Genomic DNA, 576,716 nt, shown 5'->3' on the forward strand with positions numbered 1-576,716 from the left:
ACTCGGCAAGTTGCAGGAGCTGAGAAACACCCCCATTCCTTCTGGCTCATTTCCAGCCCACCCACATTTGCACCCCCAGGCCTTCCTCCCTCTAGCTCCTGACACCCTGTACACAAAAGACTTTCCCTCCATTCCCTCCTCTGCGTGCTTTGAAGCCACTGTTCCTTTCCCCGTCTTGCACAGGCTACCACCTTGTACAGATTGAGAAAGATGTGTACTGCGTAGCACTGTGTGTGGTGCTCAGTCGTGCCCAACTCTCTGCAACCCCATGGACTGTAGCCCGCCAGGCTCCTCTTGTCCCTGAAGTGTTTCAGGCAAGAAGATTGGAATGGGTTGTCATTTTTCTCCTCGAGGGGATCTTCCCAACCCAGGTCTCCTGCATTGGCAGGTGGAGTCTTTACCACTTGCACCACCTGGGTTGTTTAAAAACTTCCTGGGAGCAAATCTGAGCTGAGCATCTCCCCCCAGCAACAACAACAACAAAATCTAGTTCCAATGAGAAAGGCTACTTCCCCAGCCGCTGACGTAACCAGAAGGATGATCATATGTAACGGTTAAGCAAGGCCTCCACCTTGGGCTGGCCCACCCTGGTCCCCCTATCATGGGCCAAGTGAGGGAAGCTTGCTGTCACTCAAACTCACTTTCACAGGACGAATCTGCTTTCATTCCCAACCTGTATAACCTAGAGCTGGTTTGAAGACCACATATGCTGACCAAAGGCTACTCCCATCCAGGCTGTCACCAAAGTCCAAACAGTGCCTGCCCGTGGTGAGATGCCAATATGCCAATAACACTACATATCAGCCCAGTGAGTTTCTTTCTTTCTGCGGCTTATCAGGACCAAGTGTCGCTCTTTTGCCAACCCCAAGCCTTCATCCTAGATTTCTATTTCAAGTGCTTGGAAGAGAGCTGATTCAAGACTGGAGTAAAGATACATTAATAGCTGATGTATTGAGAGAAGAACAAGGGAAAACCGAGTTAAGAAGTGTGCATCCACTGAACAGTGCATGCCTGCTTTGGTACCAGTTCGTTATCCAGCAAGATCTCACAGGGAGCGAATGATGCCACAAATATGCTTGTGTTCGCATCTCATACAGCCGAGAGCTAGGTCTGGTGGGAGGAAGGACCATGGGAGCAAGGATCAAACCCTGCTCTGCCTCGTATCTGCCAACACCCTGAAGGTACCTTGAGCGGAAGTCAGGTTTCTTCTCTGTCACTAGGAAATCCTAAATCACTTTTTTATAGGGCCTTCTGAAATGAGGTCACATAAACACCTGGCATATGTTAGACAAATGTTACCCATTATTATGGAAAGCACTGTTTACTAAAATGTCAGCTTATTTTTTTCAAGTCTCTTATTGAATTCATTACAATATGGCAATATGGCTTCTGTTTCTTGGTTTTTTGGTGTTTTGTTGGCCCTGACCGGGGATCAAGCCCACACCTCCTGCATTGGAAGGCAAAGTCTTAACCACTGGACTGCCAGGAAAGTCCCTAAACTACCAGTTTAAAAAACTTCTTATCCAGACAACATAATATTATTCTGTGTTGATGGAGAAAACTTAAGTTCATTTTAAGAAGAAGCCAATATGAAAAGCTAGGTACTGTGTGATTCCAATTATATGACATTCTTTAAAAGGCAAAGTTATGGAGGCAGTAAAAAGATCAGTGATTGCCAGGGTTTAGTGAAGATGGAGGGAAGAGCAGGTGGAAAACAGGATTTTCAGGGCAGTGAAAATACTCTGTTTGATGCTATAATGGCAAAGGCCGGTCATTATACATTTATCTAAAGCCACCAAAGTATAACACCAATATTCCACCCTGATGTAAACTCTAAGTGCCGCCTGCCAATGCAGGAGACAGAAGAAATTTGGGTTTCACCCTGGGTGGGAAGATCCCCAGGAGGAGGGCATGGCAACCCACTCCAGTATTCTTGCCTGGAGACTCCCATGGACAGAGGAGTCTAGCAGGCTACCGTCCATAGGGCCACAAAGAGTCAGACACGACTGAAGCAACTTGGCACACATGCAAAACCAAACTTTGAGACTATGTGTGTGAAGGGACTTCTTGTAGTGCTTAACTATAAGGAAAGATTATTTTCAAGTGCCCATATTATCAGCAGTCTTCCCACCTCTTTTTCCGGAGGATGTGTGTGTGTGTGGTGTTTGCACGCACTCACACATACCATTTCCTCCTGCGGTCCTTGGAAGCACTGCAGTCAACTAGCAGGGATTAGCTGAGGCTTTGAGGCTTTGTCACCTCCAGACTCCGCCAGCCCAGATTTCTCCTTGGGCCCTCCATGCCGGCTTTGTAAGGAAATCTTACTTAGTTCTTTGGTTTGCCAACCACATGATCTAACAGGCCGCAATGCCAAGTCCAGTCCTCACTCTCCCAGGCAAGTTGCACAAGGCCTGGATTCTTTCCTGGGAGCATCCTCAGGTCGAGCCTACTGCAGTGACTGTATCCCACCCAGCACTTTGCTCTTGCTATGAAGCTTCTGCAGAAACAAGGCATTCACACTCTATCCTTGGCATTTCAAATGCAGGTGGACATTCTTGAATCCTTCTTCTTGGGGTGCTCATCAGCCCTGGCCTTTGAGTATTTGATTTCCAGTTATGCGCTTTGAGGTCTCTTCTTCATCCTCATTCTGACCCAACTTCCCCTTCTGCCTCAGTTGCAATAGTCTTCTTCCCTAGCATATTATTCTACTCAGTGATGCACAGAATTGTGTTTTCTGTTTTTAAAGTTTAAGTGAAAACTACTACTCAGAGATGAAAATCCATAAAATGGCTTCTGGGCATTCATTAAAAAAAATTTTTTTTATGGCCCCTCTGTCTTACAATTAGTCCCAAAAAATGTGATGATATCATCTAGCATGGAACACTGTATTTGGTGTGTTTCTGCTGAAGTGTGAGTTTAATTTACTGGCTTTACATGTCTAGGAGGTGGTGCTTCTGGTAAAGAACCCCCCTGCCAGTGTAGGAGACACAGGAGACTTAGGTTCAAGCCCTGGGTTGGGAAGATCCCCTGCAGGCTGGCAGGCTCCATGGGGTCGCAAAGAGTCAGACATGACTGAGCACACACGTACACCTGCTTACATGTCTAACATCGGTCCCAGATTTGAGCTAGTACTATGACCCTTGTAATCATCCACATGTTCTCACCTGTGTGTGGCACCATATACAGATACTTCTACTGTATATATTTTGAAAATTTAATCAGCTAAATATTTTTAATCAGGATATGCCACAACTTCTATGAGAGAAAAGAATATCTGATTAGACTGCAAAAACTTCAGATAGTTTCTCTGCTACCTTTAAAGATTGATATAACCAACTAGAATGAATCATTTCCTCTCCCTCCCACCCACAAATGATCATTTTTTTTGAAAAATAGCTGGGGTCCCTAGATATACCACTGCAACATTCATTCATTTAATAAATCCACATCCTTTTAAAGGACGAACCATCTGAGACTTGAGAATTTCCCCAAATTGACAACGCGGTTTTGCAAATAGTTTCTTTTGCTCCAGGTTGTACATTTTGAATAATGCACAGATTATGAGCCAATGTGACTTTGTTATCTGGTTGATGAAAAATCCTAACAGCAATGTCACTTCCTCCAGGAAGCCCATCCTTATTCCCTCTCTTGAACGCACGTCACTAGGTCTTGTGGCACTCACCCTATTGGCCTCCTCTTTGTCCCTGCCTCCACATTGTAAACCCTTCTTGTACAGACAGAAACAGCTGTCAAGTTTCCCTCCATTGCTCACAGGACAGGCCCAGCCTGATTCATGACAAGCCTTCAACAAATGCCAGCTAAAGGAACTGAACTGCCAAGTGCAGAGAATGAACAGGAGGTAAACGTCCCTCTTCGACTCTGCTCGGGTCCTGACTGGGTTCTCTGCTGCAGATCCACTCCCCTTTATGCTCTGACAGGTGGAATTAACACTAGGAGACAGGATGGCATCTGGGGTAAGAACAATACATATACAACATCTCCATGATCAGAAGGCAGGAGCCACGCATTTAATGGGAGATCCTAGCAGGCAACAGGTGAAAACAGACCCTAGCAAAAATACCTGCTGCACTGTGGGGCAGTTGCACCTGCTGTATTATTTCTGTAGACCATTTGTTTTCTAAAAGATCAATTAAAGATGGTTCAGCTGGTTCCCAAAAGGGAGAAGGAGGAGGGAGCTGAAATCTCTTTCAAAGCAAGAAAGGAAGGGAGGTGACTTTAAATTCTGCATTAAATCCGGTTAAGAGCACAGAACTTTATCCTTTAGTAGTTATTAGTCATAGCCTCACTCTAAGGGCAGGGTGAAACCTACTTGCCGAAGGAAAGGGAGGGGGTAGAAAAACAAAGCAACATAAAGTTTTCAAATGTTCTCCTTTTGGAAAGGGAGGGACTTCAAAACCACAACGTGCCAAATGCCTCCTCCTCCTTCTTGAAAAGCCCTACAAGCCTAAGAATAACAGCTTCTCAGGATGCGCAAAGCTCCTGAGGGCTGATTATTTTTCAGGAGGAGAATTAGACAAAAATAATGCAAGTGGGAAATAAAGAGAATGACCTACTTTACAGGGGGGAAAAGGGAGGTCTGTGTGAACGTTTTGATCTAATTGACAGTGCCGAGTTGCATGCCCAAATAAGGCGCTGTGGGTCGGGTCTGCGCTGGAGAGGGTTTGTCTTGAGCTCGGAGAAAATAAAGCCAGGGCCCTGGAACCGAGTGGGGAGCCCGTCTAATGTTCTGAGAGGCCTGAGAAGATAGTGTGATGGGACAGGACTGGTGGGGGCACTTCCCTCTGATTGTACAAAGGACTCGGGGACATCCGAAAAAGGCAGCTGGGCGCCGAGCGCTGCGCCGGGCAACATGCCTCTGTGATGCCCGCGGGGTGACCTCGCGGGGATGGGAAACCTATCGCCTCTATGGGGTTTCTTCCCTGGCGCCTAGGATGGTTTGTGAGTCTAGGGGAGCCAGGACACCGTTCCGGGCCCCGGCGGGGCGCGTGGTCTCTCTTTCCCACCCGACTCTGCTTCGGAGCCCCGCAGAGGCTGCAACAGCAGCTCCGGGCTCCCCGGACTGTTTATGCGCACGTGTCTGTGCTCGCTGTTTGCGGGAGACTTGCTGAATGCCTCCTTGTTTTCTCGCGCGCACCGCTCCAGCTTCTTTTTTTTTTTTTTTTGGATTCTTGCCTGTCTCCTCCCACAGAGGGAAAAAAAAAAAAAAAAGGTCACGTATGTTTGGAAAAATATGTAGGTCAGTGGAACATTTCCTGCACTGGTGCAAAAGGAGAGGAGGGCAGCGAGGGAGGGGAGGGAGCCGCAGCTTGGAGCTCCGGGTGTGCGCTCCTGGCCGCGGCCCCCAAGCCCTATAGGAGGGGCTCCTTTCCATCCTTGACCCATTTTCCGGACCGGCTACGTTCGCCTCGGAAGAAACAGTGATCGTTCCTCCCCAGCAGGCGCCGCGGTCCTCTGCGCTCGCCGGCGTCTCCCTGATCCCCGCCCGCAGCTCTCCGGGAAAGCGCAGTGGTCTGCGCGCAGGGCTGCCCCACGAGGACCGCGTGCTGGGGGCCACGGTGGCGCGCTGGCCCCCCCAACGCACTGGACAGCCGGGTTGCAGCGCGCAGGGGAGGGCGATTCCTCACCTCCCCCACTGACAACTTGAACGGGACCTCCACTGGCCTCTCCTTCGGACAGTTCCCCTCTAAGCACACCCCGTCCCCGCCCCGCACTCTCGGCCGGACCATGCCGCGCGTCCCCGGCAGCAGCCCTGCGGTGGAGGCCTTGGGCGCGGGTGTCTCCGCCGCTCAGGGAAGCTGGGGAGTGGGAGGTGGGTCCAGGGGTCCATCTGCTCGTAGGGAGCGCAGGGTGCGGGTCCCAGGCTGGGTCGCAGCCAGGGCCCGGCGTGCGGCCAAGACAGACCCGGCCGGCGGCGGCCGCGGGAGCGCAGGGAAGGAGGAGGAGGACCGGGAGGAGGCGGGAGGAGGGCGGGGGAGGAGGAAGAGGCGGCGGCGGCGGCGGCGGCGGCGGTGGTGGCGGCGGCGGCGGCGGCGGTGGTGGCGGCGGCGGCGGCGGCGGCGGCGGCGGCTCCTCTCCTCTCCCCGCTGGCTCTGCGTGCGGAAGAGTTTGCCGCGCGAGCAGCCTGCCTCCCGCAGGAGCCTAGGGACGCACCGCGGCGGCGTAGCTCTGAGACCCGCAGCCGCGGCGGCGGCGGCAGCAGCGAGAGCAGCGCCTCCCGCCGCCGCCCGGGAGGAGCTCGCCGCGCCCGCTCGCCGCCTCGGCTCCCAGCGGCGGCGGGAGGCGCGTCTCCCGGGCCCAGCCCGCGCCCGGCCCCGCGGGGCCGCCCCGGCCCGCTCCGAGGTAAGGGCCGAGCCCCGGGACGCGGGGCCCCGGGGTGGGAGGGCGCGCGCGCAGGTTCGTGGGACTTGATCACCTGCCTGCCGGCGCGGCGGACGCACGGAGCGGGGAGGGACGCCCCGGCCCGGGACTGCGCTTCGCCGGGGGCCTGGGGCGCAGGCGGTTGGGTCCCCACCCCCAGCCCCTGGTCCTGCGGCGGGAACATCGCGTCCTGCGGGATCGCGGCGGCGGCCGGGCGGGTAGTCTCCGTGTGCGTCTTGATATAGGAGGCAGAGGATGAGACACCCCGATCCGGGGTGCTCAGAGAGTACCGTCGAGGTGGGTGGAGGCCGTGCCCGGGTAGCAGCCTCGAAGGTCGCCCAGAGGTTTCCCTGAGCCCCATCGCGCGCTCTCCAGAACGTGGGGCGCCGGGGACCCCCGGAAAGGGTGACATGCGCGTCCCGGGCCCACGATCTCAGCGGGTCCCTAGATCGGAATTGGTTCCGGGCCGTAATTCCGGGCCGTAATGGGTGCCGAGCCTGCACCCTGGACACGCGTAGCCCGGCCCTGCTCGCCGCCTTGCTCCCCAGGTTGGATGCCAGCGCGTTGTTTTGTTGGGAGGTGTGCTCCCTCCCCCGAGCCGAGGAAGGAGGCTTACCTTTGACCTTTCCAGAGATCCGGACGGGGCGGGTAACCTGGGGGTAGGGCCGTGTACCAAAAGGCCAAATTAAAAACCAACCCCTCTTCTCTATCTGCCACTCCTTAACTGCTTAAGGTAAGAAAGTTTGTTTTCAGCCCCGTGATTCATAAATAATTAGTAACCAGCTCTGTTGATTAAACAAGATGGAAACCTTAAAAATACACACGCACTTCCAAAGTCTAAAAGCTTCCAAGGTTGTATCCAGGAGGCTTTAGTTCGCAAAGTTGAAAGCCCCTGGGTTCAACAGGTGTTCAGAAGGGGTCTGGAAAGAGAGAACTCGGTGAGTTTGGTCTTTAATGCCTACTCCTTTGATTCATTATATTGATTAACCTATGTCTTTATGGCAAAATACGGAATGGTTATTAAATTAACTTAATTAGCAGAGACAACTGGTCATAATTGATCATTTAGAACCGGAACCATTTTTTTTTCCTTAATAGGAGGGTTTTCCCTGTTTGGACTTTGCAGTTAATTAGTTCTAAGGCAGTTCCTGGCAGGGTTCAGCTCTGTCCATCCCTCTGTCTAGGAGATACAAACTAACTCAGTCCCTGATCAGTGAACTGACCAACTCATTGAGGTGCATTAAAAACACAGCAAGTTTTAATTGTTCTTCCTTGGGAGGTGCAAGTTCAAAATTCAAGGGCAAGTTGTAACTCTGGCTTTCTGTCCAGAAGATTTCTTAAAGGAGATGTTTGCCAAAAATTAACCCCCAAAGGTATTTTAAAATAACTGCAATAAATATGATGTTTAAAGGAGCTATTCAGGCTTGGATCACTATTTTGCAAAAGCAAAAGATCTGTTTCATTGCACAGCTAAAGCAGGACCGGTAGAAGTATTGGCATTTCTCAGCAGTCTACTTAAAGATTTAGTTAAAAATAAAGTGTAGGCAGCAAAGGCTTTCAATAATCGTCTTCCGCCTCACAGAGAGATGCGAAGTGTGGCTTAGAGGAATTGTAAATATGCTGCTTTTAGCCATTTTCTCCTTGGAAATCGATGCATATATTTATTTGCTGATCTGTCCCACTGCAGCAGATGTGAAATCAGTTTGATTCTCACTGCTCCCCACAGTGACTCCCATGGAGGCCAGAGAAGGGAATATATTCTAGAGGAAATATGTTACAAATAAAACGTTACCTCCCAAAGAGTTAGACATGCCCAGAAAAGAACCAAGTGAGGCTTCACTAATTAGCATGTTGAAAAAAAAAAAATTCCCTGATTAGAGAAGTGAGTGTTCAGATGGTGGCTCAAGAATTCATCTTTCTGTAGAAAATAACTATTGTTTTAAGCTCATTTGATTCTTGTTAAGAGTTTGGGCCCTTTTTACTATTTCTGGCTATGTAATAATGAAAATGATAAACAAAATAATAAAAAATAGTTTAAAATGACACATATCATCTGTTATATGTCATGATGAAGTTGAATTCATCTTATTTTTTGGAACAGTCTTTCTTAACTCTTGGTAATCTTTATAGCTGGCTGTTAGTACTGCTTCTAATTTTTAGGTTACACATTCAAAATTAGTGATTTCTTTCAGATTAAAATAACAATGCATGCGTATGCTCTTTATATCTTTATATGGTCCTCCATTTTCCAGAAGTCTGGCTTTTGAAACTTAAGCTTCTAGAGGGCTAAGTCCTTTTTTTTTTTTTTTTAAAAACAAGCATGTATTTTATTCTTTCCATGAAAAGTTGGCTTTTCCATGGTGATCCGAGCACTGACTGTCCCATGCTGATCTCAGGCGCAGAGAGGCATTTCTTTCCCAAGAGAGGTCAGATTGTGAGGTGTTGAAAATAGCCCAGTAACACCGTATTCTTGGCTTTCTTACGGCCACGGTCTAATTGGCTGCATCAAAGAAGCATCTGATGGAATTTTGCATCTAAGTAGTGGCAATGATACATATTACTTGCTTACAGAAATGTTTGACTAGCAGGTTCCTGATGTTTACTCTATGTGTAGCAAAGATAGGAGACCACATTCATATTCCATCCAGCATCTCATCCCTAGGAGGCCTTGTTCATCACTGATGCTCAATCATAAGTAGGTGGAGGAAACAAGCTGACTTGTGGATGACAGTTATCCAAAGGGTAGAAATTGCTGAATGCTAATGGGGTAGTTAACTCTGAGTAATTCTAGTTTAAATCTGAAGATGATTAATAGCACCTTAGAGCACTAAATAAACACTTATTAAATGCGAACATATGTTTAAAGGGAGAATGTTTTTAATGCAGTCTTTAAGGCACTACTGTTTCTCACTGAATTCTTTGAGGTTGGGGACCACTTGGCATTGTAAGCAATCTCTTAGGGGAAGTTCCCCCAGAGATCACTTGAACTTTTGTGGGTCATAAGACAATGTGTGGTTTTCCATAAGATGATTCAGAATAGAAACGAGAGTTTAATCTTCTATGTTGATGTGAAACAAAGCAAAACAAAAATGTATTAAAAAAGAGGAAGGTGCAGAAGATGGTATGTCAAACTTGATAGTATAGAGTAACATTGATTGTCTGGGGCCCTTGTGAAGGGCAGGTGCTGACTCAGAAGCTCTAGGTTGGACCCTGAAAGCCTGCATTTCTTAAAAGCGCTCACGTGCTCCTGAGACTATGACACTCTAGAAGGTTCTGGAATGTTCTCAACCCAATTCAGCCTGTGTAGCATCCACTGCATAGGAGGACCAGGTGATAGAAAAAGAAAGAACATGGGTCCTCCCTGCCCTTGAGGAACTGACGCAATGAGGAAGAGAGAGTCTTTCTAGACTGAACTGAGGCTCCGGGACACTCCTCTTCAGTGTGGTGGTGGCCTGAGAGGGGCCCAGGAAAGAGGTTTTTTTCTGGTAGGACTCCCACGCTGGCCACCCTTGGCCTCTAGTTTTCTTTGAATGAGAAGCTCTGTAACTCACCAGGAAATAAAGTGCAGAAACTGAAATCACATCTGGGATAGCCTTCCTGCTCAGCTACTGTGTGACTTGGGGCAGCTTTTTCTTTAACCTTCCTGAGCCTCAGTGTCCTGGTTAGAAGAATAGTGGGAATAACACTGACCTCATCAAGGTAGGTAGAATGTGTCTCCAGTGGAGGAGACACATCAGACAGAACAGAAAAGTGTCTGTTAGTCACTCACTCACGCCTGACTCTCGGTGACCCCCTGGTCTGTAGCCTGCCAGATCCTCCGTCCATGGGGTTCTCCAGGCAAGGATACTGGAGTGGGTTTCGGGGTTGCTTTTATTGCTGCTGATGGGAGAGGAGAGGCTTGCTAGGCATGGAGGAAGAAGAGGTTCCTAAAAATATTTTTGCACGTAGTTCACCAATTAGAGATTCCATTTGGTTAATCAGCAAACCCAGGGCTGGCGGGAGAGAACCTGGCCTGGGGCTGGAGCGCAGGCAGCCATGCAAGGTAATGGATGCAAAATGGGGTGATGAGGAGCACCCACTTCTCCACTCTTCTGCAGGACCCTGGCTTCTGGTGAGCCCTGCTGGTACCCTTCTAGCAATGTATTTACCTGAGGCTGTTCCTGGTACTCACCCTGTAGGTTCTGTTGATCAAGACCAGCTGGTGGTGGTGGTAACCAGGCACGCCGTAACAGTATGTTTCGGAGGGAAGGGCGTTGGTGTGTCCCTTGCTGGGCCCTTTCAAGGGCCAGAGCCATCTGTTGGCCCTCTTCAGTTTACTGGGAGCTCCCTGAAGGCAGTGCGGGGTTAGTAGGAATTCACCACCCGGCACGTTATACTTCATGCTCTGAGGTGATTACTTCCTCCTGACTTCTGGGGAAGGCAGATGTTCCAAGGTAGAAGTTTCCTTCACCCCGACTTTAGGGGAACTCATCTGGATTTCCCAGTTGGCATGAATGGTAAAGAACCTGCCTGCCAGTACAAAAGATGTAAGAGGCGCAGGTTTGATCCCTGGGTCAGGAAGGTCCCCTGGAGGAGGAAATGGCAACCCATTCCAGTATTCGTAGAGCCTGGAGAATCCCATGGACAGAGGAGCCCGGAGGGCTTCAGTCCGTGGGGTTGCAAAGAGTCAGACGCAACTGAAGTGACTTAGTGTGCAGACTGGGTGGCCCTCAAAATACCTCCACCACTATTGCGCTCATGTGGATGTTTGTGAGTTCTGCTTATCATTTACAAAGGACACTTCTCTGCTCCCATTCCCACTCCGTGCTCCGCCAAAATAAACCTTGAAAACCAAGTGCAAGAGAACGGTAATGGGCTTGTGACCCTGTGATGTATATGAGGGAAGGACTAGTGATTGAACCCAAGGCCATGAAGGCGGTATGATAACGGGGGAAGTGTCAGGGAATACTTAAAATGAAAACCAGAGTAGAGGCAGGACCCAGGGTTCCAACTCTGTGGGCGTTGATGCTTTGCTGAAACCGTGGAGGATTATGTCCCAGGTCACTGAAAACCTTCCTGGCTTCCTGAGGACACAAGCCCCCGTAAAGGAAAGCAGGTGACTGAACCTAGCTGAGTGATCCTTCCAGCCTCTTCTAAACCAAAACCCGCACTGGGCAATCTCAGGAGGAATCTCTGTACCCTGTGAGAGTCATAATATTGAGAACTGGAGAACACTGTAAATGTTATTATTATTCTGTTTTAAATGTATACTTACTTTTTGGCAAGTATAGAGAAGATTGAAGAAAATGGAGATTACCCACAATCTCAAGGTGTATTACCCTTCAGTCTTTTTTTCTATGCTTTAAAATGTTTTTTTAAATGAAATTAAAAAAATAGTATAATCTTATAAAAATTTCACACAATCCAGAACCACTTCTAGTAAAAGATCCCCTTCACCCTCTGGCCCTACTAATGTTGTTCAGTCACCAAGTTGTGTCCGACTCTTCTTGACCTCATAGACTGCAGCACGTGGGGCTTCCTTGTCCCTCACCATCTCCTGTAGTTTGCCCAAGTTCCTGTCCATGGAGTCAGTGATGCCATCCAGCCATCTCACCCTCTGTCACCCTCTTCTCCTTCTGCCTTCAGTCTTTCCCAGCATCAGGGTCTTTTCCAGTAAGTCAGCTGTTTGCATCAGGTGGCCAAAGTATTGGAGCTTCATCAGTCCTTCCAATGAGTATTGAGGGTTGATTTCCTTTAAGACTGACTGGTTTGATCTCCTTGCTTTTCAAGGGACTCTTAAGAGTCCCTTCTCCAGCACCACAGGTCCAAAGCATCAGTTCTTTTACACTCTTCCTTCTTTATTGTCCAGAATTTTTTTCTGCCTGGTAGAAACTTGATTTAGCTCAGGGGTCCACTCGCCCCCACCTGTCTCAGGGGTAAGTCCTGATTGGCTGAGCAACTGCTGGTGGGCCTGCAGTCTCACCAGTGATTGGCTTACTGTGAGCAGGTGGCCCTCCTGATCAATCAAACATGAGGGTAGCTTAGTGGGTGGCTTTCCTGACTCTGAAAAAGAGATGTAGGAGGAACCAGCCACTTTTTTTTTTCTTCTGGACACAATGCCTGTAAGTGGGGCAGCTGTCAGCCAACAGAACGGGCTGGGCCAGGTCCCAGCTGACCTGCCAAAGAATGTGAAGGTGAAGAATGGGGCCTCCAGAGGGCCCCTTGACCTTCTGAATTACCTAAGAGGAAGCTCTGATTTGGGACCTTCCTAACCTCTTAAAGGAGGTCAAGTTGGATTTTCTTGATAGTTGTAACCAAAAGCCTCCTAACTGACGCATCCCTCAGCTCTTCTCCCTATTGGAGAGTCGATTGTTAACCATGCGGGTATAATCTGCTCGTCATTTTCACTGCATTTACATGTATACCGTGTATGTTCATTTTCTTTTTAAACTAACATAATTCATTTTGCACATTTTATTTAGTGGCTTGTATGTGTGTGCGTGGCATGAAATTTGGGGGTGTCATTTTTTTATATCTACTTTATTTTTAAAGGTTACATAATAACACTCAGAGGTATGGCTGGCACATAGTTGATTAAACCCATTCCCTACTGTTAGACATTTATTGTTCTTTATTTCTTATCGTTCAGTCGCTCAGTCGTGTCCGACTCTTCTTGATCCCAAGGACTCCAGCACACCAGGCTTCCCTGGCCTTCACTAGCTCCCTGAGCTTGCTCAGACTCATGTCCATCGAGTCGGTGATGCCATCCAACCATCTCCGTCCTCTGTCATCCCCTTCTCCTCCTGCCCTCAATCTTTCCCAACGTCAGGGTGTTTTCCAATGAGTCAGCTCTTCGCATCAGGTGGCCAAAGTATTGGAGCTTCAGCTTCAACATCAGTCCTTCCAATTAATATTCAGGGTTGATTTCTTTAGGATTGATTGAGTTGATCTCCTTGCTGTCCAAGGGACTCTCAAGAGTCTTCTCCAGCACCATAGTTTGCCAGGGTCCAGCCCCGGTGGATCCAGGATGATTCGAAGGTGGGGACGGAGTTGGCGTCCTTGGAAAAATACATATTTAATCACAGATATATAGAGAGATTAGAAACGGATAGTGTAGTAGGAAGATTAGTGGAGAAAAAGAGGCTGAATAACTTGGTCTACATGGAATAGCATCCATGCTCCAGATGGGAATTCAGCCAGAAAAACAGGGAGCAAGAAAGAAACGACATGGGGGAATCAGTCTTTCCGGAAACTGATCCGATTTCTTTATTTTTGGGTTTGCTTATATACCTTTTGTTACATATAGGGATGAATACAGAGTCACGCGGGGGTCAGCAGTCCTGACCTTTATCAAAATTAGGTACTTCACATAAAAAGATCTTAGGGATTTTATGATCCTTTCTTTCTGATAACCAAAAAACTTATTTCTTCCAAGGGTGTTTTTCCTAAAACCAGGCACCACCCTCCAAATAAAGTTACATTCCTATAGGGTGAGGGTGTAGTGAGTTACAATCAAGAAAGGAATTTATTTAACCCAAGGTTAACATGATTAATCTTAAAGGTTAATACTTATTTCTCCTATATGCTTAAAGGTTAATACTTATTTCTCCTATATGTTAGTTATATTCATTATAAGGGCAGGGAACATGGAGATTTAGCAGCAAACATCAGCCCAACAAATGAAAATCCTTTCACCAATGCTCCTTAAGATCTATTTAGTCTTAAGATAGTGATAAAGTTACATTTTTACATAGCAAGGACACAGTGATTTATAACAAAGTACAGTGATCTGTTACAAAAGAGAAAACCCATTAACTCAAAAAGTCTAGTATTGCTAACCTTAAAAACTACTATATTTCCTTTTCTATATTCCAAATACATTGATTAATATATTCCCAGGTGCCTAAGGATATGGAGGCCTGGCGGCAATCATCGACTCAACAAGAAGAAAAAGCCCTATGCTAATTAAGACTCTCAAAATACTCCAAAACTCTCTGTGCTGTTTATGGTTGAGAGGTAGTAAACAATCATGTGCCTAGTGGCAGGAGTACGGATAATCCTGTCACACAAGCTAGTCTGTCAGCAGAGAGGTTTGACCTGAGACATCCTTGTCCCACCCAGAGCAGGGAATTAGCAGCAATTATCGACACAACAAATGAAAAACCCTTCACCAATATAATTCCTAACCAACCCACTATACTAATAATTTCTAACTCCCCAAAAGAATTTGCCTTTAGTAAGTCTAAAACATCTTGTGCCTCTCAGGTTGGGAGGCTGTAAACAATCACTTGTGGCCGGACGAACCTATACAGGCGGGCTAGATAACCTTCAGAGGAGTTCGTAAGCTGAAATACTCTTGTCACGCCCAAGAATTTTTATTGACTTGGAGCTGCACGTTAACTCCTTCTCCGAGAGAAATGGTTATGGGGGAGAGCCCCCCGTAAAGTCAGAGGTGTAGGTGAGAGCATAAAACAGACTCTGGTTTTGGGGTAGGTCCTCGGGAACAGGGGGTTTCCTGAGGCTTGATCACGCCTTTGCATATGCCAAGCCTCCTTCCTCATGACCTTTGCCACGGGCGGAGTTCCTCACGCTGGCCCCCGGCAATAGTTTGAAAGCATCAGTTCTTCAGTGTTCAACTTTCATTATGGTTCAACTCTCACATCCGTGCATGACTACTGGAAAAACCATAGCTTTGACTGTACAGACCTTTGTCCGCAAAGTAATATCTCTGCTTTTTAATATGCTGTCTAAGTTTGTCATAGCTTCTCTTCTAAGGAGCAAGCATCTTCTTTTAATTTCATGGCCACAGTCACTATCTGCAGTGATTTTTGAGCCCAAGAAAATAGTCTCTCACTATCTCCATTGTTTCTCCATCTTTTTGCCGTGAAGTGATGGGACCAGATGTTATGATCTTCATTTTCTGAATGTTGGGTTTTAAGCCAGCTTTTCACTCTCCTTTTTCACCTTCATCAAGAGGCTCTTTAGTTCCTCTTTGCTTTCTGCCATAAGTGTGGTGTCATCTGCATATCTGAGGTTATTGATATTTCTCCCAGCAACATTGATTCCAGCTGTGCTTCATCCATTTTGCCTGATATACTCTGCATATAAGTTTAAATAAACAGGGTAACAATATACAGCTTTGTTGTACTTTCAAAATTTTGAACCAGTCTGTTGTTCCATCTCCAGTTCTAACTGTTGCTTCTTGACATGCATACAGGTTTCTCAGGAGGCAGGTAAGATGGTCTATTCCCATCTCTTTAAGAATTTTCCACAGTTTGTTGTGATCCACACAGTCAAAGTCTTTAGTGTAGTCAATGAAGCAGAACACACAGTCAGAGTCTTTAGTGTAGTCAATGAAGCAGAAGTAGATGTTTTCCCGGAATTCTCTTGCTTTTTCTATGATCCAGCGGATGTTGGCAATTTGATCTTTGGTTCCTCTGCCTTTTCTAGATCCAGCTTGTACATCTGGAAGTCCTTAGTTCTTATTCTGTTGAAGCCTGGCTTGGAGAATTTTGAGCGTTACTTTGCTAGTGTGTGAAAGGAGTGCAGTTGTGCAGTAGTTTGAACATTCTTTGGCACTGCCCTTCTTTGGGATTGGAATGAAAACTGACCTTTTCCAGTCCTGTGGCCACTGCTAAGTTTTCCAAATTTGCTGGCATACTGAGTACAGCACTTTCACAGCATCATCTTTCAGGATTTGAAATAGGTCAACTGGAATTCCATCACCTCCACTAGCTTTGTTCGTAGTGATGCTTCCTAAGGCCCACTTGACTTCGCATTCCAGAATGTCTGGCTCTACGTGAGTGATCACAGTATCATGGTTATCTGGGCCATTAAGATCTTTGTTATATAGTTCTTCAGTGTAATTCTTGCCACTTCTTTTAATATCCTCTGCTTCTGTTAGGTCCATACCATTTCTGTCCTTTATTGTGCCCATCTTTGCATGAAATGTTCCCTTGGTATCTCACATTTTCTTGAAGAGATCTCTAGTCTTTCCCATTCTATTGTTTTCTTCTATTTCTTTGCGTTGGTCACTTAGGAAGGCTTTCTTATCTCTCCTTGCTATTCTTTGCAACTCTGCATTCAGATGGATATATCTTTCCTTTTCTCCTTTGCTTTCCCTTCTCAGCTCTTTGTAAGGCCAGGACTGTTTCCCAGGGATCCACGACTTTATTTCTACTTCTTGACTATTATGAACATTGTATTAACTTCCTGATCTGTACATTTTCAGGTACATTTCAGATTTTCCTCCGGGATTACTAGTAGAATATTCCTGGGTCAAGAGCCATACCACTTTGAAATACTGATAGATGCTGCCAGGTAGATGGCTAAAACAGTGTTGAAGGGTGCCGTGTCCCCATGATTTAAGCCTACACGCTCAGTTGTGTCCAACTCTTTGAGACCCATGTACTGTAGCCTGCCAGGTTTCTCTGTCCACGGGATTCTCCAGGCTAGAATTCTGGAGTGGGGTGCCATTCCCTTTTCCAGGGGATCTTCCTGACCCAGGGATCGAACCCCCATCCCCTTCACTGGCAAGCAGGTTCTTTACCACTAGCCCCACTTGGGAAGCCAAGTCTTAACCAAAATCCAAATCACTGAGCATTAAATGTATGTGTAATTTTAATGGTTCATAATAGCCCATGATAATTGTTGTTGGAGTGTTTCATTGGCTTACGAAGACACACAAGAGAATATTGAGATGGAGGCTATGAAAACTGAATAGACGTAATTAACCTTGCTGTAATCTACAAAAAGTCCTAAAGTGGTGTTAGGAGACACACTCCTCCAGTGATCTATTTCCAAGAAAACTGGAAGGAGACAACCATCCAGACCCTTCTCAATCCAGTCAGATGGTGCCCAAGCATCTTTATTTAAAAAAATGTTTTTTTAATTTATTTTTAATTGGAGGATAATTACAATATTGTGTTGGTTTCTGCCATACATCAACATGAATCAGCCATAGGTATACAGATGTCCCCTCCCTCTTCAACCTTCCTCTCACCTCCCACCCCATCCCACCTCTCTAGTTTGTCATGCCCAGCATTTCTAAGAAGCTTTGTTGTTTCTGGGATCCACAGAGTTTTTAACTCTGATAGGCATTTGTTCACTGAATAAACAGTAGTCATTTAAACAAAGATTTCATGCATTGCATGAAGCATAGCTGAAATATGAGTTTGCTGTATGAAATTTTCCAGTTCTGTAAGAAAAGAGAAGAAAGCAAATGGGATGGATGAAACTCATAATATATGCTAGTCACATTTTTCCACCTTAATGTAGAGAAGAAAATCTAATGTTTCAAGGAAGTTCCCAGGGACAGGGTGATTCCATTTCAATTCTGGTGCCTAATCATCAGTCCTCCAGTGAGCCTACAGGTCTTTGGAGGTAGTGTCACTAATAGCCTGTTTCAGTGAAATTCAGATCTGTCTTTAACTAGAAAATCCCAGTACTTTTTCAATTTCAGGCTTGATAGCTTTGATTTTCCTCTGATTTCATTCTGCAAGGTTAAGGTCTACTTAGAAGCAAGCAACATGATCAGTGTGTTCATGTCACAGTGTGAACAGTCAGCCTGCCTGTTGTCAGTGTTGGGGGAGGTCAGACATTGCTGAGCCACCCAAGAAATTTTTGTGAGGAGGTGGGTTGGAGTGAGACGGGGAAGAATCCATCAGGCTACTGCGTTGATCCAACAAATCATGCACCTGTTGCATCAACATCTCCATATGTATGTGTGTGTGTGTGCATGCACGCGTGCGTGTGTGTCTGACTCTTTGCAACCCCATAGACTACAGCCCATCAGGCTCCCCTGTCCATGGAGTTTTTCAGGCAAAAATGCTGAAATGTTTTGCCATTTCTTATTCCAATCTTCCAAACCCAGGCTCGAACCCGAGTCTCTTTGTCTCCTGTTTTGGCAGGCGGATTCCTTACCACTAGTGCCACCTGGGAAGCCCACTGTCTACAAAAGGCATGACCTGTGGGGGAAGGGTTGGAGTGAGGGATAGATTGGGAGCTTGGGATTGATATATACACACTGCTATATTTAAAATAGGTAATCAGCCAGGACCTGTATAGCACAGGGAACTCTGCTTCAGTCCAGTTCAGTCGCTCAGTCGTGTCCAACTCTTTGTGACCCCATGGACTGCAGCACGCCAGGCTTCCCTGTCCATCACCAACTCCCAGAGCCTACTCAAACTCATGTCCATCACGTTGGTGATACCATCCAACCATCTCATCCTCTGTCGTCCCCTTCTCCTCCCGCCTTCAGTCTTTCCCAGCATCAGGATCTTTTCTATGAGTCGGTTCCTTGCATCAGGTGGCCAAAGTATTGGAATTTCAGCTTCAGCATCAGTCCTTTCAATGAATATTCAGGATTGATTTCCTTTAGGATGGACTGGTTGAATCTCCTTGCAGTCCAAGGGACTCTTAAGAGTCTTCTCCAACAACACAGTTTGAAAGCATAAATTCTTCGGCGCTCAGCTCTCTTTATAGTCCAACTCTCATATCCATACATGACTACCGGAAAAACCATCGCTTTGGCTAGACAGACCTTTGTTAGTAAAGTAATGTCTCTGCTTTTTAATATGCTGTCTAGGTTGGTCATAGCTTTTCTTCCAAGGAGCAAGCATCTTTTAATTTCATGGCTGAAGTCCTCTGCTTAGTACTCTGTAATAACTGAAATGGGAAAAGAAAAAGAATAGATCCGTGTATATGTATAACTGAATCACTGTTGTTGGACTCCTGAAACTAACACAACATTGTTAATCAACTGAACTCCAATAAGAAATTTTTTAAAAAGGAAACTGAAAAATAAAAGAGAATTCCTAAAAAAAAAGAAAAGAAAAAAGGATGAAATTAACAAGTTAAAAGACATGGCCCCTGGAGTATCATCATTAACTACATAAGATATCTGTTTCCCTGGAGATCATGTTCGAATAAAACTATGAAGAAAGTGTAAAACCCCCAGCGTTGGTGTGTGTGTGTGGCGAGGCTGGAGTGTTGCCGAGAATGAGCTGTTGGGTAGCTCTGGACTGTCAGTTCCTCCAAAGCAGAGATTACTCTTGACCTCGCCAAGGTTTTCTTCATGGCCAGGCAGGACTGTATTTCTGTGGTCTCTCCTTGCTTCCCTTTTGCAGAGAGACATACCCATTCACAGCAAATTTGCATGGCAGTTTTGTAGAGGTTTTACGATCTCTACAGCTAGAGAAGTTTCTCCTAGTTCCAAACTTGTGGAGCCCTTGGCTGATAAAAATCTCTGGGATTTATGGCTGAAGACAAACTGATGTCATCTGGGGTAAGAGAGCTTCCGATTTTTCAGCCACGTCTAGGTCTTCCCCGTGGTGTGTCCCCTCTGGCCTGTGGCTCTCAGCTCTCAACACTGAGAGGGCGAGGTGGCCCTGCTCTGTGTGGTCCCAGGATCCTGGAAGCACTTGTCACCCCTCCACTCCCTCTTGGAGAATCTGTTGCTCACTCCCAAACACCAGGTCTACCAACAGAGGGTGGCAGCTCGGAAAAAAACCTCCACCCTCTGAATGTCACTCGCCTTCACTTTGTTTGGATTTGGGGAGGCTCCACTTTTGGAGACAGTCAGTGTCCAGGGGAATCACAAGACCCCTCAGTTTTAGAGTTAAGTGAAGGTGGTGCCCTTGATGAGCACAGACCCCTCCCCTGCACCTCATGGCCTGGTCCTGCCTCCTCCACTAGCTCAGGTCCACTTTTTCACCCTCATGGCTGTCATTCACCCCTTGGCATGCTGACTTTTCGTTCCCAGAGCCCGGAGCCTTTCACTTGCTCTCGGGTGGCTAACAAGATACTTCCAGGCAGGGCTGCAGCCTTCATTCTCTAAAAGTTCGGTTAGGACCCAGTGGTCAAACCACCGCCCTGGTCCACAAGCAGGAGTGTCATTTTCATGACTGAGCCTGAGCTCTGACTGGTGTGTGAGCCCCCTGCACTCCACACCACCCGTAGGGCCAGCAGATAGGCCATCAGGAGGCTCAGTGGGAGAAACAAGAGAAGACTGTTGACGTTGGTTCCTGGCTGCTAAATACAGCAGATGTGGTCAGCTCAGCAGTGTTCAAGGAAACGCAGCAGCACCCAGCTTCCTGCACAGGGGCCCCTGGCAGCTTTTAGTCCTCTTCACACCTGTGGGCAACAACTCATTCATCTTCATCCTGAGTGTCTAGGTGCTTCCCTGGGAGGAGTTGGAGGCTGGATCTGCCCTGGCAGGTCCTCCTCCTCCTTGGCCAGGGGCCTCCACCCTTCGTGCTCTGAGAGCAGACACCCACGTCTGGACAGCAAGATATCCATCCCATTTTGCCCATGTAGGAGGGCCTGTGCCGCTGGTTCATGTGGAGTTACGGGGTGGGGGTGGTCTGTTTCTCCGCTCATCTTCCCTGGGCCTCAACTGCAAAGGCCTGGGGATTTGTGGGGGCTTCCCTGGTAGCTCAGCTGGTAAAGAATCTGCCTGCAATGCAGGAGACCCCGATTCCTGGGTCAGGAAGATCTCCTGGAGAACGGATAGGCTGGACTTCTCCAGTGGCTCAGATGATCAAGAATCCGCCTGCAGTACAGGAGACCTGGGTTCAGTCTCTAGGTTGGGAAGATCCCCTGGAGGACGGCATGGGAACCCACCCCAATATTCTTGCCTGGAGAATCCCCATGGACAGAGGAGCCTGGTGGGCTACAGTCCATGGAGTTGGGAAGAGTCAGACATGGCTGAGCGACTAAGCACACTACACTTTACAAAGAGGAATAGTTCCTTTTGTGATCCTAGTTTCTCTGAAGCTGTGCTGAGTTTGCACCAGTCAGCTGTGCAGAGTGGTCCACCGCCTAACCTCTGCTTTTATGGACCAAACCCCTGCTTTCCATGGGCACCGCATGTCTGTGCTCTTGTCTCTTTGTTACGCAGCAGAGTCTAGTCTACCGGGTCTTGGGGCGGCTTCATTAGGATGAACTCGCTTGAGGCTGTGTTTGTGTTTTCTAACAGCTCAGGTTGGCAGCTCTTATATATGTGTTGTGGTCTGTTTATATGAGACGCCTATGAAAGCCGGAAACCTTTTCCTCCCACGTGGCAGCCCTGACCTATGACCCGATTTTAGATCACTGCATGGGAGTGGTCATCGCTGTGTGGGTCAGCGGCATTTCTTTTTCGTTTTTATTCATGCATAGTTGATGTATAATGTCATATGAGTTTCTGGTGTACAACAAAGTGATTCGGTTATACATATATACAGATTCTTGCTCATATTCTTGCTTTTCCTTTACGGTCTATCACAGGCTACTGAATAGAGTTCCCTGTGCTGGATCTTAGGATTCAGTTGTTTATCCATCCTATGTATAGTGGTTTGTATTTGCTAATCCCAAACTCCCACTTCACCCCTCCCTACCCACCTTGGCAGGTAGAGGAGTCTCTTCTGTCTGTGAGTCTGTTTCTGTTTCATAGATAAGTTGATTTGTGTCCTATTTTAGATCCCATGGGTAAGTGACACCATGTGGCATTTGTCGTTCTCTGTGTGATTACTTTGCTTTCTCTGTGTGATCGTTTCCAGGCCCATCCATGTTGCTGTGTGTTCTTTTGCATGGCCGGTCAGCATCGTTTGACACTGACTTTCTGAGGACAGTTTGTGGCCAGGAGCAGAAAGTCTTGACACCCTGACACAGTCACGGTGGCCAGCTGACCCAGGCAAGCAACATACAGCTCAGAGCCCCATCTTTTCATCTCAACAGGGAGGCGTTGATACTGAAGGCTTAGGGAAGAGAAAGGATCTGCCTGCCAAACAGGAGACGCAGGTTCGATCCCTGGGTCGAGAAGATCCCCTGGAGGAGGAAATGGCAACCCACTCCAGTATTCTTGCCTGGAGAATCCCATGGGCAGAGGAACCTGGTGGGCTGCAGTCCACGGGTTGCAAAGAGTTGGGCATGACTAAGCAACTAAACAACAACATTGATACTGAATGGGGAGAACCAGGAGAAGAGAGTGTTTATGAAAGAGTTCCATAAAAATGAAAAGTTTTAGTACTGTTCTTAATACTCACTGCTGTGACCAGCTTGTCACTCAAGCTTCCCCACTTCCAGCTGGGTACATGCCAGCCTCAAGGTGATTACTTTTTGACTGAAGTACTTAGTCTGTTGTTTTTTTCCCCACACACACAAGGTACATGCTAACAATTAAAAACGCAATATAGGCCTGTGTTCTCTTGAAAGCTAACGTCATGGGAAAAAGTGAAATCCTTCAACTATAGATGCCAGACACTTAGGATGTCTTGGCAATTGCTTGGCATTGCAGTTTGCTTTCGAAAGCTTTTGCCATTTATAAGAACAAAGTAGCCTGATAACCTTTGGTGTCCGAAAATTCAAACTAAATCAAATAGACTCTGTGTATTCCCATGAAATCTAAGACTTTATGGGATATGTGGGACATTTCACCATGATAAATGTGATGTGCTGTTTCTTGTGACCTTCAGTCTTCTTTTTTAAAAATGTAATTTCATGCAATTTTATTTATGTTTTAAATTGGCGTGTAATTGCTTTACCATGTTGTGTTAATTTCTGCTGTACTACATTGAGCATCAGCTATACATACATACATATATCTATTCCTCCCTAAAGAGGGTTGACCAGGGGAACTGGGGGCTCAGCTCTGATCACCCTGGAAGGATCCCATTACTTTCTTCCCATGGCAGAGTTTGTTATAGACCTAGGAGTGGTAGCAGGTTTAGCCACCAAGTCGTGTCCGACTCTTTGAGATCCCATGGACTGTAGCCCACTGGAGTTCTTTGTTTATAGGATTTCCCAGGCAATACCAGAGTGGGTTGCCATTCCCTTCTCCGGAGGATCTTTCCGAACCAGAGATCGAACCCCTGTGTCCTGCGGCTCCTGCATTGCAGGCAGATTCTTTACGGCTGAGCCACCAGGGAAGGGCTAGGAGACTGAGACAGGGCCTCAAAGATCATCCGGCGCAAGGCAGCTCACCTTTTCCCGTATGAAAATTAGAGGTTCCGAAAGCAGATGGGACTCTCCCGCTCCCAGAGCCCGGGTCCCGCAGCCTGGCAGACCTGCTGACCCTTCCAGAAGTTTCCATACTTCCCTTTCTCCCTGAGACCGGAGGCTGTTGCTTCTCAGCTGAAATCCAGGCAGTCACAAGGAGGAGGCTTTCCCTGGCATCAGCTGGCAGTCACTGCCCAGAAGTCCTGGGAGGGGGGAGGCCTGCAGCCCGGAAGGCCAGCCTCACCCCAGATTCGTCTTATCTCTCTGGGCGCCACACAATCTGCTTGTGACGGTCAGATAAGGGTGTCAGAGTCCCGGGCTGCCGGGAACAGGGAGGGAAAGGCAGCGGCAGGACACAGACTGTCACTTTCACTTCTGGAACCTACTCTCTCTGGTAGCTGCTGACGTCCGACTTCCTTCCAGATAAAAGCACAGAGCTCACTCAGGATGAAGGATGAAATGCCTCTTTATTTGAACAACTTACCAGAAAGCTTCTCGTGTCTGGATGGCGAGGGGCCGTAGGGGTGTGTGTTGACCGTAGTACCTTCCCACCCTTGAACTTCGTCACCTGCACCCCCTGGGCCTCTGTATCACGCGTGCTCAGTTGCTTCGTCATGCCCAACTGTTCGCGGCCCCATTGACTGTACCTGCCAGGCTCCCCTGTCCATGGGATTTTCCAGGCAAGAACACTGGAGTGGGTGGCCCTTTCTTCCTGACCCAGGGATGGAACCCATGTCTCCTGCGTCTCCTGTGATGGCAGGTGGATTCTTCACTGCTGAGCCACCTGAGAAGTGCCCTCCTCATCTAAGGGCTAAGGCCCTCTGTTCACAGACCTTGGCTCCTCAAAACATAATCCTCTATCTTCTCACTTCGTACCCCAGCCTTTCCTCTACAGACTTTCTTCTTGGCTTAACCCTCTCCAGCCCAGTGTTCCCGAGACTTTGTGGGTTAGAACCTCGAATCCCAGATCTGATATCTCAGAGAACATTGGGTGCCTCTGAAGTCACATATCCCTTCGCGGTGGGAAAAGGAGCGCTGCGAACCACATCCATCAGAGAAGCTCGCACAGGCTAGGTGGAAAGAGCATGTGACAAAAGGCAGTCGGATTCCATGTTAGTTAAAGCACGGGAGAATGAAAGGAATGAACTTCCTGTCAAATAGATGCACGGAGGGTGGGTGATGGTGGTGGGTGAACACAGTGCTTACAAGTCAGGGAGTTAGTGGGTGGGCTGTGCTGTGCTTAGTTGCTCAGTCACGTCCAACTCTCTGTGACCCTGTGGACTGTAGCCGGCCAGGCTCCTCTGTCCATGGGGATTCTCCAGGCAAGAATACTACAGTGGGTTGCCATGCCCTCCTCCAGGGGATCTTGCCAACCCAGGGATTGAACCCAGGTCTCCTGCATTGCAGGCAGATTCTTCACTGCCTGAGCCACCAGGGAAGCCCAAGAATACGGGAGTGGATAGCCTATCCTTTCTCCGGGGGATTTTCCCGACCCAGGGATCGATCCAGCTGAGCTACCCAAGAAGCCCAGTGTGTGGGCTACTTGCATTTAAATCCAGCTCTTCTGACCAGCTAAGTGCAACTTAGGAAAGTAGCTGAAACCCAGACCCTCCCTTTCTTCCTGTGACCCATAGGGATATGGTGGTGCCTACTTCTTGCTGTTATCCTGACTCTTAGCTGAGAGGCTGAAGTGGTACCTACTCCTTGCTGTTGTTCTGAGGCTTAGCTGAGATGCTATAAGCAGAGCCCCTAGAGTTGTGCTGGCTCACAGGAAGCAAGCCATGCCATTTATTGTCATTATTCCATTCTCTACAGTGAATGTTTGTACTGGGGCCAATTAGACCCATGAAAATGTTGGGAAAAGTATCAAAAGTTTGGAGAAAGCAAGAAAGCATGATCTCCACCTGCATGGCTGGGATTGGCATAGGGCTGAGTAGGGGACAGGAGGCTCGACCAGTGTCTGGCGACTAGATCAATAGTCAGACTGACCCTGCAGAGCTCCACCTAGACACATGCACGTGCACACACACACACACACACACACACACACAGGATTGGGCCTGCAGGTGCCAGGAAAACTGGCGTGTGGTCTCCCCGGGTATTTATATGCCCAAGGAGATGGGAAATATCTCAGGGTCATAAAAGCCCAGACACAGGAGACTCCCTGACTCCTGGAAATATTTTATTTACGTTCCTATAGGTCAAGGTAAGAACCCAAAGTCCTTTCCCTCCCATCTCAAGGGAGCAAAGATTTCTTTGCCTCCTTCCTAGAGGCAGAGGGAAGCGCACATAAGTAGACAGAATCCTTGGTTTCCCCTCCTGCATCTCTGGGGTATCAGCTGCATGTGCAGGAAGTTCCCGTTGGTTCTCATCACTGTGCCCTGGAGTTTGGGTCTGGGGGTGGACACTGCAGGGTGGACACTCTGGCTGTCGGTCTGTGTGTATCGGCAGAGCGCCTCTTCCTGGCCCTGGCTACCTCTGTTCCTGCAGTGTTGGTGTATATAAAGCATAGAACTGGGAGTGGGCAACATCTTAGACCTTGTACCGTTTGACAGGCAGCCTGTATAAATGGGTGCTTTGCAGGCCCAGAGAACCCTGAGTCCCTGTCTGAAGGACGTGACTGAGGACCGAGGGAGCTGGCTCAGCGCCCAGGGTACAGGTGGCTGCAGGTGGGCTCACCGGTGTTCGTTCTTTTACCAAAGAGACCCAGACAGCAGTAAATAGCCAAGGTTTACCAATAATAGCTGGATTCTTTAACAGTAAAGTACAGGCCTAATGAAATGACTCTGCCCCAAGCTGTTCATGAAAGCAGTGAAAAAATGCTGGCGTGTCCTGGTGTTTCCATTTTTGATCAGCCTCATCTGGGAATTTAATACGTTTTCTGATCAAAGTCCAAAGTCTCTGCTTTGCTTCAGCTTTAATCTTTGGTTATAAAGACACACACACACGCACACACACACACACTCTCTCTCTCTTTCCAGGTTACAGCCAAACACAGACACACACACTCCAGGTTACAGCCAAACACACACGCACGCACACACACACACACACTCACTCACTCACTCACTCACTCACTCACTCACTCCCTCCCTCCCTCCCTCCCTCCCTCCAGGTTACAGCCAAACTGATTTCATTTGGAGGCTTGGAGTGGTAGATAGGGAAGACATATCTAGATAAAGAGGTAATCACTGACTTCATGATGGGAAGGTGTTTGGACAGTGCAGGTAAATGTTAACAATGTTTTCAATGTGAAGTGTTTGGTGTGTTTGAGATTATTTTATTCTATATACTGCAATGGCACCCCACTCCAGTACTCTTGCCTGGAAAATCCCATGGACGGAGGAGCCTGGTGGGCTGCAGTCCATGGGGTCGCTAAGAGTCGGGCACCACTGAGCGACTTCACTTTCACTTTTCACTTTTCTCTTTCATGCATTGGAGAAGGCAATGGCAACCCACTCCAGTGTTCTTGCCTGGAGAATCCCAGGGATGGGGGAGCCTGGTGGGCTGCCGTCTATGGGGTTGCACAGTCGGACACGACTGAAGCGACTTCGCAGCAGCAGCATTTTATTCATTGTTGATATGGCCTGGAGCCATGTTTTCTGTTAATGCTTATGTCAAGAAAAAGAAGGAAAATAAATTAATTCAAAAGCTTTTCAAACTCCAATATTAACTTCGTTCAATTAAAAAAAAAATGTTTGTTTCCCTTAAGGAAGAAGGTGACATTTATAAACAGGACTCTAAAGGATCCCTTTACAAAGGAAAATGGATGGACTTATGAAGGACTCCTGTGTGGCCGAGCTTGGCTCTCAGAACTTCCTTTATCATCAGTGAGTTGTTTGGACTGGTGGGAAGACAGAGTCTTGAGAAGCTGCTCCAGAACTAAACAGGCCAACTTCAGTGTCCTGCCTTTCCAGAGGGAGACAGAGGTGGATGGTGCGGGAGGTCAGATGCCCCCCAGAAGAAGAACGAGAAAGTGGCCTGCCTGACCTGGCACGGCCAGAGACGGCCTTGACTTTCAGATAGGCCACGTCAGCTTCGCCATCTGCAAGCGCAGAGCCTTGCCAGCTAATCTTTCCTTTTGTTGTTGTTTAGTCCCTAAGTTGTGTCCGACGCTTTTGCGACCCCAGGGACTGTAGCCCGCCAGGCTCCTCTGTCCATGGACTTCTCTAGGCAAGAACACTGGAGTGGGTTGCCGTTTCCTTCTCCAGGGGATCTTCCCAACCCAGGAACTGAACCTGAGTCTCCTGCGTTGGCAGGCGTATTGTTTACCACTGAACCACAGCTGCTGCTGCTAAGTCGCTTCAGTCCTGTCCGACTCTGTGCAACCCCAAAGGCGGCAGCCCACCAGGCTCCACCATCCCTGGGATTCTCCAGGCAAGAACACTGGAGTGGGTTGCCATTTCCTTCTCCAATGCAAGAAAGTGAAAAGTGAAAGTGAAGTTGTGTCTGACTCTTCGTGATCCCATGGACTGCAGCCCACCAGGCTCCTCCATCCATGGGATTTTCCAGGCAAGAGTACTGGAGTGGGGTGCCATTGCCTTCTCCGACTGAACCACAGGGGAAGCCCAAATTTTTCCTTTAGTTCTGACCTAATTAATGTATGATTTGTGTCCTTAGGTCCATAGTCAATAAAGTAGTTTAACTACTCAACTCACCCAGCATTTACAGATTCCCACTGTGCCAGGTGCTGGGGTGCCCTGGAAGTGGGCCCCCACTGGGCTGGGATGAGGAGGCTTGGTACTCAGAGGAGCCTGGGATGCTTGGAGACTCAGAGCAGCAAGTATTTTTGTGTGTGTGTGGGCGGGGGCGGGGTGGGGGGGAGTTTGGTTTTTAATGTTTATCATGTTGTGTTGGTTTCTGCCATACAACAAGGCAAATCAGCCCTCTAGAGCCTCTCTCTTCCCGCCTCCCTCCCCTCTAGGTCATCACAGAGCACCCAGACTGGGCTGCCTGTGTTATAGTGCTATATAGCAATTTCTCTGCAACTGTCCACTTGGCACATGATAGTGTATGTATATTGATGCTACTTTCTCCATTCGTCCCACTCTCTCCCTCCCCCACTGGGCCCACAAGTCCATTTTCTCCATCTGTGTCTCCATTCCTTCCCTACAAATAGTCTCATCAGTACCATCTTTCTAGATTCCATAGATATGTGTTAATATACAACATTTGTCTTTGTCTTTCTGACTTACTTCACTCTGTATAACAGGCTCTAGGTTTGTCTACCTCAGTTCAGCTGACTCAGATTCATTCCTTTCGTGGCTGAGTAATACTCCATTGTATATATGTACCTTATCTTCTTTGTCCATTCATCTGTCGATGGACATCTAGGTTGCCCCCACGTCCTGGCTATTGTAAATAGTGCTGCTGTGAACACTGGAGTACATGTGTCTTTTTCAGTTATGGTTTTCTCAGAGTATATGCCTTATAGTGGGGTTTCTGGGTCATATGGTGGTTTATTCCAGGTTTTTAAAGGAACCTCCATACTGTTCTCCATCAGTTCAGTTCAGTTCAGTTCAGTCGCTCAGTCGTGTCTGACTCTGCGACCCCATGAATCGCAGCATGCCAGGCCTCCCTGTCCATCACCAACTCCCGGAGTTCACTCAGATTCACGTCCATTGAGTCAGTGATGCCATCCGGCCATCTCATCCTCTGTCGTCCCCTTCTCCTCCTGCTTCCAATCCCTCCCAGCATCAGAGTCTTTTCCAATGAGTCAACTCTTTGCATGAGGTGGCCAAAGTATTGGAGTTTCAGCTTTAGCATCAGTCCTTCCAAAGAAATCCCAGGGCTGATCTCCTTCAGAATGGACTGGTTGGATCTCCTTGCAGTCCAAGGGACTCTCAAGAGTCTTCTCCAACACCACAGTTCAAAAGCATCAATTCTTTGACGCTCAGCCTTCTTCACAGTCCAACTCTCGCATCCATACATGACCACTGGAAAAACCATAGCCTTGACTAGACGGACCTTTGTTGGCAAAGTAATGTCTCTGCTTTTGAATATGCTGTCTAGGTTGGTCATAACTGTTCTCCAAAATGACGATCAATTTACATTCCCACCATCAGTGCAAGAGGGTTCCCTTTTCTCGACTCCCTCTCTAGCATTTACTGTTTGTAAACATTTTGATGATGGCCATCCTGACTGGTCTTAGGTGATACCTCATTGTAGCTTTGATTTGCATTTCTCTAATAATTAGTGACTTTGTGCATCTTTTCATGTGTTTATTGGACAACATGTCTTCTTTGGAGAAATGTCTGTTTCAGTCTTCTGCCCATTTTTTGATTGGGCTGTTTGTTTTCCTGATATTGAGCTGTATGAGGAGCAGCAAGTATTTTGAGATTCTCCTTAAACATATTTCATACTTGGAACACCAATTTTCTGAGAATTAGAAGCAGTAGGTGTGCACAAACTCTCCTAAAAAGCTCACCTTTCTTTGCTCACTTGGGCTCCAGTGGGGCGGAGGAGCTGATGCTTCTGAGTCCTGTTCTGCATGATTCCTGTTGGTTTTACAGGTAAAAGATGTTGAGTATCATACAGATGCACTCAGGCCCCAAGGTCCATTTTGAAACAAATCTGTAATATCTTTCCTTTTCACTTGGCTCTCATGCTTGATGAGTACAGAGGAACTTCCAGTTGCTCCAATTCTAGATGACTGAGAACTCACCACTGACGCGCTGCAGGAAAGTTACATATATAATTGGGAAGTAGGGAACGACTGTCTTGTGACTGCGTGTGGTTCTGCAGCTGCACCATTTTCCAGGGCAGTGTCTCACCTTTCATGGAAATGTGTTCATCCACCTCATGCCACTTTGATTGGAGAGGCACGGATGGGCTTGCTGTTCACTGGGCAGGGCCAGCCCCCTTCTGGCTTTTAATTCATGTTTGGTAGTGACCGGTTGTCTTCATCATCCAAGGATGCCTCTGAGAATAAAAGATTCACTTATGTGTCATTTCAGGCCTGCTGTCAGTCCTGACATGGCAAAGGTTTCTCTGACCAGGAGTGGAGTATTTTAGATAGCTCTGGAATTTCTTCAGCAATTTCCTCCTTCTTTAGCAATTTCCTCCTTCTTTAGTCAATCTCTTGCCACTTCTGGAATGCCATGGAGTTTGATGCCGTGACCTCCCCGCTCTGGGTGCTTTATCTGGCTCAAAAAAGACAGCTTAAAAAAAAAAAAAAAAAAAAAGACGGCTTTATCGCCAGTGGCTTAGCAGAGTCCAGGCCAGGCTTCAGTGACACCGCCACTGCTGGCAGGCTGTGTGGGGTCCTCCGAGGTGGCTCCCCCGTGCAAGCTTTTTTGTTTATATATTTGATGGAATTTTGCTCTGGCATTTATGGAAAACTCCTAGGTGGTGACATCGTGGATAGCCAAAGACAATCCTGGAATCTTTGACTTTTCTAGAACTTAAGAAAAAAGTTTTCAGGCTATTATAACATCATTTTATATCAAATGTGCCTAAAGTATGCAAGTTTATAAAGAAACTCTGAAAATATTATGTAAGGTTTTGAAAGACATCTGCAGGTTTTGAAGAGGGGATGGTTTTAAAAGGCATCTGTTCCCTTGCCTTTGTGTGTGTTTGCACTTTTAAATTAAATGACATCCTTTGAGTGTAGGAGTTAAGTCAAAGCTGTCAAGATTTTTTTCCCTCCTAATAACAACTCTTGTGCCATTGACTACCAAGAATAACAATAAGCCTTTTCTTAAGTTGAAAAAGAGTATTTATTTTTATCACCGAAAGAACAACAATTGTTCATGTCTTTAAGTTATTTAAAGTATTTTTGTGAATTCTGAGAATAAGTATTTGGAAGTTCAGCCACACAAAATGAAAATGCTTTAAATAAACAGGTTCTCTACCTGAAATATTTTGGTTGGTGGATCATGGCTTTTCAATAATAATAGTTAGCTATTTAGGGAAGACTAGTCCATGACGTTCATTGTTGGATATGCTTTAAAAATATTAACTCATTTATTTCTCATTTTACCTTCACTTTATAGTTTGTACACTTAGAACCAGAAAGGTTCAGCCACATGTCCGAGGTCATACCTGAGGTCACACAGCCATGATTTTGACCTCAGCCATCCCAGGTGGTGCTAGTGATAAACAATCCTCCTGCCAAGGCAGGAGACGCAAGAGACATGAGTTCGATCCCTGAGGCAGGAAGATCCCCTGGAGTAGGAAATGGCAAACCGCTCTGGTATTCCTGCCTGAAAAATTCCATGGACAGAGGAGCCTAATGGGCTACCGTCCGTGGGGTCACAGAGTTGGATTTGAATGAGTGACTGAGCACATCAGACGTCTACCGTAAGCCTGTGTTGACCCTAGAAGGTTCCATCTGCACTCTATAAAGGCATTTAGTTTCTCTCTGGTTTTTCAGCAAAACATAAATTTGGAGAGGTAAAGAAACATTTACCATTCATGTGTTTAGCTCAGAAACCTTCACGCTTTTGAAGTCTAAGAAATAATGATCATTAGACCTTTTGTTGAAATTTGGCCGAACTGTCACAGATATAGTTGCTGCTGCTTTTTGCTATTTCTAGACCTAAATCTGAGGAAAGACAAATGAAAAAAGGGAGGATGATGGTAATAAAAATAATTGAGGATCATCTTATCTTGGAATTCTTTCTTTAAAATAAGTTTCTGACACACTTAGTATTTTTTTGTTGTGGCAAAATACTTAATACTACTGAACTATGCACTTAAAAATGGTTACACTGCCACAAAGACCTGCCCTATAGCAGAGGGAACTCTGCTCAATGTTATATGGCAGCCTGGATGGGAGGGGAGTTTGGGGGAAATGGATACATGTATATGTATGGCTGAGTCCCTTTGCCATCCCCCGAAAATGTTACAACATTGTTAATTGGCAATAACTCAATACAAAATAAAACGGGTTTTTAAGAAAGGAACATAATTTATAAATGCAAATACAGTGACCTGAATTAATTCTGCACTATTACATGCAGTAACTAAAAAGACATTAACTTTCTCCATCTTTTAAACATTAAAACATCTCTCAAAAAATGGTTGAAATGGTCAACTTTATGTTATATATTTTTATCACAATAAATAAATATGTTTAAAATTTTATTTTAATCCAATGAGCTCATGGATGACTCCTCAATAAGGAGTGATGTGTGTAGGTCTCACAGGTTAAGTTGGCTGGTGTGAGATTTTCCTCAGTGTGTTACTGTTCTGCCTTGATCTCACAAGGAATGAGAAAGCCTTAGTAGGATATGAGACCTTTAGAAAAAAGCCAAGAATAGTGTAGAAATGCCTTCTTTTGGAGCAAGAAGTGGCTGATTTAGTAGCTTAAGAACCACTTCATTTCCTGCTGTGTTTGGGGAGTTACAAGTGCAGATAAAGACAGTGGGAAGAAGCGTCCTCCTGTGCCCACAAGAAGGAAAACAAAGCCTTACTGGAGAAGGGGACCCCAGGCCAGAGTTTTAAATTTTGATGATCGTCTCTTTCAGAAGTGAATGTCTTTGAGGACTTTGCTCCCCCAAGAAGGAAGCACAGTTCAGGAAGGAAGACTGTAGAGCCAAGCTCCCTCCAACGGCCCAGGAGATTCCGCTGGGCTTGCGTTCTTACGAGCATTGTTGCCAATTTTGTAAGATTCTAGTTAGTAAGTCCCGTGGGTCCTCAGTGGTCAGTGCCCAGCCTATTTTGTTCATAAGCCCTGGTTTTTCGTTGGGTGCAGTTTTTCAGGATCACATAGATCATATTGTAGAAGAAATCTGCATCTCACTTGGGAGGGAAATGCCGTGAAAAGTTCTTATAGTAAAAGGGGAAGGTCAAGACCTGAATCAGAGCTTGAGTCATTGCCATTCTGGGCTCCAAGGAAACTCAACAGACGGTGAAAAGAGAATTTCCAGGGCCTTAAATTTCCCCCTCCCCAGCTTGGCAAAGGGCTAAACCAGGTCACCTTAACATGGTCATCTCCATATCTACAGCGTATGCTATAATTTCAAAAGTATCCTGGAGAGTAACAGGCGTACGCATGTGCCCTCGGGGGTTGCAAAGTGATCTCTTGCTTAAGTACATGGGTGTTTGAGAGAGTTACTTCTATAATCGGAGATCATAGAACTGGAGACACGTAAGGAGACAGTTTATTCTATTCAGTGAGCATGTAGATTAGAGCTGGGAATTAGGTTAACATTCATGCTGTCAAGAAAGGTGCTCCTTTGTCCAATAAGACTTTCTCTAGTTTATTTTTAAAACATTAAAAAATACTTATTTATGTGTTTATTCGGCTAGATTGGGTCTTAAAGTTGCAGCCCTCGGGATCCTTGTCGCATCCTTCGGAATCTTTATCTGTGGATTTAGCTGCCCTGAGGCATGTGGGATCTTAGTTCCCGGACCGAGGATCAAACCTGTGTCCCCTGCATTGGAAGGTGGATTCTGAACCACTGGACTACCAGGGAAGTCCTTCTACTTAACTTTAGACTGGATACTGATAAAAAAATTATTCTGTTAAGGAAAAGCTCATTGTTGTTTGTCCCAAATCACCCCGATACCCCTTCTCTTCCTTGAGTCGTTTTGTCACAAGTCCGTGGGCTGGGCAGATGGCCAGCATACAGGGCCGGCTGTGGCGGGACATCTGACAGCCTTTCCCAAGGTTGTCAGGAATATGAATATCCAGTACTTAAAAAAAAATAAATTTATTTATTTTAATTGGAGGCTAATTACTTTACAATATCGTATTGGTTTTGCCATACATCAACATGTATCTGCCACGGGTGTACACGTGTTCCCCATCCTGAACCCCCCTCCCACCTCCCTCCCCATACCATCCCTCTGGGTCATCCCAGTGCACCAGCCCCAAGCATCCTGTATCCTGCATCGAACCTGGACTGGCGATTCGTTTCTTATATGATATTACACATGTTTCAATGCCATTCTCCCAAATCATCCCACCCTCGCCCTCTCCCACAGAGTCCAAGAGACTGTGCTATACATCTGTGTCTCTTTTGCTGTCTCGCATCCTGCACATTTTAATCCAAGTGTAAGCTGAGTTTTGAGACCTACTGGAAGAGGAACATAGGCAGCTTCCTTCCCCATCAGCTGTTATACGATGCGTCTTTTCTCGGTGGATTCTTCCCGAAGCATTTCTTCTAGACTAATGGGGTGTGTCAGCTGAACATTAGCTCTCCTTTCTCTGGTTTGGAGGGTAGCTGGGTATTTTGGTTTTGTGTAGCTGAGCATGTCGATGAAAGTAATTAAGAGACCACAAATAGTGTCTTTACATACACTGTCACCTCCTGCTTAACTGTAACCACCACTAAGTTCTGGAAAGGAGGGGATGACGGCAGCAAGTCAGTGTGGGGAACACAGTTGTAAGCAGAGGCCAGCGGTAAATTCCAGCCCCATCTCCCATTGTGTTGTGCTTAGTCGCTCAGTTGTGTCTGACTCTTTGTGACCCCATGGACTGTGGCCCACCAGGCTCCTCCGTCCATGGGATTTCCCAGGCAAGAATACTGGAGTGGGTTGCCATTCCCTTCTCCGGGGGATCTTCTCCACCAGGGATCTAACCAGGGTCTCCCCCATTCCAGGTCGATTCTTTACCATCTCAGCCATATGCTGCAGGAGCTTGAGCAGCACGTTGTAAGTCTCTGGGCCTCAGTTTCCTCATAAGGACTAAACTACAGGTAGATGATCCTGAGTGTCTCTTCAGCTTTAAATATCTCTGTCATTCAAACCACAAGATTCTTAGAAAGTGATAAACATGACTTTATAATACCTAATATAACAGACCATCTTTAAGAAGCCTGATTAGGTATTAGAATGCATTTCCAAGTCACACGTAGAAAGAAATCAAAATTGTTAAACAGTTAACTTTGCTTTCAAGCAAGCTTGCAGCAGTCTTTGGGTACTGGGAGTTTTCTCAAGGCTAAAAAGAAAAGTGAAAGTGCAAGTCGCTCAGTCGTGTGGGACTCTTTTGGGATTCTCCAGGCCAGAATACTGGAGTGGGTAGCCTTTCCCTTATCCAGGGGATCTTCCCAACCCAGGGTTTGAACCCAGGTCTCCCGCCTTGCAGGTAGATTCTTTACCAGCTGAGCCACAAGGGAAGCCCAGGAATACTGGAGTGGGTAGCCTATTCCTTCTCCAGCAGATCTTCCCAACCCAGGAATCAAACTGAGGTCTCCTGTATTGCATGCGGATTCTTTACCAACTGAGCTATCAGGGAAGTCCAAGTTCAGGACAAAAAAGTTTTGAAAACCTGGAGAGAGGTAGGCAAGATGGAGAGCACACAGGGTTCTACCTGCATCAGAGGCCCCACTGTCAGTGTAGGGTACAAGGAGGACGTCACCTTTAAATTCTGTCTTTCAAAATCTATAAGCACGCTTTCTCTCAGCTACACAGAATAATCTGTCTCTCCCTCAGTGTCTCTTGATGCCTCTTTTAGCCTCCATCAAATTTTAAAAATTCCTTTCTTTCCTTTTGGTTCTGCCGGGTCTTTGCTGTTGCACAGGATTTTTCTAGCTGCAGTGCACGGGGTTCTAACTGGGGTGGCCTCTCTTGTTGCGGCTCATGGGCTCAAGAGCGCAGGCCCAGTAGTTTGGCACATGGACTTAGTTGTTCCTTGGCACGTGGAATCTTCCTGGGCCAGGGATCAAACCCACGTCTCCTGCACTGGCAGGCAGATTCTTATCCACTGTGCCACCAGGGAAGTCCTTAGCCTCTATCAAAGTTTTACTAACAGTCATTAGACATTTTGGAAAACAAAATTCAACATTGATCTCCTCCCTTTACCCTAAATAGCCAACTTCAATTCCAAATAAAGTGGAAAGGCAGGTGAAAAATAGAAAAAGGAACCCTTGCAAAGCTCTGAGGGTAAAGAATTTCTAAGCTGAGAAGAGCAAAAAGAAATCGCAAAAGAAAATACTGACAGATTTGACTTGAACTCCTGTGCTTCATTAAAAAGTAATAAAAATGTAAAGATGGGTACATCTGGAAAAGATATTTGCAGTAAAGAATGGAATCTTCAGGATAAGGAAAACCTGAGGAAGTGATTTTAAAGCTAACCCTCTAATCCAAAATTTTTCCAATTCTGGCCCAAGAAACACTTGCATCAGCACTAATTAAAAATGTACTTTCCCATCGCCTGCCAAATGCTTCCATCAATTTCCAATGCACTAAAGGGGTTCATTACCCTCCAAAAAAAGAGCCACAAAAGAGGAATGGTTAACAGGAAAATGGTCCCTTGAGAGCTGAGGAATTGCAAAGCAACATGATAAGACCATTTTCCTCAGTCAAGTTATCAGAAAGTGCTAAAAGATAATGCCTAGGGAGGTGAAAAGGGTGTCACATATGAGATGAATGCAAGGAAAGCCACCTGTAGGAGGAGTCAATAGAAACTGATATCTTGACACCTTGAGCCCGTCTAGAACTTGGGAATAAGCTCGACTGAAGACAAGCCATGCTCACCACAGTGTGGTCATGTTAGCAAGAAGTTGGAAACCGAAATGTCTGGAAAGTTGGGTGTGGTTCAGTCAACCCTGAGAAACCACTGGGTGGAATAAAATGCAGCTAGTACAGGGATTATTTCTGGGGATGACAGAGTAACATGGGAAAACACAAATCATGTTAAGTGAGAAAAGAACTCTACCAAGTGATAGCCGCAGCGTGATCTCAATTCTGTAAAATGCACCCAGGCTTAGGAAAAGAAATGCCCGATGTTCATAGCGGTTATCATGGGTCGTGAATCCATGGAAGGGTTGATTTTTATTTCTCTACTTTCCTGTGTCCTCCAGATTTTTGAATGGGTATTCTTGTTTATAGGGGAGGAGGTGGGAACACCCTCAAAAGTGACCCTCAGTGAAGGAGAGTGAAGAAGTGATGACCTGCCGCTTGCAAGTCAGTGGAGGAGGCAGCTCAGGGAGTCTTGCTTTATCTTGGCGTGGCAGAGGTGGGGGGTGGTCCTTGTGTTATGGACTGGTCTATGGACCAGTCAATAGAAATTGACAAGTGGGCAGACAAGAAATTCAGGCAAGACTTACTAACTGGGGCCCTGCAACAAGGGGAGCAAGAATAAAACAACAGGTTCCCTCGCTTGCTCACTCCCCAGGGGTGGGGGGCGAAGTGTTCCTTATATGGGGTGAGAGTGGGGGTGTGTCCAGCGTTCGGGCTGGAGGAGTGGCTTAGGTGGTTTGCCCACCCCTTAGGCGTTACCGTGTGCAGGGGGCATGCTCGGTACCCTGCTTTTGCTCCAGGCTCTTCAAAATTGGCAGTTGGGCTTTTTGGTCTCTGTATCTTTTGCCCAGAATTTGTCCCAACTGCAGTTATTTTTAGTCCCATACAGTTTTTTGGTGTTTTGTTGCTCACGGATAGGTGTGTCCAGGTGCAAGCATTGCAACTCTGCAGCCCTTCTGGTTTTTGAGTGAGTAATCTTATTTATATTGGGGTTTCCCTGGTGGCTCAGATGGTAAAGAATCTGCCTGCAATGCAGGAGACCTGGGTTTGCTCCCTGGGTCTGGAAGATCCCCTGGAGTAAGGAATGGCAACCCACTCCAGTATTCTTGTCTGGAGAATTCCATGGACAGGGGAGCCAGGTCCATGAGGTCACAAAGAGTTGGACACAACTCTTTGAGCAACTAACACTTCACTTCTTCACAATCTTATTTATAGGGGAGGAGGTGGGAACACCCTCAAAAATAACCCTAGGTGAAGGAAAATAAGGATGTGATGAGCTGCTGCCCGCAGGCCAGTGGAGACGTCAGTTCTCCAGAGTGACCTTGGGTGGCCCTTCACGGCAGCTGCACCAGGGAGACACAGTTGTGCTCCCACTTTGAAGATGAGAAAGTGAGACTCAGGCAGGGTAGATAACTTGCCTTGGGTTCCTTAGCAGGAAAGAGTTTTGTGGACTCCCTCCCCTCCCTCCCCACCACCCCCCTTGCACCCACCCACCACAAAGGGATCCTCTGGCCATATGGAGGCAAGAATCTTTCCCTTGGGTCTCTACCCACCAGTGTCAGAACAGAACCTAATTGGACAGATGTTTGCAACTTCAGAGATCTCAGGGCAGCACATGGTAGCCCATCAGACCCACAAACCTGTCATCGCATTCAAGTAAGTAAGTGGGAACCTGTGAGGGGACATAGTGAGGAGGACATTCAGACCCACAACTTACAGATGCCATGGGGAGACCGGGGGCTACTCATGGCCCTGCTCTTCACATCTGAAGGAGGATGTGCAGGACAGCAAGAGCATCCATTTGTGGTCTGTTCTCCTCAGAAGCCTCCTGGTTAGTTAGCGCTGGTTCCTGGCACAGGAGTTCAGTGATGCAAAATCAGTAATGGCTCATGGGAATTTCACTCATGACTTTTGCATATCCCTTAAAACATTAAGCACATTGAAGCATTCATTAGCTCATAGAACTTCCTACAAGGAACAGGAGTAATCTGATCTGTGAATTTTAATTAACTGTCTTATAAATGCCTTCTGCCGTGTGGGGCAGAGAGAAGAGACCCTCATCTTTACCTGTGGGATTCAAATGATCCAGTGCCTGAAGGCAAGGCCCTCAGCTTTCTCTGAAACTTGCTCGGGAAAGGATAAAGACTAATTTGGAGGGAGCGTGAAAAAGTACTTAGCTTAATGATGGTTTCTACCAGAATTCATCGTAGCAAAACTCACATAGAGTGTCAACTTCAATTTACATTAGAGAATTATTACAATTCTCTCAGTAAATCATCCTCTACCAAGGGGTCAAGGCCAGGCTGGGCTTCATCCTCACAGTCTCCCAAGAGGCTGTTCAACAGGGACCTACATGGCAGGTCATCGCTTCCTGGTGACCGGACTTGCTGTTATGCTGACATATCTGTGCAGATCCCATGCCATGCAGAGGAGGGTTTGTCAGCTTTGTGTTTATAACCTTTGGCCTGGAACAGTCTCCTTTTGTGCTCAGCTGATTTGAGAAGGCCAGTGCTTCAGAATGGGCTATTCACACAGTTCATGAGGGGGCCAGTGGGAGGCTGTAGTGGAAAGGCAAACCAGAATACCATGCTGCTTCTTGAGGTGGGATGCATGAATAGGGAAAGGAAGGAAGACGCAGACACGTGGAGTCTGGCCGCTGGGCCCTCTTTGGCCTGGGATGCGATCTTAGAGCTGGCCCTTGGCGCGTGGTGGGAGAATGTGGCGCTGAGCCAGAATTGTGGCTTGGCCTGGATCATGGCTAAAATACTACTCAAATTATGTGGAGCAAATGAGAGCAAGTACTGGAAGGATGTGGGATAGATGCAGAATTCACATAAGAAAGATCCCCAAGTCAGGGCCACAGGGCTTGCTCACACCCCCATCGTAGACAGGCTCTCCCTGGGATGCGGAGAACCCTCAGATCACACCGGGCATCCCAGGGGAGAGAGAAAGCCCTTCTCTCTGGGTCCTGGATATCAGTCCCAGAGAAGGATTCTGATTGGCCTGGCCTGGTTACGTGCCCGTCTCTTGGCCCACGGCAGTGGCGTGAATTTTGATTGGAAAGCCAGGGTCATGGGCTCAGCCTGGGAATCAGGGGTTAGGCACTATGAATTAAGCCTCATCAGAACCACATGGCATGGAACTTCCCTGGTGGTGGTAAAGAATCCACCTTCCAATGCAGGGAACATGGGAAACTAAGATCCCACATGCTGCTGGGCAGTTAAGCCCCTGTGCTACAGCTAGAGAAGCCCCCGAACGCCAGTGAAGACCCAGCACAGCCAATAAATAAATAAAGTTGTTAAAAAAAAAAAAAAACCTCACATGGCAGGATTGGCAGAGGCTTGAATAGACCTAGAGACTGTCATACAGAATGAAAAAGTCAGGAAGAGGAAAATCCCTATTGATGCTTACATGTTGAATCTAGAAAAGCGGTACATGTGCTTAGGTGCTCAGGTGTCCAACTCTTTGCAACCCTGTGGGCTGTAGCCTACCAGGCTCCTCTGTCATAGGGATTCTCCAGGCAAGAATACTGGAGTGGGTTCCTATCCCCTACCCCAGGGGTACAGATGAACCTCTTTGCAAAGCAGAAATAGAGACACAGATATAGAGAACAAACTTATGGATACCGAGGGGAAGAGGTGAGAGGGGAGGAATTGGGAGATTGGGGTTGACATGTACACACTGCTGCTGCTGCTGCTAAGTCACTTCAGTCGTGTCCGGCTCTGTGCGACCCCATAAACGGCAGCCCACCAGGCTGCCCTGTCCCTAGGATTCTCCAGGCAAGAACCCTGGAGTAGGTTGCCATTTCCTTCTCCAATGCATGAAAGTGAAAAGTGAAAGTGAAGTTGCTCAGTCATGTCTGACTCTTAGCGACCCCATGGACTGCAGCCCACCAGGCTCCTCTGTCCATGGGATTTTCCAGGCAAGAGTACTGGAGTGGGGTGCCATTGCCTTCTCCTGTGTGTAAAATAGATGATGAATGAGAACCTGCTGTACAGCACGGGGACCTCTATTCAGTGCTCTGTGGTGACCTGAATGGGAAGGAAATCCAAAAAAGTGGGGATCTATGTCTACACATGGCTGATTCACTTTGCTGTACAGCAGAAACTAACACAACATTGGAAGGTAATTATACTCCAGTAAACCCCCACATGGCAGGAGCCCCAAGGAAGTAAGAAGCCAGAGTGACCAAACCCCCACAGAGGGGCAGACCCCAACCCCACGCCCTCAAGTGATGCTCAGTTTGACCGTCTGTCCTCCTGGACCTGTGCGGACAGTATGTGGCCGTCAGCTGCCTGCATCTCTTAAGCCCCCAGAACGTGGTGAGTCTGGACTATGTGCTGTGACTGAATTGCATCCTGGCTGTCAAAGATTTAATAGGACAAAAAGCATGTAACTTAAAAAAAAATTATGATAATATTTTGTATGTCGGCTTAAACAACGTCTATGATCAAAATGACCTGTCTCATTTTACTTTTTCCAAAGTGAAGTATGGGTGATGTACAATATTGTATAAGTTGCAGGTGTACAATATAGTGATTCAGAATTTTTAAAGGTTTATACTCCATTTATAGGTCTTATAAAATATTGGCTATAGTCCCCGTGTTGTACAGTATATCCTTGTAGCTTGTTTTACACAGAAATAACTTGCACCTCTTATCCCCCCAGCGCTTCGTTGCCCCCACCCGTCCCCTCTCCCCACTGTAACTGCTGGTTTGCTCTCTATATCTGTGACTCTGCTGCTTTTTTGTTATACTCACTAGTTTGTTATATTTGTTTGACTTTTTAAATGTGGCTCCTAGACATTTTGAATGATGTAGGCGGCTCACGTTACATTCCTCTTGATGACACCGTTGTAGACTGTTGTTCTTATCTCTGTCTTGGGGGGCGGTTCACGTGATGCATAGCAGTTAATCCTTAAACTCACCACCCACTGGTACTTTTATTTTCCTTGAAATTATCTCCTGAAACTTCAATGTGTGCTGCCTATGTGAATGTTTGGGAGTTTTAGTGAGTACGTCATTGTTTACCCTTCATGATTTGCAGACAGAAGTCTCCCAAATTGTTTAGTCTGTCTCGCCAAGGTCCAGACTATGGAGGAAGCTGGGACCTCATTGGATTCAAGGAGGAACTGTGACTGACAGATGTCACAACTTATGTACAGAATCTCATTCTTGGATCCTGTCAGCGAAGGCTTGCATCTCCATTAAAACCACTAGTATTTTGGGAGTTCCCTGGCAGTCCAGCAGTTAAGACTCTGAGCTTCCACTGCAGGGACACAGGTTCAATCCCCGGTTGGGGAACTAAGATCCCACCAAAAAACAGAAAAATAAACGACAACAGCAAAACACTAGCATCCTGAGTTGCTTTGTTTTTGCTGTTACGATTCTTTTTAACCTCCTTTGTTGAGTCACCTCTGTCATAGAGTCTGTAATCTCTGCATTTCGCCCGTAATACAGATGTAAGAAGATGTTTCAGAGTTGAATCACAGCGGAAGCTCTCTGCCCACTTGTAGGTCTCACTCTTACCTCCCTCTATCCATGCATCCTTCTTTCCTCCCACCCATCCACTTCATTCACAAGTGGTCACACCCCAGCTGTTGCTCAGGCACTGGGCGGCCTTCTGGGAGCACAATAGTGAGCCAACCAGGCCATTCCCCGCCTCTGTTTTCCTTCACATCTGGTGAATCAGTGACTTGAAGCTGATCTTCCCCAAACCCTTTGCAGAAAAAAATACAGTGCCTCTTATAGCTCAACTGGAATGGAGAGGGTGAGGATAAGGGGAGGGGTCCGGGCTGTGTGAATGCTCTATCGATAAGTTGTGTCCGACTCTTTGCGACCCCATGGACTGTAGCCCACGAGGCTCCTCTGTCCGTGGGATTTCCCAGGTAAGAATACTGGAGTGGGTTGTCATTTCCCCTCCAGGGGAGCTTCCTGCCCCAGGGGTGGAACTCGAGTCTCTTGCATGTCTTGCATTGGCAGCCAGGTTCTTTACCACTGTTGCTACCTGGGAAGCCCTCTCCAAGCATGTTTTATGTATTATGTCTTCCTGTGATACATTTTGATTAGATGGATTAGAGTTACGATCCCTACTTAATTAAGCAAAATTAAGGACCTTTCCTGAAATTGACATATTGAGAGAAATAGATCCCCAAACAAAACAAAACAAACAAGAAGTAGATCCAGGTCTGTCTGGGTTCTTTGGAATGTTTTCTCTAGGACAGGCAATAGAGTTCAGATAATTCTTCCTCTGATACGTGAATAACAAATAAAAATCAGGCAAGACTGTAAGTTAGGATATCTTTTAAGTGACACACATTTCTTTGGCTTGCTATTACTCATCTTTCTTCTCCTGGATTAAACAGAGAGTTAATTTGCTCTGGTGATGAGAAGTGATTCATTAAGCTGGTACTCACTTTGGGAGCAAAAGTTCCCGGTGCTGTGTTCTCTGCCTGCCTTTCCCACAAACCCAGGTCAACTATACAGATCCAATCACAGGACACCCTTTCACCTACTGGTGGAGGAACGTCCTTTGATAAGCATGTCAATATATCCCATCTAGACCCATTTAGACATCACTTTGCCAACAAAAGTCCATCTAGTCAAAGCTATGGTTTTTCCAGTAGCCATTATACAGATGTGAGAGTTGGACCATAAAGAAGGCTGAGGGCAGAAGAATTGATGCTTTTGAACTGTGGTGTTAGAGAAGACTCCTGAGAATCCCTTGGACAGCAAGGAGATCAAGCTAGTCAATCCTAAAGGAAACCAACCCTGAATACTCATTGGAAGGACTAATGCTGAAGCTGAAACTCCAGTACTTTGGCCACTTGATGTGAAGAGCCAACTCATTGGAAAAGACCCTAATACTGGGAAAGAGTGAGGGCAGGAGAAGAAGGGAGTGACAGCAGATGAGATGATTGGATGGGATAACCGACTCAATGGACATGAGTTTAAGCATACTCTGGGAGATGGTGAAGGACAGGAAAGCCTGGTGTGCTGCAGTCTATGGGTTGCAAAGAGTTGGACATGACTTAGCAACTGAACAACAGTGACCCATGTTTGCAGTTTTGGACAGGAGGTGGGGATTAGGTTATGGGGAGGTGGCTTATTTGCTCTTCTTTGCTACCTCTCAAAGCTTTGGCTACAGCTGACAGTGCTTCTCACCATAAAAGCTGCAGGTCACTGGCCTCAGCCTCTGTCTCTCAGGGTCCAGGGTACTGTCCACATTTAAAACCTGCAACCTAGAGAAAGTGAGATCTGGAGAGAGAACGTGATCTTCCGGGCTACCAAGTGGTGGTAGTCTTTGAACTTGAACTTGCATCTCTTGCCTTTCTGTTTATTAAATACTGTCTGTCTCCATTTTGTCCTCCCCTTTAGACTTTTTTTAAATACAGAGGAGAACCTCCTATTTCCAAAATATGCTTTTGCATGTGTTAATTACTTAATTTCCTCTCTCAGCAAAGAAACTGTGGTCACACTGAGGTTTAACTGTGTAGGCAGCTATTACTGGTTCTCTCTGTTTTCCCTTTGTCTGGGGGGAAGGCTGACCTGATGGGGGTAGCTGAATGGAAGACAGAGGTTCCAGAATCAAGGAGTCATTCTAGAGAAGGTGATGGGAACCCCAGGATGTGCATAAAAATTAATTACAGAAAATACATCATTAACATCCACTCTCACAGGAGGCCCCAGGGTGACTCTTACGTAAAATTAATTAGTCTTTACTTAATTTTAAGCCATCTTCTCTGTACTGTGAAGAGTCCTAATTACTGATATCGTGCACATGTGCTGAGTCACTTCAGTTGTGTCTGACTCTTTGCGACCCCATGGATGGTAATCTGCCAGGCTCCTCTGTCTATGGGATTTCCCAGGCAAGGATACTGGAGTGGGTTGCCATGCCCTCCTCCAGGGGCATCTTCCAGACTCAGGGATCAAACCCACATCTCTTATGTCTCCTGCATTGGCAGGTGGATTTTTTACCACTGAGCCACCTTGGAGGGGTAGGAGCTGGCAGTCTTCTTGGATGAGGAACTTTTCTTCTCCCTATTCACGCATTCATTCATTCCTTTGAATCAGTAAGATTTCAGGGATTCCTGTTTTACTCAGTAAATCAGTTTTTTTTTAAATGTAGCATTGACCTTTATATGTGCTGTATATACATTTTTTAAAACTTATTTTTTATTGGAGGATAATAGCTTTACAATGTTGCATTGGTTTCTGCTGTTCAACAAAATGAATCAACCATAAGTATATATATATATCCCCTCCCTCCTGAGCATCCCTCCCATCCACCACTCCCCCCCATCCTAGCCCTCTAGGTTGTCACAGAGCACTGGGTCACAATTATTTTTATAAAAGTTTATTTAGGTATCCAGCCGCACTGGGTGTCTGCCGTGGCACTTGAGATCTTCATTGCAGCACTCAGAATCTCTGGTTGCAGCTTGTGAGCTCTTAGTTGTGGCATGTGGGATCTAGCTTCCTGACCAGGGATTGAACTTGGGCCCCCTCTGCCTTGGGAGTGCAGAGTCTTAGCCACTGGACCACCAGGGAAGTCCCAATAAACTACAATGTGGCTGTTCATATTGCCCCAGGTTTGATCCAGAACCTCTGGAGGTGGTTTTGCATGCGTCCCCATTGATCTTGAGTACGTCTTACTTTCTGGCAGGATAAGCTGTTGCAGGCACACCTCATCCTTTCTCTGCTTCCTCTAAGCCAAGAGCATCCCACTGAAGGGCCCTGAGTCACAGATTGGCCTGATCCGACGGCCATTTTAAAAAATATTACTATGGCGGCCTTTGAGGGCTGCTGTGAAGGGACAGTAAAGAGAATTGGGGCAGCCCTGGGGAAGACTCAAATGTCGCTCAGTCTGGGGGCTCCAGCAAGATCATGACAGTACAGGCGGAAAATGCAGATGGGTCAAAGGTGGAAGATGCAGATGGGTGGAAGGAAGATTTTAAAGCTAGAACTGACAGCTGATGGTGGGCTATGGGGAGTGACCCAGGGGGAGAATGGAGGTACCCTTTCCTGGAATAGGAAAGATGGAGGGAGTTTCCTGGCAGTTCAGGGGTTAAGACTTTGCCTTCCAATGCAGGGGGTGCGGGTTCCATCCCTGCTTGGGGAGCCAAGAGCCCACTTGCCTTGGGGTCAAAAATACCCAAAACATAAAACAGAAGCAATGCTGTAAGAAGTTCAGTAGAGAAAGAAAGGGAGGAAGAAAGGAGGAGGGAGGAGGGAGGAGGCAGGGAGAAAGGAGGAGGGAGGAGGGAGGGAGAAGGGAGGAGGGAGGAGGGAGGGAGAAGGGAGGAGGGAGGGAGAAAGGAGGAGGGAGGGAGAAAGGAGGAGGGAGGGAGAAAGGAGGAGGGAGGAGGAAGGGAGAAAGGAGGAGGGAGGAGGGAGGGAAGGAGGAGGGAGGAGGGAGGAAGAAAGGAGGAAGGAGGAGGGAGGGAGAAAGGAGGAGGGAGGAGGAAGGGAGAAAGGAGGAGGGAGGAGGGAGGGAGAAAGGAGGAGGGAGGGAGAAAGGAGGAGGGAGGGAGAAAGGAGGAGGGAGGAGGAAGGGAGAAAGGAGGAGGGAGGAGGGAGGGAGAAAGGAGGAGGGAGGGAGGGAGGGAAGGAGGCAGGGGAGGGTCCGCCTTGAGCCGGGAAGATCACGCACAGGTTCTTGTCTGGGTCTGGCAACCAGGGGAGGAGGAGCCTGGGACTCAGGCGAGAGGCCTGGGCGGAGCGGTGGTCCCGAGACTCCTCGGGAATTTTGGCCACGTGTCTGAGGGCCTCACGGGCAGGCTTTGAATCCAAGCTTTCTGGTTGCCTCGGCGTCTCCCTCAGGCTTCAATCTGCCTCTCTCTCTCTGTAGCTCTGGGCAAGCGCTTAGCATTTTCACAACATGTTTCAAAGCCCAGGCGCCTGTTTTCTGAACTGGCCTTTGATCCATTTATCAAAAAAAAGGAGTATAAACAGATTTCCTCCCCTGTAGTTACTGGTGACAACCTGACCCTCAGAGATCAGGGAAGGCATGCACAGTAGTTGTCACATTTTGTGTGTTAAGGGTTCCATACTGAACTATATATGTATTAAGGGGGAAAAAAAGAATGTGTGTGTGTCTGTGTACTCATATGCATACATATAGAAAGGGAAAAAAGTGGAAGCAATGATAGGTTTTATTTTCTTGGGCTCCAAAATCGCTGTAGATGGTGACTGCAGCCACAAAATTAAAAAGAAGCTTGCTCCTTGGAAGAAAAGCTATGACAAACCTACACAGTGTATTAAAAAGTAGAGACATCATTTTGCTGACAAAGGTCCATATAGTCAAAGTTGTGGTTTTTCCAGTGGTCATGTATGGATGTGAGAGTTGGACCATAAAGAAAGCCGAGTGCCAAAGAATTGATGCTTTCAAATTGTGGTGTTGGAGAAGACTCTTGAGAGTCCCTTGGACAGCCAGGAGATCAAACCAGTCAATACTAAAGGCAGTCAACCCTGAATATTCATTGGAAGGACTGATGCTGAAGCTGAAGCTCCAGTACTTCAGCCACCTGATGCAAAGAGCCAACTCACTGAAAAAGACTCTGATGCTGGGAAAGATTGAAGGCAAAAGGAGAAGAGGAAATAAATTAAAAAACTAAAAAGGAGAACGGGGTGGCAGAGGATGAGAGGATTAGATAACATCCCTGACTCCATGGACATGAGTTTGAGCAAACTTCAGTAGACAGTAGAGGACAGAGGAGCCAGGCTTGCTGCCGTCCATGGGGTTGCAAAGAGCTGGACACAACTTAGTGGCTGAACAATAACAACAAATGTAAATATATGCAGTACCTAAAATGATTGCTGTGAAAAAACACATTTTCTTAAAATTAAGCTTGACAAGGGATTACTGAAAAGCAGAATGTAGATAAAGAATCCCTAATAAGATTCTAATCATGACTTTACCACCACCCATCAGAGGGTGAAAGGAAGGTACTGGAAGCAGGGTGCCCGCCAACCATGGGAGGCCAGTGTCAGAACTACCACTGCGTAGATGCTTAATCCGCAAACACGTGGTGGTTTTGTCACCCAAGACTTGCTCCTCAGACCACAGGCAGGGAGCTGGCTTTTCATGCACCAAGTTCAGTCATCCCAGCGGAGACAGATGCTGTTTGTTTTGGCATTTTTGCTAATGTTTATGGAGTTATTTTTGTCTCTAAATCAGAAACAGCTTGTTTGACTGATGTTCGTGGGGCTGCTTTTAAGGTTGACTTTTGTCTGAAAAGTGAAATCGAGAACTTTCAGCTCCTCTTAAGTTAAATTTCACTTTAAAAATCAAGGACTGGCATTAACTGCAGCCTAGCAAGCTGGAAGGCTATGGCCTGTGCTGTGGCCAGACAGTGGTCCATGGAGAATGCGTAGTGGTGGAGGGGGTCCTGGGGATGCAGCCCATGGCCCAGTGATCAACTATTCCAACATGTCCTTACCGTGACCCTCCTGAATCCTTGGGAGACTAGGAGGGAGGTTTTCCTATTTTGCTGAGATATTTTACATTGTCCATAGGCATCCTTTTTTCCCTAGTGGCTCAGTCAGTAACAAATCTGCCTGCATTGTTGGAGACTCGAGTTCAATCCCTGGGTTGGGAAGATCCCCTGGAGAAGGCCATGGCAACCCACTCCAGTATTCTTGCCTGGAGAATCCTTCTGGACAGGGCAACCTGGCAGGCTATAGTCCATGGAGTCACAAAGAGTCAAACACAGCTGAGCAACTAATACTTTCTTTCACGTCGTTCTTTTTTCAGCAAGTCACAGAGCCACTGCTTCCGGGCATGCCACCTGAACTGTGTGTAGGGTCTGGTTTCTAAGTGTATCAGTTTGACTGGGAGATCTGTGGCGAAAGTTGCAGGCAGTGCCTCATTCACCCTTCTTGAGAGCCTCCCTTTATGGGAGTCACTGCGTACAGATCCAATCTTCTCTCGGCACCACCCAAGAAAAGGCTGCTGTCTGGGCCCCACATGACTTTCTCCTAATGCTGCCTGTTAGCAGCATTAGTAACTAGTAACAGCAGCTTGTTGAGTTGTCAGTGAGACGGTATTACTGGGGCATGGTGGGGGTGGGAGTAAGCCGGGCCTTGGGATGGGCTGGCGTCCTCTCTATCGAGGAAGGACCTGTATAACACTCACTTCTCTAGCTGGGACATTGGCTCATTCAGAGCACGTCTGGTTGTCCTCATGCCTCTGAAAGCATACTCTGAAATAGCACACATACACACACCCAAAACAAGAGTGGGGAGCAGGAGCGACTCGTCTGTAGCTCACAGACACTTAGCACAAAGAACTCAGTCATGTGACTTTGCTAGGCAGCCACACTGGTCTTATTCATGCAGGAAGCAACCATCACTGGTTGGTTGGTTGATGGGTTGGTTGGTGGGTTGGTCTGTTGGTTGGTTAGTGGGTTGGATGATGGCTGAGTGGGTTGGTGGGTGGGTTGGTTGATGGCTGGGCAGGTTAGTTGGTGAGTGGGTTGATTGATATCTGGGTGGGTTGGTTGATAGCTGAGTGGGTTGATGGCTGGGTTGGTTGGTGGGTGGGTTGGTTGATGGCTAGGTTGGTGGGTTCATAGGCTTGTTGGTGGGTTGGTTTGATGAAAACCCCGTGTGTTTACCCACAAGCCCCTTCCTGGGTTACTCATTGTGTCTCAGAGGGAGAGACTCTGACAGGTAGAAAGAGTTCACATAGCTGTGAGCTCTAATGGCTTTTGCTAATACCAGGAGGGTGGTAACAGCTCACCCTCCTGGTTTTGGGGCTTCCCGGGTGGCACAGTTGGTAAAGAACCCACCTCTCAATGCAGGAGACTCAGGAGACATAGGTTTAATCCCTGGGTTGGGAAGATCCCCAGAGGAGGAAATGGCAACCCACTCCAGTATTCTTGCCTGAAAACCTCCAAGGACAGAGGAGCCTGGTGGGCCACAGTTCACAGGGTTGCAAAGAGTCAGACACATTGAAGCAGCAGCACGCATGCGAGTATCTAGTTCTCACAGAGCTCCCTGGATTTCGCTTTGTAGTGTTGTCGTTGCTTGCCTCTCTCTCTCTTAGACTTTACCCTTCCTGAAGACACACTCTGGACCTAAGGCACATCTTAGTTTGTCACACTCCCTAATCTAAACTGAACACAACACAGCAGTGGGGACTTGCCTGAAATGAACGAATGAAAATGTTTCTGCTGCATTAAGACTAGTCTTGTGAAAATGCTTTGCCGAGATGTTGTCAAGGAGGGATGTGTATTGCGCTTGAAATATCAGAAGCTAGATGCTTTTAGTGGGAATTTGGTTCTTATATTATTATGACTTAGCATCATATTTCTTTGGAAGTTATGAATAATTCAGGGCACATATGGAATACCTTTTATCTTTTCAGGCTTGTTGATTTGTGGGTAGTTATTATGCTTAATAAAATATGAGAAGAATGAGAGCTTATCTGAATGTCAACTCAATGTTTTGTGGTTGTTGTCTGAGTAATTATCAAGTTACCTTAAATCCTAGAGCCAGTAGCCCATCAAGATAACATATTAGGGGTATATCTGAATTGCTCATAAATCTCCTTAGTATTTCCCAAAATATTGTGATATAGTAAGATTATCTGCTTCCTAGGAAGATATAAATAAAGCCTCTACAGCATCTGATGGTGATGAGCTGAGAATTATGTTCCCATATGACCAGCCAACAACTCCCTGGAATAAATAATTCCATGAGAACCCTGCTTTAGAACACAGGTGTGAAGTGTCTGGCTTTAAAATTATGGAGCCATTTCTGAGACGGAAGGAGAATGACATTGAAAAATGGTTGCTGAGCCATTTATATTGCTCATTCATCTGCATAGTCAAAAAAGGTGGCACAGCACTACCTTATGTTGTAAAGAGATGGCTATTTCAGGTAACTGTCAGGGCTTGTAACCAGGACTTAGTGAAAATATAGAGTAGCAGTTCTCAGATTTATGGAGCATTCTTAAAAACTAGTGAGCATCCCAGAGTTTTCGTTTATATGGCTTGTATCCATGGATATTTACCATCTTGGAAATTAAAACTGCGAAAAATTTAAAATAATTTTTAACTCAGTTAAAAATAGCAGTGATAAATGCATTGCATTATAACGTAAGAATAAGGTAATTATGTTTCCCAAAATGATGTAATTGAGTAAGAAGAGTGATATTGTTTGAGCTTTTGCAAGTCTTTTTATTGTCCTACTTATTAGAAGGAGGTATCAGCTGTTAATATCGTTTGAGAGAGTCCATGGCACACTCTTAAGAAAATGATAGTGAAAAAGACAATTAATGTCTTTGTATTATTATAAAGTAGCTTTGACTCTGTTGTTGTTCAGTAGTCGCTAAATTGTGTCTGAATCTTTGCGACCTCATGGCCTGCAGCTCACCAGGCTCCTCTGTCCTTCACTATCTCCTGGAGTTCGCTCAGACTCATGTTCATTGAGTCGATGATGCCACCCAACCATCTCATCCTTTGTTACCCCCTTCTCCTCCTGCCCTCTATCTTTCCCAGCATCAGGGTCTTTTCCGGTGAGTTGACTCTTTGCATCAGGTGGCCAAAGGACTGGAGCTTCAACTTCAGCATCAGTCCTTCCAATGAATATTCAGGGTTTATTTCCTTTAGGATTGACTGCTTTCATCTCCTTGCTGTCCAAGGGACTCTCAAGAGTCTTCTCCAGCACCACAATTCAAAAGCATCAATTCTTTGGTAAGCCTTCTGTATGGTCCAACTCTCACATCCATACATGACTACTGGAAAAACTGTAGCTTTGACTATAACGACCTTTATTGGCAAAGTAATGTCTCTGATTTTTAATATGCTGTCTAGGTTTGTCATGAAAGGGTTTGACTATGTGGACCCCTTAAAAAGATCATGAGCACCCAAGGGGTCATTGATCTCCTCTTTGAAAACTGCTAATATAGAGTAATTAGTTGAACCAGGACACACACACACACACACACACACACACACACACACACACACACACACACAGACGGCTTTAAACCACAACATGTTCTTCCGATCCACACACACACACACACACAAACCCTGAACTCAATACAAAGTCTGTTCTTTGTGCCAAGGTGTTGGCAGTCCCTGAGGGGATCTGTGCTGTCTGCCCAAGCTGGTGTGATCTTTTGGATGCTTTCAAACTCCCCTCTGTCCTGGGGACACAGTCTGGCCCCCTGTGTCTCAGGGTGGTACCTGCTTTTGTCCTCTGGGCAGCTCACATGATTCACGTGGTTCCCCAACCAGGGACCACTGACCTGTTTTACTTTGTATGACCTTTCTGCTTGGCTCTGGTAACCTGGTCACACAGATCACCACTGTGACACCAGTTACCATCAGAAGGGGAACTCTCAAACAGATGAGCCTTAGTCAAAACCCCAACTCTTAGACCCTGTCTCAGAGAAGAATTTAGAAAGGAGGCCGTTCCAGGATCTTGTTGCTGTTGACTGACCCTTCAACCAGCATGCTCCAAGTCATGCTTCTGCTTGACTCAGCTGACCAAGGGCTGTCTGTCCAAGAAGGGCCACTGGCATTTGGGGGAGTAAGGAATCTCCCGTTTGGACCAAGACTTTGTCAGTTTTGAAACGCCAGACGTGGAGCTGCAGAGGGGGACCTTGAGTTCCCTCCAGCTAGAATTGTGGACCTTCCCAAGTGCTTGCCTGGACTCTGAGCCTGATAACTGCTTATTCCTGCTTCTTCACTGACTTCGACTCCAGCCCCACCCCCAGCTTTATTCTGCAATGTTCCATCTACACCCCTATCCACATTCACACTCAGTTCTTCACCTTGTGAACAGACCATTTCTCTCCTCCTTTCCTCATAGAGAGAGACCATTTCTCTCTCTAAACATACACTCAGCTGGAAGCGAGCTCTGCCGTCAGTTGGGGGTAGAATTTTGGACCTGGAGTGAGCAACATATCAAAGGAGTTGAGGCCAGAAAGGATGCAAGAGAACAGTTGGTCAGTGCAAAGTATTCTTGCCCATCATCTGCTTTTCTCCTTGGATGCTCCAGTTTGTCAAGAGTAGGCCACTCATGAGTCACTTGTTTACTGTGTGATTTCATTCCCCTCCCTGGAAGAAAAACACTAGGCAAGTGGAGCTGAGTTCATTTTCCCTGTACCCAACCTACTTTCTGCTTTCCCAGCAAAATTTACCCCCATTCACAGGTCCCAGATATTTCCATCAAGGAATCTCTTTGTCCAGCAGTCTCAGAGTTAACTTGGCACACTGAGATGAACACAGATGCTGTGTGCTTTCTTTTTCAAAATCATGTCTGGGCCTACAGGCAGGAAGACTAGGCTACTCACTTGCCAAATAGAACATACACCACAAAAGGTTCAGGGTCATCACAGTGCCCCAAGGGGAGGCAAGAGGACACCAGGTGGTAGGGTATCGTTTTTGTTCACGTCTGTCCCCCGTCGTTTGGGCTTCTCAGGTTGCTCAGTGGTAAAAGAATCTGCCTGCCAATGCAGGAGCTATAGGAGGCTCAGGTTTGATCCTTGGGTTGGGGAGATCCCCTGGAGAAGGAAATGGCAACCCACTCCAGTATTCTTGCCTGGGAAATCCCATGGACAGAGGAGCCTGGTGGGCTACAGTCCATGGGGTCGCAGAAGAGTCAGGTACAACTGAGCAACTGAGCACAAGCATCCCATCATTCAAACATATGAACAGAGTGCCAAAATGTGCCAGACACTGATGCATGGGCAAGAAAACAAAGATTCTTGCTCCCATGCTATTTACATTCTAGACAGCAATAAGCCAACATCCATCAGAATTCTGGATGAAATATATCTTTCCTCTAGGGTCTCAGTCATCATTTTGGTTGGTGTCGCTTTGATACTGTTTCTTGTTTGCTTTGAGGGAGCTGAATATGAGTGACGAAAACAGTGCTTGTTCTCTTGGCAACGTCAGGTTTACAGATTTAGTCATTTTTTAACTAGTGTGGTATCTAGTCACCCTACAATGAGTTGTATTTGAAATCGTTGCTCCAAATCTTCTGTTGAAAGTGAAAGTGTTAGTCATTCAGTTGAGTCCAAGTCTTTGCCACCCCAAGGACTATAGCCCGCAAGGTTCCTCTGTCCATGGAATTCTCCAGGCAAGAATACTAACAAGGGCGGGTTGCCATTTCCTTCTCCAGGGGATCTTCCTGACCCAGGGATCGAACCCAGGTCTCCTGCATTGCAGGCAGATTCTTAATCATCTGAGCCACCAGCGACGCCCACAATCTTCTGTTAGGAGCACTGAAATGCTCCTATATCTGAAATCATTTTGATATAAAACATCTGACTTTGCTGGTTATTGTTTCTACAAGTGGCCTTTTTCCTTGCACACTTTGTGAGTTTCGACTGGGTTTATATTCCTTGGAGCTTGATCTGTGAAATGTTTTTGAAGCTTGAGTTAAAGTTACTTTCCTCTGAAGAGGATTTGTGTTTGTTGTACTCGGTACATAAGTCCTGTCAACCCGAAACTACTTGAAATTCTCTCTTGGGGATTTTCAAACCACACAGGGCCTGAAATCTGTTTGAAGGCCGTCTCCTGGTTATGACTGTTCGGGGGAGATTATTTTTCTCCTTGGCGCTGAAAAAGGAAGCCTTCTTGTCCATTCTGTGTAATCCCTCTTGTTCCCATCCACGCGGATTAGAGCCCTGCTTTGAGATCAAGCTTTACGTAAGGGTCTCCTAGTGGATCCCAACATGGACAGGGTGCCGCTGTCCTTCTGTCTCGACCTGCACAGCATCGCATCAACGCTCCACGTCGCCAGAGTTCGCCTCCTGGGAGAACCTAGCTTCAGCCTCATTTACTCCCAGGACCCCTGCCTCCACTGTGCGTTTGGTCTGCACAGACTCCTGCTGTCTTATCAGTTCTGTGATAATTCCGGTAGTTTCTTAAATCCTAATTTTATCCTTCGTTTTTGTTGACTTTAGTGGAGGGCAGTCCAAGATGTCTGGGCGTAGAACCATATACAGTTAATCAGTGTTCTGTGAAGGCCGAGGGTCACCATCTGGTCTGGCACAGATGCCACATCCACCATCCAGCTGCTTGGCCCAAGGAGGATGTGGACAGGCCCCATCGTCTTCCACTTTGCCTCACCCAGGCTGGAGACATGGTCTCTGCTTCACCAGGGAAACTGGGAATTCTTATGCAGCAATCACAATCTTCAAAGATAAAAATAAAGTAAGACATCAGTTTTCTGCAAGCTTTCTCACAGTCCTGTGGTGTGGTCAAGGCAGAGAATGCCCAGAACCACAGACTGGCTCCTAACCTAGAATTTTAGTTGCTCTAATACCAGGTTCCAGGCCATGGCCCCAGGGAAGGGGTGGCGGGGGTGCAGAGTGGATGGGCCCTTATGGCTGTGTGGGGAGCCTTCTGCTGGATAATTTGTCTATCAAAATTGTAGCTATTGAAAGTGAGTATGGAATCCTAGACATGCTGGCAGGTTGAAAAGAATTATTTTCATCATTTGTAGAATCTAAAACTTAAGCACGTGTGTCAGATACATGGAATATTTTTAAATTTTATTTATTTTAATTGGAGGGTAATTGCAACATTGTGGTGGTTTTTGCCATCCCTCACATGAATCGGCCATAGGTATACGTGTGTCCCCTCCACCGGAACCCCCGCCCCCGCTTCCCTCCCCACCATATTCCTCCAGGTTGTCGCAGGGCACTGGCTTTGGTGCCCTGTGTCATACGTCAAGCGCTCACTGGCTGTTTCAGTAATGTATGGGTAATGTATGGGTAAATGTTCAGTAATGTACGGGTGACGCACGGGTGACGCACGGGTGACGTACGGGTGACGTACGGGTGACGCGCGGGTAATGTACGGGGGACGCACGGGGGACGCGCGGGTAATGTATGGGTAAATGTTCAGTAATGTATGGGTGACGCACGGGTGACACACGGGTGACGTACGGGTGACGCACGGGTGACGTACGGGTGACGCACGGGTGACGCACGGGTAATGTATGGGTAAATGTTCAGTAATGTATGGGTGACGTATGGGGTGATGTCGGGTGACGCACGGGTGATGTACGGGTGACGCACGGATGACGTACGGGTGACGCGCGGGTAATGTATGGGTAAATGTTCAGTAATGTACGGGTGACGTACGGGTGACGCACGGTGACGCGCGGGTAATGTATGGGTAAATGTTCAGTAATGTACGGGTGACGCACGGGTGACGCACGGGTAATGTATGGGTAAATGTTCAGTAACGTACGGGTGACGTACGGGTGACGTCGGGTGACATACGGGTGACGCACGGATGACGTACGGGTGACGCGCGGGTAATGTATGGGTAAATGTTCAGTAATGTACGGGTGACGTACGGGTGACGTCGGGTGACGTACGGGTGACGCACGGATGACGTACGGGTGACGCGCGGGTAATGTATGGGTAAATGTTCAGTAATGTACGGGTGACGTACGGGTGATGCACGGGTGACGTACGGGTGACGCGCGGGGGACGCGCGGGTAATGTATGGGTAAATGTTCAGTAATGTACGGGTGACGCACGGGTGACGCACGGGTAATGTATGGGTAAATGTTCAGTAATGTACGGGTGACGTACGGGTGACGCACGGATGACGTATGGGTGACGCGTGGGTAATGTATGGGTAAATGTTCAGTAATGTACGGGTGACGTACGGGTGACGCACGGGTGACGCGCGGGGGACGCGCGGGTAATGTATGGGTAAATGTTCAGTATTGTATGGGTGACGTATGGGGTGATGTCGCGTGACGCTCGGGTGACGTACGGGTGACGCACGGGTAATGTATGGGGGACGCACGGGGGACGCGAGGGTAATGTATGGGTAAATGTTCAGTAATGTATGGGTGACGTATGGGGTGATGTCGGGTGACGCACGGGTGACGTACGGGGGACGCACGGGGGACGCGCGGGTAATGTATGGGTAAATGTTCAGTAATGTACGGGTGACGCACGGGTGACGCACGGGTGACGCACGGATGACGTACGGGTGACGCGCGGGTAATGTATGGGTAAATGTTCAGTAATGTACGGGTGACGCACGGGTGACGCGCGGGGGACGCGCGGGTAATGTATGGGTAAATGTTCAGTAATGTATGGGTGACGTATGGGGTGATGTCGGGGGACGCACGGGTGACGCACGGGTGACGTACGGGGGACGCACGGGGGACGCGCGGGTAATGTATGGGTAAATGTTCAGTAATGTATGGGTGACGTATGGGGTGATGTCGGGTGACGCACGGGGGACGTACGGGGGACGCACGGGGGACGTACGGGGGACGCACGGGTAATGTATGGGTAAATGTTCAGTAATGTATGTGTTCAGTGCTCTTCTCTCAAGTCATCCCACCCTCTCCTCCTCCCTCCGAGTCCAAAAGTCTCTTCCTTGGGTCTGCCTGCATGGGAACATTATGCAGCCATGGAAAGGAGGGAAATTCTGACACATGCTGCAGCTCGGATGAACCGTGAAGACATTGTGCCGCGTGAGAGAAGCCAGACGCAGCAGGACAGCGTTGCACAATCCCACTTCCATGAGGTTCCTACGTTTGTCAGATTTGCAGAGACAGAAGATACAATGGTGGCTGCCGTGGCAATGCGGGGAGGGGTGGAGAATTCATGTTTAATGGCTACAGAGTTTCAGCTTTGGGTGCTGAAACAATTCTGGAGATGGTTGGTGGTGATAGTGACGCAACATCACATCGTGAATGTGTTTAATGCCGCAGAAGTATGCACTTGAAGGTTAAGATGGTAAAATTTATGTTATGTATGCGTGCATGCATCCTCAGTCACTTCAGTTGTATCTGACCTGACTCTTTGCAACCCTGTGGCCTCTAGCCTACCAGGCTTCTCTGTCCATGGGGATTCTCCAGGCAAGAATGCTGGAGTGGGCTGCCATGCCCTCCTCCAGGGGGTCTTCTCGACCCAGGGATCAAACCCACATCTCCTGTGTCTCCTGCACTGCAAGCAGATTCTTTACCTGCTGAGCCACCAGGGAAGCCCCATGTTATGTACATTTTACCACAATTGGAAAGAAAGCTTGAGATCACACACCCGCAACATTGGGAGGATCATGCAGGTGTGGTTACGAAACCTCATTACGTGGGTTCTCAGAAAGGTGACCAGGGGTAGTCCCTTTCTCCAGGCTGGACAGACTCAGGCCTGTGGGACCCCTGGAAGCGTCTACACTTACTGAGACTTGAAGGTGTGGGCAGGGCTGTGTTCTGCTGGCTTTGTAGACCGGGAGTCACTTACTTTGGCATTTTTAACAAAGATTTAAAGCTTAGGGAATTTGCCAGTTGGCCTGGTCTTAAGGCCCCACTGAAGCAGCGTGTACTTTTTTTTTTTTTTTCACTTAAATACAGAACAATAGCAGACGGCACAAAAGCTCTCCCAGGGCTGTTTTTCCCTTGAAGTAACACAAAGGAAGACGGATGCAGGGAAAAACACCCACATGGAATCAAATATCGCAGAAAACACATTTCACACTGCATGATGTTACCACAGAAGGAAATGGAGACGGGTTAAAACCATGTGAAGTGCAGAAAGTTCAGGAGTAAGGGCGCTCAAGCTATTTTTAGCGTCAGTGATGCTATAAATCTTGTTTTCCAGTGACACTCTGGTGAATCGAATTATTTGCCATTCTCTGCATTTGCCATACTAACTGTTGTGTGTGATGGAATCAGAGTGGGCCCAGCTGAGGGCTGCTGACCTCAGGAGGAGAGGCCTCCTCTGGGGTCAGCTGGGCATCGCCAGCCCACTGATAGCATCTGGGTATCTGGTCCTTGTAGTGACATACAGGAGCCACAGGTGCGCTTTTCAGCATTTCACCAGGGCAATTGGTACAGTGGAAGTTTTTGAACCAAAAGATCCCCTGGAGGAGGACATGGCAACCCACTCCAGTACTCTTGCCTGGAGAACCCCATGGACAGAGGAGCCTGGAGGGCTACAGGCATGGGTTTGCAAAGAGTCAGACCTGACTGACAGGACTGAGCATGCACGCACACGGCTGGTACCATTTTTGCAGAATGTGCTGCCTGGAGAAGTGTGTGGTCCCAGGCTGGCCACTAGGGGTGTCTCCACTGCTCTGGACACGTGGTCAGTGGTGGTCTCTGCTTCCCTCCCTTCTGCTGAGTCCTCGGGACACATGGAATCAGGTATTAGCCTGGCCTCTTCCTTCTGAACCTGGCTCCCTGACGAGGCTTGGAATCTCTCAGGGACCTGGGACTCTGTATTTTAGTGGCTCTCCAGCTAGTTCCACTGCCAAGGGAGATCTGGGAATCACAGCTTTCATCAGTGGTAATGAATAAAGAGCTTAAATGGGAAGCCGATGAGTGGTTGGTGGGGCGGGAGTGGTTGGGAGTGAAGGGTGGTTACTGGGGCGGAGGCAGCCCGTGTGCTCCTGGCACAGCTCAGGTCTCAGCCCTGACATCCATCTCCTTGGCTGCCTCACCTGCCTGGAAGTGTATTAGTCGCTTCAGTCATGTCCGACTCTTGGCAACACCATGGTCTGTAGCCTGCCAGGCTCCTCTGTCCGTGGGATTCTCCAGGCTACAATACTGGAGTGGGTTGCCATTTCCTTCTCCAGGAGATCTTCCAGACCCAGGGCTCAAACTCGGGTCTCCTGCATTGCAGGCAGATTCTTTACCATCTGAAACACATAGCCAAGCAGGTCCCAGGGCCACCTGGTGAGTTCCTCTGGCAGGTGGAGATCTCGGCATCGGAGGAGGCGGTCACCTGCTCAGGGAATAAGTGCTTCGAAGGTGGGCAGGGGGCCCAGGGACCAGAGAAGCTGATGGCAGAATAAAGAGTCTTGGTGTTCCAGGGACACTTGACTTTGTACTCAGTCACCAGCCAGGAGCCTGCTCCCAGAATATCCCTTGTCACGATCATCCTGACGACCTTGGGCCGCCAGGTAGAGGTCACGGTTATGTTCGCTTCATTCCTCGGAGGCCCTCAGGAAGGTGTGCGATCACTGTGGGAATTGATCCATACAAAAGGGATTAAATGAGAGAACTTTCTGGACCAGTTTGGCTCTGAGGGTTGTTCTCCTACACAGCTGAGCTTCGCAAGGGCTGGCCCGAAAAACCCATCAGCCTCCCTGGCCCTGGGAGGGGCCCTGCAGCCCCGAGCCTTCCCAGCTTCTCATTCGAGAACAGCTACAGGCACCGTCTCACCATTTCACACTGAGCCATGTCTCCTGACGCTTCTACAGCCTGTGACCATCACTCCAGCCTTCAGTGGCGACTATGTCACGAGCCTTGGCTCTGCATCTTCCTAACATGTCTTAGGGGGTGCCTTCAATTAACTTAAATTCAACTTTATCTTCAGTAGATGGACCCTCCTGATTTTGCTCCATGAACCACCATGGAAGAACCTTGGGACAATACCAGAGACCAAGGAAAATGGATTTATTAAATGTGGCTGAAAGCCAGAGAAATGTGAAAACTCTTACAGCCAGGGGACTTCAGAACCTGTCTGTTAACTGGTGGTACAGCTAAGCCCAGAAACGCTGTGCGTTGAGGGCCCTCTGGACTCCTACACAAACTGCAGAATGTGGCGACGATTCAGAGTTACTTGGCGTCCATAGAAGGCTCTCTGGCAGCAGCTGAGATGGGCAGCCCCAGAGGACCATCTCCAGGAGCCAGTTGAGAGCAAGTGGCTCTGCAGGGGTCAGTGGCCATTGGACTCCAGATGCTGAGGAAGGCTGAGCAGGAGGAAGAGAGACTCTAGAGGACTGTCCCAGGAGCTCAGCTAGGAGGTGGGAGCAAGAGAGGCAGTTTTCCTGATATTTATGCCTGCTCAAGTGTTCTGCAGGCCGAGAGGAAATGGGGTCACCTATGACAAAATGGGCATGCTTTGAAAACAGCTGAGAACCCAGAAAACTAGTAGCTCATCTTTCCAACTTTGGGTGAAAACAAGAGAAAGATCCACAGCCACCAGCTACTGGGGAAGGAAAAAAAAAAAAGCTACCTGTAAAACTGTAAAAAGAAGAAAGGAACAGATTTGGCTGCTTCATTTCTTCTTTAACGATCATGTGGCTTTAAACATCATCTGAAATGTGCATTAGGCTCCTTCAGTGATCCACCAACAGCGTCAAGGTAACTGCCTTGCTTTGTTTGCGAGAAATCTTTGCTAATCTTGTTGGTGTTGATTTTTGTTGATCCTCGTTGATACCCATCTGTAAGTGTTTAGTTGTTTGAAATTTTTCTGAGTTCAAATGATGTAACTGGGGTTTTAAATGCTCACCATTGATTTTTTTTTTATATTAGAGGAAAAATGCCCTCTAAATCCTTTAATGGAAGTCAATAGAAAATATCTCTGGGGCACGTATGGGTAGGGAGGAACAATTTGCTTCTTTGATGATATTGAAATGTTCAGTGTTGTGGATCATGTTTAAGTGAAGTTAAGTGAATTTCAGCTCAATTTAAAACATAATAGTCTGATCTGAGGGCTGTCATTCTGTGTCGCTCTTGAACACACAGAATTAATGAGTAGAAGGCCCTGGGCTTGGAGAGACAGGTATTTTGGCTTAACAGGAAGAATTTTCTAGTAAGTTCAACTAACAGGATCTAGCAGGGGCTGCCAAAGAGAGTAGTGCATCCTGTTTCCATGGAGACGGACGGCACTGTCTGGGATGCTGTGGGTGGCATTCAGGCTCCAGAGCAGGGGTTCTCCCCTAGCAGTGGTTCTTGGTGCATGGGAATCACCGAAGGGGTGATAGAGTCAGGCAGGGCCCAGCCCCAGAGGGCAGTTAATGTTAATACCATTGGTCTGAGGCACAGCCTGGGGTCCCAGACCAAGGGGCCCTTGTGTCCGCCTGCTTTTGGTAGAAGCGGGTGACACTTAGCATCCCTCCCACCACTCATGCCCAGCAATCTTCATACACCTGCAGCTTCATACCATGGGGTGCTGCTTAGAAATACAGAACCTCAGCCCCACCCAGACCCTCCTGCTCAGAATTGCACTTTAACAAGATTTCCGGTGATGTGGGTGTCCATGGGCATCTGAGAAGCACTGCCACAGACCTTGATTTATAAAGCATTTTGGACTGCTTTTTCTTGTTTTTGATTTATTTTAATTTTATTTTTTTATAAGATGGTTTTCAAGTTTATTTATTTATTTTTTTACTTTACAATATTGTATTGGTTTTGCCATACATCAACATGAATCCGCCACAGGTATACATGTGTTCCCCATCCTGAACCCCCCTCCCTCCTCCCTCCCCATACCATCCCTCTGGGTCGTCCCAGTGCACCAGCCCCAAGCATCCAGTATCATGCATCAAACCTGGACTGGCGATTCGTTTCATATATGATAATATACATGTTTCAATGCCATGCTCCCCAATCATCCCTCCTTCTCCCTCTCCCAGAGAGTCCAAAAGACTGTTCTATACATCTGTGTCTCTTTTGCTGTCTCACATACAGGGTTATCGTTACCATCTTTCTAAATTCCATATATATGTGTTAGTATACTGTATTGGTGTTTTTCTTTCTGGCTTACTTCACTCTGTATAATAGGCTCCAGTTTCATCCACCTCATTAGAACTGATTCAAATGTATTCTTTTTAATGGCTGAGTAATACTCCATTGTGTATATGTACCACAGCTTTCTTATCCATTCATCTGCTGATGGACATCTAGGTTGCTTCCATGACCTGGCTATTATAAACGCTGCTTATAATTAATTTATTTTTTGAGCCAAGCTGTGGGTCATGTGAGATCTTGGTTCCCAGACCAGGGATCAAACCTGTGCCCCTTGCAGTGGAAGCTTGGAGTCTTAACTGCTGAACCACCAGGGAAGTCCCTGCTTTTTTATCATTTTATCTTGTGAAGGCTGCGCTCGTGGTAAAGAACCTGCCTGCCAATGCAGGAGACATAAGAGACGTGGGTTCAGTCCCCTGGAGGGGGGCATGGCAGCCCATTCCAGTATTCTTGCCTGAAGAATCCTTTGCGACCCCATGAACTGCCAGGCTCCTCTGTCCATGGGATTTCCCAGGTAAGAATATTGGAGTATTCTAGGGTTAGGAGAGGGTTGCCATTTCCTCCTCCAGGAGATCTTCCGAACTCAGGGATCAAACTCACTCCTCCTGCTTGGCCGGCAGCTTACTTACCATTGAGCCCCCAGGGAAGCCCCTTGCTATTTTACCTCTTAGATATTATTAATACATTTCAGACAAACGGGTTAATTTTGTTCAGTCCTAGTCCAGACCGAGACCCGCTGGGTCCAGATATGGTCCTCAGTGACAGGGTGATGCCAGACCGCTGGCACACTCTGTCACAGGTGGCACAGATGGGATCCCAGGGGCAGACTGGGCTCATGGCCTCATCCTTGCCGCTGACAGCATCGGCGCCCGACAGACCGGAGGGCAGGTCTCCAAGCTACGTCTGACTCCCTGGCAGAGAGCCACAGACCTGAGCTTCAGGCAGCCCCCTGTCCCAGAGTCTTAAGGACTTATGTGCACAGGTAAAAGCAGAGCAGACGCGCACGAATTGCCCTGGCGATCACCGTGGCACAGTCGTGGACAGAGAATGCCCTGTTGTAGCCAGGCTCTCCCCATCCTATCTCTGTGTCACCTGTCTGGACACCTGGGCAGGCAGTTCACATGCAGTAGAGTACATGGGCAAAATTAATATCCTCAAGTAATCAGAAGGCCACATTTTTTTCCTACTTTAAACTTTTTATTTTTCTTTTGGGATATAAATGATTAACAACATTGTGATAGTTTCAGGTAAATGGTGAAGGGACCCAGCCATACATATACATGTAGCCATTCTCCCGCAAACTGCCCTCCCATCCTGGCTGCCATATAACACTGACCAGAATTCCGCGTGCTCTACAGGAGGACCTTGTGAAGACCACATTTTTAAAAGTTAAAGTGTAGTTGACTTTAAATGTTGATCACGTCAGTTTGTTGTTGTTTGGTCCCTAAGTCATGTCTGACTCTTTGTGACCCCATGGACTGCAGCATGCCAGGCTTCCCTGTCCTTCACCATATCCCAGAGTTTGCTCAAACTCGTGTCCATTGAGTCAATGATGTCATCCAACCATCTCGTCCTCTGTCACCCCCTTCTTCTGCTCTCAATCTTTCCCAGCATCAGAGTCTTTTCCAGTGAGTTCGCTCTTCACATCCGGTGGCCAAAGTATTGGAGCTTCAGCTTCAGCACCAGGCCTTCCAGCGAATATTCAGGGTTGATTTCCTTTAGGGTTGACTGGTTTGATCTCCTTGTAGTCCACAGTTTTATTTACACACACACACACACACTTTTCTATAATCTTCTCCTTTACGGTTTATCACAGAATATTGAATAGAGTCCCCTGTGCTGTACAGTAGGGCCTTGTTGTTTATCCAGTTTCTATGTAATAATTTGCATCTGCTAATCTTGAGCTCCCAATCTGTCCCTCCCCTACCCCCACTGCCCCCTTGGCAGCCAGTCTGTTTCTGTTTCATAGAGAAGTTTATTTGTGTCATATTTCAGATTACACATAGAAATGATTATCTTATCTGTCTTTGACTTACTTAGTATGATCTCTGGGGCCATCTATGTCGCTGCATAGAGCATTATTTCTCTCTCTTTATGGCTGAATAATATTCCGCTTTGTGTGTGTGTGTAGGGGGGTGGAGTGTTGGCCAAAAGGTTCACTCAAGGAAACCCACATCATCTGTATACACCACATCTCCTTTATTCATCTGTCAGTGGATATTTAGGTTGTTTCCATGGAGAAGACCACATTTTATACAGTATCCTATTACAAAGTTATTTCTTATTCCACCAAAGGAAGAAACCACAGTTGGAAAGAAAAGCAGGAGGTTGCCTGAGGTCACCCAGCCTGTCAGTGATGGAGCCGACCCCAGAGTCCACAGAAGCCTCTTGGTTCCACGTCCCCACTGACTGAGGCCCTCCCACACCGAGCAGTCTTCTTCTGTGGCCCTGGAGGGTGGCACGCAGCCCTCAGCATTTTGTGGTTTGTGGGAGGCGGAGGGGCAGCCCCTGGTTCCATGGGAACCCCCCCACTCCAGACTCCTCGCTGCTCATCCTTCCCACTCTTCAGGTCCCCCTAAAACAGGCAGGCACTTGAGAGAGCTTGACCCTGGTTCTGGATTCCAAGCCAGCTCTGGCTACAGTCCCATAGGGCATCTTTCAGGATGCGTGCTTTTGAGTAAAGAGAAGTCGTTCAGTCTTGTCCGACTCTTTGTGACCCCCAGGACTGTAGCCCACCAGGCTCCTCCGTCCATGGGATTTTCCGGGCAAGAGTACTGGAGTGGGGTGCCATTTCCTTCTGCAGGGGATCTTCCTGACCCAGGGATTGAACCCAGGTCTCCTGCATTGCAAGCAGACTACTCTACCATCTGAGCCACCAGGGAAGCTCTTGAGTAAAACCATGATTTTTTTCAGGCTTCCTTGGTGACTCAGTGGTAAAGAATCCACCTTCCAATGCAGGAGATTCAAGAGACACGAGTTCGATCCCTGGGTCAGGAAGATTCCCTGGAGTAGGAGATGGAAGCCTGCTCCAATATTCTTGCCTGGAGAATGCCATGGCCAGGGGAGCCCGGCAGGCTACAGTCCGTGTGTTACCAGAAGGTGTGTGGGGGTCAGCTGCTCGCTGCCCAAAAGCCAATTAACAGGCCAGGTTGATGGAAAGGAAATTCGCTTTATTTTCAGATGCTGACCCTGGAGGGGAGGGGTGGCAGATGCCTGTCCAAAGGCCAAATTCCCCCCACCGCTGGCAACCAGTCAGGCAGGAGATTTTATAGACAGAGGTTGGGGTAGGGGGAGCTACATGCAGAAAGAGCACAGTCAGCTCTGACAGTCAGCTCCAGACTGGCCATCGGTGGTTTGACCAGTGCCATCTTAACTGTTTCAAGTACAGTTAATCTTCGGTTCCAGTCCATTTGTTCCCATTGCTTTGAGGTCATTTCTCTGAATTGTGGCAGCCTGTGTCGTGGGTACAGTCTGGTGATCATGCGGTTGATTTCTCCCACCTGGGGTTTCAGTCTCTGTAAGACAGCTCACGGGATATGGCCGAGAATATTATCTATAGCCCTTGAGAAGGAACTGAAGCCCTTGAGAAGTCAAGGAACTCCTTGACTGTGCTTAATGACCACATTATGATTATTTGGTGTCCTTTTACTGTTTTTCTTTGTATGTTCTCATTTCTCTGATTAAACTTATTATTCGACTAAAGTTTTCCACGGACAAAAGGCAGGCTGGGAACATGGGGGTGGGGGCATGGTGGCTTCCACCCTAGGTGGATTCCCTAGGGTCTTGCTCCATTTCACACAGGGTTGCAAAGAGTCGGACCCAACTGAGCACGCGCACACACACACACACGCACACACACACACACACACACACACAATGTTTTCCAGTATTTTAAAGTTTCCATGAGTCTCTTCTTCCCAATTCAGTTCCTTCCTCTCTAAATCCTTGTCACGCTCTCGCCTTCTCCCTGTGAGCATATGAGGGCACTTAGGAGCTTATCAGAAAGAAGACAGTACCTCTGGAAGACAGAACATTCCTTCATTGCCTTGGTTGCATCTGTTTTTCTGCAGCCAAGATAAGAGACGACAGAAAGAGGAAAGCAGGTGCTTTGTGCAGCTCGTCAGAATCCTACCTCTGATATGGACGTGTTCCTCCTGCCCCTGGGATTCTTGGTCCCACGGCGCTATAGACCCTCCAGTGGTGCCTCCTTATCGTGTTGCCACGCAACACTTATGAGCATGTGGATGCAGGCACACACACACACAGCCACACATTGTTAAAATCGTAGCTGAGAAAGGCCTTGTTGTTGTTAATTCTTCATGGCCTCAAAATGTTAGCGTGTGCAGGGCTAGGAACAGACTGCTCAGTGTGAGCTGGCCTGTCATTCTGACACAGACATGAACTTGACTTCCACTCTGGAACACAGGAGTAAACAGTTAAAATCATGTGAAGGAAGAAAAAATTTTGAATGAGTAATTCAGTGAGTATAGGTAAAAAAGAGACAATATTTTAGAACAAACAGTTCAGAAAGATTTATTTTTTATAGTTGTATATATTAATACTTACATTTGTTGTCCAGTCAGTCAGTCGTGTCCCATGGACCGCAGTACACCAGGCTCCTCTGTCCTCCTCTATCTCCTGGAAAGAAAAAGTGTTAGTCACTCAGTCGTGTCCAACTCTGCGATACCATGGACTGTAGCCTGCCAGGCTCCTCCGTCCATAGAATTCTTCCAGCAAGAATACTGGAGTGGGTAGCCATTCCTTTCTCCAGGGGATCTTCCCAACCCAGAAACTGAACCCAGGTCTTCCTCGGAGTTTGCTGAAATTCGTGTCCATTGAGTCAGTGATGCTATCTATCCATCCCATCGTCTGCCACCCCCTTTTCAACAATGAACTGGATTTTACCCAATGAAAAGTGGCCTAAGATCTTGGCTCTTCCATTCTGAAAGAAAGCGGGAAGAGGTTACTGTAAGTATGCGTTGCTTCTCCCTCTGAAAACAATGAGCTGGCTTTTTAATATTTTCACGTAAATCGACCATCTCCTTTTGTCTCATTTGTTGGTTGGTGTCCTTTTCTCTCAAACAAGCTTGTGAAAATGAAACGTATTTCTGTTTATAACGTTCCCAAATCTGAGTGTGGCCTTGGAATAATGATTTTGTTCTGTTCTAAAGAATCTGATAGCTTTTTTCATGGACTCAAGAATTTAGCATATTCTAAGGACTGAAGGCTTCATGACCCAGGTAGAGATAAGAATACAGCACCAGCATGGAAAAAGAATTTGAAAACGTTTATACATATATATGTATATATATATAACTGAATCACTTGGCCATACACCTGAAACTAATACAACATTGCAAATCAACCATACTTCAAATAAAAATTAAAAAAAAAACCAGTGCTTCTACAGAAAGAAGAGTATAACACCAGTATGTATAGTGAATTGCTTAGTTAAGTAAGCAAGTAATTGGAACATGCTTTGCGATAAAGCTGCATTGATTAATAAATACACTGAAGAGTAGTTTGGACTCACAGGGTCAACTGATTTGAAGAGCATTTCACTCTCCCCTTTGCTAAATTTGGCTAAACATATAAAATAAATTATTTAAAATTTGTTTAAAGTATCCAAACTTTCTCCCATTTTACCCAGGATTTCAAAGTTTAGAAGTTGTTAGTTGTGGCCTCATGGAAACCAGGTGTGTGATAGTCTGCTAAGGAGACTAAGGGGGGCTGATGAGCTTTGCTTTGCAGAAGGGTCCGGAAGAAAGGGCGGGACTGGTGGTCCTCAAGCGGGTGGGCCACAAGCCACTCACACACGTAAAGTATGATTCATTTCACAGAAATGTTGTTTATCATCTGCTCTTTGGGGAAAATACTGTTATGCAAGCTGATATCCCTGTATGGGAACCTTTTGGATTGCAAGGGATGTTTGAAAGGGCTTGCCTTGCAGGTTCCCTGGGAGCTGGTAAATATGTTTGGAATTTGAAAATGAAGCTAATTGACGTCCGTGGTTAGCATCTGTTACTGAGATGAGGGCCAGCACCTTTTGAAGGCTTCCTGGATTGCTCTAATAATCCCACCCATCTGAGCTAACCTGCCTTGCCCTTTTACTCCCAGCTCCCCATCTAGGTGTTTGACAGGTATTATGTCCTTAAACCTCAGCTGCCCTGTGAAGGTGAGAGCCGGAGCAGAGAGAGGCTCAGTGACTTGCCTGCGGTCACTCGGCGAGTTAAAGCAGAGTCACATTTTGAATGCACTGGATCTTCACTGACAGTTGGGGGGCTGGGAAGGGGCGCCAGGGCACAGCATGTGTGCTGAACAAGCATGTGAAGGAAGACCTGAGGGCCAGGAAGAGGAGGAGGGGCTGTGTCGAGGCCCCGTGATGCTCTGGCCCCTGCCTTACTGTTCTTGAGAAAACTTTTCAGAGAAGGTCGTGGCTGAGAGTCTGGGCAAACATTCCCGAAGTTGTGGGTTTTAGATATGAACATATCTCAAAATATTCTTGACAAAACCTTCTGATGCCCCTGTTACAGAAATGAAACATGGGGGAAACAATGCCCAACATCTTACTCATCTGCGTTTACAGACCTGGTCACCACGGGCCATGAGGCCACTGCTTTGCTGGGAAACTTCCATCCAGGCTGACTTGGGTCTGCTCCTGCTCCAGGGGCACCAGTAAGCTTTCTCTGGGGGTGAGCTAGCAGCCCTGTCCTTCCTGGGAGCCCTGGGGAGCAAGATCTGGCCCCCTGCTTGGGGACCCCAGCATCAGCCTCCAGGTTTGTGCTAAGACTTCAGACACCAGGACCTGGAAGTAGGTTAGATCACCCAGGCCTCGGGGGAGCCTCCCTCCCATTGTCGGATACTTCGTCCAACTTCTGAGCCCGAGAGACCAAAGGGGTGGCCTTTCCATCTGTGCAGCTGCAGCCTGACTGAACACAGGCATCATAGGGACACTGCGGGGCCTGCCCTCTGGCCTGGGATTCGGGGCCCGCTGGTCTTGGCACTGCTGACTCAAGTCCATCCTTACCCCTAGTGAGTGCCCAGTGACTACCAGCAGTGAAGGGTGGAGGGAGCCTGCTCCACGGATGGCTTGCAGCGTTCGCGTGCATTGTCAAGAGGGCACACTTTGTCAGAGTGCAGGGTGGTGTCTGTTAGGGCCGTCCAGGGGAAAGGCTTAGGATGAGACAGTCACGATCGATTAAGCTGACATGGAAAACGAGAAGCAGAGCTTTTTTTGTTCAGTCGCTCAGTTGTGTCCGACTCTTTGTGACCCCATGGACTGTAGCACACCAGGCTCCCCCGTCCTTCACCACCTCCTAGAGTTTGCCCAGACTCATGACCGTGGAGTCGGGGATGCCTTCCAACCGTCTCATCCTCTGTTGTCCCCTCTCCTCCTGCCCTCAGTCTTTCCCAGCATCAGGGTCTTTTCCAATGAGTCAGCTCTTCGCATCAAGTGGCCAAAGTATTGGAGCTTCAGCATCAGTCCTTCCAGTGAATATTGAGGGTTGATTTCCTTTAGAAGTGAGTGGTTTGTGCTTCACCTGAAGTTTCCATGACTAACTCATGTACCAGGTACCCAGCACAACGCCTCCCAAAAGATGTTCTGGGACTGCTCTCTCTCACCCCGAGACCCGGCTGAGCGTCCTGAGGAGAGGTCGTGTCTTGCCTTCTCCCTGACCCCCTGAAGCCTGCACCCAGGCTTCAGAGCTGTAAGAGAAGCAGCTTATCCCACCACAGTTTTGTCTTTGAAGGCAGGGAAGTCAGGGTATGCACTGTTCTCTTCCTGCTGCTGCTGCTAAGTCGCTTCAGTCGTGTCCAACTCTGTGCGACCCCAGAGACGGCAGCCCACCAGGTTCCCCTGTCCCTGGGATTCTCCAGGCAAGAACACTGGAGTGGGTTGCTCTTCCTTCAGTTTGTTTTTTTCGAGAACCGCTTTCTCTACGCTTCCTTTGAGTTTTCCTCACTCCCTGGGTCTCTGTCTGTCCCCGATGGCTGTCTGAGCCCCCTAGGCGGTGGCCAGAGCCTCCACAGGAGGGGATGGCCTGGGTGGAGGAGGGCTGGGGAGGCGCTGCCCCTCTCTTGATGCCACCCTGCCTTCACGCCACTGGTTCTTCACCGGGGAAGAACCGTGTTGCTGAGCTGACCTACTTTTCCTGTTTGCCTACAGCAGGCTAAGCCTGTTTAGCACTGTCCAGAGGGGCCAGGCGGAGCAAGGAGCTTTCTGAGTCGTACAGATGGCAATCTTCGGAGGAACGTGATTTAATCTGGTTGTCCCGTTTTCCGTTAGTCTGAAGAGTTAGGACCTGAGGCCTGAGGTGACCTAGGGCCAGCACCCGAACACAGGGTCGCCCAGCTCTGGAGAATCCCACGGACTGAGGAGCCAGGCAGGCTGCAGTCCATGGGGTCGCAGAGAGTTTGACATGACTGAGCAACTAAAAGTTTCACTTTCAAATTTTATTTCACTGCAGTAGAGTTGATTTATGATGTGTTTAACGCCTGCTGTACAGTGAAGTGGTTCAGGTGTACATATACAGACATTCTTGTTCATATTTTCCGTTATGGCTTATCACAGGACATTGACTAGAGCTCTCCGTGCTGTACAGAAGGACCTTGTTCTGTGTGTCGTAGTTTGTGTCTGCTAATCCCAACCTCCCGGTCCGGCCCTCCCTCATCCCTCTCCCCTCTGGCAACCGCAAGCCTCTTCTCTGGGTCTGACCCTGTTTCTGTTTTGTAGATGAGTTTGCCTCTGCCATATTTTAGATTCTGGGTGTAGGTGATATCACATGATATTTGCCTTTCTCTTTCTGACTTCACTTAGCGTGTTAATCTCTGGGTCCATCCATGTTGCTGCAGACGGCATGATTTCATTCTTCTTAATGACTGAGTCATATTCCATATATATATATATATCTCATGTCTTCTTTACCCATTCATCTGTTAATGGACATTTAGGTTATTTCCATGCTTTGGCGACTGTAAATAGAGCGGCAGTGAACATAGGGAGGCATGTATCTTTTCAAATTATCATTTTCTCTGGATATATGCCTAGGAGTGGGATTGCTAGATCATATGGTAGCTCTATTTTTAGTGTTTTCAGGAACCTCCATGCTGTTTTCCATAGTGGCTGCATGAATTTACATTCCCACCGACAGTGTAGGAGGGTTCCCTTTTCTCGGCACCCTCTCCAGCATTTGTTACTCGTAGACTTTTTAATGATGGCCTGTCACAATGTTATTCTTAGCTGCATGTCCCTGCATTGCTGCTTGTGGGCACAGGATGGTATCTCTTAGGGTCATCCAGGGAAGAAAAGTAGAATGAAATAGTCATGATTGAATAAGTGGACATGGGGAAACCAGAAGCTTAGCTTTACCTGTGGTTTATGTCACTAACTCATGTATCAGGTACCCAGCACTTGTTGTTCAGTCATGTCCAGCTCTTTGCAACCCCATGAGCTGTAGCACTTCAGGCTTCCCTGTCCTTCGCTCCTGGAGTTTGCTCAAATTCATGTCCCTTGTGTTGACGATGCCATCCAACCATCTCATCCTCTGTCACCCCCTTTTCCTTTTGCCTTCAGCCTTTCCCAGCACCAGGGTCTACTCCAGTGAGTCAGCTCTTCACATCAGGTGGCCAAAGCATTGGAGCTTCAGCTTCAGCATCAGTCCTTCCAATGAATATTCAGGTTTGACTGGTTTGACTGGTTTGACTTTAGGTTTGACTGGATTGATCTCCTTGCTGTCCAAGAGGCTCTCAAGAGTCTTCTCTGGCACCACACTTCGAAAGCATCAATTCTTTGGTGCTCAGCCTTCTTTATGGTCCAACTCTCACATCTGTACATGACCACTGGAAAAACCATAGCTTTGACTAGATGGACCTTTGTCAGCAAAGTGATGTCTCTGCTTTTTAATATGCTGTCCAGGTTTGTCATAGCTTTTCTTCCAAGGAGCAAGTGTCTTTTTTATTATGCCTCCCAAAAGACGTTCTGGGCCTGTGCTTTCTCATCCCAGAGCCCTGGCTGAGTGTCCTGAGGAGGGGTCATGTCTTGCCTTCACCCTGATACCCTGAAGCCTCCACGTTGGGCTTCAGAGCTCAGGCAGGAGGGGTGCTGAGCCGGTGCGTGAATTGTGCATCGCTTGGTGTCATGTCCAGAGATTGCTGTCCAGGGATGGATGTGAGTAAGGATGGAGGTCCTCTAACTTACCATTAATTTACACTGTGAATCGCCAAAGGTATAAAACTGGACCTTTCCAATCCTGCCGGGTTGACTGTTAAACATGTGAAAACCGGACATTTCTGGCCCTGCCAATGTTCTGCTTGCTTGGTGAACAGGACTGGGTCTCAGCCCATGGCTGTCCTTCTGCCCACGGCAGGGTCTTCTCAGCAGAGATTCTTCGAGTCCCCTCTCTGGGGTAAGGGAGGAGAGGTGGTTTCCTGGGGGTTTCCTGCCTGATGTACTGTTTGCATCTGTTCTGGACCTCATCTTCCCTTCATGTCCAGAGGGCAGGCCTTTCTTTAGACTTTGTGCAAAGGATCTGCGAGTGTTAAGGAGAAGTGCCAGCTTCTGGGACATTTAGGGGCTGCCTGCGACCCACCTGTCCTGTAAACCCTGGTGCACATTTCACAGCGGTGGCCAGGGTTGGAGAGACAGGGTGCACGATGTTGCTGGGGAGCCCCAGGGAGACTCAGGCCGTTGCTGTGCTTTACCGTGGGGACATATAGAGGGCAGCATCCAGCACAAGAGGGGACAACACGGTTCCTGTTGTAAACTGTCCTCTAACCAAAGCCTGTGGCGCATTCTAAAACATGACCATGGCCACAGGGCCTTCCTGTGATGGGGTCTTCATCTCACAAGCCCAGCTGCTCACTAGAGGGTGGTACCGCCTCCCTCATCAGAGGCTGCTCCCTGCTGAGTGGGACCAGGGCCCTGGGGACAACATGTCAAGAGCTGCGTGACCCACAGCAGACACACCGCCAAGCTCAAGGCATCCACCTGTGTGGTTTTTTTTTTTTTCCCCCAGCATAGACGGGTCTGAGCATCAGTCACCATGACCAGTTTCCCAACCGTGAGCTCCAGATCAGCCCAGACTCTCACATCAGGTGGGGAGAGGTGTCGAGGTGGTGTGGATGGACCTTCCTTCCCCCATCCTAGGGGAAAACCCCACCGCAGGCAGCACCTGCTTCCCCTGGGGAACTGGGCTCAGCTGAGTTGTACATCAGGAACTGACAGAGGGAGCGTGGGATGATCTAACTTCACGGGGTACCTGTGAAATGAACACAGAAAGTCACAGTAGATTTGGGAGCATCAGGGGAGTGTTCTGTGGGACCCCTGGGCTCAGAGGAGAGGTGGTGGGTGGGCTGGAGCACCCTGCCTTTGCCGGGAGGGCAGTTGCTGCTGCTGCTAAGTCACTTCAGTCGTGTCCGCCTCTGTGCGACCCCATAGACGGCAGCCCGCCAGGCTCCCCCGTTCCTGGGATTCTTCAGGCAAGAACACTGGAGTGGGTTGCCATTTCCTTCTCCAATGCATGAAAGTGAACAGTGAAAGTGAAGATGCTCAGTCGTGTCCGACCCTCAGCGACTCCATGGACTGCGGCCTTCCAGGCTCCTCCGTCCATGGGATTTTCCAGGCAAGAGTACTGGAGTGGGGTGCCATTGCCTTCTCCAGGGAGGGCAGTGCTCTCTGTTTAAGCTGTTAAAAAAACAAAAAAAAGAAGTAATTGCAATGATGGGAGAAAAGGGAAGATGATGCACAATAAGGCTACTCGGTGCCAACCAGGTGTGCGGCAGCTGGTAAGTTACCTGCAGCTCTAAAGATGCTGGCCTCATCCCAAGGTCACTATGGCTCACTGTGCCTTAGAAAGGGAGCAGTTCACCTTTCTCACCCAGCCCACTTTCTGCTAAATGCAGATGAGCCATCCTGATGTGTTCTTAGGAGGACAGTGAGGGCTCATCCCCCATTTACAGATGAGGTCATCACTCGCAGGTTCTGTCTGGACCATGGTGCTGAGTGAAGGAAAGAGGCCAGAGGACACACAAACCTACGTCTCATTAACTCCAAACTAATTTTTCCTGCCTCGTTGGAAGGACTGATGCTGAGACTCCAATGCTTTGGCCACCTGATGCAGAGCTGACTCACTGGAAAAAAACCTGATGCTGGGAAAGATTGAGGGCAGGAGGAGAAGGGGACGACAGAGGATGAGATGGTTGGATGGCATCGCTGACTCAATGGACATGAGTTTGGGTGAACTCCAGGTGTTGGTGATGGACAGGGAAGCCGGGCGTGCTACAGTCCATGGGGTTGCAAAGAGTCAGACAGGACAGAGCAACTGAACAACAGCCACAGTTACAGAAGTTCTGTACCTATTAAACATTATTTACCTGAAGCCCTGATATCAAACCACAAACTCCACAGCCTGGGTGTTCAAAGCAAATTTGACTTCTCATTTCAGGACATCTTTTTCTTGTGCTCGCTTGGCAAACTTGAGCCTGTTAGGATGAGCGCTTCCAGGCGCGAAGGAGCATGAGGACCAACTGTTTGGTGGACGGGGGTGCCGGGCTGCGGCAGCGTTCTGTGGATTCATTTCCGTTTGTCTGTGGCAGCTCCCGACAGAGGCTTTCACTGACTCAGTTCCGAGCATGACTCACAAATCTCCTTTCCCCTCTTGGTGATTTTTATAGGCATCTGTTGTCCACATCCTGACCACACACCATCACCCATCAGATTCTCTCATGAAGTCTGGTTTACGCTGTGCAGTCTGAACTCTTCAGAAAGGAGCTCCTAAAAGGAATCATCAATGATGAGAACATAAGTCCCAAAGGTTGCAAGAATCACATGTCATGTTAGGATGACCCTTTGATCCAGGTTTAGCAGTGCTTTCTCTTTTGGAAAGTCTTTGCTAACTGAACGATGTCATTGCACATTTGCTTAATGACAAGGTTTCTAACTTTCTCCTTCCATTCCTTTATTGTTTATGTCACTGTTGCCCTGAATAATAGATCATCAGACCCTTGGAAGAAGGAAAACGCGAAGGGAGCATCATGATTTTAATAGGCAGATAAATCCTCAGCCTTGACCTTAGAGAGGCTTGGGGGGATCATCCTCATAGGGTCACAGGACCTCACTGAGTAGGGGGCTCTCCTTGGGTTTTCCTAGGAGTCCAGCTCTGTTAGGCTCCAGCCAGCTGGCCAGGAGGGGTGGAGAGAGCTTTGGTGAAGGGTAGACCCATCCACCTCAACTTTTGCAAGTCGCAGAATGTGAGGGATGGTGCTGAGAATGGCCCTGCTCGACGAGAGTTGGGGTTGCAAGAGTGGGTGGCTCTAGGTTGGCACCATCCACTTCCTTTAAAAGAACTATTTTTCCCCCAGTTAATGAATCATTGCAGCCAAAACAACATGGCCTGGAGAGGAAGAATTAAAATGTAGAAATTATTTCCTAGCCTCCGCCAAAGGACAAAGGAAGACAAGTCTGCACCACAGTTCATCAGCAACTGTTTTTCAGAGCCTTTTTATTTCTTAAATATAATGAGGAAAAATCATTGCTGAGCTCCCACATGAAAGATGCAGGTGTTAATGTAAGACGACACAAGGTCTTCTTGCCAGGCGTTGGCTGGGAGGGCAGAAGGCGTACATGCTCTTGACAGTAAATAAGCCCCAGCCAACCGGGGAGATATCTTTGGGTTTCCACTTGCTGTTTGGAGTAGTTTTTCTTTTTAAAAAAATTTTATTTTATTGTTGGAGTATAATTGCTTTCTAGTGTTGTATTAGTTTCTGTTGTATAACAAAGTGAATCTGCAGTATTTTTTACTTTTAATAACCTAAAGCCACCAAGTTTGGTTGGTATAGTGAGGAGGAATATTCAAATTTTCCAGCTACCTCGGGGCCTGTAATTCAAACCATTTCTCCAACAATTTGAAAACATCATGATTTTAGTTTTAAAAAAAAAAACATGGGCCTTGCAATGCAGTAAGCTTAGGGTAGCCATTTCAGGGGGAATTCACCATGATGCAGAATGACCCACTGGGCCTCTCCAGGCTGGCTGTACAAAGAGTTCAGAATTAAAGATACTGAAGAGAAAGTCTGAGCACTGATTCTAGGAATTCTGTCTCATCCCCAGCTTGTTATAAATAGTTTTATTGGGACACAGCTGCACCTGCTCACTGACACAGCTTTGCACTTTCACACTATGATACAGCAGAGATTGAATGAAAAGTGAAAGTGTTAGTCACTTAGTGGGGTCCTTGGGCTGTAGCCCGCCAGCCTCCTCTGTCCATGGAATTCTCCAGGCAAGAGTACTGGAGTGGGTTGCCATTCCCTTCTCCAGGGCATCTTCCTGACGCAGGGACTGAACCCAGGTTCCCCACATAGCAGGCAGATTCTTTACCATCTGAGCCCCCAGGGAAGCCTGGCATCTAAAATGCTCAGCAGGTGCTCTTTACAGGAAACCCTCGCTTCAGGGGAATGACATACCTTACCGTGGAGGATGTTCACAGCCTTCTTGGAGCCCCAGGAGTGAGCTGCCAGTCCCCAGGGGGGCCCTGGCCCCTGTGTGATGCATTAATCCCACCTCCCCGCTGACACACTGTGGGACTCGGGGCAGGTGGGGCATGAGAAAACAGCACTGCCGCTTGCCGGTCCCTGTTCAAAGGCCAGAGTTGTGATCCACGGTGTAGTAGGTGTCTGTGAGAATGAAGCCTTGGGAGGCAGAGATTTCACCTAGGTAATGGCGGTGTCATCTGCAGACCTCATTTGTGGTGTTCTGTTCAGTTAAAGTCACCGGATATTCATCGAGGGTGTCCTTGGTCACGTCCCCCTGTGTTTCTTTCACTCTCTCTTCCCTCTGCGTCTCTTCCTCAGAAGGACCTAAGGTTCTGTTGAATTCCCACTGGATGCTTCAGGCAGCACCGCTGTGTATGTGTCTGTCTGTCTTCCGTGAGTACACACAGAGAGGCTTTGACACTGACTAGCACGCAGACACGGTAACCCCGCTCTGCCCAAAGACCTGTGACAGGTTGAGTACCAGTTTCTACGGCTGGCCTGCTAACTCACTGTCATGGATGATACTGTGGTGTTCTCTTTGTGCCAGGGACAAGTGAGTCAGGGACTCCACAGCCCTGCTTGCTGGCAGCCACAGGTGGTCTCTGGAGGGAGGTGGGGTGGGAGCTCCTGTCTGGTTCTCTGGCTGGAAAAGCTTCCTTGCCCCCAAACGGCACTTCCTTCCCTGATCAGGAGCGCCTCCCTCTGAAACCTGAGGTCGGTGTGACCCCCTTCACTCTATGGTGGTCTTCTCATTGGGCAGAGTGTGTTCATTAAGGCAAACAAAAAGAAAGGTGAGCTGGAAGGGGGCTCAGGAAGGTCAGGGTGGTCACCTGGGGCAGATGTGGGTGAACAGGACTTGCCTGATGCTTCTGTGCTCTGGGGAACACACTGGCCCTCCTTGTTCACGGGCATCTCTCCTTTACATCTCACACGTTTTCTACCTGGTGGCCTCCCATTAGAATGAGGGAAACAGACTCATGAAGTTGCAGAGATTTGCTTAAGGTCATGGAACAAGTGAGTCTGAACTAAAATTGAAGTCAGTCTGACTCTGTGGTCAGAGGCCCACACATTCTTGGCAGGTTATGGGTCAACTCAAGGATACACAGCCCAGGGCAAGCTCTGTCCCCAGAGCCGGGGTACCTGGGCAGCTCCGCCTTCCTGATTCCTTTAGGAGTGGAGACCCATTCCACCCACAGAGCTGCATGGAGATGAGACAAGGGTTTTCCAGAAGCTGGTGGTGGTCGAGGGTTTGTAGGGGAGCCATTGGCTTCTCTTGAAGGTGCTGGTTAAAGCGAATTTTCTCGTTTGTCAATAACTCGTACCTTCAGACGTGCCTTGTGAGTGCTGGTACCCTGGGTTAACCGTGATCACCGAGGCTTGTGGGAGTTAGTATGGTCGGTATTGAGAATTCAGACAGGGTTTGGTCCCAGCGGTGTCCTTCCTCTCCTCCTCCCTCCCTCCCCCGCTCTCTCCTCTCCTTCATTCCTCATGGATGGCTCGAGCGCCTGATGTGGCTAAGGAGCTGGGCTGGGCATCATGGCCTGGGTAATGGGTAAAGGCGCTTTGTACCAAGTCCTTGCCATCCAAGTGGGGAAGCAGACGTTGAGTGTCTGCTGTGGACCGGGCTTCTGCTGGCGCTTTCATACCTGCCAACATAATTAAGGTCTTTAAGAGTCACAGCTGGGGACTTCCGTGGTGGTCCAGTGATTAAGACCTTGCCTTTCAATGTGAGCGGGGTGGGTTTGATACCCACTTGGGGAGCAAGATCTCACATGCCTTGTGGGCAGAACATACAGCAGAAACCGTGGTGTAACAAATTCAGTAAAGACTTTAAAAATGGTCCTCCTCACAGCCTGGATGGGAGGGGAGTTTGGGGGAGGATGCTGTTGTTTGGTTTCTCAGTCGTGTCCGACTCTTGGTGACCTCATGGCCTGCAGCACGCCAGGCTTCCCTGTCCTTCACTATCTCCTAGATTTGCTCAAACTCTTATCCATTGAGTCAGTGATGCCATCCATCCATCACCTCTGTCACCTCCTTATCCTCCTGCCCTCCATCTTCTCCAGTATCAGGGTCTTTCCCAGTGAGTCAGCTCTTCATATTGGGGAGAATGGATACACACAGCTAAGTCCCTTTGCTATTCACCTGAAACTATCACAACATTGTTAATCGGCTATACCTCAATACAAAAAAAAATTTTTTTTAATATTTATCCTCATAAAAAATATCTAAAAAAAAGTCACAGCTGTAGGTAGACAGACCAGTCCTCTGATCCAAAGCCGCAGTGCCTTCCTGTGTCACTCAGAGCAGAGGCCAGCTCCATCCTGTCTCCCTGGGTGTCTCGCCGCTCTAACCCCACCCATCACACTGCCCTCTTGGCTTAAACGAGCAGCAACAGGCTCTCTGTTGACTCACTTGATGTGCTTGTGGCTTGCCCCCTCCACCCTGCCTGCCCCCCACCACCTAAGTGCCATGGGAACCAGGACTCTCAGAGAGCATCTATTGAATCGTAGAAAATCGCACATGGATGTCATCTCCGTGCTTCGGTAAAAACTCTTCGGTGCGTCTGCACAGAGAGATGCTCTGCGCATGAACTTCAGCATTGTTACAGATCAGTTTTCCCAAACTGATCTTTAGTCAACACAGTCCCAATAAGCATCACAGCAGCCATTTTTTATAGAAATTGACAGTGTCGATTCTGAAACTTCCATGGAAATGCAAAGAACTAAAATAACTAGGAATCTTGAAAAAGAAGAACAAAGCTGGAAACGCTTTATACAGTTGAGAAATGTAGCTGTCACCCCTCTAACTTCTCTGTTGTTCCTTTAACCTGATCTCATGGGGCTTGTCTTCTTCCCCTTGCCCTCTTCCCTGTGCGCTTTGGGCTTCTCTAGCTCCTCCACATCATGAAGTGAAAGAGTGACTCAAATACAAGAGGGGAGGGATCCACATGTTTCTCACAATAGTCAACAGGGGAAGCAAACCAGTATCCGTGGACAGAGGATGGGTAAACAGAAGGTGGTCCATGCTTACAGTGGAATATGATTCAGTCTTATAAAGGAAGGAGATTCTGACACGCCAAGACACGATGGATCTGGAGAGTGTTATGCTGAGTGAAATAAATCCATTGCCAAAGGACAAATCCTGTATAATTCGGCCTGTATGAAGGCCTCAGGGAAGTGTGTGTGGTTAGTTGCTCAGTTGTGTCCGACTCTTTGTGACTCCATAGACTATAGTCATTTGTAGAATTTTGTGTATGACGAAGCAACCTCAGTTGTCCAATCAGGATTTCAGACCCTCAGCAAAGCAGACTGAAGCCCACATCCTCCTGTGAACGTGCTCTGTCCAGGGGCAGCTGGGAAAGCGCCAGACTTTTACCCTTTCGCTGTGGCTGGAGCCTAACTCACGCCCTCGGCGCACAGATGGCCACCCCTTTCCTTGGAGCGCAGACCTGGGTAGCACATCATTAAATGAATGGACCGCATTTCCCATGTCTTAAAGCTTTGAACAGATTCCATGCGGGAAACATTAAGCAGATGCCTGTTTGCAGATGTGCTAACCCACTTTAATTATGATACAAGCCTCAACTGCCGAATGGCGTGTCTCGCAAATCTGTCACTGAAATATGCCTGCCGACTGGGGCTTGTGCGCAAACAGGGCTGTGGCTGCACAATCCCTTTCCCTCTTTGGCTCAGGTTGGTGTCTGGGCTTACAGCAGATGAACACCACACAACGAAATTATCTCAGAGCAAAGACTCATCTGTTCCCATGATGAATTGTTATCTAAGTTTATCATTTTTATCCATGGTCCTATTGGATTTGCTCATGTTTGGTTTAGAATTTTTATAGCCATGTTCTTGAATGAGCTTGGCCTCTAATCATTCTTTCTTCTAATGTTCTTGTCGCAGCCAGTGGGAAGCTACTGTTTAACACAGGGAGCCCAGCTCAGTGCTCTGGCAATGTAGAGGGGCAGGATCCAGGCTGGGGTGGGTGGGAGTAGAGGGAGGGTCAAGAAGGAGGGCACATATGCATACGTATAGCTGATATAGACCCGGGTTTGATCCCTGTGTTGGGAAGATCCCCTGGAGAGGGGAATGGCAACCCACTCCCGTATTCTTGTCTGGAGAATCCCATGGAGAGAGGAGCCTAGAAGGCTACGGTCCATGGGGTCAAAAAGAATCAAGACACGACTGAGCAACTAATAGGTTTTTTCCAACATAGCTGGTATGTGTACACGTTGTTGTACAGCAGAAACCAATACAACACTGTAGAGCAAGTATCTTCCAATTAAAAAATAAAGGCATCTGAGCTTACAGATATTGGAGCTTATATTGGATTGGAAGAAGTAGCATGTAGATAACCTTATTGTTAAAAAAATTTCATACTGTCTTTTTCATGAAATGAGTTATTTTCATTTAAAAACTTGTGATCTAGAACTTGGAATTTCAAGAGTAAACATTAGTGCATTTTCAAAGTGTCAATTCTGGAGTCCTGACATCAGACTTTCTGCTTGGAGACCAGAAGCACATGGACCACGGTGACTCCATTTCCACGTGGTCCCTGCTCATATCTCCATCACACTTTGCCTTGTGTTCCTGCCTCCGGTTCACCTAACTCTGGCCTTGGGACATCCTGACAGTCTTTCTTCATGGAGGGCTGGCTGGAGGGGGAGCCCCCAAGATAGAAGGGACCCTGGGGGGCATGTGAAGGAAAAGGAATCAGGAACGTGGCTCCAAGGATCACCAGCTTGTGTGGAGAAGAGGACACCTGGTCAGAGCCTAAGAGGCTTCTAGTGAGTGGCCTGGGAGAGCGAAGGCCCAGATGCTAAGGCCGTCTCTGATGATTTGGGGCTGCAAGAATATTCCTGGATTGTTACTTTTCATATCTATGTGCCTTAAAAGAAAAAAGACAGCATCAGTATCTTACAGTTTTCTGAATACAGGTCTTTTGCCTCCTTAGATAGATTTATTCCTAGCTATTTTATTCTTTTTATTGCAGTGATAAATGGAATTATTGCCTTAATTTCTCTCTCTGATCTTTCATTGTTAGTGTATAGGAATACAAGAGATTTCTGTGTATTAATTTTATATCCTGCAACTTTACCAAATTCATCGATTAGCACCAGAAGTTTTCCGGTGGCATCTTTAGGATTTTCTATGTATAGCATCATGTCATCTGCAAACATTGACAGTTTTATTTCTTCTTTTTCAATTTGGATTCCTTTTATTTCTTTTTCTTCTCTGCCATGGCTAGGACTTCCAACACTGTGTTGAATAACAGTGATGAGAGTGGACATCCTTGTCTCGTTCCTGACCTTAAGGGAAATGCTTTCACTACATTGTCCTACCGAGTGAATTAAGTCAGAGTAAAACAGATGTCATATATTAATGTGTATGATGTGGAATTTAGGAAAATGGTGCAGATGAACCTATTTGCAAAGCAGAAATAGAGACACAGATGTAGACACCAAGGGGAAAGGGGTGGCTTGGATGAACTGAGAGATTGGAATTGACGCATACACACTATTGATACTGTGTATAAAATGAGAACCTGCTGTATAGCACCGGGAACGCTGCTCGATGCTCTGTAGTGACGTACTTGGGAAATAAATCCCCAAAAGGAGGGGATATGGGTGTATGTATGGCTGATTCACTCTGCTGTACAGCAGGAGCTAAGAAAATACTGTAAAGCAATTATACTCAAAAGGACAGCGACTATACTCATTTGGGGCCCCAATTCCTCCAGGCTGCCTAAGAGGAGTTTGTATATTTGAAGGAACAGATGAATAAATGCTCTCCTTTAGAACGTCACGGGCAGCTTTCAGGTATAAGGCTTGAAATAAACAGATGCTGCTTTGAGCTAGGTCCGGAAAGCAGTTCCCAACGTGTGAGCTAGGGAACGAGGGGGTTCCATGAGGTCAAAACGATTTCTGTAATGTTGGCATATCATCTGCCTGTTTGCTCACGTGAGTATGCGGTGGACTTTTCTTTTTATTTGTTTGTTTTGACATGGACCATTTTTAAAGTCTTTATAGAATTTGTTACAATATTGCTTCTGTTTTATATTTTGGCTTTTGGCTGCGAGGCATGTGGGGTCTAGTTCCTTGACAAGGGATGGAACCTGTGCCCCCACACTGGAAGGTGAAGTCTTAATCGCTGGGCCACCAGGGAGGTCCTTATGGTGGACTTTTCCAGAAATTCCTTAACATCTGTCAGCTACATCTCTCTGATGCCTAATGGACAGCATGCTTATATCTTTACGATTTCTCAGTTTTCACCCACATACACAAGAGCTCTTCAGAGTCCTCAGTCATTTTTGAGCATGCAAATGGTTGCTGGAACCAGAAAGTATGAGAAGCTATGGATTAAAGCATGTGGTTTAATAGATCAGCCCAAAATGATGCTTAGTAGTAAGGAATCCGCCTGCCAGTGCAAGAGACCCGGGATGGATCCCTGGGTGGGAAAGATCCCCTGGAGAAGGAAATGGCAACCCACTCCAGCATTCTTGCCTGGAGAATCCCATGGACAAAGGAGCCTGGCGGGCTATATTCCGTGGGGTAGCAGAGTCGGACACAACTTAGGGACTAAACCAAAACAACAATAATGATGGCAACCAGAAAGACCTGGGAGAAAGGATGAGAATCAGACAGTCATCATCTGTTCTTTTTTTTTTCTTGCAGGAAAAACTGCAGAGACAATCTAATGGATGAAGATGAGAAAGACAGAGCAAAGAGGTAAGAGACATTTAAACCTTGCTTGTTCTCACTCTGCAGAGAAAGGCGCAGTCAGGGATGGAAAACACACGCTCCATGAAATACTGCATGCTGTGCCCCCAGAATTCATACCAGCTACCCCAATTCTGTTCCTTACCCTGAAGTTACTCATTGTCTAGGACTTGCCAAGTTGTTTGTAGTTTTCGCATGTCCATGTACTGACCCTGTTGACCCAGCCCTCTTTTTAAAGGCCTCTGGTTACAGCGTTTCCAGGATGGACACTCCTTGGCCAGGTGACATGGCTGGAGTCAGGCCAGCCTGGGCTCAAATCCTACTTCTGCTGTTGGGAAGCAGTCGGCCCTGGACAATAATGGGCACAATCAGCAGCTCACGCTGGACGTGGAATGGCCATCCCCACTGGGCTGTGCTCTTCCATGTATGTTGTCTCAGCTTCCTCGTCGGCCAGGATCACGGCCGCTTGGCACTGGTTTCAGGTTGACCAGAAACCCCAGCTTGGTTGCTGGCACATCAGTGCTGTTATAGCTGTGCTTGTGCTTGTCCCTTCGGTGGACTTTCATTGAATCCCTCCTGTATATGAGGAGTCATAAAGTGGATATTTTGAAGGTACAGCCCAGTCGGATGTTATCAGTTTCATAAAATCAGCCCAAGTTGGCAGTTACTGCACCAGGCTCTGGGGAAAGAGAGATGACCAATAGGTGTCTTGCCCATGAGGGGTCCCAGGTGATGGTGGCGATGGGTAGGTGACCACAGATCATTAGCTTGCACAGACATGAAATGTCCTGTCTCAGGATGGTCTTCGCTCATGCCCAGCGGACAAGCCTCCCTCCTCCAGGCTCTTTCCTCTTTGCTCCTCCTGCCACCGCCCGGCTGGCAGGTCCCTCCCCAAGCCCCTGAAGCCCTCTCTTCTTTTTTTTTAAAATTTATTCTTTATTTTTGGCTGCACTGGGTCTTTGTTGCTGTGCGGGATTTTCTCTAGTTGCGGTGTGAGGGTTTCTCGCTGTGGTCACTTCTCTTGTTGTGTGGCATGGGCTTTAGGGCATGCAGACTTCAGCAGAAGTGGTTCCCAGGCCCCAGAGCACAGGCTCGGTAGTTGAGGCCCACAGGCTTAGTTGCTCCCTGGCGTGTGGGATCTTTCCAGATTAGGGATCACACTCGCGTCGTTTGCATTGGCAGGCAGGTTCTTTACCACTGAGCCACCAGGGAAGCCCCCCCCCCCCCCGCCAACAACCTCTAACACACCCGCAGAGCTGAAGGGTCTGTCCGCCTCCCCTCACAGAGCCCGCCACCCGACAGTCACCTACAAAATTCTCACCCAGTCCAGCGGCCCCAGGAGAGTCTGTCCTTCCATCTGGCCTGGTGAGGGGCAGCCTTGAGAACCATAACCCCCCAGGCACTCAGGCCTCTGAGACCCAGATCACAGGGAATGTTTGTACTGTTCGTTCATTTCCCAAAGTTTTCCTTAAAACAATCAGGGAGCAGGGAAATGGCCTGAAGTGTAGACAAACTCAGATTGACGTGGAGTGAGGACTGCTGGGGACTCAGCATATTCTAAATCTCTGCTTTTCCATTCCTTCGAAAGTTGTTCTGTAATAACTATTCATTTTTTAAATTCTTTTCCTGTGTATTTTTTTAGTATAGTTGCTTTACAGTGTTGTCCTAGTCGCAGGTATACAGTAAAGTGAATCAGCCATAGGTATTCGTATATCCCCTCTTCCTGGGATTTCCTTCCCATTTAGTCGCCACAGAGCACAGTTCCCTGTGTTATACAGCAGGTTCTCATTAGTTATCCATTTTGTACATAGTATCAATAGCGTCTGTATGCCAATTCCAATCTCCCAATTCATTCCACCCTGCCTTCTTCCCTTGGTATCCATATGTTTGTTCTCTCTGTATGTAATAACAATTTAAACATTGGAACTCCATTTAAACCTAAGGAGCTCCTCGGACGAGTCTAACAGGCCCTTCACTGGGCACTGGGCACCATGGCTGTCTTAGACCACCACCTACAAGGGTTGTAAAATCCATACGGGTCCCAAACAACATGTAAATGGATAGACCAGACTAGACTAGAGTCCTGGCACCCTGTCTCATGGGCAGGCCTCCAGCTCTCCACTCTGGGGCATCTTGCCTCTTGGTGGACTCCCAGGATGCTGTGAACAGAGAGCAGAGACCCAAGCCCCATGCCTGGCTGACCCTGCCCCGTCTGCTGGATTCCAACAAGCCCCTTCACCCAATAAGCTTCCACTTTCTCAGACGCAACATTTCTCAGACTTGGGTCCTCATTTCTGTCCTGCCCTCCTCTCATGTTATTTTAGGATCAGCCACAAAATACACCAAGAAGCTCTTCTTATTTTTTTTTAGAAGTATTACTTGCTATGTGTGCTAACTTGCTTCAATCATGTCCGACTCTTTGCAACCTTATGGACTGCAGCCCACCAGGCTCCTCTGTCCATGGGGATTCTCCAGGCAAGAACACTGGAGCGGGCTGCCATGCCTTCCTCCAGGGAGTCTGCCCGACCAGGGATCAAACCCACGACTCATGTCTCCTGCGTTGTCAGGTGGGTTCTTTACCACTCGCGCCACCTGGGAAGCCTCCCCCGTATGTGAAGATGAAGAACATTTTACAATAGCGCATTTACAAGCTACTCCCATCAGCGATAAAGACAAGGTCAGCAGTGCTGGCCAGCGCTCACTGGGCACGTCCTGAGTGCCCTGTTCATTTCCGGGTACTCAGCACCGGGCTAAGAACGTTTCTATGCATTATCTCGTATCACCTCCTCCACGTGCCTTTGACGTGTGCATCCCTGTTATTACCATTTTACAGACGAGGAAACTAAGGCCCAATAAGGTTAAGCAACTTTTCAGATACCCTAAAGCTGTAATAAGGAGCAGAAGTTAAATACAGCCTTCCTAAATGCCAGACTCTGTTCTTACTCTCCAGACCACACATGTATCTCATCACATGATAACAAGTTCATTCTCTCTGGCAGGTCCAGTCTGTGTCCTAATGTGACTCTGAGTCCACAGGAGTTTGGCTTTCGCCATCATTTTTTCTTTTTAATTTTTTTTTTTTTTTGGCTGCCATAGATCTTAGTTGTGGCTCTCAGGATCTTTAGCTGTGGCATGTGAACTCTTAGTTACGGCATGTGGGATCTAGTTCCCCGACCAGGGATTGACACTGGGCCTCCTGCATTGGGAGCACAGAGTCTTGGCCACGGGACCAGAAGGAAAGTCCCACCATCGTCATCTTTCATGTCACCCCCGGGCCCCCAGTTTCAGCCCTGTCTCTCTACTGCGTGGCTTACCTCGCAATCCGGAAGAGGTATAAATGCAGGATGACATCACCGACTCGATGGACATGAGTTTGAGCAGGCTCTGGGAGTTGGTGATGGACAGGGAAGCCTGGCGTGCTGCAGTGCATGGGGTCTCAGAGAGCTGGACACAACTGAGCAGCTGAGCTGAACATGTCTTTGTATGACTGAGTCCCTTCGCTGTTCACCTGAAACTATCGCAGCATTTTTAATTGGATATACCCCAAGACAAAATAAAGTTTGCAGAAAAAAAAAAAAAAAAGCATATTTAGGGTCTGCCATTCTCAGAGATCATCTGATGTAATGAGAGACATTTCAATAAAATCATGGCTAAAAACTCTTAGAAATAAATCCAATAGTATGCAGTTTCCATTTATTCCCATCCCCATTTGCTTAGAGCCATGGGCACCCAACTCCCCTAAATTGCCTATTCAGAAACCTCCCAGCACAGATACTGGGAAGCAAAGCTGCTGGTCCTCACCCCTCTCTCGTCCTCAGATTGGGAAACGGGTTTAGACTGTTTGGGTATACCCTGTTCTCTTTGCCAGAATAGCAGCAATAATGCAGTATTCTTCATAATACCTGGGGGGGGGGGGAGGACAAAATAAACACAATCCTAAAACTGTGTCACTTCCAAAGCCTCTAGCTGTGGGATTTTTTTAGCTGCAACATGGGAAGCCCTTCCCTAATCCCACCTGGAGGTCTGATAGGAACTGTTTGCACTCCTGATATTTTTGATGAGATTAGTAGAAGTGTTGAGCTTCAGATCAGAACTCTTCTTGTCTCCAGAAAACATCAGCTATATTTGGCAAGGTTTTCAAAGCTTTGGGGAATTCATGGTTTATTTGGATTGTTTGATCGAGTATTCTAAACCAGGACACAGATCCACTTTCTTCTTTAAATTTCCATGTAAATCCAGTGAGGATTAATTGCATGCCCTATTGTGTATACAGAACGATAGGCTACTTTCTTTAGTGGAAGATGTAAAAACATGGTCCTTGTGCTCAAAACAGAAACAGTTTGGTTGAGAGACATTCGGATCCCTGGATAATGAGACATAGTTTACCATTTTGTGTTCCAGTGTTAAACATGTCTTTTTAACTCTAATGTGACACAGTTTTGTGGGGTGTGTGTGTGTGTGTGTGTGTGTGTGTGTGTGTGTGTGTGTTTCATCCAGGAAGTAGTGCAGTGTGGCAGGAAGTACACAGGCTTAGAATCAGATAACCCCAGCTTTGATTCTTACCACTTTTACTTTCCGCCTTTAGATGAGCTATTATACTAAACCTCTCTTAGCCTCAATTTCCTACTCTGTAAAATGGGAGTGTAAATGGCAGTATAGTCAAAACAAAGATTTTTTCAGTAGTCATGTACAGTTGTGACAGCTGGACTATAAAGAAAGCCGAGTGCTGAAGATTTGATGCTTTTGAACTGTGATGCTGGAGAAGACTCTTGAGAGTCCCTTGGACAGCAAGGAGATCAACTCAGTCAATCCGAAAGGAAATCAACCCTGAATATTCATTGGTAGGACTGATGCTGAAGCTCCAATGCTTTGGCCACCTAACTTGAAGAGCTGACTCATGGGAAAAGACCCTGATACTGGGAAAGACTGAAGGCAAAAGGAGAAGAGGGCAGCAGAGGATGAGATGGTTGGATGGCATCACCAACTCAATGGACGTGAATTTGAGCAAACTCCTGAAGATAGTGAAGGACAGGAAAGCCTGTTGTGCTGCAGTCCATGAGGTTGCACAGAGTTGGACGTGACTTAGCAACTGAACAACAATAGCCATACCCTCTTCCTACAGATTTTGGACAAACTATTAATAAATGGAGCTCAGTGGAAGCCCCTAGCACAGTGCAGGGTACACAGTGCTGATAAGAAAAGTTGACACAGGACACACGCTATGTGTCTGCAGCATTTGCTTAATTAACTCTAAACCTTGACAGGTTATTTCTAGCTCCCTGGTGGCTCAGATGGTGAAGAATCAGCCTGCAATGCAGGAGACCTGGGCTCGATCCCCGGGTCGGAAAGATCCCCTGCAGGAGAGCATGGCAACCCACTCCAGTATTCTTGCCTGGAGAATCCCATGGACAGAGGAGCCTGGTGGGCTACAGTCCATGGGGTCGCAAATAGCCAGACACGACTGAGTGACCAGCACACACATTATACTGAAGAAACCCAAGACTGAGCGGGCAGACAGGGGCAGACAGGGGCAGACAGGGATTCACATTTAGGCATCAGTTTCTAAAGTCTGGACTCCTGGCGGCTTCTTATGACATGACTTGCCCACGTGCCCAAGGGGTAGGGACGGAAAGAACCAGTAGGAACCATCACTTTCCAAAGAAAACAAGTTTCTATCACTATCATAGTGATAATGATAGCACTATCATAAAATACAGCCCACTGCAATTCTTTTTCTTTTATTTGTCTGTTTATGGCTATGCTGGGTCTCCGTTGCTATGCGCGGCTTTCTCTAGTTTTGGCAAGTGGGGGCGACTCTGACTGCGGTGCAGTCTCCTGGTGGCAGTGGCTTCTCTAGTTGTGGAGCAGGGGCTGTAGAGCGCAGGTTCGTACTGGCACAGGTGGCACAGGCCCAGCTGCCCCACAGCATGTGGGATCTTCTGGGAGAAGGGAGCCAACCAGTGTCCCCTGCACTGGCAGGGGACTCCCAACCACTGGGCCTCCAGGGAGGTCCTCACTCCATTTCTTGATAGAACTGAATGCTAAGAAGAAAGGCTTTCATGTGAGCCTCTTCCTTTAAGCTAATATTAAATGGTCAATTCATTGGCGTTAATTAAAAATACATTATTGCCTATTGGTGAAGCCCCAGTTCCATAACCTCATGCATTCTTATGGAGGGAGGGAGTCGGGGTGGTGAGGTTAGAAGTGTGCTGCCCCGTGCAGGACATTTGGTCCTGGCCAGAATGTTCAAGAGATACTTGGTCTAGAAGATGCTTGATCCTCGGATGGCCAATAGACACATGAAAAGATGCTCAACATCGCTAATTATTAGAGAAATGCAAATCAGAACTACAGTGAGGTATCACCTCACAACAGTCAGAATGGCCATCATCAAAAAATCTACAAACAATAAAAATTTTAAAAACTACAAACAAGAGATGCTGGAGAGGATGTGGAGAAAAGGGAACCCTCTTGTCCTGTTGGTGGGAATGTAAATAGATATAGCCACTGTGGAGAATAGTATGGAATAGAATAGGACCCAGCAGTCTCACTACTGGGCATATACCCTGAGGAAATCATAACTGAAAAATATGCATGTACCACAGTGTTCATAGCAGCACCATTTACAATAGCTAGGATGTGAAAGCAACTTAGATTGTCCATCAACAGATGAATGGATAAAGAAGATGTGGAATGGAGTATTATTCAGCCATAAAAAAACACAATGGAATATTACTCAGCCATAAAAAAGAACAGGTTTGAGTCAGTTCTAGTGAGTTGGATGAACCTAGAGCCTGTTATACAGAGTGAAGTAAGTCAGAGAAAAAAAATATAGTATCTTAACACATATCTAAGTTTCCATGAAGACCTACAAGACCTTCTAGAACTAACACCCAAAAAAGATGTCCTTTTCATTATAGGGGACTGGAATGCAAGAGTAGGAAGTCGAGAAACACCTGGAGTAACAGGCAAATTTGGCCTTGGAGTGCAGAATGAAGCAGGTCAAAGACTAATAGAGTTTTGCCAAGAGAACGCACTGGTCATAGCAAATACCCTCTTCCAACAACACAAGAGAAGACTCTACACATGGACATCACCAGATGGTCAACACTGAAATCAGACTGAGTATATTATTTGCAGCCAAAGATGGAGAAGCTCTATACAGTCAGCAAAAACAAGACCGGGAGCTGACTGAGGCTCAGATCATGAACTCCTTATTGGCAAATTCAGACTTAAAGTTGAAGAAAATAGGGAAAACCACTAGACCATTCAGGTATGACCTAAATCAAATCCCTTATGATTATATAGTGGAAGTGAGAAATAGATTTAAGGGCCTATATATGATAGAGTGCCTGATGAACTATGGACGGAGGTTCATGACATTGTACAGGAGGCAGGGATCAAGAGCATCCCCACAAAAAAGAAATGCAAAAAGGCAAACTGGCTATCTGAGGAGGCCTTACAAATAGCTGTGAAAAGAAGAGAATCAAAAAACAAAGGAGGAAAGGAAATATATACCCATTTGAATGCAGAGTTTCAAAGAATAGCAAGAAGAGATAAGAAAGCCTTCCTCAGTGATCAATGCAAAGAAATAGAGGAAAATAATAGAATGGGAAAGACTAGACATCTCTTGAAGAAACTTAGAGATCCCAAGGGAACATTTCATGTAAAGATGGGCTCAATGAAAGACAGAAATGGTATGGACCTAACAGAAGCAAAAGATATTAAGACGAGGTGGCAAGAATAAACAAAAGGACAGTACCAAAAAGAGCTTCACGACCCAGATAATCAAGATGGTGTGATCACTCATCTAGAGCCAGACATCCTGGAATGAGAAGTCAAGTGGGCCTTAGAAAACATCACTATGAACAAAGCTAGTGGAGGTGATGGAATTCCAGTTGAGCTGTTTCAAATCACTGTGAAAGTGCTGCACTCAATATGCCAGCAAATTTGGAAAACTCAGCAGTGGCCACGGGCCACTGGAAAAGGTCAGTTTTCATTCCAATCCCAAAGAAAGGCAACGCCAAAGAATGCTCAGACTACCCTACAATTGCACTCATCTCATACACTAATAAAGTAATGCTCAAAATTCTCCAAGCCAGGCTCCAATAGTATGTGAACCGTGAACTTCCAGACGTTCAAGCTGGTTTTAGAAAAGGCAGAGGAACCAAAGATCAGATTGCCAACATCTACTGGATCATCAAAAAAGCAAGAGAGTTTCAAAAAAACATCTATGCCAAAGCCTTTGACTGTGTGGATCACAATAAACTGGAAACTTCTGAAAGAGATGGGAATTCCAGACCACCTGACCTGCCTGTTGAGAAACCTGTATGCAGGTGAGGAAGCCACAGTTAGAACTGGACATGGAACAACAGACTGGTTCCAAATAGGAGAAGGAGTACATCAAGGCTGTATATTGTCACCCTGCTTATTTAACTTATATGCAGAGCACATCATGAGAAACGCTGGGCTGGAGGAAGCACAAGCTGGAATCAAGATTGCCAGGAGAAATATCAATAACCTCAGATATGCAGATGACACCACCCTTATGACAGAAAGTGAAGAAGAACTAAAAAGCTTCTTGACTAAAGTGAAAGAAGAGAGTGAAAAAGTTGGCTTAAAGCTCAACCAACATTCAGAAAACTAAGATCATGGCATCCGGTCCCATCACTTCATGGCAAATAAATGGGGATACAATGGAAACAGTGACAGATTTTATTTTTTTAGGCTCCAAGATCACTGCAGATGGTGACTGCAGCCATGAAATTAAAAGACACTTACTCCTTGGAAGGAAAGTTATGACCAATCTAGATAGCATATTCAAAAGCAGAGACATTACTTTGCCAACAAAGTTCTGTCTAGTCAAGGCTATGGTTTTTCCAGTGGTTGCATATGGATGTGAGAGTTGGACAATAAAGAAAGCTGAGCACCAAAGAATTGATGCTTTTGAAGTGTGGGGTTGGAGAAGACTCTTGAGAGTCCCTTGGACTGCAAGGAGATTCAGCCAGTCCATCCTAAAGGAAATCAGTTCCAAATATTTGTTGGAAGGACTGATGTTGAAGCTGAAACTTCAGTACTTTCACCATCTAATACAAAGAACTGATTCATTTGAAAAGACCTTGATGCTGGGAAAGATTGAAGGCAGGAGGAGAAGGGGACAACAGAGGAAGAGATGGTTGGATGGCATCACTGACTTAATGGACATGAGTTTGAGTAAACTCCAGGAGTTGGTGATGGACAGGGAGTCCTGGCCTGCTGCGGTTCATGGGGTCGCAAAGAGTCGGGCATGACTCAGCAGCTGAGCTGGTAGAACCTATAAAAACGATATTGATGGACCTATTTGCAGGGAAGGATTGGAGACGCAAATACAGAGAGGAAACTTGTGGACACAAAGGGAAGGAGAGAGGGGGACAAATGGAGAAAGTAGCATTGATATATGTATAATACCACGTGTAAAATAGATAGCTGGTGAGAAGCTGCTATATAACACAGGGAGCCCAGCCTGGTTCTCTGTGATGGCCTAGCTGGATAGGATGAGGAGAGGAGAGGGAAGCTCAAGAGGGAGGGAATATATGTATAACTATGGCTGATATGTATCATTGTACAGCAGAAATCATCACAACGTTGTAAAGCAGTTTTCCTCCAATTAAAAAAAAAGGATGCTTGATTCTATCCAAAACATCCACGAATATATTTAGTCCATGCCAAATGGTTTTGGACAGGACTAAGACATCAAGGACCTTCTGGCATGACCAAATGTCTCCCTGGACATTTTGAACAGACCAAATGTCTGCTAACCATGTTAGTTGTGAGTGTGTCTTTTTAAAATTGAAGTATAGTTGATATAGAGTGTTGTGTTTGTTGTAGGTATACAGCTAAGTGATTCAGTTATATATATCTGTCTTTTTCAGTTATAAATCTGTCTTTTTCAGATGCTTTTGACTTATAAGTTATTGCAAGATATTAAGTATAGTTCTCTGTGCTATGCAGTAGGAACCTTGTTGTTAATCTATTTTATATGTAGTATATATATATATCGATCCCCAAATTCTCCTTTATCCCTCTCTCCCTTTCCCCTTGGGTAACTGTAGGTTTGTCTTTTGAGAGTCTGTTTCTGTTTTGTAAATAAGTCCATTTGTCTCATGTTTTGAGATTCCACATGTAAGGGATATCATATGATATTTGTTGTTCTCTGGCTTACTTCACTTAGTATGATAACTTCTGGGTCCATCCAAGGTGCTGCAAGGGGCATTATTTCATTCTTATTGTGGCCTTTTGTTAATAAGAATTAAGAGTGTCAGGCGAGAGAGTAGCTGGTTCTCACTTACAGAGTGAGTGCTGGTTCTGAAACACGGGCTAGACCATTTTATTATTCTTTGAGTCTAATCCTTAGTCTCAACATCAATGAAATGGTGCAGTCAAGAGAGAGGAGTTAAACGCAATAAATAAGAGGCCTTTCCGTGCAGTTTTGCAGAATCAGGCTTCTCAGAAGGAAAAGCTTCAGTCTTGGGAAGCTGATTGTTACTTTCTGTCCCCCCTGGGGGTGTTGGTTGGTGTGGACCAATGGCAGTAGCCATTCCATCACCCTCGAATCATGATTGGCTAACTAAGTTCCTGAGCAAATGGAAGGTACAAAAAGGGATACAGAGCCTAACCCTGCCCTCCACGAGCTTTTCAGCAGGTTGGGAGCATCCTTGAAAAACATGCATGGTGGGGAGAGGAAACAGCCCCAAGAGGTCTGTGTTGAGCAGAGCTGGGATGATGATCAGAATTTGTGAGCTCTGCTTTCTCAGCCAAGTGCCCATTCGTGGAGAGATAACTTGGTTACTAGGAAAGACTGACCTTGTTATTTCATTTCTCTGGATGTAAATTCTGTATGTCTAACAGGAAGGGCTGGCCATCACCATAAAGGTTGTAGTGAACTCAGATGTTCTGCTCTGTGCACACTTGCTAGTGCCCCTGTGTGCAGGCTTGGTGCGGAGTGAGAAAGCCTGGCCCCAGGCAGTGTACACTGCCGTTCCCGATTGGAGCCCATCCATCAGGCTTCCCTTTCATAGGCTCTTGAGTGCATGTTCTGTACATCATCGTAAGCCCACACACGGGGGAAATGGCAGTGAAAAAATAGGGAGCCTTCCTTTCTGTCTGTTTTATTTGGTGATAAAGGCAGCAGCAGGCATTGCAAGAACATAGCAGCATCAGGACACACAATTCATTTCTATTAGCCTGGAGTTTCCAGATGAGTGACTCTGTGTTCAAAACAAAGGGGAGAGTAGCAGTGTGCTTGCGGGCAGAATGCTAATTCTCACTGTGGCCCAGTAAAGAGAGACGGGAAAGGTGCCTCCCTCCATTTGGGGCTCTTGGCTTTCACCCTAGTGGGGTCCCTTGGTTGGCCAAGAAGACTTGTCAGAAGGAGAACTGTGTTTGCGGTAGACCTAGAAACTTGGGACCATCCCAGCTCAGAGACCCAGAACCTTTTGGGGGGCATTGGAGACAAAGGGCAATTTCCTAAACTCCCTTTCAATCATTTTAATAAAATTTTTAAAGGTTTTATGTTATGTTGGAGCAAAAGAGTCGGACGCAACTTAGTGACTAAACATAACAAAAAATAGTTGATTTAAAATGTTGGGTTAGCTTCAGGTGTATGCAGCACTTGCGCAGCATCATCTTTTAGGATTTGAAACAGCTCAGCTGAAATTCCATCATCTCCACTTAAACTGAAGAAAGTAGGGAGAACCACTAGACCATTCAGGTATGACCTACATCTTCTCTACTAGCTGTGTTTATTGTAATGTTTCCTAAATCCAGTCCCGGGCTTCCCTTGTGGCTCAGCGGGTGAAGAATCTGCCTGCAATGCGGGAGACTTGGGTTCACTCCCTGGGTTGGGAAGATCCCCTGGAGAAGGAGGAGGCTACCCACTCCAGTATTCTGGCCTGGAGAATTCCATGGACTGTATAGCCCACAGGGTCACAAAGAGTCGGACACGACTGAGCGACTCTCACCTTCCTAAATCCCACTTGACTTCACGCTCCAGGATACCTGGCTCTAGGTGAATGAGCACACCATTGTGGTTATCTAGATCGTTTAAGACCTATTTTTTATTTAGTTCTTCTGTGTATCCTTGCCACCTCTTCTTAATCTCCTCTGCTTCTGTTAGGGCCTTGCCATTTCTGTCCTTTATTGTGCCCATCTTTGCATGAAATTTTCTCTTGGTATCTCTAATTTTCTTGAAGAGTTCTAGTCTTTCCCATTCTATTGTTTTCTCTGTTTCTTTGCATTGTTCACTTAAGAAAGCTTTCTTATCTCTCCTTGCTGTTCTTTGGAACTCTGCATTCAGATGGGTGTATGTTTCCTTTTCTCCTTTGCCTTTTGCTTTTATTCTTTCCTCAGCCATTTGTAAGGCCTCCCCAGACAACCACCTTGTTGCATTTCTTTTTCTTTGGGATGGTTTTAGTCACCACCTCCTGTGCTGTGTTATGAACCTCCGTCTGTAGTTCTTCAGGCACTCTGTCTACCAGACCTAATCCCTTGAAGGGATTAGATGGGGTGACAAATAGTTGTCACCTCCACTGTATAATCATAAGCAATTTGATTTAGGTCATACCTGAATGTTCTAGTGGTTTTCCCTACTTTCTTCAATTTGAGCCTGAATTTTGCCATAAGGAGCTCATGATATGAAACATGGTCAGCTTCAGGTCTTGTTTTTGCTGACTCTCTAGAGCTTTTCCATCTTTAGCTACAAAGAATAGAATCAATCTGATTTCGGCATTGACCATCTGGTGATATCCATGTGTTGAGTCATCTCTTATGTCGTTGGAAGAGAGTGTTTGCTAATGACTAGTTCTTGCCTGGAGAATCCCAGGGACGGTGGAGCCTGGCGGGCTGCCGTCTATGGGGTCGCACAGAGTCGGACACGACTGAAGTGACTTAGCAGCAACAGCAGCAGTATAGTGAAGTGATTATATATGTGTGCACCTATTCTTTTTCAAGTTCTTTTCCCATTTAGGTTATTACAGAATATTTAGCAGAGTTTCCTGTGCTAAAAAATAAGTCTTTGTTGGTTATCTCTTTTTTTAGTTGATTTACAATAGTGTGTTAGTTTCTACTGTACAGTAAAGTGAATCAGTTATACATAGACATATATCCACTCTTTTTTAGATTCTTTTTCCGTACAGGTCATTACGGAGTTTTGAGTGGACTTCCCTGTGCTGTACAGCAGGTTCTTATTAATTATCTACTTTATATATAGTAGTGTGTATATGTCAATCCCAATCTCCCAGTTTATCGCTCCCCAGCTTTTCCCTGGTAAACATAAAGGTTATCTGTTTTAAATATAGCAGTGTGCACATTGCAGCCCCACACACCCAATCTATTTTTTTAATTTTTATTTTTGCTTGCACTTGGTCTCTGTTACAGTGTTCGGGCTTCTCGCTGTGGTGCCTTCTCTTATTGTGGAGCACAGGCTCTAGAGTTCAGGCTTCAGTAGTTGAGGCACCAGGGCTTCATTGCTCCAAGTCACGTGGAATCTTCCCAGAACAGTGATCAAATCCCTGTCCCCTGCATTGGCGGGCAGATTCCTATCGACTGGACCACCAGGGAAGTCCCCTCAATCTATTTTAAATTGAAAAGCATGCTCAGAAGTTCACTATCTTGAAAACGCAGCCCTTTTCTCAGATAAACGTTCCTGTTAGAGTTTTGGTGACAAGTACCTAAGGATTGTGCTCCCATGAAATCCTCCCCTCAGGGAACCGTTAAGTCAGAATCACTAGAAAGTGAAGCCAGCTTCCCCTTTAAGCCCCAACATTTCCTGATAACTCTGGTTAAGAGTCAAGATGTCCCTGATACATCTCGAGAGGAAAGAGCAGGCCCAGCGGGGGCTGTACCGTAGGAAGCAGACGGAGTGCAGAGATTTCTGTAAGAGAGGAGGGTGACACCAGCCTGACCCGTCTTGATCCCTGTGGGGTGACTTCCCTGCCGGAACAGATTACATTCTCTCTCTCTTTTTTGTTGTTGTGCCCTACTCTTTCCAACCCCATGAAATGCAGCATGCCAGGCTTCCCTGTCCTTCACTATCGCCCACAGTTTGCTCAAACTCATGTCCATTGAGTCGCTGATGTCATCCAACAATCTCAGAAAATGTAATCCGTCACTATTTCCACTTAAAAAAAAAGATGTTTGGCAACACCCCACAGCATGTGGGACCTTATTTCTCCAGCCAGGGATCGAACCCACACCCCCTGCATTGGAAGGCAGAGTTTTAACCACTGGACCACTGGGAAAGTCCCTTGATGTTCTGCTCTTAAACAGAATTGCTGAAGGCTCCTGGACCTGGCACTGCTCCCAAACCCTGCTGCCTTGGAGTATAGGGATGCTGGTGGTTATGGAGATGAGGAGAGGTGACCCAGGCCTTACATGAATCTTGCTTTAATGCCAGAGTTTCCCAAAAGTTGTTCTAGGAAACACTAATCCCAGGAAGTGCCTTTGAAAACACGTTGGAGCTGCACTATTTACTGCTTCTCCCTTTTGAAAAGTTTCAGAGCTTCTTAGCACATGAAAGGTGCTACGGTTGCAATTAGCACATTAGCAAACAAAAATCCTTTTCATTTTATGTCACGCTGCATTGGGGAAAAAAAGTTATCTGGAAAAAAACAAACAAAAAATAGTAACAACAAAACGAACTTCTCTGGCTACACTTGGCTCTTTCTCCAAATAATTCTTCCTAATTTTCCATGGAAGACCCTTAGCCCAATACTGTCTTATGCAGTAGGTATGTCCATTTTATCCTAGTAATTTGGGGTATGTTTTCTTGTGCATAAACAACACTAAAACAACACTTAAAAAATACTGAAATGTTTAAAGAAATAATCAAAGATGATTTATAATCATACCACTTAGAGGTATAGACACTGTTAATATTTTGACATATTTCCCATCACGTTTTTTCTATATTCTCCATCAATTTTAAAAAAATTTTATTGAAGCATAGTTGACTTACAATGTTGTGTTAATTTCTGCTGTAGAGCAAAGTGTCTCAGTTATACACATATATATATTTTTTCATACTCTTTTCCATTATGGCTTATCACAGGATGTTGAGTAGAGTTCCCTGTGAGTAGAACCCAGTTATTTGTCCATCCTGTTGATAAAGTTTGCATCTGTTAACCCCAGACTCCCAGTCCCTTCCTCACTTCCCCCTTGGTGACCACAAGTCTGCTCTCTATGTTTGTGAATCTTTTCCTGTCTCATAGATATGTTCCTTTGAGTCGTATTTTAGCTTCCACATGTAAGTGATATATGGTATTTATCTCTCTCATTATGACTTGACTTCACTTAGTATAATGATCTCTGGGCCCATCTATGTTGCTCCAAATGACATTACTTCATTTTTTATGACTGAGTAGTATTTCATTGTGTGTACGTGTGTGCGTGTGTGTATGTATGCATGTATATATGTGTGTATATGCACACCACATCTTCTTTATCCATTTGTCTGTGGATGAACATGTAGGTAGTTCCCATGTTTTGGCTATTGTAAAGAGTGCTGCTATGAACATAGTGATGCATGCCTCATTTCCGATTATACTGTTTTCCATAGTGGCTGTACCAATTTACATGACAGGAATACTCTTATAAGATCTTGGTTACTGAGGTTGATCAGACTCCAATTTATTCTTTGTGGAAGTTCACATGCACGGACAGGACTCTTCTTCGTGTAGAGGACACTTAAGACCGATGCTGCTTCTGAATGTTGGACATCACAGTGGCCTCTCTGAACACTGACAGTGAGCCCATTTTTGGCATATTTCAGTTCTACGTGAAATTTGAGTTCCTTCCACAACCACGCCCTCTGCTTCAAGGGCTACAAAGGAAGTAGAAGACCTAATCTGGAAACCTTCTCAGACAGGTTTTTTCTGCTTGGTTTATAACACTCAGATTTGGGAGACCTAGTCTAAACTCTTTATCAGTTTCTCTTTTCACTCTCATCCTATAATGTGGAACCAGTTAGCCCAGAAAAGAAATGCCAGAATTCCCACCTGGAAGGAACTTGGGCATCAGTGAGCCCGTATTTTAAGCATTAACTATCTGCTATCCCCAGAATTTACAAAATTAACGCAAAGTCATAATTTGCTTATGGCTCTCCAGGCTGGATGGGGCTTGGCAGGAAAGGCTTGTCCCTGTTCCTTGCGGTCTCAGCTAGAGCCATTCAGAGATGGTGGTCAGAGACTTTCCTGATAGTCCAGTGGCTAAGATCCTGTGCCCCGATGCAGGGAGCCCAGGTTCGATCCCTGGTCTGGGAACTAGATCCCCAACTAAGAGTTGCCATGCTGCAATTAAAGATCGCACGTGCTGCAACTAAGACTGAGAATCGTTACGTAGATGGGTAGACAGGCAGATAGACAGAGAGAGAGAGGGATGGTGGACAGAGAGAGAGAGAGAGGGATGGTGGACAGAGAGAGAGAGAGAGGGATGGTGGACAGAGAGAGAGAGAGGGATGGTGGACAGAGCCATCTGAAGGTGTGCTTGCTCCCACACATCTAAGATGTGTGGATGTTAGCTGTCAGCTGGGACAGTGATTTCTATGTGGAGGTGGAGGCGTGGCCTTCTCATGACATGTGACTGGGTTTGAGGATGAGCATTATAAGAAAAACCTGGGGGAGAAGAGGGACCCATGTGTCCCCTTAGTACCTGGTCTTGGAAGTCAGGTGGGGTTACTTTTGCCACCTTCAACCCATGAGACACAAGTTTCTGAGGTCGGCCAGCCATTCTCAAGGGAGGGGAATTAGAACTCATCTTTTCATGGAGTAGGTTGTAAAGAATTTTGAATTATGTGGTTTATAATGACTCTATCAACTCTATTTGATATTCTTTAATAACCTATATGGGAAAAGAATCAGAAAAAGAATGGATATATGTGTATGTATAATTGACTCACTTTACTGTACACCTGAAACTAATACAATAATATAAATCAAATATGTGGTGTTGTTCATTTGCTAAGTCATGTCCGACTCTCTGTGACCCCATGGACTGCAGGCTTCCCAGTCCTTCAATGTTTGCTGAAGTCCTGGAATTTGCTCTAACTCATGTCCATTGAGTCAGTGATGCTATCCAACCATCTCATCCTCTATTGCCCCCTTCTCCTCCTGCCCTTAGTCTTTCCCAGCACCAGCGTCTTTTCCATTGAGTCAGCTCTTCCCATCAGGTGGCCAAAGTATTGGAGCTTCAGCTTTAGCATCAGTCCTTCTAATGAGTATTTGGAGTTGATTTCCTTTAGGAGTGATTTCCTTTAGTTGATTTCCTTGCTGTCCAAGGAACACTCAAGAGTCTTTTCCAGCACCACGACTCAAAAACATCAATTCTTTGATGCTCGGCCTTCTTTATGGTCCAACTCTCACATCCATACGTGACTTCTGGAAAAACAATAGCTTTGACTATACAGACCTTCATCTGCAAAGTGATGTCTCTGCTTTTTAATATGCTATCTAGGTTTGTCATAGCTTTTCTTCCAAGGAGTACGCGTCTTTTCATTTCATGACTGCAGTCACCATCTGCAGTGATTTTGGAGCCCAAGAAAATAAAGTCTGTTACCATTTCCATTTTTCCCCCATCTATTTGCCATGAACTGAAGGAACTGGATGCCATGATCTTAGTTTTTTGAAGTTGAGTTTTAAGCTAGCTTTTTCATTCTCCTTCATCAAGAAGCTCTTTAGTTCCTATTCACTTTCTACCACTAGGGTGGTGTCATCTGAATCTCTGAGGTTATTGATATTTCTCTGAGTAATCTTAATTCCAGTTTGTGATTCATCTAGCTCAGCATTTTGCATGACGTACTCTGCATAGAAGTTAAATAAGGGTGACAATATACAGCCTTGACATACTCCTTTCCCAGTTTTGAACCAGTTCATTCAAGATTGTTGAACCAGTCCATTTTTCCATGTCTGGCTCCAGCTGTTGCTTCTTGACCTGCATATAGGTTTCACAGGAGGCAGGTGAGGTGGTCTGGTATTCCCATCTCTTTAAGAATTTTCCACAATTTGTTGTGATCCACACCATCAGAGGCTTTAGCATAGCCAATGAAGCAGAAGTAGATATTTTTTAAAATTCTCTTGCTTTTTCTATGACCCAACAGATGTTGGCAATTTGATTTCTGATTCTTCTGCCTTTTCTAAATCTAGATTGTACATCTGGAAGTTTTTGGTTCACATACTGTTAAAGACTAGCTTGAAGAATTTTGAGCATGACCTTGCTAGCATGTGAAATGAGTAGAGTTGTGCGGTAGTTTGAACATTCTTTGACATTGCTCTTCTTTAGGATTGGAATGAAAACTGACCTTTTCCAGTCCTGTGGCTACTGCTGAGTTTTCCAAATTTGCTGGCATATTGAGTGCAGCACTTTCACAGCATCATCTTCTAGGAATTGAAATAGCTTAGCTGGAATTCCATTACCTCCATTAGCTTTGTTTTTAGTGATGCTTCCTAAGGCCTACTTGACTTCGCACTCCAGGATATCTGGCTCTAGGTGAGTGATAACACCATCATGGTTATCTGGGTCATGAAGATCTTTTTTGTATAGTTCTTCTGTGTATTATTGCCACCTCTTCTTAATATTTTCTGCTTGAGGTAGGTCCATACCATTTCTGTCCTTTATTGAGCCCATCTTTGCATGAAATATTCCCTTGGTATCTCTAATTTTCTTGAAGAGACCTCTAGTCTTTCCCATTCTATTGTTTTCCTCTTTCTCTGCATTGTTCACTTAAGAAGGCTTTCTTAGCTCTCTGCTAGTTTTTGGAACTCTGCATTCAGATGGGTATATCTTCCCCTTTGTCATAAATCTTTAATTTTTTATTGGAATATAATTGCTTTAGAATATTGTGTTGGTTTCTGCTGTACAACAGAGTGAGTCAGCTATAAATATACACGTATCCCCTCTCTCTTTGACTTTCCTCCCATCCTACCCCCATCATCTCATCCATCTAGGTCATCACAAAACACTAAGTTCAGTTCCCTGTGTTATATAGCAGCTTTGCACTAGCTTTATACATGGTAGTATATATATGTTGGTGCTAATCTCCCAGTTTGTCCCATTCTCCCCTCACCCCACTGTGTTCACATGTCCATTGTTTGTACTTTTTTAATGTTTGGTCTTCCTAGAGTGATACCTTCATTCCCAGGGAAGGAGGACCTGCCCGATTTATCTGTCATCCTCCTTGTCCCCACAAGAACTACCCAGAAATATGTTTCCTCAAGAGTCTATTGTGGCTATTGTCCAGCTTGACTCTATATACTTTTCTGCAAAAGGTCCTGTTTTATTTACAGACCCTGCCATTAGGCTTTCAGAATCTGTATTCCCACCTTTTGATTCCTATAGGTCTCTTATATACTCATTTAAAGTGTGGGAAAAGGATGAAATAATGCCATTGCAGCAACATAGACATACCTAGAGACTGTCAAACTGAGTGAAGTAAGTCAGACAGAGAAAGAATAAATCACATGGTATACCTTATATGTGAAATCTAAAACAAGGATACAAATGAACTTATTTTCAAAACAGGAACAGATTTACAGGCATAGAAAACAAACTTATGGTTACTAAAGATGAAAGGCAGGGAAGGGATAAATTAGGAGGTTGGGATTAACACATGCACACTACTGTTTATAATGTGGGTTTGCTTGCTGATTTGGGAAGATCTCCTGGAACAAGAAATGGCAACCCACTCCAGTATGCTTGCCTGGAACATCCCATGGACAGAGGAGCCTGGTGGGCTGTAGTCCACAGGGTTTCAAAGAGTTGGACACAACTGCGCACACATGCACTACATATATAACACAACTAATAAGGGCCTACTATATATTACCTGGCAGAGAAGGCAATGGCACCCCACTCCAGTACTCTTGCCTGGAAAATCCCATGGACGAGGAGCCTGGTAGGCTGGTAGGTCGCACAGAGTCAGACACGACTGAAGTGATTTAGCAGCAGCAGCAGCATATATTACATGGAGCTCTACTCAATACTCTGTAATAACCTATATGGGAAAAGAATCTTAAAAAAAGAATGGATATATGTATATGTATAACTGAATCACTTTGCTGTACACCTGAAACTAACACAACATTGTTAATCAACTATACTCCAATATAAACTAAAAATAATTTTTTTAATGTAATGGAGAGGTATAGCACTAGAATTATCAAAATAATTTTGAAAAAGAAGACTAAAGCTGGGGAAATCACATTATTAATTTTAAGACTTACAGTAAAACTATAGTAATCGCACAGTGCTATGGTGAAAGAAAAGCTCCATAGGTCCCTGGAACAAAGAGAGAATAGATAACCTAGAAATTGAATCTCATAAACTTGATCAGTTGATTTTTTCATGGGTGCAGAGGTAATTCAGTATAGAAGAATCTTTTTAAAGAAGATAAAATAGACTTTAAAACAAAGGCTGTGAAAAGAGACAAAGAAGGCCACTACATAATGATCAAAAGATCAATCCAAGAAGAAGATATAACAATTATAAATATATATGCACCCAACATAGGAGCACCACAATATGTAAGACAAATGCTAACAAGCATGAAAGGGGAAATTAACAGTAACACAATAATAGCGGGAGACTATAATACCCCACTCACACCTATGGACAGATCAACTAAACAGAAAATCAACAAAGAAATGCAAACTTTAAGTGATACAATAGACCAGTTAGACCTAATTGATATCTATAGGACATTTCACCCCAAAACAATGAATTTCACCTTTTTCTCAAGTGTGCACGGAACCTTCTCCAGGATAGATCACATCCTGGGCCATAAATCTAACCTTGATAAACACAAAAAAATCGAAATCATTCCAAGCATCTTTTCTGACCATAATGCATTAAGATTAGATCTCAATTACAGGAGAAAAACTATTAAAAATTCCAACATATGGAGGATGAACAACACGCTTCTGAATAACCAACAAATCATGGAAGAAATCAAAAAAGAAATCAAAATATGCATAGAAACAAATGAAAATGAAAACACAACAACTCAAAACCTGTGGGACACTATAAAAGCAGTGCTAAGGGGAATAGCAATACAGGCATACCTCAAAAAACAAGAAAAAAGTCAAATAAATAACCTAACTCTAAACCTAACACCTAAAGCAACTAGAAAAGAAAGAAATGGAGAACCCCAGAGTTAGTAGAAGGAAAGAAATCTTAAAAATTAGGGCAGAAATAAATGCAAAAGAAACAAAAAAGACTATAGCAAAAATCAACAAAGCCAAAAGCTGGTTCTTTGAAAGGATAAATAAAATTGACAAACCTTTAGCCAGACTCATCAAGAAACAAAGAGAGAAAAATCAAATCAATAAAATTAGAAATGAAAATGGAGAGATCACAACAGACAACACAGAAATACAAAGGATGCCAATAAAATGGACAACGTGGAAGAAATGGACAAATTCTTAGAAAAGTACAACTTTCCAAAACTGAAGCAGGAAGAAATAGAAAATCTTAACAGACCCATCACAAGCACGGAAATTGAAACCATAATCAGAAATCTTCCAGCAAACAAAAGCCCACGTCCAGACGGCTTCACAGCTGAATTCTACCAAAAATTTCGAGAAGAGCTAACACCTATCCTCCTCAAACTCTTCCAGAAAATTGCAGAGGAAGGTAAACTTCCAAACTTATTCTATGAAGCCACCATCACCCTAATACCAAAACCTGACAAAGGTGCTACAAAAAAAGAAAACTACAGGCCAATATCACTGATGAACATAGATGCAAAAATCCTCAACAAAATTCTAGCAATCAGAATCCAACAACACATTAAAAAGATCATACACCATGACCAAGTGGGCTTATCCTAGGGATGCAAGGATTCTTCAATATCTGCAAATCAATCAATGTAATTCACCACATTAACAAATTGAAGAATAAAAGCCATATGATTATCTCAATAGATGCAGAGAAGGCCTTTGACAAAATTCAACATCCATTTATGATAAAAACTCTCCAGAAAGCAGGAATAGAAGGAACATACCTCAATATAATAAAATCTATATATGACAAACCCACAGCAAACATCATCCTCAAGGGTGAACAATTGAAAGCATTCCCCTAAAGTCAGGACAAGGGTGCCCACTTTCACTGCTACTATTCAACATAGTTCTGGAAGTTTTGGCCACAGCAATCAGAGCAGAAAAAGAAATAAAAGGAATCCAAATTGGAAAAGAAGAAGTAAAACTCTCACTGTTTGCAGATGACATGATCCTCTACATAGAAAACCCTAAAGACCACCAGAAAATTACTAGAGCTAATCAATGAATATAGTAAAGTTGCAGGATATAAAATCAACACACAGAAATCCCTTGCATTCCTATACACTAATAATGAGAAAGTAGAAAAAGAAATTAAGGAAGCAATTCCATTTACCATTGCAACGAAAAGAATAAAATACTTAGGAATATATCTACCTAAAGAAACTAAAGACCTATATATAGAAAACTATAAAACACTGATGAAAGAAATCAAAGAGGACACTAATAGATGGAGAAATATACCATGTTCATGGATCGGAAGAATCAATATAGTGAAAATGAGTATACTACCCAAAGTAATCTACAGATTCAATGCAATCCCTATCAAGCTACCAATGGTATTTTTCACAGAACTAGAACAAATAATTTCAAGATTTGTATGGAAATACAAAAAACCTCGAATAGCCAAAGCAATCTTGAGAAAGAAGAATGGAACTGGAGGAATCAGCCTGACTTCAGTCTCTATTACAAAGCCACAGTCATCAAGACAGTATGGTACTGGCACAAAGACAGAAATATAGATCAATGGAACAAAATAGAAAGCCCAGAGACAAATCCACACACCTATGGACACCTTATCTTCGACAAAGGAGGCAAGAATATACAATGGAGAAAAGACAATCTCTTTAAGAAGTGGTGCTGGGAAAACTGGTCAACCACTTGTAAAAGAATGAAACTAGATCACTTTCTAACACCACACACAAAAATAAACTCAAAATGGATTAAAGATCTAAATGTAAGACCAGAAACTATAAAACTCCTAGAGGAGAACATAGGCAAAACACTCTCCGACATAAATCACAGCAGGATCCTCTATGATCCACCTCCCAGAATATTGGAAATAAAAGCAAAAATAAACAAATGGGATCTAATTAAAATTAAAAGCATCTGCACAACAAAAGAAACTATAAGCAAGGTGAAAAGACAGCCTTCTGAATGGGAGAAAACAATAGCAAATGAAGCAACTGACAAACAACTAATCTCAAAATACACAAGCAAATTATGTAGCTCAATTCCAGAAAAATAAATGACCCAATCAAAAAATGGGCCAAAGAACTAAATAGACATTTCTCCAAAGCAGACGTACGGATGGCTAACAAACACATGAAAAGATGCTCAACATCACTCATTATCAGAGATATGCAAATCAAGACCACAATGAGGTACCATTTCACACCAGTCAGAATGGCTGCGATCCAAAAGTCTACAAGCAATAAATGCTGGAGAGGGTATGGAGAAAAGGGAACCCTCTTACGCTGTTGGTGGGAATGCAAACTAGTACAGCCACTATGGAGAACAGTGTGGAGATTCCTTAAAAAAACTGGAAATGGAACTGCCTTATGACCCAGCAATCCCACTGCTGGGCATACACACCAAGGAAACCAGAATTGAAAGAGACACGTGTACCCCAATGTTCATCGCAGCACTGTTTATAGTAGCTAGGACATGGAAACAACTTAGATGTCCATCAGCAGATGAATGGATAAGAAAGCTGTGGTACATATACACAATGGAGTATTACTCAGCCATTAAAAAGAATACATTTGAATCAGTTCTAATGAGATGGATGAAACTGGAGCCGATTACACAGAGTGAAGTAAGCCAGAAAGAAAAACACCAATACAGTATACTAACACATATATATGGAATTTAGAAAGATGGTAATGATAACCCTGTATGCGAGACAGCAAAAGAGACACAGATGTATAGAACGGACTTTTGAACTCTGAGGGAGAGGGAGAGGGTGGGATGATTTGGGAGAATGGCATTGAAACATGTATACTATCATGTAAGAAACGGATCACCAGTCTATGTTCGATACAGGATACTGGATGCTTGGGGCTGGTGCACGGCGATGATCCAGAGAGATGATATGGGGTGGGAGGTGGGAGGGGAGTTCAGGATTGGGAACTCATGTACACCCGTGGTGGATTCATGTCAATGAATGGCAAAACCAATACAGTATTGTAAAGTAAAATAAAGTAAAAATAAAAATTTTTTAAATAATTAATTTAAAAAAATTTTTTAAATAAAAATAAAAGAATCCATTGACATCAAAAAAAAAAAAAGAAAGAAATATAACTTGGAGTTCTTTTATTTGGATCCATTCGTACGTATATTCAGTTGATCCAGCACCATTTGTTAAAAAATATCCTTTCTCCAATAAATTGGCTATGCATCTTTGGTAAAAAAAAAAAAAAAAAAAAAAGTGTACTTGGAACAACTGAACAACCATATGCAAGCAAAGGGCTTCCCAGGTGGCACTAGTGGTAAAGAACCACCTGCCATTCAGAAGACCTAAGAGATGCAGGTTTGATCCCTGGGTTGGGAAGATCCCCTAGAGGAGGGCATGGCAACCCACTCCAATATTCCTGCCTGGAGAATCCCATGGACAGAGGAGCCTGGGGGGCTACAGTCCATGGGGTCCTACAGAGTCAGACACGACTGAAGCGACTTAGCACACACGCACATGCAAAGGTTAACCTAAACCTTACATGTTAAAAAATGACTCAAAATGGATCATAAGTCTAAATGTAAAATGTGTAAGACTCTCAGAAGAAAGCATAGGAGAAAATCTTCTTGGCCTGAAATTAGGCAAAGGGTTCTTAGATCTGCCACCAAAACACAATCCATAAAACCACCACAATATTGTAAAGTAATTAATCTACAATTAAAATAAACTAATAACTTGGGCTTCATCAAAATTAAAAAATTTTTTGCTCTGTGAAGACACTGTTAAGAGACCAAAGGGCAAGCTGGCAAAATATTGACAAATCACGTGTCTGACAAAGGACTTGTATCTGAGTACAAAAATAAACTGCCTTACATCAACAGTAAGGAAACAAACAACTCAGTTTAAAAATGGTGAAAGACATGATCGGATGCTTCACCAAAGATACACAGATGGTGGAAAAATACGTGAAAAGATGTTCAACATCATTAGCCATTAGAAAAATGCAAATGAAAGCCCAATGAGGATTCTCTACTGCTGAGTCACCTGGGAAGCCCTGCACATCTCTTTGATGAGCTAAAATAAAATGTACCGACAATACCAACTCCCCTTGAGGATGTTGGAACATCCGGACCATGACTATCTCACTTGCGAGAGGTAAAATGGTGCTGCTGCCAGACTGCTGGAAAACAGTCTGGTGGTGTCTTAGAAAGTTAAACATCTATGTGATCCAGCCATCCTTCTCCCAAGTTACTTACTACAGAGAGCTGACATCTCACATTCACACAAAAACCTGCACACAAATGTTCATAGCTGCTGTGTTTATCATGAAGGAAAATGCGAAACAATCCGAATTGCCTTAAGCAGGTGAACAGATAAGCCAGCTGTGTTATTGTTATACCCATGCAATAGAAAGCTACTCAGCAGTGAGAAGGAGAAGATATTGGTAGGTGCAGCAACTTGGATGAACTGGGCAGAAGCCAGCTCAAGAGGTTACCTGCTGTCTAATAGTGTTTGTACGACATTCCTGAAAAGAGAATGCAGTGATGGAGAACAGAACAGGGGCTTCCAGGGGTTACAGACATGGAGAGAGTGGAGGAATTTTGGAGGGAATGGTAGAAGTGGGTGGGAGAGTGCAAGTGTTCCATAGCATGAGCACCCAAGCAGACCTCCTCCCCCACTTCCTAGTCATGAACTTCAGCAGTTATTCACCCTCTGGGTACCTCAACTTCACCTGTGAAAGGGGAATGATAACAGATCACTGTAAGGATGAAAGGCATTAATACATGTAAAGCGCTTAAAATAGGGCTATTACATAGTACTTGCCCAGACAGTGTTAGCAAGGTCAACAGTGTCCCCTGGGAGAAACCAGAAAAGATAGAAAGATAAGACTGGGGCTCACTGAGCACTGCATTCAAAATCAAAGGTGGAAACTTGTATCAAGGTGTATTTAACATACACACACATACCCCTTCGCTTCCTCCCAGACCACCTCCCTGTCTCTCTTTTTCTCTCTCTCTTAAATTGAATAAAAAGAAGACAAACAACACAACTGAAAAGTGGGTGGAACATTTGAACAGACACTTCAAAAAGAAGATATATGAGAGAGCATTAAACACGTGAAAATACGTTGAGCATCGCTCATCATCAGACAACTGCCAGTTAAAACCACAATGAGCGACGGAAGCATAGATATAGAGAGCAGACTTATGGACACAGAGGGGAGGAAGGAGAGGGTGAGGCAAATGGAGCAGGATGGAAGCATAGACACTACCGTGTATAACATAGATGGCCACTGGAAATTTGCTGCTCCAGGGAACTCAAATCAGGGCTCTCTAACAACCTAGAGGAGTGGGAGGGCTGGGAAGGGGAGGGAGGTTCAAGATAGAGAGGACATATGTACACCTATGGCTAATTCATGTTGATGTATGGCAGAAACCAAACCAATATTGTAAAGCAACTATCCTTCAATAAAAATAAATAAAAAGACAATCACAACGAGATAATACTACCTGGCTAAAGTGAAGAAGGATTGGCAGTGCTCAGTGCTGGCATGGATGTGGAGCAATAGAACTCTCATACATTGTAGATAGAAATGCAGAAATAGGAGAGCCACTTTGTATAACTGTACAGTACTGTCTTACAATGTTACACATACAGTTAGCATGTGAAAGTCGCTCAGTCGTGTCTGACTCTTTGCGACCCCATTGACTGTAGCCTGCCAGGCTCTTCTGTCCATGGAATTCTCCAAGCAAGAATACTGGAGTGGGTAGCTGTTCCCTTCTCCAGGGAATCTTCCCGACCCAGGAATCGAACCGGGGTCTCCTGCATTGCAGGCAGATCCCTTACCAGCTGAGCTACCAGAGAAGCCCTACGCTTACCATAAGGTGAAGTCGCTCAGTTGTGTCCGACTCTTTGCAACCCCATGGACTGTAGCCTATCAGGCTCCTCCGTCCATGGGATATTCCAGGCAAGAGTGCTGGAGTGGATTGTCATTTCCTTCTCCAGGGGATCTTCCCAACCCAGGAATCTAACCTGGGTCTCCTGCATTGCAGGCAGACGCTTTACCGTCTGAGCCACTCAAACCTGGGTATGTACCAAAGAGAAATGTATGCCTATGTCTACACAGAGACAGAGAGATGGATGTTCAGAGCAGCATTATTCTTTTGTTTAATTTGTATGATTTTTAAAGGGTACTTTCCACTTACAGTTATTCCAAAGTATTAGCTGTATTTCCCATGTTGTACAATCAGAGCTGCATTATTTCATTAATTAGTTTAATTAATGGCTGAGCTCCATCTTCATTGCTGCCGCGGGCCTCCGCTAGTTGTGGTGAGTGGGGGCTACTCTCCACTGTGGCGTGCAGGCTTCTCGTGGCGGTGTCTTCTCTCGTGGAGCAGGGCTTCAGAACTCGGGCTCAGCAGCTGAGATGCATGGGCTTAGTTGTCCTGAGGCATTTGGGATCTAACGAAATCAGGGATTGAACACCTGTTCCCTGCATTAGTGCGTGGATTTTTAACCAGTGGACCACCAGGGAAGCCCCCAGCATTATTCTTAATACCCCCATACTGAAAACAGCCCAACGAACTATGAATCAGCAGTCAAAAGGAATGAAGTATTAATATATACAATAACATGGATGAATCACCAAAACTTTGTGCTAAAGTCAACTACATTGTGCTGATTGCATTTGTATGAAATCCTAGAAAAAGGCAAAACTACAGTGACAGCAGACCAGGGGTTTCCCAGGGCTGTGATCCAGGGGAGATCAACAACAAAGATGCAGGAGAAAACTTTTTAGGGTGGAGAAACTGTTTTACAGCTGAATTTTTGTGGTGGTTATGGTGGCTCAGATGGTAAAGAATCTGCCTGCAATGCAGGAGACTTGGGTTCGATCCCTGGGTTGGGAAGATCCCCTGGAGAAGGGAATGGCAACCCACTCCAGTATTCTTGTCTGCAAAATTCCATGGGCATAGGAGCCTGGCGGGCTATAGTCCATGGGGTCACAAAGTCAGACAAGGCTGCTGATTTCACTTTTCACTTTCAGGCAATTACTAAGATTCATCAAACCACACACATAATATGGATGAGTTTCACTGAACATAAATAATGCCTCAAAGGACAAAACAAACCCCAAACCTGCCTGGTTAAGTGTCTTTCAATGTGTTTTCCTGATGCCTTATGCCCGGTGGTCCCAGGGCCTGCCAAAACAGGCCTCCTTTATCAGAAATAAGGTCATTTAAGGCTTTTTTTTTCCTTCTTGGCTCAGAGCTGCGGATCCAACTGACACTGACCGATTTCCAGCGGGCACCATCGTGTGTCCCAGGCGGAGGCTGACGGAAACAAGCTTGTGTTCCTGTCACTAATGATATAAGCCTTCATCATCGGCTCTGCCAGGCTGTGTTCATTGTCATTACACCCATTGAAGAAGAGAACAGAGTTATAATGAGCCGGGTGTTATCCGCTCACCAATAATTTATAATGGGCAAACTAGGACAGGCATAGAGCTTTTTCTGGCTAAGGAGGTTGCATGTCGCTCTTCAAATCTAGGCTGAAAATTTATTTATAATGCATAGACAGTCACTCACAAAGTTAAAGGGCTTCTTTGTTCCCCCTCATGTGTTTGAACACTATGGGTTTTACCCTGGACTAGCACAAAGGCCCCTCGGCATCTTACTGTTGCACCTGCAGCTAGTCTGTGATTGGGAGAGAGCGTTCCTGCAGATAGTGACTCGGCTAGAAATGAGGCCTTTGTAGAAACGCCTAGAGGATTTCAGGCCCTCCCAAAACTCTAAGGAGAGACAGGAAGGAGGAAAAGGTCAGGAACACGAACAGACCCTTAGGTAAGCGTAGCAATCATGTGCTTTAGGTGAACTTTGAAGAATTGCCTTAGGTGCTATCAGGAAACATCCCAAACTGAGATGAAATTAGCAAAAAGTGATGTATGAACAGGTGCGTTGAAATCAAGACAGGTCGAGGGACTTCCCTGGTGGTCCAGTGGCTAAGAGCCAGTGCAGGGTGCAGGGGGCATGGGTTTGATCCCTGGTCTGGGAAGATCTCACGTGCCGGGGAGCAACTAAGCTCATGCGCCTCAGCTACTGAGCCTGTGTGCCACAGCTGCTGAAGCCCGAGTGCCTAGAGCCTGTACTCTGAAACAAGAGAAGCCGTGGCAGCAAGAAGCCTGTGCACGCACCTGGAGAGCAGCCCCAACGCGCCACAACTAGAGAAAGCCCACATGCAGCTACAAAGACCCAGAACAACCAAAAACTTTAAGAATAAAAAGGACAGGTCATGTCTAATTGGGTAGCAAGAAGCAGAATGTTTATGACCATCACAGTGTCCAGGGAAAGGGTATCTGGGGTGTATGCCTAGGTTTCCAAGTGCTCTTGGGGGAGCCCAAATCTATGTGGATGCTGACACCAGTGGATATTGATACTTACCCCAAGGCAGGTGAACCCCTCTAAGGGGAACCCACTGAGTTGTCACAGGCCACCAGCACCCTCCAAATCACTGCAGATGGTGACTGTAGCCACAGAATTAAAAGATGCTAGCTCCTTAAAAGAAAAGCTATGACAAACCTAAACAGTGTATTGAAAAGCAAAGACATCACTTTGCTTGACAAAGGTCGGTATAGTCAAAGCTATGATTTTTCCAATGGTCATGTATGGATGTGACAGCTGGACCATAAAGAAGTCTGAGAGCCAAAGAACTGATGCTTTTGAACTGTGGTGTTGGAGAAGACTCTTGAGAGTCCCTTGGGCTGCAAAGAGATCAAACCAGTCAATCCTAAAGGAAATCAACCCTGAATATTCATTGGAAGGACTGATGCTGAAGCTCCAATATTTTGGCCACCTGACGCCAAGAGCCAACTCATTGGAAAAGACCCTGATGCTGGGAAAGAGTGAGGGCAAGAGGAGAAGGGGGCGGCAGAGGATGAGATGGTTGGATGACATCACTGACTCAACAGATATGAGAATGAGCAAACTCCGGGAGACAGTGAAGAACAGGGAAGTCTGGCATGCTGCAGTCCATGGGGTCTCAAAGAGTCGGACACAACTGAGCAAATGAACAACCACCACCAGTGTCCTTTCCGGGCCACACATTGGCCCATGACCTCCTGGTAGGTGACTAGCTGCCCCAGGCACCTTGATCCTGGGCCCCAGGGTGCCTGGACCAGAAAGTAGACTGAGTTCAATGGGCCCTGCAGCTGTGGTCCCTGTTCTCTCACTAAACTGACTTTCTGGAACAAATCCATCTGGGCTGAACATGGGAGGGGTGAGTCCGCCTTCCCAGCCCTGGATCAACTTTAAGTAAGCTGGCCGTGGAGGAGGGGCTTGACCTGCGGAGCTGAGAGCTGACCCCGGGCCTGTGATATGCTAAGGATCAAGGCCTCTGGGACAGCCCCACTTCCCAGGCTGGTACAGGTGGCTGGGGTGGTGGCAGGGGTGGGGGTCGGGGGTCTTTGTTGAACAGAGCAGCCCCTGCAGCCATGGTTTCCTCTCCAAGTTCCCGGAACCCTTTGGTCCTCAGAGCCTCAGTGGGAAGACCCTCAAACTGAGTGGCTCCACACTGATTACTTCTGTAGTTGTGTGGTGTAGTATTTCATTTTTTTAAAAAATATACTCTATGTTTAGAACAGTTTTAAGTTCCCAGCAGGATTGGGTGGAAGGACACATGCCCTCTTTTTCCATATGCCCTCTGCCTGTATATATGCACAGCCTCCCCTATTATCCACAACCCCCAACAAGGGTGTCCCATTTGCTGCAATTGATGACCCTGCATTGACAGGTCATTATCCCCCCAAAGACTGTAGTCTACTTTTGGATTCACGCTTGGGATTGTACATTCTATGGGTTTGGGCAAATGCACGCACCATCGTGATATCATACAGAGCAGTTTCCCGTCCCTAAAAATTCTCTGGACTCTGTGTTTTCAATCCTCCCCTCTCAGCCCCTGGCCTGCTGATCTTTTCACCATTGCCATAGTTTTGCCTTTTGCAGAATGTCATGGAGTTGGACCCTTGAGTATGGAGACTTTTTCGATTGGCTCTTTCACTTTGTAATGTGCATTGAAGTTTCCACGGTGTCATTTTTCTAATTAATTTGTTTATTTCTCATTTTTGGCTGTGCTGGGTCTTTGTTGCTGTGCACGGGCTTTCTCTAGCTGCAGCGAGCGGGGGCTCTTCTTCCCAGGCTTCTCCTTGCAGTGGTTTCTCTCGCTGCAGAGCACAGCCTCTAGAGCACATGGGCTTCGGTAGTTGTGGCTGCCAGGCTCTAGAGCGCAGGCTCAGCAGCTGTGGCTCATGGGCTTAGTTGCTCCGCAGCACTTGGGATCTTCCTGGATCAGGGACCGATTCCACCTCCCCTGCGCTGACAAGCGGACTCTCATCTACTGCGCCACCAGGGAAGTCCTACTGTGTCATTTTAAAAAAGGTTTGGATACATGTAGCGGCTTGGCAGTCACGTGCAACCCCTGTCACGTTGGCTCTGGACCACGTGTGGCTTGTGGATGGTTGTGTGGGGGTGTGCCTGGACTCCCCAGCAGGACGATGAGCTCTGGGGCAGGGGACAGGGCTTGTGCCCTGGGGGTACTGGCTCTCTACTGGACGCTTGGGTGCCTGCCTATCCTTTGTGACTTGGTACCAGAAGCTGGGTGCTCTGGGTTAGAAGGAGCCTGGTTTGGGCTTGAGGATGGGCTGTTAAAAGCAAACCCTTCAGGGCTATTTATATTGATGAAGAGTATTGTTTGTTTCTGGAGTCAGAGAGCTGAGTTCTGACTGTGGAGCCCATCTGTAAGATTTTGCATCAGGTGGTTCAGTGGGAAAGAATCCACCTACCAATGCAGAAGACAGTTCGATCCTGAGTCAGGAAGTTCCCCCAGAGGAGGACATGGCAACTCACTCCAGTATTCTTGCCAGGAGAATCCCATGGACAGAGGAGCTTGGCAGGCTACAGCCCATGGGGTCACAAAGAGTCAGACACAGCTGAGCAACTGACTGACCGACTGACAGGACTCACTAATACTGTCTGTCTCTGTGTCCAGGAGTCTAGCAGAACATTTTCTCTGTCCCCGTCACCCAGCTCGGAAATGTAACAAATGTTCCTTTCCCTGAAAAATTTCTATTGTTGTTTGTTTGTTTTGTTTTTTTAATTAGGACCATCATTTGAGTCTTTGTTCTTACTTATGTGGCAGCACCTGCTCTTAGCTGTGCTTTTTGATGTTGCTTGTAGCATTCAGACTCTTGGTTGCATCATGTGGGATCTAGTTCCCTGACCAGGAATGGATCCTGGGCCCCTGCATTAAGAGCTCAGTCTTAGCCACTGGACCAACAGGGAAGTCCCTCCTTGAACAGTTTTGATCAGATCATCTCAGAAGAATATGCTCTGACCTAAAGTACCTCCAGCCCATAAGAAAACCTTCTGAAAGTGGAATGTTCCAGGAACCTGTGCCTTTCCTGCAATGTGGGAGACCTGAGTTCCATCCTTGGCTCAGGAAGAGCCCCTGGAGTAGAAGATGGCAACTCCAGCTCTCTTGCCTGGGAAATCTCATGGACAGAGGAGCTTGGGGGTGGCTACAGTTCATGGGGTCACAAAGAGTCAGAGACAAGTGAGAGACTAACACTTGCCCTTTTTGTGTTGACAGAGCTTCCCGAAACAAGTCTGAGAAGAAGCGTCGGGACCAGTTCAATGTCCTCATCAAAGAGCTCAGCTCCATGCTGCCTGGCAACACGCGGAAGATGGACAAGACCACCGTGCTGGAGAAGGTCATTGGGTTCTTGCAGAAACACAATGGTAACCGTGACCCTCTTTCCATTTTTCTCTTCCTGCCATTTCCACTTGACGACTTTATCAAGTTGGCTTCCCTGGTGATTCAGACAGTAACGAATCTGCCTGCAGTGCAAGAGGCCAGGGTTCAATCCCTGGGTTGGGAAGATCCGATGGAGAAGGGAATGGCTACCCACTCCAGTGTTCTAGCCTGGAGAATTCCATGGATAGAGGAGCCTGGTGGGCTACAGTCCATGGGGTCATAAAGAGTCAGACAGGACTGAATGACTAATACTTTCACTTTTCTCTCATTTTTATCATTTGTCTTCCTGCTTGGTTCTCCCCAGCAAACCTGACCTCTTTGGTCATAGGTTTCCTTTTTACAACACGCTCCACCCTCCAGAAAAACCCCATCTCCAGCAGGTTTGGGGCAGGACACGCCCCTCCCAAATTGCTTTCTCAGCCAGAGGGGCAGACTCACAGGTAGCACCCAGCCCAAGCAGGGCAGCACCAACTATGGGAGCATCTTGATTAAAAATGTCTAGAGCAGTCCTTTTCATTCAGCCCTGCAGGCACCATGCCCAGGTATTAATTTCCTACTGACTTAAACTGTACTGACGTCTCCATTCATTTCCACCACCACCTCTAAAGTCTTTGGCCTTCTCAGCAACACCATGGTAAAAAGTAATGAAAAATAATTAACTGACTTAATGTCAAATCTGTTTTTTTTTTCAATGAGATGTAACTCACATAGCATAAACTTCACTCCTTTAAAGGTTATAGCTCTGTGGTTTTTGGTACAATCTCTTCATGAGGTTCTGCAAGCATCAACACTACCTAAATGTATTGTCCCCCAAAGAAACCCTGTGGGGATTCCCAGGTGGTGCTGGTGGTAAAGAATCTGCCTACCAATGCAGGAGATGCAAGAAATGTGGGTTTGATCCCTAGATTGGGAAGATCCCCTGGAGAAGGAAATGCCAGCCCACTCCAGTATTCTTGCCTGGAAAATCTCATGGACAGAGGAGCCTGGCAAGCTACAGTCCATGAGGTTGCAAGGGTCGGACACAACTTAGCGACTAAACCCACCCCATGCACATGGAACCATATAATATGTGGTCTTTTCTTTCCAGCTTTTTTCACTTAGCATCCGCATGTTAGCAACTGCCTGTGTTTCATTTCATTTTACGGCCAAATAATATTCTATTGTATGGATATACCATTTCATTTATCTGTTTATCTTTTGACAGATATTTGGGCATTTTCATTTGGGGGCTGTTAAATAATGCTGCTGTGTGCATTCCTGTACTTATTTTTGAGTGGATATAATTTTCAGTTCTCCTGGGCATGTATCTAGGAGTGGAACTGCTGGGTCAAATGGTAACTCGGTGTTTAAGTTTTAGGGAAGCTGCCAAACTGGTTTCCATAGCAATTGTACCGTTTTACATTCCAACAGCAATGTATGAAGGTTCCAGTTTCTCCACATCCTAACCAGTACTTATTGACAGTTGTGTGTGTGTGTGTTTGTGTATGTGTTTATTGTAACCTTCCTAGTTGGTAAGAAGTGATATCTCATCGTGGTTTGGGTTTGCATTTCCCTAATACCGAATGATGTTGAGCTTTTCATTGACTTAATGGCAATTTGTATCATCATCTTTTGAGGATGTCAGTTCAAATCCTTTGCCCATTTTTAATCAGGTTATTTATGTTTTTGCTGTTGAGTTGTAAGAGTTCTTCATACCTTCTGGATACTAGACCCTTATCAGATACGTAATTTGCAAATATATTCCTCATTCTGTGAGTTGTCTTTTCACTTTCTTTTTTAAAATATTTATTTATTGCTGTTTTTTGCTGCACCGGGTCTTTGTTGCTATGCGTGGACTTTCTCCAGTAGTGGAGAGTGGGGGCCACTCTAGTTGTGGTGTGCGGGCTTCTCATTGTGGTGACTTCTCTTGTTGTGGAGCACAGGGCTCCAGGGTGCGCAGGCTCCAGTAGTTGCTGCACGTGAGCTCAGTAGCTGGCGACTTGCAGGCTTCAGAGCACAGGCTCAATAGCTGTGGCCCCTGAGCTTAGTTGCTCCATGGCGTTTGGGATCTTCCTGGACCAGGGATCAAACCTACGTCCCCTGCCTCGGCAGGCAGATTCTTAAGCATTGAACCACCAGGGGAGCCAGACTTTTATAATTTTAAGCATTTAGATATAAGCCATAAATTAAACATTTAGATAGTTGGCCCATTTTGAGTTACTCTTTTGTATATAGGAAAAGGGAGGGAGTCAGAATTTATCCTTTGACCTAAGATTATCTGGTTATCCCAGCAGTCCACTTAAAAAAAAAAAAAAACTTTTTGACACTTTATAAAGGTATAACACACATACAGAAAATACACAGTCATAACTGTATGGTTGAATTAGTCATCACAGAGGGGGTGCAGCCAGGAAACCAACACCCAGGGCACGAAACGAAAGCTTCCCCAGCAGATGCCCCGCCTATTTCACTCTGCTTTCCCTGAAGATAGTCTCTGACTGCTTTCTTTCTGCCTTCCTTCCTTCCTCGCCTCCTTTCTCTTTCTTCCTTCGCTGGTGTGGTGCTGCACGTGGGCTTTCTCTCCTTGCAGTGAGTGGGCGTCACTCTTCGTTGCGGTGTGCATTGCGGCGGCTTCTCCTGGTGAAGAGCACAGGCTCTGGGCACACAGGCTTCAGCAGGTGCGGGTCTCGGGCTCAGAGCTGTGCTGCTCACGTGTAGTTGCCCTGCAGCACGTGGGACCTTAGGTCCTGGAGCAGGGATTGAACGCATGTCCACTGCGTCGGCAAGGCAGACCCTTAACCGCTGGACCACCAGGGAAGTCCCCTCTGACTGACTTCTAATACCAGAGATGGGTTTTTTCCTGTTGGAGCCTTATTCAGATGAAATCGTATATTATGAACCTCATGTTTGTGTGATGAAGCTGGGCACTTCCGGGTCGATGGCTACTTCTTCTTCCTTGGTACCTAGTATCCCATTCTACGAATTTACAACTTGAATCCATCCTTGAACTTACATCTTTCTCAAACTATCCTCTCTTCATTTTACTCCCCTTCAACCCTTTCACCTCTTGGTCTTCCCAGGCGGTGCTAGTGGTAAAGAGCCGACCTGCCAATGCAGGAGATTTAAGAGACGTGAGTTTGATCCCTGGGTTGAGAAGATCCCCTGGAGGAGGTCAGCACAACCCACTCCAGTATTTTTGCCTGGAGAATCCAATGGACAGAGGAGCCTGGCGGGCTACAGTCCACGGACTTGCAAAGAGTTGGACATGATTAGAACAACTTAGCACACACGCAAACCCTTTTAACTCCTAGCATTGCCCACCGAGCGCTGCCACTTGCCTGTGGATGGCACCAAAAAATTTAAGAACCTTTGGGAGGATTCAGGAACTATTAACAAGCAAGAAGAGCAGAATTCTTTTTTTTTCTTAATCGTGACACCAAGCAACCAAGCATATTAAAGTCATAAATGTCAGATTATTGAGGAGATAATTACAGTTCTTCTGTGCTTGCCATGAGGCTTCTCCTTCACTGAACATTTTCCCAGACAAGATGATTTCATGGGAGAGGGCACAGCTGGGACACTAGAAAGTTTCATTATACTTGTTATTCTTTTATTATTTCTGTCATAATTGTATATACCTATTACAAATGTGACACTAATGATATAGCCTCCTTTTTTGTCCCCCCCCCCGCCCCATAGCTGCCCAGGGGAGAGTAAAGAACATGTTAATTGCTTTTGTTAAAAGTTGGGGGAGAACAATCAAGCTGGGATTGGAATAAAGTATTGCAGCAGCATTTGATTGCCCCTAATAGTTTAAGCAGAATGGTTCTATGTCCTAAATGATGATTTAGCTAAATGAAAGAGCAGGTTGGTTTGATTCCCAAGATATTTTGTGCAAATTACGCAAACCAGGTCAGTGTCACCGAGAAATAGGACAACCAGGATCAAGTTCATCCATGTGACATTTATGCTGGGCTCGGCCCACTGTGGAATTACAGAATTGTCGAATCTGGAAGCTGGAGAGGATGGGTCAGCAGAAATTCAGCCTGCTACCACCTGGAGCTTCTGTGTCCACCTCACCTTTTTCATAAGACTGAGCCCTACCCCACACAACCCACTGAAATGCAACCAGAATCAACCCTAGATCTCCCTCATCCTTATCCCATACACAAAAGAAAACAGAAAATCCATGACAGATTTTATGAAGAGATATAGTGGCTGGACCAAAATTTATATTAAAGCAAAAAACAAAAAACAAGCAATAACTGTACTTATAATCCAAAGGGCTGTGAACTCTGCAGGCATCTTCTAAGGAGCATGATCTGCATTCATTTGGGGCTCACCCTGAGCCAGGCAGAAGTTGATTTTTTTTTTTAATTTTAAAATCTTTAATTCTTACATGCGTTCCCAAACATGAACCCCCCTTCCACCTCCCTCCCCATAACATCTCTCTGGGTCATCCCCATGCACCAGCCCCAAGCATGCTGTATCCTGCGTCAGACATAGACTGGCGATTCAATTCTTACATGATAGTATAGATGATAGAATGCCATTCTCCCAAATCATCCCACCCTCTCCCTCTCCCTCTGAGTCCAAAAGTCCATTATTGATTAAGGCCTCCACAGAGTAACTCGTGAAAGTGTCAGTCACTCAGTCGTGTCCCTTTGCAACCCTACGGACTGTAGTCCGCCAGGCTCCTCTGTCCATAGAGTTCTCCAGACAAGAGTACTGGAGTAGGTAGCCATCCCCTTCTCCAGGGCGTCTTCCCGACCCAGGAGTCGAGCCTGGTCTCCTGCACTGTAGGCAGATTCTTTCCCCATCTGAGCCGCCAGGGAAGCCCCAAAGAGTAATTCACCAAGGTATAACTCATAGGAGCCTCACAGTGGCCCTTTGAACTTGTACCATTTCACAGACGAGGCAACTGAAGCATAAAGATGTTAGGTCATTAGCGTCAGACAGCCAGGAAGGCACAGAATCTAACCCAGGCTTTTCTGCCTCCAGAGCCCAAGTTTTTAACATTAAAGCATACTGCTTCTCTATGACAGGTGAGGTATGGGACTCTTTTAGATACAGATATCATGGCCACATTCTAGCAGTTCATTAGTGTGGCCATTTATGTTTTTAACTTGCTTATTCATTCATTTATGTTTTGGTTGCACAGGGTCTTTGTTGCCCTGCGTGGTCCTTTTCCAGTGGCAGTGAGTGGGGGCTATGCTCGGTTGTCACGCCAGTGGCTTCTCTCGTTGCCGGGCACAGACTCGAGGGCACTTGAGCTTCACGGTCTTAGTTGCTCCGTGGCATGTGAAATTTTCCCAGACCAGGGGGGATTGAAGCTGTATCCCCTGCATTGGCAGGAGGATTCTTAACCCCTAGACCCCCAGAGAAGCCCCAATGTGGCCATTAAGACTATTAGTTCTCACCCCTGGTGGCCCCTTAGAATCACCCAAGAAGCTTTTAAAAATATATGTAACTCAGTCACACCTCGCAGAATAACACATCAGAATGTCTAGAGATGGAACCCAGGTTGTGAGCTGGGGCCAGTTTGTACCTGCTTACAAAAGATAATTGTTAAATTTTTAAGAGTTTTGCAAGGCAGCTGACATCATGTTGGCAGCTTGAAACCAGTGAGGGTCTGAGTATTTATACCCTAGAAATAGACAAACACGACTGAAGTGGGGACGGAGAGCCTTCCACCAGATCACCCCTGGGTCAGGCCTAAACATCCATGTTTTTAAAGATGCCCGGGTGAAGTCAGCGTGCATTCAGGGTTAAGACCTGTGGATTGATACATTTTTTTAATTCATTTCTGACTGTGCTGGGTCTTCGTTGCTGCACAAGGGCTTCCTCTAGTTGGGAGCGGGGGCTTCTCTTCATTGCAGTGTGTGGGCCTCGCATTGCAGTGGCTTCTCTTGTTACAGGGCACAGGCTCTAGGGCATGTGGGCTCAGTAGCTGATGTGATGGTGGTGGCGGCTTAGTCGCTAAGTTGTGTCCAACTCTTGAGACCCCATGGACAGTAGTCTGCCAGGCTCTTCTGTCCATGGGATTCTCCAGGCAAGAATACTGGAATGGGTTGCCACTCCCTTCTCCAGTAGTTGATATGCACAGGCTTAATTGCTCCATGGCATGTGAGATCTTTCTGGATCAGGGATCAAACCCGTGTCTCCTGCATTGGCAGGCAGACTTATAACCACTGGGCCACCAGGGAGGCCCAGAACTGTGGATTTTGGTGTGCTTTCTGCCTTCATCCTGAAGGGAGACCATGTGATATTCTAGCTATGCTGCTGCTGCTAAGTCACTTCAGTCGTGTCCGACTCTGTGCGACCCCATAGACGGCAGCCCACCAGGCTCCCCTGTCCCTGGGATTCTCCAGGCAAGAACACTGGAGTGGGTTGCCATTCCTTCTCCAATGCATGAAAGTGAAAAGTGAAAGTGAAATTGCTCAGTTGTGTCCGACTCCTAGCGATCCCATGGACTGTAGCCCACCAGGGTCCTCCATCCATGGGATTTTCCAGACAAGAGTACTGGAGTGGGGTGCCATTGCCTTCTCCATTAGCTATGCAGGTAGTCATTAAAATAACTTAGCTCTTTCATCAGTAATCTGCCAAGCATCCCTGTTTTCTCAGTTTGAGAGATAAACCTTGATCCTGGAATGCATACTTGTGGAAGTAATTCCAAATCAAAATGAGAATTTGACCATGTTTCTCCATAAAGAAATGTGTCATGAGTATCTGTTACAGGAGCATGCTCAGTCACTAAGTCGTGTCCAACTCTTTGTGACCTCATGGACTGTAGCCCACCAGACTCCTCTGTCCATGGGATTTCCCAGTCAAGGAGACTGGAGTGGGTTGCCAGAGCTATTACAGAAGAGAAGCCTCCAAATTATGTCAATAGTAGGGCATAGTGAGTAGCCTTATTCATGGCCATCTAACTGTCACTTCCACAGGACCAGGCTGACTTGGGTGCTTTCCTCTTCCGGTGTGAGTCTCAGCTGGCTTGATGTCATCTTCTCCCAACATCAAATCCCAGTCCTCTCCCCTGCCCTTCCAGATGTCTGCCTTAGAAGGTGGGGGTGGGGTAGGGAAGACAGTAGAGCGAGGAGACATGTCCCTGTTGGGCAGGGTGATAGTCGCCCCACCAGCCTACTTTCTGCCCCTTTTTCTAGATTCTTCCTTGACCATATATGGCCCAACGTTGTCCTGCTGGCTCCTGTGGAGCACGAGCTATTGGGAGGCAGGTGTTCTAGGCATAAGTACAACCTACACTATGGTAGGCTTTGGGAGTTCCACTGTTAATTGCAATGCTTCCCTAAAGTATTGCTCCCATACGGCTGTATTTCCCTTGCTATTTAGAAGCCACTTAGACCACATTGCTCTGCTCATCCTGCCCAGTCACCTACAGCTTGTAATGTTGGTCCCATCAAATGCCATTGGAAATTCAATTCAGTTCAGTCAGTTCAGTTGCTCAGTCGTATCCAACTCTTTGCAACCCAATGGACTGCAGTGCACCAGGCTTCCCTGTCCATCACCAACTCTCAGAGCTTACTCAAACTCATGTCCATCACATCGGTGATGCCACCCAACCTTCTCATCCTCTGTTGTCCCCATTCTCCTTTTTATTTTTTAAATTTATTTCCTCTTCTCCATTTGCCTTCAATCTTTTCCAGCATCAGGGTCTTTTCAAATGAATCAGTTCTTCGCATCAGGTGGCCAAAGTATTGGAGTTTCAGCTTCAGCATCAGTCCTTCCAGTGAATATTCAGGACTGATTTCCTTTAGTATGGACTGGTTGGATCTCCTTGCAGTCCAAGGGACTCTCAAGAGTCTTCTCCAGCACCACAGTTCAAAAGCATCGATCCTTTGGCATTCAGCTTTCTTTATGTTCCAACTCTCACATCCATACATGACTACTGGAAAAACCATAGCTTTGACTAGACAGACCTTTGTTGGCAAAGTAATGTCTCTGCTTTTTAATATGCTGTCTAGGCTGGTCATCGGAGAAGGCAATGGCACCCCACTCCAGTACTCTTGCCTGGAAAATCCCATGGATGGAAGAGCCTGGTGGGCTGCAGTCCATGGGGTTGCTAAGAGTCGGACATGACTAAGCAACTTCTCTTTCACTTTTCACTTTCATGCATTAGAGAAGGAAATGGCAACCCACTCCAGTGTTCTTGCCTAGAGAATCCCAGGGACGGGGGAGCCTGGTAGGTTGCCGTCTATGGGGTTGCACAGAGTCGGACACAACTAAAGCGACTTAGCAGCAGCAGCAGCAGGTCGGTCATAGCTTTTCTTCCAAACAGCAAGCATCTTTTAATTTCATGGCTGCAGTCACCATCTGCACTTATCTTGGAGCCCAAAAAGATAAAGTCTGCCACTGTTTCCCTATCTATTAGCCATGAAGTGATGGGACCAGATGCCATGATCTTAGTTTTCTGAATATTGAGTTTTAAGCCAACTTTTTCACTCTCTTCTTTTACTTTCATCAAGAGGCTCTTTAGTTCTTCTTCACTTTCTGTCATAGGGATGGTGTCATCTGCATATCTGAGGTTATCGATATTTCTCCTGGCAATCCTGATTCCAGCTTGTGCTTCATCCAGCCTGGCATTTCTCATGATGTACTCTGCATAGAAGTTAAATAAGCAGGGTGACAATATACAGTCTTGATGTACTCCTTTCCTGATTTGGAACCAGTCTGTTGTTCCATGTCCAGTTCTAACTGTTGCTTCTTGACCTGCATACAGATTTCTCAGGAGGTAGGTCAGGTCGTCTGGTATTCCCACCTCTTTAAGGATTTTCTGCAATTAATTGTGATCCACACAGTCAAAGGCTTTGGCATAGTCAATAAAGCAGAAATAGATGTTTTTCTGGAACTCTCTTGCTTTTTTGATGATTCATCGGATGTTGGCAATTTAATCTCTGGTTCCTCTGCCTTTTCTAAATCCAGCTTGAACATCTGGAAGTTCTTGGTTCACATACTGTTGAAGCCTGGCTTGGGTAATTTTGAGCGTTACTTTACTAGCGTGTGAGATGAGTGCAATTGTGGGGTAGTTTGAGCCTTCTTTGGCATTGCCTTTCTTTGGGATTGGAATGAAAACTGACCTTTCCCAGTCCTGTGGCCACTGCTGAGTTTTCCAAATTTGTTGGCATATTGAGTGCAATACTTTCACAGCATCATCTTCTAGGATCTTAAATAACTCAACTGGGATTCCATCACCTCCACTAGCTTTGTTCATGGTGATGCTTCCTAAGGCCCACTTGACTTTGCATTCCAGGATGTCTGGCTCTAAGTGAGTGATCACACCATTGTGATTATCTGGGTCATGAAGATCTTTTCTGTACAGTTCTTCTGTGTATTCTTGCCACCTCTTCTTAATATCTTCTGCTTAAGTTAGGTGCATACCATTTCTGTCCTTTATTGTGCTCATCTTTGCATGAAATGGTCTCTTGGTATCTCTAATTTTCTTGAAGAGATCTCTAGTCTTTCCCATTCTGTTGTGAAAGTGGTGTCCCCATCCTATTCCTCGGCCATCTCCGAGGAAAATCAGAGATTTGATTATAACACTGAATTCTTTGGATTTCCCTGGCAGTCCAGTGGTTAAGACTGCCTTCTAATGCAAGAGGTGCAGGTTTAATCCCTGGTCAGGGAGCTAGAATCCCTGGAAACTACCTGAGTGTTCATTGGCAGATGAATGAATAAAGAATACGTGGTACATATACACAGCAGGCGATTACGCAGCCATAAGGAAGAATGAACTAATGCCATTTGCAGCAATATGGGGCCTTCCCAGGTGGTGTGAGTGGTAAAGAACCCACCTGCCAATGCAGGAGATGTAGGAGGTGTGGGTTCGAGCCCTGGGTTGGGAAGATCCGTGGAGGAGGGCATGGCAACCCACTCTGGTATTCTTGCCTGGAGGATCCCATAGACAGAGGAGCCTGGCAGGCTACAGTCCATAAGGCTGCAAAGAGTCGGGCAGTATTGAAGCGATTTAGCACATAGCGATATGGATGGACTTGGAGGACGTTATACTAAGTGAAATAATTCAGATGGAGAAAGACAAATACTGTATGATATCACTTATATAGAGAGTCTAAAAAAATACAACAAACTGGTGAGTATAACAAGAAAGTAGCGGGCTCACAGATATAGAGAACAAACTGGCGGTTACCCGTGATGGGGGCAGACAATCAAGGGGTAGAGGCATGAGAGGGACGAACTGTCGGGCGTAGGACAGGCTCAAGGATGTGCTATACAACGTGCGGAATATAGCCAAGATTTTCACATAACTGTAAGTGGAAAGTCACCTGTAAAAACTGTACAGAAGTTGTGGCCTTCCCTGGTGGTCCAGTGGTCAAGACATTAGCTTCCAATGCAGTCGGTGTGGGGTCCATCCCTGGTCTGGGAGCTAAGATCCTACACGCCTTGTAGTCAAAAAACCAAAACAGACAGAAGTAATATCGTAACAAATTCAGTAAAGACTTTAAAAATGGTCCACATTTAAAAAAAAACTTTAAAAACATATAAAAATTAAAAAACAAAGCAAAAGCATTGTAGGTTATTCAGTGAACCAAAAAAAAAAAAAAAAAAAAGATGAAATGCCCTGAAATTTTACAGTTCTTCTAGGAAAGAAACTTGATTGGTGTTTTCCCAAACTTGACAAAAATGCTAAGAATTTACACAAAATTACCAAGTCATGAAGCAGAAAGAAATTCTTCTAAATCATGAATAGGAAAAAACCAATTTCAATCAATTATTATAAAGAAAAAAAACACACACACACAAAAGGACAGGAAAACCAGAGTGTTTACAGAGTTTTGTGTAGACCAGTGACTATTAGATTTACAAATACTAATAACGTCTTGCAAACAAGGTAGCTACTTGAAACGGGCAAAGTACAGATTAACCCCAGAAAGTTTTAGGAAAAGTAAATTCTGGCCTTCAAAGCAACTAAGCAGCATGTATTTGTATAACGAATTATACTTCAGTAACTGAAAATGCTGAAACATACATTGCAATCTATACAAACACAGTAGGTTAGGAACTACATGGCCTAAGATGTTTCTGGAATTTTTCAAATCCCAGCTCGCTGAAGTTTTTTTTTCTTTAATTTTTATTTTTACTTTATTTTACTTTACAATACTGTATTGGTTTTGCCATACATTGACATGAATCCACCACGGGTGTACATGCGTTCCCAAACATGAACCCCCCTCCCACCTCCCTCCCCATAACATCTCTCTGGGTCATCCTCGTGCACCAGCCCCAAGCATGCTGTATCCTGCATCGGACATAGACTGGCAATTTGTTTCTTACATGATAGTATACATGTTTCAATGCCATTCTCCCAAATCTTCCCACCCTCTCCCTCTCCCTCTGAGTCCAAAAATCCGCTCTACACATCTGTGTCTTTTTTGCTGTCTCGCATACAGGGTCATCATTGCCATCTTTCTAAATTCTGTATATATGTGTTAGTATACTGTATTGGTGTTTTTCTTTCTGGCTTACTTCACTCTGTATAATCGGCACCAATTTCATCCATCTCATCAGAACTGATTCAAATGTATTCTTTTTAACGGCTGAGTAATACTCCATTGTGTATATGTACCACAGCTTTCTCATCCATTCATCTGCTGATGGACATCTAGGTTGTTTCCATGTCCTGGCTATTATAAACAGTGCTGTGATGAACATTGGGGTACATGTGTCTCTTTCAATTCTGGTTTCCTTGGTGTGTATGCCCAGCAGTGGGATTGCTGGGTCATAAGGCAGTTCCATTTCCAGTTTTTTTAAGGAATCTCCACACTGTTCTCCATAGTGGCTGTACTAGTTTGCATTCCCACCAACAGTGTAGGAGGGTTCCCTTTTCTCCACACCCTCTCCAGCATTTATTGCTTGCAGATTTTTGGATCGCAGCCATTCTGACTGGTGTGAAGTGGTACCTCATTGTGGTTTTGATTTGCATTTCTCTAATAATGAGTGATGTTGAGCATCTTTTCATGTGTTTGTTAGCCATCCGTATGTCTTCTTTGGAGAAATGTCTATTTAGTTCTTTGGCCCATTTTGTTATTGGGTCGTTTATTTTTCTGGAATTGAGCTGCATAAGTTGCTTATATATTTTTGAGATTAGTTGTTTGTCAGTTGCTTCATTTGCTATTATTTTCTCCCATTCAGAAGGCTGTCTTTTCACCTTGCTTGTATTTTCCTTTGTTGTGCAGAAGCTTTTAATTTTAATTAGATCCTATTTGTTTATTTTTGCTTTTATTTCCAGAATTCTGGGAGGTGGATCGTAGAGGATCCTGCTGTGATTTATGTCAGAGAGTGTTTTGCCTATGTTCTCCTCTAGGAGTTTTATAGTTTCTGGTCTTACATTTAGATCTTTAATCCATTTTGAGTTTATTTTTGTGTGTGGTGTTAGAGGTATTTTGTTTTGCCTTGACCATGAAGAAGCAGCTTAAGGACATGCCCCCCGACCCCTGTCCTTGTTCCTGTTGCCTTGATAACTGGAGTGGGTTGCCCTTTCCTTCTCTAGGGGATCTTCTCCAGTCAGGGATGGAACACCCGTCTCCCGTACTGCAGGTGAATTCTTTACCCACTGAGCCACCAGGAAAGCCCAGGTGGCAACTACCTGACTCCAGCCGCTGCTGATGGGCTTTGTCACCTAGAAACTCAAGGGCAAGGTGCCATGTGCTAATCGCAGGCACTACGCCTGGTGCAGAGGGTGGGGTGCTCTCTTCCCAGAGACCTCATTAAAGGTCAAAATGAGAAAACATCAAGGGTCTATTATCTCTACTCTACCCCATCCTTGGAGATCAGAGTAGCATATGTCCTTATATCAGCTTCTTTTATTAAACTACACATTTATACAAAATTACATAGAAATAACATGCGTATCATTTCTTAATTCCAGTTTCTAGGTGTCTTTTCATCTGAAAGCTTGTTTGTGCTCTTTTTTTTTTTTTAGAAGTCTCAGCGCAAACAGAAATCTGTGACATTCAGCCGGACTGGAAGCCTTCATTCCTCAGTAATGAAGAATTCACCCAGCTGATGTTGGAGGTGAGAGACACATTTCAATTAGCTTGATGGGTTGCGGATTAAAATGTGGCTGCTTGTTCCAGGTAAGACCCTGTGCCCGAAGTAAACAACTGTTCTTGACCCTGAAAGGAAGGCTGGGAACAGACAGTCTCTTGAAAAAAATCTGCCTGCTGTGGTGTGTGTTTTGGCTACTGAGTTGGGCAGGAAAAGCCAGAATCCCCAAACTCAGGGTGAATATGTCCTGTTGCCATGGTGACTGCAGGGCAGACCCACTCCAGCCTCCCAACCAGAGGACACCTAACAGGGGAGCCAGGCAGGGAAGGAGCCGACAGTAGGGAGAGCGAGGGTATTTATGTGGAATATATATATGTTTATACCTGTGTGCTATTGTGTCCAGCCCTTTGTGAGCCCGTGGACTGTAGCCCACCAGGTTCCTCTGTCCATAGAATCCTGCAGGCAAGAATACTGGAGTGGGTAGCCATTCTCTTTTCCAGGAGGTCTTCCCGACCCAGGGATCGAACGCTGGTCTCCCTCATTGCAGGCAGATTCTTTGCCCTCTGAGTCACCGGGGAAGCCCAATGCAACAATTATATATTCTTGGTAGAACACATTTTGAAAGCAAAAATCTTCTTTTAAAATTATGCTTTTAACTTGAGGTCCTGTTTCATCAACATGGTGTATGGTATCAACCATACATGGCCATGCCCCACCCCCCACGCCCCCAGAGTGTGCTCTCTCTGTGTAGAGAAACGCATATTTCTTCCTCTGAAAAGTTATGTGCCTGTGCTCATCTGCTGGGCTGGATTGGAGAAAGGCTGGCTAATCTGAGTGCCTGGCCTGCCTCATGTGTCTCTAGGGGTGAGACTTCTCAGGACAGATGAGGATGTGCTGTGTGCTAAGTCATTTCAGTCACGTCCGACTCTTTGTGACCCTAGGACTGTAGCCCAACAGGTTCCTCTGTCCATGAGGATTCTCCAGACAAGAATACTGGAGTGGGTTGCCCTGCCCTCCTCTAGGGGATCTTCTGACCCAGGGATCAAACCCGCATATCTTGTGTCTCCTGCATTGGCAGGCGAGTTCTTTACCACTGAGCCACTGGGGAAGCCCAAACGAGGATAAGTCACTGGAAAAGCATCCAGCCAGTTCTGACTTCTAAACTAGGGATAAGACTGGGAGTGTTCAGATACCATGGTGGACATGGAGAAAGCCCCAGAGGTGATGAGTCTGAGCCCCTGAAGAAGAGGAAGAAAGCTGGGGTGGATGGATTCAGTCAAAAGAAGCTCGATGCTGGCTATGTCACTGGTTGCCGGCAGGGTAATAGAAGGTGACTCTGGGCTCCAGCTTTCTAGATCTCATCTCCTGTGCCTATATAAGACTGATATAAACTTTAATTTACATAGATTAACTGCAGAAAACAGAAAGTTACTCGAGTAAGAAAATGCCAGAATGAAGCTGTCCAAATATTATGAAATATAAAGGCATTAATGAACATTTGCATGAGATGAAAGATACTTAAATCTGCATGTGAACTATATTTAAAGAAAATACAGAACTTTCTCCAGAAGCAATGCATTTTAAGTATGTTAAATTTAGAGCAGCTTGTGATATACAAGGTTGAATTAATGTATCATTATGCTATTTCACAGAAATCATTTTATCTCCTAATTCTTAGGGAAAAGTAATTAAAACACATAACCCTATAGCACATAACACTCTTGGAAGCCTGTGGCACAGTCTACCCTCCCCGCCCCCAAGGGAATTTCAAGGTATCAAAGGTGTTTGAGGAAACAAGATTTTTATAAGGTTACAAATATAGTTTCTTATAGTAGTCTCATGGTGGCCTGTATTTCAGTGGAGTCAGTTCTAACTTCTTTTGCATTTCTGATTTCATTGCCTTGGACCCTCTCCCTTTTTCACTTGATGAATCTGGCTAAAGGTTTATAGGTTTGTGTATCTGTTCAAAGAACCGGCTTTTAGTTTCACTGATCTCGTCTGTTGTTTGCTTGTCTCTGTTTTGTTTATTTCTGCTCTGGTCTCTACGATTGCTTTCCTTCTATCAGCTTTGGGGGTATTTTGTTCTGCCTCTAGTTGCTTTAGGTGTAAGGTGGGTGTTGTTCAGTCGCTCAGTCGTGTCTGACTCTTTGTGACCCCATGAACTGCAGCACGCTATGCTTCCCTGTCCTTCACCGTCTCCTGGAGTTTGCTTAAACTCCTGTGCATTGAGATGTAAGGTTAAGTTGTTTATTTGAGATTTTTATTGTTTCTGGAGGTAAGCTCATATCTCTATGAATTTCCCTCTTCAAACTGCTTTTGCTGAGCCCCATAGGTTTTTAGATTGTCGTGTTTTCATTTTCATCTGTCTTTAGGTATTTTTTATTTCCTCTTTGATTTCTTCAATGATCCACTGGCTGTTTAGTAGCAAATTGTTTAGTTTCCCTGTATTTGTGTTTTTTGCAGGGTTTTTTTTGTGTGTGTGTGTGTGTGTGTGTGTGTGTGTGTGTGTGTGTGTGTGTGTGTGTGTGTGTGTGTGTGTGGTTGATTTCTGATCTCATAGCGTTGTGGTCAGAAAAGATGTTCGATGGGATTTCCGTTTTCTTAAATTTGCCGAGGTTCACTTTGCAGCCCAGCATGTGGTCGGTCCTGGAGAATGTTCCATGTGGTCTTGAAGCAAAACTGTACTCTGCTGCTTTCGGATGGAGTACTCTGTAATCACCAATTACGTCCACCTGGTCTAATGTGTCATTGAAGGCACGTACTTCCTTATTGATTTCCCATGTGGATGATCTGTCTGTCGATGTCAGTGAAGTGTTAAGGTCCCCACTATTACTGTGTTACTGTCCCTTTCTCCTTTTCTGGCTGTTACCATTTGCCTTATATATTGAGGTGCTCCTGTGTTGGGTGCATATATGTTTGCAATCGTGGTGTCTTCTTAGACCGATCCCTTGGTTATTATGTAGTGTCCTTCCTTTTCTCTTATAACAGTCTTTTATTTGAAAGATGAAAATTGGGGCTGAACTGAGATTTAGAAGGCTGAAATTTCTAGAAAAGGAAGAGTTTAGATTTGTATGGGCATGCATTATGCACTTTCCTCTGCTCCTAGCGTAGACTCTTTGAAGTCAGTCTAAAGGAAGTCATGCTACATAAGTGAGTTGGACCCCAATTAAGCCTGTACAACAAGCAGGCATTCTGGGTAAACAGCATCTGTGAGGCGTCAGGGAGACCCTCCAACCAGGACTTTAGATTTGTCTCTGACTGTCTTAGGCTCCTCTTCCACCCGTTTGCTCCTCAGGAGGCATGGACCAGGTGATGGGTGACAGGAGCCTGTGTATGCCTTCCTTGTGATGGTCCCCATGGGATGATGCTCTCATTTTCCAGGATGCAGCCTCTCCATAGGACGCATCCCATCCCAGCTGCACACCCCCCTCCTTTGTTCAGAGCCGCTGCAGGGAGCATGAGGAATCCAGATGCCATGTCTTCATAACTAGGAGTTTCCTTCTTTAAATGAAGATGAAACCCAGGACAGAGCCCATCAGACCCCAGGGAATGGCACTGCTGGTGTCATCTGAGTATGAATCCCCGCTTCCTTCTTCTTCTCCCAGAAAGGCCCCAAACCAGACCCCAGGATAACTCATATGGTTGTGGGATTTGAAAGAGCGAAAGCGACTTGGTTGCGGCCAGCCAAGCTGGTCAAGTGAAAGCTGCCCAAGATGGTGGCCACAAGCGTTAGAACAAGTAAATTCAAAGGAAAGGACACTCTCGTTGACAGGCAGTTATAGAATATGTGATGTTTCTGAATTTTGTTCAGAAAAGCTACAGCCATCTTTTCTCTTAGCCCAGAGGTTGTCCCAGAGAAGACGAGAAGCACTCTGTCAGAACCAGGGATTGGCAGAGAGGGGTCATCTCATTTCCATCTGGTATGTGGCAGGTGTGAAACTCAGCCCATTATGGAATCTCGGATGTCCACTGAAGCTCCTGCAAGAGTCCCCATTTCAACAAGAGGGGCACACCGCTCTTTAATCACGTCCTGTTGAGTCACTCTCAAATGCTGCCAGTGGGACTTCTGAAACCATCACAAGCATTCTTAACGCAGTGACTCAGCGTAATCCTCGTGCGTTTGATGGAAAATGCCAATGGGCTGATGAGCGTTATCTTCCATCCATAAATACCTCCTGCTTTTTAACACCCACTTGCTTTATAAATTCAAGAGGGCATGGGCTCACTGTGCGAGAAGAGAATTTAGACTGCTCCTGCTTTTCCCAGTATTTCAATCTGCTGTTTCCAAAACGGTCCCACTGACGTCATCCACAATGCCTCCACCTCTTAGAAAAATTCACCTCCAGGAGCGCTACTAATATGATTTCTTTTAATTTAGGAAAAATACTTAAATGGAAAAGAAATAAAGGTCACCAGAATATTGCAGCTTCCCAGGTGGCTCAGCAGGTAAATAATCCTCCTGCTGATGCTGGAGTCGCAGGTGATGCAACTTCGATTCTGAGTCAGAAGATCCTCTGGAGGAGGGCATGGCAACCCATTTCAGTGTTCTTGCCTGGAGAATCCCATGGACAGAGGAGCCTGGTGGGCTATAGTCCATGGGGTCGCAAAAGAGGCAGACACGACTGAGCGACGGAACACGAAGGCAGGATGTACTTTGGTGTTCACCATGACTGGTGAATCTGGCCGCAGATTTCTCCATCTCAGCACAATTAGCGTTTTGGACCTGATCATTCCTTGTGGTGGGGACATGCTGTGTATTGTAGATGGGATATTTCAAAGTATCCTTGGCCTCTACCCACTAGAGGCCTACAGTGCCCACCCCAGAAGTGACAGCTGGAAAGGTCTCTAGACATTGCCAGATGTCCCCAGTGGGGCAGAGTTGCCCCCAGTTGAAAACCACAGATATAATCGAAGAGAATGGGGTCCACTTAAAAAACGTGCTTCAATAGATATTTCAGTCTTAAATCCTGCAGTGTGTGCTGTGTGCTAAGTCATTTCAGTCATGTTTGACTCTGTGCAACCCTATGGACTATAGGCCACCGGGCTCCTCTGTCCATGGTATTCTCCAAGGAAGAATACCAGAGTGGGTTGCCATTTCCTCCTCCAAGGGATTCTTCCCAACCCTGCAGAACCTAAGTGTTAAATAGTCAGTGACCTTAGTAGTCATTTTCCCAGTGAAAAGAACTCTCTCCCATGTGGTATGTGCTGATGGTGGGACCCTTCTCTATACACTCCTGGACTACTTCTGGTTCCTGCTGCCAGGCACTTACTTAGCTGTACCTTCCTACCCTGAAAGAATCCATGCCCTCTTGGCTGCACAGAAGATCAGTAATACCCTGGGAAGATAGAGCTGAGGGTATACAAAATGTTTCCAGAACTTTCTAAACACATACTGCACTTTGGGAATTTTTTTCCCCCAAAGTAGAAGAATCCACACATTTGTGCTTGATGCTATTTCAACAGTACAATCAGCGAGGCAGCAGTGATGGTTTGCAGCGACCACCTACATGCATGAGCGTCTTCTGTCCTCAGATATTTGTTTTGGGGGAGAAAGCTTTTGTTTTTCATCTCTTCCCTTTCCATGGCAGGCCAGTATGGTGAGTTGCCCAGATGGCCCCATTCTCTGCTGGACAGAGTCTGAATTTTAGAAAACACCTTTCTGTGTGACGTGTGAAAGCATTGTGAGCACCTGATTAGGAACCCGAAAACCAAATAGCTGGTGGCTCTGTGAGAAAATGTGGAGGGCCTGTCTGTTCTCTCATGGGCTCCGAGGGCAGTGCACCTAACCCACAGCAGGCACTCAGTCAAAACTTCTAAACAAATGAATTTTCCAGGCATGCTGAAATACAGTTGGCCTTCCATGTCTGTGGGTTTCACACCCACGGGTGGCTGAATCCCAGAATGCAGGGCCTGTGGATACAGGGGCGACTCTGAGTGACTTGAACATCTGTGGGACTTGGTGTCTGCGGGGGCCCTGGGACCAGTCCCCCATGGACACTGAGGGATGACTATTCTCATGGACCTAGTCGAGTAACCCAGCCTTTCCCCATCAGCCCTTCCTTTTCACTTTGGTGGATTAATGTGAATGTTCTTTATAAAGGGTTCCTTCAGAAAGTCTTTCTATGGCAATGGACCAGCAGGCACACTTTCTGTTTTTAATGCCTCTGTGAGCTCCTCTGTGTGTGTGTGTGTGTGTGTGTGTGTGTGTGTGTGTGTGTGTGAGTTGCTCAGTCATTCTGACTGTTTTTCAACTCCGTGGGCTGTGGCCCGCTTGGCTCCTCTGTCCATGAAATTCTCCAAGCAAGAATACTGGAGCGGATTGCCATTCTCTTCTCTAGGGGATCTTTCCGATCCAAGGATCGAACCCATGTCTCTTGTGTCTCCTGAGATGGCAGGCAGATTCTTTGCCACTGCCCCACCTTGGGAGAAGCCCATGAGCTCCTGTATCTTTTACTAAATGTTTTCCACTGAACTCAAAGTGGTGTTGGGGATGGAGAACAGGGATCATGAACTCTTCACTGACACCTTTAAATGGCAAGTGTGATATTTCTGATTCAGCCCAAATGCACACTTATCAGTAAATGTACTCAGGTAATTTCCACCACTGAATTTATTTCATGATACCGTAGGTCCCGTTTTCCACTAAGCCTTTTCATGCTTTGCAACCATTTCGCCTAGGTTAGACAAGTTCTATGTAAGAAACCAACTTGTATACAAGACCAAAAAAAAAAAAGTGCTGTGAGGTTAGTTGTGGAAATATTCAAAGAATTATGAAACGAAGTCATTGTTGTAACCCAGGGTCCTTGGCTCCAGTGATCCCCTCCTGCATAAAAGCATGACGGAAGAGCCTTCACCTATTGCGTTTTTCGCAGGCCTTGGATGGCTTCATCATCGCCGTGACGACGGATGGCAGCATCCTCTATGTTTCTGACAGCATCACACCTCTCCTCGGGCACTTACCGGTGAGTTTCTGCCCAGACGGCCTTTGCCAGTATGTATGATCCTCTTTCCCATTTGGGTCTCAGAGTTGAGGTGCTTCAGGTCTGCAGGGTCTGCGTGTGAGGAGGGTCGAGGAGTCCTGACCAGGCCAGGCCTAGCCCCAGGCTTCCAGACAAAGGGCAGGGGTAGGACTGTGTCATCCTGGAATGCATAAGACCTGAAACAGGGGCCAGGGTGCGTCCCCACCCTCCACTGTCCCGGAAACCGCCCGGAAGCCACGCACCCACGACACAGCTGTCAGAGCTCAGAGCCTCTCTGGAGGCTGACGGACACCTGCAGAGGAAGACAGGGTCCCCTGGGAGCAGGTGCAGGCATGTGCGCCAGATGGCTGGAGGCGAAACGGGGTTTGGGGGTCCCTGGAGATGTGACTGGGGTGCAGGAGGTGTGACACTTGCTGGTAGCAAGGGTCCAGTGACAGGGATGACCGTGGGGGGTGGGGCAGGTGCTGGACCAGGAGGACCTTGGGGGCAAGGAGGATCTGGGCAGAAGGGCGAGCTCTGCAGTCCACGGAGCCCCTTGGGGCATGGAGTGGGGCGGTGCTGTGGGCGCGCCTCCCTTCCCTCCTTCCTCTCCCCCTCCCTCCTTCCCTCCCTCCCCTCTCCCTCCCTTCTTCCCTCATACTCCCCTCCTCTTCTGAGCCTCTCTGGCTCTCCGGTACCCCCATCAGGATGCTCTGACTCACAGAGCAGCACTCAACTGCTGGAGGGCCCCTGGGGGGAAGGGGTCTGGCCAGCCTTCCACCTCCTGCCACACCAGCATTTATTCCCACAGAGTCTGGCCTGGAAGCACGCTGTACCAGGAGCATCCTTTGTGACTAATGGGGATAAAATATCCTCTCTCCTGTCTCCTCCCAACAAGCCCCACCAAACCGCTCAGCCCCCATCACCCCCTGTTCCCACACACAGGCGGTTGTACGGCTAGGGCACTGATGGGGAGGGGAGCAGCCTGCCCTGGGTTCCTGGTCATGAGAAATCACGGGCTGGGATGATACTGGAGGCCCATGGGGGCCACTCCTTAGCCGTGCCTGCCTGAAAGCGCCATGGCCTTGCTCTGTGGGTAGCTCGCCCCCCTGGGTGCTGAGCCCAGCTTTGCTTACGGCCAGGACCTCACATGGTCCTGGGTCATACTTTTACTCAGAAGCCACTCCCTACTCTGCTGATGACACTGGGTGGAGACCAAAGCCACTGTCCATGGTTTTCCTTTGCAGATCACTGCATGTGGTGGCCCAGCATTTTTCACTTTGCAAGGCAGATGCCTTTGCATTACTCCAAATCCGTCTGACATTGTGGTTCAGCCCATGTCCACAGCATATGAGGCTGGGGGTCGTCTCCCCCGAGAGCCCTTGGAAGAGGCTGGTTCTCACTCAGCCCTCAGGAGTCGGGAATGCATTTTCATCTTGGTTTGGGGGCCAGGCTGGAGTAGTGGTGTGTGTGTGTGTGTGTGTGTGTGTGTGTGTGTGTGTGTGTGTGTGCGCACGCGCATGTACATGCGTGCATGCTCAGTCGTGTCTGATTCTTTGCAACTCTTTGAACTGTAGCCCACCAGGTTTCTCTGTCAGTGGGATTCTCCAGGCGAGAATATTGGAGTGGGCTGCCATTCCCTTCCCAAAATCTTCTCAAACCCACATTTCCTTATTGCAGGTGGATTCTTTACTGTCTGAGCCACCAGGGAAAGAGTGATGAGACCCGATGAAATCTGCATGGTTTCTTTGGGCTGATCTGAGGAGATGAGGTGCTTCTTCAGAGGGAGCTGGGTTTTGTCTTGAGTGGACAGGATTGAGCAGTGAGAGGCACTGATGGAAAGTAAAGACACGTCGCCTCCAGAGTGGCCTGGGGTTGTGCCCAGAGCCGTTTGGTGGGGTTTGCACTGTTCTGCTTTCTGCCCTTGGTAATATCTGATGACTGAGTCGCCATGTGTGTCAGAGGGGACTTAGTTGATTGGGAACTCTTCTGACTTGACATTATGGAGCAGTTTAGTGTCATCTTTATGGATTCTTTTCTTTTTTAAACAGGTAGAGTTAATATTTTATTATCACTTATCAGATGGCAGTTAGGTATATAATCTTCATACTTGATCTTTCCTTTATGTAAAAAAAAATTGCAAGTTTTAAACAGTCAATGGCTAGTCATGTCTTCAGGAAATATGATTTGATTAGATTAATTCATGAATGGTGGCTTCAAGTTTTCCCTCAAAACTCCAGAAAATTCACCCACCTTCTGTCCCTTTTTAAATAACTGGGAGGTTGGCGTGCATTTGGCTTCACACTGTGAAGCAGCATCCTGATGGCCTGTCACATCTGCTTTGAGGAACAGCACACTGGAACACTTTTCAGCGAGAGAATGAGAGAAAGGCTTGGCCATTTTGCAAGTCCCACTGTGGTGGTGGAAAAGACTCTTGAGAGTCCCTTGGACTGCAAGGATATGAAACCAGTCAATCCTAAAGAAAACCAATCCTGACTATTCATTGGAAGGACTGATGTTAAAGCTGAAGCTCCAGTACTTTGGCCACCTGATGCAAAGAGCTGTCTCATTGGAAAAGACCCTGATGCTGGTAAAGATTGAAGGCAGGAGGAGAAAGAGATGACAGAGGATGAGATGGTTGGATGGCATCACTGACTCAGTGGACATGAGTTTGAGCAAGCTCCAGGAGATAGTGAAGGACAGGGAAACCCGGCATCCTGCAGTCCATGGGGTCGCAAAGAGTTGGACACGACTGAGCGACTGAACAACAACAACGATAATGCTGGTTGTATATGTGAAAGCCCTGGCCAGAAGTGCAAGGTCAAAGCGGACTGTGGGGTCAAGTTCCTGGGGCAGGGGTCACAGCAGGGTGAAGAGGTCACAGAGAAGGAAGACAGAGCGCCTGACTCATGATACTGGGAGATGCAGTGCTTTCAAGGAAGCGTCCCTTGGCCTTCCTTCCCCACCCCACCCCCTGCCCTTACCTGCCAGGAGAGTCCACCTGGTCCAAGTCACCTTGTCTAGGTGGCTCCAGGTTAGGGTGGACCTGGGAGGGTGCCCTGACTAGGAGAGGACCCAGCAAGGAGGTGTGGCTGCACATCAGACTTGATCCCAGGTGAAAAGGGTCCAGGTCAGCATTAGACTTGTTTGACTTTTCTGTGTGTTTTGATCTGTTTTTATCATGTATGCAGAAACATGTGCAAGACATACATTCTGCTTTTAAACTAGTGATAAGGCGAGCATCAGCATACATGCAGCAGCCACTGGGGCAAGACAGACCGCCCAAGGCCCACAGAAGTCCATCTCTGCTCCTTTCCCAACACACCCACTGCGTAGAGATGGCCATTTCCAGATCGTCCTGTCCTTGTTGCTCTCTGCAGTTCTGCCAACTCGCTTTTTAACTACTTATTCTGGGTCTTTACTGGGATGCGTGGCTCCTCATTGTCGTGGCTTCTCTTGTTGCGGAACACAGACGAGAGGTACACAGGCTTGGGACTTCCACCATGCGGACTCTAGAGCACGTATGGGCTTAGTTCCTTCACGGCACGGGAGGTCTTCCCGGATCAGGGCTCAAACCCACGTCCCCCGCACTGGCAGGGAAACTCTTAATACTAGACCACCAGGGAAGACTGCTCTACCGACTTTTCTGTTACTTCATCATTAACCGCTGTAACTGAGTATGGCCTTTGGTTTATCCCCGTGGAGACAGAGCCATGGAAAGTGCTCTCCAGGGACCTCTCCCCTCGCTCAGCTTTGCTGTGGCGTTTGTCCATCTCACACTGTCCAGAGTGGCCAGCATTGGTTTGCCGTCCTTGCTGAAGGCACCTGCTACAGTCCCTGCTCCCAGGCCAGCGTGGAACTCAGAGAGCACTTCTGTGGACATCTGTCTGTGTTTCCTAACGGACATTTGTGAGCATCCCTCAGAGAGGTGACCGTGTGTAAGATCGCGGGGTCGTGGGGTAGCGACCAGTCACCATTACTAGATGACGCCTAGTTGTCTCCATGGTGACAGCACCGATTCACCCTCCATCAGCGGGGCTAGAGAATCCCTGCTGCTCCTTGTCACTGGAACTTGATATTGACGGGATTGTCAGCTTTTGTCGGTCTAGCATGTGAAGAAATCTTGAAATTTCGCTTTTCCCCCAGTGGCTGGTGTGACTGTCTTCACATACTTTGTCAGCCACTGACTTTCCTTTCTTGTGACAACCTCGTTCAAGTGTTTGCTCTTCCTACTGGATGATCTGGGTCTTCCGTGCAGTAATTTGCAAGCACTCTCTCCGTGTTCTGCTTGCTAGTCCTGTCGGGCGCTGTGTTATTAATAATCACCTGCTGGTCACCCTGCCCTCAGGTGACAGTGATGGCCAGACACACAGCACCCAGCGCTGGACAAGGGAGATTGACAGGGATCAGTCACACGTGCTCACAGTCCTGGGGAGGAGTGTGCTCCGTGTCGCGCAGGTGCCCATTGGGGCTGCACTGGGGAACAGAGCAGGCGTGGTTTGGTAGTCACAAGAGGGTGAGGTGCCCCTCAGGTCCCACAGAGGGTGTGACTGACTGGCAGGCCACTGAAGCCCACTTCCAGGATGAGCAGTAACTGGCCCGGGGGCCCCCAGTACGGAGGTTTGTTTAGTTCAGGGGACCTGATTGGTGGCAAGCAGGATCTGTCAGTTGGGGTGGTGAGAGGGGTTCAGGAGTCCGGGCAAGGCCCTCTCAATGCAGTTAGATGACAAGGCCACATGTCGCTCTGAACCTGCATCCCAGGTGCACACCACAGGTCTGTGCGTTGCAGATAACTGCTCTCGCTTGCGGTTTGCCTTGCCCCCTCTTTACAGTCTTCGGGGAGACTGTAGAAGAGAGAGTGTCTTTAGAGTTGGTCCTTTTTGTACCTGAATTCATCCTTCACTCCTCCTGGGTGGAACTGTTTTCTGTACTGTCTTCAGAGAGCCGTCCTGTTTGGCAGTCGTCTGTTGGATTCTGAATCTTGTTCAGTCACTCTGTCATGCCCTACTCTTTGTGACCCCACGGACTGCAGCACACCAGGCTTCCCTGTCCATCACCATCTCCCAAAGTTTGCTCAAACTCTTGTACATTAAGTCAGTGATGCCATCCAACCATCTCATCCTGTCATCACCTTCTCCTGCCTTCAATCTTTCCCAGCATCAGGGTCTTTTCCAGTGAGTCGGCCCTTCGCATCAGGTGGCCAAAGTACTGGAGCTTCAGCTTCAGCATCAGTCCTTCCAGTGAACACTCAGGACTGATCTCCTTTAGAATGGACTGGTTGGATCTCCTTGCAGTCCAAGGGACTCTCAAGAGTCTTCTCCAACACCACAGTTCAAAAGCATCAATTCTTTGGTGATTCTGAATCTAAACTGAATCAAGTAAGATCACACATCATCCCATGTGGAGAAGGAAATGGCAACCCACTTCAGTATTCTTGCCTGGGAAATCCCACGGACAAAGGAGCCTGGCAGGCTACAGGCTGTGGGGTCGCAAAGAGTCAGACACAATGAGCGACTGAGCACGCATGCCTCCCACACCACGGTCCTCCTGGAGCCTGAGCCCCTGGCTGCTTTCTGAGCCCAGTCCTGCCTCTGCTCAACATGAGGCTTCTTTTTCACCAAAACCTCCTCCTCACCACAGCTGTCACAGACCTCCAGCCAGAACCGCTGGGGCTCCTTGGGCACATCCTGAGCAGGGTGTCCACACAGCCTGTTTCCAGCCCAGATGGCCAGCCTGTGCACTTCTGTGCTCACTTAACTTTGCTGGTGCAGCTGTCGGCTCAGAGACAGAGGACTACGCTTTCTGTCTGTCACATCCTCCGCAGGCTCTCACGGGGCCTAGGAGACAACGTAGGAGAAGTGCTGTTGGGAATTCATGGCAGGCATTTAAAGTGAATCCCCGAAAAGGGCACCATTCTTATCTTGTTGTGTTTTGTTTTTTAATTTATTTTAATTGGAGTATAATTGCTTTGCCTGGTGGCCTGGGGGCAAAGAATCCGCCTGCCAACGCAGGAGGAAGGCGGGTTTGATCCCTGGGTGGGGAAGATCCCCTGGAGAAGCAAATGGCAACCTACTCCAGTATTCTTGCCTGGAGAATCCCGTGGACAGAGGGGCCTGGCGGGCTACAGTCCCCGGGGTCGCAAACAGTTGGACGTGACTTGACAGCTAAACGACAACAGCAATACTTTGCTTTACAGTGTTGCGATCGTTTCTCCTGTATGATGAAATGAATCAGCCATACGTATATACACATCCCCTCCCTCTTGAGCCTCCCCGCACCCCACCCCCATCCCACCCCTCTAGGTCATCAAAGAGCACCAGGCTGCGCTTCCTGTATTACACAGCAGCTTCCCATTAGGTATCTATTTTACCCATTTTTGTTTTATCAGTCGGTTGTGTCCAGCTCTTTGCAACCCCATGGACTGTAGCACACCAGGCTTCCCTGTCCTTCACGATCCCCCAAGAGTTTGCTCAGACTCATGTCCGTTGAGTCGATGATGCCACCCAACCACCTCGTCCTCTGTCGTCCCCTTCTCCTCTGCCCTCAGTCTTTCCCAGCATCAGGGTCTTTTGCCATGGTTGGCTCTTTGCATCAGGCGGTCAGAGTACTGGGGCTGCGGCGTCAGCCCTTGCAGTGCGTGCTCAGGGCGGGTTTCCGTGTGGTAGCATGTGTGTGTCGATGCTCTCAGCCTGTCCCCTTTGCTTCCCCCACCGTGTCCACACGCCCATTCTCTATGTCTGCATTTCTGTTCCTGAAGGGCAGGTTGTTGATAAGGTAGCCAAGGGCATGGCGGCAAGTTGGCATCAAGAACCTTCCGTCTGTAACACATAAATGGTGTTCCAGATCATGTGATTCAGCTGTGGGATGGCACCTCCCCTCCCTCATCTCTGGAATTGCGGCAGTTTTAATAAACAGGGTTCACTCCACGCATTCAAGGGACAGTACAGTTGCAGGGGTAATTTACTCTCCTGTGAGCACTAGTATTTAAATTCTCAAATTATCATTGTTTGTGTTGGTTTCCAGCACATGGAAATTGCATAATAGGAATAGAACAGCAAAGACCCAGAAAGAGCTCACTCTGTGCCGAGCGTGTTCTGAGTTCTGCTCGTGAGTCAACTCTTCATCCTCACGACCCCTCCTGCCACGGCTTACTTCTCCCTCCTGCCCTCCAGCATTCATCTTTGTCCTGTGCACGACCTGTGTCCTGAGGTGCCCCCACAGCCCTCTGACCTGCCAGTCATCCCCCATATGAACCACAAGGCCAGGCAGCCCCCTACCTTGCACCCTGCCACCCCACCATCGAGGGTGTGGGCTTCTGACCGGCCCTCCAAGGAAAGACTGTGCAGTGACGTAGTCATTGTTTTCAAGGATCCAGGATGTCTTTAAGAAGAAAGAGTACTGTCATCTGTGAGCATGAGTCATGTTCCAAAAAACTAAAGGGAGTGGGCTTAAAATAGAATCAAGAACATCAGAAGGGACTCGGAGAAAGCCAGACAGAGAAGTTGATGGCACAGTGAGTGCTGTGGCTGCAGAGATGAAAGCAGGAGCCTCTATGTGGGAGCCCGGGAGACCTCGGAGTCCCTCCCTCCAACCCTGCCCTTCAGTGGCTACCAAGCCTGTCCTCCAGCCCTGGAGCCCAGGCTGCAGGCGGGGAGGGACTTGCCTACGTTGCTGTGCTGCTGGAAGAAAGGACCAGAACACGGCATCCTGAGTCAGTGGTGGGCGGGTGGACGATGACATTGTCAATTGAGCCCTTGGGACTCGGCCCCTTCCTCCGAGTCTCCCCTTCCCTGGACCTCTTACAACCACCTGGCTTCTGTGCTCCCTCCCTCCTGCAGCCACTAGAGGATCTGAAATGCAAGCAAAGTCCTGCCCACCTTTGTCCATGTCCCCCAGTGGATGCCCTAGCACACAGGCTCAGCCCTGACGCCCCCAGCGATGCTAAGGCCAGACCCCACTGCCCTTCCCCTTCCCTCTCCCTGCTCTCCTCTCCCTTGCTGGGCTATCAGGGCCCCCATCCCCACTTCTATTTGGGCCTGGACCCCTGCCTGGGGCACCCAGACAGCCTGGTGGACACCATATTGTCCCCAGACACCCCCTCTACCATGAAGATCCCTCCCCCTGGAAACTGTCTTGGGAGATCCCCTACCCCGTCATTATGGACTCTGCACCCCGTGCTCAGCATCCTCGAGGCACCTTGTTTTTATTTCTGTCACGGTGCTAGCCACATGGTTCTTTCCGTTCATCACCATGCTTTTCTTGAAGGTCAAGCACCATCCAATGTCAGGGGTGCAGGTGAGGCAGGCAGAGAACCCACGTCATCACTTGAAAGAAGGAGAAAACTTAGGGTTGTGTCCTGCATGATTAACAAGCCACCATTCTGCCTGGCACCTGCTGTGTGCTCTGGTACCAGCAGCGGACTCGAATCCGCTCCTCTCACCTCACAGCCTCCTCATTCTTCAGTGGAGCAAACTGCAGCTTGGAGGGCAGAGCTGTGCTCACATCCCACCTCGGGGGCTCCCACCTGCCTCTCCCCCCACCCCCTAGGCCTTACCCCCTGGTCAAAGGTGTGCCAACAAAGGTTGGTATAGTCAAAGCTACGGTCTTTCCAGTAGCCATGTACAGATGTGAGAGTTGGACCATAAAGAACACTAAACACCAAAGAATTGATGTTTTTGAACTGTGGTGCTGGAGAAGACTCTTGAGAGTCCCTTGGACAGCAAGGAAATCCAATCAGTCCATCCTAAAGGAAATCAACCCTGAATATTCATTGGAAGGACTGATGCTGAAGCCGAAGCTCCAATACCACCTGATGCGAAGAGCCAATTCATTGGAAAGGACCCTGATGCTGAGAAAGGCTGAGGACAGGAGGAGAAGGAGGAGGCAGAGGAGGAGATGGTTGGATGGTATCACTGACCCAGTGGACATGAGTTTGAGCAAGCTCTGGGAGTTGGCAATGGACAGGGAAGCCTGGTGTGCTGCAGTCTGTGGGGTCGCAAAGAGCTGGACGCAACTGAGCGACTGAAAACAACAAAGACGCAGCCTTCCCCGGTGGGTACAGATGACACAGATACAGTGGCCTGAGGAGCAAGGGTGAGATGCGGGTCCTGTTGAGAGTGCGGGGCTGTCACTGGCGTTTTCTCAGGGGAGATGACTTCAGAGCCTGGACCCGAAGGATGCGCGGGAGTTACTGAGCACCAAGAGAGGGTGTGGAATGTTCCAGCCTGTTGGGGGCAGTCCCAGAGGACGAGCGCAGCTGGCAGCCTGGAGAAAGGACAGTTTGCGGGGCTGGAGAAGGTCTAGGGGCGGAGGGTGTGCTGAGCGGAGCCTGGTGCGTGAATCAAGGTATTCAGGCTTGTCCCAGGAGCAGTCGGACAGTCAGAAGCCAACGAAAGGATTTAAGTGAGATGGTGACTCGATCTGATACAAGGCTGCTGGCAGAGTACAAATTGGGCAGAGGACAGAAGTTGATGTGGGAAGACCAGTCTGACCATTCGCCAGAGATGATGGTCTGGAAGAGGGTGGAGGCCATAGAGAAAGAAAGGAGTGGATCTTACAGAAACTTTATTAACTTTTTACTTTGTATTGGAGTATAGCCAATTAACAATGTTGTGATAGTTTCAGGTGCAAAGCCAAGGGGCTCAGCCATACACAGACATGCATCCAATTTCCTTCAAACTCCCCTCCCATCCAGGCTGCCACACAACGCTGAGCAGAGTACCCTGTGGTGCACTGTAGGCCCTTGCTGGTTATCCGTTTAAAATATAGCTGTGTGTATCTGTTCTTCCCAAACTGCCTAACCATCCCTTTCCCCACGTCTTTCCGGCAACCACAAGTTCATTCTCTCAATCTGTGAGTCTCTTTCTGTTTTGTAAGTAACTTCACTGTATCATTTCATTGAAGATTCCTCCTATAAGGGATGTCATAGGATATTTCTCCTTCTCTGTCTGACTTACTTCACTCAGTATGACAGTCTCTTGGATCTGAGAGAATTTGAGGGAGGAAAATCTCACAGCGTTTGGACATTGGATGTGAAGGTGATAGGGAGAGGTCAGAGATGCCAGCTGGGTGTCGGGTGTGGGCAGGTGACTGCCTAGCACCACTGCACGTGGGGAGAGGAAACACGTGGGGGAGGATATGGCACTGGGGACGTGTGTGGACCCGGGGTCCCCAAGGGCACCTGGGAGGCAGCTGGAAGGTTAAGCCAGGACTCCGAGAGTGAGCTGCCTGCCTGTACAAACGTGAGAGTGTTACAGCCCGTGCTTGACGCTGTAGGCGGGGATGAGTTTAGGGAGGGATGGAGGCACACCTGTCTCCTCTCTCTCCCCCGTGGTCTCCCACCTGTACTGGCCCACGCTGTGCTGTGCTAAGCCACCTCAGTCATGTCCAACTCTGCGACCCTATGGACTGTAGCCCGCCAGGCTTGTCTGTCCATGAGATTCTCCAGGCAAGAATACGGGAGTGGGTTGCCATGCCCTCCTCCAGGGGATTTTCCCAACCCAGGGACCAAACCTGGGTCTCTTAAATCCCTGCATTGATTGGCAGGCAGATTCTTTACCACTAGCCACCATAAATTTAAAATCACCCCGTGTGCTCTGACCACATGGGGTTATTTAAATTTCAATTAGAATAATTAAACACAATTAAAAATTCTGTCTTCCGGGGACTTCCCTGGTGGTCCAGTAGTTAGGACTTAGTATTTTCATTGCCAGAGCCCCAGTTCAACCCCTGATTGGGGAACTAAGCTCCCAAGGGGTGGCTACAAAATATATATATATATGTCTTCAGTCACACTAGCCCCATTTCAAGTGCTCAGAAGCCATGTGGCTCGTGGCTTCCCTAGTGGCCAGTGCAGGTTACAGACCACTTCCATCATCACAGACCACTCTAGTGGACAGCACTGGGTCCAGGCTCTATTGGGTTTGTGTCCACGGGTGCCCAGGTCCCCAGAAGAAAAAGTACGATTCCTTAGATTAGCTGCCTTTGAGGAGACAGCTGTTCGCTGGCCTGAAGGTCAGAGGAGGAGCGCTGCGCTCCTCAAGGTGCTTCACAGGAGTGGCTGGCCTCGTGCTGAGGCTCCACGGCAGCCACATGGCCCCAGCTAGAACCTGGGAGTCTCCGCACACGAGGCTCCTCTTCATGTTTGTCTGGCCTAAGTCTGAATTCTTTCTCGGGCCCGTGGGCAATAGCGCGTTTGCATTTGAGCGAGTAAAGCCTTCTCTATGACAATTCATGACCGCAGAGTCTCCACAGAGAATCAGATCTGGAGCTTCTCATTTCAGAAGTCAGTTCTGAGTCGTCAAGAAGGTTCAGCCTCTGCTCTTGCTTTTGTTTTCCATCTTCGTGGAGTGTGTACCTTTGTTCTTTTCTTTTCCAGTCGGATGTCATGGATCAGAATTTGTTAAATTTCCTTCCAGAGCAAGAACACTCGGAAGTCTATAAAATGCTCTCTTCCCATATGCTTATGACGGACGCCCCTTCCCCAGAATACTTAAAAGGTAAGTTTAACTTCACTGGTTTTATGAGAGAGAAAGATAAGGATCTTATGTTAGAAAGGAAGGTTAAGAGTCTACAGTCATACCACCCTGCAGGCGCCCGATCTAGTCTGATCTCAGAAGGTAAGCAGGGTTGGGTTTGGTTAGCACTTGGATGGGAGAAAGGAAGTTAGAATGAATTAAGAAGGGAGGACTAATTTTAAAAATAATTTCCCTTGTGACTCAGAACAGATCCAAGATCCTTAGAGGTATATTTTAGGTTTAAAGCTAAAACCGGAGTTTGGAATACGTAAGACGTTGAACTTTTATGTGGAAATTTTGAAAACCACAGAGCTTTAGAATAATAACTTTGTTTTGCATGTGATAACAAGAGATTACCTTTTTTTCACATGAGAGCCTTTTAGTAATAAAGGATACAAAAACCACTGAATAATCTGTTTATTTTGGAGGACGCTAGAAAACTAGATTTGTGTGATACTAAGTAACCAACTAAAAACTGAATAATTAGGTCAAAACTCTCTTCTGAGGCCACATCTGATTATTTATATACATTTGCAGATTTTGCGGAATTTTAAAGTTTTTATCAAAATCAGCAACTCGGATAGAAAGCTGGCCTGGTCACTTAATGAAGCGCGTTCTTTGATGGTGATAGCAACAGTGCCTTATACTTATTCAAGCCTTAGTTCCTTTTCCATGAATAATTTGTCCTGTTGTACATCTGATTTTCCTTCAAAGCAAAGTGGAAAGATTAAATTAAAGAGAGCAGCTCTATGTGAGCGGCTTTATTGTAATATACCATATGAAAACGACCAGAACTAATCAATGCCGACAGAACCATCCGCAGACATCTGTGATTAAATTAAGACTAATTGGCTCCGACTACGGGATGCAAAGTGTCTATAAACTATGGGGCGGAAAAACCGATGTTGCCAAGGTTATAAAACCATGTCCGAAAGTCAGCTGTAAGGAGACAACTAGCCTGGCCACGTGTTGACCAAACCCTGTGAGTTTCCCAAGATGCCGCTTGTTTAGTCTAGAATCATTGGAGTAATGCTTTTATTCCCTTTCTCTCCTTTTTTTTCCTTTAACCGCCCAGCTGACAACGATTTAGAGTTTTATTGCCATCTTCTCAGAGGCAGCTTGAACCCAAAGGAATTTCCAACTTATGAATACATAAAATTTGTAGGAAATTTTCGCTCTTACAACAATGGTAAGCATTCATTGTCACACAATTGCAGGGACCTGCCCAGGGGGGCAAGGGTATCGCTGTTGGGGGAGCAGGGAGAAGATGTGCCTTCCGTATTTGCACACGGGTTTCTGTGTTCCAAAGACGTGCTTTTGTTGTTCGTAAATGGGCATCTCCCATTCGGGAAGAACACACCCCCACACCTGTTTATGCCAGCGCACTAAGTGCCGCCAAAAGGCACATTATTCATTTATTTATTTTCGGGCTAATGGAATCGTTCTGTGCTGCGAGAAACAAACAGCAGTTAATAAAGAACAGGCTCAGCCTACACACAGCCAAACAGGGCTTCGCTGGGACACAAGGATGCGTAAGCTTGGCGTCTGCATTTTTATCCTCCTTTATACAGAAGTGCCTAGAGCCTGTTTTCATAGCTTCAGCCATGGGCCTTCAGGGCTTCCCTGGTGGCTCAGAGGGTAAAGAATCTGCCTGCAAAGTGGGAGACTGTTCGATCTCTGGGTTGGAAAGATCCCCTGGAAAAGGGAATGGCTATCCACCCTAGTATTCTTGCCTGGGAAATCCTATGGACAGAGGAGCCCTAGCAGGCTACAGTCTGTGGGGTCGCCAAGAGTCAGACATGACTGAGTCACTAACTTTTCACAGGGGCCTCGTGTTGAATCTGGATGTGGTCCTTTTATAAGGAGCCGCCCACTTCCATTAGATGAATTATCAAACCGCATAAGCCAAGCAGTAAAATGATGCTTTCTGGAATTACCCAGATAACTCATTGTGTCCAAACTCTCAGTTAGACTCAAACCCTCTGTTTTACTTTTGACCCTAAAATGAGAACACAGGCCTGATACCAGAGATTCAGAAACACAAGCTCCAGGACACAACCCCCACTGAGGAGCCCAGCTCAGGGTGGCCAGTCCTCAAAACCCGACACAAAACACCTAATTTTGAAAGCTCTAGCATTTCATAAAACAGCAAAGATGGGGGAGAAAACAGAAAGCAGTGTTGATAGGAAATGGTGAAAAGAGAGCAGAGGGAAGGAGAAAGCACGTGAAAACAAATACAGAAAGATGAGGGGCGATGGGAGGGAGGGGTGGGCAGGTGGGTGACAGGGACTGATGAAGACCCCCTGACTTGTGCCACTTCGCTTGCTGTTGGCTCTGACCCATGGTCAAGTCCATCACCCCCATCGAGTGAGTCCCAGAGTTTCCAATAGAAGCTGGGCTCTCCAGGATGTCTCCTCCAGCCTCAGAAGATCCCTGTTATATGTTATTTGCATAAACATACAGGATTTGCTTAAAAGGCTGCAACAATTTGCTATAATCCTCCAGGCCCAGCATTCAGGGCCAATTCCTGGATGATGGGTTCCATGGCCGATTTGGGGCCCTTCTGAGAAGCTCCCCCATTCCCAGGGCTCGGGGTGTTTGAGTTTTTGGAAGTGGTAGCAGGTCAGCCTTCCCGTGTGTGGGTGGGTGTGGGGGTGTGTGGGGGTGTGTGTGTGTGTGATGGGTGTGGGGTGTGTGTGGGTGTGTGTGTGTGTGGTGGGTGTGGGGTGTGTGTGTGGGGTGTGGGGTGGGTGTGTGGGTGTGTGGGTGTGTGTGTCTGTGATGGGTGTGGGGTGTGTGTGGGGGGTGTGTGTGTGTGTGTGGTGTGTATGTGGTGTGTGGGTGTGTGTGTGTGTGTGTGATGGGTGTGGGGTGTGTGTGGGGGGTGTGTGTGTGTGTGGTGTGTATGTGGTGTGTGTGTGTGTGTGTGTGGTGTGTGTGTGTGTTGCTCAGTCGTGTCTAACTGTTTGCAGTGTTATGGATTGTAGCCCTCCAGCCTCCTTGGTCCATAGGATTCTCCAGGCAAGAATACTGGAGTGGGTTGCCATTCCCTTCTCCAGAGGATCTTCCCGACCCAGGAATCGAACCCAGGTCTCCTTAATTGCAGACGAGTTCTTTACCATCTGAGCCACCAGGGAAGCTCCAGGGAACCCCTAAATCTGGGCAAATCAGGGTGAAGCCAAGGCTTGCCCACGTCTAACCTGACTCATCAGAGAGGCTTTCCTGAACCACATGGGATACAAGCGTAGTGAACCACACAACTGCGTAAAGAAACTGACCCAAGAGGTGCCCCATGACAAAGTCAGTTTGGTGCCAGCCCGGTGCCCGTGGTTCCCTGGGCAAGGGAGCTTGTTACTGTGCAAATTCCCTGGGTGTCGCTGGAAGATTCCAGTTCAGGAGACCTGAGTGTGGGGCTGGGACTGGGCAGAAGGAAAAGAGCCTTGGGGTTCTTATACAAAGGGACTTTGACCTGGAGAGCCTGTCCCGTTGTAATCCGAAAGCCCAATGTTTGCATAGGAATTTTTAAATTTTATTCATTTTTATTGAAGGATAGGTGCTTTACACTATTGGCTTGATTTCTGCCGTACATCAACATGAATTAGCCATAGGTGTACATATGTCCCCTCCCTCTTGAACCTCCCTCCTTCCTCCCACCTTTTCCCACCCCTCTAGTATGTTACAGAGCCCTAGTTTCACTTCCCTGAGTCACACAGCAAATCTCCATTGGCTGTCTATTTTACATTTGATAGTATATGCTTCTATGCTTCCTTCTCCAGAGGAGCCTGTCTGGAACCCCTGTTCATGGGGCCTTAAGGGTCGGACACAACTGAAGCAACTTAACACTTGCTTCCATGCTACTTTCTCCGTTCATCTTACCCTCTCCTTCCACCCCTAACCCTTGTCCATAAGTCTGTTCTCTATGTGTACATCTCCATTGCTGCCCTGCATAGGAATTTTAATGACAGTCCTCTTGCTTACGGAGCTCTTCCAGGCAACTCTGTCCTTGAATTAATGTAAGTGTTGGCTTGGATGTTGCTTAAAATGTGTGCAGTGGCCATCATGCCACCTGCTGGGGTAGCAGCTTATCCCCATTGGCTGCGTGGAAGGATGGGCCCCCAGAGTGCCAAGACTATGGAAATTGTGGGATGCTGCTCCCGTGTGTCTCCATGACAACAGCGCACATGCTGAATGAAGGGTACCAGGTTGTGATTGGCTGGTGAGCAGTGTTATCCTGTGAATTTACATTTCCACAACTCTCATTAAGATGCTACTGAATACTGCTTTGAAGCTTCCTGTCATTTATCACATTTTAGAGGGTTTCAGGGAAGTAGCCTGGCTTCATTGAGAATACCTGAGACTTTTCTTTTTTTTAACCAACAAGGTTTTATTTTCAAGTTGAGACAATGTTTGTTTGCCTGAAACAATGTGTGGAAATCATGTGTGATTTTTTTTTTTTTGAAACTGTTACTGCTAAAAACACACAGCATAAGAAGTGGAAAATTTTAAACCAAGAATCTAAAACCAGCCTGTCTTTCCAGAGCCTGCTAAACAAACCAAAGTTAGGGGATCTTTCTTGAAAAGAGTCTCCAAATGTAATTGTGGAAAAGCTGAAGTCTAATTCTCACTCGGATTAAAACAGCAAAATATGTCAGATGAGTGAATTTCTGAGATGGAACCCTGTGCGATCACCAACATCTAGCCATTTTTTATCTCTCAAGTAAGGCTTACTGTAAGAAGTCATTCAAATTTGGTTCTCTAAGTTTACTTCTCAATAAACATGAAATAATGGAATAATAACACAGCTCACCTGAGGAAGGTTTCCTTAGCACCAGGCTCTGGGCTCAGTCCTGACGCTGGTCGTCTCACTGAATCCTGCCAGCAGTCTCTTGAGATTGTCCTCATGGCATCCTATATATTTTTTAATTGAAGAATAGTTGATTTACAATGTGATGTTAGTTTCAGATGTATAGCACAGTGACTCAGTAATACATATATGTATATATATGTACATCCCAGGTGGTGCTAGTGGTAAAGAAAATCCTCCTGCCAATGCAGGAGGTACAAGAGATGCAGGTTGGATCCCTGGGTCAGAAAGATGCCCTGGAGGAAGAAATGGCAACCCACTCCAGTATTCTTGCCTGGGAAATCCCATGGATAGAAGAGCCCGGTGGGCCATGGGGTTGCATAGAGTCAAACACAATTGAGGGACTGAACACACATATATATGTGCATATGTGTATTAAATATGTGTGTATACATATACATATATATGTATGAATATTAAAAGTGAAAGTGTTAGTCGCTTAGTCATGTCCAGCTCTTTGGAATCCCATGAACTGTATAGCTCACCAGGCTCCTCTGTCCATGGAATTCTCCAGGCAAGAATACTGGAATGGGTAGCTATTCCCTTCTGCAGGGTATCTTCCCAACCCAGGGATTGAACCCAAGTCTCTCACATTTCAGGCAGATTCTTTACCATCTGAGTCACCAGGGAATCCCTATATATGAATACATATATATATATATTCTTTTTCAGATTCCTTTCCCTTATAGATTATTACAAAATACTGAGTATTATTTTTTGTGCTATACAGTAGGTCCTTGTTGGTTATCTCTTTTATATGCAATAGTGTGTATATGTTCATCTCAAACTCCTAATTTATTCCTCCCCACCACCAGGTTTCCCCTTTGGTAACCATAAGTTTGTTTTCTAACTCAGTGAGTCTGTTTCTGTTTTGTAAACAAATTCATGTGTATCTTTTCCTTTTTAGATTCCACAGATGAGTGATCTTATTTGATATTTGTCTTTTTTTAATTTTTATTTTTACTTTATTTTACTTTACAATACTGTATTGGTTTTGCCATACATTGACATGAATCCACCATGGGTGTACATGCGTTCCCAAACATGAACCCCCCTCCCACCTCCCTCCCCATAACATCTCTCTGGGTCATCCCCGTGCACCAGCCCCAAGCATGCTGTATCCTGCATCGGACATACATTGGCGATTCGATTCTTACACGATAGTATACATGTTTCAATGCCATTCTCCCAAATCATCCCACCCTCTCCCTCTCCCTCTGAGTCCAAAAGTCCGCTATACATATCTGTGTCTCTTTTGCTGTCTCGCATACAGGGTCATCATTGCCATCTTTCTAAATTCCATATATATGTGTTAGTATACTGTATTGGTGTTTTTCTTTCTGGCTTACTTCACTCTGTATAATCGGCTCCAGTTTGTCTTTGACTTAGTTCACTTAGTGTGATAATCTCCAGGTCCATCCATGTTGCTGCAAATGGCATTATTTCACTCTTTTGGTGGCTGAGCAGTTTTTTTTGGCTGTGCTGGGTATTCATTGCTGCACAGGTTTTTCTCTGGCTGCAGCAAGTGCGGGCCGCTCTCTAGTTGTGATACACAGGCCTCTCATTGCAGTGGCTTCTCTTTGTTGTGGAGCATGGGCTGTAGGGCAGACATCAGTAGATGTGGCATGTGGGCTCAGTGATTGCAGCTCCCAGGCTCTCGAGTGCAGGCCCAATAGTTGTGGCGCACGGGCTTAGTTGCTTCACGTCATGTGGGATCTTCTCGGATCAGGGATTGAACCTGTGTTTCCTGCTTTGGCAGGCAGATTCTTTACCACTTAGCCACCACAGAAGGCTGGGGTGTATGTACCTTTTCAAATTATAGGTTTCTCCAGATATATGGCATTATTCTGTCTTAACAGAGGAGGAAATTGATACATAAAAGGGTTAAGTCTCAAGCGCATAGCGGGGACATGCAGGATCCACATAAAGAGCAAATCTAACCCGGAACTCATATTCTTAACCTCAGTGCTTTGCTGCTCACTACAAATCTAGCTGGAAACTGCACATTTAAATGCAAACGCAGGCCTCTCCCTGGCATCTAGCATCCTGTAGGCCCACAGCATTTGTTCCTGTGCACATCAGGTGTCCTGGATGTTTAGGTACCAGGATGTTTAAGAGTGCCTTAGACTTAAGTCAAATGCAGACACACAGACATGGCAAGGACTGTGATAAAGGAACAGGTTTATACTCACAGATCCCTAGACCTGCACACCACGAGAAGCTCCAGGGCAGGCCAGGAGCAGAGCGGGTTGATGAAATGTGGATGAGGGCCTCTAGCTGGTTTCTGTGGAAAAGAGCAGGTGAGGCAGAGCTTGGGCTTGGCTGGTTTGAATAATTTCAGCAGGCTTTGGGGGGTAAGGGCTTCCCTGGTGGCTCAGCAGGGAAGAGTCTGCCTGCCAATGCAGGAGATGAGGGTTTGATTCCCGGGTTGGGAATCTCCCCTGGAGAAGGAAATGACAACCCACTCTAGTATTCTTGCCTGCGAAATTCTATGGACAGAGGAGCCTGGTGGGCTATAGTCCTTGGGGGTCACAAAAGAGCTGGACACGACTGAGCAACTGAACAACAACTTGGGGTTAAGGGCTGTCCCCATTGCCTGGTCCGGGTGTGATTTGGGCAGGTGGAGAGTGGCTCAGAGTGTGAGAGCGAGATGGAGATGTTTGGGGTGTGTGTGCGCTACATGGGTTGGTTTGCATCTGAAAAGTACACCAGAAGTGAGTGGTTTACTATCTCTAAGAGTTGTCTGACCCTGAGAGGAGCAGTCCCTCTAGCTCAGCCCGGCCCCCAAATTCAAAACATCAAATACAGAAGCATAATTAATATACAGGCCACCCCACGCAACTTCCCCACGCAGGCACAGAGTAAGAGCAATATGTAAAGAGTAGAAGTGATGACATCAGTTAACATCAGTTTTATTTTAATCTAATACCTGCTCATACTTTGAGGAACTATTAATATATAGGATACCTGACTTGGGTCCATTACCATGAAAAGTCCTATTATTTCTGTAGGGCTGACTAATTTGAGGAGCATTGTCTGACTCTATTGGGGTTTTTAAAATGTGTATTTATTTGTATGTTTATTTAATTTTGGCTGCACTGGGTCTTCATTGCTGCGGGCGGGTTTTCTCTGTTTGCGATGAGTGGGGCTTGCTTTTCGCTGCAGGGCCGGGCTTCTCATTGCAGTGGCCTCTCTTGTTGCAGAGCAGAGGCTCTAGAGCCCTGGCCCAGTAGTTGTGGTCCGCAGGCTCAGCTGTCCCAAGGCATGTGAGATCTTCCCGGACCAGGGGTTGAACTTGTGTCCCCGGCATTGGCAGGCAGATTACCAACCACTGAACCCACAGGAAGTCCCTGGGGAATTCTTTGTTGATGCCTGGAAAGAGGAAATGCTGAATTTACTCACCTGTGGACTCATCACCAGCCTTCCTGGGCCCACATAGTCCATGCCTGGCATGTATGTATGTACCTGATAGAGGCAGGTTGATGTAGACTGAGGCTCCAGATCCTTGGCCCTAGACACACAGGGGGTTGGGGAGGAGCCAGGATTTAGGCCAAAGACTTCTGCCTCCAGGGGAGCTGAGGACAGAGAACTCCTTGACGGAGCCCAGAGTACCCTCCAGAGATGGAGGGCGGCTTCCTGGAAGGCTCTTGCCACGTCTCTGGCCTTAAACCCAAAGTGCAGTTGAAATCCACTTCCATGTGTGCTGGGCGGGGTGGAGTGTGTGCCTCCTGGTGCCCTGTGAGCTGTGTACACGGGCAGGCCTCCTGAGTAGTGCTCAGTGGTCAGGGGCATTGGTCCCTGGCCTCCATTTGCTCCCCACTGAGCTTCCTTCTCACCTGGGCTCTTCAGGTGTTGGGAGGCCAGTAGCCCCCTTCCTGACATCCTTGTCATGTCCCTCGCTTGCCCACCCCCCACCCCACTCCAAGAACTGTCCCTGACTCCCTCTCCCAGCCTAGAGCTTGTCTCACCAACCATCTGATGGAACCTAGGCTGACAGGTGCTGACTGCTTCCCTAGGCTTGTATCCATAGGAACCCTCAGGCCTTAAAGCAAAAGGCCCCCAGTGACATGTGTGGGGTGCAGGGCAGGGGAGAGAGGCTGGCACCGAGCCGGAGAGGAGACCTGTACGTCATGTCAATGAAGATGCTGTCTGCTTACCTGCTCAGAACTTCTGGCTCTGTGACCCTGGGAGGCTGGAAGAGGGGCGGACAGAGCACCCTGGCCCTTGTTGACAAGCTTGAACCCTCTAACCGGATGTTTCCAGGTTCACACATCCATTGTGCTACGTTTCCCCCTCCCCCCACCCATGGACACAAATGTACCAACTAACTGTTGCCTAAATGTGCTGTGTGCTGAGTCACTTCGTGCCCAGCTCTTTTGCGACCCCATGGACTGTAGCCAGTCAGGCTTCTCTGTCTGTGGGATTTCCCAGGCAAGTATACTGGAGTGGGTTGCCATTCCCTTCTCCAGGGGATCGTCCCAACCCAGAGATGGAACCCACATCTCTAACATCTCCTGCATTGGCAGGCAGGTTTTCCTTCTTTTCTTTTTACCAGTGAGCCACCTGAGAAGCCCAAATACTTGAGCAAAATGGCACGTCTTGGTCACTCCTTGGGACTCCATCATTTGCCGCAGATGTTCTAGGGGACAGAGGGCAGACAGGACTTCCCATCTTTAACCTAGATTTTTAATCATTGTGAAGACCGCTATATCAGGAAATGAGACAAGAAAGTATCGGTCATTTTCTTCGAATTGTTTCACTTGGGGGCAGTTTCTATCCTACTTCGTGAGAAGCTTCCAGAAGGAATCTGAGCTGGGCAGTAGAACCTCTTGTCTCATCCTGTCCCCGTAAAAAGTCCACTCTGTGACCCTGACCGTGTGGCTTGGAGCCCCGGGATGAACTGTTGGTTAGAGCAGCCTCTGGGCCACCTCTGCTCCGCCCACTGTTTCCAGAATAGAGTTGAAACAAAAATCACTTCATCTGGGGCTATGTTTGTCCAGTCACAGTTTTGTTTTTTTTTTTTCAATGCTTTCAAATAAATACCCTCCTAATCCCTAACCAAGTCCTGCTGCCGAGCCCTACACACTGATTGGGGAGGAGCTGCCCAGGTAAGTTTCAAAGGTGCAGGAGCAGTCTTTGCTGGAAGGGGTTCTAAGAGGCAGGTCCCAGTTCCTGAAAGAACTTGATGCCAGGAAGTAGGCTGTCCTCCCTGGGAGCCCAGCCTCTGCCCCCAGATTTGGATCTCACTGTGCTTCGGACTGAAATCCAGAAAGCAGTGTTTCAGAAGTGGCTGGTGCATCTCCAAATAGGTCATCCTCAGCAAACATTCCACTCTGGGTTTTCCACAAACCACACGGCAGAGGGTGCAAGTTTCCCTGCCCTCATTTCACCTACTCCTCTCTAACCATGCGGCTTCCCAGGTGGCGCTAGTGATAAAGAACTTGCCTGCCAGTGCAGAAGACATAAGAGACGCAGGTTCGACCCCTGGGTTGGGAAGATCCCCTGGAGAAGGGCATGGCAACCTACTCCAGTGTTCTTTGCCTGGAGAATCCCATGAACAGAGGAGCCTGGTGAGCTACAGTCCATGGAGTTGCAAAGAATTGGACACAACTGAAGTGACTTCTCAGGCACTCTGACCGCACAAAAAGATTTGAGATGCTGGAAGCAGAGGATGCTTTCCGGCTTTCGGCACTTGATGTCACTGTGTTCTGTGGGGTTTCTGTAGGTTGCCTCCTTTTCTGCCTTCGGGTTTGGGGATTTTCATTTGTTTGGTTTTTGAACTAAACTAATTGAGACATCTCAGTGAAGGGAACCAGCCGCCCGTCCGCCAGACCTCACAGGTAGTGGGGATGTGCATTTCACACTAAAGGATAGCTTCCTGGAGGGAAGTCTGATCTCTCTGTCCCAGGCCCCCAAGAGTGAGAAACAGTATCCCTTCTATACCTGCACGGGGATGTACAGCATCCTTCTCCGGAAAGATCAGTGCTGCCAGATTAGATTGCAAAGGAATCAAGTTCGCAATCAAGAACAAATTGTTACCCAAGGGCATCGTCCTGTGTGAGCATCTAATAAGATGGAATGGTGAGGAATGGTCAGAACCATTATCAGCCCTATCTCTCTGCTTATTTCAGCCCTGACTGTAGGGAACTTTGTACGGGTTGTGCAATACTTGTGATTAAAACACACACAAGATATGCACTTGGAGGATGGGACGAGGGCCTGTTCGCTTCCCCAAGCACCCGATGATCAGGCCAACCATCTGGGGGAGATCTTGTTTATACCCTCACAAGTTTCTGGCCCTGACAAATATTCATTTTAATTGATGAATACCAGGAGAGAGGAGAAACTCAATTAAGACTTGTATTTGCCCATTAGGGTGATTTTTTTTTTCAGCCCAGCACATTGCAGACCCCCGGCTCCCTCATGTGGCTCTCAGTCTTTCTCTGGTATCATTTTTCCACCTGCCAGACAGAACTGGCAGAAGAAAAAGAAGAAACCACGCATTACCCCCAGCAAGTTGGGTGGTGGTCCAGGCTAAAAAGCACACAGCATTGTTTTGCCACTGCTCTGAGAGCCCAGTCCACTTTTCACAGCACATCATGGGAAGGGTGCTGTGAGGAGAGAGAGTCTGGGAAGAGCGAGTAATTAGCAGGAGAGGATTTCTCATGAAAGTGCAGAAAAAAATTTTTCCCTCCACATTCTAACCCTCCAGCCCGAACGTTGTGGATGTTCATCACAAGTGAAACTTAGGGACCTCATTGTTCCTTTAACAAACCTCCTCATTGACTGTTTCATGTCTTCCTAGACACCTACCAGCTTTTTTTTTTTCATTTGTTCCAAGAAGTGTGGGGAAGGCTATTTGTCACTCTGCTTGTGTACCTGTGGGCTTCCCTGGTGGCACAGTGGTAAAGAATCCACCTGCTGATGCAGGAGACACAAGAGACATGCATTCGATCCCTGGGTCGGGAAGATCCCCTGGAGAAGGGAATGGCAACCTACTCCAGTATTCTTGCCTGGGAAATCCCTTAGACAGAGGAGCCTGGTGGGCTATGCTCCATGGGGCTGCAAAGAGTCGTACACGACTGAGCAACTACACACGCACATTTCTGTGCTATTGGGCTTCCCGGGTGGCTCAGAAGGTAAAGAATCCACCTGCAACTTGGAAGACCCGGGTTCAGTCGCTGGGCTGGGAAGATCCTCTGGAAGAGGGCATGGCAACCCACTCCAGTATTCTTGCCTGGAAAATCCCATGGACAGAGGAGCCTAGAGGGCTACAGTCCACGAGGTCGCAGAGAGTCAGACACGACTGAGCAGCTAACACTTGTGGACTATTACTCTGTTTTGCTACAGCTACTGCAACTAAGTTATCGTTGGCAGGCCATCTCTGATCCAAATTCTCCACGGTGTGGTCCTGATGGCCAAACTGATGCTGAGGAGACAAGTTCCTCTCTCTCTCTTTCTTACTTGGCTGACCCTCCTTGTCACCCACTTCCTCCATCTTGCCCTTCGGAAGCAAGTCCTTGTCCGCCCCTGAGGTCTCCTGCCCCCACAGCATCCTTATCTCCTTGTCATGACTGATTTGGGAGGCTCACCTCTGTCATCAGGCAGACTGGGAAGGCAACCCCAGATGCCAAGACATCATCATTCTTTTTTTTTAATTTTTTTATTATTAATTGGAGGATAATTGCTTTACAAAATTGAGTTGGTTTCTGTCATACACCAACATGAATCACCATAGGTATACATATGTCCCCTCCCCCTTGAACTTCCCCCCATCCCCCTTCCCATCCCACCCCTCTAGGCTGACATGGAGCGCTGGGTTAGAGCTCCCTGCGCCATGCAGCAGATTCCCGCCGGCTGTCTGTTTTACAGATGGTGGTGCGTGTGTGTGGATGCTCCTCTCTCAGTCCATCCCCTCCTCTCCTTCCCCACCGTTTCCACAGGTCTGATCCCTAGTCTGCATCTCCACTGCTGCCCTGCAGGCAGGATCCTCCTTCTAGACTCCATATATATGCACTAATATTGTCCTCCATTGAACCTTGGGGTTCTCTTGGTTTTGGAATCCTGAGAATTTGAGCCCAAGGAAAAATTCTTTCAGGATCTCTGAAATCAGAGACTTCAGTGCTGAACGATCCGTGAGCGAAGAAGGGGCTTGGTAACCCCTTGATCCTTTCAGCATCCTGCATCTGCCCAAGCATGAGGCCCATGACAGGTGCTTGGCCGTTTTCCACAGAGCCATGATGCCTGTGCATGCTGCTTTGCAGCTATTTCTCACTCAGGCATCCTTCTGACCAGTGTTAATGCCTCAGAGGGCAGTGAGCCAGCCCGAGTACCCTGGAACCAGAACCGTGTCGTGGGCCAGCCTCCCACAGCCCAAGGCCACCAGCAGCAGCAGGCTGGGCTACGGAAGGGAAGCCAACCAGGAGTCTCAAGGTCTGCACATTGGTTGCTGGTTAGGATCTGAAGGTCTCTTCCCAGACTGGACTTTAAGCTGTGGTGCAGTGTGAGGTGGAAGATCATCTCGAGAGAGAGTCATTGAGTAAACACGTGTGGGCAAGACTCCTGCTCAGAGCTGGAGACAGAACCAGCCCCACCCAAACCCCATCACTGCCCCAGTTCCCACTGTGGGGAAAGCTAGCTCTTCAGCTTTGGGTTTTTGATTAGAGCACTTATTTTTTTGATACTATAGGAGTTATGTATTCACTATACACAGAACACGGTGTTGTTTAGTTGCTGAGGTGTGTCCGACTCTCTGTGACCCCATGGGCTGCAGCCCGCCAGGCTCCTCTGTCCATGGGATTCTCCAGGCAAGAATACTGGAGTGGGTTGCCATTTCCTCCTCCCGGGGATCTCTGCGACCCAGGAATCGAACCCACATCTCTTGACTGGCAGATGGATTCTTTACCACAGAGCCAGCAAGGAAGCCCATACACGGAACATGTCCCCAGTAAAATGTACAGAAAATCACTAAAAAATATGATTTGGTGAACATGTTCTCAATTAGAGAACATACTGATACTAAATCAGTTGGGAATAGTTGTTTGCCTCAAAATAATCTAGTTATAGGGCCCAGAGTCTCCTTTATATCTGATGCAAAGTTCAGAGGGGCTTCCCTCCTAGCTCAAATGATAAAGAATCTGTCTGCAATGCAGGAGACCTGGGTTCAATTCCTGGGTGGGGAAGATCCTCTGGAGAAGGAAATGGCCACCCACTCCAGTATTCTTGCCTGAAGAATCCCATGGACAGAGGAGTTTGCAGGCTACAATCCATGGGGTCGCAAGAGTCGGACATGACTTGGCAACTAAACCACCAAACCACCACGACCAAAGTACAGTACTTATTTTGGGGACTATTTCCTAATGTGTTGTACGAGGAGGCAGAGTTCACAATTAAATATGACTCTAGTATATTACAGAGGAGACCCGGGTTCGATCCCTGGGTCAGGAAGATCTGGAGAAGGGAATGGCAATCCATTCCAGTATTCTTGCCTGGAGAATTCCATGGACAGAGCAGCCCGGTGGGCTACAGTTTGTGGGATCACAAAGAGTCAGACATGACTGACCAACTAACATTGCTACAACCACTAGTATATTACAGTCCCCGCACACAATAAATCAGTTTGTTACAGATGAAAACAAATCATTCTTTGATTATTTGTGTTAATGGGATGCAAAGAAATACTGGATAATTTTAAATGCCAAATAACCACAAAATGACTCATCTTTGATAGTGTATTAGGTTTTATTATTACACAGGATATAAATGGGGTAAGATATTTTTGTGAATAATACATCTCAAACAAAACAACGAAAATGAGGCCACCCTCTAATGATTCACAGGATTGTACTCAGACCACTGTTGACTAACCCTGGGATGTGGAACAGGAATTAATCAGTTTCGTATCTGTCGTTGGTTAGTGCTGTGTGTTTGCTGGTGGCAGGGAAAGGAGAAGTCTGGAAAGGGACAGAAATCTAATAAGACAGGGCTTTGCCTTCCTTGAGTGGTTAATCCTTCTGAGAGGCTCTCGAAGCCAATTGTAATTAGATCTATTTTCTCCTATGACTGAAGTTGAAACAACTAATTAAGTCCTTAATTAATGTTTTTCAACCACCTTGGGAAGTGCCAGAGAAGTTGCTCTAAGTCATCCCTATTACTCAGAGGTCCCTGGGCACAGCCTCCTTTTGTTGACTCTAGAATATGTGAGAAAGCTCATGCTGGGAATACAAGTCATTTCAGAGGCAACCGACAAAACGTTGACAGGGTCTTCTTCCCCCTGGTTTCCCCCAAGGTTTTCTCCTTGCCCTCTGTTACAACTTTCAGTCTTCATTTATTTTCACCTTTGCTCAAGACTTCATCTGCTTAAGGCGTCTGGGGGTGGAAGCTTGTTTAGAAAAGGAGGTTGTTCAGTTTCAAGCCCCTCTGTAAAATATCCAACTTATCAAGTGCAGAGTCTGAGCAATCATGAGATGTCCCTCCTGGGGTGCATTTTCTTCTTTAAAGCCGTCAAAGTGATAAGAGGACTGATAAAAACCATCTTGGGGAGGCAGTCAGGCCAAGGGCAAGGTCTGCAAAACATCCACTTCTTTTCCACGATCCGAGGCTCTACCGCTCGAAGAAGTTATCAGAGGCTGGTGTTCACTACCCCTTCCTCCTCACAGTAAATCACCCAGGGAGGTGCTTACTGACATGAATTTAGCAATTGAAAAGGTTACTCAAACTAGTTTGTGGTTTGTGTGTGTGCAGGATATTGTCTGACTCTGCAACCCCATGAACTGTTGCTCACCAGGCTCCTCTGTCCATGGAATTCTCCAGGCGAGAATACTGGAGTGGGTTGCCATTTCCTACTCCAGGGGATCTTCCCAACCCAGGGATCAAACTATGTCTCCTGGCCCAGGCAGGCAGATTCCTTACCACTGCACCACTGGGAAGACCAGGTCATGGCATAAAGATTTTCTCTTAAATTCTTGGGATGTCCTCAGATGTTCGTTTGGAAGGTCTTGCTATTCTGAAAGAGAAGAGAGGATTTTATTAGGTTTTTATCTGGCAGGCAGTGTCTCTAGATTCAGGCAGAGAGGATCTTCCACATCTGGGAAATTTTTAAACGTCTTTTTTTTAATGACACAGATGTTCACATCTGCAGACCCTTCCCTTGTGTGGACTTGTTTTCCTTTCCCTTGGTGACTTCCTTGGCCCACCCGAGAAATTAATCTGCAATGATCTAAGCCAGAGACCAACAGATGTAAATTCTCTCGGGCCCACTCTGTTTTGTTTTCCTCACTTTATATTCATGTTTGGAAACATTTATTAGTATTTATGCGAAGGCATTCAGAGACTATGTTTGGTAAAATGAGTGTGTTCCTGTTGGTGGGTAGCCGACCACTATAGATAGAAGACCCAGTATAGATGGATTCACTTAGAAACCTGTAAACATAGGAAACAAAACATTACTGGAAAGCCAGAGAGTCTTACCGATTTCATTTCAGAAAACAGTTTTCTGATGCTTTTTATGGTCTCAAATTGGAAAACATAGCTATGTCTTAATCTACAAGCTCAGAAATATGCGTGATATAATCAACTACATTTTAAAAAGAAAGAAGTAATGTAGGTTACCTAGAATAATAATCCTCAACCCTGGCTGCATGTTAGTAAATTGGGGGAGGTTTTATTGTTTTTTTAAAGAAACATTTTAGGGACTTTCCCTGTCCATGGTTAAGATTTGACCCTCCAGTGCAGGGGCGCAGGTTTGATCCCTGGTTGGGGAACTAATATCCCACGTGCCTCTTGACCAAAAAAAAAAAAAAAAAATCTAAACATAAAACAGAAGCAATATTGTAACAAAATCAATAAAGACTTTAAGAAAATAAAGAAAAAATTTTATTTTTTTACTGACTTTTTAAGACCCAATTTTATTTTATTTAAAAAAAATTTTTGGCCACATGGTGTGCAGGATCTTAGTTCCTCATCAGACCCATGACCCCTGCATTGAAAGTGTGGGATCCTAACCACTGGACCACCAGGGTGGTCTCTGGGGAGACTTTATAAAGTGTAGCTGATCTGGGCTGGGGGCAATCATGTATCTAGTTCTGGGGAATCTGGAGAGAATTTCATGTACCTGATAGGTTGACATTTCTCCTATTGAATTCTTTTTTCCACCCAGCAAACTCCACTGAAAATAACGAGAAGTTTTCTCTGGAAGGTAAAGCCATTTTTCACAGTCACCCTGAAGACAGGTGTTCTGCTTCTAGGGAAACGGCTACTGATGCCAAGTGGTACCACCCCTGGGCCTCTTGGGGGCCTGGCCTCAGCATCATGGTGGGCGGGAGCCCAGAACAGCCCCCTCTCGGCCCTGTTAGAACCAGGACTTGAAGTCCCAGGACCTGGGTGGAGGCCCTGCTGCACCATTTCAACTCTGAGTGAGCTCAGTTAATATACACAAGCCTCCTAGACCTTGGGTTCCTCATTTATAGGATAAGGAAAGCCAGCCTTCCTGGCCTGTGAGAACACATAAGACACAATGAATGGGTTTTGTCACCTGGGCAGTGAGTTCTGTTGTGGACACTGTGTAACTGGGGGGTGGGGGGTGGTCACTGTGAATCCTGAGCTATCTCCTCAGTCAAGTCCTGCAGCATCCTGGGCTCTGTGATGGTTCAGGGCACAAGCTCTTGAATCCCAAGTAGACCAACCCAGGGTCAAGACCCACTGGCTCCCCTATAGTAGTAGTAGTACTGGTTACTTAGTCATGTCCAGCTCTTTGTGACTCAGCAGACTGTAGCTCGTGCTCAACCAGGCTCCTCTGTCCATGGGATTCTCTAGGCAAGAATCCTGGAGTGGGGAGCCATGCCCTTCTCCAGGGGATCCTCTCAACCCAGGGATCGAACCTGGGTGTCCTGCACTGCAGGCAGATTCTTCACCATCTGAGCCACCATACTTCCCCTGAGCCTGTCAGTATCAGAACACTGTCCAACGATGCAGCTCACCCTTAGGACACGAGCTGACATGCACGTCCAGACCCTCCTGGGGCCGTCTGCTGGTCTGGCAGAGGACTTTTTCCCAGCACAGTAACCTCCGTGGCTGCAGGACTAGTGGCAGTGGGAGGCAGAGTTGTGTGGTGGTGTTTAGTCACTACGTCATGTCCAACTCTCTGCGACCCCATGCACGGTAGCCCGCCACGCTCCTCTGTCCATGGGATTCTCCAAGCAAGAATACTGGAGTGGGTTGCCATTTCCTCCTCCAGGGGGTCTTCCTGACCCAGGGATCGAACCCACATCTCCTGCACTGGCAGGTGGATTCTTTACCACTGAACCACCCGGGAAGCCCTAGTTGTGCGTTGCTAACTCAAATTCCATCTCTGTCTGGCCTTGTGCCCGTTGCTTCCCAGTCTGAGCCTCAGGTTCCCATACAGTGGGGGTAAGAATAGCATTTGACATCCCCAAGTTGCTGTGAGAATGAAATGGCTGATGGACCTGAGGCCGCTCGGTGGTGCCCGGGGGGCTGGCCCCACACCAGCTAGGGCTGACCTGTGTCTCCTCCCCTCCACCAGTGCCCAGCCCCTCTTGTAATGGCTTTGATGGCGCCCTTTCAAGGCCCTGCCGAGTGCCCTTGGGGAAGGAGGTCTGCTTCATCGCCACCGTTCGCCTGGCCACACCACAGTTCTTAAAGGCAAGTACCCAGAGAGAATTTATCTTGCGGAACAAGTACCCCCAAATCACCTTGTGTGGCAGGTAATTCCTTGTCTTTCTGGGAAAGAAGATTTCAATGAGCTCATCACCGACTCTGAGAATGTTCAGTATCTGATTTCTGTATAGCAACAGCCCCACAAACTCTTTCCCCAAGCCTCAGTTTCCTAAAAATACCAGAGCAGGTAGCCATTCCCTTCTCCAGGGGATCTTCCTGACCCAGAGATCAAATCCGGGTCTCCTAGACTGCAGGCACAGTCTTTACCTGGAAAGTCCCTCTTTTGGACTTCATGGACTGTAGCCCGCCAGCATCCTCTGTCCATGGGATTCTCCAGGCAAGAAGGGTAGCTATGCCCTCCTCGAGGGGATTTTGTTTGAAGGCAGTCAATCACTGGGGCAGAAAAGGGTCTTCCAAAACTCTGTAAACCTTCCTACTCTTCACATGTATGTTGACACCAATCAGCACACACAGGTAAAACCTGTCAGACAGATCTCCGGACTCTCATCTGTAATTTCTTTCCCTTGGATGGGATGAATGTTGAGTTAAGTTACTCATTCAAATTCAGATGAAAAGCCGTTTTCCATGTGTTTACCACATGTCTAGATGATAGGAAGGGAGGGGTATGACATTTTGGCTCTCAGAACTTTTTCCCCAGCTTGTGAAATAAATTTAGCAGCCGCTAATACCGAAATTAGCTGCTGATGAGGAGTTTTGGTCCAATACAACTTGGAAACTTGCTCTAAGTGCTTTTAACTTCTGTTGCTGACCGTGCATTCTTGACACCACTGGGGGTGGGGGGTGAGAATCTGGTACCCCAAGTCATATTTTTCCTCCCTTTCAATACAGGAAATGTGCATCGTTGACGAACCTTTAGAGGAATTCACTTCAAGGCATAGCTTGGAATGGAAATTTTTATTTCTGGATCACAGGTTTGTGAAAAGAAAAACACATTTGGGTTGGGTGCTTTTTCAAGCGCTTATTTCCAGGAGCCAGGCTCTCCCTGGGGGACAGAAATCAGACCTGGTCCTCTCTTGCGGTGGGGAAAATGCTTGTGGCCAAAGGGCTGGGCTCTCCCTCCACTGCATTTGTTCCATATGTGGATATGTCCTGGGTGTGGGTCAGAGCATCTCAGGAGAGCCACACAGCCCCGCTGGAGACATCCTCTGGGACATCCCCGCCTGCCCCATCCCCACCCCACTCGGGACCCTCGCTAGCTCCCATTAAGCAAGGCAAGATGTGAAGGAAGCTCTCGTTTTATTTCCTTCAACACCCTTTCATCCCTTTAGACTAATCTTTTTTCTTTCTTGTGTTACATTTTTTCACAGTTGAAGAGCTAACAATCTCCCCTTCCTGCCCTTTGATTTTTTTTTATGACACTTTAGAATTGGGCTGACTCCATGCATAGCTGTTTTTAATTATTCAGCAATAATAACATTTATGATCACTGGGGCCAGTTTAGGTCAAGGGAACCCAGTGTCTAATGCCAAAAAATGTGAGCACTTTGGAAAACACCGCCTCTCTGCTTTTGACCATTGCCAAATGGTATTTTATGCACTTATTATTGAGAAATGAGGCCCCTGGGTTGATCAAGAAGCATGCAAACTGCCCCTGCCCATTGGCCACTACAGGAAGCCCGCAAGGCTGATGAAGACCCCCCTACCAACTGTCCTTGCAGAGCCCCTCCTATCATAGGGTACCTGCCTTTTGAAGTCCTGGGAACCTCGGGCTATGACTACTACCACGTGGATGACCTGGAGCTCCTAGCTAGGTGCCACCAGCACCGTGAGTACCCCTGCCAACCCCCCAGCTCCCCTCCTGAGGACCTCCATTCTCTCCCTGCAGCCCTGACAGCAGGATCGTAGGCTCTGCAAGTCGATGTATTACTTGGTTTCTTCTGAGGCCAAGAATTTTAACTTCTCTGAGATGATCAAGTTGCGGTCCGTGTTGGAGGTCCTTGTCTAGATTCCCCTGTTTTCTTTGCACCTGGAATTGACTTTGATCTGTGTGCTTCCTCCTCCAGCCCCTTCCCAGCTCCCCTCAGCTATGCCAACTATTTGATCTTTTTTTGCTTTTTAAGTAGTCTGATAACTATTAGTTATTTATTTGGGGGCTTTCTCTAGTTATGGCAAGCAGGGGCTACTCTCTAGCAGTACTCGGACTTCTCATTTTGGTGGCTTCTCTGGTTGCAGAGCACGGGCTTCAGTAGTTGTGGCTCATGGAGCTTAATTGCCCCATGGCATGTGGAATCTTCCCAGACCAGGGATCAAACCTGTGTCCCCTGCATTGGCAGGTAGATTCTTAACCACTGGACCACCAGGGAAGTCCTACAAATATTATTTTATTGGCAGATTCAGTGCTTCCTTTTGTCGCTTTGGTCTCCTGGTTAGGCTTTCTCTTGACCACTAGCGTGTAAAGAGGACCTAAAGTCCAGGCACTGAGAGTGCACCCAGCTGCTCATCTTTTCTGGACCCATGGTCCAGCTTTCTGCCCTGCCCAGGCCTAACCCAGCAGCATCTGTGTGTACCGGGTACCCCCAAGGAAGCCACAACTTAACCATAGGAGGCCTGCGTGGTGGTCTGCCATGGAAGCCCCCGTGGCGGATCCTCTGTATAGAGCCATGTAGACCAAGGATGCTCAGCTGGCTAACAGCCATAGCATCCGTCCAGAGGCTGCTGGCTGTCAGGTCTGTTTGTGGTCCAGTTCTCCCAGCATCTGGATGGTCTCTCACACAACTCCAAAGACAGCTCCAGCTGCAGCAGGATGGTGAGCCCCAGGAAAACCAGGGTTTGTTTTTTTTTTAATGCATACTTCTTCAACAGATTTATTTCTTTAAAGGAATGGATTTTGAAGAGAAAAAACATGGGGCAGAGAGGTATGGAATAGAAAATAAATACAAATGTTAAGATGTTTTGCTAGTTGGTTAATAACCACAAACTAGTACAGGGAATGCCCTGCACAAAACAATAAAGATTCAAAGATGGAGGTGTTCCCTGAGGTAAGGCTGAAGGCCACAGTCTCTGGTGTTTGGAATTTAGGCTGCAGTCCTTGTTTTCAGATGGATCACTGGCTGTGTGGCACAGTCCATGCTTTTAACCAGATTTGAACAGGAGAACGGCCACTTGGCCCAGGTAGGAGTAGATGAAGTGTTTGGTTTCGTGTGTCACGTGACTACCGAAGTTCCTCCCCACGATGCCAGGTGGGGTTGTGCTTCTTGTCAAACTCCTCCTTGATATGGGTCGCAACGTCCTTCTCTATATTATATTTCTCCAATGCCTGAGTAGCACACTCCACCAAGTCCTGTTGCATCTCCTCCAACATATCAGCATTCTTGATCGTGGCCTTTTGGTCACACATGGTTACCAAGGAGCAGGGGCTGGCCGACTGCAACGGTCTCCTAGGGGAGGGGCTCGTGACGCTCACGCCCACATAGAGAGGCAGTCGCTACCAAAGCTGTGGCACATCTCAAAAACCAGGGCTGCTTCTCTTTTTTTTTACTTTATAATATTGTATTGGTTTTGCCGTGCACTGACATGAATCCACCACGGGTGTACATGTGTTCCCCATCCTGAACCCCCCACCCACCTCCCTCCCCATCCCATCCCTCTGGGTCAACCCAGTGCACCAGCCCCAAGCACTCTGTATCATGCATCAAACCTGGGCTGGCAATTCATTTCACATGTGATAATGTACATGTTTCAGTGCCATTCTCCCAAATCATCCCGCCCTCGCCCTCTCCCACAGAGTCCAAAAGACTGTTCTATACATCTGTGTCTCTTTTGCTGTCTCACATACAGGGTTATCATTACCATCTTTCTAAATTCCATATATATGCGTTAGTATACTGTATTGGTGTTTTTCTTTCTGGCTTACTTCACTGTATAATAGGCTCCAGTTCCATCCACCTCATTAGAACTGATTCAAATGTATTCTTTTTAATGGCTGGGTAATACTCCATTGTGTATATGTACCACAGCTTTCTTATCCATTCATCTGCTGATGGACATCTAGGTTGCTCCCATGTCCTCGCTATTATAAACAGTGCTGTGATGAACATTGGGGTACACATGTCTCTTTCAGTTCTGGTTTCCTCGGTGTGTATGCCTAGCAGTGGGATTGCTGGGTCAGAAGGTAGTTCTATTTCCAGTTTTTTAAGGAATCTCCACACTGTTCTCCGTAGTGGCTGTACTAGCTTGCATTCCCACCAACAGTGTAAGAGGGTTCCCTTTTCTCCACACCCTCTTCAGCATTTATTGCTTGTAGACTTTTGGATCGCAGCCATTCTGACTGGCGTGAAATGGTACCTCATTGTGGTTTTGATTTACATTTCTCTGATAATGAGTGATGTTGAGCATCTTTTCATGTGTTTGTTAGCCATCTGTATGTCTTCTTTGGAGAAATGTCTGTTTAGTTCTTTGGCCCACTTTTTGATTGGGTTGTTTATTTTTCTGGAATTGAGCTGCAGGAGTCGCTTGTATATCTTTGAGATTAATTCTTTGTCCGTTGCTTCATTTGCTATTATTTTCTCCCATTCAGAAGGCTGTCTTTTCACCTTGCTTATAGTTTCCTGTGTTGTGCAAAAGCTTTTAATTTTAATTAGGTCCCATTTGTTTATTTTTGCTTTTATTTCCAATATTCTGGGAGGTGGGTCATAGAGGATCCTGCTGTGATTTATGTCGGAGAGTGTTTTGCCTATGTTCTCCTCTAAGAGTTTTATAGTTTCTGATCTTACATTTAGATCTTTAATCCATTTTGAGTTTATTTTTGTGTGTGGTGTTAGAAAGTGATCTAGTTTCATTCTTTTACAAGTGGTTGACCAGTTTTCCCAGCACCACTTGTTAAAGAGATTGTCTTTACTCCATTGTATATTCTTGCCTCCTTTGTCAAAGATAAGGTGTCCATAGGTGTGTGGATTTGTCTCTGGGCTTTCTATTTTGTTCCATTGATCTATATTTCTGTCTTTGTGCCAGTACCATACTGTCTTGATGACTGTGGCTTTGTAGTAGAGCCTGAAGTCAGGCAGGTTGATTCCTCCAGTTCCATTCTTCTTTCTCAAGATTGCTTTGGCTACTCAGGGTTTTTTGTATTTCCATACAAATTGTGAAATTACTTGTTATAGTTCTCAGAAAAATACCATTGCTAGCTTGATAGGGATTGAATTGAATCTATAGATTGCTTTGGGTAGTATACTCATTTTCCATATATTGATTCTTCTGATCCATGAACATGGTATATTTCTCCATCTATTTGTGCCTTCTTTGATTTCTTTCACCAGTATTTTATAGTTTTCTATATATAGGTCTTTCATTTCTTTAGGTAGATATATTCCTAAGTATTTTATTATTTTCATTGCAATGGTGAATGGAATTGTTTCCTTAATTAAACTCCCAGTTGAAGAATCTGCCCAGATTTAAGGCTCTCTTAAGCTTTTGAGCATTTGGGGAAGCAAGAGGATCATCCCTCCATTGTTTCAGAATTCATGACCATTTCCTGTGATCTTTTTTTTTAAATTTGTTTCTCAATTGGAGGGAGATTGCTTTACAATGTTGTTGTGTTGATTTCTGCTGTACAGCAACTCAAATCAGCCATAGTTATCTACATGTCCCCTCCCTCTTGAGCCTCCCTCCCCGCCCCCATCCCACTCCTCTAGGTCATCACAGAGCACCGAGCTGGGCTCCCTGTGTTATGTAGCAACTTCCTACCAGCTCTCTACTTTATACATGGTGGTTGTGGTCACTTAAGAGCCATCACTACTAGGGAAATGACTGCTGTGTGGCACTGTCATTTTGAGAGCTGGTGTTGTTAAAAGTGACTGTGGGAGGAAAGGGTCCTTGTGTCCTAACACTGGTTATTCGCCGACTCTGTCTTCCACTCACAGTGATGCAGTTTGGCAAAGGGAAGTCGTGCTGCTACAGGTTTCTGACCAAAGGCCAGCAGTGGATTTGGCTCCAGACCCACTACTACATCACCTACCACCAGTGGAACTCCAAGCCCGAGTTCATCGTGTGCACACACTCGGTGGTCAGGTGCGGGCCAGGGGCTAGGAGGGTGGGTGGGCTGGGGGCTGGGAGGTGGGCAGATGGCTTAGGGGTCCCTAGCAGGTGGCTCAGAGCCCCAGTATCCTCATGGGTCCCTAGTTCTGAGGAGTGAGCCCAGGCCTGAGTTCTGCAGCAGGACTCTGCTCACAGTGAGCAGACTAATCCCCAGAAGCCAGCTCCTTCTTAGCCCACACGCAGCCCTGGCCTCCCAGGGCTGAGACTTCCTCCCAGGGCCTCACCAGGCCCCTCTGACAGCCTCACTGAGCTCTTCCAGGCAGCCAGGATGTTCCTCCGTAAATTACTGCTTCAGTGACCTACTTACATATTTTCCCTCATCTCCATCCGGCCCCCAGCCTTCCCTTGTCGCTGGTAGGAAAAGAAAATTAAAATTTTGCCTCTGAATAACTCAGAGACATAGTCCCTCCCCCCGCCCCCCCCCCCTTTTTTTTTGAATGCCTCAAAAACTACCGGTGGCCACCAAGGCAGGGTGATACAAGAGCCAGAGGGTTCCTGGTAGATCCCTGACCTCAGGGAGAGGTTATCTTCCCCAGCCCCATGTGGGTGACAGGGCTTCCAAGGGAGGAAGCAGATCCAGTGTTTCCTAGACACTGCCTGTGTAGCGTCACAGTTCCCAAAGGTAAAGGGGAAATGCCGTTTGGGTTTTTTTCCCCAAGTACAAAAATTTTAAGAACATAAATTAGTTTTGAGCTGGTCTAGAGGAGAGCTTTTGAGAAGAGCAACGAAAGAAAGGTTAGAAGGATCACATTCTATATAGGTATCAATACAGAACAGATAGATGATAGATAGCAGATATATGATAGATCAAGAGATACATATACATACCTGCTGTTATGTACATGTACATAAGCAATGGATGATTGCCAGCAGATAATGGGTAGTTAGGTAAATGGATAGGACAATAGATGATAGATAGGTGAATAGGTAGAGAGTTAATTGATAGACAATCGGTGGTTGGTTGATTGATAGATAGGTAATAGATGGATGGATAGATACTATCCATATACACATGCTTATCTATTGGATCGGGCACAAAATCACTTTGTTTTTTCCGTAAGATCTCTAAAAACCTGAATGAACTTTTTGGCCAAGCCAATACACACACACGCTGACACACACGTAAATCCCTCCTGTTTAGTAAGTGAGAAAAGAGGAAGGATAAGAAATGCAGGTGTTTCTTGGCCAGTGACCCTGATTACCACGTACATGCCTACCCCCAGGGGCCTGACCCTGACTTCCCAGCCCACCCCTGGGCACGTCAGCAGCCAGTGTTTTCTGATCCCACGTCCGGCCTCCACACCCCACCCCCAACTGCCTGGACCTTTGCCAGGGGGTCCTTTTGTCCCCAGGTAAGACAACATCGTCAACACCTTGCTCCTCAGAGTCTGATTTCCGGTCCATCTTCTCAGATCCCAGAATGAGATTCTCAAAGAAAGTAGGGAGCGACCAAGAGAGAAATGAGGCCACAGGTGTCCCCTGAGGCCCAGGAGCCACCACCGCTCCCCCAGGCCCCATACCCAGCCCACAGCTCTATAATCGGTGCAAAAGCCACAGCTGGGCCACTCAGCCATCACCACTCTGAGTTGATTTCCCCTTGCCATTCAAAAAGTGGGTCCATAGACTAATTGGCCATCTGGGTCTGGCTAGTGCTAGGTTTGGTCGAAAGAAAACTTCTGGAAGTTTCATAGTCTGTAATCATAGTCTGTAATTACTAAAAAAAAAAAGTTTATATATCACTTCCTCCTGTGCATAGTCCAAACTGAGTAGGTCTCCAGAAAGTCTTCTAATTATTTGAAGGCTGAGGCTCATCATATTAATGAAAATAGGTTTCTAAAGACAATTGTGTGGGGGGGTTTCTGGGTGGGATGGGTCAAGATCAGTCAAAAGAGAAAAGAACAACAATAACAAAAGAAAATGTAGGCAACAACAACATCCTGGAAAGGAAAATGTTCTTCTTTATGTGTTTTTAAAAAATTTTATGATTGTTTTTTTTCTTTGGCCGTGCCCCACAGCTTGTGGGGTCCATTCTCTTCTCCAGGGGATCTTCCCAACCCAAGGATCGAACTCATGTCTCCCACATTGCAGCCAGATTCTCTACCGTCTGAGCCACCAGGGAAGCTCTTTAGTTCCCTGAAGTGAAGTCGCTTAGTTGTGTCCGACTCTTTGTGACCCCATGGGCTGTAGCCTACCAGGCTTATCCATCCATGGGATTTTCCAGGCAGTACTGGAGTAGGTTGCCATTGCCTTCTCCAGGAGATCCTCCCATCCCAGGGACTGAACCCACGGATCTCCCGCATTGTAGGCAGATGCTTTACCATCTGAGCCACCAGGGAAGTTCCCTGACCAGGGATCAAACCCAGGCCCCCTGAAGTGGAAGCATGAAGTCCCAGCCCCTGGATCACAAGGCAAGTCCCAGAAAGGAAGTCACTCTGAATGTCATAGTAGAAGTGACTCCTGTGGAATGTAGGCCCAGAAAGAAACCCTATCCCCAAACAAGTAACTGGGCCAGGCTTGCTAGTGGCTGCCCTGGGAGAGGGTGTCACACAACCCTCTTTGCTGGTGTCATCCCGGGACATACCCCCTCCAGCTGTGGTCTCTTGATTTCCTGAGCAGTTACGCCGAGGTCCGGGTGGAGAGGAGGCAGGAATTGGCGCTGGAGGACCCGCTGCTGGAGACCGTCCACCCTTCAGCACTGAAGGTAATCTGATCCCCAGCAGAGGAGGAAGGCAAAGTTTGGCTGAGTAGAATCTTTCATGAGTTGTGATCATAAAAATAGTAATACTTGAAGCAGCAGGTCATGTTTTTTGAGCTCTTGCTATGTTCCCAGTACTCGTCAATGTAATTTGGGGGGTATTTGCTTACTTGCCCCTCATTGAGGTTCCTGCAAGTTGGGCACTGTCACTGTCCTTCAGGTGAGACTGAGCGTACTATGGATGCAGATAACGTATCTGAGGTCATGGAGACTGGGAACTCACAGAGCTGTGCGGGAAAACAGCCTCTCAACTCAAAGCAGGGTTTGGTGACCTTCCAGCCTTAAAAGAATGACTGTGCAGGCAAACCTCGGAGATACTGCAGGTTCCAGACCACCACAGTAAAGTGAATATCACCACAAAGCAAATCACATCACTTTTTTTGGTTTCCTAGTGGATATGAAAGATATGTTGACCCTATTCTGTAATCTGTTAAGTGTGCAAGTGAAAGTGTTAGTTCCTCAGTTATGTCTGACTCTGTGAAACCATAGACTGTAGCTCACGAGGCTCCTCTGTCCATGGGATTCTCCAGGCAAGAACACTGGAGTGGGTTGCCATTCCCTCCTCCAGAGGATCATCCCAACCCAGAGATCGAACCCAGGGCTCCTGCATTGCAGGCAGATCCTCTACTGTCTGAGCCACCAGGGAAGCCCAGTTGTGTTTTTTTTAATGGCATACGTTAATTTTAAAAAACTTTACTGCTTTAAAAATGGTAAGCAGCATCTAACAAGACAGGAATGCCATAAACCTTCAATTTGTAAAAAAATCACACTCTCCAAGAAGTGTGATAAGGGGAAACACAATAAAACAATGTCTGCCTGTAGGTGAGTCCACTTTGTATCTCTCCCACAGATGAAAAGCGGGGGGTTATTCCATCATCCCGTCAAGGTGGGGCACAGTCTGTGCATCCTGTCCTCCTCTTAGCTCAAGTGCTGTACCTGCCCTCAAAAAGAGCACCCCACAAGCTCATTGCCCCTCACACCCCCGCTATGGTATCACTGGCAGGGGGTACTGGCCGCTTCTGTGTCTGGGGGTCTGAGCTGACATCCTTTTTGGAGCCACCTTGGTGTCAGGGAGCCCTGAGAGGAATGGAGAGGTGTTTCTCTTCACAAAGCCCAGACCTCTTTCCTCTCCAGCCTGAGTCCCTGGCACCCTCTGGCCAGGCAGCCCTCATCACTGACAACTCGACAGAAACTCATAAGCAGATCAGAACCCTGTTTCTCAAAGGTTCTCATTCTTCAAGCAGACACATATGTTGGGAGGAAAAAAGAGAGAAAGCAAGAAAGGGAATGTTGTATTTCATCAAAGCTAAGAAGTCATCGATTGTAAGATCTCTCTCTGTCTCCACTAGGAAAGAGAGAGAGCTGCCCATCTGTGAAGTCAAGATTTCTTATTGTGAGTTGAAGGACATACCCCAATTTCATTTTATGTCAAAACGTGGGAAGGAAGTTCATCTTGATGAAACACAGTTCAAGTTCCAACCAGCCCATGACCTAGAATCTAGTCGCTGGCTAGAAATTGACACAACAGCACTGGTCAGTTTCTCTTTTCTATGTACTGGGAAACAAAGAAAAAAATTAATGTGATTTGCTTTATTGTGATACTCACTTTAGTGCAGTCGGTGGACCATCGACGCATCTCTGGTCCATTAAGAACTGAGTTAAGAAGAGGAAGAGATCCCCTTTAGAGACCAGAATGCATTTGCACCTTTGCTGAGCCGCTCCCACTGGCAGGCAAAGTACTGCTGCGTTGTGCGGTGATTCCTCACCAGCACCATGGTACAACACCTCTGTCATTGTCCATGGACGTGTTTATTACCCAGCTCTGTCACATGAAGGCATCATATGTCATGCCCAAGGCTGGAATTAAGCTGTTCATAGGCAGGTGTTCGACACATCATACATCACAGCTGAAGATCAGGCATACGGTGTATCATCCAGCCAGAAATTCATTATTGAGGTTTCCGATCTTTGGGGAATAGTAGAGCTCAGTGAAAGTTCTCGTCAACATGTACTTATGTATAAACACACAGAAGACTCTTGAGAGTCCCTTGGACAGCAAGGAAATCAAACCAGTCAATCCTAAAGGAAATGAACCCTGAATATTCATTGGAAGGACTGACGCTGAAGCTCCAATACTTTGGCCACCTGATGCGAAGAGCTGATTCATTGGAAAAGACCCTGATGCTGGGAAAGATTGAAGGCAGGAGGAAAAGGGATCAACAGAGGATGAGATGATTGGATGATATCATCAACTCAATGGACATGAGTTGGCGCACACTCCAAAAGATGGTGAAGGACAGGGAAGCCTGGCATGCTGCTGTCTGCAGGGTCACAAAGAGTTGGACATGACTGAGCGACTGAACAACACACACACAAATACAATCTCAGGCTGTCAGATTCAGAAGTCCCTTTTAAAGTCACAGCTCCAGGACTGTGCTTTTCAAACTCTTAGCGGTAATGGACCATTTGGATTTTTAATTTCAAGTCTGTCACTGACGGATGGTCTATAAAATGCAGATTCCCCTGCTTGTGTGTGATGTACGGCAGATGGCTAGAAAAGTTTTTCAGCTCTTTCTCTCACTTCCTGCATTTACTTGTCTGCTGACCAGGCACACACAATTCGCCTGGGACCCCACTCTAAAAGGTGTGATTTGGGAGAAGGAAATGGCAACCCACTCCAGTACTCTTGCCTGGAAAATCCCATGGACAGAGAAGCCTGCTAGACTACAGTCCATGGGATTGCAAAGAGTTGGACACGACTGAGCAACTTCACTTTCTTTCTTTCTGCTTATCTGGTCACGTAAGACCCAGTTACATAGGTTGCGAGAGCTGGACTGTGACGAAGGCAGAGCACCAAAGAATTGATGCCTTCAAACTGTGGGGCTGGAGAGGACTCTTGAGAGTCCCTTTGACAGCAAGGAGATCAAATCAGTCAATCTTAAAGGAAATCATCCCTGAATAATCATTGGAAGACCTGATGCTGAAGCTGAAACTCCAGTATTTTGGTCACCTGATGCAGAGAACTGACTCATTGGGAAAGACCCTGATGCTAGGAAAGATTGAGGGCAGAAAGAGAAGAGGGTGCCAGAGGATGCAATGGCTGGATGGCATCACTGATGCAATGGACATGAACTTGGGAAAACCCCAGGAAGGGTCAGGGAAGCCTGGTGTGTGCGGTCCATGGGGTCACAAAGAATTGGACATGACTGAACAACAACTTCTTGCCTGGAGAATCCCATGGACAGAGGAGCCTGGTGGGCTACAGTCTGTTGGGTCAGAAAGAGTCAGACACAGCGGAAGCAACTCAGCTTGCGCTCACGCCATGACCAAGCAGTAGAGTCTGAAAATACACACTGAGCCCAGCAAACCCAGACACACCCTGCAATTCTGTCTTGCACAAAGGCCTTTATGGCTGGTAGCAATCATTTCAGGCCTGTTTGGGCACACTCAGGGTCCACCCGCACTGGAGGCCCAACACAAAGGATAGAACTGTCATGTAGACTTAGACACAGGGATTTAAGACCTGAGACCAGGGACACCAGCCTGTCCAGGCAGCCCAGGAATCCCACCATCCTTCTGAGAATAGGAAGGAGCTTGGCTGAGGAGAGTAATCATTATGTTTCTTCTTTAGCTTAAAAATCACTACAGTCATCTTCTTAGGCTTATGACCCAGGTGGCATTAGTGGTAAAGAACCCCCCTGCCAGTGCAGGAGATGTGAGTTCGATGCCTGGGTCGGGAAGATCCCCTGGAGGAGGGCAGAGCAACCCACTCCAGTGGGCCCCTGGAGAATCCCACAGACAGAGGCGCCTGGCGGGCTACAGTCCTCGGGGTTCCAAAGAGTCGAACACGACTGAAACGACTTAGCACTCGTGCATGAGTGACACCTGAGCCAATGCAGGACAGAAGGGTGGTTCCTCAGGGTTGGAAAGTCACAGTTGCTTTCTCTTCATGCCATGCTCTTGAGGCAGAGGCACCCTGAGGGCCCAGCAACAGTTAGGATCCAGGGGTCAAGAATTGGAGACCTTTGCCCCTTGGCCTCGGGTGCCTTGAGGCTGCAGAGGAAGAGTAATGGGGAGACAGTGTCCAGAACAGTCCAAAGGCATTTGCCTGATTGGAGTATTTATTTTTTATTTTTTTAATATTTGTTTATTTGGCTAAATCAGGTCTTGGTTGTAGCACCTTCGCTGTGGGATCTTTATTGCAGGCTTCTCTAGTTGCAGAGCTCAGGCTTCTCTCTCTAGTTGGGGTACACAGGCTTAGTTTCCCCAAAGTATGTGGGATCTTAATTCCCCATGCAGGGATGGAACCCATGTCCCCTGCATTGGAAGGCAGATTCTCAACCACTGGACCACCAGGGAAGTCCCACAGTATTTTTCTTTCTTTAGATTTTTTTTTTTAATGTGGGCCATTTTTGAAGTCTTTATTGAACTTGTTACAGTATTGCTTCTGTTCTATGTTTTGGTTTTTTGACTGGGAGACATGTGGTATTCTAGCTTGTGAGGTGTGTGAGCAGGGATTGAACCTGTGCCCCTGCATTGCATTGGAGGGTGAAGTCCTAACTGGATCTCCAGGGAAGTCCCTCATTGGAGTATGAGTAACCCAGTCCCACCAGTAACCTTATTTCTAGAAAGCCAAGATTCTGGGCATGAGGTGACAATTTTAAGAAAAAACAAAATGCCAGGTCAATTATGAAAATCTAAAATATTAAAATCGAAGGCAAGAAAGTGTAATCAATACTGCTTACAGGCTTAAAAATAACCTGAAACTCAGTTGCTCAGTCATGTCCTACTCTTCGCAACCTCATGGACTGTAGCCCACCAGGCTCCTCTGTCCATGGGATTCTCCAGGCAAGAATACTGGAGCGGGTTGCCATGCCCTCTCCCAGGGCATCTTCCCAACCCAGGGTTTGAACCTAGGTCTTCGGCATTGCAGGCAGATTCTTTACCATCTGAGCCACCAGGGAAGCTACCAGGCCCTCAAAGATGTTAGATTATATATTCGTATTAACAGTCCACCTGAATGTCTCTGGAATTCTCTCCAAGCAGTTACAGTATTTCTCTCAGTACCTTCAAGCTTTCCTGCGTATTTAGAGGACAACTAAAGTAACATAGTTCATTGCCACGGTCTTGATGCTGAAACACGGACTCTGTCTGTGTGTGTGTGTGTGTGTGTTTCAGGACAAGGGCTCCAGCCTGGAACCTCAGCAGCACTTTAATGCACTTGACATGGGCACCTCAGGCCTTAACACCAGTCACTCACCATCGGCCTCCTCAAGAAGTTCCCACAAATCCTCGCGCACAGCCATGTCAGAGCCCACCTGTAAGTGTGACTCTGCAGAGGGCAGGGCGGTTGGGAGTGTACACAGAGTCCCACGAGGGACCCCACATTCAAGGAGAAGCCGGGCAGTCCGTGGCATGAAGCTAAAGTCGCCATCTGGTCCCCACTCCTTGCTTTCTTTCCCTCTAGCTTCCTCCCCCACCCTGCCCCACACCGCTCCATGCTCTGGTTCCTCCGCTGCCCCACGAAACCGACATTCAGTGGGCGTCACACGGACCTGGTGAGCTGTGTGGTCAGGCAGGCGGCTGAACCTCGTGGTGCACCTAAAGCTTGTGGGTGCTCTGCTGTCACCCACTGTGCCCCCACTGAGGCTGGAAGCTGGCAGAACTTCTGGGCCTCTCGGAACCACCCGCACTCCTGCTAGGCTCCCTTCATCAGATTCCAAACAGGCCCATGTTTCATGCACACTGTGGTCACCCTCCCCCTCTTCTTAAAATTTTTACCTATTTATTTATTTGTGGCTGTGCTGGGTCTTCATTGCTGTGTGCAGGCTTTCTCTAGCTGTGGCCAGCGGAAACTCCTTTCCAGCTGCGGCGGGCGGACTTCTCACTGTGGTGGCTTCTATTGTTGCAGGGCACGGGCTTTAGGGCTCGCGGGCTTCCGTAGCTGCAGCACGTGAGCCCAGAGGCTGTGGCGCACGGGTATAGTTGCCCCGCAGCATGTGGAATCGTCCCAGACCAGGGATGGAACTCGTGTCCCCTGCCTTGGCAGGTGGATTCTTAACCACTGGACCACTAGGGAAGTTCTCTCACCCTCTTTTGATGAGAGAGCTGTTAAGTGTGTGCAAGTCTGCAAGGTGCCATGTTTTCTTGCAGCCACTCCAAGCAAGCTGAGGGCAGAGGCTAGCACCCCGGCTTTGCCCAGATCGGCCCAAGAGCTCCCAGTGCCAGGACTCAGCCAGGCAGCCACGATGCCGGTATGTGTGTGACCCCAAACTTTCTCCCTAGACTGCGCCACAGCACTGCAGGGGCCTGCCAGGCCACAGGACTGCAGGCGGTATCTTCCTAGAGAACGCGCTGTACTTAGAGATGGTGGGTGGCAGGCGGGGGTAGGAAGCTAAGTAGCTTAATTGGCAACTAATTTGAAACACTCTGATCCCAAAATTAACATGGATGTATATCTCAAAATCCAAAGGCGTTTTAAAGCTTGAAACTTCAAACCTTGGGGGGGGGTCCCATCTACAGAGCCTCTTGGGGTACATGATCAGGACCTTCCCATTTTGGACCCTCATTCCCAGTGAAAATGTCTGAGAAGCTTGATGTCAACCAAAATGTCCCTTGGCATATACTGGGTTGGCCAAAAAATTTGTTTGGGTTTTTCCACTCCATCTTATGCAAAAGCCAAATGAACTTATTGGTCAACCCAGAATCAGGCAGCATCCTTCATATATGCCAGGCCTCTCCAGGACTCATTGGAAAAGACCCTGATGCTGGGAAAGATTGAGGGCAGGAGGAGAAGCAGATGACAGACGATGAGATGGTTGGATTGCATCACCGACTCAGTTGACGTGAGTTTGAGCAAACTCCCGGAGATGGTGAAAGACAGGGAAAGCTGCAGTCCAGGAGCTGACTCCAAAGAGTCAGACATGACTGAGTGACTGAACAACCACAACTCCAGGATGTCAGGGAACGTGGCCTCCTGGAAAGCACACTGGCTGGATGCAAGGTCACTGTGTACGTGCCATACTCCAGTGATCCAGCACAAGCTGCCAACCGCACAAAACTCAGTGGCGTAAAGCTACCAGGATTTTCCATGTTCGTGGATACTGAGTCAGGAATTCAGAAAGGGCACAGTGGGGGTGACTCCTCTCTGCTGCCTGGTGTTGGAGGTCTCCCCATTCAGGGCTGGGAGGCGCATCCCCAGCTGAAGGTGGGCTCAGCCGAGAGCATCTTCTGTTGACCTGCATAGACGTCTCCATGCCATCCTCCCAGCAACGCTCCTGGTTCCTAGAGGAAGACTCTGGAGAGGGACCTCCCACGAGAGCCAAACAAGCCATGTGGCTTTCCGTGCCGTCCCCTTCAAGTCCCAATACATTACCTCCACCGTCCCTCTCAGTCAAAGCAGTCACAAGCTCACCCGTGGAGCGGGACACAGACCTTGCTTGGAGGGGGAACGTGTCCCCAAATTTAGCAGCTACGTTCAGATAGTTGCCATGTACCTTCTTCCCATCCCTGGCTGACATTTTGGAGATGGAAGTGAAGTCACTGGCCTTTCCCGGTGGCTCAGCAGTAAAGAATCCCCCTGCAATGCAGGAGTCACAGGAGACCTGAGTTCGATCCCTGGGTCGGAAAGATCCCCTGGAAGAGGGCATAGCAACCCACTCCAGTATTCTTGCTTGGGAAATCCCATGGACAGAGGAGCCTGGCAGGCTACAACCCATGGGGTCACAAAGAGTCAGACACCACTGAGCAACTGAGCATGCATTAGGGGCCAAAAAACGTGAGACTCTACCCTCTGAGCTCCTGGTCCTTGGAGACCACCTCTTTTCTTGAATACCTCTAAACCTTTCTTCATGGGCTTCCCAGGTGGTCAGTGGTAAAGAACCCACCTGCCAATGCAGCAGACACAGGTTCAGTCCTGGACTGGGAAGATCCCCTGGAAGAGGGAATGGCTACCCACTCCAGGGTTCTTGCCTGTTAAATCCCATGGACAGAGGAGCCTGGCTGACTACAGTCCATGGGATCACGAAAAAGAAACAACTTAGCGACTAAACAACAAACCTTTCTTCTGATGTGCTCCTCAAATTTTCCACTTCTTCAGGAATACTGAAAATATAATGTGCATAGTGAAGCGAAAAGGCTTGGACTCATGCCACCTGCTTCAAATATCACTCAGTTCATCCGTTTAGTAGCTGTGTGACTCTCAGTAAGTTAACTAGCCTGTGTCTAGGTTTGGGAATAATCATAATACCTTCTAGCTTGAGAATTGAGTGAGTTAACACATCAAAGGCGCCTGGCAATAGTACCAGGTGGTGGCAGAGACTCTATAAATGGGCCACAGGTAGAAATAGTAACAGACGAGGAAGCTGAAACCCAGAGAGGTGGGCAGAAGAGCTATTTGGACTCAGGGCCTCCAGTTCCAAGCCTGGCTTTCTAGCCACTGTACAAAACTGCTCTTCTGACAGCTGAGGGTGGCAGGGTTCCTCCACCCAACTGAGCAATGGAACACTATTGGGAGACTCAGAAGCAGCCCCTAGGACTCTCATTCAAAACAAGGCCTCCTGCTGCTCTGGCCCACGTGCTGTCCTAGGGACAGTTTGCCACTGGAGCTGCTTTTCATAGCCCCCAGGGCCTGGGGCAATGATGGAGTAGCTTCAGAAGAATCTTTTCACTTTTAAAAATTCTCAAGAGCTTCATGAAGCTGAGGGTTGCATTTCTCATTTCTACACACTGTTCCCTGCCCCAGTTCTAGTCCCCACCCGCCACGGCCCCCTGCCCACAAAGTCTGGGCAAGGCAGTGATAGAAAGCACGCCGCTGCATCTGTCCACGTTAGTGTGTGTTGAGCAGAAAGGCCACGCAGAGCCAACACTGGTTGAGTCCACAATCTTTCCGCTGAGAAAGTATCAATTTAGGGAAAGACCAACCAAATCCACCAAGAATGGAGCCTAGAACAGGAGGGGAGGGAGGGTGGGGTGGGGTGGCAATGCCCAGCTCCGGCTGGTGGTAGTGATTCTGCAGAGTGCACCATGGTGGGAACGTCGGGCCTGAGTGGTCCCAGGACCCCCCACACGTCACCAGCTGTGTGTCAGCTCTGACTCCATTCCCTGCAAGGGTAATAACCTGTGACCCCACCTTTTCAGGGGAACATATACCTGCCGGAAGTGAGCGATCCCCTCCAGGGCAAAAGGGCCTCCTTGAAGCCAGAGAGCACAGCTGGCTGAGAGACGGTGGCCCATCCGTTCTGTAATAGCCCAGAAGCTTATATGTATCAAATCCACCCTCCCTCTCTCCCCCAGGCCCCCCTGCCAGCCCCGGCGTCCTGTGACCTCACACAGCAGCTCCTGCCTCAGACCATCTTGCAGAGCCCACCTGCCCCCGTGTCACAGGTGAGTCTGGGACTCAGGGCAAGGGAGACCCAGGGAGGCACTTCCTTGAGACAGGATGCTGAAATCCACTGGAGGGTGTGGGTACACTGGTGCCAACGTACGGGCTCCAGACCAAGGCCCCCCAAATGGGACTCTGCCTCCCCACGTGCAGGCGGGGCGTGCTGAGTTGCAGACCTGCCCCTTCCGCTGCCCTCTCCCCACTGTCCTCATCTCCATCCGTCCTCCCATTGATCTTCCCCGCATCTCTCTCCCAATCCTGTCAACAATCTTGCTTCATCCCTCGGCCGCTTTCTGTGTTCCTCTCATTTTTCATGACTCCTGATCGGCCACAATATTTTAGAGAAGGTCTGAGTTAGGATAAATGTCATAGGAAGACTCTACAAGGATTTAAAAGCTCTGAGTCCAGTACTATAAATACCACATTAAAAAAACTAGTAATAAAGGACCAGGGCTTTGCAGAGTAATTCTTGCTTTGTTTCAACAACAGTCAATGAGTTACTATTTGGGTCAGTCAGGGAGTGAATGTGAAGGAGGCAAGGATGCTTGTAACAGGGCCCTCGCTTTTGAACTCAGAGTTGAAGGGAGAGATGCTCATATGAACAGAGAAGCCACCATGCAGTGTGTTTTTACAGAACCAGTAAAAAAAAAAAAAAAAAAATATATATATATATATATATATATATATATATATGTATGTATATATATTCTGCCTGTGGAACTCCAAGAACAGTTGAGCTGACTGGTCAGACCTCAGATTTCAATTCTTTTATGGGATATTGAATTTTGTCCCCTCCCTGGCCACAAGAGGGTCCTGGGGGCAGTCTATCAACATGTGCCCCTGGCCATACTCTTGCCAAAACGTAGAGTCTGTCTTGCTGCCAATCTGGCACCACTGATGAAAATCTTTTCAGAACGTCTGCCTGTCCCATTAACAGCAGCCTCATCTGTTTTCCTGGAATAAGAAAGACACATGTTAGCATGGGCCTCTTGCTAGAGTTAGACTTAAGTAAGGATATAAAACCAGCCCATCCAGAATTGACTAACATGATCTCTATTCATCCTCATTAGGAAAAAAAAAAAGAATTATTTTTTTATCTTCAAATTCCCAAGGCACATTTGGTAGGAAGTAACTTCTTTATCCGCAGGCCCTTGAAATGAGAATTCCTTCAACTTGTGGGTCTTCCATAGGAAAGAATGTCTTTGTTTTATAATAAGTCATGGTGTGATGAAGGCCCTTTTGGAATTCCAATTTTTCATATATTAAACCTCATTTTAATTAACACTAACAGTTCTTAGTCTCTTAGGCATGTTATACTTAATAGCTGTATTCTTTAAGAGGTTCTTGCATAATGTTGTCCTTTCATGTCAGACAGTTTTTCTCATGCCTACTCATGTGAAAAATGAGATTCTGCAGTTTTCTCTTTCCCCTCACTGATGTTATCATGTAAGGGGAAATAGAAAATAAAATCCAAACTCTAGGAAATTGGCTATCTGGGTAAGTGATGGTTTTGCTTCATGGTTGCTAACGTGTCTCTACATTGGGATAAAATTCTTTATCGAAAAGGCCATGATCTAGAATATAACAAGACTGGAGACTGTTATACAGAGTGAAGTAATTCAGAAAGAGAAAAGCAAATATTGCATATTAATGTATATCTATGGAATCTAGAAGAATGATACAGATGAACCTATTTGCAAGGCAGCAATGGAGACACAGACGTAGCGAGTGGACTTGTGGACACAGCAGGACGAGAGAGTGGGACGAATTGACAGCGTAGGCTGGAAATATACACACTACCATGTGTAAAGTAGACAGCTAGTGGGAATTTGCTGTGGGACGCAGGGAGCTCAACCCGGCACCTGTGACAAGCTAGAGGGGTGGGATGGGGTAGCCAGTGGGAGGGAGGTTCAGGACGGGAGGGAACGTGTGTGTACCTATGGTGATTCATGCTGATGTATGGCAGAAACCAACACACCATTGTAAAGCAATTATCCTCCAATTAAAAGTAAATAAGCTTTAAAGAAAGAATATAACAAGAGATTCATGTTTGAGGGTTCCTGGAATGCCTTAGGAAAATAAGAATAATACTAGAAGTAATTAACACTCATGAAATTTGGTGCTGGGCCCTCACCAATGACCGCCTCCACTCACTGTTTCCCTTGGGAGCCAAGGGGCCGTCCAGAGCATCCTCTCTGGACATGGTGTCATAGCCTGGACAGTCTCCAGACTTTAGGGAACAGAGCACAGGAGCTTTTGTCTTCTGTTATCTTAACTGAATACCTGATAGAACTTTTCTTTCTCGAGCGAATTATCTTTCAAAATCCTAGCTTGGTGTTTTGATCAGTGAGATTTCTGAGTGAGATTTTTGTGATATGGTTGGTTTAGAGCAGATATTTTTAAACAAATGTTTAGCAGCAGATTTTCTTATCAATATTTTTTACCAAAGTGCAGTTGATGTGCAATGTGTTAATTTCTGATATGCAACAAAGCAATTCACTTATATGTGCGTTCGTGCTAAGTCGCGTCAGTTGTGTCCAACTCTTTGCAGTCCTATGGACTGTAGCCTGCCAGGCTCCTCTGTCCATGAAATTCTCCAGGCAAGAATACTGGAACAGGTTGCCATTTCCTACTCCAGGGGATCTTCACAACCTAGGGATCGAACCTGCGTCTCTTGTCTCCTGCATCAGCAGGCAGGTTCTTTACCACTAGTGCTACCCAGGAAGCCCATATACGTATGTATATATTCACACTCCATATGAATCCCAAAGCTGGCCCTCCCAGACTAGAGTGCAATGAATTAGACCTGCAGGTCCCCATGGGCCTGAGAAAAGCTCACAGGGGAGTCCCTGGGCCACCCCCACCCTTATCCAGAACCCCTGCTCATGGGCAAGCTCCCCGGCAGTGGGTCACTCATTGCGGCAGTGGGTCAGGGGTGCTGCAAAGGGAGGGTGAGGCACTGAAAGTGAAAGTGCACAGGGCCACTCAGAGCAACAGCAATATCCGTCTGCATGGCTGAAATAGCACTCTCACTGGGTTCTGTGTCTTGACCCCACCTTCAAGTTTTCAGCACAGCTCAGCATGTTCCAGACCATCAAAGACCAGCTGGAGCAGCGGACACGCATCCTGCAAGCCAACATCCGGTGGCAGCAGGAAGAACTCCACAAGATCCAGGAGCAGCTCTGCCTGGTCCAGGACTCCAACGTCCAGGTGACGCCCCTTACTGGGCCAGCCGTCCCCCGGGCTCTGCGCTCCCCACCGCTGTGTGATGTGTCCTAATCCACCCTTTCAGGGCAGCCAGGACTCCCTCCAAGGTTCACTAGGCTGCCTTACTGTGCCCTGCCTCCTGGACAAACTGAAACCTCCACCAGTGAACTGCAAGTAATGAACCCCACCTCCATCATCCCCGCTCCAGGCCAAACGTAAAATTCACATGACAGCCTTTTCACTCACCCCTCACTCTGTTGGACACACATTTCCTGTGCTGCCTGCATTTTGTTTCATGTGTTTGGTGGTTAGTCACCCTGCACAGACACCAGCCTCCCTCCCATGGAGTTTTAAACTCCCCAGCACCTGTGCAACTGCTTTCCAAGCACCCCTAGGCTGCTGACAAAGAGATGGTCTGCTGTTTGCTCTCATCCAAAGCATAAATGCAGGGAGACACGAATCTGTGCCCATTGCCCCCTGCAGGGGGGCGGCCTGGGAGCCAGAGACTGGAGGTCAGCACCCTGGCACCCACAGGACACTCCCATTGCAGCATGGCAATTGGGGTGCCCTCTGACAGCAGCTGCTTTTAATTGGACCCCACCCCACCCCAGCCCCAGATGTCACTTCTTTGAATCCTAACCAGAGATTCCTTTATGGAGGAAAAAACTTTATATATTGGATCTCTTTCAAGGTTAAGTTATTTTTACCAAGTTTCATTTAAATCAGTCCAGGACTGTTTTTCTTCCAAAGCTCATTCTTTGGGCCCAGACTTTGATTGTAAATGTAGCCAGCCTTGGAGTCTGCCCTGAGTGAGGTAAGCCTTGGCACCCACCTAGGGGGGAACAGATGGAAGCAGAAGAGACCCCTGAGGGAAATGGCTAGGGTACTGACCCTGCCGTCCACTCCACCCCCCACACCCCCACCATCCACGCAACCTCTCCTGTGGACATAAGAACACCTTGAATTGAGATGAACACAGGATACTACAATGGTGTTGAGCAGCCTGGAGACTCCTAGAGCGAGCCATCCTGCCTCCCTGGGTCCCCACAGATGTTCCTGGTGGGCTTTACATATGCTCTAAACCTGGGGCTGCCCTCTCTGCCCGGCCTGGCCCCTCCGGTCCCTTAAGGCAGATGACCCCAGTCAGGTGCACCTGCTTGGTGTCCTTGGACCGGCCAGCACGCCCACAACCCTTCGCCCCGCCCACAGCCCTGTGCTCCGCCTATAACCCTTCGCCCCGCCCACAGCCCTGTGCTCCGCCTATAACCCTTCGCCCCGGCCACAGCCTTTTGCTCCGCCCACAGCCCTGTGCTCCGCGGACAGCCCTATGCTCCCTCAACCTCCTGAGTGACATCCCTGAGTTGCCAAGGGACAATACAGCAGCATTTATATGAAGACACAAGGGGCTATCAAAGTGCCTTGATCTTGAGCCTCATCAATCCAGGGTCCAGTGACTGGAATTCCTGACTCTAATGAATTGAATGGAATTTTTACATTACCAGGAAGGGGGCACTGAGCCAGAAACTGCTAAAAGCAAGGTGGGCGGATGAACATCCGCCTCAGAGCCCAGACTTCTCTATTTTCAAAGCTGAACTCTGAAGTAACAGAGAAACACGACTATCTCTTTTGCTGTCTGGTATGAAGCGTTATTATTTTCTTCCTCCTGACAGTACCTTTTGTTGACCCCCAAGGTCTAGCACCTGAGCTTTGTGAGCGATGACGTGGGCCCCAGGGCTTCACATGTTATTCCGCTGGTTTCTTCCCTTGACCTTATCTCTGCAGTGGAATTTTCCAATGAGCTTGGAAATCCACAGTCAAACCAGAGAACGAGTCCTCAGAGTCTTTTTTCATGCTTTTTGCACGTTTAAGGATTTAAAGAGATACGTTCCGAAATGTTCAGCCAAAATGCAATGTTTAAAAAAAAATAATAAGTGAATCAAGCATACAAGATAAGCAAGTAAAAATTACTCCAATCCTCCCAAAATATGTGGGAAGATAGATTAAATAAGAGCAAAATGTGGATAATTGCTGGAGCCTAGCATTGATATATGGGGTTTCATTATACAGTATCTATTTTCTGTACTTCTGAAATGCTCTGTAATAATAAGTCTTTGTAAAGCTAAGCATATAAGAACAATGAAAACCACATGTGAGCAGTAGGATTAGTTTGGTGGAAAATTAAAGTTGTTTTATTTTTTTTTCTCAGATGACTTTGCTCACTTGAATTAGGAAAATTTTTCCTCCGGCTTTCTATAAAACTGACTCCAGAGCACTGTTAAGAAGTCATCTTCTTAAGGCATACAATTCTCCTTTACTGTCACTAAAGCAGGGGCGTGGACATGCACAGTAGCAAATCCTACCCCTTCCCCACTCCCCCCATGTCCATTATTCCCAACTTCAGGGGACTTTTTCTACCTATCCCATTGGCTTGGAGCTTCATTGAGACTGTGTGGGCCTGAGATGCTTGTTAAGTATATTTTTTTTTTCCAGAAAAGACCGGGTTATGAGGGAGACGTTCTCGGGGTGTGGTGTTTGCACCTAGATGGGATCATGAAGGGTGCTACATAGAGAGAGGTTCAGCTGAAAAGCTGTCACCCCTGCATCCTTGGGAGGTCACGTCTTAATTTATTTTTGAGAGCACTCGTGCCCTCTACTGGCAACGCCGAGAAGCATGGAGAAGGACACCTGTGGCAATGGCAGATGTGTTCTCTGATTGGTTCTTTCATCCATCTATCTGTCCATCCTTCTACCCTTCCTTCCATCCCTCTGTCCACACATCTATCCATTCATCCACCATCCGTCCCCCCATCCATCCACACACCACCCACCCACCCCTCCACCCTTCCATCCATTCATCTATCTCGCAGACACCCAGTATGTTCCAGGCAATTGGTTAGGTGCTGTGGGGGACATGGGAATAAGCAGAATAAGGTTTCTGCCCTCAGAGAACATACATCAATGGGACAGCATAGCAGACCCAGCAGTCTCTGCCTTAGCGCAAGCGTGAACGGTCTCCCTTCTTTGAGCAAAGCTTGATCTATTTGTTTGTTCGTTTATTTATTCTACTCATCGCTTCTACGTTGTTTTCTTTTCCTGTGTTTCGAGCTGTGTCTCCATTGCTGTGCTCAGGCCACTCCCCAGCTGTGGTGCTCAGGCTTCTCACCGCGGGGGCTGCTCTTGCTGCGAGGCTCTAGCGTGCGAGGGCTCAGTAGCTGTGGTGCACGGGCGTAGAGGGCTCAGTAGCTGTGGTGCACGGGCGTAGTCGCCCCATGGCGTGTGGGGTCTTCCCTGACCAGGGATCAAACCTGTGTCCCCTGCCTTGGCAGGCAGATTCTTACTTACTGGACCACCAAGGAGGTCCTCAGATAGTTTTCATATGCCTACAGGGGCAAAGGGGCAAAAAGAACTCCTTTCTTATTTTAAATATTGTTATTCCCAAACATTTATTGAGCACCTAGGATTATGCCTCAGCAGAAGTCCCATTAAATCTTTTATGAGGTATATGGTGTTAATGTTACTCTTTTATTAATGAGGAAACTAACAGTCAATTTGAAGTTTTTGAAAACCGCCCAAGTTCATACCACTAGTATGTGGTGGGGTTGGAATTGGAACTAAAGTCTGTCGGATTTAAGCTAGATGATACTGCCTATCATAAATAAAGGTTGCATTTGTCTGAACTCTAATCAGAAGGTAAATTGTATCCCACCAGAAAAAATGTTTGTTATTTTGTTTGAATACTGGGTTTTTGCTGAAATGTAAATTACCTCGTGTGCTATGAATAAGCCAGCTCGCTGAGGTTGTGTAAAGCACCAATTATGAACGCTCGGGTATTGGATCTGAGAGGATGGAGACCCAGAAAATTCTTCTTAACTTCTAAAGTGAGAAAGAGCCAAAATGGCAGGTTTTTCTGGTGGGTTGGGGCAGGAAGGAAAGTGGGGAGACCTGCCTGGTGCTGTGGCTGGACGGGCATTAGACGGGCATCTTGCTCAGGGCTTGACACCCTATGGAGGAGATGCTGAAACTAACTGATTAAGCACCTCCCTGGCGTGAGTCCACAGCTGTTGTTCCAGAACCACTCTCACTCAGCATGCGTCAGCATGTCAGTTCCATACTGGGTGTGAGGTTATGCCACCCTGAATGCAGGAATTCGGGGTAAAGTTCCAGAATATCAGGGGGGAGAGTCTTTCAGCCCTCAGAGCTAAGGATCTAAAATGGAGTGGGATGCTGCTTGCCAAGAATCTGATACAGATAATGGAAGTGAAAGTGCTGGCCGCTCAGTCGTGTCCGACTCCTTGTGACCCCACGGACTATAGCCCTCCAGGCTCCTCTGTCCCTGGGAGTCTCCAGGCCAGAATACTGGAGTTAGGCCATTCCCTCCTCCAGGGGATCTTCCCGAGCCAGGGACTGAACCCAGGTCTCCTGCATTCCAGGCAGATTCTTTACCGTCTGGGCCACCAGGGAAGCCCACAATACAGATAATACCAGTTTTTAATGCCCAAGAGGAACTTTTGATAAAAACAGCTAGTCACAGGTCTTAAGTTTAAAGTATGATAGAAATTACTAAAGGTCTCTTTCTTAAACCTTTACAGTCAACCCACAGATTACATTTTATTTACAAATCTACTGATGTGGCCAAAAATACCAGTGCTTTTACTTGTGTTCACATTCAATTAATTTATAAATTTAACAAATGGTAAATAACATTCATTATGAAAACCATTAATTTACAAATTTAATATAGCTTAACTTTTCAGACATTTCGTGTTCCTGGCTAGGCAGACTTATAAACCTAAGAAGTAAAATCTTTCTGGGCCCTTAAGGATTTCTCTTTAAAAAAATTTTATTTCTGTATTATTTCTGGCTTTTCTGGGGCTTTGTTGCTTCAAGCAGTCTTCCTCTAGTTGTGGCAAATGGGGGCTTCTCTTTGTTAGGGTGTGCAGGCTCCTCATTGCGGGGGTTTCTCTCGTGGAACACAGGCTGGAGGTGCATGGGTTTCAGTAGCTGTGGCTTTTAGCCTCAGAAGTTGAGCCTCACAAGCTTAGTTATGCGATGAAGCAAGTGGCATCTTCCCAGACCAGGGATCGAACCTGTGTCCTCCGCATTAGCAGGCAGATTCTTTACCACTGAGCCAACAGAGAAGTCCTTAAGGAATTGTTTTAAATTGGATACACCAAATTTATAAACCAAGGTTCTCACAACCTTTTGAACACTCTTTACGAACTGGAGCAAATTCTCTTAAATCTTTGCCATTTAAACTACCAGGCTGTGCTTATTGAATGTCTGAGACATATTAAGTAACACATAGAGATTAGTGTGGTGACTATAAAACTTTTTCTTAAACATCATTTTAAAGCTCATGGACTTGATGTTATCTCATCCTTTGGACTGCCTTCCTGGAAATGCACAGGCACCTAGTTAACCAGGGCAGAACTGCCCTCTCAGCTGGGAGCTGGACGGATGATACAAACCATAGGATGGGTACAGATGGTGGTCACTGGTCAGAGATTCAAGCCCGGGCATAGCTCCTACTGCCGGGACGATGCGTCCCCCAGTAGTCAACCAACCCTGGGCCACCATGATTGTGTTATTCCTTCCGTTCACAAGAGGTTTCTCCTTCTAATAAGAAAGTGACAAGCCAGTACAGACTAAATGAGCACGTCAAGTGGCATACCTGGGTCTCAGCATCTTTCTCCCTGTTAGAGCCCCGTCACTAGACCGGAGCCTTCTTGCGGGCCAGGTCAGCACCCCTGCCACCGGCTGCCCCTCTCTGGCTCATGCGCTCTGCTGGTGGCCTCCCAGGCACTCAGTGTCTCCACGTCTAGTGGGTGAACCTTCCCAGGCAGGTCAGCGTGAGTAAGAAAGCTGCCATTATGCCGGGGATAGGCAGGCCATACAGAGAAGGTGCAGGCCCGTGAGGGCAGTGATCACAGCCTTACAGCATTTCTGTTGTGCTTCCAGATGTTTCTGCAGCCGTCAGATGGATCCCTGAGCTTCAGCAGTGCCCAGCGGCCGGAGACTCAGCAGCAGCTCCAGCAGAGGGCCGGCCCAGGTCCCCAGCTTGTGGCCAGCCCACAGCTTCCGGGTCAGATAGCCTCTGCCCAGGTCACAAACCAGCACCTGCTAAGAGAATCGAGTGTGATATCGACCCAGGTAAATGTGCTCATCTCCAGACTCACTCCCTGTCACCAGCGATGGTCTTCACGAACCAGCAATCTACTTCTCCTATGACCAGAACTGGATCATCATGATGGGGTGTTTCTTGTCTTTGTCACTTCCAAGTCCCAAGTTCTATTGGTTCCCTTCTGTGTTTTATCAGTATATTAAAATGAGTTAAAGGTCTCAGGCACCTGGAACTTTCAGGTCTGATTCTGAGCTTGGCTAGAGGTAGAAATGGCCATCTCTGACATGCATGCTGAAAGCCACACATCCCCACATATGGGGACACACACATGTCCTTGGTGCCCATCATCGCCGCTGGCTTTAGGCTTCCCAGGTGGTGCTAATGGTAAGGAACCCACCTGCCAGTGCAGGAGACATAAGACCCAGGCTTGATCCCTGAGTCAGGAAGGTCCCCTGGAGGAGGGAATGGCAGCCCACTCCAGTATTCTTGCCTGGGAAATCCCATGGACAGAGGAGCCTGGCAGGCTGCAGTCCATAGGGTCATACAGAGTCGAATATGACTGAAGCGACTTAGCATGCACGCACACGTGTGAGAACAGTTATCCACTTCTGTTTACCATCCCTTTCTGCAGAGTCACCATGCTCCTCCTGGTCCCCCAGATACCCTCTCAAGCCCTGCCCTCCCAGTCATTACCACTTACTACAAGCCACCAGTGACCTTGGAGTCTGACAGGGTCACCCATCAGTCAGTGGCGCTTGAACCCAATGGATTCAAGAAGTTCTGAGCCCCCGCTTCCAGACCATCGCAGTTTGGAAGGCTGGATACAGCTTTTCCTGAAGCCTCTTTTATTTATACACATAATCATGGATTTGGGCTTCCCTGGTGGCTCAGCAATAAAGAATCCACCTGCCAGTACAGGAGACATGGGATTGATCCCTGGGTCAGGAAGATCCCCTGGAGAAAGGAATGGCAACCCACTGCAGCATTCTTGCCTGGGAAATCCCAGGCAAGAGGAGGAGGAGCCTGGCGAACTACAGTCCATGGGGTTGCAAAGAGGTGTACAGGACTTAGGAACTAAATAACAGACAATCATGGATTCAGTACAGCTTGCCTGCCCGGAGCCTGGCACTGTCCTTTAAATCCCAAAGGGTTTAGAGAACCCTTGAGATGCTTACAGTCCAATAGGAAAGCCAGTCATAAAACCAAAACATCATAATGATGGTCAGTGGGTCCTAAATGTTCAGAAAGGCCTAAGCGGGTAAAGAAAGAGGTTCTGGGGAGGTAACACCTGAGTCGAGCTGAAGGTTTACCTTTCTTGTTTCGATGGTTGCTCCAGGGTCCAAAGCCATTGAGAAGCTCACAGATGATTCAGGGGAGCAGCCTGACACCCCAGTTTAGCAGCACCACCACTGCGCTCCCATTGGCTCTGAGCCTGACCACGCCAGCTTCCGCCTCCCAGGAGGCCCCCCAGGGCCAACCCAGCCCGGACTTCAGCCATGACCGGCAGCTCAGGTATAGACTCTGTCCTTGTTGGGAAGATACCTGAGACATAGTTTTACACTGTTCATCTCAGCTCTCTGCTGAAGATGGAGGCAGAGTTTAGACAAATAGACTCTAAATCCTCTGCAGTTTTTTTAACTGAACTTTTTATTTTGTACTGGAGTCCCTGGTCGCTCAGCCGGGGAAGAATCTGCCCGCCAATGCAGGAGACCAGTTTCGGTCCCTGGAGAAGGCAGTGGCAACCCACTCCAGTATTCTTGCCTGGAGAATTCCACAGACAGAGAAGCCTGGCGGGCTATAGCCCATGGGGGTCACAAAAAATCAGACAGGACTGAGCAGCTAACACTTTTGCTTTTTTCATAGAGCAGATTAACAATGTTGTGATAGTTTCAGGTGGACAGCAAAGGGACTCAGCCATACATATACATGTGTCTATTCTCCCCCAAACTCCCCGCCCCCGCAGGCTGCCACACAACATTGAGCAGAGTCCCCTGTGCTGTACAGGAGGTCCTTGTTGGTTATCTATCCTAAATATAGCCATGCATACATGTCTATCCCCAACTCCCCAACTATCCCCTCATCCTTCCCCCTGGCAACCATAAGTTTATTCTCTAAGTCTGGGAGTCTGTTTCTGTTTTGTGAATGACTCATTTGTTAATCAACTCTGCAATTGACCTCAGCTCATGAAGTGACAGAACAGGGCTGGGGTCTCGAGGCCAGAGGAAGAGCCTCAGGAAGAGAGCAGCAGGGATTCCGTGGGGCCAGCCAGGAAGGGTCCAGTGGGGCTCGGCAGGTGCGGATTGGCTGGCGGGTCCACAGCTTGGGTACTGATCACAGTTTCCCATCTCTGTCCTCCTCGGCTCAAAGGCTACTGCTGAGCCAGCCCATCCAGCCCATGATGCCCGGATCCTGTGACGCGAGGCAGCCCTCAGAGGTCAGGAGGACTGGACGGCAAGTCAAGTAGGTGACCCAGGTTGGGGAGGGGTGGGGCAGAGAGCCACAGTGAGTGGTCTCAGGCTGCAGGGTTTCATCTGCCTGGACCAGCCACACCCTTTTGAGTCGGGCGCTGCAGGGAGGATCCACACGTGCCCACACCTTTCTAAAGGACTCCTCCCCTTAGCTGTTCTTCCTCCATATCCTGTGTCAAGAGAGAAAACTTCATGTCAGCATTCCAGGCTGAGAATAAGACCTGAAGGAAATAATTCTTTACATGCCAAGTTCATCACTGTCTTCCCGTCTGTGCAGGTCTAAGGGGTAACATCCCGGGTCAACGGAGTCTTACAGAGCCTTGTCCCCCTTCCCCAGGGCCCTTGTGCAGCTCCGGCTGGCCGCCCGATGCTGGCAGATCCCCCACACGAGCTTGTTGCTCTGTGGTTCCGAGGATGGGCCCTGAGCTGTGTGTGACCCTGTGCAGACGTAGGGCCCTCCTGCCCTCCCAGACATGGAGCCTTCTCTCTCTCCTCGCCCCGGGCTCTTCGCTTGCCGCCCCCTGTACCCGAGGCAGCTGTGCTGAGTGGATTTCATTACGAGGGACACAGGTTTACTGAAGCCAGAGGAGAGAATCCTTGAAAAGCCGTTGGAAAGTAGTTCCAAGCCCTTTGAAATAAAGCAGACACCATGGTCATATAAACACTGGCTTCATCTGCGTCAGAAGTTCACAGGGACAGGGCTAGCTAATGAGGCCTGCAGTGCCCAGACGCAGAGGCCGTCCATTCATGCCCTGGTGGCTGCCTGCTTGAAGTCCCTCTCCCTTGTGCTCCTCCAGTAGTAACAGTCACAGTGATGATTACTGAGCATTCCGGAAGACTGGGGCCCACACCTACACCCATGAAAACCCTGTGATGGTGGGGGTGGGCACTGGGGGTGGCGGGAGCTGCACACTGCAAGGAAACTGCCTTTAAACTCTTGATGATGCCCTCCATTGCCTGGAGGGGTGCGCGGGGTGTTGGTTTTGGTTTTGGACTATTCTTTCTAAATGATCCAGATAAGTGGAAACATAGAATCTTGTGACATCACTTTCCAGAGATGTTTCAAATGCAGGAAACTAGGCAAAAACAGAAATTCTTTCCTCTGAAACATCTAAACTATCATTTTCGGTCAACCCAGTAATTTATACCGTCCACGTCTCCCCGTCCATCTCCTCCAGACATGACCTAACACTCCGTCTTCTAGGGCAGGTCAGAGTCTGCCTCCCACACACACAGGCCCCTGAAATTTTGGAACCCCCAGTGCCTGTTACCATAAAATGACCCATGTAGAGATAGAACACTTCTAAAAATATAAGTGGACTTCTCCATAGTGTCTTTTTTTAAAAAGATCTTTTGTATGTAGACTGTTTTTAACATCTGTATTGAATTTGTTAGAGTATTGTTTCTGCCTTGTGTTTTGGTTTTCTGACTAGGAGGTACGTGGGGTCTTAGTCCCCCAACCACAATGAAACCCGCACCTCCTGCCTTGGAAGGTGAAGTCTTAACCACTGGACCACCAGGGAATTCCCTGTATAGTATCTTTAAATATCTATCTCTGGGCTTCCGTGGTGGCTCAGATGGTAAAGAATCTGCCTGTAATGCAGGAGACCTGGGTTTAATCCCTGGGTCGGGAAGATCCCTTGGAGAAGGGAATGGCTTACCCACTCCAATTTTCTTGCCTGGAGAATCCCATGGACAGAGGAGCCTGGTGGGCTATGGTCCATGGGGTCGCAAAGAGTCAGACATGACTGAGTGGCTAACACTTTCCATTTCTTTCCTGGTCTGGACTCCTCCAGTTCAGTTCAGTTCAGTCACTCAGTCGTGTCCGACTCTTTGCAACCCCATGAATCGCAGCACACCAGGCCTCCCTGTCCATCACCAACTCCCGGAGTTCACTCAGATTCACATTCATCGAGTCAGTGATGCCATCCAGCCATCTCATCCTCTGTCGTCCCCTTCTCCTCCTGCCCCCAATCCCTTCCAGCATCAGAGTCTTTTCCAATGAGTCAGCTCTTCGCATGAGGTGGCCAAAGTATTGGAGTTTCAGCTTCAGCATCATTCCTTCCAAAGAAATCCTAGGGCTGATCTCCTTCAGAATGGACTGGTTGGATCTCCTTGCAGTTCAAGGGACTCTCAAGAGTCTTCTCCAACACCACAGTTCAAAAGCATCAATTCTTCAGCGCTCAGCTTTCTTCACAGTCCAACTCTCACATCCATACATGACCACTGGGAAAACCATAGCCTTGACTAGATGGACCTTAGTCGGCAAAGTAATGTCTCTGCTTTTGAATATGCTATCTAGGTTGGTCATAACTTTCCTTCCAAGGAGTAAGCGTCTTTTAATTTCATGGCTGCAGTCACCATCTGCAGTGATTTTGGAGCCCCCAAAATAAAGTCTGACACTGTTTCCACTGTTTCCCCATCTATTTCCCGTGAAGTGATGGGACCGGATGCCATGATCTTCGTTTTCTGGATGTTGAGCTTTAAGCCAACTTTTTCTCCCAAATGGCATTCCCCTTGTTACCTGGCCATTATCATCAAGTACTCTTTCTTTAAAATAAAAAATATATATATTCTGTATAACATAAAATTTCCCATGTAGCTCTATTTACGTGTACAGTGCAGGAGCAGAAGCACACCCACGTTTTTGTGCAGCCGTCACCACCGTCCATCTCCAGAACTGTTTGATCTCAAATTGAAGCTGTGTCCCCATTAAGCCCTAATTTCCTGTTTGCTCTGCCCCCAGCCTTCTGCTTTTTGTCTCTTATCAATGTGTCTTCTCTAGGTATCTCATCTAAGTGGACTCATACAGTATTTGTATTTTGTGATGGGCTTGTTGCACTCAGTGTAATGTCTTTGAGGCTCGCCCATGGTGTAACCTGTATCAGAATCTCCTTGCTTTTCTAAAGCTGAATGATACTCCACTGTCTGTATACACTGCCCCTTGTTTATCCATCCTCTATCAATGAATGTGGGGTTGCTTCCTGGTTTTTGCTACTGTAAATAACGCTTCTACGCCCATGGATGTACAAATAACTGTTTCCGTCCCCTACTTTCACTTCTCTGGGGCATATACCCAAAAGTAGAATTGCTGAATCACATGGTAACGCTACGTTTAACTTTTTGAGGAAACTTCACACTGTTTTGCACAGCAGTTACACCATTTTCCCCTCCCACCAACAGGGCACAAGAGTTCCAATTTCTCCACATCCTCAACAATACTTGTTATGTAGAATCTTTTTTCATTAACAGTATTGTAATGAAATGATACCTCATTTTGATTTCCTTTTTCTGTGACTGTGCTGGGTCTCTCTCGCTGCATGAGGGCTTTCTTCAGTTTTGGTGAGCAGTGGAGACTCTTTGTTGCAGTGCCAGGGCCTCTCATTGTGGTGGCTGCTCTTGTGGTGGAGCACGGGGCACTAGGCTCACAGATTCTGGCAGCATGCAGGCTCACGGGTATGAGGGCTCAGCATTAGCAGCAAACAGCCTCCGGAGGTGTGGTGCTCTGGAGTGCTTTCAGTTCAGTTCAGTCCCTCAGTCTTGTTGGACTCTTTGAGACCCCATGGACTGCAGCACACCAGGCCTCCCCGTCCATCACCAATTCCTGGAGCTTACTCAAGCTCATGTCCATTGAGTCGGTGATGCCATCCAACCGTCTCCTCTGACATCCCCTTCTCCTCCTGCTCTCGATCTTTCCCAGCATCAGGGTCTTTTCCAATGTGTCAGCTCTTCACATCAGGTGGCCAAAGTATTGGAGCTTCAGCTTCAGCATCAGTCCTTACAATGAATAATCAGGGTTGATTTACTTTATTATTTTTTTTAATTTTTAAAATTTTTATTTTTACTTTATTTTGCTTTACAATACTGTATTGCTTTTGCCATACATTGACATGAATCAGCCACGGGTGTACATGAGTTCCCAATCCTGAACCCCCCTCCCACCTCCCACCAGAGAGATGGTTTACTTTAGGATGGACTGGTTGGATCTCCTTGCAATCCAGGGGACTCTGAAGGGTCTTCTCCAACACCACAGTTCAAAAGCATCATCTTCAGCCCTCAGTTTCTTTACAGTCCAACTCTCACATCCATACATGACCACTAGAAAAACTATAGCTTTGACTAGGCGGACCTTTGTTGGCAAAGTAATGTCTCTACCTTTTTAATATGCTCTCTAGGTTGGTCATAGTTTTTCTTCCAAGGAGGAAGCATCTTTTAATTTCATGCCTGCAGTGACCATCTGCAGTGATTCTGGAGCCCAAGAAAATAAAATCTCTCACTGTTTCCCCATCTATTGGCCATGAAGTGATGTGACCAGATGCCATGATCTTAGTTTTCTGAATGTTAATTTTTAAGCCAGATTTTTCACTCTCCTCTTTCACCTTCATCAAGAAGTTCTTTAGTTCCTCTTTGCTTTCTTCCATAAGGATGCTGTCATATGCATATCTGAGGTTATTGATAACTCTCCTGGCAATCTTGATTCCAGCTTGTGCTTCATCCAGCCCAGCGTTTCTTATGATGTACTCTGCATATAAATTAAATAAGCAGGGTGACAATATACAGCCTTGACGTACTCCTTTCCTGTTTGGAACCAGTCCATCCTTTCTTATCCAGTTCTAACTGTTGCTTCTTGACCCGCACACAGATTTCTCAAGAGGCAGGTCAGGTGGTCTGGTATTCCCATCTCTTTTTAAGAATGGGAATACTCTTCCACAGTTTGCTGTGATCCACACAGTCAAAGGCTTTAGCATAGTCAATGAAGAAGAAAGTGAAAGTGAAAGTCACTCAGTTGTGTCCGACTCTTTGTGACCCCATGGACCATACAGTCCATGGAATTCTCTAGGCCAGAATACTGGAATGGGTAGCCTTTCCCTTCTCCAGAGGATCTTCCCAACCCAGGGATTGAACCCAGGTCTCCCTTACTGTAGGCGGATTCTTTACCAGCTGAAATAGATGTTTTTCTGGAATTTTCTTGCTTTTTCTATGAACCAGCGGATGTTGGCAATTTGATCTCTGGTTCCTCTGCCTTTTCTAAATCCAGCTTGAACATCTGGAAGTTCTTGGTTCACGTACTGTTGAAACCAAACTTGGAGGATTTTGAGTACTACTTTGCTAGCATGTGATTTGAGTGCAATTGTGCAGTAGTTTGAGCATTCTTTGGAACTGCCTTTCTTTGGGATTGGAATGAAAACTGACCTTTTCCAGTCCTGTGGCCATGGGTGAGTTTTCCAAATTTGCTGGCATATTGAGTGCAGCACTTTCACAGCATCATCTTTTAGAATTTGAAACAGCTCAACTGGAATTCCACTAGCTTTGTTCGTAGTGATGCTTTCTAAGACCTACTTGACGTTGCACTCCAGGATGTCTGGTTCTAGGTGAGTGATCATATCATCATGGTTATCTGGGTCATTAAGATCTTTTTTGTATAGTTCTTCTGTGTATTATTGCCACCTCTTTTTATTATCTGCTGGTTCTATTAGGCCCATACCATTTCTGTCCTTTATTTTGCCCATCTTTGCATGAAATGTTCCCTTGGTATCTCTAATTTTCTTGAAGAGATCTCTAGTCTTTCCCATTATATTGTTTTCTTTTATTTCTTTGCATTGATCACTTAAGAAGGATTTCTTATCTCTCCTTGCTATTCTTTGGAACTCTGCATTCATATGGATCTAACTTTCCTTTTCTCCTTTGCCTTTAGCTTCTCTTCTTTTCTCAGCTACTTGTAAGGCCTCCTGAGACCACTATTTTGCCTTTTTGCGTTTCTTTTCCTTGGAGATGGTCTTGATCACTTCCTGTATAATGTCACGAACCTCCATCCATAGTTCTTCAGGCACCCTGTCTATCAGATCTAATCCTTTGAATCTGTTTGTCACTTCCACTGTATAATCATAAGGGATTTGATTTAGATCATACCTGAATGGCCTATTGGTTTTCCCTACTTTCTTCAATTTAATTCTGAACTTTGCAATAAGGAGTTCATGATCTGATTCAGTCAGCTCCTGGTCTTGTTTTTACTGACTGTATAGAGCTTCTCCATGTTCGGCTGCAGAGAATATAATCAGTCTGATTTCGGTATTGACCATCTGGTAACGTCCATGTGTAGAGTCGTCTCTTATGTTGTTGGACGAGGGTGTTTGCTCTGACGAGTGCATTGTCTTGGCAAAACTCTGTTAGTCTTTGCCCTGCTTCATTCTGTACTCCAAGGCTAAACTTGCCTGTTACTCCAGATATCTCTTGACTTCCTACTTTCGCATTCCAGGCCTTTTGATGAAAAGGACTTTTGTGTTTTTTTTTTGGTTTAGTTCTAGAAGGTCTTTTAGGCCCTCATAGAACTGTTCAATTTCAGCTTTTTCTGCAGTAGTGATTGGAGCGTTTAGTTCAGTTCAGTCGCTCAGTCGTGTCCAACTTGTTGCAACCCCATGGATTGCACCACACCAGGCCTCCCTGTCCATCGCCAGCTCCCAGAGTTTACCCAAACTCATGTCCATTGAGTCGGTGATGCAATCCAACCATCTCATCCTCTGTCGTCCCCTTCTCCTCCTGCCCTCAATCTTTCCCAGCATCAGGGTCTTTTCAAATGAGTCAGCTCTTTGCACCAGGTGGCCAAACTATTAGAGTTTCAGCTTCAACATCAGTCCTTCCAATGAACACCCAGGACTGATTTCCTTTAGGATGGATGGGTTGGATCTCCTTGCAGACCAAGGGACTCTCAAGAGTCTTCTCCAACACCACAGCTCAAAATTCTTCGGCGCTCAGTTTTCTTTATAGTCCAATTCTCATATCCATACATGACTACTGGAAAAACCATAGCCTTGACTAGACAGACCTTTGTTGACAAAGTAATGTCTCTGCTTTTTGATATGCTGTCTAGGTTGGTCATAACTTTCCTTCCAAGGGGTAAGCCTCTTTTAATTTCATGGCTGCAGTCACCATCCACAGTGATTTTGGGGCCCAAAAAATAAAGTCAGCCACTGTTTCTACTGTTTCCCCTTCTATTTGCCATGAAGTGATGTGACCAGATGCCATGATCTTAGTTTTTTTAATGTTGAGCTTTAAGCCAACATTTTCACTCTCCTCTTTCACTTTCAAGAGGCTCTTTAGTTCTTCCTCACTTTCTGCCATAAGAGTGATGTTATCTGCATATCTGAGGTTATTGATATTTCTCCCTGCAATCTTGATTCCAACTTGTGCTTCCTCCAGCCCAGCATTTCTCATGGTGTACTCTGCATAGAAGTTAAAAAAGCAGGGTGACAATATACAGCCTTAACGCACTCCCTTTCCTATTTGAAACCAGTCTGTTGTTCCATGTCCAGTTCTAACTGTTGCTTCCTGACCTGCATACAGCTAAATCATACATGTGGATTTAGCACATAAGCAAGGTTGTTTTACTCTGCATATAAGTTAAATAAGCAGGGTGACAATATACAGCCTTGACGTACTCCTTTTCCTGTTTGGAACCAGTCTGTTGTTCCATGTCCAGTTCTAACTGTTGCTTCCTGACCTGCATTATAGGTTTCTCAAGAGGCAGGTCAGGTGGTCTGGTATTCCCATCTCTTTCAGAATTTTCCACAGTTTATTGTGATCCACACAGTCAAAGGCTTTGGCATAGTCAATAAAGCAGAAATAGATGTTTTTCTGGAACTCTCTTGCTTTTGCCATGATCCAGCAGGTGTTGGCCATTTGATCTTTGGTTCCTCTGCCTTTTCTAAAACCAGCTTGAACATCTGGAAGTTCACAGTTCATGTACTGTTGAAGCCTGGCTTGGAGAATTTTGAGCATTACTTTACTAGCATGTGAGATGAGTGCAATTGTGCTGTAGTTTGAGCATTCTTTGGCATTGCCTTTCTTTGGGATTGGAATGAAAACTGACCTTTTCCAGTCCCATGGCCACTGCTGAGTTTTCCAAATTTGCTGGCATATTGAGTGCAGCACTTTCACAGCATCATCTTTTAGAATTTGAAATAGCTCTACTGGAATTCCATCCCCTCCACTAGCTTTGTTTGTAATGATGCTTCCTAAGGCCCACTTGACTTCACATTCAAGGATGTCTGGCTCTAGATGGGTGATCACACCATTGTGATTATCTGGGTCATGAAGATCTTTTTTGTACAGTTCTTCTGTGTATATTTGCTACCTCTTCTTAATATCTTCTGCTTCTGTTAGGTCCAGACCATTTCTGTCCTTTATTGAGCCCATCTTCACATGAAATGTTTCCTTGGTGTCTCTAATTTTCTTGAAGAGATCTCTAGTCTTTCCCATTCTATTATTTTCCTCTGTTTCTTTCCACTGATCACCGAGGAAGGCTTTCTTATCTCTCCTTGCAATTCTCTGGAATTCTGCATTCAAATGGGTATATCTTCCCTTTTCTTCTTTGCTTTTCACTTATCTTCTTTTTATAGCTATTTGTAAGGCCTCCTCAGACAGCCAGTTTCCTTTTTTGCATTTCTTTTTCTTGGGGATGGTCTTGCTCCCTGTCTCCTGTACAATGTCACGAACCTCCATCCATAGTTCGTCAGGCACTCTGTCTATCAGATCTGGCCCCTTAAATCTATTTCTCACTTACACTGTATAATCATAAGGGATTTGATTTAGGTCATACCTGAATGGTCTAGCAGTTTTCCCTACTTTCTTCAGTTGGGGCATAGGGTTAGATTATTGTGATATTGAATGGCTTGCCTTGGAAACAAACAGAGATTATTCTGTCATTTTTTAGATTATACCCAAGTACTGCATTTCAGACTTTCTTGTTGACTACGAGGGCTACTCCATTTCTTCTAAGGGGTTCTTGCCCACAATAGTAGATATAATGGTCATTTGAATTAAATTCGCTCATTCCATTTTCGTTCACTGATTCCTAAAATGTTGATGTTCACTCTTGCCATCTCCTGTTTGACCACTTCCAATTTACCTTGATTCATGGACCTAACATTCCAGGTTCCTATGCAATATTGCTCTTCACAGCACTGAACTTTACTTCCATCACCAGTCACGTCCATAATGGGGCACTGTTTTTGCTTTGGCTCCATCTCTTCATTCTTTCTGGAGTTATTTCTCTACTCTTCTCCAGTAGCATATTGGGCATCTACCCACCTGGAGAGTTCCCCTTTCAGTGTATGTCTTTTTGCCTTTTCATCCTGGCTTCATGGGGTTCTCAAGGCAAGAATACTGGAGTGATTTGCCATTCCCTTCTCCAGTGGACCACTTTTTGTCAGACCTCTCCACCATGACCCATTGTCTTGGGTGGCCCTAAGAAGCATAGCTCATAGTTTCATTGAGTTAGACAAGACTGTGATCCATGTGATCAGTTTGGTTAGTTTTCTGTGATTGTGATTTTCATTCTGTCTGCCCTCTGATGGATGAGACTAAGAGGCTTGTTGAAGCTTCTTGATGGGAGGGCCTGGCCATGGGGTGGGGGAATCAGGGTCTTGCTCTGATGGGTGAGGCCATGCTCAGTAAATCTTTAATCCAATTTTCTGTTGATGGGCAGGGCTGGTGCTTCAGCTGAACCCAAATCCCTTTCTCTTTGGCTTCCTTCTTTTTCTGATCATTTTCCTTCACACTTTTCAGGAAGCTCTCTCGGCTCTTAGAGTGCTTAATATGCTCAGTACACACATTAATTCACTTGGCAAGAATCTTGCCCTTAACTTGTTTGTTTACAATGATGCCAACAGCATGCTGGGTAACACTGTTGACTCTCCCAGTTTTGCCGTGGTAACATTTGTGGGGATTAGTTTGCCCCGTGGCATGTGGTATGACCAGGGACCGAACCCTTGTTTCCTGCATTGGCAAGCAGATTCTTATCCACTGTGCCATCAGGGAAGTCCTCATTTGGTTTTGATTTGTATTTCCCTAACGACTTTCACGTGCTTATTGGCCATTTGTACCTTCTCTTTCCAGGATGTCTACTCAAGCCTTTTGCCGATTTTTTTAACCAGGTTCTTTGCATTTGTTGTGGTGGTGAGTTGCAGAAATTGTATTTAGGTACAGCTGGATATCAACCTCTTACTAGATACAGGACTTGCAAAGATTTTTCTGGCAGCTTTTTTTTTGTTTTCCCAGCAGTGTTTTCACTGCATGGAGAGAGTGATGCTCACAAGGTTTTAGCTGTGATGAAGTCCTGTCTGTGTGTTTTTCCTCTTGTCATCTGTGTCCTTGGTGTCATGTCAATAGTTTTTATAAAGGTCTTTCTTCTGTGTGTCACCAAACAGGTATCCGCAGAGCCAGGCCGTGTTTCAGAACCCGGATGTGCACACCACCAGCAGCAACGCCACCACCCCTGTCCTGCTGATGGGGCTGCAGCCCAGCTTCCCCACCTCTCAGCCATCACCCCTGAAGCCTGCACAGGCCCAGCCGCAGCCTCCGCACTTTCTTCAGGTGGGGCTGGGCAGCGCCTGGGGAGGGGGAGACAAGGCCGAGCCCCCAGCCCAGGCCTGATGGGCCCTTCCTTCCATTCCAGGCTTTCAACGGGGTTCTAGGTGTCAGTATAAAAATAAGCCTCAGACAGATTCATATTTGAAACTTTATCATTTCTGAAGTTTATCATGCTTCAAGTTGACAAAGTCTATGTATAAACAGTATGAGAAACTTAGAAGCAGCTATTTGGCCTCTTGTCGTTATGCACTAAGAAGGTCCATTTTTTAAAAAGTAATTTTTATGATGGTGTCTACACTTTCTTAGAGCAAATATCAGACACTGATTGCCATGTTTGTTGGGCTTTTTAGTGTGTTTATATGCAGTATCTCATACAAGTAGAAAATTACATCAGGTTTAAAGGTTCATCAAACTTCCTTTAAATGAATGAGATAACATTGCATGAATTTAAGGCTTTCCAGGAAAATGTGGGGCATGTTTCCTTGTGGTCACTTCTTTTTTTTAACATTTTATTTTATATTGGAGTATAGCTGATTAACAATGTTGTGATAGTTTCAGGTGGGCAGCAAAGGGATTCAGCCATACACATACATGTATCCATTCTTCCCCAAACTCCTACCATATCCAGGCTGCCACTTAACAATGAGCAGAGTCTCCTGTGCTGTACAGTAGGACCTTGTTGGATATCCATTTTAAATGGAGCAGTGTGTACATGTCCATCCTTAACTCCCTAACTATCCCTTCTCTCCCTTCACCCGCTCTGGGGACCATAAGTTCCTTCTCTTTCAAGTCTGTGAGTCTGTTTCTGTTTTGTAAATAAGTTAATTTGTATCATTTCTTGTTAGATTCCACATATAACAGATGTCATACAATATTTCTCCTTCTCTGACTGACTTCACTCAGTATGACACTCTCTAGGTCCATCCATGTTGCTGCAAATGGCATTACTTCATTCTTTTTAATGGCTGAGGAATACTCCATTGTATATAGATAATCTTGTGGTCACTTCTTACTTTAAGCAAGTGCCACATGCACTGGAAGGAAGGGGTGTGAGCCAGTGTCTGGGGGTTCAGATGGGACAGAAGTGTCTGCTCAGGGTCTGGCCTTTCCTCCCACACATGCCCATGTGCCCCTTCCTGTCCAATGGGGCCTCCCCCACAGCCTCAAGCCCCTACCACAAGGCACAGTGTAGCTTTTGCTCCCCCACCCCCACCTGCCCCGCCTGGGCATCCTTGAAGCCATAGGTGAATGTGCAGGGTGACCAAGATGCAGAGTCCTTCTCGAATTCTAGCTTGTAATTGAATTTCAAGGCGGCTAAACCAGCTATGGCGTAGTTTTCAGATCTCCCTGACACCACGTCTTGCTGCTGCTGCTAAGTCACTTCAGTCCTGTCCGACTCTGTGCGACCCTATAGATGGCAGCTCACCAGGCTCCCCCATCCCTGGGATTCTCCAGGCAAGAATACTGGAGTGGGTTGCCATTTCCTTCTCCAATGCATGAAAGTGAAAAGTGAAAGTGAAGTAATTCAGTCGTGTCTGACTCTTAGTGACCCCATGGACTGCAGCCTAGCAGGCTCCTCCATCCATGGGATTTTCCAGGCAAGAGTACTGGCGTGGGGTGCCATCGCCTTCTCTAACACCACGTCTTAGTGGGAGTTAACTCTGGACCTCAGCTTTGCTCCCTGGTCAGCTTGCAGGACCCTGGAGTGATCTGGGATGGAACTGATGAGGGGAGAAGGCAGGGAGAAGTCAGGGGAAAAGCTAGAGGCTGCCCGTCTATCTGTTCCTTCATTGGGAGCCACCAGCATGCTTGCACGTGCCTGTTCCACCCAGATGCAGGGCTAAGGATGCAAGGAGCACTCAGGGACCCTGAGCGCAGGGGGACAGGGGACATCACAGAGAGCTGCCAGGCCTGGGTCAGTGTCAATGGAGCACTGGGGCTGGGGAGCCAAGGTCAAAAAAGGACAAGGCATGGGGACGGAAACACTCCAAGTGTGGATGGCTGAGTGTGAGGTGTGGGGGGACAACGTTTCAACAACAGAGGCAGCCTGAGCCGAGGTAGAGGGGCAGATGTGCCTTGCACAGCTTTGGAAACAGGGTGGACCAGGTTCCTTGGAGGGGCGATTTCATGGCTGGGAATAGTGCGAGGTGAGACTGAAGGTTCCAGAGTTAACGTCTGACCAGTTGAAGTTGTTGCGTCAGTTGTTCAGTCGTGTCTGAGTCTTTGAGGCTCTGTGGACTGTAGCCCCCACCCCAGGCTCCTCGGTCCATGGGATTCTCCAGGCTGTGGGGATACTGGACTGGGTTGCCATGCCCTTCTCCAGGGGATCTTCCCAACCCAGGGATTGAACCCAGGTCTCCTGCACTGCAGGTCGATTCTTGACCATCTGAGTCACCAGGAAAACCCAGTGAGTTTCTGAGCTTCAAATTAGGATGCTTCCTGGCAGATGGCAGTATTTGGAAGTGATTCTGGAAATTGGGACCACCAGTGAAAAGTATGCAGGCCTGTTTGGATGCTGTGCGGGCAATGATGTACATGTGGTGTCAGGTTCCAGGATCCAATACCGCCTAGGCCCCCGGCCACCGGGCCAGGAGGAACCCCTAGTGCTGGCTGGAGAGCTGGGCTTCCTTTCCCCCAGGTCTTCAGGCAGGGGAGGAGGACCCTTCAGTCTGAGGAGGACTGCATCACCGCCCCAGCCATTTAGGGAAGGAGTCCCTGAACCCCAGAACCTTCCCTGGAGCTGGCTCCTTTCTTTCCAGGTGCAGGTGCCAACCTCTCTGCACAGTGAGCAGCAGGACTCCCTCCTTCTCTCCACCTACTCGCAACAGCCAGGGACCCTGGGCTACCCAACGCCGGGGCCCGCGCGCCCGGCCCGAAGGGTCAGCAGCCTGTCTGAGTCCTCAGGCCTCCAGCAGCCGCCTCGGTAGTGGCTGGGCACCTTGGTTGGGTCACATCAGCTTTAACCAATGGATGGATGAGGGGGCGGGTAGCCAAGGAGTTGGGGAGAAGAGTTTAAAGGACACCCCAACTTCCGTGCACGCCGCATCCATTTCCGAGCTCCTGGGTGGTGACCATGTCCGAGAGCGGTGGCCAGCGTGGACATGAGTGAGCAGGGAAGCTGGCCCTGTTTCCCCTTTCCCTGTGCTTCACAGCCACAGTCTGCAACCATACCCAGACGGACCGACCGCGGTCCCCAGCGGAGTGCATCAGTGCATCACTCTGTTCAGCTTAGACAGGGAGCGTCTCTGCTGGATCGCCCCTCCCCCCAGCGTGGACCAGTCTGCGCCACGTGCCCATGTGCTCATTGGCCTTCACTCTCCTGACCCTCTTTCCTCGGAGAAGCACCCGGTCAGCGATGTCTTGAAAGGAAAGAAGAGATGATTTTTTTTTTCTCATTATTTTTAGATGATCGTTTCTGTCTTAATTTGCACAGCTGCACAAGGAGATAACTTAGGCACTTTCCTTTTTTTTTTTTTTTTAAATCAAGTCTCCTGACTTCACGGGGAGACCCCAGTAACAAAAACAGCCCACCAATCAGAAAGCAAAGCTGGGCATTATTAACCAGACTGCAGCCCCTCACCTCCCACCCTCCCACCTAAACCCTAATGGAATGAGACTCTTCTCCCCACACCGTTCTGGTGATCGGCTTTTTTTTTTTTTCCTTATCCTGAATGTAACACTGGACTGTTTTCTGTTGACTTCCCGGTGATTGTGACTACAAAGGTGGACTCAAGGCAGAGTACAATTCTGCAGGTGACGTTTTGGGATTTCGACAGGACTCGAGGACTGTGAAAGGGAAGGTTTTACAGGCCAGGCAGGACCCCAGGAAAGCCCCCTCCCCCCATGCTGGCCCTCAGTGCGAGGGTGCCGCAGCTTTCTACACATCTTTCCTGACCGAGACCCAGGAGTGGATTTTCCTTTTCAAAAATGCACTTTGCTTTTTTTGTATGTTTTGTTGAGATGTTTCTAAAGAGAAGATTTTATGTAATTATAAGACGAAGTGTAGTGAATTGTACAGCCGTTGTAATAAGGACCTATTTCTATATAAAATACAATTGTATGGATTCTGTGTAAATTATTTTGTATCTGAGACACCAGTTCCTTTCCCAAAATATAAAAGGATAAAAGTTTTCTTGTGTATTTCTGTGAGTGGACATTTTGTAATAAATTAACAAATTTGTATAATTTCCTTTTGAGGCAGTTTCTGTACCTTGTTCTTGATGCATTCATACCTCTCTTTGTCAGTAAACTTTTTTTTTTTTTTTAATTTCAACACGTTTCTAAGGATAATCAAAAATGCAGAAAAGGTGGGAGCGAGCAACCAACAATCTGGGTAATGGCCTTAGGTTTTTTGAGCTCACATGCATCTCAGCCTATTGGGATCCTGATTTTATTTTCAAGACTGTGCCAGAAGAAATCAATGGTTCTTTTAGAAATGATAGCAAAACAAACTGACAAAACCAGAAAAAGTTCCTGGAAATATCTCTAACTTAAGAGACATTGGGTAATCCATAGAGATGACCAAGCCATTATCCACAGAAGCAGGTATAGCCCATAATTAAACTCACCTGGGCTAGGGTTCCATGGCCTCTTGCTTGCCAGCACTTACACAGCAGTGATGCACCCAGGGTTTGTGTGTCTGTATGGGAGACCTGTGCACACGCCATGTGGATAGGGGAGATACAGCAGACGGCACCCCCTTTTCCATGAGGCTTCAGCACGCTGGCATGAGGGTGCCCTGGCACACTGAGACTGCGAATCACTGAGATGGCAACGCTCAGCAGAGCACGGTCGGAGAGAACCAAGTTCCCCTGCTTGTTCCATCACTGGAGCTCTGTGTTTCTACCTGCCTCCCTGTAAAAGAGAGAAAACCTCTCTCCATTCTCTGGCCAGGATCAGTTTTCAGCGGCCTAAGAGGCTGCCACGTAAATACATCAAAAGGAGTTTTAATTATTCACACAATTGCGATATGAATTACATGAAAAAAAGGTAAGTCTAAATACTTTGCATATCTTAGGATCATTCACTCTCAGGAATCCACAATGGGCCCTTTTTAAAACAAAAATTCTGTGTGACACTAGATCACCTATTTTGTAATTTAACTGTTTGGTAAATTCAAAGGTTTCCAGATCTCATATTTCTGTAAAAGAATTTGAATTTTAATTGGCTGTCAGAATCTGCACTTCTAAATAGAACAAATTTTTAATGGAAACAGCATATTTGTTGTGCTAGGATTTTCCAGCTGGAAGCCATTAGAAGAGGGTGGACTATGTCATGCTGCTAAATTAATTTAGTATTGCTTAAACTTTACACATGTTCACAGTCTGGGTAAACTCAGAAAACTTATTGAGTACATTTCTTTAAACCCACATAACATCAGGGGAAGTTGAATCCTTAAACTTTTGATTCATTTAATTGTGCTGATTTAAAGACTGTTTTGCAAACTTGTCATGACATGTCTATTTAGAAACTATAAAATCTTGGCTCATGAGAAATGACTGAAATATGAACTCTGAAATATACCAAGCTTTAGAATATTTTAAACTAACTCCACTAAAATGTAGTATCTTGTCTCTAACAGCAACTAATGCCCATTAAATTAGGGTTTTGTTTGTTTATACCATTGTTTATACAATGGTATATCACAATATGGTGAACTGGCCAACTGTGAGAAGGTGCTAGGCCATGATATGTTGGACTCTGGCTGAATTATCTGGTAAAATGTGGGTGTTCAGTAAAAAAATTGCCTAAGTTTCTCCCTTCACTTTATGTGAAGCCTGGAGGTTTTAAAGTCAGCCATTAGTAACCAAGACAAACAACAAATCTGAGTCTTCCAGAGTAATGGCATGTGTGGCTTTTTGGATACACACGTATGAACTTCATACAACGCCTATGTGCAATAGTACAAACAACAGCATACTTCTGTAAGCATGACATGGTTGACTGAATGGCTGAAATACACAGCCTTGTGGCATCTGTGAAGCACCTTTATTTTTCCAGGGGAAAAAGAATCATTACAAAAAAGGAAAACCTTCTCTAGGATTTTTGTCTATCCAGCCAATGTCTAGCTATGGGAGAAGCAGGGTAACCCATCAGCGCATTCAATAAAATAATATGTGCCTTAAATACTCCAACTTGGGTAACCACTTTATATGCACTTAAAAGGTCCTGAATTTAATGTAGTTTAATCCTTTACAATCATCTGCCCCTCCCAATGTCCCCATCTCTTTCAGTGCAGCCATGACCCGACCCATCCAGACAAACTGAAAAACTGTATCCTCCATGCTGCTGAGTCCATTTCTGTCAGAGAGGATTTGGGACATGGAAAGATAGTCACCACCAACTGTACGCCATTTAATGTCCAATTTACTAATTTATGGGGCTTCCCTGGTGGCTCAGACCATAAAGAATCTGCCTGTCAGATCCCCTGGAGAAGGGAATGGCTACCCACTCCAGTGTTCTTGCCTGGAGAATCCCAGGGACAGAGGAGCCTGGCGGGCTACAGTCCATGGGGTTGCAGAGTTGGACTAAAGGGACTAATACTTTCACTTCAACATTTCCCTCATTAATCATATGCTACTTAAACAACAAATAAATCAGTATTTAGGAATTTACAAAAAAAAATTTACCCAGTGATGAAAAGAGATTAGATATTAACACCTGTTATTACAGTAAAATCTTGTCTGATACAGATTTCTTAAAAGTTGTACAGGACCCACAAAATATAACGAAACTAAGTATCTTTACATCAAAGCTAGTTGCAAAATAAGACTATCAAAGAGCTAACTTGTGTTTTACTCCAGGCTCATCCTAACACTTTCTCAGTGCTCCAGTTTTTGTTTTTCTTTCCTGATTGGAGAATTCTTTATAATTCTCATTATTTTTATTTATTTTTTATTTTTTTAACTTTTAATTTTATATTGCAGCAGAGCTGATTAAAAGTATTGTGATAGTTTCAGGCAGACAGCGAAGGGGCTCAGTCACACATGTAAGTGCTCCAGTTTTAACATACTATTCTAGGGTTTCAATAACTCAATCCTCAAAATTTTTACATCCTTCCTAGGCTGAAAGATTTTTACCATCCCCTTGCCCCTCCAGAAGAGAATGCAGTCTCTGATCAGCAGACGGAAGGTCCAGAGTTCTGAACCCGTGGGTTTGGCATGCGGACCCGAGACTTGGCCATGAAGTCTGTCAATTCACACCTGACCTGGCATCAGGTTCCTCCCTTTTCATTTTCAAGGTACCTACTTTACACCAGGTGTTAGATAAAAGCGCTGCTTCCATTGCTGTTATTGGGTCATTCTGTTGTGATAGAGCTAAAAACATATTTAAGGTCACGAAATCACATTGATTTCTCCAATATAATAGACTGCACACAGTATTTTACTCTCCCTTTCTAAGGTGATTTTATCAACTACTGTCTCCTAAATTGACATTTCATATAGTCAGTTACAAACTAGCGCTTTTAATTTCGAAACGCTTCTTGTGCAAACCCACCTCTGCTCTGCCTCCCTCGTAACCCTAACCCTCTGCATCTCTGCAGCTTGCTGATCGCTGCCGCCGGGAAAGGCTCTCTACTCCCTCCAGGCCGGGAGGCTCGTAGGTCATCTCCGGGCTGCCAACCAGGCTCACAAGCTCAGGCAATGCTGGCTGAATCACTGAGCGACTGGGCGAAACAGAAAGGCATCTTCTCTGCCTACCCTGGCCCCGTCCACCTGGGGACCAGGATCCCATTTTCTCTGAAGACTTAAACGCGAACCGCAAGCCCCTCCCACCCTCGTTCGCGCGCAGGAGGTGGAGACCGACGATAGGAAGCTGCGAGGGAAAGCGCGACGCCTGAGGCCCCGCCCCAGAGGCCTTCACGCCTTTTTCCCCACGGCGCGCGCTGCTTGCGTCACAGCAGCGCCTCTTCCTTCCCCCGCCTCCAGGTAACCCGGAAGTTGTACTTGCGAGGCTGCTTTCCTTCTCCCACAATCCCTCGCGGTCTTCCTTTCCAACCCCGGCCCTGCAGGGTGAGTATGGCTGTGGAGTCTTGTCTGCAGTAATCCGGCGCCATCCTCTACCTGGATTGTGCTGACCAGGCCGGCAGGCTCTGTCCTGAGCTGGTCTGGGACCCCACGTCCCCGGCGCACGGGAATCTGCGCTGCATTTAAGGGCTCCCTGAGCCTGAGAGAGAGAGGCCAGGCTTGGGGGAACCTGAGCTGCAAGGGTTTCCGGGGCGGGGGCGCCTAAGGGATACGGATACTTGGGCCGCGGGGTAGCCGACTTGTCTCTACCCAGACCTGGGGCTTCAGGGACCTGGCCGGACCTTCTGTCCCCGGAAACCGTACCGAGGGCGGCTGCGTGAGGCCGGGCCGGGAGGGAGGGCTTCACTTAGGTTTGACACACTCGCCCTGAGCTGCTTTGTCACCTGGGTTTAGATGGCTCCCGCAAAGAAGGGCGGCGAGAAGAAGAAGGGCCGGTCCGCCATCAACGAGGTGGTGACAAGAGAATACACCATCAACATTCACAAGCGCATCCATGGAGTGTGAGTACCCCTGTGGCCTGCCGCTGTCCCTGCTGTTGGGGGCTCCCGAAATCACGGTCTGGTGGTCCCTGAGTCTGTCTAGCTTGAAGGCTGGGTGGGCCAGAAATTACGCATTAATGCTGCGAAAGCTCAAGTCTGTTTCCATGGACCCTGTTTAAGCTTTATAGGATTTAAAGGGAAATGCCTCAGAGGTTGATACCTAGAAACGGGAGATAGAACGGTGAGGTTTCTGGGAGAGCCAATTTGGGGAGATACGGAGGTGATTAAACCAGTCCACTCGTTGCTCTGTCGTTGAATAAAACCCTGGCAGGCCTGAGGGTTGTGCAGGAGGGAACGCTGATGCGTCTAGGTCTTTGTAGTCAGGTTCAGTAGTTAATTGAAGCCGGACCGGCCAAGAACGCGAACGCTGTGATGCGGTTTCTTTAGTTCCCTGACCCACACAGATGGGTACTGATACTGGGAAAGTCATAATAACTGGGAATGAAACCGTTGTAGAGACCAGGAAAGGATGTGTCGGTGGAGTTGTTTGCTGGGAGGACACCTGGAGGTTGTGCATTGGCGATACACAGGAATATTGGGGGTGATTTCCAACATCCCCCAACGTTCTTGGTGGTGGTCTCTGGAGGTTTGGTTGTAGTGCCTTTCTTTTCTGCACATGGTGCTGACTAGTGATACTGGAGACTGCATCTTTTCTTGAATGCTGCTGTTTGGAGTTTTTTTAACAGCAAACGTTGCCCTGCAAAAATTTATTGACTGGCTTGGTCGGTCTCTGCTGTATCTGGACAGCTGATTTTGTGAGGGACCTACATGTGGCAGTGACCCCTACATGTGGCCTGGCACTCCCGGCCAGGTGTAGATCATGTGTGAGCCAGGCAGTATTGTGTATGTGGAGTCTTTCCATTTGGGGCGTGGTGGATTCATGTGGGGAGTACATTGAGCACATAAGTGTCTTGGGGTCTGTGGGTTCAACAGGAAACCGAAAGATCCTGCCCTCCTAGCTTAGGAGGAGGAGGCAGACAAGCATCCAGAGAGAAAAGGGTGAAGAGTAAGTCCTAGGGTGATGTTTTACAGGCCACACAAGTTAACCAGGCGTTAGAAGAGTGGGTGTGAGCCATCGCAGGTGGATGAGTTTTTCAGGCATTTTAGTTACAAAAGCCCTAAGTGAAGACCTTCACAGTACTAAATGAATGGGTTTTTAGTTCCTGATGGGCAACAATTGGCAGTTCTTTGTTCGTTCATTTTACCACCTAGGATTTTACATTCTTGTGTTTTTCTTGCCTCTGCAGCTGATCTCTGTTTCTCCTCACATCCCATCCTCTTAATATTGAGTCCAGGACTCAGCCCTTCTCTAACTATGCTTGGTAATAGCAGCTAGTTTTAGGGCCTCTTATGTCCAGCTGCTGTTAAGATGTATACATAGTTTTTAACAGCCATTTCAAATTTTACATAACCCTGAGCCAAACTCCCTGTGTCCATGCTGTCCCCACACACTTTCCAGGTTCCCTGCAGCCTTCCCTTTTTGTTGGCAAGTGAGCATGTCCTCTTGGGTCTGCCTTCCTCAGCCTGAGTACACTGGTCCCACCACCAAGAAAACAAGAACTGCTTCCTTGATGGACTCCTGGTTCCCTCCTCCACTCCAAACACCTGGGCCTCCATTGGCTTCCCATCTTACCATCTTAAGAGGCCAGAGTTCTGCTATGATTCTACGTGGGTTGGCTACTTAATCATAGCTGGCAAGTATCTGATTCAGGGCAGCCGTTTGAGCTTAGTCTTACCCACCCCCATAATGCTTTTTCTCACAGGTAGCTAAACAGGCACCGTCATCTTTGGATCTTGACTTCAGTGTCTGTGGCCATCTTAACTTAAAACATGCAGTCCCCTTCCTTATTCCTCTCCTTTCTCTGGTTTTTTCTTTGTAGCATTTTTTTTCTGGGTGGTTAAATATTTAAGTGAAGGAAGCTAGCTTGTTTGATGGGTTCAAGGAGGCTGGGGAGGGGCCGGATATGGTAACTGATATGGCTCTTCTGACATTCACAGTCTGTTTAACTTTTGGTCTCTGCCCCCACTTGGAATAGCTTTCACTTAACCAACTGCTTGATCATTTCAGCCATTAATAGAGTTCTGCTTTCTCACATTTTGTATTTAACTGAAAGCATGAAATTCAAGCACTGGAGAAGGAAATGGCAACCCACTCCAGCGTTCTTGCCTGGAGAATCCCAGGGACGGGGGAGCCTGGTGGGCTGCCGTCTGTGGGGTCGCACAGAGTCGGACACGACTGAAGTGACTTAGCAGCAGCAGCAGCAAGGAATTTATGTATCCGTATCTAAACAACAGGTTAATAGTGCCTGATACATGCTGAGAAATCCGAAGCGTTAACTGTTGGCCTTTTGTTTTTTTGAGAGGAAATCGGTCCATCTCAAACCCCTTGTCTTTAATCATAGACCAAGTTAATAAGGGACCTTTAAGTTAGTATTGAGTGATTGCCGAAACCTGATGACATAGTGTTTACTTCAGTGCTGTGTGCTTTGTGTTCAAGCATATTCTAACCTCTGATCTCTGTGGCAGATGGTATCAGAGCTTGAGGGTATTTTTGCTTTGTCAGAAAAAGAGAAAGTGTTGTCCAGTGTATATATTAGCATCTTTTAAGGATCATAGAGCCCTTGTTCTGCATTACTGGAAGTAGATTGTGCATAGAAGATTACGATTGTGTAACTGGCAGGCATGACATGGTGGTGAAGGATTACTCCTGTGTTGTTAGAGGTTTAGTTTAGATTTGTTTTATGAAAACTCACTGTATTGTATGTTTAATTTTGTACTCACTTCATTCACTTACTTTTGAATCTCAGGGGTTTCAAGAAGCGTGCCCCTAGGGCACTCAAAGAAATCCGGAAGTTTGCCATGAAGGAGATGGGAACCCCGGATGTGCGCATCGACACCAGGCTCAACAAAGCCGTCTGGGCCAAAGGGATCAGGTACTGAGTTGTCTGGGTGTGAGACAGATTTCACCATTCCACTGAGCTAACATACACGATGTATAAGGAAAAGATCACGTAGCCGTGGCTCAGGGAGTAAGTAGGGTAGCATCTGAGGGGAGGCCTTTTAACCTGGTGTTGAACTGAGGCCTGGAGGAGTCAGCAGTGTGCAGATCAGGTAAGCGCATCACACACACAGAACAAACGTGACCTGGGAACAGTGGTTGGTTAAAGTGGGGTAGACAGTGTGATTTGAGAACAGTGAGTGAGGATGGACTTGGGCAGCAGACAGACCTGGTAGGTCATGGTGTGGAGTCTGGCTTTCTCTAGGCTGAAGAGCAGTGTCCACGGTGGGGGTGGGCTACAGGCCAGAGACTCCTAGCAGTTACACAGTGCACAGAGCGGCCAGGCCTCAGCGGCGCTCAGGCTGCGAAGTCCCGCTTGTAGGCAGATTTGGGGGTTACTATAAAGCACAGTTAAGGGGCCAGGGTAGAAGTGGGGCCGGAGGGTTTGAGACAAGCAGGGTGGGGGCACTGTCTGCATCTGGGTGGTCTTTTAACATTGGGGTTGGATGCAGCGACAGGGACCTGAGTTTTAGCCCTGCAGTGGGCTGTCGTGGCGGGGATTGTCTCATGAAGGAGCTGTCTGTGGCCTCCCTTGAGATGGGGAGAGGGGTGTTCCATGAACTGAGAGAAGTTTCAGGTCAACAAAAGAGTGGGTGCAGTCAGCTGTGATGCTGCTGAGGAGGTTGGTAAGCTAGAAGGAGGATTGTGTGCGTGAGGCCGGGAAACTGAACATTTTAACAGTCGGACATGTTCACCTAGTGCTGCTTGGGATTTAACGTAGCTCCCATAGCCAACATTTATGACATTTTGCTGAGGTCACTGCTTGGCAGTGGTGGCTGCTAGCTGAGACAGGTACATCCCAAGCATGCTCAATCATGTCAAACTTTGTGAGACCCCATGGACCCTTGCCAGGTTCCTCTGTCCATGGGATTCTCCAAGCAAGATTACTGGAGTATTCTGGTATTGGGTTGCCATTTCCACCTCCACATCCCAAGACACCTGTGTTTTCTATTTTTCAGGAATGTCCCATACCGGATCCGTGTGCGGTTGTCCAGAAAACGTAATGAAGATGAAGACTCGCCAAACAAGCTCTATACTTTGGTTACCTACGTGCCCGTCACCACTTTCAAAAGTAAGGTCTACTTCATTTTTTAAATCCTTGGCCCTATTAGAACCTGAGTTCATTCGTTCAGCAAAGTAGGGATGTAAGCAAGAGGCATAGTCAGTAAACCTTTTTTTGGGAAAATGCAAAAGGATACAGAACACGTCTGATTCTGGGTTGGGAAAGGTCATTCAGAATAATCCTTGCCTAAGCCCTCGCAGAGAAGGTTCTTGTGTGAGCGTGGGATCGGGGGGGGGGGGCTGGTGTGTGTGTGTGGAAGGTGACCGGCTGTCGCTTCTTTTGCAGATCTACAGACAGTCAATGTGGATGAGAATTAATTGCTGATGGTCGAATAAAGTCATTGAACTGCCTTTGCATCTTGATTTTCCTTTTCTAGTTGGAGGTAAAGTAGGTTTGTGTATCTTAAAGCATTTCCTAGTTACAGGGTCATCTGGAGAGCATGTCCCAGCTGCCATGCCTGGGCCCCTTCTCCCAGGAGTTTTAAAAGACTAAACTGGTAGGCTTTTGAGGGTTTTAGATTTAATGAAAGAAAGAGGTACAGTTTGTCGTTTTTAGCTCAATTATTTGGTAATCCGATGGGGTGTTTTTACTTCTGATTTGTGCTCAGTTGTTCAGTCCTGTCTGACTACTTGTGACCCCACTGGGCTCCTCTGTGCATGGAATGTTCCAGGCAAGAATACTGGAGTGGGTTGCCATTTCCACATGTAGCTAAAGGTCAGAGGTAACCTTTCTTAAAAGGACAAACAAACATTAGGTTAAATTTAGCCCAAAACCAAGGTGTTGTGGGGATTATGTTTCATCACTGATGTGGATTAAATGGCATAAAGAGGTGCCCTTTTGAAACCCCATTGATGATGGTAGTGGGGTTGGAGACTACCTGGAGTGTATGCTGTGAACATCATTGCCGGGGGGCAGGTCTCCAGGTATCCAGTCCAAACCTTAGACACTGAATAAGATACAGACACAAACCAAGTCAGTACAAAACTTTGTTTTTTAAAAAACTTGGAGGCCAACATTGAAAGCGTGGTTTGTACACATTTTTTGGAAGGACACAAAGTGAATACAACCAAATACATTAACATGGTTTCAATTACCAGCATTGAAACAAAATTAGTGCAAAAAAAGCCAAATACAATTGCACAGATAGTGGCTCTCAAATCTTGAAAGTGAACTCTGTCCCTCCAGTTCAAGTGAAGGATGAGTGCTTGGGCTTCTCTCAACTTGGTTAGTATCACACATCTCTCACTTTTTTAGCTTCCAGCTGCGAACAGAACACTAGCTCTAGCACTGACAGTGTCTAAACAAATGCTGGGTGTTGCATCCGTGACCCGCCCCCCAGACACAGTGTGTACCCAGCTTGTAAAGTCTCACGGTGAGCTAGACAAACCTGGCTTCCTGGGCTCACCACACCCGGGGACCTGGTCTCTGCTTTGGTATGGAGATGGGTCTCAGCCAACCGCTGTCCTACGGGCTGCTCAGCTTGAGCTCAGGCTGTGACTGGCGGCTCATTTCACAAGTCTTGAGGCTGTACTGATTGAGCTTGGCGTTTTCAAGTTTGGATTTAATGTCCAGTGGCTTTTCAAAAAAGTTGACTAGTGACTGTTCAGTCAGAAGTGAGGCTAAAATATGTTCAAGGGAGACGGTCCAGTCCCCTTGGGCCTCCTCAGGAAGTGCCTGGGGCTCCCGAGGACTCTGCCCTGCGTCACTGTCCGCAAACACCAGGTCCTGCTCCGAAGAGGGGGAAGGAGCCGAGGCCTGCAGCTCCTCCCCGCCTTCCTGGGAGCTGCTCCCAGAGCTGCTGCCGCGCTGGCCCACCTCCCCGATCTGCAGCAGCAGCGTGGTTACTGTGGCGATGGCTTGGTACAGGTCATTCTCTTCCGGGTCTTCGTGGAACATACTGTACAAAGTCTTACAGAACTGGATAAACTCTCTCTGGAAATGTGAGGGGGGAAAAGTCTGAATATAACAATATGTTTTTTGTTTTAAAAATTTACACTTGGTTCTCTGGTCAAAACCACATAGTACTTCTTGAAGCAGAAAATAAGAGCTATTCTTGGCCCTTGAAGACTCAGCAAGTCCAGGGGATTTCCACACACCATGTAGACTTAAGCTGTCTTTACAGCAGCTATTAAAAATGTTATACCCTTCAACCCAGGAAAACAGCTTGTGAGAATATATGCAGAAGCTCTGCGTAGAGATGTGTTTTATAGAAAAAGGTTGGAAAAAGCCTAAATGTTAGGACTGAAATAATCTTATTAGACTTGTTAATCTGGTGAAAATACCAACAGTGATGGCTTGTGCGCTCAGGCTACACACACTCCTGCCCAAATTGAGAATCTATGTCACAATAGAGGTGGGACTCCGCCTCAGGGTCACTCTAGGAACAGGAAAATGGTTTGAGCTACTAATTTAGCATTTAAGGTTCAAAAGGAATATCCATGGTAACTGGAGGTACAACTGACACCTGAAATTTAACATTACATCCAGAGAGCAGAATGTTTGAAAGCCACTCAGTTAAGCAACAATGTTTCATGATCAAAAAGAAAAGTGCTAAAATCCCACCCCTGGGGTCTCACAGGAGTACCAGAGGGATTTAAGTCCTATAATAAAGGGAGGTTTTCAATTTGAAGCCATTATCAGTACACTGTAATATGTAGTCAGCGATTTTCAAGAAACTACAGTTTTTATATGAAAAATTCTGTGTCCACAGTCTCCCAAATAGCTTCTAGTGCTCCAGGGAATGAATATGCATCACAACCTGGTAAATGAATTTGATACAGAAACTGAGGATATGAAATGTGTGCTAGCATCCTGTTCTGAAGAGTGGTCAACATTTGAATAGCTAAATGATCACAATTTAAATATTTCCTATTTAAATGTCACAATGTTAAAAATGTCTTAAAGATCCTCTGATTACAGCTTAGGAGGTAAGGCTTAATTAATAAAGCTTACCACTGAACACATCGCTTGGTAAAGTAGTAAATTCTCTGCACTGAATAAAGTCCATACCTGGCTCATTTTGGGCAACTCTTTCTCAGTTTTGTCTTTCTCTTTGGCCAAATCTTTAATCATCTGCTTCAGCTGTTTCTGATAATCAATTGTATCACCTTGAGACAAAGGAAAGAATATAGATTTCAGTCTAAAAAATTAAGAGATACCAAGGGAACATTTCATGCAAAGATGAGCACAATAAAGGGTGGAAATGGTACACATCTAACAGGAGCAAAAGATACTAAGAAGAGGTGGCAAGAATACATGGAAGAACTAGACAAAAAAGAGCTTCACGACCCAGATAACCACGATGGTGTGATCACTCACCTGGAGCCAGACATCCTGGGATGCGAATTCAAGTGGGCCTTAGGAATCATCACTATGAGCAAAGCTAGTGGAGGGGATCGAATTCCAGTTGACCTAGTTCAGATCCTAAAAGATGATGCTGTGAAAGTGCTGCACTGAATATGCCAGCAAATGTAGAAAACTTGGTAGTGGCCACAAGACTAGAAAAGGTCAGGTTTCATCCCAATCCCAAAGAGAGGCAATGCCAAAGAATGCTCAAACTATTGCACAATTGTACCCATCTCACATGCTAGCTAAGTAACGCTCAAAATTCTCCATGCCAGGCTTCAACTGTACATGAACTTTCAGATGTTCAAGCTGGATTTAGAAAAGGCAGAACTAGAGATCAAATTGCCAAGATCTGTTGGATCATTGAAAATGCAAGAGTTCCAGAAAAACATCTACTTTTGCCTTACTGACTACACCAAAGCCTTTCACTGGATCACAACAAACTGGAAAATTCTTAGAGATGGGAATATCAGACCACATGACCTGCCTCCTGAGAAATATGTATACAGGTCAAGAAGCAACAGTTGACATGGAACAACACACTGGTTCCAAATTGGGAAAGGAGTATGTCTAAGCTGTATGTTGTCACCCTGCTTATTTAATCTATATGCAGAGTACATCATTCAAAATGCCAGGCTGGATGAAGATTGCTGGGAGAAATATCAGTGACCTCAGATATGCAAGAAATGGCAGAAAGCAAGAACTAAAGTGCCTCTTGATGAAAGAGGAGAGTGAAAAAGCTGGCTTAAAACTCAACATTCAAAAAATTGAGATCATGGCATCTGGTCCCATCACTTCATGGCAAATAGATGGGGATACAATGAAAACAGTGAAAGACTTGGGCTCGAAAATCTCTGCAGATGGTGATTGCAGCCATGAAATTAAAAGACACTTGCTCCTTGGAAGAAAAGCTATGACTAACCTAGACAGCTTATTAAAAAGCAGAGACATTACTTTGCCAATAAAGGTCTGTCTAGTCAAAGATACAGTTTTTCCAGTAGTGATGTATGGATGTGAGAATTGGACTATAAAGAAAACTGGGCGCTGAAGAATTGATGTTTTTGAACTGGTATTGGAGAAGACTCGAGTATCTTGGACTGCAAGGAGATGCAACTCTTCAATCCTAAAGGAAATCAGTCCTGAATATTCAGTGGAAGGACTGATGCTGAAGCTGAAACTCCAATACTTTAGCCACCTGATGTGAAGAACCAACTCATTGGAAAAGACCCTGATGCTGGGAAAAACTGAAGGAGGAGAAAGGGACGAAAGGATGAGATGGTTGGATGCATCAACAACACAATGGACATGAGTCTGAGTAAGCTCTGGGAGTTGGTGATGGACAGAGGCCTGGCATGCTGTAGTCCATGGGATTGCAGGGAGTCAGACACGAGTGAGCAACTGAACTGAACTGAAGTAAATTCCATGAAGACAAAAGGAAAATGGAAAGGAATGGTGAGGGGATGAGGGACTCCACTAAGCAAATACCACATACAAACTGAAAAGCAGAGATCAATCTTGTACAAAGGTCTAGTACAAAAAGTGGCCACAAATAGATGATGATACTGAGTGACCTCTTGTTATAGGACAACCCCTGCAATATTAAAGGAATAAACATGGGAGGATTGAGGGCAGTCACTCAGTACACTGCACCTTGGAAGGTTTTGGCCTCTGAAGCAGTGGTCTCAGTATTTGCTCCCTGGAGGGAGAGGAAGAGACCCTTTGCTTCTAAGAATAGCTGTGAAATCCATTCTTAAAGACTGCAGTGGTGTGCCTGATCAGAACAAAAAGAGGTACGTACCATTGGACTTGCCGAAAACCAGGGGTCTTGATGTTGACAACAGAGGATTCTTCAGTGGTGACTGGCTGTCTCGGTCATTTTCAGTGAGTGCTTTTTAAAAAGTAAATTTTTTTTTAATTAATTGGAAAAATTATTGTGTCTTAACCAAAACTAACAGTAATTTTACTTTTTAGTTAAGAAAACTAAAGGCTAAGCTAGAAGCCTCCAGTCTGAGGGCTGCAGGGTCCTCCCTGGTCTGAGCCCTGTGTACACCAAGAAGTCAAAAGCATCTGACTCACTCATAACGTCTTTTCCCTGATGTCTGTAGGTACTGCAGCGACACAAATTCATAAGACACTGCCAATACTGGCCTAGAAAAATGTCCATGTGGTTAAAAATTGATACTTTCAAATTATAAGTATGGATATACATACACACATAAATTCTAGAAATAACACCTCGATGATGTAATACTGGGTAATTGCTTTAAACTTCTTTTTCAGTAATTAGCACATCATGGTATACTTAAATAACTTCTAGCAAAAACTGAAAAAAGCTTTCTTGAATTCAAAGCCTGTTACAAGTTTTCTGGAAATATACAAAACTCCAATTATATCAGAACTATAATACACTGCTGGTGTGAATATGAAATGGGATAACCATTTTGGAAAATAGTTTCGCAGTTACCAAAAATTAAGTCATTAATTTGCCATTTCCACCCAGTTCCACTCCTAGGTATATATCAAATGGAAATGACAACATTCCCACTCAGAACCTGTACACTAATGTTCACAGCAGTGTTTGTTCCAAAGAGCCAGAAAGCACAGATCATTCACCAACTGAGCTATCAGGGAAGCCCCAAGCAAACCCAGCCAAGTATTCATCAGCTGAAATGGACACATGATGGCAAGCCCAGCAGAGCATCAATTCAGCTGCTGAAAGGAGTAAGCACTGATGTCAAGCCATGGATGAACCCTGAAGACATACTGACTGAAAGCAGGCACAGACACAAGGGTGCATACAGCATGACTCCATGTACAGGAAAAGCCCAGAACAGACATCTGAAAGCAGGGGGGAAACGGTGTGGGCTGGGGACAGTAACTAAGGGTGCAGGCTCTTTTAGGGGGAATAAAAATATGCTAAAATTGTGATGATGGTTTGTAATGGGTACACTAAAAATCAGACACTGTACACATCCGGTGAGTCAGTTCTATGGTATGTGGATTATAAACCAATAAAGCTGTTACCAAGCAAATTCTAAAAGGGACTGCAAATGAAGGATCCTCGTTTTTAAAATGTTGAAACTTCAAAATACCCATTCACTGAGAATAAATAAAAGGCAAAATCCTGTTGTGATCCAACAGATAGCCACAAGATGGCACCACAGCCTTGATAAGCTACCCTCCTTCCTGCTTGCGAAGTAGGTTTCTGGGGTTTGAAAGGTGGAGGATGCTTGGGGTTGTCTTTTCCATTGGGCTTTATTCACTGCCGCCACCCACCCCCTACTGCCAAACTTGTTGAGTCATTTCTTTTTTCCAACTTTGCCCAAAACATATTCTATGCAGTGGCTCATGTGAGAATCCACTCACGCTGAAAGTGAAAGTCACTCAGTCGTGTCCAACTCTTTGTGACCCCATGGACTGTATAGTCCATGGAATTCTCCAGGCCAGAATACTGGATTGGGTAGCCTTTCCCTTCTCCAGGGGATCTTCCGAACCCAGGGATTGAACCCAGCTCTCCTGCACTGCAGGCGGATTCTTTACCAGCTGAGCCACAAGGGAAGCCCAAGAATACTGGAGTGGGTAGCCTATCCCTTCTCCAGCGGATCTTCCCAACCCGGGAATCGAACTGGGGTCTCCTGCACTGCAGGCAGATTCTTGACCAAGTAGCTATCAAGGAAGCCCACTCAGACTGAACAGGAGGAAAATTACAAACACTGGACTGTACTTGAGGCAGTCACCATAGGAACTGCTTCCTAGGTAACAGGCACTGGGATGTCAGGCATATACTAGATCCCTACCCGCAAAAGAGCTCAGCATATCAGACGGGAGAAACGCGCACAAAAGTCACTCTAGGAGGACACTCTTACAAAAGAACTAATACACAAACACGGGAGCCCAGAGCGATTAATTTACAGGGTGGGCGAGTATCCAGAGAGGAGGTACGTCAAGCATCAACAGTGACAGGGAGCCAGAAAAGGCCAGCCAACCTCAGAGCAGTGCCCCACAACCTCTCTCCCCTCCATCTCGGCATTAAGCAGCTGGACCCAAACTGGACCCCAGGGGACAGTGGAGGAGGCTAGGAGCTCACTGGAAAACGCTCATCGTGTTACCTACTCTTTCAGAAATGTAAGCTACAGTGCGTTAGGAAAAACAGTCCACAGAGTCTATACAATCCTCAAATGTTCTTTCAACCTTTTAAAATGAAATTATGAACTTCTATCAATGTAATCTTGTTTTGACATTCCAGTATACCTGTAAATCACAGTTGGGCACTATACATGAATTAAGAAACAATCCTATTAATGCGTTCACTGTGTCTCACTTCACATTCTGCACAAATTAACAGTCGGATGAAGGATTTGCATTTGGTTATCTGAAACTCCTGATCTCAGATGTCTGTGTAACGGGTGGATAAGTGCATGGCTTCAACAGACACCCGCACAGACGTCTCCCTGTGGCTGCAGGGACTATCATCAGTCGGGGCAAATGTCCATTCCCTGCAACAATGTCATCCCCACTACTATCTCATCACTTTCTGAATGGGATGCTTGTGGGGGAAAAACACCAGTTCCACTGAAAGCTGCTTATCTCTGGCAGAAGAGGACACAGACTGCTTTCAACACTGTTTGGCCTTCAGGTGCACTTGCCACTACAGTCATCAGAGTAATACCATTTTCCAAATGAACTTAAGGTTGCTGGGGGGAAGGGGTAATGAGCTTGGGATGGACATGCACACACTGCTATATTTAAAATAGATAGCCAACAAGGGCCTACTGTATAGCACAGCAGGAGCTCCGCTCAATGGCATGTGGCAGCCTGGATGGGAAAGGAGTTTAGGGGAGAGTGGATACATGTATATGTATGGCTGAGTTCCTTTGCTGTCCACCTGAAACTCACAACATTGTGACCCAGCTATATTCCAATGCAAAGGAGAAAGGGAAAGACACCCATCTGAGTGCAGAGTTCCAAAGAACAGCACGGAGAGATAAGAAAGCCTAAGTGAACAATGCAAAGAAATACAAAAAACAGTAGAATGGGAAAGGCTAGAGATCTCTTCAAGAAAATTAGAGATACCAAGGGAACATTTCATGCAAAGGTGGGCACAATAAAGGACAGAAATGGCAAGGACCTAAAAGAAGAAGAAAAGATTAAGAGGTGGCAAGAATACACAGAAGAACTGTCAGAAAAGGTCTTAATGACCCAGATAACCACAACGGTGTGGTCACTCACCTGGAGCCAGACATCCTGGAGTGGGAAGTCAAGTGGGCCTTAGGAAGCATCAGTATGAACAAAGCTAGTGGAGGAGATGGAATTCCTGAGCTATTTGAAATAGCTATTTCAAATCCTAAAAGGTGATGCTGTGAAAGTGCTGCACTCAATATGCCAGCATTTGGTAAACTTAGTAGTGGCCACAGGACTAGAAAGGGTAAGTTTTCATTCCAATCCCAAAGAAGGGCATTGCCAAACAATGTTCAAACTACTGCATAATTGCACTCATCTCACACGCTAGCAAAGTCATGCTCAAAATTCTTCAAGTGAAGCTGCAACTGTATGTGAACTGAGAACTTCCATATGTAAAAGCTGGATTTAGAAAAGGCAGAGGAAATGCCAACATTGCCAACATCCATTGCATCATAGAAAAAGTAAGAGAATTGCAGAAAAACATCTATTTCTGCTTCATTGACTACACTAAAGTCTTTGACTGTGTAGATCACAACAAATTGTGGAAAATTCTTAGAGATGGGAATACCAGACCATGTTACCTGCCTCCTGAGAAACCTGTATGCAGGCAAGAAGCAACAGTTAGACCCAGACAGGAACAACAGACTGATTCAAAATTGGAGAAGGAATATGTCAAAGCTGTCTATTACCACCTTGTTTATTTAACTTATATGCAGAGTACATCATGCGAAATGCCAGGCTGGATGAAGCACAAGCTGGAATCAAGATTGCTGGGGGAGAAATATCAATAACCACAGATATGCAGATGACCCTAATGGCAGAAAGAGAACAAGAACTAAAGAGCCTCTTGATAAAGGTGAAAGAGGAGTGTGAAAAAGCTGGCTTAAAACTCAACATTCAGAAAACTAAGATCATGGCATCCGGTCCCATCACTTCATGGCAAATAGATGGGGAAACGATGGAAACAGTGAGAGACTTTATTTTCTTGGGCTCCCAAATCACTGCGGAGGGTGACTGCAGCCATGAAATTAAATGACACTCCTTGGAAGGAAAGCTATGACAAACCTAGACAGTGTATTAAAAGGCAGAGACATCATTTGCTGACGAAGGTCCGTGTAGTCACAGCTAGTTTTTCCATTAGTCATGTATGGATGTGAGAGCTGGACCATAAAGAAGGCTGAGGGCCAGAGAATTAATGTTTTGAACTGTGGTGCTAGAGAAGACTCTTGAGAGTCCCTCAGATAGCAAGGAGATCAAACCAGTCAACCTAAAGGAAATCAACCCTGAATATTCACTGACTGATGCTGAAGCTCCAATACTTTGACCATCTGATGCAAAGAGTTAACTCACTGAAAAGATGCTGATGGTGGGAAAGACTAAGGGGGGAGGAAAAGGGGGCAACAGAGGATGAGATGCTTGGGTGGCATCACTGACTCAACAGACATGAGTTTGAGGAAACTGCAAGAGATAGTGAAGGACAGGGAAGCCTGGCGTGCTGCAGTCCACGGAGTCGTAAAGAGCTGGACACAACCGAGCAACTGAACAACAACCAATACAAAATAAAAAGTTAAATTATAATACCACTTTCCATCATATTTTCTTCTTGAAAAAGCCAAACAGTACCTCCCTCTACCTCTACATGGTGGCTAGAAACAGCAATCAACTTCTAACAGCACAGACTTGCATTTGGATCAATTAGGAATTCCAGTATACCCAAGTCATCAGTGGGATAGGAAGATCAACCAGACTCTCCAACTTGTGTCCCAGATATATAATCCAGAAAACCTCCTGAGCTGTGACACATACTGAACACTCACTGGGAGCACAAATCCAATCTTAGTGGCTCCTTGACAGTTTGCATAATATCAGGGGTCTTAAGCAACCAGCTTTTCTCTTTTAAAAAGTTGAGTGGAGGAGCTTCCCTGGTGGCTCAGTGGTAAAGATTCTGCCTGCCAATGCAGGAGACACGAGCTCGATCCCTGATCTGGGAAGACCCCAAGTGCTGAGGAGCAACTAAGCCCGTGAGCCTCAACTACTGAGCCTGTGCTCTAGAGCCTGAGTGCTCTGCAACAAGAGAAGCCACTGAGATGGAAGCTGGGACACTGCAGTACAGAGTAGCCCCTGCTTGCCACAACCAGAGAAAGCCCAAGCAAAAACAATGACACTCAGCACAACCAGTAATAAATAAGAAATAAAAATAAAATTATAAGACGTTCAATGCAATCTTTTATTTATACAAAAGGTTCCTTAGGAGGTTTATATTCTACACTATTCTTATTTTTCAAAACCCTCAAGTGATATTTTCAACTCAGGATCCCAATCCAAAGACCAGACTTACATCTAGCCTCAGCTGTCTGTCACCAAGTTGAATGAGCCTGGTATCATTTCTGATGCAGCTGGCATTAGTACTGCCCAAGTTATCAGATGTAAACTATCACTTCTGGATCCTGTGAGAAGTTGACCTTGCAAGTTTCCATAGTACAGCATCCATTTTCAGAACCTGAGTCTTCAGACTGACTGTCTCCAGTGTCTGGGGGAAGTTCTTGATCTTTCATGACTGGAGTCATCATTTAGTTCACATATTTCCGTGTTAACTGATAAGCCTTCTTCATGTATGCCAACTGGGTCATGCCCATTAATAATCTGGTCCTTAGAGTGATGTAACGATCCTTCAGTCCCTTGGGCTCCAACAGGTATTCTGACGTATCAGCACACTCTCAAGGGCAGGAGATTATAGATTTTATCTTCAGTACTGTTTCTTAGTGTAACCAGAAGAAAAGGCTGACCAAAAAGTGAAGAACCAATATGGTGGACGTGACCTGGGTGCCACAACCTTTTTCTCAGACAAAGAGTAGTTGTCACATGCCATGTATCTTGATAGTAATTTCAAACACATGATTTCCTATTCCATAATACTACTAAGGTTGTCATCCTCAGTGAATATTCCACGAAAGCTATGGTTTTATATCAGTAGTCATTGTTGTTCAGGCACTAAAGTCGTGTCCAACTCTTTGTGACCCTGTGGACAGTAGCCCCCAGGCTTCTCTGTCCGTGGGATTTTTCAGGCAAGAATACTGGAGTAGGTTGCCATTTCCTTCTCCAGGGAATCGTCCCGACCCAGAGACTGACCCCGGGTCTCCTGCATCTCCTGCACTGGCAGGTGGATTCTTTACCACTGAGCTGCATGGGCTTCCCATGTATATTAATATCAGTGCTTATGGGTCTTATCTGCAGGTACTCTGGACAAAGCAGACAATGTCATGCAAAGATTTAGTGTATGTCAGTGTTGGTGGCAGAGCAGGGAGCATAGCCGCCTTGCAAAGATCTAGTATATTTTCAGTTGTACTGCACAGACTTCGAAAGTGGAGCCATTCTGTCAATGAACTTGAACTTCCAAGGTGCATTCTTTAATCAAGGGCAATGGAACAAAATACCTTTTGCCGAGTAACAAAATGGGTCAAATGGTACTGAAATCTTAGCATGCTTAGGACTTTTTAATATTAGTTTCCATACTAATATTATATTGAAATGTCTCCATGCAATTCCTGATTAGGATTTTAAACTAATAACCTCTTCAAATGGACTATCACCATCACTGAGAAACTATATGGACAAGAAGGTAGAAGCAAATGGCATTTTGCTGTACTTGATGGAAACTGCTTTCTTGTCAGTACTGAGAATTTGAATGGTTCAAATGTTTTTGTTTTATTTCAAGCATATGATGATTCTCCCTTACTAACAAATCTGAGTTTTTTTGATAATATGGCTGAATTTTGGTTTTCTGTTTTCAGTATTTATTTATTTGGCTGCACTGGGTCTTAGGTGCAACGTGCAGGATCTTTGCTCTTAGTTGCAACACAGAATCCAGTTCCTTGATCAGGGAAGTCCCATAATATGAGTGAATTTTCAATCCACCCAACATTTTTTCATATCAGGTATTTAAAAATTTATACAGATATTGATATAAACTCATTTATATAGATATTGCTGTTTTAGTCTATAATTATGCTTGAGGATTCAAATTGTAATACTGACGAAACATCATTAATGGAGCGCTTATAACCTCATATTTTTCTAAGATGAGTTTCTGCTTTGAATCCATACTTTGTCCGTGCACATTCATGGTTTCATGTGCTCTTCCAATTCTCAACGAAGTTCACTCAGGTTTTCAACATTTTAAGTCCTTTTTAAAATAACTACCTTTGAGACTTCCCTGGTCCAGTGGTTAGGACTCTGTGCCTCTACTGCAGAGGGGTACAGGTTTGATCACCAGTCGGGGAACTAAGAGCTGGCACGTTGTGCAGCACAGCAAAATACAACTATCTTTAATAAAGATAGTTGGAATAATAGTTGGAATCATCTGTAACATTTTCCTTTTTAACTCAGCTTTTTAAAGACACTTGTTCTTGGCTGTGCTGGGTCCTCGCTGCTGCACAGGCTTTTCTCTGGTTGTGGCGAGGTACTCGGCCGCACACGGGCTTCTCACTGTGGTGGCTTCTCTCATTGCAGAGCACAGGCTGCAGGTGCACGGCCTTCAGTAGCTGTGGCATGTGGGATCGGTGTTCAGTTCCCGGGCTCGAGAGTTGTGGCACAGGGGCTTAGTTGCTCTGAGGCATGAGGATCCTCCTGGATCAGGGATCGAACCCATGTCTCCTGCATTGGCAGGATTTACCACTGAGCCACCCAACTCAGCTCCTGAAAAAACTCTTCTTTTGGACAGCAAATGCACTCTTGCATGTAAACAACCTCAGGAAGAAATCTCTACTTCCTCACCCAAAGCTGAACACAAAGCCTGAAGCAGCTCCAGTTTCACTTAAGTCATCATCTTGAAAACATCCCTTCACGTGGATGCAGAGCCGCAGGGACACCTCCGGGAGCTGCGCCGCAAGTCTGACGATGTACTCCCTGCATCCCGGAGCTCCCAGGGGCAACAGAGCCAGCGCTCTCAGCTCCACTCTCAGCAGGCTCTCTTACAGGAAGCCTCCGATGCCTCATTCATTTGTCTTCATTTACCGATTCCAACACATCATTCTCAGTAGCTGGTTTTGATGCTTCTTCCTAATGGGTCTAATGTTCTTCCAGGAAGTTGTCTTCTGGAAGTCCAATTAGTGCAACTAGCTGGGTAAAATGACCAATACCTACATATAGATCAATGTTTTGCAATGAAAACTCCAGGTTTAGTAATCTTCTAGAATACTATTCATCCCTGTACCACCTGATGTGGTATCAGATCATCTGGAATATTTCTCTTCTATATGTTAAACAATGTTATGTACAGTGGAACCCCGATAAGACTGTGAGCTGATTTTTCAGCAGAAACTGCAGGCCAGAGGGAGTGGCACAATGCTTTCCAAGTGCTAAAAGGAAAAAACACAACCAAGAGTATTCCACCCACCGAGGTTATTATTCAGAACTGAAGGGGAGATAAACCATTTCAAAACAACAGATAAAGGCCTTTACCACCATTGAACCAGCCTTATAAGAAAGGTTAAATGGACTTCTTTAAGCTAAAAAGAAAAAGCCCTAACTAGCAACAAGAAAACATAGCAGAGTCAAAATCTGACTGATAAAGGCACTATAAAGATTGCTCAACCACCTCCAAAGTTAGTAAAATGGTTAAAAGACAAAAGTAGTACAATTAAGTAAAGCATCATAGGCCAAAGGACATAAAAAAATAAAATATGTAAAACTTCACATCTAAAGTAAAATGTAGGAAGAGGGAGTAAAAATACATAATTCTTAGACTATGTATAAACTATCAATATGTATATGTATATGTATGTATATGCTATCAACTTAAAACTGATTGGTATAGATCTGTATATATCTATGTATAAATATCTATCTATATCTATATCTATAGGCTGTCATATAGTGAAACTTGTGATAACCACACGGCAAAAACCTACACAGAAGATGAGACAGACATCTAAATGGAACACCACAGGGCATCAAACCACAAGGGAAGAGAGAAAACAGGAAAAGAACCACAACAAGCAATTAACAAAACAGCCCTAAGTGCATGTCTATCAGTAATTACTTTAAATGTAGACAGACTGAATTCTCCAATAAAGAAATAGAGTGACTGAATGGATCAAAAAACAAGACTCATCCATATGCTGCCTACAAAAGGCTCACTCAGACAGTAGGCCACAAGCTGAAAGTGATGGAATGCAAAAGACAGTCCCTGCAAAAAACAGACTAAAACGAAAGCTGGAAAGAGGTCAATCGGACAAGAAGATATAACGTGTAAGCACTGATGCACCCAGGAGAGGCACACCTAAATAAATAAGGCAGATATTAACAGACCTAAAGGGAGAAATCGACAGCAATACAGCACACTAGTCAGGGACTTTAAGACCTCACTTACATTAATGGATAGAACATCGAGACAGAACATCAGTAATGAAGCATCAGCCTTAAACCACACGTATATACAACACTTTCCATCCCAAAGTAGCAGAATACATATTCTCACGTACACAAGGAACACTCCCCAAGAAAACAAGTTTCAATAAATTTAAGAAGACTGAAATCATACCAAGCATTTTTTCCAACCCCGTTAGTATGAAACTAGAATTACCAAACAAACAAACAAACTGGCAAAACCACAAATTATGTGGAGGTTAAAAAACCAGTAGGTCAAGAAAGAAATCAAGGAGAAAATTTTAAAAATACCTTGAGACAAATGAAAATGGAAATATAACATTTCAAATTCTACAGGATACAGCAAAAGCAGTTCTAATGGAAATCTGCAAGGAGATCCAACCAGCCCATTCTGAAGGAGATCAGCCCTGAGTGTTCTTTGGAGGGAATGATGCTGAAGCTGAAACTCCAGTACTTTGGCCACCTCATGCGAAGAGTTGACTCATTAGAAAAGACTGATGCTGGGAGGGACTGGAGGCAGGAGGAGAAGGGGACGACAGAGGATGAGATGGCTGGATGGCATCACAGACTCGATGGTCGCGAGTTTGAGTGAACTCCAGTTAGTGATGGACGGGGAGGCCTGGAGTGCTGCAATTCATGGGGTCGCAAAGAGTCGGACACAACTGAGCAACTGGACTGAACTGAACTGAACAGCAATAAATGAAATAGAGATTAAAAAGACACTAGAAAAAGTCAATAAAAGTAAGACCTGTTTCTTGGAAAAGATCAACAAAATTGACAAACCTTTACCTAGTCTTACCAAGAAAAAGAGAGGTCAAAGTCAGAAATGAAAGAGAAGTTACATCTGACATCACAGACAAAAGGTCGTGAGAAATTCATATGAACAATTATACAACAAAATGAATAACCTAGAGGAAGAGGATAAATTCCTAGAAACATAGAGTCCTCCAAGACTGATTCATGAACAAACAGAAGACCTCAACAGATCAACAGTACATGAAGTATGGCAAAACCCTTCACAATCTTGCAAAGAAATTATCCTGCATTGAAATAATTTAAGAAGAAAAGAACATTGAGTCAGCAATTGATGCTGAAGCTCCAATACTTTGGCCACCTGCTGGGAAGAGCCAACTCATTGGAAAAGACCCTGATGCTGGGAAAGATTGAAGGCAGGAGAAGGGGGCGACAGAGGATGAAATGGTTGGGTGGCACCACTGAATCGATAGACACGAGTTTGAGCAAACTCCAGGAGATAATGAAGGACAGGGAAGCCTGGCACGCTACAGTCCATGGGGTCACAAAGGATCGGACATGACTGAGTGACTTAACAACAACAAACAAAATCCCAGGACCAGATGGTTTCACTAGTGAATTCTACCAACATTCAAGATTTAATAACTAAACTTCTCAAACTCGAAAAAAACTGAAGAGAGAATGGTTCAAAAGTCATTTGAAAAGGCCTGAATTACCCCCATATTAAAACCAAACAACGACACCATTAAAGAAAAAAATTATAGGCCCATATCCCTGATGAAAATAGATGTAAAAACCCCAAAGTATGAGCGTATCTAACTCAAACATATATTAAAAGGATTATATACCATGATCAAGTGGGATTTATTACAGGAATGTAAGGATGTATCAACATCCATAAATCAACATGATCCAATCCACCACATTAACAAAATCAAGGATAAAAGTTGTATGATTGTCTCAACAGATGCAGAAAAAGCATGACAAAATTCAGTACACATTTATGATTAAAATTCTTAAAGGGTTATTTAGGAAATGTTCAGTTCAATTGCTCAGCCGTGTTCAACTCTTTGCAACCCCATGGACTGCAGCACGCCAGGCTTCCCTGTCCATCACCAACTCCCGGAGCTTACTCAAACTCATGTCCATTGAGTTGGTGATGCCATTCAACCATCTCATCCTCTGTCATCCCTTTCTCCTCCCACCTTCAGCATCAGAGTCTTTTCCAATGGGTCAGCTCTTCGCATCAGGTAGCCAAAGTATTGGAGTTTCAGCTTCAGCATCAGTCCTTCCAGTGAATATTCAGGACTGATTTCCTTTAAGATGGACTGGTTTGATCTCCTTGCTGTCCAAGGGACTCTCAGATGTCTTCTCCAACAACACAGTTCAAAAGCATCAATTCTTTGGTGCTCAGCTTTCTTTATAGTCCAACTATCACATCCATACATGACTAATGGAAAAGCCATAGCTTTGACTAGACGGACCTTTGTTGGCAAAGTAATGCCTCTGCTTTTTAATATGCTGTCTAGGTTGGTCATAACTTTCCTTCCAAGGAGCAAGTGTCTTTTCATTTCATGGCTACAGTCACCATCTGCAGTGATTTTGGAAATATATCTCAATGTAATAAAGGCCATATGACAAGTACAGCTAACATCATACTCAATGGTGAAAAGCTATAAGCCATTTCCTCTAAGATCAGGAACGAAACAACGATGCCTACTTTTGCCCACTTTTACTCAACATAGTACTGGAAGTGCTTGTCAGACAACTAGGCAGGAACAAGAAACGAAAGGCATCCAGTTGGGAAGGAAGAAGTAAAACTGTCACTATCTGTAGATGACATGACACCATATGTAGAAAATCTTAAGTGAAAGTGAAAGCCGCTCAGTCGTGTCCAACTCTTTGCGACCCCATAGACTATACAGTCCATGGGATTCTCCAGGCCAGAATACTGGAGTGGGTAGCCTTTCCCTTCTCCAGGGGATCTTCCCAACCCAGGGATCAAACCCAGGTCTCCCGCATTGCAGGCGGATTCTTCACCAGCTGAGCCACAAGGGAAGCAGATGACATGATACCATATGCAGAAAACCTTAAAGGTTCCACCAAAACACTCCTGGTATATATGAATTCAGTAAAGTCGCACACATGCACACATACACACAATAGAACACTACTCAGCCAGAAAAAGGAAGAAAACCTTACCATCTGCAACAATATAGATGGACCTTGAGGGCATTATGCTAAGCCAAATAAGTCAGAGAAAGACAAATATTATACAATTTCTATCATATGTGCCATCTAAAAAATGAAACAAACAAATAAAACTCCTTGATACAGAGGTCAGACGGTTATCAGAGGAGAAAGCGTTTGAGAGGTAGGCAAAACAGGTGAAGGAGGTCAATTTTATGGTGACAAATCGTAACGAGATTTACTGTGGTGATCACTCTGTAGTGTATACAAAGACCAACTATTAGGTTTTACACCTGAAACTAAATACAATATTATATACCAGTTTTACCACAATGCAAAACAAAACAAAACAGTAAGCTACAATAACCATCTATTGAGGCAACCAGGGTTTGTTTTCCCCCACATCCCACAGGCTGTTGGGTCTCGAAGTGTGGTCCTCAGACCTAGTCAATCAGAACGGGTAGGCCAGGCATCCTGTGTTACAACAGGCTGCCCAGATGATTCTGATGCACCCCTGGGTTTGGGAACCCCTGCCACAGGCCACACAACACGGTAAATCAAACCTGTCATCAGCCACTCCAAACTAGAAATGTCTATTGCCTCATTTATATGTTTATAAAAGAGAAGAACCTCAAGGTCATGCTCAAAGTTGATCCAGGTCAAGGCACAACAGAGCCTAATTTTCTACTTAGAATTTCTTACCTGGAGGGATATGAAGCCGATATAACAGTTTAATTTTCTCATTCATTTCTCCATTATACATAATATCTGCAAAATTAAAGGGGAGAGAGAGAGACTGAGCAGAGGCAAATGGTTCAAATACAGGTGTCAGGACACAAAGTCAGTGTAGAGAGAACGAAGTGAGGCCAGTGTTTGCTGACCTGACGCTTCATCTCCCACCTCTCCAGACACAGTGTGTGTGAAAAGAAAACGTGAGAAGAGCTGCAAGATGACCCTGGGAATCCTGTCTGGCCTCACAGCTTCGGAAAGATTTTAATTTTAGCTGCAAGAGTTAGGAACGTGGGTAGTGGGAGGGACAAATGAGGAGGCTAGGATTAACATACATACCACTATGTGTAAAATAAACAACCAGCAAGGACCTATTGTGTACCACAAGGAAATATAATCAATATTGGGTAATAATCTATAAGGGCAAAGAATCTGAAAAAAATACACACACACACACATATATGACTTGTACAACTGAATCTCTGTGCTGTATATCTGAAATTTATACAATATTATAAATCAAATACACTTCAATTAAAAATTGTTTTTTAAAAAATGAGTTAGGAAGGTGTCTCCTAACAACCCACCACCACACCCTGGGTGCCCAGAAGCACATGGTCAGTGACCTTTGATGTCGAGCACCTGGGCTCCCCTCCCCACCGAGACCCTTAGGAAGCTTAAAAGCGGTCACGAGAGGAGCCTGCAGAGGGCTTTTTAAAGTCCCAAAATCTCATCGGGTGAGTCACAGATCTGCTTCATTGAGTGGACACGCCTGCTTCACTATCCCTTTCTCTTGTGTTCACAGACTCACATCCCGTATGAACTCAATGCGGAAAAGACCCAGAGTCATACCGAGGCAGCTCACAAAGGCTTTGAATTCGATAAGGTGATCCATGTTCTCATCCAGAAGCCTGAAAGTCCTTTCCGCGAGGATTTCCGTGTGGGCCCCGCAGGTCCATGGCGAGACAAGCTGGAACAGGCGTGCAAACTGCTGGGCGTCTATGCGGTACTGCTCTGCGTAGGGCCTGCTGGGGTCGTGGCGTGGGGCCATGGGCCGGGGCTGCTCCCAGTAGCAGCTCATCATGTGTTCTCTCTACCAGGAAGGAGAGAGGCCTGTAAGGGCCGGTGGCACCCCAGGGAGGAAGGCCAAAGCCAACCCGGCCCTCTCCCCTGGCTTGCTTTGCAAAATTATTAAGCAGCAAATAAGCAAATAAGCAATATTATAACACAAAAAATGAAAAAACTAACAGTGTCATCGTTCCGACCAGACATGTAAAAGTTTTCGCTTATTACCCTGTAGTCCTTGCCTACATGAATATGTAATTTTGACATTTTTAAAAATTCAGGTTTCTTTTTTTCCACTGTAGCTAAATATACTTTATCAAATTTAACATTTTAATAATTAAAAAAATTTTTTTTCCTTTTTTTGGGTCATGTGTCATGTGGAATCTTAGTTCCCTGACCAAGGATTTAACCCATGACCCCTGCAGTGGAAGCATGGTGTCTTAACCACTGGAAAGTCCCCATGTTAGCAACTTTGAAATGTATAGCTCAGCTATCATCATTTTAATTACGGAAGTCGTACAATTTTTATTCTGATATTTTCGCTTAAAATACTATTATTCAAAAGACAAAAACTAGTAGATAAATCTATAGGCTACAGAAGAAACTAGCAACACTGGTTACCTGTGGGGGTAGGAGACAGGGGCAGCACCCAGATTAAGAAGCAAGCGTTTTTACTACATGCTACTTTTTATACATTCTGAATTTTGAACCACATGACCATATTAACAAGTCACAATTTTAAAAGAAAAAAAAAAAAGACCATTTGAAGTCTTGGGAATAGACTGAAAACTAAAGCAATCAACACGGGCCCCAGCACTGATCACTGAGGACCAGCAAGGCTCTTCAGAGCATGTCTTTTGCACCTGTACTACATCATCTCGTGGGACGTCTCGGCTCACTGACTCAGCTGACTTCACAGCTTCAGTGCCCTCTGCCCACAGGATGGCACAGGAACAAGCACAGATGCTCTACCATCCCAGTACCTGTGCTCAGATGGAGACCAAAACGCCATTTATAATTTTACCGCATATTATCAGCAGCCATGTTCTTCAAAAAGCCTTTGCAGAACGATGAGAAGTACTGTAAGAACTCTTAAGTGTAAAATGAAGGTCTCGTAAATTCCCATTTCTCAAAACCCAAGACACGCTGTGAATTTGTGTGTATATTTTTGTCATCCTGTCATGCTAGCTAGAGGCCCTCAGAATCCTGTCCAGAAAACACAGTTATAAAAGCTAAAGACCAGTGCAACCAATTTACACAGAATCCTAGAAGCCAATACAAAACTCAGCAAAGGATATGAAGAGATGATACAAGAAAGCAGACAATTAGCCAATAAACTCACAAAAGGGCAGGCAACCTCACTAATGGGTGCGCAGATTGAGGTTAGGATGAAACGCTACTTTCTGGGACTTCCCTAGTGGTACAGTGGCTAAGATGCCAGTACTCCCAACACAGGGGGCTCAGGTTCAATCCCTGGTCAGGGAACCGGATCCCATCCATTGCAGCAAGAGTTCACAGGCCACAGCTAAAGATCTCGCAGGCCTCAATGAACACTGACGATGCCACGTGCCGCAACCAAGACCCAGTGCAACCAAATAAATAAATAGTTTTTTGAAAACGAAATGCAATTTTCTACAAGGCTAGCAAAAATTTTAAAGACCCATAATATTAAATGATAGCTGAGTATGAAACATTAGGAAATGAAAACTTTTAGACATCATCAGTGGAACTGAAATTTGAAAGATCTAGAACACTTTAGCAACAGTGACTGAAATTTGGTTTGTGCATCCCTAAGGAACCTCTCCTACAGAAACAGCAGCACAGGTGTCTGGAGAAAGGCTCAAGGATGCTCTGCACAGCACTGTTTATAAAGCAGAAAAAACTGGAAACGAGGGAGGGGTGGGAGGGCGGGGCCAGAGGGAGGGGACAGGTGTATACATACAGCTGATCACACTGTCATACAGCTGAAACAAACAACATGAAACAGTTACACTCCCATTTTTTTAAAAAAGCACACTTCAGGAATATATTAATACAAGGCACTGTTTCGGGTCCTGGGTATTTCCCAGAGTAGCCCCTGACTACCAAGTATAGATTGTTCCCATCTCACTTGGAGAGAGAAGACTAATAAAATTGTTCTCAGTTTCAGAGAATAATGGGCAGATGTCACAAACATGGGTTTATATGATTTAAAGCACTGCTTTATTGCCTGGATGGACCTTGAGGGCATTGCGGTAAGTGGAATGAGTCAGAGAAAGACAAATACTATATGATCTTGTAAGTGCAATCTAAAACAATATAACAAATCATTCCAGTCATAGAGAAGGATCAGATTCGTGGTTTTACCAGAGGCAGGAGCTGGGGGTGGGCTGTAGAATAAGACGGTAGTGGTCAAAAGGTACAAATTTCCAGTTAAAAGACAGATGAGTCCTGGGGATGTATGTATACCATGATGACTATACTTAGCACTGCTGTATGGTATATTCCAAAGTTGCTAAGAGAGTAGGTCCTAAAATTTCTCATCACGAGAAAAAAACCATTTTTGTTGCTTTGGGTTTTTTCTTTTTGTATCTATATGATTATACAGTGGAAGTGACAAATAGATTCAAAGAATCAGATCTGATAGAGTGCCTGAAGAAATATGGACAGAGGTATTTTAACACTGTATAGGAGACAGTGATCAAAACCATCCCCAAGAAAAAGAATGCAAAAATGCAAAATGGTTGTCTGGGGAGGCCTTACAAATAGCTGTGAAAAGAAGAGAAGTGAAAAGTAAAAGAGAAAAGGAAAGATATACCCATCTGAATGTAGAGTTCCAAAGAACAGTAAGCAAAGAAAGGCTTCCTAAGTGAACAATGCAAAGAAATAGAAGAAAACGATAGAATGGAAAAGACTAGAGATCTCTTCAAGAAAATTAGGAATACCAAGTGAACATTTCATGCAAAGATGGGCACAATAAAGGACAGAAATGATATGGACCTAACAGAAGCAGAAGATATTAAGAATAGGCAGCAAGAATACACAGAAGGACTATACAAAAAAGATCTTCATGACCGAGATAATTAGAATAGTGTGATCACTCACCTAGAGCCAGACATCCTGGAATGTGAAGTCAAGTAGGCCTTAGGAAGCATCACTATGAAAAAAACTAGTAGAGGAGATGGAATTCCAGCTGAGCTATTTCAAATCCTAAAAGATGATGCTGTGAAAGTGCTGCACTCAATATGCCAGCAAATTTGGAAAACTTAGCAGTGGCCACAGGACTGGGAAAGGTCAGTTTTCATTCCAATCCCAAAGAAGGGCAATGCCAAAGAATGTTCAAACTATTGCACAACTGCACTCATCTCACACACTAGCTAAGTAACGCTCAAAATTCTCCAAGGCAGGCTTCAACAATATGTGAATTGAGAACTTCCAGATGGTCAAGCTGGATTTAGAAAAGGCAGAGGAACCAGAGATCAAACTGCCAAGATCCACTGGATCATAGAAAAGGCAAGAGAATTCCAGGAAAGCATCTACTTCTGGTTCATTGACTATACTAAAGCCTTTCTTTGACTGTGTGGATCACAACAAACTGGGAAATTCTTAAAGAGATGGTATTATCAAACCACCTTACCTGCCTCCTGAGAAACCTGTATGCAGGTCAGTAAGCAACAGTTAGAACTGGACATGAAACAACAGACTGGTTCAAAATTGGGAAAGGAGTATGACAAGGCTGTATACTGTCACCCTGCTTATTTAACTTATATGCAGAGTACATCATGAGAAATGCTGGGCTTGGATGAAGCACAAGCTGGAATCAAGATTGCTGGGAGAAATATCAATAACTTCAGATATGCAGATGACACCACCTTTATGGCAGAAAGCGAAGACAAACTCTTGATGAAGGTGAAAGAAGAGAGTAAAAAAGTTGGCTTAAAACTCAACATTCAAAAAACTAAGATCAGGGCATCCAGCCCCATCACTTCATGACAAACAGATGGGCAAACAATGGAAACAGTGAGAGACTTTATTTGGGGGGGCTCCGAAATCACTGCAGATGGTGACTGCAGCCATGAAATTAAAAGACCCTTGCTCCTTGGAAGAAAACCTATGACAAACTTAGACAGCATTACTTTGAGACATTACTTTGCCAACAAAGGTCTGTATAGTTAAAGCTATGGTTTTTCTAGTAGTCATGTATACATGTGAGAATTGGACCATAAAGAAGATTGAGTGCTGAAGAATTAATGCTTTTGAACTGTGGAGTTGGAAAAGACTCTTGAGAGTCCCATGGACTGCAAAGGAGATCAAACCAGTCAATCCTAAAGGAAGTCAATCCTGAATATTCATTGGAAGGACTGATGTTGAAGCTGAAGCTCCAATACTTTGGCCATCTGATACGAAGAGCCAACTCATTAGAAAAGATCCTGATGCTGGGAAAGATTGAAGGCAGGAGGAGACGGGAATGACAGAGGACGAGATGGTCGGATAGCATCACCGACTCAATGGACATGAGTTTGAGCAAGATCTGGCAGATGGTGAAGGACAGGGAAGTTTGGTGTGCTGCAGTCCATGGGGTTGCAAAGAGTTGGACGTGACTGAGCAACTGAATAACAAGTGACATGATGGATGTTAACCTACTGTGAATCATTTTGCAATATATATAATTCACTATGCTATACAGCTTACACTCAGTGCTATAGGTCAGTTATATCTCAATGAAACAGAAAAAGAAAAAAGAATTGCATTCAGGCAAAAAAGAAAGATGACTTTAAGTTCAGAATAAAAGTGGATTTCACTAAGTACACACTGTTCATCTGTAACAGGAAAGAGTCTGTGAAAAAGACAGAGAATACTGTTTGTTGTTAATACAGAGAACAGTCACACCTGTACATCCCAGGCTTAGGAAAGGACGCAGGGAAGTTAAGGCCACTCCTTAATGAGAACCTATCACATATTTATTCAACAATGTAAGGGTATCTCTTTGTGGCCCTTTCCCTGGGAAAATGAACCTCTGGTTCAAAAGGCAAGAGAGACATGCCAAATCCAACTAGGGAACCTTATACCTTGCAATGACCCAGAGGGATGGGATGAGGAGGGAGGTGGGAGGGGGGTTCAGGATGGGGAACACATGGACACCCATGGCAGATTCATGTCAATGTATGGCAAAACCAATACAATATTGCAAAGTAATTAGCCTCCAATTAAAATAAAACAAAAACAACAACAAAAACCCAAGCATTAAGATATATGAAGTCAGAATGGATGTATGTGTATGGGTGAGTCGCTCTGTTGTCCACCTGAATCTACAATATTGTTAATCAGCTATAAAATAAAAAGTTAAAGAAAAAGAGTACTCCCTAATAAACATCCTGAACACCAAAAAAAAATAATTAATTAAATATATGAGGTCAGACTACAAAAGCCAAGGAAATTCAGAGAAGGTCAGGAGCAAGAGCTGAGGTGTGGGGACAGCCTGAGGGCTGCTCTGCGGGGCGTGACGATGACCCTGGGTGCACACAGGCGGCGCCTCAGGTTGTGCCACAGAATGAGACACCATGCTTATGATGCTGTTTCACTGAAATTTCTTTTCGAAGTGTTATCTTGAAATTGGCATTGTAGTCACAGTTAAGTTAACATTTGTAGTCAGCCCTACACAAACGAAGGGCCTGCAGCGCTAACAACAAATACAAAAATAAATTTCACCCACATCATTCACAGAAAAGATAGAAATAGGAAACAGGAAATGGCTGTCTTCTTTAAATACTCCTTGTATGAAAGTTTAATAATATGGTTAGTACTTAGTACAGTTTATTTTCATGGTGAACTTAAAGCAGTCTTTTAAGTTACATAAATTCAGATGTCTGATGTGTCTTATTCTCCCAAATTGAGAACAGTCAGCCCTAAAGAAATTAGACTCTTCATGCTAAATATCACCTTGGTTTACCTGCTTTTGTGTTTCTAGTATTCCCTGTTTTAACGCCTTGACAAAGAGAGGTGGGGGCACAGGACACCAAGTCACCTTTGACTGTATTTTCTCTTCATGCAACAGAGAAAACTATAAAACTTAGAAACCAGTGATGCTTACAGGAGTCCTCATCACACATCCTGCTGACGGCAGGTGAGGAGTGCCAGCAATTGACTGAGCCAGCCTCGTGTGTCAGTGACCGCAGCAGGCAGTGACATGACGGCTACAGGAGGGTCAGACCAGCTCTGTGGCTCCACTCAGAACCTACACGCTGCTCGGGACTATTTCAAGTACACGGCAATTCAAGTTCAGAGGGACTGAGGGCCCAGAGTCCCCAGCAGAGGAGCTCCAGTGGCCAGACTCCTCTGGGTCTGGCACTGCTCTGCTGCCCTGCGCTCTGCTCCTCTCCCCTTCACAAGCCGCCAGGAGTGGGTCCACTGTCTGCCTCTCTTCCCCATTTCTGCTGACTGTTTCGAGCAAGAAAATTTCTAGGAAGGCACTTGAAAATGGTCTTTGCAGGGTGATGTAAGTAACAAGAGCTGGGAATCCACCTAAATACCCAAATATTCAAAATACGGTTTACTGTATTAAGTACTGGGGCTTCCCTAGTGGCTCAGATGGTAAAGAATCTGCCTGCAATGGGGGAGACCCAGGTTCAATCCCTGGGTCTGGACGATCCCCTGGAAAAGGGAATGGCCACCAACTATTAAGCATTACCAACAGGACAAATTGTAAACTGATTTAAAAATAAGATCATATGGCAACATGAAAAAGTGTTAATAGCATCAAGGGAAACAGAACATAAATAAGCATCCAGACCAGCCCCACAAACAGAAAAATATGTATACACATCTTGTAGGTGGTATTATGAGTAAAACGTATATGAGGTGATACAGGAAACTATATTCAATATCTTGTAATAATCTATAATGAAAAAATACATATATGTGTACAACTGAATCACTGTGCTATACACCAGAATCAAAGACAGCATTGTAAATCAGCTATACTTCAATTTAAAATAATAACAGGAAAAAAAATGGATACGAGGAGACAGTTCAGGAAGAATCACTGTTGTGTCCACGGCTGACTGGGAACTGCTGTTGGGCAGAGCAGGGTGCGTCCCCGTCACTGAGGGCCTCCGGGCCGAGCGCAGCAGCATTCACGCACGGGCTCAGCAGGCACCGTCAGGCCAGAGCCGCCTGGCAGGGGCCGCCCCAGCCTCGCTGCACTCAGCAGGCCCGTGCCGGCCCCTCCCCGCCGCAGGTGGGCAGCCTCGGCCTCGGCCTGACTCAGGGTCTCTCACTTCCTCACCCCTCAGAGTCTCCTACCTTGAATAAATCGTAGAGCTCCTCCAGGTCTTCAGGGAGGACGGAGACTTCTGGGATAACGACTCGAAGCTCGAGGAAAGAACAAACAGGCATGGGGTGAATGCTCTGCCTGCCCTGGAGGATCAGGGGTCAAGAGGGCACGTCCCACTGGAGTGGACGCCAGGCGCCCAGATCATCCGGAGATGGCTTTAGGGCAACTTTCTCAGTGCTTCATCCTCAACCTTTCTCATTCACACATCCAAGACTCAGGACGAGCATTTAAATACTTGCAAAGGACCAAACGCTAGCAAGGCTTGAGCTTGCGTGGCAAGCTCCTGCCACCAGCCCTGTAGGCCTGGACTTCCCTGGTGGTCCAGCGGTTAAGAGCCAGCCTGCCAGTGCTGGGGCCAAAGGTTCGATCCCTGGTCTGGGAAGATCCCCACAGGCCACAGATCAGCTAAGCCTGCACGCCCCGACCACGGAAGCCCGTGCGCCCTAGAGCCTATGCCCGATAACAAGAGGAGCCACAGCAACGAGAAGCCCTCGAAGCACAACTGGAGCGGCGCCCCACTCACCACAGCTAGAGGAAAGCCCCCGCAGCGGTGCCACCCGGCACCGCCAAAAGTAAATGACACGTAAATAACGGCTTTAAGAAAACTGTGTGTGCTCAGTCCAGTCCGACTCTTTGTGACCTCAGACTGGAGCCTGCCAGGCTCCTCTGTCCATGGGGTTTTCCTGGCAAGAATAAATACTGGAGTAGTTTGCCATTTCCTATGCCAGTAGTAGTGGCCCCTAAAAAAAAAACAAAAAAAAAGGCCACAGGCCCTCAGCACAGGGCAACATCTATATTGTTCTTTATTTAACCCCACATGATGAGTGTTGTTATCCTCATTTTACAACCAGGGAGACAGAGGCTCACAGTAGTTAATTTGCTCACAATATGCCTGACTCTAAAACTAAATCCATGCTGTTTCTCCACTAGCTCACTGCTGTCAAGCTGTCGTTAGTTGCTCAGCGTGTCCGACTCTTTGTGACCCGAGGGACTGCAGCCCCCTAGACTCCTCTGTCCATGGGATTTCCCAGGCAAGAATACTGGAGTGGGTTGCCTTTGCCTTTTCCCGGGCATCTTCCTGACCCAGGTATCGAACCCAGGCCCCCTGCACTGCAAGCAGAATCTTTACCATCTGAACCACTTAGTTGTTAATTTAATGCAAAAAACAAACACACAAAAGCTGTCGTTCTCCTGTCAGGAGGCAGCAGGAGGCCCAGCGCGGGTCAGCGCCTGGCCGCAGGGAGCCGCGGCCCGGAGGCGGCCCCTACTCACCACGTTCTGCTTCGTGGTGTCCTCGTGGCCCTGGAGGACTCGGATCCTGTGCCTGCAGCGCATGCGCTCGATCTGAGCCACAGACTGGTCCCCGAATTTCTGCAGGGGAGGGAGGGAGCGCTCGCTCACAGAATCCTCTCTGCATCCAGACAGCAGATGAGCAGCAGCCCCCAACACCTCCCTGGAAGTTCAGCTCCCAAGAGGCGCGGGGCGGGAGCGGGGCCCAGGTACCTCATAGGAGTCCCGGATCAGGTCTGCGATGTCAGTCACAGGACACGGCTCCTGGTCGTCAGAGAAGAAGGCGTGGTGGCTGCCAATAGGGGGTCCCGGGCTGTCCTCGTTCTTGACGTGGTCCAGAAACCTGGGCACATCAGACACCAGGAAAGCACAGGTTACCATCCCCTCCACCACCCTGGGCACCTTGCAGCCCCCACCACCTTCACAGGGGCGCCCAGACATGGGCAGCAACTGTCACACCAGCTCCTCTGTCTCCAGTCACTGTGAGGAAGGCCAGGCCGCCGCAGCTACACTCTTTCTAGAGAAAAGGAGAAGCGAGCGTGAAGACAGGCATGGAGACCCTGGAGCCACAGAAAGGCCTCCAAGGCCTCTGACGCTCCGGCTTCCCTGGTGGCTCAGACGGTGAAGAGTCTGCCTGCAGCGTGACAGACCGAGGTTTCAGTCCCTGGGTCGGGAAGATCCCCTGGAGAAGTATTCTCGCCTGGGAAATCCCATGGACAGAGTCTGGAGGGCTACAGTCCATGGGGTCGCAGAGAGCAGGACATGACTGAGCGATGGACACTTTCACTTTTCTGACTCTCCAGCGACGTACATACTGTGACGGAGACCCAGTGACGTAGACACTGTGTTTCCACGGTACTCTGAACAGGAACTTGTCATTTATCAGCCAGCTCGCCCTCAGTTCCACACGTCCTCAGGCTAGCGGGCTTTGCCTTCACGGCAACACTCAGAACACCTGTGTTCTGTGCACAAGACATCCACACCCCCAGCTAACTTCCTGAGGCCCACGTTTCCCCAGGTCCACCTGCCCTCCTTCCGTTCAAGGTCACTGGAGGTCCGTCTAGACTTAGGACACCTGAACCTTTTGAGAGACAGCAGTGCCCTCTTGGTGGACAGCAGCGACGGAAGGTGGCGAGGATGACAAGGTCGCCGGATGGCTTGGCCCCAGGGGACCACAAGGTGGCCGAGTGGAGGGGAGCCCCACAGTGACGGCCCAGTCCAGCGCCCGGCTCCCCGCCTCACCTGCTGAGGACCATCAAGGCCTGGCTGTCATCCTTGCTGCTACACAGGTCCTCGGCGGTGGCCTCCAGCACAGCCAGTCCCAGCTGGAAGATGGCCTTGATGCCGTCGTAGAAGAAGCAGTCGACCACGTTCACGGCGCTCTCCAGGGGCATGATGCTGAGGAAGAGCGTGAGGAACCAGGACAGGGAGATGGACGCCAGGGCCGAGAGGTCGTGCATGTGCTCGGCCAGCTCAGGGAGCTGCTCCCTGATGAGCTCCTCGAAGACGGACTGGTCCACCTGGGCCCCTGGGGAAGGAGCCACGGAGACTGGCTGAGGAGGGAGTCACTCCCTCTCAGATTAGAGCTGCTCTGAGACACACAGAACCATGACACAGGACGGGAGTCCAGGGAAGGGCTCACACTTGGTTCACTGACTTCTGATGTTTGGACCAAGGCGATTCAATGGGGGAAGGACAGTATTTTCATCTGGCATTTTAGAAAACAGTGCTCCTGTCTACTACAGCTAGGACACAGAAGCAACCTAGATGTCCATCGAAGTTTGAATGGGTAAAGAAGCTGTGGTACATGTATACAATGCAATATTACTCAGCCATAAGAAGGAATGCATTTGCGTCAGTCCTAATGGGGTGGCTGAGCCTAAAGTTTATTAATCAGAGTAAGTCAGAAAGAGAAAAACAAATATTGTATATGAATGCATATATAGAGAATCTAGAAAGATGGTACTGATGAGCCTATTTGCAGGGCAGCAGTGGAGACCCAGACATAGAGAACAGACATGGACACAGTGGGGGAAGGAGAGGAAGGGACAAAAGCAGAGAGTAGCCCTGAAACATATACACTACCATACATGGAACAGAGAGCAAGTGGGAATTTGCTATATGACTCAGGGAGCCCAACTGGTGCCCTGTGACACCCTAGAGGGGCAGGATTGGGTGGGAGGCAGGAGGGAGGTTCAGGAGGGAAGGGACATATGTATACCTATGGCTAATTCATGCTGACGTATGGCAGAAACCAACACAATATTGTAAATCAATTACCCTTCAATTATAAATAAAATAAGACAGTGCTGAACCAAGTGCCCATCTACTGGGTGGGGGAGGGGGAAGGGACCCTTCCTACTTCAAACCATTCAGAAAAATACATATGAAATGTGTCATGGATTTAGGTATAAAAGCTAATGCTAAAAAAACATCTAAAAGAAAATACAGGCAAAAGGCTCAAATTTCTTAGGACACAAAAGCATTAACTGTAGAAAAATTATGATTTGGATTTCATCAAAATTAAAGACTGGTATTCTTCAAAAGAAACCATTCATAAAATGAAAATGCAAACTTCAAACTCAGAGAAAATATCTGTGGCAACTATATCTGGCAAAAGTTTTCTAATCAAAATAAAAATAAAGAACTGATGCAACTTGATAATAAAAAATCAATAAATCTTTTTTAAAAAAAAAGCAAAAGATTTGCACATTTCTAAAGTGACAAATGGCCAATAAGCACAGAAAAACAGGTTTAACATCATTAACAATGATTAGAGAAATGTAAATTAAAATCACCATGATATACCACTCTCACCCACCAGAATGGCTAAAATTAAAAAGACAGAAAATTCCAAGTATAAACAGGGATTTGGAGCAACTGAAACTCCCATGCATTGCTGGTATGAGATAATGCGAATACGCTTTGTCCATTTTGGAAAACTGACAGTTTTCTTATAAAGTTAAGCACACATCTAACTGTGACCCAGGAATTCTACTCCTGGGTAAATCCTAAGAAAAGTGTCAATATATATTCCAAAAAGACTTATACACAGATGTTCACTGGGACTTATAAGAAGAAACTGGCAACTCCAGTGACTGGGATGAAAGAATCATGGTATGAACGCACCATGAAACGGCACGCAGCAATGGATAGGAACTGCTGATGCACCTACAGTATCTTGAGTGAAGGAAGTCAGAACATTCGCTACTATTACATTTATTCCAAGTTCAAGAACAAGCCAAATAAACCTGTGGTGACAGAAATCAGTGCCAGGTGTGGTGTGTGGCAGGGAAGAGGCGGCAGGGGTTGTAGAAACGCTCCCTGTATTGGGGTGGTGGTCACAGCATCTTGGAGGGTCCACTGCTCACTGCTGACTACAGTCTGTCCCATCACCCAGGGAGGGCTTGGACAGCATGCCCCCAGTGACCTCGAGGTTCTGGTCACTCCTTGCTGCTCTGTACAGCATTAAGTACCTCCCTTGATATGAAGGGAAGAGGGAAGCAAACCAATTAGCCACTCAAATACAGGCAGGGGGCAGGGGACAAGTCAAAGGCCGCCTCCTTCCTGGCCAGCCCGCCCTCCCTCCCGGTGGTCATCAAACTCCCTCAGTTCTTAGACCTCAGTCTTCAAGCCTCTTCTTCCTGCCTTATCCCTACATCCAGTCCTTTGCCAAATTCCATCTCAAACTGGTTCTTCTGTTTCTGATCCCACGGCTGCCACCCTAAGTTTACGCCATTTCCACCTCTCATTCTGGATTACTATAAGGTGTCCGTCCCTAAGAGTATCGCTCGGCCAGAGCAATTTCCACGTCATTTTCTCCATGAGGAGGTAGCTGGATCACAGACAGGGTGCAAATTCAAATCTCAACCATACGAAAGTCAGCGGCACATATGCCTGGGGGTCACACACAGGTTTGCCCAGAGCTGGGGCAGTCACAAATGCCCTTTCTTACCATCAGCCTGGATAAGTGAGGAGTTCTCTCCTCCTCTGCCCTTTACGTCGGGCCTCAAGGGTCTCCATTATTGCTCTGCTCCCTGCATCTCCTATCTGCGCAAACTCCCTGGGGACCAAGAAGAGAACTCTCCTTCCAGGCCTCAGCATCAGTGAAAAACCTCTGTGGTTTTCACTTTTGGACTTGCTTTTTGAACCTAGGAATTTTTCATTCCTTAAGTTCAGCTATCCACATATACTAATTTTTTCTTTATCCAAAAACCTGTAAGAGGGGACTTCCCAGGCATCCAGTGGTTACCACTCTGTGCTCCCACTGCAGGAGGTCATGGGTTTGATTCCTGGTCAGAGAACTAAGATATCGCACGCCACACAGTGCAGCCAAAAAAAAAAAAAAAAATCTTTAAGAGTTTGTGGCAAAGAAGCAGTCAGGTTACCACATTCCACCCTTTTGCCAAAACTGTGCAGAGAGTTACATCAGTTAGTTTTGAAGATTCCAGAGTCAGACAGTGCTGGTGCAGAGACTAGCCGCGTCTCTTTATAACCACCCCGAGGGACAGAGGGGAAGGGAGCAGACAGTTACCGATGACGCGGTGGTTGAAGTAGTCGGGCAGCATCCGCTCACACACAGCCACCAGCAGCCAGAAGGCTTCCTCCTCCTTAGCGTACAGCAGCAGGACAGAGGTCAGGATGTTCATGGACTGCTCAGGGGAGTCACAGGGGAGCGGACAATTACTGACCAGGTCACATGTACCACAGAGACATTCAACAACACACAAGCCCAGGTGACCCACAGAAGCCCAGGCTACACAGATGAGAGACACAGTATACGCCACCAGTCAGGACTGAGCTGGAATGACCACAGTTATCGGCGTGGGCCCCACAGGACCCACAGGGCTGAATCATCAGCCACTGCTTTGCCCCTGGCCCCCAGGAGTGATGCTGGACTGGGCTGTGGAGCACGCCTTAGGCTCAGAACCCAACCCCACTAATCTCTGTGTCTATGTTCAGATTTAAAAATAATCCTGATGACTTCTGTACGGTTTAGAGGTAGGACGCTCCAGAGCGGCTTCATCAATACTATCCTGCAGTGGAGGCTGGGAGGCCATGAAGGCTGAATGGCCTCCTGAGGACAGGGGCCAGCTCATGCCACGCTCTCCTGGGCCCTGGGTAACACTCCTCCCACATCATCAGCTTGTCTGCCTCCACGAGGCCGATTCCCTCCCCAGGACAGTCCTGGGTACGGATGGCTAAGAACACGGCACTCGAGGCCTGGGCGGTTGGCCTGGGGCGGCGCTGCAGCACCCAGCTCACCTGGCAGTACCCGATCTTGGGGTTCCTGTGGGCATAGGCCGTCAGGACTCTCCTCAAGGCCGCAATGCCTGTTTCGTTTTGGAAAGCGGGGTGCTCCGGCAGGGAGCGGTGCAGGTCCCGCTCTATCTCTTCCGTCACCAGGCAACACTTCCCCATGGACTCCTCCACCAGGTTGCCGTAGTAACCGGGATGCGCAGCAAGGTCCGTGACGGCATCTGGTGATTTACAAGTAACATTTCAATGTTAGGTGGCGGCCTGGAGGGGAGGGGAGTTTGGGAGAGAATGGATACACGTGTATGCATGGCTGAGTCCCTTTGCTGTCCACCTGAAACTCTCACACAACACTGTTAACTGGCTCTTCTCCAATATAAAATAAAAAGTTTTTAAAAAAAATAACATTTCAAGGGGGGCTGATTTCTGGGAGAGAGTCCACATGGGGAGGGCCCTGTCCTGCCGGAGGACCTCAGTGGGGTCTCACTAAGCAACACAAAATAGTTAAGACCACATATGACCAAAAGGAACGTCACTTCTGCTAAAAACAAAAAAGAGAGGAAAAATGAAGTAATACGGCTTTTCTAAGAATAACCTTACAGAGAGAGGGGGAGAAGAGCTCATACTAAAAATAGCTTTATACTAATATGCTTATAATCAGTTGTACTCCTCAGTAACAGGTGTATGTATGTGGCCTATCTGCCAAATGAGAGAAAGCCCGTGTGCACCAACAAAGACCCAGCGCAACCAAAAATAGAGTACAATTAAAAAAGAGCTATGGAGCACATGTTCTGTGGCGCACACGAGGAGCCCCAGCCTCCAGAAGGCTCCCAGAAGGGCCTCTGAGGAAGGTGGAGCCCTGGCCGCTCTCCCCCCAGCACCTCGAAAGGAGCAGCAGTCACATCCTGGGCCCTCCCTTCTTGCTGGTGGGGCCCCCGTTCCTTCAACAAGTGGCGCCACAGGGCTCACAGAAGACGCCTCTGGAGACCTGGGCCCCAGGCTCAGCCCATCCACCGGCGAGCGTCAGATGAGAGACGCCCCAAAGCAGCAGACGGAGAGCCCCAGATCCAGCGAAGCAGGAGGAGGATGCGGGCAGGAGAGAAGACCCCTCGGCTCTGTGTGCACTCCCCGCAGCGGGGGGGCCAGGAGGAAGTGTTCCCAGAGGGAGTTATTATAAAGCACACGAGTGAGCAACTTCTGAAGACGTTTCAGGTCTCTAGACATCTAGACACTGCATGTCCAGGGGGTTCTGAACAGAATTCTAAGGACGATGAAGAGACTCACAAAATCACGGCTGAAGGGGAGGCGATCCCTCTGCCAGACCTCACGCTGACCGGGGACCCCGCAGCCCAGAGGTTGCAGCAGCCTGGCCCAAAGTCCACACAGAAGGTCCCAAGGTCCCAGCTGGGCATGCCACAGGCGGAGAGAAGCCGTCTGCATGCGCGCACACACACTCCCCACCCCCCACTCGGGTCAGGGCCTCCGTCCTGGGTCTGCTCCAGAAATAAAAGCTGGGCCTGGAGACCCCAGAAACCCTCACCTGAGAAAAGAAGCCAGAGCCTGCCGCGCAGGGACTCGGGGATCCCCATGGCCACCAGCTTCCGGATCTTCTCTGTGCGGAACATGCACACCGTCCTGCCGTACTCCGCGAAGTGGTCATTCCAGAGGCTCACCTTGATCTGTTCCCTGGACTGGAAGCGGAAACACGCTCGGTGTACGAAGACGCATCGTCCACAGCCCGTCACAGAGGGTGCTCCCTCGGCTGAGAGAGGACCCACCTGCTCCAGGCAATTCGCTGGGCAGACACCTCTGAACGTCCAGCAGCATGGGGATGTAAAGGTCACTAGCCCTTCGGGAATTCAGAGGCCCGTGGGAGACCCGACGTGAATAAAGTGCCATTTCCTTGGCAAAGTTGATAGTAAGAGTGTGCTCATCCGAACTGCTATGGGAACGCAAAGCCGATGGAGGGCGGAGCGGGGTCGGGGTGGGGAAGCCTCTCAGGATGTCGAAGCCAAACCAGTTTCTGAAACAGGTCAGCTCAGAGGGCAGAGGGGAGCCAGGGGCTCTCATGATTTGCTTGGAACTTCCTGACAGCCAGAGGAAAAATTGCCAACTGGAAAAAAAAAATGACATCGTTCTCAGTAGCAGAGATGAGAAAGAGACGATGTCTCTAGGCAGCTGGAAATCCTTTCAAACTATGAATTTTGAAAATTCTTTAGAATTCCTAGCTGGCAGGAATGTTTCCGTGCCTTTTAAATAAGAAATTTATGTATGCTCTTAATTATCTGTATTCTCCAGTCATGGGAGAGGTGCACACATATAGTCAATATTCTTATTTGTTGAAACAATGAGCATTCAGTGAGCATCTCTGAACAGCACATCAGAAGGCTTCACCCTGAATAATAAAGCTAACAATCTGTGATACATGAGCCATTAAGTGTCCAAGCGGCAGCCACCCTGGTACTGGCGGTGCCCACACAGCATGCCTCCTGGCAGGGCACCATCTCATAGCTCGGCTTCTAGTCTATTTACCACTCAAGCACTGCCCACAGAGTCTCTCTGCAGAGGAGAAAACAATCACAAGTGTAACCAAGGTATTTCTAGTTTAGTAGAACTGGAAAACAGCCAGGGGCCAAAAAAGAAGCGCTGTACCTAGGAGTCCCGCGATTGCCCCTGGATAAAAGGAGACAGACTTGTTCTGCACCTGGAAACCCCACAAGGAGAACACGGATTGATGCTCCCTGAAGGGCAGGTGGAAAGTCACTGCCCCCCAACGTCCCACCACATCCTCCACCCACCCGGAAGAGTTCAGGCCACTGGCATCTCTGCCCCGTTCCACTTTTTGCCAATGAGGTGCCCAGGGCTGCCTAGGAACCTGTGTCAGGCCCACCCTAGGAGGAGCCTGGAGGCCACACCCCACCACCTCCATGTGCGAGGGTGGAGCCACGTCACTCACCATTCTCGAGTCCGGGCTCTGGCTGCCCGACTGCCGGAAAGCCTCGGGGTGCATCAGTGGGCTCGTTTCTTTCTCCCTTTCCTCGCTATTTTGCGAAGACAGCATCTCAAGACCCCCAAACCTGTGGTTGCCACTGCACAAGCTTGTTGAATGAAACACGGGTGAGGTCTGCATGGGAAGGAAAAAAAAGAATGACAAAAAGAGAAAGTCACTGCTTTAGTTACGGGGCAGTCTCTGTCTTTGGATGTGTGAGCTTAATAAACTTAAACATGCCTATCTGCTTGGGACTTACGGGAAAGGCACTCTAACACTAGACCCAGCGGAGCTGATCCTCAGGAAGGAGCATGGTCCACAGGGCTTTCCCAGCACCGCTGCTCCCTGGCTCACAGAACACGGCCCCGCGCAGGGCCAGGAAGCAAAGATTGCACCCTCAGCATCTGGAGCTGAAGACGGGCATCTGGAGAGAGCGGCTCTAGGGAACTGACAGACCTCCTCTCCTTTCCTCCTGTCACTACCCAGATGAAAAGCGGTCCAAAAACGGGGAGGACGGGTGTGAAGGAATCAGGGACTAGGTCCAGCAGATCTGGATTTACTGTGGCAGCTGTCCAATCTTAAAGACAGTGAATCATCTCACTGGGCAACTTACATCTGCCCCCAAATACTATAACATGACCCCCTCCAACCTCAGGGGGATGAGGGCACTGACCTCTCTAATAAAGAGGGTGTCCATTCACCTGTGTGTTGATTCCCCACCAAACCCTCCAACCTCTGAGAAGATGGCCTGTTGATCCCTGACACCTGAGTGTACCCCATCAACCCCTCTAACCTGTGAGCCCCATTAGCCCCTCCAACCTGTGGGTGAGTCCCCTTCAACCCCCTCTAACCCTGCCATACCCACTCAGGACACCCAGTGCATTAAAGATGATATCAGATTGTCTGCTACCCGGGTCCAGCATTATTGACATTTTTCTGGTACCCAAGTAGGTCATCGTTACATGCACTCCCCTTTGAAGACACCTGCCCTAGAGGTGCTGGTGCAAAAAAAGGGATTTTCCGTTTACAGACTCCGGCTGTCTCCAGGGCTCATACCAGCTCCTCATCCAGGGTGGTGTCATAGTGCACAGGGTGGTCGGCATGCACCAGCTTCAGTCTCGCCAGCAGACCCTCCACCAGGCTGTCACGGTCTCGGAGCTCAATGAACTGGAAGGCCATCTTGCTCCGGATGCTGACGATGATGGGGTTTGGCAGCAGACTCGTGTCCTCCATTTTCTCGATGCTCACAACCTGTTGCAGACAGTCACACGCACAGAGGCACAGAAGAGAGAAGAGGGGCAGGAGTTCAATTGCAGATGCAGAAAACAGAGAGAGAGGGACAAACCCAATAAGTGCATTAAGGAACCAGTACTAAGTTAGAAAGTATGGGATGCGGTGTATTTACAACAGCCCAAGGTGGGAGTAATTCAAGTGCCCCTGGCTGGATTAACGGATGAGACATAACCAAAACATGGGTCTACACACAGTGGGACATTATTCAGTCTTAAAAGGGATGGATGTTCTTTTTTTTTTTTTTTTTTTGCCAAACCATGTTGCATACAAGATCTTAGTTCCCTGACCAGGGCTTGAACTTGTGTCCCCTTCACTGACAGGCAGATTCTTAACCACTGGACCTAGGAAGTCCCAGAAAGGATGGATATTCTGACAAGCGCTGCAGTATGGATTCAGCTTAAGGGCGTTCTGCTAAGTGATACAGCCAGTCACAAAATGACAAATTTTGTAGGATTTCACTGATACAAGAGACCTATAGAGGTCAGGGCTTCCCAGGTACCTCAGTGGTAAGGAATCCACCTGCCAATGCAGGAGACATAAGAGACGCAGATTTGATCCCTGGGTCGGGAAGATTCCCTGGAGGAGGAAATGGCAACCTACTCCAGCATTCTTGCCTAGAGAATTCCATGGTCACAGGAAACTGGCGGGCTACAGTCCATAGGGTCACAAAGAGTTGGACATGACTGAGCACAGGGGAGTCAGGATTCATAGAGGCAGAAAGGATGGTGATGGATGCCTGGGGCTGAAGGAGGGAGATTTGGGGTGCTATTGTTTAATGGGGACAGGGTGTCAGTTCGGAAAGATGAAAAAATTCTGGTGATGGTTGCACAAAATGTGAATGTACTTAATACCACTGAACATAACACCTAAAAATAGTTAAAATGGTATGTATGTATATGTTCAGTTCAGTTCAGTCACTCAGACGTGTCCGACACTTTGGGACCCCATGGACTGCGGCATGCCAGGCCTCCCTGTCCATCAACAACTCCCGGAGCTTACTCAGACTGATGTCCATTGAGTCAGTGATGCCATCCAACCATCTCACCCTCTGTCGTCCCCTTCTCCTCCTGCCTTCAACCTTTCCCAGCATCAAGGTCTTTTCAAATGAGTCAGTTCTTCACATCAGGTGGCCAAAGTATTGGAGCTTCAATTTCAGCATCAGTCCTTCCAATGAATATTCAGGACTGTTTTCCTTTAGGAAGGACTGGTTGGATCTCCTTGCAGTCGAAGAGCCTCTCAAGAGTCTTCTCCAACACCACAGTTCAAAAGCATCAACTCTTCAGTGCTCAGCTTTCTTTATAGTCCAACTCTCACATCCATACATGACTATTGGAAAAACCATAGCCTTGACTAGACAGACCTTTGTGGGCAAAGTAATGTCTCTGCTTTTGAATATGCTGTCTAGGTTGGTCATAACTTTTCTTCTAAGGAGTAAATGTCGTTTAATTTCATGGCTGCAGTCACCATCTGCAGTGATTTTGGAGCCCTAAAAAATAAAGTCAGCCACTGTTTCCACATCTATTTCCCATGAAGTGATGGGACCAGATGCCATGATGTTAGTTCTCTGAACTTTGAGCTTTAAGCCAACTTTTTCATTCTCCTCTTTTACTTTCATCCAGAGGCTCTTTAGTTCCTCTTCACTTTCTGCCATAAGGGTGGTGTCATCTGCATATCTGAGGTTATTGATATTTCTCCCAGCAATCTTGATTCCAGCTTCTGCTTCATCCAACCCAGCATTTCTCATGATGTACCCTGCATATAAGTTAAATAAGCAGGGTGACAATATACAGCCTTGACATACTCCTTTTCCTATTTGGAACCAGTCTGTTGTTCCATGTCCAGTTCTAACTGTTGCTTACTGACCTGCATACAGGTTTCTCAAGAGGTAGGTCAGATGGTCTGGTATTCCCTTCTCTTAAGAATTTTCCACAGTTTGTGGTGATCCACACAGTCAAAGGCTTTGGCATAGTCAATAAAGCAGAAATAGATGTTTTTCTGGAATTCTCTTGCTTTTGCCATGATCCAGCGGAGGTTGGCAATTTGATCTCTGGTTCCTCTGCCTTTTCTAAGAACCAGCTTGAACATCTGGAGGTTCACGGTTCACGAACTGTTGAAGCCTGGCTTGGAGAATTTTGAGCATTACTTTGCTAGCATGTGAGATGAGTGCAATTGTGCAGTAGCTTGAACATTCTCTGACATTGCTTTTCTTTGGGATTGGGATGAAAACTGATCTTTTCCAGTCCTGTGGCCACTGCTGAGTTTTCCAAATTCGCTGGCATATTGAGTGCAGCACTTTCACAGCATCATCTTTTAGGATTTGAAATAGCTCAACTGGAATGCCATCACCTCCACTAGCTTTGTTCGTAGTAATGCTTCCTAAGGCCACTTGACTTCACATTATATGTATATAATTTTAAAAAATAACTATATAAGGAATTCTTGCTCTGCTCTAAAGGCATTTGTAAAATGAAGTCATCTGCTACAGAAAAATGGGGGTCAATCACATGAATGAAAAAATTGAGTTTTTCTGAATACTGCTTAGCCTGTACATTATAACAGCAGGAGTTTGGAAGTCTTGACATTTGACAGAGCTGCGGGTCCTGTCACTACAGACATGCCCCAAAATCACAGGACTGAGCTCAACAGATCTCAAAGCAGACTCCATTTACAAGAAGAGAACTCCGGAATTTTATAGCTGGAAAGTGACAGTGTTAGTTGCTCAGTCGTGTCTGACTCTTTGCAACCCCCTCCACGGTCTGTAGCTCATCAGGCTCCTCTGTCCATGGGATTCTTCAGGCAAGAATACTGGAGTAGGTAGCCATTCCCTTCTCCAGGAACGGTTCTGACTCAGGGATTGAATCCATGTTTCTTGCATTGCAGGTGGATTCTTTACCACCTGAGCCACCAGGAAGAGAAGCATTTTTCTAAATTTTTACGTAAAATTCCAGAAGGATATACAAACGAAGCAACTTGACATTTCTTTTCAACAGGTGATGTTTTACTCTCTTCCCTCCTGGTGGGTGAAAGGGGAGCACTCCTTCCTAAGGGCTGTTGGAAAAGCTTTCATTGCTAGGCATGAACATTTTAATAAGAGCTTTATCAATAATGTGGAGGCCAGCGTGCCTGTTCTCACCATTCACATCTATGCAAATTTCAGGTTGCCAGGCAACAACAGAAAAAAGCAGGGGCCCCTGGTCAACTCAGGCCAAGCATCCCTCTAGACTCGCCCATTCTCAGAGGCAGAGCCTTGCCCTGTGAGCATCCATCCCCTCCGTCTCCCAGCAACCACGATCCCCCCGCCCCCTGCCCCAACGGGAGGATGCCAGGTCTACCTCTCGGAGTGGCAGGATGACTTTGCAGCAGCCAGCCTCCTTGCTGGCAAAGCAGATGTAACTGTCGGAGGTGAACATCTGCCCAGCGGTGTGACAGCGGCTGAACGGGGTCCAGAGGGAACAGTCCAGGACAGCGTGCAGCTTCTCCCGCCTTGGCAGCCTGAAGAAGGCCCGGAAGAACTCGTTCTGTGCCCTAGCTTCCAGGTCCCTGGCAAAGGAGGGGAAGGGAAAGAGGCAGACATGGTGACTGAACTCACTAGATTATAAATAAAAACACTTTTAAACCCCTGGCACAACCTGATATAGAAGGGGATGCAGAAAGGTGCTAGGCCTCCAGTTCCTGCCCCTCTCCAGCCCCCTCCCCAACCCATGGCCAACCTTTGGAGTGAGAAGCAAAGGCCAAACAAGTCACCTCTGCACAGAGGTGATGCAGCGAACACAGACCAGGGCAAGTCTGCCTTCCTGGTTTGAGTAACACATGAATTATCGCAAAGCAAATGTGTAAGAATCTAGTATGAACTCTCCTACTCTGTTGGTGGAAACGTAGCTTGTTGCAGCCACTATGGAGAACAGAGTGGAGGTTCCTTAAAAAAACTAAAAATATGCTGATGTTTGATAGAAACCAGCACAATACTGTAAAGCAATTATGCTTCAATTAAAAATAACTAAATTTTTAAAAAAAAACTAAAAACAGAGCTACCATATGAGCCTGAAATCCCACTTCTGGGTATACAGCGGGAGGAAATGGTAACTCAAAGAGACACACATACCCAAGTGTTCACTGCAGCACTGTTTATAAGAGCCAGGACATGGAAGCAACCTGAATGTCCATCCACAGTTGAACGGATAAAGAAGATGTGGTATATTTAATATATACAGCAGAATATTACTCATACATTTTAAAAAAGAATGAAATAATGCCATTTGCAGCAACAGGGATGGACATACAGAGATTATCATATTAAATGAAGTAAGACAGAGAAAGACAAACACCATATCTATCACTGATTTGTGGGATCTAAAAAATTATACAAATGAATTATTTACAAAACAGACTTACAGGCTTTGAAAACACACTTAAGGTTACCAAAGGGGCGAGGCAGGGGAGGGGTAAATTAAAAGTTCAGGATTAACACATACACACTGCTATATATAAAACAGGTAATCACAGGACCGACTGTAGAGCACAAGGAACTCTTCTTAATACTCTGATAATCTATATGGGAAAAGAATCTTAAAAAGCATGGATATATGTACATGGGCAACTGAATTGCTTTGCGGTACACCTAAAACTAACACAGCATTGTAAGCCAACTATTGTGCTTGTGCTAAGTCACTTCAGTCGTGTCCTACTCTTTGTGACCCCGTGGACTGTAGCCCACCAGGCTCCTCTATCCATGGGCTTCTCCAGGCAAGAATACTGGAGTGGGTTGCATGCCCTCCTCCAGGGGATCTTCCTGACCCAGGGATCAAACCCATGTCTCTTGTCTCCTGAACTGGGCAGGCTTGTTCTTTACCACTGAGCCACCAGGGAAGTATCTAGTATAAAATCAAAATTAAATTTAAAAAAAAAGATCTAGAGAGAGAACTTTAAAGTGCCAGCGAAAAGCAGAAGCTGGCCACCCAAGGAGCCTGCACACACTTACTGGCTTCAGGGGCCCCAAGACTCTCTCCTGAGATGAATTGTGTGAGGTCCCCCTAAAACAGTGGGCTATCCTCATCTCACCCCATCCTTTACATCTTCAGAACTGATATTTCCTGGTTGAAGTGAAGGGCCAATCAATCTGTTTCTCGTTCCCACCCTCTGGGAAGCCCCCTCCCAGGCCTTGCCCCACTGGCCCCCTGGATCCCGCACCTGCATCGGGAGGGTCAGGCCGTCCTCTGGAGAGTCCTGTCAGCCCCATCCCCTCCTGCCTGCTCCCCTAGGAGGTCCAAGCTCGCTCTGCTCTGTGCCCCAAAGTCCCAGGGGAGCACCCGAGCCGCAATCACGACTAACCCGTAATCCGACCCTAAGGGCACCTTTCAAAGCCAGTATCTGGGAACGGAAGTAAAGCTACATCAACAAAAGGGGGAGGAGCACTCCAGCCCCACATTATTCCCTGAGCAAGGAGAGCCTGTTTTCCTCAAGTTCAACCTGGGCTGTCCTGGCAGGATGTCAAGTTGACTGAGTCATTACCTGTTTACGTCCACAGGCTGATGTCTCCAGGACAGAGAGCTGCAAGTGCGAACCTGCCAGGAGCTGGCAGGCACGACATTCCTTTCACTTTTGGAGGAAGTCACTCAAGTGCAGTGACCGGCAAAATACACCACGGCCCAAGACCCTGACGTCCACCGTGGGGCCCCAGACACCCGAGGGCCAGGCAGACTCACCACTGGCCATCGCTGGGGTCCTCTGTGCCCTTTCTCTCCTCTCCTTTCTACAAGTTTCCAGAACTTGGAGGTGGGGCCGACAGTCTTGTAGAATTCACCTGCTTCTGGAAGATTCTCAACACAGACGAGTTTTGTTCCAAAATGGATGACGTTTCCCAAAGGGTCTTAAGTGCTGCAGGCCTTCCATTTTCCTTTCCTTTGCTCATTTCTACCCCAAATTAAAAATGCCACCCCTGGAAGTACAGTCATGAAAAAGCATCAGGAACTGTGTGAAGAATCACCTGCGATCCCAAGCCCGTGGACAGACCAGAGCACTTCAGCTATGAGCTGGCCTCCCCGTCTGTGTGCAAACGTGGTGAAAAACGTCAAAGCTCCCCTTGGTGGTTCTCATGAGTGCTTTTCTTTCTGTTCACATTTATTGATTTGGCTGCACCAGGTCTTGGCTGCATCGAGTGGGATCTTCAATCTTCACTGGAACATGCAGGATCTTTGGTTGAGGCGTGGAACTCAGTTGCAGTATGTGGGATCTAGTTCCCTGATCAGGGATCGAACCCAGGCCCCTGGCATTGGCAGCACAGTCTTAGCCACTGGACCACCAGGGAAATCCCTCCATGAGCTCCTGAACAATGCATACAACAGGGATGGCTTTCTTCATTTTTAACAGATCTTTGTAAGCTAGACTAAAAACACTCAGGTATCAAATTATATAGAGACGACTAAAGAAATATGGGAGAGATGATATGGGAGAGAGCCGACCCTCTGTACTGGGTTGTTTTTCTAGGCCCCAAGACGGAGCGGGACACAGTGATGGGGAGCCTGGGGCCAGAGATACACAGAGGAGCTAGGGGCTGGGATCAGAAGACCAAAGGGTCCCCTTTCGTAAGAGGGGTGAGCAGCATCCACCCTCCACAAAGAACTCTCAGATTATCAGAAATGACACAAAACCAAGTGAAATTCAGTGGGACTTTACCCGAAATTCCACTTTTGTTTTCAAAAGCGATCAATTTACAACATACACATGGCAGGAAGGGTCTTTGAATCCTTTCTGAACACATGAAAACTCAGAGACACTGCCTGCCATTCAGACACCACTGATTAAAAAGACACACATTCCCCTAAACGCCCTCAATGTTCAGAGAAGACAGTAAACACTATAGCCGGCCAGGCTCCTCTGTCCATGAATTCTCCAGGCAGAATACTGGAGTGGATAGCCATTCCCTTCTCATGGGGATCTTCCTGACCCAGGGATCAAACCTGCGTCTCCTGCGTTGGCAGGCAGAATCTTTACCACTGAGGCATCAGGGAAGCCCTTAAGGAATAATAGCAGTGTTAAAAATCGATGAATGTTTTTAAAAAAGTTTTAATGAGGAGTGGTTCCTAAAAAAATTAAACTAGAATTACAATATGATCCAATAATTCTACTGGTGGGTGTGTGTCCAAAAAGAACTGAAAGCAGAGTCTTGAAGAGGTATTTGCACACCCATATTCACAGCAACGTTACTCAGAACAGCCAAAGGGAGAAGGAACTCGGTATCCACTGAGTAAGCAAAACGCAGTATATTGGTACAACGGAGTGCTGTTATTCAGTCTTAAAAAGGAAGGAGATTTTGACAATCTACAGGGTGGATGAACCTTGAGGACATTAGGCAAAGTCAAGTAAGACAGCCACACACACACACACACACATTAGGCAAAGTCAAGTAAGACAGACAGACAGACAGACAGACACACACACACACACACACACCACGAACAAATTCTTTAGGCTTTCACTAGAGGAGGCAGATCACAGAGATAGAAAGTAGAAGGGTGGGTGCCAGGGACTTGGGGATGGGTGGGGAGTCAGTGTTTACCGTGGACAGAGTTCAGTTTTGAAAGATGACATCTCTAAAGATGAATGGTGGTGATAATCACACAGCAACATGAATGTACTTATTAATAATACCACTGAACCATAGGCTTACAAATGATTAAGATGATCACTAATGATTAGGGAAATGCAAATCAAAACTACAATGCGATACCACCGGGCATACGTCAGAAGAGTCATCATCAAAAAGAACACAAATAATAATAATTGTTGGTGAGGATGTGAATAAAAAGGGGAAACCTTTACACTGTTGGTGGGAATGGAAATTGGTCCAGACACTATGGGGAAAAGTATGGAAGTTCCTCAGAAAACTAAAAGATCATATGACCGAGTAATTCCACTAAGATCACAGCATCTGGTGCCATCACTTCATGGCAAATAGATAGGGGGAAAAAATAGAAAAGGGACAGATTTTATTTTCTTGGGCTCCAAAATCACTGAGGATGATGACCACAGCCATGAAATTAAGACATTTGCTTCTTGGAAGAAAAGTTATGACAAACCTAGACAGCATATTAAAAAGCAGAGACAGCACTTTGCCAGCAAAGGTCAAAGCTGTGGTTTTTCCAGTAGTCATATATGGGTATGAGAGGTGGATCATAAAGAAGGCTGAGCGTCAAAGAACGGACGCTTTCGAATTGTGGTGCCGGAGAAGACCCTTGAGAGTCCTTTGTACAGCAAGGAGATCAAACCGGTCAATCCTAAAGGAAATGAACTTTGAATATTCATCGGAAGCATTGAAGCTGAAGCTGAAGCTCCAGTGCTTTAGCCACTTGATGTGAAGAGCTGACTCACTGGAAAAGACCCTGATGCTGGGAAAGATTGAGGGCAGGAGGAGAAGGGGGCGACAGAGGATGAGATGGTTGGATGGCATCACCAACTCAATGGACATGAATTTGAGCAAACTCCAGGAGATAGTGAGGGACAGGGAAGCCTGGCATGGGGTCACAAAGAGTCGGAAATGACCTAGTGACTGAACAATAGCTCCACTCCTGGGTATGCACACTCCTAAAAACAGAAGCAGTAATTTGAAAAGATACGTGCTCTCCAATGTTCACAGCAAGGCTATTTACAATTTCCAAGATATGGAAACAGCCTAGGTGTCCACCTGCAGATGGACAGATGAAGATGTGGTGTGTATACAATGGAATATTACTCAGCCATCTAAAAACAGCGACATTTTCCCATTTAGCAACATGGGTGGGATGGACTTGGAGGGCATTGTGCTAAGTGAAGTAAGCCAGACAGAGAAAGGCAAATCCCGTATGATACCATTTATATGCAGAATCTAAAATATAACAAAGCAGTGAATGAAACAGAAAAGCAGACTCATAGGGAACACACTAGTGGTTACGAGTGGAGAGAGGAGAGAGGGAGAGACAACACAGGAGTAAGGGATTTAAAAACCAATTATTGTGGGATAATATAAAATCACACTGGGGACTTCTTTGGTCTCCAGCAGTTAAGACTCCATGCTTCCCTGCCTAGATGTCCATCGACAAACCAGTGTATAAAGACGTTGTGGTACACGTACACAATGGAATATTGCTCAGTATAAAAAGGAACACATTTGAGTCGGTTCTCGTGAGGCAGGTGAACCTGGAGCTTGTTATACAGAGTGAAGTCAGTTAGAAAGAGAAAAACAAATACCCTATATTAACACACATATATGGAATTTAGAAAACAGGTACTGATGGACCTGTTTGCAGGGCAGGGATAGAGACGCAGACGTAGAGAACAGATTTGTAAACACACAGGGGCGGGGGCGCGTGGGACGACCTGAGAGGCACTGACGCACACACGCTACCATGCGCATGCGCAAGGAGAGAGCTCGTGGGGAGTCGCCGTACAGCCCGGGAGCGCAGCCGCTGCTGCGCGACAGCCAAGGGGGTGGGAGGAGGCTCCAGAGGGAGGCGACACGCGTATGCTCACGGCTGATTCACATTACGGAATGGCAGAAACCAGCAACACTGTAACGCAATTATCTTCCAATTAACAATAAAAACATTTTTAAAAAGACTCCAGGCTTCCAGAGCATGGGCTTCCCTGGTGGCTCAGAGGTTAAAGTGTCTGCCTCCAATGCGGGAGACCCGGGTTCGATCCCTGGGCTGGGAAGATCCTCTGAAGAAAGAAATGGCAACCCACTCCAGTACTCTTGCCTGGAGAATCCCAGGGATGGAGGAGCCTGGTAGGCTACAGTCTACAGGGTCGCAAAGAGTCAGACACGACTGAGCAACTTCACTTTCTTTCCAATGCATGGGGTGTGGGTTTGATCCCTGGTAGGGGAGCTAAGATTCTTACAGTGTGGCCAAAACATAAAAAATAAAATTAAAAAATCATGTGTGTGAAGCTTTTAAAAACTGAAAAGCACAGAATTTAAAGACTTTCATTCATTTTCAAAAAAGCTTCAAAAAACAAAAATGGTTAAGATGACAAAATTTGTATTATGTGTCAAGAACTAAAATGATGTGTGTGTTCAGTCATGTCCGACTCTTTGTGACCCCATGGACTGTAGCCCGCCAGGCTCCTCCGTCCATGGAATTCTCCAGGCAAGAATATTAGAGTGGGCTGCCATTTCCTCCTCCAGGGGATCTTCCCAACCCAGGGATCAAACTTGTATCTGTTGCGTTTTGTACATTACTACTAGCACCAGCTGGGAAGCTATGTAATGTGTATTTTACCGAAATAAAAACCTTTCTAATGACGAGCAGTATTCAGAAAGCAGTGGTGATTCTGTAACTACATCAAAAACATCCAGCCAGGGCAGCACTTTCTGGGAAACTTGCTTTTCAAAGGATCACAAACGTGAACGCTTACAAAGGCATCAGCTCAACAGTTACCCAGTTAGAACCATGAAGGCAGAAATCAGAATCAAGCTCAAACATCACGGTTTCAGTCTTGAATAATAAAGTCAAACTTCTTTACAGTGGCAACGACCTCAGAAGGCCTCATGTCCAGTATCAATTGGGAGCCAACAAATAACAAAGAATGTCGATCACACTCTTAGGAAGGCGCCTGTCTTTTCATACTGTTCATGGGGTTCTCACAGCAAGAATACTGGAGTGGCTGGCCATTCCCTCCACTGGTGGGCCACGTTTTGTCAGCACTCTCCCCAGTGACCTGCCTATCTTGGACGGCCCTGCACATCAAGGCTCCGTACCTTCACTGACCCATGCAAGTGCCTTCACCCCGACAAGACTGTGATCCATGAGGGGGATCAACTTTCTTAAGACAAATTGGTACCCAAAACATCCAGCGGTTCTGAAAGAGTCTTCTATAAAGTAATAGGAAAAAAACCCAAAATATTGTTTAATGTGTACTAACAGTTCCAGGCTGAACAGAATTCTATCATGAAGTTAGTTACCTGTATTGCATTTCCTGGAATTTTTTTTTTTTTTTTTTTTTTTTTGCTGTGCCACATGGCTTGCAGCTTAGTTCCCCAATCAGAGCTCAAACCCAGGATCACAGCAGTGAAAGCTAGGAGTCTTAGCTATGGTACCACCAGGGAGTTTCCTGGAAGTATTTTTTTATGAAAATCCATTTTGAAATAATATCTGAAAGGAAGGAGAAACTGGATCCAGGAATCAAAGCCTACTGCATAAAGGAAATGAAAAACCATCACTGCCAATCACAGGGGAAAAATGTGGATTATGTCATGAGGGAAATTTCAGTCTAACGCAATGAAGCTGACAAAGCACATGTCCAGGGTGGTGGTACATGGGCCGTAAGCCCCTGAGGGGTGAGGGGCAGCCTGGGACGCAGGATTCTACCTCTTGGTGATCTGGCTGGGCTCCTGCAGACCCGGGTCCAGGTCGAAGCCCTCATTGTCCAGCAGCCTCCGGAGCGTCACGTCGGCCAGCTGCTCCATGATCTTGAACACCTCGTCCAGGTTCAGAAACATGGAGAAGTCCCGCTCCTTGTTCTGGGTGGTGATGCGGATTGTATCCGTCAGAAAGACATTGGATGTCCTCTCCAACCTCTGGACGTCAACCCAAGGGACGACAAGTTTAACTAGAAGAGAAAAACAGCAACACAGGTTTTACCCTCAAACGTAACCCAAATTTGAATGCATCGGTGCAAAGCTTTTCCCGCAGCGGAAATGCAAATACTTTTTAAGCCAGAGCAGGAAAGAGGAAGCGCACAACTGCTTGGCAGCTGCTTTGTTAGAACCCAACTCATGTTCTAATCATTTTCTTCAAGATTTAAACCAAGCTGCTGGCTACTACACACGTACAAGGAACATCGTTCTGACATATTGAGTTAATAACAGGGAAACTTTCCCCCAAATAATTAAACTGAAATATTTGCAAAACATGCAGACGTTTCTTGATCCACATAAATTCTGGTTTCAATAGCTGCATTCATAACCTAAGCTATGAAAAAAATGGGAGGGCAAAAGAGGACTTGCAATCTGGTTTGGAGGAAGCGGTCCAACATTTAGACTGTGTCAAGTGACAGTTGTCCAAATCTTAGAAAACAGAGTACAGGCGCTTTCCATGGAACTCTCCTTAAAGTAATACAGTGCTAACAGCACCGTTCACAAGCGCCCTGTTCTCAGAAATGTCTCCTGTGCCGTGGTTGCCAGGCTTCGTGGCTGATGTGGAACAAACGGTGAGGGACATACATAGCAACTTAAAATGATCAATGTTATCAAACGTTAGGAACCATTTCTTCTTTCCAAGTTTCACTGACTTAACAAAATCAGGTTTAGTGATGATGACTGATAACTGTCAGAAAATAATTCATTTTCTTTTTCAAATTAAAAAAGGGGACAAGGAACTATTTTCATTTCTCTCCATTTATCTTGCAATAAGTGGCTAAAGAAGCTGAAGTTGATCAGTTCGATGAAGACCTAGAAAATCCCCTAGAACTAACATCAAAAAAAGATGTTCTATTCATCCCTGGGGATTGGGATGCAAAAGTCAAAGAGATATCTGGAGTAAGAGGCACGTTACAAGCCTTGGAGAACAAGATGAAGCGGGGCAAAGGCTGACTGAATTCTGCTAAGAGAGTGCATTGGTCACAGCAGATATCCTTTTTCAACAACACAGAAGACGACTTTATACACGGACGTCACCAAATGGCCAATACTGAAATCACATTGATCACATTCTTTGTAGCTGAGGATGGAGAAGCTATATACAGTCAGCAAAAATAAGACCTGGAGCCGCTGTGGCTCAGATCATCAGCATCTCATAGCAAAATTCAGTCTTAAGCTAAAGAAAGTGAGGAAGATCTTTAGGCCAGCCAGGTACATCTTAAATCAAATCTCCTATGAATATGCAGTGGAGGCAACGAATGGATTCAAGAGATTAGGACTTGTAAACAGTGTGCCTGAAGAACTATGGATGGAGCTCCGTTACTGTACAGGAGGCCGTGAACAAAACCATCCCAAAGAAAAAGAAAAGCAAGAAGGCAAAGGGGTTATCTGAGGAGGCCTCACAAACGGCTAAAGAAAGAAGCGAAGCGAAAAGCAAGGGAGAGAGGGAAAGGTGTATCCAACTAAACGCAGATTTCCAAAGAACAACACGGAGAGACAAGAAGGTCTTCTTCAAGGAACAGCACATAAAACTAGAGGAAGACAGAAGGGGAAAGACTAGAGATCTCTTCAGGAAAACTGGAGATATCAAGGGAACATTTTGCCCAAAGATGGGCCCAAAAAAGGAAATAAATGGTAGAGACCCCAGTAGATGCTGAAGAGTTCCAGAAAAGACGGAAAGAATACACAGAAGAACTGTAGCAAAAAGATCCAGATGAACCAGATGACTAAGATGGTTTGGTCAGCCACCCAGAGCAAGCCATTCAGGAAAGTGAAGTCAAGTGGGCCTTAGGAAGCAAAGCTGTTACTAAAGCTAGTGGATGTGATGGGATTCCAGTGGAACTATCCAAACCCTTAAAGGATGATGACCTCAAGGTGCTGCATTCAATATGTCAGCATATCTGGAAGACCCAGCAGTGGCCACAGGACTGGAAAAGGTCAATCCTCATTCCAAGTCCAAAGAAGGGTAGTACTAAAGAGTGTGCTAACCATCAGACAACTGCACTTATCTCCCATGCTAGTAAGGTCATGCTTGAAATGCTGTGTGCTAGGCTTCAGCATTATGTGAACCAAGATCTTCCAGATGGTCAAGCTGAATTTAGAAAAGGAAGAGGAAACAGAGATCAAACTGCCAACATTCAATGGATCATAGAGAAAGCTAAGGAATTCCAAAAACCATCTACCTCTGTTTCATTGACTACACCAAAGCCTTTGACTGTGTGGATCATAATAAACTATGGAAAGCTCTTAAAGAGATGGGAATACCAGACCATCTCATCTGTCTCCTGAGAAACCTGTATGTGGGTTACGAAGCAACAGTTAGAAGCCTGTATGGAACAACTGATTGTTTCAAGATTGAGAAAGGAGTACGACAGGGCTGTCTGCCATCACCCTGTTTGTTTAACCTAAACGCTGAGCATATCATGGGAAATGTCAAGCTGGATGAGTTATAAGCCAGAATCAAAATAGGTGGGAGAAACATCAACCTCCTAAAATATGAAGATGATACGACTCTAATGGCAGAAAGTGAAGAGGAACTAAAGAGCCTCTTGAAGAGGGTGAAGGAAGAGAGTGAAAGAGCCTGCTTAAAACTAAATATTAAAAATCGAAGATCATGGCATCCAGCCCCATCACTTCATGGCAAATAGAGAAGGAAAGGTGGGAGTAGCGACCGATTCCCTCTTCTTGGGCTCTAAAATCGCTGCAGATGGTGACTGCAGCCATGAAATCAGAAGACACTTGCTTCCTGGCAGGAAAGCTATGACCAACTAGATAGCTGGATATTCCTCTGCCGACAAAGGTCCATACAGTCCCAGTCACCACGTGTGGTAGTGAGAGCTGGACCGTAAAGAAGGCAGAGCACCAAAGAACTGATGCCTTCAAGCCATGGTGCTGGAGAAGACTCCTGAGAGTCCATCAAACCAGCCAAACCACTGATGCTGAAGTTGAAGCTCCAGTATTTTGGTCATCTGATGCAAACAGCTGAGCTTTTCATTGGAGAAGCTTTTTCACTGGAGAAGTCCCTCATGCTGGGAAAGACTGAAGACAGGAGCAGAGGGCATCAGAGGATGAGATGGCTGGATGGTATCACCGACGCAATGGACATGAGCTCTGGCAAACTTTGGGAGATGGTGAGGGTCAGAGAGACCTGGTGTGCTGCAGTCCACGTGGTCTCAAAGAGTCAGACACACCTGGGCAACAGAACAACAACAATCTCGCGATACTGTTTTCAGTGCTTTGATCATTTAAAAGGCCACATTTCTACATCAGGCCTGAGAATAAGCTTCTTAAGACCCTTACATTTGCTTTTATATAGTCTTTTTTCACGCACACACACCCCATCTACACTTGCGGCTTTCTCTCATTAAGCAACCACCTTGGGAAGAGCCCTGCACTTAAGAAGCTCATTCAAGTAGGAAAAATCAGACCACTGACTTGACAGGACCCAAAACGGAGAGACAAGTGCAGAACAAGTTACAAGGGGAGCAGCGAAGGCTTCTGAGAGATGAGAAAATCTGAACTGAATTTTGAAGGATGAACAAGAGTTCCAAACAGGCCTAAGAATGGGGAAGGCAAGGAGAGAGAAGGTGTTTAGTTTTGAGAAAAATTTCAGAAACCAGAAAACCCAGAATGGCAAGGGTTAGGTGGAAGCTGATTCCAAGGGTGGGGAAGGCTGTGCACACAGGGGGCGTGTACTGGGTGTCAGAGCCCAGGGGTGCAGCACAGGAAAGGCCAGGGGTGACCACGTGCAGGACGCTGGCCACAGCAGAGTACAGGAGGAGCCCTGCCTACTGGCTCCACGTGAAATAAAAACAAACGCAGGAAAGAAAAACACATACATTATATAAATATCAACACAGCATACACACCACCCTGCATGGGCACTTGAGACAACTTGTTCCAGAAGAAGTTTCAGTGGTCATGACTTTGAACATTTCAATATACCACTGACCCTGTGGCCTCCCTTCCTTACCTTGGAATCCTGTTGCCCAGGACGATGACTGTGGGTAGAAAAATGTGCAAGAAGTGAACTCTAGCCTGGATCTCAGGGGCTCCAGGGTGAGGAACCCCCTTCTACAAATACCTGCTAGGCTCACACCTCGGAATTCTTTAAATGGCCCCCTGGATTCAGAAGTACAGCTTGTTCTATTCCTTTAGAACTCCTGTGCCCTCAGTTACAACACTGTTTTCAAAGCAGCAAAAACTCTTCAGAAGGTGCATGAAGGGAGCTACAAAGAAAGGCTCCTTGAGGCAGGAGAAGACATGAATTCTCATAAAATCAAACCTCTGTAGATTGCAACTGACATATACAAGACGGTAAAGCATCTGCTTACAATGCGGGAGACCCAGGTTCAGTCTCTGGGTTGGAAAGATCTCCTGGAGCAGGAAATGGCAACCCACTCCAGTATTCTTGCCTGGAAAATCCCATGGACAGAGGAGCCCGGTGGGCTACAGTCCTGGGGGTCACAAAGAGTTGGCCACAACTGAGCGACTTCACTTTCATGTATAAAATAGATAACTAATAAGGACTTACTGTATAGCATAGGGGAACTCAATTCTCTGAAATGGGCCATACAGGGAAGGATCTGAAAAAGGAGTGGATAGGGACTTCCTAGTGGTCCCGCGGCTAAGGATCTGTGCTCCCAAGGCAGGGTCAGCGGTTCAGTCCCTGGTCAGGGAACAAGATCCCACATGCCACAACTAAGAGTTTGCATATCACAACTAAAATATCTCAGAGCAGCCAAAGACATAACCATTTAAAAAATAAAAAAGAGTGGATATATGTATATGTATTTCAGAAATTTCCTCAGACAACCTTAGATATGCAGATGACACCATCCTAATAGCAGAAAGCAAAGAGGAACCAAACATCCTCTTGAGGAAGGTAAAAGAGGAGAGTGAAAATGCTGGCTTAAAACTCAACATTCAAAAAGCTAAGATCATGGCATCTGGTCCCATCACTTCATGGCAAGTAGATGGGGAAACAATGGAAACAGTGGCAGATTTTCTTTTCTTGGGCTCTGAAATCACTGCAGATGTTAACTGCAGCCATGAAATTAAAGATGCTCGCTCCTTGGAAGAAAATCTATGACAAACCTAGACAGTGTATTAAAAAGCAGAGACATCACTTCGCTGACAAAGGTCCATATAGTCAAAGCTGTGGTTTTTCCAGTAGTCATGTATGGATGTGAGAGCTGGACCATAAAGAAGGCTGAGAGCCTAAGAATTGATGCTTTGAATTTTGGTGCTGGAGAAGACTCTTGAGAGTCCCTTCAACAGCAAGGAGATCAAACCAGTAAATCCTAAAAGAAATCAACCTGGAATATTCATTGGAAGCACTGATGCTAAAGCTCCAATACTTTGGCCACCTGATGCAAAGAGCTGACTCACTGGAAAAGACCCTGATGGTGGGAAAGATCGAAGGCAGGAGGAGAAGGAGGTGAAAGAGGATGGAATGGTTGGATGGCATCATCTACACAACGGGCATGAGTTTGAGCAAACTCTGGGAGATAGTGAAGGACAGGGAAGCCTGACGTGCTGCAGTCCATGGGGTCACAAAGAATTGGACACAACATCAACTAAACAGCAAAGTGTGTATGTATAACTGATTCACTTTGCTGTAGAATAAAAACTAACACAACATGGTAAATTAACTATACTCCAATAAAAATTTAAAAAAGAAAATCAAACCTCCTTAGAGGTACTCATATACATAATACAAAATGACGGTCTGTACAGGGCATTTGGAAATTAACCACATGCCACCTGTTACATCTCGACCACTTATTTAAATCTTTTGCCAACTAACTCTTCACGCAATGATGGTCTCGGGACCAGCGCTGAGCATCCCAAGAGCCAGCTCCATCCGGGAGGGACCCACTCGCCTCACTTACGCTCCTTGCCCAAGAAGAAGGAATAGAAGCAGAGGTGGTTGATGCTCAGGTACAGCCAGCCTTGGCGGGGCACCCGGCCCTTCCAGCAGCAGCATGAGTAATATGTGATCAGCTTCTCGGCCTCCGGGAAGTTGAACCTTGCCTCGAACTTCACCAAGGCCTCGCGGAACTTCTCAGGCTCCTCCTCCTGCTCGGCCAGCCTGCTGCTTGTCTCCTCGGCGATCAGAGCCTGACACACAGAGAGAGAAGGGTCCCCAGGTCAGGAAAAGGGCAAGGACAGCCGAGCACAGGCACCCGGGTAGCCAGCCCCACTCAGACAGACCCTTAGGATGGGTGAGGATCCGGTCCACCCTCCAGAAACATGCCCGGAGAGGAGGAAGCAAGCTGGGGGAATCCTCAGACCAGTCTCTCTCTTGGCCGCTCACCAACCGAGGCTTTGGGTAAATCTCCAACTTCTAAGCCCCAGTTCTCAAATGGGTTACTACCTTATAATCCCCCCCGCTCCTCCCTCCAGAGATAGGAGGTCAAATGATGGTCTTGGCAGGTATGGACTCAATGCATCAACTCTGAAGCATCATCCACGCCAGGGTTTAAAAGTTAGTCCTTTTATACAAAAGAACATCTCTATGAAACAGACTCATGGACACAGAGAACAGACCTCGGTTACGAAGGGGAATGGGGGGAGGGATGGATTGGGAAGGTTTGGGATTAGCAGGTGCAGACTACTATATATACGATGGATAAACAACAAGGTCCTACTGTAGAGCACGGGGAGCTGTATTCAACGTCCTGTGATCAAACATACACGAAAGGGTATTTTTTAAAAGAATGTGTGTATATAACTGAATCGCTTTGTAGTATAGCAGAAATTAACACATTATAAATCCACTATGCATGTGTGCTAAGTCACTTCAGTTGTGTTTGACTCTCTGCGACCCCATGGATTGTAGCCCGCCAGGCTCCTCTGTCCACAGGGTTCTTCAGGCAAGAATACTGGAGTGGCTTGCCATGGCCTCCTCCAGGGGGATCTTCCTGACCCAGGGATCAAACCCGAATCTCCTGTATATGTCTCCTGCATTGCAGGTGGATTTTTTACCTTCTGAGCCACCAGGGGACTGCTACCCACATCTACACCGCACGAGCCATTTTAGAAAATATCCTGCATATTACCATTAAAATAAAAATTTAAGTTACAGTTTCTTAAAAAAATAAGTCTGAAGGCTGGTAAAGAACTTTAAGGGATTTTCATTTCTCTCATGAGGTTTTTCTTTCTTTTCCAAATTTTATTTCACAAGACATTATAAAAGTTATAACTAAGAGGGGTATTTTATGTTTTAAAGATCTTTCTGATAAGGGTCATTTTTGGAGTGTTTACTGAATTTGTTACAATACTGTTTCAGTTTTATATTCTGGTGTTTTCTGGCAGAGAGACACATGGGATCTTAGCCCCCCAACTAGGTATCAAACCCATACCCACTGCATTGGAAGGCAGAATCTTAACCACTGGACCAGCAGGGAAGTCCCGAGAGGTATTTTTTCAAAGTTACCTAATATGCAATAAACGCTGTGCACCGTGAAATCTGAAGGGGATTTCTAAGAGGCCTCTACAGCAGGCAGACACGGTCACAAGGGCAGCCAGGCAGGCCCTGGCCTCCCTGATGGCTGAGTCAGCCCAACGCAGAGGCTTCCTTTAAAGTTCCATAGAGCAAGTTGAATGGTCAGGATACAGGTAGGAAAGCTCCAACTCCCAGATCCTTTCAATCTCCCAGGACAGACCAAGACCCAACGCCACATGGTGGCCCCAAAGACACAGCTGACCTCTGACCGGCCAGTCCCCTCAGTGCCAGCATCCACTCCAGGCCAGCAGCCTCCCGGGACTTAAAGGGCACGTCTGCTGTGAAGTATAAGGGATCAGAGTGAGTGAGTGAGTGAGTGAGTGAGTGAGTGAGTGAGTGTGTGTGTGTGCGTGTGTGCGCACGTGTACATGTGTGTGCGTGCATGTGTGTATACATGCATTGTGTGTGCACGTGTGTGTGTCTGTGTGGTTACATGCATGTGTGTGCACACACACGTGTATATCTGTGTGTGTACATGCATGTGTGTGTGTCTCTCTGTATATCTGTGTGTGTGTCTGTGTATCTGTGCGTGTGTCTGTGTATGCGTGTGTGCTCAGTCGTGTCTGACTCTTTGTGACCCCATGGACTGTAGCTCACTAGGCTCCTCTGTCCATAGGACTTCCCAGGGAAGAATACTGGAGAGGGTAGCCATTTCCTTCTCCAGGAGACCTTCACAGCCCAGGGATCAAACCCACGTCAACATGCATTGTAGGCGGATTCTTTACCACTAAGCCGCCTGGGAAGCCGCAAGGGATCAGTATATGCCCCCTCCCCAAATATGTCACTTGGGCTTAAGAATTATTTTGAGCTAAAGACACTTGAGAAATAGCAGATGTCAACAAAAGAAAAAGTTCTCTGCCCTTCCCCACTATTTACCTAAAAACAGGATACAAATCTCGATTTGTAAAGGTGTCTCCCCATCCTGTGCCAGAAAGAGGAAGACAGCTCTTCGGCTCTGACTCATCAGAGACAACTCTGAACTCTGACCAGCACGAGAGGCTCCAGACAGGAGGAGCCTACAGGGCAAACCCAACTGGAGTGGCTGGTCTCCCTCTGGGATCCAGCGTCTGGCAGCTCACCACCCTAAAAGCTCACACGCCTTGTTCCTTTGACTCGTCGCTTCTCTGTAAGTGTGCTATTCTTCACTGTGACAAGCCCGAGCCCTAACCATCCCACAGAGCTATGCACTGTGGAGTTTTTCCCACCCTATGTAACTGCCCAAGCTGATAAACTCTGCTTTTCTCATTAGGCTGTCTTCTGTTGGTTTAATTTCCAGGCCCGCAGCACAGAGCATAAGAGGTCAGAGCAGAAGTTCTTCCCTCCCCTACTTCTGACTTTCCAGAAGTCACTGCAGCAGAGATGCACTTCCTTCCTCCCGATTAAGAGGAGAGGCACCTAAATCAAAGAACCACCAGCACGAAGGTGAGACCGAGGAAAGAAGGCAAATGTGAGATAACTGTGAAGCAGGAACTCCTGTCAGTGCAGCCTGACCCGGGGAGCCACGCTGGACCTCTCTGTAGCGGCAACACGTGAGCTGGGAAAGGCCCACTGGGACCTGCACCCCTCTGCTAACCCCACGGGCCAGAGGTGACCGCAGGAGACACCAGCCAACACTGTCGCTCCTCCTGGACTCAGAAGACTGGTCTTCCACCTGACCCCATATTCATCCCGTCCCCAAAGGAAAACAATGCTCCTCTTGGCTCTTTCGAAACTAAGGATTCAGGGCTTCCCAGGTGGTCCAGGGGTTAAAAATCCGCCTGACAGTGTAGGGGACACAGGCTCCACCCCTGGCCCCCAGAAGGGCCTACAGGCCTCGGAGCGACCGAGTCCACGCACCATAACTGCTGAGCCTGCGCTCGCGCACCCGGGAGCCACAGCTACAGAGCCCGCGTTGCTGCGGCTCCTGAGACCTGTGCGCTCTAGAGCCTGTGCTCCGCAAGAAGCCCTCGAAACAGTGAGAGAGCAGCCCCTGCTCACCACAGCTGGAGAAGGGCCAAAAGCAGCAACGAAGACCCAGCACGGCTGAAAAGAAACAAATAAATCTTTTCCAAAAATTAAAATTAAGAATTCACTCTGAGACCCTTCACTAAAAGCCAAACACTTAGGATACTGGAAAGACAAACTTTTGAGAGAGAGAGAGAGAGAAACAAATATCAATGGTCTGGGATGTTTTACCCTAAGGGATGAAAACTACATTACAGGCTAATGTGTGAAACTGTTTCGTAAGAGAGTTAAAATCAGAATGAGAAACATTCCCTCCCTGCCTGTGAGGGTTTCCAAAGCACCAGCTACCAAGCATCTTACTGCAATGAGACCGGTTACATAAGACATAGCTCACAGCAGGTAAGAGAGACCTCCCCAAACATTCCTCTCCCTTCTCAAAACTTATTTGGTTTTCATTTCATTAACATGTTTTAAGAATAAATATCCACTTGCAGAAAGAGAAAAGTGCCAGCTGCAACTAAATAAGAGAGGGACAAGATGTCACAGCGGCAAAGAAGTTGCTAGTAACTCATTTCAGGAGACAAATAACATTGTTGCTGTGCAAAACCATGAATCTTAACATTTTTTTCCCCTTGAGATAAAAAAGGACCTTCACTTCTGTAAACGATAAGGAAACCTTAGGCCCAAGAATGAGGGTTTTGTTCTGTTTCCATTTCGGGTGGATTTTGTCAGACTGACTCTTTAAACTTTGACTGATAACAACTCAAACTCATTTGAGTGCTTCCCTGGTGGCGGGGTGGTTTAAAAAAAAAAATCTGCCTGCCAGTTGCGGGAGACATGGGTTCCATCCCAGGGTCAGGAAGATCCCCTGGAGGAGGAAATGGCAACCCACTCTGGCATTCTTGCCTGGGAAATCCCACGACAGAGAGCCATGCGGGCTACAGTCCATGGGGTCGCAAGAGTCAGACACAACTAAGTGACTAAACAACAATAATAATTAAACCCAGAAGTTCAATTATAGTAGAGAGACTGTTAAAAGGAAAAGAATATGATAAAAAATGCTGCAGTGTCTCGAATGTTATGCAGCCGTGATAAGAGAGGTGTGAGACCGGGAGAAACATCAAGGTCAATGGATTTAGCTCCAGGCCTTCCCTGGTGGTCCAGTGGCTCAGACTCCGCGCTCCCAACGCAAGGGCCCAGGTTCAACCCCTGGTCAAGGAACTAGATCCTGCATGCTGTAACCAAGAGTCCACAGGCTACAACTGAGACCCAGTGAGGTCAGATTGTTAAGAAAGCCGGAGGGTAGGGTGGGGGGAACCTACCTTCACCTTCCCTTTGACAAAACTGGCAATGTCGTCTTTATTATCAAAGACAGACAAAGTGTGGAGGAGATTCTGCTCCAGCCAGTCCCAGTGCTGGTCTATCTCCTCTAACGTGGCACCTGGGTAAGAACAGAAAAGGACACAGAGGTTAAGAGCCGGAACCAATGTCTAGAATATGAATCTGCCTTCCAAATAGGGGTCCTGCATTTATGTGATTAAAACATCCCGGTTGTTCACGCCACAGTTAGCCAGCTGACACAGGAGGCACCCTGCACCGGGGCCACGGCCCGCCTGCCACACGGACGGGCCAGCCGACCCGCCGAGCTATTCTGGGACCTCTCTGCAGGAGTCCTGCCAGCCTGGCTGACGTGGGAACTCGGACCACCTCCACTCAAGGGACCGAAGCATCTATAGTTATACAGCCACTCCGGAGCAAACAAGCCCCAGGGTGACCTGATTCTGATGGTCTCACAGAATTCCCCCTGGGAGCACAGGGTTCCCTCAAAAGAGACAAGAATTTGCCTTGAGGTGGCTCTGCCCATGGCCCCAGGGCACTCACTGCCGCTGGGCCATCTCCAGGTACCCATTTGTCCTCTGTAAGGTTTATAACAAAATCCCTCAGAACACAGATAAAAAGAGGTTTTATCGTACATGTTAGAACAAAACCACAGAGACATTCAGTGGTTATCTAGTAAGTTAAATTCTTTCAAAGACAAGCAAAAACACAGCCAGCCTATTAGCGAAGCATCCCACAACACGGGCACCGAAAAGCTCAGCGTCTGAGTTGGCGTTAGTTTTCCGAAAGGAGCTCCTAGTCCTCCCCCCCGGGTAACGGACGCCTTGGCCCAGGAACTGCGCCAGCCCCTACTGATGAAGTCCAGGGCTTGAAGCAAGCTCAGTCCCGGGCTAGAAGAGGCACCTGTGACTCTGGTACATCTAGCGTGGAAACAGGTGATGCCCCAGCTAGGAGGGCGGGTTTGTTCAAATGGGAAGCGGGAGACACCTTAACCTCAGAGAGGTGAAGGGCTGGAGGACGAGAGTGCAGCGTAACCCAGGCAACTTGAGAGGCGGAAGGACCCACAGAACCAGAAACCAGACACTCACTGTGCTAACCCAACCTTCCTATTATTTATAGTCTTCCTCTCCCCAGAACGTGGACACTCGTGAAGACCTTACAAACCCCCCATGCGTAAAACTGCCAAGAAAAAAAAAAAAAGAAACAACAAAGCTGCCAGAGAGCTCACCCTGGACCTGTGGGTTTGGGGTGCCTACGGCGAGTTCTGATGTGCACTTTGGGAAGGAGTGAAAAGAAGAACCTAAGAGAATACCTCATAAGGAAAAGTGAGACTTGAAACAGTGGTATTTAAGGACTTCCCTGGCGGCCCGGAGGTTAATAGTCTGTGCTTCCAACGCAGGGGATGTGGGTTCAACTCCTGGTCGGGGAACTAAGATCCCACCTGCTACTTGGTGAGCCTCCCCCGCCCCGGCACCACCCAAAAAAAAAAAAAAAAAAAAAAACCACACCCAAAACACAATGGTATTTTTTCCCCATATTCTCCAAATGTTAGGCGTGGCATCACCAAACAACATCCTCTGGTCACCACTAAAGCAGACGCTCATCCTTCTGCTAAGGACAATAACCACAACATGGGGCCCCATCCTCATGACCTCATCTGAACTGAATGCCCTCCCAAAGGGCCCACCTCCAAATACCATCACACTGGTGGGGGCAGGGCTTGGACACATCTGAACATGGCGGGAGGGGAAAGACACCATTCACCACCAGTGACCCCATCCAGCTCTCGGTGAGTCCACTCCCATCTTGCTCTTTCTGGATCATAAGCCCAAGAAGCAGCCCAGTTGGGGTGAATGGTCATGTCTCCACTTCCTACCCAACCAGGAAGCCCCTGGCCCTGCAGGCTCCCTACTCCTCTTAAGGGAGAGCGAGACCACTGTGAAACAACAGCCTCAAGCCACACGTTTCCACCTCCTTGCCTTGTTGCAGCTGAGAGGCAACGAGGGCCACCAGCAGCTCTAAGGAGCCACTGGAGAGAATCTGGCCAGGGGTCTCACTCTGGCCAGCTCTGCTCAAACTGGCACGGTATGACCCAGAAATACCGCCTCAACATGGGCCAGTGCTTCTGCTGGTACTCAAAGGACATTGGCTTAAGTTGGATTAAGTGAACTTCCTTGACTAGGTCACCCAGGACGCCTGCTTCAGGCAGATACGACGCTACTTCTTCGTCTGTGCCTGCTAGACTGCTTCAGTCGTGTCCGTCTCTTTGCAACCCTATGGACTGTAGCCCGACAGGCTCCTCTGTCCAGGGGATTCTCCAGGCCAGAATACTATAACAGGTTGCCATTTCCTCCTCCAGGGAATCTTCCTGACCCAAGGATCGAACCCATGTCTCTTTATGTCTCCTGCATCGGCAGGCGGGTTCTTTACCACTAGCAGCAACTGAGAACTCCCAGCTCTTCATACACAAAAGTTTAAAAACGTCAACCTCCGAAAAACAAACAAACAAAAAAGCCCACATATTTCCAGGCTCTGCAACAGGACTCTCTTGAAGCCTCTAAACAATGTCCCCCTGAACTGAAGACCCACACCGTCCGCCTGGGTCCTCACATTCAACGCCAAGATGCATGTCTCATTTACAAGACTGGCTGCACTCTCCTTGTCCGTCCATTGTCTTCAGTTGGCAGCCATGTAGCTAGCTATCATTCACCAGGACACCCTCTAAATCCGTGGGCTGGCAAACGGCTTTGGGGGAGGGGACAGTGTCTAAGTTCATCTGCGATGAACAGTCCAACTGTGGGGACAGTTCATCGCAGGAGATCATCTCGGGGCCACTGCTGCTGATAAACTTACGTTCATGGGCTCCTTGGGTGGCCAGCTCTCCTCTCTTCTCTAGAACTTGAAGGTTTTCTCTCTCTAGATCTTTTTCTATTTAATTTTTATTTCAAATCAGAGTATATTTGATTTATAATACTGTGTTAGTTTCAGGTGTACAGCTAAGTGAATCAGTTATACCCATATATCTATTCTTTTTCAGATTATTTTCCCATCTAGGTTATTGCACAGTATTGAGTTCCCTGTGCTATACAGTACATCCTTGTTGCTTATTTCTTTTATATATTAGTAGTATGTAAATACTAACCCCAAACTCCTAATTTATACTTCCCCTTATAGATCTTGATTTAGCTTTTATTATCCATCATAGTAAAAATCAACTGGTCAGAATATTTAAAAAAACAAAACAAAACAAAAACAACAAGCAAAACAGGGGGCGGGATGAGGGGAGGGATAGTCAGGAAGTTTGGATGGCCATGCACACACTGTTTATTTAAAATGGGTCACCAACAGGGACCTGCACACAGCACAGGGAACTCTGCTCAATGTTATGTGGTGGCCTAGGTGGGAGGGGAGCTTGGGGGAGAGTGGTTACGTGTATTATGTATGGCTGAGTCCCTTTGTTGTCCACCTGAAACTGTCACAGCATCCCCCAATACAAAATAAAAAGCTCAAAAACAAAAAAAAAAACCAAAGGGTAAGGAATACATGGGAAAAGGAGTATCTGTATTGGTCTTCAATCTTTTGCCATCTGTTTTCATATACTTCCTAATTTACCCCTCCAACACCTTCCCCAGGGAAAAAAAGAAAAACAACTTGGAGGACTGAGGAGGAACAGAGGGGGCCAGGACTGGCTCTGTGATCTTTCTGTTCTGGGCACAGCCTCACTGATGTCAAACGAAGGCTGCAAGAGGAAAGGGGGTCAGCTCTATCTCCAAGGTCACAGGTGTCTGATGAAAGACAAACCAGGGTGTGCGCTCACTCTGGAAATCTGAGGTACCCTGGGGTCCCTCCAGTAAGAAGCTGCATTTTCATTTTAAAGTGACACTTTCATCATCCTCTGGTCCATTACTTCCTAGGTCTTGACACTAAAAATCTTACTTTGTGCACAGAGAGCAAACACTCTGCCCGCCACCCCATCTTCCTGAGCCTGTCTTCAGGGATGACATGAGATAGCTTTTCACTGATGCTGCTCCTAAGCTCACAGGGCCAACTGTTAGCTGAGAGACCATGCATGCCTCCCACCTGCCAACCACAGACAGCGTGGGTAAAATTCCAACGGAGCCCCAACATGGTACATCACACGGAATTAAGCCTTGAGGCCACATCCTCCCCAAAAGGAGACTTCCATCCCTTTAAAAACTTCTTCTGCCTCTCCAGGAGAAGCCTTATGACAACAGAAAACCACTCTGGAGCAAAATTAAGCTCACACCTTGAGAAAGAAAGTAAACCCGAACGTAACATCTATCACTTAGTGGAGGTCAGAGGAGGTGGCGGTGAAGTCCGTCAGCCTGTCCTAATCTGACTCGGCTGTGTGTCTCTCCAGCAAAAACAAACACCATGCTGGAACTTTCCCACCCAACTGTCTTCTACTTCCTACAAAAGGTGCCAAATGGCAGAGAAATTTTCCGAACTCCAATTTCCTCTGCAGGAAAGTCTTATGATGAGAGTCAAAAATACCGTAAACCACTGCAAGCTGACCGCACGCCCGCGACCTCAAAGGGCCGAAAAGGAAAGTCACGTAACATATATCACACGGCAAAGCCTGGATCACATGTGGCAGGTGTGTTTTTCAGCTTATGAAGTGGCCCATGAGAAAACAGCTATTTTTATAAACATGCCAATTTTTTTTTCTTTACTTTTTGGAGGCATGTGGGATCTTATTAATAGTTCCCCAATCCAGAATCGAACCTGCATTGGAAGTGCGAAGTCTTATGTACTGAACTTCCAAGGAAGTCCCATACCACTTTATAAGGGCAACAACTGACTTAGAAAATATTTGCTAGAATTATGCACAAACACATAAATATATTCCTGTGTGTGGGTCAAGGTCAAAGAAAAGTTTGAAAATCACCCCATTACAGACGTATTAGTGATGAAAAATAATGAGAGGAGCAAATAAGAAATGTGGGCTTTCCTGGTGGCTCGGTGGTAAAGAATCTGCCTGCCAACCCAGGAGATCCCTGGTCAGGATGACTCCCTGGGGAAGGAAGTGGCAACCCACTTCCTTGCCTGGGAAATCCCAAGGAGTCTAGGGGTTCACAAAAGAGTTGGACACAACTTAGCAACTAAACAACAAAAGGTTAAATTAGGTCTACCTATTAATTAGACAGGGCTGGGGTCCACCTAAGTAGAGGAAGAAACACCTGGGGTGCACCTACTGAGGACCCACAAGGAGGTAGCCATCTGCACGCCAAGGAGAGAGGCCTCAGGAGAAACTAACCCTGCTGGCTGCTTGATCTTGGACTTCCAACCTCCAGAACTCTGAGAAACTAAATTCCTACAGCTTAAGCCTGAAGTCCCCAACCTTTTCAGCACCAAAAACCGATTTTGTGGAAGACATTTTTTCCATAGACCTGTGGGGTGGGGCGTGGGGAGATGGCTTGGGGATGATTCTCGTAAGGAACAAGCAACCTAGGTCCCTCGTATGTGCCATTCACAGTAGGGTTTGCATTCTTATGAGACCCTAATGCTGCTGCTGATCTGACAGGGGGCAGAGCTAAGGCAGTAATGTCGATGGCCAACGGCTGTAAATACAGATGAAGCTTTGCTTGTTTACCTGCCACTCACCTCCTGCTCTGCAGCCTGGTTCCTGACAGGCCATGGATGGATACCAGTCCACAGCCCAGAGGTTGGGGACCCCTGGTTTAAGCCATCCAGTCTGTGATACTTTGTTAAGGTAGTCCTAACAGGTTAACGGCTTCCCTAGTGGCTCAGTGGTAAAGAATCTGTTTGCAATACAGGAGCCTCAGGAGACTCGAGTTGGAACCCTGGGTTGGGAAGATCCCCTGGAGAAGGGAATGGCAACCCACTCCAGTATTCTTGCCTGGAATATCCCATGGACAGAGGAGCCTGGCAGAGGACAGAGTCCGTGGGGTCGCAAAGAGTCAGACACACTGAAGCAATCTGGCACACACTCATAGCAGGTTAATATCCTTTTCTAAAACCCAAAGGTATAGAAACATTGTGGATCGCAACAAAAGTTCAATTAGCAAAAGTATACTTTGTTTCATTGAGGCCCCTAATGTTACAGAAAAAGCCTTTTTTCTTTTCTAAGAAAATTCAAGTTCACTGGATCTTAAACATTACCCACACAAGAAGTCAAAAATCAGATCTGTAAATGCCTATGGCAACCCACTCTAGTATTCTTGCCTGCAGAATCCCATGGACAGAGGAGCCTGGTGGACTACAGTCCATGGAGTTGCAAAGAGTCGGACATGGCTGAGTGACTTAGCATAGCACCACACATGCAAAACTATAGTCAAAACCTCTGGTTTTCCAGCAGTCATGTATGGATGGGAGAGTTGGACCATAAAGAAAGCTGAGCACCTAAGAATTGACGCTTTCGAACTGTGGTGCTGGAGAAGACTCTTGAGAGTCCCTTCGACAGCAAGGAGATCAAACCAGTCCATCCTAAAGGAAATCAGCCTGAACAATCACTGAAAGGACTGATGCTAAAGCTGAAGCTACTAGGGCCACCTGATGCAAAGAGCCAACTCACTGGGAAAGACCCTGATGGTAGGAAAGATTGAAGGCAGGAGGAGAAGCGGGTCACAGAGGATGAGACGGTCGGATGGCATCTTCTACACAATGGACATGAGGTTGAGCAAACCCCAGGAGATAGTAAAGGAGAGGGAAGCCTGGTGTGTGCAGCCCATGGGGTCGCAGAGTCGGAGACGACTTCACAACTGGACAACAAATGCAAAACTAAAACACAATTATGACCACAAAAAAAATCACCTCAACGGGTTTATAAATAACCAACTTGATGGTCTAAGAAAGAACAGCTATAGCTGCAGACACAGGGTATTTTGAAGGCCTAGCCCGAGTTAGGCACTTTGTTAGGTATCCTGTACATTTTACCTTGATTATCTTCATAAAAAAAAAAAAAGCATCACAAGAAAGGTATTGCTATTTCCATCGTCTAGGTGAGAAATCTAAAGAGCAGATGAGAGCAACCTGGAGGCCTCTTCTTCTAGCTCTTTCTGTGACACACAGAGGAGATGGGAGCCTGGGGCTCAAGCTGAGTCACTTTGAAATTCACACACTGTATTTATTCTCTTAGGTTTTCCCAGAGGTGTTTTCAGGAAATCAAACAAGCATTTCATTGTCTATACTTAACAGCTTCTGCACGAACACAGTCATAAATAACTCGACCCCAGCTTCAGTTTTAAATAGTAACTGTTTCTATCTGCAGAGTAAATCTCCAACGGAGTTAACTATCTTCTTCAGCTCCCTGGATCCAAACTTACAATGACCTGGGCATTGCAATGCACATCCTTCAGACTTGTTCTTTTGCAATAGTTGAGGCTCAAGAGGGAAGGGATATATGTATAAGTATGGCTGATTTGTGTTGTTGTACAGCAGAAACCAACACAACATTGTAAAGCAATTTTCCCCCAGTTAAAAATAAATTTAAAAGAATTAAAAAGTGTAACAGTCAACGCAGTGTCATTCCCAAATTCCACTGGACAACTCATCCTACATAGAGAAACTCAGAGGCAAATATTCTATTAAAAATCACAAATGACAGTGGGGAGGTTGGGACCAAAGCTTTAACTTTCAGAAATCTCACGTTCGTAAAGTGGATGCTCTAATAATACCTAATCTACATTGTCTGAGGGAGTATCTTTATAGGAACAAACAAGAATGTCACATCATCATGATTTTTTTTTTAACCTGTGAATATTTTTCACTATATAGTTTAAGAAAGTAAGCTCTAAACCTTTCTTTTTACGTAATTTCTTTACCCCTTTTTGACTTTAAATTAGAATGAGTCCCTAAAATTACTTGCAGTAAATACAAAACCACTTCCTTGACACTGAAAACAGATTTTTAATTTACAACTGAAATAGTCACTAAAATGTCCCTGTCCTAGTGTCATTAGAAACACTTCTCAGAGACAGAAGCAGGGGGACTTCTCTGGTGGTCCAGTGGCTAAGACTCTGTGCTCGCAGCACAGGGGAACTAAAACCGCCCATGGTGCGCGGTGTGCCAAAAATAAAAATTAATCAATTTAAAAAATGGAAGCAGGGATAGCAGCAAAGATGCAGGAAACGCTGACCTACGTAAACAAAAGGAAAATAACTAGAAACAGAACCAGAAATGACACAGATTTTAAAAAATCGGTAGACAAAGAGATGAGAGCTGTTACACTTCATGAGCTCAAAACGTAGAGGGAAGCGTGAGGACGGCGAGGAACTAAACGGAAGACACCCAAAAAAACTCAAGTCAAATTTTCTGGGATGGACAGCAGGGTCTGAAATCAGAAATATGCTAATGAGATTAAAAGGAAATTGGACACTGCAGGGAAAAAAGGACACTTGATAGCAAATAAAAACTCTGAAATGAGAAGCAGGAGAAAAAGGATGAACAAAACCCAAATGACAGAGCATTAGTGAGCTGCGGGGCAGCAACAAACAGCCTGAGATCCCTTTAACCGAGGCCCCAGGAAAGTGGGGGAGAACAGAAGGAAAAAAATATTTTCAGTGCATGTGGTGCTGAAGCAAGCACAGAGAAAATCTGAAGAAATAATGGCTAAAATGTTTTTCAAATTTGATAAACAGATTCAAGATTCACAATAAGCCCCAAGTAGTAAAATCCTTAAAGAACACTGCAGAAAAGCAAACCATAAATAAACTGGTGAAAACCAGTCATAAAGAAGGAAAAAAAAAAACTTACAGAGGAGGAAAGATAGGAACGATAGTAGATATCCTATCAGAAATGGTGCAAGAAAGGAGACACAGAGCGAACGCTTTGAAACCCAGAGAGAAATAAATTAGTTTACAAGTAACTGAAGGAAACACGAGTGGATTCCTGAGTAACTTGAGAATGAGGAAATCTTCCAGCCATAACTCAAAATCAGAAAGTATAGAACAAAGGAGTTCTACATCCCACTACATGACAAACTGAGGAGAGATTTTATAATTTCACACCTCCAATAAAGGGCTTAAATGCCTAATACAGAGACAGCACCTGAAAACTGAAGAGGAAAAAAGAACAATGCAATGAAAAACTAAGTAAATGAGATTAGGAATAAACAGTTTCTAAAAACAGTCCTTAAAATGAAAGATGTTCAACTTTTTCGTACCAAAAAGAACGCAAATTAATACTATGGAACAACACCATGTCTTACCTGTCAGGTTGGCAAAAACCCATAAGTTTGATATGAAGACAAGTCTGGGAAAACAGAAACTTTCATCCATTGCCGACTGGACTTTTAAAAACTAATAATGCAACCCCAATGGAGAGAAGGGAATTTAATAATATCTAATTAAACCATTGATGCAACAATCCCATTTCTAGGAACCGACCAATTTACTCATTAGGACATTATTTGTCAGGCTGAAGTTTGAAAACCACAGAAATAGCCACCAGTAGAGAATAGGTTACATAAATTATGGTAGTTCTAGGCAATGAAAGACTGAAACAAAGGAGACAGAGAAAGAAAACAGAGGAGGAGGAAGTGGAAGAGGAAGAAAGTCTCCACTCTGATATGGAAAGATTTCTAGGATATGCTGACATGTGAAAAAGGCAAAGCACAGAACAGAATATGTGTGACCTTCATAAAAAAGGAAGGCCGGGGAGCATGGCTTCTCTAAACACAAATATTTTGTTTTCACAGATTTATAGATTTGATTAATCATGAATGTGTTTTGCATTTTTTAGTTGAGGTAAGTCATTAAGGGAAAAAATACAACACTTGACAATGAAAAATGAATTTCTGTTTATAAGGTTATTAAAATAATTACCGATATGACTGCACAGAGAAAATAATTGTTTTAAACACGATTTTGACTATACGTGCATGCATGTTAAGTTGCTTCAGTCATGTCCAACTCTGCAATCCTACCGCAGCTCATCAGGCTCCTATGTGCATGGGATTTCCCAGGCAAGAACACTGGAGGGGGTTGCCATGCCCTCCTCCAGGAGATCTTCCTGCCTCAGGGATCGAAATCAAACCCCAGTCTCTTTCATCTCCTGCAGTGCGGTGGAGGTTCTTTTATCACCAGCGCCGCCTGGGAAGCATATTTTGACTACACATCCATAGTTAAATATATTCAAAGGCCAAATAGAGCTGCAAAAAATTTACTTTCTCTCACTACTCTTATTCTTAATAGCAGTATTCATATTAAAGACATGTGTGCATGTACAATACATACAAAATAATTCTGTGAATATTGTTAGAAAGCAAGATTTTCAGTGAATAGGAAGGGAAAAGCAAGTACAAAATCAAAGCTACAACTACACGGTTTTACAGTTGAATTAGAAAGCTAAGTATGAACTCATGATTTATTTTCCTTTTTCATACCTCTTTTTTCTTTTCTCTCACATACTTCTTGGCTCATCCTATTTGAAGACCCTTAGAGGCAATGACAACCCAGTGACAATAAGCAAGCTCACACGCCAGACTGTGGTCCCTAAACACCATTCCCCATGCAAAGGAACCAGGGCCACCTGGAGGAAGGGCTGATCCCAGGCAGGAGGCAGGAAATGTACTGTTCAGTTCAGTCGCTCAGTCGTGCCCGACTCTTTGCGACCCCATGGACTGCAGCACACCAGGCCTCCCTGTCCATCACCCACTCCTAAAGAGCTTACTCAAACTTAGGTCCATTGAGTCGGTGATGCTATCCAACCATCTCATCCTCTGTTGTCCCCTTCTCCTTCCACCTTCAATCTTTCCCAGCATCAGGGTCTTTTTAAATGAGTCAGTTCTTCACAACAGGTGGCCAAAGTATTGGAGTTTCAGCTTCAACATCAGTCCTTCCAATGAATATTCAGGACTGATTTCCTGAATATTCAGGAATATTCAGGACTGGTTGGATCTTCTTGCTGTCCAAGCGACTCTCAAGAGTCTTCTCCAACACCACAGTTCGAGCGCATCAATTCTTCGCCGCTCAGCTTTCTTTATAGTGAAACTCTCACATCCATCCATGACTACAGTAAAAACCATAGCTTTGACTAGATGGACTTTTGTTGGCAAAATGCATTCGATGAGCATTTAACATGTTGTTGGCAGAGAACAAGGAATCACTCAAAGATGAATGAGGGGATTCCCCGGTGGTCCAGGGATAAGAAATCCGTCTCCCAACACAGGGGATACAGGTTTGACCCCTGGTCCGAGAAGACCCACATGCCTCGGAGCAACTAAGCCCAAGCACCACAGCTCCTGAGATCTATAGCATGTGCTCCGCAGCAAGAGAGGCCACCACAACAGGAAGCCCAAGCACCACAACAAAGAGCAGCCGTCACTCGCCACAGGTGGAGAAAGCCCTCACGTGGCAACAGAGACTACTGTACTTCGTACAGCCAAAACTATTAATAAATTACAAAAGGAGCCAGACAAGTCACAGAAGACACAGGAAGGGGTTCTCACGGGCAGAAGGTGGCACCATCTGAGTACCAAAACAGACAGCAATTAACCAAACCCACAGAATGCATAAGGGGCTTCCCTGGTGGCTCAGATGGTAAAGAACCTACCTCTAGTGCAGAAGACCTGGGTTTGATCCCTGGGCTGGGAAAATCCCCTGGAGAAGGGAATGGCAACCCACTCCAATATTTTTGCCCGGAGAATTCCTCACTGTATAATCCTTTCAACATTTCAGAGAGCCGGGAAATTTGCATAATAAAGTGTTGGGAACGGGGAACATGAACTTTAAAATGACACTAAAAAGGGAGGGAGGAAGCAAGAGAGAAAACCAAACCAAGACCAAAAATACTTCACTCACTTGTCACCACTGCGGACAGCCAGGGCACTTACACTAATCACAGGCAACTAAAGGATGAAAGCAAGCATTCCTCCCCTCCCTTTCCTAAATGTTCTCAGGGCAAGCAGACTGCCCTTCACAGACAAGCTCAAACTGAAAGCTGTACAAGTACTGATCAAATTAGAAAAGCATCGTTCTGTGGTATGTAGAGAAAAACTATTTAGGCAATGATTTTAATTGCCCAGTCACTAGATGAAAGGTTGACGGGGAAGAATGCGATAGAAGCTGTCACCTGACCTTATCAACTCATCTTAGCATCCCTAAGAATCAGACACCAGCCGACATGTGCTCCCAGGCAGGATGAAGGACACCCACCTGTTCAGTACTCTTCTTTTTGAACCTGGATTCAACTGAACCTTTGTAACGACCATCCATTTTTCAGGAGATATGAAGGACCAAGAAATGGATGGGGCGATACCTTGAGGAAGGAAAGAGATCAGCGGGACACTGTGCATAAAAACTGACCCAAATCTTCACCAGGTCAATGCCGTTGGGGGGAAACAGTGGAGTGGGGACGGAGGGCTGGAGACATTCTTGACTGAAAAAGATAGAAGAGGGGCTTCCCTGGTGGTCCAATGGTTAAGAATCAGCCTTGCAATGCAGGGGATGCAGGTTCGAGCCCTGGACAGGGAACTAAGATTCCATACGCCACTGGGCAACTAAGCGTGCGTGCTGCAGCTACTGAGCCCACACGTTTTGGGGCCTGAGCACCACGAGAAAGAAGCCTGCGTGCATGAACCTAGGACCTAACGCAGCCAAAGAACAAAACAAATGCTTCTTTAAAAAGATATGAGACACAACAATCAAATGAGCAGTGTGTTTCTGGTTAAACACACGAGAACAGCCAGATCCACGGGGGATCCAGGAGCAGCCAGAAGCCCATGCCTGTAAGGAGTGTAGCTGACAGCAAGGAGCTCCGTCTCCTCTTTCAACAGTTTAATGATGCTACTGCAGTGACAAGGAATGGCCCTAGATTCAGAGATGTTCACCAAAATATGTAGGGGTGAAATATTATTTCAGGATTTGCTTTAGAATACATCAGCAGGGGGAAAAAAAGATTCAGAGAGGAAGACATAAAGCAAGGTGGGCAAGCCTTGATCATAACACGCCTGCATAAAGGGCCCGGAGGATGTCATTACACCACTATAAACATACTACTTTGGGGCATGTTGGAAAACCTTTAGAGTCAAGATTTCAAACCATTTCAACAGAAAAGCCATGGCAGAATACCTAAGAAGACATGTCTCCAAAGAAGACATACAGAGAGCCAAGAGGCACGGGAGAAAAGGACCAACATCACCAATCGTAAGAGAGACGCAAAGCAAACGACAAGGAGGCACCACCTCATGCCCGCCAGAATGGCCATCGCTCAAAAGCCTACAAATAATACATGCTGGAGCAAGATGGACCATAAAGAAAGCTGAGCGCTGAAGAACTGATGCTTTTCAACTGTGCTGTTGGAAAAGACTCTTGAGAGTCATTTGGTCTGCAAGGAGATCCAACCAGTCCGTCCTGAAGGAGATCAGTCCTGAATATTCACTGGAAGTATTGATGCTGAAGCTGAAACTCCGATACTTTGGCCACCTGATGCGAAGAGCTGACTCATTTGAAAAGACCCTGATGCTGGGAAAGACTGAGGGCAGGAGGAGAAGGGGACGACAGAGGCCAGCCAGGGCTGATGGTTGGATGGTATCACTGAAGTGAAGTAGGTCAAAGAGAGAAATATGCCATCATTTATATGTGGAATCTAAAAAAAAAAAAAAATGACACAAATCAACTTATTTACAAAGCAGAAACAGACTCACATAGAAAACAAACTTACAGTTAGTGAAAGGAGGGATAAACTAGGAATTTGGGATTAGTAGATAAACACTACAATATATAAAATAAACAATAAGGACCTACTTTATAGCACAGGGAGCTATATTCAATATCCCGTAATAACCTATAATGGGAAAGAATCTGAAAAAGAATATATACATGTATTAACTGAATTAATACTGAATTAATCCCTGATTCTGGGAAAGACTGAGGGCAGGAAAAGAAGGGGGCAGCAGTGGATAAGATTGTTGGATGGCATCATTCACTCAATGGACACAAGTCTGAGCAACCTCCAGGAGAGAGTGAAGGACAGGGACGCCTGGCATGCTGCAGTCCACAGGGTCGCAAGGCATCGGACACAACCTAGCAACTGAACAACAGCAAAATTAACTGAATTATTTTGCTGTATACATGAATCACTGTACATCAACTATACTTCAATTTTCTCCAAAAGGCATAAGTCTGGATAATTAACCCCCACCTATGCATATATTTTGTAAAATCAGAAGTGAAAGCAGGATAAGAAAGTGGGGCAGAAAATTATACACTCTCTGAATTTTCTTCATATATTTTAAAGGCAGATCACTCCCCAGCTCCAGACCACTCAGACATGCAAGGTTCTAGCAGATGTCAGAGAAGTGAGCCCGAGGGGACAGTGACAGCTTCTGTTGGGAAGTTAGCGTGGCCTGAGGACGAGGACATACCCAGACAGACCCCTAAGTCCCAGAGGGAAGCAGCACTCTGGACTCCACGTGCGTTAGGAGGCTTCTGCTCTCTCGCTGTGCTGTCTCCACTGGCCATCTAGAAGTCAGTGAATGAAACTCATCTACCAAAGTCACCATACTTGGAAACTGAGCTGCTCCGGTCAGTCTCTACTCATCCACTGGAATGGAATGGACGGAACCGAATGCTTGCTAAGACCTCCTCCAGATGGTTTCCTTTTTGTTTTTCTGGAGTACAGCTGCTTTACAAGGCTGTGTTCTATTCTGCTGTACAGCAAAGCAAATCAGCCACACGCATACACAGACCCCCTCTTTTCTGGATTTCCTTCTCATTTAGGTCACCACAGAGCACTGAACAGAGTTCCCTGTGCCGTACCGTGGGTTCTCACTGTGTGCGTGTGTGTTACTCACTCAGCCGTGTCTGACTCTTGCGACCCCATAGACTATAGCCCACCAGACTCCTCTGTTCATGGAATTCTCCAAGCAAGAATACTGCAGTGGGTAGCCACTTCCTTCTCCAGGGGATCTTCCCAATCCAGGGATCAAACCCAGGTCTCCTGCATTGCAAACAGATTCTTCACCGTCTGAGCCACTGGGGAAGCCTGATTTGTCTATAGAATCGATAGTGCATATACGTCAATCCCAACCTCCCTATTCTCTGTGCAGAAGTTAGGCAACGTGTAAAATCCTAGAGAAAAGTCTGATTTCCAGCTTAAAAACTTTATGTTTTTTGTTTAGGCAATATTTATTCTGAAGTATGTTAAGTTTAAAAAATCAGAATTTTAAAGTAAAAATAAACCTTATGCAAAAGGATTATTACAAGAGGGAGAAAAGGGGCTATTTTTTTCTCCCAGTTTTACTGAGATATAATTGACATAAAGCACTGTAAAAATTTAAGATGCACAGCAAAATTATCTGTGTTACATCTGGTTACACACATCATGAAATGATTATCACAAGTTTAGCGCTCCTTCATCTCATATAGAGACAAAATAAAAGAAACACAAAACGTTTTCCTTGTAATGAGAATTCTTAGGATTTACTGTCTTTAAAACTTTCATCTGTATATTTTTATGTATTTCATATATTATCATTATACATAATGATATATATCATGCTGTACATTACATCCCTAGTATTTATTTATCTTATGACCACAAGTTTGTACCTTTTGACCACCTTCTTTCAAGACCCCCTTCCCCCATACCCGCCCCTTCTGGTAACCACAAATCTGGTCTCTTATTCCATGACTTTGTTTTTGAAGCATAACTAACTACAACAGTATATTAGTTCTTACTGTACAACAGTGATCTACTCTTTCTATACATTTCAGAAAAGGAACTGACCCAAAAGAGAAAGCTCAGAAAACTGTGAGATCTCCAACAACCTCCCCAGTTTAAAAGCATTTTACAAAAATGACTTCTGACATCTGAATTCACCAAGTCGGAAAGTCAGACTCAGCACCTGCCGGCTTTTTAAAGTAAGGATAAACACATCCCTAACAGAAGAACATCTTCGGGGAGTTTCATTATTTGAGCATAAGCAAAATTATTTCATTGGAAACTGTAAAAGCCGAGTGATGGACGCTTCCCAACAGAAGACAAATGTCAGCCAGGGCCCCCATCGGTCACTTCCAAGTGTTAATCCACGTGGAAAAGGCCAGCCAGGGCTGTTCTCAGAAATCGCAGGCAGCCAAAACCAAGCATGACCACTCATCCTGCGTGACCTTAGGAGGTGCACACAAAACACACTTCTGAAACTTTCCTCCTGCAAGGCTGCCTCCCAGGCTTGCCTTGAAGTGCACAGCAAGTTCTGTTCTTGAAAAACGACCTGGCTGGCAGCACTTCCTCGGCTGCCCTGGCACAAAGGTCACCCAGACACGAATCTGATCCGCCCTGGAACATTTCCTCCCGTAAGTAATAAAACTCTCTCTCCAAAGACAAAGCGAACAGTGATGCAGAAGACGAGAAACGAAAACGCCAGCCATGGTCAAGGGCGGAGATCAGCGTCGGCTCGGCAGAAAGAACACGGACGGAGCGTTCCGTTAAGAGTCTGCCCCTGGGCCACTGGGCGGGGTGGGGGTGGGGGCAGAGGGTGTGGTGTCCCCCTGACATGAGACCTGGCCCCGGCAAGTCACGAGGAGCCCGTATGCTGCATTTTCCCTCCCCAGGCCCAATGATTAATTATTCTGGCTCAAATGAGGAGCGTTCGGGGAAGGGATTTTGTTTAAACTGGAAAGCATCACACTTGTCATTCTCACTTTTTATAAAACACATCCCACCATTTGTTAGCAAAGCATGTCACAGCTTCCTTGTTTTAAAACTTATTTTTAATTGAAGGATGACTGTTTTACAATACTAGTTTGATTTCTGCCATACGTCGACATGAATCAGCCATCGGTGTACATAGGTCCCCTCCCTCTTGAACCTCCCTCCCACCTCCCACCCTTTCCCACCCCTCTAGATTGTTACAGAGCCCTGGTTTGAGTTCCCTGCGTCACACAGCAAATTTCCATTGGCTATCTATTTTACGTATGGTAGTGTATATGCCTCCATGCTGTACAGCTTCCTTTAATGATCCTTAAAATTTCAAAAATCAGCTTGTTTTTAAATTTTCCAAGCCTAAAATATTAACCAAGTTTTCCTCAAACTACACACACACCTCTGCTCCCGTGATGCAGGGTGCCTCTGCCTACCTAGACGGGACCCCATCCCCCCAGCCCCCGTCTGCTGGGAAATCTACGCTCTGATGGTGGGTGGTGCTGTCACAGCGTCCCCCTCCTCAGCTGCTACCACTTGGCTCTGCTTTCTTCTGTTTTCCTGCTCTCCTTCATTTCCAGACCTTGCTGGGAACACAGAACATGAAAACATTGCCCGACGCTGTCATAAGCAGTCACAACGCTAGCCAGGCGCTCTGCGGTCCACACGCAGACCACAAGGACACGCGCATTATTAAAAGGCCACCTGAAATGTCCGTCGACTGATGACTAGATAAAGAAGATGTGGTACTCAGCCATAAAAAGGAGTGAAACTGGGTCGTTTGTAGAGTCGTGGATGGACCTAGAGTCTGTTATACAGAGCGAAGTCAGTCAGAGAAAAACATATATATTACTGCATATATGTGGAATCTAGAAAATCAGTACAGATGAAGCTGTGTGTAGGGCAGGAACAGAGATGCAGATGCAGAGAATGAGTGTGTGGGCACGACGGTGGGATGAACTGGGAGTTCAGGACTGACACACATACACCACCACGTGTAAAACAGATAACTTTTGGGAAGCAGCTGTGCAGAACCGGGAGCTCAGCTCAGAGCTCTGTGGTGACCAGGAGGGGTGGGATGGGGTGGAGGGGGGTCCAAGAGGGAGGGGGTCTATGGGAACATACGGCTGAGTCACTTGTGCTACAGCAGAAAATAACACAGCATTGTAAAGTGACTATATCTCAATTTAAAAAAAAGAAAAAAAGGCCACCTGGACAAAGGTTTGATGAGCTTCTCCTGAATGCTCCTGGCAGGACAGCATCCTGGGTGCCTCTAAGCACAGCAAGTCCTCTGTTAGTCACCAGAAGAGACAGCCCACCCCCAATCTCAATGAACTGACATCAAAAGGAGTCAAATCATTGCCCCATCCATTCAACTCCTGCAATAGTCCAGGCACATCACCCAGAGTCTCTCCTGGATATCTTCCGTTTCCTAAAAACAGGCAAAAACCACTAAGTCTATGTGTAGGGCCACAGTCAGAAATGAAATGTGTGTGTGGGTAACGCAGCCATAGCTCTGAGAAGCCCCTACCCGCATCGGTGCCTCACAGCCTGGTGTGGCCTGGACTTATCGCAGGACAAAGCACGGCTCAGACCACCAGACATAGAGAGAAAGCAACGCTGCCCTGCTCCTCCAGGGCCCTGAAAAGCTCTTCACAGCCCAGGCGTCAACTCAGAGGCGGACCCCTACCTGCAGGCTGGACCCTGCCCCCCCAGTCTCCTCTGCCCGCGGTTTCTCTCCCCTCCCGTCTCTGCATAGGACCTGGCTCCTGGCAGTCACCTCTCCTGGTCCTACACACCACGCGCTTGGTTTCAAGTCACGCGCCGATCGCTGTGTATCTGATTTCAAAAAGAAAGCAGACACACAGTATTCAGCCTCGAAAGGAAGGAAACTCCGGACACACACCATGACATGAATGAACCTCTTTTTCCATTTTGCACTTTTAAATCATTTGCAGATTCTTTCCTAATTTGTCTCCAGGTTCTGACATGGAAGAACCTTGAGGACGTTATGCTCGTGAAGTCAGCCAGACACAAGAGGACACACACTGCTTGAGTCCACTTACATGAAGCTTCTAAGGTCATCAAAGTCCTAGAGACAGGAAGCAGAATGGTTGTTTCCGGGGCCAGGGGGATGAAGGAACGGGGAGTTCCTCGAGATGAACAGTGGTAGCACAGCAATGAGTGTGCTTAATGCTCTGACCTTTCCACATAAAAACGGTTAAGCTGGGACTTCCCTGGTGGTCCAGTGGCTAAGACTCCACGCTCCCAGTGCCGTGATCCCAGGTTTGATCCCTGGTCAGGGAACTCGGAGAAGGCAATGGCACCCCACTCCAGTACTCTTGCCTGGAAAATCCCATGGATGGAGGAGCCTGGTAGGCCGCCGTCTATGGGGTCGCACAGAGTCGGACACGACTGAAGTGACTTAGCGGTAGCAGCAGGGAACTAGATCCCCCATGCCACAACTAAGACCCAGTACAGCCAAATATTTATTTTTTTAAAAAATGGCTAAGCTGGACTATTCACAATAGCCAAGATACAGAGGCAAACGCAGTGTCCATCAACACATGAATGATAAAGATGTGATGATATACATATACATACAATATATATGTATACTGTATATACAATATACATATATATACAATGCAATACTATTCAGCCACCCACAAAAAAAGAGAATGAAATAATGCCATTTGCAGCAATATGGATGAATCTACAAATTACTGTACTAAGAGTTTGCTCTTAGTACAAACTAAGAGTTAATGCAAACTCTTAATGCAAACTATTATATATAGGGTGGATAAACTACAAGGTCCTACCATATATAGCACAGGGAACTATATTCCGTATCCTGTGATAAACCATAATGGAAAAGAAAAAAACAGTGTTGACGCTAATCAATTTTATATTTAACCACAATAAAAAAAATTCTTTTAAAAGACAGGAAGCAGGACCTTTTGCTCCAAGCTCTACTGTGCAGTGGTCCTGGTGGCTAGCCACAGAGCTCAGACTCAGGCACCGCAGAGCCCTGGACTATCCCTGGCCTTGGCTTCTCAGAAAGGACCCGAGACACTTTATCAGTGGTGACACACACCACCTCCCTTCCCCTCGTTATGGACAGGGGTCTTGACTCCTGAGCCCTTGACCTTCGCTTACGTACTTGACCCCCCATTCACCCACACGCCAGACTCTGCCCTGGGCACTGAGGGTCAGGAGCGAGCACCACTCTGAGAAAACTATTTTCATTAGGGACCAAGCACTTAGATAAAAGGGAAACATTAGTAGAGCCAAGTGCTACAGGGACAAGGGAGCTGGAACTGAGGAGGCAGTTGGCAAGGGGTCCTGGGGAGGCCTCTCTGGGCAGGAGGGGGACATCTGAGTTCTGACCCAAATGACAGGGCACACGTCTGCCAGGGCCCTCGAAAGGGCTCATAGCGACCCTCACAATGTACCTTCTCTTCAGTCTGCTGAAACCAATAGTAATTGTACAGCCTTGGGATCCAAAACAACAACAATGCCTTGGGATTCATTAACAAAGTAATAATAACAGGACTTCTCTCTCTTCCCGCACCATTCACAGATCTCTGCTGCCAAGTGATAATCACATTCACCCACAAAATCACCTACCCAGCTCTTCCACCTCTACTTTAAAAAAAAAAAAAAGAGAGAGAGAGAGAGATTCTTATCCTCAAGAATCAGCCCCCACCCCCTGCACTGCCCTGGGAGCAGCCAGAGGCAAGTGCAGATATAAATCACCCCCTCCGGCCACACTTCCTGTTCTGGCCACCTCCCAGAGCCGCCCAGGCCCTTCCTACAGCTCTTGTTTGCGCTTCATCTGAGACAAGAGACCCTGGGCAGGGAGCCTTTCTCAGGGCTCAAGACACAATAAAATATTAAACATGGTGAATCAATATCACAGCACAAGATGCCCACGGGGCTCCCGGAAAGAGGCCTGAGTACCTGAATCAATACCACAGGCCCGAGACAAATCTCCACCCCAGTGCCTCCTCCCTTACCCGAGAAAAGGGCACCCGAACGAACAGCTGCTTACTCAGACCTTCAGTGGGCAAGAGGACAGAGGAAGGTGGTGCCTCTCTAACTCGCCGTAGGTCAGGCCCAAGGCGAGCGCCCAGTCAAGTGGAAAGCAAAGGAAGCAGACTTTCTAAATTCATTTTTTAACTGGAGTATAGTTGATTGATGCTGACGCTGAAGCTGCAATTCTTTGGCTATCTGATGCGAAAAGCTGACTCATTGGAAAAGACTGATGCTGGGAAAGACTGAGGGCAGGAGAAGAAGGGGACGACAGAGGTGAGATGGTTGGATGGCATCACTGACACAACGGACATGAATTCCAGCTAACCCCAGGAGATAGTGGAAGAGAGGGGAGTCTGGTGTGCCTCAGGCCATGGGGTCGCAAACACTTGGACATGACTTAGCAACTGAACAACAAATAGTTGACTTAAAATGTTGTGTTAGTTTCTAGTGTATCGCAAACTGAGTCAGTTATACGCATATGCTTGTATTTATTCCTTTTCAGATTCTTTTCCCATGTAGGTTACACAGAGTATTAAGTAGAGTTCCCTGTACTATACAGTGGGTCCTTGTTGTTTATTTTATATATAGTAATGTGTATATGTTAATATGCCAAACTCCTAATTTATCTATCCCCCCTTTCCCCTTTGGTAATCGTAAGTTCGTCTGTGAGTCTATGTCTGTTTTGTAAACAAGTTCATTTGTACCACTTTTTTAGATTTCACACTGATGCTTTCAAATTGTGGTGTTAAGGAATACTCTTGAAAATCCCTTGACCAGCAAGGAGATCAAACCAGTCAATCCTAAAGGAAATCAACCCTGAATATTCACTGGAAGGACTGATGCTGAAACTCTAATACTTTGGCCACCTAACGTGAAAAGCCAACTCATTGGAAAAGACCCTAATGCTGGGAAAGATTGAAGGCAAAAAGAGAAGGGGATGGCAGGGGATGAGATGGTTAGATAGCAACACGGACTCAATGAACATGAATCTGAGCAAAGTCTGGGAGATACTGAAGGACAGGGGAGCCAGGCAGGCTACAGTGCATGGTGTGGCAAAGAGTTGGACACAGCTTAGCGACTGAACAAGACCAACAACATATAAGTGATACAATACGGTATTTGACTTTCTCTGACTTCACTTAATATGATAATCTCTAGGCCCATCCGTGTTGCTGCGAAGGGCATTGTTTTATTCTTTTTATAGCTCAAGGAAGCAGATCTTGGTTTAAGAGAAAGAATGTTCCAGGAATTAAATGTGCTCAGGACAGCTACACTGCTAGAGGGTAGGCAGCCAGTGTAAACGGCTGCAATCTTTATAGCAGGTAATTTGGGAAGACACATATAAACGGCCTTATAAACGTATATCCATTGGATGCAATAATTCCTTACTACAGGCACACCCCAGAGATACTGTGGGCCGGGTTCAGACCACTGCAATAAAGCAAACATCACAATAAAGGGAGTCTCATGCATTTTTTTATTTTACGGTACCTATAAAAGTTATGTTTCTACTACACTTTAGTCTATTAAGTGTGCGATAGCATTGTATCTAAATAAACAATGTACATGCCTTAGATTAAAAAATACTTTATTGCTACGAAACTAACCATCATCCAAGTCTTCACCAAGTCAACAACCTTTTTATCACAGTCACATCAAAGATCACTGATGATGGATCACTGTAACAAAATACAATAAGGAAAAATCTGAAATACTGACAGAGTTACCAAAAGGTAACACAGAGACACAAAGTGAACAAATGCTGTTGGAAAATGGCATGGATTGATTTGTCCTTCACAACAGTCGTTGCTCAATCGCTCAGCTGTGTCCAACTCTTCGCAGCCCTATGGATTGCAGCACGCCAGGCTTCCCTGTTCTCCACTGCCTCCCAGACTTTGCTCAAACTCAGGGCTTCCCAGGTGGCACTAGGAGTGAAGAGCATGCCTACCGACACAGGAGACATAAGAGACGTGGGCTCCATCCCTGGTTTGGGAAGATCCCCTGGAGGAGGAGATGGCAACTCACTCCAGTATTCTTGCCTGGAGGACCCCATGGACAGGGAATCCTGGGGGGCTACGGTCCACAGTGTCACAAAGAGTCAGACACGACTGAAGCAACTTAGCACACATGTCCATTGAGTCAGTGACGCCATCCAACCATCTCACTCTCTGTCATCTCCTTCTCCTTCTGCCCTCAATCTTTCCCAGCATCAGGGTCTTTTCCATTGAGTCAGCTCTTCTCATTAAGTGACCAAAGTATCGGAGCTTCAGCTTCAGCACCAGTCCTTCCAATGAATATTCAGGACTGATTTCCTTTAGGATTGACTGGTTCTATCTCCTTGCTGACCAAGGGACTCTGAAGAGTCTTCTCCAGCACCACAATGAAACCATGTGATCAGCCTTGTTAACTGGTGAAAAATGCAACATTTTCAGAGCACAGTAAAGTACAATAAGTCTAGCTACAGGCAAACGCTGAACACTGTGTCACCATCAAGCATGACACTGCGTCACTGTGGAGCCCAGACTGGCTCCTGTGGACGTGCAGGGCTATGTGGTCTCAGGGCCCAAGCAGGCTTGTGCACTAAGTCCCCCCACTGGTGACTCCCCAGAGGTCCATCTAGCAGGAGACAAAACTCCAAACGTTCTCATCAAAAGTCTAAATCCTACGGCAAGACCACCTCCCTGCCTGGGGCAGAGGAGAGGAATCAGGGAGAATCGGGAGAAGAGGACAGGGTCTTGCCCCTCCCACCCCTCATCCTGGCCAGCACACCAGCATTCCCTGCTCTGTCCCCAAAATACACATCAAAATGCCACGGTCACTGTATTAATGCTTACACAGTGTAAGAGAACCATTTCCAAGCGTGAGCAAGAAAGGGGAGAAACAGCACAGCAGCCAAGCCAAACCACTGACCACAAGGGATGGAGAGAGGCGAACAAGGCGCCCAACGTCCTGGAGGAAGAGGAGCAGGAGACGCGCACGAAGCCTTCACGCCCCAAGACGGTGCAACAGAAACGTGAGTTCAACGAAACGAGAGCTCAAAGGTGAGAGGGTGAGATTACAGAGGCAAAATGGGAGACTGGAGACCTAGGAAAATGAACTGAGGATCAAAACCACTGAGAACATGGGGACTTCCCTGGTAGTCCAGGGGTTATGAATCCACCTTGCAAAGCAGGGGATGCAGGTTTGACCCCTGGTCGGAGAACTAAGATCCTGCCTCCCGCAACCACCCAGCCTGCGTGCTGCAATACCGCAATGGAAGATCCTGGGAGATGCAATGAAGATCCCGAGTGCCACAACTAAGACCCCACACGGCCAAATTACTCATTTTTTTTTAAAAAAACCACACGCCGACAAAATTAGTAGGTCAGTTACAGGCAGCAGAGTCTGAGAAACACTGCTGAAAGCAGGGCTATGCAACCAGCATGCAGAGTGCAGCTGAAAAGGGCAGATCAAGAAAAACCCAGTATTCCTAACACACTACTATACTGTGTGCGCTCAGTTGCTCAGTCCGACTCTGCGACCCCATGGACTGTAGCCGCCAGGCTTCTCTGTCCACAGGACATTTCAGACAAGAATACTGGAGTGGGTTGCCATGCTCTCCTCCAGAGCATCTTCCCAACCCAGGGATCAAACCCACGTCTCCTGTGGGTCTCCTGCATTGGAAGGCAGATTCTTTACCACTGAGTCACTGGGGAAGCCCACGCTTACTGCACCTAAAAGAAATACTGCCTTATATACATTGCTTTTACTGCCTATTAGTGCTGTAACCAAGAAATCTAACAGGAAAACCAATAATGCACGTAAGAAGTAAAAAGTAATACTGTGAAAGGGGAGTGCTCCTGTACGGTCAAGTCTTTTATCAAAGATCTTTTCATCAAAAAAAGGAAAAGCAGAAATGAAAAACAGACCTGTCCAACATAAAGTGTCCTTGAAGTGGGAAATCCAGTCAATGGAATATAAAATACACTTTTTTTTACAATGTAACACATACACAGAATGATATTAAGAAAGTTTCCTGAAATGATTTAAGAAAGCCATCTTAAGTCCTGGAAGAGCGCATGGAGTTTCAGGAAAATGTAACACAAAGTGCTCCAGGGAGTAACAGATTATAAGGGAGTTACTTAAGTGACTAATGTTGCGAAACCTCAGAGATTAAAAAAAAAAGCAGTTATACCCATGAAGAGCACATCACCCAACACGCAGCAGGGTGGGAGATAGGGTGCATCAGACCAGCCTGAGGTTTCTCCCCTCGCCACTGAAATACTGCAAGACCCCAAAGTGATGGCCACCAAGCCCCAGAGACTGGTCAGAACCCATCATACCCAACCAGGGCGTTGCAACCATGTGAGACATCATTAACGAAACTAAACAGGAATATAGCCAACTAAGAAGCCAAAATAAAAGATGCTATGTTGGGAAAACCATACCTGATGGAAACACTGAATTGATTTACAGAGAACTGAGCCAAATAACGTTGAGGAACACAGTTACCGAACAGAACGAGAATCACAGCATACAATTAACAGTAAAACTTTTTAAAATGAGAGCCTGGGGCAGCAGGGGGCGGATGAGAAGGCTTAGAGCATCCTTGTCCTTCAGGAGGTGAACACTGTCCAAGTAGAAACACTGTCTTCAAAAGCTACAATTCTGACCTTGTCACACATTCAAACATCTATCCCCTTGACCTTCAGTGAACCTTTTAGAAAGCCGGCACTCAGGGTTCGAGGGATATTTCTTTGAAGTTTAACAGTTTTTTCATTTCACTTCAGCATCTTTCTTTTCAGTTCAGTTCAGTCGCTCAGTCGCGTCCGACTCTTTGCAACCCCATGAATCGCAGCACGCCAGGCCTCCCTGTCCAACACCAACTCCCAGAGTTCACTCAGACTCACATCCATCAAGTCCGTGATGCCATCCAGCCATCTCATCCTCTGTCTTCCCCTTCTTCTCCTGCCCCTAATCCCTCCCAGCATCAAAGTCTTTTCCAATGAGTCAACTCTTCACATGAGGTGGCCAAAGTACTGGAGTTTCAGCTTTAGCATCATTCCTTCCAAAGAAATCCCAGGGCTGATCTCCTTCAGAATGGACTGGTTGGATCTCCTTGCAGTCCAAGGGACTCTCCAACACCACAGTTCAAAAGCATCAATTATTCGATGCTCAGCTTTCTTCACAGTCCAACTCTCACATCCACACATGACCACAGGAAAACAATATCCGTATTGTCCACTGGCCCTGTCGGACAAGCTGCGCCATCTACCATTCTTCCCAACTCCCCCTGGCTTGTGTAGATGCATTAGAAAGTGGTGCTGGGAACTCCCTGGTGGTCCAGTGGTTAGGACTCGGAGCTTTCACTGCCGCGGTCCTGGGAGCAATCCGATTGGGGCACCAAGCTCAGCATAGCCAAAAAATACAAAAAGACAAAAGGAAGGAAGGAAAAAAAGTTGTCAACCAGCGTCACTGGAGGCTGGTTGGCTAGGATGATGGTGGAGGGGCAGAAGGGGGAAGAAGATATATTTTTTTCTTTGTACTTTTCAGAGCTAATTGATTATATTGAGCATGCATCATTTTATCACTTTATGCAAATACAGAATGATTTGTCCAAACAAACAAAAGAAGCTGGGAAAAAAATGTTCCAAGATGTTAACAGTCGTTAGTAATAAATGGTGGGTATAAGACTACAATTTTCTTCTTTATCCTTTCCTGTATTTTTTCCAGGAAAAAAAAGTAATCCGATGTCATTACAGAATGTAAGGTGACACTGAAATTTGACAGTAGTTACTAAAATGTGGGCTTCCCTGGTGGCTCACACAGCCAAGAACCTGCCTCCAGTGTGGGAGATCAGGGTTCAATCCCTCGGTCAGGAAAATCCCCTGGAGAAGGGGATGGCAACCCACTTCAGTATTCTTGCCTGAAGAATCCCGTGGACAGAGGAGTCCATGGTGTTGCAAAGAGCAGGACATGATCAAGTGACTAACGTTTTCACTTCTTTAAGAGAAAAAAAACAAAACACAAGTGAAAGCCTCTGCGTAGAAACACATGTGGACAGAGAGTGATTACCCTGGATAAGAGGTTATAGATGACTTCTTTCTCCTTCTTTCTTACCCATTTTCTAATTTCTGAAGTGTGACGATCACCTGCGTAATTAAAAAGACACATCTCACCGACAGCCCTTTAGGCATCCCCGTGATGGTAATACTCAAATAGGGACTAGGAGTTATCTGTCAACACTGTGTAAGTTCAACTTGCGTTTGTGCTAATTTACATGTCAGGGAGTTGGTGATGGACAGGGAGGCCTGGCGTGCTGCGATTCACGGGGTCGCAGAGCTGGACATGACTGAGCGACTGAACTGAACAAGCCTGAGAGAAAAGGGCTTGCCGTGCCTCACTGGTACAGGTTCAGAAATCTCACATGAATTGTGTGAATAAAGTTTCTGTGGTGTTTGACACATCTCAGGTTTGTTTCTTAACAGAAGGGGCTTCTCACGATGCCATGATTCCCAGAGGACCTGAGTGCCCGGGCAGAGCCCGGAACGGTGCATGTGCGAGGAGCTGAAACTCGGAGAGGATGGGAAGGTGATTTCTAAACTCCCACAGAGCCCCGCTGTCCAGGGATTCAGTGCACAGTGGAACAAGGACGAAGACAGGCCTGAGACAGACCCAGCCCGGGGCACCTCCCCGGCATGGTCACAGAGTGCACTCACACCCGGGGCGCCTGTGTTATGTCAGACACAAGACGGAAAAAAAAAACGGCTGGGTTCCTCCGGGAACCACACACCACTTGGACCGTCTGTCCAACCTGGCTGCCCAGCCTTAGGAACCACTACGTGCTTCTGATGGTTGAGAGAAAGAACAGGGAGCTCACAGCAGCGGATGAGGTTCGGCAAGTTACCTTCAAGCATCACCACCATGCAGATACCCATGCTCAGACCTCAAGGTGGGGAATGCTCCACGTGGGACGAAACTCACCCGTGGCCACGGCCCAGTAAACGTCCGATCCGCTCAGTAACTCACCACATGCTATGGGAGAATACACCTGGGAGCCGGGCACCTGGAGCAGAATTCGGAACGGAGCAACCCGGGCGTTGGAATCCAGCACCGCGTCCAGGGCACCCACCAGGCGACCTTCAAGAGACAAGAGGACAACGCACGTGTGAGCACAGGGATGGACAGCCAGCAGCCCACGGGGAAGGCGGGGCGGCAACTCAGAGCGCCAGTAGCCTCTTTTCTCGTTAAATTTTATTGAAGTATAGTTGGTTTATAATGTGTTGATTTATTCTGTACAGCAAAGTGATTCAGGTATACATAAATACACTTTTTTTTCATATTCTTTTCCATTATGGTTTATCACAAGATACTGAATACAGTTCCCTGTGCTATTCAGCAAGATTTTGTCCGTTTTTTAAATTTATTTATTTTTAATTGGAGAATAATTGCTTTACAATGTTGTGTTGGTTTCTGCCCTACAACAACATGAATCAGCCATAAGTATACAAATGTCCCCGACCTCGTGAGCCTCCCTCCCTCCAACCCAGCCCCCTTCCCACCCCTCTAGGTTGTCACAGAGCCCAGGCTGAGATCCCTGTGTTTTAGAGCAACTTTCCAGCAGCTATCTATTACATATGGTAATGGACACTGTATGTCAAGGCTACTCTCTCCGTCGGTCCCGCCCTCTCTTTCCCTCACTGTGTCCACTCCTCCTCCACGTCTCTATTCCTGCCCTATCCGTTCTACACATAGTTTCCATCTGCTAGCCCCAAACTCCTAATCCACCCCCCGCCACTGCCCTCGGCAACCACAAGTCTGCCCTCTCTGTCTGCGAGTTTGTTTTGAGGATACGTTCATTTGCATCCCGCTTTCGATTCCACATGTAAGGGCCACCACAGGATCGTTCTTTCTCTTTCTGACTTACTTCATTTAGTATGGTAATCTCGAGGTCTTCCATGATGCTGCAAATGACATCATTTCATCTTCTGGTGACTGAGGACTACTCCACTGTATATATGCACTATGTCTCCTTTATCCATTCAACCACTGATGGACACTTAGGTTGCTTTCATGTCTTGGCTACTGCAAATAGTCCAGATTAACCATATATAGTAGGACCTTGTTGTTTATCCATCCTATATATATCAGCTGGCTTCTGCTAGCCTCGAACTCCCAGTCCATCCCTCCCCGGTCCACCCTCCCCCTCGGCCACCACAAGTCTGCTCTCCGTCATATTTCACAGACATGCTCGCTCATGCCGTAGTTTAGCTTCTACATATGAGTGCTATAATATTTGTCTTTCTCTGATTTACTTAGCATGATCAGCTCTAGGTGCATCCATGTTAGTGAAAATGCCATCACTGCGTTCTTTTTATGACTGAGTACTACTCCCCTGTATATCTACACCACACAGCAGAAGTCTTTCTGTTTGGAAAGACTCACGGCTCAGGAGCTTTGGCAATGGGCAGCAAGCTTTATGCCAACACAACTGCCTGGCCCCTTCACCTGGAAGAAGGTGGGGAGAGCAGCAGTTAAAAAGTGATGAGGGGACTTCTGGGCTCCGCTCTAACGCTCAAATACCCTAAGCTTCTCCTCTAGGAAACCGCAGAAAGAAGAGAAACATAGCCCTAAAGGAAGCAGAAGAAAATAGTAAAAATTGAGCCAAAAAGCCCAACATAATTCAAAATAGAAAAACAATAGCAAAAAAAAAAAAAATCAATAAAACCAAAATCTGATTCTTTGAAAAGGTCAATAAAAGTGACAAGCCTCTAGCTAGGCTAAGGAAGGAATAAGGGGAGAAGATACAAATTACCAATATTAGAAATGTTCCCCGAGATATTAAAAGGATAATAAAGGAGTGTATGAACAATTCTATACTCACCAATTTGATAATTTATATGAGATGTACCAATTCCTTGAAAGACACAAATTATCAAAACTCACACAAAGAGAGCTCGATCATTTGAATAGACCTATATCTATTAAAGAAATTGATGAATCAATAGGCAGGAAGAAACAAAACTGCCTTTGTTCACAGATGACATGCTTGAATTTACAGAAAAATCCCAAAGAATCAATAACCAAAAGGGGAAAAAAAAACTTAAGGAACTCATAAGCAAACATAGAAACCCTGTCAGACAGAGGGGTAAATGACAAGCGCTTTACCAAATACCAGCAATGAACAATTGGAATTTGACAAGAATGTAAATACCACTGACGATAACAAAAGATGTTCTTACCAGGCAGAAATCTAAATACGCGCAGGATATATGTGCAAAAGACTACAAAACTCTGATGAAAGGATTCAAAGAAGATCTAAACAAATAGAAACATACTCCATGTTCTTGGGCTGAAAGATTCTGTACTGTTGAGATGTCAAGTCATCCCAACCTGATTTATAGATTCAAGGCGACACAACAAAAATCTTGGCAAGCCATTCTGTAGATATTGATAAACTGATCAGAAAGTCTACTTGAAAAGACAAAGACCTATTACTGGTAGTAGTAGTAATGATAATACCACAAAGCTGGAGGACTCGTGCGATATAATTTCAAGACTTAACTACGGCACCAAGCTATAGTAATCAAGGCAATGTGGTATGGGCAATAAAACACACAGGCCAGTGGAACAGAATCAGAACCTCACAAATGTATCCCACAAGTACAATTAACTGATTTTTGACAAAGGAACAAAAGTAATTCAACGAAGGATAGTCTTTCCAACAAATGGTTCTGGAGCAACTGGACATCCATATGAAAGAATGCAAACCTAAGACACAGATCTTATACCTTTCAAAAATTAACTCAAAACGTATCACACACCAACTGCTGACAAGGATGCCAGCAACAGGAACTTATTCATTGCTGATGGGAATGCTTAGGGTAGTCACTTTGGAAGACACTCTGGTTGTTCTTGACGAGTTAAACATAGTCTAACACCACAGGGCAATCACACTCTTAAGTATTCATCCAACTGTTTTGAAAATTCACACCCACACAAAAACCTTCACATGAATACTTACAGAAGTTGTATTCATAACTGTCCCAAATTGGAAACAACCAAGATGTCCTTCAACAGGTGAACAGATAATCAAACTGTGGTACATAATTCAATGGAGTATTTTTCAGTGACGAAAAGAAGCAAATTACCGAGCCTTGAAAAGAAAGAGAGACCTTAAATCCATATTGCTAAGTGAGCAAAGCCCTCCTAAAAAGGCTACATTCTGCACGATTCTAATTATTCTGGGGGGAAAAAAAAAAGGGAAATACAGCAAGGGTAGAAAAATCAGTGATCACCAAGAAGGGGCTGAATTAGTCAAATGTGGGGGAATTTTAGGGTGGTGAAACTATTCTGTATGATACTCTAATTGTATACACATGACACTATGCCTTTGTCAAAATCCACAGATGTTTCCAGCATAAAGAATGAACTTTCATGTTTGCATATTTTGAAAAAAAAATCATTTAGGGAGGTCCAGGGGTTCCCAAGTGAATGCAGAATATGACCAAAAAAAACCACAAAAACCACCATCTAATTGTATTACAAATGTATGAAATGAGAGTGAAGGGTATACAGGAAAACGGTTTGACTTAAGTAACTGTGGAAACGAACAGTCTTTAGGAGGAAAGGTCAAAGAAATGTGCTTTGAGAGTCCCCCGTTAACAATTCTGATCCATTTCTGGAATACTAGAAACCAACAGTCAAGAAAGAAGATGATGGCAGGTGACAGCCAGGTTCCTAACTGGAGTGGGAGTTTACAGGTGAGCAAGGCAAAGAGGCAAGAAACACAGTGATTAGGACTTCCTTGGTGGTCCACTGGTTAAGAATCCACCTACCAACGCAGGGGACACAGGATTGATCCTTGGTCTGGCAAGATCCCACCTGCTACGAGGCAACTAAGCCCATGCGCCGAGACTGAGCTCCAAGACAAGAGAAGCCAGCACAATGAGAAGCCCACACACTTCAGCGAAGAGAGTGGCCTGCTCTCCACTAGAGAAAGCCCACGTGCAGCGATGAGGTGCCACTGCAGCCCCAATGAAGTGAAAACACAGTGGTTAGCGTCAAAGACACAGGTGTGAATGGCGTCTAGTTTACCAGACACAAATGGCTACGTACAGAAACAGTGACGTGTGTATATACATAGATTTCCTTGTTCTGTTAGCAGAAAGGACCCAGAAGCCAGGAGCACACCCAGCACCCAAGTCTTGGTTTCTACCAACCTCCAATAAAAGGAGCTGGGACTCTTTGGGAAAACGGCTGATTCTAGATCTGGAGCAGGAAATATATAAGATGATCCCAGAGCACCTTGTAGTGGCTGAAAAGTAAGCAAGTGCTCAAAAAAAGAAAGAAAGAAAGAAAAAGTCCCACAGTACGGGAAGTGGAGGCAGTAACTATTCAGTGGGAGAAACTTGGCAAGCGATACCTTGGCCACGTGATAAAGGTCAATATCAGTCATAATCCTCCGATAGGATGCAATAAGAATAGCACTTTATCCCACTTCTCCTCCCAAACACCCTTAACCCCATTCTAGTCATGAGAAAAACTTCAGACACATTCCAATTAAGGAACATTCTACAAAATGTCTGACCAATATACTCCTCAAAACCGTCAAGGTCAAAACAAAGGGAAGTGTGAGAAGCTGTTTCAACCCAAATGACAACTAAATGTATCTGCAGGCAGAAAAAAGACTAAAAAAAAACTAAAGAAAAGATGGACTTTGGTAAAAATCATCATGTTAGTTTTCTACTGCTTCTGCGCCAAGTTACCACGTAATAGCTTAAAACAAAAAAACTTATTGGAGCTTCCCTGGCAGTCCAGTGGCTAAGACTTTGCCTTCCAATGCAGGGGGTGCGGGTTTGATCCCTGGTCGGGAGCTATAATCCCACATGTCTCATGGCCAAAACACCAAAACAGAAAACAGAAGCCATACGGTAACAAATTCAGTGAAGACTTTAAACATGGTCCACATCCCCCCCCTAAAAAAAGCTTCCTCTCTTCCAGTTCTGTACATCAGAGGTCTAATGCTGATCTGAGCGGAAATCGAGGTGTCAACAGCTGTCTTCTTTCTAGGGGCTCTAGGTTAGAATTCATTTGCCTGCCTTCTCCAGCTTTAAGAGGCCACTCACTTTACTTGGCTCACGGCCCCTCCCTCCTCTATATTCAAAGCCAGAAATACCAGGATAAGTTCCCCACGCTGCCATCTCCCTGGGTCTCTTTTCAGAGTCCCGCTTCTGGCTTTAAGAACCCTTGTGATAACACTGCGCCTGCCTGGACAATCTCTCTAGTTTAAGGTCCAGATGAGCAACCTAAATCCTACCCGTGCTCTTATCCCTCTTTTGCCATGTGACCTAATGCCAGGTTCCAGTCATTATTCTGCCGATCACAGTAACTGATCAGTATCAGTTTTTTAACTGCAACTGAACACCATTCTAACATGTCAGTAAGAGTAGATATTGCATGGGGGCGGGGGGTGTATGAGAACTCGATCTACTACCTTCTGAATTTTCCTCTAAACCTAAAACTAGTCTAAAAATAAAGTTTATTAAGAAGAAAAGGACATAGAGAGGTGGGAGGTGGGAGGGAGGTTCAAAAGGGAGGGGACATATGTATACCTAGAAAAGGAAATGGCAACCCACTCCAGTGTTCTTGCCTGGAGAATTCCACGGACAGAGGAGCCTGGCGGGCTATATACAGTCCATGGGGCTGCAAGAGCCAGACACGACTTCGTGACTACACCACCACGGCTGACTCATCTTGATGTATGGCAGAAACCAACACAATATTGTAAAGCAGTTATCCCCCAATTAAAAATTGCTTTTTAATTTTTAAAAAAGAAAAGGACAAAGGGAGCCAACCCAGTCAGTGTCCACCTGCAGACAAGTACAGGGGTGACCTCTCTGTCTGTGCAAATGCAAACACTCCTGCAAGAATCTCCAAGAGTGGTGAGTGGGGAAGGGGAGTAAACCAGAGCACTTGGGGTGGAGCCCACCAAAGCACAAAAATGAAATAGGAGACAAGAGGCCAAGACCACAGAGAAGAAGCAAAGCCAGGAGAAGGGCAGCGAGAGAGGAAAACCAAAGTGAGAAATGAACTCAAGAAGAGAAAATCATCCTTCAATTTCTGTTGTTTACAGAGGTGAAGTTAGCATGGCAAAGAAATCCTTCAAGGTTATTTTTTTTTAAATGGTAATATGTCTGCAAATTTCAAGTGCATCCAAGACAAAAACATGTACACCTGTACACAAAAACAAAACAAACATTCAGAAGAACGCTCAGGCACGGCTCCTAACGGCAGGGTACACTGTCCTACTACTCTGCCCTTTTATAAAGAAGCTGAAGATAACGCCCATGGATGTCTTTTAGGACAGCGATCTCCGACCTTTCTGGCACCAGGGACTGGTTCTGTGGAAGACAGTTTTCCACGGGAGGGTGCAAGGTGTGGTTTCGGGATGATTCAAGTGCATTGCTCCCTTGTGCACTTCATCTCTACTGTTGCTCCACCTCAGATCACCAGGCATCAGATCCTGGAGGCTGGACACCCCTGCTTCAAAGGTGCGTTTGTGCTGAGTCATATCCGACTCTTTGCGACCCCACGGACTGTAGCCCACCAGACTCCTCAGTCCATGGAATTCTCCAGGCGAGAATAGTGAAGAGGATTGTCGTTTCTTTCTCCAAGGGATCTGCCTGATCCAGGGATCGAACCCACATCCCCTGGATCTCCTTGCAATGGGAGGCAGACTCCTTACCACTGAGCCACCTGGAAGCCCGATAGCAATATTAGCTAATGCTAGCTAATGCAAGGCTTAGGCTCATTAAGAGGAGAGCATGGCAACCCACTCCTGTATTGTAGCCTGGAGAATTCCCATGGAGAAGAGCAAGTTGCCCCCAACAAAAGCAGGGCAGCGCTTGGGGGTTTTCTGGGTTCCCTGTTTCCCAGGCAGTTCCATATGCTCCAGGGAAACCCTCCTGGTGTCCTGTGAGCGCAACACTCCTATTTTTAACCAATCAGAATAACAACTCAGGCTGAGATAGCTGTTGAGTGACAAGTTTTATAATTAGGGCCCAAAGAAGGACGGAGGAAAATTTTGCCGCCAAGCGAGAAAGCTGCTATTCTTTCCTCCTGGCTGGATTCCACGCACGTGGATGGAACCAAGTGTAAGATGAAATCACAGCCTCTGACCTGGGAAAAAGAACAGATGCTTGGAGAAGGCTTCCCATGGCCTCCTGGCTCTATAACCTCTATGCGGTCCAGAGGCTTACCGCTGGTGGCAGTGGCAAAGTTCTGTGCTCCTAGCAGGAAGAGCTGCTGCTGCAGCTCTGCTGCTACTACTGCGAAGTCGCCTCAGTTGTGTCCGACTCTGTGCAACCCTACGGACAGCAGTCCACCAGGCTCCCCCGTCCCTGGGATTCTCCAGGCAAGAACACTGGAGTGGGTTGCCATTTCCTTCTCCAATGAATGAAAGCGAAAAGTGAAAGTGAAGTCGCTCAATCGTGTCTGACTCTTAGCAACCGCATGGACTGCAGCCCACCAGGCTCCTCCGTCCATGGGATTGTCCAGGCAGGAGTACTGGAGTAGGGTGCCACCGCCTTCTCCGTTACATATGTATAATATAGTACAAATATTTGTCTAACCTTTAATTTCCCAAGCATGTTCATTCACATCTGACTGACTGATAGTAAGTAATATTCTTTTGCAATAGGTCATTCAGGACATCTGTGTTATCCCAGTTATACAAAAACAGATACAAAATGGTGTTGGAACTTTCTTACCGGAAATTACTAAACATGTGTGCATATATTTTTTAAATCTCTTTATTTCTACTCTGCCCCTTTGGCTGAAATTAATACAATATCTGCCCTTCTCTTGTAAGAGCACCAGAGTGCAATATACCCATTTTGAAAAACAGCCATACCCATCCCCCACGAAATGCAGTTTAATGAAAGTCAGAAAACCAGAAAGCCTAACGTCCTTTTTTCTCCTCCTGCACTAATGAAAGCAGATCCTCCCAGTGGCTTAGAAACAGTATACCTGAGGGACTTACCTAGTAGTCCAGTGATTAGGAATCCACCTTCCAAAGCAGAGGACTCGGGTTCAATCCCCGGCCAGAGAACTAAGATCCCACAAGCCCTAGGGCAACAAAGCCTGCCCACCGCAAGTACTGAGCCCACGTGCCACAACTAGAGAAACTCTTCGCTGCAACCAAAGATCCCGCACAGACAACAATGATCGGATGCAGTCAAATAAATTAATTAATTACTTTAAAAAGGTGGGGGGGGGACTTCCCTGGTAGTCCAGTGGCTAAGACTCCAAGCTCCCAAGGCAGGGGGCTGGGGTTCAATCCCTGGTGGAGGAACTAGATCCCACATGCCACAACCAAGGCCCTAAGCAACCTCATGACAAACCCTTCTATCTCTCCAATAGACAAGCTTCAAGGTCACAGCACAGTTATGGGGCACCAGCTCAGCACCCTAACCCCCCATCAGGCAAGCAATCTGGGCTACCTCTCTGTCTTCATGTCAGGGCTGTGTGGTTCGGCTGTTGTCCCCGTTTTGGAGACTGGGGTGGGGAACGCAAAGGAAGAACCAGAATAAAGGGGAAAACTCTTAGTTTTGAAAAGTGACAAATAACCATGAAGGATTACAGGAAGTTCTTCTGGGCTGTACTGTGCTTTGCTTAATCGCTCAGTCATGTCCAACTCTTTGCCACCCCATGGATGGTAGCCCACCAGGCTTCTCTGTCCATGGGGATTCTCCAGGCAAAAATACTACAGTGGGTTGCCATGCCCTCCTCCAGGGAACCTTCCCAACTCAGGGATCAAACCCAGGTCTCTTACATGGCAGGTGGATTCTTTTACCATCTGAGCCACCAGGGAAGCCCAAGAATACTGGAGTGGTAGCCTACCCCTTCTCCGGGGGACCTTCCTGACCCAGGAATCAAACTGGGGCCTCCTGCACTATAGGCAGATTCTTTACCAGCTGAGCTACCGGGGAAGTCCGTAGTTCTCTCTCCTGACTGTCACAGAGGGAAGATGAAGGTTGGGGTATTTGCATTCTCAACATGAGGATGTTGAGCGTTCCCCTCTTTGATGTAAAATTCATAACCCAAATTACTCAATTTCAATCTTTTTTACAAAGCATTTTATAGAAGTTGATATCTCTTTTCGTGTGGTTCCCTTAGGAGTCCACATATTTCCACTAAACCCAGGAGCTGCCCGTGCTATTTTCAGAGAATGCAGCAGCTCGATGGGCAAGGCCACAGGGTAACCATGACGGTCCAGAGAGGAGGGCTTCGAGGCCCTCACAAGGGAGGGATTCCAGAGTCAGCTGCTGAAAACAGGGCAGGCAGCCACCAGGCCCTCACCTGCACACTATGTCCCTGATACACGGGAGCAAGGAAGGCCACACAAGGGCCCCCGCATCTCAGGCATCTCACTCTGGACACAGCAGAGTGTCCAGACAGTGGCTCTGTTCAGCTGCGGCAGTCACCACGCCAGACTGGCTGCCCTGCTCATGTTCATGCTGGAATTAAAAGGAGAATTTTTTTTTTTTTTGTCTTCACTCCAAAACTGTGAAAATTCTTTATTGGGTACAGGCTTTCAGCTTTCCAAGATGCAAAGAACTCTGGCATTGGGTAGTAGTGATGACTATCTAATGTGAATATACTTAATACCTACTGAACTGGACACTTAACAACAGTTAAGACGGCCAATTTTATGTTACGTGTTTTATACCACAATTGTCTTAAACTATGAAAATGTTAATGGTCGGAAATTTCTGCAGCTGGCTTCCTAAAGTAAGCATAGAAACTTTTCCTAACCCCACCCCCCAACTGACAAATCCTAAACACATTTGAACATAAATGTCCACCCTGCTGAACCCTGACATGTTCTTCTAGCCACTCCATAAATAATCCTTGGATGGGAACCAAGCCGTCTGCTTTGGCTCAAACTTAATGTACGGATCCTGCCATCATGAACCTCCAAGCAGGGTGATGTAATGCTCAAAATGCGTGACAGCAAGAATCCTGCTCTCAAACGCCACCATGACGGCCAGTTCCAACACAGGGACTGCCCTGCCTTACAGACGAGTGTTGGCCGTGGGCACAATGAAACGCTCTTCTGAAAACTTCCCAGCATGTCCATCTACCTGGCTATCCGATTACCTGCTCTTTCGGCATGGCAGTTATGCAGTGATTAGAATTAAGTTCTTTTAGAAAAGGGATGATTCAAGGGTATGAAATGAAAGGGCAAAAGACACCAGGAAAGAAGGAAAACCAAGACTCAGCAAAGGTAGGACTTCCCTGGTGGTCCAGTGGCTAATACCCCTTGCTTCCAATGCAGCGGGCCTGAATTCAACCCCCGGTCAGGAAACTAGACCCCACATGCAACAACGAAAGAGCCTGCATGCCGCAACCAAGACCCAGCACAGCCAAATGGATAAATTAATAATAATAATAATAATAATAAACTCAACAAAGAGCTTGGCTTTAAGATCTGATACAGTTGTCAAGTGAAACACCAGGCGCGAGGGCATCTGGGGTGCCCAGGAAAGGCCTGTTGCCCCCCTCCACGGCCAAGACCAACACAGTCCAGGGGCACCCAGAACTCTTCCCTGGACACTGACTCTGAAGTGAAAGTCTATGAAATGGGACCCCATTGCTCCAGGACTGCCCACTCACCCGCCTGATGGGTCCATCCATGTGCTAATCTGCCCTTCCCATGCGGCTTGGCTCTTTCTAGAAACCTGTCACCCTTTTTAACATACAGAAAGCTGTACATAATTAACATATGCAACAATTTTTTTTAAGATAAGTGTGAAAGTGAAAAGTGAAAGTGAAGTCGCTCAGTCGTGTCCGACTCTTTACGACCCCATAGACTGTAGCCTGCCAGGCTCCTCTGTCCATGGAATTCTCCAGGCAAGAATACTGGAGTGGGTTGCCATTTCCTTCTCCAGGGGATCTTCCTGACCCAGGGATCGGACCCGGGTCTCCCGCATTGCGGGCAGACGCTTTAACCTCTGAGCCATCAGGGAGGCCAGTGTACACCCAGGAAACCATCACCATAATCTATGCCACAAACATGTCCAACACGAGTTCCCTCTCCGCCTTTTACTGGGTCAGGCAAAAGGTTCCACTGGGGTTTTTTCCATAAGATGTGATGGGAAAACCCAAACAAACCTTCTGGCCAACCCAATATTAATATGTATATATATATATAATGGGGTAAGACCATTTAACATAAGATCTACCCTCTTGACAAATGGTTAAGTATACAGATTGTTAACTATAGGCATTTGATGCTGTATGGTAGGCCTCTAGGACCTATTCACCTTGTATAACTGAAAGTTTGTGCCCTTTGACTAATATCTGCTCATTTCCCCCTCCCTCAAGACCTGGCAACAACCATCCCACTCTTTCCTCCTCGGAGTGTGACGATTTCAGATTCATCACATACACAGTGTGTGGCTTGAATCCTTCTGCGACTGGCCATTATCACTTAGCATAATGTCCTCAAGGCTTACTCATGTTGTTGCAAATGGGAGAATTCCCTCTTTTAAGGCACTGTCACCCATTTCAATCCCGAACCTTCCCTCCCAATAATTCCTAATCCATGAAGATTCCCTAACCCATGAAGACTGGACCATCCCTAGTCCATTGAAGCCTAGAAAAACAAATCACAAAATTACATCATATGACTGTGTTGCAATCAAATGTAACAGCAGCAGCCGTATTCCCTTGCCAGTTTCTGCTACTTCAAAACAACCAAATCCTATGGCAAAACGTTTCTGATCGCTCTAATCTATGGAGAAACTATCTGCCTTGGGTCAAGTATTTTAATAGCCTGATATAGGTGGGGCCTGTAGACTGTGTCAGGAGACTTTCCATTTGAGACAGAATAATTTAACACTTTTGATGACCCATGTTTAACAAGCCCAACAGGACCCCCAAAATCACATGAAGGGAACCAGTTACAAAGAACAGCGTTTCCAAAAACCTTTCCCCCCCAAAATAAGACCCAGTCTCAGTTTGTCCTCCTAAAGCTATCCCATGTTTTTTGGTTTTGATATTCTTGATTACAAAATGAACACTTTTGTTGTTGTAGAAATCTGGGGAAATTCATAAAAGCACAAAGAAAAAAATTCAACTTATCTCACCTCTTGCCACATGACAATAACCCCTGGTCTGTGCTCCTGGCATTTTTTCTTAACTAATCACAAATTTAGACTATTAAGCTCTCACACCAGGGATGGTGAGGCTTGGAAGGTAAACAAGACTGAACATGAAACAGAAAGAACTCTCCTTTTGTGCTCAGAGGCAGTTGCAGAAAGGCTGGTAAACTTGCTCAACAAGACTCCTAGGTGGTGCACAAACCAGTCTACCAGCTGAATCCAATCACAAGTGCAGCCCGCTGCCCACCAGCTCCCTGGAGCTGTTATAGCCACAATCCAACCCGCAAACCACACTTTTGCTTAATGGCCTCGTACATCATTGAAGGCAGGAAGTGGAGCTTGGAGGCAGCCAAGGAGCACAGAGAATAAATAACAAGACAAAGCAATAGTGCCTCCTTGGCAAAATGGAAATCAATAGAAGAGTCAAAAGGGTCAGCTGGGCAAGACAGTTCCATCGGCTCAAGTTCAAAGCAAAAGACAGTATCCAGTGGATTCCAGCTCCTCACGTGGAAAGTCAACCCTCAACCCCCACCCCGGGGAGCCTGTAAAACTCCTTTAAAATGGATGAGCCTGCCTGTTTCATCAGGCTTATCAATACAGCCGCTCCTGTGCAATTTTTAAAACACACTTTCACTGAACACCTACTACATGCCAGTATCATCTATGCTTACAAACTCCAGCCAGTAAGGCCACGGTAGGTTCCATCCAGCTTGGAAGTGAAGGCTGCAAACCTATGGACCCAAAGACGTCAAGCTTTGCATGTCGGTATTCGGCACAAATATTTTACAAAAACACGTACAACCTTCGCAAAAAAGGCCTTACTTACTTCTCACTTTCATTTAGACGCTTTCTGTCCTGGATCATAAACACTCTTTTCAGGATCAAATTATACCTAATTTGCTATAACTAAGTATTGAATGTTTACAACCCACGAACCCCTCTTACTGTAAGTGCCTCTTTATGGGGAGACAAAGGGAAGGCCAGGGAGCCTGCATCAGCTCCAACACCTGGTGCACCTGCCCTTCGGCCTCCCCTCAATCAGCATCTGTTCAATGAACCCTCGGAACAAGAAGAGATCAAAGGCATGGTTCCTTAAGCGTGTTTAGGGGACATTGTCCCCCATACGCCATGAGGAGCTGGAGTTTTGTTCACTGTGGACTCTGATCTCGTAATGCGATCGTTCAAAGCCGGCCATCTGTCACTCCCTTTCAGAGCCTCATTAGGCTATCAACAGTTGCTGGATCCTCTTACAGAACTCCACTAATCTTATCTGGGGCTAAGGCAGAACATAAGTGTTTCAGTAACTAAATTTATCCCAGAGACTAAGCCGGTTTTCTTGTTTTCTGTTTTGTTTTGTGGTTAGAGGAAAACCACACGCAAGCCTTCCACTCCACAGAGTCATACAGATTCAGCTGCTGTTGTTCAGTCGCTAACTCATGTCCAGCTCTTCGCAACCCCATGACGTAGCCCACCAGGGTACTGTCCACAGGATTCTCCAGGCAAGAATACTGGAGTGGGCTGCCATTTTCTTCTCCAAGGGATCTTCCCGACCCAGGAATCGAGCCTGCAGCTCCTGTATCTCCTGCATTGCAGGTGGATTCTTTACCACTGAGATTCAGATCATTGAACCATTAGTTCAAGAAAGCAGAAAACAGATGGAGAGAGTGGGGCAAACTGGAGGGTGAAGAGAACACCCTCCCTTCCCCAGGGAAATAAGGAAGTGGGTTCATTCCACGGCCCATGATCAGCCTTCCCCTGTTTATTCAGTCACTCCGTTTATCCGGCTCCTTCTGACCCCACTAACTGCAGCACGCCAGGCTTCCCTGTCCTTCACTATCTCCTGGAGCTTGCTCAGACTATGTCCATTAAGTCACTGATGCCATCCAACCATCTCATCCTGTCCCCCTCTTCTCCTCCTGCCCTCAATCTTTCCCACCATCACAGTCTTTTTCAATGAGTAGGCTCTTTGCATCAGGTGACCAAAGTACTAAAGCTTCGACATTAGTCCTTCCAGTGAATATTCAGGGTTGATTTCCTTTAGGATGGATTGGTGTGATCTCCTTGCTGGCCAAGGGACCCTCAAGTCTCCTCCAGCACCACAGTTCGAAAGCATCAATTCTGAGGTGCTCAACCTTCTTTATGGTTCAACTCTCACATCTGTTCATGACGACTGGAAAAACCATAGCTAAACTATGACAAACTTAGACAGTATATTAAAAAACAAACATCACTTTGCCAACAAAGTTCCGTACAGTCAAAGCTATGGTTTTTCCAGCCTTCCCCAAGAGTGACATTATTGCGGAACTGGTCTGTAGCCAACGTCTTTGGGTCCTCAGAAAGCCATGGGTCGGTCAGCCATGTGTGGATCATGAGAGGGTCCACGGCAGAAAACAGGAAGAAAGGAGGAGACGGTAAGATAGTGGCCAGCCCCTGCCTTTAAGGCCATCACACATCCTAGGAACACAGGTCTCCTCACCCGTCTTTACAAAATCTGTCTGGACTCACGCTGCACATCTGCCCACATCCACTGGCAGAGACCCTGGGGGATGCAAACATAGATCCAGGAATCAGAAAATCCAATTAAAATTTAACAAGATGAAATGGGGGAGCCTTAGCAGCAGCAGCAATTGACTTCCTCAGACTCACAGACGCCTCTTTATTTCAGGGAGTTTTCCGCTGGGAATTCTGATCTTGAAATCTTCCTGTTGAAAGCTTGCCATTTGCCAAAGTCGCTGCAGCCTGCAAGATGCTGGGTCCCTGCAACAAGCCAGTACAGGGCACTTGCTGGCAAAACACAGTGGCATTCACTCTGCAGACACATGCCTAGTGGTCACCGTGGAACCAGGGCACCTCACAAACGACCCTTCCACCATGCGCCCTCTGGTGCTATAGAAACTGCTCCCCAGTAGGAACCAGGTTAAGTCCTTATCATATAAGGCTGATGACACAGAAGGATCCCAAGGGACAAGCAACTTTCAGCAGGGTGTTGGTTAGCCAAGCTCTAAAAAGCTCTCTTTGTACCATTTAAGAGAATGTTAAGCTGTTCATGAGAATGGGAATGGAAATAAAAATAAACATACGAAAATCCCCATGCAACCCCACCATCACGTCAACAAATCAGGCTAACTTCTTGTTTCTGAGTTTCCTTCTGGTAAATGGGTGGTGTCTTCTTTCATCCAGAAACGGGAGGGCAAGAGAGTGGCAGCTCTGTACTCAGAGCCTGGGTCATGTGCCCCGTTGCTGTGTGGCTGTCGTGTCCGACTCTTTGCAGCCCCGTGGACTGTAGCCCGCCAGGCTCCTCTGTCCGTGGGATTTTCCAGGCGAGAATACTAGATAGGGTTGTCATTTCTTTCGCCAGGGGATCTTCCCAACCCAGGGATCAAACCTACATCTCCTGCACTGGCGTGCAAATTCTTTAACCACTGAGCCACCTGGGAAGCCCAATGTCTCCAATGCCCTGAGAAAGCCCAGAAGACCAATGAACCTCATTTCACAGGAGGCCCCAGAGAACCCTCAGTCAGGCCAAACCAGGGAAGTCATACGTTGTTCTGGATTTGCAAAGTCCTGGGTTCAAATCCTATCACTTCATGGCAAATAGATGGGGAAACAGTGGAAACAGTGGCAGACTTTATTTTGGGGGGCTCTAAAATCACTGCAGATGGTGATTGCAGCCATGAAATTAAAAGACAATTACTCCTTGGAAGGAAAGTTATGACCAACCTAGGCAGCATATTAAAAAGCAGAGACATTACTTCGCCAACAAAGGTCAGTCTAGTCAAAGCTATGGTTTTTCCAGTGGTCATGTATGGATGTGAGAGTTGGGCTATAAAGAAAGCTGAGTGCTGAAGAACTGATGCTTTTGCACTGTGGTGTTGGAGAAGACTCTTGAGAGTCCCTTGGACTACAAGGAGATCCAACTAGTCCCTCCTAAAGGAGATCAGACCTGAGTGTTCACTGGAAGGACTGATGTTGAAGCTGAAACTCCAATACTTTGGCCACATGATGCGAAGAGCTGACTCTTTTGAAAAGACCCTGATGCTGGGAAAGATTGAGGGCAGGAGAAGAAGGGACGACAGAGGATGAGATGGTTGGATGGCATCACCAACTCAATGGACATGAGTTTGGGGGAACTCTGGGAGTTGGTGATGGACAGGGAGGCCTGGCGTGCTGCAGTCCATGGGGTCGCCAAGAGTCGGACACGACTGAGCGACTGGGCTGAACTGGGTTCAAATCCTGACTCTGTCCTCGAATAGCTGTGTGACTTAGTTCCCTGCCCGCTGAGGTCTGCATGGACCTCATACGGAGCACCTAGACACACACCTGTCACAGGCTGAACTGTGTATGCCCCCAAAGATGCTGAAGTCCTACTCCCCAGTACCCTGGGGTGTGACCTTATTAAAACAGGGTCACTGCATGTGCAATTACTAGTTATGATGAGGTCATCCGGATAGAGCAGGTTCCCCAACCTAGCCTGACTGGTGCCCGTGAGAAGATGGCCACGTGAAGACAGGCATGCAAGGAGAATACCTCAGGACGAAGAAAGCAGAGACTGGAGCAACACAGCTGCAAGGGAGCCCCAAAGGTTTCCAGCCACCACGGGAAGCAAGGAAGAAGCAAGGAAGGATTCCCCCGCAGGCGTCAGGAAGCTGGCCTGCTGACTTCTTCATCTTGGACTTCCAGATCCCAGAAGTACTGTTCTTTTAAGCAACTTGGTTTGCATGTCTTTGTTACAACAGCCCTAGGAAACACACACACTGCCAACTCAGGAGGCTTCCCGGCAGTCCCTGCCCACCTGCACGGAGAATGAGGCAGCCCCAAATGTGCCAAGACAGGGTCTCCGCCACCCCCCACGATGCACTGACCATCACATCACATCACATCTCTGAACCCAAAATGGATTTCACAGCCGACCTTTACTGACTAGTGGTTAACATTTATTTCACTCACCACCCTGACTTATCAATAATCTAAGTCCAGCAAAAGGCAAACAAACTCATGGGAGGGGACGCCCATGCATTTCAAAGTGTGCAGCAGTTGTTAGAGGCCAAAATGTTCCTTTTTAGCCTTTAGAAGAGTGAACTCCAGGCTTCCCTGGTGGTTCAGTGGTAAAGAATCCGCCTGCCAATGCAGGAGACACAGGTCTGCTCCCTGACCCAGGAAGATCCTGCAAGCCCTGGAGCAGCTAAGCCTGTGCGCCAGTTACTGAGCCTGTGCCCTAGAGCCCAGGAACCCCAACAAGAGATGTTACCACAATGAGAAACCCACACACCACAGGGAAGAGTAGCCTCCACTTCCAGCCAATAGAGAAAAGCGCGTGCAGCAACAAAGACCCAGCACAGCCATAAATAAATAAAAAAAATCATATTTTTTAAAAAAAGACAGAAAAAAAAAAGTGAGCTCCTTGGAATGTCTCTGGAAGGAGGAGGGGGTTGAGAACCAGGCTCATTTGCTAAAGTTCCTGAAACAGCCAACATCACGCTTGACGATTCTCACGGGTCACACACAGTGAGGACTGGGCCGACTTCACTGGGGGAAGGAAGGCCAGGCCCTCCCTGCCTCCCCAGGCGCAGCCAGGGACTTGAGCTCTCCTGGGCCAGGGTGGGGCCTGGTCTCAGCATTCCCAAGTCTCCCCAGGGGCCTCCCATGTGCAGGGATTGGAGAACTGCTGGCGCTGCGTGTTTTCCAGCCCCTGGTCCAAGCCCCGCCCCTCAGCAGAACCCGCGGGTCCCTTGGGGCTTCACATGGTCCCAGGTGACAGGGGAGCCGGGATGGGGGCAAGCAGAGCACTCGAGTGGCAGGTTACCGCCCATCGGTCACCTGGCGGTGCCTGCTTCCCTGCCAGCCTCAGAAGACACACGATCCCTTCCCTCCATGCTCCCAAGCCGTCTCCTCTGGAACCTGGCTGCAGTAAGGACCCCCTTTCACCTCCTGCCGCTCCCGATCTTTGATTTCAACGCAGTCATGAGGCTGGGAGCCTCCAGCAATGCCTACACCCTTGCCCCCCAGTCTGGGGTGACTGGTCCAGGGGGCTGCCTGGGCCCCCACACTGTGACGAGCTCCCGTGCAGGGGAAACTGCGACCTGCCAGTCAAGGATCTCCTCTTTCTCCCTGAGGCTCCTGACCCTGTTTGCCTGGAGCTGTTACTTCCCTCCTAGGGTTCCTTTCATCTCCAAAGTTACCAAAACGCAGGACACACTTGCCACCCCCTTTCTTCTCTGTCCATCCCGCCCTGCCTCCACCCCAGCGATTCTCCTATAGGTGCCCTGAAAAGACACTGGCTGTTTCCCTGGACTCATCACTCATTCCATTCAAGCCTTAGTTTTCTTATCTACAAAATAAAGACAAGAGTCCCTCTCTCTAATCACGGGAAGGACCAGATAAAACGAGGTGACACACAGATGTCCCTCCTCCAGGAAACAGGCCGAATAACTCACGTGAGCTGGTGCGGAACCCAGGCCCCACAGCTTCCCTCAGCCTCCCTGTGTCTTCGTGCAGGGGTCCTCACCGCGCAGGAGGGCGTCTGTCTCCTGCCAGAGCCACCACCATGGTCGGGGCCAGGGTGGGGAAGGAGCAGGGCAGCCAGCAGCAGGCAAGCTCCATCATCTCAGAGTTCACTCCTCAGACCAGGACAGGGGTAACAGGAAAACCCGCCTGCACAGGCCGAGGGCCACACTGCCCAGCTGGCCTGCAGGTCTCAGGAGGAGCCGGGGGTTATTCCGCTGGTTCCCATTGTGCCTGGGCACTGGGGTCACCTGTGCTCAGTGTCTGAGTCGCACCTGACTCTTAGTGACCCTACGGATGGAGCCCACCAGGCTCCTCTGTCCATGGGATTTTCTAGGCAGCAATACTGGAGTGGGTTGCCATGCGCTCCGCCAGGGCATCTTCCTGACCCAGGGATTGAAGCTGAGTCTCCTGCATTGGCAGGTGGATTCTTTACCACTAGTGCCACCTAGGAAGCCCAGGGTCACCTGGGGCGCTTTCAAAACCCTAAGCCAGAGACGCAAGGAATCAGCGGCATGGCCTGGGATGGGGGCCACTGGAAGTGCTCCAGGATTCCGAAGCACTGGTTCTATCCTGTTCTTTGAATAATTAAGCAGCAGCCTTCATTATATGATGGAGTCGCCCACCAAAGTCTCCCTAAGAGGACACGAAGTACAGGAGAGGATAAACTAACCCACAAGGGCCAAGACATGGAAACAACCTAAGCATGTATCAACAGATGATGGATAAAGAAAGATGTGGGGGGTGCGGTACAGGGGATACAGACACAGACACACACACACACACAATGGAATATGATCCAAAGAAGGAAATCCTGTCATTTGCAACATGGATGGATCTTGAGGGCATTATGCTGAGATAAGCCAGAGGAAGATAAATACTGTGTGATCTCACATACATCTACAAAAGCCAAACTCATAAAGACAGAGAGTAGAACGCAGGTTACCAGGGGCTGAGGGTGTGGAGAACTGGGGAGGTGCTGTTTAAGGGCACAGACTTGTCACTAGCAGATAAAAAAAGTTCTGGAGATCTACCTCACAGCATAGCAATTATAGTCAACAGTCCTGTGTTACAGACGTCAGAGCTTCTAAAAGACTAGATCTTCACTGTTCTCACCACGAACAAAGAAATGATCACTGTGTGAAGTGACAGAGGTGTCAGTCAAGACCACGTGGTAATCACACTGCAACACATCAATGTGCCGATTCAACATGAGTTGTAAACCTTGAGCTTACAGCATGCTATATGTCGACTGTATCCCAATAAAAGAAGACAAAGCTTAAACCAAGCCACACACAGGAGGACACCACCTGTCAGTCTCCTTTGTTAAAATAACTAAACACAAAATCACAGGAGGCCCAGGCAAGAGCCAACAGACTGCAGGGTCAGGCCGGATGAGAAACCAAGTCTCAGGAAGCAGCGGGTGGACCCAAGGACGTGATGGGCAGCTGGTCCACGTGACTCTAGAAAAAGTTTGCTCACAGCCACCCACCAGGGGGTGGGCTCAGGGCACACAGCCTTGGAAAGAAGGCATTCAGAGGGCGTGTGCACACACACATACACTCACGGGCCTGGAGAACTTGTGATGGGGCAGTGAGGCCTTCAAACTTAGAAAGTGAAAGTTAGTCGCTCGGTCACGTCTGACTCTTCGCAACCCCACAGACTATAGCCTGCCAGGTTCCCTCTGTCCATGGGATTCTCCAGGCAAGAATCCTGGAGTGGGTCACCATTTTCTCCTCCAGAGATTCTCCTGACCCAGGGATCGAACCCAGGACTCCTGCACTGTAGGAAGATTCTTTACCATCTGAGCCCCCAGGGAAGCCCCAAAGCTTAGAAGCTAAATCCCTATTATTAGAGTTAAACGTCAGCAAGACATTGAGGATTTTGTTTTAACTTCTTGGCCCTTTTGAAATTCAGCAGCCCAGAAATATTGAACCATATCTTGGCCTTCAGAACATCATTATCAGCCTTGCGTATTTGACACAAGTTACTTCAGTCTTATCCACAGCACCCCCCAACTGTGGACACAGTCACAACTGTCATCAGCTAGCACACTTCAGACAAAGAGCATATGATGGGAACTGTGATGAACCTGTCCCTCTCATCACCTCTGTTTAACGCTCACTATACTAAAGTTTAGATAGCTTCACCGACTCAATGGAGATGAATTTGAGCAAACTCCAGGGCAGAGAGTGGAGGACAGGGGAGGCCTGGCATGCTGCAGTCCATGGGACCACGAAGAGTCAGACACAACTCAGCAACTGAACAACCACCACCCTAACGGTAGGTGTGGTTTTATCCCCAAGGCTCCGAGTGGTTATGCAGTTGGTACAAGGTCACACAGCTGGGATGTGCAACCAGGGAGGTCACCCCCCGACCAGCCTTACCCACGGTGCACAGACAGGCAGCCAGAGCTTCTCTATGGACTCATTCATGTTCCAGCTCGGAGCGCAGAGCAGCAACACGGGCCCTGGCACCAGCAGTCTGCGAGCTGGAAGAGAGACCCTTGGCAGGAGTGAGGCATCTGCCTTGGCACAGCCCCGGGCCGGCCACTTTACCAGAGGAGGGAGGGTGTCCTCAGGAAACTTCAGCGGGCAGAGCCCGGGCCATCAGAGAGCTCCTGAACCCATGGAGAGCCCCAGGGGAGCGTGGCCGGCCCTCCCAGATCGAGGGCAGCCCAGGCACCCCATCGATCACTGACAGACGGGTCTGCCGGGCCAGGAGACTCGGGCTGAACTTCTGCAGCCGACCAGGAACTAGATTCTTAATCAATCAAGCAAATCTGCCAATCTCGGGTTGTCTCTGCACAAGTGAATTTCATATCCCACCGGAAATAACAGAAAATAGGAACAGTGTCCCGACAAGGTGTAATGTTTCTGACAGGACCACAAAGAAAATCAAGCTCCCTGCCACCTGGGGAGTTCTCGACATTGCCCGGGAATGTCACCGCCAAGGAGATGACTGACAGGACTGCACCACGCGCACTTTACAAAGCTACACTTAGCATCGCTCCCGTCCTAAAAGATGGAGACAAGCATTCTAGCAGACAGGTGGTAGGTACACTGAGGACCACCCAACAGGAACTGGGGCCCACATTCATCAACATGCACGTGTTTCCTGAGCACTGGACCTTAGTCAGACTAAACAGGCTTTGCAACCACCCTCTGCTGGAGTGCTGACGGTGAGAGAGAAGAACAGGCTAGAGTTTGCTTTCTAACTGGAGGACCAGACGAGTCATTGTTTTAACAGGTTGGTACAATCTAATACTGGACTACAAAGAAGGCTGTGTAATGAAGAACTGATGCTTTTGAACTGTGGTGTTGGAGAAGACTCTTGAGAGTCCCTTGGACTGCAAACAGATCAAAACCAGTCCATCCTAAAGGAAATCAACCCTGAATATTCACTGGAAGGACTGTTGCTGAATCTGAAGCTCCAATATGCGAAGCCACCTGATGCGAAGATCCAACTTATTGGAAAAAACTGATGCTACAAAAGATTGAGGGCAGGAGAAGGGGGTGACAGAGGATGAGACAGTTGGATGGCATCATCAACTCAATGGACATGAATCTGAGCAAACTCCAGGAGATGGTGGAGGACAGAGGAGCTAGGCATGCTGCAGTCCATGGGGTCGCAAAGAGTTGGGCATGACTTAGCAACAACAACAACCTAATACTAAGTGTTAAGGAAAGTTGAGATGCGAGCAGGGATACAGGCTACCTCTCCAGTCCCAAGTTCCTCATCCAAAACACAAGGGTCTCACCAAGTCACAGACAGGCTTGCGTTAGGGCTCAAGAATGTTAACACTGATGCTGACCTGAGGCCGCTATGTCAGGGTCCCCAGGGAGCCTGGGTGGGGGAAGAGGGGCGCATGTTGGGGCATACACAAGAGGTAGGTGCCAACGCAGGACCCAGCTGAGAGGCTGTGAATCATACACAAACACACAAAATACACGCGTGGCCCATTGTCACTGTTATTCCCTTAAGTGAGAAACAAGACATAAAATTGCAAAACCAATGTGAAAAGTGAGAGTAAAAGTCGCTCAGTTGTGTCCGACTCTTTGCGACCCCGTGGTTTATACAGTCAACTGAATTCTCCAGGCCAGAATACTGGAGTGGGTAACCTTTCCCTTCTCCAGGCGATCTTTCCAACCCAGGAATCAAACCAGGGTCTCCTGAATTGCAAGCGGATTCTTTACCAACTGAGCCACTAAACAGAATGAACTTGACCATATAAACAAAATTCACAGACAAAGCTTCAAAATCAACACAGAACGGTTAACTGTGGTTTTCATGGCTTTTTCTTCTTTTTCCAATTTTCCACCATTAGCACTGACTTATAAGGTCACGGGAGAGAGCATTCCTACAAAAAGTGTTTCTAATGCTTTCAGTTTTCTAACGTGAAGAACTAAATTGTGATGGGAAATGGCCTTTTCAACACTTCTCTATTGGGACTTCCCTGGCTGTCCAGCGCTTAAGATTTAGCCTTCCAATGCAAGGGGTGCGGATTCGATCTCTGGTTGGGAACTAAGATCCTACCTGCCTCAACGGCCAAAAATAAAAACATAAACAGATGTAATATTGTAACAAATTCAATAAAGAGTTTAAAAAAAAAAAAAAAAAAACTACTACTCTATTGAGGAAGTTTTCCTTCCACGGATAGCCAGGACTTGTAACAGCATCTGACCCAATCACTGGTGGAACCAAGATGAACTTCCAGACCAGTCAAGATGCTAACTGCTCAAGGCTTTAACATCAGTATTTAAAATAATGCCCCCAGACGTCAAAGCCGGGTCCTCCTGTGTTTTCTGCCCATGCGCTGTCACACCAGCCTGCCACAAGTCCTTCCCAGAGGAGCCAAACGCTGCTCAGTGTATAACCAGTGTTTCGCTACAGCCAGGAATGTATACATACCGGTATGGTGGCGTTTGTCCAGGAAAAACACCAGGCCAAGCAGGTCATGTGGAGAAGGCAATGGCACCCCACTCCAGTACTCTTGCCTAGAAAATCCCATGGACGGAGGAGCCTGGTAGGCTGCAGTCCATGGGGTCGCTAAGAGTTGGACACGACTGAAGCGACTTAGCAGCAGCAGCAGCAAGCAGATCATGCAGCAATGTGACCTAGGTAGGTGACTTACAGCTGCAAATAAAAGGCGATGGGAAGTTTGGGGGAGAATGGATACATGTACACGTATGGCTGAGTCCCTCTGCCGTTCACCTGAAACTATAACACTGTTAACCGGCTATGCTGTGCTGTGCTTAGTCACTCAGTCGTGTCCGACTCTTTGCAACCCCATGGACTGCAATCTGCCAGGTTCCTCTGTCCATGGGATTCTCCAGGCAAGAATACTGGAGTGGGTTGCCATTCTCTCCTCCAGGAATCGAAGCCAGGTCTCCCGCGTTGCAGATGGATTCTTTACTGTCTGAGCCACCAGGGAAGCACAAGAATACCGGAGTGGGTAGGCTATCCCTTCTCCAGGGGATCATCCCAACCCAGGAATCAAACCGGGGTCTCCTTCATTGCAGCCGGACTTTTTACCAGCTGAGCTACCAGGGAAGCCCGTAAATCAGCTATACCCCAATATAAAACAGAGAGTTTAAAGTTTGGAAAAAAATAAATATAAGGTGACGGGGGGACTTCCCTGCAGGTCCGATGGTTAGGACCCCTCGCTTCTGTGGGTTCAATCCCTGGTCAAGGAACTAAGATCTCACAAGCGCCCCCCCCCAAAAAAAAAGTGAGGGACACAGTAGAAAGTCAGGGCAGCACCTGTTTCCACCAAAATACACAAGGTCAAGGCCTTGAGAAGCCATAAAACAGGGCAGGAGAGTCAGAGACTGACGGAAGGTGAAAGGGCATACAAGCCAATGGTATGTGACCCCAGAGCAGGGATCGGCCGTCTCCGAGGCTGACAAGGTCAGCTACATTCCAGATGAATCCAAAGTCCCCAGGGGGTCTCTCGAATGAGCTCTGAAGCAGTGCACAGGCCTGCTATGCTATGCACCGCAGTCTCAACCTGTCCTGTAACTATCTGTGAAAGCTCTGTGGTTTGGAGCTCGTTGCAGAACAGGTTTTCATGCTGTGCTTCTTTTTAATTTTTTTTTTTAGATTTTTTTTAATTGATGTGGACCATTTTTAAAGTCTTTACTGAATGTGTTACAATATTGCTTCTGCTGTTTTTTTTATATGCTGGCATTTTGGTCACGAGGCACGTGGGATCTTAGTTCCCGACCTGGGATCAAACCCACAGCTCCTGCATTGGAAGCGGAAGTCTTCAGCACTGGACCACCAGGTAAGTCCCTCAGGCTGTACTTCTAACTGCTATTCCTGAAACAGAGCAGGCCGCCCTCCCCTGGGACTCACACTGTCCCCGCCATTGCTCTACCTTACAAAAGAGAGGACCGTTCGCTGGCTTGACAGACAGGTGGTTGTTTAGATTTGGCCAGGTGTGCAGGGAGTAAGCCCTGAAGCATTAAGCCCTCCCCAAGCCAGAGAGCACCTGCTTCCCACAGCCAGGGCCCCCCTCCTTCTGGAACCTGACAAGTGCTCCTTCAGAAGCTGCCAGGAACAGCAGGAGGGAGGCAGGGGGGCATTCACTGTAAAGCAATCTCCAACCAGGAAGAACTCCAGCCCTTTTCCTGTCTTATTTTTGGCTGCACTGGGTCTTTGAAGCACAGGTGTTCTCTAGGTGCAGCGAGTGGAGGCTAACTTCCAGGTGCGGTGCGCTGCTCCTCATTGCAGCGGCGTCTCTGCTTGTAGAGCAGGGGCTCTAGGGCACATGGGCTCAGCAGTCGTGGCGCACGGGCTTAGTTGCCCGTAGCACGTGGGATCTTTCCAGACTAGGGATCAAACCCGTGTTCCCTGCATTGGCAGGCAGATTCTTAACCACTGAGCCACTGGGGAAGTCCATCCTTTCCCTTTCTTTACACACATTTTTAAAAGTATTTGCATCATTACCTAAACACAGCATTTTTTTATGAATTTCTTTTTTTATTTTTTAAATTACAAAAGTATGATAACACATTTACAGAAGACTTGGAAAATACAGAACAAAGTTACATATATAAATAACTGCATTTAAGTGCCGTGTATCTGGGCTCAGTGGTAAAGAATCCACCTGCCAAGCAATAGACGTGGGTTGGGTTCCTGGGTCGGGAAGACCCCCTGGAGAAGGAAATGGGTACGTACGTACGCACTCCAGCATTCTTGCCGGGGAAATCCCATGGACAGAGCAGCCTGGAGGGTCCATGGGGTCGCAGAGTCGGACGATGACTTAGCAACTAAACATCTAAGCAAAGTTCATTTGCTGTTTCAAGTCTCTATGAGAAATACTTTCAAATTTCCCAAGAACAATTTCAAGAGAGTTCTATAGGGGCTGTTTACAGGCTAACTGAGGTAAAAACAATCACATTTCTACTCCCCAAATCCAAAAATACAACAGAAAACAACAACTCGAATTTAAGGGAAAACCTCATATTAATTCAACATATATTCAGTTGGCGCAAGCAAACGAATAGGTTTGGTAACTGGTGGAGAAGAGGTAAGCTCAGGTTTTTCTCCAAGAGAACTCACCAAACGCAAGACTGAATTTGAGGCCCAGCCTCAAAGCTTTTGCCCAAACTTCTTGAGCACAAACATGTACCTTTTTTGGTACACAGCCCAGACCTACCAGCTGTCAGAAGTACTCTCAGATTATTACTTAGGAATATGGTGGGGGGTGGGGGAAAATCCTACAATCAGAGCATCATGAAGGGCTGCGTAGGCAAGAATCTTCTTCCAAGGGACTTCCCTGCTGGTCCAGTGGCTAAGACTCCGAGCGCCCAATACAGGGGGCCCGGGTTCCATCCCCGGTCAGGGAACTAGATTCCATATGCTGCGACTGAGAGTCTGCATGGCACAGTTGAAAAGAAAAAAAAAAAAAAAAAAGCCCCTGGAGACATGGTGGGACTTCCCTACAGAGGCAAACAGACAAATAGGCCTCACCAAACAGGCTCCAGAGCACAGATTCAGAGCCCCTGCCTCAAATGCCTTAGAGCTAAGCTCCGCAATCTGCAAACCATCTCACAGACAAACAAGATCACCGAGGAACAGGTTCATGACACGTGTGTGCGAATTCATTTCCTCTGAGCAAATGATGTTTTTATGCCTGTTTAAAAACAAGCAGTCTCCCATGACAGATGCATTCGTCATCCAAACAATCCAGAGGCCTTCCGGCCACTCCTCAGACCAGCATCTCTTCCCCGCCAACGAGCGCAGTTGGCAGCCCAGAGCCCCCAGAGCCCCCGGGCGCCCAGGGCCAGAGTTCATAGTCTGAAAACACAGTCCCACATTCCTAAACCTGCTACTCACAGCCACTCCCTGCCAGCAGTAGTCAGGACAGCTGGTCAAGAAAAACTGTAGGAATCACCCCATTTCCCATGTCTTGTGCTTCCAGACCTGAACACTGCTGTTTTGACAGGCTTATTAAACATACAAAGTCAGGAACTTCAGGAAATATACATATAGACATTCAGAAAAGAGCAGAAAAAAGAACCAAAGCTTTCTTCCAGAAGTTTTATTTCCATGCAGCGTTAGTTGCTCAGTCGTGTCGTTCTCTTTGCGACCCCACAAACGGTAGCCCGCCAGGCTCCTCTATCCGCGGGATACTCCAGGCAAGATTACTGGAATGTGTTGCCGTTTCCTTCTCCAGGAGATCTTCCCGACTCAGGGATCGAACCCACATTTCCTGCAGTACAAGTGGATTCTTTACCATCTGAGCCAGGGTAGATTCTTCTCTACTGCAATTTCATTTAAACATCTTATTTCTGTTCCAAAGAAGGTCCTGGGCCAGCCCATACCTTTCCTTCCAGAGGTCAACCCCCAAACCACCGGTCCTCAAGATGAGAAATGAGTCTAGAAAAACAACAAGCTCCTACTGTATAGCATAGGGAACTATATTCAATATCCTGTAATAACCTATCATGAAAAAGAATCTGAAAAAGAATATAATGGAGTCACTTTGCTAAATACCTGAAGCACTGAAAATCAACTATAAGTCAGTTAAAAAATAGGAGGAAAAGGTTAGAAATAAGTCATGTCAGGCAATGTTTCCTGTCTTTACACCTAATAATAGTGTGAAATGGCCTGCAGAGATAAGCTATAGAAGCTTTTATGACAGACAGCCCAGAGGTTTAAGGTTATCTGAATCCATTGTTTAAGAACTGTCCCCTTTCCTGGGACCTCCCCTGGTAGTCCAGTGGCTAAGACCATGTGCAGGGCCTGGGTTCACCCCCTGGACAGGAACTAGAACCCACATGTCATAACTAAAGATCCCCCACGCCACGATGAATCCAAGATTCCGTGCACCACAATAAGACCTGGCATAGCCAAATAATTTTCTTTTAAAAAAAACTCACATAATTTTAAAAAGAAAAACAGTAACCCCTTTCCCTGGGCTTTCCAAGCAGCTCAGCTGGTAAAGAATTTGCCTGCAGTGCAGGAGACCCAGGTTCAATCTCGGGGTCAGGAAGATCCCCTAGAGAGGGGAACGGCAACCCACTTCAGTGTTCTTGTCTAGAGAATCCCATGGAGGAGCCTGGTGGGCTGCAGCCCATGGGGTCCGAGTGACTAAGCACACACACGGGCATCTCCTTTTCCTAAAGCCGGCATCAGGCAGAACTAGTATTACAGTATTAAATTCAGATATCCCCAAACTATGAATTCACAGCGCTTCCTTCATGCATCAGACACTTTCATTACTGGCCTTAATTACATTAATTAAATAACTATATTAATTACAGGGAACAGACTTGGACTCCATCCTCTTCCCCTTAAGACCCTATCAGGTCATAACGCCTTGAAGGTAAGAACTCTCCACCACAAGCATCTCTGCTGGGCATATGCAGACCTTCCATAAATATACACTTCTTGAGTGTTGCCGACTGATTCCCTTCATTAAAAGAGACAAGGTGCCAGGGCTCTGCTACCAAGAGCAATCAGGTGGCCATACCCACTTCAGTTTGCAACAAGAGGATGCCAAGTAGCCCAGACAAATCCCTGTGTACATGTTCAGTGAGGGAGAGTTGATGAAAAAGTGCAATGCAATACACAAAAACACTGTAGTAATGTTGCTGTTATTTAGTCACTGAGTTGTGTCTGACTCTCTGCGGCTCCATGGACTGGAGCCCACCAGGCTCCTCTGTCCGTGGGAATTCTCCAGGCAAGAACACTGGAGTAGGTTGCCATGCCCTTCTCCAGGGGATCTTCCCGACCCAGGAATGGAATCCATGTCTCCTGCATTCCAGGCAGATTCTTTATCATCTGAGCCACCTGGGAAGCGTTGCACTAAGAAGCAATCTTTTTTTAAAATAAGAAGATGAGAAGAAAAGGCATTACAAATTACATGCTTGTTGTTCTTCCTTGGAGAAAATAAAGACCAATCACTGTAGTACAGTAATGCAGAAGACAAGGGTAACTGTAGACAACAGCTAAGTCTTGAAGTGGGCAGAGCAAGAGAGCCTCTGCCCGATTCCTTGAAGATGATCTCACTCTATTTTTGAGCAAGTGAAAATGATATCCACAGCCCCAGTGACATTCTCCTCATCCTTTTCTCCTCTCCTCTCCCTGGGAAGGACTCTGATTCCCTTGCTAGATTTGGCCACCCCTGGGGACACAGGAGCCTGAGCGTTTACTCTTCATGGGTATTTGGAATTTGGCGCTAGAGCCAGAAATCTGGCATCCACCCTAGTAACAGGAAACTCTGGATCCCACCTGGCCCCAAAGCAGCGGATCTTGAAATGCCAGAAATTCTCAGTTCATTTCACACCCCTCCCAAGGGGATATGTCCACCACCTACAGAGAATGGACTTGATTTCATGGAAAAGAAAAAAAACTCCACAGTCAAGCTGGGGGTGGGGGGTATGAAATGGTACATCCTTTCTATTATAAAATAAGTAAGTCCTGAGGATGTAACGTACACCAAGGGTGACATGACTATAGTTATCAAGACTGTATTACCTGTTTGAAAGTTGCAAAGACAGTTGATCCTTTTAAGACTTTTTGTTTGTTTGTTTGTTTTAGGATGTGGACCATTTTTAAAGTCTTTTTATTGAATTTGCTATAATATTGCTTGTTTTGTGTTTTCATTTTTTGGCTGTGAGGCATGTAGGATCTCAGCCTCCCTCACCCCCTGCACTGGGTGTCAAAGTCTTAAATTACTGGACCGCCAGGGAAGTCCCAAAGAGAACAGATCTGAAAAGTTCTCATCACAAGAGAAAAAAAAAAAGGTTAACTCCGTGAGATAATGGATGTTCACTAACTTACTGTGACGATCATTTCACAATATGCAAATACCAAATCATGTTGTACACCTGAAACTAGGATCATGCTATATCAATTATGTGTTTATACACACACACACACACACGTATAATAAAGACTAGGCATAAACAGAATCCTTTGGAATCGCTGAGCCACAGGAAGCATAATGAGGAAAGGGGCCAGCATCTTCATTTGACAGGTGAGGATCTGAGGCTGGAGGGAGCTGGGCAGGTGACCTGGGTTCACACAGCATGGGGAATTAATTGCCTGTGTGAGACTGGAACCCCCTCTTGGCCCTGCTCCCAGCTCATCCCACTGCTTCCATCTTACTCTTCAAACATCGAGGACCACTATGGAGAACAGGATGCTGCTGCTAAGTCGCTGCTGGTGCTGCTGCTGCTGCTAAGTCACTTCAGTCGTGTCTGACTCTGTGCGACCCCATAGACGGCAGCCCACCAGGCTTCCCCCTCACTGGGATTCTCCAGGCAAGAACACTGGAGTGGGTTGCCATTTCCTTCTCCAATGCATGAAAGTGAAAAGCCCAAGTGAAGTTGCTCAGTCGTGTCCGACTCTTAGCGACCCCATGGACTGCAGCCTACCAGGCTCCTCCGTCCATGGGATTTTGCAGGCAAGAGTACTGGAGTCGGGTGCCATTGCCTTCTCCGGGAGAACAGGATGAAGGGTCCTTAAAAAACTGAAAACAGAGTTACCATATGATCCTGCAATCCCACTCCTGGGCATGCATCTGGAGAAAACCATGACCTGAAAAGATTCGTGCACGGTCACACTAGCCGCGGCACAGCAGCACTGCCTACGACACCCTACTTAGAGAGCCAAGGCACGGGAGCAACCCGCGTGTCCACTGGAGGCGTGGCTAACGAAGATGCAGCATGAGCACAACAGGATGCTCCTCAGCCGTAAAGAGTGGACAGTGCCATCTGCAGCAACACGGATGGAGCTATCACACCAGACAGAGTGGGTCAGAGAAAGACAAATGCCAGGGATATCACTCATACGTGGAAGCTTAAAAGGATACAGATGAACCGATTTACAAGACAGAAACTGAATTATAGACATAGAAAACAAATCTATGTTTACGAAAGGGGAAAAGTGAGGGGAGGGATAAATCAGGAGGCTGGGATTAACAGACACAAAACAAAAGACACTAGGACCCACTGCATAGCATAGGAAGCTGTACTCAATATTTTGTAATAACCTATCAGGGAAAAGACTCTTTAAAAGAAATCACTTTGTTATATACCTGAAACTCACATAATATTGTAAATCAACTTGAGGACCACTATATATCCCCACATACAATCTCCAATTACTGCATAGTAACAAGCAGAGTGAGGGGACTTCTCTAGGGGTCCAGTGGTTAGGACTCTGCACTTTCAATGCAGGGGGCACGAGTTCAATCCCTGGTTAGAGAACTAAGATTCCACAAGCCACGGAGCATAGCCAAAAATGTTTAAGTTTTTTAATTTAAAAAAAAAAAGACAAGCTGAGACTAATTCTAAGTCCAGTGGCTGTCAAGCACAGTCCTAGTATCAAAACTTCAGATTCATGTTTTTTTCCCAATTACTATCATAATTACAGTGATCTGTGTTAGGTGAATAGTACTAGCTCATTTTACAAGAGGAAACTTTAAGGCCCACGGAATAATACAAGGAATAAGAACAAGATTTCTTTCCTACCTCCTCGTAGTCCTACTCTTTTCAACCAACAACAATTAAGGAAATTAAATTCAGATGGAATTGAGGACATATTAGAACAATCCACCAAAACCAAATTAATGTTCATTATTCCACTCCATAGCTTAGCTATAAAACACAAAACTCCATGAAATCCAAACCACCTAACAATATACATGAAGATACTCCCGAAGTCAAATTCTAACTCCTCTCCATCTTCTTTGAAGGACTGCCATGCCCTCTGAACTAGCTTCAGTTCTCTCCAATTCCTCCCTCAATCTTCCTGGGAAAAGAGGCGAGGGTCTCTAGAGCTGGGCGGAAGGTGCTTGGGAAGCTGGGGATCCCAGAAAACTTTTAGTACAGTCCCAGCCAGATGATCAAGTCCACAGAGGCCCCGGGGGATAGAGAATCAGATGCAAAAATCAAGTGTCTCCTCAAAAAATTAAATATGGGATTACTGTATGATCCAGCAATCCCACTTCTGGGTATACACCCAGAAGAACTGAAAGCAGGGACTTGACAAATATTTGCACACTTAGGTTCCTAACAGTATTATTCATGACAGTCCAAAGGCAGAAGCAGTTCAGTGTCTTTCAATGGATGAACAAGTAATCCAAGTGTGGTCTCTACTTGCAATAGAGTATTATTCAGTCTTAAAGGGAAAGAGGGCTTCCCAGGTTGCACTAGTGGTAAAGAACCCACCTGCCAATACAGGAGACTAAGAGACCCAGGTTCAATGGCAATCCACTCCAGTATTCTTGCCTGGAGAGTCCCATGGAGAGAGGAGCCTGGTGGGCCACAGTCCATGGGGTTGCAAAGAGTCGGACACGACTAACATGACTTAGCACGCGGGCGTGCAAAGGGGAAAGAAACTGTGGCTACAATGTAGATGAAACTTCAGGACATCATGCTCAGTGAAATAGCTGGTCATGAAAAGACAAATACCAGGATTTCCCTGGTGGTCCAGTCACTAAGACTCCATGCTCCCAGCGCAGGGGCCTGGGTTTGATCCCTGGACAGGGAACTAGATCCCACATGCCACAACTAAGAGTTTGCATGCCACAGCTAAAGATCCCCCATGCTGCAACTAAGCCCTGGTGCAGCCAAATAAATACAATAAACATACTTAAAAAAGACAAATGTTGTATGATTTCACTTACTCAAGGGACCTAGAGATAGATTCCTTATGAGACAGAAAGCAGAGTGCTGGGTACCAGGGGCTGGGGGCAGGAGGGTTGGGGAGGCGGGGTTTAATGGGGAGGTGGGGTTTAATAGGGAGGTGGGGTTTAATGGGGACAGAGTTTCCTTCTGGGAAGGAAGAGAAAGCTCTGGAACCATGGAGCCATGCTGGTTGCACAACAGTGTGAGTGTCCTTAATGCCATTCAGTATTAGCCACTCGGCCGTGTCCAACTCTTTGCAACCCCATGGACTGTAGCCCACCAGGCTCCTCTGTCCATGGAATTCTCCAGGCAAGAATACTGGAGTGGGCTGCCATTCCCTTCTCAGGAGATCTTCCCGACCCAGGGATTGAACCCAGGTCTCCTGCATTACAGGCAGATTCCTCATCATCTGAGCCACCAGGGAAACCCAGGGAAGTCTCTGTAGGTTATTTTTAAATAAGAAAATGAACCCCCTTCATTCTAGTCACCTGCAGAAGGCTGCAGAGCTGATTCACAAGAGAGAGAAGGACCAGGGAAACCGAAGGTGCCAACACTTCACGGCGCCCAGGAGGGCAGGGCCCCCAGCCACTCCTGCACCGAGGCCCAGGCCAGCTGTGCTCACTGGGGTGCACCGGTCCCCAATAACAAGGAGGCAGAGAGACCCCAAGCGGGCAGGAGCCACTTCAAGTCTTTGTGCCCCAACAGGGAGTTTATGAATAATGTGGAAGCTGAAGCTCCAATACTTTGGCCACCTGATACGAAGAGCCAACTCATTGGAAAAGACCCTGATGCTGGGAAAGACTGAGGGCAGGAGGAGAAGGGGGCGACAGAGGATGGGATGGCTGGATGGCATCACCGACTCAGTGAAAATGAGTTTGAGCAAACCCTGGGAGACGGTGAAGGACAGGCAAGCCTGGCGTGCTGCAGTTCACGGAGTGGCAAAGAGCCGGACACGACTTCACAACTCAACAGCAGCAACAAAAAGCAGAAAAGAACCTCAGAGATTTGGCTCAGAGGCCCTAACTTCCTGGATTAAATGTTTCAGTTTTTAAGAGCGAAAACTGCAAAAGCCAACCCATTACAGTGTGGTAGAAACGTCATAAAATGTTTTGATGAAGTAAATTTACAATGATGCCGCAGTTAAGTGGATCTGCACACTCACTGGAGAATTCTAGTCCTGGGTTCTATTACTGGATTAAGTAACTACTATAACAGAGTTGTTCTAAATTACTAGAGTAATTACTAGAGCAGACTGTTCTAGATTAATTGCTAGAGTAAGTAATCACTTTAGGGGGCGACGGAAGCTGAGATGGTTGGGATGGCGTCATCAACTCCATGGACATAAGTCTGAGCAAACTCTGGGACATGGTGAAGGACAGGGAAGCCTGGTGTGCTGCAGTCCACAGGGTCATAAAAAGTCAGACATGACTTAGCAACTGAATGGCAACAAACAAGAGAAGAGGTGCTCTGGGCTATTTAGGAGCATAGAGTACACCACGAGGCAGGACTTCACTGCCTGGAAGAAAGCTGGGTGCCCAGGGGTATACAGTAAATACCTATTCGGTGAACTTCTTTCCCAAAAGCTTTATTCTCTCAAAATTCAGCTGTTTACTGACCACAACCAAGGCGTAACGTAACCCAGAAACACACACGTGCATGATATTAAGAAGGCCTATGTCAAAGCCACTTCAAGCCTAGGGTGGTGGGGATCTACTACAGCCAACACCTGTCCAGCTGCACATGGCAACGGGGACCCCAAGAAACCTCAACTTTTCAGAAACCAGGTTATACAAATGGTGGTTTCAATGAGAAAAGCAGAGGATGGCTAGTTCCTACTCACAATGAAGCTATTTTTCCTGAAGAAATTTCCTTGAGGTGTTTTTTTGGTTTTTTTTTTTTTAGTTCTATTTTATATTTTGTTATTACAGGCTAAAAATACGTCTATCAAAGTGGATAAGTGCTTCCAGGTTGCAACTTAAACCTATCTATTTATTTAACTTTTTATCTGGAAATAACTTCAAGCTTAAAGAAAAGCCTCAGGAGTTAAAACAGGACCAGTGACACCCATATACCCTTTGCCTAGGAACCGGTTCACTACAACAGTTCACCCCATCTGCTCTAACACAGCTCTCTTTCATCTTCTCTTTCTCATGAGATACGACATGATACGGTATGGCGCGATATGGGCTTCCCAGGTGGAGCTAGTGGTAAAGAATCGGCCTGCCAATGAAGGAGACAAAGGTTCGATGCCTGCGTCAGGAAGATGCCTCGGAGGAAGAGATGGTAATCTACGCCAGTATGCTGAGAAATCCCACGGACAGAGAGGAGCCTGGCGGGCTACAGCCCATGGCGTCACAGAGAGTCAGACACAACTGGCACGCACATGGCACAATTCAGTACGTTACGACATTGAATGGTGCCATGTGCTGCATGATATAACGTGATGTGAGATGGTATGCTATGATAGGATGTAGCGTGCTTTGATATGACATGGTATGATACTGAATAAAGATATTTTAACACAATAACCTAGTTATCAATGTCACACAAATTAACACGCTTTTATCGACTATCCGTATCCCAGTTGTGTTATGTGATCCGGTAACACCCATTACAGCATTTTCTTCTCCGGTGTAAGACCCACCCTCGCGTTAGGTTAGGCACATTTAGTGATCAGGTCTGCGTGGTTTCCTTGAATCCACAGTCTTTCTTTAAATGCGGCATTTTGAAGGTAGACGTCCCCATAGCCCTTTTTTTGTTTTTGACAGTTTTCATCCCCAAAGGTGTTTTTAGTTTGTAATAAAAATATTCTTATACCTGAAATATTATGATCTGATTCAAATTTACAGATTTTTCTACAAATTTTCAGTAACTTACTCTGTCCTTAAAATGTAGATCTCTCTAAGGCTGTAAGTAATAGGGAAACTGTCGATTTATACAATTCTAACTACAACTCCGCAGGAATGCATGCTGCAGTATTATAATGTAGCACATTAGAACACATCTTTCCAAAGCTTCTGCAACCAGGATCTCCTGTCTTCCCTCCTTCCTTCCCCTACACATAGACTTTCTAACAATCTTTCTGCTATAAAGCAATGCTCACCTGTAGACACTCTGATCTTGAATCTTAGATTTCAGGCACCATCAACACAATTAAACCTCTGACCTTGCCTACAGTTTGTATTTTAATCCAAAGAAAGTACATATGCTTATGATTATATGACTCTAACTTAACTTTTGCCTTTCAATATACAATGCTCTGTATTAAAAAGCAGATACATCACTTTGCCAACAAAGGCCCGTATAGTCAAAGCTATGGTTTTTCCAGTAGTCATGTACACATGTGAGAATCGGACCATAAAGAAGGCTGAGCGCCAAAGAATTGATGCTTTTGAACTGTGGTGTTGGAGAAGAGTCTTGAGAGTCCCTTGGACAGCAAGGACATCAAACCAGTCCATCCTAAAGGAAATCAACCCTGAATATTCATTGGAAGGATTGATGCTAAAGCTCTGATACTTTGGTTATCTGATGTGAAGAGTCGACTCACTGGAAAGGATGATGCTCTTCCCTGATGCTGGGAAAGACTGAAGGCAGGAGGAGAAGAGGACGACAGAGGATGAGATGGTTGAATGGCATCACTAACTCAATGGACACGAGTTTGAGCACTCTGGGAGATAGCAAAGGAGAGGGAAGCCTGGTGTGCTGCAGTCCATAGGGTTACACAGAGTCGGACATGGCTGAGCGACTAACAACAGTTCAGTGCTCAACCAGCCTTCCAGGTAATAGAGGAAGTTAAAATCAAGCAAAGAAAGCAGCTCTTCTAGTGGGACACAGAAGCCATCAGAGAGAACCCTCCAGTTCCACAAGAGGCCTTCCAACCTTTCTTATCCTCCAATCTCAATGTTTTACTTGGATAAATGGAGACAGAACAACCTCTGCTTATTGCTGACTTTTTCACAGCAAACCATCTCCTCAGTGGATGGGAGGACTGTACCTACGGGACACTCACCGTCAACCTCACCTAACAGCAGTTCCCAAATTAATGTGCCAGGTGCTTAGTCACGCAGTCGTGCCTGACACTTTGCGACCCCATGGACTGTAGCCCACAGGGTTCCTCTGTCCATGGGATTCTCCAGGCAAGAATACTGGAGTGGGTTGCCATTCCTTTCTCTAGGGGATCTTCCCGGCCCAGGGATCAACCCCGGTCTCCTGCATTGCAGGCAGACCCCGTGTCTATTGGCCTCACCCGCACGCAGAGCTGACTCGGGCTCTACTTCAACCAGTAGACGGTCGTACACAGACACCAATCTCATGGGTAACTTACCAGAGTCAACCACCTGGGCTTCCAGGGTCTAGTTCAACCCCTGCTCAGGGAACAAGATCCCACATACTGCAGCTAAAAGTTCACATGCTGCAAATGAAGATCCTGCATGCCTAAAGGAAGACCCAGAAGAGCCAAATAAATAAATATTTAAAAAAAAAAAAAAAACAACCACCTGCACTGGCCAATTTGAGCTCCCTGGGCAGCTGAAATCTCCCAGCTCCACTGAGAACCCCCCTCTTCCCCCCTCCCTGCCCCCCGCCCCCCACAGGAACTCTGTACCAGGAGCAGATTAACAAGACAGGTGACCTTGCTGATTTCAAGGGTAAGTTTTACCACAAGCAATTTCTGTCTTCCATGTTTACTTTGGAACCTAATCCAAACATTGAGAGCTCTACTGTACTGGGATGAAACAACGTCCACTTAACAAAAACACACAGACATGCGTATGTACACACACACCCACAAAGCACACGGTTTTGCCACACTGGATTTACCAAAATCTAGTCTCTCCAGCCAAATCCTTCCTGTGATTGAAACCTTGACAGATGAGAGAGCATAAGCTATATATTCTGAAAGCAATCTTACATTTTACGTTTATTTTTATTTATAACAGCAACTCTTTGTGACCCCTTCGACTGCAGCCCGCCAGGCTCCTCTGTCCATGACATTTCCCAGGCAAGAATACTGGAGTGGGTTGCCATTTCCTTCTCCAGGGGATCCTCCCAACCCAGGGATCGAACCCGGGTCTTCCGTGTTTACAGGTAGATTCTTAACCATCTAAGCCACCCAGGGAAGCATATCTGAGGTATAGTGGATGTAATAATAATAGAAATAAAATGCACAATAAATGTAATGGGCTTGAATCATCCCCAAACCATCACCCCTTGGTCTGATCTGAGGAAAAACTGTCTTCCAACAAAACTGGTCCCTGGTGCCCAAACAGTTGCTCCACAGGCCTTACTGGACAGCTCACAGCCCGTCAAACCTAATTTGTCCAAAGTAGGCTCTCGGGAGCCACAGGACTCTTGCACATGCTGTTTCCTTCACTCAGAAGGCTCTTTCTCTCACCCTGTAGTAGGTTAATACCATCCTCTACACCTGCAGGTCTCGGCTAAGTTTACAGGTCATCAGAGAAACGCTCCCTGACACCCCAACCTAAACGAGCTTCCCTGCTGTTATTCCTTCTGACTCCCTGTGCACTGACCACCCTTGATAATTCTGTATTTCACGGTTTAATACTGCCCCCTTCCCACTAGTATCTCCACCCCTCGACCGAATGTGTCATGAGAACACAGGACCTGGCAGCGTTGCAGTATTCTCTTGGCTTTCCCTTCGTCTTGGTATACAAATAACTAAATGGATTTTGCAAACATGACTGTAAAATATGAGATTTCAAAGTACAAAGACTTCTACCAAGCAATAACTATTTTTGCTGTTATAATTATTATCACTGCATTGCAGGCAGAGAATCTGAGACCCCAGGAGGGATGGGGTCCAGCTATAGCACCCTAGGTCTGAAGCTAGGGAAGGGGCAAAAAGGATACACGTATTCAGTTCAGTCACTCAGCCGTGTGCAACTCTTTGCAACCCCATGAACCGCAGCACGCCAGGCCTCTCTGTCCATCACCAACTCCCAGAGTTCACCCAAACTCATGTCCATTGAGTCAGTGATGCCATCCAGCCATTTCATCCTCTGTCGTCCCCTTCTCCTCCTGTCCTCAATCTTTCCCAGCATCAGGGTCTTTTCCAATGAGTCAGCTCTCCATATCAGGTGGCCAAAGTATTGGAGTTTCAGCTGCAACATCAGTCCTTCCACTGAACTCCAAGGACTGATCTCCTTTAGGATGGACTGGTTGGATCTCCTTGCAGTCCAAGGACTCTCAAGAGGCTTCTCCAACACCACAGTTAAAAAGCATCAATTCTTCGGCGCTCAGCTTTCTTTACAGTCCAATTCTCACATCCATACATGACCACTGGAAAACCATAGCCTTGACTAGATGGACTTTTGTTGATAAAGTAATGTCTCCGCTTTTTAATATGCTGTCTAGGTTGGTCATAATTTTTCTTCCAAGGAGCAAGCGTCTTTTAATTTCATGGCTGCAATCACCATCTGCAGTGATTTTGGAGCCCAGAAAAATAAAGTCAGCCACTGTTTCCACTGTTTCCCCATCTCTTTGCCATAAAGTGATGGGACCAGAGGCCATGATCTTAGTTTTCTGAATGTTGAGTTTTAAGCCAACTTTTTCACTCTCCTCTTTCACTTTCATCAAGAGGCTCTTTAGTTCTTTTACACTTTCTGCCATAAGGGTGGTGTCATCTGCATATCTGAGGTTATTGATATTTCTCCTGGCAATCTTGATTCCAGCTTGTGCTTCTTCCAGCCCAGCGTTTCTCATGATGTGCTCTGCATATAAGTTAAATAAGCAGGGTGACAATATACAGCCTTGACGTACTCCTTTTCCTATTTGGAACCAGTCTGTTGTTCCATGTCCAGTTCTAACTGTTGCTTCCTGACCTGCATACAGATTTCTCAAGAGGCAGGTCAGGTGGTCTGGTATTCCCATCTCTTTCAGAATTTTCCACAGTTTATTGTGATCCACACAGTCAAAGGCTTTGGCATAGTCAATAAAGCAGAAATAGATGTTTTTTTTTTAACTCTCTTGCTTTTTCAATACACATATTATAAGTGTAAAATTCTAAACTGATTTCTTCTCTAGTGGAAAACAAATCCAGAATAGATATATTTAATTCCAAATGAAAGATATGCCTGCCAATGCAGGAGACACAGGTTCAATTCCTGGTCCGAGAAGACCTCACATGCTGCAGAGCAACTAAGCCCGTGCACCACAGCTCCTGAGCCCGTGCTCTAGAGCCCGGAAGCCACAAAGGCTGAAGCCCTGAGCCCCCAGAGTCTGTGCTCTGCAACACGCCCAGGCACTGTGCACTGCAACTAGAGAAAGCCTGCAGGTAGCAGCAAAGACACAGCATAGCCAAAAATAAATTTAAAAAAATTTTTTTTTAATTTTTAAATAGAAAGGGAAAATTAGAAAGAAAAAAAAAGTACCTGGTTAGATTAGATGCATTTCTGAAAACAAATTTTAAGCCTCTGTGAAACTGACATACCCCACATATCCAAGATGCTTTGAAGGCTAAATATAGTTTACCGAGAGGACAAATGTCTGAAGCACGGGTGGTCCAGGAATCATGGCCTTTGAGGCACTCATGCTACACTGCTTCAATGCCTCTCCTGATCCTCCTAGCCAGAAAAATGCCAAGCTCTCCCAAAGCTTCCATTCTGTCTTTTATCCAGTTTACACAGGCATGGAAAGAAATGTCTAATTGCACAAGGCTCATGAGAAACCCAGCAGCCCCCTCAACCGCTCCCTGCTCCCACTTCCCAGCTCCCAGAGAGCAACTGCTCCCAACTCTTTACTGGCTCTTTTCCCATTTACTTCCACTTCTGCAAGGAACAGGTGGGTACCACTACTATCACCTTCCTTGTGGGCATCGGCTGGCAACTTTCAGAAACCAAGTATGTATTAATAGCTGGGGTTCACTCAGCACCCCCACCTGCCATTCACCCAGTGAGGCAACAGCCTGGTTAGATCACCAGTGGGTATTTACATTACTGTAAAGACAACTGAGACACTAACATTATTGAGAAATGTTACCAAGAGCTGAGTTTTGCAGTAAAAGGATGAAACCTTTCCTACCCTACCCAGCTGTCTATTTTCCCTGGAATTGACAACAGGCCCGGGATTCTTGGCTGATTCACCCACAAGCTCACGCCTGGTGAGCAGATCTCCCTTCAATAGCAGGGCTCTACTGGGGCTTCCCGAGTGGCTCAGTGGTAAAGACTCCACCTGCCAATGCAGGAGACGCAGGTTCACAGCCCGGGTCGGGAAGATCCCCTGGAGAAGGGAACGGCAACCCACTCCAGTATTCTTGCCTGAGAAATCCCATGGACAGGGGAGCCTCGTGGGCTACAGGCCACGGGGTCACAAAAGAGTCGGACACGACTGAGCGGCTGAGCACACACACATGCCCTGCTCTATCAATCAGTTTCTCTTCTCGGAGTCATGCTGGAGCCTCTGCCCTGCTCCAAACTGGACCAAGGACAGGACTCCCATCTCAGGATTTCTCCTCACTGTCATCCTGGACAGTCCTTTCCAAGGATTTCTTCTTAAACAAGAAACAAAAAGCATAAACCATTACAGGGAAAGAATGGTGCTGGCTGCGTGAAGATTAAGAATGCTAAAAGCTAGTGGGAAGCGGCTGTAGAGCAGAGGGAGCCCAGCTGGGTGCTCTGTGATGACCTAGTGGGGCAGGGGTGGGAGAGCGGCCCAAGAGGGAGGGGATACATGCACACATGGAGCTGACTCGCCTCGCTGCACAGCAGAAACTAACACAACACTGTAAAGCAATAGTGCACCAATGTAAAAGTACAATAATAAAGAATAAAAAAAATTTGTAAGAATATTGGTTCTTCAAAAGACCCATAATAAAAAAAAGCCTAGGCACACAGAGATTTTTCGATACACATAATTGGAAACGAATACAAAACACATGCAGACGTGTGCCTGCACACACACAGCTCCTAAGACACAAACCCTTCTCAAAAGGCAAGACAAGTAATTAATAAACACATAAAAAGATTCTTACTCCTGTGAAGGAACTACCACCTCCGTGGTTCTCAGACACTATTTTAATACCCACTAGACTGGCAAAAAATAACATCTCTGCCAAAGTTCACAGCAGCACTGTCTGTAACAGCGAAACACCAACGAGAAGCCCAAATGTCAACAGACGGGAGAATGAATCAATCAATCAATCAGTAACGGCATGTTTACTCCATGGGTTACTACTCATCAGGGAAAATGAATGAATACAGCTATCGAACCAGACATCAGCATGGTTCAGTGTTAGAGAAACATAACTATACATGTAAAATTGTAACAGTAACGTGGCGGGGCAGGAAAACAAGCTTCAGAAAAATAAACCATGATTCCCCTTGTAAAGCACTTAAAAAAAAATACATACAGGGACTTCCCTGGTGGTCTAGTGGTTAGGACTCTGCACTTCCACTGCAAGGCCAGAGGTTCGATCCCTGTTAAGGGAACTAAAATCCCCCATGCCAAGGCAGAGCCATAAATAAATAATTTTGTAAAAAAAAAACATACAAAAGTAAACAACCCATACATGATTTTTTTTTTTTAAAGTGACTAATTGCCATGCTTCAGCTGAGTGGAAAAAAATGTAACGCCGCAACAATGCATAGATGAGGGATACATATACAAGTGTCAAAACTATAAAAGCATCGGCAGTACTAACACATAATTCAGTATATTAGTGCCCACAGGGAGAGAGGGAAATATAATTAGAAAAACACACAAGGGATCTCTCAAGCACAGGAAATACCCTATTTTTTAGCAATAGCTGGTGGCTATTGTGTCACTTATACTTCACATCTGCATTATATACTCCTATGCACACAAAAGATTTCTATTTTAAAACTTCAGGCAAAGTATCATCCTGTTATATATGAGTGTCCATTCTCTACTAGTAACTATTCACTTACTGAGACTATAACCAGTCACAAAATATGGTACCTTTTCCGTCAGAGATCTTATTTTTGTTATTTAATCGCTAAGTCATGTACGACTCTTAAGCAACCCCTTGGACTGTAGCCCACCAGGCTCCTCTGTCCATGGGATTTCCCAGGCAAGAATACCGGAATGGGTTGCTGTTTTCCTTCTCCAGGGGATCTTCCTGACCCAGGGATCGAACCCACATCTTCTGCATTGGCAGGAGGGCTCTTTCCCACTGAGCCACCAGGGAAGCCCAAGGACATCCTACTGGGGACTGTTTATTTTGCTGTTGATTTCTCTCCACCCCCCTTTTTTTAAGTTGGGGAAAAAAAGGAAGCAGAGAACTAATAAATCTAGTGGTTACAACACACCTACCAAATGTTCCAGAATATTAATGCCTCAGACTCATAAAGCTGTGTGAGTTGGGGGGTGACATGCTGGGAAAATCCTTCTGGGTCTTCATTTCTGTAGAGGTTACCACCGAGGAGTTCTCACAGCTGGGCTGGCACGGCTGACAAGCTACCACCAATCCTTACAAGCATGCAGGCAGGCATGAGAAATAGCAGTAACAACCCTCTCTATTACCTATTCCTGTTTTCTGCATAATTTGCATGTTCAGGATGACGAAAAATATTTCTCAGCCTCAAAGGCTCACAGCTATCGATTCGACTTGGGCATTAGTGGACTCACTAAATATGCATCAAGAGTGCTCTATTGACAGCAAGGATTCCAGTGCTGGTGGCGAACCGGGGACCCTCCTTCAGGAGCTCGAGGTCTGCTTTTGCACAGATAAAGCCACAAAGAGCCACAAAGTAACAAACAGTAGTCAGTGTTATAAAGCAAAAGGGAAGGGGGACTTCCAGTGCTTAAGAATCTGACTGCCAATGCATGGCGGCACGGGTTCAATCCCTGGTCCAAGAAGATTCCACATACCTCAGGGCAACTAAGCCCGTGCACAGCCACTACTGAAGCACCTAGAGCCTGCGCTTGGCAACAAGAGAAGCCGCCGCAATGAGAAGCTCGCACACCATACCCAGAGAGTAGCCCCAAGATTGCTGCAGTCAGAGAAAGCCCACACCCAGTAACAAAGACCCAGCACAGCCAATAATAAAACACCTTCTTTAAAAAGGAAAAGAAGAAAAAAGGTAGAGGGCAGGGCAGGACAAGATGGGCGTGGGGGCCCCATCTCTAGGCAATGGCGCTCAAGCTGAGACTGCAAGAGGAGGTGGGAGCACCGAGGCAGAGGGCACAGCTTGTGAAGACCCAAGGGGAGGAAAGCGACCTACATGCTGGAGGGTCTTTTGCTCAAGAGCAGAAGGCGGAGGAGATACAGCCTTCGAGGCAGTGCAGGGGTCGCTCATCACACCCCAGGAGCCATGAAAATACGCTAGGGCTGCTCTTTAATTTTGCTGTGGCTGATGTTTTTCAGTTGCTCAGCTGTGTCTGAATCTTGGCAACCCTATGGACTGTAGCCCACCAAGCTGCTCTGTCCTTGGGATTTCCCAGGCAAGAATACTGGAGTGGTTTGCCATTTCCTTCTCCAGGGGATCTTCTCGACCCAGGGGTCGAACCAGGGTCTCCTGCATTGGCAGGCAGGTTCTTCACCACTGAGCCCCCTGGAAAGCCTGCTCTTTGATAGATTAAAGTTTTACAAAACGAAAGGGGGGGACATCTGTGCTGGAAATATGATCAGATTTACTACTTTCGTTTTAAATAAATCCCTCCCTTATCCAGCGCTGCCAGAATGTGGAGTCAAGATCATGAAATCCTAACCCTTCACAGGGAGCAAATGAATTCTTCAAACGCTCCAAGCCTCTCAGTCATTTTGAGCTCTTCCTAAAGAACCCCAATTAGGCTGAAATAGCGTTCACCACTCCGCCATCCACACATTTGTACCTCATATTATTTTCTAGAGTGACACAACCCGGGCCTTGTTTGATTATCCAATTACAAACGCATGGCCCTTGTTATGTTCTTATTAAACGCATCTGTTGGGGCCCCCAGAGCTTTTGTTAATGGCTTATCAGTGCTTAGAGATACGCCCGTTATTTTACTTATAAGAACCTTCTGATTTACGCTCCTGGAATCAAAGTACTTCCTTTGTTTGTGATTTCTTCCTTGCCCTGCTTTGGAAAAACAAAACCAAAGCATGTTAAGACTCTAGGGCCAGTATCTGGGGAGCGCGCACCATGCAACAGCAGCCTATGGGAGCCGAAAAGCTTTTCTCTCGGTGGTGGGGAAGTAATCCACCACCACCTTCGGCAGCCTGAGCAGGACCCCAGTTGATGTCAGACAGACTAGTCAAGAAAGGCCACACAGGTGCTGGGCTTCAACACTGCAGCTATGCAAGCCTCGGGACCGTCCACGTGAGTCCTTAGATGACACTCTCCCCGTCGGGGGCACTGTCCTGAAGGCAGGAGACAATTCACCCTGGCCACAGCCAGCCCCTCACACTCAGTTCCCTTTATTAACTAGGTGGTCCAAGACCACCTCAGATCCTGCTGGCACAAATTGCTATTAAATAGTTCATCTTGAGGGAGAGGGTGGGATGATTTGGGAGAATGGCATTCTAACATGTATACTATCATGTAAGAATCGAATCGCCAGTCTATGTCTGACACAGGGTGCAGCATGCTTGGGGCTGGTGCATGGGGATGACCCAGAGAGATGTTGTGGGGAGGGAGGTGGGAGGGGGGTTCATGTTTGGGAACGCATGTAAGAATTAAAGATTTTAAAATTTTTAAAATTAAAAAAAAAAAAGAAAGCTATGTATACATAGGTGATTTAATAAATTACTGGGTTAAATATAAAAAAAACAGTTCATCTTCTGGACTTCCTTCGTGGCACAGGGGATAAGAATCTGCCTGCTGATGCAAGAGACTCCAGTTCGATCCCTGGTCCAGGAAATTCCACGTGCCCCGGGGCAATGAAGGCCCGACACTGCAGCCACTGAGCCTGTGCTCTAGAGCGCAAGAGCCACGATTGAAGACGGCGGGCCCTGGAGCCCGTGCTCCCCAACAAGAGAAGCCACTGCAAGAACACCCCCGTCTCTCTGTAACTAGAGAAAGCCCGCGCACAGCAACAAAGACCCAGCGCAGCCAAAAGCAAAACTGAAACAGTAAACGTGAAGATTTTTAAAATATAAATAAAAAATATAAAATATTTCCCCTTCTAATTACATCTGGTAAATCCTGCAGTAATGGATAAGTGACTGTTTCTTACATCCTTCACTACAATGCAACTAACTTTTTTGGCAACACTTTTGTTCTAAAAAGCCCTCTTATTACTCAACTTTTTAAATGTCAGTTTGCTTTTTTTCTTTAAAACTACTAGGTGACGTGCACAACTAAGCCCTTGCTGTATAATGTTTATTTTTATTCTAACCCTTATTATAATCAGAAGCCTTTCACATTGCTGATGGGGTGTAAGATGGGATAGTCAAGGTGGAAAACACTTTCTAACCCTCTAAAGTTTCTGTCCCTGCCTTAAGGCAGAGTTATAACAAAGGCTCAAAGAAACCAAATAAACTAGCCCAGATTCGTACCCAGCAGACTTATCTTGACTCCAAACCCCGTGTTTTCCACCCCCAGCCCATACTTCCTCCCATGTCCCTAACAGTTAGGAAATTGGTTAGCCCATAACTGCACCAAGTACGGTGACAGGAACAAGGGCCGAGGGAAACACCCTGAAAAGCAGAAAACATCAGCATGGGATTCAAATGATAACTTTTAAAGTGCCAGCCTCTTTGGGGAAAGGACTGCACAATCATACAGCAATGCACATAATAAAACACTGAAAAATAAATGCGCCCTTCAGATTCAGAGGGGCACAGATGGGTGGTAACACTTGGTCTTTACAGGTCCGTTTATGTGGCTCATTGTAAGCGCATCAGAGAACCTGGCGAGGAGGGGAAGTGGTGTCCTTCTGCCCACCGCCCCCAAAGGCTAAGTGGCCCAACTCTGTTCTCCCAGGGCTGACTGCACTTTTATAAGAAATATCCCCCCTGGCTGGAGACTGTATCCACAGGAACGCTGTAGAGCTTCCTCCTCTCCAGGGCAGCAAGAATCACTGTCAGGGGAATTTTGGAAACATCTTAAAATACTGTGTTCAGTCACCAAGTTGAACTGGAGGTGAAGGTCACTGCCTTCTGGCGCCACACCAACCCCTCCTCCCCAGCCTGGGATCTTCTCAAGGCAGGTGCCTGAGGCTGGCAATAAGAGGCTGATGCCCTGCTCCTCCGCCTCGAAGGAGGGAGCCACCAAAAGAGGCTTCAATCCCCACCCACTCCCCCCAGCTTTCCGGCGGTCAGCCTGCAGGTACACAGAAAGCAGAGGACACAGAGGATATGCTTCCTGTCCCTTGTGACCAGCTCAGGCTCAGTCTGAAAGCTGGGCCTTCACACCCACCTAACCTTGGAGAAAAATATGGGCTCAATCATTCACGCGTGGCCTCATCCATCTATTTATCCTACAAACGTTAACTGACCCTATGCTATCTGCTAGGCACCACCATGGGCAAAACGCCTGCCCTCACAGAACAGATAATTTAGTAGGGGAAACCATGAACAAAACACATAAGTGCGACGGATATCAGAAAATGAAGGACTTCCCCGGTGGTCCAGGGGTTAAGACTCTGAGCTGTCAACGCTGGGAGCACAAGTTCGATCCCTGGTTGGGGAATCAAGGTCTCACATGCCACACGGTGTGACCAAAAAATAATAAAAAACTATTTCAAAAAAGAAAGAAAAAGTGAGAAAGGGCTATGGAGAAAATAAAACGAGATGTGCATAGGGATTGTATTTGTGTAAGTCGGAGGATGAATTAAAATCGTCAATGAAACAAAACCTCCTCTTTCTGACGGTGGGCAAGCTTTCAACATGTCATATTACTTTAAAACGCTGATGGGAACCTCACATGTTTGAGACTCTGCTACCTAATCTCATGGCATCACCGATGCAATGGACATGAACTTGGGGAAACTTACAGATGGTGAGGGACAGAGAGGCCTGGCAAGCTGCAATCCGTGGGATTGCAAAAAGTCATACACAACTGGACAATTGAACAATAACAACAACCTAATCTCAAATTCTGCATCACGCTTCCTTTTTACTGCTCCTGCACCTTTTATTTCCAGTCCTTTTAACCACCTGCTACTTGCCTCTCTCCAAAGACGAGCCTAATAACCAGCCAGAACGTGCACCCATTAATTTCTTGGATCAACTCAGCCTAAGCTTTAAATCTTTGAAATAAACTGCTAAAAAAATTGCCATATGAGAAGTCTGCCGGTTCTGAAAACCATACCAACACGGAGCTGCCCCAGTGTCACTTCAGTTTTGATTTCACAACATTCGTAAGGCCCCAGTTAGACCAGCTCACCGGCGGATGGAGCAACGGAGTTGCCTAATCGGCACAGCCACAGGCTCCCCGCTGAATGCCCAAAGGTGGGGTGTCCACTGCTGAGGGGATGCCACCCTCTCACAATCAGAAGGAGGTTCTGTGTGTGCTCAGTGGGGTCTGACTCTTTGCAACCCTGCGGTCTGTAGCCTGCCAAGCTCCTCTGTCCCATGCGATTCTCTAGTCAAGAATACTGGAGTGGGTTGCCATTTCCTTCTCCAGGGGATCTTTCCGACCCAGGGATCAAACCCCACGTCTCCTGCATTGGCAGGCGGATTATTTACCACTGAGCCACCTGGGAAGCCCCAGAAAGAGGTTCTGAGTCTCCAAGAAATAAAGCAAAATGTCAGGGGTCTTTTTCTGGGGATTTTTCTTCCCTTTTTTTCAGCTGATTTACTTCCTTTAAGAATAAGAAAACTGGGGACTTCCCTAGTGGTCCAGCTGCTAAGGCTCTGCCCTCCCAATGCAGGAGGCCCAGGTTCAATCCCTGCTCAGGGAACTAGGTCCCACATGCCAAAACTAAAGATCCTGCAGGCCACCACTAAGACCCGGCACAGCCAAATAAATAAAAATATTATAAAAGTAAGAAAATTGTGCATATTCACAGCAAGCCAAAACCACAGTCAAGCCCAAGTAAGACCAAAGGCAGAGGCACTCTTTGATGTTGGAATGCAGTGGAAGAAGGCGCATCATTTTGAGTTTTTCTAAGACAGACGGGGAATCCCACAGACAGAGGAGCCTGGCAGGGGTCCATGGAGTCACAAAGAGTCGGACGAGACTGAGCAACTGAGCAGCAAGACCGACTGGACCACAAAACAGGCTCTCCAGAACGGAAGCTGTCCTGAACCTGTCTTAGTCACAGGACCGTAAGCTTCGCCCTCTGGGTCTGGACCGTCTCCCCTGCCCGATGGTGAATAACCTGAAGTCTTTCCCAACACAGCCACCTGTGGGAGGAGCATCCCACAGACAGCGTCCACGGAATCGAGTTAACAAACGCTTGCTGAACCAATATTCCTCATGCTTCCTATTTCAGGCTCTGTTCTCACCCTCTACTAAAGGAGGCCCATCGTAGGCCAGGTTCTGTGCTGAACACACCAAAGGTTAAAGCTCCGCTGCGCTGAAAGGTCGAGGAGGGGACAGACCCCTCCTCCAGACTTTTCTCCTCTGAGAAAAGGATGCCACCCCTCCAGGATACCACTCACCTCCACTCCCCAAGAGCCTGGGCACCAGGAGCCACTGTGCTCCTCAGGGGCCCACCAATGACCCCTTTGACCTCTGAGCTCCCTTACTCAGAGCCTCAAACAGTTCCCAGAGCAGAACACCTGCCGTCCACCCGTTCCCACTGACCACCACCCCACTGCCCCTTCCAACCAGAAATCCCAACTCCAACTGACTCCTTGAGACTCAGTGAAATCTGCCCTCCCTAAGGAATCTGGCTGCCAGCTTCCAGGCCTCTTCAGCCTAAAGTATGGGCAGAGTAAAGCAAGCCCTGGCACTTGGTTCTGCCCTTTCAGGACGTACTAATCGCATTTCCCCCATCGGGCCTGGAGGGCCTCCCTCAGAATAAGCAGACAGTAGAATCAGCAACAGGGAGCCAGGCTGAGCCCCTTGACCGCTCCCTCCCTGGCCTTGGTCTCCTTCCTCCTGGGTATAAGGAGGGACAAGATGGGAAGCTCTGAGGTTCCTTTTACTCTGATTCCAAAATCTGAAATTCCATATGGGTTCCCTATATGCAACTGAGAAAGGTTCCTATTATTCCTCCACTGACCTTTCAAACAGGTGTCCCCGCTGATGCAAACTGTCCAAATGCTTGATTTTCAAAGAGTTTTGGATCTTAAATTTGGGGGCGGGGTGGTAAATAAATTTTACAAGTCTGAGTTTTTTTTCCTCCTTTCATTCCTAGAAAGAAAGTGAAAGGGTCGGGGTGGCGAGCTGACCCGCACGGTTTTGCTACTAGGATCAAGAGCTCGGGATTCGCTCCACCTGGGTTTCTCCTCCGGGCGTGTAGACCATGCGCGGCCCGCCGCGCCCGACCCGCAAATCCCCCCGACAGTCTCAAATTGCCAGGGCCTCCCGAGCCTCGTCTCGCCGGGGGTTGGTCAAGTGTCCCTACCGCGGCGCCACTTGGAGCCTCGGGCGCGTCCAGATGGCCGGGCGGCCCCGCTGTCACCTGGCCCCGCTCCGCCCGGCGCGGCCCTCGCTCCAGCGCAGGTCTCTCCTTGGCTTCCCGAGTCAAGCCTGGCCTCCAGGAGGCCCCCGGGCCCGGCGGCGAAGGCACCTGCCCCGCCCGGGGAAGTGCACGAGCCCGAGAGTCCCTCCGGCCGCCACCTCGACGGGAGCGTACAGGAGAAACGCAGGAGAAAGGAAAACATGCCCGAGGCAGGGCCGACTCAGCCCGGCGTCTCCCCAGAAACCGCCACCTGCGCCGCACGCAGCCCGGGACTGGGGCCGTGGGCCCGGCGGGGAGCGAGGTCTGGGCCAGGCCACCCGCCCGCCGCGGCGCGCCCCTTACCCGTGAGCCGGCCGCCCCCCTCGCCGTGCCCGCGGCGCCGCTGCAGGATGAAGTAGCAGTTGCTCTTCTGAGTCACCCAGAGCTTCAGAGCGTTCTTCAGCAGCACCTCCTCGGGCTTGAGCCACATCGCAGCGGTCCGGCCGCGCCCGCGGGCCCCGGCTCACATCGCCCCGGCCGCCGGGCCGAGCCCGCTCGGGAGGAGGCGGCGGGAGCTCAGCCTGCGGGCGCCCTGCGCTCCGAAGTCCGGGGAGCGCGGCCGGCGCAGCTCGCCCCGGCAGCCCGCGCAGTCCTCGTGCCGGCCCCGCCCTGGGCCCGCCCCGGTCCGCCCTGGACCCGCCCCCAGGCACGCCCACCGCCTGCGCCCCGCCCACCCTGCCTGCTCCCGTGGGGACGTCCTGATTTCCGAGTCCTGGCGGCTCCAGGCAGTTCCGGAGTGGAGGGAGGAAGTCCGATCCCGGCTGCTCCCCGCCTCTTCGCCAGCGCTCGCGGGGGGCGCCGGGGCCCCTCTCCCCTCCTCCGCCCCTGCGGGGAGGCAGTCCGGAGAGCAGCAACAGCAGCACGAAGAGGAGGAGATGGGGGAAAAGGCATCTTGTTGTCACAGCTGCAGGTTGCCGGCCTAGGGCCTTTATATTTTGGGGAACAGCATGCACGCCATGAAAGGCAAGTGTGGCATTTAAAACAATAAGCGGGGCTTTCTTGGTGTCTCAGTGGTAAAGAATTCACTTGCCATTGTAGGAGACAGGGGTTTAATCCCTAGGCTAGAACGATCCCACATGCGTTGGAACAACTAAGCCCGGGCACCACGAGTACTGAGCCCATGTGCCTCAGCTACTGAAGCCAGCAGGCCCTAGAGCCCATGCTCCGCACAATGAGAGGCCCACACAGCGCAACTGAAGAGTAGCCCGGCTCTCCACAAATAGAAAAAAACCGGAGCAGCAAGGAGACCCAGCACAGCCAAAGCTGAATAAGTAGAATTTATTTTAAAATAACGAGAAACAGGGACTTCCCTGGTGGCCCACTGGCTAAGACTCCAAGCTCCCAATTCAAGAGGCTGGGCTTCGATCCCTGGTTGGGGAATTACAACCCACATGGAGAAGGCAATGGCAACCCACTCCAGTGTTCTTGCCTGGAGAATCCCAGGGACAGGGAGCCTGGTGGGCTGCCATCTGTGGGGTCGCACAGAGTTAGACACGACTGAAGCGACTTAGCAGCAGCAGCAGCTGCTGCAACTAGGACTCCTCGAAGCCAAATATATAAAAAAATAAATAAGTCACATTTTTACAAGTAACCAAAAGATAGCATTAAAAAACTAAATTTTTCTTCTGCTTTTTAAAAATGCTGAGTGTACGCTCTCGATGCACTCAGGAGTGATCCCACCAGTCTGCTGAAGAGGGGTGATGCTGTAGGAATCTGAAGGGAGTGTCAGACCAAGCTCAACACTGCACAACCCTCGTGGGCACGGGAGATGCCTGTGTGAGGACTCCCGTGCAGGTCCCCTACCCAGGAACGAAACCAGGCACGTTGGTTCTCAGAGAATTGAAAAGCTGGGAAATATGGAGTAGGTGACAGTAAAGAAAAGCTATAGGGAAAGTGGAGGTTGGGCTTTAAAAGTGAGTGGAAATAGACATGTGGTAGCAGTTGGGAAAATCCCCTGGCGATGGGCATGGCTATCCACTCCAGTATTCTGGAGAATCCCATGGGCTAGAGAGCCTGGCGGGCTACAGTCTGTAGAGTGGCAAAGAGTGATTAACACTTTCACTTTTCAGCTGGCCTTGAACAGTTGGGCGTGGGGGAGGCGGGGCTCGGAGCAGTCTCCTGGAGGAGGCAGTTAAATCCAACATCCTAGAAAGAGAGGAAAAGAAGCTCTGTCAACATGACCCTTAGGTTTTGACAAAGGGACTCCTGACAAAATGTGACTATTTGTTAGGACAAATTGAAAAGCAGCAGTAAAGTAAAGCCCCCAACAGACTCCTGGGGGCTGAGTAGAGCTCCTTCAGTGGAACCCAAGAATCTGTTCACAGAGGATCAAAGAGATCAGCTTGAAACCGGGCCTGACCCAGCAGGTGAGATGCCAGGTGAGAGGTCGTGTGGAGAACAAACAGGACCGCTCACCCAGGGGGCCAGTTCTGTTGTCCAGAACCGCAGGCCATGGACAGATACCCTGGGAGCTCAGCTGAAGGAAGTCAGCCGTTCTGCAGGGGGACTTGGAGACCCCAGAGCATACAGAATGGGCAAGCACAACGGAAAATATCCCTTCCAGAAGCAGTCGTTGACAGTCCCACAGTTGGGCTTCCCTGGCGGCTCAGCGGTAAGAATCTGCCTGCAGTGCAGGAGAGCCGGGTTCAGTCCCTGAGTCCAGAAGATCCCCCGAAAAGGGAATGGCTACCCACTCCAGTATTCTTGCCTGGAGAAACCCATGGACAGAAGAGCCTGGTGGGCTCCACAGTCCCTGGGGTCGCAAAGAGTCAGACACAACTGAGCGACTAACACACACATACAATCAGACGCAGGGCCAGGCCGTAGAATTGCAGGATGAGTGGGACAGGGCCCCCGCCCTGAAGGTAGGAAAGAGGCACAGGGTTGTGGGGGTCATGCTCAGAATGCGGGTGCACAGAATGAAGGGGCCGTTCCTCAGGGAGAGGATGAGAAAGCCCCACGCAACAGCTGTGGTTTGACCAGGGCTCGGGAAATGAATGTGTTTGGCACAAGTCGGGAGGGCGGGTCTGGTGAGCGGATCAGCCTGTGTGCTCCTGTGGCTTAGGGCACACTTCTAGGGACAGACTGCCCTAGAAACAGATCAAATCCCAATCCAGCAACTATTTCACCGTGCACCCTTGATCTGGGCTGTAACTGCAATCTCAGGAAGCCTCAGTCTACTCAACTATAAAGTTGGGATAATCATAGCACCTCCCTTATAGGTTCTATCCAGTGTATAACATATTCAAGTACTTAGAACACACATAAGCACTCAATAAATGTCAGCTCTTAGCACTAAATGTACAGACGTTCTTGGAGGTGAAACCATCCACACACACACACACACCCATATTTTAAACATTATTAAGCTCTTATTGGGCTTCCCTGGTGGCTCAGTAGTAAAGAATCCACCTGCCAATACAGGAGGCATGGTTTTGATCCCTGGGTCAGGAAGATCCCCTAGAGAATGAAATGGCAGCCCACCCCAGTATTCTTGCCCAGGAAATCCCATGAACAGAGGAGCCTGGCGGGCTACAGTCCATGGAGTCGAAAAGACTAATAAACAACTGAGCGACTAAACCCACAGTACCAAGCTCTCATTATCTGCCAAGTGGTAAATATAAGCTGCTGCTGCTGCTGCTGCTGCTGCTAAGTCGCTTCAGTCATGTCCGATTCTGTGCGACCCCATAGGAGCCCACTAGGCCCCTCTATCCCTGGGATTCTCCAGGCAAGAACACTGGAGTGGGCTGCCATTTCCTTCTCCAATGCATGAAAGTGAAAAGCCCAAGTGAAGTCGCTCAGTCGTGCCCAACTCTTAGCGACCCCATGGACTGCAGCCCACCAGGCTCCTCCGTCCATGGGATTTTCCAGGCAAGAGTACTGGAGTGGGGTGCCACTGCCTTCTCTGAAATATAAACTATATGATATTGAATCATGAAAGCAACATATGAAAGCAACTGGGAGGGAATGGGAAGGGTCCTTTGGGGTACGGTACCCTGACCTCTCTCTCCTCCCACCCCCAAGGCTCCTGCCTGTGCCTCCCATTGGTGAAGTCCAACAGAAGTGAAAAGAGAGGGGCGCCCAGGATATACTGTCTGCAGAGATCAGGCTCCTAGACGCAGGGCAAGGTGGAGGTGGTCAGAGAGGGGATCCAGAGGGGCCAGTGGAGAATATCCAGCCCAAGTGGATATTGTGATGAATGGATAGATATATCTCACTGCTGCTCATCTCTGGGCACTATGGTTGGTGTTTGAAGTGTCCCCCAAATTCATAGATTGAAGCCTTGATCCCCAGTACCTTAGAATGTGACCTTACTGGGAAATCGGGCTGTTGCAGATGCAATCGAGTCATATTGAGGTCTCTAGGATGGGCTCCAATGCAGTATGGCTGGCGTCCTTACAAAATGGGATATCTGGATACAGGGAGATGTGAAGACTGCAGTCAAGCTGTCACGAGTCAAAGAGTGACTAGAAGCCAGGAGAGAGGCCTGAACACATCCTCCTCTCAGAAGGAACCAGCCCGGGGGCTTCCCTGGTGGTTCCGTGGCTTAGTTTCTGCGCTCCCAGTGCTGGGGGCCGGGCTCAGCCCCTGGTCAGGGAGCTAAGATCCCACATGGCACAATTCAGAGTTCGCATGCACGCGCGCCTGCGTACTCTGTCTCTAAGTCATAGCCCATTCTTCGCGACCCCATGGACTGTAGCCCGCCAGGCTCCTCTGTCCATGGGATTATCCTGGCAAAAATACTGGCATGGGTTGCCATTTCCTCCTCCAGAGGATCTTCCTGACTCAGGAATCAAACCCATGTCTCTTGTGTCTCCTGCATTGGCAGGCAGATTCTCTACCACTGAGTCACCTGGGAAGCCTGAGTTCTCATGCAGCAACTAAGTTCCTACATGCTACAACAAAGAATGAAGATTCCACATGCCTCAACTGAGACCCGCTGCAGCCAGATGAATAAAAATAAATATTGAAAACAAAATTATGGTTGCCAGGGGGAAGGGATGTTAGGGACTTTGGGAACGTCATGTATACACTGCTATATTTAAAGTGGGTAACCCACAAAGACCTGTTGTATGGCACACAGAACTCTCCTCAATGTTATGTGGTAGCCTGGATGGGAGGGGAGTTTGGGGGAGAATGGATACATGTATATGTATGACTGAGTTCACCTGAAACCATCACAACATTGTTAACCGGCTGTAACAAAGTTTAAAGTTACAAATAAATAAATAACAACAACAACAAAAAGGAACCAATCTCACTAACACCTTGCTCTCAAATTTCCAGAAATGTATGACAGTGTCTGTTGTTAACCCATGTAGTTTATGGATGGTACTCTGTTAAGGGAGTCCTAGAAAACGCATGCAGTTGGCTCCTTAATCTTGCCCATGGCTGTTCAGATGCAGGCCTCTTGACCTGGGTTCCTGCAGGGACTGTGACTGATGCCAGGAGTGGCCCCAGCACACACAATATGGAATTCTGGCTGTGCTACTAGCATATCTGCGCCTACGCTGGGAGCGAAAGAACCGCGATCCTCTGTGGCGCACAGTGGCCGCCTCCGCCGCTGCTGCTAAGGCGCTTCAGTCGTGTCCGACTCTGTGCGACCCCACAGACGGCAGCCCACCAGGCTGGGATTATCCAGGCAAGAACATTGGAGTGGATTGCCATTTCCTTCTCCAATGCATGAAAGTGAAAAGAGAAAGTGAAGTCGCTCAGTCGTGCCCGACTCTTAGCGACCCCGTGGACTGCAGCCCACCAGGCTCCTCCGTCCATGGGATTTTCCGGGTAAGAGTACTGGAGTGGGGTGCCATTGCCTTCTCCACAGTGGCCGCAGGATTACTCAAATGAGCACGGTGGTAGTGTGATGGGCAGAGGGAGGACAAGGCTTGGGGGGGTGGGGCTCTTGCCTCTGGCGCACTGGTTGCCATGGCAACAATGATAATTACAAGGCTTGTAGAGTGAGATGGCTATTTCTGACTGCCCTGAAGGGTTGATTTTTTTTTAATAACATGAAGTTTTCCATTTAATTTCAAGATGCAGGTATAGTGAAATTCAAGGAAGCCTTAATCTGGTACAGCTGCAGGACAGACAAGGGTCATCCTCAGATCCTAAATATAATTGTTCAGAGAATGAGGGTTAAATTGGGAGGTTGGAACTGACATATACAGACTACTATAAATAAAATAGATAACTAATAAGGACCTACTGTATTACACAGGAACCTCTACTCAGTACTCTAATGGCCTGTGTGGGAAAAGAATCTAAAAAAGAGTGGATATACGCATATGTATAACTGATTTACTTTACTGCACACCTGAAACTAATACAACATTGTAAATCAGTTAAACTCCAATACATTTTTTTTAACTTTTAATGTTTTTCAGGTCATAAAGTTGTTTTTTTCTCATTTTTCTTTATTAAGCTATAATTGATTTACAATATCATGTTAGTTTCAGGTGTATAACAATGATTCAACTGTATGTATGTATGTGTGTGTGTGTGTATATATATATATATATATATATATATACTTTTTTTTTTTTGCAGATTCTTTTCCCTTTGTTTTAGAGTTTAAGTGTTCAACCTCAGCAAGTCTCTTGCTAAGATTAGGACATTGACAGGAGAGGAGCAGGACCACAGACTGTGAAGGGAATATTTGAGTGAGGCAGAGACAAAGTGATAATTATGTGAGACCATAGAGATGTTAGCTAATGCTACAATGGCTTTCATAATGCAATATAGTGTGTAACAGAGACAGCTAGTGTTACTTGCTCAGTCATATCTGACTCTTTGCAACCCTATGGACTGTACCCCTCTTTGCAGCCCCATGGACTGTAGCTCGCCTGGCTCCTCTGTCCATGGAATTCTCCAGGCAAGGATACTGGAGTGAATTGCCATTCCCTTCTCCATATTGCATATAAACATATCAAATCAATATATTTTATATGTTGAGCTTACACAGCATTTTCTGTCAATTATATCTCAATTTAAAAAACAGAAAGTAGAATGCAGAAACTCAAAGAAATAAATAGGAAGCAGAGAACAACAGAATTAGAACATAAATTGACAAAATTATTGATAAATTATTCATAAAAGTATCAAAAAAGTGATTAAAACAAAAGTGCAATAAAGAAAATAGATAAACCCAAAAGTTGGATGTTGAAAAATAAATACAGTCTCTAGAAAGACTGATCAATAGAGAAAGAAAAGGTGAGGAGAAGATTCAAAATAAAGCTTCATAAATACAAATAAAAACAAAATTGTAGATTCCAGAGATGCTGAACAAACTACTAAGATATTATTAATTTTTTAAAAAGTTGACCTCCCAATCCCCAGCCTCCCTTGCCTACAAAAGCACCTGCTCTTCCCCTGTTTGAGGAAATCAGCCATCATTCACAAGAAGGTCTCTCATCTGGGGCTTTTGCCTCCCATTTAGACGGGAGGTCTCCCATTTAGACCACTTGCCACCGCATTGGCTCTGGGGCCATAACAAGAATAAACTCTTAGCCGAGCCCAGAAGAAAACTGTGAGATCTGCTAGGGACGGGTTGGAGGTAAATTACACACCAAGGAAACTGGGACATCCTGTCAACATGAATTGAGAGGAAGCTGAGGTCATGGATGGGAATGGAAGCAACAGTGTTAAACCAAGAAAAATGAAATGTAAGGTTGGATTCAGCAAAATTTATAAACATATGTTACACTCACCCAGGATCCCAGTGTAATTGGGATTTTTTTGTTTGTTCATTAATTTTTAGGGATTAATTGGAGGAAAGTTGATTTACAGTGTTGTGTTGGTTTTTGCTGTACACCAACTCAAATCAGCCATAACAACATATATATATATATATATATATATATATATATCCCCTCCTTCCTGAGCCTCCCTCCTAGCCCACCCCCATCCCACAGCCCTAGGTCATCACAGAGCACCGAGCAGGGCTCCCCGCGTTGCAGGTTCCCACTAGTGATCTCTTTCGCACATGGCAGTATATATGTTTCCATGCTGCTCTCTCAATTCATGCCACCCTTGCCCGCCCCCGCCGTGTCCACGAGTCTGTTTTCTACATCTGTGTCTCTATCTCTGCCCTGCAAATAGGTTCATCAGTACCAGCTTTCTAGATTCCATACATATGCATTAATATGCAGTATTTGTTTTTTCTCTTTCTGACCTACTTCATTCTGCATAACCGGCTCTATTATATTCAGCACATCTGAGTGGCTCTAAGGTTTGATTCCTTGGTTTATTGAAGCCTGGATTTAACAATGGCCCATGATCAGTGGGGCTTCCCTGGTGGCTCAGCAGTAAAGAATCTGCCTGCAGTGCAGGAGGCGCCAGGAGATGTGGGTTCGATCCCTGGGTTGGGAAAATCCCCTGGAAGAGGAAATGGCAACCCACTTCACTATTCTTGCCTGGGAAATTCCACAGACAGAGGACCCTGGCTGGCTACAGCCTGGGGTCACAGAGGGTCCGGTATGGCTGAGTTTGAGTGCCTGCATACACACGCACTATCATCAATCAGTGAGGTGGAGATGCCAAAACTTCCCTGGCATATTGTAGACTAAGAATTTAAAGGCTGATGAGATGAGAATATTTGAGTGCGTATTTTATTTGTAACCTACAACCTACACAGCCACCACCCCACAACCATACCATACCCCTGGTCCCTGGGATCACCACCCTACAACTACACTATACATCTTCATCAAGACCTTAAGAAATGTGGGGAATTTCTTCTTCTAGGAACGGCAGTTAAGGATCATTCCTCCTGTTGAAAACAACCATAAACCTGGACAAAGTACTGCTTTTAAATCTGTTTAAAGTCATGCAGGGACCACGATGGCAGCAAGGACTTGAAGGGACAAGAATTTGGGGAGATGAGCCAAACTTATCAAGTTCATCCCTTCTAAGTATCTATGGGTTCGTGAGTTAATGAGTTGAATAAAATTGGTCCAATGTTCATTTTATGTTTGCAGTAAGAATTATGCTTTTCACTTTTTGAAAATTATATTTTGAAAATAAGAAGAAGGGTAACATCATTGGCCAGATGCTGAAATTATTTCACTCTAGTAGAAAGAAGGAAAATGGAGAGAGAAGTTAAGGGAGAAGGAACTTCAGAGATCCTTGTTCTCCTCTACACAGGATACGAATCACCACTAAATATACTTCCCGGCCCCAAGATAAGATGCAAGTCCCTTAGGCTAACTTTCTCGGCTAAGCACATTGAGGGAAGCAGGCCTGGTCTCTGGGACATGTCTCTGCTCTGGAGTATCCAAACCCCAGTGGCCACCTCCTCTGCTCTAACTGACTGGCCTTCTGATAAAGCGTAGGAACACAGCTCAGAAGTGTGCCCTGAAGTGTGATGATGGACATTTGGAGATGAAAGCACACCACTTTTTCAGAACTTCATCACCAGGACTTCCCTGGTGGTCCAGTGGGCTAAGGGTTCCATCCCTGATCCAGGAACTAAGATCCCACATACCAAGGAGCTAGCAAGCCCAGGTGCTACAACTACAGAGCCCATTCGCCACAAATACAGAGTCCGTGCACCGCAAGGAAAGATCACACATGCCGCAACTAAGACCCAATGCAGCCAAATAAATAAATGAAACATTCATTGAGGATGTTCAAAAGCTGAGCACAGTGCAAAATTTCTGGGATGCAAAGATGAATAAATTTAGTATCTGCCTTCGTATCTTACCAAGGGGACATTCCCCCAAGAGAGAAAGAGCTGAAGGAGGGCCGCTCTGTATGAAGCACAGTGCTCTGTGTATCTCCCCAAAGAATATCACTCATTCTTCACACACACACACAAATGGAGAAAGAAAGTAAAATGAGTGCCATTTTATAGATGAGGAAACTCAGGCCCACAGAAGAGCTTGGCACTTGCCAACATCACACATCTGATAGGGGGTGGAACCAGCAGTGATTCTGAAGCTTTTCTGAATCGCAGACCAATGCTTTCTCCATTAACGTGCACCTTGTGATTCCGTCTGATTCACAGAAGCAGAGTGACACCACTTGTTTTCCTTAACATTATTTTCAATAAAGACTAGAGCCATCACCTGAATGCCAGGGGCTCCAAAGAAGCCAGGCCTGGATTCCAAATTCTGCTTCCCCACTTCCCAGTCCTGAGACCACGGGCCAAGTCCTTAACCTATTACATTTTCCATTTCTCAGTTGGAATATTCACATCTCGCTGAGATGTTACAAGACCTAAATGAAGTAAGCTAGGCTTTGTGCCTACCACAGGGCTTGCCTGTGGGCATCTTCCAAATGGCAACTGGATCAGGGAGCATCACCCTGGGCCTCCTGCCTGACACGGCAGGAGATACAAGAGACCCGGGTTTGATGCCTGTATCGGGAAGATCCCCTGGAGGAGGGCCTGGCAACCCACTCCAGCATTCTTGCCTGGAGAATCCCATGGTCAGAGGAGCCTGGTGGGCTGCGGTCCGTGGGGCTGCAAAGAGTACGCACATACACATCGCTCATCACATTCATGGTTTACCCTCCTCCTTCAGCCGTCCCCTCTCTGCCATGTGAGGCCTCCATCCTCTTGTCTGAACTTTCACAGCAGCCTCCTCACTAGAAGATGACGGGCACTCCAAGACTTGCAGACCTGCACACAGGGACCTGGCTGGCCCCCACCCTGCTGGCTCCTCGACCAGAAATGCCCACCTCTCCCCAGCTGCCGCCAGAGCTGCTTTGGATCTTTGCCCAGAACCCTCCAACCCCAACCTTTAGTAGAAATCAGCATACCTCTTCAAGTTAAAGGGTTCAGGGACTTCCCCAGCAGCCCAGTGATTAAGACCCTGCCTTCCAGTGGAAGGGGTGCAGGCTTGATCCCTGGTCAGGCAACGAGGATTCTGCGTGCTGCTTGGTGTGGTCAAAAAATAAAGAAATAGACAGATAGATAAATAAAAGGTCCAGAGATAAAAAATAAAGGAAGCTACAAACAAAAATCCCAGAGGGAACCAGCTAGGGCCAAGATGGTGATGAATCTGACCTCCAACAGACCCTGAGTCTCATATACGCTAATTTTACCATGTTAGCATTATTCTTTTATTTGATTAATTATTTGGCTCCGCTGGGTCTTGGTTGCAGAATGCAGATTCCTTTTAGTTGCGGCATGTGAGCACTCTGTTGCAGCATGTGGAATCGAGTTCCTACCAGAGACTGATCCCCGGACCCCCTGCATTGGGTCTGAGCTCAGAGTCTCAGCCACTGGACCACCAGGGAAACGACCACCAGAATCAGACTCAAAGGACCCAAAAGGGGTGAAAAAAGAGTGACAACCCACTCCCTAGGAAAAGCCCCACTCCGGTAGACCATTGTGTATACCTCCCCATCATCAGCCTCTCCCCTCCTCCCTTTGTATTTAAAGTTAAATCCCCCTTGCTGCTACTTGTGGATGAGAAGTTGGTTCTGTGAACTTGGTTCTCACTTCCCCAATCTTTGGCCACTGAATACGGCTTGTGCTGTGTGGATCTCAGCTCTGGTTTCGTTATTGGCCATTGAACCCAAACGGAACAAGAACCAGCCTCATCCATAGGACTTAATTTGGTAACACCTTCACCTCTGTATCTGGCAAACTCCTGCTCATCCTCAGCTTTATGTGACCTCTTCCAGGGCTCCCATAACTCCACAAGGTGCTATCACCATCCTGTCAGCTCCTGGATGCAGGTCTGGACGCTGGACACTTACCTCCCTGGTGTCTCACCCACTGGCTATCCAATGTGGGTGTTTCATTTATTTATTTCACTGTGACTGTGCTGGGTCTTCGCTGCAGAACACAGTAGTTGCAGCACGCAGGCTTAGTTGCCCCGAAGCATGTGGGATCCTCAGTCCCTGAGCAGGGATCAAACCCGCATCCCCTGCATCGGAAGGAGGATTCTTAACCAGTGGACCACCAGGGAAATCCCCTACCCACTGCAGTGTCTGACAGATGAACGGGTGAATGAGTGACAGTTTCCAAGTCTCTGGGAACCCACTCTCTCCCCCATGTGACGCTGTCATCTGAAAAGCCAGGGCTCTTTCCTCCAAGGCCATCCCTCTGGCCCTGGCCCCTGCCCCTCTGCTCTGTCATTTCAAGTGCACAGACAGCAAGGCACAAACAAGAGCATTAGGAGAGGTTCAAGGGCAGGGTCATCAAGCCACCGGAGTTCCCCCTCAGCAGCCTCCTCGCTTCCTCCTCTGGTCTCAGTTCCCTCGGCTGCTCGTGCAGTTGGGGAAACATGAGGGAGAGAAGGGACAGCCTGACTTCACAGAAGGTCTGAAACACGGGGTACTTTCCAGTCCGTCGAGGGTGGTGGTCTCTCTCTGCAGGAAGTCATCAACGGTCTGGATGTCCCTCCTGTCCAAGGGAAACAGGAGGGAAAGGGGCAGGGGACATCTTTAAAAGAATGACATAGTCCTTGCGGACACAGCAAAAACTGGTTACAGAAGGACTTCCCTGGTGGTCCAGAGGCTAAGAATCCACCTGCCAATGCAGGGCACAAGGGTTCTTTCCCTGGTCCAGGAGACTCCGCGTGCCTCGGGGCAACTAAGCCCACGCACCACAACTACTGAGCTCGTGTCCTGTAGCTAGTAAGCCCAAGCACCCTGGAGGCCATGCTCCACAGCAGGGAAGCCACCGCAGTGAGAAGCCTGCACACCGCAAGCAGAGACTAGTCCCCACTCACCGCAACTAGAGAAAGTCTGAGCACAGAGAGAGACCTGGAGCAGCCAGAATACAAATGAATTTAAAAAAAGAAAAAGAATCGACTAGGCAAAAGATGGGTCACGACTCGACTTCCAGGGGACCTTGAGCCTCATTACACACCAGCTGTAAAACATTCGCTAAATGACACACCCACAGATATGGCTCAGCGGTAAAGAAGACACGGGCCAGCGCAGGAGATGTGGGTTCAATCCCTGGGTTGGGAAGATTCCCTGGAGGAGGAAATGGCAACCCACTCCAGTATTCTTGCCTGGGAAATCCCATGGACAGAGGAGCCTGGCAGGCTATAGTCCATGGGGTCACAAGAGAGTCAGACACAACTGAGCAACTAAACACCACAACCAGAGGTGCCGTGACAGTTCTGAGGTTGACCGAAAAGGCTGAGAAGTAGGTGGCAGCCCCAGTCCTGGAAATCCCCGCCCCTCCCTCCAAAATGGCTGGAATGATCCTCTCACACATTAGCCTATGAAGTTACCCAGCCCATAAAAACTAAGCCCATATTTCAGAGCCCCTCCCCTTTTGAGATGGCCCACACTCTGTAGGGTATTCCTCCCAGGACCACGCTCAGTTTCCAAGAGGACCCATGCCCACGCCACTCTCACCTTTTGAGACATCTGCATTCTGTCCATGGAATGTGTATCTCTCTAAATAAATCCACTTCTGGTCTATCACTTTGGAAGAAAAGCTATGACAAACCTAGACAGCATATTAAAAAGTAGAGGCATCACTTTACCGACAAAGGTCCCTGTAGTCGAAGCTGTGGTATCTCCAGTAGTCATGTATGGATGTGAGAGCTGGAGCATAAAGAAGGTTGAGCACCAAAGAACTGATGCTTTTGAAGTGTGGTGTTGGAGAAGACTCTTGAGAGTCCCTTGGACTGCAAGGAGATTCAAACCAGTCAAACCTAAAGGAAATCAATCCTAGATAGTCATTGGAAGGAATGATGCTGAAGCTGAAGCTCCAAAACTTTAACCACCTGGCAACAAACAGCTGACTCACTGGAAAAGATCCTGATGCTGGGAAAGATTGAGGGCAGGAGGAGAAGGGCAGCAGCGGAGGAGATGGTTGCATGGCATCTCCAACTCAATGGATATGAGTTTGAGCAAACTCCAGAAGATGGTGAAGGACAAAAGGACAGGGAAGCCTGGTGTGTTGTAGTTTATGGGGCCCCGAAGAGTTTGATGTGACTTAGCAACTGAACAAATAACAAAACCTATCACTTTGCCTCTCACTAAATTCTTTCTGCACTGAGACATCAAGAACCAGAGTTTCACTAAGCCCTTAGACCAGGTGTGTGATCTCAATTAAAAGACAGTTGGCTCAAGTCTCAGTCTGAGTCATTTGGTCTTGCAGCCCCTCTGCCCCGTGGGCACAGGCAGGATGGGTTGCTAGCATCCCAGCACTGCCTGCAACCTCTGTGAAGGTTACAGTGCTATGAGCTGAGGGGCTGCCATGGCGACCGGGAGTCTGAGATGAGCGCAGTGGTCCTGAAGCCTCTGATTTCCCGGGGGGCCACAGCAGCCCTGAGGAAGCCACAGGGAAGGCTGCTGGGGCCAAGCAAGAACCAGAACTACCTTATTCCAGCAGCATCCCCCATGCTGTGCTGAGAAACTCCTGACCCCTTGAATCTCTGCTCCATGGAGGACGCTCAGTGATGGTTTACCTGGGAGAGGAGACAACAGTCTGACCTACTCAGGGAAGCAGTGGAGAGAAACAGGGAAGGCAGAAAGTTCAAATGGCTCTGACCTACTGACCTACTCACTAGAAAGGCCCCCTCCAGTGTCACTACGGCCCGTTCCCTCTTCTTTGACCTCACAGTTTTTTTTTCTGTTCTATAATAGCAAGAAGGTTTTATGATGTGAAACTGCCCGTAAGCCATTTTCCCAGGCCCCGTGGTTCTGCTGATCATCTGTGGGCTTGCAGCAAGTGACCAAGAAAGAAATGGTTCAACAAGCAAAACTCACTGACCATACGTGCTTTTTTCACGGCAAAGAAATACAGCAAAATCTAAGTGCTAGCTTGCTGAACAATCCGTGGGAGCAGGTCAACTGCAAATAGTATTCAGAATGTAGAAATGGCCTAGAGTTGAGCCCGATGAGTCAGCTCATGTCTATCCGAAGGGTGGGCATGGGCTTCCCAGGCGGCTCGTGGTAAAGATTCCACCTGCCAATGCAGGAGACGTGAGCTTGATCCCTGGACTGAGAAGATCTCTTTGAGAAGGAAATGGCAACCCATTCCAATATTCTTGCCTGGGAAATCCATGGACAGAGGAGCCTGGTGGGCTATATTCCATGGGGTTGAAAAAGAACCAGACATGATTTAGAGACTGAACAAGAACAGCAACCAAGAGTGGGAATGTTAGACGTGGGGCTGAGAATCTAGAAACACAGGCTCCAGCTCAGCCCAGCTGTGCCACCTGTTCTGATGACAAGGAGCCTGTGTCCCCTATTGGAGTGTTCCCTTCTCTGTTTACAGGGCCCTTTGCATTCTGAGGCCAGAGCTGTCCCCCCTAGGGAGAGGGGGGACCCCAGCCCCGTCGGGTACAGAAGGATGCATCCTATGATGCCGTCCAGTGTCTCAAATTTACTGTCAACACCCAAACACTGATGTATTTAAATTCCTCAGAGGAAAAATATTTCTAAGACCAGCTCTTTGTGCTCTTATTTCTTGTGAAGGTACTCCTGGACCTCCTTACCCCATATCCTGACCTTTCAGTATTTCAGTGGTTTCCCAACTTCCCCTTTCCTCCCAAATCTTTCTGAAAAGTCTTAAACATTGAATCCCACAGTCAGTTTAAGGTTATGTGCAGGATTATCTTACAGCCATTCTTCAGCTAGTGCTTAATTCCATTTTGGAGAAAAACACCCTTCCTCACTCCCACCACCACATACAACATAGCCATAGCCAACAAAAGACATTTGCAGAATCATCAACTTTTAATGATTCTGCTGAAATTGGCCTCCTCAGCGGCAGCTAAGAGGGAACGTATGTCTGCTTTGAGATTCCCACCCCGTCCCCAAGGTGGCTCAGGTTTTTACCTGGCCCCTATATCAGATCTGGCCATCAGACACCCTGGATTGATTTCACTTGGGGCCCTGAGTGGAGGAAACAATCAGAACAGCTTGGCTGAGAGTTTAAGATGAGCTGAGAGCCCAGAGCCTGCATATATGTTTCCAGGGTCCTTGAAAAGTTTTGAGTCCTAGAAAGAAATGGTATCAGCTCCAATATATGAAGAGAAAATGGCAGAATCAAATTAATGTTTATTTCTAACACCAAGTTGTAAAATCTTTAACAATTTTTTTTGAAACATGCACTTGTACTTCCCTCGTGGTTCAATGGTTAAAAATCTGCCTTGCCGTGCAGGGGACATGGGTTCGATCCCTGGTCAGGGAACTAAGATACTGCATGCTATATGGTGCAGCCAAAAAAAAAAAAGAGCACAGTCTTGTTAGTCACTAAGTCACGTCTGACCCTTTGCAACCCCATGGACTGCAGCATGCCAGGCTTCCCTGTCCTTCATTATCTCCCAGAGTCTGCTCAAACTCATGTCTGGGAAAGAGTCAGGGTAGGAAGAGAAGGGGGTGGAAGAGGATGAGATGGTTAGATAGCATCCCTGACTCAATGGACATGAATATGAGCAAACTCCAGGAGACAGTGAAGGACAGGGGAGCCTGGCAGGCTGCAGTCCATAGAGTCAGACAGGACTGAAGCAATTGAGCATGCACGCACACATACATATATGTATGTATATATATTTTTTAATTAAAAAACAACAACAACAACAACAACAAAAAAAACAGGGGGCTTCCCTGGTGGCTCAGTGATAAGGAATCTGCCTGCCAATCAGTCCCCGGCCTGGGAAGATCCTGCATGCCTTGGAGCAACTAAACCCGTGTACCACAACTACTGACCCTGTGCTCAGAGCCCAGGAACCGCAGCCACTGAGGCCTGCATGCTGTGCTCTGCAACGAGTCACCACCGTGAGAGGCCCACACACCGCAGCTGGAGAGGAGCCCCGGATCAGCACAGCCGGAGAACAGCCCGCGCAGCAGCGGAGACCCAGCCCGGCCAAAAACACAGAAATAAGTAAAACGATTTCTTTAAAAAACTAAACTCTCTTGATTGATCACTACCAGGGGGTGAGTTTTCTTTCCTGAAAGTCTGTTCCGCAGTCCTGGTTATCTGAGCTATCTGGTCAAGACGGACTTTAGTCGTGGGTGCCTCCGGCTGGCGGATGATTCGGCAGCCCTTCAAACTGACATTCCTTGCGTGTTTTTCCAGCATTTTCTTAGTGGGGGGCAGAGAGAACAGACTGTCTGCTGAGAAAAACTGTATACCTCTTTCTTCATGTTCAGAAGAAAGGATTTATTATATGCCTGGGGAAGACAAAAGTGCACTGGATAACTAAGGAGATGGTTTTATTTTGGCTATTACAAGAGAGAAAACATAATTAATGAGGAACGTTTTGATGTAAAGGAAAGGGCCTGGTTTTATGGAGACAGGAGGACCAGGAGGCCCCAGATTCTATGCTTGTGGAGTGGACAGTGGATGTTATCTAAGTCAAATGCAGGAGACAGGTTCTTTGCAATTAGGGTCAGTTGTTTCTCAGAGACCAAGCAAGTTGGATGAGGCGGAGGTGGAATTTCAGGATGCAAAGGGAGGAAGGTACTTCTTAAGAGTTCTTTTTTTACCCAGAAGCACAGGGTTCAGGTCAAGCCCAGTATCGCCAGGCTGTAAATGACAACATCCGAATGGCATTCGTGGCGTCATTTTCCCTGTTCTGTGTAACTGGGCGGCTAAGTCACTAACATTCCCGTAGACCTGTCCAGATCGTCTTCCGTGGCCAACCCTGCCCTCCTTGTCAGTATTTCTTGTTCTCCTGTTTCCTTCTGCTGTCTTCTGAATCTAGCAATTGCGTGGCAAAACTACCCAAGACTTTACAATGTAGATAATAAAAAGAATCATTAACTCCCAGTTATCGGCTCTGGACGCTGGACATTATCTTGGGTGACCCTCATCTGATTGGTCTGAGGTTCAGGGCTGAGCCTGTGCAGACCTGTTCGGGACTGTTGGATATAACACAGAGCCAAAGTGCTCTACAGAAATATGTCTGGGATTAATGTGTACACACTGCTGTTGTTGTTTAGTCCCTAAGTCGTGTCTGGCTCTTCATGACTGTAACCCACCAGGCTCCTCTGTCCATGGTGTTTTCCAGCCAAGAATTTTGGAGTGGGTTGCCATTTCCTTCTCCAGGGGTCTTACCAACCCAGAGACCAAACCCTCATCTTTTGCGTTGTAGACAGATTCTTTATCACTGAGCCACCAGGGAACCCCATGTACACACTGCTGTATTTTAAATGGATAACCAACAAGGACCTGCTGTACAGCACGGGGAACTCTGCTCAACGTTATGTGGCGGCCTGGATGAGAGGGGAGCTTGGGGGAGAGTGGATGCATGTGTATATATGGCTGAGTCCTTTTGCTTGTCCACCTGAAACTACCCCAAAGTTGTAAATCTGCTATAGTCCAACACAAAATAAAAAGTAAAAAAAATCTGAGAAAAAAAAGGAAATACATTGGCATTGCTGAGGAATGGTAACTGGCTGCTTGTTTTTTGTTTCGTCTGTTTGTTTGCTTTTTCCCCCAGTGAGGACATTTTACATTTTGCCAGTTATGTGAAGAGTCCTGTGTGCAAGCCGGCATTGATGGGCACCCTACTTCCCATTTATTCTAACGATTTCTTAAATCTTTATCGAGATATAATTCACCAATCATAAAATTCACCCTTTTAAAGTGTATAATTGAATGATTCTTAGTATATTCACAAGGTTGTACAACCACCACACCATCTACTTCCAGAACATTTAAAATCACCTCAAAAAGAGACGCATCCTCACAGCCATTCCCCATTGTCCCCTCTCCTCAGCTCTCAGCAACCTTTAATTTCTGTTTCTATAGATTTGCCTACTCTGGACATTTCACATACATGGAACCATAGAATATATGGCTTTGGGCTGTGTTTTTAAACTGCTTATTGATTTATTTTACTGTTGACCGTGCCAGGTCTCCGTTGCTGCGCACAGGCTCTCCCTGGTTGCGGCCAGCAGGGGCTCCTCTCTAGCTGTGGTGTGCAGGCTCCTCATTTCAGGGGCTTTTCCTGCTGCAGGGCACAGGCTCTAGAGCGCACAGGCGTCAGTTCCTGCTGCAGGCAGGCAGTAGGTGTGGTGACAGGCTCAGTGGCTCCACAGCATGTGGGGTCTTCCTGGACCAGGAACTGAGCCCATGTCCCCTGCATTCTTTACCGCTGGGCCACCAGGGAGGACTGAGTGTGGGTTTCTGACTTCTTTCACTTAGCGTAACACTCTATGGCTCATCCCTGTGGTGGCATGTATCCGTTCTTCATGTCTTTTTATTGCCAAGTGATATTTCACTGCACGGCTATACCACCTTTTATGTATCCATTCATTGGTTAATGGACATCTGGATAGTTTCCCAACTTTTGCTTATTATGAATAACACTGTTGCAAACATTTCAGTACAAGTGTCTGCATGGATATGTGTTTTCATTTCTCTTGGGTGTATACCTAGGAGTAGCATTTCTGAGTCATATGGAAATTCTATGGTTAGCTTTTTGAGGAACTGCTGAACTGTTTGCAAGAGCAGCTGTACTGTTTTACATTCCCACCAGCAACATATGAGGGTTCCAAGTTGTGCACCTCCTTGCTGACACTTATCACTGAACATCCCCTTCAGCACAGCCACCCTGGTGGGTGTGAAGAGGCATCTCACTGTGGTTTTGATTTGCATTTCCTGAAGGCAATGGCACCCCACTCCAGTACTCTTGCCTGGAAAATCCCATGGTCGGAGGAGCCTGGTGGGCTGCGGTCCATGGGGTCGCGAAGAGTTGGACACGACTGAGCAACTTCCCTTTCACTTTTCACTTTTATGCATTGGAGAAGGCAATGGCAACCCACTCCAGTGTTCTTGCCTGGAGAATCCCAGGGACGGGGGAGCCTGGTGGGCTGCCATCTCTGGGGTCACACAGAGTTGGACACGACTGAAGCGACTTAGCAGCAGCAGCAGAAGCATGACTCACAGGGCTTCCAGGGTGGCTCAGTGGTAAAGATTCCGCCTGCAATGCAGGAGACACAGGGGACGCAGGTTCGATCCCTGGGTTGGGAAGAACCCTGGAGGAGGGCATGGCAACCCACCCCAGGATCATTGCCCGGAGAATCCCATGGACGGAGGAGCCTGGCAGGATGTAATCCATAGGGTCCCAAAGAGTTGGACACGACTGAAGTGACATGACTCATGACGTGAGCATCTTTTCCTGCGCTTCCTGGCTGCCTATATACCTTCTTTAAAGAAGGATGTTTCTCATTTCTTAAATGAGTTATTTGTCTTTAGATTACTGTTCTAAGTGGTAAGAGTTCTTCATGTATTTTGGATATTAATCCCTTAGTAGACATGAGGTGAAGTGAAGTGTTAGTCACTCAGTTGTGTCTGACTCTTTGCAGTCCCATAAACTGTGGCCTACCAGGCTCCTCTGTCCACAGAATTCTCTAGGCAAGAATACTGGAATGGGTTGCCATGCCCTTCTCCAGGGGGTCTTCCCAACCCATATAATTTGCAAATCGTTTCTCTTACACTGTCTTTTTACTTATTTGCTTGACTGTGCCAGGTCTTAATTGCAGTACACGGGATCTTCGATCTTTGCAGCACGTGGGATCTAGTTCCCCGACCAAGGATGGAACCTGAGACCCCTGCATTTCGAGAACAGACTCTTAACTGCTGGGCCACCAGGGAAGCCTCTGTCTTTTCACCTTTTTGATAGTGTCCTTTAATGCACAGTAGTTTTTTAATTTGGATGAATTTCAGTTTATCTATTTTTTGCTTTTATTGCTTGTGTTTCAAATGATATTTTAATACCACTTAGAGCTTCTTGCCCCAGGCAGCTGGTTGGATTAATCTGCTCCAGGCCAAGGCCTTGAAAACTTTTGAAAACACCATTATGTACTGTGGACTGCTGCAATTACAGTCTTTATGCTCAAAGATGACATTGATGACAGCACCCAAATCCCTGAGCATCAGCTCAGAAACTCCAAAGATACATGGTGTGTGTGTGCACGTTCAGTGGCTAAGTCATTTCCGACTCTTCTGTGACCCCCACGGACTGCAGCACACCAGGCTCCTCTGTCCATGGGATTTCCCAGGTAAGAATACTGGAGTGGGTTGCCATGGAAATGTGTGTGTCTCCACAAAGACACACACCATGGGACGAAATGATGCCACCTCTTCCTGTCTGACATTTCAAAAGACCTTTATTATTTTCAATTCCCTGATGCAGTATCTCCCCAAGTGAATATTTTAGAAAGTTCTTCCCATGTTCAGTTCAGTTCAGTCACTCAGTCGTGTCCAACTCTTTGCAACCCCATGAACTGCAGCGCGCCAGGTCTCCCTGTCCATCACCAACTCCCGGAGTTCACTCAGACTCACATCCATCGAGTTGGTGATGCCATCCAGCCATCTCATGCTCTGTCGTCCCCTTCTCCTCCTGCCCCCAATCCCTCCCAGCATCAGAGTCTTTTCCAATGAGTCAACTGTTTGCATGAGGTGGCCAAAGTACTGGAGTTTCAGCTTCAGCATCATTCCTTCCAAAGAACACCCAGGACTGATCTCCTTTAGAATGGACTGGTTGGATCTGCTTGCAGTCCAAGCGACTCTCAAGAGTCTTCTCCAACACCACAGTTCAAAGGCATCAATTCTTCAGTGCTCAGCTTTCCTCACCGTCCAACTCTCACATCCACACATGACCACTGGAAAAACCATAGCCTTGACTAGACGGACCTTTGTTGACAAAGTAATGTCTCTGCTTTTGAATATGCCATCTAGGCTGGTCATAACTTTTCTTCCAAGGAGTAAGCGTCTTTTAATTTCATGACTGCAATCACCATCTGCAGTGATTCTGGAGCCCAGAAAAATAAAGTCTGACACTGTTTCTACTGTTTCCCCATCTATTTCCCTATCTATATCCCATGAAGTGATGGGACCGGATGCCATGATCTTCGTTTTCTGAATGTTGAGCTTGAAGCCAACTTTTTCACTCTCCTCTTTCACTTTCATCAAGAGGCTTTTTAGTTTCTCTTCACTTTCTGCCATAAGGGTGGTGTCATCTACATATCTGAGGTTATTGATATTTCTCCCCAGAAGACACCAGCAAAAACAGGGCCCCAGGGGTCAAGAGGGCTTGCCACGCCTCTCTAGATTTGCAATACATGTTAGGATAATAAAGTCTCTGAGAAATTTGGCAATGAATAAACAAGTGCAAACTAACGTTCCTCAAATTATTTGAGCAAGAAACGATTACAAACAAGGAACTTACCATGTTTTTTTTTTTTTAACAAGTATGGATTTGTTTTACTTCTTAAAATAATGTTTTTAATTTAATTTAATTTATTTGTTCATTTTGGGTGTGCTGGGCCTTAGTTGCTGCTCAAGTTTTTCTCTAGCTGCGGGGAGCAGGAGCTACTCTCTACTTGCAGCCTGCGAGCTTCTCGCTGCAGTGACTTCTCTCCTGAAGCACCAGGCTCTGGAGCACGCAGGCATCAGTAGTTGCGACCCCCAGGCTCTAGAGCACAGGCTCAGTAGTTGTGGTGCGTGGACTTCGTTGCTCTGTGGTATGTAGAATCTTCCCAGATCAAGGATCGAATGCTCGTCCCCTGCATTAGCAGGAAGATTCTTTACCACTCAGCCACCAGGGAAGCCCTGTTTTATTCTTTTTAATTACATTTTTTTTTACCACCCCACATAGCATGTAGGATCTTAGATTCCCTGGCCAGGGATAGAAACCACGGTCTCTGCACTGGAAATGTGTAGTCTTTAACAACTGGACTGTGAGGGAAGTCTTGGGTGAGCACATATCTAGATGGTCAGGAAAGGACAGGCTATCCGGGGGAACCCTAGTCAAGTGACAGCATGCAAGCCTAAGAGCATCAGCGTCAGAGTGCCATGGGGGTGCCAGGGCCTCGTCCCTCCTGTAGCCGCACCCCCTGGGACATGTGGTCTCCAAAGGAGCCAAGGAAGAGAGAATGTGGGAGCCTGGGTGGGAGAGGCCTATGGGCTGGATCTAAACGTCCCCCACATCCGTTTGTCCAGGAAGATTCCATTTCTCAAGATGTGCTGTGGTCTCCCTGTGCACGCAGGAGGAAAGGTGCAGTGCTGGCCGCACACTGCCCTGGACACTGCTTGACTGGTCCTCCTGATCGCAGCATGATCATCCGCGTTGGCTGGGGGCCCCAATCTGAAGAAGCCCCAAGCGCACCTTGACCTTCACTCCTGACCCGGCTCCATCCCCCTCTGAGCCCAGCCCTCTTCGTGCAGCCAGCAAGAGCATTACCTACCCCCTGCCCTGCACTTCTAGCACCATCAGTCATGTGTACTTCTGGGAAAAAATGAGGAACATTTGGAAGATCGGATACCAAAAACATCTTACGTTTTTATTTCATCAGGAACCACATCTGACAGGAGCCGTGGAGCCGATGACTAGAAGTCTCCAGTGAAAACCAGGTCAGCACAGGACATCCCTGGTAGTCCAGTGGTTGGGCTCTGCACTTGTAATGCAGCGGGTGTGGATCCCATCCCTGGTTAGGGAGCCAAGATCCCACATGCTGTGTAGCCCAGCCAAAAAAACCCAAAAAACCAAAACCAGGTCAGCATCCAGCTCAGAAACAGACCAGACCAGGTCCTGAAAAGCTGATGCATCTGCTGGATAAACATCCGCACCTACAGCTATTATGACTGAGAGCCTGGACATACGATAAAAATGAGGAAACGGAATGGAGGTGATGCTACCGGTAAATATTTGATGTTTTCCCAGAAAGAAAACCGGGTCTTGGTGTGGCATCAGACATCCTGAGCTCTGTGGTCCAAGGACAAAAATAGTCTGAAAGACATGTTAATATTTTATACCAAAAAAAATCAATAACTCCTTCCTGAGCCCATACAATGCTATTATGCTTCATTAAAGTGTATTTAAAGCTTTTCCAGCATCGAGTGGTGTTGCAAAGGCAAGTAACAATTGCTGGATATGAGGCCCTGAAAAAGGAAGCCAGGAATAAGCGATGAACTGACTTAGAAAGATGCTGTGCGTGCAGAGCACCTGAAGTGCTTGGGAGGGCCTCCTGATGTCTGTCCATCTACTGATCTGAGGCTGCGCAGCCTGCCCAGTGCCCCACACTGCAGCGAAGACCAGCCTGGGTCCTGCCTGCCAGTGGGGTTTGTTGAGGGAAACCCCAATGGTCCTCAGCACCCAGATGGGAGGCAAAGCTTGCCTTCACGCGGTGTGGTAACTGGTGAAGGGGGCTTCCCAGGTGGCTCAGTGGTAAAGAATCCACCCTGCCAATGCAGGAGACGTGGGTTCGATCCCTGGGTTGGGAAGATCTCCTGGAGAAGGGCATGGCAACCTACTCCAGTATTCTTGTCCGGAGAATTTCCTGGACAGAGAGGAGACTGGCGGCTTACAGTCCATGGGGTTACAAAGAGTCAGACACGACTGAGCGACTAAACAACGACAACCAGCGAAGAGCATTCGCTTGGGAGCCAAAATCTGGTTCTCCAGCTGTGTGACCCTGTGCAAGTCACCTGTCTCCCCCAGCCGCGCCCCATTTCCCCATTCCTCCCCGGACACCCTACCCGCACCCCCGCCAAGGCTGCTTCCTCCGCTGGGCCCGGAAGGCGGGGCCCGCTAAGCCCAGTGCAAGGTGGGGGCTCCGCGTGGTCGCCACCCTGTCGGCCCCTCTTTCCTACTGAGGATCCCCACCCGACTCTGTCCGTCCTCGCGGCGCTGCGCTCCAGCCAGGGCGTCAGCAGCGGGCGCTGTTTCTCTCGGGTCTGCACCTCCGAGCCTCCCCGCAGCGGCTTCCTCTTTCTTCTCCAGGGCTCCGCCCACTCACCTGGGAGCGAGAAGCATCTCGTTTGCCAGTCACCTGAGCGGCTGGCGCGATGAAGCACAGGCGTGCGTGTGGGTGTGATCAGAGTTTCTGGCCTCAAGCTCACAAAGTACCAAGGGCTGTTGCTCATTACTCATGTAACAGGGGGTCCCAGAGCTAACAGAGAGCTGGTGATGGGTATTGTGCTCAGGATTATCAGAAAGCAGAGAAAACACGTACACCAGGGCGCTGGTTAGCGCCAGCAGCGGTCTGTCTACAGCAGAGACCAGCCCCAGGGCAGAAGGTGGACCTTCCGTAGCTTCTTTTTCCTCCTACAAGTATTTCCCAAATAGCCCCTTAATTGTTGCAGATAATCGCGGTTTCCTCGCCAGAGGCTAAGCAGTCTGTTCCAGAGTGTCTGCTCAAGCGACCTGATAATTCCCTATCACTGCGTAGGTAAACCAGGAGGATGCTTTTGGGGTTCAAAACATAATATTGTAACCCAGTTTGGTTTGGCTGCCACCCGACATACACCCTGAGGCCAAGGTTGTAGAACTGTACCTTGTAAAACCCCCAAACCCACTGGAAAACATCTGCAAATAATGTGGGTAAAGTTTCAAGGAAGAGAGAAGGCAAAGGTTCACTCACACCGGAAAACATCAGAAAAATGCGCTGTAACATCTCTCACCCAAAGTTCCACTTCTTAAGGAGATGGTGCATCTCCTCTGTCCGGCCCTGCCTCCTCTGCTCCCCCCTCTCCCCCACCCCCTTCAGCCTCCCTATCCCTTTCTGCACACTCCTTGCTCCCTGCCACCCAGCCCCACTCAGGATCTCTCTACACCCTCTGCTCATCTGTATCCAATCCACAACTCTGCTCAGAAAAACATACATCTACTACCATGTGTAGAGTAGACAGCTAGTGGAAAGCGGCTTTATTGCACAGGGAATTCAGCTCAGTTCTCTGATGACCTAGAGGGAGGGGATGGGGAGGGGGAGAGAGCTCCCAGAGGGAGGGGTTCTGTGTATGCAAAGCTGATTCATTTTGTTGTACAGCAGAAACTAACACAATACCGTAGTAAAGAAAGTATATTCCAATTTTTAAGAAATTAAATTTTAAAAAAGCAAAAAGCAAAGCTTCTACCTTGGGGCTACACCCACAGCAAAGCATAAAAGGAAAAATAGATCAAGAAGTGACATTTTCTAGTCATAAGGTAGAGGTAAATTCATCTTTAACAGTTTTTTTTGTTTTTAATAGGCTAAGATCTATTTTTCTCCTTTCTGGTAGAAAGCAGCAAGACGTGAAACTCTCCTGTCTGGTTAGGAAAATATAATTTACTTACTGTTTACTGGAGAAAATATTCTCAGAATGTCTAAAGTGAAATTTAGTTTTTAACTTTGCTTTGAGCTAAGTAGCCTAGCAAAGAAAAACAGAGGAGTTGAATTTTATGGATGATAGGCTCAGCTGGTAAAGAATCCGCCTGCAGTGTTGGAGACCTGGGTTTCATCCCTGGGTTGGGAAGATCCCCTGGAGAAGGGAAAGGATACCCACTCCAGTATTCTGGCCTAGAGAATTCCATGGACTGTATAGTCCATGGGGTCGCAAAAAGTTGGATACAACTGAGCGACTTCCACTCACATTTTCTTAAGGCTCCCATTTAATTTATTTATTTTTAAAATTATTTTAATTGTAGGCTAATTACTGTACAATATTGTAGTGGGTTTTGCCATACATTGACATGAATCAGCCATGGGTGTATTTAAAATGCACATAGGGGTCCCTGGTGGTCCAATAGTTAAAACTCCGTGCTGCTAAGTGGGGGGACATGATTTCAATCCCTGGTCAGGAACTAAGATCCACATGACACTTGATCAAAAGATTAAAAAAGAAAAACACAACTATCCAAATGTACAGAATTCAGAACTATAATAATTATAGAGGGTATTTTTGTTTAGAGCTAAACTCTGACAGTTCTCCCTGGATCTTGGCGAGCAAGGCTCTGACTACCTTTGTTTTGGGTCATCTTTCTAAGAATCTGAGTATGATGAACAGTGAAGGGAAAGGGTTCAGTTCAGTTCAGTTCAGTCTCTCAGTCGTGTCCGACTCTTTGCGACCCCATGAATCACAGCACGCCAGGCCTCCCTGTCCATCACCAACTCCCGGAGTTCACTCAGATTCACCTCCATCGAGTCAGTGATGCCATCCAGCCATCTCATCCTCTGTCGTCCCCTTCTCCTCCTGCCCCCAATCCCTCCCAGCATTAGAGTCTTTTCCAATGAGTCAGCTCTTCGCATGAGGTGGCCAAAGTACTGGAGTTTCAGCTTTAGCATCATTCCTTCCAAAGAAATCCCAGGGTTGATCTCCTTCAGAATGGACTGGTTGGATCTGCTTGCAGTCCAAGGGACTCTCAAGAGTCTTCTCCAACACCACAGTTCAAAAGCATCAATTCTTCGGCGCTCAGCTTTCTTCACAGTCCAACTCTCACATCCATACATGACCACAGGAAAAACCATAGCCTTGACTAGATGGACCTTAGTCAGCAAAGTAATGTCTCTGATTTTGAATATGCTATCTAGGTTGGTCATAACTTTTCTTCCAAGGAGTAAGCGTCTTTTAATTTCATGGCTGCAGGGTAGGTGTGACTAAAGCTGCCCTCTCTATCATAAAGGTCAGATAGGCTTGTTGTCTGTTATAAAAGCCCTGGTTCCATGAGCTCAGGGATCTCCTGTGCAGTGTCATTACTGAGGTGCAGGGCTCACCTGGCCATCTCTGTGTGGCCCTGGGAGCTGGGGCCCTGGGAACCAGCACCGATGCTGCTGCTATTTCTGTAAGTAATGATCCATCCTCCAGTTCTGACCCAGGAGTCCCCTTTTCCACCAGAGCCATGAAACAGTGGTGGCTTCCTTGTAAGGCAAAATCTCTGCTCTTGATCGGGTGATGCTCTCCCAGGGGTCCTTGGGTAAACACAGTTCGGGGTTCTCCAGGCTCAGTAGCTTGGATATGCTGCGTCTGAGGTCCGCTCCCACCTGGACTCAGGGACAGGGTCTCTGCCAGACATACAATCAGGGATGGGCCAGCTTCAGGTTGCACTCAGAGCTGCTGTCAGGAAATTTGATGGACATTAACACTGCTTTCTGGAGAAGGCAATGGCACCCCACTCCAGTACTCTTGCCTGGAAAATCCCATGGACGGAGGAGCCTGGTGGGCTGCAGTCCATGGGGTCAATAAGAATTGGACATGCCTGAGCGACTTCACTTTCACTTTTCACTTTCCTGCATTGGAGAAGGAAATGGCAACCCACTCCAGTGTTCTTGCCTGGAGAATCCCAGGGACGGGCGAGCCCGGTGGGCTGCCGTCTATGGGGTCACACAGAGTCGGACACGACTGAAGCGACTCAGCAGCAGCAGCAGCAGCGGCAGCACGCAGCAGCAGCACTGCTTCATTTGCTGCGTTGCTAAGGCCAGCGGACGGGTCTCTATGGTATTTGGTACTTTCATCTGTTAAAAGGAATTCTGTGACTTAAACTTCCTCTACCTGGAGACAGTCATGCCCATCATTGTCTGCAGATGAGTTAGCGTGGGGAGGACCTTCATCCTTGGAGTGATGGAAGGAAGGAGAACAAGAGAGATGGAATTGACACTCTTATGATGGGGAATCAGACACAGAGCTTGCTCCTTGGGAAGGAAGGGGATGGTCTGCCTTCCACTGGATGCTCCTGCCATTTTCCATGTAGGAAGATGCGTGCGTGCATGCATGTGTGTGTGCTAAGTCACTTCAATTATGTCCCTATAGATGGAAGCCCGCCAGGCTCCTCCAAGGAATTCTCCAGGCAAGAATACTGGAGTGGGTTGCCATGCCCTCCTCCAGGGGATCTTCCAACCCAGGGATCAAACACGAATCTCTTACACTTCCTGCAATGGCAGGCGGGTTCTTTACCACTAGTGCTTCTGAAGATGATAACTAGGCAAATGCTAGGGAGAGATAAGACTTTAAAAATTGTTTTAAAATTAAAATAATAGACATACCATTTGTGAAACTGTCAAAAGATACAGAAGCTTATTAAACACACCATCTAAGTTCTGCCCAGCTTCCCACGGCTTGCTGGCTGTTTCATCAAGCCTTTTTCTGTGCCCATGTGGGGATGGGAGAAATGGGTCTGTGAAGGAGGAGACTGATGGCTTCCCAGGAACACCATGGAAGCAGATGGGAACTTCACACATGACCAGTTTGGACGGAGCCTGAGTATCTCTGGAGAAGAGCCCAGAGCTGCAAATAGAAAGCAGACTCTAGGGCTTCCCTCGGGGCCCAGTGGTAAAGAATCCACCTGCATTGGCAGGGGTTCGGTCCCTGATCTGGGAAGACCCCACATGCTGCGGAGCAACTAAACCCGTGTGCCACAACTGCTGAGCTTGGGCTCTAGAGCCCGGGATCCGCAACTTCTGAGCCCACGTGCCACAACTGTTAAAGCCCATGCACCCCAGAGCCGGTGCTCCACAACAAGAGAAGCCGCTGCAGTGAGAAGTCCATGCGTAGCCCTGGATTGTCACAACTAGAGAAGAGCCCGCGCAGCAACAAAGCACAGTCAAAATTAAAGTGAAGCCGCTCAGTCGTGTCTGACTCTGCGACCCCATGGACTGCAGCCCACCAGGCTCCTCCGTCCACGGGATTTTCCAGGCAAGAGTACTGGAGTGGGGTGCCGTTCCCTTCTCCAGTGGATCTTCCCAACCCAGGGATTGAACCCAGGTCTCCCACACTGCAGGCAGATTCTTTACCATCTGAACCACGAAACAGACCCGAAAACAGAAGGATTCCATTGACTTGTTCACTTGAAATGGGTGAATTGTACGGCATGTGAATTATATCTCAATAAAACTGTTATAAAAGAGGATTTCAGATCAAGTCAGATTACTTGTACACTGTTTGCGGTGTTACCAAACCAAACCTGGGTCCACTCACCTGAGTTCAGTAAAGCTAGTTCACTGACACGGGATTGCGGTGAAGGACAGTCAGCATTTATCGCGACGTTTATTATTTAGTCCAGACAGCTGGTGCTTAAAAGACCCGAATGGGGTGGATTTTAAAGACAAGGTGGGGGAGGGGAGGTTGGTTCATGGATGTCTGATCAGCTCGTAGACATTCTTCTGATTGGCTGGTGGTGAGGTAATCAGGAGTCAACACCATCAACCTGGTTCCAACCTGTCTGGGGTCTATGTGCTTGTGGGCAGCATACCTGCGTCCACCTGGCAAGGGTTTCAGTCTCTGCAGAAAGGCTGAAAGGACATGGCTCAGAATATTATCTAAAGTCCTTGAGGAGGAACTTAATGGCTAAACTGTTATTATTTTGTTGTTTGACTGTTTTCCTTTCTTTGTGCATTTTCGCACTTCTCCCATTAAAGTTATTCTTTTATTTTAAAGAATTCTTTTTTTTGAGGTGGACCATTTTAAAAGTCTTTATTGAATTTGTTACAATATTGCTTCTGTTTTCTGTTTTGCTTTTTTTGGAAATGAGGCATGTGCGATTTAGCTTCCCCACTAAAAATCAGTCCAGCACCCTTGCACTGGAAGGTGAAGTCCAAACCACGGGGCCTCCAGGGAAGTCCCTAAATTTATCCTTAAAGTTTCTCTACAGACACAGGCAGCTGGAGGATGTGTGGAGCCGGGGATGGCGGGTGTCCCATAGGGGCCCGCTCGGTTACAGTGGGAATGCAGACTGGTGCGGCCACTGTGGGAAACAGTACGGAGGTTTCTCAGAAAACCAAAAGTAGAAGCACCATGTGATCCAGAAGTCACACGTCTGGATATTTATCTGAAAAGTGCAAGAACAGCAATTGGAAACGATATACGCACCCCAGCATTCCCAGCAGCATTACTTACAATTGCCAAGGGACGGAAGCAGTGTGAGAGTCCATCGACAGACGAATGGAAAGAGGTGAGGAGACACACATGTACACGCAAGGGCGATGCTGCTCAGCCGGTAAGAAAACGAGATGCTGCCATTCGTAGCAACATGGATGGACACTGTGCTTAGTGAAATACATCAGACAGAGCAAGATAAACACTGTATGGTATCACTTATGTGTGGAATCGAAAAAACGCAACAAACCAGTGAATATAATGGCAAAGAAGCGGACTCACAGATATAGAGAATGAATGAGTGGCTACCAGTGTGGAGAGGGGAGAGGGAGGGATGGGATAAGAACAGGGATATAAGCGGCACAAACTGTCGTGGATGAAATAATCTGCAAGGACATATTATACAACACAGGGACTGTAGCCCATAGTTTATTATAACTGTAAACGGAATATAAGCTTGATAAATTGTGAATCACTATACTGTACACTTGTACCTTACATAATACTACTGTACATCAACTATACTTCAAGTCCAAAGATACTTTTTAATCAAGTCAGGTTAGTAAAAAAGAAAAGAGGGATTCTTTTAAATCCTGGATATAGGCTTAGATTTTTTTTTCTTTTTTTTGCTGTGTCTATGGCATTGAGAGATTCTGTGTACATATGAGCTGAATCATAAATTTAGCCTTTTCACAATAGGAGATGGCTTCCCTGGTGGTTCAGTCAGTAAACAACCCGCCTGCAAAGCAGGAGATGCAGGTTCAATCCCTGGGTCGGGAACCGGTTTCATTATTCTTGCTTGGGATCCCATGGACAGAGGAGCCTGGTGGGCTGCAATCCATGGAGTGTCGAGTCAGACATGACTCAGTGACTAAACCGCCACCACTTCCACCACAATAGGAGAGGTGGAGTAGGGAAAAAACAGTCCCTGGGGATTACACTTGTATTTATTTCTGATTTCTTAGCCTGGATTAAAGGCATATAGATACTTATTATGGTGATGTTGTATGATTCTTTATAAGTCTAAAGTGTTTCACTTTTTTAAGGGAAAGTGATTAGAAATAGCTAAAATTCATTCAGAAAAGAAACTAATCTCACATACCATAGATGTATGGTATGTATGTATATATTATCATTATTTCACTTCCTTTTATTTTAAAATGAAGCAAAACCAGAAGATCTGCTGTAATGAAGAGTTATGGGATTACTCCCAATATAAACACCAACCCCAGTCTGGTGAAACAAATATACATCTGTGGTATGTGGCATTATTTTTTGAGTGAATTTTAGCTCTTGGGCTTCCCAGGTGGCTCAGTGGTCAAGAACCTGCTTGCCAATGCAGGAGATGTGGGATCCATCCCTGGGTCGGAAAGATCCCCTGGAGAAGGAAATGACAACACATTCCCAGAATTCTTGCCTGGGGAATCCCACAGACAGAGGACCCTGGTGGGCTACAGAGTGGGACATGACTGAGCGACTGAGGGCGGTCTAGGGCTTGGCTGGTAACATCCAGACGGTTTCGGCTGCCATCTAGTGGAAATGACAGGTACTGCTTCAAAAAGCAGTGCTTTGCGAGCAATGGACTCAGACTTGAAAACACCCCAGGAACTTAAAAAAATTACTGATACCTGGGCACCAGCCCCAGAGATTCTGCCTTAACTGGTCTTGGGTGTGGCATGGGCAGCAGGACTTTTTAAAAGCTCCTCAGGTGATAACAGTGCAAAACCAAGATTGAGAATGACCATCCTAAAATGAAAAAGAGAAACATTCAACGCCAGCGCTATACTGACAAGCCCTTCCCTCCTTCAGCAAATAGTTATTGAGTACATATTATATGCCAGGCACTCTTATAGGTCCTAAGAAAGTAAAGAATTAAGACAGTTAGGATCTCTGGTCTTGGACTTCCCTGGTGGTGCAGTGGATAAGAATCTGCCTGCTGAAGCAAGGGACACAGGTTCGATCCCTGTTCTGGGAGGATCCCACACACCATGGAGCAACTAAGCCACAACTACTGAGCCTGTGTGTCGAAATACTGGAGACTGTGTGCCTGGAGCCTGTGCTCTGCAACAAGAGAAGCCGCTGCAATGAGAAACCTGCTCACCAAAACGAAGAGTAAGCAGCCCCCGCCCGCTGCAGCTAGAGAAAGCCTGGGCGCGGCAACCGAGACCCAGTGAGACAAAAATAAAGAGAGAAGGAAGTACAAATTAAAACACTAAAAAAAAGATTTCTGGTCTTATGGCACTTATACTCTCTTGAGAGGAGAAAGGCCTCCATGCATGCTAAGTCACTTCACTGTATCTGACTTTTTGTGACCCCCATGGACTATAGCCCACCAGGTTCCTCTGTCCATGGGATTTTCCAGGTAAGAATCCTGGAGTGGGTTGCCATGCCCTCCTCCAGGGGATCTTCCTGACCCAGGGACTGAACCTGCATCTCCTACGGCTCCTGTGTTGCAGGCAGATTCTTCACCAATGAGCCACCAGGGAAGCCCCTCTATGTTCATAGGTTTGGTTTTTTTCATCAGAAAGATTTAGAAATGCTTAAAGTTAATTTCATGTCAGATGTCTTGAAATTATCTAAGGCTGAAATAAAAGTTTTATTGAATGAGGTGAACAGTAAAAGCTAATTTTGGGGGAGGGGGTTGTTTGTTTGTTTTTGGCCACACTCCGTGGCACATGGAATCTTAGTTCCCAGACCAGGGATCAAACCCACATCCCCTGCAATGGAAACACAGATTCTTAACCACTGGACCACTTCTTAACCAGAAGTCCCATAAAGACAGATTTGTGCCTAAAAATCCACAATCCAAAACAGATTAACTTAAAAAAAAAAAAACCCACACAACTCTTTCTTCTCTTTCTCAAGAGAGGTATTTGAGGCAAGGGGAGCCCAAAGCACGGCTCTGTTGCTGCGGATCGTCTGTCCCCGGCTGCGCTGTGCTTTGTCACTCAGTTGTGCCCGACTCTCATGGACTGCAGCCCGCCAGGCTCCTCTGTCCGTGGGGATTCTCCAGGCAAGAATACTGGAGTGGGTTGCCATGCCCTCCTCCAGGGGATCTTCCCCACCCAGGGATCGAACCCAGGTCTCTCACATTGCAGATGGATTCTTTACTGTCTTAGCCACCAGGGAAGCCCCTGTTGCCCAGAAGAGGAACCTGAGGCCCAGAGAGCCCCACTCGAGGCCAGTGTTACAAATGGGATGCTAAGTGCCTCCTCATCTAGCCCGAAAGCTCCTCAAGAACAGGGACTAGGTCCCCTCCACGTTGTTCCCCCCACCACTTCAGGTCATGCTCGGGGCTCACAAATTGTGCTAGGGAGGGGTTTACTGAGCTGCACCCCGGTGGGACTAGTGGTGAAGAACCCACATGCCAATGCCGAAGACAGAAGAGATGCAAGTTCGATCCCTGGGCCGGGAAGATCCCCAGGAGGAGGAAATGGCAACCCATTCCAGTATTTTTGCCTGGAGAATTCCATGGACAGAAGAGCCTGGAGGGTTACAGTCCATAGGGTTGCAGAGTCGGACACGACTGAAGCAATTTAGCAGGCACGCATGGGCAGACCAGGTGAGCCTGCTTCTGTAGCTCTGCCAACCTCCCTGGCTTACGCCTATTCCAGCTGAGTTGGTCAAGTCATTTGAAAGCCCTGAACTGGCAAGATACCCCAAATGACTGGTGACTATGCGCAGTATATAGAAGGGCTTTGGGGAGAGTCAGAGATGGAAAGAGCTTTATGATGCTAGCACACTCACAGGAGGTGACCATTCGTCTGATGCGCAGAAAAATCAAAGGTTTCCACGGAAGCTTCCCCCCTCTTTTTTGCCTTTCCTGGTTTTTCTGGAAGAGCCGCTCAGGACGGATAAGAAATAAACCAACTGCAAGCTCTCTTTGATGGCACCACAGGGACGCTTGCACTGCTTTGCCTTCAGTTTCACAGTGATCCACGTGGAACATGGATGGAAGCTGCTGGCACCCCAGAAAGAAGGAGCAGGGGACAAAGAAGAAACACCTACCGTTCCTTTCAGCTGGGGAGCAGAGGAGACTTCAGAAAGGTCTCATGGGCAGACGTCTGAGTAAACGCGGACAGATTCCAATCAGACACCCACAGCGCATGTTCCTGTGTTTCAATACAATTCTTTTCCATCCTAAAAGTAACACATTTTATTCAGAAGTCACATCAATGTAAGAAGAAACAAAGGACCTAGAGATTACTATGTTAAGTGAAGTAAGTCAGACAAAGACAACTATGTATCACTCATTTGTGGCATCTAATAAAAACAATATAAATAAACTTATTTCCAAGATAGATGCATGTTCACAGAAATAGGAGACAAACTTATGGTTATCAAAGGGAAGAGGGTGGGGGAGGGATAGTTTGTGATTAACATATAGACTCCTCTATACAACAAATAAATAACAAGGACCTACTGCATAGCACAAGGAGCCACCAGGCTCCTCTGTCCATATAATTTTCCAGGCAAGAATACCGGAGTGGGTTACCATTTCCTTCTCCAGGGGATCTTCCCCACCCAGGGGTTGAACCCACGTCTCCTGTATTTCAGGCAGATTCTTTATCACTGAGCCACCAGGGAAGCCAAATATATTCAATATCTTATAATTTATAATGGAAAAGAATCTGAAAAAGAATATATAACAATCATTTTACTGCGGCTGCTGCTAAGTCGCTTCAGTCGTGTCCGACTCTGTGCGACCCCATAGACGGCAACTCACCAGGCTCCCCCATCCCTGGGATTCCCCAGGCAAGAACACTGGAGTGGGCTGCCATTTCCTTCTCCAATGCATGAAAGTGAAAAGTGAAAATGAAGTTGCTCAGTCTTGTCCAACTCTGTGCAACCCCATGGACTGCAGCCTACCAGGCTCCTCCGTCCATGGGATTTTCCAGGGAAGAATACTGGAGTGGGGCGCCATTGCCTTCTCCGCATTTTACCGCACAGCTGAATCTAACACAACACTGTAAACTATACTTCAATAAAAAGCTTTTCTGAAAAAAGGTAAATATTTAAGGACAACCACTGTTTTCAGTTTTAAGCGTACATGCATGTACACACACACACAGAGAAACACATTTATTTTGCTTTCTGCATTTAGCATTATGTCATAGGAATGTTGCTATATTAAAAAAAAAAAAACTTTTTATTTTGAAATAACTGCAGGGACTTCCTTGGTGGTCCAGTAGTTAAGACTTAGCCTTCCAATGCAGGGGGTAAGGGTTCGATCCCTGGTTGGGGCGCTAAGATCCCATACGCCTTGCAGCCAAAAAAAATCAAACTATAAAAGAGAAGTAATACTGTAACAAATTCAACAGTTTTTTTTTTTTTTTAAGCAAGTGTTTTTTAAAACAGAAGAAATAACTGCAGATTCACAGGAAATTGCAAAAACATGTAGGGAGAGTGCTACTCACTCTTCACCCAATTTCCCTCAATACGGGAGAATTTTGCATAACTCTAGTACACAATCGAGATTGGGAAACAAGCAATGTTACAATATATGTGTTCAGTTCTATGCAGTTTTATCACATGTACACATTTGTGTAGCCAACATCACAACTAAGGTAGAGAACTCTCCCATTACCACAGAGCTCCCCACATTACCCTTTCAGAGGCAGACCTACCTCTCTGCCACCCACCCACTCCCCAATCTTTGGAAACCATTCATCTATTTTTAATCTCCAAAATGTGGTCTTTTCAAAAATGTTTTATAGGGTCTACCCTCATGCTCCAGTGTAGGCTCCCAACGCAGGGGGCCCGGGTTCAATCCCCGGTCAGGGCACCAGATTCTCCACGCTGCAACTAAAGATCCCGCATGCCGCAATGAAGAGGGAAGATCCCTCGTATTGCGGCTAAAACCAGGCGCAGCCAAATTGATCAACTACAACACTTCTGTGTGAACGGCAGCTACAAGGCTAACTCTCATGTAAGAGTAACAACCCAACAGAGCAGGAGGAAACAGAAAAACTGTAAAAGGCACAAGAGTTGAAAGGTATAGCAGCTGGAGGACCCTCTGTGCAGGGCAACTAGTTCTGTGTGTCACTGGCCCTGGTGGTTACTGTCTGAGAACATACTAGTTATCATGACAGCAAGGTGAAATCCTATCTGTACTTCAGTCTAAAGGGAAAGGGAAACTTGTGATCCATTTCAGAAAGAATTTAAAAGTTTCTGCAAGGTGTTTCAATTATATGGTTAAGTCAATGATCAGGATGAGGCCTCCTGTGGGTTCCAGGCTCTGCTGAGAGTTATTGTAGAGCTGAACAAGAGGCTGCCCAACTCCTCTGAGGCAGGGCTTTATCGTCTCTGCTCACTGCCTCCAGCCCTGGCTGGCACATAGTAGGGGTTCAAAACACTGTTTGTTGGGGCTTCCCTGGTGGTCCAGTGGCTAAGACTCCAAACTCCCAATGCAAGGGGGTCCAGGTTTGATCCCTGGTCTCAGAACTTAAGATCTCTCATTCCACAACTAAGAGTTTGCATGGCTCAACCAAAGATCCCATGTGCTGCAAAATACATAAGTAAATATAAAAATAAACTGCAGTGTTTTTTAACTGCATAAATGCTAGGGGAGAGTCTAAGGGCAGAGATGAGGTGGGTGTGAAGGAGAATCACCAAGACACGTGCCCAGGAGAACTTTGGGTCTCTACTGATTGGAGAATGAGTTTTGTCTCCTCAAAACTCATGTCCACCCAGAACCTCAGGATGTGACCTTATTTGGAAGTGGGGTCTTTACAGGCGGAATTAGTTAAGATGAGGTCATATGAAATTAGGGTAGGCCCTAAACTCAGTGACTGGTGTCCCCATATGAAAGCCAAGTGAAGCCCAGATACACAGGAAAGAAGGCCACATGTGGATACTCTGCATAAAGTAGACAACTAATGAGAACCTACTATATAGCTCAGAGAATTCTGCGCAATGTGCTGTGGTGCCCTGAATATGCAGAAGCAGTTTGAGATGCAAAGTAAAACGAAACAGCAGGCAAAACTGCTAAGAAGGAAAAGTCTATACAAGAGAAGGATTTATGTGAAGGTGGTCAAAATGCGCCAACTTCCAGTCACACAAGAGAAATAAGTTCTGGGGGTTTAATATACAGCCTGATAACTACAGTTAGCAATACTGCACTGTATATTTGAAAGTTGCTAAGAGAGTAGATCTTAAAAAGTTTTCATCATGTGGAAAAATTGTAAGTGTGAGAGGTGAACGATGTTAACTGAACTCACTGTGCTAGTCATTTTGTCATGAATGTTGTTTCTTGTCCTTCAGTTGCTAGGTCATGCCCGACTCTTTGCTGCCCCATGGGCTACAGCAGGCCAGGATTCCCTGTCCCTCACTGTCTCCTGGACTTTGCTTGGGCTCATGTCCACTGAGTCAGTGATCTCGCCCAACCATCTCATTCTCTGTCACTCCCTTCTCCTTTTGCCTTCAATCTTCACCAGCATCAGGGCCTTTTCCAATGAGTCGGCGCTTCTCATCAGGTGGCCAAAGTACTGGAGCTGCAGCTTTGGCATCAGTCTTTCCAATGAATATTCAGGGTTTATTTCCTTTAGGATTGACTGACTTGATCTCCTTGCTGTCCAAGAGACTCTCAAGCATATTCTCCAGCACCATATATCAAAACATTATATGCTATACACCTGAAACTTATACAATGTTATATATCAATACATCTCAATAAAACTGAATTTAAAAAAATGAATGGGAAGAGAATCCAGAAAAGAGAAGAGATATATATATATATATACACACACACGTATATGTATACTGATTCACTTCGCTGTTCAGTAGAAAGTAATGCAACATTGTAAAGCAACTATAATCCAATGAACATTAATATAAAAAAATAAGGCCACCTGACCTCAGAGGCAGAGATGGGAATGGTAGAAGCATAAGAGAAGGGACGCCAGACACCACTGGACATCACTGGGAGCCAGAAGGAGACAAGGAAGTATTCTTCCCCACAGCCTTTGGGGGTGTAGAGCCTGGCTCTGCTCACACCCTCATTTTGGAACTTTAGCTTCTAGAACTATGAGAGGATAGATTTATGTTTGTGGTTATTTGTTTCCAGGACCTGAGAGTTGTTTTCAGGGAACATGCAGGAAACCCTGGATACTGCTGTTAAGTAACAAAAATACGACTGGGTACATTTTAGAGATCTAATTGGTTTTACTGAACCATTCACAAGTGAGGCAGCATCCCATTCAGGAAGTAGAGAGGAGCTCCCAACAAGTTTAGGAGGGGAAAGGTTTTCAAAGGCAAGACAAGGAAGTCATCAGCAAAAAAACGTTATTTCAGGCATAGGTAACTCGTTTATGGGGCTTCTTAGGTGGCTCAATGGGTAAAGAACCCGCCCGCAACGCAAGTGACACAGATTCACTCCCTGGGTCAGGAAGATCCCCTGGAGGAGGGCACGGCAACCCACTCCAGTATTCTTGCCTGGAGAATTGCACAGATAGAGGAGCCTGGCAGGTAAAAGAGTCAGACACGACTGAGCACAGCGCACAACTTGCTTATGGGGAACGGAAGGGGTCTTTGTGGCAGGCTACCTCATCTTCCTTTGGGGGATGGAGAGGGTCCACATGACCAATTACCTCATTGATGCCGACTAGAAAATTCCTGGTTAAGCCCACATTTTGGCTTCCCTGGTGGCTCAGACGGTAAAGAATCTGCCTTCTATACAGGAGACTGGGGTTCAATTCATGGATCAGGGAAGATCCCCTGGAGGAGGGAATGGCAACCCACTCCAGTATTCTTGCCCGGAGAATTCCATGGACAGAAGAGTCTGGTTGGCTGCAGTCCCTGAGGTCGCAAAGAGTGAATGACTACAACTGAATGACTAACATTCACACTTTCTGGGGGAGGATGAAGTTTTAGTTAGGTTAGTGGTGTGACCTAGGAGAAGTGACTCCATCTGGGGCCTCTGGGGTTCTTTTTAACATCAACCTAATTTTGAAAGTGCTCCTACAGGAAAAAAAAAAATTAGTTTATTGGGGCTTGAGGGGCACATAATGTTCAAATATTTTGAAACAACTAAAAAAAACCCAGTAAAACTGGACTTGTCTGGTGGTGCGGTGGCTAAGACTCTGTGCTCCCAATGCAAGTGACTTGGGTTTGATCCCTGGTCAGGAAACTAGATCCCACATGCCACTACTAAAGATCCAGTATGCCACAACTGGCCAGACCTGGCACAGCCTAAATAGATAAACACATATTTAAAAAAAAAATCTGCAGTACAAAAATAAAAAGACCAAACCCCAGTAACAAACAGACCTCCCAAACACAATAAAGTTCATTACTGTAGTAAATAAGAATACCTTCAAGATAATTTAAATCAGTTTCCCAAGTTAGCAAGTTATGTCTGCTGCTCTTAATTGGCAGGACCTTTCTAGAGGGATATCTAACAATTTTTTAAACTTTAAAAAAAAATTTATTTAGCTGCACCAGGCCTTTGTGGTGGCACATGGAATCTTTGCTCTTCATTGCGTCATGCATGATCTTAGCTCCCTGACCTGGGATCCAACCCAAGCCCCCTGTATGGGGAGAACAGCTTTAGCCACTGGACCACCAGGGAAGTCCCTCTAATAGCCAATTCAAGAAGTCTTCAGAATAGGCATCCTCAATGACCAACCAATTTCTCTTCTTTCAATTTTATTTTAGAACTAAGGAGGCACTGAACTAGAGAATTCTCCAGTTGCCAGCATTAGTTAGGTCACACGGGATTTCCCAAATTTGAGATTCCCAAATTCCCTGGCAGAAATCCCTGCAGGGTTTTGCAGGTCTAAGGGAGGAATCGAGCAAATCTGGGTCACATCACTCGGTGGTTCCCAGCCTGGAGCGAGCCCTAGTCACCTGGGCAGGTGTTTCTGCTTTCTCAAAACATGTTCCAGAAATTTTGTTAAAACAACTCTGTACAATAGCTCGTGTGCAGTATGACTCCATTTCTTCAAACAGTGTAGGATTGAAAATTAATTTTGGTTATGAGAAACGCATGGTCTATAGTTATTTGCATTTAAAAATCTTCTACCATGAATAGTCATGTGTGTTAATTAAGAGAGCTTTTCAGTTTCTAATATGCATTTTCCAGACGCTTATCTGGACGACGGTTTCTCCCGGGCACACTACCGGGGGCGCGCCTCTCGCTCGCGCACGCGCAGATGACAACCTAGCGCCGCTCTGGGGCTCCGCGAGACTTCCGCAGGGCGAGATCCGGGCCCCGCCGGCGGCTCGGCCCCTCCTGCAAGCCCCGCCTCAATTTCCGGCTTTTTGCTCCGCCCCCTCGGCGTCTCGGGATCTTCTCCCTGGCCTGGCTCCCGCAGCCTCGCTCTGGCTGCGCGCGGCTCTCTCTTCTACTGCCGGCTGGGTTCCAGGCTTGTTTTGTTTGCGACGCTGTCGTGCCACAGCGCGCTTTACGGCCGCAGGGACGGAGCGAGCCGGCGCCAGGGCCCCTCCGGCCGTGAAGCAGGACGGGCGAAAGAGGTTGATGCCCGGCGGCGGGGCAAGCGCGGCATCTGGCCGGCTTCTCAGCGCCGCGGAGCAAAGGGGAGCCCGGGAAGCGGCGGGGTCGGCTTCCAGGAGCGGCCCGGGAAGCTCGGGCCCCGGCGGCAGAGGCGGAGCGGGCGTCCCCGGGCCGGGGAGCGGAGGCCCGGGGGGCCCCGCGGGCAGGATGAGCCTGACCCCGAAGGAGCTCTCGAGCCTGCTGAGCATCATCTCGGAGGAGGCGGGCGGCGGCAGCACCTTCGAGGGCCTGTCCACCGCCTTCCACCACTACTTCAGCAAAGCCGACCACTTCCGCCTGGGCTCGGTGCTCGTGATGCTGCTGCAGCAGCCGGACCTGCTACCCAGCGCGGCGCAGCGCCTCACGGCGCTCTACCTGCTCTGGGAGATGTACCGCACCGAGCCGCTCGCCGCCAACCCCTTCGCCGCTAGCTTCGCGCACTTGCTCAACCCCGCGCCGCCCGCCCGCGGCGGCCAGGAACCCGACCGGCCCCCCCTCTCAGGTACGGCTGGGACCGCCCTCCTGGAGCTGCTGGGCCTTCACCGGCCTGGGAAATCCATCGTCTCCTTTTGAAATTCCCTCCCCACCCCCTCCACCAAGTACGGACGAGTGGCAGCTTCCTGGCACCGAAAATTAACCGCTCCCCCCGCAACAGCAGGAGCCGTCAAACCGCGCAGCTTAGTGTGGGGCTTGACGCTTTTGTGCCTCACATGCGGTTCGTTCTCGTCTAGCCCGTCAGAGGTGTGTGAAGTTGTAAGTAACGACACACTTTATCTGCCCCCGGCTTTAAGTCTCAGGAGAGTCAATGAGAAGTCATTCAGAACCGGAAGACGTGGTTGAGGCGGAGAAACATATTACGCAGGGCTTCCCCCGTGGCCCAGCGGTAAAGAACCCGGCTGCCAATGCAGGAGACACGGGTTTGGACCCCTGGGTCACGAAGATCTTCTGGAGGAGGAAATGGCAACCCACTCCAGTATTCTTGCTTGGAGAATCCCATGGACAGAAGAGCCTGGCAGGCTACAGCTCATGGGGTCGCAGAGTGGGACACGACTTACCAGCTAAACAACAAAGGATTATACTAGCCTCCTTCTTGCTGTTAGGTGTCCTTGGTTAACGGGATGGGGTCACAGGATAGAAAGCAGCCTCGAATTCACCGCCTAGATTAGAAAACTACTGCTGGACATTATGTAAAAGGTGTGTTTTCTGCAACTTTGGTGAGACCGGTGGATTTGATGTGAGACTGCTTTTTTTTTTTGGTAACTCAAGAGCTTGTTTATGAGACTTGGTTTTAGGAGAAGACCTGAAGCCAGGAGAGGAGAACAGCACAGAGGAGATAGATGGTGAGGAGTCTCTGGGAGATTTAGACAGGGCCCAGTGTAGTGGGCAGAACAGGTTGTCAGAGGTGGGAAGCAGCTTGATCTCATAGTCCTTAGGGCAGTGAGAAAACAGGTAAGTCACTCCTTAGGAAGGGAGAGCCAGAATGTGAAGGCAGAGGATTAATGTAATACTAGAGAATGTTTTCTTGCAGGAGAGGGCTTCTACAGTTAAGCTATTCATTGTTGCTACTGGCAATTCTTCTGGATCTAAAGCATCTTCTGATTGGTTTCCTGCATGGCTCTTACCTAAAAGGGGCAACTTTTGTATTCCATGAGATGTCTGTAGGGTGCAGGTTCTGAACCTGACTTTCAGGAAGTTTGAGAATGCCCAGAAAAATGACTGCAAGGTGTGTTATGTGTGTGGTCTGGTCAAACCCGCCACCCAAGATGGACAGAGACAGTGTGGGATTTGAGTCTGAGAGCCTTCTGAATTCTGTAGGATGGGTTAGGTAAAGGACTGTGATTTATGTAATGTTATTCTCAAATGCAGTGAGTCTGAAACTAGATCTAGGCTGTTAACTGTATTGTAAACAGATTTCCCAGGGAAGAAATCCATAGATTGGTTATTTTGCCTGTCTCTGCCTCAGTTTACTTGTCTGTAAGCTGCAGATAATAATTCCGAGCTGGCAGAGTAGGCAGCTGCTTTGCAGGCATCTACCTGCAAAGCAGAAGACCAGACTTTGATCCCTGGGTCAGGAAGTTCCCCTGGAGAAGGGAATGGCAACCCCTCCAGTATTCTTGCCTGGAGAATCCCATGGACAGAGGAGCCTGGCAGGCTAGTCCATGACATGGCAAAGAGTTGCACATGATTCAGTTCAGTCACTCAGTCGTCTCCGACTCTTTGCGACCCCATGAATCGGAGCACGCCAGGCCTCCCTGTCCATCACCATCTCCTGGAGTTCACCCAAACCCATGTCCATCGAGTTGGTGATGCCATCCAGCCATCTCATCCTCTGTCGTCCCCTTCTCCTCCTGCCCCCAATCCCTCCCAGCATCAGAGTCTTTTCCAGTGAGTCAACTCTTTGCATGAGGTGGCCAGAGTATAGGAGTTTCAGCCTCAGCATCAGTCCTTCCAATGAATACCCAGGACTGATCTCCTTTAGAATGGACTGGTTGGATCTCCTTGCAGTCCAAGGGACTCTCAACAGTCTTCTCCAACACCACAGTTCAAATGCATCAATTCTTCGGCGCTCAGCTTTCTTCACAGTCCAACTCTCACATCCATACATGACCACATAGCCTTGACCAGACGGACCTTTGTTGGCAAAGTAATGTCTCTGCTTTTGAATATGCTATCTAGGTTGGTCATAACTTTCCTTCCAAGGAGTAAGCATCTTTTAATTTCATGGCTGCAATCACCATCTCCAGTGATTTTGGAGCCCAAAACAATAAAGTCTGCCACTGTTTCCACTGTTTGCCCATCTATTTCCCATGAAGTGATGGGACCAGATGCCATGATGTTAGTTTTCTGAATGTTGAGCTTTAAGCCAACTTTTTCACTCCTCTCTCACTTTCATCAAGAGGCTTTTGAGTTCCTCTTCACTGTCTGCCATAAGGGTGGTGTCATCTGCATATCTGAGGTTATTGATATTTCTCCCGGCAATCTTGATTCCAGCTTGTGCTGCTTCCAGCCCAGCGTTTCTCATGATGTACCCTGCATATAAGTTAAATAAGGAAGGTGACAATATATAGCCTTGACGTACTCCTTTTCCTATTTGGAACCAGTCTGTTGTTCCATGTCCAGTTCTAACTGTTGCTTCCTGACCTGCATATAGGTTTCAGGACTAACAAACACAGAGCTGTTATGAGGAATAGAAGTAAGTGTTATTCACAATTACTATTGGTAGAGATGGTGCTTAAATCCACAACAAAGGGACTGTCAATGACAAGGCTTACTACATTGTACATCAAGGGGTGTATATAGTGGGTATATATATAGTTTTAATAAAATTAAAACTGGAGTGTAGTTGCTCTACAGTATTATTAGTTTCTGCTGTGCAACAGTGTGAATCAGCTGTACGTATACAAACATCCTCTCCCTTGTGAGCCTCCCTCCTCCCCTTTAGGTCATCACAGAGCACGGAGCTGAGCTCCCAGTGCCATATATACAGCAGCTTCCCATCTAGTGGGTGTATGTTTTTTGAGCATTTCAGGTGACACTGCTGCAGAGCAGAGGTTGAAAATGTATCTGGATGTGAGTAGGAAGGCTTCTTCACACTCAGGAAACTTCAGTCTGGCTGAGGAAACACAAACGTGACCGTGACCCGACCTCCAGGGCTGTGCTGGGTGGCAGGTACACAGAGCATTGTGGCATGGGGAGCTTCACCCGTGGAGCCGGAGAGGGAGTGATGTTTCTGTTGGATGTTGATTAGAGGTGGTGGGAAGAGAAGGGTGCGACCCTCTCAGGTAGTCAAACAGCTGTGTGTATTGTATGTTTTGAAATCAGGACTCGGAGAAGCTAAGAGGTTTTGTGCAACCGGAATGTAGAACACAAGCGTTGGAGGGGGAAATGGGATGAGGAGAGAGTGTCAGGGCCAGATGAGGAAGGTCTCACAACGGTGCAGAGCTAGTGGTGGCTTCCTGGTCTCTTTACCTTTTACACAGTCGCTGGCTGCAGCAGAGAAGAAAAGCATTTCTGAGGACTGTAGTTTTTGATTTGTTTTGGTCTGTATACATAAACTTATCTTTGCAGGAACTGAAGCATGTTAGAAAACAAAGTTCTTAATAGCTCCAGTTTTTAAGTTTCATTGTCCTCACCACAGATCGTAGTGAACCATTTGACATACAACAGTCGGCCCTGTACATCTTTGGGTTCTGCATCTAAGGATTCAACCAGCCCCTTAGGGGTGTGTGTGTGGGGGGCGGGGCGGGGGGGGAGTTCCAGAAAGTTCTCCAAAACAGAACTTGAATTCTGGCAGCTGTTTACATATCATTTACATTGTACTTACCTAGCATTTACATTGTATTTACATAGCATTTACACTGTCTCAAGTATTGTAAGTAATCTGGAGTTTAAAGTATAAGGAGGATCTGTGTAGGTTACTTTCAAATACTACAGCTTTTATGTGTAGGACCCAGGTATCCCTGGATTTTAGTATTTGCAGGAGGTCCTGGAACCAGTCCTTGGGATGATTCCTTAATTATATTTTCATAAATGTATGTATTTGGTTAAATGAATCTTCGATTATAGTTGTCTTTAAAGATGCATGAGAGGCTAGTTTTATCAGGCTCAAGATAATTTCTAAAAATAACCGTTAGCGAAATTGTCATACATTTTTTGCTTGTGTATTTACAGGGTTTTTACCTCCTATAACTCCACCAGAGAAGTTTTTTCTTTCCCAGCTCATGCTGGCACCCCCACGGGAACTCTTCAAAAAGACACCCCGGCAGATCGCCCTTATGGACGTCGGGAACATGGGCCAGTCTGTGGACATTAGCGGGCTTCAGCTCGCCCTGGCTGGTAAGGCGGAGCCACGGTTCAGGTACTTTTGTGCAGAGGCCAGTCTGCAATTCAGATGTGTTTACAGTGAGATCCAGGAACCACAGATATATTTATGGATGATGCAGTTGTGTTTTCCTAACTTTAAGAAAACAACGAAATAAGCATCAATGACTAACTACAAGGAACAGTTAAAACTACAGTGTGTATGCAACAGTATCTTGTGTTTTAACAGATTTTCCCCTGGTTCCTACTGAGGTCAAATATCTTTTGAGGTGTTTATTGGCTGTTGAAGCTTTTAAAAATAAAATACTCATTGAAGTCATTAGTCCATTTCCCCCCCTGTTTTTAAAGACTGATTTATAGGAGTTTTAGAGAAAAAACAAAAAAGCTTGAAGCTGGCCCTTTGCTTGTGTGTTGTAGACAAGTTTCTCTGGTTATGAGCTTGTGTTTTCACTCTCCTTGTGCCGCATTTTAAAGTGTTTTTTGTTTTAATCTTGTTCAGAACGCCAGTCTGAATTGCCAACTCAAAGTAAGGCCAGCTTCCCTAGCATTCTCAGTGACCCGGACCCAGATTCGTCTAACTCTGGATTCGACAGCTCCGTTGCCTCTCAGATCACGGAAGCTTTAGTCAGTGGACCAAAGCCACCTATTGAAAGTGCGTAAATCTGATTTTATATTCTTTTGTATTCTTGGTTTTATTTTAGCAGTGTCCCCGAGACTCTGGTGTTCTGAAACGTGTTGTTTTCGTTTATGCTGAAACACGAATCTTTTAAAAATTTTATTTTATTGAAACAGTTGATTTACAGTGTTGAGGTCATTTCTGCTGTACAGCAGAGTGATTCAGTTACATGTTCTTTTTCATACTCTTTTCCATTATGGTTTCACACAGGATATTGGACTTGGTTTCCTGTGCTGTGTGGTAGGACCTCCTCCTTTATCCATTCTCTAGGTAATGGTTTGCATCTGCTGCTCCCAGAATCCCACTCCACCCCACCCCCATGGCAGCCACACGTCTGCTCTGAGTCTGTTTCAGTTCCACAGACAAGTTCATCTGTGTCTCCTTTAGATCCCACAGAGCAGTGATGTGTGTGTCTTTATCTGTCTGGTTTACTTCACTAGTAGGATATCTCTAGGTCCACGTTGCTGCAAATGGCATTATTTCATTCTTCTTCTTTATCCGTTCCTCTCTCAGTGGACAGATGTTTCCATGCCTCAGCTATTGTGGACAGTGCTGCCCTGAGCACAGGGGTGCGTGTGTCTTTTTGAACTGCAGTTTTGTCGCTACAGACCCAGAAGTGGGATTGCTAGATCATATGGCAACTCGTTTTCAGTTTACTGAGAACCTCCATGATGTTCTCCACAGTGGCTGCACCAACTTACATTCCCGTCAGTAATGAAGGAAAGTTCCCTTTTCTCCACACCCTCTCCAGCTTGTTATTTGTAGATTTTAATGATGGCCATTCTGACCGGTGTGAGGTGGTACCTCATTGTAGTTTTGATTTGCATTTCTCTAATTAGCTACGTTGAGCATCTTTTCATGTGCCTGTTGGCCATCTGTATGCCTTCTCTGAAGAAATGTCTCTTTAGATCTTCTGTCCATTTTTTGATTGGGTTGATTTTTTTGCTGTTGAGATGGATGAGCTCTATATTTTGGAAATTAAGTTCGTGTTGGTCGCATCATTTGCAAATATTTTTTCTCAGTCTGTAGGTTTTCTCTTAATTTTATTTATGGTTTTCTTTGCTGAAGAAAAGCTTGTAAGTTTGATTAGGTCCCATTTGTTTATTTTTGCTTTTATTTCTATTGCCTTGAGAGAATGATCTAAAAAAACATTGGTGGGATTTATGCCAGAGAATGTTAAACATGAATTTAATGAGAAACTTCTAGTATGGTGTCTGGAACATAGTAGATATGCTCAATAAAAGTTAAGTTTCTTTAATAAAAATACCAAGTTTTTTTTAAACTACATACCTATAGCTATACATTCCCTGATTTTACTGAAATGCAGTTATTACTGTATCTTATTACCCTTTTTGTTTTATACATCTTTATTAATCTCATCATTCTCCATTAGTTTTCTGAGTCTTACGGCTCTTACTTTAATTCAAAGAAAACACCTATTGAAGCTTATGGAACTGTATTTTTTGGTTTTATAGGCTTCTGTGTGGTTTTATGATGAAGGCATGCTTTCTGCTTAGGGTAAGATTATGTCTCTGCACTATAGTGTTACCTTGAGTTTGAAACGTGCACTGTGACTCTTTATGCGATTTATAGTCGTTCTTTGGCATAAACAAGTCTCAGCTAGTCACAGTGTATGGGCAGGTCCAAGGCACAGAGGGGTTATTTAATGCTCGCTGGGCACAGCGGTGACTGGCATGGGCCGCTGGAAAGGGATGTAAGAAGTAGACCAGCCAGGTGTCAGGTCCGAGTCTAGCTGAACACCAAGCATCCTTACCTCATGGGGACTTTCTCTCAATCACATAAGTACTGCATCTCCTAAAACGGTGAAACACTTGCTCTTTGTCAATAGTCTGCAGAGATGCAGCGCTGGTTCTGGTGAAGAGATGGAGCAGTTTAGGGTAAAGGGATGGGGCTTCCCTGGTGGCTCGGTGGTAAGGACTGCCTGCCAGCGCAGGAGACTCGGGTTCGACCCCTGGTCCAGGAAGATCCTACGTGCTGAGGAGCACCTGAGCTTGTGCAACACAACTGTTGAGCCTGTGCCCTGGAGCCCAGGAGCTACAGCTGCTGAAATCTGCGTGCCTGGAGCCCATGCTTCTCTGCAGTGAGAGAAGCTGCTGAAACGAGCAGCCCAGGCGCTGCAGCTGGAGAGCAGCCCTCGCTCTCCGCAACAAGAAACATCCATGTAACAACAAAGACCTAACGCAACCCCAAAAGATACAGGGATGAGTCTTAGCCAGAAAACAGACCTTTTCAGTGAACTGGAGTATCCAAGAGTGAAATTTGACTGGGGCTTGGTCCATGGGAGGAGACAGCCGTCTTAGGCCCTGTGTGAAAACCAAAGTGAGGGGTGAAGTTTGCTCAGGAGTCCCAGCCAGTGTTTGTTTCCATTTACTTAAGGGCATTTATGTCTTAGGGATCAATCTTTATAAAACAGTTGAGGTATCGAGTCACTCCCATTTTTTTTTTCTTTTCACTGTTTTATTAAAATGATACAGCATTTGTGAATTTATGGGTTTATGAAACTCTCCAGATTCGTTTGAGAATGTCCAGTCAACCACAGTTCTCACCTGCCCATTTTATCTATACATAATTTGCTACTGCAAGGTTTTAAGATGCAAAAATAAAACTGGTACACATTATATGGTCTCTGAATAAAATAGTGCTGAGAACAGGATGACTGACATCAAATAGTGTTTTATTTTTCCCATCAAAAGACTTAGCAGTGAACTAAGTGGTGTCCTTTTGCTACTGATCATGATTGAACCAGGAGTTGGCAGGGGGTGGTAATGCTTTCCTCTGCTCTCCAACAACAGATAGATGTGGTCTCTGGTATAATAATTCTGTGTCAGCATTTCATCCTTTGTGTTCTGGAAAAAACCGACTTTGTCATTTCTGCTTCTGAGTTTTGAATCAGTGTGACCGTGTTGTCCTTCTTAAGCAACCCACTCCAGTACTCTTGCCTGAGAAACCCTGTGGACAGAAGCTGCCTGCAGGGCTACAGTCCATGGGGTCGCAGTCAGACATGACCGCCATGCCCGCATGCACAGACGTGGGGTTCGTACAGAAGTGAATGAGTGTTGGCCAGCCCAGAGCAGCAGTCACACAGGTTCCTCTGATTGCAGGCCATTTCCGGCCAGAGTTCATCCGCCCCCCGCCTCCGCTGCATGTGTGTGAGGATGAGCTGGCCTGGCTCAACCCCACTGAGCCTGACCACACGGTCCAGTGGGACAAGTCAATGTGCGTGAAGAACAGCACTGGTGTGGAGATCAAGCGGATAATGGCCAAAGCCTTCAAGAGCCCCCTGTCCTCTCCTCAGCAGACACAGGTATGTGTTTGCCATCAGCGCTCTCCTGTACTGAGTTCACCAAGCGGTTTTGTTTCCCACAGTGATCCACTAGTGGGAAGTGTCTTGGTCCCTGAAGCTTCATTTGGCCTCCCACTCCGCTCACTGCACTGTGGTGGGGCAGTGAGTCTGGTGCCCAAACACCTTGCAGCTTCTGTCCGGATCAGTTCGACTCTGGGCGAGGGGTCTGCGGTGGTGCTCACTCTGGGGCACTGCCCTGGCTCTGCTGCTGGGTGCTTTGTGTATACTGTTGCTAAGCTGAACGGGACTTATTACCCCGGAGGGTAAGTCTGCAGTTACTCACATTTCACCAGGGAGGTAAACCAGCGCCCATCACACGGTTGGTTGGTCGTGGATTCGAAAGGCCCTGTGCCCGACGATGAGACTTCCTTCAGGAAAGATAGGACGCTGTGGGTAGTTCCTGTTGGCGCATTTCACCCAGTTGGCACACTTCCCCATTAGAACTTGTCAGGAGGTACATCTCCAACCCGGTTTACCGCCTAACACCATCTTCAGAGTCAAGTAACAGCCTTGTTCGTAGTTCACTTTGCTAACCAGTCAGTCCTGAAAGAGTATGTGTGTACATGCAGGTAGATGAGGAAATAGCATAGAAAATGTATGTAAAGCAATGTACAGATTTGGCAAAAAACATTATTTTTGAGGACACAGATTTGAATAGCAGAGTGTGTGTGACTTGCACTGTAGTGTGAGCACTCCGACCCCCGCCTCCCCCAGCTGCTGGGCAGGGCTTCAGTTCCTGAGTTTCCTGATGACCTCTGTGGTCTGTGCTTTTCAGTAGTACTAGTTGGTAAGATTGTTTTTGATTATAACCAAAAACAAAAAAGAAAAAAAACCTATCTACAAGGGACTTAAGGATATTATTGTTAAAATCCAGACAGTATTGATTCTGTTTTCATGCCCAGGAGGCATCAGTGTTATCTGTAAACTCTTGTGATGGTGTCTGGTTGTAATAACTGACAATTCAAATGTAAGTGTCAAAATATCAAAGCATGATGATCATGGGTTTGAGGGAAGATACTGATGAAGTTGGTTCATGCAGGTAAATTTTATAACATTTTAAAAATAAAATATTTGGGTATTTTTATATGCAGGAAAGAGAATTTCTAACTTAACTTCTTTTTCTCTCTTTAAAAAAAACTTGATTTTATTTAGCTCCTTGGAGAGTTGGAAAAGGACCCCAAACTTGTTTATCATATTGGCCTCACTCCAGCCAAACTTCCTGACCTAGTGGAAAACAATCCTCTAGTCGCTATAGAAATGTTGCTGAAGTTAATGCAGTCAAGTCAGATCACTGAGTATTTTTCAGTTCTGGTCAATATGGATATGTCATTACATTCAATGGAAGTTGTAAATCGGTAAGTTTCTGTACTCGATCAAATGCTGTGTGGTGGTGTGTGGGGCAGGTATATAAATCCTGATTAAATGATTAGAAGGGGAAAAACTTGCAACAATTTTTTTTCCCTGACATTGTTAGTCTGAGAAAACCCATTAAATAATCTGAGCTTTAGTGTTAACTGCAAATGAATTTCGCACCCCCAAGGAAGAACTTGGAGGGTATTCTGAGCATTTAACACTATCTTAACCGCTGGACCACCTGGGAAGTCACCACCTGTGAAGCCTAATTGCTAAAACTTATTTCCCTATATATGGTTATATATTCTTAGTGCTCTGTGCTTAAGTCACTCAGCCATGTCTGACTCTTTGTGCTCCCATGGACGGTAGCCCAGCAGGCTCCTCTGTCCATGGGATTTTCCAGGCGAGGATACTGGAGTGGGTTCCCATTTTCTATTCCGGGGATCTCCCTGACCCAGGGACGGAACCCAAGTCTCCTGCGTCTCCTGCATCGGCAGCTGGGTTCTTTACCACTGCACCACCTGGGGAGCTGTGTGTTCTTTATCTCTACGCAAACTGCAGGTGTCACATTACTTCTGTTAGTGACTGAAGCTGTATCATGGGAAGGTAGGGGCCCAGGAGCTGAGACAGTTCTGAGGATGCCTCCCTAGAATTCCTGGCACTGCTCTCTGAACCGCTCTTTGACTTGGTCTCCTTGCTCTGCTGTCATCAACTGTCAGGAAGGCGACGAGAGGTCTCTCACTTTGTTATTTTGCTTACAAGCAAGTTTTAGGTACATCACAAACTTCACAGACTTGGACATTAGCTTGGGAACCTGCTGTTAAGCTGTTTATATGTAGTATAGGTCAGGAAGATCCCCTGGAGGAGGAAATGGCAACCCACGCCAATACTCTTGCTTGGGAAATCCCACGGACAGAGGAGTCTGGAGGAGTACAGCCAATGGGGTCACAGGAGAGTCAAACACGACTTAGCAACTGAACAACAACAAATAGTGTAGCCATACAGGCAGGCTTGCCTGGTGTGGTCCCAAATTAGGCTTCTCATCCTCAGCCCCCTTCCACGTGGTGTCCTGTTTTGGGGGCTAAACGATACGGCCTTTCTGCTTACGGGGAGATCCATTCTGACCGCCAGGCAACCACACTTCAACTAGAGCGCGACCTTTGTAAGGTGGGGATTATTGTTTTTTAACCTACTTATAGCTGTACTCGGAGAAGGCAATGGCAGCCCACTTCTGTCTTCTTGCCTGGAGAATCCCAGGGACGGGGGAACCTGATGGGCTGCCGTCTATGGGGTTGCACAGAGTCAGACACAACTGAAGCAACTTAGCAGCAGCAGCAGTATAGCTGTACTCAGCTGGGAATCCCCTGGCAGTCCACTGTTTAGGACTCAGCACTTCCACTGCCGAGGGCCAGCATTCACTCCCTTCGGTGGGGAGGGGGAACACGACTAAGATCCCAAAATCTGCATGGTGAAGCCCCCCTTGCCCCAAAAGTCCTTTTAAGTTAATCAGCTGGTGGGAAAAGCCTAACTGAAAGCCCAGGGCAGGTGTGTCCTAGGGCAGCACAGATCTGGGGAGGGAGAGGAAGCACGAGGTTCTCAGCCTTCATTTTCTGTCGCTTGCAAGACCTGTTAACCTGCTGCTTCCGCTGCCTTCTCTTCTATTTGGGTCCTCCAGGCTGACCATGCTGAGTGTTCACTTACTGTCTAAACCACACCATAGGCACTTTGTCCAAGGATAACTACATCCTTTTATCAGTGTGGACATGATTTCAAGGGAGGGGTCTGCTGTGGGAGCCCCACCCACCCAACTCATTGTGCGTCACCCCATCCCCCGTGTCACCAGCAGCCTGTGGCTGCGTTTCCTTGGAGCCTTGTGGGAAAAAATTCTGTAGTCAGGTAAGTTTAGAAATGTGCCACGCCAACTCCCGATTCTACACTTCACGCAGATTATTTACTGATTTGAAGGAACACTTCTCTCCTCGGGTTCCCGTTTAAGTCATATGTCCTGTGAAGCCTTCCCACGTACACTGCTCTTTGTGCAAGCGTCTGCCTCATGGAAGTACTCAGTCATGCATTGTGCTGTTCAGGTCCTTCCACGCCTGCCTTCACAGGCTCCTTGCACAGCACTCATGTGTAATCAGGTCGGTATTACTTACGTAGACTGAGTAACTGCCCACATTGTCAGAGCCTGGACAGTAACTAGGAACTACGATTCAGCCAAGACCACCCAGGGACATGGTGCTCAGCGCTTATCACACATCCTGTGCAGAGCTGGGAAACGAAGTGTCACTTATTAACGGGGGTCAGTGGGGTGGGTGGCGCCGATGTTTACTTGCATAAACCATTAACATCAGAATTTCTACTAAGTGACCGACATTAACAGGCCTGCCTTTATCTTTATGAAACAGACTAACCACAGCTGTTGATCTACCTCCTGAATTTATTCACCTTTATATATCCAATTGCATTTCTACCTGTGAACAGATTAAGGATAAATATATGCAGGTAAGTAACAGTTTTTGTAACCTTTATAAATCCCTGCCCTGAAAACAGACACTAACACAGGTTCCTTTTTCAGAATCGTCTGGTGCGTCTTGTGTGTGTGTTTCTCCAGTCTCTGATCCGTAATAAGATCATCAACGTGCAGGACTTGTTTATAGAAGTGCAGGCCTTCTGCATCGAGTTCAGCAGGATCCGCGAGGCCGCGGGCCTCTTCCGGTTGCTGAAGACCCTGGACACTGGAGAGACACCTGCCGAGACCAAGATGTCCAAGTGATGCCTCTTGGGGACCTCCCGTTCATTGTTCAGCTGTGCTGTGCTTTCCTTTTTAAAACTGTCCAGACCCGTGATTGCTTGGTTTAATGCACATAAACATCACTCTCTCCACTTAGAGTCTTGCCTCCCTGGGTGACTTTTCCCTTTAGATGAATTTTGGTAGGAACCTGGAAGAATGCGTCCTATAGTGTCTTGCTGATGGCTATCCTCAGGGAAAGGTCATCCCAAAGTCACTGCACTTGGGAGATGAGGCCGTCAGCACTGAAGAGCAACAGGCTTGTTTTTGCTTAAGATATAAGTCATAGGCTTCTGATAAGACTTTAGGGACAGTAAATGAAGACCCTCTTTAAGAACATGAATTCCTGCCCCTGGGGCCTGGAGTTATCCCGGGATGGCAGTCTGACCCTTGAACTTCTCACTGGGTCCAGTGTGAGCCATGGACACACGTGTAACCTCAGGCTTGCTTTTCACGGGGACCTAAGAGACAACAGAGTGAACGCTTTTCTTGGGCTACCCACCAACGTGGGGATTCCTAGAAACCGCCTTTGGGGGCTGTGATAGCTGGTGGTTCTCTGGGCTTTCTCTCTTGATGTTCGGTGCTCTGGGAGGACAGTCCTGGGGAGCTGTCCTCACTGAGTGGGGTGCGTGCCCTGCCTGTGGGCTCCTGTGGGCTGTTACCCCTCTTTTAACTCTGGACAACAGTGCCTTACATTAAAGTTTTCTATGAACTCGTATTATCTGATGTAGTTTTTACTTGAAGAAATCATGAAAAACCCCTCATCTACTGAGGTACTTTCAAAGCACACTCTACAGAAACCTGAGTCACTCACCTCCCAGTCCAACTCTTAGCAAAAGTTAAAGGATATACCAAGCAGGGCAGGTTTTAAGATTAGTATAAATTCCAGCCTTGTAATACTGGCAAAACAGTATGCCTAGATGATGAGAAATTTTAGCTTAGATATTCTCATAAAAGGAAGGGATTTATAAATATATCAGCTTCAAAAGGACCCAGGCTGGTGTAGCAGGTATGCCTTCAGAAGTCTAAAAATGATGGCAGTAATGGACTTCTTCCCACACCTAACTTTTCTTTGCCCAGGGCTGGCATGTGGGCATCACCATTTTGCACATTAGCACTGGGCAAATGAAGTTTATTAGCCAGTACTGTCTGCGATGGCGAAGTCTCGACCATACCACTGCTGGAAGCCGCCCAGCCTCGGGTTCAGGCCCTGGCGGTTCTCGGTAAGCGAGAGCTCCTGGCCGGCAGCCTGGACACACACATAGATTTCACCTGACACGCTTTCTCTGTGAGGCGCCTCAGTCATGTTGCAGCCCTATGCCCGGGCACTGTCCCAAGCTACGGAATCACAAGCGGCACAAAACATCAGAACCGTGGCACCACACTGACCATGAAAGGACAGCTGTTGGCAGTCATGCTAGAAGACCATGTCCTGTCCAGCCTCCCCTGGGAACACGTGTGCCGGCAGCTAGGCACTTCTCTGCCCCTGAGGCATCCACAAGTTGCCACCCACACAAACACTGATCTGGGGCCACAAATGGGCTTTTGTGAACAGATGTGCAAACGTGGCCTGTGACTAAAGACAGACCACTGCTCATCATTTCTAGGTTATAGTCCTGGTGTTTACTTGACAGAGGAAAGGGTTTCAGATGTATTTCAAATAAACAGCTTACAAAGAATAGTAGTTATATTTACAGAACACTTTATGGGAGGAAAAAGATACAACACCAGCAAAAAGTTCTTCGTTAAATATATTTAAAAGTAGAAGAAAGTTTACCTGAAATAAAAGGAACTATAATCCTGGGATTTGATAACTGCATCAACTTTTAAGTTTAATTAGATGAGTTCATGTTTTTTAAAAACCACATCTTGAATTCTCTGGACTTTCAGTTCCAATTTCTAGCTTTAATATCTTCAAATCACCTGCTTAAAAGAAGACAGCAAGAAAACCTGTTAAAATGACATCTTAGGGTAGAAAGATGTTTGAAAAAGTATTTATGAACTAAAATATAACTATTTCAAATACCTTTCTTTAGCAGTATTGTTTATTTATGCAACTAAGAAAACGGTACCATTCAGACAAATGATACCATGATAAATGGTATCAGAATAGACACACTTTCATAAATTTTAATGGACTCAATGGACATGAGTTTGTGCAAATGCTTATGCGGAAAAGCCTTAAGAAAAGGACTTCCAAAATCCTGACATTCAGTAACTGTAATCAGCTTAACAGAAAATAGAAGTGTTTCCCCAGGTTTCTTTTTACCCGTTGATAAGTAAGCCTCCAACGCATAAAAAAGAATGGATTGACCTTTTTTATACTAATCTTAAGCTAATGTAATGCAAATACTTTTTTGACTTACAACTTCATACTTTCGTGTTAGAATGAGGGCACACTTCTAGACGCATGGCTGAGGACACTGTTTAACTTCTGCAACTAGTAAGAGATGTGCCAGTGCTTCTGAAAGTGCATGCTTTTAAGTGTTCTAAAACTTCAAAAATGAAAGCTGGCTGGGGAAAGCATCAGTGGCTTTCTGATTGGTGACCTTGTGGCAGAAGCACAGCATGCAGGAAAGTGAGGTGAACGCTGGTTCAGGCCAACGTTCTGTGCTCCGTAAGCTGCAAATTAGGAGTTTACACCCAGCCTGGAGAAATGCTCTCGACTGAAGCATGTAAGCACCTCAGGCTCTAGTCAGCCATGTGTAGGTGCTGACTTAACCTCAGCCCTCACTGGTCATACGAGCGTGCTCAAGGACTATAGCAAAGCGAAGCCGTCTTCCGGGGGCATCTGGTCGCGTTGGGTATTCTGTCCCAGTGAAAGCAGCCTGGTTCCTGAATGTCTTGTGCTTGTGTGCTCAGTGAGGCCTGACTCTCTTCGACCTCAGGGACTGCAGCCCACCAGGCTCCTCTGTCCATGGAGTTTCCCAGGTAAGAATACTGGAGTGGGTTGCCATTTCTTCCTCCAGGGGATCTTCCCGATGCAGGCAAGGATCGAGCCCATGCCTCTTGTGTCTCATGCACTGGCATGCGAATTTACCATTGTGGTCTATTACTGTTATTATTGTTTTCATGATTCTAGCGGTCTTTGGTGTAGCAAGTGTATCATAAAACATGAAGAATGGTGCTTATTGCATGCTGAAGCCCCAAAGCTGCCCAGGCTTCCCCAATTATCCCTTGTTGAAAATGTCTGAGCTTGCTGGAAAGGCCCATTTTGGAAACTGTGCCCCGAGATTACTGAGGTCAGACCAGAGGTTCGCTTCAGGAGGTTTTGTCATCGTGCACCCACAGAGAGCCAACTGCCAAGAGGCACACTGCAATTCGGCCTTTTAGTGTCATCACTCCTCAGTAACTGTGGGGCAGTCCTCCAGGGAAGAGTCTGGGCACCCAACATTCCCAGCAGGGGAGGCGCTGTTACCTGCTCCAGGTGCGCTGTGCGCATCCCTCCTCCAGGTGGCCTGGCTTTCTGACAGGAAGGCCCGAAGCTGCACAGCAGGGGCGCTGGCATCCACGGGTACATGCTGTCCACACACCACCGAGGCCCTCACAGTTAAAAAGAAAGAACAGTCTCTACGTTATCTGTGAACAAAGCTTTCAAGACAACTGTCAGAAGGAAAGTGATTACTGCCATTAAGTAATACAATCTGAACTAAATCTCTCTGCTTTACTAATCTTTCTTCATTTATATTCCCCAGATTCCCAGCATTTTATCAATGTTGTGTTTCAGCAAAAATTCTAGTAACTGACCCTTTATCACGTCTACCTAAGAAAATCCTTTTGAAAGGCAACAGTTTCCTTACCAAGTACAAAAGGGTTTTCTGTCTGCTCTTGCAGATTTCCTTATTTGCTGTTAAAGACTTGTGTTTCTAAAGATGAGAGAACTATAATTTTTCCAGTCTCTTATGTTTATAACTTAGTGTCAAAGTCTCTTTTTTTTGACTGTGCCTCACAGCACAGGGAATCTTAGTCCCCTGACAAGGGGTGGAGCTCGTGCCCCCTGCAGGGAAGCACAGAGTGCCAAACAGTGAACCCCAGAGGAGTCCCTCAAACTCCCGAATTAGGTAGAGCTCTGGCTGACAGCCGCTGATAAGAACTCACTCGCCCATCATCATCAAAAACAATTCACCCTGATCTGTTAAAGCATTCTTTAAAGTCAGCTTCACTGGCTAGTGGGAAGAATTACAGCACTTTCCGCTAGTATGTGTCTTAAAACACAAAGAGCAATCTACTTGGTATAGAATCAGGGACATATTTTCCTATTTGCAATGAACAACACAGAAGGCAAATTTCAAAGATGATGGCTACTATGGAAACCCACTGCAGTGTCTGTTGAAATGAGCACTCAAGAGTAAGGCAATTTCTATCCCAATAGCTCTTCCCATGGAGTCCGGCCTCTGTTGATATCAGTAACACTGTTTAATCACCTAGAGTTTCACTGAGTGGCTGGAATCAGAGTGTCCTAAGTAACTCGGAAAAAAAAAAAAACTATGAACTTTACGTCTTAGATACAGCTATAAGAATAAATTGTTTACACTTTAAAAATTATATACTCTAGTAAACATTTATTTTTACCATGAAATAAAGATGTACACAGTAAACAGTTTGGAAGCTACAAAGGACTACAATTTCAAGTTGTAAAAAAAACTAACTCTTCCTCTCTGGACCTTCCACCTCTAAGAAGTGACGGCAGAGCAGAATGTGTCTTTTTCTTTGTTCTGGCCACCCCTGTGGCATGCAGAACTTCCCCAGTCAGGGATCGAACCTGCAGCCCTTGCTGCGGACGCGCAGAGTCCTAACCACTGTGTGTCTCATCACTTCTTCAACTTAGAAAGCGGCCCCCAAAGCTTCAGAGCAGCCTAATTCCCCTACCTTCGAGGAAGAACAGCAAACAAGAGTAGAGGGGAGAGATGATGAAACAAGTTCACTGCTTTTTTCCATTGCTTTAAAATTAATCTAGAAAACTGGTTACTTGTTTAACAGCAACTGAAAGTCTCTATCTATCACCCTTTTAATTGTAAAGATTAAACTGTAGCTGAAATCAGTAAATTCATCATTTACCTCAAAAAACAACCAAAAATCCCCCAAATAACCCAGTCTGTCTGCTCCATTTCCTTAACAAGCAATGAAGAACTTCATGCCGCATGTGACAGCTTTTTTTATTTGTAGAAAAAAGGGACAAAACTTCCCTCCCCATCAAGGTTATTAGAAGAAATTAGGTAATAAAAGGGAGAAAAGAAATTACTCAAGCCCACCAGTACTTTTCTCATAATTCCAAACTTAAAAAACAACAATGAAAGTGCTCTCGGGTTTGGAGATCTCTCTAAAGTACAGAGGTGCAAGAAAGCGACAGACGTCTCTCACCACACTGACAAGCTTAATGTTCAAAGATTAAGTCTTTCCTCCAGGGAACACGCAACTCCATTTCAACTAGTCTAAAGTCAACGTGCTTAGGCTAGAACCAGCCTTGAGAAGACAGAATCATCTTATGACACATTTCAATAGATAAATATATCACGACTAATCAAAAAGTCTCTTGAAAGAATAAAATATCTGAGCTCTTTGTATACCAAATTAGAACCTGAAAGGTAAAAGAGTGTGCATTATTTTCACATAGACACACTATGCACTAAAGTAGCAAAAATAAAATGTCCTTTAATTCGAGCCTAGGCTCTGTCCGTGACATGGTCCACAGGTCGCGCGCTAGCAGGCGGGTCCGTCACGCTGAGTGTTGCTCCTGCCTGTCCCTACAACAAAGCAACGGGAGCCAGTGTTAGTCGCTGGGCATATCCTGGGCTTTGGTTACATAAACACTGTAACATTTGGAGATCATCATTCATGAAACAAATTATAGAAAATTTTAAATAAAACTTACATGGAGAAACAGCAACCTATTCCCGACAGAGAGTTAAGAAAATACAAAAACACCTTCTTCATATACAGCATGAGAGGTTTTCTAGTCTAGTTAGCAAGCATGTGGTCAGCACCATGCAACAGAAAAGATGCAGGCTGAGCTGGTGGGATTAACCAGAGTGTGTTTCCAAATGCGCAGCGATGGCATCACCACCCATGAAGACAGTAGCTTGCGTTTACTGGGCAATGTATATTGACCCTACAAGCTAGAGACGTCTACATTATTATCCCCAATCTAGAGACTGGAAATTGAGACCCGGAGAGGTTCAAACTGGCATTCGAGTCCAGTCGGATGTTACTAGGAAAGGAGAAGAGAATAATTTTGGTGCAGAAGGTTTCTTTCAGGAATACAGCACCTCCTCAAAACTAGGAGAGCCAAGCACTGTGAGTTCACCTACAACCAGACCTGAGGTCAAGTGGGCCAGAGAGGAACCCACTGCTGCAGACACCTTCTCCAGGGAGTGGGCTGCCCTAATAACCCCCACCTTCATCTCCAGATGCTCCTGAGGGTCAAGAAAGTGTTAGCTTAGCTACTGGTGAAGTTACATTATACTCTGGAAGTCCTAAGGTCGGCTGGAAAGAATTAACTTTTTTCCAATGTAATATTTCTCAAATGATGCTGTTATGATGGTAGGCTAGAAATAATATTAACACATTAATTACTTGTCAAATTTACTGGTGAACAAATACTTAGAAATTCAGCTTAAGAATTTTACCTGTCCTGAAATATCTCAAGGGTAGTCAAGTAGTAGAGGAAACAAATTTCGTTTCCCTTCTGGAGACTGAAGGAAACAGCAAAAATTACAATGGAATGCATCTGGGCTCACTGCAACGGAACTGCTGAAAACAGGGCGGTTCATGCCCAGCAGGAGACCCGGCTAGAACTCCTACCGATCCAGCTTTCCACTTCCTAACTCTCTGAAATTCATCCTCCCTTTTTCTTACACAACGCATCCTTTCTTCCTCTGGTCCTACTTTAAAACTTCAGTTCTCATGTTTCTATCTTTGCTTCCCAGATTCTAAAAATGTACAAAAAAAAAAAGACAAACCGATTCAGTTTGAATATTACCAATTTGGAAAAATGTGCTTCTTTTTACAGGTTGGCAAATTCAAAATTAGAAGCATCAATTCTTCTCAGTTAATCTATAAATTAATTCAACTATAATAAAAATTTTCATGGGATTTTCTTATACCTGGTAAACTGATTTTAAGATTAATCTTAAAAAATGAAGAACAGCTCAGAAATTTTTAAAAATAAGAATAAAGATGAGGAAATTTGCCTTGCCTTGTGAATATCAAAACATATTATTCACAAGTAATGATCACTAAACAACTGACAAGTCGTTAAATATTTGGGAAAAATAGGTGAGTTACATCTTTTCTGAAGCTATGTGCATTAAAGATTTGAGCATAAAATATAAAACCACAACTGTTAGTAAAATATAAGTTAATAACCCCAAGAAGACTTTCCTAAGTTAGCATTCTATCAAAGGCAGAATCATGCAAAGTAAGAGAAGGCTGGACAAGATAAAAAACAAAGCAAAGACCAAAGAGCTCTTAGAATCAATATGAAAAAGTTAGTTTTTCCATAGAAAAATAAATTAAGGATGAAATGGGCCACTCAGAAAAGAAATATAAATGACCAACAAATACGAAAAGAAGGAAGTTGCATCAATAACTTTAAAAATGCAATCCGTTCTATTTTACCTACAAGGAGGACACAGGACAGCTAGGTGGTAAATGTATACACTCAAGTTATTTCAGTGTCACTGATGGTAACAGCCCATCAGCAGGATGTGGCTTATAGAAACTATACTGAACGCAGAATGTGCCAGTACACAGCTGCAGAAAATCTCATGTCTTGTCTACGGATACAGAGTTTTGTACACTAAGAGGAAGAAACGGGTTACCTAAGGGCACATAAATGATATTCTCCTCCTCCTCACACACAGAAAAAAAAATCTGAGATATATTTATTGAAATGTTGAAACGGTATTGTATCTGTAGGGGTAAGATTATGGTTTTCATTTTTCCTTTATGTTTTTTCTGCACACTATGTGCTTTTTCACTTTCATTTAAGCACTGGTAACACCACTGTGTTTGCTAACCGGCCAGTGACTCACCCAGCAAGGCTGTGTTTTCACCTGCATCCTCCTTAAAGCCGGCGTCACAGGGCGGCACAGGGTCACTGGTGGAGGGCGACTCGGAGCTGCCAGTGTCACTTCTCTCGCCGTCCGGTACCGAGAGACTCAGATCTGCAGCCGAGACACCCCCAGGGGAAGATTCTGGGGCAGTCACCTCCTGCACGTCCTCAAGTTCGCCCTTGAGAGTTAGAGCAAAGAAAACACCTTTTCTCAGTAACACCATCAAGCTTATCTATCATCATCTGCTCATAATTCAAACAAACTATTTAAACACCAATATTGCAAAAAGCACATCAGTATCTTCTTAGCATCACCAAAAAGTGAGTTACTTCCAGTAAATAGCTTTTTATTGCCTAAATGCTTTTCCTCCAAAAAACCATTTTTCCCCTTGACACAAGCGATGCCAGCTTTTAAACTATGTATTGACAGAAAGTGAAGCTCTGTCACAAATGCATTTTCCTGGCTTCCTGAGCAGCCTGACTGGCTGCGGGCCACTGAGACCAGGGCCCTGAGCTTGAAAGGCCGCCCTAACTGCTGCCAGTGGCCAGGGCTCAGGAGACAAGCAGGCTCCCGACCCTCAGGGGCTGCAGACTGCCCCGGGCTCACTCGGAGAGCGCCGACTCTGCACAGGGTGTGTCTGCTCCCACTGTGCCTCCACTGCCCCATGTGCTGCTTTAAAGAAGAAATGAGATCAGGAAAGTGGGTACAGGAGACCCTACAAGGACCCCTGCATTGAGTCTCAAAACCTGGGGGCCATCCAGAAACCTTTTTTTGGGTAACACCAGAGTCAAAGCTGTGATGGACGAATCTGCTGGGAAAAGGCATACTGGGGGCGGGTGGGTGTCCCTGTGAGTCTGGGCTGAGGCTGAACACTGCACAGCCTAGCTCCCTGCTCTACTCCCAGGGTCCTCAGGGCCAAAGGCACTGCTGCTCCCGCGGCTGGCTCTGCCTATGTTCTAGAACCTTCTCCCCACCCCTGGACACTGCGTGGCTCACTGCCTTCCCACAGGCACCCCCAGAGAAGACGCCTGCCACACCAACCAACAAGTCCTGCTGGGCTGCTGTCGCACCCGCACTCCCGCTCAGCCTGCCCTGATCTGTTTTTCCAGGTACCTGTCTGAGTACCTGCCAGGCTGAACTAGCTGCCCATCTCAGACCCCACGTGGTCACTCGCCATTGACCTGTGATACGCAGATCCATTAACACACAGCTCAAATGTCCCTCCAGAAAGCCCTCCCTGAATGCTCTCATTGCCGCTGGCAGGGTCAAGGCCTTCCCTCTCTGTGTCCCACACTCTCCAAACAGGCCTCCTTGGCCAGTGGGGTGGGGTGCATGCCTGCCCCCCGCCAGTACAGATGGCGGAATTCCTAGGAGCCAGTGAGCAGAAGGGTGGAGCCTTGTGCAGCTCTGTCTCTCCAGAGCCATGTCCAGACCCAGCACTGCACACCCCTGATAAAGGCCGGCCCCAGAGCAAACACGACAGGGACAAGAGGCATGTCAAAGCGGTCACAGCTGCAAAGTCAGGCACCACTCTGCAGTCTGTGAGGGCCAGTGGCTGCTCTCACTGTGGTCATTTTCTCCCTGTGGAAATTAGAACTAGTTACCACACGAGAGGAGAGTGTAAAACGCTCTACAACTCAATGCAGGAGGGTCAACGGGTCTAAAGAAAAAGACCTATCTGTCAAAGAATTAGAAAAATAAATAAATAAAGGCAAGACAAGTTAATATCTTAAGTGTGATTTCAAATTACTGTAAGTTTCTTCAAAACAGGAAACAAGCTTTCTGGGAACATATATTCTAGCCTTCTGAAACTAACGTTCTGAAAGCAAGACAACCTGATGTAAAATGAGTCTTGATTTTTAACACGTGAAATATATGCAGATGCATTTCCAAAAACAGTCTCAATGCTAAGGTCAACGGAATGCCTTTTCCACAAATGTTTAGAAATTAAAAGCAGGTCTAAAGTTACCAACTAATGAAGACAGCAACTCAAAAGGCGTTTCAGAGTGCATCTACAGAAGGAGGAGGAGGAAGACTGCCAGGAAACCATCTGTTTAATCCCTGGCTCTCACTGTTTAAGACACGGTCCCAGCAGGGCGGGGCGAGAGAGAACGCGCCATGGCCACTAAGAACGCCCAGGACACCCGCCAAGCTGAGGGGAGCCGCCAGTTATCAAAACAACGAGTCAATCAACATTAGAGATTCTAGAGCAGAGACACGTTTTCTAGACATCCAGGTGGGTAAGGTTCCAGTAACACAGTTCTGCCTCCCTCTCTGTGTATCCACAGTGAGGCCTCTACAACTCACACTCAAACACTGTAATTCACAGAAAATCGTACTGGCTATTAAGATAGTGCGTGGTCCCTTAGCTCTCTTTTAAAGATATGCTGAACTGGAAAATGAAAAATATTTTGAAGGGGGCCTGCAGCCTTGAGGGCTGATACAGTCACATAAATTCATTATCATAAAGAAATCTCTTTAGTAAATGCTGCAAAAACATCTTATGTTTAGCAACAAGAAAAATAATTATCTGATATTTAAGTTACTTCTCTCAAAGATCTCTGTTTCAAAACAATTTATATTTAACCAAGAGTATCTTGGGACAGTAATAGGTTATATTTAGACTCTAAAAGTATAACAATCTAGGAAAACCTGTTTTCCCTCTTTTGGGTAGGAGGCTAGTTAAGAGCTTGGACCCTGGAATTAAGCAAACTTACACCTGAAAGCTGATAACCCATCACATCACCTGTGACTTTAGGTGAGCAACTTCTCCCTAAGCTCATGTTTCCGGTTACTAAAGGTGGCTACTAAAACAGCGCTCCCCTCCCAGAGGGGCCAGGAGTCAATATTTTAATGTGCGTTAAGTCATTCAGAGCACAGCTGCAATAACCTGCTCTTTCACTCCAAACCTCCCGGCTCTGTTCTCCGAGCGTGGCCCTGTGACCAGCTCAGTATGGCAAAGTGATGGAGCACGTTCGCTGCGGGAGGAATTTCCCCTGAGCTATCTGACTCTGAAACCCAGGTATCAGGAGAGCTCGTGTCCAGAGGTGCTGGCTTTCGCTTCCTTTGTATGTAAAATGTGCATCTGGCTCCTTGCAGGTCAGATGTTTTACAATAATTATTTCCAGGACACTGACCAGCATCTACAAGACCCTGCAGAGTGTTACAGCATATAGCAAAAATACCACTCTAAGTACGAACTTCAAGCATACACCTAGTGTATTATTCAATAACCCTGTAAGTTCATTGATTTTGGGGGAATGTCTTACGAATTTACTTTTGATATAGAGAAAATTTTCTTCAGGAACCAGAAGAACCTAGAAGGAGCATCTGGGTCACTCCTCCTGCCTCTCTGGTCAGGAACAGAATCAAATCACTCAGGGAGAATGGGGGGCAGTGGGGTGGGGGGAGCAGAGATTGAATATAAACAAAAACGTAACAAACCCAATATCCCAGGGCTTTGATGACATCAAGTTTACACATTGGACACGTGCGGTGATCCAAAAGCCATGGGTCAATGCATATTCTATGAAAAATATGCCTAAAAAAATTAAGTACGTGTTAATGTCTTAAAATAATTGCTTATACCTTATAAAGGAAATAACACATCCTACCAACTCATCTTCTTGTTTACAAGTTAAATGCCATCATATCAAAATTCCAGTGTATCCACTTACCCTGGAAGGTTATCTGTTCTACTTTCCAAAGTAAACGGAATTTGGCATTTAGAGGGAAACTCCCCCTTCACTGCACGAAAACAGCATGGTTTATTTCTGTATCATGCTGGAATGTATTTTTACGTGCCTCTGCTAGCCTTTCGGGAATGAATGTGCCTAAGAAACTAAAGAGCTAACTAACAGTAACAAGCTAATAAAAGCTGGTAGTATCTCATGTAAAGTGACTCCAGTAGAAAGGCAGCAAAATATCAATTGAAATATTAAAGCTGTCTGTGGGCTGCAAGTTAAAAAAACACTTAATGTGTTTTTGTAGCATCTACATTTCTCTAGAATGAACACATTAGTTTCAGAATCAAAAAAAGAAATCACATATGAATTTTCTCCTTTTACTGAGGTCTTCGTTGGCTCACTTCCCTTCTCGGGTGATGAGTCTGCAGTGTATCTGTGCTTCAGGTAAGCGGGTGTGGGGATCAGAACCACACCGATCAGGCTCAGATGCCAGCTGTGTGATCAGATTATGACTGTGAACGGATCCTGAGGCCCCTCTGCACCTACCTCAAAGGCTGTTCTGAGCAGCCCACATACCACGTGGCTACTAGGGTAGTGGGCACTATAAATCCTCAGCAATTTTTCCTTATTATTACTGTCGTCACTGTCTAAAGACCTTTTCTCCAAAGGGAAACCTGTCAGGGCAGTTAAAAACAACAGCAGGTAAGGACGTAAGGTGGTCCAACCCAGCTTGTCTTGTGATCTATCTATCCATCCTTAAACTGAAACCGACCCACAGGAACAGTTTTGAGAAAAATAAATATGTTGGTTCCATTGGGAAATTAGTTGAAATAAATCACAGGAGAAAACTGGGGTGGGGTGGGGGCAGGGAATGAAAACCCCACTAAGATGACCAGGATACATGCACATTCAGGAGACACTTGGCTGTTTATGATATGAGTGCAAGTCCCAGCTCAGCCGTCAGGAGCGTCTCCATTTCCTGTAGCAGGAAACCTGGCTGCTCACTGTGTGTACAAGTCACAAGGACCTGCCCTCAACCAGCCTAGAATAATGATTCTTTTCTATTTTAATAATCTACAGGATCCCGTCAACTGACACCGACCCCAATCCACTAAGCACCCAGCACACCAACCCACATGAACTCCTGCAGATTCAAGTCCACTATCTTGATGCAGGGAAATTAATTTTGTTATTCTGATCCTCATTACTTCATGTCCTCCACAGAATTCCTGAGAACTTTATCTCCTATAAAGTACTGGTATATACTCTGAACACTTGTAAACATAAAGCGAGGCACAATTACATGCTAACTTGTGACCTGCTTCTCATAGGTGCGAAGTAGAATTTAAAATGACCAGCTTTAAAACACAGTCTCTATACACCTTTCTGCTGACAGAGCAATTTTTAAAGAAGAGTTAAAGCATCTCATGATTAAAAAGGAAACATAAGTTTCTGTTGCTAAAAAAAAAAACCTAGTTAAATAAAGGAGGAATATTTATTTCACACAACCCCAAAAAGAATCCAAACTCAGGGTGCAAGTAACAGTGGAGCCTAATCTAAGAAAAAAGGCATCTCCATAGAAAAATAACAGATAAAAATACATAACCAGGGAATGTCTTTAAGGATAACATTTTTAATAAATGTCTGGGAAAATGTTCACTAGTTTAAAACATAAGAATTACAATATTTAAAAGCTAAAAAAAAAAAAAAAAATAATAATAGCAGAGCCTGAGCCAAGTCTGTTGACTGTCCCTGGCCCTCTCCCCCAGGGCCTTCACCTGGCCAGCTGCAGTTTCCTTTCTCCCAACATGGCAGACTTTCTCCACTGATAAATGTACAGTATAGACCCCCAAGACCCTACTGAAGCCTCCTTGTCTATAAGATTAAAAGCCAATCTGCAAAAAAAGGAGACAGTGGGTCTTAATGGTCACCTGAAGTCTTCAAGCAAAACAGTCTTAGAGTAAAACAGTACAAGAGGACCTTGAAGACTTTGAGCTGCTTTTCTAAGAGGTGAGATGATCGCAAGGTATCACCTGATGGTAAGATCTGCATATCCTGAAAGACACGTTAACTCTTTGGTCAGAAACCTGAAACTTGTGATTTTTTAACATCCCAGCAAGTAAGAGTACGTACTTGCATGGCAGAATTCTGATAACGTCCCTTCCTTTAAAATTTTCAATACACACTGCACAACTTTCAGCATCGACATCAATCCCCTGTAAAAAAGAAGAGCAAAGAATTTGCTGTATCCTTAGCAAATAGTATGTGCTTCCCTGGTGGCTCAGACTGTAAAGAATCCCCCTGCCAATGAAGGAGACTTGGATTTAACCCCTGGGTCAAGAAGATCCCCTGGAGGAGGAAATGGCAATCCACTCCAGTATTCTTGCCTGGGAAATCCCATGGACAGAGGAGCCTGGCAGGCTACAGTCCATGGTGTTGCAGGGTTGGACAGGACTGAGCAACTAACAATAGTTAATAAAACACTGTTGGTAAAACTCACTACAACAACAAAATCTAAACAAAAACAAAACTCACTATCACTCAACTAAAACAATGATGAATTCTAGTCTGCATTGGTACATCCTGAAATTATACACAGATAATTTCTACTTGGCATTTATCTTTACCACTATCAAGAGATTTTATTTTTAAAAGAATTTGTCTGAAAAGGAAAAGATTTCATTGTCTACCTAATCAGATACGAATAATGTTTAAATAAGAAAGAAAGAAAAGGGAAGTCGCTCAGTTGTGTCTGACTCTTTTCGACCCCATGGACTGTAGCCTACCAGGCTCCTCCATCCATGCAATTTTCCAGGCAACAGTACTGGAGTGGGTTGCCATTTCCTTCTCTCTTTAAATAAGGGGCTGTTCATTTTTTTAAGTGACCGTATTTTTAAGGGCTGTAGAAATGCAAATGCCTGCTTTATTATAATTAATTTTTTTTCAAATATAAAACTTACAAAGAGAATGAATATCTAATAAGATATACATTTTCTGGAATCATTGGAAATATAATACAAAAGAGGCTTCATTAGAATATGGTAAAGAACAAAGTTATAACTTGTAGATGAGAAAATGCAAAGTTATAACCCACAGATGAGAAACTACAAATGAGATACTTTGGGACTACATATCTGAAAATATTCACCTCACTAGTGATAAAAGAACCACAAATTGAAATAAGTTACTTTTTTTTTAAGTCACTATGTCATGTCCAACTTTGAAACCCCATGGACTGTAGTCCACCAGGCTTCTCTATCCATGGGATTTCCCAGACAAGAATACTGGAGTGGGCAGCCATTTCCTCCTCCAGGGCGTCTTCCTGACCTAGGGATCAAACTCCCATCTCCTGCATTGGCAGATAGATTCTTTACCACTGGGAAGCTCGAGTTACTTTTTCGTACATCAAGTTAATACAGGTAAAAAGAAACAAAAATTTCTGGGGAAGCAGTCTTGTGACACAATTTTAGCTTCGGAGAATCTGTGAGTCATAACCTTTCTGGGGGTGTCAGCTCATCCCACTTCCCTGAGTACCACCTAGATATGTCCACCTGGCTTCAGCCATCAATCAAAGTAATAAGCATGGCTGACCTGGCCACCTGACCCAAATTTGGCCAATGAGTTTCTCTTCTCCAGGACTCTGGGATAGGGACTCAGTTACCAGTGTCCGTAGCTTCAGCAAGTTAATTTTATGGAACACAGCTTCACAGTCATCATGTAATTATTTTAAAGTACTTTTAAGCACATGGGTCACTTGTTAACAAGCAAGCAGTAAAAACTGATTTTATATGTGGATACTGCTATCAAAGATTGCACTAAAATTAACTTTGTCACTGAACTTAAAATTACATGTTGCAACTAGACATTACCACCTTTTTTCACACGCCAAGAAAGAATGATGCAATCATTTTTACTTCCCTAATGGTCTGCAAGCTTATACATTACTGTGATTGAGTCCATAAGAAAAACTAGGAAACAACCAGTCTCCGGAACTCAACAAGATGTAGATTTAAGAAAAAACACAGTCTTTGTTTGCACAAATTAAACATGTAAGATTGCCAGAAAATCCACCTATATACTCATGGATCATTTATGGAGACTTCTTTTTTTTTAACCATTATTTCTGACAATAGTCTGTAGAAGCATATTTTCAAAATCGTTCTGTACAGAAGAGGGTAATATCAATTGACTTATGTTCTCAAAGACTTCATACAGTAAATTACACATATGAATCTATGTCTTCTCATACTTAAGGACAGAGTTCCTGCCAGAGAGTAGAACATACATTTCAAGAGGAACATAAAACTATGCTCATCATGGAACTGCGAGTGGAATGCACAGCCTGTCTCAAGATACTTGCTGGGGACTCTTTCCCCCAGGGGGCGCTTCCCTGATGGCTCAGCTGGTAAAGAATCTGCCTGCCAATGCAGGAGACTTAGGTTAGATCACTGGGTTGGGAAGATCCCCTGGAAAAGGAAATGGCAACCCACCCCAGTATTCTTGTCTAGGAAATTCCATGGACAGAGATGCCTGGCGGGCTATAGTCCACAGGGTTGCAAAGAGCTGGACACGACTGAGCAGGTACGCATGCCCCCAACGCACACACCCACTCTCTCCCCCCCGCCGCCACCCTGCTCGGCCAGGGACCCTCGTAATTTGTAAATCATGTTAATCTTCCCATGAGATGGGATTTTTTTTCCCCCACTTTTCCTTTTGAATACAGCCACATGGAAAGAAACCTGGACTCTGCACCGAGCCTGCAAATTCACTGTTACTACAATGTAAGGCATCTGGGAGAGAATGCAGCCAACAATATGATTCCTAGAGTACCCTAATGGTAAATATTCCACAGGAACCATCAATATCTGATCTCAAAGCTTTAAAATCAAAGGTCTGCAAACGTAATGCGTGTTATCCTGAAGCTTTAATCCTTTAAGTAGGTCACAGGAGGAGCTGTGAACCCAAGGGCACTTGGGGATTGGAGGCTGCTGTGTCGGCGTGGATCAGGGCTCAACAACTTACAGCAGCAAAGAAGCAAACCCAAACGATGGAACCCACCCGTGGCTATGTTGCCTCACGTTTCACAGCACTGAAAATGGGCCATTAAAAGAGTAACTGTTCCTGCATTAGCAACTGTTTTCCTTGTAAGGAACCTATCCTCTAAGAACATGAGGTTCTGAAACTTAGGATTTATTGCAAAAATGCTTCTGAACCCTGCTATGAGTTTGGCCTTTTAGAGACTTCCCTAGTGGCCCAGCGATTAGGACTCAATATCTTTTCTCCTCTTCTCCATAAATCCCAGTCTTTTCTCCCTGTAATTAAGGGAGTCGGAGAGAATGTACAGAGCATAAGATTTAACAGAGGTGGATTTAAGCCTCAGTGTCTCTGGTATAGAGACTGGAGCTTCTTCGGAGTCACCTGTGTCTGACTGACTGCACCATCCAGTCTGGCAGCAAGTAGCTAGTATGGCCACCTGAGCATCTGACATGCAGCCAGGGTGACTGAGGAGCTGAGTTTTCAGTTTAATTTAGTTCATTTAAATTCAGACAGCTGTATGTGGCTAGGGGTACCTTCCTGGGCAGCACAGGTATAGACGGCTCTTCACATACACTGGAGTGTTTCAGTCAACTCTTCTTTAAAATAAACACATATGTCAAAATTAACAAACTAGCCAAAACTCCATGATCAACACTGTTAGCTAAGACATACAAATGGATTGGTATTTTATATATATATATTTTTTAAGATTTAAAAAAATGCAGACCATTTTTAAAGTCTTCATTGAATTTGTTACAATTTGTTCTGTTCTATGTTTTGGTTTTCTGGCTGAGAAGTATGTGAGATCTTAGCTACACAACCAAGGGGATCTAACCCGCGTCCCCTGCGTTGGAAGGCAAAGTCTCAGGGAAGTCCCCAGATTCATATTATAAACAAACAAAAAACAATCATGAAAATATTACCTTTTCTCCATGCTTTACAGTATGAAGAGGAAGCTGCCCAATAACTTTCTTTGTTTCTTTTCTATGGCTCTTAGGGAAGAAACACATTATTATTATTGTTGAAATGTTTAAGTCACTACTTTAAAAATTCATATAGTATAAGCAAGCTATGGAAAAAAAGTCATAAAAAGCAAAAATTTAGTGACTACAATGAAATAATTTAAACAACAACAACAACAACAAAACTACCATTTAAGTCCTAGCGTATAGAACAGTCATGTGTAACCTAGGAGCTGTTTGATCAACAATACTTATTTTCAATTCCATGCCTGAAGAAGAAACCAATATTATGTTTGATTATTGGTAAGAAAGTAGTCAGCTGAGGACGGGGCTCCATACACTCATCTGTGAAGGCCCCTAAAAGGACAGAGGCTTCCTGGTCAGAGGCAGAAGATGACCCAGCAATGACCATCTGCAGCCTGAGCAGCCAGGAGGGGTGGTTCTCAAGACAACAGGTGAGTGTGGGACCCACAGGGCCCTGCTCTGCTGCTACTGAGGAGGCAGCACCCCCGCAAATAAACGGCTCTGAATGCAGCTCCACTGTGGAGACAGGCAGGGCCAGTTCTCTTCCAAAACACAACCATGTCCCCCCCAGCTTCATGCCTTTTTGTCATCCCTTTATGTCTGGAAAGGAGAGAGGATCTTTGCAGGAGTGAGAGATGACCTGATTTCCTACAGCACATAAAGTTGAATATATTCTAACTTAAAACTTATTTTAAAAAAATTCCCACATATCAATGACTTAAATATTATAAATGATAATAAAATTAAAGGTATTGTCTAACAGTTTCAAAAAGAATACACAGGAAATATTTACAGACGATCTTTTAAAAAGCAAAGTTAAAGAGAGACGGTTACCTGACTTCCGAACTGTGAGCCGGTGTATAGGAAGCGCTGTATATAGTAAAATATTAGCCAGGCCAACGAGATAATCATCATGGTGATGAAGGCAATGGCCACAAACACCACGGAATGACCGCTGATGAACTCCTGGACGTGCCGGGTGCCCACCCCGATGGTGACGGTGACCGGAATGTCCTTTTGCACAAGTTCCACAATTTCTCTTCCTTTTGGGTAACTAACCATAATGACCACTATGTTTCCTGTTCCTTAATAAAGAACAAAGCAATCAACAAAACACAAAATAAGATATGGAGATAGTAAGGTTCCACGCACATGTGACTGAACACTGTGATAAAATGGACACAAACCCCAGTTACCAACACGGGTGACCAAGGAGAACACAGACTGATTATATAAGAGGCAGAATAAATCACTAAGAAATACCCCCTCGAAAGCAAGAGCCCCCCCACGCCCCCCATTCAGTTTCATAAGAGAATTCTACTCTCAAATCTTTAAAGAGCAACATATATAAGTGTTCCACAGCAGCTTTTATAAAAAAAGAAGTCTTAAAGTTATTTCTAGCATAAGTAAACCAAACATGGTAAAACACACACACACACACACAAATACCGATTTCACTTATAAATATTAATACAAGTGCCTGAACGTCCCCATTATCTCAGGGAAGCAATCTGAGAATTCCTCCTCTCTTCAATATTATTTCATGTTGTTCTGAATGCATGAGCAAACAGGACAAAAAAGTAAGAGAAATAAAAAAGAACGGCTATAAAGGCCAATTTTACATGAATCTCTCTATAAATTGGGCTTCCCTGGTGGCTCAGATGGTAAAAAATCTGCCTGCAATACGGGAGACCTAGGTTCGATCCCTGCGTCAGGAATATCCCCTGGAGAAGGAATGGCAACCCACTCTGGTATTCTTGCCTAGGAAATCCCAGGGACAGGAGAGCCTGGCGGGTTACAGTCAATGAGGGTCACAAAGAGTTGGATATGACTGAGCAACGAACACTTTCACTTTTCATCTATAAGTTAATCTTTAGAATTATCAATGGGATTTTAAAAACCCTAAAAATTATGCTTCTAATGTTCACTTAGGGGAAAAATAATCAAGATTAGGAAACCTTTGTAATCAATAAAACTTGAACTAGCCTTTATAGTCAAAATAATTAAAACAGTGCGGTAGCAGCATTAGACAGCCCAGAAATTAGACCACAAAACATAAAAAAATTCAGTAAATGACAGAAGTGGATTCCAAATCAAAGGGGTAAAATGGACTATGGTTAAAAAAAAAAAGTATGGGTGCAACTGAGTACCATCTAAGGATAAAAAAGATGAATCCTTTCTTTACAACTTAAAGCCAAATTTAAATTCTAAAAAAATCCAAGATGTAAATATATAAAAAAGAAAAAACTGAGAAGAGCCAGAAGAAACACGGACATTAAAAAATAAATAATATTGAAGAAAAACCTTTCCAAGTGTGAAAAATCCCCTCAGAACTTCTTTTAAAAAAAAGATTTGAGCAACTAACCAATTATATAAAAATAAAAATTGTCTGTTCTGACTAAAAGAAAGCAAAATCAAGGACTCAAGATCAAAAGAGCAAATGGCTAGCAGGGGGGAAGTAAATGTAACATAACAAAGATAAAAACTAATTTCCTATAAGAAAAAGAGCAACAGAAAGACAAAGAAAATGAAGTGAGCTTGAAGAAACCACAAATGGGTTTTGTTTTTGAAAAGGCAATTTTAGTGAGATATAATTCACATGCTATAAAATTCACTCTTTTAAACAAGTGTACAATTCAATGTTTTTGTTGTGCAGTTGCTAAGTCATATCTGACTCTGCGACCCCATGGACTGCAGCACGCCAGGCCTCCCTGTCCATCACCATCTCCCGGAATTTGCTCGAACTCATGTCCATTGAGTCAGTGATGCCATCTAACTATCTCATCCTCTTGTCACCCCCTTCTCTTCTTGCCTTCAATCTTTCCCAGCATCAGGGTCTTTTCCAATGAGTTGGCTCTTCACATCAGGTGGCCAAAGTTTTGCAGCTTCAGCATCAGTCCTCCCAATGAATATGCTGGGTTGATTTCTTTTAGGACTGATTGGTTTGACCTCTTTGCGGTCCGAAGGACTCTCAAGGGTCTTTTCCAGCACAATTCGAAAGCATCAGTTCTTCGGCGCTCAGCGTTCTTTACAGTCCAACTCTCACATCATACATGACCACTGGAAAAAACCACAGCTTTGCCTAGACAATTTGCCAGCAAAGTGATGTCTCTGCTTTTTAATCCTCTGTCTAGGTTTGTCACAGCTTTCCTTCTAAGGAGCAGATGTCTTTTAATTTCACCACTGTAGTTACCATCTGTGGTGATTTTGGAGCCCAAGAAAAGAAAATCTGCCACTGTTTCCACTTTATCCCCTTCTATTTGCCACAAAGTGATGGGACCAGATGCCATGATATTAGTTTTTTGAATGTTGAGTTTTAAGCCAGTTTTTTCTCTCTCCTTTTTCACCTTAATCAAGAGGCTCTTTGGTCCTCTTCTCTTTCTGCCATCAGAGTATCATCTGCATACCTGAGGTTATATGATACTTCTTCTGGCAATCCTAAATCCAGCTTGTGATTCATCCGGCCTGACATTTCGCATGATGTACTCTGCATACAAGTTAAATTAGCAGAGTGACAAAATACAGCCTTGATGTATTCTTTTCCAGTCCATTCTTCCCTGTCTGGTTCTAACGGTTGCTTCTTGACCTGCATACATGTTTCTCAGGAGACAGGTATGGTGGTCTGGTACTCCCATATCTTTCAGAATTTTCCAGTTTGTTGTGATCCACACAGCCAAAGGCTTTAGTGTAGTCAATGAAGCAGAAACAGATGTTTTTCTGGAACTCCCTATCCCCCCGCATTGGAAGGCGAACTCTTAACCACTGGACCACCAGGGAAGTCCCTTTTCTCAGTTTTTGCTATCACAATTTAAATGTCCATCAACAAGAAAACCATTACATAAATTATAGTATGTGTACAGACTGAGGCAGCAGCTCTATTAATATTGATGGCAGTCAAGACAGAGGAGGGAAAAAAAGCATCATGTAAAAAAAAACTGTGTGGACAAGAGGTCTACGCAGTCATATCAATACAGAGCGCCACCTGCCTGGGTGGAGGTGGTGGGGGAGAGAGCTGGACATAGCAAAAATTCTCTGCCCTGTGTATGTATTATCCCTTCAAAAACTAACCTAAAAAAATTCATTTAAAGACTGTTCTCCAGCATTACCCTGAAACCACATTCTAACACTATTTTACTGTGGGGAGAAATTTAATTCGTAGCAAATCCGCTGTGGCCCTCGGCCATGGGGATTTAGTTACTGAAACCTCAGAAGAGCAACCTTCTAAGGTGGCTCCTGTCAAGCCGATGCTGTGACCCACTAAAAGTGTCACTGGTCAAGTGCCATGGCTGCCTGAGTGCTCGCACAATCCTCTACGTCATCCCTAGGGAGGCTCAATAAGGAGCCAGGCATTTCCTGCCTTTAGGGAAATAAGCAGGTAGTAGCTGAGAAAGACAAATACAGAAACAATTAGGAGAACGATACCATGTATGATTACGGGGTGCCCTGTAAGCTGAAGACCCTTTCCATAAATTAAAAAAGTTTCCTTTAATGGAAAATGTCAAGCACATACTAAAGCAGAAAGGACAGTACAGTGAACCCCACGGACCTGTCTCCACGTTTACACAAAAATCAAAACGTTTCTATGCTATGGTTACAGGTACAATTTCTGTACTCATAGAACAATCTTTGGTTGTTAATGCAGAAACCAACTCTCAAGCCTTTTCACATTTGTGCCTTCACTCGAGGCAGCAAGAGGTGAGTGATCGTTTTACAGACCAGGGCTGAGACATCTTCAAGAGAATTGCTCAACGTGACGCAGCACCTGGAAGAGCCGGCTCCTCCGCGTGTGCCTCCGCCTTTCCCCCTGTGAGTGGGGGGTTGGGGAGGGGAGGGGTAACACAGGTTTCGGGACCACCAGAATGGGCTCCAACCTGCCTCTGACAATTCATGTCTGGGTCCTCTGAGACTATTTCTTCAGCTGTACAATGGGAATGACAATTTTTCTATTTGGACTGTTGATTATTGAATGATAATGTGGAAGGAAAAGCTGCAGAAATGAGGTGATCATATTTTCTGGGATGGGAAGAACTTTCCCCTGGGCAGGGAGTGCATCTTGATGGACAGGAAGAGTTTATCAAGCAAAAAGAAGGGAGGTTTTCTAGGCGGTGTACCATCATAAAAGCATATTTGCATTGGCAACTGGTTCAGTTTGCTTAGTGACTCAATATACATAAAGGTATCCTGTTTATCTCACTACCTCCAGTGCCTCAGGCAGCTTGCACATAGTAAGCGTTTAATAAATATTTGTTGCCTAAATGAGTGAGAGATGGCGGATGGGCTGAAAACACCTGAAACTTCAAGGGAGGGCTGCAGAAACGCTCTGGTTATAAGAAGCACACCCGGAACAGAAACACCTCCAGCGTCAGTCTCAAGTTTTCCCCTAAAAAACTCCTAGTTCACTAAGTTACAAGAGAATATTAAAAAGTAATAATACTGTGCCCGGGCTGAGGGCTAACATTTGCCACACTCTAAGTACAGAGAGCCCCTTGAACAGCAAGGAGATCAAACCAGTCCATCCTAAAGGAAATCAGTCCTGAATATTCACTGGAATGACTGATGCTGAAGCTAAAGCTCCAATACTTTGGCCACCTGATATGAAGAGCTGACTCACTGGAAAAAGACCCTGATGCTGGGAAAGATTGAGGGCAGGAGCACAAGAGGGTGATAGAGAATGAGATGGTTGGATGGCATCACTGACTCAACGGACATGAGTTTGCAAAAACTCTAGGAGATAGTGGAGGACAGAAAAGCTTGGCATGTTGCAGTCCATGGGGTGGCCAAGAGTCGGACATGGTTTAGCCACTGAACTATTTTAGCAGCAAGACTGCCTCTGTGAGCTACTCTATTTTTAAAATATCTACTTAACATTTATTAATTTGGCTGCACCGAGTCTTCGTTGCAGCATGTGGGATCTAGTTTCCTGACCAGGGATTGAACCAGGGCCTCCTGCACTGGAAGTGATGAGTCTTAGCCACTGGACCATCAGGGAAGTCCCTTCAGGAACTACTTTAAATCATGAAGCTCAGAATGAAGACTTCTATCCCATGCCTGGCTTTTCTGGGACGTGTAGGGGGATGAATGGAAGCAGGGCAGCCGAGCTCAGGGTCACTGGGTGCAGGGCCCCCAGGGGTGCCTAGCACAGGCCCCTTCTGGCTCTGCCCTGTCCTCCTATCACTGCCTCCCTGGGCCAGTCTTAGAGCCCCGGTGGCCTGAGAGAGCAAGTCACAGCTGATTTCCAAACCAAACAGCTGAATTTCCTCACAGAAGGCAAAGACGCTCAAAGTCTTGGGACAGGGGAAGAAAAAACCCTTTGAATGTTTTTCTTCCCCAAGCCTCGCACTGCTACCAATCACCAAAAAAGGTCGTTATATGCAATGCCCGCCCCTCCCTGCAAACAACCACCAGTCACTAACTCCTGGAAGGCAGTTTGTTGTATTTCTAACTTAGATGTAACTCAAGGTCTTGCATAGAGTACATGACCATAAACCTTCTTGAAAAATAATAGTTCCTCTTACTACCTTGTCAAAAACAAACAAAATATGTAAAAAAAAAAAAAAAAAACTGTTTTGGTCCACAGCTTCAAAATTCTGCAGGGTCATGAGTCTAGTGTACCACTTCTCCTCCCTAGGAAACTATTTAAAGTAGATTTCAGCATTCTCTTGAAGGAGACGGGAACTACTTAAATATTTAAAGTGGCGGATTAGATTTCTGGTCTAGAAAACTGATGCAGGCAGCGAGAGATGCATTTTATTCCTTTGCTGTTCACCTGAAACCATCACAACATTGTTAAAGGTATTTGTATACCCCAATACAAAATAAAAAGTTCACAAACATAAAAATAAATAGCTTCCTTTGGAAGGAAAAATACATCAAAGATACCCAATGGTGAGAGGTTACTAGTATAGTTTTACTTTAATATGCCTAAACATAAAAACTGGTATGCTTTCATAACTGTAAACTTAACAATTTGTAAATGTATGTAAATATGACTATAAAACTATTAAAAGTAAGACATTTAAAAAAATGCACGTAAAAGATCCAGCATGAGAATCCCATGACCTTTTAGGTTTTCTTTTTTTCCAATAACGTCCACAGTCTCTCCATCCTGCACCCAACATGGAAAAATTAAGATTCAGCACAGGTTTAACCTTGGTTTCCAGCATCCCACACCTCTGTGTATATGATACAGCAATGCCTCTTAAGTACACTGGTTTTTATTCACTTGCTATAGAATGTCTTGGGCTTCCCAGGTGGTGCTAGTGGTAAAGAACCTGTCTGCCAATGCAGGAGACATAAGAGATGTGTGTTCAATCCCTGGGTCGGGAAAATCCCCAGAAGAAGGCCACAGCAACCCATTCCAGTCTTCTTGCCTGGAGAACCCCATGGACAGAGGAGCCTGTCGGGCTACAGTCCATAGGGTCACAAAGAGTCAGATACGACTGAAACAACTTGGCACACACCACACATATAATGTCTTGGTGAGTCCCTCCTCCTCACTAGACAAGGACTACTGTTCTTATTAGTTTTTGTAGCTCTAGCATCATACGCGATGACCCAATAGAATGGTTTCTGTATGAATGAGTCGACCTGAAAAACTGGTTTCTCTTCTGGTATTATCCTTGAACTGACCCAAGGTGAGGAGAATCTCAGAGACTCCCTTTGCAGGGGAAATAGTACATGGAATATGAATGGAATGGAAACGTCTCCAGAACGTGAGCTATCATGCCAAACACAAATGTCTTTATGGTTGGCTGGGATGAGTGATGAGGACTCAAAAATACATGCAACTCTCGTCTTGGAATTTCACATTTTGTTTTGGAGAAATCCGGCTTGCTCAAGAATATTCTGTATCTGTTGAGTATAGCGCTCAACAATTTGCAGCTCTGCTAAATGCATTACTTCACCTCAGGCCTTCAGTCTTGGCCATTGTTGTCACCCAAAAGGTCCTACAGCTCCTCACACAGCCCCCATACCACAATCACCCAGAAACCTTCAACTTAAGCTGTCCTTCAAGACTCTGTCTGCCTGCTCTCTGGGAACAGGCTGTTTATCCCACCTGCTATGAGGTTGTACGGTGCCATCTCTTCCTAGGGCACCAAAATACAAGCTAAACTCAAATCTAAATGTTTAGCTCATTTGTGAGAGCAAAGCATTCAAGATCACTGAGCACCACTCACTCATAAAACACCATTTCCCACGCTCTGCAAACACAGAGTGTACATCTCTCTTAAGCTAAGGGACTTCTTATCATGTGTCATCTCCTGCCACTCCTACAGTGGCCCCTTCCCCAAACACACCTTTCAGCCCTGCCAACACCTGGCCTCAGTAAACTGCTGACACAAGCAAAGTGCCAGTCTAAACAGCCACTCAAGATGTCAGCTGGAGGATCGGCCTGTAATTAACTAGCAGTCACCACATCAAGGCCAATCCTCTCTAAAAGCTTTCGTTTCAACGGCTTGACTTATATCAATTTTTACTCTTCTTGGTCAAAACAGCCCCTAATCTCCTTTGCAAGACCTACACTGGATGCCCCTCCTTTCTGCTTTCTAAGCACGTGGGCATATAACTCTGTTGAGGGCCCAATCATATGGCCTGGAAAGGTCTGTTTATCACTCCACTAAGCTGTGAACTCCTCAAAGGCTGATACGTGTCTCAGGCATTTCTACCCACAAGCAGGTGCCATATGTGGCTCAGACTGGCCACTCTCTATTCATCTGTCAAAGGAAAGAGAACCAACCTTGGGCATTACAGTCACAGTCCTTACAGTTAGGGCTGTTACAGTCCTGATAGAATATTGTCTTAAAGTCACAACTTATTTTCGAGCCACAGTAAAATACTGACTTAAGTCCACAACATCTTGTACTGGATTTTAGCAGTCAAGCAACAGGGTTTAAGAAAAACTGCTGACGGGCTTCCCTGGTAGCTCAGTGGTAAAGAATCGGCCTGACAATGCAGGAGACATAGGTTCAATCCCTGATCTAGGAAGATCCCACGTGCCAAGAAGCAACTAATTTAAGCCCTTGCCCCACAACTACTGAACCTGTGCTTTAGAGGCTGAGCCCAGGAGCAGCAACTACTTAAGTCCACGCCCTAAAGCCCATGCTCTGTAAGAGTGTGTGTGCATGGAAAGTCGCTTCAGTCGCGTCCAACTCTTCGTGACCCCATGGACTGCAGCCCGTCAGGTTCCTCGGTCTATGGGATTCTCCAGGCAAGAATACTGCAGTGGGTTGCCACTTCCTCCTCCAGGGGATCTTCCTGACCCAGGGACCAAACCTGAGTCTCTTATATCTCCTGCTTTGGCAGGTAGGTTCTTTACCACTAGCATCACTTGGGAAGCCCCCACAGTGAGAAACCTGCAGCTAGAGAGCAGTCCCCGTTTGACACAACTAGAGGAAAGCCCACGCAGCAGTGAAGAACCGGCACAGCCAAAGAAAAGAAAAAAGAAAAACTGCTGAAACTCTGAGACTTGGGAGGAGATCATCACAATCGGAGTTCAGTAGCAGCCACGTGACCTATGAACACAGACCCCCTAGTATCACACAGGAACACTGAGAACCACGGATCAGTGGTTTTTACTGGCTCCAGCCACATTCTGACAAAATAGGGAAAACTAAAGTCTGAGCTGCTGTCAAGGTTCTGCGTAACCTTTAAAATTCAAGTCTGTCAAAGCCAGCTCCTCCTCTGACTTAATTCCATTCACTCCATTCTTAATTCCAACCCATTCTCAAGAAGACATGACACAGTTGTACCCTTGTCCCCAGCGGGACCGAGTTCTCAGAATAGAAGGGACCTTCTTTTCCATTTCTAGTCACCAACACAGCACAGGCCCTTATATTTCTGCGTGGACTAGTCAACAGACTAAGTGGATTTCAGCTTTTCCTCTGTGTAACCCACTGGTCTCACTGTTACCAAATTCGTCTCTTTTTAAGTCAGCAGTTCAAACCTGGGATGTTACTGTCATCCTCTCTGCCCCTGGACATTTGGCAATATCTGGAGCCATTTCTGGCTGTCACAACTGGAATCCTGTGTATCCACAGGCCAAGACAGGCCCCTGCAATAAAGAATGATCTGGCCATAGATTGCCTTGTTCCCGGGGGCCAGTCATTTCAATTCTTTCAGTCTCCTCATCCGTAAAATGGGGCTAAAGGATCTACCTCAAAGGGCTGTAAGCAAAGAACTGACTCTGCACTGGGAACTGTCACACTTTTTCTTTTAAAAAACTGCTAATATTGTTACTTTTGTCTCTTTCCTCAAACAGAATTAATTTTACACTGAAACAGACTAAAATGGACACCGAGAATGGTAACAGAAGCTTGCACAAAAATTTAAAATGAGCATCAATGAGCGGCTTTCTGAGCCCGGATAAATTATATGTCTGTAAGATAAGCAAGCAAGATTGCTGAATCATGGTTAGAAAAGTACGATTAGCCTGGAAGGATGTTAGTGTCATTACCAAAAAATTCAGTAGACACATTTAGAAAATTGTGGATGGAAAAGAACTGCCATGGAAAAGAGAAAGCCCACAAGAAGCTGCAGACTCAGAAGTGAAGGCAAGGACCCAGTGTCAGACAATCCTGGCACACAGGGTTCTTCTCCGGCAGAACCCTGCCCACAGGAGGCGTCTGGAATGCTGTGTGAACTCTGACAGCACTTCTCATGAGAGTTTTGCAGAAACAGGGACTTGGGTACAACAACTGGGATAACTGCACCAAAGGTGCTGCCTTGCCCAATGTCACCGCATGGACATCTGCTGCCGTTTCCTCCCCAAACCCACTTCCTCTCTGTCGCAATTGAGGAATTTCCCCCTCTTCTATCAGAGCTCAACTGCTCCGAGAATCCTGGACATAGCCACCATCCTTCCCAAAGACCTGACTCTTGCAGTTACCTCTTCTCCGCCATTCAGCTTCAACATGCCTCACTCACTATGCCGTTCATCCCACCTCTCCCCAGTTTCTACCCATTTCTCAGCACCTCCCCAGCCCTCGCCAATAACCGTCTTGAAAGCATCATTCTAACAGTCTCACTTCCCCACCTCTGAACTGACTTCCGTTCCATCACTCTGCTAAAACAGGCCAAGTCCAAAGTCACCCTTCTGTCCTCATTTTACACGCATTCTGAACCTGCATTCAAGAAGCCAAAACAGAACAAAAGTCAAAAAGCACAGGGGGAAAAAGAATGTCTGACTTGCAGCAGCAGAAACTTTAAAGATTTTGATCCCAGGAAGTTCAGAATGAGTCTGACCTTAGAAGGCCGCCAGACTCTATCATCAGTCAAATAGCACTTGGAATTTCAGTTCTGAGAATGATGCGTGCCTGCGTGCTAAGTTGCTTCAGTCGTGTCTGACTCTCTGTGACCTTATGGGCTATAGTCCACCAGGCCTGTCCACGGGATTCTGCAGGCAAGAATACTGGAGAGGTTTGCCTGGGCCCTACTCCAGGGGATCTTCCTGACCTAGGGATTGAACCTGAGTCTCCTGCATTGCAGGAGGATTTTTTTACTGCTGAGCCACCCAGGAAGCCCTTTCTGAGAATAAGAACCCTTGCAAAATAAACCTTTCAAACTCTAAGTGCTTGAAGATGTAACCTGTTGCCTCGGAAAACTGCCTGTGGGAAGGGTTGCCTAGCTAAGAACAAAATCTTTCCCTGCATGATCACTTTAAAATTTTTCATCTAAACTCCACTCAAGGAATCTAACAATGGAGCCAGTATTACAACCTTCTATTTAGCAAATGAGAAAACATACTCAACTTAAGGCCAGGTTTTCGGACTCAGTTAAATACAGACTGTCTCACTTTAAAGTTTAGAATACTGACATACATTATTAAAGTGAAGAAACCGGAGTGTCACCGAGCCACCGCCTTACGTGGTGAAGGGACTGCCAGACCCTGCAAAGCCCTGGAGAAGAGCTTCCACTCCAGCCGCATCTGACTTTGGGAAACACTGAATGGCAAGGGACTCCTGATTAGAGAGACTTTCCGCCTGTGAGAACCAGAATCCTCCTCATGCGGGTTTTAAAGTCTTCCGTTCTCCCCACCGCCCTCCTTCCCACACAGGACACCTTTCACCTCAACGACCCGGGGAGAAGATGTAATTCTGTCCGGAGGCTCGCCTCCCTCCTTAGAGCACCGGGGGTCACACCGAGCCAAGCGGGCGCTACCCTCGCAGGTCCCGACGTCCGGAGCCCACCACCGCCGCCCCTCGGGGTCCCGGCAGAGGACCTCGCGGCCGGTCGGGACCCCGGCGCACGGCCGCCGCGCCCCGCCCGTCCCCGCGCGCCGGCGGCTTACCCGCGTGGGACATGGGCGCGGTGAGGTTGCCGTGGCGCTCCTCGTTGTACAGGACCACCGCCGAGGCGTTCCTCCGTGCCGCCGCCAACACCTTCTCCTTGAAGGTGCAGCCCCCGCGCGCCACCAGCGCGACCCAGGGCGCGGCGCCCCGGCCGCCCGGCACGAGGAAGCGAGTGCCGGCCTCGCAACCCTCGGGGTCGCGGTCCTCCGCGCGCGGGACGCCCACCAGGCCCCGCGCGCCCTCCTTGGGCGAGCTGTCGCCGAAGCGGCCGCTCTCCGAGACGCTCCTCACGCTCCGGTTGGTCTGCGGGTCCACGTACTCGGTGCTCACCACAGCCGAGAACCACTCGAGAGCCCGGCCCCGGGCCCCGGGAGCGCACAGGGCCAGCGCCAGCAGCGCCAGCGCGCCGCGGGCCTCGGGCCGCCGCCGCCACGCCATGGACGCGCCGCCGGGCTGACCACGGGGGACTGGCCGGGAGCCGGGCGACTCCCGGCAGGGGCCGGAGGGCGCGCGCCGACGAGGCCGCCGAAGAGAGCGGAGAAGCGAGGTCTCGCTGCCCAGCCAGGGAAGACCCAGTCCCGTCTGCAAGCGGCGCCGCGGCGCACGCGCACCTGGAGGAGCGGCGGCAGGGGGCGGGGCTGGCGAGCGGGGCGGCGACGCACGCGCACCTGACGGAGCGGCGGCAGGGGGCGTGTTGTTGTTGTGGGGGCGTGGCTTGCTCTGGCACCCGCCCTGCGCAGAGCTTGGCGCCAGAATCGTGGGCCCAGGATCCACGAGTCTCCTAGAGCATCTCGCTTTACCTACCGCCCAGCGGATCTCGAGGAGCGGGTGTGGGCATATCACGCCACGGCTTGCGCCTCGTCGGGCCCCAGTGGCCAGGGGCCGAGCTTATGCAACAGGAGCTCCAGTGCCCAGAAACCTGGGGAAGTGACCCCCACCCCACCCGCACCCGCCCCGAGAAACAGGGAACTTCGCGAGCCGGCCAAGAAGCGTGGGAGCGTGATTGTGTAAAATCACTGAGCGGATGTTTATGAAGAATTTACTGTGTAAGGCCTTGCTTGTCTAAAACACTGGAAAACAGCTTAAAAACTCCAAAGCTGCACAAATCTTCCAGATCACTTTTGTTGCCGATTTTCTAAGGCTAATTGATTTCGGTATTTCATGTATTGTCTGTAGTTTTGAAGTTAGTGCATCAAACTACTTGTTTAGATGAGCACTTAAATGGTACAGCAGTAAATAAAAAGAGAAAATTACTGTTTGGAAATAAAAACTGGGTGATGGTCCATATGAAATTGCCCTGGAAAGGAAGCCTTACTGTTACAGGAAAAGTTTAGAACACTGATTTCTGACTCATCTTCCTTCTCTGCACAAGAATCTATAAATGCAGGAAGTAGGTTGCTGTCACACAAAGCGTTTTGTTGGGCTTGATATACTCTTCTGTGTCCTCTTTGTTGAAAGGCTTTGTAGGACTGCATTTTAAAACTCTGCTCCAAAATTCAGCCCACAACACGTTTTCCTTGAAGTTGGATCTCCTTTCCCTTAACCACTAGGAAACCAGCTTTAAAAGCCTGAAAAGGGACTTCCTTGGTGATCCAGGGGCTATGACTTTGCGCTCGAAATGCAGGGGGCCCAGGTTCAATTCTTGGTATGGGAATTAGATTTTGCATGCCATAAGTAAGACCAGGAGCAGCCAAATGAATAAATAAATAAAAATAAATATTAAAAAACAAAAGACTTGAGGCCTTCCCCTTGTTCCAAGCCTAAAATAAAGGAGATAAGGTATGGTGGTCTTGGCAGTGTAGGACCCCCACCATAAGCTCTACAAGCAAAAAAATACTCGTAATTCCCAGAAAAGGTGTTTATTGTTGCATGCTATGTCTTGCCACTTCATTTCCTTCTTCCTGAAGTCCTCCTGCTCCTGGCCCTTGTCCTGGAAAACACCAACTTCATCTTCAAAGTTTAATTCTCTGATCAGGGATCAGAACCCAGGTCCCTGCATTGGGAGCACGGCGTCTTAGCCACTGGACCACCAGGGAACTTCTCAAAAGCTATTTCTTCTGTGAAACCTTTCCTGGTTCCTAAAAGCCAAATTGAGTGCTCCAAAGTTCCATGTTACTAGTGTACGTTTTGCTTTTGCATCAGTGTTATAGTAACCAGCAGTTCAGTTCAGTTCAGTCGCTCAGTCGTGTCTGACTCTTTGCGACCCCATGAATTGCAGCACGCCAGGCCTCCCTGTCCAGCACCAACTCCCGGAGTTCACTCAAACTCACGTCCATCGAGTCGGTGATGCCATCCAACCATCTCATCCTCTGTCATCCCCTTCTCCTCCTGCCCCCAACCCCTCCCAGCATCAGGGTCTTTTCCAGTGAGTCAACTCTTCGCATCAGGTGGCCAAAGTATTGGAGTTTCAGTTTTAGCATCATTCCTTCCAAAGAAATCCCAGGGCTGATCTCCTTTAGAATGGACTGGTTGGATCTCCTGGCAGTCCAAGGGACTCTCAGGAGTCTTCTCCAACACCACATTTCAAAAGCATCAAATCTTCGGCGCTCAGCTTTCTTTACAGTCCAACTCTCACATCCATACATGACCACTGGAAAATCCATAGCCTTGACTAGACGAACCTTTGTTGGCAAAGTAGTAACCAGCAGTACTGCTTTTCAAACATAGTGTTTTGTCTTCTTAATAATACTGTGAGTTTCCTGAGGACCAGGGGGGTGTGTCTTTGCTGTTTTCACCAGCGTACAAGATCATATGTGTAATCCATGTTTGTTAAATAAGCAAAGTAGCTCTTTTGTACTATTTGAGTTAAAACTCTTATGATTACTTACAGGCTTATTGCTCAGAGAAGTTTGCAAGCTAATAGGCACTTTCACTGCATCACCAGGGAAGTCCCTCTGGTACCTACATTTTGACTTTGCCCCTTGAGAAATTATACACTGCAGTGTTATTCTAGAGGACTTCCTTTATGAGATCCGCCCCCATGTTAGCTATAATATTCTTTTGTTTTAAAAAATTTTTGGCCATGCCCCGTGGCATATGGGATCTTAGTACCCTGACCAGGGATTGAACTTGTACCCTGTGTGTCAGAAGAATGGAGTCTTAACTGCTGGACCACCAGAGAAGTCCCAATATAATATTATTCTTAATGGAATTCCAATTCAAAGTTGTAATTAAGAGACACTTATTTAAATGCGTAATCTACCAACCAATTTTATTCATACCTGAGACTTTGGTTGTGTTACCAAGATAGCCTTTTTTGTGGGGGGGAGGCTGTATCTGAATAAAGATTTTTTTTTTCACATCTTCAGATGTTTTAACTTTTTCAGAATAGTATCAATCAGGACAGACCTGGGTCTGCTGCACTGCAGGCAGATTCTTTACTGTCTGAGCCACCAGGGAAGCCCCAAACTCTGCCTCAATTCAGTTTAGTCACTCAGTCAAGTCCCTTTGTGACCCCATGGACTGCAGCACACCAGGTCTCCCTGGCCATCACCAACTCTCAGCTCTTTTAATTTCATTCTTCTTCATAGTTTGTAAAAAAATCCCTAATAAAAAACACCTTAAAGGGTGAGGTTGATAAAAGACAGAAAGTATCATTCATTACCCCTTTAAAGAATTTTGTATTCATTGAAATGGTTCTTTATCTCATTTTTTGACTTTATAATATATGTAGTGGGGAGGAATCTCAGTTTATTAATACAATTTTACAACCTCAAAGAATTCTTCACTTCTTTGTTCTTTTAAATTGTTTTATTAGTCCACCTAATTGCTTGTCTAACTGCTCAAGCTAGGACTTCTAAATACTGTGTCAAGTAAAACTGGCCAGAGTGGGCATCCTTGTCTTGTTCCTGATTTTATTTTTTTGTTGTTCTTTTTTGTCTTGTTCCTGATTTTAGAAGTAAAGCTTGCAGCTTTTCACCTTTGAATATGGTGTTAGCTAGGGCTTAGCGTGAAAGAAAAAGTTAGTCTCACAGTTGTGTCTGACTCTGCAATCCCATGGACTGCAGCCTGCCCCACTCCTCTGTCCATGGAATTCTCCAGGCAACAGTACTGGAGTGTGTTGCCATTTCCTTCTCCAGGGGATCTTCCCAACCCGGGGATCAAACCCGGGTCTCCTGCATTGCAGGCAGATTCTTTACCAACTGAGCCACTAGGGAAGGGCTTATCATATATGGCCTTTAATACATTGAGGTATGTTCCCCCTATGCCTGTTTTGTTGACATAAATGTTAAATTTTACCAAAAGCTTCTTCTGCATCTATTTAGATGATTATATGATTTTTACCCTTCGTTTTGTTAGTGTGGTATATCATACTGACTGCTTTGTGGATATTAAACCAGCCTTGCATCCCCAGAAAAAGCACCACTTGATCATTGTGTATGCTCCGTTAATGCATTGTTGAACTTTGTTTGCAAATATTTGTTGAGGAGTTTTGCATCTATGTTCCTCAGGGATATTGGCCTTTAATTTTCTTTTCTTGTGGAGTCCTTGTGGGGTTTTGATATCAGGGTGATTCTGGCCTTGTAAAATGAGGTTGAAAGAGTTCCCTCCTCTTCTGTTTTTTTGGAAGAGTTTGAGAATGATTGGTATTAATTCTTCTTGGATAGAATTAATTCACCGGTTTCACTGGTGAAAGCTTCTGACCCTGGACTTTTGTTTGTTGGGAGAGTTTTCAATCTCCTTAGTAGTAATCAGTTTATTCAGATTTTTGATTTCTTCATGATTCGGTCTTGTTTTTAGGAATGCATCCATTTCATCTAGGTTTTCCAATTTGTTGGTATATAAACGTTCACAGTAGTCTCTTATTATCCTTTGTATTTTTGTGGTATCTTTTGTAATATTTCCTTTTTTATAGAAAACACTAAAGACTCCATAAAAAGCTATTAGAACTAATAAACGAATCCAATACTGTTGTGGGATGCAAAATCAAAGCACAAAAATTAGTGCATTTCTATGCATTGATAATGAAATTTCAGAGAAATAAGAAAACAATTCAATTTACAACTGCATCAAAAGGAATAAAATACCCAGAAATAAATTTAACCAAGAAGGTAAAAGACTTACACACTGAAAAGTACAAGACATTAAGGAAAGAAATTGAAAAAGACACGCGAAAAAGAACCATATCCCATGCTCAAGGATTGTCGTTTGTTGTTCAGTTGCTAAGTTGTGTCTGTCTCTTTGCAATCCTATGGACTGTAGCCTATGGGATTTCCCAGGCAAGAATACTGGAGCTGGGCCATTTCCTTCTCCAGAGGATCTTCCAGACCCAGGGATCAAACCCATGTCTCCTGCATTGGCAGCAGATTGTTTACTGCTGAGCCACTGGGAGCTCAAGGACTGGAAGAATTAATATTGCTAAAATATCCGTACTGTCCAAAGCAGTCTACAGAGTCAATGCAATCTCTATTAAAACACTAATGACAATTTTCACAGAACTACAATGAATAATTCTAAAATTTGTATGGAACCACAGAAGACAAGATTGCCAAAGCAATCTTGAGAAAGAAGAACAAAGTTGGAAGTATCATGCTTTCCAACTTCAGGCTATATCACAAACATACACTAATGGTATGGTATTGGCAAAAAACATGTAGATCAATAGAATAGAATAGAAAGCCCAGAAATAAACCCACACATTTATGGTCAATTAATCTACAACAAAGAAGGCAAGAATATACAATGGAGAAAGAACAGTCTCTTCAAAAAATGGTGTTGGGAAAACTGGACAGTCACACTGCTAAAGAGTAAAACTGGACCACTGCCTTATACCATACACAAAAATGAATTCAAGATAAACACTTACATAATGTAAGACCTGAAACCATAAAAATCCCAGAAGAATACATAAGTAGTAAGCTCCTTTACATAGGTCTTGGTGACTTTTTAAAAAATCTGATACCAAAAATAAAAGCAACAAAAGCTAACATAAACAGTAGGTTTACACCAAACTAAAAAACTTTCACACAGCAAGGGAAACCACCCACAAACTAAAAGGTAACCTATGAAACGGGAGAAATATTTGTGAATCATATATCTGTTAAAAGGTTAATATCTAAACCAATGAAGAACTCATATAACTCAATAGGAAAAACAAAACACAAAAACAGGACTTCTCTGGTGGGCCAGTGGTCAAGAATATGCCTGCCTATGCAGGGGACACGGCTTCGATCCCTGATCCGGGAAGATTCCACATGTGCTGGAGCGACTAAGCCCCTGCCCCACAGCTACTGAGCCCGTGCTCCCGAGCCTGTGCTCCCCAACAAGAGAAGCCACTACAGTGAGAAGCCTGAGCATGGCAACGAAGAGGAAACCCTGCTCCTGGCATCTAGAGAAAGCTTCGCAGCAGCGAAGACCCAGCTCAGCCAAAAATAAACAAAAAAGCATTAAAAAGAAAAAATCCGATTATGAAAAATTTCAGAAGTTCTGAACAGACATTTTTCCAAAGAAGACTTATGGGCGGTCAACACGTACATGAAAAACGTGGTCAGCATCACTAATCATCAGGGAAATACAATCAACCCGCAATGAGATGTCACCTCAAACCTGCTAGGATGGCTATTACCAAAAAAGCAACAGTGAAGTTTTGGAGAGGATGTGGAGAAAAGGGAACTCTGTGTGCTATTGGAAGGTATAGAGATTGGTGTAGCTACTATGGACATTTGTATGGCGGTTCCTCAAAAAATTAAAAATAGAACTACCATATGATCCACAATTTCACTTCTGGAAATTTATCTAAAGAAAACAAACACCCTAATTTGAAAACATATAGCACTCCCATGTTCCTCGCAGCACTATCCACAGTAGCCAACCTAAATGTCCGTTGATGGATGGAGAACTCAAAGCTGTGGTATATACACACAATGGAATATTATTTAGTCATGAAAAACAAAATCTTTCCATTTGCAGCAACATGGACCTTGTCTCATTATGCTAAGTGAGATAAAGCAGACAGAGAAAAGAGCTTACCTTGTGTGACCTCTCCTATGTGTGGAACCTAAAAAGAAACAAAACCAAGCTCATAGGTACAGATAGATTGTGATTGCAGGGGTGGGAGAGAGGTGGCAGTCAGGGGTGGAAAAAAATGGATGAAGGGGTCAAAAGTTTAAAAAAAAATAATTATAAATGTACCTACCCAGCATTTTCATGTCTAAGTATTTATCCTGCAGATAAACTTCCATATAACTGAAGGGACTGGAAAAAAAAAAAAGCTCATCTCAAGACTTCAGGTTCAGGATGAGCAACTTAAGCATGCATTTTCTTTGCACTCCCAAGTTGTAATATAAGTTAACATTTTGAACCTCACCACACCTGTTCCTTGGTTAACCATGAAAGTCTTTGAGTCTGTGACTCCTATTTTGGGGATTCCGTCTTGTTAGTGGGAAGCCCTGAGGCAGTACTGTGGTCACGAAATTTTGAGCCAGGTCAGAGGGACCTATCCTGAATATTTCCTGGAAGGACTATTGCTGAAGCTGAAGCTCCAATACTTTGGCCACCTGACATGAAGACTCATCAGAAAAGACGCTGATCCTGGGAAAGACTGAGGGCAGAAAGAGAAGCGAGTGACCGAGAATGAGATGGTTGGATGGCATCGCCGACTCAATGGACATGAGTGTGAGCAAGCGTCTTGAGATAGTGACGGACAGTCCAGCACTGGTGCGCTGCAGTCACACGACTTGGCAACTGAACAGCAACAACAGAGGGACCAGTTAACGAGCAGGATCGCAGGCGGCCTTGCCCCTTCCTCCATCCTCGCTTTCTCCACGCCCTCTCCTAACCCTGAATCTGCTCCTACAGGTTGGACTCAAGGCAGGAGCTCTGGCTCCAGGAACCCAAGTGCAATTTCTCAAAGCGAGTCATAGCCATCAGTCAATCAAGCTGCGGGCTCTGTCCCTGGGTGGGTGTTTCACCACACGGCCCTGCAGAATGCCATGGGCTCCAAAGGGGTCCAGAATACAGGGCTGGAGGACCAGGCAGGGCTCTGATTGTGGACACACTGACCTTCTCTGCCAAGGCCTCTGGTGGTTCCTTGAAGTTCATTCACACCCTGCTTCCCTGCCTATCGTGGGGGGCAGGAGGAGGCTTGGCTGGGCTGGGAACGCCAGGCCACCTCACCTGAGGTCTCAGCATCTTCCTGGGGCCCGCCCTGGAGCCTGGCTCCTTTCTTTTCTCCTTCCTCCACTTTGTTACCTTTCCTCGAACACAGTGGCTCCCTCACCCTGATATGTGTGCTCATCACCTGAGGAAGTCCTTACAAGATTTCCCTGGGCCTCACCCACAAAGATTCTGATTCCAGGGACCTGATGGGACCCCTGGGCTCACATTTATAACAAGCCCACAGCTCCTCAGAGGACCACTCTTTCTGTAACACTGGCGAGGACCCCTTCAAAAGATGGAAGAGCTTTAGGACAGCTTCTGTTGTCTGCTCTGCAAACTTCCCAAGGCCACGAAAAGCCAAGCCCTGGACCTGCTTGTGTGGGGGAGGGGTGTGAGATAATGTGGTCACAGATAGGAGAACACAACGTGCTTGCCTGCTAAGTCGCTTCAGCTGTGTTGGACTCTGTGCGACCCTATGGACTGTAGCCCACCAGGCTTCTCTCTCCATGGGATTCTCCAGGCAAGAATACTGCAGTGGGTTGCCATGCCTTTCTCCAGGACATCTTGCCCATCCAGGGATCAAACCTGCAAGTCCTGTGTCTCCTGCATTGTCAGGAGGGCTCTTTACCTGTAGTGCCACCTGGGAAGCCACAGGTATTTCAGAACAGATATTACCAATTTGAAATTATAAATTTAGGTTCCATGATGAAAGCATCACTTATCTGATTTCTATGTGGACTATATGCACATTAGAATTCCATTGAGATTAAAAAAAGTTTCTAAAGAAGCTTAAAACCCCCTTTCTTAGACAAGGGACCTTCCTGATGGTAGGGGCTGTGACTTTTAGATTTGTGTACTCACAATGATGAGTGAATGAATGAATAAATCAAACTTACTAAAATTCTCCAAGACACACATTCACCTTGACCCAACCTGAGTATGTCTGGGAAAGGACCTTAATGGAAATCATGTAGTTGTTAATAGTAGTTGTTTTCATGGTTGGTACTACTCTGAGTAAATTTTCTTTTTTTTTTGGCCATGCTGTTGGTATGCAGGACCTTAGGCCCCCAACCAGAAATCAAACCCATGCTCCCTGCACTGAAAGCTTGGAGTCTTAATCACTGGATTGTCAGGGAAGGCCTTCTCTGAGTAAATTTTCTGGATTTAGTTTTATTTCACTATGGATTTTTGAATTTTTATGGGTTTCCCTGGTGGCTCAGAGGGTAAAGAATCTGCCTGCAGTGCAGGAGACCGGGGTTCCACCCCCGGGTTGGGAAGATCCTCTGGAAGAACAAATGGCCACCCACTCCAGTATTCTTGCCTGGAGAATCCCAAGGACAGAAGAATCTGGTGGCCTACAGTCTATGGGAGTTGCAAAGGCTTGGACATGACTCAGCAAATAACAAACAAACAAAAATTGTAAAAAAAACTCCTCTATTTTAGAACTTCTCTTTAATGCACGTGTCTGACTTCATTGGTGGAAAAACAAATCTTAGAAGCTCAAGTGAAGCCTAGGTCTCCAGGTCTGCAAAGCCTTCCGGGTTTGGTTTGGGGTGTTAGGAGCACGTCAAGAGAGCACAGAACACACACATGGTGGGACAGGACAGGGCTTTGCTGGGCTCCCTGGGGCGTGCAGCCACAGCTCAGCCTGGCTAACCCCAGGTGGGTGGTACAGAGCCCGGAGGTGCACACCCCAGGGTGAACTTCCACTTGCTTTATTCAATCTGGAAACCTCTGGTGGCTTCTAGAGAGAAGAGATCTCTCTAGGCTTGTGCGTGTGTAAGTCACTGCAGTCACGTCCACCTCGTGCAACCCCATGGACTGTAGTACGCCAGGCTCCTCTGTCCATGGGGATTCTCCAGGCAAGAATACTGGAGTGGGTTGCCATTTCCTCCTCCAGGGGATCTTCCCAACCCAGGGATCAAACCCATATCTCTTGTGTCTTCTTCATTGGCAGGAGGATTCTTTACCGTTGAGCCACCTGGGCAGCCCATGATCCTCTAATAAATGTTTCTAAATGGATCAATGGAAACTTTGCCTTACAACCATCTGAAAATTTAGCACCAGTATGTGAAACAGATAGGTTACCAGATGGTGAGAAATTGTGAGGTTGGATATTTACCAGAACACCTATAAACCTTTCTCTATCCTACTGAAACAAGCGTCTGTGACATCCTACAAACTTCATAAATACATAGATTTGTAAACGGTTGCTAAATGTCCACAAACAGGGGTGTGTATAAGGCTTTGCTGCTGGTGCAGCCTGCAATTTGTACGTTCTTAAGTGCATTCCTAATATGAGGTCATCCAATGATTATACCTTGTGTTAGCAGAGTCTGTTACGCAATGTCATAGTTCATCCTGGTAAAAAGTCTTCCATTTTCTCAAGCTTGTGTGTTGCACTGCTGTTCTGGAAGCAAGTAGCACATTAATTCATTTATATAACGAGGGGCTTTTCTGAGGACATTTAAAAGAAGAGGCAAGGTTCTTCAACTGTCCTTCATTAATCCTATTTAGATTTGTACCTTTAGAGGCTTCCCTGGTGGCACAGATGGTAAAGAATCTGCCTGCAATGCAGGAGACCCAGTTTCAGTCCCTGGGCCGGGAAGATCCTTTGGAGAAGGGAATGACAAGCCACTCCAGTATGCTTGCCTGGAAAATTCCATGGACAGAGGAGCCTGGCAGGTTACAGTCTGTGGGGTTGCAAAGAGTCAGACACAACTGAATGACTGATACTTGTACCTTTAGAGGGGAACCTAAGAACAAAATGAAATAGGGGACGGCACCTAGGGACTGCCCTGGTGGCTTAGTGGATAAGAATCAGCCTGGCAATGCAGGGGACACAGGTCCGATTCCTGGTCTGGGAAAATTCCACGTGCTTTGGAGCACCTAGGCCTGTGCACCACAGCTGCTGAGGCTGCGTGCTGCAACCACTGGAGGCTGAGAGCCTAGAGCCTGTGCTCTGCCGCAGGAGAAGCCGTGCAAGGAGAAGCCTGTGCACCACAACTAGAGAAAGCCAGAGCAAAGCAATGAGTACCAAGCAAGGCAAGAAAAAAATCAGAAAAAAGGAGGCATATGACAGGCTCTTTTACCAACATTCAAAATGGTTTATCCCCTTCCTTAACTGTTCAGTTAGTCTTTGAACATATGTGCTTATGGATAGGCAAATAAATATAGCAGCATTTTGTAGATAACTGTTATATTTGTCTTTCTGAGGATTTTTCTGTTTCATCTAGTTATCTACGTTGACGAACGATTGTTCATAATATTCTCTTAGAACTCTTTTTATTTCTGAAAGGTTAGAGATAATGTCACCTCTTGTTCCTGATTTAGTAATTTGAGTTCATTTTCTCTGGTCAGTCTAATTGAATGTTTGTCAGTTTTTCCTGTCTTTTCAAACAGCCTATTTGCATTGATTTTCCCTATCATTTTCCCTTTTCTCTCTCTCATTTATTTCTGTTTTAAGCTCCATTACATACGACTTTCTGCTTGCTTTGGGTTTAGTTTGCTCATCTCTTCTGAGTTAAAGTTTAGGTTATTGATTTAAGATTATTCTTTTTTAATGAAGGTATTTACTGATATAAATTTTGCTCTAGGCACAGCTCTACCTACATCCTGTTTGGTATGTTTTGGTATGTTTTATTTTTATTTTCATTCATTTCAAATTATTTTCTAATTTTTCCTTTTTTTAAAATTTTTGACCCATAGGTTATTTAGAAGTGAGTTGCCTAGTTTCCACATATTTGGGAATTTCCCAAATTTATTTCTGTTACAACTTCTAATTTAATTCCACTGTGTTTTGGGGACACACTTCTCATAATTTCAATTATCTTAAACTTATTGAGAACTTTAAAAGTATTCTTTCATTTCAATCTAACGGACCCTCTTTAAATTTCTTGTAGGGCAGGTTTGCTGACAGATGCATTCTCCTAATTTTTTGTTTGTTTATCTTGCAATGTCTTAATTGCTTCTACATTTTTTTTTGAAGTACAGTTTTCCTAAATACAGAATCCTTGGGCTATATTTTCTGAATATTAGTTAATGAATGGTCTGAGATTTTCTTAAGTGCCTTGAACATGACATCTCCTAGCCTTTGTTTAAGGGCTCTGTGTACACAACGGGGCATGTTTTTTTTTCAGTGTTCCAGAAGACCGTTTACAATTCTGCCTTAATTTTCCTTTCTGAGTTGTGCAAAGCCTCAAGGTTATTATAGGTGAGAGATCAGGGCCTTTTCAGTTCTGTGCAGGCATGTACCTTTAGAGTCCCAAGAAAATGCTGGAGCTGGATAGGAGAGGAGTATGGGGGAGAATGGATACCTGTATATGTATGGCTGAGTCCCTTTGACGTTCACCTGAAACTATCACAACATTGTCTATTAATCAGCTGTATTCCAATACAAAATAAAAAGTTAGGGGGGAAAAAGAATATGCTGGAGGTTTTCAAAGTCCCTATACTTTCATTCATCAGCTTTTCAAGTTTTTTTGACCAGGTTTTTATCTGCTGCAACTATTAATACTACTTCAGTACAGTACAGTTCAATCACTCAGTCATGTCCAACTCTTTGAGACCCCATGGACTTCAGCACGCCAGGCCTCCCTGTCCATCAACAGCTCCCGGAGCTTACTCAAACTCATGTCCATCCAGTTGGTGATGCCATCCAACCATCTCATCCTCTGTTGTCCCCTTCTCCTCATGCCTTCAAACTTTCACAGTATCAGGGTCTTTTCCAAAGAGTCAGTTCTTCGAATCAGGTGGCCAAAGTATTGGAGCTTCAGCTTCAGCATCAGTCCTTCCAATGAATATTCAGGGTTCATTTCCTTTAGGATTGACTGGTTGGATTCCCTTTCAGTCCAAGGGACTCTCAAGAGTCTTCTCCAACACCACAGTTCAAAAGCATCAGTTCTTTGGTGCTCAATTTGCTTTATAGTCCAACTCTCACATCCATACATGACCACTGAAAAAACCATAGCTTTGACTAAACGGACTTTCGTTGGCAAAGTAATGTCTCTGCTTTTTAATATGCTGTCTAGGTTGATCACAGCTTTTCTTCCAAGGAGGAAGCGTCTTTTAATTTCATGGCTGCAGTTCACATCTGCAGTGATTTTGGAGCCCAAGAAAAGAAAGCCTGTCACTGTTTCCATTGTTTCCCCATCTATTTGCCATGAAGTGATGGGACTGGATACCATGATCTTGGTCTCCTGAATGTTGAGCTTTAAGCCAACTTTTTCACTCTCCTCTCTCACTTTCATCAAGAGGCTCTTTAGTTCTTCTTCGCTTTCTGCCATGAGGGTGGTGTTATCTGCATATATGAGGTTATTGATATTTCTCCCGGCAATCTTGATTCCAGCTTGTGCTTAATCCAGCCTGGCATTTCACATAATGTATTTTGCATTGAAGTTAAATAAGAAGGGTGACAGTATACAGGCTTGATGTACTCGTTTCCCAATTTTGAACCAGTCCGTTGTTCCATGTCCGCTTCTAGCTGTTGTATCTTAATCTGCATTTACCACAGTTTGTTGTGATCCACGCAGTCAAAGTCTTTGGTGTAGTCAATAAAGCAGAAGTAGATGCTTTCTGGAATTCTTTTGCGTTTTCTATGATTGACTGTATGTTGGCAATTTGATCTCTTGTTCCTATGGCTTTTCTTGAACATCTGGAAGTTCTTGGTTTGTGTATTGTTGAAGCCTGGATTCATACAATACTTATGTACATACAATACTACTTCAGGCAGCTGACAAATATAAAAATTGCTGGTGATTTTAAACAAATATCCCTAGGGAAAGGCTAGTCCCAGTAAACAAGCTCTGAATGAGGTCAAACAAAGATAAACTCTATTGTGTTTCCAGGGAACTTCCAGACAGCTCAAGTAATGCAGTTCTCTGGGAATGGGGCGTTATTGGGCGCTCTGAGCCCATCATGCTAGACTGAGCTGGTTGCTAGATTACTGGTTTTCATGACTATTACAATTGCAAGGCAGGTTTTTTTTTTAACCTTTTGTAAATGTTCAATAGCAGATTTTAAAAATTTATGTGCTACTGTGCTGTGAGGTATGCGGGATCTTAGTTCTCCAACCAGGGATGGAACCCATGCCCCTGCAGTGAAAGCTCAGAGTCTTAACCACTGGATGCCAGGAAAGTCCCAGGCTGTTTTTCCTTTTCTACATTATTTATTTATTTACTTTTCATGGCACTGGGTCTTCATTGCCGTGCTGGAGTTTTCCCTTGTTGTGGAGAGCAAGGCCATCTCTCTGTTGCAGTGCACAGGCTTCTCTTGTGGAGCTCAGGGTCTAGGCGCATGGGCTTCAGTAGTTGCGGCGCATGGGTTTAGTTGCTCTGATACATGTGGAATCCTGGCACGTGGAATCTTTTAGGACCAAGGATCGAACCCATGTTCCCTGCATTGGCAGGCAGGTTCTTAGCCACTGCACCACCAGGGAAGTTCCCAAGGTTGGTTTTAAACTCTGGAGCTGGGGCAACATGGATGGAGGCAGGGTGTGTCAAAAAACCCACAAAGCTTGCTGTTTTCATGGAGATTTGGCCATTTGTCTTGAATTAATGCCTTTCAGGTTGTTGCAAAACTTTGGCTAACTTCCACAGATCTGAAAAGTTGATTTGGATTGTTTCCTGGGAGTGTTTTTATTGCTTTTGTGGAGATTTGGCTTTCAGCAGTCCTTAATGGGCTAATCCAGAAGTTTTCTTTCTCTGTGTATTACATTTGATAAACTTATCTTCATGTTAACTTGCCAAGATGAAAGATTCTATATCAAGAAGTGATAAAAAAAAATTACAGGAAACTAATACAGATAGGGAACTAGCATGTGACACTAAGTGAAAACTAGTGAATAAGTTTATCGATAATGACTTTTAATAGAGAGGAGTAAGACTGCCCATTGCCCAGAGTACTTATTCATTTAAAATATGTATTGGAAGATACTGTGTCCCAGGGCAGTCCTACCTGTATATGGACTGGTGCCAGTCAGTAAGCTGCTTGTCAATGGTCTGCCAAGGAACGAGGGGCTTGTGCCAGAGGGTAAATCAATCTACTGTTTCCCTTATCAAAAAAAAAAAGTTTCGACATAAAAAGAAAAAAATTCAGCTGAACTGAGTAGTGTGCTTAGTGATAGGGACCATACTTTGCATGAGGCACTTTATTGCTGTTGTTTAGTTTTTAAATAGTGTCCCACTCTTTTCAACCCCATGTACTGTAGCCCACCAGGCTCCTCTGTCCATGGGATTCTCCAGGCAAGAACACTGGAGTGGGTTGCTGTTTCCTCCTCCAGAGGATCTTCCCAACCCAGGGACTGAACCCATGTCTCCTTCATTAGGTGGATTCTTAACCACTGAGTCACCAGCAAAGCCCATGAGGCACGGTACGGGAAGATGCAAAGATAGATCAGATACAAGGCTATTTACAACTGAGTAGCAGAGATAGGATGCACATTTTTCCATGTCTCATTACTGGGTAAGTTGTAGTAGGTATCAGAGAAGCTCCAAATAATAAGAGAACTTTCTGGTGGAAAGATCTGGTGATGCTTAAAGGAAGCAGCGAATATGAACTAAAATTTGAATGATGCTGAGAAACAACTTTTAGGGAGAAAAATATTTTTTTCAGCTTTATTGAGGCATAACTGACAAATGAAAATTGATGTATATGGTGTATGATGTGTATGGTATTGATGTATATGGTACAATATGGTGATCCGATATACACTGTGAAATGATTACCAGTCAAGTTAATATAATAATCTCATGTAAAGACCCAGATGCTGGGAGGGATCAGGAGCAGGAGGAAAAAGGGGATGACAGAGGATGAAATGGCTGGATGGCATCACCGACTTGATGGACGTGAGTTTGAGTGAACTCCGGGACTTGGTGATGGACAGAGAGGCCTGGCGTGCTGTGATTCATGGGGTCGCAAAGAGTCGGATACGACTGAGCGACTGAACTGAACTGACTGAAGGTCAGAATGTATTTGAGGCCAAGTTACATAGGACTCGTATTCCATACCATGAAGTTTACCCTTGACTTGGTAGACAAGAGGGACCCACTGACATTTTTTTTTTAAACCAGGAAGTGACATGATTCTACTTTGATTTAGAAGATTAACCTCATATCTTTGAGGAACAGGCATCTAAAGAGGATGAGACTGGAGTGAAAGAGACTAAGGGACTAGTTAAGGAATAAGAGACCAATAGGATGGACTGAACAAGGGTCTTGGCAGCGGGATCTGAGAGTAATGACAGTGTACAGAGAGCTATGGTTGAGGCAGTATTTATAGGTCTTAAAACTGCTCAGATACGAACAACAAGGGAAAGACAGGGTGCTTGGAAAATGACAGTGCCAAGCGAAGGTAGAGAAAGCAGCAGGAAGAGCTGGTTTGGCTTGGATTGAGTTTGAGGTCCTCGGCAAGTCACTCACGGAGAAATGTGCGCTGGCAAGGTAGGTCAGCAGCTAGACAGAGGTGAGGTCTCGGATCCTAACTTGAGAGGTGACGGCATAAAGATGATAAGCCATGAGGACTGAAATGCCCAGCAATGGAAACTATTTGATGAGAGAAGGTAGAAGACCTTGAGGGGAAGGAGTAGTGGTTGGGGAGGGCAAGAGAATGAAGAGGCATTGGAAGGAAGAAGACCACAAGGACATTATCAACTGCAACAGTGGGGGCTGTAAGTATATACCCTTTTAAGTCACTTGAGGAGAAGCAAGACTGGTAATGCTGGTTCTATCCCTGGGTCAGGAAGATCCCCTGCAGAAGGAAATGGCAGCCCACTCCAGTATTCTTGCCTGGGAAACCCCATGGACAGAGGAGCTGGTGGGCTACAGTCCAAGGAGTTGAAAAGAGTCAGACATGACTGAGCGACTAAACAACAACGTAGGATTGAGGGAAACATTTTCTTTCTTGGAGTGGGGGATCTGGGAATGTGTGTAGGCTGAGGAGACAGAACCAGGGACAAGTGGAGATAGAGGGTGGAGGTTAGAGTGAGTGAGTGATTGGTCAGGTCTGCAAAAAGTTGCAAAAAGAGTGGGATTGACAAGCTTAGAAGAAAAGGGATATACACCTTCTTTCATCACAGGAGAGAATGAAATGGCAAGTTTGGATCCAGAGACAGATCAGGGAGCCGAAAGCATTCTCAGTGGGCAACTCACATTTCTCAAGAGGTTGGAAAGTGAGGTCACCAGAGACTGGGATGGGGCAGGTGTTGGGTTTTGAGGATAAAGGAAAGAACTGAAACAGCTGCTGGGGAATGAGACTCTGAGTCAGCTGGATATGGGCAAACAGATTTCTGAAGACCACTGGGAGCCCAACTGCAACTCAATCCAGGAACACGTGGTAAAGCCAGTTGGCAAGGCTCATCCATGTGGGGCCCCTGGAGGATGAAGAAGAGAAAGCAGAGAGTGGAACCTTCTAGAGATAGAGTCTAGCCATTTATGTATATATTTTACATTATCACTGCAACTGAAGAGAAGGCTTGTGCCTTGCTCAGCACTGTAGTCCCAATACCCAGTACAACTGCCATGCTCATACTTAATAAATGTTTATTGAACAAATAAAGGAAAAGTACAGCAAGATCAAAATTCTTCTTAACTGGCTACCACACAACAGAAAGAGAGAAAGAGATATTGCTAAGGCTAAGTCAGTGTTCTGAAGGCAGCTGCCCTATCTCCACTTGCCAGAAAGAAGATGCCAGAATCTCGGCTCCCTCTCCTCTGAAGAAGCTTCACACACCTGCTCACGGCATCTCAAAGATCCAGAAAGTCTCCCCACCGCCTCCGTCTTCCTTTGCCATCAGGCTTACCTTGCGGTATTGCTCTCTAATTTGGCTTCTTCCAACCTAATAGTTCTAATATCAAAACCAACGATTATGGTTTACTACAAATATTTTATTCTTTTAACATTAATAAGTTTGAGCATTCTTTGGCATTGCTTTTCTTTGGGATTGGAATGAAAACTGACCTTTTCCAGTCCTGTGGCCACTGCTGAGTTTTTCAAATTTGCTGGCATATTGAGTGCAGCATTTTCACAGCATCATCTTCCAGGATTTGAAATAGCTCAACTGGGATTCCATCACCTCCACTAGCTTTGTTCATAGTGATGCTTTCTAAGGCCCATTTTACTTCTCATTCCAGGATGTCTGGCTCTAGGTGAGTGATCACACCATCGTGATTATCTGGGTCATGACGATCTTTTTTGTACAGTTCTCCTGTGTATTCTTGCCACCTCTTCTTAATATCTTCTGCTTCTGTTAGGTCCCTACCATTTCTGTCCTTTATTGAGCCCATCTTTGCATGAAATGTTCCCTTGTTATCTCTAATTTTCTTGAAGAGACCTCTAGTCTTTCCCATTCTATTGTTTTCCTCTATTTCTTTGCATTGATCACTGAGGAAGGCTTTCTTATCTCTCCTTGCTGTTCTTCAGAACTCTGCATTCAAATGGGTATATCTTTCCTCTTCTCCTTTGCTTTTGGCTTCTCTTCTTTTCAAAGCTATTTGTAAGGCCTCCTCAGACAGCCATTTTGTTTTTTTGCATTTCTTTTTCTTGGGGATGGTCTTGATTCCTGTCTCCTGTACAATGTCACAAACCTCATTCCATAGTTCATCAGGCACTCTGTCTGTCAGATCTAGTCCCTTAAATCTATTTCTCACTTCCACTGTATAGTCATAAGGGATTTGATTTATGTTATATATGCATGATCTAGTGGGCTCCAAAATCACTGCAGACAGTGATTGCAGCCATGAAATTAAAAGATGCTTTACTCCTTGGAAGGAAAGTTATGACCAACCTAGACAGCATATTAAAAAGCAGAGTCATTACTTTGTCAACAAAGGTCCGTCTAGTAAAGGCTATGGTTTTTCCAGTGGTCATGTATGGATCTGAGAGTTGGACTGTAAAGAAAGCTAAGTGCCGAAGAACAGATGCTTTTGAAATGTGGTGTTGGAGAAGACTCTTGAGAGTCCCTTGGACTGTAAGGAGATCCAACCAGTCCATCCTAAAGGAGATCAGTCCTGGGTGTTCATTGGAAGGACTGATTTTGAAGCTGAAACTCCAATACTTTGCCCACCTGATGTGAGGAGCTGACTCATTGGAAAAGACCCTGATGCTGGGAAAGATTGAGGGCAGGAGGAGAAGGGGACGACAGAGGATGAGATGGCTGGATGGCATCACCGACTCAATGGACGTGAGTCTGAGTAAACTCCAGGAGTTGGTGATGGACAGGGAGGCCTGGTGTGCTGCGATTCATGGGGTTGCAAATCAGTTGCATGTGGATTCACTTCATGTTGTTGTTGTTGTTTAGTAAATAAGTCGTGTCCAGCTGTTTGTCACTCCGTGGACTGCAGCATGCCAGGCTCCCCTGTCCTTCACTATCTCTTGGAGTTTGCTCAAACTCATGTCCATGGAGTCGATGATGCCATCCAACCATGTGATGTGAAGAGACGACTCATTAGAAAAGAAAGATCCTGATGCTGGGGAAGGTTGAGGGCAAGAGGAGTGGGGGACAACAGAGGATGAGATGCTTAAATGGCATCGCCGAGTTCCCTCAGCCAGTGTCCTGAGGACAAACCCCAAGGCCGATCTGTTTACCAGCTCCTGGGAAGGGAGACTGCATTCCAGCAGAGCCTAGGGCATTTCATCAGTGAAAGAAAGAGACCAGGTTATTATGTGATATAGGGGGAAAGGAGTCAAATTTAAATGAAGCAATGTTTGGGTAGCCTCAATGAGGCATACAGGGGTCAGCTTTGGGTCTAAACTGCAAAGTGGACTTAGGGCCCTGTTTCTTGGAAATGACAAGTCAAGATACCAACACAAGGTCTTTCCTATAAAGACTTATGTTTGGAGCCTGCATTGGGGTTGGAAATAGAGGCTACTTTCTACGTTAAAGACATAGATCTTCCAGGCAAAGTGGACTATTTCCTTCCTACTATAAGCAGATAAGGTAGTGGGTTCCTGGAGAAAAAGAACCAGAGGTAGCTTTGTTTCTGGCTGCACCATTCAGCATGTGGGATCCTAGCTCCCCAGCCAGGGACTGAACCTGTGCTCCCTGCATTGGAAGTGTCAGGGAACTCCCCTAGATGTTGCCCTTCGACACAAGAAAAGCCATTTTAGGTCTTAAGTGTTTTTCGCTCTGTCATGCCCAACTCTTCATGACCCCAAGGACTATAGCCTGCCAGGCTCCTCTGTCCATGGGATTCTCCAGGCAAGAATACTGGAGTCTGTTGCCATTCCCTTCTCCAGGGTGCCGCGGCCAGCACAAGCAAGAGTCGCACCTGCACAGGGAGAGAACGGAGCGTCCCCGCTAAGAAAAATAAGAGAGAGACAAAAGATGGGGTTGAGAGGATCAGACCAAAATGGCTGATGCCTTCCTTTATTGTGCTGCAGTATATATAGGATAAAGTACGTGACTTCTGACATTCACAAGATTGTTCTTAATCTCCAAATACAATCACAAGACCCTTACCATTGTGTACAGATCACAATAAGATAATCTATCTTCTATCAATAAGATAATCTATCTTCTATGAAATGTTGCAAGAACCAAACGTCCTGGAGCCTTAAGAGTAATAAATTCTTCAGGGGGGCGGGACAGGGAGCTTAGGAACATGCCTAAGGCTCTGCATAACGCCGAGCAGCTCCCAAGACTTACCCCTTCACGGGCAGTCCCCCGCAGCTCCCCTCTCTTTATTTTTTAAAAGCTCCATAAGATGTCGGTGTTGCAACATGTTTTTATGTATCAGAACTCTCATATGTAAAAATTCTTTAACAATGCTACGAATAAGGCAAGGAGCTAAACAAATCAATATAAGCACAACAGTCAGAACCGCGCCCACAGCAATTATGCTTCGCCACAGTGAATGAAGGCTAGGGAAGTTAGAAAATAAATTTTGTAAAAAATTATCGACAGTATCAGCTATATTCAAAGTAGCTTTTGGAGAATTTTCGATGTCAAGAATTTCATTATGCAATTGTAAAAGATCTAAAGAAACATTAGTATTTCCCACGGGAAATCAGATGCATTATAAGCCTTTTTTGTAACACAAATCCACTTATAATTAGCATGACATTGGATTTTCATGCGGAAACTAATGCTCTGAACTTGTTCTCCTAGAACTCTAACCACATCATATAAAGCTGATAGTCTATCTTCTATTTTTCTATCTATATCTTCTTGTGTTCCCAATACTTTAGTAACATTATATGACAAGGAATCTACAGTATAAGCAGCTTGAATGGATTGTGCTAAAGATACAGAAGCGGTAACAGCAGTTGCTATAAGGGTGATTAAAGATACTATACCCAGAACAATCAGGCTCACACTTCTTTCAGTGCGGCTAAGAGCCGTGTTAATGCGTTGTAGTAATTCTAAAGCAGTCTCGTCATACCAAGCTTTCAGTTATTTCAACAGGTAACATTACAAAAGCAGGTTGTTTTACTATTATAACTTGTTCTCCTTTAGCAACACCTCTTATGCAATTGGTAAGTATGCAATTAGAACAATTTAAATGATAAATATTTAATGACAGTGTTATTTCCATATGGCCTTGTATCAACATAAATGGGTAAGGGACACAAGCTCGGGGATATAAAAATCCCATAACTCCTACATTACCATATTTGTTCCCACTAGTATTGGGTTGTAAATATAGACTATTGCCATGACCAAAAGCAGCCAAAAGTTTCCACAGTTCTGTTTGATATACTTGAGCAGTGTTTACAGAGAAAATGGGTGGATGCTGTCCTCGATATTCAGGGAAATCAGGTGTTCCCCCAGGTGCCCAATCCCATAAAAAGGTGGTATTGGCATTGTTAATGTTGTACACCGATGCAACCCGGGCTCGACATAAAGTCCAAGGAGTGTCTATTCCTATGCCGATGCTTAGATGTTTGTCGCAAAACGGAATGTCGAGAGGTCTGGTTCCGTCACGGTACGATCTTTTTCCGGTTTTTTCATCAATGTCAGAAACAGTCACTCGAGGATAAGATATATCAGCTGACACCTGTATACAGTGAGGATGTTGTGATTGATAAGAAAAGCACATAGGATATTGTGTAGTAAGACCATAAAAAGAGATATTAGCTTGCTGGGGAGAAATATGAATATCTGATTTTCCTCCCAAAAGACTTGTATCATTGACATAGACAGGTACTACTTCTTTATCCCATCCTAATGATTGAATCGTAGGTGGATCGGGAATGTATGCCCAAAAAGCCGCAGCCGCCCCGTTTTGTATCTGCAGCCTCTCCGGGATCTAGCGCGGCGCTTTGGCATCTTATAGCATCTAAGAGCCGTGCCACGAAGTCCTGATAAAGCTCATCAGGTCCCTGTCGGACTTTTGAGAGATCTTCTGTCTTAATACTAGAGCTAGGAAGTTTTTTCCATGCCTGTCGAGCTGCATTTGATATTTGTGCATATGCACCAGGTAAAAAGTTAAGTTGAGTATTAGTAGCCTGGAAAGCACCTTCACCAGCCAACATTTCGTAGGAAGTCTGTATACCTTGTTGCTGATTGACATCGGCTATACGAGCACACTGTTCAGCATATTCAGATTTCCATAGTAAATAATCTCCCCCCGAAAGACAGGCCCTAGTTATTTGTTTCCAATCATTTGGGGGTAGATTTTGAGTGCCCAAATTTTCTATCATAGCAACAGTGAATGGAGCGGTAGGACCGTATTGTGAGCAAGCAATCTTTAACTCTTTTAATTGTTTGAAAGGCAGCGCTTCATAAAAACGCTGGTTGTTATTTTCAAAGACAGGAAAAGCAAGAGAAAAATCGGAGACGACCTCACCGAGTTGTTGTGCTTGTTTCAATGCCTTCTGCAGCGGAGACATAATCTCAGATGGAGGAGGAGGAGGAGGCCCCGGAGGGGGATCGAGACCTGCTATAACGGAAGGAACATAGGCAGGGGGAAGAGGCGGAGCAGAAGGAGATTTAGAGTTGTTATTAGGAAGCTCAATTCCTGAATTCTGTAAAGCAACAGTGAGGTTTTTTAAACATTCAACCAAATCATCTTTAGATGTTGACGCCCCCTTTTCTTGTGCTAAAAAACCCCAATCTTCTTGATGGTATTTAGCAGCTTCTCCGTCTAATTCCGCCTCATCTGTGGATGAAAGTGAATCATCATTATCTGAAGGACGCGATAATTTAGAAAACGGAGGGTCGCCTTCAACTCCCTTGGGAACAGCATACCTGGGTTCCGGATCAGGAACATGGAGAGGATTTTCTTCCTGTTTTAATAAATTTCCTAAACGTTTTAATTCATCATTATCAAAGTCCAGACAATCACGAATTAGTGTCCAAAAGGATAAAGTTTCAACAGGGACTTTTTCAGGGCCATGCAGAGTATAATGAGCCCGAATTTGTTCCCCTACCTTTTTCCATGTTTCTAAATTTACTGTACCTTCTCTGGGGAACCAAGGGCAAACTTCCTCAATAAATGAAAGAAAATTGATTAATTTAGGTTTGGAAACAAAGTATTGGGAACAGTAATTCCCCGATGTTTCAACATTACAGATAACATATGTACAAACAATTGACGACTATGCGTCTGTCCCATATTTATACTCTCAACTATATACCTTACTACTCCTCCTCAATTTAAATTCACTTGTATACTTATATACTCACTCTTTTCAGCTAATAAGAGTAGTGGCGAGGAAAACTGTCGAAATCGAGCCCCACGTTGGGTGCCACCTGCCGCGGCCAGCACAAGCAAGAGTCGCACCTGCACAGGGAGAGAACGGAGCGTCCCCGCTAAGAAAAATAAGAGAGAGACAAAAGATGGGGTTGAGAGGATCAGACCAAAATGGCTGATGCCTTCCTTTATTGTGCTGCAGTATATATAGGATAAAGTACGTGACTTCTGACATTCACAAGATTGTTCTTAATCTCCAAATACAATCACAAGACCCTTACCATTGTGTACAGATCACAATAAGATAATCTATCTTCTATCAATAAGATAATCTATCTTCTATGAAATGTTGCAAGAACCAAACGTCCTGGAGCCTTAAGGGTAATAAATTCTTCAGGGGGGCGGGACAGGGAGCTTAGGAACATGCCTAAGGCTCTGCATAACGCCGAGCAGCTCCCAAGACTTAACCCTTCACGGGCAGTCCCCCGCACAGGGGATCTTCTCAACCCAGAGATCGAACCTGGGTCTCTTGCATTGCAGGCATATTCTTTACCATCTGAGCCACGAGAGAAGGCCCATTTTAGGTCTAAGCCATTTAAAAATATATGTATATTTGGTCTTCTACTACTTTTTGTTTGCACAATGTGGCATGGAGGGTCTTAGTTCTTCTTTGTTTTGCTTTTTCAATTTTTTTTCTCTTTTTATTTATTTATTTTAGGATCTTAGTTTCTTGACCAGGGAGTGAACTATGTGCCTTGCATTGGGAGCTTGGGGTTTTATCCACTAGACCACCAGGGAAGTCCCAGGTCTAAGCCATTTGGGATCTAAGCCTGGTCATAATGCTTGCCCTTGAGCAGGTCTCAGTAATACTGATCTTACAGGAACAAAGAACAAGCAGCTGTTATCAGGCATCAGAAATAATAATAACAAAGATAATAAATCAGTTGTAAAGACTCCAAGTTCTGTTTCAATGGTAAAGATTAACCTGAAGCTATCTTGAGCTGTTTTGCAGAATTTAAACCCCTCCCTCCTCGAGCGCTCAACCACCAGATCAACTGGAACCTCTCCAGTTTGTGGGCTGTCTCCTTGTGCTTTTTGGTGGGGCTAATGGCGACTTTCTCCAAGACGACTTATGCCACACGCTGCGCTTCCCAGGTCTACTGCAGCCAGAGCCCCTCCCTGAGGCAGGCCACTGCTGACCCCTGCCTCTGCAGGAGACACTCAAACACTCACAGGCAGGTCTGGCTCAGTCTCTTGTGGGGTCTCTGGGTCCTGGTGCACACAAGGTTCTGGCGGGTATGGGCTTTGATTCTAAATGCAATTTTGCCCCTCCTACCATCTTGTCGGGGCTTCTCCTTTGCCTTGGGGATTGGGGTATCATTTTTTGGTGGGATCCAACATTCTCCTGTTCATGGTTGTTCAGCAGCGAGTTGCAGTTTTGGAGTTCTCACAGGATAAGATGAGCAAATTTGGAAAATTCAGCAGCGACCACAAGACTGGAAAAGGTCAGTTTTCATTCCAGTCCCAAAGAAAGGCAATGTCAGAGAATGCTGAAACTACCACACAATTACCCTCATCTCACATTGGCAACCCACTCCAGTACTCTTGCCTGGAAAATCCCACAGACACAGTCCACAGGGTCGCAGAGTCGGACACAACTGAGCGACCTCACTCACTTACTAGCAAAGTAATACCGAAAATTCTCTAAGCTAGGCTTCAACAGTACATGAACCAAGAACTTCCAGATGTTCAAGCTAGATTTAGAAAAGGCATAGGAACAAGAGATCAAATTGCCAACATCCATTGGATCACAGGAAAAGCAAGAGAATTCCGGAAAAATATCTACTTCTGCTTCATTGACTATGTTAAATCCTTTGACTGTGGATCACAACAAATTGTGGAAATTTCTTAAAGAGATGAGAAGGCAGACTGCCTTCCCTGCCTCCTGAGAAACCTGTGTGCAAATGAAGATGCAACAGCTAGAGCCAGACACGGAACAACCAACTGGTTCCAAACTGGGAAAGGAGTGCGTCAAGGCTGTATATTGTCACCCGGATTATTTAACTTATACGCAGAGCACATCATGTGAAATGGTGCATGGGGTGAAGCACAAGCTGGAATCAAGGTTGCCGGGAGAAATATCAATAACCTCCGATATGCAGATGACACCACCCTTATGACAGAAAGTGAAGAAGAACTAAATAGCCCTTGATGAAAGTGAAAGAGGAGAGTGAAAAAGCTGGCTTAAAACTCAATATTCAAAAAACTAAGATCATGGCATCTGGTCCCATCACTTTATGGCAAGTAGATGGGGAGACAATAGAAACAATGACAGATTTTCTTTTCTTGGGCTCTAAAATCACTGCAGATGGTGACTGCAGCCATGAAATTAAAAGATGCTTGCTCCTTGGAAGAAAAGAAAGAAAGGCAATGTCAAAGAATGCTCAAACTACCGCACAATTACCAACCTAGACAGCATATTAAAAAGCCAACAAAGGCAAATGTTCATCTAGTCAAAGCTATGGTTTTTCCAGTAGTCATATATGAATGTGAGTTGGACTGTAAAGAAAGTTAAGCACTAAAGAATTGATGCTTTTCAACTGGGTTTTGGAGAAGACTCTTGAGAGTCCCTTGAACTGCAAGGAGATCAAATCAGTCAATCCTAAAGAACATCAGCCCTGAATATTCATTGGAGGCACTGATGCTGAAGCTGAAACTCCAATACTTTGGCCACCTGATGCGAATAACTGACTCATTGGAAAAGACCCTGATGCTGGGAAAGATTGAACGCAGGAAGAGAAGGGGACAACAGAGGATTGAGATGGTTGGATGGCATCACCAACTGGATGGACATGAGTTTGAGCAAGCTCCAGGAGTTGTTGATGGACAGGGAAGCCTGGAGTGCTGCAGTCCATGGGGTCACAAAGAGTCAGACACTACTGAGTGACGGAACTGATAGACTGGAGATGATGTTAACTTTTTCTGACCCTTGACTTTTATCCACTAAAGCTTGGACTCTGTTGACCTTTGCCCCAGTTCTGTGCGAATTCTCCTCTACTCAAGCCCCTCATGCACGGGCATGTACCCTTTAGCTTAAAATCATCTCGATTTTGGGAGGCACTGCTTTGGGAAAGATCCCCAGTGTTCTCCTTATTTGTTGCAGGTAATAAATTCCTTCTTTCCCATCCTTCCTTCTCCTCATCTTGTAGAGCCTGAGCTACTCCATCTTGTAAAAGAACTCCATTTTGCAAAGGTACTGGGCAAACAGACTTAGACTTTGGATATTGCCTAAACTTGCCCCACTGTGCATGAGCCAATCAGCCCTTAGGTTAAACCTCCTGACTTTAAGTTCAAGAATTTGTGATTTACCTTGGAAGTAATGATTTACCTTTGTGATTTACTTTGGAAGTAATGATTTACCGTGGAAGTAAAACAACCAATCAGAAATCCACACACAACCCTATAGAAGAGGGTAACCAATCAGTAGTCCTTCAGCCTGAACACCCCCTTTGTTACCCTTTTACCTGAATATTCCCTATATAAGCAGTGTAACCCAAAACTCGGGGCTCCTCTCCTTAGCCGCTGCGTCGGTAACTGTGGGAGCCCCAGCTCGAGCTTGGTAATAAAAACCCTCTTGCTTTTGCATCGGATATCGGCTCCCTGGTGGTCATTGGGAGATTTCGCGACTTGGGCATAACAATCTGTGGCTTCGTTGTGCCTTTTGGCCTGACACTCACCAAGAAGTGAGCCCAATTTTGTGGTAACATTACTGATTAGACTTCAAACATCAAAGGTTCTGACAGCTGCTGAATTTAGAACATGATTTCTCACTGAGAAATCAGAAGTCACTCAAAAAGGGGTTGGTTATGACATTTTTCATTTGTAGCATGATCTTGGGAGAAACGTGGCCAGTTAAGTTTGCAACTGACCCTATGTCTAGTGTGCCAGTCAGATTCAGGGCAAGGACAGGGCAGTTTTCCTTTCTCAGTATAGTGTCTGGAGAGAGAATTGAGTCTTCATTCAAAAATTTAAAAATCACCAGCTACACTCCAGAAGGATACCATGAGTACAATTTTTATTTAAAAATAACTTCTAGGGACTTCCCTGGTGATCCAGTGCTTAGGACCACCCTTTAATGCAGGAGGTGCAGGTTCAATAGCTGCTCTGGGAGCTGAGATCCCACATGCCTCATGGCCCAAAAACTGAAACATAAAAACAAAAACAATATTGTAACAAATTCAACAAAAGATTTTGTAAATGATCCACTTCCCTGGTGGCTCAGGTGGTAAAGCATCTGTCTACAATGCGGGAGACCTGGGTTCGATCCCTGGGTTGGGAAGATTCCCTGGAGAAGGAAATGGCAACCTACTCCAGTACTCTTGCCTAGAAAATCCCATGGACAGAGGAGCTTGGTGCAGGCTACTGTCCAAGGGGTCACAACTGAGTGACTTCACTTCACTTCACATTAAAAAAATATCTAAAAAAAGAAATTTGTTGTTGAGTGGCTAAACAGTGTCTGACTCTTTGCAACACCATGAACTGCAGCATGCCAGCCTTCCCTGTCCTTTGCCATCTAAGAAATTACATACATTTAAAAGACAAACAAAAGACAAAAACCCTGCTATGTTAAAAAAACAAATAAACAAAAATCCCTGTTTTATTATTTCCAGACACTTTTGGGAACTTTTTTTAGGTCAACTACAAAATCCTTTTAAACTGCCTATAAACAGTGGCATTCATATAAGTTCAGAACAAAGGTTTATTAGAATATTATATGATAAATTAGGAAATGTCAGACACAGTCACGACAGAACAAAGGCTTTTTTCTTGCATGAGAAACTCAGAGATCAATGGCACAAACGTTTCTTTTATGTTGAAAGGCAGGTCAGGCAGCAATCACTCCAGGTATTTCAAGTAAAGAGGGGTTTAATGCAGGGACTTGGTCAAGAAGAAGCTGGAAGATCTGAGGAAGTGGGAGGTTGGGAAGGTGGAGTGGGGGGCCGGGAAGATGGCAAAAGCTCCTACTGCCTGGCTGGAGGCTGTGAGTCCACACTTGAGTTACTGTTCTTGGAAGTATTATTGAATCAAAATTAAAATGTGAATCACAATTTGATACTGGAAAAGACACAAAGAAGCCTGAGGAAGCCTCTTGGGTGGTGGTTCAGAGCATGGACTTGAAGGTCTGGGCTCACATGGGTGCCACTGCTGACCTAAACAAAGGTCAGCTATTTCTCCAGCCAAAAATAAAAATGAAAAAACGGATTAAGTGGCAACTCACTCCAGTAGCCTTGCCTGGGAAATCCCATGGACACCGGAGTCTGTTTGGCTACAGTCCATGGAGTCCCAAAGAGTCGGCCATGACTGAGCACGCACAGGGATCAGCAGAGAAACATAGTCTGGGGTCTGCGACCCTGGGGAGCCAGTGCAAGTCCCTGCACAGCAAAGGAAGAACTCTTTTGGAGTGGGAAAAGGAAGCGCGGAGGGCTAGAGTAAGCAAAGAGCCCATGGATTTCCATTGGCTCAGCTGTACTCAGAGAAGACTTTCTCCTATCCTGTAGGGCAGCTTCTTCCCGCAGCGTGAGAGCGCCCTCTTCTGGTCACCTGGCTCTACATAATTGAGGTTTCTGTTTCCGTTCAGTCGCAGAATTGGGTCTGACTGTTTGCGTGCCCCATGACCTGCACCACCGTCAGGCTTCCCTGTCCATCCACAACTTCCGGAGCTTACTCAAATTTACGTCCAGTAAGTCGGTGATGCCATCCAACCATCTCATCCTCTGTTGTCCCCTTCTCCTCCTGCCCTCAATCTTTCCCAGCATCAGAGTCTTTTCCAAAGAGTCAGTTCTTCGAATCAGGTGGTCAAAGTATTGGAGTTTCAGCTTCAGCCATCAGTCCTTCCAATGAATAATCAGGGTTCATTTCCTTTAGGACTGACTGGCTAGATCTCCTTGCAGCCCAAGGGACTCTCAAGAGTCCTCTCCAACACCACAGTTCAAAAGTATCAATTCTTTGGTGCTCAGCTTTCTTTATAGTCCAACTCTCACATCCATACATGACTACTGGAAAAACCATAGCTTTGACTAGATGGACCTTTGTTGGCAAAGTAACGTCTCTGCTGTTAAACATGCTGTCTAGGTTGCTCATAGCTTTTCTTCCAAGGAGCAAGCATCTTTTAATTTCAAAGGCGCAGTCACCATCTGCAGTGATTGGAGCCCCCAAATAAAGTCTGTCACTGTTTCTATTCTTTCCCCATCTATCTGCCATGAAGTGATGGGACCAGATGCCACGATCTTAGTTTTCTGAATTTTGAGTTTTAAGCCAACTTTTTCACCCTCCTCTTTCACTTTCATCAAGAGGGTCTTTACTTCTTCGCTTTTTACCATAAGAGTTTCTGTTTAGGCATTTCTTATAACGTTTTTTTGGTTTCTCTCTCTGTTTTTGTATTATTTTTTTGGCTGCACTGGGTCTTTGCTTTGCTCGGGCTTTTCCTAGTTGTGGAGAGCAGAGGGCTACTCTTCGTTGTGGTGTGAGACCTTCTCACTGTGTTGGCTTCTGTTGTGGAGCACAGGCTCTCGGTGCTCAGGCTTCAGCAGCTGTGCCTCCCGGGCTTGGGAGTTGTGGCATACTGGTGTAGTTGCTCCATGACACGTGGAATCTTCCTGGATGCTGCTGCTGCTAAGTCACTTCAATTGTGTCTGACTCTGTGCGACCCCATAGACGGCAGCCCACCAGGCTCCCCCATCCCTGGGATTCTCTAGGCAGGAACACTGGAGTGGGTTGCCATTTCCTTCTCCAATGCGTGAAGGTGAAAAGTGAAGGTGAAGTCGTTTAGTCGTGTCTGACTCGTAGCGACCCCATGGACTGCAGCCCACCAGGCTCCTCTGTCCATGGGATTTTCCAGGCAAGAGTACTGGAGTGGCTTGCCATTGCCTTCTCTGGAATCTTCCTGGATTGGGGATCAAATCCGTGTCCCCTGCATTGGCAGGTGGATTCTTAACCACTGGGCCACCAGGAAAGTCCTGTTAATGATTTCTTTTTTCATCACCATTTACTAGTTGGGCTCTGTTCAGGTTTTCTCACTTGGCAATTAGAAAGAATTCTCTACATCCCACGGTTGGTAGGCTACTAAACCAGGTCCAGCTTGTGAAGAGCTAACAGAGCACTTAGTAACTTCTCCACTGTCTTTGCACCTGCCCCTCCCTGAGCCTGAGGGCACACCCGGAACAGCCACTCGCCTGGGGCCAGGGAAAGAAGGCAGAGAAGAAGAACTACGGAGATCCACCTGGCTCTCCTCCAATCCCCTCCCCGCCCACCCAAGCCTTGAGAAGAGGGAGAGGAGGCTGGTGTCAGTCCTCAGATGGTCCTGGGTTTAGTACTCACTGGGCCTCCTACCTGGTCCTAGTTCCCAGGAACGCTGGTCTGAGAACTGCTTACTGAACAGATTTCCCACACAGAAAACTGAAGTTTTTTTCCTTGCAGGGTGGATGTAGAAACTAAAAGAGATTTCTTAAAAAGTATATAAAATACCCAGCTCACAGGATGAGTTAAATTATAGTAACTGCTGCAGTTAGCTGCTGTTAGAGTCGTGTCCGACTCTGTGCAACCCCATAGACGGCAGCCCACCAGGCTCCCCCATCCCTGGGATTCTCCAGGCAAGAGTACTGGAGTGGGGTGCCATTGCCTTCTCCAATGCATGAAAGTGAAAAGTGAAAGTGAAGTCACTCAGTCGTGTCTGACTCTTAGTGACCCCATGGACTGCAGCCCACCAGGCTCCTCTGTCCATGGGATTTTGCAGGCAAGAGTACTGGAGTGGGGTGCCATTGCCTTCTCCGCTGCAGTTAGCTAATTATTTATAAATGACTAAAATATAAATAAATAATTTAAAAGTGAAAGTGTTAGTCACTCAGTCATGTCTGACTCTTTGGGACCCCAGGGACTATAGACCACCAGGCTCCTCCGTCCATGGGATTCTCCAGGCCAGAACACTGGAGTGGGTTGCCATTTCCTTGTCCAGGGGATCTTCCCAAACCAGGGATCGAACCCAGGTCTGTTGCCTTGCAGGTGGATTCTTTACCTTCTGAGCCGCCAGGTAATTAATAATTAATTATCAATGAAAATATCACTATCCAAATGTCAAAGTATTTGAGTTTGTCCTGCCATCACATGCAGGAAAACACTGTATTTTCCAAGTGAGTGCAGAGCACTCGGTGTGCATGGCTGGTGCCTCTGGAAATTGGCCTGGACTATATACATTCTAGGTTCTTCCTCCGCCAGGAGTCTGGTCTAAACAAGGGGAAGTTTCCCGATCTAGCCACCAGGGGGCGCGACGGTTCTTTGCGCAGCTGTTGGGACTAACTGCTTTGTCAGAAGCTCTGCGAGGGTGGGTCAGAGGCCCATCTGGAAAAGGTCAGGATGGACGACCTCCGTGAGGACACACAGGCTAGGAGGAGAGCCAGAGCTGGGGGGGGGGGGGGAGGGGGGAGGAAAGAATACGTGTGACTGAAAGGTAGGGGCTCAGGCCCACAGCCCACAGATCATTTACCACCTGCCAAGCACTTAACCATGAGCCACAAACGGCTGGCGTGTTAATCAGCCCCTGGAGTGGCTCACAGCCTCACCCAGGAGGCTGACCCGGGGGCAGATGACCAACACGCGCATGAAAATAATGAGACATACGACGCCTTCATCTCTAACCCTGTGTCCACTGCATTGGCGGATCCTTTACCGCGGAGCCAGCAGGGAAGCCCCTGAGTTTACCCCTTCAAGTCCCTACTCTTAAAGACACTCTAAACTCCCCCTTGTCTGACCCTCCTCCATAGCACTGCTACTATCCCCCATAAACCTGGCCTTGCTCACACTTGCATCCAGAAAACTCACCCAGCTGCAGAGAGTGTTCAGAGATGGGGAGCAACAGAGGAAGAGACAATTCTGTGATCGAGGTTATGTTTATTTGGTGGTTCTCCGGGAAGCACTCTTTTCTTTTTCCGCTGAGAGTGAGGCGGTTGAGGGGATGGGCTCCCAGGGGCTGACGACTGTGGACGGCCCTGGAGACAGCTGCCTATGAGAGCCAGGGAGAGCTTCAGGGAGAACCACGTCGGGGTCCCTGGGCAGCCGGAGGGCTGGGCAAGGATGAGGAGCCCTGATTTAAGCTGAGACCGCTCCTGGTGGCTGTGGCATTTCTCTGTTACAAGTGAAGCTGCAAAGATGGTCACGGAATTTATCCAGGACAGGGTCTGCTGTGTGGTTCCCAAAGAAAACAGTGGGGATGCTGAGGATACTGGCTAACATGATGGAGCCGAGTCCACAGACATTACCGTATCACCTGACTTCAAAACCTGCTTGTTCACCTATCCTTTACAGAACACAAGCCTCCTGGGGGCCGCGCCGCCTTCTCCACTGTAATCCCACCGAGTTCTCAGACACCTGCTTGGGCAAGCGAGTCAGATGGTGTCAGAGAAGAGGCTCGGGGCTCCAGCAGCAGAGAGGGCTGGGAGGAGGGTGGAGAGGTTGGAGGACGTGCCTGGATGTCCGAATGCATTTTCCAAGGTTGGCCGGTCCTGGGAATGACCTGCTCAGGACCCGGAGTGTGAGATGCAGTGGAGGTAGGGTGACCAATCCACCTTGGTTGGCCCTGAGTTTTCTGACTTAATCCATCTTCGTCTGCCCTGAGTTTTCTGACTGCCACTGAAAGTCCTGTGTCCCGGGCACCCCTCAGTCCTGGGTCACTTGGGCTGCTGGTCGCGCTCTGCTTTGTCTCTAAGACAAGAGCACCTCTGAGAAGCCCGAGTGTCAGGGGTGGTCTGTGAAAGCTGCAGGATCGATCATGCTTGCAGGCATGTGTCTTCTTTTGACCTAGACTTAAGTGTGTGTGGTTTATTTTCTCATCAGCAAAAGGGAGCTTTTTTTTTTGGTAGCTCTGAATTCTAGGAATAACAACTATGCTAAAAATGGCAAAAATGTCTAAGAGTGGGAACACTGAAATGTGGTTATATCAGCATTTCCAGTCTGCAAATTAACTGCATTATACTCAGAGCTTTAAAAAAAATCATATCAAGGGACTTCCCTGGTGGCCCAGCGGTTAAGACTCAGTGCTCTTAATGCAGGGGGTCTGAATTTGATCCCTGGTCAGGGAAGGAGATCCCACATGCCAATCCCACACGTGACAAAGATGTGTGCTGCAGCTAAATTTAAAAAAAAAAGCCATATCAACAACAGTCACCCAGCTAGTTCTTTTCTTTCTGTTGGAAATGTAACTCCTCATTTATTATAATAGCATCTATTTTCTTATTAATCTAATAATGTCAATTGGTAATATTCCATGAAAGAGCTGTGTAGAAATATTATACATTTATTTAATTGAGCATGGAAGTCATATCCGGAATGAAATAGTGTTTAATTAGATAGACATATCCAGTTGCAAAAATATATTTTACACTCCACATGCATTACATAGCGCAAATCGTAGCTTGATTATAATTCACATATTTTTTTAGCAATTGACTTGGTATAAGCAATCAAATAAGCATCAAGAAATTATTCTAGAGAAGTTTTATTTTCAAAACAGTATTTGATGGTTAAATTATTAAAAATGAAATACAGACTTTTTGGAAAAACTGTAGAAATACATTTCAACTCGACAACTCTCTTAGAATGAGTCGACATATACAAGGCTGTATATGTCATGTAGGTATATGTATACATATACAAATAAACATGTATATGTTGACATAAAGGGCATATTGAAACAAGTCATATCAGAATTACACTGGCTACATCAACATCATAGATGTGTACATCCATGGGAAATAAAAATGTGTGGGGCAGGATATAGCTTATTCATGGAAACAAAAAGAATCCTTGCTGGGGAATGACTGTAAATACAGCTCTTTGCTGTGAGCATCAGTGGAGACTCACTGTGCCCAGACTTGGAGGCCTATATACACCTGTACCTTAATGCGTTTCTGCCAGAAACTGGAAGATTTCCTCCTCTTCTAAGTGTCCCACATAAAATCCATACAGCAGATTTGTTGAATTCTTATTAATTTGTATTAAGTTGAATACCTCTTGAAAACTTTGATAGAAATATTCTCCCTCCTCCAAACAGTGCATATATTAATGGCTAAAGAAAACAAACTGTTGTCCGTTCTGCTAGGCTTCAGCACATAGATCAGTTTTTAACTTGATTAGGAACCAGTGAGAGGACATAAATGTCTTATTTAAGCTAAGCCTTCAATTTTGTTTGTTAAGCTTTTTGCTCTGAGAGAATTGTAGGTTCTGAGAGAATTGCCGATCATTGTAGATTCACAGGGAGTCGAAAGATTGAATAGGGATTGCCTTTTATCTGTTTTGCCCGGAGTCTTGCAGAATGATACAGTATCACCACCAGGGTTTTGACACTGATACAGACAAGCTAGAGAACTTTTCCATCACAGTGAGTACCACTTATATGATCACCCTTGCCTCTCTCCTTCACCCTCCTCCCTGGTGACCCTGACCTAGTCTCAGGTTCTGGAATTTTACATTTCAAAATGTTCTATAAGTGGAGCTACATGGTACGTAACCTCTGGGCATGGGCTTTTTCACTCAGCATAGTTCTGTGAAGACTCATCCAAGTGGTTGCTTGTATCGGAAATTATTTTTTTATTGCCGCATGGTATTCCAGGGCTTGACTGTATCACAATTTGTTTCACCAGTCACCCATTAAAGGACGTCTGGTTGTTTGCAGATTTGGAATATTATGAATAAAAATGCTTTGAACATTCATGTACAAGTTTCTGTGTGAACATAAGTTTGTACCTCTCTGGGATAAATGCCCAGGAGTGCAATTGCTGAGTGGTATGACACTCACTTGTTTAGCTCTGTAAAAAACTATGAGTTGGTTCTCCAGAGCGGCTGTTTGATTTTTCCCACCAGCTATAGACTGATCCCATTGCTCTGCATCTTTGCTAACGTTTGATGTTGTTACTATAATTTAGCAATTTTGGTAGGTGCCCCCATGGTATTTATTGGAGTTTTAATTTGCAATTCCCTAATGACTGATGATGTTGAATATCTTTTCATGTGCTTATCTGCCATTACCTTCAGAGGAAGTTTGTTCATGTTCTCCACCGTCTAATTGGATTTTTAAAAAACTGTTGAGTTTTAAGCATCCTCCGTCTATTCCAGATGGTAGGCTTTTGTGGAATATGCCATCGGCAGGTTTTTCCTCCCAGTAGGTAGCCTGTCTTTTCATTTTCTTAACATGATGATCTTTTGTAGAATGAAAGTTTAAAATTTCGATGAAGCCCAATTTATTAAACTTTCCTTTTATGGACTTCCGGCCTTTGGTGTCAAGTCTAAGAAGGCTTAGCTTAGATCAGCCCTAGGTCTCAAAGATTTTCTATTTTTTAAAAATTTTTATGGATTTACATTTCATGTTTAGAGTTATGATCTGTTTTTAAATTGATTTTTATTGAAGTATCGTTGCTTTACAATGTTGTATTATTTCCTGCTGTGCAGCAAAGGGAGTCAGTTACACGTCTACACGTATTCCCTCTTCTTGGGATTTCTTTCCCCATCAGGTCACTACAGAGCCTTGAGCAGAGTTCCTTGTTGTACACAGTAGGTCCTCCTTAGTCATCTATTTGATACATAGTAACGTACGTATGTCAATCCCAGCCTCCCAGTTCATTCCATCCCCTCCCAGTATCCACGCATCCCTGCTCTATGTCTACATGTCTATTTCTGCTGTGCAAATAAGTTCATCTGTATCATTTTTTCCCCTAGATTCCACATATAAGTGACATTGTGCGTTATTTGTTTTTCTCTGACTTACTTCACTCTGTGTAAGTCTCTAGGTCCATCCACGTCTCTTCAAATTGCAGTTTCATTTTTATGGCTGATTAATATTCTGTTGTATATAGGTACCACATCTTCCTTATCCATTTCTCTGCTGAGGGACATTTCGGCTGCTTCCGCGTTCTGACTATTGTCAACAGTGCTGCTATGAACGTCAGGGTGTGTGTGTCTGTTTGAACTATGGTTTTCTCTCCTCTTGCCCAGGAGTGGGATTGCTGGGTCATATGGTAGCTCTGTTTTTACCCTCAAATTTACTTTATTCTTCTATATTAGACATTGCTATTGTTAAAGAATGCTTTTGTGACTTGACTTTTGATAAATAAAGAATTCTGTGCATTTGACTATGCTTTTATGAATAGGCACTTAAAAATATTTTGACAACTCAAACTCTCTTCATGTCTTACTTTTTAAACAAAAGTGTAGCAAGTAATAACACTATTATTCATTTTTTAAGTGAATACTTCCTATATTTTGCAGGCTGTGTTCTTAATGTTTATACAACATACCTAACCCACCAAAGAGGGTTTAGAGTCATATAAAAGGCAGAAAACTGGGTCTTGCTAGATTCCTTATAAATTTCAAATATAAGTGGTCTCAAATGTGTACTCATAGGTCCTTGAAGGTCTTAGGTGTATACAAAGGTATGATGTGGGTGCTCCTGTGTGTAATTTGTAGAAAATTTAAAATCTAAAGGAAGAATCAGATTTCAGAGACTTTTTTTCTTTTTTGGTAGAAAGTGGTAGCTGATCATCCACAGGTAGGTTAGTCATCGCTTTACGGATTTTGCTGATTCAGTGACTGCCTGTGTATTTCAGTAGCTCTTTGTCTTGCTCTCAGAGCTGGAAGTTGTGCAGGCACCACTCTGTCCATGGTGCGCAGTGCATGCTGGAAGAACCAGAGGCCGTCTGGGTGGCAGTCTGTCCTCTGGGTGCAGCGCGTGCTGGAGTCAGACCCTGGGATGCTGACTTCAGCGCTCTGAGCTTCAGTGTTCTTGCCTGAAAGTGGCAACAATGATGCGTGTCCTTGGTTGTCAGACTCCAGTGAGACGATCCTGTCGAGGGTGTGGCCCACGGATGGGCAGGAAGCATGCCTTCAGCTACTGACTTCTTTCCTCCCTTTTCTTACACGTGGCCTCGTCTTCCTTTCCAGCCTCTCCCTCTCCCCCTCTTCTCTCTGCACCACAGACTGAGTACCACCCCCTGTGTCTAAGAGAAGGGGACGCTTTGTCACCGCACCAGGAGAGGGGGTCTGGGGAGCCTGATGCCGAAGCTGCCCCTCCCTTCATGCACTATCGTGACCTGATCATTGCCTAGAACAGGGCTGTGCACCAAACTCAGGGGTTCTCACGTGGTTTGTCACCTTGCAGTGGGGAAAAAAGCTTCATGAGTGACCAGTACATTTTAGCAAATGAGACTCAAGAATGCATCCACCACTCAAGAGAGGGATGGTAGTGAAAAAGTGAAAGTGTTAGTCGCTCAGTCTTGTCCAACTCTTTACGATCCCATGGACTTTAGCCCGCGAGGCTCCTCTGTCCATGGAATTTTCCAGGCAACAATACTGGAGTGGGCTGCCGTTTCTTTCTCCAGGGGATCTTCTCGACCCAGGGATCGAACCTGGGTCTCCTGCATTGCAGGTGGGATTCTTTACCACTGAGCCACTAGGGAAGCCCAGCAGGATAGTAACCCATAGACAAAGATTCCTGCACCCTCACCCTGAACACAAGATGACAGCTGTGTGTGCGTATTTAGTTCTTCTGTGGTTGCAGTGAGCTCAGAACCAAGACACGGCTTTGGGCACAACAGGCAACAAACATATTCTTATAATACAAAACAATCACGTTGTACATACAGGCATAATTTTTGTTTGAATGGAACAGCAGCTGTCTCAACATGTCACTATGACAACCAACAATGCTCCCACACAGGTGAGTCTGGTTTGAAAGCACGTGAACAGACTCTCTAGGTGGAGTCCCTGTGTGATCTGGGTATTTGCAAACGGCCACTTCACTCTCCTGCCAGCACAGGGGTCCCTGGTGACCTGCTTTCATCTTGCTTGCTGTCAGGGTGACAGGCCTGCTGTGAACCCTTCCACAAAGAGACAGCAGTCAACCGCTGTCCGGCAGCGCTGCGTAAAAGGTTTCCATTTTACGCAAGCATCAAGGACTTTCTTCTCCCTCCATCAGGCCTTTCTTGGAACGGCTCTGAAGTACTCCTCCCTGGAGATGTCGGCTACTCCTCCATACCATTTCTGAAGCCAGATGTGTTCTATCTTCATCTTCATGAAGAACCATTCATATGGCCGAGGCCACTTTCTCATCACTGGGTGTCTGCGGAAATAAAGAAGTCGCCATAGGGGAGCTTTCATTAGAGGGTGCGCCTCTGGAACACAGGGCCAGATGTAGCCCTGGCCAGGTCACAGGGCCAGACGTAGCCCTGGCCAGGTCACAGGGCCAGATGCCAGGGCTCCTGGGCTTGTGTTCAGCTGCTCAATCCTGTCTGACTCTTTGTGACCCCATGGACTGTAGCCCCTGCCGGCTCCTCTGTCCCTGGGAGGGCTGGGGTCTGGGACCCTGAAAGGAGGGCAGGACACTCTCGTCCCCAGAGGGTGGTGGACAGCGCAAGTCTGGAGCCAGGCAACGTGGTTTGAACCACAGTTTGGCTGCTGATAAACTGGGAAGCCTCATGCGCTATCTGCCCTCTCCTCACTGGTCATGTGGGGTGAGAGGGATGCTGCTGGGATCACAGGGCTGCGTGGGGAACAGCCAGTGAGGCTCATAAGGAAGCTGCATGGAGAAAGTGTTCAGGGGACGTGGGTCATTGCTATCAGGAAGCATCAAGAAAGGCTTAAAATGTCTCTGTATGAGATGTTAAAAGAATTTCGAGCCCTCTCTCTTTTTATTTTGTTGTTTAAAAACTGAGTATTTATTTTCTAAATATTTATTGGGACTTCCCTGGCTGTCCAGTGGCTAAGAATCCACCTTCCAATACAGGAGACTCAGGTTCAATCCCTGGTCTGGGAACTAAGATCCCACATGCCTCGGAGCAACTAAGCCTATGAGCTACAGCTAGCAAGCAGCTCCAGTGAAGCCAAAATAAATACAAATAAATGTTGTTGTTCAGTTGCTAAGTCATGTTCAATTCTTTGCAACCCCATGGACTGCAGCACAGCAGCCTCCTCCATCCTTCACTATCTCCCAGAGTTTGTGCAGACTCATGTCTGTTGAGTCGGTGATGTTATCTAACCATCTCATCCTCTACCGTCTCCTTCTCCTCCTGCCTTCAATCTTTCCCAGCATCAGGGTCTTTTTCAGTGAGTCAGCTCTTTGTATCAGGTGGCCAAAGTATTGGGACTTCAGCTTCAGCATCCATCATTCCAATGAACATTCAGGGTTGATCTCTCAGGATTGAGAGATCCTGGGACTGTCCAAGGGACTCTTAAGAGTCTTCTCCAACACCACAATTCGAAAGCATCAATTCTTTGGCACTCAGCCTTCTTTACGGTCCATCTCTCACATTCATACATGACTGCTGGAAAAACCATAGATTTGACTAGGTGGACCTTTTTTGGCAAAGTGCTGTCTCTGCTTTTTTATTTTTTGGCATAGTTGGCAGGATGTCTCTGCTTTTTAGTATTGCTGTTTGTTTATTTGGCTGCACCAGGCCTTAGTTATGGTGTGCAGGCTCAGTAGTTGAGCTGCTTGGGTTCAGTTGCCGCGCAGCATGTGGGATCTTACTTCCCAGACCAGAGATCGAACCCACGTCTCCAGCATTGCACGCAGATGCTTTAAGGCTAAGCCACAGGGGGAAGCCCCTTAAACTGTGTGTGTGTGTGTGTGTGTGTGTGTGTTAGTCACTCAGTTGTATCTGACTCTGTGCGACCCCATAGACGGCAGCCTACCAGGCTCCCCCGTCCCTGGGATTCTCCAGGCAAGAACACTGGAGTGGGTTGCCATTTCCTTCTCCAATGCATGAAAGTGAAAAGTGAAAGGGAGGTCACTCAATCGTGTCTGACTCTTCGCAACCCCATGGACTGCAGCCCACCAGGCTCCTCCATCCACGGGATTTGCCAGGCAAGAGGACGGGAGTGGGGTGCCATCTCCTGGGCGGGTCAATAACTCCACAAATATCTGCACATGAAGGAAGGCACTTCTGATGCCAGTGTTATAGTAACTTTTAAGGGTTTGGTAAGAACAAACACTTAAACCACATACCAACCTTGAAAACATGGCTTGCTTGGCAAATTCTACTTCTTCTGGAGACACTGCAACCATCCGACCAGTGAGTGTTAACCGGGCACAGCGAGGATCTTCTGGGTCCACGATGTTTTTTCTGCATTTGAAGGACATTTTCCAGATATTAAAATGATGATAGAACATCAGCAGGACATATGAAGGATTTTACTAAAAAGAGAAAATAATAGTTACATCGCTAGTTATATCATCCAGGTTTTTACATTTTTCTGGAATTACTTGAAAATACTTTGACACATATGATCCAGTAATGCCACTCCTGGGCATATACCTAGAGAAAATCATAATCCAAAAAGATACACGCACCCCACTGTTCACTGCAGCGCTATACACAATAGCCAAGACAAGCAAACAACCTCAGTGTCCACCGACAGATGGATGGATGAAGACGGGGTCAGGCGAGCGGCGCCGCGGAGCTGTACAGAGCAGTGAGCTGACTGAGCAGGGGCTCCCAGTGAGGGCCTTGCAGAGCCCTGCCCTGGCCTGCGTGCTCTTGACTAGCACTTCCCAAGTTGTCTCCTGGCCCGAGAATGCAGACTGACATCTAGTGTGCACAAACACACCTGTCACACTGGCTGTATGAAAATACTTTAACTTTTAAATTTTATTGGAACACAGTTGATGTACTGTGTTCCAATAAAATTACTGGAAGGTTGTGTTAATTCCTGCTGTACAGCAAAGTGCTTTGGTCATATATATATATATATATATATAATATTAAAATATTTAATATATTTTATTATTTAAAAATATTCTTTTACATGATGGCTTATCATAGGACAGTGAATACAGATCCCTGTGCTATACAGTAGGACCTTGTGGTTTATCCATTCTAAATGTGATAGTTCACATCTACCAACCCCAGGCTCCCAGTCCATCCCTCCCCCGGCACCCTCCCCCTTGGCAATCGCAAGTCTGTTCTCTATGCCTGTGAGTCTGTTTCTGCTTTGTAGATAAGTTCGTCGTGTCATAGTTTAGATCCCACATATAAGTTATATTATATGATATCTGTCTTTTTCTTTCTGACATTTGTGGTACATATATACAATGGAATATTACTCAGCCATAAAAAGAGTGAGATAATGCCATTTGGAGCGACATGGATAGACAGACCTAGAAATGATCACACTGAGTGAAGTCAGAAAGAGATTTGAGGGGCTTGAGGTGTTGGGGAAAAGTTCTTTTTTATTTTATATATTTCTGTATTCTTTGACTATTACAATTATGTAATGCAGAAAAGTGGTTTCCAGGGGCTAGGGGCCCGATAGGGAGTTTGGTAAAAGGGTATGAACTTGCAGCTATAAGATGAAGAAAATCTGAGAATCTAATTTATAACATGGCAACTCTTGTTAACAATGCTATATTGTATAGTTGAAATTTTCTGAGAAGAGAACTTGAATGTTCCCACAAAAAAAGATAAATAGCGGTGACAGATATGTTAATTAGCTACATGGTGGGATTTAAAAAAATTTTTTACTTTGTATTGGCATATAGCCAATTAACAATGTTGTGATAGTTTCAGGTGGACAGCAAAGGGACTCAGCTATACAGATACATGTATCCCTTCTCCCCCAAACTCCGCTCCCATCCAGGCTTCCATGTAGTGTTGAGCAGGTAACATTGTGTATCCTTGTGGTACCCAGTACATCCTTGTTGGTGACCCATTTTAAATATAGCAGTGTGTACATATCCATCCCCAATTCCCTAACTGTCCCTTCTCCCCTTCCTTCCTCCCACTCCCCACAACCATAAGCTCATTCTCTAAATCTGTGAGTGTTTTTTTGTTTTGTAGGTAAGTTCATTCGTATCATTTTTTCTTAGATGCCATATATAAGGGATGTCATAGCATATTACTGCTTCTCTGACTTACTTCACTCGACGACAAACCGGGTCCATCCCTGTTGCTGCAAATGGCATTATGTCATTCTTTTTGATGACTGAGCAGTATTCCATTGTATATAAACACACACTGCCCTTTCTTTCACATCTTCTCCCTCCATCCCTCAGTTGAGGGCCATTTAGTTTGCTTCCATGTGCTGGCTATTGCAAACAGTGCTATAATGAACACGGAGGTGCTCGTATCCTTTCGGATCATGTTTTTCTCCACATATATGCCCAGGAATGTGATTGCAGGGTCATATGGGAGCTCTAGTTTTACTTTTTTAAGGAATCTCTCTACTCTTCTCACTGGCTGTAAGGTGGTGGGAATTTTTGCACAATGTGTATGTATATCAAATCATCAGGGTGTGTATTTTAAATATCTTATAATTTTGTCAATTATACCCCCAATAAAGCTGGAAAAAGACAAAAAAAATAATAATAATAACGGTCACATATCTCCTGGTGGGCAGTGAAGGGGTAACTCAGCAGACCTGGGTTCTGAAAGGCCTGTCTTCAGGAGGACCAACCCCTGACTGGCTCCTCGAAGATGCCTCTGAGCCCTTGAGATTCCCTACTTCATAAGCATGTTTTTGTGCCTGAGGCCCTGGGCCATGCTGGGTCTGAGTCTGAGTAGCAGATGTTGAAACTGCCAAGGGACTGGATTCCAATAAGAACCCTGGATACCAAGGCTCAGGTGAGCCTCCCAGGTCGGCAGTGTCTTGCACCTATTGTCACACATCATTTGTGGAAGGATTAAGGGTATCTCCATGTAATTTCAGCGGGAAGGAGCCCTTGGAAGCTCAGGCCTGGTTTTTCCTGGACTTTATTTCATGCACCTTTTGCCCTTGATGACCTTGATCTGTATCCTCTCACTGGAATAAACCATGAGCTGTTGAGTCCTGTGAGTTCTTCCAAGGAACCTGAGGGTGGTCTTGGGACCCCAGGTACAGATGACCAAGGAGACTCTGAGGATGCTCTTTTCAAAGATGGTGTATATCACGAAACGGCGGCTTTGAGGCTTGACTCGTTAGAACTCATTCCTGTCCATTATAACATTAACTTGAGAAAGGTACATTTGTTAAGCAAAACACATGTCTTGCTTATACTCAGGGAACTTGTTTTCACCTGCCTACAAGTTTTTCTTTATTACACACTCTGTTGAGTCATAACAAGAGAAAGAGTGGACACACCCACATAAATTGCTTCATGTGAGAACATTGTGTACCATTTGAAAGTGTTACCATTCATGATGGTTTTGAACCGCAATAGTGTTGTTGCTGAATTGTGAATTTTTCTAAGATGAAAGAAGGATGGGAGGCAATCTACATAACAGCTGTAAACACTGAATTGACATTGAAGTTTGCATAAAAACCTGAGATGGATAGGAGAAAGTAAAAATAGTAAATGGGAACTAAATTTACATGTACCCGACAAGACTGTCATCAGTTGTACTGAATTTGTTTGCTAGTAAAGCCATTTTTTCCCCATAAACTTGCTCCTTCATGAAAGCAATGAAATGAGGATTCATAAGCAAGTCATCATAGAAGAACACATTGCATTTAAGAAGGGAGCATTTTCCATCTCCATTGGTGGTGATTACACCAGCTAGAAGATGTGTGTGTGTATGTGTGTGTGTTACTTCCTTAGTCGTGTCCGACTGTTTGCAGCCCCATGGACCGTAGCCCACCAGGCCCATCTGTCCTTGGGATTCTCCAGGCAAGAACGCTGGAGTGGGTTGCCATTTCCTTCTCCAAAAGGAACTATAGAAAGAAAGAAAGTGAAGTCGCTCAGTCGTGTCCGACTCTTTGCGACCCCGTGGACTGTAGCCTACCAGGCTCCTCCATCCATGGAATTCTCCAGGCAGGAGAACTGGAGTGGGTTGCTATTTCCTTCTCCAAGAAAGAAGATAATGTGTTTAAATAGGTAAATTGAAAGCGTTTCATTTACACAGTAGATAACCCCTCTAACTTCCTTCCCACTATGATAGGGGGGATAATAGCCCCTGAAAAAGTCCACATACTAATCTTTGAAACATGTGACTGTGTTACTTTTTTTTTTCAACTTTTAGTTTTATATTGGCGTATAACCAATTAACAATGTTGTGATAGTTTTGGGTGCACAGCAGAGCAACTCAGCCATACAAATACATGGATCCATTCTCCCCCAAACTTCCCTCCCCGCCAGGCTGCCACATAACATTGAGCAGAGTTCCCTGCGCTGTGCAGTAGGTCCTTGCTGGTGACCCATTTTAAACATGGCAGTGTGTACACGTCCACCCCAAACTCTCCACTGTGTCACCTTTCATGGCCAAGGGGAGTTAATCAGCTGACCTGGATTATCAACCTGGGATCAGTGTGATCACAAAGATCCTTAAAAGTGGAAGAGGGAGGCAAAACAGAAGGTTGGAGTGATGTGATGGGAAAAAGACTCTCCTGGCCATAGCTGGCTTTGAATATGGGAGGTGGGGCTGAACCCGGGAGAGAAGAGAGCCTCTAGAAGCTGGAAAAGGCAAGAGAATGAATTTTCCCTGAAGCCTGTTATCTCTTCTTTAGACAAAATATTATATCTTACGAGGGTTATAGAGCACAATAATGGAAGAGATGCTGCTGGTACTGTTTGCAAGCCTTGAATGGCCTTGTTCTGTCGGACTAGTCCAGGGTTTTTAGGGGTCCACTCCCTAGCTGGGGGTGTTAGCAGGCACAGAGGAACCGCCTGTTCTGCCTTCCTGAACCTAAAGGTCTCCCCTTGTTTTCTGTTTAGCATGCACACAGGCTCCCTAGTCTGAGACACCATCTGCTACTCTTTGACCTCCGACTCTAGCTTAACTTCATTCCTTGGCTCCTAATGGAGCAAGAGAACCTCACTATTAAAGCTTTTTAATAGTGACTGCGGCCGATTTTGCATTTGTGCGTCTCTGTGTGACTGAGGTTGAAGTGGTGGTGATAATGGACGGGAGCAAATCCATCTCAGGAAGGGTCACGTTTTCTTTTCAAATAGGCTTTTTTTTTTTAGTATCTTGGCCAAATTTATGTATGTATTTATTTTTACTTTTTGTCATGTGGCAAGTGGGACCTTAGTTCCCTGACCAGGGAACCCGTGGCCCCTGCCTTGGGAGCACACAACCTTAACCACTGGCCACCAGGGAAGCCCAACACTATTGTTTTTTTAAACAGTCTGTTCTGGAATAACTGTGAAAGTTATTTGGGTTCATCTGCAGGCCCTTCCGGAAAAGGCAATGGCACCCCACTCCAGTACTCTTGCCTGGCAAATCCCATGGACGGAGGAGCCTGGTGGGCTGCAGCCCATGCGGTCTCTAGGAGTCGGACACGACTGAGCGACTTCACCTTCACTTTCACTTTCATGCATTGGAGAAGGAAATGGCAACCCACTCTAATATTCTTGCCTGGAGAGTCCCAGGGATGGGGGAGCCTGGTGGGCTGCCGTCTCTGCAGTCACCCAGAGTCGGACACGACTGAAGCGACTTAGCAGCAGCAGCAGCAGCAGGCCCTTCCAGCCTCTATTTTTTGAGACTCTGAACAAGTTGGTCCATTTTCATGCTGTTGATGCCATTTCCACTCCTGGTTGATGTTCTTATCCACGACTTCTCTGAGTTTCTTGGGATGAAATCGTTGTCATTTGGAAGCCTTGGCCATGTGTCTTTGTAGGACAGGCTGCTACATTTCTGTGAGTGTCTTGCGCTAGGATTTTCTCTGATCCACCATCAAGTCTTGTGATTCAATAGACTCCAGAGAGACACGTGCAGAGGGACAAGACATGCAAAAGGGGGAGATAGGTCCACTTCCAGGCGGGAGAGCAGCAGGGATGCCAAAAACAGTTCACTCTAACGGGCGAATCACGATTTCACAGGACCGTTCAATTTACAACCCACCTGTCTGCAGTTTTCACCTTTCTCTATCATTTTGCCGTGCTAAGAATATATGAAAATTTATATGAACTGTTTGCATATCAGGTTGAGCCATTTTAATATCTGTATTTAAAAAACATGTATGTTATAAATAGGAACAATCATGACTCCCTCAAAATACCAAGGAGAGCCTTAGCCTACGTCAGAATGAGTTACCATGTTTCTCTCCACGCTTGCAAATGCACTGAAACTGTACATCCATCCGTGGTGAGCTGAATAAAGCCTCCCCGCAAAGATGTCCACGTCCTAGTCCCCAGAACCTCTGACTGTTATTTACATGGCAAGGACTTCATAGACATGATTAAGTCAATGACTGTGAGATGGGAAGTTTATCCTGGATTATCTGGACGGGCCCAAGGTAAACACAAGGCTCCTTAGAGAGGGAGGCAGAAGATCAGATTAGAGGCCATGTGCTCAGTCGCTCGTGTTCGACTCTTTGTGACCCTATGACCACAGCCCTCCTCTGTCCATGGGAGTCTCCAGGCAAGAATACTGGAGTGGGTCGCCATGCCTTCCTCCAGGGGATCTTCCCGGCCCAGGGATCAAACACACGTCTCCTGCCTCTCCTGCATTGCAGACGGATTCTTTGCCCACTGAGCCGCCTGGGAAGCCCAAGAGAACGCAGCGCCGGTAACAGCATTCAGTTCAATGTGGCCTGAGATGGGAGTCGAGCGAACTGTACCAGCAAAGGCATCCACATACTAATAGGTGGACGGAACAGAACAGAGCCCGGAAATAAACCCATACCCTGTGGTCAACTCATCTTTGACAAAGGAGGCAAAAATATACAATGGGGAAAAGACAGTCTCACATAAATCAGTGAAGTTAGAACACTCCCTCACACTACACATAAAAACAAATTCAGAGTGTTTTAAAGACCTAAATAGAAGACACGACACCATGAAATTCCTAGAAGAGAACATTAGCCAAAGCATTCTTGGATATAAATTGCAGCATTTTTTCTTAGCTCAGTCTCCCTAGGCAAAAGAAACAAAAACAAAAATAAACAAATGAGACCTAATCAAACGCAAAAGTCTTTTGCACAGCAAAGGAAATCATCAGCAAAATAAAAAGAAAACCTGTGGAATGGGAGAAAATATTTGTAAATGATGCGACTGATAAGGGGTTAATCTCCAAAACATACAAACAACTCATAAAATTCAATGTCAAAAAGACAAACAACCCAGTCAAAAAATGGGCAGAAGACCTAAATAAATATTTCTGCAAAGGAGACACGCAGATGGCTAATAGGCACATGAAAAGATGCTCAGTATTGCTGATTATTGATAGAGAAATACAAGTCCAAACCTCGGTGAGGTATCACCTCACACTGGTCAGAATGGCCACCATCAAAAAACCTACAAATAATAAATGCTGGAGAGGGCTTAGAGAAAAGGGAACCCTCCTGCACTCGTGGTGGGAACGTAATTGGTGCAACCACTACAGAGAACAGTATGCAGGCTCCTTAAAAAACTAAACATAGAGTTATGACATGATCCAGCAACCCCACTGCTGGGCATATATCTGGAAAAGACAAAAGCTCTAATTCAAAAAGACACCTGTATGCGGAAGTTCACAGCGGCACTGTTCACAGCAGGTGGACGTGGAAGCATCCAGGTGCCTGTCGACAGGTGAGGGGGTAAAGAGGCAGCACAGGTGTACAATGGCCGATGGTGCAGCAAGAAAAGGGGAACTGATGCCGTCTGCAGCCACGTGGATGGACCTTGAGGGCATCACACTAAGCCAGAGTAAGGCAAATGCTGCGCGATGTCCTTATACGTGGAAGCTACAAGAGCTGGACACACTGAAACAGACTCAGTGGTGGCTCTGAGGGTCTAGGGGCTTGGGAACTGGGGAGATGTTGCTCAGAGAGCACAGATTTGCAGTCAGAAGATGACTAGGTCCTGGGGATCTAGAGTCAACACAGGGATCATACTCAACGTTGCTGTCGTTCAGTCATTCCGTCGTGTCCGACCCTTTGCGACCCCACGGGCCACAGCACGCCAGGCTTCCCTGTCCTTCACCATCTCCCTGAGCTTGCTCAAACTCATGTCCATTGAGTCATTGATGCCATCCAACCATCTCACCCTCTGTCACCCCCTTCTCCTCCTGCCCTCCACCTTTCCCAGCATCAGGGTCTTTTCCAGTGAGTTGGCTCTTCGCAACAGGTGACCAAAGTACTAGAGCTTCAGCATCAGTCCTTCCAATGAATATTCAACATTACTGTGTTATAAATGTCAAAGTTGCTAAGAGACTAGATCTTAAATGTTCTCACCACAAAAAAGAAATGATAATTATGTGATGTGATCAAGTTGTTAGCTAGGACTGCAGGGGTAACATATTGTAATACATAAATGTATCAAATCAACATGTCAATTATCAGAATTTTTAAAAAAGGACTTCTGAGCTACTTGCCAAACACATACATCAGCTTAGATGACAAGTTTTCAGGTTAAAGCTCTCACTTAATAGAGTTAGTTGCTCAGTCCTGTCTGACTCTTTGTGACCCCATGGACTGTAGCCCACCAGGCTCCTCTATTCATGGAATTCTCCAGGCAAGAGTACTGGAGTGGGTTGCCATTCCCTTCTCCAGGGGATCTTTTCAACCCAGAGATCAAACCAGTGTCTCCTGCAATGAAGGAAGGCCTAAACCACATATTAAGTCAATTATTAATTATTAGGGGCATTAACTTAATTATTAGGGATCATATTAACTATTAGAGATCAGCCATTATTTTTATTCTGAGAGGTAGGTGGAGCTCCCAGGCAGAGTCTCCTAGGCCATATTCAGGATTTTGTTATCTTTTCCTAATGAAAGAGTTTAGGTGGGAGAATCTTAGGATCTTGTGGATCTTGTCTGGGTTTTGAAAGATGCCCAGGTAAAGCACTGGGTCAGCTGAACTGCCTCTGGCTGGCTGGCTGGATCTCCATTGTCAGCTCCAGTGCGGGGGAGCGGGGCGGGGAGCGGCGGGGGATGGGGGGTGATGGGTGAAGGGTGGAGGTGGGGTGTAAGCAACAGGGCCTTATCCAGGCTGCATTTTATGGCGCACTGTTGCTCTGATTATTACCACCTCCCTGCCCCAAAGAAGCGCTTCCCTGGTGGCTCAGCAATAAAGAATCCTCCTACAATGAAGGTGACTCGAGTTCCATCCCTGGGTCAGGAATATCCCCTGGAGAAGGACATAGCAACCCATTCCAGTATTCTTGCCTGGAGAATCCCATGGACAGAGGAGCCTGGTGGGCTAGGGTCCATGGGGTTGCAAAGAGTCAGACATGAATGAAGCCCCTTAAGAACTGACATCTGTTCACATAATGTGTTTTTCATGCTTTGCATACAGAAGTACAGCATTTTGGAGCTGGGAGGAATTTTACCTGAGTTCATCACTACATTACAGGTGAAGACAACTGAGGCTCTGAGGGTGAAGGGACCCTCCCGAGGTCTCCTGGCACCTCTGCTACTCCTGTGGGGGTGTCCCTTCCATGCATCCCCCTCCAGAAGCTAGCTGGGTGCAGACATCTCCCTAGCAGCACCACATTTTATTTCAGACAGTGTTCCATTTTTGCCTAACTGTCCTTTCTTTTAGAGAGTTGTCTTCTTAAAAAGAAGTAACATTTATTTATTTTAAAATGTGTATTTATTTATTCTGCTGTGCTAGCTAAGCCTTTTAGTTTCAGCATGTGGGATCTAGTTCCCTGGCCAGGGATCAAATGCAGGCCCCCTGCACTGGGAATGTAGAGTCTTAGCCACTGGACCACCAGGGAAATCCCTAGATAGTTTTTGAGTAAGTGATTTTAGGGACTCTGGGTCTTCATTGCGCATGCCTCATGGGGGCCGGTAGAAAAACACTAAATAGACTCTGTGCAGCCTGTTCCTGGGGGACAAGCCACTGGCTCTTCCTTCTCTACCCTCTCCTCCCCACCTCCACCTTTGCCATCACAGCAAGAGCTATCATTTACTCACCCGTGTTTTGCAAGACACTCAAATCTTTCCAACCCTCCCCATCACCCTAGGAGGTAGAAATTGCTATTTCCATTTCACAGATGAGGAAATGGAGGCTCCCAAAGTTCAATAACTTTGAGCCCCAAATCACACACCTCATGAATGGTAGAATTCTATCAATCTGATTCCACGGCCTATAATACATTCTCACAACACATGTTGCCAATGTATCTGGAACACACTGGCACTAGAATTTTATAGGTTTTTTTTTCTTTTGGCTGTGCGCCTTGGCACACGGTGGGATCTTAGTTCCCCAACTGGGGATCCCCCTGTGTTAGAAGCACAGAGTCTTAACTGTTGGACCACCAGGGAAGTCCCTGGCATTAGACTCTAAAAATATATATTTAAAAATTTTTTATTTATTTGTTTATTTATTTGACTGCGCTGGGTCTTAGCTGCAGCATGCGGGATGTAGTTCCCCGACCAGTGATCAAACTCAGGCCCCCTGCACTGGGAGTTCAAAGTCTTAGCCTGTGGACCACCAGGGAAATCCCCCCAAGATCAGCTTCACATTTCAGTTTCCTGTCTTCCAAAGGCGTGTCTTAGGGACATAAAACAGAAACGTGAAAACCCATTTGGAAGCTGCCTAAGTGGTTACAATCATTGCCAACCTCAGAATAAAGTTGTTGCTTCGATAATTTTTTTCAAAACAAAAAAGAACCTTCAAAACTACCTAGTGCATCACTTAATTCCATAGATGATGAAAGCAGCATGGAGACCCCAGTGCCTTGGCCACAGTCTCGGAGCCTGGTGAGACCAAGAACCAGTACCAGAAACAGCTCTGGTGGAGTGGTGAGGAATGGCTTTGCATTTCAGGGCCCCATGAACGCCACAACCTCCCTGCCTTGTGTGGAGGAGCTGGGTGAGGGAGGCCAGGCCCTTGCCTACCTGCAGAACTCTCCTTCAGATTCTGGCAGCAGGAGCGAGGCCATGGGGTTCTTCATCAGATCGGCCACCAGGAGGTCCTTGGGTGTCACGTAGAAGAAAGGAATCCCTGTACTGTTGTTGAAGGGGCCATCACTGATGGGCAGGCAGGTCCCAAATGGCAGGCCTGGGATCTAACAAACATGAAGGAAAAAAAAGGGGGGGGCCTTTTCAATACAGGGCTGTGGACTGACTTGAGCTGGGAGCTAAGTCTGTGTCTCTGACCAGAAAAAAGAGCACTGGGGACGCAAAGGCAGCATGACATCACCACAGTTTTGACAGGTCGTAAACCCAGGCAGAGTGGTTCCCAATCTATCCACAGTACACGCTGGTGGCTTCATGATTTCTATAGAGGAGCTTAGCAGTGGCACCTGTGGATGGGGGCTGGTGAGGGAATTATTCTTGAAGCTTCAGAAAAACAGCAAACACATTGTATTGGGACTTCCCTCGTGGTCTAGTGGTTAGGACTCCATACTTCCACATGGGGGCCCAGGTTCGATCCCTGGTCCGGGAACTAAGATCTCACATGCCATGTGGTGTGGCCCAAAACAAACCAAAAAATTAAGGGACAAAATAAAAACTAATTAATTAAAAACCACTCTATTAAATTGAAAGTTATTTGGGGGAAAGGCAATGAAATTCATGGAGGGGTGGAGGGTTACTAAAGACCTTTCGTACAAGCTGCCCCAGGAATCCCACTGCCTTCACCACCTCCCCGAAATTTTGGGCAACTCTGGGGATAGAATTTAAATCTCATATCTTACCTGGTCTTTGGAATCCAGGAACTTTCTGTTACAGTTTCCTTTCGGGTTATACCACTTCCTCACTTATCACTCATATATTTTATTATAGTAAGTAATATTTCAGTCATATAATTCAGTAACTTAAGGGAATTTGTTTCTTACCCTATTAGTGTCAAGGAAGACACAGAAGCATGCAAAAGCAATTTCTGTTCACGATCGTTCAGTACAGCAGGTGAAATTCTCAGACATACACACAAATATTTCTCAGGTTTTTCCCAAGCCCTGCTGGGTCCAGCATCATGACCTTTATAGAGTGTGTTTCTCGTTGTTACTTAGCTCAGCACTCGGGGGCTGTCTTTGAAGTATCACTTAACAACAGTATGTAGAATTATGATAAGGGGTGGCTTTAACCTTTGAAGAAATCCTACAAAATGGTAACATGTCATTACCAGATCCTGTTTTCAGCTGGTCATTCACAAACTTTGCGATGGCGTTGCAAAGAGTTGGATACGAAGGAGCGACTGAACTGAACTGATTTGCAAACTGGCTGGTCATGCTGGGCACACATGCCAGGCACGTAGTAAATGTTCTCTGAATTTATTGGATTTGGTATAAATGTCAATAGTGGAAAAGGGAACTACTAACAAGGCTAAGAAAAGGAATGTTGAAAGTCATAATATCTTTAAATACTTTGGCACTAGACTTTTAATTGCTGAGAGTGATCTATGTTTTAAACCAAGACCAGGTTCATATCCTCTGAAGGTGTGTCTTAGGAGCATAAGGTATTGCTGTGAAAAACTATTTGAACGCTGTAGGAGACCTTATGATCATCACCATCATCAGAATAAAGTTGTCATTTAGATTCTTTTTTTTTTCCAAAGCATAAAAGGACCTTCAGAACTACCTGCTGCTGCTGCTGCTAAGTCGTTTCAGTTGTGTCCGACTCTATGCGACCCCATAGACGGCAGCCCACCAGGCTCTGCCGTCCCTGGGATTCTCCAGGCAAGAACACTGGAATGGGTTGCCATTTCCTTCTCCATCAGAACTACCTAGCCCAACACAATTTCATAGATGAGGAAAGCGAAGTGAAGGACCCAATGACTTAGCCGCAGTTTCGGAGCTGGTGAGACTCGGATCTGGGCCCAGAACCTTCCCCCGCCACCCTACCCCATGATCTACAAACGTCATAATAAAATAAATTTTTTTGCATTAAATAAATAGGGGTTCAAATTACTGCCCTGTAATAAAACCCTTACAACTATCTCTTTTTAAAACAACTATCTCTTTTTAAATTTTTATTAATTTATTTTAATTGGAGGATAATTACTTTACAATATTGTGATCGTTTTTGCCATACGTCTCTTTTTTAGTTTTTTTTTTAAGCGGACTGTTTTCACTTACTGAATTTGTTACAGTATTCTGTTTTTTGTCTTTTTGGGCGCAAGGCAGGTGGAATCGTGGCTGCCCATCAGGGATGGAACCACACCCCTTGCAAGGGAAGGCCAAGTCCCAACCACTGGACCACAGCAGGGCTCCTTACATCTGTCTCAACAGCCCTAAAAGCTTTATGGAGGGTGTTCATGTAGGAATGCTACATCCTCATCAAGTATCCATGTTATTTCAGCTTCAGGTGGAATCATGTCTAACAGGTGAATAAAATAACCTGCGAACTCAAGGATGAGAGCTGCAGCTGGGGACAGCGCTGTCGCTCCAACACTCACAGCTTCGGCACAGTGAGCCTCCTTTCCAGAACAATTCTCCAATGCCATGGTTTTAAATGTAAATTTCCACCAAAGCCACTGTTCTGGAGTCAGCAGGTGACAGGGCAATTCCTGTCGGCGGCGGGCAGGAATGGGGCTGGATGCGGGGAGGGGCTGGACGCGGGGAGGGGCTGGTGTGCTACTTGGCGATGCCAAAGGCGGCTCCGGCTTCTTTTGTCCAGGCCTCTGGTCAGGCGTGGTGATTTACACCCCCTCTTTGGCCATTTCAAGACCGCGCTTCGGTCCTCATCCACCTGGCAGGAAGCCTGCTTGTCCTTCCCCTCACCACCACCGCCCCCCCCGCCCCGGATTTGCCTGGGTAACCGAAGCAAAATCTGCTTTCATTAATTACACGCTGCCCACCCCGATCCAGACCCCCGCGCGCGTCTGCTAGACCAGGATCGGAGCACGGGAGTGGCCCCAGGCTCTCCGGTCCCCGGGGCGCGCCAGGCACGCCCCTGCACGCGGCTCCGGCGGGGGCGGCTTACCTTCTCGTGGGCGGACACGGTGGCCAGACAGCCCCAGGCGCTGGCGTGGGCCAGGAAGCGGGCGATGCCCGGGCGCAGCCTCGCGCCGCCCTCGCGCGGGTAGGAGAACATCCCGGGCGGCGCGGGGGCCGGCCTGGAGCGGGCGGCGCCCTCCGGGGGAGGCAGGTGTGCGTCCTCCTTGTGCGCCGAGGCCGGGAAGCTCCGCTGCCAGAGGCTGCCCGAGTCCCCCAGCAGCGCGGGCAGCGTCTCCTCCGTGGAGGCTCCGTCCAGCTCCTCGTCCACCTCGTTGGTGACGGCCCAGGACACGGAGCTCACGATCACGTAGCCCGCGGCCGGGGACAGCAGGGCGCCACACCACAGCAGCCAGGACAGGCGGGGCCCGGGCCGCCGGCCGCGGCGCCGCGACATCTTGCGGAGCGCGCGGGGCCCCGGGGACCCCGAGAGGCACGCGCCGCCCCCGCCGCAGGTGCCCGGGTGGGGCCCCGGGCGGTCCTCGCAGCCGCGCGCTGCGCTGGGAGGTGGGGCTCCCGCACGCACTGCAGCCCCGGTGCGCGGTCCTCCCTGCGCGCCCGGCCCGGGCTGCGCTCCTTTTCCGGGTGGATGGCACAGCGCTCTGCAGCCAGACGCCGGGCCGTTGAGGTTCCGGCTCAGCGCACTCCTCCACTCACCAACTGTGCGGCCCTGCCGAGTCGCGTAACCTCTCTGTGCCCGGTTCCTTCATTAGGAAACACAGAAAACAGCATCTACCGTCGCGGGGGTGAGGGATGGGAGAGTGAAAGCGGTTAATGTTTGAAGAGGTTTAGGCCAGTGCGTGGCATGAAGCAAGCGCTCTGTGCTGTGAAATAGACAAGAGGCAGGGGTGGTTGTCGTTTGGTCGAGGAGGAAGCTGAGCGAAGGGGGAAGGTATGATTAGTCTTACCAAGTCTTCTGAGGCCAAAGCCCTGTCCTCTTGCTCTGGAAGGACCGTGGATGTCTTACACTTGGCTGTGACAGGAGGGCATTGCCATCCGTTCATCTAAAACTCCGAGTAGTAAAGAACCCACCTGCAGGACCGCAAGTTCCGTCCCTGGGTGAGGAGGATCCCCTGGAGGAGGGCACAGGCAACCGGTCACAGTATTCTTGCCTGGAGACTTTCACCGACAGAGGAGCCTGGCCGGCTACAGTCCATGGGGTCAAAGAGAGAGAGACACGGCTGAGCACAGGGCAGGTCATCTAAAATAATAATCAAATTGCTCACTACTTACATGTGGCCAGAGCAGCAGATAGGGATCGCAAGTGGTCGACGCACAGTTTGGGGAAAAGAAACTAGAGACAGAATTACAGTTTGAAAGATGGGACCAGGGGACTCAAGACCTCTTGGGTCCAGAACCCTGTTCCTCTGGCCCACGTCAATTTTATTTAGTGTCTTGGCAAGCAGGAAGTATCTGTTGTGTTATGATGAAGTCAGCCTCCTGTGTCCCCGGTCACATCTCCTATTTTATTGATTACTTTAAACTATCTTTGTTATTTTCTTAACAAGGGCTATCACCTAGCTGGAGGTCATAAACCTACATATGCCTTGGGAAAACATCTTAGTGTGTGCACAAGCAATGTTCTGAACTTGCGTTGACCCGGCGTTCCAAGGTCCACACTGTTCTTTTTTTTTCTTTTTCTTTTTTTTTTTTTAGTTTTTTATTTTTTAAACTTTAAAATCTTTAATTCTTACATGTGTTACACTGTTTTTCTTTAGCCTCTCAGGGGATGCCGACCCCAACTGATCAAGCCGATGTACTTTTTATCTGGGTTATGCTGTATTGTAGTATTTTGCTTTTATTCTTTTCCCACGGTGATTTTCTCAAGGCTTAGCCAGAGCAACAGGCGGCTGACTATTAACCCCTGCACTTATACACTAAAATAAAGGTGAGGGACTTTCCTGGTGGTCTGGTGGTTGGGACTTCCAGCTCATGCAGGGGGCCCTAGTTTGGTCCCTGGCTGAGGAACTGGATCACACATGTCCCACCTGTGAGTTCATATGCGTCACCGAGCACGCGACCTCTTGATGGTCCCTCGTGGGTCAGCTGAGACCCTGGCGCAGTCTGATAGAGAGAGGGAGAATGAATGCCTGCCCCCAGAGAGAGCGTGGCCAGGATGGCGTAACAGAGGGCCGTGAGAGAGGGCCACTATGTAAAAACAGTCTCTGATGGGTGGCATCACTGACTCAATGGACGTGTGTCTGAGCAAACTCCAGGGGATAGGAAAGCACAGGGAGGCCTGGTGTGCTGCGGTCTGTGGGGTCACAAAGAGTCAGACACGACTGAGCCACTGAATAGCAACTGGTGGATGGGAATTTGACTTGGGACTCCCATGGATGGAGGAACCTGGTGGGCTGCAGTCCATGGGGTCGCAAAGAGTCGGACACGACTGAGCGGCTTCACTTTCCCTTCCCTTCCAGTAATAGAGTTCTACGAACAGTCTTGTAAGCCGGTGTGTTGGCATTATCTGTGCCCTTTCTCACTACTCTCGGCCCCTTTGTTTCCTCCGCTTGTTGCTGTGGTGACTGTCTGATGGGGTGCAGACAGCATCAGGTCACCTCAGCGGTCTGCATGCCCCTTGCTTTCTGCCTCAGGGCCTTCATGCCAGCTGCCACATGGAACATCAGTAGGGTTCAGCTGAGCAACGTGGAAACCCACAGTTGCAGAACATTAATCCCCACTGGGACAACCTTTGACCAGTGGGTTTAGGAACCAGAGGATGAACGCTCCCCACTTCCAAGTTGCAGGTGGATGATTCTGAAGGTCATGCTACACAGTTTCTTGGAGGATCTCCAACAGGGCTGAGCCCCGGTTCCTCACAGTGGTAAGCAACTCAGTGATGCTCCCCTGGAGTGGCTCTCCTTCTGCCATATCCCCGTAATTCTGGCCAGTGCCCTCCACTGTGGTTCTGCAGGACCACATCCCAAAGTGAGCACCTACGTCAAGTCCGCTTCTTAGACTTAGTTCCTGGGAGGAAGCCAAGCTCAGGCCCAGGTGTGCACACACAGGGGTTCTCTAGAGAACGTACCTTGCGGTGGAGTTGCGGGTCTAGGCCACAAGTGTGTTTCACTTTATTATATAACGTCACACTGATTTCCTGAATGATTGTATCAGTTTATCACTAGCATTAGTGTCTGGTGGTTTCTGCTCCTCCATATTCTCATCGGCATATTCTTGTTAGGTTCTTTAACCGCCCCCTGCAATCTATGGATGAGTAATGATAAGTCATTTTTTAAAAAATGTTTGATTTTTGTTTTTTGGCTGTGCCGCACAGCATGTGGGATCTTCCTTCCTCAACCAGACATTGACCTTGTGCTCCCTGCATTGGAAGGGTGCAGTCTTAATCTCGGGACCACCAGAGAAGTCCCTGATAACTCATTTTTGTTTTAATGGCTCATGTGGTTCATTGCCTTCTCATCCATGTGTTGGTCAGTTGGATATTCTCATTTTGTGAAATGCCTGTTAATACCTCTTGTCTGTTTTTATTGGGTTGTCTGTGTTTACTTGTATTGATTCATAAGAATTAATTTTATTTCCTATGTTCCCGGTTTGGGGTGTTGTGTTATAAATTGTCTTTGGCCTGTGTTGATGGTTAATTTCATGTGTCAGCTCCGCTGGAGAAAGAGATGCCCAGATAGCTGGTAAAACGTTATTTCTGGGTGTGTCTGTATTACTGGGAGAGATTAGCCTTTGAATCAGATTGAATAAAGAGCATCACAGTCACTGATGCAGTGGGCATTATCCACTGAGGGCCTGAACAGGACAGAAAGGTAGGGGGAGGGCCGATTTGCTCTCTGCCTGATCGTGACACCCTTGTGCATTTGCCCTTGGACATTGACACTCTTCGTTCTGGAGCCTTTGGACTCGGGCTGGGACCCACTGTATTGCTTCCCCTGGTTCTCAAGCCTTTGAGTTGTCAGCTGTCAGTTTCGAGAGCCCACAAGCCTCACAGACCAGCTGGTACCTGATCTGGTGCTTGCCAGGCTCTAGAACTATGAGAAAATAAACTTCTGTTGTTTAAGCCATCAGTCTGTGGTATATTAGATGAATACCATCAATACACTGAAATTGGCTTATCTGCTCTCCCATGGATGCTGGGAGGGATTGGGGGCAGAGGAGAAGGGGACAACAGAGGATGAGATGGCTGGATGGCATCACTGACTCGATGGACGTGAGTCTGAGTGAACTCTGGGAGTTGGTGATGGACAGGGAGGCCTGGCATGCTGCGATTCATGGGGTCACAAAGAGTCGGACACGACTGAGTGACTGAACTGAACTGAACTGATGGATGGTTATTAGTATTGTTTTCAGGTGTTATCTATTATGACTAAAGTTGCTATAAGCCCTCTTTACAAGTCTTTTTGTGAATATATGTTTTCTTTCCTTTGGGTAAGTACTTAGGAATGAAATCACTTGGTCCTAGAATAGGTATATGTTTAATTTTATACAGAATTTTCTGTTCTGGTCTGAATATTTGTGCCCACCAAATGCATATGTTGAAGTTCTAACCCCTAATGGGATGATATCTGGAGGTGGGGCTTTTTCAAGGTAATTAGGGTTAGATTAATATGGTCCCCTGGAGAAGGGAATGGCAAGCCACTTCAGTATTCTTGCCTTGAGAACACCATGAACAGTATGAAAAGGCAAAATGATAGGATACCAAAAGAGGAACTCCCCTGGTCATTAGGTGCCCAATATGCTACTGGAGATCAGTGGAGAAATAACTCCAGAAAGAATGAAGGGATGGAGCCAAAGCAAAAACAATACCCAGTTATGGATGTGACTGGTGATAGAAGCAAGATCCGATGCTGTAAAGAGCAATATTGCATAGGAACCTGGAATGTCAGGTCCACGAATCAAGACAAATTGGAAGTGGTCAAATAAGAGATGGCAAGGGTGAATGTTGACATTCTAGGAATCAGCGAACTGAAATGGACTGGAATGGGTGAATTTAACTCAGATGACCATTATATCTACTACTGTGGGCAGGAATCCCTCAGAAGAAATAGAGTAGCCATCATGGTCAACAAAAGAGTCTGAAATGCAGTACTTGGATGCAATCTCAAAAACGACACAATGATCTCTGTTCGTCTCCAAGGCAAACCATTCAATATCACAGTTATCCAAGTCTATGCTCCAACCAGTAACGCTGAAGAAGCTGAAGCTGAACGGTTTTATGAAGACCTACAAGACCGTTTAGAACTAACACCCCCAAAAGATGTCCTTTTCATTATAGGGGACTGGAATGCAAAAGTAAGAAGTCAAGAAACACCTGGAGTAACAGGCAAATTTGGCCTTGGAATATGGAATGAAGCAGGGCAAAGACTAATAGAGTTTTGCCAAGAAAAGGCACTGGTCATAGCAAACACCCTCTTCCAACAACGCAAGAGGAGACTCTACACATGGACATCACCAGATGGTCAACACCGAAATCAGATTGATTATATTATTTGCAGCCAAAGATGGAGAGGCTCTATACAGTCAACAAAAACAAGACCAGGAGCTGACTGTGGCTCAGATCATGAACTCCTTATTACCAAATTCAGACTCAAATTGAAGAAAGTAAGGAAAACCGCTAGACCATTCAGGTATGACCTAAATCAAATTCCTTATGATTATACAGTGGAAGTGAGAAATAGATTTAAGGGCCTAGACCTGATAGATAGAGTGCCTCATGAACTATGGAATGAGGTTCTTGACATTGTACAGGAGACAGGGATCAAGAGCATCCCCATGGAAAAGAAATGCAAAAAGCAAAATGGCTGTCTGGGGAGGTCTTACAAATAGCTGTGAAAAGAAGAGAGGCAAAAAGCAAAGGAGAAAAGGAAAGATATAAGCATCTGAATGCAGAGTTACAAAGAATAGCAAGAAGAGATAAGAAAGCCTTCTTCAGCAATCAATGCAAAGAAATAGAGAAAAACAACAGAATGGGAAAGACTAGAAATCTCTTCAAGAAAATTAGAGATACCAAGGGAACATTTCATGCAAAGATGGGCTCAATAAAGGACAGAAATGGTATGGACCTAACAGAAGCAGAAGATATTAAGAAGAGATGGCAAGAATACACAGAAGAACTGTACAAAAAAGATCTTCACTACCCAGATAATCATGATGATGTGATCACTAATCTAGAGCCAGACATCTTGGAATGTGAAGTCAAGTGGGCCTTAGAAAGCATCACTACAAACAAAGCTAGTGGAGGTGATGGAATTCCAGTTGAGCTGTTTCAAATCCTGAAAGATGATGCTGTGAAAGTGCTGCACTCAATATGCCAGCAAATTTGGAAAACTCAGCAGTGGCCACAGGACTGGAAAAGGTCAGTTTTCATTCCAATTCTAAAGAAAGGCAATGCCAAAGAATGCTCAAACTACTGCACAATTGCACTCATTTCACATGCTAGTAAAGTAATGCTCAAAATTCTCCAAGCCAGGCTTCAGCAATACATGAACCGTGAACTCCTTGATGTTCAAGCTGGTTTTAGAAAAGGCAGAGGAACCAGAGATCAAATTGCCAACATCTGCTGGATCATGGAAAAGGCAAGAAAGTTCCAGAAAAACATCTATTTCTGCTTTATTGACTATGCCAAAGCCTTTGACTGTGTGGATCACAATAAACTGTGGAAAATTCTCAAACAGATGGGAATACCAGACCAGCTGACCTGCCTCTTGAGAAACCTGTATGCAGGTCAGGAAGGAACAGTTAGAGCTGGACATGGAACAACAGACTGGTTCCAAATAGGAAAAGGAGTTTGTCAAGGCTGTATATTGTCACCCTGTTTATTTAACTTATATGCAGAGTACATCATGAGAAACGCCGGGCTGGAAGAAACATAAGCTGGAATCAAGATTGCAGGGAGAAATATCAATCACCTCAGATATGCAGATGACACCATCCTTATGGCAGAAAGTGAAGAGGAGCTAAAAAGCTTCTTGATGAAAGTGAAAGAGGAGAGTGAAAAAGTTGGCTTAAAGCTCAAAATTCAGAAAACGAAGATCATGGCGTCCGGTCCCATCACTTCATGGCAAATAGATGGGGAAACAGTAGAAACAGTATCAGACTTTGTTTTTTGGGGCTCCCAAATCACTGCAGATGGTGACTGCAGCCATGAAATTAAAAGACGCTTACTCCTTGGAAGAAAAGTTATGACCAACCTAGATAGTATATTCAAAAGCAGAGACATTACTTTGCTGACTAAGGTCCGTCTAGTCAAGGCTATGGTTTTTCCTGTGGTCATGTATGGATGTGAGAGTTGGACTGTGAAGAAGGCTGAGCGCCGAAGAATTGATGCTTTTGAACTGTGGTGTTGGAGAAGACTCTTGAGAGTCCCTTGGACTGCAAGGAGATCCAACCAGTCCATTCTGAAGGAGATCAGCCCTGGGATTTCTTTGGAGGGAATGATGCTAAAGCTGAAACTCCAGTACTTTGGCCACCTCATGTGAAGACCTGACTCTTGGAAAAGATTCTGATGCTGGGAGGGACTGGGGGCAGGAGGAGAAGGGGACGACAGAGGATGAGATGGCTGGATGGCATCACGGACTGGATGGATGTGAGTCTGAGTGAACTCTGGGAGATGGTTCTGGACAGGGAGGCCTGGTGTGCTGCAATTCATGGGGTCGCAAAGAGTCTGACACGACTGAGCAACTGAACTAACTGAACTAGGTCTTGGTGGGTTTAATGGCCTTATAAGGAAAGGAAGAGACAGAGTGCCCATACCCCTGCCTCACTTCATGTACCGGGAAAGCCCGTGCACAGACACAGCCCGAGGCAGATATCTGCAAACAGGAGGAGAGCCTTCATGAGAAAACTGACTCCTTGATCTTGGAACTTCCAGCCTCCAAAGGAGGAACAAAGGTTTCTTTTCTAAGTCACTCAGTTTATGACATTTTGTTATGAAAACCCAAGCAAAAAGAAACACTTTCAAACCATTTTCCAAAGTGATTTTGTGTGTGTGTGTGCGCCATGTTATAGTTCTACTGGGAATATATGAGCACTCCATGAAGTCGCCAAATGATGTGAAGGAGCTATTTGAAACTGGAGCTCAGTTACTTGGTTTAGTAACATTTCCCATAGGTTTCAGGTTTGTGTGTTGTAAACTATCCTGAACCATCATGTATGTGTAGTTATAGAAAAGTATTTCTCTACTAGCAAATAATGTGAGGTTTGGTTGCGGGAAATTGGTCCTTGGTATATTTACAAGCAGATTTGACTAGTAATAGGAGAAATCAGAGTGTAGGTCTGCTGCTCACCCATCACTTCCTGGTAATTTGTTAAGGAAAAAGAGAGGCACACAGTCAAAGGTAACAAAGCACAATTTAAAGTTTGGGGCTGGAGATTTACAAGAGGAGCCTGGGAGGTTTTCTTGAGTCGAAAAAACAAAGAAAGAAAGAAAGAAAGAAAGCAAAGCAGCAGCAGCTAGAAAAGACCAGCTGAACATGTCAAAGAGGCAACTTTGAAGATCTACTGGGAAAAGATGGAATAATTTAAGTGCCAAAACGAAAAATGATGGCAGTTAAAAAAAAAAGTCCAAACTTACATTTACCAATTTACCATACTTCCCAGCAATTGCACTCCTGGGCATTTATCCCAGAGAAATAGAAAAATGTTCCCCACAAAACCCTATATACACCACTGTTCATAGCAGCTTTATTCATGATAACCCCAAACTGGAAACAATCCAAATATCCCTCAATACGTGAATGAACAGCAGTGTATCCATACCATGGGATACCCCTCAGCATTAAAAAGAAACAAACTATTAATACATGCAACAACTTGGGTGGATCTTAAAAGCATCCTGCTGAGACCAGAAGCTAGTCTCAAAGGTTACATATTGTGTGATTTCATTTCTATAACATTCTCAAAAGGGCAAAATGGTAGGAGTGGCGAACAGTGGGTTGCTCAGGGTTAGTGACGGTGTGTGGCTGTAAACAGCTGTAGCGTGAGGGAGCTCTGCGGAATCACAGTTCTGTGTCTTGACTGTGGGGTTCATTGCCCACAGGTGAGAGGAAGTCCTAGAGCTATACACACAGACTGCACCCATGGCAAATTCCAACTTTTGATGTTATAATCTAATTATGTGAATTAGTATTGGGGGGAACTGGGAAGAGAGTGCACACGTCTCTGAGTTAATAATGATTAGAAACAACTGAAAACCCTCATTCGTCATCAGTGGAAACTGTTAGGACATCCAACTTCATCTGAAAAACTTTTTTTTTCCCCCCAGTTAATTCTAAACAATTAAAAATTTTATTTTATATTGGAGTTCAATTGATTAACAATATTGTGTTAGTTTCAGGTGTACAGCAAAGTGATTTGGTTATACATATATACATCTATCTATGCTTTTTCAAATTCTTTTCCCATTTAGGTTATTACAGAATATTGAAAACAGTTTTCTGTGCTACACAGTAGGTCCTTGTTGGTTACCTATTTTATGTACACTAGTGTGAATATGTCAATCCCAAATTCCCAATTTATCCCTCCCCCACTTTTATTTTTCTTAAAGCAAAAATAACTCAAGCATTGATCCTGCCTTCCCTCTATGAATCATATTTCAAGGTAACCAAATTGTTCTGGAGAAGACTCCTGAGAGTCCCTTGTACAGCAAGATCAAACCAGTCAATCCCAAAGGAAATCAACCCTGAATATTCACTGGAAGGACTGATGCTGAAGCTGAAGCTCCAGTATTTTGGTCAGCTGGTGCAAACAGCAGACTCGTTGGGAAAGTCCCTGATGCTGGAAAGATTGAGGGCAGGAGGAGAAGAGGGCACCAGAGGATGAGATGGCTGGACGGCATCACTGATGCAATGGGCATGAACTTGGGCAAACTTCATGAGACGGTGAGGGACAGGGAGGCCTGGCATGCTGCAGTGCATGGGGTCACAAAGAGTCAGATACGACTAGGCGACTCAACAACAACAACCACCAAATTGCTGATGAGGGAAAATTTTGCTTTCTATATGAACTCCAGCCAATATGTCTAGAAACAATTATAAAATTGAAAAAGTCATCATTTTGCAACATCTATTGGATCATAGGAAAAGCAAGAGAACTCCAGAAAAACATCTACTTCTGCTTCACTGACTACGGCAAAGCCTTTAACTGTGTGGATCACAACAAACTGTGGAAAATTCTTAAAGAGATGGGAATACCAGACCACCTTACCTGCCTCCTGAGAAATCTGTATGCAAGTCAAGAAGCAATAGTTAGAACTGGACATGGAACAATGGACTAGTTCCAAATTGGGAAAGGAGTACGTCAAGGCTGTATATTGCCACCCTGCTTATTTAACTTCTATGCAGAGTACATCATGAGAAACGCTGGACTGGAAGAAGCACAAGCTGGAATCAGGATTGCTGGCAGAATTATCAATAACCTCAGATATGCAGATGACACCACCCTTATGGCAGAACGTGAGGAAGAACTAAAGAGCCTCTTGATGAAAGTGAAAGAGGAGAGTGAAAAATTTGGCTTAAAGCTCAGCATTCAGAAAACGAAGATCATGGCATCTGGTCCCATCACTTCATGGGAAATAGATGGGGAAACAGTGGAAACAGTGTCAGACTATATTTTCTGGGCTCCAAAATCATTGCAGATGGTGACTGCAGCCATGAAATTAAAAGACACTGGTTCCTTGGAAGAAAAGCTATGGCCAATCTAGATAGCATATTAAAAAGCCAACAAAGGTCCATCTAGTCAAGGCTATGGTTTTTCCAGTAGTCATGTACGGATGTGAGAGTTGGACCATAAAGAAAGCTGAAAGTTGAAGAGTTGATGCTTTTGAACTGTGGTGTTGGAGAAGACTCATGAGAGTCCCTTAGACTGCAAGGAGCTCCAACCAGTGCATCCTGAAGGAAATCAGTCCTGGGTGTTCATTGGAAGGACTGATGCTGAAGCTGAAACTCCAATACTTTGGCCACATGATGTGAAGAACTGACTTCATCAGGAAAAGACCCTGATGCTGGGAAAGGTTGAAGGTGAAAAGAGAAGGGGACGGCAGAGGCTGAGATGGTTGGATGGCATCACCGACTAGATGGACATGGGTTTGAGCAAGCTCCGGGAGTTGGTGATGGACGGGAAGCCTGGTGTGCTGCAGTCCGTGGGGGTCACAAAGAGTTGGACATGACTAAGCGACTGAACAGAACTGAATGACTCAATCAGTATAGGCAGCAATAATCTATACAAAAATTGTTAAATGAAATATTTATGTGGAATCCTGTAATGGAAGGATCAGCCTGGTCCGCATCACACCTGAGTCCACTGACCAATCTCAGTTCTTAATGTCACTCAACGTGGGACAAAGGGCTGTCTTAGTCTGTTTGCTATAACAAAATACCATAGGCTAGGCGGTTCAAACAAAAGACATTTATTTTTCATGATTCTGAAAGCTGGGAAGTTCAGGATAAAGGGGCCAGCAGATATCTGGTGAGGACTCTCTTCTTGGCTTTAAATTCTTTTAGGTAGTCAGGGTTGTTGTTGTTCAGTTGCAAAGTGTCTGACTCTGCGACCCCATGGACTGCAGCATGCCAGGTTTCTCTGTCCTTCACTATCTGCTGGAGCTTGCTCAAACTCATGTCCATTGAGTCGGTGATGCCACCCAACCATCCTATCCTCTGCCACCCACTTCTCTTTTTGCCTTCAATCTTTCCCAGCGTCAGGGTCTTTTCCAGTGAATTGGCTGTTCACATCAGGTGGCCAAAGTATGAGAGTCAAGTATACACAGTCAAGGGAGGGAATATATTTCTTTGAAGCCTGCACGGCCCCCATGCCAATGTGGAACTTTCTGGGGAGGCTTGTTCTGAACTTCTTCATCCTCTAAGAGCAGGGAGATGCCTCTTTTGTTCATTGATGATCCCCCATATTTAAAAAGGACCTGGTAAAAGAATGCATGAGTTTTGGAACACATCACTGTACATTTTAGATCAAATTTCTGGTTTTGGAAAAATCCACTGACAGAGTGTTAGTGGGCCTCCAACTCACCATCATCACGAGTGAAAATGCATGTTCCAGGATCTACGTGGGTGTAGTTATTATTATTATGTGAAGAAAATTCAACGTGCTGCTCTCGCTGTAGGCTCCACACTGACAATCAGTGATGTGCCCTGGGGAGATTTCCATCTGTACAAGTTCTCATCCTTATTCCTACTTAAAGCGACTGTTGCGGAAACTACTATGGGCTCTTTGCAGCACTAAGGAGCTAATGTCTATGTTTCTTATCAGGTTACGTTGCATGAAGGCAGTGCTGTCAAAAGGTCACAGTGGATGATGCCATGGGGTGACTGTGGACCCTGTTCTGATGGTCAGGTTCTCAGTGTTGCCCAAATGACCTCGAGCAGGTCATTCTCCTGCAAAACTGTCTCCCTAATCAAACATCTGGGATAATGATTTGGGTAGCAGATAGCATTGACCTCTATATGGCAGATTGGAAAAATCCACCCATTCGACATCCCCTTTGTGTGCACACCCTTTCCTAGAACCGTCTCCACTTTGCTTTGGATAATGGGGCAGGCGCTGATGCAAACAGGAGCATGAAAACCTGTTTCTATTTCTGCTTCCTTGGCCCCCAGCTCTGCTGTGAGAACATGCCTGGGCTGGGCTGCCGGAGGGATGTGGGAGAGGAGCCTAGGGATCCCAGGGGAGACCACCCTAGACCTGCCGGCCCCCACGAGCCTGTCAGGGACAGCAGCTGGCTGAGTGAGCCCAGCCCAGGTTCGCAGAACCATCCAAGCACCTGCTGATGATGGGGAATGAGAAATACAGGGCTCTCGTTGCTTTCCAAACCCTCCTGTGTGCGTCTTAGCCTCGTTCTCTCCTACTGGGAACCCCCAGCACAATCTCCACAATGTGTGCACGGATTTCTTTTTTTTTTTAATTTAAACTTTTTTTTTGAAGTAGATTTGCGATGTCGTGCTAATCTCTGCCGTACAGCAAGGAGACTCAGCCACACATATATAGACCTTCTTTTTAAAAATTTCTTTTCCATGATGGTTTATCACAGGACGCTGAATATAGTTCCCTATGCTATACAGTGGGACCTTGCTGTTTATTGATCCTATATATAACAGTAGTATAATATATATATTTGTATGTAGTTTGTGGTCATTTATGGGCTTCCCTGGTGGCTCAGCAGTAAAAAATCCACCTGCAATTCAGGAGACTTAAGAGACCTGTGTTTGATCCTTGGGTTGGGAAGATCCCCTGGAGAAGGAAATGGCAGCCCACTCCAGTATTCTTGCCTGGAGAATCCCGTGGACAGAGGAGCCTGGCGGGCTACAGTCCACAGGGCCACAAATAGACATGACTTCAGGGACTGAGCAGTCAGCCCTCACTGTGGTTGTTTATAATAATAGCTCGCTAACCCTCAAACTCCCTGTCCTTCTCTCCCCCACCCCCTCCTTACATGCACAGACTTCTGTTTTAAAAAGTACGCTGTCATATAGAACATATACAGAAAAGCAATCAGAGCAAAATGTGAAGCTTTGAAACACATTTTTACAAGGCGAACATGCCGTAGGGCCACCCCCAGACCAAGAGCTGGAGCAGACGAGGGCCCCGGAAGCCCCTTCCTCTCCTCTCTGTTACTATCCACCCTCTCCCACCCCTTATCCTAACTTCAAACCCTGCAGATAAACAGATAAGCGGAATTTTCTTTGATTGCCTGGATGGTCTTTTCAAGGATGAATGCCCTCTGTCAGCTCTCAGCTAATCAGTTTACCCCAAAGTATGCAAACACAATTCACTGTTCCCGGACCCATAAAGCTTATAGTTGCCTTTGTTCCCTGACTCAGCCCATCACCTGTCCACTTAGATGTGAACAAAGGATATGCAAAGTCACTGTAACAGTAAGCCAAGGGATGCAGGCCTCTGAGTGTGGTTTTTTTTTTTTTTTTTTTGACAAATAACTGCTCCCAGATGGCTTAAGAAATGAGATCACATATTCAATGCAGTAGTAAAGACTCTAATACATGATTACTTTTTAAACCATAATGATGAATAATGAATCTAGTGATCTAGAGTTCTGATATTTCTTTAAAATTCCCAAGCATTTCGGGAAATTTAGTTCATTTATGTAATAGGAGATCAATAAAACATTCCCTATTTCCACTGCTACCAGACATTGTGTTAAGCATGAATTGTTAAATTCCTTTCAAGTATCATAATCAGTTACATACAAATGGTCTGGTTTAACAGGGATCTACGCTCAGTTTCAGGGTTTTTTGGGATTGTGCTAGAGGGGAACAGAGCATCAGCAGGACATCCACATTCGTGGCGGACACCGTTGGGTTCGTAGTTCTGTATCACTTTAAGAAAAGAGCCATGTGAATGAGGCCAAGGTGGGATCCTTAGCAGGGGTCCCCAAACTTTTTGGCGCCAGGGACCAGTTTCTTGGAAGACAATTTTTTCATGTACTGGGGGCCTGGGGGATGATTCAAGTGCGTTACATCCCTCGTGCACTTTATTTCCATTGATATTGCATCAGCTCTGCCTCAGATCATCAGGCATTAGATCCGGGGGGTTGGGGACCCCTGCTGTGCTGGAGCAGTAACTCTAATAGCACTATCACATAATTGAGTTTCCCCCTTCCTCAAGGCCTGAAGGGATCTTTCTACAAACTCTATGTTGATTAGGGTACTCCTGAAGAGGACGAAAAATATTATGAGAGGCCTTTGACTGCTTGTTCCCCTGGAGAAGGAAATGGCACCCCACTCCAGTATTCTTGCCTGGAGAATCCCATGGATGGAGGAACCTGGTGGGCTACAGTCCACGGGGTCGCAAAGAGTCGGACACGACTGAGCGACTTCACTTCACTTTGACTGCTTGAACTGGTTGCTATTCTACGAACTTTATCTTTCACTGGAGAATGATCCATGTTTTTATTACCAACAGGATTTCTCAAATTTCTCTCAAGTCCCCACAGAAATACCGCAAAAGCCCTGAATAAAGGCAACAGAGGCAAAAGTTATTCTCCAAATCAGTTTATATGATTCATCAAAACCAATTCCTTGAAATACATATAAACAGAAAACAGTGCTACCTTTATTATTTACATAAAATCTTCTTTCTCACCAATACAAAAGTGTTATCATTTACTCTATCGTTAAGAATGAAAAACATGTATGTTTTCTCAGGTCCTAGTCCAATAAATAATCTCCCGTGTCAGCATGACTTTCCCTAAGATAAATATCCTCAGAGCTTTGGGATACATCCGATACGTGGATCACAAATTTTTGTCCATCTGTCAGGGTTATGAGGGTCTCCTGTCCCAGAGGAAGGCTGAGTTTGATGGTACTTTCTGTGGCTTTATCCTCCAACAATACTTGGATGAGCTGTGTGGGGTGGGTGGGGCGGGGAGGCGGTGTTTAGAAGAAAAAATGAAAAGAGAACATTACACTTTTCCGTTTCAGGACCCACCATTTGAATTCTCCTACCACAAGCTCATCTCACCCTGGACCTAGTGCAGGGGACCCCAACTTCCCAGGGGAGCACTCAGGGGCTGCTGAAGACTTTGTGGAAGGAATCTGAAACCCAGGATGGCACAAGAGAGGGTGTTGGGAGTTGGCGCAAGAGTGGGAGTGGGTGGCTCCCTTGAGGAGAAGGATGGGGGCACTGCAGGTGTTTGTGAGGCCAGAGAGGGGAGCAACACTGCCATGAAAGGCACAGGGCAGGGGCTTCCCTGGCAGTCCAGGGGTTAAGATCCTGAGCGTCCAATGCAGGAGGTGCGGGTGCGATCCCTGGTTCGGGAACTAGGATCCTTCATGCCACGAAGCTCGGCCAAAAAATTAGAAATTAAAACAGACTCAGAGAGCCTGGATCAGTTGTGAAAGTCAGGAGGGAGCCTGTGAAGTGCCCACGGGTCTCCTCGCAGCTGTAACGCTCGTCACCTTGGCTGCTTTCCAGATGGATACTGACCCTATGAGCCGGCACAGTTGGCTCAAGTTCCCACACAGACCCTCCCTCCACCACTGGTCAAATAGACCAGTGTATAAAGGAGGAAGTCTGTGAAGACTCTCATGGGTTACATTAACACTCTGCTGCTGCTGCTGCTAAGCCGCTTCAGCTGTGTCTGACTCTGTGGGACCCCATAGACGGCAGCCCACCAGGCTCCCCCGTCCCTGGGATTCTCCAGGCAAGAACACTGGAGTGGGTTGCCATTTCATTCTCCAATGCATGAAAGTGAAAAGTGAAAGTGAAGTCGCTCAGTTGTGTCCAACTGTTATCGACCCCATGGACTGCAGCCCACCAGGCTCCTCCGTCCATGGGATTTTCCAGGCAAGAGTACTGGAGTGGGGTGCCATTGCCTTCTCCAATGCATGAAAGTGAAAAGTGAAAGTGAAGTTGCTCAGTCGTGTCCAACTGTTATCGACCCCATGGGCTGCAGCCTACCATGAGTGGGGTGCCATTGCCTTCTCTGTACATTAACACTCTATAGGGTAGTAATTGACATGAGACATTCACAGACTCTTATGTTGGCTCTCAGATAGTCATCAAGTTGCCTGAGCAAACCTTCCTATCAGAGAAACAAGGATAATATGCCACCCTCAGCTCCAAGGGTATTTGAAAGATGGGCAAATCCCCAGATATGATTACTTTCAAACTGACAGAGATGTATTTTCTTGATCTGATTTCTTCAACAGTGCCCCCTCCATCTCCATAAGCTACCATATTTTGACAAAGATGTGCAAAAGATGACTTTGAATGCAAGGTTAATGAAAGTACATATCTCACCAATTCTCTATAAATTCAATGATAACCGTCACCAACCAATGAAAAGATGTTTTTCTTCTGTCTCTCAAAACAAAAAACAAAGCAAAAAAACAAATACCACCTGTCTTTATCTTTACCTTTTGGCTGAAGTCACTTATGTTTAAATATTTTTGCCATGCTTTCATGCTTCAGTATATGACCTAAACTGAAAACTCAGTTGTGTCTGACTTTGCAATTCCACGGACTGTAGCCCACCAGACTCCTCTGTCCATGGGTTTCCCAGGCAAGAATACTGGAACTGGTTGCCAGGTTAGGGAGAATGGCCTTTATTTAATAGCAGTATAATTTTTCCTTTATTCTTAAGACATGCCTTGGCATCTTACTATTTTGAGCATCGGTAGAATGGACAAGAGCGACAGATGGAAGCGGCGGTGGGGACTGCTGACTTGAGCTGCTGCTGTAGGTGCAGGGACTGAGATGAATTGTTCAGGGGCGTCAGCCCCAGAGGTGCAGCTGAACAGGTGTTAACTCGTGGCAGAGGAAAGCACATGGGACCCTGAGCGTGTGCCTTTTTGGTGAAGACAAGCGCACACGCTGACTAGTGAGTGCAATGGAAACCAGACGAGCCTAACTTTTCAGTGTTCGAGTGTTTAAGTCATTATGGCTAAACTGGCAGGCTCGCATGAGCACAAGCAGGTTTAATGAATCTCTAATGCATATTACCTTGGATTATCTGACATGTATCTGCTTGTATTGCTTTATTATGTCATTCAATTATTTAATGTCCTTTCTACTGTTGCCACCAATTAATTATAGGTGGAATGCACCCATTGCAATAAACTCCAGAGTGGCTAGGGGACTGGGGAGAGAATGTTCTGGAAGGGCGTTCAGATTAGGAGGTTTTTTTGGAGAAATAATAACAATGACTAGGGTTATGGGTACTTTTTATGCTTCTAAGAATTTTACAAATAATTAACTTATTTATACCTCATTATAGCCTATGGAATTAGATGTCTTTATTTCCATTTTGTAGAAGAGGAAGCTGAGCAGGCAAATAAAGCATCTTGCCGAATGTTCTCAGCTCCTCTGTCCATGCGATTTCCCAGACAAGGATACTGGAGTGGGTTGCCATTTCCTTCTTCAGGGCATCTTTGCGACTCAGGGACTGAATCCATCTCCTGCGTTGGCAGGGGGAGTTTACCTCTGAGCCACCTAGGAAACCCGCTTAAGTGGAAGATGTGGGATTGCTCACAGTGGGCTACAGATATTTTCCCAAATCATCAGACTCGAACGTCCAGCTCAGACATGCGTCCTGTTGGGGCTCCCAAGCAATTAGGATAAGCCCTCCCGGTGGGTCCTGTCACCCAGGACAGGGTGTGTTCTCCAAAGGGTCAGGGGCCAGGAGAGGGTTCTCTAGGGCACAGTCTGGCCAACCTGCCCTTCTCCAGACTGAGCTGGGCCTTCTCTCTGCCCACGGCCCTGAATCAGCAGCTCAATGAGTGCAGCCTGAACTGCCTCCATCTGCTCCTTCTCTCGGTGGCCCAGCACCCCTCCCCCGTCACCAGTCCTGATTGGGGGCCAGTGTTTTCCCGTTTCCCGGTCTCTGTCTTGTTGACTTCATATACACACTCCCAGGGAGATGAGTTTCTTATTTACAGACTCACATTAGAGTCTCTGGCACTGAGAGCACGGAAGCACTGGGTGTTGAATTCACTATTTTGAGGTCAGCAAATGAGCGCCTGATGGAGACAGAGGGCTGGTGACTGTGAGAAGTGGCTCTTTGGCTCCTGTTTCATTTGTCCAGGCCAGTGGGTGTCTCGCGCAGTCCAGCTCAGTAACAATCTGCCGAGGTTCTGTGCGCTTGGAATGGGGAAGGGCTGCAGGGCACAGACGGGCGTCCCAGGTGGCGCGTCCTGCCAATGCAGGAGAAACAAGTTTGATCCCCGGTTTTGGAAGATCCCCCGGAGAAGGAAATGGCAACTGACTCCAGTATTCTTGCCTGGAGAATCCCACGGACAGAGGAGCCTGGCGGGCTACAGTCTATGGGGTCACAAGGGGCTGGACACGACTGAAGCGACTTAGCATGCCTGCAGGGCACAGACAGTTCCAGCTGTGACTCAACCACATGGCTCTGACCACGTTTCATCCAGGTTGAGGTCACACTCCTGCCTTCAGGGGTCTGGGGAACTTGTGGATGTGAAAAGAATGCCACGCAAAGAGGCCAAGCTTCCAAACATGTGTGCAGGAGTTTTAGAAATTACTACTGATAGTTGTTGTCAAGGTTTATTTCCCCAACCAGCCCACTCCCCTGCCTCGCATCTAGCTGAACTTCCTGTTCAATCTGCCTCCCCTCCCTGGCATTCGCGACCCCATCTCAGATCTCTGCATCCTGTGTCCTAGTTTTCTGGGGGCCTGGACCATCCTCCTCCCATCTAGCACTGTAGGAGAAGAATGATGAGATCAGGCAGGCCAGGGTGTCAGCCTCCGTTTACTGGCTGTGTGACTCTGGGCCTCTACTTAGCTTTTCCGAGCTTCTGTCTCCTCATCCATGGCATGAAAATGATAAGAACAGATACTGTGCAGGGTTGTATGGCTTTGAGACAATATGTATCAAGTATGCACAGTACATTCGATAAGTAGCCATTCTTACTTTCATTTTTTTTAATATGCATTTATTTTCTATTTACTTGGCTGCCCCAGGTCTTAGTTGCAGCATGCAGAATCTAGTTCCCTGACCAGGGATCAAACCCCAGCCTCCTGCACTGGGAGTGTGGAGTCTTAGCCATTGGACCACCAGAGAAATTGCCTTACTTTTCATTCTTTTAATTTTTTGGCCATGCTGCAAGGCTTTCAGAATCCTAATTTCCCAACCAGGGATCAACCCTCAGGCCCTAGGACTGAAAGTGCACAGTCCTACCCACTGGACTACCAGAGAATTCCTGCAATCCTTATTTTTATATCTTTCAAGATGGACCCCAATTCCATCCTTTCAAAGATCCTTTGTACTCAGACTCTTCAGTGTTTCCTTTCTTTAAACGCTGCCAGAGGCATTTTCAGCGCATGTCACTCCTCTAAGCTGTAGTGATCTGCTGCCCAGTGAGTCTGTTCATGCCAGGCAGGCTCAGCTGTCCGCATATCCCACAGCTCTCATCAGACCAGGCACGTTTTGGAGCTGAGCAGTGGTCAACAGGCACACTGGCAAAATCGCTTAAAGCAGAGATGAATCTAGAGTCCCGCGTCCTTGTGTGGACAGTGTATAACCCCCTCTATGGGTTTCTGAGGTTTCCCTGGTGGCTCAGATGGTAACGAATTTGCATGCAATGTGGGAGACCTGGGTTCAATCCCTGGGTTGGGAAGATCCCCTGGAGTAGGGAATGACAACCCACTCCAGGATTCTTGCCTGAAGAATCCCATGGACAGAGGAGCCTGATGGGCTACAGTCCACGGGACTGCAGAGTCAGACACAGCTAAGTGGCTACGCACAGCACGTGGGTTTCCTAGCCCTCTGGGTTCTCACTTCCCTGAGAACACCGGTGGACGGAAGGCCGGGCCGCGGTGTGCGTACCTTGTTGCCCGTGACGGTGTCTACCAGGAAGCCAGGCACCCTGACCACCACACTGCTCCCTGCCGTGGCACCGGGGCTCTGGCCCTTGCATCTGAGCATCACCCGGGGGGGATCCGCACTCAGGCTTTCACACTCCTGAGCTGGGGGGCAGTCTGGAGGGTGGTGGGGCTCATGGTCTGGCTGGACGGGAGACTGGTCATCTGGCAGTATCTCCTTGAGACTCCCCACGTTGTCCTCCTCATCTTCCTCCTCAATGCACGACTGAAGTATATGAATCACATATTCCAAAAGCAGCAAGTGAAACAGGTGCCAGGAGCCTACATTGACATAACAACCCCCCAGTGAATAAGCAGACAGACAGATGGACAGGTAAACAGATCCCGGTGGAACGAACAGCTTTTCCAGGGCTCTCAGCTCCCGTGCACTAGAGCCTCATTCCCCCTGGCAAAGCCCGAGTCCCTGCAGCGTCCATCACCCTCGCAGCATCCCATACCCAGAGGACCCCAGAAGGTGGCTTTAGCACGAGGTGCTCAGTGAGCTGAGTCATGACAGGGAACATGAGCACAGCTTCTGTGAGCTGGGAGGAGGGCCACCTGCAGGGCAACGGGTGCCCTTCCCGGAGGTGGAGAGCGAGCCCCTCGACCACCCACTGCCTGGCTGCATCTCCTGGGGGGAAACGCGTGAGGGGTGCAGGGGCTGTCCTTAGGGAGCTGGCGGGCAGGCACCAGCTGAGTGCTCTGAATCCCAAGGCCTCTGGCTCCAGAAAACAAAAGGATAATTAACAGTTCAGTTGAGAAACGGGGTGGGGGGGGGATATCTGGCTTATAACAGTTCTTAAAAGATAATTTTTTAAATTAATCTTTAAAAATCTTTTTAAATTTCAAATTTACTTATTTTTTAATTGAGGGATAAATGCTTTACAGAATTGTGTTGGTTTCTGCCACACATCAAAAGGTAATTTTTTAATGAAGATAAAACTGTGATTCTTACACAGATATAAAATGAATGCATTTCAAAGATTTTATGGGACTCAATTAATCAGAGAAACAGCAAGCTGCTGCAGCTGATTATAGCATTGGGAGCTCAGCTCGGTGCTCTGTGATGACTTACTGGGGAGGGATGGGGCAGTGGGAGGGAGGCCCAAGAGGAGGGGATATACGTATACATACAGCTGATTCATGTTGTTGAAAGGCAGAAACCAACAGTATAATTATAAAGCAATTATACTCCAATAAAAAATAAATTTGAAAAAGAGAGAATTCAAAGGACTAAACATACACAGACAGTAAAGAATGCCGCTGACATTAATTTACGAATAGATGCCACACGGCTGTCCTCAGCTGCGCCCACCTGACACACTATAGTTTGCACTTCTGGGCAGGAGAATCATATTACCTGTTTGATACAATTTGCAAGAGCTATAAAATAACTCAGACCATGAACGATGGCACCAACCCCAGAAGGGTGTGTTGACCCTTTCTGCGCAATTCAAAGCTCTGCAAAGTCCACTCTTCTCTGCTAGGTCTTGAGTGAGAGAGCCTGGTTCTGTGACATGACATGGCCTGGTCTGGAATAAGTCTGACCCTGAAACAACTCTTTGCTTGTTTGACTTTGTGAAACCAAGGTCCATGTGCAGAGGAAGAACGGGTGGTGTGAGTACTCTGACGTCATATGAAGGTCCAAGAAGGTGGAGGGGGAAACCACTGTAAGCCGAGAACGGCACCCACTCTATGAGTTATCAAAGGGTGCTGCGGCCACCAAGCCACCACATTACAGCCCCCGACAGTGAGCCCTGGGGGAACGCGGGATGGAGGCAGGGCGTCCACTCCTCATCAGGTCCTCAGCTACTGCAGCCGCCCCAGCAGCACCCCCCGAGGAGACAGGGTGAGAAAACGCAGGATAGCGGCCCTGGAGAGCGGAGAAGCATATCGAAGGAATGATTTCAGGGAGCCCAGACTCTTGCATCCTCCCACGGACAGAAGAGCACTAAATTCCTCAGGGCTTCCCTGGAGGCTCAGATGGTAAAGAACCTGCCTGTAATGTCGGAGACCCAGCTTCCATTCCTAGGTCGGGAAGATCCCCTGGAAGAGGGCACGGCAGCCCACTCCTGTATTCTTGCCCGGAAAATCCCATGGACAGAGGAGCCTGGCGGGCTACAGTCCACAGGGTCGCAAAGAGTCGGGCATGACGGAGCGGCTAACACACTCACACGCACATTCCTTAACTTGAGATGTCAGGCTTTCTTTAATTAACAGCAATCTTTCGAGGTTCCCACTACTTGGTCTTTGTTGCAAAAAACTCATATACATCCTGGCTCCGCCCCTCACCTCTTCAGTCCCTCAGAGCTACCTGAGATGCTGTGTCCTAGGCTTAAGTCCTCAGTTTTGTCCACTAAATAAAACATAACTCTTAACTTTCAGATTGTGCATTTTTTTTCAGTCAGCAGTACAAACTACGGAAACGGCTGGTTTTCCTTTTGTGGTTGTACCTGAACTTTGCCCTGGAAGAGCATCAACATTAAGCCTGTCGTCCTGACCTTCATGGGCAGAGCCTCATGATGAATGGGTGTCACCTGTGTGGCTGCTTACCTTCCAAAGAGACCCCGAGTTTGCAGAATGGTCTAGAATAGGGCTTCTCTGCTCTTTGTCCGCTCTTCCTGATCCCTGTACCCACCGCAAGGGCCTCTGGCAGCCCTGGGGCAGGGGTTCCTCACCCTGACTGGTGTGTGAGCTCGTGGGTGGAGGCTCTGTCCGTCTGTCCACGGCTGTGTGTCCAGTGTCCAGGTAGGAGCCTGGGACTTTGCAGGATGCACAGATATCTGCTGGAACGAGTGATCCCGTCCACGGGGCTGTGGGCCTCAGGGATGACTGTCCCTCCCCACAACTCTCCTGTCCTACGCATCTGCACCACAGCTGTGACAGGTGAGACCTCCCCCAGCACAGGAAGACCATCCACTTAACAAGAAAGTTTGCAAGACAGACTCTGCTTCATTCTTCCCACCATCTGCACACAGTGGCGTCAGTCGTTCAGTCGTGTCCAACTCTTTCTAACGCCAGGCTCCTCTGTCTACGGAACTCTCCAGGCAAGAATACTGGAGCGGGCAGCCATTCTCTTCTCCAGGGGATCTTCCCAATCCAGGGATTGAACCCAGGTCTCCTGCATGGGCAGGCGGATTCCTTACTGTCTGAGTCACCAGGGAAGCCCACAGGGGGAGCTTTATCAATTGTTATTCCTGGAAGTTAAATCCAGGTGCCCCAAAGAACCCATTTTTTCCCTCCATCTCAGGTGGGAGTAAAAGTGGGTGCCTGGTTCTTTTCTGAGAATGTCCCAAAGCAGATAATTAAAAAGTCAGAGGAGATTTCTTGCGTATCTGACAATGACAGCAGGGGAATGATAAAAGAAACTTCCACATATTGAACTCTAGAGGAGGCATCTGGCTTTATACATGAGTGAACTTGACTCCGATGCTAAAGAAAATAGTATCAAGTTTGTGGCCTATCAACCCTCCACAGGCCCTCTGCTTTGACTGTTAGAGAAAAGGACGTATTGACCAGAAGTAAAGAACGTCCATGTTGAAAACAGAGATTAAATGCCTGCCTTCTGGGGACACCAAGGCTGGTCCTCCTTCAATGATAAGACCCCCCTTCCAGGTGTCAAGGCCATGCTGACTTGCTGTGTGCGTGCTGGTCTCTCTCTCTTTTTAAACCTTGAGGAAATGACTTGTTTAATGTTCTTTGTTCTGACAAGAAATGAAACTGTGCTGCTCTCCAGAGCATCCAGAGCAGCTTCTCAGGGTCATCTGGGGAGCGGGCTTGTGGGCTAGACCTAGTGCGTGTGTGTTAAGCTGCTTCAGTCGTGTCTGAGTCTTTGTGACCCCATGGACTGTAGCCCTCCAGGCTTCTCTGTCCATGGACTTCTCCAGGCAAGAATACTGGAGTGGGTTGCCATGCCCTCCCCCAGGGGATCTTCCTGACCCAGGGACAGAATCCACAACTCCTGCATTGACAGGAGGATTGTTTCCCACCAGGGCTACCTGCGAGGGCTGGTCCTTGGTCTGGCTCAAGTAAAACTTTGTTCTTATTTCTGATTGTTTACTGATTATTTTCATGGACAGGAGAAGGAGGCAGGGTCCAACCATTTGATGAATCATCGTGTTGTTATAAAAAGATTAGCATGGTTTTGTGTGATTCTCTGTGTCCGTGTTTTATTTTACATAAAAAGGAGAGAAGACGGTGAGTGGGTTTCACGTCGCCATACGGCGAGCACTGAGCTGTAACCACACCTGTGGCCTGCAGCCTACACACCACTGTGTGTCCTCGGACTTACCGAAGCTGTCTCTATGACAGAGGGTCATGGCTTTGCTCACTGCTGTGAGGAGGAAATTCCACCTCAGCTGGAAGCTGGCGGCCAATTGGATGAACTCCTCTTTGCTTCTGCTTGGCTGTTACATTTTAGAGAGAGAGAAAAAAAATGCTGGGGTTTATGATAAAAATTGAGGCGAGCATGTTGTCAAAGTCGCCCACGGCGGGTGCAGACACTGATGTGGCCAAAGGGGGAGAGGAGGTGGGAAGGGCAGGGGGAGAGGAGGCCCAGGCCTGGTCTCTCACCATCCCTTGTCGGGGGTGATTCCTGGCAAGACCTTTTGAATTGGGGGGAGAGAAGACAAGAGGTGGGAGAGGGGCCTACTTCTTTTTTTAATCCCCACAATTTTTTAAAAAGAGGTCACTTGTGAGGACCCCTTCAGGGTGACCCCTGCAAGGCAGTCCCGCTGAGGCCCCCTTGGCAGTTGCCACTGGGGACATCGGGGGCTAATTTATACTTGGCATATCGGATGCTGTGATAAAGGGGCCCAGAATCCCACAGAGACGGGAGGAAAGGGGCTGATTTTGGAAAGCACCAAGCTGGCTGCTGCACTGGGTGAGTTATCGAGGCCCGGGAGGCCCACCTGTGTGGTCATCCGATGGCCTGAGTGGCATTTAACTGGGTACTGGGGGATGCTGTATGTGCAGACCAAGGAACTCCCCCACCAGACACACGGCAGCCTTGGGTTGCACTTCTGGTGAATTACAAACTGACAGAGCTGCAGGAGCTCCCCAGCACAGGCTGGGGTGAAGCCCCTGAACCTCCCCTGCGCGGGGACCCCCCCCCAGTCTCAACCACAGTCTCCAAGGAAGAGTTGCGGTGACTGGCGAGGAATAAAGAGGTGCCTTTCCATCTCTGCTTGTCTTCAGCCCCCACTGAGAACTCGGGGCTCTGGGTGGGTGTGGACCTGTAACCAAGCAAGACCCTATGTGGGCGGCCTCCCTGGGACACACACCCCCACCCCCATATCCTCTGCTGAGGCTCCTCGCTGAAGTACCCAGATGAGAGCATCTTCTGTATTTTTCCTGAGCTTTTCCAATGCTAAACATCACCAACAAGCGGAAGAAACTAACTACTTACTGATCAGAGCACACAGCCCGCAGGCCTTCCAGTGTCTAAGGATCAGTAACGTTAACTGCCCTGTTATCTCAGCATCAACCAGAGAATTGTGCACAAGCTAATCACACACCCTGAGCCCCGCCCCCTCACTTGGCCCTTGTAAATGCTTTGCTGAAAGCCTCTGGGGAGTTTTGAGCATAAGCCACTCGTTCTCCTTGCATGTTCCTGCAATAAACCTTTCTCTGCTCCAACCTCTGACCTTCCAGTCTGTTCAGCTTCACAATGCATCCTGAATATGAACCTGGGTTTGGAAACAGACTCCCCTTAGCAGGGGCATCCTCTCCCCATGCCTTTGGACCTCCTGGATAGGGGGGCTCTTGGGAGGACCCCTGAGGGGGTTCAGCACACACAAAGATGTCCCTAAACCACCAGAGAAGGTGCAGTGGGCGATCTCAGCCCAACCCCCGAGCTTTCCTCCTCTTGCCATAGCATGACACCTTGGGTTCCCACATTTAGAAATTACTCTTGGGCCCAAACTGCACGAGAACTGGGGGAACCAAATGAAAGACAACACAGCTGAGCGTCTCCCTGTGTTCCAGATGCTAACAACTTGAGATGATTAGTCATCTTGGACATGCCTGAGGCTTCACATTTTAACAGTCTGAGTATTTTATTGACAGTAGTCTTTTTTTTTAATCGGTCAAGCTGTTTTAGAAAAACAACCCCATCAAATGCAGGCAGACAGAAAACCACCGCCTTCCTGAGATGTCTCATTCATGAGGGCTGTGGGGGTGAGGGTGGACACACCATGTCACATGGGCTTTTTTATTTCTAAGAAGCAAAGAATGAGAATAGACACCTGCCCCTGTGGGGCAGGACTGGTACCCGTGGTCTCAGTGGGCTCGGCTGGGGCACAGCTGAGGCTGCGTGAGTGCCTGAAACAAGGACCAGAGGACAAATCGGAGTCTCCACAGCTATGCAACTGCGCACGTGACCTCTGGTACAAGTGAGCTTTGCCAAGGACCAAGGAGGAGAAATCAAAACCACGCGGCAGGGCTTCCCTGATGGATCAGTGGTAAAGAACCCACCTGCCAACCTAGACACTGGTTTGATCCCTGATCTGGGAAGACCCACATACTGTGGAGCAGCTAAGCCCACGTGCCACGACTACTGAGCCCACGTGCTGCGAGTGCCGAAGCCTGTGCACCCCAGAGCCAGCGCTCTGCCACAGGAGGGGCCACCGCAACTGGCGAGTCACCCCCGCTCACTGCAACTAGAGAGAAGCCCACGGAGCAAGACCCAGCCAAGAATTAACAGATGAGTAAAATGATTAGAAAGCCCACACAGAATCTGAAAAGATTATTTCTAAGAAGCAAAGAATGAGAATAGACACCTGCCAAGGCTTAGAACCCAGCTGTCAAGCTCCTCCCTGGGCTTTCTGCGGGAGGGAGGGATTGGGAAGACCTGTTGTTGGAGACTTCTGGAGAAAACTCGAGTCACCTTCTGGTTCCAGGCCCTCCAGGGCTCTCTGCTGCAGAGATGTCTCCCCTCTTCCCGAGACTGGTCCCCCGCTTTCCCTATGCCCATTCCACTCCTGCCGACCTCTCTCAGGAATGCTGTCTCCCTTTCTCAGCTTAATTTACTCTTACCTGCCCTTCGCCTCCCAGTCAAGCCCATTCCCAGATGCCTTAGCTTTCAGAGGGTGGTGTCTTCATGGGCAGAAGGCGTTTGGGGTCCACTGGGGCCTGGTGCTGGGGTTCCCCCAATAGCATTGTCAGCTCCGACAGGGTGACTGGAAGCAGCCTTTGGCAGGAGGTGCTCTCTGGAGGAGGCCTTTTCCATTCTGTCCTTAACCTCGAACCAGGCACCCCCGCCCCCACCTCCCTGGCTCTGCCCTGCTCATTTCCTGCCCAAGCACACCGTTCAGACCTTTTGATCATGCAATGCTTCGCCCGACCTACTGCTTCTTTCTGCAGGTTAAAGAAGTAGAAATGAAGGGTAAGGATCAACAGATGACCAGATCTCTTTCCCAGCTTCCCCTTCAGTAGTCTCCTGAACAAACTGTGTGAACAAGAAAGCATCTCCAGAGAAGGAAACGGTAACCAACTCCAGGACTCTTGCCTGGAGAATCCCACGGACAGAGGAGGCTGGCGGCCTACAGTCTACGGGGTTGCAAAGAGTCGGACACAACCGAAGCACACATGCACGCATGACAAAAAATAGAAGGAGAGAGAGAGAGAGACCGCAAGGAGCGGACGAGCCTGGACACAAGCCTGCATGCCGTGGAGGACGGGGAGGACCCTTCCCTCCTCTTCTCAGCGATCAACTGAGATCACTTCCCCATTTTCCTTTAAAGACGTTCAGGGCCAAGCAGAATCTCTAGAGGTGGTTTTGGGGACACCGAGTTTCATCATCTCAATCCAGACTGCAAGCATTCTGATCAAAACCAATTTTCTTCTCTACCAACATTTGCTTCACTCCAGTATTGATTTTTGAGCAGTGAGCGGCTGAACCTGATTCAGTACTGTGACTTTCTGATCCCGGTGATGACGACCATCAAGCCAAAGGGTGTACTGAACCCAAGGGACATGTCTGTCAGAAGGACCAAACCCACCCACATCCAAAACCTATTCATGCTGGTTTTCATGAACCCAAGCCTGACGCTTTACTGGGACTGTATGTAAAATCCCCATATGAGCACCGTTCTCCCTGAGAAAGGGAGTATTTCCTGCCATATCAGTAAACAAGGATATCATGGTCATCAGTGATTCCAGCCCTCCAAATGTGTATTCCTGAGCCCTCAGGGCACCAAGGAAGGAAACGAATAGCTGCAATCCGGCATCCACAAGGCTGCAGCCATTCCCTACGGTGAGTCCTGAGGAACTCTGGGTGTGAAAAACAGAGGATTCTGGCCCCAGATAGCTGAGATGCATATGAGCGGAATGATTTCAGAAAGCCCAGACTCTTGCATCTTCCATACACAGAAAAGCACTAAATTGCTTAACTTGGGATATCTGGTTTTCTTTAACTCACAAAAAGCTTTTGATGTTCAGATTACCTGCCCTTTGTTGCAAATGTCTATATAGCCTGACTCTTCCCTCTGCCTCCTTGCAGCAGTTCTCTCAGGGTCATTTGAGATGCTGTCTCCCAGGCTTGAAGTCCTAAAAATTTCTGCTGAATTAAACATAACTCTCAACTTTTAGGTTGTGACTATTTTTAAGTCAATATCTGTCGATGGACAAACCTATCTCCCTCCTAAACACTCCTGCTTGGTGTTCACATACTCAAAAGGGCAAACACACTCACACTTACCTGCCTACACCCACCCACACACATGCTCACCCATGCACACATGTGCCACTTGCAAGCAAATACACACACACTTGTATGATGTACAAGCCTCTGAGATATTACTTCCCCGTCCTGAACTGCCATCCCCACCATGATACACTTTTGTCCAGAGCCCCAGAGAAAACCCTTTCCCTTTGCACCAGGTCCTGAGCACTCAGTGCTATAATATAGCTAGAATGACCAACACTTACTTCTTCTCTTTTTTTTTTAAAAATATGTTTTTGTACCTGGAAGACAAATTCTTGGAGATTTGAAGACAGACAATTCATGAATACACTGAGATCTGTTGACGTCCCCAGCAAAGAAATTAAACTGCTCAAACCTATCAACAGACAAAACAAACCAAAAGATGGTGAGCCATGCGGCAGAATTTCCCAGTAGGTATTTGTATACCAGGTAACCTAGGGGACCACATTCTCACAGCAGTTCAAAGGCATCCCCTGGGGCCTCACACTCATTGTGAACACAAAGGATGCCTTCTTGGGTGGGATGTGTCACCCCAGGTCGACTGGTTCAGACCTCTGTGCTCCTGCCTTCCAGCGACCCCCTCTGCTCCTTGTTAAAATGGGAAGAAAGATTTTGAAATCGTAACTACACCTTGTAATTATGCAGAACTTGGCTCCAAGTGAGCTCACTGCATGATACAGACATGACCTCACCCATCCCCGCTGTTTTTATAAAGGGGATGAAGGACATCAAAGCCGCTGAGGGATGTTAGGTGCCTTGCCGGGGGCTGTGGACTCTGTCAGCACAGACCTGAGGGGTGGAGGCTGGGAAGTGATGAGGGACCTGGGGGCCCCACCTGTGCAGGCAGCAGTGGGGGAGAGAGGGCAGAAGGACAGCCTTTGGTCCCCCAGCTGAGTGCCACCAAATGCCAGGAAGATTTGGAAACCCAGTGGACTGCCTCGGCCCTGGCAGAGGCCCCGCCAGGCTCCATCCGGAAGTATTTCCAGGCACACCTCGAGCATTCACCTCTCAGGTGTCATGCTGCCTCCCTGCCGATCTGTGCCCCCTTGGAGAGACACACAAGGAGGCCATCAGGAGCCAGGGAGCCCCTGGAAGGCTGGCACGCACTTGGCGGGGGAGGCCTTATGCCTCCTGGGTCTCTCTGAGCTTGGGCTGAGGGTGAGAGCAAGGTTTGGGAAGTCACCTGGGATTTCTAGCGGAGTCAGTGGCCTGGGAGGGGGGTGTCGGAAGCCCTGAGGTCTACTGGGTTCAGTGCATGCTTTTCAGATGCTGGTTTGGTTGGAGGGGAGTCTCCTGGGGGAGGATCTGGGATTTGGGACAGCCGGTTAACAGGGAGCAGGGAGATCTTCAAGGGACAGACGAGAGGTGGGGGAGGGGCTACTTATCAAGAACTGCTGGTGTTTAGCTGCTAGGTACGTCGGACTCTTTGCAACCCCATGAACTGTAAGCCCGCCAGGCTCCTCTGTCCATGGGATTTCCCAGCCAAGAATACTGGAGTGGGTTGCCATTTCCTTCTCCAGAAGATATTCCTGACCCAGGAATTGAACCCGTGTCTCCTACATTGGCAGACGGATTCTTTACCACTGAGCCACCATGGAAGCCCCTAGTTAGTTCAGCAGATTCATATACTGGGGATGGCCACGCCAGCCCCGATCATATACCAAACACTGCATAGAGCAGCGGCTGAAGGAGGATTACATTTCATCTCTGTGTTCTCTCCCAGGACATCGGCGCTGCTCAGGTCCCTGGACAGGACTTTCTGGGAAATATCCAAAACGCCCTGATGGAAGATGGTGCATAGATCCGACTTCAGGATGCTGACCCTTCTGGTGTTTCTCAGCACCATCCTCATGGTCTGAAGGCAAAGGCACACACAACACTTACTGAAATCTCATCATCATACCGGGGCTTGACGCCCCCCTCTCCAAATTACCATGATTTTGTAGTTATCAAAGAGAAAGAAAACTGGATTGGGGGTATTGCCCACTAAAATGGAATCCCAGATGACAATGAAAATATCTGAATTTCCCACATTCGACAACTGCCTTTCTGAAATGCAGCATTGGGAACGCTTCTGCTTGGGGGCAGGTGGGTCTCAGGGCCTGTGGCGCCTCCTCTCCCAGCCACTTATCCTCCGTGCCCCCAGCAAGGAGCCTGAATGCTCCAGAGAGAGAACCAGTGGGTGACTCGGGGTCTACAAGGCACGTGTGTTTCTCAAAAGCAAAAGGTGGGCAGACTCTACAGGGTAGCCGAGGGGACACAGAAGCCGTGCCTTTTCTTCCCCTGGGAGCCCTGGGCAGTGAATTTGGCCTCCAGTGTCCAAGGGGATGCTTCCCTGGTGGCTCAGCAGTAAAGGATCAGCCTGCCGATGCAGGAGACGCAGGAGATAGGGGTTCAGTCCTTGTGTCAGGAAGATCCCCTGGAGAAGCGAATGGAAACCCACTTGACTGGAGGATCCCATGGACAGAGGATCCTGGTGGGCTACAGTCCATGCAGTCACAAAGAGTCGGACACGAATGAGCACACACATGCACACGCAAGGGGACAATCTAATCCCTTCCACACTCAGGGTCTGTAGGACGGGAGGTAGGTCACCCGTATCCCTGCCCCAGGAGCAGGCGCTACAGTCACTTCAGTTTTATGGAGAGGAAACGGGCCCTCGGGTACTAAGAAACCCCCCCCCCCCCCCAGGGAACACTGAATCGCTGGCTCTGAGCAGGGCTGGCTCTGGAGCCTGAGGTGGCTGCTGCAGACGGGTTGGAACGGAGGCTGTGCTGCAGAGCCATGGCCATCAGCCCTTGAGCACAGAACGGGGAACCAGCTGGAGAAGCTGGGTCTGCGGAAGAAGTTCTGTGCCAGGAGGATGGAGACTGCCAAAGGTGGGCCTGGCTGGACGCCTCCCTGCCTAGGGCTGCTTTAGGGCAGAGGACTGGTCCCAGGCTCTGTCCCCATCTGCTGCCATGGGATTTCAGAACAGATTCCAGAATCTTTTCTCTGGCCCCTCTCCCCCTGCCTCTAACATTGAAGCTGCGTGGTCACGCAAGACAGAGAAGGTCAGAGCCCAGAACCCGGTGGCCCCAACACACACCTGGGTGGGTGGGGGGCCAGGACAGGGCCCAGGGGACACTCAGGAAACCTACCTTTGCCATGTTGGAAAGGTATGTCTTTCTTCTTAGCCTTTTGACAAACACAGTAACCTCTGTCAAGAGCAATACACACGGCCATTATTGATCCTATAACTTCAAGTTCACATGACTGACTAGGGGCAGGGAAAGGGAGCAGGCAGGGAGAGGAGGCGCACACAGGTGGTGCCCACAGCTGGCACATCTGTCTGCCCAGAATGGCACAGCTGCCTGCCTGCTCCACACAGCCAGGCCCCCAGTACCCTTGCCTCCCTTGCCCTTTCCCACATGGCTCTAGATCCTCTGGGGGCAAGGTGACTAACCCTCTCTGCTCCCCCACCCCCAATTCTAGAAAAATGGTGGCAGCAGCACCTGCCTCGTGGGCTCTGTGCAGGTGACCATTTTGCCCAGGAACTCTGAGTTCCTCTTTGCATGCTCTCCTTGGGAAATGACCAGAAATGTGAAAATGAGAGAGGGGAACGCCCTCCTGGATGGACTCATTCACTCATTATATTCATGCATTCATTCCCGGGGATACTCCCTCCAGCGCCTTCACAGCTGGAGGAAGGAGAGCGACCTCCACTGTCCAGGGGGCTCTGGCTAAGGACGGGTCACCAAGGCACAGTCTCCCACCAGCAGGGCAAGAGCTCACGGCAACATAAGCCATGGGGAGAAAGGAGCGAAGGCTTCTTGGGGTAGAAAGTGTTGGGAGCAGTTCCAACTGGAAGTGGATCTTCAGTCTGGTCTTAACATGTAAGCAGGAGTTGGCCAGGCAAGGGGTTGGGGTAGGCCGATGGGGTACAAACAGCAGCAGGAACGAGGGCTTCTTGGGCACGAGTCAGGAGTCTCTGGGGAGCACCAGTGGGTGCTGGAGGTCCCTGGGGGCAGGTGAGCGGGGATGGGTCAGAGGTCAAGCAGTGAAGGAGTGTGGCCCACCCACACAACGGGGACATGGTGATCACACAACCTGGGCCTGTGAGTTTCCAAGTGGGTCAAACAGGGGTCAACACAGCCAGAGGTGCTGGGGGTGATGGGAGGGGAGGGCCGTGTGACCAAGGAGAGTGAGGCTGGAGGCAGGACCATCCGAGTGGAAGCTACTGAAGAGCCTGGCGGGGAGGGATGAGAGCCAGAGGGCAGGATGAGGGCAGGTGGGGAAGCGGCCACCGGAAAACGGGACCCCTGTCCTGGGCCCCCTTTCCCAGCATGCACCAGACCTCACTGTTCTCTCTGGGGGACCCTTCCTGCCACATTCCTGACTGGTGATCGCTCGCCCTGGGCCTGTGAGTTTCCAAATGGGTCAAACAGGGATCAGTGCAGCCAGGGGTGCTGGGGGTGCCAGGGGGTGAAGATAAGGCATGGCCCGTTCTGCGGGCCCTCGGGGGAGATGGCACACACAGGGTGCCAGGGAGGCGGACTTGCAGCACGGAGGGGAATAGGTGGGGAGGGCTGGGCGCTGGGAGAGGCCTGAGCTGCCCAGGAAGGGTGGGGCTGGGTGGGGAGAGCTAGAGGCGATGATGGAGACCCTCACAAGGGCAGAAGGGGGAACAAGGGTATTTCCAGGACCATAAAAGACACTGTCCATCCAGAGGGCGTGTGCTGGAGTTTATGAGGGCCATGCGTCGAAGGGACACCAACAGTCAGCTTCAGGAAGGCCTGGAGCGGCCGCTGCAGGCTTGAGCAGACCAACAGCCTCCTGCGTTCACACTCCACGTGGGCGTGAACGTCTGGAGGCCTGGAGTGTGGGCAAGTTGGGCCTTGGGAGGAATTTCTAAGGAGGGAGCGAAACTCTTGGAGCCTCGTGGGGCCTGAGCAGAGCACAGAGAGGCCAGGAAGCTCGTTGGCCCTGCTTGGGTGGGCAGTGAGCCAAGGATGGCGGAGCTGGTTGGCCTCCCCCTTGCTCTTTTCTACCTCCCCACCCCCTTGGCCCTGCTTGGGGAATCAGCAAGAGGGTTTGGATGGATCAACACATGCCTCCCTTATGGGCATTAAAGGAAAAGCTGAGAAAGCCAAAGCGGCCAGGACTTGTGGACTGCACTTCAGTGCACGAGGGCAAAGTGACACCAGAGGGGAGAGGGGGACTTCCCTGGCAGCCCAGTGGTCAAGACTTCATGCTTCCATGGCAGGCGGTGCGGGTTTGATTCCTGGCTGGGGAACTAAGATCCTATGCGCCTCAGGCTGCAGTAGAGGGGAGACAACCTACCCCACGTGGAATTCAAAGAATCCACGTTCTCCATGGAAACCTACCTTTGAGTTTGGAGATCTGTAAGAGGGCTGGAAAGCCCTCCAGAGCAGAGAGGAGCCACAGCTTGAATTTCTTACTAAACAACCGGACAGATTTCAAATACTGAATAGAAACATCTTCCAAAAAGTCATGGAGGAGAACGTCCTCAATTCCCTACAACAGAAGTGATAAGACACATCGCCGCCAGCCAGTGCGGGCAGCCTCGGGTTACAAGAGGCCAGGGGTCACGTGAGCCACAGCCCGAGAGAGGGGCCCCCACCCAGCTAAGGACGCAGCCACCACGTAGCCTTGGCTGCTGCCCGCTGGGCAGGAGAGCAGGCTGGAGAGGCTGGAATCAGAACTCTGAAAGATTTCAAAATATTGAGGACAGATTCACAAATGTATACAACATGAATGCTGGCTGAGACTGGTTTTGGTTTTGAGGTCAAACCAAAATATTTAAGGGCTGAAACCAACCTCAAGTTTTCAACCTTTGTGTTAAAATTTTAGAAGCCCTAGATTTTTTTTTTCCCTAAAAACAAATATAAAATAAAAGGTAAAAGTTCATGACAAGCTTAAGGAAAGTACATTTCACTCCAGAAATTATATGTAATTGACCCCCAAACTACAATTAATCATTCTAGACAAAGAGTTCAAAAAACAAACCTACAAACCCCAGAAGTTGTGTACAATCCAAAGCAATGACTCCAATTACCTATTTTTAAAAGTCCTCTTTTGTTAAAATATCAGAGTAAGGACTCTGACTCAATTTGGGGTTCACTGAATTGAGTCACTGGACCCACCAGTCACACTGTGTCCATCCCTCTTTCTAATTTGTCCGTCTTCCTCTCTGAAGTCATCGGATCTCTCAACCCAACCTTCCTCCCTTGTCACCTTCACTGTGGCAAAGCCTCCTCTCCACCCTCTGCTCCAATAATACGGCATCCAATGTCACTGCCAACCCACCGTCTCCTCAGGAAGTCCGTGTCCCACAGGGCGAGTGAGGCAGTAAGTCTGGTCACAGCAGCCTTCCCGCCCTGTGACGCCTGTGGCCACCCTCTGCCTCCGCCTGCCCCACGTGTTCCTCCACGTGTGTTCTCCTCCGTGTCCAGTCCGTAGAATTTCTCCTTTCCTGCGAGACTTGCCGGCAACACGGCCCCCTCTGGAAAGCCCCCTCCAGGCATCTCTGTTCTTCCTTTGAGCGCCCAGAACAGTCCAATCACACTGTATTCTAGAACTTTCCATACTGTATCACATTCACTGGCTTTTTCTCTACACGAGGTCACTCGGATTCTCAGTGAATTCAGAAAGGAAAACTGAGTCTGAGGGAAAGCGCTAAGGCTCCTGGTCCATTGGCCCCACCACTGATTGCTCAGAAGATCTGAGATCCACGGACACCCCAGAGGGCGAGGGCGGTGGCTCTAACCCCAGTGTGTGCACGCTAAGTCGCTACAGTCATGTCTGACTTTTCTGCAACTCCCTGGACTGTAGCCCGCCAGGCTTCTCTGTCCATGGAATTTTTCAGGCAAGAGTATTGGAGTGGGCTGCTATTTCCTTCTCCAGGAGATCTTCCTGAACCCGGGGATCAACCCCACCTCTCCTGCGTCTCCTGCATTGGCAGGTGGGTTTGTTACCACCAGCAGCGCCACCTGGGAAGCCCCCAGCACTGGGTGCCAACTTCTGGGCAGGACACAAGCCAGCACCTGGAAGGAGCAGCCTACCTTGTACAGCTGCGCGTCGTAGCTCTTAAGGAGCTGGCACACGTCAGGCAGCGACAGGAACATCACTGTGTCTTGCTGCAGAGACTTCCAGAAGGACATCAGCAAGTCCTCCACCTGACGTGAGGGACAGAACATAGCTCTGAGCCCTGCTTTTGTGCCTGGTGAGACCAGTCCTCCACAGTCAGTTCATCAACCCCGAACGGTAACTGGATGAATTTCATTCCAATCCATGGAAAGCTTTGCCGGTCGGCTTTTCCAAGCTGTATTTAATGTATCGTATTTTACTTTTAAAAATGTTTGTCTAAGTAAGTAAATCTCATTATTAATTAATAAATAGAGTGAGTGAAGTCGCTCAGTCGTGTCTGACTCTTTGCAACCCCGTGGACTGTAACCTACCAGGCTCCTCCGTCCATGGGATTTTCCAGGCTTTATAAATGATATTTATTAATAAATAATAAATTTATCTATAATACAATTAAGACCTGCTCCAGGTCTCAGTTGTGGCGCACAGGATCTTTTAGTTGCAGCATGCGAATGCTTAGGGCTTCTTGGTGGCTCAGATGTTAGAGAGTCCGCCTGCAGTGCAGGAGACCCAAGTTCAATCCCTGGGTTGGGAAGGTCCTCTGGAGAAGGGAATGACAACCCACTCCAGCGTTCTTGCCTGGAGAATCCCACAGACAGAGGAGCCTGGCGGGCTACAGTCCATGGGGTTGCAGAGCCAGACACGACTGAGCGACTAACACTTCCACTTTCATGCAAACTCTTAGTGTGCCTTGTGGGATCTAGTTTCCTGACCGGGGATGGAACCCAGGCCTCCGGCCTTGGGAGCACACAGTCTTTGCCACTGGAGCATTAAGGAAGGTCTCCCAAGCTGTATTTTAGAGTGATTTTACATCCATCAGAGGGCACCTGCTGGGTGGGTGGAAGACTGGTCCTGAGGCAGTTTTCTAGAAAGAAGGCTGATTATGATAACAAGGGGGCTCTACTGATTACTGTAGGAGGAAGATAGGGCCCTGGGGGCACAAAGCAGAGCTCAGAATACATTTTCAGTGACGGACTGACCCCTTCAATTACTTTCAGCTCAGGAAGACGTGTAACCATAAATAACCCAAGATATATTGCCTCCTCCTTGACATCACGTTGGAATTCACCTACGACAGTTCAGTTCTGTTCAGTCACTCAGTCGTGTCCAACTCTTTGCAGACTGCAGCACGCCCGGCTTCCCTGTCCATCACCAACTCCCGGAGCTTACTCAAACTCATCTCCATCGAGTCGGTGATGCCATTCAACCATCTCATCCTCTGTTGTCCCCTTCTCCTGCCTTCAATCTTTCCCAGCATCAGGGTCTTTTCAAATGAGTTAGCTCTTCGCATCAGGTGGCCAAAGTACTGGAGTTTCAGCTTCAGCGTCAGTCCTTCCAATGAATACTCAGGACTGATTTCCGTCAGGATGGACTGGTTGGATCTCCTTGTTGTCCAAGGGACTCTCAAGAGTCTTTTCCAACATCACAGTTCAAAAGTATCAGTTTTTTGGCGCTCAGCTTTCTTTATAGCCCAGCTCTCACATCCATACAAGACTACTGGAAAAACCATAGCTTTGACTAAGGACAGTGCCGGCTAAAGGGAGCCAGTGTGATTCTACAAAGGGTACTTCTTTCTATTATTAGCAAAATATTTATTCATTTTAAAGTGAAATGGCATTTTATCATGATCTGGGTTAATGCTATAAACCTTGATAAAAGAGCCTATAATTCCATAAATAGTGTATTTGCCACTTTATTCTGAGTGCACCTCCTGAAAGCCAGCTGCATCTTTTTAACTTTTTATTTTGTATTGGCGTCTAGCCAGTTAATAGTGCTGTGATAGTTTCAGGTGGACAGCAAAGGGACTCAGCCACGTATACACGTGTCCATTCTTCCCCGAGCCTAAGGAGCCTTCTTTAAAGACTTCTGTTGAGGAACAAAATGGCAGGGCCCTTTATTTATTTCCTCCCGTGTGGATCTGGTGGCCCATCTGAGTTGCCAGCTCATGAAGACTCTGGCCTTCTGAGATTTCTGCAGCTCAGATATCCTGAGGCAACACAGTACTGACTCCAGGTACTCCAAGAACCCCAGACTCTTACGCTGTCTCTTCTGTGTAGGCTGTGAGTGCTGACCCCCGAGTACCTGATTTGAAAATCTCTTCAAATTTCTGTTCAAAAGAAGACATCTCCAAAGAGACTCAGGTATTTAATGAGAAAGACAAGAACGGGCTGAGCAGGGTGGAGTAACCCTTTGACTCCCAGGCTGGAGGCTTCTGGGGCTCATGGGTCCGGATGAGACAGCACTGTGTCAGCCCACCCCTCGTCCCGCCTCCCACGTTCCGAGTCATCCACCCCGGTTCGCCTGCCACAGAAGTATTTCTCTGATTTGCCCCTCTTTCTCTCTGATGGCATTGTCACTGTTGCCGACCCAGCCCTCCTTCCTTCTCACCTTGACTGTGGCAAAGCCTCCTCCCCACCCTCTGCTCCCATAATATGGCATCTGATGTCACTGCCAACCCACCGTCTTCTCAGTAAGCCAGAGTTTCCCACGGGGCCGGTGAGATAATAAATCCGGTCCTAGCGACCTTCCTGTCCTGCGCCGCCTGTGACCACACTCTGCCTCTGCCTGCACCATGCGTTCCTCCCAGAATCCCTCTTCTCCCTCATGTAGCGTCTGTTGGACTTCCCGCTTTTCTATGAGACTCGCCGGCAACATGGCCTCTTCCAGGGAAACTTCTCCAGGCGTCTCTGTTTTTCTTCCCTTGGGAGCCGAGAACAGTCCGATCGCACCGTGTTCTAGAACTTTCTGTACCGTATCACACTCATTGGCTTACACTGTTCCTTTCAGTACCAGACTATCAGCTTTTCAAGACTCCAAGGGAGTACCCTCTTTGTTCCAGATACAGTGCTGGTCACAGGGTAAGTATTCAATTGGTACTTGATGAAGCATCATAGACAAGAAGGAGTGGATTGGATATTCAACTTGGGGGGTGTTTATAACATGGTGCTAATAGGCCAGGGGTCACTCTGAAGACAGCCTGGTCCCTCCCTCAGGCCAATGTTTTCTACAAAGCATGAAATGCCTTCATGCTGGGTAAATATTATCTCCCAAAGCGGAAGTGCTTAGAACACTGAAGCCTCAGAAGACCTTCATTTAAATGTGCACTTGCTTCTCTGGATTTTCATTTTATATGGTAAAAGATAGAATGGCTAAAAGATTTCTTCATGCCTTTCATGGACAATTCTAGAATACAACCCACTCTTGATGATTCCATGTCAGAGCACCCTGCTTCAAACTGTCTTGTGCGTTGCTGCTGCTGCTAAGTGGCTTCAGTCGTGTCCGACTCTGTGCGACCCCACAGACGGCAGCCCACCAGGCTCCCCCGTCCCTAGGACTCGCCAGGCAAGAACACTGGAGTGGGTTGCCATTTCCTTCTCCAATGCATGGAAGTGAAAAGTGAAAGTGAAGTCGCTCAGTCGTGTCTGACTCTTCACTACCCCATGGACTGTAGCCCACCAGGCTTCTCCATCCATGGGATTTTCCAGGCAAGAGTACTGGAGTGGGGTGCCATTGCCTTCTCCATGCATTAGCATGTATCAGTAAAAGCTCTGAAAACCATCACTGAGAATCCCGATGTAAATAAAGCTGTTGTTCTTTAGTTGCTAAATTGTGTCCAACTCTTTGGGAACCCATGAGCTGTAGCCCACCAGGCTCCTCTGTCCATGGGATTTCCCAGTCAAAAATACAGGAGTGGGTTGCCATTTCCTTTTCCAGGGGATCTTCCTGACCCAGGGATAGAACCCGTGTTTCCTGCGTCTCCTGCATTGGCAGGCAGATTCTTTACCACTGAGCCATCAGTACTTTATTTCAGATCAGCTGGAATGAGGGTTTAAAAATAGCTGAGTTTATATTTAAAGTGTAAAATTATCCATATGAGCACCTTGGAAAATTTCCAGATGATTAAACTGAATAAAAATATCACCTTCAAGAGCTCACTGACTATAAAACAGCTGCATTCTAAGCACTTTAGTGCGATGAATTCCTACTCCACATCCCTTGAGGGGTCTTTTCAAGCAGAAAGGTTAAGAACAAATCATAAATGCTTGCGTTTTGTAGATAAAACCCTACCCTCTCGAGTTCTTGGTTCCTCACATGTTGCAAAATGTCTTGACAGCAGTTGCAGTATTCATCAGCAAGAAAGGTCACCTAGGAGAATACAGAGAGTCATTTCAGCTTACAGCCCACTTCTAGCATTACCTGCTTCTCACAGACCTTGCCGAGGCCCTAGTGTGTGTCAGCCGCTCAGCTGTCTCTGACTCTTTGCAATCCCGTGGCCTGTAGGCCACCAGGCTCCTCTGTCCATGGAATTCTCCAGGCAAGAATACTGGAGTGGGTTGCCATGTTCTTCTCCAGGGGATCTTCCTGACCCAGGGATTGAATCCAGGTCTCCTGCATTGCAGGCCCTATAATAATATTATCTGGCTGTGACATTAGCCAAACTCTTTCCTGGGGCCGTGTGTTTTTACTGATAGTTATGTGAAGTGGTACCCCACTCCAGTATTCTTGCCTGGAGAATCCCATGGACAGAGGAGCCTGGTGGGGTACAGTCCATGAGGTCACAAGAGTCGGACATGACTGAGCGACATTTTCATTTCATGTGGATAATGCATAACTGGTGACCACCATGGTGGGTCAGAAGGTTAAGCATCTGTCTAGAATGTGGGAGACCTGGGTTCGATCCCTGGGTCAGGAAGATCCCCTGGAGAAGGAAATGGCAATCCACTCCAGTACTATTGCCTGGAAAATCCCATGGACAGAGGAGCCTGGTAGGCTACAGTCCATGGGGTCGAAAAGAGTTGGACACGACTGAGTGAGTTCACTTCTTCAACTAAAATTGAAGTCGCTTCATGTTTGATGCCATAACATTTACTTCCGGGTCTGTACCACCCACTCTAAAGACCACCGATCTTTGCCACCTTTCCCTCTAAAGCCCCATCTCCCCTTCCACATGCCCCCAGACCCAGCTGCTAGAAAATGCACAGACCCGTTTCTTGCTCTGTGATGGAGATCCTTATTCTAGAATGTGACATGATCCCAGGTGGAGTCTTTTTATAGGGCATGAGGAGAAGCCCTGAATTTCCTTACCATCACCCAGCCCAGGAGGGAATGACAGTCCTCACGGGCTTGGCAGAAGGAAAATCTTAGTCCATTTTGTACAACTGTGGTCACTGGCAGACTGAGAAGCCATTTAGTGCCCCAGGCAGCAAGGCACGGAGCATTAGTCTCCCTCATGTGTGCAAACTTACCATTAAAAAAATTTTTTTTTCTCCCACACTGTGTAGTATGTGAAACTTCCCAACCAGGGATCAAATTCATGTCCCCTGCAGTGGAAGCACAGACTCTCAACCACTAGACCATCAGGGAAGTCCCAAGCCTACCATGTGGTAGGAGTATTTCTTTGCCAGTTCCTGTTCCCAGAATGGACATCTCCTGAATTCAGATGAAGGGGATCCAACAGGTTCTGTCTTGATCGGTGAATGATTGTCACCCTAAAACCATTTTCGCACAGATTATTTCTTCAAGTCAGATAATAATTATTCACTGCTGCTATAGGTTAATCTTTCATCCACACCCCTGGGGACTTTCTTGATCCCAGCAACCATTCCCTCTTGTTTCATTGCAAATGATACTAACCTTCCTCTATAAGACTATACTCTCTAGTCATCAAGGAGCAATTAGGATTTAATATTTCACATATTTAATATGTCAAAATGGCCTTGCATTACAAATGCTCTATGTGTGTGTGCGTGCTAAATCACTTCAGTCGTGTCCAACTCCTTGGGACCCCATGGACTGTAGCCCGCCAGGCTCCTCTGTCCATGGGATTCTCCAGGCAAGAATACTGGAGTGGGTTGCCATGCCCTCCTCCAGTGGACCATCCTGACCCAGGGATCAAACCCACGTCTGTCTCTTGTGCTGACAGGTGGGTTCTTCACTAGTGCCACCTGGGAAGCCCACAAATGCTGTATAGTAAGTACATCATGAGAAATGCTGGACTGGAAGAAACACAAGCTGGAATCAAGATTGCCGGGAGAAACATAAATAACCTCAGATATGCAGATGACACCATCCTTATGGCAGAAAGTGAAGAGGAGCTAAAAAGCCTCTTGATGAAAGTGAAAGAGGAGAGTGAAAAAGTTAGCTTAAAGCTCAACATTCAGAAAACTAAGATCATGGCATCCGGTCCCATCACTTCATGGCAAATAGACGGGGAAACAGTAGAAACAGTGTCAGACTTTATTTTTTTGGGCTCCAAAATCACTGCAGATGGTGACTGCAGCCATGAAATTAAAAGACGCTTACTCCTTGGAAGAAAAGTTATGACTAACCTAGATAGCATATTCGAAAGCAGGGACATTACTTTGCCGACTAAGGTCCATCTAGTCAAGGCTAGGGTTTTTCCTGTGGTCATGTATGGATGCGAGAGTTGGACTGTGAAGAATGCTGAGCGCTGAAGAACTGATGATTTTGAAGTGTGGTGTTGGAGAAGACTCTTGAGAGTCCCTTGGACTCCAAGGAGATCCAACCAGTCCATTCTGAAGGAGATTAACCCTGGGATTTCTTTGGAGGGAATGATGCTGAAGCTGAAACTCCAGTACTTTGGCCACCTCATGTGAAGAGTTGACTCATTGGAAAAGACTGTGATGCTGGGAGGGATTGGAGGCAGGAGGAGAAGGGGACGACAGAGGATGAGATGGCTGGATGGCATCACCGACTCGAGGGACGTTGAGTCTGAGTGAACTCTGGGAGTTGGTGATGGACAGGGAGGCCTGGCGTGCTGCGATTCATGGGGTCGCAAAGAGTCGGACACGACTGAGCGACTGAACTGAACTGAACAAACAATAAAAAGACCTATGAAAAATCCGATGCCATAAACACATTCTACAATGCTTGTCTACATGGTCGTCCGCCCTTGAACTACAACCATCTCCTGTCTGGGTCACCGTCCCTGGATTACAGAAATGGTCAGTCACATATAAAATCTCAGGGCCGAATGAACAAGGAAAGTGAGGGGCACTGACTTTCCTTTCGAAGAACAGATTACAGAGTGCAAAACATTTTCATTAAGAATGGAAAAAGGCAACGCGGCAGAAAGTGAACTCAACATTCCTGCCTTGTGTCAGCCACACTGCTGTTCACCTCCTTGTCCTACTCCCACCCTGGAGCAAGGGGAGGCATGGCTGCTCCTGATTTGCATGAAGGATTGTACTGAAATGATTTCTTCAGCGTTTCCCTGACATCTTTGGAATAATTTCCATTCTAATAGAGTAGGTGAGAGCGTTCCTGGGAAGTTGGAAGTTGAGCCCCATAGCCTGGCCTGTGGACTGCACCTGGGTCAGGGGAGCCCCCTCCATCCTCTCCAACCTGATGGCCTGCTCTGTGGCAGCACAGCTCCAGGGTCAGTATATCCTCCTTGGCTTCTGGTTCTGCACTCTGAGCCTTTCTAAACTACTCATTGAGCTATTCCCTTCTGAGCTACTCAATTTGCTTAGCAGATCGTCCATGTGGGTTTGCAGTAGGCCCTTGTCTACAAGCCACGGGAGGACAGAGAGGTCTTCTGAACTGCCCGCCCTACCCTGAGGGCTAGGAGAGCCCACCCCGCCTGTGTCCCCCGGGCACTGCGCTCACTGAGAGCAGCCACCAGCTTCCTCCTCACCTGATGCTCCCTCATTACCAGCCAGCATCCCCTTGAGGATCAGGGGGGTGAGTGGCTAAGGGTTGCCAGTAATAACGTTATACACAGGAAAATAATTGCATCTAATTCAACAATTACTGAATATTTCAGGGTCTATCATAGCAAATCTATTTTATTCAACACTCACTGCTCCTTCTTCTTGGAGAATGCAGTTATAATTAGTAGACTTTTCAAAGGCAACAATGTTTCCACTGTGACATAACAGATAAGAGAGAAATAATTTTAGTTAGACCCTTATTTCTGAGCTCAGGCATAAAGGTTCTTTTGCAGTGAGGTTATTTGTGGGTGGGGAATACCGTCCATAGGGTTGCAAAGAATCGGAACCGACTGAGCACACAGCACACACACACACACACACACACACACACCTTTGATTTCAAAACCCTCCTCCAAGTTTCTCTCCACAACTGCTGATTATCACCTGCTTAAGGTTTTTTTTTTTAAATTCGTTTGTATAACTGTGACAACCACAAATTTATTTTTAAAAGTTTATTCCCTTCAGAAGCAAGAATATGATATCCTCATGGTTAGAACTTGCTCTGGTGAGAAAAGAAAAATCATTATGCAGATGAAGTCTTCTATTTTCTGATTTGGAGCTTTGAAAATGATCAACTCAGAAATGATAATATCCTCTGAGTCAATGGATGGGGCAGGGCACTTTCACAGAACAGGGAAACTGAGAAGGAATAATATGTAAGGTCCATGTCACCACACCAAGTGGGTTCACATGTCCTTTTGGAGAAAAGATTCTATACATCATGGAGAATAGATTCAGTTCTGTGCATGTGGTGTGAGGTAGCAGACCAACACTCTGCTTTTGCTTCTGGATGCAAGTGCACGGTCTTCAAGGCAGGGATGGCCTGGGATGGTGGTAGTCAGAAGGAAGTGGAGGAAAATGGCTTTTATCTCACGCAGGAAGGTCCTTCATCCCCTCCAAGACTCTCTAAAGTCCCAGGAGCTCTCCCTTGATCTTAGGTTTGGGTCAGCCCATTCTCGAACAGTCATGTACGGATGTGAAAGCTGGACCATAAAAGAAGGCTGAGCGCTGAAGAACTGATGCTTTCAAACTGTGGTGCTAGAGAACACTCTTGAGAGTCCCTTGGACAGCAAGGAGATCAAACCAGTCAATTCTAAAGGAAATCAACCCTGAATATTCACTGGAAGGACTGATACTGAAGCTGAAGCTTCAATACTTAGGCCACGTGATGCAAAGAGCCAACTCCCCAGCAGCAGAAGTGAGCGACAGAGGATGAGATGGTTAGACAGCATCACCGACTCAATGGACATGAATTTGAGCAAGCTCTGGGAGATACTGAAGGACCGGGAAGCCTGCTGAGCTACAGTCCATGGGGTTGCAGAGTCGGATACGACTTAGTGACTGAACAACAACAAAATAGGTGTCAAATCACCACAACAGAAACAAAGCCAGGGCGCAGGAGTTACCTGGAGGTGAGAGGCCCGGAGAGGTCACTCGGCTTCCTTGTGGGCTGTCCGCACAGGCAGGGCCCAGGCGGTTAAGATTTAACTGCTGGGGGACAGGGAGGGCCAGCTTGGGAAGGAGGCGGCAGCTAACTCCACAACAGGACAGGCATCCTTGGCTGCTCTTTCTAGTGCCACTTGAGCTCTGAGAGCCTCAATTTTCCACCCAATGAAGGGGAAGGAAGGGGTAGGTTCCATCCCTTAGTTGGGAAGAGCCCCTGGAGAAGGAAATGGCAACCCACTACAGTATTCTTGCCTAGAGAATTCCATGGATAGAGGAGCATGGCAGGCTATGGTCCATGGAGTCGCAAAGAGTTGGACACCAGCTAGCGTCTAAACAATAACAATCTCCCACCACTAAAAGAACTTTTCCAACCCCCAGAGCCTGTAACCTTTGCTCAGAGTCTCCAGGGTGTGCACGAAGGTTAGAGGATTCTCCCAGCCTCACAAAGGAGGTCAGAGGAAGGTCAGGGTCCCTCCTGGGTCCTGCAGACTGTCTGCTTCAGTGTAGACACATAAAAAACACATTTGACTTTAATTAGCTTTTATGATCAATTTGGCTAAAAAGGGTCCAGCGTAAGAGGGCTGGACATGATTATATGCCACACGACTCAGCCTTTTTTTTTTTTTTCCTTTCCTCGGAAAATCTCAAGTGTTGTGTTAGCTTAATACGCTTTCTGGCATATAACTTTCTTCTAGCTTAACTACAATTTGCATCCACATTCTCAGGTTCTGACATCATTTGTCATTAATCCAGACTTTCGTTTGCATCATTTTGGCATCATCATTTGCCCTTGCAAATCACCCTAACAGCAGTGAAACAACAACGTGAAGCAAGTACAAAGGTAAGAAGATAAAAATGTAATAAAACCGAATTCACGTCCTGGACTTGTTCAGCCTCAGACTGCGGAGGGAAGGTGTTTCATCTTCTCATCGTCGAAGGACTTCATTTCCATTTTTACTCAAAGAACATGAATCAACGACTCTGTTTTTGGTTAGCAGTGTGTGTTAGTTGCTCAGTTGTGTCTGACCCTGCGACCACCAGGCTCCTCGGTCCATGGGATTTTCCAGGCAAGAATCCTGGAGTAGGTGGCCATTTTCCTCCTCCAGGGGATCTTCCTGACCCAGGGAATGAACTTGGGCAAGACACCCTTAACTTGTTTTTTAAATTTTAGGCCATGCCATGCTGCATATGGGGTCTTAAATCCTCAACCAGGAACTGAACTCGTGCCCCCTGCATTGGGAGCTCAGAGTCTTAACCACTGGGCTACCAGGGAAGCCTCTCAACTTGATATATTTTTTTCCCACTTTATTTTTTTTTTATCAGCTTAATACTTTTACATCTCAAGTTAAATAGTCAATGTATGTATTCATATCAGGGTAGGTCTTATGATTGCAAAAAGGCCTTATTTAATATACTTTTGATTACATTAAGCATACACACAATGACACTAATGACTAAAATATACTGAGCATTTACGCATCGCTAAGTGCCTTATTCACTCCCCCTTACTCCTCACAACGATCTAGTAGGTAGCGGATAATAATTCATTATTTTTCCCAGTTACGTACAGGAAACAAGAAACAATTCCCAGAGCCAGAAACCCAGCTCTGACTTCACATCTTCATCACTATTACCTCCTCTTCCACGCTTCCATCTTTTAAGACAGGGGTCCCCCAACCTCCGGGAGCTGATGCTGGATGACCTGGGGTGTAACTGATGCAATAATAATAGACATAAAGTGCACAGGAGATGCAGCGCGCTTGAACCATCCCGAAACCATCTCCCACCTCAGTCCATGGAAAAACCGTCTTCCATGAGACTGGTCTCTGGTGCCAAAGAGGTTGGGGACCACTGCTGTAAGACACACGTATGTGTGATAATAAATAATGTACCCGAGGAGGGCAAAGGAAGATGCGACGGTTTTGAAACAAAGTGGAAAAGAGCAACTTAAAAAATTTTTATTTTATGTTGGAGTATAGCTGATAAACGGTGTCGTATTAGCTTCAGGTATACAGCGAAGTGATTCAGTTTTATAGACATACATATATACACACATATACATGTGTCTACTGGTTTTCAAATTCTTTCCCCATTTAGCTTATTACTAATATTGAGCAGAGTTCCCTGTGCTATTCAGTGGGTCCTCACTGGTTATTTTATTTTATATTGGCACATAGTTGATTAACAAAGTTGACTTAGTTTTAGGCGTGTAGCCAAGGGATTCAGTTATACACATACATATATCTATTCTTTTCCCATTTAGGAAGAACAGCCTTCTTTTTAAACTGGATTGGCTGAGTATGGCTGAGTGGCGTGGATTCCTTATTTTCTGTGCTGGGGGCTGTTGCTTTTACATTGCTTAACCCTATTCCCATTAGATTTTTATGGGCAACTTAATTACAAAATGATGATCTAACGGGACACCTTTGAAACTGCTGAAAGTCTATCGTTCACAAGGGAAAACAGCGACCGGAAGCCAGGCCTCCTCGGCAGATGGCATGCCACCTTGTCTGGGCGTCTGGGCTGGAGAGGAGGATGTGAGGGGTGCTTTGAACAGGTGAGATGGTTTGGGAGCTTCATCTGCTTTTCAAATCTCCCCCCAGCAAGGGTGCAGTCCAGGGCGGGATCCTCCACACCTATGTTTTGTGAGCTGCTCGACAACAACCAGGTAATGCCTATTTTTTTTAAAAAAACAAAACACCTTAACAAGTTCCAACCAGCCTTGCAAAGCACAGGGTGGACACGGCCCAAGTGCGGGTTGCAACTTGGACCCCTGATTATACCTGAGAAGGAGGCCGCCAGGGACTCAGCAGAGCCCTGCTGTGAGGGGAGGGCTGGCCCCAGGAGGGTTTATCTCCTGCAGGCGCTGGGGCCACGTGGACTCCACGGGAAAGACTCCACAGAGTCACCGAGATGTTCTGGGTCTGTGGTGCCCACGATCGCTTGGCTGACGGCTCCCTTGAACTCGCCCTCCCAGGGTGATGAATGTGAAAGATAAACCGGAGCCTTTCTGCTCCCTTGGGCACAACCAGCCAGCCATGGACCCAAGGTCCTGGGTTCTGCAGGCTGCCAGGCAGCCCCCTGAGCTCATGAGCTGGCAGAGGAACAAAGGCACAGAGAACAAAGGCAGGCGTGACTCGGGAAGGCCCAATTTTAGAAGCTTTTTACAGGCTTTTAATATGCTAAGCTGGAAAAGCTGAGTGAGTGAGTGAGTGAGTGTGTGTGTGTGTGTGTCAGTGTGTGTGTTTGTGTGTGTGCGTGTGTGCGGACTGGGGGACAGATGAGGGCAAGGGCTAGTTTTCATATGTCCTGAGAGAAACCTGGGCCTCTGTCCCACTAATCTCAGAAGTCACATTAGATAGACCAGGGTCTCATCTATTTGGAAAATGACAAAGTTTTCCTTGTGATATGTCAGCCAGGAATGGTGTTTAGGAGGTAGAGAATAAACATGTTAAGCAGAGCTGTTTCTCTAGATGTGACAACGTCACGCACTCTCTCTCCATTTCCCTCCCCTTCCCCTGACGATAACAGAGCATTTTATACTCTGGCCTCCATCCTCCAAGAATTTCTAGATCAACGCTTAGACCTTGGTCCAGAGCTCAGTCCGGCTGCCAGCTAAACAAGACTGGGATCTGGGGAGGTCTGTTCCCTGCATAAAGATGTTACCCTGGAGAGGGGAGCAGGGCAGAAGTACCCTGGAGTTAGGAAAGGGCTCCTTTGCATCTGGCACACGCTGCATATTTATAGTCATTTTCCTTAAAAAAAAAAAAAAAAAGCCTCAAGCTGCTCCTTGGTTTTGCAAATCAAATCTTGGTCTCTTCTTGGAAATGCTGCCTCAGCAGTTTTCGGTGGGACCCACCAGAACATGGTCTTCCACCCCTGCCCGCCCCTCCCTCACCTCCAGGGAAAACAGACGCTGCAGACGCCAGGGCTCCTGGGCCGCTTGCTCCTGGGCCGCCTGTGAGGAGTCCAGTGAAAGATGTCCCTGGCTAGGGATCCTGTCCTCCTGCTAAGCCGCTGGCGTCAGGGACAGGGCGTGGTGGGTGGTGGCAGAGAGCTGACAGTAGAGTTTCTCCTCTGAAAGGGCTCCGAGGGATGGTATGAGGAGACAGGGAGGAGGCAGGGGCTTATCTCAAGACTAAACTGATTGTGATTAGATTACCTGCTTTTTCTGCAGTGCCTGGTGGTGGCAGTGATGAGAAAGTGAAAAACCCCCAGAGTCCCTTAAAGCCACCAGCCTGGCTCCCAGCCAAATCTCTGTGCTGATGCTCTCATCCGCGGTTTCCATTTCTTTCCTTAACATGAGGTCCAGACAAAAAAAAAAAAAAAAAACCAACACAAGATGCCCTTGAAAAATCCAGATGCCTTTTCCTTCCTGAGGCAAATATTAGCAGGAAAGTGCTAATCAGACCTCAGTTGCCTGCATCCTCAGAGAAGCTCCTGGCTCACTGGAGCCGTCACTCTGGGGAACAAGGAAGATGCTGGTCTGTGGTTGGCTGGGGGATCCCCTCCGGGTTCTGAATGCTAGTGAGCTCTAACAGCGGGACCTGAGGGTGTGCCCTGGGCGGACAGTGACCTGCCTACTTCTAGGTGTGTGAGGACAGAGGGGGAGTGCTTGGTTAGGGCACAGGTGAACACCTGTGCTACCTGTCCAGCCCCCCGGCCCCCAACACACACACACACACACACACACACACACACACACACACACACACACACAGAGGCCAGAGTGAGGAGGGCTCTGAGACTCAGGGACAATCTGGACTCTAACTGCCGAAGCGGGAATGGACGCCAGTGGGAAGACTGGCCACCTCCTAGGACCTGCCATCATGTGTTTTCCTGGACTGAAGGGTCAGGCTTGATTCATTATTTGTAATGTAGGTAGCAGGGGTAAGAAATCACTCAGGGTCCCGGCTGAGCTCCCTGCACTAACAGCAGGCCCCCCGCCAGCTGTCTGTTTTACACACATACAGTATCTGTACGTCAGCCCTCCTCTCTCAGTTCACCCCCCTCCCCTTCCCCTGCTGTGTCCACATGTCTGTTCTGTATGTCTGTGTCTCTACTCCTGCCCTGCAAATAGTTTCATCACCACCGTTTTTCTAGATTCCACATATATGTGTTAATATACGGTATTTGTTTTTCTTTTTCTGACTCCACTCTGTGATGACCGAGAGGGGTGGAGATGGGGCGAGGGGAAAGGAGGGAGGTCCAAGAGGGAGGGGATATATGAATACCTATGGCTGACTCATTTCATTGTACAGCAGAAACCAACACGACATTATAAAGCAATTATACTCCAATAAAAAATAAAATAATCATTCAGAGAGCTCCATTTTACCTCTGCCTGATCTCCCCCAATGGTGACATCCTGCCAAACTCGAGTACAATATCACAATCTGGGTTTTGACACTGATACAAATTCACTGATCTCACTCGGATTTCCCAAGTCTTACTTAAACTCATTTTTGCATGTGGGCATGTAGCTCGCCTATGGAAACGCTTGCATCCGGCACCGCGACTGAGACAGTGCGTCTCATCACAAGGTGACTGTGGCTGCACCATCTCTTGCTCCCTCAGCCCAATGTTCCTAACTCCCAGCAAGGAGGAAGCTGTCCTCCATTCCAGAAATTCTGCCATTTCACAAATATCACATGATATCACTTATTTGTGGAACCCGAAATATGACACAAACAAACAAATCTACAAGACACAAACAGGGTCACAGACATAGGGAACAGACTTGACGCAGTCAAAGACAAGGAGGATGGGGGAGGGATGGATTTGGGGGGTGGGATTAGCGGATGTAAACTATTATACACAGGATGGATAAACAAGGTCCTGCTGTAGAGCGCAGGGAGCTGTAGTCAATATTCTGTGATAAACCGTAATGGAAAAGAATATGAAAACGTGTGTGTGTGTGTGTGTGTGTGTGTGTGTGTGAATCATTTTGCTCTACACTTGAAAACTAACACAACATTGTGAATCAACTACCCTTCAACTAGAAAGGAAGAAAAAACTTTGTCATTTCAAAATGTTTTCTAAACGAAATCACACAGTATGGAACCCTTTGAGATGGTTCCCCTCCCCCCCCCCGCTCCCCACTCTGTAATTCCCTGGGGATTCATCCAAGCGGTTGGATTGATAGCTGGACTGAGAGAGAAGGAATGACATCTTGCAAGGATGGGATGGTGGGGAGCCAAGGCGGACACGCGTTTGGTTGAGGTCCTCAGAGCAAAGCGAGCATGGCTGACACCAAGGCTGTGCATTCGGGAGGAACTGGCAACGTGGATGAGAAGTGCCTACCGAAGGAGCTGGGGACGGTCACCAGTCTGGGAAGAGGGGGCTGTAGGCTCTACACAGGAGGTAAGAGCAAGCTCCTGAGATTTCCGAGCAAGAGAGAGGAAAACTGAAGAACTAGGGGCAGGTTAGTCTCATGGCTGTGTTCAGACAGTGGTGAGGTGAAGGGAGGGAGCTTACACAGGACCCATGAAAATAACCTCGATGTGAGATGACGAGGACATACAGGAAACATCTGTAACCAGGAAGAGCCATCAGGAGATCCAGGAGAGGAGAATTAACAGGACTTGTGACCCGGGGAGTCAGGGAGGGCTGTGGGGTGACCCTCTGCTTAGGTTCTATCTCTTGGGATCACAGATGGAAATGAGGGCGTCACGAGGCAGAGGTGACAGGAGGGAGAGAATGAAGTTAAAGTTCTACGTCTTCAGTGGGAGGGACCAATGGGTCCTCTGCATGGAAACATCCAGGAGACGACCAAATAGAACATCCCCGGGGGTGGGTGAGATGAGGAGCAGGAGAAGTGATTCAGAAGGAGGACCCGTCCATGGAGGGAGCGGCAGGTGAAAGAAAAGAATGCGGTGTCCTGGGGGCAAAGTGTAGGAAAAGCATCATTAATGATGAAGCGCCGGTATCTGGGAGACGCCTGTCCTGGTGGGGAGGGGAGAGGTCAGGAGACCAAGAAGGGCTCATTCTAGGGAAGGGACTGGATGACTCAGAGTCCTGAGGGCTAAAGGAAATTTCAAGAAGGATGTGGCCAATTTTATCAAATTTGACAGAGGAGAAGAACAAAGATGGTGCAAAATGGCCCTGGCCGTTGAGATGATGAGGGAAATGATCCATAACTGAGGAAATGAACGCGGTACACGTTTCTCTGGCAGACGATGTTGCCAGAGATTGACGTTGTCCATGTCAGAGGCGTGCTGATGTGACGTACATGCTTCCATCCTTAAGAAGGATGAATGGCACAACAGCCAAAGAGCCAATTCAAGTCAAAGCAAGTACCAATGGGCCTAATAAGAATCAGGCTGTGACCAAGACCAAAACACCTAAGTGACAGGTACTAACCTGGGGCATTTTTTTTCACCCAGAAGGTAGCAATACTGGGCATAGAAGAAAGAACTTCTCTTGATACAGATTCCATCGTAATGATACCTGAAAAATAAACACTGTCTTAAAGATGGTATCAAACCACTAAGTGGGCTTTAGAGAAGAGACAGGACAGATTAGCCAAGGAAGACTTAGAGCTGTTCTCTGGGTTTCATCATTGACCCCATTTAGCAGGAAAAGCTAGTCAGTCATTCAGCCTGACCAGGCTCTGGTAGGTGGACCATTTCATACTATCTCACACGCATCAGCTCTGAAACAAGTTCGCGTATGTCCTCCTCTGCTTTCCCGACTTAAGACACTTGAATCTGAGGGATGCCACAGGGAAAGCCTCCTGTCGTCTCTGCCATTGACCTTCTCAAAGAACTGCAGACCAAGGCCAGTGTTCCCTCTGCTGAATGGACTCAGGTTCTCAAACCCCCAGAAGGAGGTTTGGTTCCTCCTCTGCTAAGCCCAGGAAAGGCAGCAGCTTGTATGGGCTCATAGCAGCCCAACAAATTTTTTTTTTTTTCAAATTAACTATTGCCCAATGCTTAACTTGGCAAACATTTTCCATGCCTTCAACTCCTTCATGGGTGGCAAGTCCTTCCCTAACTTGGCTTCTGTCCCTTCTTAGTGATTTCTGGCTCTTACTGATTTCTCCTGACTTTTCTTGATTTAAAACAAACAACAAGTAACAATGATAACTGAGTGATAATTATAACAGGATGCACCCGATAATGCTGGAATTTCCTTTTGTGTTAAAAATATCACCTGGGTACCTTGGTCTCTTGAATATAATTCAAATATGTGAATTAGATGGAACACTTAGCAATTTTAGCTCAAAGAGTAATTAAAATAGTTTTATTGTTCTAGGGATATCATTACTTAACTATTAGACATTTACACGTCTAAACACTGAAAGTGTTGAAACAGAAAAATACACTGTGACTTTTTACTTTAACACAGTCTCTTGAGAAAACAGAGACTCAAATTCGGTTCTGGCATCACCTGAATTGTATCAGGCACTGGGAATTTCATTTAATTACGGGAATTCTTTGGGAAGAGTTGATATTTATAGTTTGTTCAGGTTTGCACTTTTTGGTCATCCATTTTGTGATTTTTCAAAATGTGTGTTTTTAACATTTAGAATAAAACCAAAATGATCAACCTACCTGGCACTGCCTCTTGTTCCCAGCCTCCGGGTGCCAAGATCAGGGAAAACCAAGTGCACGAGCTAAAAGAGTAAGTTAGATTTAAAGTTGCAATTTTAAAATTTAGAAATAGAACTTTCAGCTTCATCTCTTGCCATGTTCAAACTGTATTCCCTCTTTTCTAATCATAAAGAAAATATAAATAAATGAAAATTGGAATAATCAGACAAGTATAAAGAAGGAAACACAGCGCTCCAAGGAAACCACCATGTAAACTCCAACGCAGTTCATTCCTGACTTTTTCCCAAAGCCTCGCTGTGCGAGTGGATTCTGCAAGTCTACACTGGAAATACTGGCATTGTCACAATTCTTGTGTCAGCAGCTCTGCTTTCCACTTTCTTCCCCCTACCTTGTACTGTAAACATTTCCCCTTGTCATTAAAAATCCTCTAAAAACAGGGCATTACTAACACTAACAGGGCAAAACAGTCCATCATGCTACTTTCCTTTTTCCAATGTGATTGGCATTTTCATTTTAAAATTTATTCCTTTACTTTTCATTTGAAAGATTTTGCTAGCAAATATTAAATGAGAGCTACTTCTGACTCAATGTTTCATCTCCCCATCATTTATTTATTTATTTTTGGCCATGCCAAGTGGCTATGGAATCTTAAGTTTTCCAACCAGAGATCAAACCTGCATTGGGAAGGCAGAGTCCTAACCACTGGACCACCAGGGAAGTCCCCATCCCCATTATCTTTTTTTAAAAAAAATTTACTTATTTTTAATTGAAGGATGATTGCTTTACAGTATCTGTGTTGGTTTCTGTCAAACATCAACATGGATCAGCCATAGGTATACACATGTCTCCTCCTTCTTGAGCCTCCCTCCCATCTCCCTCCCTACACACTATCTTTCTGATGTACATTGTTAGCACTGATATGATATCTATGACCAATTATATTTTTTAAAAACCAGAAGTCTGTTCTGTCTAAAGGTCTGTGACAAACACAGTATCCAAGCGCATGACTGTTGGAAAGGGAAATCCTGTGTTCTGGTAAAATTACAAAACTACAGAGCAGGAGGACAGGATGTTCCAGGCGGCCATGTAATGATTTCTTCCATATTCTCTACGTCTCTGGGTCTGCCTTCCTCTCTCTTTTATTCTCAGCTTCCAGGTGGGAGGGTTGGATGTCATGAAACATTTCTCCTGCCTGCCTCTTCCTATAGGAAGGCTCCCCTACTTCCCCTCGCCCCGCCGGAGAGGAGGGCAGGTCTGGAACGTTATTTTTTTCCCATATTTACTTTACATATATTTTAATTGGAGCATAATTGCTTTCGGTCTGGCACAATTAACATCAAAGTCATGAGGCCAAGTCAAGGAAGGAGAACCGAAACAGACATGAAACCGTTGACAGGAGAGCTCCCTCAGAGGCTCCCTCAGAAGCTCCCTCCCTCAGAGCCTCGGGGCTTCCCTCCCTCACAGCTGCCTCAAACCCACCCTCACTCAGAGCTCCCTGGACCCTCTCTTCCTCAGAACTAGCTCAGACCAACTAACCTCCAGAGCTCCCTCACCCTCGCACCCTTTTCCACTCAGAGCTTCCGAGGACCCTTCCTCACTCAGAGCTCCCCCGACGCCTCTTCATCGCGGCTCCCTCAGATCTTCCCTCAATCAGAGCTGCCTCAAAAGAGTCCCTCCTCAGGAGTTCCCACAGAGTCTCTCTCTTTCACAGCTCCCTCAGACCATCAGACCCTCTCTCACTCAGCGCTCCCTCAGAGCCTCTCTGGATCAGAGTTCCCTCAGACTAGCAGCCCATCCCTCACTCCAGCTCCCCCAGAGCCGTGCTCCCCCAGACTCTCCCTCCCTCAGTGCTCCCCCAGATTTGCTCCCTCAGAGCCTCTCTCCCACACTGGCCCCTCAGACCCTGTCTTACTCACAGCTCCCTCAGAGCCTCTCTGGATCAGAGCTCCCTCAAAGCCTCCCTTTCTCAGCACTCCCTCAGAGTCTCTGGATCAGAGTCCCCTCAGACCCTCAGACCCTCTCACTCAGAGCTCCCTGAAAGCCTGGCTCCCTCAGCCAGCCCTCCCTCCCTCAGAGCCTTGCTCTCTCAGCACTCCTGCAGACCTTATCTTGCTCACAGCTCCCTCAGAGCCTCTCCCTCAGAGCTCCCTCAGATCACCCCTTGACCTGTGAAGAGTGGGTAGGATGGGGTAGTCCAATTACCTCAGACCCTGGGGAAGAAGATTCAAGAATTAGCATCAAGGACTGATGTTGAGGCCCCTGCGTTCAACGTCTGGCTTGGGTACAGGACTCCAAGTCAATGAGAGACAGCTGGCCAGTGGCTTTGGGGGCAGGCTGAGGAGTGTGGTCGCTGCCCTGGCTCCAACACACCCACAGCCTGTTTAAGACAAAAATGGCTGAGAAGTTTCCACAGCCAGACGCTGGCCACAAGTGATAAAGAGCTGACAGGTAGGGGACTTCCCCGGCAGTCCTGTGGTAAAGAGTTCACCTTCCAATACAGTGGATGTGGGTTTGATTCCTGGTCAGGAAGCTAAGATCCCACATGTTTCGTTGCCAAAAAACCAAAACATGAAACAGAAGCATTAATGTAACAAGTTCAATAAAAAACTTTTAAGAAAATTTAAAAAAATGGCCCATATTAAAAAAAAAATCATAAAAAAAAAAACAGAGCTGACAGGTGAGAAGGCCCAGATTCTGCCTGGCAAGGCCCCAGGATGGGCAGTCAGGCTTTGGAATGAGTCATTCACTAAAGCCAGGGATGCATTCTAGAACATTCTCAAGGGTTGCTCTGCAGAAGCCCCTTGGGGGACCATGAGACAAGGGTCTGCCTAGCCCCCAAATGTGAAGACGTGTGGTAGAAATTTTCCGTCCACTTTTACTTCTCCCAAAACCCAGAGAGGTGGTGGGAGAGGGGAGGGAGGAAAAGGAGGTCCCCATTCCTAGTAGTCTGCTCATGAGAAACCTTGCTGGAGGATTGGGGAAACCATGCCACTTTAACTCAGAGTGTGTGGATGTCACATGCGGCTGGACCTTGTTAGACAGGTACCCTTTGGTAAACCAGAATGACAATGGGGCTTTGTATTACCCAACATTTCTAGGGAGGTCAGGCTGCATTTCTGGACAATGAGGCCATGGCCAACATTTGCCTTCTTATTTTGTACACGTTTCTCGATCGCCACATTTTCTATTAAGGGAATGTATTATTTCATAATCAGAAAAGCATCAGGAAATGTTACTTTAAAAAAAATGAAGTCAGCGTTTGGGAAGTTTCCTCATCCTCGTAAGCCTGTTACTTGCACTGGGAGTGAGATGACCCGTCATGTACCCGGGACTGTGGAGCAGAGCAAGAAACACCCCAACATCTGCACAGGAACTTGTGTGGAACCTGGAATCAACTCCATTCCCAGGGGAAGAGGCAGGAAGTGAGAAGTGGGTATTTTGCTATTTCTCTTGTAAACAAGCTTTGGGATCACATCCTTTTCCCCTTCCTCTCCCTTCTTTGAGTCACAGATTCAGCAACTCAGAGTCCCTTTCCAAGACCAGCACCACTGAACTGGCTCATTCTTTGGGCAAATTCCCAACAGGAACTGAAAGCCAGGACCCCAGTGTCTTGGGGGATGGATTTGAAAGGAAGTCGGAAGATCAAAACTACTGGACAAATGCCCACGATCATACCGGAGGCTCTTTTTAACACTTTCTTTGGAACACTGCAGTGGGACCACCCTGGATGAGAAACGACTGAGAAGGAAATCGAAGAGAGGTTTTGAACAGGAGCCTTAGGTTTCTTAAAAAAGGAGGCAGGGATGATCCAGAGCCCAAACGTGTCAAGCTCAAGTCACCCCACTCCCATCTGATAAGGCTGCCAGATAAGGAAAGTGCTGTAGTGCCAGGATGCCCAGACTCAAAAGCCTTAGAGGAAGTGTCCCAATATGTTGAGTGATGAAAGGGCAAAATGTGGGCTGAGTGATAAGACAGCTGGGGAGTTCCTGGTGGGTTGGAAGACCTCACCCAGAGACATTCAGGGAGCTCCAGAGCCTAACACCTCATTCGTACCCACATCACTTTTGATTTATTGAGGGAGGGCTACGTGTGAGCTTCAGCAGCTGACACAGCTGGATGACTCTGAGTCTAGAAGATTCAGCAGGTCAGAACTAAGAAGCTACAACTTGGAATAAGGAAACAGCCACTCTTGGGTTCCAACACCCATCTGCTTGACAACAATCTGATAACAAGGACAAAACATTCTATTTGTCTGGAGTGTTTCACAGTTTACAAAGCAGTTTTGGGAGGCCTGTGCCCAGTCTCTCAGTGTTGTCCGACTCTTTTGCAACCCCCAGGACTGTAGCCCACCAGGCTCCTCTGTCCATGGGATTTCCCAGGCAAGAATACAGGAGTGGGTTGCCATTTCCTACTCCAGGGGATCTTCCTAACCCAGGAATTGAAGCCGCATCTCTTGTGTCTCCTGCATTGGCAAGTGGATTCTTCATCATTGAGCCGCCTTACTTCTAATTCGTGTGTAAGAAAAAATGGTGATTAAAAATAGTGATTAAAAAAAAACAAATTTTGCTGACCACAAGCTTTAAATGAAACCAACATAATGGCAGGGAAGGATAAAAGGGTTAGTACCCAAAAAAGTAAAACAAAATAAAAATAAAAGCATGGCCTGAGCCCTCCTGAGACACTGAGTTGTACACTTGGGGAACCTATCTTTGAAGAGAAACACCAATACATTGAAGTCATAATGAAACAAATGGGCAGGGAAGTTAAAAGTTGGGAGCCAAGAATATTCAGTGGAGAAGTGAATATCAGTGCTTTGGAAACATCGCTGGAATTCACAGAATTGCCCATGGGAGCCCAGTGGGAGCCCAACGGGAGCCATCATTTCAGAAAATGATGTCAAATAACCCATCAGCTTGCAAATTCACCCCCAGACACACACCCAAGAGAACAGCTCCATGTGCACAGTAGGAGACACATGTGAATATTCATAACAGCAAAATTGGGAAACAACCCAAATGCTCATCAATAGGAGAGCAAATGAGTCAACTGAACTATTACACAGCAGTCAAACAAATGTAGAGGAGTCTTGATGTAAGAGGAAGTGGAACAAGTCCCCAAAGATGACACATAGCATGATTTCCTTCTAAAAAAAGTCAAGCTACAAAAATTAAAACTGGGCTTTTTGAAAGAAATGCAATCTATAAAATAAGTCAGACAGAGGAAGCCAAAGATGGTATGATCTTGCTTATATGTGGAATCTAAAAAACAGTGACAAAACAGAAGCAAAACTGAAAACAAACAAATAAAAACCTCACTGATCACAGAGAACAGACTGGTTGCTGCCAGAGGTTACAGGAGGGGTGGGGCATGGGCAAAATGGGTTAAGGGGATCAGAAGTTTAAGGAAAAAAGAAATGATATAAATGTACTAAGATTCTTTTTAAAAAGGCAAGAAAGGGACTTCCCTGGTGGTCCAGTGGTTAAGACTCCACGCTGCCAATGCAGGGGCACAGGTTCCATCCCTGGTTGGGGAACTAAGCTCCCACATAATGCACAATGCAGCCAAAAAAATTTTAAAAAAATGTTTAAGGCAAGATAATGATGAAGGGGTTGATGGTTCCGAGGAGCTGGGGAAGGCAGGAAGAGGGGTTTCTGGCCACATGGTTCCTATAGGGTGGTGGCTTCACAGATGCTTATCATATTGTTTAAAAGAACAAAAGAACCCGAGAGAATCAGGCCATGAGTGGATGGAAAGTGAGGGCATATCAGAAGCCAGTTCCACTCTGTCCACTGAGGAATATTGAGAAAGCCAGCAGACAGGAAGGGAAGAAAGACTAGAAACCAGAGGGAGGCTGGACTGACACCTCTGTGGCCTGTGAGCAGGCTCCTTATCCCCAGGTCATTTCAGCACCAGCTAGGGCTTCTGTGGGGGTCTGATCCTGCAGGCTGTGAGCTGCCCCAAGGCCTGCAAGGAGCCAGGTGGCTTTCCATCCGCCTGTGCTCTGCTTGCCAAGCACGGATCCTGGGGGAGGACTGTTTGCCCAGGGGAAGAGTCACTTCCTTGTAACGGACACATAGAAACACGCTGACCCCTCACAGCTCTGAGTCCCAGGCCTCTCTCTGCCCCCAGAGGGCATTCTGTTCTCATACAAAGCTCCCAGTTGGAGGTGACTTTGAAGGGCTTGTCATTGGATATGCAGTTGGACCAGTGACCTCCAAGGTCTTTTGGGAATACAGGATACTTTTGAGGGAATAACAGGTGGAAAGAAGTCTGAATGAAGTCAGTTGAATGAAGTCCATAATGAAGTCAACTGCCCCAGCGTTGTAGCAGGCTGTGGGAACCTTGACCTTACTCACTCATGGCTTGTTCCTTGACTTCTAATGCTACCTGCCTTGGCTGATGACTGTCACAAGACCAAGCATTAAAGATGCCAACTGTTTCCTCCCACCCACCCATCCTTCCTGCAGGCCTCTCTTGCCTGTAGATCGTTACAGAGTCAGGGCCTGGGGCAGAAGGTCAAGTAAAGCATCTTGGAAAGCAAGCACCATACAAGCAGCCATCATGGGAAATCATGACACTGGGGGAGGATGCTGGCTTCTGGGATGGGGCCTGGAGCAGGCCTGGCAGGAGAAGCAGCATCATAGTGGTTTACAGACACACCAGAGGGAGAGAGGAGATGCCTGGTGACTCAGAATCTAGTCTAGGTTGTCTGAGAGGCGACCCAGCAGCCACAAGTGGCCACTGTGCACTTGAAATGGGCTGGTCTGATTGATGGGCTGTACATGTAAAGGGTCCACACAGTCAAGGCTATGGTCTTCCCAGTGGTCATGCACGGTTGTGAGAGCTGGACTGTAATGAAGGCAGAACACCAAAAAATTAATGCCTTTGAACTGCGGTGCTAGAGAGGACTCCTGGAAGTACCCCGGAGAGCAAGGAGATCAAACCAGTCGATCTTCAGGGAGATCGACTCTGAATACTCACTGGAAGGACTGATACTGAAGCTGAAGCTCCAGTATTTTGGTCATCTGATGCGAACAGACAACTCACTGGAAAAGTCCCTGATGCTGGGAGAGATTGAGGGCAGAAGGAGAAGAGGGTGTCAGAGGATGAGATGGCTGGACAGCATCACTAACACAATGGACATGAACATGGGCAAATTACGGGAGATGATGAGGCACAGGGAGGCCTGGTGTGCTGCAGTCCATGGGGTCGCAAAGGGTCGGACACGACTAGGTGACTGAACAACTATGTGTAAAATAATGCATCTGATTTTTGAGATCTAGCAAGAAGAATGAACAAAACAACTCAGTGAGCTTTAAATACTGACTCCATCTTGAAATGATAGTATTTTGAATATTTGGGGTGAAATTTAAAATTTATAAAATCAATTTCACCTTAAAAACTTTTAAGAGGAAAATCTAGAGTATTTAAAAATTATATATCTGGTTCCTATTACATTTCTATTGGGCAGTACTAGATTAGATTCTATGAGGTCTGGTCAAACTTCTTGCAATTGGATTAAATGAGATATCCCTCTAAAAAAATTCTCCTTTCAAGACCTTTGGTGGTCCAGTGGTTAAGAATCCACTTTCCATTGCAGGGGATGAAGGTTCGATCCCTGCTCAGGAACTAAGATCCCACACGCCACAGGGCAATGAATCCCGAGTGCTGCAATTAGAGAAGCCTCCTGCCACCATTAGGACCCAGTGCAGCCAAAAGAAAATTAAAAAATGATAACAATCAAAATTATCCTGTTAACTTGTTTTGAGTAGATTCTGTCTATTCTTGAAAACCAGATTGAAAGCAAATATGAAGCAATATGAAAGCTATTATTGCTAAAACAATTAAGCTCTGTGATTTATTAATTCTTTCCATCAACAAATCCTATTGGCTGTCCTCCAAATACACCCAGGATTTGACCCCTACACACCTGGGCTTCTCCCACCTGCCAGAGCTGAGCCTCTGATCCTCTCTCCCTGGTCTCTGCCCTCCAACCACTGCAGCCTCCTTGCTGTGTCAGCCCCCTCCTGCCTTGCATCTTTGACATTGGCTCTGCCTGCTCTGCTCTTTGCTCATATAGCCCCATACTCAGTGTTTCATCTCCTGGAAGTTTGGACTCAAAAGTTACTTCTTGCCTCCCCTCAAATTACAGGCCTTCCCCTAACACACACATCCATATACATACACACACAGGCACACACACATGGATCCTTAACTCTTTCTACTCTACTCAGCATTTACACAATCTGCTGCTGCTGCTGCTAAGTCACTTCAGTCGCGTCCGACTCTGTGCGACCCCAAAGACAACCTACCAGGTTCCTCCGTCCCCGGGATTCTCCAGGCAAGAACACTGGAGTGGGTTGCCATTTCCTTCTCCAATGCATGAATGTGAAAAGTGAAAGTGAAGTAGCTCAGTGGTGTCTGACTCTTCACGACCCCATGGACTGCAGCCCACCAGGCTCCTCTGTCCATGGAATTCTCCAGCCAAGAGTCCTGGAGTGGGGTGCCAGTGCCTTCTCCATTTATACAATCTAATAGACTATATATTTTATATTCTTTATCTGCCACCATCAACTATAATATACTAATAATAAACACAGGAACTGGTAGTTAAGAATCTCCCTGCCAAGGCAGGGGATATGGGTTTGACCCTTGGTCCATCCGGGAAGATGCCACAGACCAACTACACCCACGTGCCACAACTAGTGAGCCTGCACTCTAGAGTCTGTGCTCTGCAACAAGAGAAGCTCCTGTATTGAGAAACCCGAGCATCACAAGCAGAGAGAAACCCTGGCTTGCTGCAACTACAGAAAGCCCATGTGCAGACAAAATAAATACATAAATAGAGTAAATTTAAATAAAAAAAATAATAAGTGCAGTGAAGGCAGGAATTTCTCTCTGTTCTCTGTTAATTGCTGTACTCTCGGCATCTAAAACAGTGCTGAAGTAGCAGTTGCTCAATGAATATTTGTTGGATGTAGAGGGTCTCAGATGGGCCATCCTTGTGCTAACATTTGCTGCATATTGCGTGGTATAAACAAAGCCCCTGACAGAGCTCTTAACCTCCAGAAGAAACCTTTGAGAGCACACAAGTTCTCTAGATATGAGCAAATTGTGGGAAGGATCAGCTGTTTGACCTCACAAGGCAGCTCTTGGTGCTTCTGGGGTCCTGAGATGTGGCATGTCTGTGCAGGGAACAATGACCCGGCAAGCCTGGCTGAGCGCCGGGGGTCTCTGGGGCTGCCAGAGCTGCATTCTCTCTGGTGAATGTAACCCCACCCTTCCCTTTCCTGGCCTCTCACTATGAAGTGTGCACAAAGGATGGGACGGCTTTGGGGAGGTGTGAGGAAGTAGGCTAATCATCTGGCTGGTTTCCAGGGTGAAGCCGGTTGTATCCACTTGCTGCTGCTGCTGCTAAGTCGCTTCCGTCGTGTCCAACTCTGTGCGACCCCATAGATGGAAGCCCACCAGATTCCCTCGTTCCTGGGATTCTCCAGGCAAGAACACTGGAGTGCGTGGCCATTTCTTTCTCCAATGCATGAAAGTGAAAAGTGAAAGGGAAGTCGCTCAGCCGTGTCCGACTCTTCAGCATTTCCTCATTGATTACTAATAACTTGCATACTTTCTTACTCAGTGGACACTGTATTTTTATCTTCACAACATACCTTCCCAAATGTGGCCGGGTTGACTTGGTTCTGAGCATTCTGCCCACAGGTCTCCATGTAAATCTCATACATGAGGCAGCGAGGCACACTGTATCCTTCGCAGATGCAGAAATTGTCAACCAACCTGGAGGTGGGGCGGGGAGGAAGAGCAGGAAGAGGAGGCTGGCATCAGTGATTCTAGAAGGGGATGCTTTCATAAGGGTCAGAGACAAGGGTGGATCTAACTAAATGAAACATACTTAGTTTATTGAATGAACGCCATGGCTAATCTGTCAGTATCTGCAATGTACCCTTTTGTGCTTAGCCCAGAGTTAAGTATCAATATCTTGATTGTGACTTTAGACTTCCAACATGGTGCAGTATTGTCGCTTTTATATCTTTTTAGTGTGCAGGCATATTAATAAGAAGCCCAAATTATTGTGTTCAGCAGACACTGCTTCATGTAACTTTACAAAGGTGGCAGCCAAGATCTCTGTAACTATGACACAGAGGAGTATTTACTCACCAGGACACAAAACAAGCCCACTCCCCCTGCCCTCATAGAGTCAACACCCCTGGGGGTGACAGCTGGAGCTCATGTGGCTTCCTGGTCCCCATGTGCCTGTGACCTGGGACATGTATGCACAGCCCTCCCCTCCCCCTCTTTCTCTGAAACAGTTGTTTACATAACTTATAAACCCAAGTGACTTAGGGCAGCCACTATATTTTGATTCATTTTTTAAAATTAATTTGTATTGGAGTGTAGTTGATTTCCAGTTACATAAGTTTCTGCTGTACAGCAAAGTGAACTAGCCATGAAGAGTTAGTTGCAACCCACAGACAGTGGCCCATGAGGCTCTTCTGTCCCTGAGGTTTTCCAGGCAAGAATACTGGAGTGGGTAGCCATTTCTTTCTCCAGGGATCTCCTGACCTAGGGATCAAAATTAGATGGCTCAGATGGTAAAGAACTAGCTATACATATACATCTGTCCCCTCTTTCTTGGATTTCTTTCCCATTTAGGTCACCACAGACCACTGAATAGAGTTCCCTCTGCTATGCAGTAGGTTCTCATTAGGTATCAATTTTATATATAGTATCAGTAGTATATATGGGTCAATTCCAATCTCCCAATTCATCCCCCCGACTTTCCCTCCTTGGTGAAGCCAGCACAGTTTTTAAACACAGAAGCATTTTTTAGCAGGGAATTTACCAACAATGTGGGCTTCCTTTGTAGCTTAATCAGTAAAGAATCTGCCTGCACTGCAGGAGACCCGGGTTTGATCCCTGGGTCGGGAAGATCCCCTGGAGAAGGAAACGGCAGCCCACTCCAGTATCCTTGCCTGGAAAATCCCATGGACAGAGGAACCTGGTGGGTGGCAGTCCGTGGGGTCTCAGAGTAGGGCACGACTGAGTGACTAACACTTTACCAACAATGCATCTCCTTTCTTACTGATGATCTACGGCTTATTTTCTGGGATGAGGCATGCTGAGGTCCTTGCAAACTAGAGGCCACAGTTGTTAATCTCATCTGCTTCCTGGAAGGAGGAAAAGTCAACATATGGGGATGGGGGAAGCTTTGACCCTGTCTTGATTTCCTCAGGTAACAAACTACCATAGGCCAGGTGGCTTTAAGCAATAGAAATGTATGCTGTCACAGTTGGGAAAGCTGACAGTCCAGAAACCAGGTGTCAGCCAAGTCGGTTCCTCCTGAGGCTTGGGGGAGCATGTGCTCCATCCTTCCCTCCTCGCCGCTGCAGCTGCCAGGAACCCTTGGCCTTCCTCGGCTGTGGATGGATGCTCCACTCCAGTGCCCCCAAGGCCAGTGAGCGTTCCTCTTAACTGGTTACATCTGCAAAGGCCATCTTCTTACATCCTCCAGGACACCAGGCTGGCTCTGTTACAAACTGAGGGGTTCTGTTTGTTTTTTTAACTGTTCATTTTTTAAAATTCTGATAAAATATATATACCATAAAGCGTATTTTAAAATGCAGAGTTCAGTGCCATTAAGCGTCTTCTCATTACTGTGAAATTGTTGGTGCCTTGTTGCATATCACCATCCATCCAGAGAACTCCGGCTCTCTCACAAAACTAAAACTCTGTACCGGCCAGAAACACTCTCCATTCCCTGCCCTTGCCTGTGTGTGCGTACTAAGTCACTTCAGTCATGTCTGACTCTTTGTGACCCCTACGGACTGTAGCCCACCAGGCTACACTGTCTATGGGATTCTCTAGGCAAGCTGGAGTGGGTTGCCGTGCCCTCCTTCAGGGGACCTTCTTGATCCAGGGATTGAACTCTCATCTCTTCAAGGTTCTTGCATTGGCAGGCAGGTTCTTTACTGCTAGCACTTCCTGGGAAGCCCCCCAGCCCCTGCCGATCACCATTCTTCTTTCTGTCTCAACGCATTTGACTCCTCTCTGTGCCTCATATACTGAAATCACACAGTGTTTATCCTTTGGGAACTAGCTTATTTCATTTAGCATAATGTCTTCAAGGTTCATCCATGTTGCTGTCTGCATCAGAATTTCCTTCCTTTCTATATCTGAAAAATAGTGCATTATGTATAGACCACATTTTGTTTATCCATCCATCCACTGATGGACACTTGGGTTACTTCCATCTCTGACTATTGTGCATAACGCTGCTATGAACATGGAGGTACAAATATCTGTTCTAATCCCTGCTTTCAAGGGGAATTGCTGGATAACACGGTGGTTCTCTTTTCAATGTTTTGAGGAATCGCTATAATTTTCCATAGTGGTTGCACCAATTTACATCCCACCGACAGTGCACAAGGGTTCTAACTTCTTCATGCCATCCAGCCATCTCATCCTCTGTCATCCCCTTCTCTTCCTGCCCTCAATCTTTCCCAGCATCAGGGTCTTTTGCAATGAGTCTGCTCTTTGCATCAGGTGGCCAAAGTATGGGAGCTTCAGCATCAGTCCTTCCAATGAATATTCAGGGTTGATTTTCTCTAGGATTGACTGGTTTGATCTCCTTCCAGTCCAAGAGACTCTCAAGAGTCTTCTCTAGCACCTCATAGACTGGATGCCTAGAGAGCAGTCTTCCTGGGGAAACTCTGCCCCTCCTCACCTCCTGCCCTCCCAAGCTTGAAGAGCGCAACCCCACACAAAACTGGCGACACAGGCCTTGAACACCATCCTGCCTTTAGGGCACCAGCTTCGCGGGCAGCCTGCATCCCACCAGTTTACAAATGACCCGAGGAGAAGCTCCAGGTATTTTTTTGAATCTCGAATCATTCTTCTGAGTCTCTAGACTTTTTCCAGTCCTAGAAAGTCTAACTGACTAAAGGGTGACCTGAAAATTGACAACGGCCTCCTCAGAGCCCTTTTTTATAAGAAGGTTGCTGATACGATGAGGGGCCTGAGTAAGTGTGAAAGAAGCAGAGGCCTGCTTGTAACACTTGGAAAATACTGTGTGTACTGCGGTTATCGTTTTTAACATTTTAAAATTATTTTTAAACATTAAAAAAATATTTATTCTCTTTATTTTCTTTCTTATGCCAGAGAAAAGACGTCAAGAATCTCCTTTTGGAGAAAAGGGGTGACCAATTAAGACTTTTTTGGGTTCCAATCACAAACACACTGTTCATTTTTCTATCTCACCCACTGAAACTTTTCAGAAAGTCTTTCTGAAGAAATATGCCTTAAAACTTAAAAGGAGAAGTAATCAGCTGTCTACTCATTGTTCACCTTCTAAAGCAAAGGTTTTAGGGCTGGTTTCAATTATTTTGCTACTTAGGAAGAGCTACAAACCCTTGAGTTCATCAGTCCCAAGGGCTGGTGGTGTTTTTCTTCCAGTTTCTTCTTCCTCTATTTAAATAGCCAGAAGTGAACTTCACAAGCAAATGTGGAATGCATTGTTAGAGCTAAAAAAACGGCTTAGCCTTAAATTAGAGAACTTCCCAGGCAGAATGGCACAGTCAGAGAACACACTTCCTCTCCTGGCCTATCTGGGTGCGCTCCATGTAGATGGAAGCCCAGACCCACCACCAAGCCCCTCGAGGGCGGGCTGGATTACTTCCTGCAGGGAAGTGTGACCGACGGGGAGCTCCCAGGTGGGAAACCCCCATGGGTCATGGTGTGTGTGTGTCTGGCAGACCAACAAAGTAGCCCCCAGGTGGGAAACCCAAATGGCCAATTTTTTGTGTGTGTGTGTCTACATGGCCCATCGTGTGTGTGTGTGTGTGTGTGTGTGTGTGTGTGTGTCTAGACCTATCCCACCAACATTAGAAAGCGCTGGTCCTTCCTGCGTGTGAACGGCTGTCCTTTCGAGCCTTTTATTTGCCCCGGGCGCAGGCGGTGGCCCCTGGCACTTGGCCGGAGGTCCCAGGGGCAGTAGCGGAGGAAGCTGTGCCCCTTTCTTCGCCGCCCCCCCTCCCCTCCCATCCGCCGGGAGCCCCCGGCCCCCGGGCCGCTCACCACTGGATGATGCCCCTGTGCAGGCCCCGGCCGCCCGCGCCGCCCAACCGGGAGGGCGGCACGCCCTCGGCCATGGCTAGACTCGCCCGCTGCTCCGAGGAGGCGAGTCCGCAGCAGCACCGTCGGGCCGCCGCCGCTCCCTGCTGTTTACTTTAGAGCCGGACGCGCGGGGGTCGGAGGAGGCGCGCGGGGGCGCGGGGTCAGCGAGGGGCTGGGGATCTCGGGGGTCCGCAGGGGGCGCGCGGAGGTCTGGGCAGGGGCGGGGCACCTCGCGAGCGGGGCGCGCATGGGGGGCGCGTGGTTGGAGGAGGGCTGGAGAGCGCGGGGTGGGGGGGATTGCTGGGGGCAGTGGGGGGACGCGTAGTCCTGCGGGGCGGTCTGGGGGGCCCCCCCGGGCCTGTGGTGGCGTTGGGACACGCCCCGTGCCTGCTGGGACGGTTTGGGGGGCGGTGTCCTCGTTTCTCCCAGGATCTAAAGACCGTGGAACAGAAATACACGTGGCGCTCTTCCCCCTGCCAACCAGTCAGACAAGGTTGCAACACGCAAAACCCAGTGCAGGCACCGAGTTCAAGTCAGGTCAGGGCATCTGGTGAATCCCTCAACGGTGGTCCTCAACATTGACTGCGCTTTGGAGTTACTTGTGCACGTTTCAAAGATGTAGCCTCCCAAGAGACACCCCCAGAGGGTCTGGGGTTTCAGGGGAAGGCCTGCTCAAACTCACTTTTATAAGCTCCTCAGAGGTTAGTGATGCTAACCTTCAACCTGGGGTGAGAACCTCTGGTGCTGGGAATTGGAGGGAGGAGAGGTGGGTGCGACTCCAACTGGAGCCTAGTGAGGCCCCCTGCCCTAGACGAGTCCCTGGACCTGCAGCCCTGCCTTAGCGGTCCTTCCCTCAAGAACTATTTAATTACTACCTTTTGGGGAGACCAGCTGCTTGCTGTCTCCTAACCCCGCTTCTCAGGGGCCTGGCATGTGTGTTTAAGTATTAGGGCATGTGGCAGGGACACAGGCTCAGTCAGGCCACTATTACTTGGGCCACTGACAGCTCCAAAGTCCCTAGGAAGGACTTCTTCATCTAGATTAAAAACACATGGGACAGCTGAATGATAAGAACGGTCATGTCTGACTCTTTGCAACCCCATGGACTGTAGCCCACCAGGTGCCTCTGTCCATGGGATTCTCCAAGAGTACTGCAGTGAATTGCCATTCCCTTCTGCAGGGAATATTCCCTACCCAGGGATCAAACCCAAGTCTCTCGCATGGCAGAAGGATTCTTTACCTTCTGAGACACCAGGGAAGCCATAAGAACAATAGAATTGCCCAGTTAAAAGCTGAGCAAAGGATTTTGTTCTCCCAAAGAAGATATCCAGATGGCCAATAAGCACAAGATGCTCAACATCATTAGTCATTCAGTTCAGTTCAGTCGCTCAGTCGTGTCCGACTCTTTGCAACTCCATGAATTGCAGCACAGCAGGCCTCCCTGTCCATCACCAACTCCTGGGGTTTACCCAAACTCATGCCCATCGAGTCGGTGATGCCATCCAGCCATCTCATCCTCTGTTGTCCCCATCTCCTCCTGCCCTCTATCTCTCCCAGCATCACAGTGTTTTCCAATGAGTCAGCTCTTCACATGAGGTGGCCAAAGTATTGGAGTTTCAGCTTCAGCATCAGTCCTTCCAATGAACACCCAGGACTGATCTCCTTTAGGATGGACTGGTTGGATCTCCTTGCAGTCCAAGGGACTCTCAAGAATCTCCTCCAACACCACGGTTTAAAAGCATCAGTTCTTTGGCGCTCAGCTTTCTTTATAGTCCAACTCTCACATCCATACATGACCACAGGAAAAACCAAAGCCTTGACTAGATGGACCTTTGTTGGCAAAGTAATGTCTCTGCTTTTTAACGTGCTATCTAGGTTGGTCATAACTTTCCTTCCAAGGAGTAAGTGTCTTTTAATTTCATGGCTGCAATCACCATCTGCAGTGATTTTGGAGCCCCCCAAAATAAAGTCTGACACTGTTTCCACTGTTTCCCCATCTATTTCCCATGAAGTGATGGGACCAGATGCCATGATCTTCGTTTTCTGAATATTGAGTTTAAGCCAACTTTTTCACTCTCCTCTTTCACTGTCATCAAAAGGGAAATGCAAATCAAAACCCGTGCTGATTTACCATGCCGTACTCATTGAAATTGCTAATTTTTTTTTTAAAGAGTAAAGATAAAGAGTATATATTAAATATAAACAATTGTATCAGTTCAGTCACTCAGTTGTGCCATCCCATGGACTGCAGCATGCCAGGCTTCCTGGGCACGCTGGGCCTCCCTGTCCATCACCAAAGAATTATATATAAAGTATATATATATATAGACTTTTCCGGTGGCTCAGATGGTAAAGCGTCTGCCTACAACGCGGGAGACCTGGGTTCAGTCCCTGGATTGGGAAGATCTCCTGGAGAAGGAAATAGCAACCCACTCCAGTACTCTTGCCTGGAAAATCCCATGGACGGATGAACCTGGTAGGCTACAGTCCATGTGGTCGCAAAGAGTCAGAGATGACTGAGCGACATTTACATTTACATATATATATATATATATATATATATATATATATAGGGGCTGGGGGAAGAGAGATGGAGGGTTGTGCAGTGGATACAAAATTTCGGTTTGGGATGATGAAAAAATTCTGGAGATTAATAGTGGAAATAGTTGCATCACAATGTAAAAGTACTTAATGCCACAGAATTGTACACTTTAAAATGGGAAATTTTATGTTTTATGTGTATTTTCCAGTGGTCATGTATGGATATGAGACCTAGACTATAAAGAAAGCTGAGCGCTGAAGAACTGATGCTTTTGAACTGTGGTGTTGGAGAAGACTCTTGAGAGTCCCTTGGACTGCAAGGAGATCCAACCAGTCCATCCTAAAGGAGATCAGTCCTGGGTATTCATTGGAAGGACTGATGTTGAAGCTGAAACTCCAATACTTTGGCCACCTGATGCAAAGAACTGACTCATTGGAAAAGACCCTGATGCTGGGAAAGATTGAAGGCAGGAGGAGAAGGGGACAACAGAGGATGAGATGGTTGGATGGCATCACCGACTCGATAGACATGAGTTTGAGTGAAATCTGGGAGTTGGTGATGGACAGGGAGGCCCAGCGTGCTGCAGTGCAACGGGTCGCAAAGAGTCAGACACGACTGAGCAACTGAACTGAACTGATGTGTATTCTACCAAAATTTCTAAAAATGTCAAAAAACAGATCAAAACAGGAAACCAGGCACCACCAATAACACCACATGTACATTTGACAACCATTTCTGGAAGCAGGGCAGAGATTCAGTCCACAGACAATGTCAACTGCCTTCCATGTGACAGCACTGTGATGTAGTTGTCAGGGGGTCCCCATCATCAGGGTGTCAGGGGAAGACTCCAAGGCAGTCCCAGTGGAGACATCATAGGATGTTCATTGCAGAGTCTGAGCCTTGAGGTTTGACCAGGTCAATGGAGCCACCTCAGACAGTACCTGACTCTCCTTTGCTGAGCTGTGCCAGGGATCACCCCGGTCCTGAAACTTGGGGAGGTTTTTTTGGGGGAAGGTAATAGTAGCATGGGCGGATATGTGGGAAGAACTTGTAATTAAGTGATGGGGCCGCTGTCTGCCCTAGTTCTCTTTTCAGCTGAATGTCCTTTTTTATGGACTGGCTGCTTTAAAACATCCATCAGGGAACAGCTGACCCCGTGTCATGCGTGCGCGCTGAGTCCCTTCAGTCGTGTCCAACTCTTTGACACCCCCATGGACTGTAGCCCGCCAGGCTCCTCTGTCCATGGGATTCTCCAGGCAAGAATACTGGAGTGGGTTGCTGTTCCCCGCTCCAGGAGATCTTCCTGACCCAGGGATTGAACCCAGGTCTCCTGCATTGACAGGAAGGTTCTTCATCACTCTGCTTCCTGGAAAGCCTGACCCCACGTCAGCCCCTCTCAAGACAGGAACTGAAGGGAACAGTGTCTGTAGAGACTCCTTCATGCAGCAAGCATGGGAGGCCAGTGGCATGGGCAAGGAGCAGGTTGGCACAGGCTTCAGGCAGTGCCAGGAAGCACCGTTGATGGAGAAAGCAGAAAGGCAGAGGTGAAGGAGGACCCGCAGGAGGAGAGAGGAAGCCACTGGGAAAAGGACATGGCAGCTCCTCCAAGGTAACTGGAGGGCAGCCCTTCTTCTCTGGTTGTCTTGAGAAGAGGTAGCACCCACTTGGTGGGGGCCCTGTGAGGCCCCTTCATGGGCTTTGCTTTGGCCTGCATGCCCAGGTCCTGGGTCCCCAGCGGTGGGCATCCTTTTTGGTGGCTGGTGGGAGCTGAGAGCATGTCAGCTTCCATCCTGCAGTCACTCCCTGCCACCCAAAAAGCTCCCCAAGAAGCCCATCCATTTCCACAGAGATTGGAAATAACCAAGAGATGAGCTCACTGTTATTCAAGGCCAACTTGTGGCCCTATTGCGTCATTGCTGATTATGTAACACTGACATATTTACTGAGCCCCGGCAAGCACCAGGCACCGAGAAACCCTGGAAATACAGTAGGTACCAGGATTCTTCGGTTGACTGTTGGCCTCTTTGCTGTTTACCGTATCAAACATGAGATGCTGCAAAGTGCACACATTACCTCGTTTTGTTCCAGAGCTACTGAGGTCTGGTGGTGAGAGGACGTTACTAATGAGGCCTTTGGGTCAATTTCACACCCTCCACCCAAAGGACCGGTTAATTCCACCCACCACTGCTGGTGCCCCTAGCTCAACCAGTCCCTTACAGATGAAGCATTTGAATAGATACATGTTAGCACTGTAACAGTCAGGTTTTTTTTCACAGTTTCTGCCTTCCTTATGTGCTGGATGTGGAAAAGGACACTTGGCTCTGTACACGATCCTTCCGCGAGCAGCATAATTACAGCTTTCATTTGAGTTCAGCATATAGCCACATAGACTGCTAAATAGAATTAGGTATAAAATCCATTTTCTTTTCAAAGAATGTGGCCTTGCCACAGACATAACAAAAATTTTCATGAGGCAGTCAGACCTAGTTATATATAGGCTCTCTTGCACCTGAAAAGTCCAACCTCTCTCGAACTCAGGCTCAGCATCTGCCCTCAAAACGTCCCCTTGTCATCACAAGGGAAAGGAAATCTTAAAGCTTATTTCCACAGAATTCCAACTCCTGATGTCACATTTTGTGCACACAAAGCTCTGTCTCCCCTCTGCCAAACAGCTATATCTTTTTCCTACTTCAGTCTAACTGGTTTCCAGTTAGTCACATTTCACCTTTTAAAAGGGCAACAGCTGTGCCGTTTCCTTGCACAAAACCATCTCTGATCCAGGGTGCTTAATTTCATTCAATCCTCACAATTATTCGCTTTCTGTAGATATACCAGGTGTCTCTGGGCAATAGATGTAGTGTTAAACACAGCTAATGAGTCGGATGCACTCGGTCAAGAAAGTAGAATGTATTTGGCATCTGCACAGACAGAGCATTATAGAAAACAGACAACTGTATGTTCCATTTTTGCCTGGAAGGGACCTTTCTTAATAATTTAATTTATTTCTTTGTTTTTGGCTGCGCTGGGTCTTCGTTGCTGTGCGGACTTTCTCTGGTTGCCGTGAGCGAGGCTACTCTCTTGCTGTGTCCTGGCTTCTGGTAGTGGTTTCTTCTCTTGTTGCGGAGCACGGGCTCTAGGGTGCGGGGGCTTCAGGGGTTGCAGGGCTCAGTAGTTGCAGCTCCCGGGCTCAAGAGCACAGGCTCAGTAGTTGTGGTGCGTGGGCTCAGTCACTCCAGTTCAGTCCAGTTCAGTCGCTCAGTCGTGTCCAACTCTTTGCGACCCCATGAACCGCAGCATGCCAGGCCTCCCTGTCCATCACCAACTCCCGGAGTCCACCCAAACCCATGGGCATTGAGTCAGGATGCCATCCAACCATCTCATCCTCTGTCCTCTCACCCTCTCCTCCTGCCCTCAATCTTTCCCAGCGTCAGGGTCTTTTCCAATGAGTCAGCGCTTCACATCAGGTGCCCAAAGTTTTGCAGTTTCAGCTTCAACATCAGTCCTTTCAATGAACACCCAAGACTGATCTCCTTTAGGACGGACTGGTTGGATCTCCTTGCAGTCCAAGGGACTCTCAAGAATCTCCTCCAACACCACAGTTTAAAAGCATCAATTCTTCGGCGCTCAGCTTTCTTTATAGTCCAACTTTCACATCCATACGTGACCACTGGAAAAACCATAGCCTTGACTAGATGGACCTTTGTTGATAAAATAATGTCTCTGCTTTTTAATATGCTGTCTAGGTTGGTCATAACTTTCCTTCCAAGGAGTAAGTGTCTTTTAATTTCATGGCTGCAATCACCATCTGCAGTGATTTTGGAGCCCAGAAAGACAAAGTCAGCCACTGTTTCCACTGTTTCCCCATCTATTTCCCATGAAGTGATGAGACCGGATGCCATGATCTTAGTTTTCTGAATATTGAGCTTTAAGCCAGCTTTTTCACTCTCCTCTTTCACTTTCATCAAGAGGCTCTTTAGTTCTTCACTTTCTGCCATAAGGGTGGTGTCATCTGCATATCTGAGGTTACTGATATTTCTCCCGGCAATCTTGATTCCAGCTTGTGCTTCTTCCAGCCCAGCGTTTCTCATGATGTCCTCTGCATGTAAGTTAAATAAGCAGGGTGACAATATACAGCCTTGACGTACTCCTTTTCCTATTTGGAACCAGTCTGTTGTTCCATGTCCAGTTCTAACTGTTGCTTCCTGACCTGCATACAGATTTCTCAGGAGGAAGGTCAGGTGGTCTGGTATTCCCATCTCTTTAAGAATTTTCCACAGTTTATTGTGATCCACACAGTCAAAGGCTTTGGCATACTCAACAAAGCAGAAATAGGTGTTTTTCTGGAACTCTCCAAGCGATGTGGAATCTTCTCAGATCGGGGATGGAACCTGTGTCTCCTGCATTGGCAGGTGGATTCTTTACCACCAAGCCACCAGGGAAACCCCTGAAAGGGACCTTTTAAGATCACTGGGCTCTAAACCCATAAGTCATGGTGACTTTCAAACTGTGCTCAATCAAGACAATCTCACTGGAGAGATTCCAGATCACTACCGTATGTTGAAATTTTCCTTGGTCTGGACTCACCTTCTGAGTGTCTGGATCAGGCTCTCGTTGAAACTGATGGGGACATGACAGTCCCTGGCATGTGGGTGATGGGCAGCTCCAAGTCACACCAAGTGCGTCTCCGCCATTTCCTGCTCTGAAGCCCATGGTCTGGAGCCGTGCAGGGGCGTGCCATTTCTGCACAGCTTCTTTCCCACTGACCACGGTCTCCCATCCTCTCGGTTCACATGAAAGGTGGGCCACCTGCAGCGTGATCAACGGTATTATCTGCCGGGAACTCTCAGAAGGTGTGGAAAGAGAAGGAATGGACTTCATTCCTCACTGACTGCTTGTAACCTGTAATTTGTAAAGTAACACGTTTGAACTCTTTTGTTACAGTCAAAGTGGGATTTTACTGGAAGGCTGATAGAACACAAAGCAGAAACAAAAGGAAAAGTGGTTTCCTTGTGTGCAAAGGAACATAAGAATTAAAGAAGTCATTTTTTAGGTGTCACATAACCTCAAAAGGCACTTGCTCAAATCATGATCGTGTGCAAAATCATAAATTATACCTTGACTCATTTAATAATTTCCCAAGAGAATGGGCAAAAGCATATTAAGCAATTACTGTGCTTATGTGCGCAGTCATTTGTGACCCTGTGGACTGTAACCAGCCAGGCTTCTCTGTCCAAGGGATTTCCCAGACAAGAATATTGGAGTGGGTTGCCATTTCCTCCTCCAGGGGATCTTCCCAACTTAGGGATTGGACCTGAGTCTCCTGCATTTCAGGTGGACTCTGTACTGCTTAAGCCATTGGGGAACCCGCAGCAATTACTTTAGACTTCCATAGATACTATTTTGTTTAAGTTTTCTTGAGAGTGGAGGAATTATTTTCTAAGCAGTTTTAAAATGGTAGCATGAGCTGACTCTCTGGTATGACAAACCTTCGTCTTGCTTCATAGTTCATGTTATTCTTTGGTGAAAACATACTCTGACAGCTGTTTGTCCCCTGCTGTCTGCATGGAATCATCTCATGATGCTCACCAGGAGATAACTTTCACTAAAGCATCCCCAGAGTCATTGTTTGCCACATCTCTCTGAAAGCAACTAAAGGACAGTAGACACATTTCAAGTGGATGTGTGACCCCTCTCCTGCTAATCAGTGAATAGAATTCCCCAGCTGGGAGAGGCAAGAAGCCTGCTTTATCAGAGGGCACTCAGTTCAGTGCTCTGTGATGAGCTAGAGAGGTGGGATGGCGGCAGGGGTGGGGGGGGGTGGGCAGTAGGAGGGAGGGAGGTTCAAGAGGGAGGGGATATATGTGCACATATAGCTGTATATAGGGGCTTCCCTGGTGGCTCAGATGGTAAAGAATCTGCCTGCAATGTGGGAGACCTGGGTTCAATCCCTGGGTCAGGAAGATCCCCTGGAGAAGGGAATGGAAACCCACTCTATTGTTCTTGCCTGGAGAATCACATGGACAGAGGAGCATGGTGGGCTACAGTCCATGGGGTCGCAAAGAGTCATACATGACTGAGCAACTAACACTCTCACTTTCCCAGCTGTGTCTTGGTATACATATAGCTGACACACACAGCAGAAACTAACACAACATTGTAGAGTGATTATACTCCAAATAAATAATTAATTTATAATTACAAAATAAATCTAAAAACAGAGGCATGTCTTATAAAGAACATCTGCCTGGATGCTTTGTTTCCAAACAAAAGTACTCATCCCAATAGGTGCCTGCTGCTGCTACTGCTGGACCTTCCAGTGGCCAAAAATCTGTCAGCAACCTTTGACCTTAGATAACACAAAGAAGGCAGGAAAAATATCTGGAGAAGGGCTGGCACAGGGCATTCTAACTGAAGTCTCTGCTGCTGCTGCTGCTGCTGCTAAGTTGCTTCAGTCATGTCCAACTCTATGCAACCCCATAGACGGCAGCTCACCAGGCTCCCCCGTCCCTGGGATTCTCCAGGCAAGAATACTGGAGTGGATGGCCATTTCCTTCTCCAATGCATGAAAGTGAAAAGTGAAAGTGAAGTCGCTCAGTCATGTCTGACTCTTAGCAACCCCATGGAATGCAGCCTACCAGGCTCCTCCATCCATGGGATTTTCCAGGCAAGAGGACTGGAGTGGGGCGCCATTGCCTTCTCTGCAATAGGTGCCTAAATATTGTTAAAGTCTGTTTGATGAAAAGAAGCATGTCTCCACTTGGGTTAAAAATTGCTCACATTAAGACCCCAAAGAGGGTACTTTCTTGGCAGTCCAGTAGTTAGGACTCTGTGCTTATCCTTTCAGGGAGCTAAGATCACAAAGGTGGCACAGTGCAGCCAAAAAAAAAAAAGACCCCAAAGCCAATCCAAGATGTAAACAGTTTGTCAATAACGTCCTTCTCAAATGTCACTTTCACGTGTCATCACTGTGCCAGAAGCCTAGACGCTTACATAACCCCTCCTATCCATGTTTACGTGCACTTGAGCAGTCAAGGGAGATCCATCTCCCGCCTGGATCGCTTAGCTTGGCCACATTTCTTAGGACCTTGCCCAGGAGGTAGATGAGCTGAAGGAAGCTCTCTGCAGTGAGGGGCCATGGATACAGGTGGCGAGAGCTGGACAGGGCTGATGCCTGAGGACTTTCCATTCCCTAGGTGGCTCAGCTGTCCCTCCTGGAGCTGAGTTCTGCAGGATTCCTCTGTGTTTTCCAGCAAACTGCCTTTGCCCTTGAGCTAGTTAAAGAAGATCTTATGATGAGTAGATGCGGTTTTAAAACTTGTATCTTCTCAGGGAGCGTTCTGGGAGAAGCAGGTTGCTCCCACACCAACCTGGAGGGGACCGCTTTGAGATATTCTTGGTGATCATGGCTCAGCATAGAGATGGCTAGGTTTGAGCCATCGCTCAATGAATAATTATGAAGTGCGTGCATAGGACATGCATGTTCGAGGCTGCAGAGGTCTCAGTAAGAACACCTTGCAGTGGTACCTGACCTGGTGGTACCCACAGCCATCACTGTCACTAACTAAGGGCTAGGAATGAAAACAGGGCTACCCCCAAATATTCTGTATGATAGAACACATCAGACGGTGGTTCATAGGGATCTCATCGGAAAGGTCATATAACTCAGGGTCACAGGGTGGGTCTCCTGGCATGGAGCCACCTTGGGGTAGGCACATCCAGACCTCCTTGGTCCTCCTTGAGCCCTCCGGAGGGAGAGGGAGCAAGTCTCCAGGGAGGGTGACCGAGGTTCCGCCATGCCCAGCCTCAGACACTGGCCTTCCTGTCACCAGAGGACAAGGCCATAGCCTCTGAGTCCCAGCAGCCAGAGAAGAGGGCAAGGTGTGCCAGGGGACTCACGTGGGTGGGTTTGCCGGGGACAGTGCAGCTTATGCCTGAGGCCCTTGTGCCACTGTTTCTAGCGGTCTTTGTCATGCTCCAGAGTGGCCTGGCCTGAACCATGAGTAATGTGGTCTTCCCACACAGACCCCATGTGGCCTCGAGTCATCCTGGGGAAAGGCAGAGGAGGGAAGAGAAACTGACAGAGAGATCCTGTTTACCTAAGGAGACCAGGAGTGGGCTCAGAGGGCTGAATGAATCATTACATGGGGTAACTCTAGAAGATTAGCCTAAAATTTAGATTCTCCCAGCCCGGTACCCCACAGGTGCAAGAGAACATGGCTCCCCTTAGGGTCCTATTCACGAGGCTGTAAGTCCACTTGAATTGATAGTACTATTCGCCTCATTTTACAGGGAGGAAAACAAGGCTTGTAGAACCATGTCCAAAGTCACACGGCTGCAGAGGGCCATGGGCTTGACCACTCTTGGGGGAGGTCTAAGAGACACTTTCCTTGTTTCTGAAATAGGGCGCTCGCTACCAGTGTAGCTGTGAGGCTAAGAGCAGGTGGTTGAAGCTTTCAGCGCAGTGCCTGGCACACAGTAAGTGCTCAGTAAACTTGTGACTGTTACCTATGTCCAGCTGCCTTTGGAAAGAAATCGTTAACATGATTTCAGTTATTTCATATATATACTGTTGTTTCAGTTGCTAAGTTGTGTCTGATTCTTTGCAACCCCATGGACTGCAGCACACCAGGCTTCCCTGTCCTTCACTTTCTCCCGGAGTTTGCTCAAACTCATGTCCATGGAGTTGGTGATGTCATCCAACCATCCCACCCTGTTTCACCCTTTCTTCTCCTGCCTTCAGTCTTTCCCAACATTAGGGACTTTTCTAGTGAGTTGCCTCCTTGATCAGGTGGCCCAAGTTTTGGAACTTCAGCTTCAGTCTTTCCAATGAATATTCAGGGTTGATTTCCTTTAGGATTGACTGGTTTGATCCTGCAGTCCAAGGGACTCTCAAGAGTCTTCTCCAGCACCACAATATGAAAGCATCAATTCTTCCGTGCTCAGCCTTCTTTATGGTTCAACTCTCACATCTGTACATGACTATACACACACACACACACACACACACACACATGCTGTATTCTAGGGGATGATCCATAAAATACATTCATATACACACAAAGTAGTTTCAGGTCTGCCTTAAAAACTTTCTTCAACATGTCAGATACTCAAATGCGGTATGTTATTAACAGTATAATTAGCACTAGTGTTTTATCAATATGGCATTATGAGGACTCTGGTTTAGTGTTCTGCCAAAAAAAAAAGGTTCTCCTTTTGAAACTCCCAAATCCTATCTTGATGATTCATGGGTGTGAGTGCTAAGTGGTATCCGACTCTTTGCGGCCCTATGGACTATAGCCCATCAGGCTCCTCTGTCCATGGGGACTCTCCAGGCAAGAATGCTGGAGTGGGTTGCCATGCCCTCCTCCAGGGGATCTTCCTGACCCAGGGATTGAAGCTGCATCTCTTATGTCTCCTGCATTAGCAGGTGGGTTCCTTACCACTAGCGCCACCTGGTATTACTGCATTGTTGAGAGGTCCTGTGGGAAATAAGTTTGTTTCACTCCGTTTGATTTCTTGTTTCTAGTTTCATTGTCTGCAGAATTCCACCCCTCCCCCATTTTTGGCTTATTTGTTTCTTCATGACATTGATTACCACAAATGAGCCTCTTGACGGGTCCTGGGTCCTGGGCTTCCACGGCACTAAGTCTGGCAAATGAGCTGCAATGAGCTGCAGTGTGGAATTAGTCAGATATCTCGAGCTGTCCCAGAAGCCAGGCTGCTTTAAACAAATGGTCCTAGTCTTTGGCTTCCTTTGAGCACCTCTCTGCTTCGACAACCTCTTCCCCACAGCCCACCCCACACCCAGAGATGGGGGAGGCGCCTCCTGAGCTCA

General features: G+C 46.6%; 7 protein-coding genes and 1 pseudogene across 8 annotated transcripts; 3 read left to right on the forward strand and 5 right to left on the reverse strand.

The window, feature by feature from the left end:
- Window positions 6,341-211,081, forward strand: NPAS2 (neuronal PAS domain protein 2). Its single transcript, XM_018054924.1, has 21 exons — window positions 6,341-6,360; window positions 83,419-83,472; window positions 116,362-116,510; window positions 129,461-129,552; window positions 136,398-136,487; window positions 147,862-147,982; window positions 149,076-149,189; window positions 166,405-166,523; window positions 167,388-167,470; window positions 168,217-168,323; window positions 172,417-172,564; window positions 175,208-175,292; window positions 180,525-180,666; window positions 181,500-181,600; window positions 184,641-184,730; window positions 187,792-187,938; window positions 193,894-194,085; window positions 195,393-195,568; window positions 196,424-196,516; window positions 206,730-206,895; window positions 209,652-211,081. Exons 2-21 carry the CDS (start codon window positions 83,441-83,443, stop codon window positions 209,817-209,819), a joined length of 2,415 nt encoding a protein of 804 aa, XP_017910413.1. The 5' UTR covers window positions 6,341-6,360; window positions 83,419-83,440; the 3' UTR covers window positions 209,820-211,081.
- Window positions 169,528-169,895, reverse strand: LOC102186761 (annotated as a pseudogene).
- Window positions 214,804-219,929, forward strand: RPL31 (ribosomal protein L31). The gene is made up of 5 exons (XM_005701764.3): window positions 214,804-214,904; window positions 215,313-215,419; window positions 218,266-218,391; window positions 219,476-219,588; window positions 219,865-219,929. The coding sequence occupies exons 2-5, from the start codon at window positions 215,313-215,315 to the stop codon at window positions 219,894-219,896; spliced, it is 378 nt and encodes a 125-aa protein (XP_005701821.1). The 5' UTR covers window positions 214,804-214,904; the 3' UTR covers window positions 219,897-219,929.
- TBC1D8 (TBC1 domain family member 8) lies at window positions 220,553-358,310 on the reverse strand. Of its 2 annotated transcripts, none has more exons than XM_018054925.1 (20): window positions 358,047-358,310; window positions 307,397-307,552; window positions 279,757-279,875; window positions 274,875-275,103; window positions 268,712-268,952; window positions 260,702-260,909; window positions 257,133-257,327; window positions 256,044-256,211; window positions 254,628-254,778; window positions 253,097-253,311; window positions 252,366-252,483; window positions 249,074-249,359; window positions 248,045-248,174; window positions 247,814-247,912; window positions 246,511-246,579; window positions 239,017-239,257; window positions 238,138-238,203; window positions 224,723-224,812; window positions 222,589-222,686; window positions 220,553-221,511 (listed from the first exon to the last, which is right to left on the reverse strand). In XM_018054925.1, the coding sequence occupies exons 1-20, from the start codon at window positions 358,171-358,173 to the stop codon at window positions 221,044-221,046; spliced, it is 3,474 nt and encodes a 1,157-aa protein (XP_017910414.1). In that variant the 5' UTR covers window positions 358,174-358,310; the 3' UTR covers window positions 220,553-221,043. The 2 variants fall into 2 exon arrangements, with proteins under 2 accessions (XP_017910414.1, XP_017910415.1); XM_018054926.1 differs by having other exon boundaries at window positions 307,442-307,552; window positions 358,047-358,306.
- Window positions 398,596-412,454, forward strand: CNOT11 (CCR4-NOT transcription complex subunit 11). The gene is made up of 7 exons (XM_018054927.1): window positions 398,596-399,233; window positions 403,403-403,567; window positions 404,052-404,204; window positions 407,351-407,553; window positions 408,745-408,947; window positions 411,354-411,450; window positions 411,524-412,454. Exons 1-7 carry the CDS (start codon window positions 398,717-398,719, stop codon window positions 411,719-411,721), a joined length of 1,536 nt encoding a protein of 511 aa, XP_017910416.1. The 5' UTR covers window positions 398,596-398,716; the 3' UTR covers window positions 411,722-412,454.
- Window positions 416,279-442,382, reverse strand: RNF149 (ring finger protein 149). Its single transcript, XM_018054928.1, has 7 exons — window positions 441,786-442,382; window positions 430,334-430,584; window positions 429,437-429,505; window positions 425,610-425,692; window positions 423,235-423,331; window positions 419,770-419,968; window positions 416,279-417,480 (listed from the first exon to the last, which is right to left on the reverse strand). Exons 1-7 carry the CDS (start codon window positions 442,222-442,224, stop codon window positions 417,437-417,439), a joined length of 1,182 nt encoding a protein of 393 aa, XP_017910417.1. The 5' UTR covers window positions 442,225-442,382; the 3' UTR covers window positions 416,279-417,436.
- Window positions 475,838-496,917, reverse strand: CREG2 (cellular repressor of E1A stimulated genes 2). Its single transcript, XM_018054929.1, has 4 exons — window positions 496,317-496,917; window positions 493,290-493,459; window positions 482,561-482,674; window positions 475,838-480,672 (listed from the first exon to the last, which is right to left on the reverse strand). Exons 1-4 carry the CDS (start codon window positions 496,722-496,724, stop codon window positions 480,525-480,527), a joined length of 840 nt encoding a protein of 279 aa, XP_017910418.1. The 5' UTR covers window positions 496,725-496,917; the 3' UTR covers window positions 475,838-480,524.
- RFX8 (RFX family member 8, lacking RFX DNA binding domain) lies at window positions 511,459-559,952 on the reverse strand. The gene is made up of 11 exons (XM_013967537.2): window positions 559,881-559,952; window positions 537,860-537,970; window positions 536,574-536,627; window positions 532,400-532,513; window positions 530,702-530,852; window positions 528,476-528,534; window positions 527,034-527,190; window positions 525,596-525,690; window positions 520,923-521,037; window positions 516,597-516,913; window positions 511,459-511,653 (listed from the first exon to the last, which is right to left on the reverse strand). The coding sequence occupies exons 1-11, from the start codon at window positions 559,950-559,952 to the stop codon at window positions 511,459-511,461; spliced, it is 1,440 nt and encodes a 479-aa protein (XP_013822991.1).

This window comes from Capra hircus, chromosome 11, assembly GCF_001704415.2.
Source record: "Capra hircus breed San Clemente chromosome 11, ASM170441v1, whole genome shotgun sequence".
In the NCBI taxonomy this organism is placed as follows: domain Eukaryota; kingdom Metazoa; phylum Chordata; class Mammalia; order Artiodactyla; family Bovidae; genus Capra; species Capra hircus.

Bases quoted from the DNA above. Each gene is read 5' to 3' on its own strand.
- CNOT11 (XM_018054927.1), top strand. From the start codon at position 398,717: ATGCCCGGCGGCGGGGCAAGCGCGGCATCTGGCCGGCTTCTCAGCGCC. The intron at 404,205-407,350 runs GTGCGTAAATCT...CTCTGATTGCAG, and splicing joins ACCAAAGCCACCTATTGAAA to GCCATTTCCGGCCAGAGTTC. The intron at 407,554-408,744 runs GTATGTGTTTGC...GATTTTATTTAG, and splicing joins CCTCTCCTCAGCAGACACAG to CTCCTTGGAGAGTTGGAAAA.
- CREG2 (XM_018054929.1), bottom strand. From the start codon at position 496,724: ATGTCGCGGCGCCGCGGCCGGCGGCCCGGGCCCCGCCTGTCCTGGCTG. The intron at 493,460-496,316 runs GTAAGCCGCCCC...CATGTTTGTTAG, and splicing joins CCGTGTCCGCCCACGAGAAG to ATCCCAGGCCTGCCATTTGG. The intron at 482,675-493,289 runs GTAGGCAAGGGC...CTTCAAATGCAG, and splicing joins TCTGAAGGAGAGTTCTGCAG to AAAAAACATCGTGGACCCAG.
- TBC1D8 (XM_018054925.1), bottom strand. From the start codon at position 358,173: ATGTGGCTCAAGCCCGAGGAGGTGCTGCTGAAGAACGCTCTGAAGCTC. The intron at 279,876-307,396 runs GTGAGTTTCGTC...GTTCTTACCCAG, and splicing joins TTACTGGGCCGTGGCCACGG to GTGCCACGTTAGAGGAGATA. The intron at 238,204-239,016 runs GTATGACTCTGG...TTAATTTTGCAG, and splicing joins AGCCTTTGTGAGCTGCCTCG to ATATTATGTATAATGGAGAA.
- RPL31 (XM_005701764.3), top strand. From the start codon at position 215,313: ATGGCTCCCGCAAAGAAGGGCGGCGAGAAGAAGAAGGGCCGGTCCGCC. The intron at 215,420-218,265 runs GTGAGTACCCCT...TTTGAATCTCAG, and splicing joins CACAAGCGCATCCATGGAGT to GGGTTTCAAGAAGCGTGCCC. The intron at 218,392-219,475 runs GTACTGAGTTGT...TCTATTTTTCAG, and splicing joins GTCTGGGCCAAAGGGATCAG to GAATGTCCCATACCGGATCC.
- RFX8 (XM_013967537.2), bottom strand. From the start codon at position 559,952: ATGTATGAGATTTACATGGAGACCTGTGGGCAGAATGCTCAGAACCAA. The intron at 532,514-536,573 runs GTGAGGAACCAA...CCCTCACGTCAG, and splicing joins GTCAAGACATTTTGCAACAT to GTGGAGGACTTGCTGATGTC. The intron at 530,853-532,399 runs GTAGGCTGCTCC...CTTCTGTTGTAG, and splicing joins ACGACGCGCAGCTGTACAAG to GGAATTGAGGACGTTCTCCT.
- RNF149 (XM_018054928.1), bottom strand. From the start codon at position 442,224: ATGGCGTGGCGGCGGCGGCCCGAGGCCCGCGGCGCGCTGGCGCTGCTG. The intron at 430,585-441,785 runs GTAAGCCGCCGG...TTCTTTATTAAG, and splicing joins CGCGCCCATGTCCCACGCGG to GAACAGGAAACATAGTGGTC. The intron at 425,693-429,436 runs GTAATATTTTCA...TCTTTTTTACAG, and splicing joins CTGTAAAGCATGGAGAAAAG to GGGATTGATGTCGATGCTGA.
- NPAS2 (XM_018054924.1), top strand. From the start codon at position 83,441: ATGGATGAAGATGAGAAAGACAGAGCAAAGAG. The intron at 149,190-166,404 runs GTAAGCATTCAT...CCCCTCCACCAG, and splicing joins TTTTCGCTCTTACAACAATG to TGCCCAGCCCCTCTTGTAAT. The intron at 166,524-167,387 runs GCAAGTACCCAG...CTTTCAATACAG, and splicing joins CCACACCACAGTTCTTAAAG to GAAATGTGCATCGTTGACGA.